General features: G+C 41.1%; 1 protein-coding gene, 3 long non-coding RNA genes, 1 other non-coding gene and 1 pseudogene across 5 annotated transcripts, besides 14 other annotated features; 3 read left to right on the top strand and 3 right to left on the bottom strand.

Annotated features, from left to right (window-relative positions):
* Nucleotides 8,925-9,745: an enhancer, noted in NCBI's record as "NANOG-H3K27ac hESC enhancer chr2:230608102-230608922 (GRCh37/hg19 assembly coordinates)". NCBI's record gives its function as "activates a minimal SCP1, AML or CMV promoter by ChIP-STARR-seq in primed H9 embryonic stem cells {active_cell/tissue: H9 hESC(primed)}" and the evidence as "EXISTENCE:reporter gene assay evidence [ECO:0000049][PMID:30033119]".
* Nucleotides 25,975-26,476: an enhancer, noted in NCBI's record as "H3K27ac hESC enhancer chr2:230591371-230591872 (GRCh37/hg19 assembly coordinates)". NCBI's record gives its function as "activates a minimal SCP1, AML or CMV promoter by ChIP-STARR-seq in naive H9 embryonic stem cells {active_cell/tissue: H9 hESC(naive)}" and the evidence as "EXISTENCE:reporter gene assay evidence [ECO:0000049][PMID:30033119]".
* Nucleotides 37,120-37,893: an enhancer, noted in NCBI's record as "H3K4me1 hESC enhancer chr2:230579954-230580727 (GRCh37/hg19 assembly coordinates)". NCBI's record gives its function as "activates a minimal SCP1, AML or CMV promoter by ChIP-STARR-seq in primed H9 embryonic stem cells {active_cell/tissue: H9 hESC(primed)}" and the evidence as "EXISTENCE:reporter gene assay evidence [ECO:0000049][PMID:30033119]".
* Nucleotides 37,894-38,668: an enhancer, noted in NCBI's record as "H3K4me1 hESC enhancer chr2:230579179-230579953 (GRCh37/hg19 assembly coordinates)". NCBI's record gives its function as "activates a minimal SCP1, AML or CMV promoter by ChIP-STARR-seq in primed H9 embryonic stem cells {active_cell/tissue: H9 hESC(primed)}" and the evidence as "EXISTENCE:reporter gene assay evidence [ECO:0000049][PMID:30033119]".
* Nucleotides 37,894-38,745: a biological region, named in NCBI's record as "H3K4me1 hESC enhancer GRCh37_chr2:230579179-230579953".
* Nucleotides 38,506-38,565: a silencer, noted in NCBI's record as "silent region_12403". NCBI's record gives its function as "represses an Ori minimal core promoter by ATAC-STARR-seq in GM12878 lymphoblastoid cells {active_cell/tissue: GM12878}" and the evidence as "EXISTENCE:reporter gene assay evidence [ECO:0000049][PMID:35858748]".
* DNER (delta/notch like EGF repeat containing) lies at nt 38,576-395,502 on the top strand. The gene is made up of 13 exons (NM_139072.4): nt 38,576-38,983; nt 161,243-161,551; nt 164,643-164,737; nt 167,107-167,273; nt 206,039-206,184; nt 240,195-240,348; nt 275,878-275,991; nt 305,591-305,815; nt 334,901-335,023; nt 345,786-345,899; nt 364,735-364,866; nt 386,012-386,258; nt 394,480-395,502. The coding sequence occupies exons 1-13, from the start codon at nt 38,708-38,710 to the stop codon at nt 394,589-394,591; spliced, it is 2,214 nt and encodes a 737-aa protein (NP_620711.3). The 5' UTR covers nt 38,576-38,707; the 3' UTR covers nt 394,592-395,502.
* Nucleotides 38,636-38,745: a silencer, noted in NCBI's record as "silent region_12402". NCBI's record gives its function as "represses an Ori minimal core promoter by ATAC-STARR-seq in GM12878 lymphoblastoid cells {active_cell/tissue: GM12878}" and the evidence as "EXISTENCE:reporter gene assay evidence [ECO:0000049][PMID:35858748]".
* Nucleotides 129,145-129,644: an enhancer, noted in NCBI's record as "H3K27ac hESC enhancer chr2:230488203-230488702 (GRCh37/hg19 assembly coordinates)". NCBI's record gives its function as "activates a minimal SCP1, AML or CMV promoter by ChIP-STARR-seq in naive H9 embryonic stem cells {active_cell/tissue: H9 hESC(naive)}" and the evidence as "EXISTENCE:reporter gene assay evidence [ECO:0000049][PMID:30033119]".
* Nucleotides 139,207-142,940, top strand: LOC105373923 (uncharacterized). The gene is made up of 2 exons (XR_923980.2): nt 139,207-141,297; nt 142,790-142,940. It is a non-coding gene; the product is annotated as an uncharacterized LOC105373923 (long non-coding RNA).
* Nucleotides 146,732-146,992, bottom strand: RNU7-9P (RNA, U7 small nuclear 9 pseudogene; annotated as a pseudogene).
* Nucleotides 146,832-146,893, bottom strand: LOC124906135 (U7 small nuclear RNA). The gene has a single exon (XR_007088704.1). It is a non-coding gene; the product is annotated as a U7 small nuclear RNA (small nuclear RNA).
* Nucleotides 266,180-266,681: an enhancer, noted in NCBI's record as "NANOG hESC enhancer chr2:230351166-230351667 (GRCh37/hg19 assembly coordinates)". NCBI's record gives its function as "activates a minimal SCP1, AML or CMV promoter by ChIP-STARR-seq in naive H9 embryonic stem cells {active_cell/tissue: H9 hESC(naive)}" and the evidence as "EXISTENCE:reporter gene assay evidence [ECO:0000049][PMID:30033119]".
* Nucleotides 339,597-339,815: a silencer, noted in NCBI's record as "fragment chr2:230278032-230278250 (GRCh37/hg19 assembly coordinates)". NCBI's record gives its function as "represses an EF-1alpha promoter that drives an FKBP-Casp9 reporter gene in an ReSE screen in K562 erythroleukemia cells {active_cell/tissue: K562}" and the evidence as "EXISTENCE:reporter gene assay evidence [ECO:0000049][PMID:32094911]".
* Nucleotides 341,881-345,774, top strand: LOC107985994 (uncharacterized). The gene is made up of 3 exons (XR_001739917.2): nt 341,881-342,920; nt 343,356-343,598; nt 345,521-345,774. It is a non-coding gene; the product is annotated as an uncharacterized LOC107985994 (long non-coding RNA).
* Nucleotides 344,087-345,107: an enhancer, noted in NCBI's record as "amplified fragment containing the chr2:230272729-230273771 (GRCh37) CAGE-defined region". NCBI's record gives its function as "transcribed enhancer in THP-1 monocytes {active_cell/tissue: THP-1}" and the evidence as "EXISTENCE:reporter gene assay evidence [ECO:0000049][PMID:24670763]".
* Nucleotides 344,087-346,068: a biological region, named in NCBI's record as "BRD4-independent group 4 enhancer GRCh37_chr2:230271779-230272978".
* LOC124907995 (uncharacterized) lies at nt 344,799-345,781 on the bottom strand. Its single transcript, XR_007088116.1, has 2 exons — nt 345,663-345,781; nt 344,799-345,215 (listed from the first exon to the last, which is right to left on the bottom strand). It is a non-coding gene; the product is annotated as an uncharacterized LOC124907995 (long non-coding RNA).
* Nucleotides 344,869-346,068: an enhancer, noted in NCBI's record as "BRD4-independent group 4 enhancer chr2:230271779-230272978 (GRCh37/hg19 assembly coordinates)". NCBI's record gives its function as "activates an origin of replication core promoter dependent on BRD2, P300/CBP, MED14 and CDK7 cofactors, and independent of BRD4, by STARR-seq in HCT116 cells {active_cell/tissue: HCT116}" and the evidence as "EXISTENCE:reporter gene assay evidence [ECO:0000049][PMID:35650434]".
* Nucleotides 421,423-422,503: an enhancer, noted in NCBI's record as "amplified fragment containing the chr2:230195344-230196424 (GRCh37) CAGE-defined region". NCBI's record gives its function as "transcribed enhancer in THP-1 monocytes {active_cell/tissue: THP-1}" and the evidence as "EXISTENCE:reporter gene assay evidence [ECO:0000049][PMID:24670763]".

Raw genomic sequence — 467,678 nt, 5'->3', positions numbered from 1 at the left:
GACTGTCGTCTCTGCGTTGGTTTAATGGCTAACCGGATGAAGGAAGGCTGTGGAACAAGCCTCTGTTTGGTAACTCTGTCTGAATCCTGTCATTTAGAGAGCTTGTAAAGATCTTAGCAATCACCTGATCCAGACTTCTCATGTTACGGATGAAGAAAGAGGTCAAGAAAGGTGCAGAGACTTGCTTGTATGGCTCCTAAGTGGCAGAGCCGTGGCTAGAACCCAAGACTCAGAGCCCTGGCTTTCAAGACTACTTCGAGACACCTGCGAAGGTTGGTGATAGAGGGAACATGAGAGTCTATCCCCACCCGCCCCTCACTCCCTGTATCCAATGCCAAATCTCTTCCCCAGTATCTTCAACCAGGATCCTGCTCTCGGCCCACCCACCCTGCTCCCCATTCTTCAAGCCATTCTTCCAAAGCTCAAATGATCAAGTCGTTCTTCCCATTTTCATAATAACTTTTCCTGGAAGGGCATTTTATAATTATTTTCCCTATCTGACTTTGTGAATCTAGTGACAGAAACAGTATTTTTGTCATTGCAAAAATGGATGGTTTATAGAAAGTGAATATTTCTAGGGAGTATTTCTCTCTACTCTCATTTTCCCTGAGTTTATTATTGGTTATTTCATGAAAATTTTTCTTAGGTACACTCAAGGGAATAGCAAACACTAGTTTCTTATCTAAATGGCCTTTAGTTAATATTGAGAATAAATTATACCCCAGGGAGAAGGGTATTTCTAGATAAAAAGCTCATCTGTATGTGACATCGAAATTGGCCTCCTTCCTGCTGGTGATTTTATTCCAGTTCAGTCTTTTATAACCATTCTAGGTGACATCTAATTCCCTTTTCCCAAGGTAGCCCTTGAGACATTTGGAGTACACTCTCATTTCTCCTTCTGACTTCCCCATCCTGATATTTTTCTTTCTTTCTTTCTTTCTTTTTGAGACGACGTCTTGCTCTGTTGCCCAGGCTGGAGTGCAGTGGCATGATCTTGGCTCATGGCAATCTCCACCTCCCGGGTTCAAGCGATTCTCCTGCCTCAGCCTCCTGAGTAGCTGGGATTACAGGCACTCACCGCCATGCCCAGCTAATTTTTGTATTTTTAGTAGAGACGGGGTTTCACCATGTTGGTCAGGCTGGTCTCAAACACCTGACCTTGTGATCCACCCTCCTTGGCCTCCCAAAGTGCTGGGATTACAGGCCTAAGCCACCGCGCCCGGCCGACATTTTTCTTCTTAAGGACACCTCACACAGTTCCCTAAATACCCAGTGGCCTTCCTGTCATATCCCTTTGATATGATGCCAAGATTCCTCCTTGCTTTCCCTCAAATACCTGATATCTTGTCACAGATTTATATGTTCCCTCTTCTCATGGTAGTACTTACACCAAAAGAATGATATCCTGTGTGGTCTGGCTGACACATACCGGTGTGAGATGCTCTCTGGTTATAGACACTTAACCTGCGTCCTCAGAGTCAGAGACTGTGTTCACTTTCTTGGCCACCTCTTCATACCGTTAGTTAATGTTGAGCCTGGGGTTGATGTCACCTCTCAATCTACTTTTCCCAGCTCAATGTTTCCAACTGTCTGTGACCCATTTTATTTTATTTTATTTTATTTTATTTTATTTTATTTTATTTTATTTTTGAGAAAGAGTCTGTCACCCAGGCTGGAGTGCAGTGGTGCAATCTCAGCTCACTGCAACCTCTGCCTCCTGGGTTCAAGTGATTCTCATGCCTCAGCCTCCCAAGTAGCTGGGACTACAGGCGTCTGCCACCAAGCCCAGCTAATTTTTGTATTTTTAGTAGAGAGGGGGTTTCACCATGTTGGCCAGGCTGGTCTCGAACTCCTGACCTCAACTGATCCACCTGCCGTGGCCTCCCAAAGTGCTGGGATTACAAGTGTGAGCCACCACGCCCGGATGTGTGATCCACTTTAGACCTCATTCCTGGGCATCTTCGAAGTTTACAATGTAAACTTTTCTTCTTAATAAGTAAAGATAATGACAGCATTTGTGGTAGGCACAGAGAGAAATTTCTATTCTCTGTGGGAGGCAGAGCAGCAGGTAGGCCATAGAGCTCAAGCTTCAGAGGCAGATGAGTGGGCTCATGCCTGGCAGGGCTGGGTACCAGTTGCACAGCCTTGGGGAAGTGACTTTGCTCACCTTTCCTCACCTGAAGGCTGAGAATACTGAGAATGCACTCCTCACGATTAAATGACATCATTTAAATAAGCTGATTTAGGTAGGAACTGACTAGACAAAACATACGTCTCTGCAAAACATTTGATAAGGCCTCTGAAGATATCCTTGTAGGTAAGGGAAGAAATATTGTTTCTACCAACTCCCTATCTCTTGAGATGGAAATACTTGACCAACATGAATTCATCTAAACACACTAGAGGGTGGTTAGAACAGTCCTCATAGTAAGCACTCAGTACCTGCTAGCACTTATTGTTTTTAGTCATTTTTATACTATTTTTCCAATTTGCAGTATTTCTCCCTCACCTCCTCTTCCTCTCTCCTTTCATTCCCTCTACAACCTCCTCACCATAATGCTATTGTAATAGTCAGTTCCTATGGTGCTATACAGAAATACCTGAGGCTGGGTGCATGGCTAATGCCTGTAATCACAACATTTTGGGAGGCTGAGGCAGGAGGATTGCTTGAGCCTGGGAGTTCAAGACCAGCCTGGGCAACATGTTGAAACCCCATCTCTACAAAAAAGTAAAAAAAATTAGCCAGGTGTGGTGGCACGCACTTGTAGTCCCAGCTACTCAGGAGGCTGAGGTGAGAGGATCACTTGCGCCCAGGAGGTGAAGGCTGCAGTCAGCTGTGTTCATGCCACTGCACTCCAGCCTGGGTGACAAAGTCTCAAAAAAAAAAAAAAAAAAAAAAAGAAGAAGAAAAGAAAAAAAGAAAAAAAATCTGAGACTGGGTAATGTATAAAGAAAAGAAGTTTAATTGGTTCATGGTTCTGCAGGGTAGGCAGGAAGCAGCCCCCTGGTCAGGGCCTCAGGAAGCTTCCAGTGCTGGTGGAAGTGGGGTCAGGAGTCTCACATGGCGAGTGAGGAAGTGAGAGAGGGAAGGGGGAATCTCCAAACTTGTAAACAACAAGATCTCATGTGAGCTAACTGAGGCAGAGCTCACTCGTCACCAAGGGGCTGGTGCTGAACCATTCATGCGGGACCCGCCTCCATGACAAAATCACCTCCCAGCAAGCTCCACCTCCCACACCAGGGATCACATTTCAACATGAGATTTAGAGGGGACAAATATCCAAATTATACCAGCTACCTACCCCACGGACACCTAGAATATTAATGTTAGAAGTACCCCGTGTTTTTCTTCTGTACCTATCTTCTTCTTCTTTTTTTTTTTTTTTTTTTTTTTTTTGAGATGGAGTCTCGTTCTTTCACCCAGGCTGGAGTGCAGTGGCGAGATCTTGGCTCACTGCAACCTCTGCCTCCCAGGTTCAAGCGATTCTCCTGCCTCAGCCTCCCCAAGCAGCTGGGATTACAGGTGTGCACCACCATGCCTGGCTAATTTTTGTATTTTTAGTAGAAATGGGGTTTCACCATGTTGGTCAGGCTGGTCTCGAACTTCTGACCTCAGGTGATCTTCCCACCTTGGCCTCCCAAAGTGCTGGGATTACAGCCATGAGCCACCACGCCCAGCCTTCTTCTGTACCTATTCTTTCCCCAAGTCATGTCAGGCCCCAAAACTTAGGTACTGTTGAGTTTTGGGGCCTGACATGACTTAACATTGTCTATGTTAAATAGATGTTGTTGAATGTGGCCCACTGTCCAAATGTATCAAAATCTTTTGAGGTCCTGACTTGGTCATGACACACATTTATCTATTATCTCTCCTGATTTTAAGTCTCTCACACATTGTGTCAATGTGAGAGGGATGCCAGTGGGAATGGGAGCCACCACAGGACAGGACACACACAGAACTGTCTCCTCCTCAACGGCACCACCTCCTGGGGATTAGGATATTTAACTGGCTAGGACTCCAACCAAATGCACTATATACATCAGCTTCTATTTCTCCATTTCGTCTACAAAGCTCTCACAAGAGGCCTAGAACCTGGCAAACTTTTTGCAGAAATTCTCTTAGGAGCCCCATCTAAAAGGAAATGAAGTCAAGCCAAGACCAGATTTGTTCACGGCAGGCCTGTGTTGGCTTCCAGGGATCAATGCGTTCTTTTATGAAGACTGAGACGTCAGCCCAGAGTTAGCATCTGTCTACCTGTGGTGGATGCCTCCTCTGGAAGTTGAATCTGTGGGTACCAGTGTGTCCAGGATTCTGGCATCTGTTTCACTCTGTCACTGTTCACGAAATCAACAATAGTTTGGTAACCTCATCTGCATTTTTCTGCTAGTCCCTGGGTTGTAGTTACCTAGACTGGACACCCAAACTCCCAAACTTCTTCTATTTTTTTTTTTTTTTTTTTTTTTGAGACAGAGTCTTGCTGTGTTGCCCAGGCTAGAGTGCAGTGGCACAACCTCAGCTCACTGCAGCCTTTGTCTCCTGGGTTCAAGTGATTCTCCTGCCTCAGCCTCCCGAGTAGCTGGGATTACAGGCATGCACCACCACGCCTGGCTAATTTTTTGTATTTTTATTAGAGACGGGGTTTCACCATGTTGCCCAGGCTGGTCTTGAACTCATTAGCTCAAGCCATCTGCCCTCTTTGGCCTCCCAAAGTGCTGGGATTACAGGCGTGAGCCACCGTGCCCGGCCACACCCACGCTTCTTTAAGTGAATCAGATGGGCTTGCCCTGCCATTTCATCTTTCCTAGGTGCTCTTGTGCACTCTGATGAGACTTCCATCTGTCGCACTGGCCTGTACTGATCTGTCTATGTCTATTTTGACCTTAGTCTGTGAGCAACTAAACATGTCTTTCACAGTTTCCTCTTCTTTTTATTTCATTGCTTCACATAACTCCTGGAATATAATGAATGCTCAAAAGACACTGGTGAACTGAAATCAGCAATAATGGCCAACATCCATGGAGGGCTTATTATGTGACAGGAATTGTGCTACATGCTTTATACACAATCACATTTAATTCTCACAATAATACTATGAGGTAAATAGTATTATCCTTATCTCACAGGTGAGGCAGTTGAGGTGTAGAGAAGCTGGTTAATTGCCCAAAGTCATGCAGGGCGACAGAAACAAGATCCAAATCCAGGTAATTTGGCCCCAGGCCCTGAGTAAGTGTTAATGTTCATGAAATTCTGAGGGCAACAGGCTGTTAGTTCTTTCTGTTTTTCCTCTGACATAATGCTTTTTAAAAGTACTTTTTACCTACAAATTTTATGATTTGGATAAAACAGACCAATTCCTGGAAGGACACAAACTACCAAAATCCACACAAGGAGAAACAGGTGATCTGAATAGACTTACATCTGTTAAAGAAATTGAATTAATAATGAATAAACATCCAACAAAAAAAGAATTAGGCCCAGATGGTTTCACTGGTGAATTCTACCAAAAATTTACAGAAGAAATTATACCAACTCACCACAATCTCTTCCAGATAATAGGAGCAGAGGGAACACTTACTCATTCTTTGAGGCCAGCATTTGGCTGATACCAAAATAGCAAAACCAGAAAAAGACATTACAAGAAAGGAAAACTGTAGGTTAATACTTGTCATGAACATATATACAAAAATCCTCAACAAAATAGTAACAAATTGAGTTCAACAATGTATAAAAAGAATTATACACTGTGAACAAGTGGGATTTATTTCACATATGCAAGGCTGGCTCAACTTTCAAAAATCAATTAATATAATCCAGCACATCAACAGGCCAAAGAAGAAGAATCATATGATCCTACCAATTGATGCAAAGCAAGCATTTGATAAACTTCAACACCCATTTATGATAAAAACTAAAAAAGCTCTTAAAAAACTAGGAATGAAGGAACGTTTCTCACTTCCTTTTGTCTGTGTGTGGGGTTGGCGAGGATGCTTAAGATCTATTTCAATTTAACAATACAATACAGTATTATTAACAATAGGCAGCATGCTGCGCATTAGATCCCCTACTGGCATCACTATTTTTTTTTTTTTAAGAGACTACACGTGTGAATGAGCGTGGTGGCTCATGCCTGTAATCCCAGTGCCTTGGGAGGCTGAGGTGGGCGGATCACTTGAGGCCAGGGGTTTGAGACCAGCCTGGTCAACATGGTGAAACCCTGTCTCTACTAAAAATACAAAAATTAGCCAGGTGCGACAGCGCATGCCTGTAACCCCAGATATTTGGGGCTGGCTGAGGCATAAGAATTGCTTGAACCTGGGAAGTGAAGGTTGCAGTGAGTCAGGATCGTGCCACTGCATTCCAGGCTGGGCGACAGAGTGAGACTCTGTCTCAAAAAAGAAAAAGAAAAAGAAAAAAAAAAAAAGAGAGAGACTACAGGTGTGGTGTATACCACCACACCTGGCTAATTTTTTAATGTTTGGTGGAGATGAAGTCTCACTATGTTACCCAGGCTGGTCTTGTACTCCTGGCCTCAAGTGATCCTCCCACCTCAGTCTCCCAAAGTGTTGGGATTATAGGCATGAGCCACTGTACCTGGCTTTGGCCTCACTCTTACTGGAATGTTTGGCCAACTTCTGACGTTTATTCTTGACCATGAGAGCTATTTTTTCCCTTCTTGGGAGAATGCACTTTTCTAACTAGGGATCTATGGACAGATTTAAGCAGTCTTAGGGCAAAAAGATGGGAGGCTGATGGAGTGAGTAAAGCTATCCTGGGTTCCGATCCCAGCCTGCCTCTGCCTTCCCACTACTGACTCTTTCTGAGCTTCGGCTTCCTCAGTCAAAAAGTAAGAATGATACTATCTGTCTCATAGTTTAGTTTAGGGGATTAAATTAGATAAAATAACATAAATCCTAAGCCGTGTCTGGCACATGGTAGATAATGAAAGATCAGCCTCTCTTTCTACCTTTCCTCTGCTCACTGGTGTCTCCATCACCTTTGCCTTCTCTTCTACCTTGTCATTACTCAGTAGATGCAATTACAGATTTAACACAATTACAAATAAAATTAAAATATCAGCATGATTATTTGTAAATCTAGGCAAGCTAATTCCTAAATGTATATGGAAAGGCAAATAAACTAGAATAGCCAAAACGACTTTGAAAAAGAAAATTAAAGCTGGAGGAATCCCACTCTCTGACTTTAGGACTTGCTATAAAGTTAGAGTAATCAAGACAGTGTGATATTAGCAAAGGGATTTATATTGGCATATAGATGAATGAAACAGGTAGAGAGTCCAGAAATAGACTCACACATATGTGTTCGACTAATTTTTTGACAAAGATGCAAAGAATGGAGGAAATTCAGTGGAGGAAAGACAGCCTTCTCAACAAATGGCAAAGGAACAATTAGACATCCATAGGCCAAAAAAATGAACTTTGAACTAAACCTCCACCTTATATAAAAATTAACTCAAAACGGAGCATAGAACTGCATGTAAAACAAAAAACTATAAAACAAGGCTGGGACTAGGGTGAAAAAAGGAATGTACCTAGGATGCAAAATTTAAGGAGGCACTCACTTTAGTTATGCAAGTATGATCCTGAAAGTGAGAGGCTTTTTAAATTTTGTGCCCTAGGCACCTCCCTTATGTCACCCTAGTCCAGGTTTTGCTATACAGCTTTAAGAAGAAAACATAAGAGAACATCTTCACAGCCTGAGTTTAAACAAAGGGCTCTTAGCCATAACATAAAACCACAATTTATGAAAGAAAAAAATCAATAAATTGGACTTCTCAAGATTAAGAACTTTTGTCAAAGACACTGGTAAGAGAATTGAAAGACAAATTAACAAACTGGGAGAAAATATTTGCAAATCACATATTTGACCAAGGATTTGTATATGTAATAGACATATATTCTGGTACATTGTATACAGAATATGTAAAGAGCTCTCAAAACAGAACAATACAAAAAGAAACAATCTAATGAAAAAGTGGACAAAGGACTTGGTTATTTGCCAAAGAGTGCTATGGTCTGAATGTGTCCCCTGAAATTCATATGTTGAAAGTTATTCACCAATGTGATAATATTATGAGGCAGAGACTTTAGAAGGTCACTGAGTCATGGGAGTGGGATTAGGGCCCTTATGAAAGGGATTGAGGGAGTGGATTTGCCCCTTTCCATCTTTTCCACCATGTGAAGACACAGCGTTCATTCATAGGACACCATCTTGGAAGCAGAAAGCTGGCCTCATCAGACATCAAATCTGCTTCTTGATCATGGACTTCCCATCCTCCCAGAACTGTAAGAAATACATTTCTATTGTTTATACACTACCCAGTCTAAGGTATTTTGTTATAGAAGCACAAACAGACCAAGACACATTATATACAGATGGAAAATAAGTATATGGGAAGACGTTTAAAAGCATTAGCCATTAGGAAAATGCAAATTAAAACCATAATTAGGTATAGTGATACACCATAAAATGCAAATTAAAACCATAATTAGTGTATGGTGATACACCAATTAGAATACTAAAATAAAAAATACTGACAATACCAAGTGCTGATGAAAATGGGAGCAACTGGAACTCTCCTACATGGCTGATGAGAAAGGAAAATGGTACAGCCACTCTGAAAAACAGTTTGGCAATTTCATAGAAAGTTAAACCTACACTTACCACATGAGCCAGCAGACGCATTTCTACTTATTTACCTCAGAGAAATGAAAACGTATGTTTGCACAAAAACCTGTACACAGTATTCATAGCAACTTGCTTCATAATTGTCAAAAACAGCAAACAACCGAAATATCATTCCATGGATGAATGGATTTAAAAAAGCCCTGTGGTACATTTACACAATGGAATACTACTTATCTATCAAAAGGAATGAGCTGTTGATAGATGCAACAACTTGGATGATTCTCAGAGGCATGCTGAATGAAAGTAGTCAACCTTTTTATTTTTTTTAATTTAATTAATTAATTTATTTATTTATTTTTATTGATCATTCTTGGGTGTTTCTCGCAGAGGGGGATTTGGCAGGGTCATAGGACAATAGTGGAGGGAAGGTCAGCAGATAAACAAGTGAACAAAGGTCTCTGGTTTTCCTAGGCAGAGGGCCCTGCGGCCTTCCGCAGTGTTTGTGTCCCTGGGTACTTGAGATTAGGGAGTGGTGATGACTCTTAACGAGCATGCTGCCTTCAAGCATCTGTTTAACAAAGCACATCTTGCCCCGCCCTTAATCCATTTAACCCTGAGTGGACACAGCACATGTTTCAGAGAGCACAGGGTTGGGGGTAAGGTCACAGATCAACAGGATAAGAATTTTTCTTAGTACAGAGCAAAACGAAAAGTCTCCCATGTCTACCCCTTTCTACACAGACATGGCAACCATCCGATTTCTCAATCCTCTCCCCACCTTTCCCCCCTTTCTATTCCACAAAACTGCCATTGTCATCATGGCCCGTTCTCAATGAGTTGTTGGGTACACCTCCCAGACGGGGTGGTGGCCGGGCAGAGGGGCTCCTCACTTCCCAGTAGGGGCGGCCGGGCAGAGGTGCCCCTCACCTCCTGGACGGGGTGGCTGGCCAGGAGGGGGGCTGACCCCCCCACCTCCCTCCCGGACGGGGCGGCTGGCTGGGCGGGGGGCTGATTCCCCCACCTCCCTCCCGGACGGGGTGGCTGGCCGGGCAGAGGGGCTCCTCACTTCCCAGTAGAGGCGGCCGGGCAGAGGTGCCCCTCACCTCCCGGACGGGGCGGCTGGCCGGGCGGGGGGCTGACCCCCCCTCCACCTCCCTCCCGGATGGGGCGGCTGGCCGGGCAGAGGGGCTCCTCACTTCCCAGTAGGGGCGGCTGGGCAGAGGCGCCCCTCACCTCCCGGACGGGGCGGCTGGCCGGGTGGGGGGCTGACCCCCGCCACCTCCCTCCCAGACGGGGCGGCTGGCCGGGCAGGGGGCTGACCCCCCCACCTCCCTCCCGGACGGGGCGGCTGGCCTGGCGGGGGCTGACCCCCCCACCTCCCTCCCGGACGGGGCGGCTGGCGGGGCGGGAGGCTGAGCCCCCCGCCTCCCTCCCAGACGGGGCGGCTGGCCGGGCGGGGGGCTGACCCCCCACCTTCCTCCCGGACGGGGTGGCTGGCCTGGCGGGGGCTGACCCCCACCTCCCTCCCGGACGGGGTGGCTGCTGGGCGGAGACGCTTCTCACTTCCCAGACAGGGTGGCTGCCGGGCGGAGGGTCTCCTCACTTCTCAGACGGGGCGGCCGGGCAGAGACGCTCCTCACCTCCCGGATGGGGTCGGGCCGGGCAGAGGCGCTCCTCACATCCCAGATGGGGCGGCGGGGCAGAGGCGCTCCCCACATCTCAGACGATGGGCGGCCGGGCAGAGACGCTCCTCACTTCCTAGATGGGATGGCGGCCGGGAAGAGGCGCTCCTCACTTTCCAGACTGGACAGCCAGGCAGAGGGGCTCCTCACGTCCCAGACGATGGGCAGCCAGGCAGAGACGCTCCTCACTTCCCAGACGGGGTGGCGGCCAGGCAGAGGCTGCAATCTCGGCACTTTGGGAGGCCAAGGCAGGCGGCTGGGAGGTGGAGGTTGTAGCCAGCCGAGATCACGCCACTGCACTCCAGCCTGGGCACCATTGAGCACTGAGTGAACCAGACTCCGTCTGCAATCCTGGCACCTCGGGAGGCCGAGGCTGGCGGATCACTCGCGGTTAGGAGCTGGAGACCAGCCCAGCCAACACAGCGAAACCCCGTCTCCACCAAAAAAATATGAAAACCAGTCAGTCGTGGTGGCGCGCGCCTGCAATCGCAGGCACTCGGCAGGCTGAGGCAGGAGAATCAGGCAGGGAGGTTGCAGTGAGCCGAGATGGCAGCAGTACAGTCCAGCTTTGGCTCGGCATCAGAGGGAGACTGTGGAAAGAGAGGGAGAGGGAGGCCGTGGAAAGAGAGGGAGAGGGAGACAATGGGGAGAGGGAGAGGGACAGGGACAGGGACAGGGACAGTAGTCAACCTTTTAAAGAGATTATATATTGCAGGCCAGGCACAGTAGCTCACGCCTGTAATCCCAGCACTTTGGGAGTCCGAGTCAGGGGTATCATGAGGTCAAGAGACTGAGACCATCCTGGCCAACACGGTGAAACCCCATCTCTACTAAAAATACAAAAAATTATCTGGTTGTGGTGGTGTGTACCTGTAGTCCCAGCTACTTGGGAGGCTGAGGCAGGAGAATTGCTTGAACCCGGGAGGCGGAGGTTGCAGTGAGCTGAGATCGCACCACTGCACTCCAGCCTGGTGACAGAGCAAGACCCCATCTCAAACAAAAAAAAAAAAAAAAAAAAAAAGAGATTACATATTGCATGCTTCTTTTTGTATGACATTATTGAAAAGACAAACTAAAAGTCACAGGATCAGAGCACAGATTGGTGGTTGACATGGGTTTTGGGTGGGGAGAGGGTATGAGTACAGAAGGCTAGCATGAGGAGTTTTTTGCACTGCTTTTGTATTCTCATTATGGTGGTTACCTGAATCTATGTGTGTGTTAAAATTCATAGGCCTGTGCACTCAAAAAGTCAATTTTATTATTTGTTAATTTAAAAAATTATGCCTGCAGAAAAGTACACATAGCATTAGTATACAACTTGATGAATTTTTTCACACTGAACACATCCATGTAACCCACACCCAGATCAAAAGGGAGCATTATCAGAACATCAGAAATCTCCCTTGTGCCCTATTTCAACTACTATCCCCCTCAAGAGCAACCACTCTCTAGACTTCTAACAACATAGATTAGTTTTGTATGTTTTAGTACTTCACGCATTTCACATATTATCAAACACTTAATCACTTACTTAGAAGAAATCTAGGACATATTATTGCTGTAGTAATGACACCTTAATGAAAAAACCCTAATGGGAGAGAGGATCTGGGGGGATAATGAGTAAGAGTTCAAGGGCAATGGGATAGTTAATATTTGTCTTGCTGGGTGAAGAAAAGATCAGTATAAAGGTGGTCACTGCTGCTACAGAGAGAATGTTCTAGAGTCTGCCTTCATAGCCAGTGCCTGGGGTGGTCCTCAGCATTGCAGAGAATCATACAAATACTTGTTTACACTTAGTTCAGGGAAATTTGGAATCATGCTCCTAGGGGCCGTGTGTGGAAAATAGATTGTTTGAGCCCAAGACTCATCAGCCTTGGGCTCCTGACTTAGTATGCAGAGCTGGAGACACATCCAGCCACTTGCCTCCCTCTTCTTCTCATCCAGATTCCTCACTCTTATTCCATCCACTCGCCTCCCCATTCTTCTCATCCAGATTCCTTACTCTTATCCACAACATATGTTCCCTGGCTGTTTCCCGGCGTTCTCTGTTATCCCTGAAGGTCCAGAGGGTCTCCTGTCTTCTTGTATCTCTGATCCAGCCATTTGCTTGATAATCTTTCAGAGGATGGGAAAGCATCTCTTACAATGGCCCAAAGTGAAAGTGGCTGGAGATGAGCACGGGAGCGAACATGGGCAGAACAATCTGAAGTGAGACCTTCTTATAGCTATCAAAGATGGAGTCTGTACCTTGCCTTTTGAAAACAGGAAATGCACAGCATAGGCCTTTATTTCATATTATCTGCGTCTCCCATCACTTGTCCAAGTGTGTTTGCAACATTTATACTCTGTGGAAACATAACACTCAAACTCTTGGCTCTGAAATCAGCTATCAACACCCTGACACATTGCCTCTAAAGATGGTTATCTCATTTCATGGGCTCAGTTTCTCAGAGATAATACACGACAACTATTATTTCCATTCTGTTTTACCTTCCTTTTCTAGTTTCTTAAGGTGGAAGATTAGGTTTTTTATTTGGGATCCTCCTCCTCCTTCTCCTTCTTCTTTGACAAGATTTTACTCTGTCACCCAGGCTGGAGTGCAGGAATACAGTGACATGATCATAGTTCACTGCAGCCTCAAACTCCTGGGCTCAAGTAATCCTACCACCTCAGCATCCTAAGTAGCTGGGACAACAGGTGCATGCCACTGGGCCTGACTAATTTTTCCTTTTTTTTCCCACTTTGTTACCCAGGCTGGTCTCGAACTCCTAGCTTCAAGCAATCCTTCTGCTTCAGCCTCCCAAAGTGCTGGGATTACAGGCGTGGGCCACCACAGCCAGGCTTCTTTTTAAATATAGGTGTTACAACTACATATTTCCTTCTAAGCACTGCTTTCAGTACATCCCACAGGTTTTGCTATAATGTGTTTTTGTTTTTATTTATCTCATAGCATTTTCTAATTTCCCTTGTATTTCATTTTTTGCCCTTTGGTTATTTTGGAGTATGTTGTTTAATTACCACATATTTGTAAAGTTTCCCTTTTTGTCTGTTATTGATTTTAAATTTCATTCCATTGTGGGTATAGAACATACTTTGTTAGATTTTAATCCTTTTATTTTTATTTTTTGAGACAAGATCTTGCTCTGACACCCAGGCTGTAGTGCAGTGGTGTGATCTCAGCTCATTGCAACCTCTGCCTCCCAGGCTCAAGTGACCTTCCTACCTCAGCCTCCCGAGTAGACGGAACTACAGGCATGCACCACCATGCCCAGGTAAGTTTTCTATTTTTAGTATAGATGGTGTTTAACCATGTTGCCCAGGTTGGTCTCAAACTCCTGGGCTCAAGCAATCTGACCACCTTGGCCTCCCAAAGTTCTGGGATTACAGGCATGAGCCACTGTTTTAAGACTGGGTATTCTGTTGTTGTTGGGTGGAGTGTTATACAGATGGTTGTTAGGACTAATTTGTTAATAGTATTGTTGAAGTCTTCTCTTGTTGATCTTCTGCTTACGTTGTTTTGTTCACTGTTGAAGTGGGTATTGAAGTCTGTAACTGTTACTCTTTAGTTGTCCTTTCAATTCTGTCAGTGTTGCTTCATGTATTTTGGAGCTTTGTTGTTAGGTGAATATGTGTTTATAATTGTTATATCTTCCTGATGAATTGACCATTTCATCATTATAAAATGTCTTTTGTCTCTAGTAACCACCCTGCTCTCTTTTGGTTACTATTTGCCTGTTATATTTTCTTCCATCCTTTTACTTTGAACCTATTTGTGTCCTTGGAGGTAAAGTGTGTCTGTTATACACAGCATATAGTTAACTGATGCTTTTTTTTAAAAAAATACATTCTTCCAACCTTTGCCTTTTGATTGTTTAGTTCATTTAAATTTAGTGTAATTGCCAATAAGGTAGGATTTGCATCTGCCATTTTTCTATTCACTTCCTGTATATCTTATTTTTCCCTTGTCTTTCTCAGTTACTGTTTTATTTTGTGTTACATAAGGATCTTCTAGTATATGATTTGAATTCTCTTTTTGTTCCTTTTACTATATATATTTTAAGCTATTTTCTTAGTGGTTGCTCTGGAATTACACTTAACATCTTAATTTAGAAATAATCTAGTTTGAATTAATACCAACTTAATTGCAATAGCACATAAAATTTTGCTCCAGTATAGCTCTATTCCCTCCTATATGCTATTATTGTCATACAAATTACATCTTTATATATTTTAAGATCATCAGCACAGCGCTATAATTATCGTTTTAGGCAGTTGTCTTTTAAATTACATAAGAGAAGAAAAGAGTTACAAACAAAATGAAATGCATTCACATTTTTATATTTACTCATGTAGTTATCCTTACTGTTGCTCTTTATTTCTTTATATGGAGTTGAGTTACTCTCTAGTGTTCTTTCATTCATTCCAAGGACTCCTTTTAGTATTTGTTACAGAGCAATTTTGCTAGCAATGAAGTCTGTCACTTTTTTCTAGAAATATCTTACTCTCTCTTTTGTGTTTGAAGAATAGTTAGCTGGATATAAAATTCTTAGTTGACAATCTTTCTTTCAGCACTTTGTCATCCACTGCTCTGACCTACATTGTTTCTGTTGTGAAGTCAGCTGTTAATCTTATTGAGGAACCCTTGTACTTAATGAGCATAATGACTCAATTTTCTTTTGCTGTTTTCAAGAGTCTCTTTTTTGTTTGGCTTTGGAACGTATAATGATGATGTGTCTAAGTGTGGATCTCTGTTTTTACCCTACTTAGAGTTTGTTACATTTTTTGGATGTGCAGATTAATATTTTTTACAGAATTTGAGAAGTTTTCAGCCCAAATGTTTCTTCAAATATTCTATGATCCCCCTTCTCTTTCTCCTTTCCTCTTTGACTCTCATTATGCATTTGTTGGTATTCTTGATGGTGTCTCAAAGGTCTCTGAGGCTTTGTTCATTTTTCTTCATTCTTTTTTTTTCGTTTCCTCAGACTGAATACTCCCAATTGCCAAATTTTTATGTTGAGTAATTCTTTCTTCTGCCTGTTCAAATCTGCTGCTGAGTCCCTCTAGTGAATGTTTTTATTTCAGTTATTGTAATTTTGAACTCCAGAAATTCTCTGTCTTTTTTTTAAAACTTCCATGACTTTATTGATATTCTCTGTTGTTGTTTAATTACCACACGTTTGTAAGGTTTCCCATTTTTTTGTTATTGATTTTTAATTTTATTCCATTGTGGGCATACATACTTTGTTACATTTTAATCCTTTTAAATTTATTGTGGTTTGCTTTAAGACTAGGTATTCTGCTGTTGGGTGGAATGTTCTATAGATGCTTGTTAGGACTAATTTGTTAATAGTATTGTTGAGTCTTTTCTTGTTGAGCTTCTGCTTAAGTTATTTTATTCATTATTGAAGGAGGAAACATTTTTCTTAGGCTTTCTTTTAATTTTTGATACATGGTTTATTTCAATAATTCGAACATATTTATTACAGTTCTTTTTTCCTTTAGAGACAGAGTCTCACTCTCTTTCCCAGGCCAGTCTCAAACTCTTGAGACTTATTGTGTTCCTTTGGAGGTGTCATACTTCCTTGCTTTTCAATATTCCCTGTGTCCTTATGCTGATATCTGCACATCTGGGGTAATGGTCACTTCTACCAATTTTTGAATTTGCTTTCATAGGGGAGGACTTTTTCCTGAGGATGAATCTATGGTGTTAGTTGGGTAGGGCACTTTGGCTTTGATTCTGGATGTGTGCAGTAGTGTAGTCTCTGATTTTTTAGGCTGTAAATAGTATCAGTGGTACCTGTCATTTCCTCGGTGGCCTAGGGTGCAGTTGTTAGTGGGGGCTGTGGTGCAGTTTTTCTGGGGAGTGGGCCCTTGGGTATGCTAGTCTTTGGCCTCCAGTGGTGGCAGCAGTGGGCCGATTGTGCCTACTTTTTAAGCCTCAGGATGGCAAACATTGGCACTAGTGTTAGTGGGTTCAGGTGGGCCAATTTTTTTATTTTTTTTTTTGGTGAGGAGTCTTGCTCTGTCACCCAGGCTGAAGTGCAGTGGTGCGACCTTGACTCACCACAACTCCACCTTCTGGGTTCAAGCCATTCTCCTGCCTCAGCCTCCCAAGTAGCTGGGACTGCAGGCATGTGCCACCACGCCTGGCTAATTTTTGTATTTTTAATAGTGACACAGTTTCACTATATTGGCCAGGCTGGTCTCAAATTCCTGACCTCAAGTGATCTGCCTGCCTCGGCCTCCCAAAGTGCTGGGATTACAGGTGTGAGCCACCACGCCTGGCCTCAGGTGGGCCAATTATTGGGCCCCCACGTGGCCTACTCACATACCAGTAGTGGCAGCAGTGGACTGGGAAGTTCAGTGGGTCCTGAGCAGCCAGTGTGGCATGGGCAATGGCAGTAGAAGTAGGGATGACACTCTGGGTCCCAAACAATGTGTGCTGGTGTTGGTTACTGCAATGAGCTGGGCCAGTCTTCAGTCCTGCAGGTGGTGTCGGCAGGTATGCGCCAGCTGTGGTGGTAGCAGCTGGGTGGGTAGACTCAACTTCATGCCCCCAGGAGGAGCGTTCAGGTGCCAATAGTGTGGACTAGGCTGGGCAATTCCCTGGTCCCCAGACTGTGCTCTGGCACAGGTGGTAGGGTGAAGTCAGGCTGAGCAGGCTTGTCCACAGGCCTCTGATGGTGTGTATAGGTGCTGATATGATTATCAGGCCACCAGTGGAATGCTCAGGTTGGTGGTGGCATGGCTGTGCTGCTGCACTGTCACTGCGGGGTTGGCAGCACTGTCTTCAGTGGCAGCACCTAGGTGGGTGGGTGGGGAACTGTATGCCATTTGTGCCTCGGCAGCATGCTTGTTCACTCCTCAGCCCCAGGTGCAGTAGCCCGTGTTCGCTGGTTCTCGAGTCCTGGGAACAGCAGCCAGCACTTCGCTTGTGCCTCAGAGCCAGCTATGCAGGACTCCAGGATAGTGTGTAATCTGCTGGGGGCAGGGCTCTGAAATGGTGCCTCACTTGTGCCTCGGTCCTGAAAACAGTTGCCCATGCCTTTGTTATCCCTCTGCCCTGAGTGCAGTAGCCTGCGGTCAGTCATTCCTGGGGAGCAGCTGGAGCTTCACTTGCACCTCAGCCTTAGCACCACTGGGCTCCAGGACAGTTCACAGTCTCTCATCTACATTCTTTCTCGTGCATGGTCACTGAAGTCTCTGCTTGGTTATCTTGGCAGAGAGCTGATGACTGGAGAGAAATTTCTCTTTTTCTTTTTTTTTAGAGAAAGTGTTTTGCTCTGTCACCCAGATGAGAGTGCAAGGGCACAATCATAGCTCATTGCATCCACTGAGTCCTGGGCTCAGGTGATCTTCTCACCTCAGCCAGGACAGAGATTTCTTTAAATGTATGAAACAGTATCTCTCCCAGCCTTTGCCAAGAGACTCTGTGTGTATGTGTATGTATGCATGTATATTAGGGCATGCCTTCACTAGTTGGCAGGCAGTTTAAACTCTGCCTTAGCCTTTGCTTCTGGCTTATGGAGATCCTGAAATTCAGCCAGAGGTGAGAGATTAGGGCCTTTTGGGTCTTTCCTGGGTGTGTGCACAGTGCTGCACATGCAAATAGCCTTCTAGATTCCCAAGAATATGTCAGAGTGTTTCCAAGGCCCCCATGGACATCTCATCCCCCAGATTATTTTAAAGTTTTTTTTAGCCAAGCCAGGCATGGTGGTGTGTGCTTGTATTCCCAGCTACTTGGGAGGCTGAGGTGGGAGGATCACTTGAGCCTGGGAGATCAAGACTGCGGTGAACCATGATCACGCCACTATACTCCAACCTGGACAACAGAGTGAGACCTTGTCTCAAAGAAAAGAGTAAAGAAAAAAGTATTTTTTTGGCCAGCCCCTAGTGGTATTACTACCTGAGGAAGCTGTAATGTTAAACAACTTCCACTTTTTCTTAAACAAATGTCCGGGGAATGGGGCTATTTGAACAGAGTGAGCTGTGAGTTAGGCCATGCAGAGACAACTCTGAGAAGGGAGATTTTCAGGATGCTGCCAGGCAGGTCAAACAGTGACAATTCTCTAGGGATAGGCTTTTGCAGAACTCCAAACCCATCTGTCTCCTCCCGTGGCTGCTAGACTGATGATTTTCACAGCTATCATTGGTGTGAGGCTGTTAGTTTTCAAGGCTACTGAGGAGCTGAGGAGGAGATGAGAATAGGGCAAGTTAAAATACCACAAAACTCACTGTTCTTTCTGAGGTTCAGCCAGTTTTCTTGAATAAATGCCTTGCAGATAGTAGGACTCCTTTGGTTAATTTCCACAGTTCTTAAAAAGTTGTGGGTTTTTTTTGTTTTTTTGTTTTTGTTTTTGACAATTTTTGCTAGTGTTCTCATTGCTTTTATGGAAGTGTGGGTTTTTAGAAGTTCTTACTACACTATTTCAGAAGTGCTTCACAGCAGTTATTTAGTAGATGTGTGTGCGTGTGTGTGTGCACATGTGTGTGTGAGAGAGGCCTCAAGGTTGGGTGTGAGAATAGTTTTACTTGTAGATGAAGGCTATGATGGTAAGTGCAATTTGTAGAAAGTTTTCCCAGCCCATCTCACTATAAAAGTAGTAACTTCTCTGCTTGAATCTAAAATTCCACCCTTACAAGGCTATCTTTCTGGTGGGGATGGAGTGTGTGTATATGTAAATAACTGTGTTTGAATTCTTTTAAAAAATGCACATAACTTTGGGAGAGATGGAAGAGATAGGTGGAATTCATCAAATTCCTTCTTTTCTTAACCAGGAGGAAGCCCTGAATTCCAGTGTTAGAAGAGTAGGGGTTGGGGCTGGGGAGAAATAAGCATTAGAGAGGAGGGGGCAAAGTAAGAGGAAGGTGCTAAAGACGGGGATTTTCTATTTTCTAAATTTCCTGGAAAGGAAATGTGGGGTTGGGTGTGTTACACTAGCTAGCTAGTCAGACACGAGCGGAACAGGAGAGGGCTCCCCTACCCCCACATGCACCAGGAATGTCAGGTGACCATTAGGTGGCGGTCAGGCAGTTGTTAAGTTCTCTCTAAAATAATAATCGGTCATAGCCAGTGCCAGAGAAAGGCAGTCTCCCAATAGTTAGAAAAACCTGAAACTGGTGATCAGCAGCTTCCTAATAAGATCTCAGCAGTTGGGCGAGTGGGCTCAAGTATGTTCACTAAGAGGCAAAATGAAGCATCTGGCTGGTAAAGGAAGAGCACCTCGAGTGAGCATGTGTACAACTCCAGGGAACACACTGTGCATGTTCTCCTCTCCCAAGTGCTAACAGGCCACTGGGCATGAGGACAGCCCACCACAAGGGAAGAATCAGGGGAGAAGGGACGCAAGACCCCCGGGACTACGCCAACCTATAAAACCCCAAGTCAAAGCTCAAATTGTGCACTTGGTCTCTCAAGTCACCTGCTTTGCCCTCTTCCAAGTGTACTTTCCTTCCTTTCGTTCCTGCTGTAAAGCTTTTTAATAAACTTTCACTCCTGCTCTAAAACTTGCCTCGGTCTCTTCTGCTTTATGCCTCCTCAGTCATATTCTTTCTTCTGATGAGGCAAGAATTGAGGTTGCTGCAGACCTATACAGGTTCACCGCCTCTGACATACTTTGGTGCCACATGACCTGGATGCGTTCCTCTGCTAACAGGGGTTGTGTGTGTGTGTGTGTGTGTGTGTGTATGTGTGTGTGTATGTGTGTATGTGTGTGTATGTGTGTATGTTGTGTGTATGTGTGTGTATGTGTATGTGTGTGTATGTGTGTGTGTGTGTGTGTTTGTGTGTGTGTGTGTGTTGTTCGTGGTTAGGAAATCGGGAGGGGTGAGGACATAGAGGAGGCTATCTCTGGACTGGAAATAAGCAGGCAAGATGGCCCTATGCGGTGTCTCTTTGGTTGGGTCCTTCTATCTCTTGAGGAGTTCTCCTATGGCACGTCTAGCCAGAGATTCTATAGTTGTATTGAGACAGGATGGTTCCCTTGACCTTGACCCCCTTTGTGGGCAGGAACTGGAGTGGCTCATTTCACTCAGCCTGTAATCTGTGGATGGCTGAGTGTTAACAGCTCAGTGAAGGGTCAGGGTGACAGCCTCCTGCACCTGCCCTTCTTGACACCTGAGTTCTTGTTTGGTGTCCAGGAAGAATCAGGTCACGTGAACTATTTGAAGGGTAGTGTATGTGGAGAATTTTATTTGGCAATAAAAATGTCTCTTAGCGGGATGGGGAACTGGAAAGAGGATGGTGTGGGAAGAAAGTGATCTTTTCCTGAAGCTGCACCATCTCAAGTTAGCCGAGTCTATCCTTAGTCTCTGATGCTCAGCTGCATGTAACCCTGAAGTTCAGCAGCTTGTATCCCTGAGGCTCAGAAGCTTGTATCCCCAATCACTTGCATCAGCTGCCTCTTTTTGCTCCACCAGCTGACATCTTTCTATGGGCATAGAATAGGGGATGGGGTGGGCCAAAAAGGCAAGCACAGGATAAGGGGTGGGGTGGGTCAAAAAGGCAACAGGGTCAGCTGTTTTGACTTAGGGCTGAGGTTCTGGGCTTGAGGGTGGAGTTTAGCCAGGAGCCCAGCCCTTCTGTATCAGCGTCAGCTGTTTTCACTTAAGGCTAAGGTTCCAGGCTTGAGGGTAGAATTTAGCCAGGAGCCCAGCCGTTCTGTATCAGGGTCAGCTGTTTTCACTTAAGGCTGAGGTTCCAGGCTTGAGGGTGGAGTTTGGCCAGGAGCCCAGCCGTTCTGTATCAGGGTCAGCTGTTTTCACTTAAGGCTGAGGTTCCAGGCTTGAGGGTAGAGCTTAGCCAGGAGCTCAGCCGTTCTGTATCAGCATGAGTTAGAAACCTGCAAAATACAGCAACTTAAAGCCAACAGGTAAGGGCTTGGCATGTTTCTGAGTTTATTATTTATTTTTTGATAAGTATTTTCCCTATTTATATATGCATAATAAAACAAAAAACCAACTGAGTCCCACACCAAGGTGTGCCATCTTTGCTTTTTAACCTTTGGTGTTTCAACAAATGCCCTGATCCAAGAATTCCTTCCCAGCAAAGCCTTTCTCTCTGGCGCGGTTGTCAGAGGAAGGAAGCAGCCTCTTGCTCAGGTAGGTTCAGGTTGCTCATGGATCATTTTGATCACTGTCACCAGCATTGATAATGAAAGATAGACAGTTGTGTAGGCGACACAGGAAGCGTGCTGATAAATCCTCTTTCTTGAGAACTGATCAGGAGTTTTGCTGAGCCAGGAGTTTTTAACACCACAGACTATTTCTATGTAATGTGAGCCGAAATTCCCACTGATGATCTCAGGATCTATTTCAGCTGTCCCTTATTCCCATTAAGATTAATTTATAAGCTTACTATTTGTCACCAAGGCTAGTTTCTACTTCAGGCAAAATAGTGGCATAAGCATGTTTCCTGCAGTGCCTTAACCATTTAGTCTAAGTCCCCTTAAAACTCTAGACCTGCATGGATTGCATACTTCCTTCTCGGCCCTTGCCTACAAATTTACTCTCAAATTCTCCATTCATAACCAGAGGCAAATGCATAACAACGATTTATAGATTTTCCCAAGGATATTTTCAAATGAAGAGGGACAAAAAACGTAGTTAGCCGGGTGCGGCGGCTCATGCCTGTAATCCCAGCACTTTGGGAAGCCGAGGCGGGTGGATCACCTGAGATCAGGAGTTTGAGACCAGCTTGGCCAATGTGGTAAAACCCCATCTCTACTAAAAATACAAAAATTAGCTGGGCATGGTGGCACATGCTTGTAATCCCAGCTACTCAGGAGGCTGAGGCAGGAGAATTGCTTGAATCTGGGAGGTGGAGGTTGCAGCGAGCCGAGATCATGCCATTGCACTCCAGCCTAGGTGACGAGAGCGAAATTCCATCTCAAAAAAAAAAAAAAAGTAGTTGATGCTTTGATTCAAGAATAGTAGATTAGGGGCATCCCCTGGGCAAATCCCCATTGTTCTATAATGATTGTCTATTGAGCTATGAGGAGGAGGATTGGGAGGCCATGTCAAAGCCAGGGAGAGCCTGGCAGATTATTGATGCCTGCTGTGGGTTAGCAAGGAGTTACCTACTGTGGTATACACGACATATTACCAAGCCTGGTGTAGAGGCAAGATGCCTGCCCTGCAGTTCATAAGAATTAGCTTTTATTAGGCCCCTGCCACTGATTTATGGACTGGGTTACTGAGTTCAATGAAATGTGAATTAAATGAGAAGATGTATGAGAGAGCATTTAGCAGAGTACAGGATTAGAAAGCAGTTCTGTTTCTTCAGGCTGTGAACTCCCTGAGAATTTACAAACCTGTTGTATTCATCTTTGAATTTCAGCCCAGTGCCTGGCCCACAATAGGCCCTCTATAAATATTTGTTGAAGTAATGTATGCTGCCTATAAAGACCAGGTGAAGGAATGAATCCAGTGGTAGGATCTGAAGACTCACCTGAACAAACAGGAAGAATTTGGAGGTCATTGGAGCTTTTCTATAGGCTCTTGGAAGTTACCCTTGATGGGTTTTCTTCCAATTTTTAAAAATTTTAAACATTATTCTTAAAGTAAAGCAAACATGCAGAGAAGTACAGAAATCATAAGGGTACACAGCTCCATGAATTCTCACATACCCATAGAACCACAATCTATGTAAAACCAGAACAGCACCAGCACCCTAGAATGCTGGCATTGCCTCCTCCCATTATGAGCTCTTCTCTCCTCTCAAGGACACCCTCATCCTGATTTCTGATATTATGCATTAATTTTTTCCAGTATTTTGTGAGGTTCAACTATGTTGTTCCATGGCAATGTAACTTGTTCATTTTTTTAAAAATTATTGATTTGCTTCAATGGATAATTCTTTTTATACTTTAAGTTCTAGGTACATGTGCACAACGTGCAGGTTTGTTACATATGTATACATGTGCCATGTTGGTGTGCTGCACCCATTAACTCGTCATTTACATTAGGTATATCTCCTAATGCCATCCCCCCCCTCCCCCCACCCTACAACAGGCCCCGGTGTGTGATGATCCCCATCCTGTGTGCAAGTGTTCTCATTGTTCAATTCCCACCTATGAGTGAGAACATGCGGTGTTTGGTTTTCTGTCCTTGCAATAGTTAGTTCAGAATGAGGGTTTCCAGCTTCATCCATGTCCCTACAAAGGACATGAACTCATCCTTTTTTATGGCTGCAAAATATTCCATGGTGTATATGTGCCACATTTTCTTAATCCAGTCTATTATTGATGGACATTTGGGTTGGTTCCAAGTCTTTGCTATTGTGAATAGTGCCGCAAAAAACATATGTGTGTCTTTATAGCAGCATGATTTATAATCCTTTGGATATATACCCAGTAATGGGATGGCTGGGTCAAATGGTATTTCTAGTTCTAGATCCTTGAGGAATCATCACACTGTCTTCCACAATGGTTGAACTAGTTTACAGTGCCACCAACAGTGTTCCTATTTCTCCACATCCTCTCCAGCACCTGTTGTTTCCTGATTTTTTAATGATCGCCATTCTAACTGGTGTGAGATGGTATCTCATTGAGGTTTTGATTTGCATTTCTCTGATGGCCAGTGATGGTGAGCATGTTTTCATGTGTCTGTGGGCTGCATAAATGTCTTCTTTTGAGAAGTGTCTGTTCATATCCTTTGCCCACTTTTTGATGGGGTTGTTTGATTTTTTCTTGTAAATTTGTTTAAGTTCTTTGTAGATTCTGGATATTAGCCCTTTGTCAGATGGGTAGATTGTAAAAATTTTCTCCCATTCTGTAGGTTGCCTGTTCACTCTGATGGTAGTTTCTTTTACTGTGCAGAAGCTCTTTAGTTTAATTAGATCCCATTTGTCAATTTTGGCTTTTGTTGCCATTGCTTTTGGTGTTTTAGTCATGAAGTCCTTGCCCATGCCTATGTCCTGAATGGTATTGCCTAGGTTTTCTTCTAGGGTTTTTACTGATGCATCATCTTCCTGTGTAGGAATTTATTATAATTTGTTCATCTATTCCCCTGTTGATGAACATTTAAGTTTTTGCCAGTCTTTGGCTGTTACAAATAAAGTAGCTATAAACATTTTGATGCTTTTGACCCATATTTCTGTGGGATGTAAATGAAACCTTGGAGAGAAATTGTGAAGTTATAGGGTATGTTTAGGTTCAACCTTAGTAGATACCACCAAGAAGTTGCCCAATGTGGATGTGCCAATTGACACTCCCTCCAGCCATGTATGTGAGTCACAACTGCTCTGTAATGCCTGTCATTGTCAGTCCTTTTAGTTCTAGCCACTCTAGTGGATATGTAACAATATTTATTCTGATTTTAATGTGCATTTCCCTGATGACTAATGTGGATGAGCAGCATCTTTTCATATATTTAATGTCCATTTGGATATCCACTTTTTTTTTTTTAATTGAGACAGAGTCTTGCTCTGTTGCCCAGGCTGGAGTGCAGTAGCATGATCTCGGGCTCACTGCAACCTCCACCTCCTGGGTTCAAACGATTCTGCTGCCTCAGCCTCCTAAGTATCTGGGACTGCAGGTGTATGGCACCATGCCTGGCTAATTTTTGTATTTTTAGTATAGACAGAGTCAGAGTTTCACCATGTTGGCCAGGCTGGTCTCGAACTCCTGACCTCAAGTGATCCACCTGTCTTGGCCTCCCAAAGTGCTGGGATTACAGGTGTGAGCCACCGTGCCCAGCCTCTTTATTTATTTTGAGATAAGTTCTCACTCTGTCACCCAGATTGGAATGCAGTGGTGCAATCATAACTCACTGCAGCCTTAAACTCCTGGGCTCCGGGGATCCTCCCAGCTCAGCCTCTCGAGTAGCCAGGACTATGGGCATGTGACATTACAGATGGCTAATTAAAAAAAATTTTTTTGTAGGCATGGGGTCTCACTATGTTGTCCAGGCTGGTCTCAAACTCCTGGCCTCAAGCAATCCTCTTACCTCAGCCTCCCAAAATGTTGAGATTACAACTGTGAGCCACCACACCTGGCTCCTCCTCTTAGTTTCTAAGACAAAGGCTTACAGTTGGAATTATTACTTTTAATGAATATATGTTATTGATTGTACTTGTTAGAAGTTAACACATTCTGATTTGGTAACTAGAATTTGGGACTCCTATGGAAAACTTGTGGATATACATATCCACAAGTAAATATATATATATTTGATCAGAAAGATTAGTATTTAGAAGTGTACTTTTCATGTGTTATCCTTTCTCAAGGACAACTCGTACTTTTGGAATGGCCATCAAGCACTTCATATTGTGTGTTTTAGAAATATAGGTAAAACATTCTCCTGCCCAGCAAAGGCCCAAGTTTTGCACCAGTGCTGCCATTTGCCTTTTCTATCTATCACTTTGCTAGAGAGAAGTAAAATCCCATGCAGATTTTATTTATTTATTTTTTGAAATGGGGTCTCACTCTGTTGCCCAGGCTGGAGTGCAATAGTGCAATCATGGCTCAATGCAACCTCCGCCTCCCAGGCTCAAGCAATCCTCCCACCTCAGCCTCTTGAGTAGCTGGAATTACAGGTGCACCACGACACCCGGCAAATTTTTTGTGTTTTTGGTAGAAACGGGTTTTTGTCATGTTGCTCAGGCTTGTCTTGAACTCCTGAGTTCAAGCTGTCCTCCCACCTCAGCCTCACAAGTAGCTGGAATTACAGGCACGTGCCACCATGCCTGGCTAATTTTTGGGTTTTTGGTAGGGCTTGTTGCCCAGGCTTGTCTCAAACTCCTGAGCTCAAGCGATCTGCCCACCTCGGCCTCCCAAAGTGCTGGGATTAGAGGTGTGAGCCACCGTGCCTGGCCTGTGCAGATTTCATAACATTCAGTAGTGTGATAGAGCTCTGTAAGGGACAGCCCACCCAGAGGCCTTTGCCATTCTCATCTGGAATGCCTGGTTGGCACCCATTCCCTGTGCCTGGACTCTGCCTCTGGTCCTATGCCTTTGACCTGACCCTTTGGCTGGATTGTTTGTCCCTGGATGCTCTCTGCTGGTTCACTTTTAGTTGCTGGCTCTGTAGCTTGTGGGCTGATGATGTCCCCAACCCTGACCCCTATGCTCTGCCCAGTTCTCACAGTTCCAAAGCAATTAGTTCCACCTATGGTCCTTTGGGATTTATTCCCAGAATGTAAGCCTGATTCAGTATAAAAAATCTATCATTTTTTTCTGGAATCAAAAACTATTCTGTGGTGCATAGATTACGTGGTGAGCATGCTTAGCTATTTGATTCTAAAATTCATCATAGTTGATAACTAGGACAATGCTACAAAATCCTGATAGTTTAATAATACAGTGTAATGAAAAGAGGTGAAATCAAGGGCATTCCTTTGAGCATTTGCAGTAGAAGAGAGGACAAGTTCACCTTGGGCTAATTTGTGCATTCAGAAAAGTGACTGAGCACGCACTTTGCTCCTCTGATGAGGTGTCACACCTATATAGATGTTGTCTGGCTTGTGTCTATTAATTCTCATCTCAGCAGCAAATGGAATATGTGCAATGGACTAGTTTTTAATCGGTCTGTGACATTTGCATCTAAATAAATTGGCGTAATCTTGAAATAAATGACTGCAGTCAGTGTGGCTCACAGTTATATGAACGTCCTTTACTATTCACAGCCCATTCTTTGAGCATTGCTCAGATTACACATTACCCCCTGACGCACAAAAGGTCACGTGATGCTGTGATCATGTTTGCTGGTGACGTGGGTCCCACACTTCAGTTAATCACCAGGTTGAAGGTTGACTGCCATGGCAGCCCCAGAAAGCTGGAGCCCTCAGTGCTCACAAGGAAAAACTTCTGCCTGTTACCAACTCCTTTAGCTTTTCCCTGTAGTCATTTAATTAGATTTCATAAAATAAAGCTGCTTTCTCTTGTGCATTGTCAGCAAGAATAGAGTGTGCATAGACTGTCTTCTGAGTTCCTGATTTTATTTGGAAATCCATTAAGCTTAAAATTTCTAGATTTAAAAAAAATGAGTATCCTCTTATTTCATTAGTGTCTTTGAAAAGATTTATAACAAATATGTGAAGAGACATGCTGTCCTTTAAATAGGAGCACAAGGTTTGCTGAGCAAGGACATGAGCCCAAACAGTGGCACTATTTTTGAAAATGTGTGGTAGGAATGTACTATGTGTACCAAGTAAAATAAAATGACTCTGCTTATTATTTATTTATTTGAGACAGTCTCGCTCTGTCACCCAGGCTGGAGTGCAGTGGCATGATCTCAGCTCACTGCAACCTCTGCCTCCTGGGTTCAAGTAATTCTCATGCTTCAGCCTCCCGAGAAGTGGGACCACAGGCATGCACAACAACAGCCAGCTAATTTTTGTATTTTTAAATAGAGATGGGGCTTCACCATATTAGCCAGGCTGGTCTCAAACTCCTGACCTCAAGTGATCCACCTGCCTCGGCCTCCTAAAGTGCTGAGATTACAGGCGTGAGCCACCATGCCTGGCCAGCTTTGTTGATTTAAAATAGTAATTTGGATGGCTTTACTGTTAAAATAATTAGAAATAGCTACAAAAGGACTGCATATAGACTATTTAGTTAGAAACATAGTTAATATTTAGCATCACTTTTGTCTCTAGTGAGTCCTTCCTCTCCCTTCTTTCTCTCAGCCCCATAGGTTGTCACTCACCCTTGCCTGTACAGGAGACTCCACCACCCGCCTACTGAAGTAACCACTTCTCTACCTCCACCACAAACACCACCTCCCCTCTCTCACTGTTCCTTCCCCACTCCTCACCATCTCAGGAACTGGCAACCCTATTTACCTGGTTGTTTGGGATCCAAACCCAGGTGTCGTCTTGGACTCCTTTCTCTCAATCATACTCCATGGCCAGTGCGTCTGAATGACCTGTTTCCTCCATCTCCCCAACACCTCCCAAATTTGATCCCTTCAGCATTTCCGCTACCCATCCTTGCTTCCCTCCTTCACCCACACTGAGCCACAACGATCTTTAAAAAAATCTCATTTCAGTCACATCATTCTCTAGCTTCTCTATTGCAAGAAAACAAAACAAAACACCACATAAGCCCAGTCCACAACTCTGCAAGATTGGAGCCTATTTCCTTTCTAGCTCTGTTCTTGCTCCTGCTCTGGCAGTTGAGTTGGTTTTATTTCAGTTTCATGAACTAACTCCTACAAATCTAGCAATGCAATAGAAAAACCAGCAGTTGCTAGAGACTGAGTTTGTTGCTCCATGAAGCTTTAGCAGTGTCTTGGAGTGGGAAAGGCAAAGTTGGATTCTACTGGGAATCTGAAGTTTGGTTTAAGGCAGGTCTGTCAATGCAGGGGCTTGATGAAGATCGCATAAGAATCAGGAAATAATAGGATTTGGACTGGTGGAAACAGCAAGGCGAATATTTTGAGATAAATGTTTTAGGGCTTAAAGTGTTGGTGGTTTTATTAAAGTGTCGATGGATCTTTCCAGAAGTTTCAGTCATGAATAATCAAGATATTTGCCTGGGGAAGAGTGTGCTGGAGTAGTAAAGCGATGCCAAGGAGGACAGGGATAGTATAAAATCATGTTCCAACAGAGGAGGCTTTGTGTGTGTGTGTGATTATGTGGGGAGTCATTCCCATCTCAGGTACAAGCTGTGTGGGAAGGTAAATGGTTTCAATTCTTAGAACAATCAGTCCACAAAAAGGAAGTGCAAATGTCTCTGAAGTATATGAAAATACATTCATTTTGGCTCATGATAAGAAACATATTTGAGGCTGGCACAGTGGCTTATACCTGTAATCCTAGCACTTTGAGAGTCCGAGGCAGCCAGATTGCTTGAGCTCAGGAGTTCAAGACCAGCCTAGGCAACATGGCAAAACCCCGTCTCTACCAAAAATACAAAAAATTAGCTGGGTGTAGTGGTGCACATCTGTGGGATGTGTGGTCCCAGCTACTTAGTAGGCTGAGGTGGGAGGATCTCCTGAGCTTGGGAAGTCAAGGGTACTGTGAGCAAAGATCATGCCACTGCACTCCAGCCTGGGTGACAGAGCCCTTCTCTATCAAAAATACAAAAAATTAGCAGGGTATGGGGGCATGCACCTGTGGGACATGTGGTCCCAGTTACTTTGTAGGCTGAGGTGGGAGGATCTCCTGAGCTTGGGAAGTCGAGTGTACAGTGTGCCAAGATCATGCACTCCAGCCTGGGTGACAGAGTGAGACCCTGTCTCAAAAGAACAAAAACAAAAACAAAAAACAAAAAGAAATATGTTTGAAAACTACACTGAGATACTTTAGGCTTTGTATCCCCACCCAAATCTCATCTTGAATTGTAATCCTCATAGTCCCCATAATCTGCACATGTCAAGGGAGAGACCAGGTGGAAGTATGTGAGCCATGGGAGTGGTTCCCCCATGCTGTTCTCATGTTAGTGAGTGAGTTCTTACATAATCTAATTGTTTTATAAGGGGCTCTTCCTCTTTTGCTTGGCACTTCTTCCTGGCGCCTTGTGAAGAATGTGTCTTGCTTCCCCTTCGCCTTCTGCCATGATTGTAAGTTTCCCGAGGCCTCCCCAGCCATGCTGAACTGTGAGTCAATTAAACCTCTTTCCTTTATAAATTACCCAGTCTTGGGGAGTTATTTACAGCAGTATGAAAACAGACTAATACGACAGTTTTTCACCTATCAGATTTTCCAGTATGAAAAACTTTGATGAAACCTTATAATGGAGAGAACAGGGACTCCCACACATTAACTGGCAGGAATGTGAATTGGTAGAATGTCTAAGGAGGGCAATCTGGCACTATCTCTTGAAATTATAAATGCACATACCTGCTGTGCAGAATACAAATGATCACTTCTAGGCATTTATCTAATAAGTTGGCCAATATCTAAAGAAACTAGTGTCCTCTGGGATGCACTATGAGAGGTGATGCTGAAACGGATAGAAAGTTTTGAAGTTTGTCAATGATCTTTCTTATTGCCTTATGGAAGATATCTCTGTAGTAGGAAAATTAGCCCTTTGATTTTGAGAAAGTATGCACATGATTTTTCCTAGTGCTTTCATATAGCATATGGTGATTTTTGTCATGTGAAATTCTTTAATTTTATGTTGACACGTGTTTTGATCTTTCCTTTTTTAATGCCTTCTGGATATGTGTCACACTCCAATATTACAAAAATATTCTGCCTTGGTTTCTTCTTGCATTTTTAAGGCTTCGTTCTTTTGGGTTACCTTGACATATTTGATCCACTTGGAGTTTATTGAGGTATAAGTTGTGAGGTATGGATTCAATACTATTATTTTTCCATGTGATGACTCACTTATCTCAATACAACTCATTGAACAAACCTTCCAGCTCTTAGCATATTTTTCTCTGGACTCCTAGTCTGTTCCATAAATTTGTCTATTTAATGTGTCACACTATTTTAATTATTGTAGTTTTATATTATGTTTTAATATTGGTTAGTTCCACCCCATTTCCTTCTTGTTCAGGAGTTTCTTGGCTTTCTTAGGTTGCTTATTTTTCACATGAACTTTAGAATCAGCTTGCCCAATTCCATACTCTCCCTCACCAAATTCCACTGGTGATTGTATTTATTATGTTAAATGTACATATTAACTTAGAGGCATTTATATTTTATGATGTCACATCTTCCCATTCAAGTATATGATATGTCTTTACATTTGTCCAAGTTTATTTTGTGTCATTTGATTATATTTAAAAATTTTCTTCAATAGGTATTTCACATTCTTGTTATAATTATTACAAAATTTTTTGTTTCTGATGTAAGTGAGATTCCCCACCCCCCATCAACTAACTGCTATTATTTGCATATATGTGGGTTTTTGATTCTGTGTATTTATTTTGATATCTTATGGAATTTTCTTATTGTTTGTAGTATATTTTAAGTTGTATTCTCTAAGTATGATATTATATTGTTTGCATATAATAATTTTACTTCCTCTCCAATTAAATATTTATAAATTTGCTTTTGAATACTGGTTAGGTTTAATACCTCAAAAACAATATTAAATGATAATGATGATGGTATCATCTTATTATCAACTTTAATGGGATTCCTTTTTATATTTTTTCATTAAGCATGATGCTGACTTTTGGGTTGAGACAGAAGTGTTGCACTGTAAGGTAGCAGTTATCTTTTTTCATTTTATTATTTATCAAGAATGTATATTGAATTTTATTAAATGCATCTTCAACATTTATGAAGAAGGCCATAGTATTTTTCTTTTTAAATCTGTTAATATAGGTAAATAGGTTTTCTGATAATCATGCTTTTGTTCTGGAAATAAATCTTACTTGGTCATTATATATCAAGTTTTAAATAATTTGCTGGATTATTTTGCTAATTTTTTTTTTTTGAGATGGAGTCTTACTCTGTCTCCCAGGCTGGAGTGCAGTGGCATGATCTTGGCTCACTGAAACCTCCGCCTCCTGGGTTCAAGTGCTTCTCCTACCTCAGCCTCCCAAGTAGCTGAGATTACAGGTGCATGCCATGATACCCAGCTAATTTTTGATTTTTGGTAGAGACGGGGTTTTGGCATGTTGGCCAGGCTGGTCTCAAACTCCCGACCTCAGGTGATCTGCCTGCCTCGCTCTCCCAAAGTGCTGGGATTACAGGCATGAGCCACTGTGCGTCTGGCCTATTTTGCTTTTTTTTTTTTTTTTTTTTTTTTGAGATGGAGTCTTGCTCTGTCACCAAGGCTGGAATTTGATGGCGTGATCTTGGCTCACTGACACGGCTGCCTCCCCAGTGCAAGCGATACTCCTGGCTCAGCCTCCAGAGTAGCTGGGATTACAGTTGTGTGCCACCATGCCCGGCTAATTTTTTTTTGTATTTTTAGTAGAGATGGGGTTTTACCATTTTGGCCAGGCTGGTCTGGAACTCCTGACCTCAGGTGATCCACCCGCCTCAGCCTCCCAAAGTGCTGGGATTACAGGCAGGAGCCACTGCACCTGGCTGCATCAATTGTTTTTGTATGTGTCATATAGCTCTGTTGAGCTTTTGGTGTCAATGGTGTGTGACTGGGGTCACATGTCCATCTCTGAACCAATCTGTCACCAGAGGAATGCCCAGGTCTAGGTCATGTGGCTACTCCTGGACCTGGCAGTGGGGTCAGTTTCATGTGCAGCACATGGGCTGAGAGTTGGTTTCCCCATGGCAAAATGGGGCCCCAGCTATCCAAGAAGGAGAGATACTCACTAGATGGAGAAAACCACAGATGTCCCACCATAGGCAATTTGGTGATAATGTAGCTTGGATATTTCAGGCTTCATTTGTAGTAGAGACAGGAAGCTTCTTGGCTGATAACTGAGTGAGTCATCAGCACTGTTATCAACCCTCGACTGACAACTTCCAGACTTCTTTTATGTGGGAGAATAAACCCAAAATTTGTTTAAGCCATTAACACAAACACCTTCTATATGGAAATAAAAGCATAAAATATTGTGTCTGGAAAACCCAGAGACTGGATACTACTCTATTTTCAGATCCCAGAATAAATTCAGGTGCAAAGAAGAGGACTTAAATTGCATCTCTTTATTTGCGGGTCAGTTATGTGGATTTATTATATGATAAATCACCTCCAGCTTACTTGGGATTTAGCACCCATCTTCTTTCTGAAAGAATCTAAGTTTTCTGTAGCCATTGGCAAAATGGTCTCTCTATTTCCCTCTGGACCTTCAGTTGCCTATAGACAGTGACGTCATTCCTGCTACCCCTTTCTACATTTGGTTAACTTTTAAGGATACAAGAAAACACCCCTCCTCCCTGCAGAGGGTGGGACTGGATGCTGGATTAAAGCTGGCATCACCTTGAAAGAAAAAGTTGGCCATGTATAGAGAGAAGAGACACTGGATCCTATGTTCCAGTATAGGGAATTAAAAACAGTTATTGAGTTTAAAATAATTTTCATGTTATCAGGAATCAATGTGAAAATACCTGATTTCCACTTGGAAGTAGCTCAAGTGCTTTATGAAATATTTATATAGGGAAGATATGCTTCCTTGCTGTCTTTTTATTCAAGACCTCATTTAAACCTACTCTAGATCAAATCAATATTACAGTGATAATGTAAAATAAATTAAAACTGTTTTAAACAGCTGCTGGAACAATGGTTTAATTCAAATCAGAGCAAGTCTAGAGGGAAGAAAGTAAATGTGAACCTGTCTCAAACAGAATTTAAGAATTGTTCATTGATTATAGAATAAAATAATCTGAATATATATGCTAACACTTAAATGACTAATTTTAATAAAGATACTACTAATTAAAGGAATAAGATAATTACCTAGTGCTTGTGGCTATAATGTATGCAAATCATTTATTCTTCATGACGATTCTTCAAAGACACTTAAAACTCCCATGTACTTAGTATTTATATTTTTTACACTGCCTTTTTGGGTTGATTGATTGTTTTGTAGGAAATACTGGAAGTGGAGGAAAGGTACTATGGGAAGGTGGATAAAGCATAAACTGGTGATTTGGAGGCTTGGAGCCTCATTCTGGTTCTGCAGCTACTCAGCCTCGACAGCTATTAGCTTCCTCAGTGCATCCTCTTCCTCCTCAGAAAAGATCTTTGGAGAGTCCCTTCCGATTTTCACATCTTACACCGTCACAAATCAGGAGTAGTAGTTACCTTGCAGAGAGGCAAGTGAGCAAACTAACTAAAACTCTCAAGTGCCTCCCCACAATAAACCAAAACCCAGCAAGCACCGTGCATCATACCATATATTATTGATACATACAGACATATGATACATATGTCACATATGTGATGCACATCACACATACATACATGATGTACATCACACACAATACATACATCATCCATATTTATATGATATATACATCACACATATGTACATATATTCTATATGTATATCTATATTTGTCCCTATAGCTCATGTGCAATATCCACTAAGTATCAGACTTTACATTGAAGGATACATAGTATCTACTTAGTGTCAGACTCTGCACTGTAGGAGATTGATATATCAGATACAGAGTAGAGATTCAAACAAAGCGTGGCTCCTAAGCCAGACTCCTCCTTATGTTTGAGTCTTGGCCATGCCTCTTGCAAACTGAGTGACTTTAGACATTTTACTTCAGCTCATTTCACCTCAATTTTGTCCTTTAATTGGGCACCAGTCATACTTCCTACCTCATCATGCTGGCATTAGGATTAAATGAGATAATATGTAAAGAATACTCATATTAGTGTCTGGTACACTGTAAATACTCTACATCACCACTATCATCACCTAGAGCTCTATAAAATTGGGGTTTCTGTCTCCTCTCCATGTTATATGACATCTGAAGGTCAAAAAGAATAACTTGCCCAGTGTTGTCATGGGTCCTGATAGAACTGTTCTGGCCAAAGTAGGCTGGTGCTGTTCTTCATGGTAGAAAGCTGTCACTAGGCAATGTGTCCCTTCTCTCTATACGTGGCCAACTTTTTCTTTCAAGCTGACTCCAGCTTCAATCCAGCATCCAGTCCCACCCTCTGCAGGGAGGAGGGATGTTTTCTTGTATCCTTAAAGGTTAACTGGATGTGGGAAGGGGTAGCAGGAATGACGTCACTGTCTACAGGCAAATGAAGGTGCAGAGGGAAATAGAGAGACCATCTGCTGATGGCTGCAGAAAACTTAGATTCCTTTGGAAAGAAGGTGGGTGCTAAATCCCAGGTAAGTTGGAGGGGATTTATCATCTTATGATAAATAATTTAGTTTGGGTCTTAGTTCAAATCCTGGGAGATCAAGCTTGGTAACCTTTGCAATTTCTTCTAAATATAAGTTTCTAAGTCTGTGAATGATGACACGGTGCACCCAGGCTAGCATTCTCACAGGATGCCGTGGTGGACAGAGTATGAAAACCTCATCAGGAGTGGTGTTCTCATTGAGGCCAGTGGTTCCCAATTGGCTACCTGTGAACCTGCTGGCCTGGAAAGTTGATTTTCTCCATTTGTGACAAAATGCAAAAAATAAAGACAATTATATTTGCATTAGTTTGTAACATTTTTATAATAACCTATGGGTATAATGCAATTGAGGTGTAACTCTAAACTAGATCTGTGAAGAGAAATGAGTCCTGTAAATTGTTTTGAAATTCTTCCTTTCCACCAAATCCAGAAGCCTTAGAATTTCTAATGGGATCCAGCCTTCTACCTGGCAGAAATAGTACATGTGAGATCACTAGTCGTGCTGCCTGGCTCATTGGGAACAATCAGTCCTGCTCTGCCATTTACTAGTGTGTGGCCTCGAGTTATCTTACATCGTTGAGACTCAGTGGTTTAAAACTATAGTGGTTTATTTCTTATGTCATATGCCCATTGCAGGTTCCCATTGCTTCACATTGTCCTCTCTCAGAGACACAAGCTGGAGGAGCCCCCATTGCACCTCTTGGAATCTTGCCAGTTGTCACGCTAAGGAGAGGAGAACACAGTGGGACATGGGCAGGATTTTAAAAGTTTCCATCTGGAAGTGGGGCATACTATTCCCTGCACATTTTATGGCCATGGCCAATAATATGACCACATCTAACTTTAAGGAGGGCAGGAAGAGAAAGTCTTACGAAGAAGTAGCAGTAAGATCGAATGTACTATCATTCACCTCATATTCCATTTCATTTATTTTAGCTCAGCATTTTTACTGATTAAGATAAATTTACATGTTGATTCTGGTATGAATTTTATCAGCTGCCAAAAATTTCAACTCCATGGTTATTTCCCTAAAAACTTCTTGTAGCTTGATAGTGACCCCCCGATTGGTATGTTGTTAAACAGTTTTGAGTCCACTTAGCTGAATTTTCTCCATAAGGTGATCATGAGAAATGTTATCACTTTTTTTTTTTTTGCTAAAATCAAGATACATTATTGGTATATTTGGCCTTTGACTTGTCAATATAAGGACTCTATCAAAAAAGGAAATGAGGTGGGTCAGGATGAAGATTTGATATTCTGTAAGTTGGGAATAATATAAAATAAAAGCCTGGATTTTTAGCTTTCATTTAAACATAGAGGCAATATTATTTTAATCACTTTTGCTAATGTGACAGGGTAATACATTGGTTGGACTTTTTAGTTGAGTATTTGGGGGATCTTGCAGATGGTTGAAAAGCTGTCAGTAAAGTACCAGATCAGCTTTCGGAATCTACAGAAAAGACCCATTTCTCTGAGCGTGGTAACAGTAATAATAGTTAACACTTTCATGGCACTTAGTACATGGATGTTTTGGGACCAGGACATGCAAATCAATATGCTTTTTCCCCAGCATTAATCATGTTGCTCTGCCTATAAGCTAAGGTGCTGGAAGATTATAGTTTTCCTTTTTAGCCTGGAAAAAATGAAAGGATCTTGTATTGTCTCTGCCATAATATGCATTTTAAAGATTAAAGACTAAGAGAATACTTTTAGCAAGGAAAATTATCTGAAACATGCAGTAACCAGCATCCAGAAAATAAAACCACTTTTAATTATCCTATATTTCAAAATAATATGAAATACACAAACAAAGGGGTTGCTCAGGCAAAAGTACAATAAACTGAAATGTGATTTTAATTAACTCACAACCTTTTTACACTTCATCTTGCTTCATTTGTGTGTGTGTCTTGATGGAAGGCAATGAAGAGCACTATCCACTAGTCCAGGATTTAAGGTAAGAGAAGTTAGTTTCAGGAAAGAACGCAACTCCAGGGGCACAGAAACCACCTGAATGACGACACTAGTACCAGCAGAGGGTGCTGGCGTGGCACAAAATTAAGAATTTTCAAGAGGAAGAGGTCTTAGATTGAAAGACAGCAGGTGTGAGGAAAAATGTAATAACTCTATCCACTTGGAGGTCTGAATTCTCCGCTTGCAGATCTGTCTGGGGTTCAGTGATTTCCTGCAATGGCCACATGAATTTTAGGTATCTCCTGAAGCAGAAAAGTGTGACATTTGCTTCTGCGTTTGAACAGGACAGGGAGAAGCCGTGCAGTTTGCCTTCTGTTTCCACTGGAGGACTTTTAGCAATCCCTGGCGTCTGTGACACCTACAGCAGAAGTTCACATGGAGTCCTTACTTTAATTTTTTTAAAAAACAAAACAAGCTATTTTTGTGTTTACTAAAAAAAAAATTGGCCCAGACTGTCAATCCAGGGGAATCACATTTTCTTTTTTCATTTGGCCACCTTAAAAAGAAGGTAACAGGTACCTGGGAACCCACAGGTAATAGAGATTGTGAAAGGTCAGGTGGAGGAGACAAGGCTGGATGCGCTTTATTCAGCGGAGTGCAGCCTCCTTGGCGGTCGCAGCACCAGCCAGCCCAGCCAGGACGTGTAGAAGAGCCCGCCCCCCCCATCCCCTCCGAAGTAGGTCACAGCGAATGCTCCTTTTATGCAGAGTCCCCTGTTGCGATTCCTGCCGCTAGCAGCGCCTCTGCCAACCTGGGCTTTTGAACTGTTCTTTCGGGCGTTCTGGGCTGGGAGTCAATTGACCCACTGGATTCGAATCCAGACTTTCTGGGCCTCAGTTTCCCCCTAGGTTCAACGACAGGGGTGGACAGCCTTACACCAAGGCCTCTTCCCGGCCTCACACGGCGCGGCCAGACGTTCCTTAGTGGTGCGGCAAGGCCCCGCGCTCTGGAAAGGGCCGGCGAGAATGAGACAGCTGGGTCAGCACCAAGGACAAGGGCCCCGGGTCCGCCTGGCGGAGGCGAGGTCACTTCCAGGCGAACCCGGCTGCTGAGCAAGCGTCGGGCGCAGGGTTCCGTGGCCGGGCGGGAGGGCTTGGGGTGCCGGGAGAAGCGCTGTGGGAAGGGGAGCAGTCCCGGGGGATGAGGCAAGGCCGGGCCCCGCGGCGGTCTCGCAGATTCTGCGCCAAGAGGCCAAAGGTGGCTGCTGCGAGCGCGCCGCCCCTCCCTTGAGGCGCCCTGCCGCCTCCCGCGCCCTGCCCTGCCCGGGCCTTGGGGCGCACTCGGTGCTCCCGGCTCTGGAAGCCCCTCAAAGCCCCGCTTCCCTCACTCGTGGACCTCTCCAGCCCCTTTCCTGCCCCAGCGTCGCCTGGCTCCCTGTACCAGGGCTGCTTCTGGACACACCCGTGACTTCGACCCACTCCTGGGGGATGGGGTCCCGCATCGTCTTCCTGCAACCCCCATCCCAACTCCCTGCGGGGAAAGAGGCCCCACTCCCCGATGCTCCAGAGCCGGGGCCGCCAGGCGCCCCGCCCCCCGCTCGCCCCGCCCCGCCCCGCCCCGCAGGCCCCGCCCGCCGTTGCCCGGGGAACCGCGGATCCCGCAGCTGCAGGAGGCGCCCGGCCCGGCGGAGCAGCCCTAGCCGCCACCGTCGCTCTCGCAGCTCTCGTCGCCACTGCCACCGCCGCCGCCGTCACTGCGTCCTGGCTCCGGCTCCCGCGCCCTCCCGGCCGGCCATGCAGCCCCGCCGCGCCCAGGCGCCCGGTGCGCAGCTGCTGCCCGCGCTGGCCCTGCTGCTGCTGCTGCTCGGAGCGGGGCCCCGAGGCAGCTCCCTGGCCAACCCGGTGCCCGCCGCGCCCCTGTCTGCGCCCGGGCCGTGCGCCGCGCAGCCCTGCCGGAATGGGGGTGTGTGCACCTCGCGCCCTGAGCCGGACCCGCAGCACCCGGCCCCCGCCGGCGAGCCTGGCTACAGCTGCACCTGCCCCGCCGGGATCTCCGGCGCCAACTGCCAGGTGAGTGGAAGCGGCGGGCGCGGTGCGGGGCGCTGGTCCGGGACCAGCAGCCTCTTCCCGCCGGCCCTGCTGCTGCTGCCCGACAATGGGCACGCCTGACACAGGCTTTCCCACTTTGGGAAGAAGATGGATCCAGTCTCTTGGCCCGCGTGGACGCGGACCCCCGGGCCGACCCTGATTCCCTTACCCGCCCTGGTTCCCGGGCGGGGCCAGCCGGGCTCTCGGGGTGTGCCGCTCCGGGGCTCGGCACTTCTCGCGCGGGGCTCTAGACGCTCCGGTTGGCCACTGAGTGGCGCGCCCCTCCAGGCCGGGCCGAGCCAAGAACCACTTGAGCGGTGCCCGCCTTGGCAGCGCGGAGGAGCCGGCTCCGAGCGTCCCCGGCGAGGTGTTCAATGTCCAGGTGGTCCACGCTCCACGTCCGGCTGGACCCTGTGTGTGTAAAGGGTGTGCGGTGTGGGAGGCAGGTGATGGTGGGCCCCGTGCCAGGTGGTGGGGCACTTTCTCCTTCTCTTCCTACGCCCTTGAGGGCTGTGACAAAGCAGCCAGAGGACGAGGAGGGCAGCTGCCTCCCCTCGGCCTGCGACCAGCCCTCTCTAAGCTTAGGAGCAGTGTTGGAACAGTCGGAGGCATTCGAGGGGGCATTGTACGTGGCGCTGGCAGGGCCGCCCTTCCTGCCGGACGCTCCACGGGGCGCACGCTTGGGGCTGGCAGCCGGGGCGTGAGCAGGGCACCGGGAAGCCGCCAGAAAGCGTGGGGGCGGTGCGAGGGATGGGACGATGGGATGTAGCCAGCAGCCGCCCGTGAATTTGGGGTTTTCAGGAGAATTTGGCAGAAAATAATATCTGGGGCTTTTACAAGTCCGTTAAAGCTCTGTGAAACCTATTAACATCAACATTTCCAGTAGGCAATTTGGTAGGACTGTGTGTACGGGTAGAAAATCCCCAAACCTGTATTGCAGGGTAGGGCAAATAATGAAGTTATCTGAAATGATTACATTAAACCACATGAATATGGACGATATTTGGGATCAGATACTATCTTCCTTACATTTAGGGTGGAGGAGTTTGTTTCATATAAATTTGATAACAATGATTGGAGAGTTACTTTGAGAATGCTCAAATAGGTTCTTTCAATGGGGAAAAAGGCTGCCCTTTCATTATGACAGGTTTTACATTTTTTAGAGGTAAATGGGATTGAGAAACTTGACCTTGACAGCCAGATTTTTTTGCATTTATCTAGAATCTTTTTATTTCATTTAATAGCAAATTAGCAAACTGAATCTATCTTTTCAACACTGTGCTCTTCCTCTTTGTTTACTGGTTACAATAAGCTTTAGTTACTTGAAGGGAGGTGATGAGGAGGAGGAAGAATTTGTGTGATGTGAGCCTCAGGAGTAGATTTGGGACATGATAGCTTCTTGGGGGAAATGCCTGTTGGAGCCATTCTAACCATTAGAACAAAATCTTGCTTTTGCAAAAGTCAAAATAACTGCAAATCAAAAACCAAGGAATGCACTCACGCTAATTTTCCCTGTGGATTGATGATTTATATGACTTTTCCTGAAGAAATGAATTGTCTGAGTGTGTCCATCAAACTGCTGTTATATTCACACGTCTGAATTTTATCCTTCAAAGAAATAGTTGATTTGGACCTAGGGTTTAGTGGGAATGGATGGGAGAAGGTAGGTTAGAGTGCCCATCGATTTACATGAGAAGAAAGACTCACTGGGAATTTAACACAACTCTGAGATGGTTTTTGGTGACTCTAAAAACAGATATAAGACATCTTCAAGAAAAAGAGCTCTTTAGTGCCACCTAAAGATGACTAACAGCGAAACATAAATATTTTGATTTGTCCTAAGTAGTGACTTGATGTATAATATAATTCATTCCGAAGAGTCAGGAACTAATACATAACATTGCAGGACCAACTGGATCAAAACAGATTCAGATTTCTTTTGTAGCTCCCATTGGAGGTAGGCTTAGCTGTGTGAACACCATCCACCTGAGCAGAAGCAATACTGCATGCCCTGGTGTGTGAGTTGGAGAGAGCGGTGAAGTTACTGTAATCCTCATAGGAAAGCTTAGTGAACTTGGAACTTGATTGGACTTGGTTACCCAGAAAAACTTACTGAGATGATTCAGGGCCTTACAATCCATAAAAATGGATTCCTGATGATTTTAATTTAATCGTTCATGATCTCGCAGTAAGACTTGAGACTCATTTTTCATGGGAACAGCAAAGAACACAAAAGACAATTTCAGAAGAGAAGTTAAACCTGGGGTGGTGGGGAGGGGAGGGGAGAGAGGGAGAGAGAAACTACACATACTCAATTACAGATAAGGAAATTGGATCTTAGCCACTGCAGACTATGTGGTTGCTGAAATAGAACCTTGTGCTCACTGGATAAATTGGAAATGGAATTTTACCTGGATGTAAAGAGGATCTTTTAACAGAGCGTCACTCCTCCTTCTCCAAAGACAATAGTGTTAGCAATGGTAACATTAGAACCTAACCTTGAAGTTTCTTTCTGTGTGTGGGGAAATTTTGAGAAAATCATAAACTACGAATTAGGATTAAAATGGCTGTCTTTAGGCTTTTTTAAAAAAGGATGTCTTTAGCTTTTCTGTGGTTGGCTGATTGAGTTTGCGTAAGTCAATGGGGTCTAGGACATGCTTCTTTTGTCACCTGAGTCATGGAAACTCCTAGGATTTGGGAATTGTAGGTCGTGTGGGTTTGAAGTCAAGCTGAAGTTAAAACTACTGGGTCTTATTTCCTCATCTTCAACGATGGGATCTATGGGACCTACCTCATGAAGATAGTGATTCCATTCCTTGATGTCTGATTGCTGCTGACAGCTTTAAAGCCTCACCTCTCCCCTTCCTCTTTTCCTCCACATCAAAACAAGCTGATAAGAAAGCCCAGGGGTTCCCTCCTTTGGTGCTGGTGGGAGGTTCAAACCATGCAAACTCCTGCCCTGTGCTACTCCAGCCCCAACCCCAAAATGCAGCAAAACCCACAAGCCAGTCTCCTTTCCCTGTTCTCAGAAGCCATTTAAACCCATTTGGGAGCTGCCTGCTCTCCCCAGAGAGCCCCATTATGTCAGCAGTAAACCTTTTTGTATCCTGTGTGTGTGTGTGTGTGTGTGTGTGTGTGTGTGTGTGCGCGTGTATGCATGCCATTTTCAGTCTCAGGGTCCAAACCAAATTTTGAGTGGGTGTCCATCCTGTCTCTGTGGGATGTTCACACTAAGGTTCTGGGAAGGATTAAATTAATTAAGTGCTGTAAATCACTGAGCACCTGTGACATTTCTTTCTTTGTAAACTTTCTGCACATATTTCAAATGCTCATTACCTTAACTAGATCGAGCTAATCATCATCTCTTTTAGTCAAATGCAGAAAATGAAGCTCATTTTGATTGAGTGACTAATCCAAGGTCACATTTTGATACTGCCCTGAAAGTCCTCTAACACATGCAAACATCTTAAATCATGAGAAATTCAGCTGATTTTAAAACTGTATATGAAAATCTAATTTGTAGATATGTAATGATGATGATGATGGTAGCTTACCCTCCTTTTAAGCACTTGCCACGTGCCTGCACTGTTCCAAGGACTTTGCAGACATAACTTGCTGATCCTTGCAATGTCCTATGAGCTGGGTGCTGTCCCTACTCCCATTTTATAGATGAAGTACAGAAAAGTGAAGTGACTGTCCCAATGTCACACTGCTAGTAAGTGTGAGAACTGGAACTGGAATTTGAGCCAGCCAGGCTGGCTTGATACAGGGCTATAGAATCTAAAGAGTGCCTAGATGAAAATCCAGCCCTGGACCTGTCATAGTTACAATAGGGAGCAAGAGCTATAACCTCCTTGAGTTTTATCATTAAAAAGGGGATAAAGAAATTTCTGAGTCCAGTCTTGCTCTAAATGAGCTTGTATGAGTGTGCTCAGCTGGAATAAAAAGGCACAGAGGTGACAAAGACACAGATTCTCCTTATGCCACATGCTAACCAGGAACCTTCACCTTAGAGTTAGAATTCTGGGTCCTAGCTGAAGTTATTTTTACCATGATGGCAAGCAAATGGACACTACATAAAAAAAATGTTTCTGATAGGTTTGAAAAAACTTCAACTGATTAGAAATTGAGGCCGCTCTTGCTTGTTCTGGTTCATTTGGGGAAGCAGGCAGGTATCAGAGGTGGCAGTGGCTGGGCCAATTTTTCTTTTGTGGTGAGTGATACAGAAACTCCTTCTATTGGGCTGTCCGTCAAAGAAGGGGCTATTTACATTTGTATTACTTTGTTTGTAAAGCTTATTTTATTTTCATAAAATAATTATTTGCCTAATATTTAAGCAGTCAGATACCTGTTTGTTTTTTCGTTACATGTTCCCTAAGGATCCTATCCTTCAGGATTATAATAACAATGTGTTAATTTCTGCACTTGGAGTAAAAAGGGGACATGTGTGGCTGCTTTTCATGCAAGTTAAATTTACTTATTAAACTGATTTTATAATCCTTTCTTCTGATTAACCATGCTAACTTGAAACAGTGGTCTGCTTCAGAGGAACCTATTTTTGACTGAGGTTTGCTAACAAAGAATTCTAGTTCTTTGTACTACATCAGTCTTTGTTACTGGACTTTACACACAAACACACACACACACACAGACACACACAAACTCACATTGTAGTATGTACAAAATGTTGAATAGTAGCTGAGATGTAAAGAGACATTGCTTCTTTCTCTGGCTTTTCTATGAACTTCTTGTGACTTTGGGATAATTATTGAACATCCTTGAACCTCAATGTTCATATCTCTAACATGGACTAACAATGCTTATCTTGTTTTCTTTATAGAAATGATGTAACTCACAAATAAGAACATAGTAAAGTTCTTTTTAAAAGTGTAAAGAAGTATGCAAGAATGAAGTTTAAAACATTTTGAAAAAAGGTAACACGTTGCAAAAATAAAAGATATACTAAGAAAAGGATTGTAGTTTTCCCCATATAAAATGATTATATTAGTTTATTCAGTGTGTTTGATTGTCTTCCTTCAATGAACAGACACAGCTTTTTCTCTCTACTAGGATGAATTATGTTATGACATGTTTTGAAAATGAAAATTTAATTGTATTAAACTTTTTATAAATGTGTACTTTTTATTCTGAAATAAATGATTTCTTAGAAAATTCTCAGTGACTTGAAGTTTTCTTTTGAAATGAAAGAACAAAAACTTGTCGAAATTTTTGTAAGAATGTTAAGAAAAGCAGGAAACTTGATGTTTTCTTGGTGTTATTAAAGCAGAATGATTTGCCTGTTTCGTGCACTGCATTCTTGCTGCATTCTTAGGAGGCATCACTCTTCTCAGCTTGGCCACCTCACAAAAACGTGTTCCTGTCTTTAGCTTCTTTGCTTAAGCTTCTCATGTGACATGGTACCATCAAAAATGGTTTTGTTTATGCTCTCATTTGATAAGCATCAAACAAGAAAGAAAACCTAGTCTGAATTTGAAGGGTATTTGAGTCAGAAAGCTGAATGCCAGGGTTGTATTTTTAGATATCCTTATCAATTCAGTAGGCAGCTGTGGTCAGAGCTGCTTAACCCAGAGGCAGTGACTGCAGAATCCTGCCCCCACCAAACAGAAAACCCGACAATGTGGCAAAGGTTTGCAGACAGAATTTCTTTATATTTACCCCTTCCTCTGCTTCCCCACATTAGTGCTCAGCCCTGGCAGTGTATTAGACTGACCTGGCAGCTTGAACAAAAATGAGTGGGTCCTACGGTTCCCCTGTCCCCCAGATTCTGATTTAATTGGCCTAGGGTGGGGCCTGGCACTGGTACTTTTTAAGTGCTCCCCAGGTGATTCTACTGTATGACTAGGGTTGAGAAGCTCCTGCTAGACTCTTATCATCTTCCTTCATAGCCTGTTCAGTGTATAGCATGTGGCAGAGAAAAACGACAGTTGCACCTGCTTTGGTCACTCCTGCCTGAAGGGCAGCCAGGCTCACAGCCTGGAAACTCCTGGTCCACACCCTCCTCAAATGGTATAGATTTTGCATCTCAAAGTGAACTTAGAATGGAAAGAGTCCAAATGTGGGAGTCAGGCCTGGGTTAGAATCTGGCTCTGGGTGTCCTTGGGTAAGTGACTCCTTTCTCTGAGGCTTGGTTTTATCATCTGTGAAAATGGGATCCTGATGCCAACCTTGAAAGTTGCTATGGCTTAGAAGTGTCTAGCCCAGTGCCTGGCCCATCAGAGAGACACCAGATAAAAGGTGCTCACTTCTGTTAATTCCTCCTCTGTCCTTCTCACCCAGTGAGTGCAAAGAACAATAAGAAAACAGTGAAGAGAGCATGAGCTGGCAGTCTAGACTATTAGGGAATCACTCCTCATGTTTTATTTGAACACACTAACCTACCTTCAGTCAATAATCACCATGTGCATCTTAGAGCAGTTGTCTTTGAGAGGAAGAGCTCTCAGAATCTCTGCTCTCTTCTCCCCCAGTTGCATGGGAACCCAGCACTGGGGCTACATACAGTAGGCTCTACGTAATACTGTTGAATAAATGACAGGTTTAGTGGGGTGCAGCTGTGGGCACCAGGAGGGCACTGGGCCTTGTGGAGTAGATCCAGGGCATATGAGGAGGGATTGTGTTTAGGAGAAGGAAAGCACATGAAGACATTTAATCTGTTTAATCATTTCCCTTGTGCCAGGTCTGTTCTGGGAAGTGCAGAATATTTTTCAATAAATGCTTTGCAGTAGCTCTAGCTTTTAATATTTCTAATAAAGCTTTCTTTTAACAATACTTTTCTGTGGCCAGGTGCTGTGGTTCACGCCTATAATCCCAGCACTTTAGGAGACTGAGGCAGATGGATCACCTGAGGTCAAGAGTTCGAGGCCAGCCTGGCCAACATGGTGAAACCGCATCCCTACTGAAAATACAAAAAAAAAAAAAAAAAAAAAAAAAATTAGCCAGCCGTGGTGGCACATGCCTGTAGTCTCAGCTACTCAGGAGGCTGAGGCAGGAGAATCACTTGAATCCTGAAGGCAGAGGTTGCAGTGAGCCGAGATCGCATCACTGCACTCCAGCCTGGGCTGAAGCGAGACTCTGTCTCGGGGGAAAAAAAACACAAAACAAAAAAAATCACCTTTTCTGATGAACTAAATCAAGGGTGGCCAAAGCACAGTTCTCATCCCCATTCTTTCTACCAACTAAGAATGGTTTTAACATTTTTAAGTGGTCAAAAAAAAATCAAAACCAAACTAATATCTGGGCCGGGTGTGGCGGCTTACACCTGTAATCCCAGCCCTTTGGGAGGCCAAGGTGGGAGGATCGCTTGAGCCCAGGAATTCAAGAATAGCCTGGGCAACATACTGAAACCTTGCCTCTACATTAAAAAAAACTCACATTGCATGAAAGTTATATGAAATCCAGATTTCAGTGTCCAAGGATAAGGTTGTTTTGAGCACAGCCACATACGTTTGCGTAAGTGTTGTCTGTGGCTGCTTACATGTTCCAGTGGCAGAGGGGAGGAGTTGCAAGAGACAGCATGGCTCACAAAGCTGAAAATATTTCTTTATTTGTTGAGATGGAGTCTTGCTCTGTCACCCAGGCTGTAGTGCAGTGGTGTGATCTCGGCTCACTGCTGCCTCCACCTCTCATATTCAAGCGATTCTTGTGCCTCAGCCACCTGAGTAGCTGAAGTTATAGGTGTGTGCCACCACATTCGGCTAATTTTTTTTTTTTTTTTTGTATTTTTACTAGAGATGAGGTTTTGCTATGTTGGTCAGGCTAGTCTTGAACTCCTGTGCTCAAGTGATCCACCCATCTCAGCCTCCCAGTGTGTTGGAATTACAGGCATGAGCCACTGTGTCCGGCCCAAAAATACTTATTATATGGCCCTTGATAAAGGAAGAAGTTGGCTGACCCTCTCCTAAATATTTCCGTAAACATTGGTGGAAAGAGTTTATTTTTTCATTTTTATTTATTGGACTTGGCCCAAGGCTCCTCTCCCTTTTCCCTTTTCCTCTTGTTCTCTTCCATCCCTCTTGATGGCTACCTCTACCTAGGCTCCAGGTAGGGCCCTGGGACTGACAGAAAGAGTACAGTCATTGTCTTCAAATTGCTTAAATCTCTAGAGTCTTCCTGGATAGATCTGAACTTTTTCTTTTATATCAGCCCTTGGCCAACATGTCTGGACACCATAGTTAGAGTTTATTTCCAGGGAAGTATGTGAGGCAGGGAAAAGAAATGCTAACTGGAGGGGTTTGGGGTGTGGGTGAGCATCTTAACTGAGTTACTACAGGCTTATCAGCTTTCCTAAACCCCGTTTCCTCAATCATTGACAGGATGGTTGGAAAGATGAAAGTGAATAATAAGGTCTCTGGCACAGAACTGGCCCTCTATAAACACAAACTGCTATTTTGATAAAAGTGAATATGAGTCCCCATCTTATGGCTAAGGAAACCTACCTGGGGTCCTATAGCTTGGTGACAGAGTTGGGGATCTGAGCCCAGGCATGGTGGCTTTGAGTATGGGGTCATTACTCTTACTGTACTGCTGTGCCTCAGACTGCTCCATGGTTTGTGACTTTCAAAGTGAGCACCAGAGGGAAAAGGGAACCAGAGGGTTGCGGTTCCATTCTGGAAGTTTTAGTTTCTGTATGGAGGCTTTGGGTTTGTGTAATGTTAAGGTATTTCTTTCTTAAAGAGAAAAGAAAAGGCACGGGGCTTTTGAAAAACAGGATTTGAGAAATGAAATCACTGTACTTGAAAGAAAGGCGCTTGGAAATAGAAACGTGTCTGCTATCTTTTGCTCACAGTTCCTGAAAGCAAGCAGGTCCTTTAGAATTTCAACACTGGTACTTATCTGGTCCTTGTAGTTAATATAAAGGAGCATTTGTAATTACATTTTGGGTTTCGGAGGCAGATTAAAACTCCTTTATGGAAGACATTCTGTGGTGGAAGAAATCACAAGAGAAGAAAAGTATCTAGTCCTTCTTTTCCATGAGACGACTGAAGCGAAGAGTCTGTAGCAATGGGCTGATGGGGGCTGAGTGGAGGATGGCTGAATTACCATTACTCCTAGTATCCCACCGCGTTGAAGTCAGATTTCTGCACTATGTCATTTGGAGCAAAACCTTGTGGTTAATTTTCAAGCACAATAGAATGTATTAGAATAGGACAAAAAGTCAAATATGTCCGAGGTATATTACTTTAGAAAGGGAAAATGCAATACGGGAACAATGAAAAGAACACGAAAATCTTTAGCTTCCAATTGACTAGCTGTATTGCTTCTTCTACAAAGGATTCCCAGACCCTTTTCATTTCATAACTATTTTTAAAATTAAGATATAATTTACATACAGTAAAATTCACTCTTCTTGGCATTCATTTCTATGCATTTTGACACATAGGTGTGTAACACCACCGCAATCATCCCTATACATTTCCTCATGCCCCGTTGTAGTAAACCTCTCCCCGGCCCCAGTCCCTGGCAGCCACTGGTCTGATTTCCATCACTATAGTTTTGCATTTTTTCTAGAACGTCATACATGTGCATTTTCCACTGAACATAATGCTTTTGAGATACATCCATGTCGTTTCATGTATCAATTGTTTGTTTCTTATTATTGCTGAATAGTATCCATTGTATGGCTAGATGACAATTTGTCCTTTCACTAACTGATGACATTTGGTTTGTTTCCAGTGTCTGGTGATTATGAATAAAGCTTCTGTAAGTGTTCACATACAGGTCTTTAAGTGGACATGTTTTCATTTCTCTTGAGTAAATAACTAGGATTTCCTGGGATTGCTGGGTCATGTGGTAAGTGCGTGTTAAACTTTAGAAGATGCTGCCAAAGTGTTTTCCAGAAGAGGTGTACCATTGCATTCCCATCAGCAATAAATGAGGCTTCCAGTTGCTTGCATCCTTGTCAGTTCTTGGTATATCATTGGTGATTTAGGTTTTAGCTATTCTAATAAGCGTGCAGTGGTATCACATTTTGGTTTTAATTTGCATTTTTATAATGATTAATGGTGTTGAACATCTTTTCATATGCTATTTGCTATCCATGCCTCTTCTTTGATGAAATGTCTATTCAAATGAGTTCTGAGGTTGTTTTTCCATATTTCTGATTCAAATTCAAATCCCTTACTTGATATGCGATTTGCAAATATTTTCTCCCAATCTGTGGCTTCTCCTTTCCCTTTCTTTTTTTTTTTTTCTTTTTCTCTCTTTCTCTTTTCTTTCTTCATTTTTTTTGAGACAGGGTCTCACTCTGTCACCTAGGCTGGAATGCAGTGGTGCAAACTTGTGATCTCGGCTCCTTGCAACCTCCGCCTCCCAGGCTCAAGCAATCCTCCCACCTCAGCCTCCTGAGTAGCTGGGACTACAGGCATGTGCCACCACACTGAAGTAATTCTTATTTTTAATAGAGGTGGGGTTTCACCATGTTGCCCAGGCTGGTCTCAAATTCCTGGGCTCAAGAAATCTGCCCACCTTGGCCTCTCAAAGTGCTAGGACTACATGCATCAGCCACCGTGCCCAGCCCTTCCTTTTCTTAACAAGGTCTTTCAAAGGACAGGTTTTAGAGACCAATGAAGTCTGATTGGTCCATTTTTTCTTTTATGGTTTGTACTTTTTGTGTCCTATCTGAGAGATCTTTGCCTAACCCAAGGCCACAAAAATCCCCTCTTGTTTTCTCATGTATCATTTAAGGTTTGACATGAAGGTCTTTGACCCATTTTAAGATCGTCTCTTTCTATGTGGTGCAATGTATGGGTAGTTTTCGTTCTTTTTTTTTGCTTACAAATGTCTAATAGTTTCAGAAACATTTGTTGAAAAGACTGTCTATCTCCACTGAATTATTTTGGTACCTTTGTTTAAAATCATTTGACCAAGCATGTGTGGGTCTATTTCTGGACTCTTTATTTTATTACATTTATGTCTCTTTTTGCCAATTCTACACTATCTTGAGACTACTGTAGTTATAGTAAGTCCTAAAATCAGGTTGAGTCCTGTAAATATGTTCTCCCCCCTTCTCCCCACCACCTGCAAAATTATTTTGGTTACTCTAGAGCCTTTAGAACTTGCTTTTTAGAATACCACAGGTGAGGAGCTAGAGAAATGCAGTTCTCCCAGGCACATATTGAGATGACAAGAATCCTCCAAAACAGGGTAGAATTTTACACTGAGGTAGAACCAGGATTCTTTTTTTTTTTTTTTTTTTTGAGGCGGAGTCTCGCTGTGTCCCCCAGGCTGGAGTGCAGTGGCACGGTCTCAGCTCACTGCAAGCTCTACCTCCCGTGTTCACACCGTTCTCCTGCCTCAGCCTCCCGAGTAGCTGGGACTACAGGCGCCCGCCACCACGCCCGGCTAATTTTTTGTGTTTTTAATAGAGATGGGGTTTCACCGTGTTAGCCAGGGTGGTCTCGATCTCCTGACCTCGTGATCCGCCTGCCTCGGCCTCCCAAAGTGCTGGGATTACAGGCGTGAGCCACCGTGCCCGGCCAGAACCAGGATTCTTAACCTGGGATCTGTGGATGGTTTCAAGAGTGCGTGGACACTCACATACTCTTTTTTTAAAATCATCATCATCATTATTATTTTCGGTGACAGGGTCTTACTCTGTTGCCCAGGCTGAAGTGCAGTAATGTGATCATGGCTTACTGCAGCCTTAACCTCTATGGCTCAAGTGATCCTCCTGCCTCAGCCTCTCGAGTAGCTGGGACTATAGGCATGCACCACCACGCTTGGCTAATTTTTAAATATTTTTGTAGAGGCAAGGTTTCACCACATTGCCCAGGCTGTTCTCGACCTCCTGGGCTCAAGTGATCCTCCCGCCTTGACCTCCCAAAGTGCTGGGATTACAGGCGGGAGCCACTGTGCCCAGCCCATCATCATTTATTTATTTATTGCTAACAAGAATTCAAACCAAGTATGCAGTTTACCAGAACAGAGCAGGAAATCAAGGCATGACTGCCATCATCAAATCTTAATCTTCAGAGAACATTTCCATTATGCTGGCCTGAAGACACTCAGATTCTATCAGTTTTTCCTGGGTTCCATGGTTAAGCACTGCAGCTCCTTTCAAATTTTTCCTGAAGACATTATTTGGATCTTTCCAATAAGGCTTTTCTCCTACTTGGCAGTAGATGAATGCACATTCTTCCCGAACATGCTTCAGCCCGTCTCTACAACTGGTTTGGCCCGCATGCCATTGGGGCTATATCTGTTACCTCCAATGTCCTTGGAACTGGCAAAGAAGGCAAAAAAGGTCTTGTGATTTTGCTGTTTCATAGTCTGGTTGAACTCCTCAAAGTCCAACATGCTCACTTCCTCGTAGCTGGCCATCTGCACAGTGCCATGGACTGTGGGAGGAGTCCTTGGGTCCGACCATTGTGGGGTGGGGCTCACGTGGGACCCACATACCCTGGAGATGCCAAATTTTGTATGTAGATATTCTCCTGGGGAATGGCTCAAAAGTTTCAAAAGATTCTTTAAGACCTCACCTACCTGTAAAAGAACCACTGGAATGGAGGAAGAAGCAGCTGGTTGAATACATGGGACTTCTGAGCATGGACTAAGACATAGACCAGGAGCTAGCCAGGGACCTCGAAGTACCCCAAAGTAGGATGCCCAGGCAAAATACAGATGCACAGTTAAATTGGAATTTCAGATAAACAATGAGCATTTTTTGTATAAGTGTGTCCCAAATATTGTACATCATTTATCTGAAATTCAAATTTAACTGGGAAACTTGTATGTTTAATTAGCTAAATATGGCAACCTTACCCCAAAGGCCCAATTCCCAGCTTTTTTCTGAAAGGTTTGTCAATTGCACTTTAAATTCTTGTCAAATAATTGTAGAAGGTAAATTTTGCTAACTTGCATTTAAAATATGAAATCAGCTCATAGTTTTGCATCTTCATGGGTCCTTTTAAGGGTAGCCATCCAACTGCTAAGGCATTATAAACGCATGGAAATGTGTAAAAGACCTGTTGGTAACCTTCCCTTCCCTTTCTTCGGCCTCTCCTGCCAATATCATCCCTCTGCACTAATCACTGTTTCCATTTTGCTGTGTAGTTTTACATTTTCTTCTTGGTATGTATAAGCATATGTGAAGCCTATGTAAATACTTTTATATGCATGCAAACTATTTTATATAAAAGCTAACTCAACCTATACGTAATGTTCTGCAATGTTTTCCTTAATCTATTTTGAGCATCTTACCATATCTTTTTTTTTTTTTTTTGAGACGGAGTCTCGCTCTGTCGCCCAGGCTGGAGTGCAGTGGCTCCTGGGTTCAGGCGATTCTCCTGTCTCAGCCTCCCGAGTAGCTGGGACTACAGGTGTGTGCCACCATACCCGGCTAATTTTTTTTTTTTTGTATTTTTAGTAGAGATGGGGTTTCACCGTGTTAGCCAGGATAGTCTCGATCTCCTGACCTCATGATCTGCCCACCTCGGCCTCCCAAAGTGCTGGGATTACAGGCATGAGCCACCGTGCCTGGCCACCATATCTTAAAACAGAAAGCAAACCCATTATTTTCGATGGTTGACTAGTATGCCATTGTGTGACTGTTTACATATTCAGTCCTTACTAAAGCACATTATTTCCAGTTTTTAAATAATGTCACAAAAAATTAGCTGAGTGTGGTAGCACACACCTATAAACCCAGCTACTTGGGAAGCTGAGGCGGGAGAATTGCTTGAACCTGGGAGGCAGAGGTTGCAGTGAGCCGAGATCACACCACTGCACTCCAGCCTGGATGACAGAGTGAGATGCTGTCTCAAAAAAAAAAAAAAAATGTTGCACTGACCCCTATACACACACACACACACACACACACACACACACACATATATTGACATAAATGTATATACATTAAGCATTCTAATAAATACTGCTAAGTTGCCATCCAAAAAGGTTGGAGAATTTTGCAAATTTACTGACAGCATATGAGAATGCCTACTAGCCCCCATTTTTTTTGTGTTAACTGATAGGTAAAACATGATATTTAATTGGTTTAATTGCATTTAAAAAATTATGAATGAGGGAAGATTTTTTTTTTTTAATGAAATTGCCTGTTCCTATTTTTGTCTAATTTTCTTTTGGGTTGTACATTTTCCCCACATTGATTCGTAATGGCTTGTTGTTAATGAGGGAAATTAAATTCGCCCTTTGTCCTTTGTGTTGTAAATCTCTTTTTCCCTATGTATCATTTTTCATTTGACTTCGCTTATGCTCATTGTTTTGCTCTTTAGAAGCTTATAATTCTTGGTTCTTATTTAGCCAGATTCATTAATGGGGAAGCTGATCAATTTTAATTAGAAGTCTATGCTTTATACTGTTACCATACTGTATAATATGTTGAGAATGAGCAGATTCAAGCCAAGAATTTGCTTTTGAAAAATTCTATTTTGTCCAAGATTTGTATTGATAAGGTTGATTCTATTATTTCTTTAGAATGTACAATTAAAGCTGGACGTGGTGACTCATGCTTGTAATCCCAAGCACTTTGGGAAGGTGGGGTGGGTGGATCGCTTGAGCCTAGGAGTTCGAGACCAGCCTGGGCAACAAGGCAAAACCCTATCTCTACTAAAAATACAAAAATTAGCCGGTATGGCAGTGCATGCGTATAGTCCCAGCTACTTGGGAGGCTGAGGTGGGAGAATCGCTTGAACCCAGGAGGAGGAGTTTGCAGTGAGCTGAAATCCAGCCATTGCACTGCAGCCTAGGCGGCAGAGCAAGAGCTTGTCTCAAAAAAACAACAAAAAAAGTACAATTAAATTTAACTTCAATTTATGCCTATTTTAAGAAGGGTTGGCATAGATTTTCTAAGTCATATTTAAATATTTTTAATTTGTCTTGACTTTTTATTGAGGCTGGAACACTGCAACCATTTTATCAAGATTCTTTTTTTTAAGAACTACTCAGCACACTTTTAATAATTGTCGTGTGTTCCTTAGTATTTTGTTACAATCACCAAGTTAATTTTAATGGCATTATTGGATAATAGAGTATTTCTTAAAAGTTTTTGATGGTGTAATGGTCTGATTTCAAACAATGTTCTTCAACCAGGCTTGGGCAGAAAGGCTTGCACTAATATTCAGCAAAATGCAAATTTCCCTTATGCTTTACTCTCCATATTGTATTTTTAGCTCCTTTCCCCTTGAGAACAGCCTTATTTCTCCTGACGAGGGGTTTTTGTGACCCTCTATCTTCATTTTTACTCTTTAAAATTGGCCATTGGTTTTTTTGGTTGTGCAAAAGGGAATTCTTTTATTTCTGTAGAAAAGCCTCATAATGAGAGAGATAATAGGAAAAACAGAGAAATGAGAACTAATATTAGCATTTCTATGAGGCCCCAAATAAACCTTTAGCTGGAGAGAAGTAAATTCCATATTATTATTATTTTTTTATTTTACCAAGGGAGAGTAGGATGTGGGAGGGTGGAAATTTTGGAGCTGCACACTGACTAAAGGGGAAGTCACCTTTCTTTTTGTCTCCTAAGGAAAATAAATTGTTATCATTACGTTCAAACTTAACAGCGTGATGCCAAAAACCGATGCTGACACCTTTTTAAAAATCACAAGTCGATTTTATGCAAGGTTTTTCTTGCTTCCCTTGCTTTCCCCGGACCCTACAGATGTTTTATATGCTTAGAAGAGCACATAAATGCAAGTAGAGCCTGTGGGAATTTAGGCGAAGTCAAGAGCTTTTTCTCCTAACATAGATCTTTCCCGGTAGTATGTGAGTATGCTTGATTGTTTTCTTCTTTCTCCTGTATATTTGGAAAAATGATTGACTTGCAAATGTTGTGCAGGAAATGGAGACCAGCAGGGTACAAGGCTGTTGACAGAGGCCATTCAGTTGATCTCCTTGCCTCACTTTGCCCTTCCACATTTTTTTTCTTTTATTGTTTTCTTTTAGAGACACAGAGTCTCGCTCTGTCACCCAGGCTGGAGTGCAAGTGGTGGGAGTGCAATCACAGCCCACCGCAGCCTTGAACTCCTGGGCTCAAGTGTTCCTCCCACCTCAGTCTCCCGAGTAACTGGGACTACAGGCACATGCCACCATACTTGGCTAATTTATTTTTTATTTTTGTAGATACGGGGGTCCTTCTAGGTTGCCCAGGCCTCTATGTTGCTGGTCTTGAACTCCTGGTCCCAAGCAGTCCCCCTGCCTTGGCCTCCCAAAGTGTTAGGATTACAGGCGTGAACCAATGTGCCCAGCCCTGCTCTTCTACTTCTACATGCATGCCTTGAAAACTCCTTCCTCAGTTGGAGGCAGGTCTTCTTTCCTAGAAAAGGGAGTCTTTATTTCCTGTTAGGGCTCACCTGTACACCTGCTTCCTTCATGGGTTCTCCTGATGAAGGGCTGCTTGTCTCCTGGTGTAAACTCCTAATGAGAAACCTGGGAAGAAGCATGCTTCCTTGGAGAGTTCTTGTATTCTATTCTTAGGCCTCTGACCACAGTCCATTAGACTAGAAAGGAACATCAATGAAGTTTGTTCATATTGAAGTAGACAGTTAATAAAGAGTCTTGAAACGTCCTGTGGTGTCTCATCATCCCATATCTCCAATTCTCTGTATCATAAACCATCCCAGGTATATCTGTGGAATCTGTGTTGTCTTAAAACATTTTATTGAAGTAAAAGTCACATAATATGAAAGTAACCATTTTAAAGGGAACCTTTTAGTGGCATTTTGTATGTTCATAATCTAGTTCCAAAACATGTTTGCCATCCCAAAAGGAAACACTGTATCCATGAAGCAGTTGCTCCCCTTTCCTCCCTCCTCCCAGTCACTGGCAACCACCAATCTGCATTCTGTCTCCATGGATTTACTTATTCTCGATATTTCATAGAAATGGAGTAATCCATTATGTGACTGTTTGTGTCTGGCATCTTTCACTTAGTATAATGTTTTTGAGATTCATCCACGTTGCAGTATTTATCCATACTTCATTGCTTTTTTATGGCTGAATACTATTCCATTGTTCATATATATCACATTTTGTTTATCCAGTCATCTGTTGATGGACATTTGAATTGTTCCCACCCTTTAGCTATTGTGAATAGTGCTGCTATGAATGTGCTCGTACAAGTGTGTGTTTGAGTCTCAGTTTTTAATTCTTTTGGTTATATACTTCAGAGTGGAATGACTGGGTTATATGGTAATTCCATATTTAAATTTTTGAGGAACTACCAGATGGCTTTCCATCTGTGTTATCTTCTTACACAACCTGAGCCCCAGGATCCCCCCTGGATGGTTACTTGCAGCCTCTCCTTGCATTCCAGACTAATGTCTTGCTACTGTCGTTACCTGGGTGATAGCATCCCAGAAGCTCCATTCCAGCCGTGATCTGAGGTCTCAGCTCCCCAGGACACTCTGCTGGCTCAAATCCCTTGTCTCTTCATGTAAGGCCCAGCCTCCTGTACCTCCCTCCCAAGAAAGCCTGTGAATTGGGAAGCTTTGTTCTCTGGCTCAGCCTAGGCCATGAATGCTGCCCCTCCACTCCAGTAAGTTATGCCTTATGCTAACTCCTGTGGTCTGCTGAGCTCCTTTGGGAGAAGCAGAGAGCTTGCTGGGGCACTTGAGCCACTGGGAATAAGTGGCCCTAGATGTCATTGGTCCAATTGCCTCACTCCACTGAAGAGGAAACTGAGGCCAGAAAGTTGAAAAAATAATTATGCAAGGCCGTCCAGATTATAAGCAACAGCACAGGGTTTGAGAAAGGTCTTTGGTATTTGGTCAGTTTCCTCCTCCTAGGACCTGGCACCCCTCAGGCACATTTAATACATCATGCAGAGAAATACAGCCTCCCCGTCAATCATCGTGGGTTGTAATACTATCCCAGTCAACTTGTTTGTTAAGAAACTAGCTCATGTGGGTTGACCTAGAGCACTTATATTGCTGGTTTTTTAATGAGCTCAGTATAAATGAGAAATCTGAGTGGGCTGGGGGTGGGACCCCCTGTGCTTGATGAGCCAAAGCAGGGCTAAAAGACTGTAGATCACTTGTTGCTTAGCAACCACTGCCAGGAGACTTGGTTTTCATAACCCAAGCCTTGTTAATTTCCCAGGGATTAGGATTTGGGCAGTGAGGTTTAGTAATGAGGTTTAGAAAGGAGTGCAAACTGGGTGTTTTTTTGGCTCAGTTTGTCTCCTAATGCACAGATCTCTCCCACCCCCAGCAAACAAACAAACAAAGAAACAAATCTCCATCAGGGAGCAGTTCTGGCAACTCTGGACAGTTTGAGGCCCAGAGAAGCTCATAAACAATTTCATCCTCAGGTCAAGGGCTCAGCATGACCCTCAGCTTACTATTCATCCTCCGTTCCCAGAACTTGGGGTCTTCCAGGCCTGCCCTACTCCCAGTCTGACACTAACGAGTTCGGCTTTATGGAATACTGGGAAAGAGGTAGAGTTCTTTGTTTTTCAATGCAATTTGGGGAACTCACTCTACCACTGGTCATTTCTGAGTACTGATTACAACAGCAATGCATTTTATAGATGTTTAGAGTGGGAAGGGATTCTAGAAATTGTATTGGTCAGTTCACTAATTCTGCAGAAGAAAATGAAGGTGAAAGAGATGAATGTCCAAGTCAGGATTAGACTTTGCTGACTCTCCACCCAGGGCTGTCTCCACCAGAGCATTAATGCCCAGACATTGCAAACACTGAAGACCATCCTGTGGGGGAGGCATGGGTGGGGATTTATAATAAATATATTCTTATGGACATTCAGATTCAAGTTAAGTGTTCAGTTACTTACATGAAGGGTTACATGCTAGGTTCCTTTCCCTATATTATGTGTTTTAATCCTCACATTTCTTTGGAGGAGGCATTTCCCCTACTTGATAGATGATGAGACTGTGTATTAGTCCATTCTCATGCTGCTAATAAAGACATACCTGAGACTGGCTGATTTATAAAGGAAAGATGTTTAATTGACACACAGTTCAGCATGGCTGGGGAGGCCTCAGGAAATTTACAATCATGGTGAAAGGGGAAGCAAACATGTCCTCATTCACATGGTGGCATCAAGGAGAAGTACTGAGCAAAAGGGGGAAAAGCCCCTTATAAAACCATCAGATCTCATGGGAACCCATTCACTGTCATGAAAAGAGCAGCAGGGGGGGCCCTCCCGTAACATATGGGGATTATGGGAACTACAATGCAAGATGAGATTTGGGTGGGGGCCCAGCCAAACCATATCATTCTACCCCTAGCCCTTCCCAAATCTCATGTCCTCACATTCAAAACACAATCATGCCTTCCCAACAGTCCCCCAAAATCTTAACTAATTCCAGCTTTAACCCAAAAGTCCAAGTCCAAAGTCTCATCTGAGACAAGGCAAGTTCCTTCTGCCTATGAGCCTGTAAAATCAAAAGCAAGTTAGTTACTTCTTAGATACAATGGGGGTACAGGCATTGGGTAAATACACCTGTTCCAAATGAGAGAAATTGGCCAAAACAAAGGGGCTACAAGTCCCATCCAAGTCTAAAATCCAATAGGGCAATCATTAAACCTTAAAGTTCCAAAATGATCTCCTTTGACTCCAGGTCTCACATCCAGGTCATGCTGATGCAAGAGGTGGGCTTCCATGGCCTTGGGCCACTCTGACCCTGTGACTTTGCAGGGTATAGCCCCCTCTTCTGTCTGCTTTCACAGGCGGAAGTCATTGAGTCTCTGTGGTTTTTCCAGGCACGTGGTACAAGCTGTTAGTGGGTCTACCATTCTGGGGTCTGGAGGACAGTGGCTCTCTTCTCACAGCTCCACTAGGCAGCTCCCCAGTGGGGACTCTGTGCAGGGTCTCTGACCCCACATTTCCCTTCTGCACTGCCCTAGCAGAGGTTCTCCATGGGGGCTCTGCCCCTGCAGCAAACCTCTGCCTGGACATCCAGGCGTTTCCATGCACCCTCTGAAATGTAGGTGGAGGTTCCCAAACCTCAGTTCTTGACTTCTGTGCACCCACAGGCTCAACACCACATGTAAGCCACCAAGGCTTGGGGCTTGCACCCTCTAAAGCAATGGCCTGGGCTGTACATTTGCCCCTTTTAGCCATGGCTGGAGCTGAAGCAGGTGGGACACAAGGCACCATGTCCCAAGGCTGCAAAGAGTGGGGTGGCCCTGGATCTGGCCCACAAAACCATTTTCCCTCCTAGGCCTCCAGGCCTGTGATAGGAGGGGCTGCTGTGAAGGTCTCTGACATGCCCTGGAGACATTTTTCCCATTGTTTTCATGATTAACATTTGGCTCTTTGTTACTTATGCAAATTTCTGCAGCAGGCTTGAATGTCTCCCTAGAAAATGGGTTTTTCTTTTCTATTGCATCATCAGGCTGCAAATTTTGTAAACTCTTATGCTCTGCTTCATCTTGAACCCTTTGCTGCTTAGAAATTTCTTTCTCCAGATACCCTAAATCATCTCTCTCAGGTTCAAAGTTCCACAGATCTCTGGTCCAGGGGCAAAATGCTGCCAGTCTCTTTGCATAGCAAGAGTGACCTTTACTCTGGTTTCCAACAAGTTCCCCATCTCCTTCTGAGACCACCTCAGCCTGGACTTCATTGTCCATATCACTATTATCATTTTAGTCAAAGCCACTTAACAAGTCCCTAGGGAGTTCCAAACTTACCCACATTTTTCTTTCTTCTTCTGAGCCCTCCAAATGGTTCCGGATCCAAAGTTGCTTTCACATTTTTGGGTATCTTTACAGCAGCGTCCCACTCTCTGTGGTACCAGTTTACTCTATTAGTCTGTTCTCACACTGCTAATAAAGACATACCTGAGACTGAGTAATTTATAAAGGAAAGAGGTTTAATTAACTCAGTTTTGCAGGGCTGGGGAGGGCTCAGGAAACTTACAATCATGATGGAAGGGGAAGCAAATGCGTCCTTCTTCACATGGTGGCATCAAGGAGAAATGTCAAGCAGAAGGGGGAAAAGTCCCGTATAAAACCATCAGATCTTGTGAGAAGTCACTCACTATCATGAGAACAGCAGCATGGGGATAACTGCCCCCATGATTCAGTTACCTCCCACTGGGTCCCTCCCATGACATGTGGGGATTATGGGAACTACAGTTCAAGATAAGATTTGGGTGGGGACACAACCAAACCATATCAGACTGGAATGCACAGAGGTTCTTGGTGGCTTGCCCAAGACATATAGCAGTGCATTGAGATTGGAATCCTTTGTCTACAAATGCAGGGCTTTCTTAGATTTTTTATATTATAAAATATAAATTATATGTATTATATTACATATAGTTATTTCTTATAACAGCTATCTGCTCATCCTTATATAAGAAAAATACTTTATAAAAGATGCTGATCAAAGTTCTCAAATACATTCCATTCAGTTTAAAACTATGTGGAATGAATTGAAACAGTGGAATATTAACTGTAATCATTGCATCATTTTATTTTTTGGCAAGTAAGACATCTTAGATGTGCAGGCCATTGTTTTAAGATGAACCCCAAAACCATTTTTATTTACATCAGAAGCAATTTTTATGCATGGCTTAATGCTTTTGCCCAATATATTCAGAAGTAACTGCTCATTAAAAGTACAGTTTTATAGTTTAACTTACAGAAAATCTCTAAAGATAAAATGAGTTTCTGAAAATGGTAATCAACTTGCATAATCACTTGTGATATAAGATTCAGTCATTTGGTTAACCATAGCTGAAAGCCAATAGAAGTACTGATTTTAAGATGAGTGTAATATCTGTGTTTGAGTGAGTATGAATAAACCAGAAATGCAATGATGTGTTTGGGTTTTTATTAAGTAGATATACAGTATCTTAAATATGCATGCACTAAGCACTCCTGCAAGAACTTTAGCAATCAAGTGATATCTAATTTTGTCATCTTAGAGTTGAAAAAAATGGAAGCCAGAGAGGTTTGAAGACCAGGTCAGATCAGGGTTCTTCTACATTGTATGTATTAGTCAGGACCCTCTGGGTTGCAAGCAACAGAAGACTCAATTCAAATAACTTAAGCATCAAAGGCAGTCTGTAGGTTCATGTGGCTGAAAAGTGTAGGCACAGCAGTGTCTGGGAGCTCAACTTATATCACCTGGGCCATGAGTCTCTTCATTTCTTGGGTCCACTTTCCGTTTTATAGGCTTCATTCTCAGATTCTGAATAGTGACTTCTGACAGCTCCAGGTTCACACTATTCATATTGCCAGCAACCCTAGGGAAACAGAGAGCACCTATTTTCAGTTGATCAGGAAAGTCCTGAGATTAGTTCTGGTTGGACTGACTTGGGTCACGTGTGCATCTCTGAACCAGTCATTGTGGCTGAGGGGTTAGATTCTGCTGATTGGTCAGGCCTCAGTCATGTGTCCACCACTGGAAGTTTTTAAAGTTAGTGTTTGCATAATGCATCTTTTTTTTTTTAACCAATTGTTTTGCTTTCTGACTTTTTGTATACTTATATTTAAAGTGTCTCTTTAGCAAATAGCCTATAGATTTTGTATTTTATGCAGTTTCATAATATTTGTCTTTTAATGAGAAGATTTGGTTCCTTTATATTTGCTTGCCAATATAATTAAGTTTGTTTCTATCACATCACAGCCCTGGTTCACTCTTAATGGAAAACTATTATCCTTTGAGTTTCCAACCCTAAATATGGAGAGATTTATTAGGCTCCAATCTTTGAACGGGAAGCTCTGATAAATCTCACGTCTCAGAACACAGGAGCCTGATTAATCTCCCCTCATTTAGGACTAGAAACTCAAAGGATAGTAGTTTTCCATTAAGAGTGAACCAGAGCTGCGATGTGGTAGAAATAAACTCTGTTATATTGGCAAGTAAATATAAATGAACTAAATCTTCTCCTTAAAATACAAAGATCATCAAACTGCATAAAATACAAAATCTAACTATAGAGGGTTAGAGCTTAGAGTTCAGTGAAGCCACTGTTGTCTCTTCTCAATTTCTCAGGATTTTAGCAACTTCTTCTGGAAAATTCAGATACTCCTTGAGAAAAAGCTTTCCCAAATGCTGGACACCCTTCAAAGTACTTTAAACAACACTTATCCAGCTTTTTAGTTATTCTCAGCAGGATGGTTGGTCTGAATGACCAGGTCCAACTTTAGAGGAAACAAAAGACTCAAACTGATGATAAAAAAGTCTTGTAGCTTTACTGACACAGCATTAAAAATGAATAATGTATTTATTCTTAATAAGTGGGCAGTGATAAGGATGAACTTGGCCATTGCATAATGTTTAATATTGCAATGTAATAAGCAAAAATTGCAGTCAGCAATAAAATATTAGTTCCAAGATCTACAAACATGTATACACACAAACACAAACCCCATTACTCTGCTCTGTTTTTCCATAATGTTTGTCACTTTCTACCTCCTTTGTAACTTACTTTTTCATTGGGTCCATCATTTACAGTCTGTCTGTCTCTTGCTGGAACTTAATCTCCACAAGGGCAGAGATTTTTTTTTCCCACAGATATAAGCCCTTGAACTAGTGCCTGAATGTAGTTGATAACTTAATATTAGTGTTTGTTGAGTGAATGAATGAGTAGTCCCAGAGTGATGGAGCTGGAAGGGAGATTGGGTGCATTCGGTGTAGCAACTTCACTCAATTCAACAATAACGTTTTATCAAATGCTAGTTCCATTCAGATCCTGGCATTGGGCATAGCAAGGTGAATTAGATGTTTTCTCTGTGCACTGTTGTTACTAACTAGACGGGAAAACATGCTCAAGAAGGTTAAGTGACTTTTCCAAAGCTATCCAGATTGTAGAAGAGCAAAGATCTTGTCATTCTTTGAGACTCTAAAGTTGATCCCTGCAAGACATATTTTGCTTTATAGGCAAAAGAAGAAAAAACAGTCTGCCTCTCTCCATGAGTGGTTCTCAACCCAGGCCACATATTAGACCTCTAGGTGAGCTTTAAAATGCAAATCCCTGGGCCCTACTCACATATATTACATCAGAATCTTTGGGATTGGTGTCTCAGCAGAATATTAACAAAAGGAAACCCCCAAGTGGTTCTAAAGGGCAGCTACGCCTGCGGACTACTAGGGGTTGATCATTTGGAAGATTTACTCATGAATATTCTGAGACTACAGTGACCCACAGAAAGGAAATAATTGCAGCTTTCCAATATAATTACTCAAATTACACTTGCCAAAGGTTGATGCATGTAGGAATCCTGTGTTTGAACAGAAGAATGAACTTTGGAGTGGTACCAGCCTTGGGTGCTAGGTTGTTATGCTAGAGAGAGTTCTAGATGGGGCATCCAGAAGTCAGACTCTATAATAGCTCACAGCAAAACCCTGGGCAAACCACCTTTTTCGAAACTTAATTATGTCAGCTCTATGATGGAAGGCTGGCTTTCACATTCTCTGAGGTTGCTTTGAAGACTATGATTATCATAATGGTGGGAGTGCTTATGTTTTTTCCTTGCAGCCAGGGAGAGCCATTGGTGGTATCTGCCCCTCCCCACTCCCCAGCACCCCGTGATTAAAGGGAATGTGCCTGTGTGTGGATACACTTTCAGAATGCAGGAAGTGCCAAGGGATTTTCACACTGGTAGGTGGTGGTATTTCCCTTTCATCCAATCTGAGTTAAACATATTTTTTTTTCTGACTTGATGTCCTGCCAGGTTACATCTCCAGTGCTTTCTAGTATGCTGATGTGAATGCTCTCATCTCACTTCTTTTCTCTTGGCTAAAATAAATTGTGTGCAGAAACACATTTTAAAATGGTTTTAAACTTTGCATGTTTAAATGAATTTTAACAAGAGAAATATGTCTAAACTTTTGCATCATTAGGAAGTCATGGCTCTACCAAAGCCACCTGCTCAGCAGCTTTGGGAGAAATCAGCTAACTCCCTGTGTTCAAGAAGACACCTTTAACCCAGGACCAAGGAGGGGAGTGGCCATCAGGGTGGAAAAACAGGACTATAGGTACCATAGGCTAAACGTATAGGCATAAACTTGGATTATGGAGTTCATTTAATTTTAATTTTAAGTTCTGGGGTACATGTGCAGTGTGCAGGTTTGTTACATAGGTAAACATGTGCCATGGTGGTTTGCTGCACCTATCAGCCAATCCCCTAGGTATTAAGCCCAGTATGCGTTAGCTATTTTTCCTGAGGCTCTCCCTCCCCCAACTCCACTCCATGACAGGCCCCATTGTGTGTTGTTCCCCTCCCTGGTTCCATATGTTCTTATTTCTCAGCTCCCACTAATAAGCGAGAACATGCCGTGTTTGATTTTCTGTTCCTGTGTTAGTTTGCTCAGGATGACGGCTTCCAGCTCCATGTCCCTGTAAATGACATGATCTCATTCCTTTTTATGGCTGCATAGTATTCCATGGTGTGTATGTGCCACATTATCCAGTCTATCGTTGATGGGCATTTGGGCTGATTCCATGTCTTTGCTACCATGAATAGGTTTATTTTAAATATGTGCTCAAGTGACATACACTTTCCTGTGTCTCCCAGGAAGCAGTCTTATACATTAAATCTTCATATGTGCTTTTAAAGGTCCTAGTGTTAGAAACGTGGTATTTCATGAAGGGTTCACCCTGCTGCCTAGAGGGCCAAGATCTTGAAAAAATCAAGCCCATTATCTAGCGGCATCTTCCACAAACTACGGATGTGGGATCCCAGGAACCCAAAGATGGTTCCAAGAGGATGTATCTGGCCAATGCAAACCCAGACTTTTCTGCATTTCAGTCTTCAAGTTGATGCTGGGAAACCCCTCTTCCTCTCCATAAATTTCCGTAATTAAATTGGAGGAGTGTGGCTTGCTCAATGTTGCTGAGGCTGCAAAAATTCAAAGCTGCACAAATCCATGCGTCCGTCTGTTGATTGCTACAGAGAAGTCTGGGATAGGCAGGATTGAGTGCCAGAGTAGACATCCATGTGTTACTTGTGGGAAGTTTGAGTTTCAAGGTGACTTAGCACTGACTGTGTCCCTGTGGGCGGACCAGTCCTTTCCAGGAAGGTCCGTTTGGTGTATCCTGTCATGGGAGGAGCTCTTAACACCCCGATTGTACTTCTCTGGTGAAGTAGGTTAGGGAAAACTATTACTTAATCCCGTTTGATGAGAGATGAAAGGTTTCCAGCCAACCTGTTTGCTGATGTGGGTTTGCAATGGCAGTGGATTGGCATAGATTCTATGCCACAACGGAAACTTGCCAAACACTTGCTGGCCAACTTTAATTACCAGCCAGATCAAGGGGACAGGAAGAAAGGAATGAAATGGTGACAGTTAAGGTAGAGTTGACTGGGAATCCATCTGGACATCAGTATGACCCAAAGCAGTGCCAGTTATGTAAATATTGTGTGAAATTACTCTATTAGCCTTATGTCTAAATTTGGCAGCTACAGATATTAAAATGTTGTGACAGATAAGTAGTGTCAAATTTCATTAAAAATATACTTCTTGAAGTGAAATGGGCACCTCTATCAATTGGGGGTATGGAAATTTGTTCATTTTTCTGGAAAGCAATTAGACAACATGAATTAAGAACCTTAAATCTTTTGATTTCATAATATCCCTTTTTGGAGCTTGTCCTTAGAAAGAAGTTGGAAATTTGGGCCAGGTGTGGTTGCTCACGTCTGTAATCCCCCAGCACTTTGGGAGGCCGAGGTAGGTGGATCATTTGAGGTCAGGAGTTCGAGACCAGCCTGGCCAACATGATGAAACCCTATGTCTACTAAAAATACAAAAATTAGCTGGGTGTGGTGGTAGACGCCTGTAGTCCCAGCTACTCAGGAGGCTGAGGCAGAAGAATTGCTTGAACCCTGGAGGTGGAGGTTGCAGTGAACCGAGATCGTGCCACTACACTGCAGCCTGGGTGACAGAGCGAGACTCTGTCTCAAAAAAAAAAAAAAAAAAGAAGTTGGAAATTTGTATAAACAGAGATATTCATCAAAACATTATTTGTAATAGTCCAAAATGGGAAAACACCTAAATGTTTTCAAGTTAATAGGAGAATGTTTAAATAATGGCATAGCTCTATGACAGAGCTTAGCCACTGCAAAAGATGTTTTTAAAGACAATCTTGCATCTATGAAATTATATGAAAAGAAAAAAGAAGACACAAAATTGATCAGTGCTATAATCAAAATTATGTTAAGGTGCATAAAATAAAATTGGAAAGAAAGATACCCTAATCTTTGACAGAGTGACATTGAAAAGTCAAGTCTTGTACCTTTAAGTTATGTAAAGATTTTGGGATTTTGGCTTCATTTGCAGTTTTTCTGTACACATTGTGTTATGATGTGAAGGGAATTGATTGTAAGTCCACAAAAGACTCCTCTTCCCTAGCATGTTGGTTTGATGGGAATTTCTACAATTAAAGCCACCTGTTTGGCTTACGGTTTTAAGGACAGTCAGGAGGTTCGTGTCTGGACTGTTGGGATGGCAATATGGCATTCAGCCAACAGTCACTCCTCTATCAGCAGGATTTGTTTGTGAGCTGAGTGAGTGCTGGAGTCAGGCTGGAGTCAGCTCATGGAGGAGCAGCAGAAGACAGGCCTGGGTAGGGCTTCTTGCTAGATAGGTCAGAGATGGGGTGCGGTGGTCTCTGAGCCACCCTGAGGGAGGGCTGGAGTCAGGATGAGGTGTGAGCCCATAAAGTCTCTGGGGTTTGCCTCTGTTGGCTTGTTTGAATTTCTAGAATTTCTGCCTGCTCTAGCCCCCAGGCTAAGTCAGGTTGGCCAGAGCTGTGTCTTTCCTGGACCATTCCAGAGTCCACCATGCTGCAGCATCCCAGGACAGCCATGGTAATGATGGTGAAAGCTGACTCAGAACCTGGGTGCAGGTTGACTGGGTGGCAGTGGTGACAGCGGTGGTGACGGTGGTAGTGCGGGCTGGGAGTGGGGGCAAGGCTGTAGCTGTGCCAGATGAACAGTCAGTGGCACCATCCCATAGACATGGCCTCCATTCTGTGGGGAGTGCAAATGTGGGTGTATTTGCCTGACTAAATGTGACTTTGAGAGGCCCTGGCAAAGTATGAAAATAATATTTTCATAAGAACACAAATCCAGCTCCCTCTCCAATCTCTCCTTTACCCCAGCCCACTTTGTCCATCCCATTCTCAGAGGGGCACCCAGCACAAACATATGGGCTCTTTTCTGCCTCAGGCCCTTTGCACATCCTGTCACGAAAAACTCCCTCTTCTTTCAGCTCTACCCATGCATGGGTCACCCTCATCCTTCAGGTGCCCACTAAGCCTCCCCTCCTGAAGGAGCCCTCCTCCGATGCCTCACACTGACCTTAGCCCCTTGCTTGAGCCCTTCTCAGTTCTTGTAGTGACTTACATTGATGTGTTTACTCGTTTGCTATCTGTCCACACCGTGACAGGCACTTTGTCTAGTATGTTCCCAGTTGTTTGCTCTGTGCCTGGTATGGCACCTGGCATCTATAGTTGCTCAATGACCATTGTTGAATGAATAAAAAATAAATGAAGGAATGAGGAACATGCTAACTGACATTTGCAACCACTGAAATGGAAGAATGCTCATTGTAGGATGCATGCCATTTGCTGAATTCTCTACACAGGCCCGTTTATCCATTTCTCTTTAATGACGATAATAGTGATAGTGATGATGACAGCTAGCGTTTACTGAGCAGGGACTATAGGATGGGCACCACCTTTTACCTTTCGTAATTTAAATGCATTTTCCATTTAGTTTTCCCAGCAACATTATGAGCTCTGCTATGGAAGGAACAATGACTCTGCCATGTTAAACAGTGTTCTCATCATATTTTTATTCAAATTAGTAAATCTGGGTCATCCATTCAGTGATTGACTCCAACCACAAATTCAGAGTATGATAGAAATAAAAACGATGACTGATCCTGTGAAGTATTTATTCATTTGCATAGTTTTATTTAAAACAGAACAGTTTTAATAATTCTAAAACTTTTAAATAACTGTTGAATTGCAAACAGCATTATTTTGCTATGGACCCTTTATCCTTTATTCTCGTCAAAGCTGCAAGTTGCTAAGCAACCAAAGATCAGAGTCCTCTAAACTTGTTGTGTTATTATTATACGACCACAGTCCTGGTGGATGGAAAAAAATCAACAAAGATAAAAACATGCCTGAGAATGATTATAATAATTCAGTGATTATCCAGATTGCATTTTAGAGAATCGCATTTATTCCAAACCATATGCTCAGTCTCTTTATTTTTACTAGGTCATGAGATTAGCTTTCATCGAAATTATCTGTAACTACTGATTCTCATTATAATTCTTCAAAAAAGTAAATTATTTTAAATTAGTTTCATTTGGAAAACAGCCCATACTGCTTTCTAATTTTTGCTGTAAACTGTGGGGCATAAATAGGTGCTAATCATGAAGACCAGATTTGATAGGAATTTATACCGCAGATTATGGTAGAAAGTACAGCCAGGTCTGTCCACCTCCAAGAAAACTGCCCCCTCACTGGATGAGTGGTAAATTCCACTCACTCATAATACTTCTGTCACTCACTGGATGAGCGGTAAATTCAAGGTAAATTTCCAGCTCTAGAGGGGAAGACAGGAGCTCAGTTTGAGGTACGTAAAGTCTGAGGGGCCCAGCAGACATTTCGATGAGATGTTTGGCACTTAGTTGGAGGTGTTCCTCTGGAGCTCAGCAGAGACATCTCCAGAGGGAAATGGAAAGAGAAAGGATGGGAGTGGGTGCAATTGTCCAGGGTGAGCATGTATAGTGAGAAGAGAAGGAAAAACAAATATTTGAAATCCGGGTAGAGGAGGAAGAGCCGATGAAGAGGGGGATGGGGTGGAATGGTGGGTGCTCGGGAGAGAATTCAGACATTTAAATCTGTTCCCCTAGCTCCTCCTATCATCAATTTCATGCTCATCCTTTAAAGTTCAGCTCAGCCATCACCTCCTATTGGAAGCCCTGCCTGACACTGTGCCTTTCCTTAGCCCCAACACACACACACACACACACACACACACACACACACACACACTCTCTCTCTCTCTCTCTCTCTCTCACATACACAGACACACACACAAACACACACACACACACACACACTCTGGTAGGTACTATCTCCTGTTCTCAGCAGCATCTGGAAAATGGTTACCATTGCACTTTTCAGACTGTTGAAAGGGTTTCAGTATCAGCTCTCCCACAAGACCAGCCTTAGGTGTCTTATTCATCTCTCCCCAGCCCCTAACACAGTGCTCTGCACAGGAGAGGAGGAAGGCAAATGTTTGCCCATGAAGGCAACCTCCTCCCACTTGTAAATGTTGCCCTTGTCCCTGCTGTACAGCCCCCATGATGCCCTAGCCCCCAGCCCCCAGCCCCCATCCCTACTTTGGCTCCTGGGGAAAATCTCTGCACAAAGTCAAGAGATGCATTTCTGGCACCCTATGGCCATTGAGGTATGTTATTAAATATGTGTAAAGTACTTAGTATGAGTGCCTGGCCACATGTGCTGGTATCATCGCCATCATGATCATTATTGTCACCATCATCATCATCACCACCATCATCATCATCGTCACCATCATCATTGTCATCATCATCAGGAATTAGGCTTTTCTGAACTGACCTGATAACCCAATTATTTTGTTTTCTTTCCTTTCTTGTTCTTTCCTTTTTTTCTTCAGGAAAATGTGCTTTGATTTCTAAACAAATTTTAAAACCAGCCTATTTGTAAACTGGGAAAAATGTGGACTTCTTTACTGTGCATTTTCTTTGACATTCACAATTTATGGACTTCATGATTTCTTGGTGAATGCTGAATAACTATTGATAAGAGCTCTAGTTGGTGGGGAGGCAGCAACGTGTCAAGGTTAAGAATATCCTCTTTGGAATTCAGACTTCAGAACGACTTGCAGTGTCATGATCTTCGACAAATTACGAAATCTGCTGAGCCTTGGTTTCCTCATCCATAAAATGGGGTAACAATATATATCTAAGAGGGGGGTAGGGGCATGAGACTTACATAAGTTATGTGTAAAAACCACCAACTGGACTGCCTACTGCATAGAAGGTATTCAGTTGATGGAGTTATTGTCATCAGTGTGGATTTTTATTAATTTGTTTACCTGTGGCAAAAGTCAAACTTTATGCTATTAAATTATAATTAATATGTTAAATAATTAACTATCTTACAAAATAAATTTGTTTTCCTAGTTTTCCTGGAAATTTTTGTCCATCTTTACAGTTGTATAGTTCAATCTTGTTGAAAGCAATAACCCTTGCTGATAACCAGTCTTGACTTCTTGCTGTGGTTCTCACTGTCACTCTCTCATTCCTTTATCTTTTCTTTTTTTTCTCTTTGAGACAGACTCTTGCTCTGTCCCCCAGGCTGGAGTGCAATGGCACGATCTTGGCTCACTGCAACCTCTGCCTCCTGGGTTCAAGTGATTCTCCTGCCTCAGCCTCCTGAGTAGCTCAAATAACAGGCCCCCACCACCACGCCCGGCTAATTTTTGTATTTTTAGTAGAAAAGGGGTTTCACCATGTTGGCCAGGCTGGTTTCAAACTCCTGACCTCAGGTGATCTGCCGGCCTCGACCTCCCAAAGTGCTGGGATTACAGACATGAGCCACTGCACCTGGCCCTTTATCTTTTCTATCCTGGTATGTGATTATGAGATGAAGTAACCAGTTTAACTTTTAAGATGCCATTTGCTTAGCTGATTATATCAGTAAGAAGAAATAAGAAGCAGGATCAGTGGGCTCTTTGTGAGTATTTTGAAAACCTCAGTGAAATATTTAGCTACAGTTTGAGAAGCAAACTTACTAGGCAAATGAAAGTTACCCTTAGTTATACTAATCAGAAAATATTGAGTCTTCTGAAGTTCTTAGGAGCTGAATACATATTCATCAAATTTTAATTAAAACATTCTATGTACAAGGTTTCTTAGGAAGTTTCAGCCTATCGTCTGCTGAATTTTATACTGGAGTTTGGGAGAGATTGTGGGCTAAATTTGTGAACTAGTTTTCACATGTGTCCTCACCTGTTCAAATGTCATTATGCTTCTAAATGGAGTGCAGCCTTCAGCGGTGGCCTTCAGGCTCAAAATTGTTGGAATTCTCTCCTGCCTTCTTGGGTGCCATCTCCCCATATGCCCTCTTGCTTACATTTCAAATGATTTCTATTCATTTGATTCAAACCTTTAATATGGTTTTCTCTGAAATACGTGCAGAGGATCTGGCAATCTGTTGTGCCTGCTTCTAGTTCTTGAGATGACATTTACTAAATTAAAAAATACATAATTATGTTTTTATAAATTTATAAACATGTTATACGATACATTTGTGTGTGTGTGTGTGTGTGTGTGTGTGTGTGTGTGTGTTTTAGGCAGAGGTATACAATTCCTTAACCTATTAAATGAACTCCACTGAATTTGAATGAGATTTTGGGGTGAGGATTCACAAACTTTGAAAGAATAGTATTTCCTAGAGAAATACTATTGTTAAGTTGTTTTCATTCTCCTCGAGTGCCCCCTTGAGCGGTGTTGTGTGGCTGCCCACGACTCAGGGACTGAGGTGGGTGACTATAGCAAAGGATATGGAATTTACTTGAAGAATGACTGAAAAAATGTTGGTGTTTTTTGGTGGTGTGGGTGACAAGGGGGGAATTTATTATTAAATGAAACTATTTTGTGAGTTTGGATGTGTTTTCTAGGAGGGACAAACTCCTTATTTTGAGCATAATTGGCTTAAAGGAGTAACACCATGTCTGACAAGTAGATGGTTACCTGGGAGCCAATGGTTCTTTTCTGGTTATTATTAATTTCCAGGTGCATCCAGTCCACCATTATGCTATTTTGGTGCCAGGGATGGAATGTTTGAGATCCAGGACTTAAGTGTTAGAACCTTGGGGTGGTCTATTGTTTCTCAAGCATTCCATGTCCTTTTCTAGCTCAGCTTCTTCTTATATAAGTGGTGTTCTGGAGCCAGATTATACTAGTCTTGTACCTGCTGGTTGTGAAATTTCCAGGAATTTTGCAGGCCATATGATATCATGTTGGTATTGGCCATACTGGGAGTGTTTACACAATGAAAATTGGCAGAGTCTACAAATCAGAGCTTCCTCAGAGAGCTGGTTGTTAAACTTTTATCAGCATACCCCATATATGCCTCTCCTTTGGAGACCCCATCTGTTGTGGTTTTACGTTGTTTGCAATTCCTTGATTAACTTCCTCTCCACTCCCATCTCCTGCCAAAGCTAGCCTCTTCATGAAAGCAGACTTCATCAGTATCCATAATTACTATAGCAGTGCCTAGAACATAGTAGGACTTAAAAAAGTATCAGTTGATTGAATATATACCTGTCTTTTGGAACTGTTCTCTATATGGTTTTCAAATTTAGATACTTGTTGAAAGAGAATTATGTGATCATTACTTTTAGGAGAAATTACATTGCTGAGAAAGGTAACCTGTATGAAAAGGCAATCATTAGTTTTGTCAAACAGCTTACAAAGTAAGTGGATGTTCTGATTCTTTGATTTTGCATGACCAACACATAGCACTGCTTAAAAGGGCATGAAGAGCTTGCTTGCCTGCTTTTGTGAGGGAAATTCCAGGCTCTAGCCTGCCATTGGACATTCCAGTGTTGAGACCAAATTGCTGGCCCATCAGATTCTGCACTTGTGTGATACCTGCACTTCAAGGAATGATAAAATTAGTGACTCCACAGGCATCTGGGGGGCAGTGGTTCTTCTCTGGTTATTATTAATTACCAGGTACTTCCAGTCTACTGGTAGGAACATAAGAATCACCAATAAGAATGAGATCCATGGTCCAATTAAGAGTTGGCCAATGGGAGCCCCAAAGAATACACCTTGGAGGGAAACCTTTTTCCCTGATGCAGCTTTACAGGTTAGGTCTTTCTGAGAAGCCATCCGTGACTCAGTGGCATATTGATGTGTCCATACTCCTTCTGCGTCACCTTTTATTCCATACCCGGGACCATATGTTGAGATGAATGAGTTTTGTACCATTATTCCTCTGTGGATGATTGCCTTCCTTTTATTTGTCTTATACTTTGAGTTGTAGAGGGTGTGCCTTATTCCAGTATTTTAGGATTTGGTAAATGAATTCAGAATTACTACTTCATGATTGTGTGGGCTTGAATTAGATACCTTCTGGTACTTTGCAGTTGGGAGAGACCCAACTTTTATAGCCTTTTTCAAATGAGTCAGGTTGCTTTTACTGCATGTAATTATATGCACTTACACACCATGTCCCTCTTGATTAGAAGTGAGTCACTCCACTTTCTCATGTGAGAAAGCTTGGGCTGACTGTGCTCCTGAAGAGTGGTGGAATTGGCCTCAGTTTTGGTGTGAAAGATGTTAGGACATGTGGTTAACATTTTGTGTGCTATGTGAGGAAGCCCAGGTTAGAGTGAATGACAATCCCAGTGAGCAAATGCAGAAAAGTCAACAGTAAATGTGAGGACAGAGGAATTGGCATTGTCAAATACCAAATGGGCCATCAGACAGGCAGAATAAGGCATTAGTGGCTTGATAGGTCTTGATATTTCTACTGAGATGAGCTACAGAACGATAAGGTACTGTTGAGGACGTGCCAGTTATGACATACCTTTTGAGACCACTGTTTTAAACTGTCAGACGACGTTAGGTATTATGGCAAATGACTATAATCATTCTGTTTCAATCTAAAAAAAAGGAATAGGACAGGGTAGTAGAAAAATATGTTCCAAAGATAATGTTTGTACAAGTGAAGTTGAAAGTTCACATTACAGTTCATTTGCAATAACATTTTCCTATTAAATAAATGTTTAAAAAATGTTAAGAGTAATATTATAACTACTTGCTGAGCTCCTTCTTTCCTTACATACCTTTTTGCTTAGGCAAAAGGTGAAAATTAATTATTTAACTATAATAGAAATTATCATTAAAGGTGATTTGGATCTTTAAATACTATAGTAATTATTTTATCTCTTTTCTCTTCTAATATTCTTGTTTAAGAATAAACTTCAGGCAGGTCTGAGGCAGCATTTAGGGGAATGCTGTGGTGCTGGTCCTAGTCCCTGGTGTGTGAACAATGGTATAACTCTGTCTACAGGGCCTCTGGGAGGAGTGTGGGTAAGTGAGTATTAAAAAGGGGTTGTTCTCACATATAGCGGGATCTTTCTCATGCCATACACGTGTGTCAGACCAAAATCATCAGTGTTTCTGTGGGGAGCATTGGGGAAGCCCCTCACATCTGTTCAACAGCATGTAGTGAGATCTCCTGCTTTGTGGATCTGTCTTGGAAGATCGTAGATGTATTTATTATCTGATACATTTTATGTCCTAACTGTCTGTAGGTATCTTTCTGTCAATCACTTCCCCCTTTTATTATGACTTCCTTATACCCTGTAAATACAGGAAAGTCATGTGACGGTATACTGCCCATAGGTGCTGAAATGAGTTGATGTACTTTTCTTCTAAGGCTCTAAAATCCAGAGGAAACAGGATTTAGTGGTGCTAAGGTGTGAATTATGCATGAGATCATATAGGGCGGGTTCTGAGAATTTGATGCTAATGGTGGAAAAATACTGGTCTAGCTTTTGCAACACACAAATTGGTTATTACTGCATGTTGGCTTCCTCAACCTCATCTGCCAAACCTTTTTGACTATACTTACCTGACTTCTCCAAGTTTCCCTCAGTCACAGGACACCTTTTTAATAACTTCATATGTAGCTAATTTCTGCATTAAAATATTTTTTATGGGGAAGAATCAGAATATACAACAACTTGAGGGACTCTAGATGCAATTTGCCTTCCTGAAGAATTCATGATGCATGGGTTCTCTGGCAACCCTGGCATGTAGAATCCCATCAGAATCTCATGAAGGAGGTATTTGTAGTGTCTTCACTAAGTGATGGAAGGAATCGAGAAGCGACTGGGAAAGCTGTTGGGAAATACGAAGGGGACACTAACCCAGGGTTTTTTAGTAAATTAGGGGGTAGCAAGTGGCTGCCACTGTGTACTGCCCTGGAAGACACGTGCTTCAACTTGCTTGCTGCCATGCATGGTTTCGGATGAGAAATTCTGGCATGCATGAGTTTTGACATATGTGATTTTGTGTACAAAGCTCATTAAAAATGTTTAGAAGTCCCAAATTGGCCTTAGAACAAGAGCAAATATGAGTGCAATTTATGCTTTGTTAGGATCAACAAACTTCTTTCCCCATGTACTGAGAGCTGCAAAGGAGTACAATGACCATCAGTTAAATAAAGCTTTAGACAGAACATGAGAGTAAGTCCTCCAGCCTATATAATATGAAAGTCAGAGTTCAGGTTTATCTTCCATCTGTAAGAGAACAATCATGAGCTCATGGGCACCTAGCTATCCATTTAATCTTTCAAAAAACTTAAACATATTGATAAGATGAATGTGATAATGGTATTGCTTCTAAACCCTAAAAAGTAAATTTTTGTCTTTCACCTGCGTATTAGAGACAGTAACACTTTGAAACTTACATCATGCTTCATAGAACCTTTTCTTTGAATATTACAACCAATGTAGATTAAAAAAAATTCATTGTAATCACCCTTCCACCCTGGGGTGGTGGTGAAAGGTGGTATATTTATGAAAAGAAGAGAGTGGGTCTTCAAAGTTATAGCTGCCCAGAGTTGTGAGAGGTGGGAATTTACACCTGGCTTCTACTCCTTCCCTCTTTCACTTCTGAGTTTTTAGTGTCGTGCATAAAATGAGAGTCAAAACAGGGATTTGGAACCTTAAAAACACCCTTGAAATCTATGATGATGGGAGAGCTTGAATTGGCATCCCCATCTCAGGTTTCCTTGTCCAGAGTGATCGAGCTCATGATATGGTGGGAAGACAGAAGTGAAGTGTCTGATGTTGGGTGGAGATGGCACTGTCTACCACAACAGACGCTCTCCTTGACCTGGAGAGCTAGAAGGAAATGGCTCAAATGTGACAGAGACCCCAGGAGGAAAGCAGTGCCAACCAAAGACATCATCCCTGAGGGCAGAAGATCAGCAAAAATGAGGCTGATGTGTCAAAGACAAGGTCAGATGGATAGGATAGTGAAGCTGTGAGGAGAAGATAGTAATAGTCTTTAAGAGGAAGATGAAAAAGAAGAAACCCCAGTGTCACGAGGCATGGAAGAAGCAGAGTGGGAAGAGCAAGAATTCTGTAGGTAACATCACATACTAAGTGAGCCGGCATCGAGGTTTTGTAGGAAATCATGTTCCAGAACAGGGAAGTGAGACTCGTTCCTATCCACCCACCAGAATCAAAGAACAGATGTATCTGCAGGCTGTATATTACTGTGAGCATGGTATCCAAACCCTACACTGGGTGACAGCTCTATGAGTTCATGAAATGGAGAGGGAAGCAGGTCTACATGAGAATTTCAAGTCCACCCTTACCGTGACTTCTGCAAAATAAAATAAAATACAAAATAAAAACCCAGCCCTGTTTCCTGCCCCTAGCCATTTCCAGAGTTCTCCTTGGGAGACATGTCTGTAGGTACTGTGCAAAAAGATCTCCCATCTAATTGTGCTGCTCAGAGAGGAGGACCTTGTTGAAGTGGCAGAAAACAGGGATGGATGGGAAGACCTGCAAGAACAGTCCTTTACTAGAGCAAATAGCACCCCAAAACCACAGCAGCAGGTGAACCTAAATCTAAGAAAAGTCTTAGGATCGGGCCATTCAGCATCTATAACCAGGCGATTATTTCTTAATGCTCATTTAACCTTATTCAACTATGATTTAGCACTTGCCAGATGTATTTTCAGAAACGTTGAATCTTCACAACTGACTTTTGGAGCAGGTGAGTATGCTCTCTGGTGAGTAACTTGCCTGGGATCTCACAGTAGGTAATTTTAGTGACAAGGTCGAAGCCTGGCCCTATCGGGTTCAGGCTCAGAGCTCTTCACCATCTGCCGCTCAACCAGTGTATTCCTTCTGCAAAGTCAAGAGCAGTGGTTTCTGCAGCTGTGATGCTCCTCTTGTAAGGCATATGCCTTGTTCTTTAGAGTATTTTCAAACTTAGAATCATTAGCTCCCTTCTACCCCACCAATATAGACATGCACACTTGTCGACAGTCCCTAGGTACACTGCCTGTGCTTGGAACAGTGTAACAGGATGGCCACCTTCCAGAACTTGTGAGAGTGGGAAATGGGGATTTCACATGAGCAGCAGCACAGCCAGAGAGAACTGCAGCTTCCTTCTCCTGGAAACCCTCCTGAGATGTCCCCGATGCACCAGTGGAGCAGCCCTGGCAGTGGTACTTCCTGGAGGTGTGCAGTATTGGCCACTCCTGGGAGGTGGACTTCATTATTCACCAGTGCATGGTTCTCACTGGCCCATTTGCCTGCTGAGCACGAGCCTTGGGAACTTGCCAGCCTGAAGAGCTGGGTCTGGTTTCCACCCCCCAGCAAAGACTGATCGATGCTATAAAAGAGTAATGAGTAGATGCAGACAGAGCACTGGCCAGAACGGGAGCCTGTGGGTCATTTCCTCTTTGAAATGTGAGCCAAGTGGCTGGGGCAGGCCTGGAGTACCATCCTTCTGGTAGGATAACAAGATTTCTTCTGGATGATTAGCCTCCAGGGACACACTGATCAGTGAGAAACCAGGAAAGCCTGTGTCTGCCAGGGATCCACTTTTCCTGTCCTTTGTGCTTTGTGCTACCTTAAGTCCAGCTTCCTGCTGGATGGTAACATGATGTGAAAGTGACAGCTCAGATAAGATTCCTGTCCATAAATTCTTTGAACTGAATCAAAATAAATGCAAGCCCAGGATCAGAACTGACAGTGCCTGGCAGTTGGTAGGTGTTGAGGTTGGCAGAGAGTGGAAATTGCTGAGAAGGAGGCATGAGATGGAGTTAGGTCCACCACAGTTCATCCTGACATCATCGGCAGCAGTTCAGAAGTTCTCCCTCTAATGAGTCCTGTGAAACCAACGCGGCCCCTTCCACAGGCTTTTGGACTTGCCCTCCTGGGGAGGAAGGTGTCTTTGGAGGCTTCTGTCATATGGCATATACCTTGTTCTTCAGAGTATTTTCAAACTTAGAATCATTAGCTTCCTTCTCCCTGACCAGTATAGACATGCACATGTGTCGACAGTCCCCAGATACACTGCCTGTGCTTTGAACAGTGTAACAGGATGGCCACCTTCCAGAACAATGTGATTTTTATATAAAAGATGACTAATGCTGATGGCTTGCGAATGTCCTTGCTTAGGTAGCTTCTCCTCATGAGGGACATCTTCCAGCTCCCTGGTAAGCACAAGGTGATGAGTGAAGACAGAAGTCACCATTTGCAATCTGTATGACCTTACGTCTCAGGGCATTGGAAACAGGCTCTCCTTCAGGTTTCCTGAGAAATATTTGGCCAAATGGAGTTCAACAGAGAGGGTGGAGAGTAAGTTCTGTGAAAGCAGGGGTTATCCTCACCCCTGAATCCAGCCAGTGTCTTCTCTGTTAGAGCTCAAAGTTATTTGTGGATAAGTGAATGAATGGTGACATGATAAGAGATGACCCTAGGGAACAGTGCTCAGGAAAAGCAGAGTGTGAAGGTGGCTGGGAGAGAGATTTGTGCCATTAATAAGAACAAGGGGCCAGGCGCAGTGGCTCACACCTGTAACCCTAGCACTTTGGGAGGCCAAGAGGGGAGGATCACTTGAGGTCAGGAGTTCGAGGCCAGCCTGGTCAACATGGTGAAACCCCATCTCTAGTAAAAATACAAAAATCAGCCAGGTGTGGTGGCACATGCCTGTAATCCTAGCTACTTGGGAGGCTGATGCAGGAGAATCGCTTAAACCCAGGAGGCGGAGGTTGCAGTAAGCCGAGATCGCATCACTGCACTCCAGCCTGGGTGATAGAGCAAGACTCCATCCCCCACCAAAAAAGAAGAAGGGTCCTGGGTCTGTCTGGGTCACATCCAGAAATGGGTGACACTTTCAAATTAGCATAATTCGAGAAGAGCTAAACAAAGGAACTATTTACACAGGAGTGTGCAGGGTATAGAGAAACCAACCAGGGACCCTGAAGTACCCCAGGGCTACCAACAGCTCCTTTACTGCCATAGTCCTGAAGGAGCAAGGGGAGGAGACCAGCTATTCTTGGAACCTGGAGACCAATAGGGGTTGTGTTCAAGGACAAGAATGGAGACCTTCACTGGGGAGATGCAGCCAGTGTGCAGTGACCTGCAAGGAGCAGCGGGGATGACAAATACCTGTCCTCTCTCTCCTCCCTCCCTGGCCCCTGGCCAGTGCACTCTGTTGGCCAAACCCATCTAGCAGCCAGAGTCAAAGGAGCTGGGTATGAGTCTTTGTGTTTGTCCGTATGCGTCAGCCTCAGAGCAAAGAGCCATGGGGAAGGGAGGAGACTGACTCTGGAGGAGCAAATGAAACCAGTTCAGTCTGTCTGTGAGTTTGTGTACACCTTTCTTTTGTCGATGATGCATTTGAACAGCTGGCATTGGTGCCTCGGTTTTCTTTGGTGCTACATAGCTAAGCACTGTCCTGGCATTCTGAGCTAAGGAATGATCGGCCATGGGTCTTCCTGGAACAGTGTGCACTGGAACACATAAGAAACCTTACACTGTTACACTGTTCAAAGCACAGGCAGTGTATCTGGGGACTGTTGACACATGTTCATGTCTATACTGGTTGGGGAGAAGGGAGCTAATGATTCTAAGTTTGAAAATACTCTGAAGAACAAGGTATATGCCATATGACAGAAACCTCCGAAGACACCTTCCTCCCCAGGAGGGCAAGTCCAAAAGCCTGTGGAAGGGGCCACGTTGGTTTCACAGGACTCATTAAAGGGAGAACTTCTGAACTGCTGCGGATGATGTCAGGATGAGCTGTAGTGGACCTAACTGCATCTCGTGCCTTCTTCTCAGCAGTTTCCACGCTCTTCCAATCTCAATACCTACCAATTGCCAGGCACTGTCAGTTCTGATCCTGGGCTTGCATTTATTTTGATTCAGTTCAAAGAATTTATGGACAGGAATCTTATCTGAGCTGCCACTTTCACATCACGTTACCATCCAGCAGAAAGCCAGACTTAAGGTAGCACAAAGCACAAAGGACAGGAAAAGTGGATCCCTGGCAGATGCAGGCTTTCCTGGTTTCTTATGTCTTCCTGTGTTATGTGGAACAGTGTGCGTGGGTCTTCCTGGAACATGTGCTTCCTGAGAGCAGTGCACAGGGCGGCTCTCAAAACGACAGTGGTCATTGGGTGAAGACATGCCTAGAACTATTAGTTGGTAGTCCTGTGAGATGCTCCTTTCCAAAAGTGGCTGAAACAATATTTTTGATCCTGTAGACCCTTCTAGAAACTTACCACTCTTCCATCAAGAGACTGAATCTATTTCCTCTTCCCTTAAACATGGGCAGGCAGACTTGTGACTACTGTGAAGAGAATAGGAGAATGTGGTGACAGTGCTGTGACATGACTTCAGAGGCTAGGTTGGAAGAGGTGATGTAGCTTTCACCTCTCTCTCTATCTCATATCTCTCCCTTAATTCCTCTCTCTCAAGTCCTTTCTCTATCTTTCTCTCTTTCTCTTCTTCTCTCCCTCCCTCATCCTTTTTCCTCTCTCTCTCCTTTCTTCTCTCCTCTTCCTCCTCCTCCTAGTCCTCCTCCTGCTTCTTCCTCTCTTTCTGTCTTTCCCTCTCTCCCCTTTCCTGCCTCCATCCCTCCTTTCCCCTCTCCATCCCTCCCTTTCTTTCTCAGTTATCCTCACCACCCTCCTTTCCTCTCTTTCTCTCTCTCCCCCCTCCCTCCTTCACCTCCTCTCTCTCCATGCACCTTTGGAGCCCTGAGCTTCCATCTCAAAAGTCCGGCTGCTCTGAGGCTGCCAGGCTGGAGACCACACAGAGAGTTACAGAGATGCTGAGTGCCCGGCTGTCTTGGCCATAGCTGTTGGAATCTCCCTACCTCAGCTACCCCAGACAGGACACCAGGTGAGCCTGCGTCTGATTCCAGCCCCAGCCTTGGCCGCCGTGCTGCCAGGTGGAGGAGAGATGAGCTATTCCTGCCGAGCCCCTGACCCCAGATTACAGATTCACGGGCAAATCATTGTTGTCCTTGTCTTAAACCTCTTGAGTTTTGACGCAGTTTGTTACACAGCAAAATAACAGAAAGACCAGCCTAAGAAGCTGGTAGTTGAAGTTTAATTCTCCCTTTCTTTTATCTCAATGATACATTTTGGCAAACTTGTCCTACCCTCCTCACACAAACCAGAGATCTGCAAAGTATAACAGCTAATATTGTTTGAACATTTCTACGCACCAGGCACTACACTCAGTGCCTTCCCTCTGTTATCTCATTTGAATTCTCACAGCTCCATGAAGCATCCGTTTACTGCCCCCACGAATAATAGACCATGAAGCATATGTAGAGAAGAGGGTAGTTGTTATCTGCCCAGATCAAACCCGACAGCTTGGTCCCAGAGCCCGTCCCTTTCCTGCAAGTGAAATCTTAAAAAGCAGAGTCTCTGAGCAGCCTTGGGAAATACTGGGGACTCTAGCAATTAATTCAGCCCATATTTATGGAGCACCAATATGTTGTGGACACTGTGCTTTGTGGTGGGCATAGGACAGTGAACAAAACAGACAAGACTCCTGCTTTCTTGGAGCCTATATTCTAGTTTGGGGGTGGAGGGAGACAGATAATACACAAATAAATAAACAAGAAAATAGCAGGTAGTGAGAAGTGCTGTGCGGACAATTAAAGGAAGTGATGACATAGAAGATGACTGGCTGGTTACATTGGATAGGAGGCAGCATTTAAGGGAATTTTAAGCAGCTAGAGGAGATTTGGAGGAACAGCAGGAGGAACAGCTTAGGTAGCCCTGAGTGAGGACAAGCTTGGCATATTCAGGTGTCCAAGGGAAAGCCGAGTATGGCTGGCGCCTAGTAGACTTTGGACAGGTTTGAATTGGAGCCTCCTGATGAGTGATGGCTGTTTGGGCAACAGCAATGTTTTCATCATTTATTGGTTATTGATCAGCTTGAGCAAGCAGGTTGGTGCCAGATACAGGAACCGCTGAAGTTGTCCTATCTTGTCCTTCTTTTAATATTTTCAGCATACATTTATTTTTATCTTTTTCTGATTATAAAATTTATATGTGCTTATTAATAAAAAAACTTTGGAAATAGAGAAAAAGTATTTAAAAAGCAGAAAAAAATTCCCCCTCCCTGCAGTCACCACTACTGACATTTCACACATTTTTCCAGGTCTTATTGTGTCTTTTTTCATCACTGAAATTATACACTAGACCTATACTGTCAATTTGGTAGCTGCTAGCCCATTGTGGCTATTTAGACTAATATTAAATTAGTTGCAAATAAGTAAAATAAAAAATTCAGTTCCTTACTCAAAGTAGCCACATTTACGGAGCTCTGTAGCTGCATTGGCTGGTGGCTACTCTATGGACGGAGTGGGATACAACATTTCCATCATCACAGAAGGTACTGTTGGACAGCACAGTGTTGGATACAATCCCATTCCTGCATTTTTAAGTGTAAGCACTTTTCTCTTCATGCATTTATAGACAAAGTTTTGACTTACCCCAGAACTAGTGTTGCCTCCTGTTTATTTAGATGTGAGTGGCTAATGCAATAACATCATCTTCCCTTTATAAGTTTCCAGTTTCATGGAGAACCCCAAGGAAAATCTGTATCATTCCTACAGTCCAGCTAGTCTGTTGTTTTGAATGCTCCTGATGTATTTCCCCAGGGGTGGAAACCAGTTTCCTCCGAGGTCTTCATTACCCACCGTGTGCAATGATGAATAGACTTAGCTGGGAGTGCTTTCACAGCAGCATCACACGCAGCCTTGTGAGCACACAGGTGCAATTGTGAGAAGGCAGGGACTCGTTTGCCTCGGCCTGGGAGGAGACACAGTGAGGGGGTCTCCCTGATAGAACCCAACTGGAATCAGCTCCCACTATGAATGTGTGGCTCTTTGCAGGGCCATTCAAACCCCACATCATGCTCGGGAATCTGGCCTGGATCCTTTGAATGACCTCAGTTTTTTCTGTCCACAAATAACCATGATTTCCTGATGTCTGGTGAGGATTGCTGCAACAGCAGTTCCAGAACTTGAATGGTTTCTGAGTGATGCAGGGTGTTCTGGGGCCCTTCCTCCACCAGAGTCTGGCTCAGCAGCTTTGATCTGAAGGCAGGATGCTGATGCGACTCTCTGCAGCTTGCACAGGGATTGGTGTGCTTGAGCTGATTATAACCACTCTGGAATGGACAATTCCTGTGTTCTCATACTCATTGAGCAAGAACCCTCAACCTGTGTGTTATGGACGACATTTATTTTAGAAAAAATGTTATGATCTTTTTCCCATTTCTTCTTTCTATGTCTCAGCTACTTCTAAGGTATATTCTTGTGTTGTAGTAAGAATGTGTATTCTCAAAATCAATGTGCAAAAATCACAAGCATTCCTATACACCAGTAATAGACAGAGAGCCAAATCATGAGTGAACTCCCATTCACAATTGCTACAAAAAGAATAAAATACCTAGGAATACAACTTTTAAGGGATGTGAAGGACCCCTTCAAGGAGAACTACAGACCACTGCTCAAGGAAATAAGAGAGGAAACAAACAAATGGGAAAACATTCCATGCTCATGGTTAGGAAGAATCAATATCCTGCAAATGGCCGTATGCCCAAAGTAACTTACAGATTCAATGCTGTCCCCATCAAGCTACCATTAACTTTTTTCACAGAATTGGAAAAAAACTACTTTACATTTCAATTTTATATATACATAGACATTCTTTTATATATATATATATATATGTATGTATACATAAAAGTTCTGGGATACATGTGCGGAACGTGCAGGTTTGCTACATAGGTATACACATGACATGGTGGTTTGCTACACCCATCAACCTGTCATCTACATTAGGTATTTGTCCTAATGCTCTCCCTGCCCTTGCCCCCAACCCCACAACAGGCCCCGGTATGTGATGTTCCCCTCCCTGTGTCCATGTATTCTCATTGTTCAACTCCCACTTGTGAGTGAGAACATGTGGTATTTGGTTTTCTGTTCTTGTGTTAGTTTGCTGAGAATGATGGTTTCCAGCTTCATGTCCCTGCAAAGGACATGAACTCATCCTTTTTTATGACTGCATAGTATTCCATGGTGTATATGTGCAACATTTTCTTTATCCAGTCTATCATTGATGAGCATTTGGTCTGGTTCCAAGTCTTTGCTATTGTGAATACTGCTGTAATAAACATAGGTGTGCATATGTCTTTATAGTAGAATAATTTATAATTCTTTGGATATATACCCAGTAATGGAATTGCTGGGTCAAATGGTATTTCTGGTTCTAGATCTTTGAGGAATCGCCACACTGTCTTCCACAATGGTTGAACTAATTTACACTCCTACCAACAGTGTAAAAGCATTCCTATTTTTCCACATCCTCTCCAGCATCTGTTGTTTCCTGACTTTTTAATGATCTCCATTCTAACTGGCATGAGATGGTATCTCATTGTGGTTTTGATTTGCATTTCTCTAATGATCAGTGATGATGAGCTTTTTTTCATATGTTTGTTGGCCACATAAATGTCTTCTTTTATATATATATATATATATATATATATATATATATATATATATACACACACACACACACACACATACTTACCTATATATAGGTAAGTATATATATACTTACCTATATATATGTCTTCTTTTATATATATATATAAGTGTATATATATATATATATATATATAAAAGAATATTTTATGTGTATTCTTTCTGGATCAAAATATTAGGAGCTGCTGCTTGAATTTCTGGGACGCGAAGTGATACACACAGTTTCTCTGACAATAATCGTTCCTTTGAGCAGGTATAAAAGGCAAATTAAGTTAGGGTCATGTGACAGAGTCATGAGCCTACATCACCCCACAGTGAACCTTTCATGAAGACCTCCAATTAGAAGGTTGAGACAGTTGAAATGGTAACATCTCCCCTAGGTGAATCCTACTGGTGGTCAGCGCTTCCTGTCTGAATGGTGGTGTATGCAGTCATGACAGTGTGATCTCAACATTTTCTCAATCTCTATAATGCTTTAAGTATCACTGAAGTAAGAGACACTATTTGGCAAGATTTGGGCTTCAAAAGCTCTGAATGCTACAACACATCTATTTTGTTAGCTACAACATAGCATAAATTCTCTGACATGGTCACTGCCCCGAAATCTCCAATGAGTCCCTCCATGGCCAAATTAACGAATGGATTTGTTCACATTCCCTGGTGAAGGGTGGAGCCTGTTGATACCATGACTATCTGAAAGCAAATTATCACTCCTTGCTGTTGTCCAAACCTACCACTATCCTTCCTTGTTTTCTTCCTTATTAAAATTTTATCTTTTTAATCATAAACTTAACATGGTTTTATTGTTGAAACCATTAAGCTATATGAAAGTATCTCAGCTTTCATTTTAGGACACTACCCTTGTCAGAAAATGCATTGGGGGTAGTGACAAACATAGGGGACCCACAACTCCCAAATGGCTGTCATTTATTTGGGGCAAATGCTATGGGATAAACAGGTCCCAAACTCTGGAAACAAAAAACCAAAGAAACATCAAGAACAAAAAGACTAGTGGTGAACACCATCACCCTGGTACACGTGACCCTGGGCAATTTATGTAATAGTCATTAAGGATGTCTATTTGCTCCCAATAACTTCTTGATTGAAATACTCTGCTTGGCCTTCCCAAAGGCATTTGTTTGTCAGAAACTCTTTGCAGCCTCATACATCGCTTCCTTTTTTCACTTTTCTGTGTGCCACTTTGCAGAGTGGTAAATCAAAATGCTATTTTGGGCAGATGCATTTTGTTGTCTAGATAGTGCTGTGCAATCCTTTCAACCCATTAGTTACCCCATGGGCATGTTGTTGCCATTGAAGCCTGGTGGGCCCCTCTCGCTGCCACAGACCTGCTGAAAAGAAATATCAGACAGGAGCCATTATCCAGGCCATATGGGACAGAGGCGGATGTTTGGATAATCCTGCCCACTGAGTCTTTTCCAGGTCTGTGATGCAAAAGAAAAGTCCTTGTTTGAGCACTTGACACAATACAGAGTGATTTCAGGGACAGTCACTTCTCCCCAGCGATGCCAGGTGGCCCTCTGCCGGGGTGACTCTTTTATTTTCCTGCCCAAATGTGACCTTTGTTGGCTTCATCTGCAGAGGGACAGGATTTGGTTAGTTTCCATCAGGTGCTTTCTGGTGGCTCCCATTTGGAACCATCTGATGCATCACTCCAGCCAGAAGTCCAGGCAGAAGAACTGGTGTTAGAGGGAGTTATCCCTGAGCCCAGTCACAGAACCATAATGCTATACAGCTGAACTCTGTCTTTCTGGCTCCCAACAGAATGGTATTAATTGAATGAGGCTAATATTATGCCCTCAGTTTTTATTGAGGGTCATGGTCAGAAATCATGATATGGGTTAGCACTTTCTGTAAAACAGCTGTTAAGGATATCCTCCATCATGTTGTTACATGTCCTTAATATAATAATACATGTGGAAATTTCCTTTGAGTTCAGAGCTGAGGAAATTGAATCTCTACGGATGAATTCATGTGATAAAAGTCAGATAAAAACTACTTAATATATCATGTTTTATCTCTTGCCTAGGTTGCTGTGAAGCTCAGAGCTAATTTTTGTACTCAGAACTCAGTTCTAAGTTTAGCTTCTTAAAATATGATTCCCATTCTTCCTCACCTTTATTATTTTGCCTTTCGGTTACTGATAAAATATTTTTGGGTGCTTGTTTTACTGCACCTGTGCTTTTTATAATGAGCCATATCAGATTGTTTTTGGAAATGGGTGTGGGAGAGATGCCAATGATTTGTTCTAGAGTGTCCTCCATTTCTCGTGTGATGGTGACCACCCGTAGGTTGCAAGGGAAGGGAAAGTAAAGCAGGAGGGGTGTTAAGCATGGAAGGAAAGAGGATATGACATAATTAAAGAGCATAATGAATGAATGTGGGGAGGCAGGACTTGTGTAGCGGATAGTGAGGCAAACAGTTAGGCCATTGCAGGATACAATGGGAAATACGATAGGAAATCTCTGCTAAGAGAAGACAGGACAGAGTCTTGGAGTCTGGATTTGGATACCAAGCCCATTTAGCTCTGAAAATTGAGATTTTTGGATAGAGGTGGGATAAGATGCAAGTATGATGTAGAATATTTATCTGGCATGCACAGTGATTGGAATTGAGTTGAGATTAGAATTGAAAAATCAGTGCAGAGGAGGTTGCAGAGATGCAGGCATGCCAGATAAAGGCCTAGACTCACAGAGATGGAGAGGGAAAGATGACTCTGAGCTATGATGGAAAGGAGACCCAGATCACTTCCGACTCACCTTCTTCCCTATGCAAAGATGGTCCCAAGTGTTCATGGTGTTGGAATCTATATTAGGCCCCATTTTAGTTTGACTTTGAATCCAGCTATGCATTGCTTTGGTAGACTATATCTAACATTGAGTAGGGTAAAAACATTAAATACTGACAATTTGGCATTTTTTATTATTGCTCTAATATTGCCTTAAAACTATTTGAGGTCAACATTATTCATATTTTTAGTTTTTTTATGACACTGTTGACTCTATCTCCTCATAATGTTACATTTTCTAATAGATGCTTTAGATAATTACTTAAAATGTTAATTGTTAGAGTTATTAGACTGTTTTAAATCCCTGTTTTTGGTTGCTTGCCCATTTCCTCGGCTCTCTGTGGAGCTAGAGTGTTGGCCAGCTCAGGCTGTCATCTGGCTTGGACATTGGTGGACCTGGTGACCAACCCTTGGAACAAACACTGGCTTTCTTGGAATCCCTTGGCACTATGGCTTTCTTTCTGCTGGGTCCTTTAATTAGTTTCTTCAATCTGGCAAGATTTGTTGTCTTGAATTCATTTTCTTACCTTAATGACTTTCCTGAGGATCTGGACTTCAGTCTTCTTGTGATGGCTTTTTGGTGTCCTTAGGCCTTTAAAATCTGATCTAGGTGGGCATTCTCCTCAGCTGTTATATTTCCTGCAAAAGAAAATTAGCCCTAATGAAGTTTATATTGCTCAGTAATGTGTGACCTGATAAACTGGTTCTTAGTAACTATTCCGCAAATTAAAGGACCTGACCTGAAGCTTGCTTGAGTAATTCGACAAAAGGGAGACTATTCTACTTCTCATGATAAAGAATGCTGAAGTTTGATCTCTGGAATAAGTATTATATGTAACTTTTTTTTTTTCCAACAGGGTCCAAATTTTTTCCTTTTCATAGCACAGTGGCCTCAGGCCAGTGTTCTGAATGTGCCTATTCCTCTGTCCAGGTAAAAGAATGCAGTAATCTTTGGAGAATGCCTTGTTTTCACTTTGGGTGCTATTCTTTTTTGAAGGAAAGCAATGTGAAATAGACATGTCATGAATTTTGGAGTCAAGTCTTAGCTCCCTGATTACCAGCTTAAGGTCTAATTATGAAGCTTCTTTGTGCTTCAGTTTACTTATCCAGGGAATGGGGATGAGCATAACTACCTGATCTCTTTGGTCAGTTATCTGCATTGCTTCTAGTGTGGGGCCTTATCCAGAAGTCTTATCTGCCAACATCAGTTCTTGGCCTTACTATTCTTTTTAAATTTTTGTTTTCGTTATTATTATTATTATTTTTAAATACAGAGATGGGGACTTGCTATGTTGCCCAGGCTGATCTCAAACTCCTCAGCTCAAGCAATCCTCCAATCTTGGCCTCCCGCAGTGCTGGGATTACAGGTGTGAGCCACCGTGCCCAGCTGGCCTTACCATTCTTGATGCCCTGGATGGTGCTTGCATCTTACCACTGGTGGATGCAAAATGGCCCAAAGTACAAACTGTCTTTATTTTAGTGATTCTTCTTTGACCAATGAGGTTGGGCAAATTGCTTACTTACAGTGTAGACTGGGAGAAAATTCCTATTTAGTTTGGTATAAATCAGCATTGAACAGAAATCTTTGTAACTGAAAAAAGGCAAATATACAAATATACAAATATTTTGTGAATTACAGGATTCACAAAATCCCCTCAAAACCAATTCAAGTCAAGAACTGAAATGTGAGCAAGGATAATGAAGAAATTATCATATTGGACCAGGTTAGTTAATTTCAAGGCCTTTTTGGAATGTCAGATTCATCCTGAATACAGAGATCAAAAATTGCACACATACAGAAGGTTGAGGTGGGAGAATCGCTTGAGCCGAGGAGGTGGAGGCTGCAGAGAGTGGAGATTGTGCCATTGCACTCCAGCCTGGGGGACAGAGTGAGACTCCAGCTTGGAACAACAACAAAAAAATTGCACCCCTATCCTCTACTTCCTGTAACTCTCAGGAAAAAATTAAAAACTAGTATCCACTGGTGTGACAGTACCCTCTTTAAATTTTACCTCTTCACAATGAAGGATTCATGCCATATTTCCAGTTAATCTGCTGGATGCATTAGTGAAGATGCTGGATAACAATGTAAGGATGGAACCAGATGGAACTTCTGCTTTGCACGATACAATTGAGACTTCTTCCTATTGGTGTTACTTTAAAAATTTTACATGAAAATGAGACTGAAAATTGAAATCTCTCTTTGAGAAAGGGATGCCTGATTTTGTACTCTTTTAGAGTGTCTGTGCAGCATACAAGTATGTCAAATTATAATTCTCCCAGAAATGCGACACGGAAATCACTTCGTTGGATAAATGATGTCTTTGGTTTGTTCACGTGCTAAGGAAGTGAGTGCCAGGGCAGGTTCTGGGATTGAGTCAAGTCATGGAAAAAAATTGGCTTTGGAGTGATGTCAGTACATTTTGTTTCAGCATCATGGAAAAACTCTTTTCTGATTGACTTGCAGCATAACATAGTGGTTTTATTGGGAGGAAGCCTGCATTTTCTATTCTGTTACATTCTCTACTGAACTTCATGTTTTTGGTGGATCAAAGAAGAGCTAATAATTAAAATTGATGTGAATTTTTCTTTTTGCATTTTTCCTAGATCAAAGCTAAACACTCTGGATAGGGAAAAGAGTAATTGAAGGGTGCTCTAAATTCAGTTCAACTGATCAAGCATCTACTTGGGGCAAAGCACTGGAAAGGCCCAGTGTGGTTTTTCTTAGAGGAGCACGAGGAGCACCCAATCTTAGAATAGGAGGAGATCTTAGCAACTGTCCAGCTGTCTCATGCTACATAAACCAAGTTGTGAATGGGCAGAACAGACTGGATTTAGGTCACAGAGGTTGTCAGCACAGTTTCTTATTTTTGTTTAGTCCAATGTGAGAACTGGTCTTCCTTATGGCTTTCCCACTTCTGACAGGTCTACCTGATTTCATAGGTGAATTCACTTTTGCATCCCACTTTGCAGATTTGGGGAGCTTGGTTGCTCAAATACTGGTGGCTTTGTTGACCTGATGAGCCTGGTGTGTCTGTTCTGGTCAGCAGAGGCCAGAGAGTTTTGCTTTTATCTCTGGTTTCAGGAGGCTGGGTAGGCTCTAGATTATATGGAAACCTTAGCCTGAAGGCCATGAGGGAGGAGAGGGTGGTTGTTTCCTTCCTCAGAGTCCATGCTTGCAGTGGTTGAAAGCGTGGCCCTTGGACCCAGAACCCCTGGTTCTGCACCTTGGCTCTGCCACTTACTCTCTGGGTGACCTTGAACAAGTTATTTTGCCTTTTTGTACTTCTGTCTCCTCATCTGTAAAATGGGAGCAACATTATTAGTAATTTGTTACATGTAAAACCCTTAGAATAGTACCTAACAAATAATGAGTACTCCCTTGGGATGAGTTATCTTTTTCCTTAGGTCTACTTTTGTCTGTCAACAGTGTACCCTTTTGGATGAGGCTGCTCCAAGACACAGAATCAATGAACTAAGTATAGCCTGCATCTGCAATGGGTGAAGTGGCCTTGGATGCCTTTGCTGTGCTGACTCTGAAAGTTCTGTCCCAGTTCGCCTGACGACATTGTGTTCTTTTCTAACCAATGGGATTATTGATTTTCTTTGTCAGCCTAGCACTTTTGAAGGTAGCATACCCTTGCAAAATTGACACAAATATGACTAAATTGAGTGCTCCAGATTATTATAAGCCTTTGGCTATGACTATAGGATGCTCAACCAAATATTAATTGACTTAAAAAATCAAATTGTTTGATGTTATGGACAAGAAAATCCTTCTTGTGGCTGCCTGCTGGAGTTTTTCTATTCCTAGCTCTTGATATTGGCATCAAGAGAATGCAGCCATGGAGCTTCATTTTTGTCTTAATCATGAATCATGAATCCTAATGCCAGTAAACCATGAAGTGGCAAAGCATTTCTTCCAGTTTTTTCAAAGGGGTCACTATGAAATGATGGTGTCTGAATGCTTCATGTCAACGTTTAATTGAAAAAGTTTCCACTCCCGCGAGTTCATATTAGTTGCTCTGATTTTAAGGTTTACTTTAGGTAGGGTTGACTTTATGCTGCATTATGAATCACAAGTTTGTTTTATTAACATTTGGCTTCTCTCCTTGATTATCTTTTTCTTTTTTGTTAACTTTGAACAACATGAGTTTGAACTTGGTTATCCTTCTTACTAAGTTTTCTTTTTAGTCTTGTTGACATTTGATGTCTGACTAAGGACAATGATCTAGGTCATCTTTCTTTGAGCAGTCCATAAGGAGGTTAATTCCTAATGGTGAGTTAAAATCAGATCTCTATTTCCTGGTCTTGGTAGTTTATGATCTTGGAACTTTAGGGTTCAATATCCAATTGGTCTGGTGTTCCATGGAAAGCCCCGGAACATACCTCTCAGCTGCAATGAATCATGTACTGAGTAACAAGTTTTTTTTGGGGAGGTGTGGGGGACTGGTGTACAGGAGATTTGGGGAAGCAGTTTTTCAGTTTGTGCTTGATTATAGCATTTAAGTAACACACACACACACAATTATGGATTACTACTCATAATCACCATGATGTCTTTGGCAAAGACACTTAGTGCCATTTTTTCAAATATTTATTGCATGAGGCAATGCTCTTTATGCTTATGAGTCATCAGTAAAAACAAAGGATAAAACCCTTTCCTGAGGAAGCTTACATTTGAGCAGCAGGTAGGGATTGGGATGGCAAAGAGGTTGGGGCATGAAGAAAAACAATAAACAATGTAATTAGGTTTGCCAGCAGCATTCTTACTCTAGCTCATTCTTAATTTTCCTTTAATTTATATTATTTTCATTTAATGTAATTATCTTTCTTCTGATGGGCTGCAATCATTCAACAAACTCCACAGTTTTAAGACATATCTTTTTCTTTGGAGTTGTGTTCTACAAATTTCTGAATGTAGGTATAATTTTCCTAAGTCAAGGTTAAGGTCACTAGAGTTACATTCCTGCTCACCCCAAAACTAAGAGATAGACTGATCACTGCATTTTAACTTTATGCTAATGATACCAGGGTATAGCTTCAGATATATTCATGAATTTGTTAGTATCACATGTAACAGTTGCATTGCAAATTAGGGTGACTTGATGGTATTGTTTTTGTTAACTTCCCTTTCTGCCCAACCACATCTATAATGGGACCATTTCTCCACCAGGCTGGGGAACAGAAACTTAGACTAGCTTATATAAATGAGAGAGAGAAAATTCTCAGTCACTGGGTAAAGAGAATGTGGCACATATACACTATGGAATACTCTGCAGCCACAAAAAAGAATGAGATCATGTCCTTGCAGGGACATGGATGGAGCTGGAGGTCACTATCCTTAGCAAACTAACACAGGAACAGAAAATCAAATACCACGTGTTCTCACTTATGTGTGGAGCAAATGATGAGAACACATGGACACGTAAAGGGGAAAGACACACATTGGGGCCTTTTGGAGGGTAGAGGGTGGGAGGAGGGAGAGGATCAGGAAAAATAACTAATGGGTGCTAGTCTTAATACCTGCATGATGAAATAATCTGTACAAAAAAACACCGTGACCCAAGTTTACCTATGTAACAAACCTGCACGTGTCCTCCTGAACTTAAAAAAATTCTCAGTCACTTAAGGAGCACATTTACATTTCCTTAAAAGAAGTCAATGAAGAATGTCACCTCTACTAAAAGATGGGCCAGAGCACAGTCCAACTACTTTGAGTTCTGTCTATACACATATGAGGTATGTGTATACCTAACTTACAAGCACAGGTATAATAAATACAGTAAGATGTAGACAAAATATAGCAGTTATATTCTATTAACATAATATAATAATAGTATCTAAAATATCTGTGCCTATATACATACATGGCAGTCATTGATGAAGAAAACTGCAGCCGCCAGCGTGCTCTGCAGTTTCAAAGCTAAACAAGTAACATTATGCATACATAATATATAATGTAAGGTATAGAGTACAGGTTATCCTATTAAACAATAGTAAAATTTTGGCTCTTGGAGGGATCACAGAGATTCTTTAGGTCAGTTGTTTTTCACCTGGAATCTGTGACTGCTTTTGAACATCATCAAATTGGACATAAACGTCAGAGTTTAGGTGGAGAGCCTTCATAACTTCCATCAGACTCTCAAGATGGTGAGTTTAAGAAAGGCTCATGGAGACCAGATCTCAGAGGTAGCAAAATGGAGGCTAAGAGCGGTACCCGATTTATTCAAGGTCATACTGTTTTTGTCTGCCCGGGTCCAGGTCCTACAGTTCAGATCTTGAGACCAAAAATATTTATATCATAGTAAGGTTAAATTAGGTCAAATGGTTTTGTCCTATATAAATATTAAATGTTTATGAATATGCAGAGTTGGGGACTTGCTTGCTAGTGAATGGAGTGGGGAGTCATTCTTTTTGCACTTCTTTTAGTAATTTGTAGATGTGTCTATGGTTAAGTATTGAAATCTGTTTAAAGAAAGGTTTAATAGCTAAAAAACTGAGTTCCTCTGTGTAGCCCCATTTCCAATGTTTACTGAAGTCTAATGTTTTCCAATATCTTCAGAGACTTTGAAAGGATGCCCCATCCGTGTCTTAGGACAAAGAAACACTCTTGTTTAGATATGAAACTGCCGGGTACCCTTGCAGCTGTAGTTTTCTTCATCAATGACTGCCAGTTCTGGGTGCTGCAGAATTCTGACCAGAGAGTGTCAGTTTTATTTAGGTCACCACATCCTTCAGGACAAAATGCAGATGTAGAGACGTGATACGTTAAAAAAAATAGTATCACATTTCTTTCAGTAGAAACCTGGCTAATTTTGTAACCTCTATTTTTAAGGTCTACTTTTCAAACCTTCTATTATAATTTATTTTTATATGATGAGTGTTGTACAATTTCAACTGCAAAAGTTAAGTCTACTTTTTTCAGCATCGACAGCCTTAGAAATTGGCCAGAATTTTTAAAATCATGTCGAAATCTAGAAGAATAGGGCATCAAGGCAAGATTAGATTAGATTTTTGGTGTCTGGGCACTGACTCTTTGAATTGGTTGTCATTCAGATAAAGGAGTAAAATACATCTTTTATTCAAAGTCTTTCAGATGGGCAGTTGGAAAATAAAAACAACTCCCTCCCCAAGTACCCTTAAATAACAGGCACATTGTGAGTGCTTAATAAAGTCTTACTGAATGAATGAATTCATGTTGAAGGAATTGGCAAGTCTTCATTTTTAATTTGTGTGAATCTTTGGAAGCATCATTCCAAGATTCAAACAAAATATTGCCAGAGAGAAGTCTCACTTGGGTCCCACTTAGCTATTTAAGGATGCTGCTTTTGCAACAGTGTACCTGAAGGCTTTTGAGCAGGAAGGACATGTTCATTAACACTTGGGCAACTTGCATCGTCAACCACGGTAAATAGGACCAGCAATGCCAGTTGGAAGTACTGATTTCTCTGACATCTTCAGGCAAAATAAAAAGTGCTTCAGAAGATGCTTGAATAAAATTTGCATATGTTAAGGTCAGAGAGTCAGCTGAGAGAATGAATAAAGTCAGATATCACCATATCTTCAGTGTGCATGCTTGTGCAGGCTAGGTTTACCAGGCAATTAAGGTAATATGACCCCGACTCCCTGATCATAAAGATAGAGGTCTTTCTAGCATTTTTATCTTAGACTGACGAGCTGCTTGTGTTTGACTTCAGCAGCATTCTGTTCAATTCCAATTCAATTCACTGTTTCATTTTTAATCTTCTTGTTCTCAAATCATTGACTTAGGGACATTTTACATGTTTTTAAGGCCTATAAGGAAGAACCAGTTTTTTTTTTAAATTAATGATCATGAAATTCCCTTGAAATGCAGGTATCCCTGAAATTTAGGAAGTTGCAAGCCTGACTCTATCATCGCACTCCTGAATGGATTTCTCCCTCCAAATTTAGGAGAGCTGCTGGCTGGCCTGGGTATGACTGCTTATCCACCCGGCAGGTATTTTAGCTCTCAGAGATGGAGAAGCTGTTGTGAGAGTCTGGATACAAGAACTAGGTTGAAAGAGGTCATGTTTCCAAAAATAACGAGTTGCTTAGGCCTTACGTATCATCTTCTTGTCACATCGTATGGCACTAAGCAAACATTTGAATGCATGTTGACTATTACTTAGCTAATGAAGATAAAACATCTGGAGGTAGGTATCTTTAGGACCCTAACAACTCTCCTTTTGTTACTTATGTCATGTAGTGTTGAAATTGAAAAATCACGGTCCTAAAATTGTTTTTTGAGGAACTTCCATGTTGCTTATCTGTATCCCTGTGTTCACTGCGGCATTATTTACAGTAGACAAGGTATAGAACCAACCTAAATGCTCATTGACAGGTGAATGGATAAAGAAAATGTGGTATCTATATACATTGGAATATTTTTCAACCACAAAAAAATGAGGAAATCCTCCCCTTTGTGACCACATGGATGAACCTGGAGGACATTATGCTAAATGAAATAAGCCAGAAACAGAAAGACAAATATTGCATTCTCACTTATAGGTAGAGTCTAAAAAAATCAAACTCACAGAAGCAGAAAGCAGAACAGTGGTTCTGAGGGGTGGGGAAAGGTGGAGACGTGGATCAAATTTTCAGTTTTAAGATGAATAAGTTCTGGGATTGAAGGTACAACATGGGGACCACCATTAGTAATACTGTATTGTTTACTTGAAATGTGCTAAGAGGGTAGATCTTGGCATGTTCTCACCACACACACACACACACACACACACACGTGGTAACTGTGATGTGATGGTCTTGTTAATTACCTTGACTTGGTAATCACTTTACAATATATATGTGTATTAAGTCATTATGTCGTATACTTCAAATATATACAATTTTAATTTCTTAAGTATGCCTCAACAAGGCCAGAAAAAAAGAGAAAAATCATTGCCTTCATGTTTTTCAGAAAGTAAATGAATTACATTATAGTTTCATAGCTCCAGGACATCAAAATCTCTCAAAAACACATTTGCTGAAATTAAACTCCTCCTGTGAGAATGAATGAGTAAGTGTCTAGGTGTGAGAGTGGAATGAAGCTGATAATTTTAAGTGTTATAAATAGAAGTGTGGCTATCAAGGCAGTGGAGTTATTTTAATTATTGACAAGAAATGTACCGAGAATAACAGGTTCGAGGGGCTAGATGCTGGTTCCCTTGCAGTGAGCTTTTCCCTTCCTCGTCCTCCAATCCCCAGGCTCACATTGTGGTTGGCTGAGCTGGAGCTCAGCCCACGCTTAGTGGTAGGGAATGAATCTCACCATGTGTCTGCCCCTCACCTTGCACTTTTCCAGAGGTGATCCCATTCATTCCCAACAACAGTATGAGGTAGGGACTGTTTTTTGCTGCTCACCTTTTTAGAGATGACCTTGAGGTACAGAGAGGTCAAGAAACATGTCCAAGGCCACACTGTGAGTAATTGTCAGAATCTGGATTCAGCCTAGGTCTCTTCAATCTGAAAGCTTCTGCTTCTGGCCATGTGGATGATACCTGTTTCCCATGAGACTGCAGGTCACATGTGGTAACCACAGGCAAAGGATGGCTTTTCACAATTACTTCATTAATGGCTCAGGTGCCTGTATTAATTTCCTAGGGCTGCAGTAATACATTATCACACGCTGGGTGGCTTAAGACAATGGAAGTGTATTCTCTTACAGTTCTTGAGGCCATAGTCAGGCATCAAGGTGTGGGTGGGGCCAGGCTTCCTCCAGACACTCTAGGGTCTAGAGGAGGATTCTTCTTTGCTGTTTCCAGTTTCTAGTGGTTTCTGGTATTCCTTGGGTTGTGGCAGCTTAACGTGAATGCCTGCCTTCATCTTCATGTGGGTCTTTACACGGCCTTCTTTCCTGTGTTGCTGTGTCTGTTTCCCACCCACCCCTTCTCTTCTCTTCCTTTCCCTTCCTTTCTCTTCTTCCCTTCTTAGGACTTGCCATTGCATTTAGGACCCACCCAATCCAGGATGATTTCCTCTGCAAATCCTTAATTTAGTCACATCTGCAAAGACCCCCTTTTCCCAACAGGGTCACAATGCATGGGTTTTGGGGGTTAGGACATGGACATGACATTTTGTGGGGGTGGTCACCGTTCAGTCTACTCTTAATACATCTCTTAGTTTCTTTTATGTATTCCAAATTCAACCAAGTTCTTTTTAAATGAAGGACCAAAAGCCATTCACTAAATGATCGATTTAGTGAATTTAGACCTTCTGAACTGTCGTATTTGCCTCTGCACTCCTGGATCTTAGGCTTGTGAAAACCTGGTGAAATCTCCTCTCTTTTCCTGAGTCTGATGGTATTTAAATCGCATCCTCTCTCACCCCTAACACTCCAGGAGGTTTTTAAAAGATGCTTTTCTGGTCTTAGTTATCATTTCTTACATTTTGTTTTCTTTTTTTACCAGTCCCTCTTTTGAATTCATTCCTTCTGCTTTCTTTATTTTTTAACTTAAAAATTATTTTTGTTATATATTTGTATATTTTATTTCATTTCTTTTGGTGGTCGTTCTTGATTGCACCTGGCCTAATATGTAAAGATATCATGCAGCTTTGAGGGGTGTTGGTGGTGGTGATGATGGGCCCACCATACATTTCACTGAGTACCACGGCCTTATGTGGAAATGTACTGGGATTTGGGAATGTTTTAAAAACTAGGTTAGTAAATTGTTCATTCTATTAGATTCATCTCAGTACCGATGAATTTTTTTTAAAACATCTGAAAGATGTTTTAACAATTGTCAGAAGCTATTTTAATGATGCTTCTGGTATTTCTTTATGTAGTTTTTTTCTTGTAGAGTTTAAGACTATAAAACCAACACTTCTAGTTGGGTCACCATTGACCTTTTGACTGATGAAAAGTAACATGTCAGTGTGCTCATTAATGAGCATATCATTAATGTGCTCAATAAAAGTGTATGGGCTGAATTTCAGGTGGCTTGTGAGGACATTCTGATTTGGCCAGGAAAATTTGAAATGTGTGAATCTGATTATAGCGTCTGTAGCTAAGAACCTCTTCATCTTGTTGTTTCAGGGCTCTGACCCCAAATTGAGACTTGTGTGACACATAAGCATAGGCAGTGCCCGAAGGCCAGAGAGTTGGAATTCGGGACCTTCTCTGGAAAGGGCTTGGCTGCCACAAGCATAGATAACAAGGCAGACAAAACATAACCTCTGGGATGGGATTTCAAACATTACTATTTTTCCCTTTAGGTATTATTATTATCTTTGTAATAAATTCATATTGAAATAAGACAAAATCTTTACCACATACTTTCCCTGAATCTCTCCCTAAAATATGGATTTAAGACAACTTTGCTGGACATTTGGGTTGGTTCCAAGTCTTTGCTATTGTGAATAGTGCCGCAATAAACATACCTGTGCATGTGTCTTTATAGCAGCATGATTTATAATCCTTTCAGTATATACCCAGTAATGGGATGGCTGGGTCAAATGGTATTTCTAGTTCTAGATCCTATTCTGAGCAAACTATCGCAAGGACAGAAAATCAAACACCATATGTTCTCACTCATAGGTGGGAACTGAACAATGAGAACACTTGGACACAGGGTGGGGAACATCACACACCGGGGCATGTGGTGGGGTGGGGGGAGTGGGGGATAGCATTAGGGAGATATACCTAATGTAAATGATAAGTTAATGGGTGCAGCACACCAACATGGCACATGTACACATATGTAACAAACCTGCACGTTGTGCATATGTACCACAGAACTTAAAGTATAATAATAATAATAATAATGAAAAAGACAACCTTGCTGAACGTCCTCATGACTTTTGTATTTTTCTTTGGCATTTTGCAGCATGGTTAATCTTACACCAAGGAATTTCAACCATTAGCCTGTACTAAGCCCCATATTTTCCCCTATGTTGGGTATTTCCTTTTAGGGTAATCAGATGGCCTAAGGCTTACAAAGCACATGTGTTACATGAATGTGAGGCCACAGCAGGGAAAGAAGTCACAGCTGTAGGAGATGGATTCACGGAAACTTAATGGGAGCTGGTTTTACTCCATTGCCTTTAGCTTGGTGATGGAGCATTTACTAGTTAATGTAAAATGAGCCCCAGTTAATATTTTCTCATCAATTTGAACTGCTCAGGCAGGAAAGGAGAAAAAAAAATTGGTGTTGGGCAGGGGGTGCTAGCTGAGGCTTGGTGCATATGTGTTTATAAAAAGAACTCACAGAGCTGAAGATGCTGGCCATCCACTGAGAAGAAAAACTGTAGAGTGAAGAATTTATATGCTTTTAATTTTTATGACAAGTGGCTTGGGGGTGAAAGGCAATGATCTTCTGCTGGGCTTGGGACTGATGGTTCTCAACACTACAAAAACAAAAACCGGAATTTGCTTTCATGGCCAACTCTGGGAGCTGGGAGAGACAATGCCTTTCCTACTGCTCTGCCCAGCAGAGGTGTCAGCCTCGACTCTCCATCTCCAGCAGGACTGGGCAGCAGCTGTCAGCAGCAGAGGCGGCTGCCTCCCAAAGCCAGAAATGGCTGGTGATTTTCTCCCCGAATCTGTAACCCAGGAGCTTCTAAGATACTGTGTGACACATGAAAAGAAAGCTTGGATTTTCAGAGTGCAATGGGGAAGAGTACAGAAGCAAGTGGAAACTGAGCCTCATGGAAATACTCACTGCTGTGCCCACTGAGATGCAGGTCCAAATTAGCATGCTGGCATCAGAGTCCATAGCTCAGAGTACTAACAGCAAATTCCGGGGAGAAGAAAGATTTTGTGTGAGCAATTGAGCTAATCATCCCCGACCCCACTCATTAACATACTACCCATGCCGCCGCCTCTCCATGCTCCCTTTTGCAGGATGTGAACAGCTTTTCACAGCTTCTTTTCCATCTGCTGAAATAAACAATAGCCTTTGTAACCAATGGGAAAAACAGCAGCAGGTGAAGAACTATTTTTAGGCATGCTGAAAGCTTAATGTTGATTCCTGTATTTCCACACCTAAAACACCCAAGATACGAGGCTGAAAAAAATTGATTTTTTGCCTGCTTCTGAGCTCATCAATATCTACTGTCTTCCACATTGCTGCTTCCTGCCTGACACTTTCTTCTGTCTCTAGGGTGGACACTGGGGGAGAGCAGTCAGGTTGCCTCCCTTTGTGGTATCTCTTTCAGCTCACCTGATGGCATTTTATAACAGTTACTGCTCTTCTTTTCTTCCACCTCTCTCTTTAACATCATATTGATGGGATTGGGACCATTTGCTTATGTATTTTGATGTGCACGTGGTCCATGGTTCATGTCCTTTCTATGATGCTCTGATAGATGCACCTAGTGTGCTTACCCTATCTTACTGACAACTTAAGTGTTAGTTGGTCTTACACATTATCTCATTTATTTTGCAGAATAAATCTGTCAGGTGGGGATCTCATTCACTTTACAAAGGAAGAATGAGAACGAGAATGAGGTCTCGGAGAGTTGAGGAGTCTGCGTGGCCAACCTAGCTAGCCCCAGCAGAACATGAATCTGAACTCAGCTTCTCATTCAAGACCTCACTCTTCCTGCTACCTTTCTTAGTGATTTCATTTCAAACTGTTCTTGACTGCAGGGGGCAGGGCTCCTTTTTTCTTTTGATGTTTCCTCTAGCTCTTTGATTCTATCATTAAGTAAATCTGCTTTGAGTACAGTTTTCCTTTTTTTGAAATGCTACAGTAATGACCAGTAATAGCTAGGATGTCAAATGCCTGCCATTTTTCCTTTTCTAATTGAGACAAATCCACTATGTTCCCCACTGACTTTCTCTCTACCACCGGAGTGCCTTGTTTAATTGCCCCCATGGTTGCTTTAAGGCTATGCTACTGAATCTTAAAAGAGTTGTGGTTGTTGGCCCTAGGGTTGTTCTGACGGATCATGCTAACTTGCATGTTGCTCCTTTGTCTAGACTCTGTTTGATTGCTAGTTGCTTCCTCATGTTCCTTTTTGAAATCCAGGGACTTATTCTGAGATGTCACCTACCAAAGGTCCCCTTGGCTAAATTCATTGTTTGGGAAAAAAAGAATCCTCCATCTGTATTCTGTTCCAATGTGCTGTCTTTTATCCTCACTTGCTCCAGGCTGAGTTATCTAAAACAGACCCTAGGGAGCAGCCCAGGGAGGGACTCAGCTTGAGAATGGATAGAGACCTGGCTGGGTCCTTCGGCACCCTCAGCTCCCAAAGAGCATCTGTCCTGCAATTCTGCTTTCTCTGAGACCCAGGTGATGTCTTGAGAACCTGCAGAGGGCAAAAAAGAGAGTGATTCCAGGGCTTGCCCATGGCCAGAGCTTGGGAGAGGACACGCAAGTGTCCTCTGAGAACCATAGGAAAACATCGACGACTCAGAAGACTTTCCTCCTGTCTACCATATCTGTCCACCAGTCATCTATAAGTGTGTTTATGTCAATTAGAGTTCATCAGTTATTAGCAACAGAAATGGACTCTCATTAATTGAAGCAAGAAAGGAATTAATTGGAAGCGGCAGGGCAGCTTGCTGAAATGAAGATGAAACTGAGCAACCAGCTGCTCAAAGAGGGGATCAGGGAGGCTCTGGGAAGCAGTAACCAGTGAATGGTCCTTTCCTGGGATGCCCTTGGGACACTTCAGCCTTTGTCCTCTCATCACTTGACTCAACTCGAATTAGAGCGAGGCTGAATGGCCTGGCTGTGTCAGGGGCCACCTTTAGGCATGCCTTGATTGATAGTTCCACTAAGCCTCCCAAAGAGAAATGTTGGTGCTCATCCCAGATAAAGGGCAAATGATGGAGAGGCAAGCAAAACTGACATGTGTCCTCTACACAATGGGTTGATCCCAGGCCCCATCCACTCTATAGAAAGCACTTCACAGCTGCCCACCCGATGCGTCCCAGGGCCCTTCAGAACCAGCCATAAAGTGGCCCCTGGAGAGGAAGAGATTCAGAGACCAGACACCATCAGGTGAGGCAAGCACCAGCTTGGAAATGACAATGCACAGTGACTGGGTGACTTTGGGCAGGTAAGTAGAGCCCGTTCTGGCAGGTGAGTGGTACCAGATAATGAAAATACTACGAAAAGGAACCCTGAAAGAAAACCGTGTGTAGGGGCCCTTGGGGTGGTGGTCGTTCATGGAGGGGTGGCAGCAGGTGTGAGGGGCTGAGATTTAGCATCCAAATGCCCATCATGCAAGTGAAAATTTGGTATTGGAAGTCCGGTGTTCTCTCAAGAGGGTCTGACTCTACTGAATTTGTGGGATGAAACCTGCTTTTCAGGAGTAGCCCTAGGCAAGTTTGCCAAATTACGGAAATGTGTTTTCATTTGCAAAACCTTTTCCCTGTCCTTGGTGATGGGTGTCTCCTTAAAGTGTAGAGTACAGTACAGGATACGTTTTTTGTTCTCCCTCCTCTAATATGCCTTCAAAACCTGGGCTCTGATACTTCCTTCACACTGTGGTGTGAGTAAAGGAGAATAGTTTAGTGAGGGAATATGCACATTTTTTTCCACTGGGAGTACAGCCCAAGTGAAGGGTTGAATCTCCAGCTGATGAAATTTCCTTAGTCAGAATGTACGGGACAGTAGGTTTCTTGCGTTTATTTCATGGGATGTAAGTTACACCTGGGAGTTCAGCTAATGATTCTGATACCATTTCTTTTTTTTTTTTTTTTTTTTGACGGAGTCTTGCTCTGTCACCCAGGCTGGAGTGCAGTGGCATGATCTCGGCTCACTGCAAGCTCTGCCTCCTGGGTTCACGCCATTCTCCTGCCTCAGCCTCCTGAGTAGCTGGGACTACAGGTGGCTGCCACCACGCCCGGCTAATTTTTTTGTATTTTCAGTAGAGATGGGGTTTCACCATATTAGCCAGGATGGTCTCGATCTCCTGACCTCGTGATCCGCCCGCCTCAGCCTCCCAAAGTGCTGGGATTACAGGCGTGAGCCACCGCACCCGGGGATGCCATTTCTTAAGAGAAGATGTGAGAAGAGATAGCAGGAGAGGAGTTAAGAATAATTCTCATCCACTGTATATAAAGTCTAATGACCCCAGGTGTTGGAAATTTTCATCATGTTGTAGGTTATAAATACAAAACCCTCCTTGTATCTCAATTGCTATAGTCCTCATATAATTTCAATGTTCTTAGCTAGCATCAGGTGTGATGGAGCCAACTCATACTGGCTTGCAAGAGTTGTGCGCATCTTGGCGTTCAGTGACATCGTATTGGTAGCTGAGAACTGGTGGGACTATTTATAATATAGAAATTGGAAACCCTATAAATCAGGATTTTTTTCCCCCTAGAGTTGGTTGTTAAACATTTATCTGCATATCACTGGATGTAATTCATTTCAAAGTAACAGGGTTACATAGCTAATGCTTTCCTTTCTATGGAGGACAACATATTTTAATATGCAGTACTGATGAGCGTATAAATGTATAGTTAAAATTTCCAAAGCATCTTTGCAGTCAATCTTTGGTATTAGCTTATTTACCTTAAAGAAAGGGGAAAGAAAAAGAAAAGGAATAGAAAGGAAAGTGCAGTTTTCTGATTGCAATAGAAATAAATCCTGAATGATGGTGAATTAGAAGAGCCGAGAGTACTCGCCAAGGCCTTTTGAAGCTGCTGCTGTTGTCCAGCCTTTTCTTGCCTCCTCCTCTCTCCTCGTCTCTGTTACTGGAAAGAACTACAAGGGTCAGTGACCTGTTAAATGTAGTGACTTCAGGACAGCATATGCTTCATTCATGGATTTTGGCCTCACTACACAGGTTAGCTGAGGCACGTTATCACTCGGTAGGAAAAAACCTACTGTAATTGCAAGCACATTTTCAATAGAGGAAGAGTTTGCAAATTAACAAAAAAGGTTTGGAACAGTGAATATAGAGGTGATGAGTTATTCTGGGGCAAAGTGTACTATTCAGAGAAATGTCTATTAGCTTTTTGCATTTGAATCAGAGAGAAACAATGTGTCAGGTCATAGATAATCAGAGCACATATGTAGAGGAAGTTTACCGTATAATATCTGTAATAACTTGCTTTTGTTATCATAATGACTTATGCATATGCTGAGAAGTTCCAGTGCAAAACTAAAGATTATTTTTAAAAAGAATTCTTTGGAAAACTAGATATTCTAAAATATCGAAGTCATTTGACATCTCTGGGGTGAAGTAATACAAAGGAAAAGGAGAAATGCAGTAGCTACAGCGACTTTAGACAGCTTCAATTCGGCACTTCCAAGTGGTACAAAAAGCGAACAGTTATTTCAAGCACCCAAAAGCTCTGCAAAGAGAAAGCTCTAAATAGTCAGAATGCAGAACAGCTTAAGTGTTACTCCAGGGATAGTATATGCTTTGAGTTAAATACAAGACAATTAATTTGCACAATGGATAGATGATTCAAAATCATGGAGCTAATTACTTTGAACTTGTAACTTACATAATGTAGTTGCTTTTATTGAGCATCTACTAGGTACCACATACTGCGCTAGACTCCTGGGTTGCAAACATGATCCTGGTACAGTCCCGTATCTAGGTTAATGGGAAAGCAACAGCATCAATAAACAGAAAGAGAAAAAGACAAACATAAGAATGAAGAACTCAGTGCCTCCCCAGTACACTAAAATGACAACACTAAATTTTATGGAGCACTTAATACATTTCTAACTGTGGCTGGCTCCTTTATTTTTTTTCAGTATAAAAAGGCTAATGATAGGCTAATGATATAAAAGTGTATATTCCTATTTCTTTAGTTGTTTTCTCCTTATAAATGTGCATCATGACCTTTGTGGAACGGTTAGAACCTTTAGAGAAATAAAAAGAAAGTAAGTCACTTGTAACCTCCCGAATCACAGATGATTATCTTTAACCATTTCCCTCATAATATTATTCACATGTATATGCAAATATGTCATAGATTTCAAGTATATTTACATATACAATTTTATACTCTGCCTTTTCCCTTAAAATTCTTATGAGGATCTCTGCATGTCATCACATATCATACAAAAATTGCTTTTCAATCATTGACTGACAGTTCGTCATCCAGATATATTGTAATTCATTGAACATTTATTGTGTTGTCACTTCGAAATTGTTTCCAATTTATTGCTAATATAAGTTATAGATATCTTGGATGTGGATATCCACAACTGTCTTTATATAAAAACCTTTGTGCACATTTCTGAATACATCTTTACCATATATTTTCAGGAAAATAATTACTGAATTGAACAATTATGATATTTGTAATAGTTTTTGATATCTATTTCCAGATTGCAGTCTATAAGCATTTCCGGGTTTATGTTCCCACCTGCAATGATGTGAATATTCTCAAAACGTGTGTTCTAATATTAGTGTAATGAATTCAAGTGGGGAAGTTGAGTTCTGAAAATCATGTCAACTGATTAGTTTTCACCCAGGTGAAATAATTTGCCCTTGCTGTCCCCTCGGGCCTGACTTGTTCTTTTCCTAGATTGCTGCTCCCTGGTTACATTTGGCTCTCTCCTCCCACGTCACCTCCTTAGGCCATCCCGGAACCCTCTGACCTCTTCTTACCCTGTATGTATGTATGTATGTATTTATTTATTTTGAGACAGAGTCTTGCTCTGTCGCCCAGGCTGGAGTGCAGTGGTGCAATCTTGGCTCACTGCAACCTCCTCCTCCTGGGTTCAAGCGATTCTCCTGCCTCAGCCTCCCAAGTAGCTGGGACTACGGGCGTGTGCCACCATGCCCAGCTAAGTTTTGCATTTTTAGTAGAGACGGGTTTTCACCATGTTGGCCAGGATGGTCGCGATCTCTTGACCTTGTGATCCACCCACCTTGGCCTCCCAAAGTGCTGGGATTACAGGTGTGAGCCACCATGCCTGGCCACTCTGTTTTATTTTTCTTTTTACTACTAGCATTGCTTGATATTAAATATTTATTATTTGCTTTTCTATTGTCTCTGGCCTCCTGCATGTAAGTTCCATGAGGCAGGGACCTTGTCTGGTTCACCGTGGACCCTGAGGACCTGGCCTAGGCCTGGCACAGAGTGTGCATTCAGTAAGTGGATGTCAGAAGGTTGTGCCAATAACACAAGGTCAAAAATACTTGTAGAGTTTGGTTGCTTTTGCTTTTATATTGTTGATTTTTATTCCTGTGGAGAGCCTGAGTGTAATGTTGTGTAACGAGCATCTGTCAGAAGTTTAGTTCATCCTATTAGTAACTCAGAGATGGCTGGCTCAAGCCTTTTCCTCCATAAGTTCTGTCAACTGCACAACTGCATACACAAGCATAATGTACTTGGTCAGCATCAGCAAAATACAAATGCAAATTTATGGTTGTTTGACTTATCAGTTTTGATGTTTGGGATTCTGCATTAAACAGATACAACATTATATATTTTTGCATTGCAAGCCATCTGTGTTTACAATGCTTTTCCAAATCGTTTTTTGGCGATTTTATTATTTATTACACATTTTTTTCTTGGCAATCCAAGCAATATGCTAGTCTGTGCTTGTTGGGACTTGTTTAGTCATTGCCACTTCTTATAATGACGCCTTAAAATTAGAAGTGGAAAATAATCACACTCGGGACAGGATTACCGGATGCATAACCTCTGGTTTTATTTACTTGGTGCAGCTTTCATAGAAGGCATGGAAAGGAGAGAAATACAGAGAGGGAGCTGCCAAAAGTTAGATTCAGGCAGCAACAGAAAAAAGATTAGAATCCACATTGTCAGGGAATTCATCCACCCCTTGGTCTCCCGGCAAAGTGGCTGAAGGAATAGATTCCCCCAGACAACTTATTTCTGGTTGATTTCCTTGGGGAGAACTAGACCTCTTTTCCCAACTGTGGCTCTCAGGACTGTGTGCATATAGTTGTTTGTGTCTGCTCTGCTTACACTTGACACCTGGGCTCAGGAATGCTCCTGATGGCTTCCTCTGCAGAGTGAGGACTGACAGCTCCTTCATCACGGTTCTCCTCAGTGCCTTGCACAGGACTTGGCACAAGGTCAGGAAATATTTTACTGAGTGGATGAATGAAAGAAGCTCAAAGTAAAACTGTTCCATCAGGCCAGATGACGTTAATTCTCCACCAGCTTTTATACAGGGTGACCATGTTCCTGGTTCATCTCCTTGTAATTATTAATAGCACCCCTTTTGCTCTAAAGGTGACCTGATTTGAAGGATAAATTACAGTCGTCCTACATTTCAGGTACTATTGACAGATTGGTGAACATATTTGCAGTAGCTAAAAGAACGTGCAACTCAGTTTGGGCAAAATGCATGGCCTATTTCTAGGGCTCATAAGAACTTCAGTTGTCCCAGAAGAACAGATTGAGAGGGATCTACAATGTTGTTTAGCATAAGTTTGATCCTGTTCACCTATTAACTATGACTTGCTACGTTAGTAGCAAATATTCTGGACTTCTTGCTTGTTCAATATCCAATACAAAATGCTTTAAAAATTTTCCTGGGCCAGATGCATGTCTACAATCCCAGCACTTTGGAAGGCTGAAGCAGGAGGATCCTTTGAGGCTAGGAGTTTGAGACTAGCCTGAGCAACATAGCAAGACCCAATTTCTTAGAAAAAAATACAAATAAAAAAAATTTAACCGGGTGTGGTGGTGTGTGCCTATAGTCCTAGCTACTCAGGAAGCTTAGGCAGGATGATTGCTTGGGCCCAGGAGATTGATCATGCCACTGTACTCCAGCCTGGGTGAAGGAGTGAGATCCTGTCTCTTAAATTTTTTTTTTTCTACTAAAGGCACTAATGCCATGGCTTCTTCAACTTGGATTCAATGGACTAGTGCCATCCTAAGGGTCTGGATTTAGCTCTATTTGTGTCAACAAACACCCTGCAGATGTCAACAGTTACCGATTACTCATCTTTACTTCATAAAGCAATATTTACAGCTGATGGGTTGTGCAGTGTTGTGATTGAAATACCCATTACAGTTTAAAAATTAGAGCCATAAATTCAGCATAAACATCTCTGTAGTCACTCCTGATGATCTAAGGAATGGTGCATTCATCTTCTCTTAATTGTCAGGATGAAAGAGCCTTAGAAACCTGCAGCTGTAACTCTCAGGTGACCCTTGAGTTTGGGAGCATCTATACTTAACACAATACTGAAAAATAAACTCTCTTCAAAAATCCCAGCACTTTGGGAGGCTGAGGCGGGCAGATCACCTGAGGTCAGGAGGTAGAGACCAGCTTGGCCAACATGGCAAAACCCCATCTCTACTAAAAATATGAAAATTAGCTTGGCGTGGTGGTAGGTGCCTTCCGCGTAGCTGGGATTACAGGAGGCTGAGGTAGGAGAATTGCTTGAACCCGGGAGGTGGAGGTTGCAGTGAGCTGAGATCACACCACTGCACTCCAGCCTGGGAGACACAGTGAGACTCCAGCTCAAAAAAAAAAAAAAAAAAAAAAAAAAAGAGAAAGCAAGACAGTCATCATACTTGATGGATGGAGGGTATTTAAGCAAAGTATAGTGACCATGCTTGAGGGGATGGATACCCCATTTTCCACGATATGATTATCACACATTGCATGCCTGTATCAAAACATCTCATGTACCTCATAAATATATACAACTACTAGGTACCCACAAAAATTAAAAATTAAAAATTAATAAAAGTGTAGTGATCCATGACATTTGGGAAATTTGGGGGCAGGTGCAGGGCTGATCCCTGGGCTGGCATTGTCTGGGTGTTCACTAGTCTGCATCATGAACAGTCACAGCTGTGCAAGCCAATGAGGCATTTGCTGAGTGTCTGCTTGGTGCAAAGCACTGAAGTGGTGATGAGGGGCATTTGCGTGGTTCTTACCCTTCAAGGTTCTTTGAGACAACGTTAGGCAACCATCATCTGGGAAGGTAAGAAGATAATTGACTCTGAGAAATTAAAAAGAAAATCACAAAATGAAGGGACTGCTTTGGAGCATAAACAAGGAAAGAAAATGATACAGAGATAAAATGTAAGAAAATGGCTAAGTATGGCAAAAATGATGCTCCATGCATTGTGATAACATAAGTCAACATTTACTGATGCCCAATTCTTTTCCGGGCTGTTAGGCACTTTCCACGGATTTAAACTTAATCCTGGCAACTCTACCAGGTAGGCATTGTTACTATCATGATCATCATCTCCATGATACCAGTGAGGAAACTGAGGTACAGGTAGCCTAAGTAACCTACCCAAGGTTTGACAGCTAGAAAGTTGCAGAGCTGGGATGGAAGACCAGGCAGACCTGTTTCAGGGCCTGTGCTCCTATCTGCTATGCAGCTTCCTCTCCCAGTTCAAGACTGGGCAGGGATTATCCTGCTAATCAATGAAATCCATGCGCTAATTCTAAGTGTGTAATGCTTTCCAAACTACAAGACTTCTTTCACAAACATCTCCTTTGATTCAGGCAGACAGCTTAAGATAGGTGTCATCACAGTATTCACTGGGAAACTGAGGCCCATAAAGGATATAACTTGCCTAAGACCACATAGGTAGTACCTCCTGAGACCACTACACTATTCAAATTCCTTATTATTATTATTATTTTTGAGACAGGGGCTCACTCTCTCACCCAGGCTGGAGTGCAGTGGCATGATCTTGGTTCACTGCAACCTCCATTTCCCGGGCTCAAGGGATCCTCCCACCTCAGCCTCCTGAGTAGGTGGGAGTAAAGGTGAATGCTATGATGCCTGGGTAATTTCTGTATGCTTTTGTAGAGATGGGGTTTCACCATCTCTCGAGACCACCCAGCCTGGTCTCGAACAAGTGATCCACCCGCCTCCCAAAGTGCTGGGCCTGCAGTCATGAGCCACTGTGCCTGACCCCTTAGTATTATTTTTTAAGCTTCCATATTCTATGTGCTTCCCTGGCCCTCCATGGCCTCAAGTAATATGAAAGTAATGCTCTCACTACATTGGATCCTACTCAGGCCACTACTGGAATATTTTGTTCAATTGTTGGTTCTCTGCATTTATAGGGGATGTTTATACCCTAGAGAAGATTTGGTGTGATGTAGAGAGAAGCTGGATTTTATTGCAAATATCTGTTGAGGAAGTCCAAAAGTTCTGTCTGCAGAGGAGCCATATGGGCACTTTTTACACAATCTCCTTACAGGAAGGGCAGTGGCTCACTCAAGGCCCTGCCACTTCCGTGACTCACCTGGCTTCAGGGAAGGGCTTCTCTTGTTCCTCTCTGGTCAGGAGCCAGAGGTCAGCCAGACTGCCCTGGTCATGTTTTTCTGCCATGTGTTGTAGCTTCTGGAGTCACTGACCTTGTCAGACCTTGATGTTTATGCCCAACAGGCCAATCTAAACCATTTCACTTTGCTTTTTTTCCCATAGTATTTTCAGCGGGCGTCTGTCACTGCAGGGGGAATTGATGCCTCTTTGCAAAACTTTGTACAAACTCTGTCAAAGTGGCTTTCTCATTATTAGAGAAGGAGTGCATTTCCTCAGGTGAATTGTTTCTCGGGTAAAAATGAAAATAATTGTTGGGATTGAAAAAGCAGAATTTAGAGAAATATTAGTGATTTCTCTAAAAGCTACAGTAAAATGTCTTAGGTACTTTCCCCCTTTGAATGAAACCTTATTCCCAATACTAGGAAAATCAATTTAAAGACAAGTTAATAATTTAGCAGTATTTCAATATAAGGTAATAGACTATGTTTAATGCAATAAAAATATTAAAAGTGATACAAGTGAGACTTTTATAATCATATTTCTTCACTATTTCTCGCTGCTTCTTCCACAGGTGTGTTCCTTGTTTCTCCCTTCTCTGATTACTTTCTCTCTCTTTCCAATCCTGACACCCTAATGTTATATCTCGGAATGTGGAAGGTTGGCCAGACCTCTAGGGTCTTTTGATTTCACGGGGCATACCATAAAAATCAGTATTCCACCAGAGGGAGCTGAGAAGTAAAGAGGAGACCAACCTGCTTTCTTCACTGAAATGCAGGATTTTATATTATTTCTCAACTTCCTTTAAAAGAAAAATTTAAATGTCCCAGAGGGTTGTCTTCATGTTTTTCCTTTTTGATTTTTATTTCTTTTCTTGGAAGTCTATTCATTAGCATATATCTACCTGCTTCATTTTTCCCAGTATGAAGGTTGCAATATTGCTAATGGATCAGAGGACCAACATTGTAGTTCTCTACTTCCCTGTCTAGAAAGGTCATTTGTTTTAAAAAGTCTCTGGGGTCACAGATCTGGGGTATGAAATTAACTAGGTGAGCAAGTGTGTGTGTGTGGGGCGGGGGGAGGGAAAATTCTTCTAGATTCCCAATATAACTTGAAACTATTGTTCTTTTGCATTTGCATCTGTGTAAAAAATTGTACTCTTTGGGAGCTTTTCCTGCCGTAAACTCTACTCTGTCATATCCCCACATTCCTCAAAATCTGTCATGTCTGATTTTGTTTTCTTCTCCACCTCTAAGTCCTGGTGACACTGGTTTCAATGCAACATACTATTAAAGATCCATCCAACTCTCCAGCCTCACTGTGGCTGTGTCCCCTCAGCTGCCTCTAACCTCACCCCCACTCCAGTTCAGTCAGCCTTGCTCACGACTGCGTGTTGGACAAAGTGATCCCTAGAACTGTTGACTTCCGATATTTCTGTTTGCAGTGTCCTGTCCATACCATTACCATGCATCCTCCAGCTCCTGGCTCATTTATTCCTCCTGCATCTGTCCTTCAACTTCAACAAGACCTCTAGGGCCTTTAAGGCTTTATTTTCTCCCACCTAGCCCCTTCCAGACCCAAGACAACTCTTTTCCACCTTCTCTTCCTGCTTGCTAGTGGAAGCCATGTGCTCCATTGAGCCAATCTCTTGCCCATACTCTCAGCTCCCTCACCCCTTTGGACATTCTGCTGCACCTACTCAGCCGAACCGCAACTCAGTGTTGTTCAGGTGTTGACCTTTTCTATCCAAAACCCTGGAGTTCTGCCAGAGAAAACTGCCCATCCATGACACTGATGCTGCTGTATATTCATGGTCTCCAACTTCCGCTAGGTCCTCAGCACACTGTCCAGCAATCCATTCATGGCTCCAGTGAACCCTCTGCCATTTACTTCCTGATGTTGCCTCAATTTTATTGTGCACACATTGTTCTGAGAAACTGTCAACCTCAGACGCGTAGAACATGTTTTGATATCCTTCTCTTTCTTTCCTGGTGTACCATGATTGAGAAGAAGTTGAGTAAAGCTAAACTGATTTGAAATATTTTTTGATTCCAGGAATTATCACAGATATTTTGAATAGTCTCACATAGGCAAACTCCTCATACCACATGAGTAGAGAGAAAGGTATTTCTGTGACAGCTTTTTTACAGGTTGTACTGAGCTACTTTTCTCCTCCTGTATCATCTGATGATAATGTTTTGCTCACTATTCAGATATCTTTAAATAATTTGGCACATTTCTATACTAATCCTTTCAACAAAGCTATGACTTCGTGAGTGGGAAGTATTGCATTGTAATGTAATCCTGAAACATGCAAATCAGAGCTGAGAACAGAGGAGGCGAAGGCCTGCCACGATAGAGCTGAAATTGTGTTGACTTTACTTCACGAAAGCACACTTGGGCTGATATTAGCCTTTTATAGTTGTTTTTGTTTTGTCTTGTAACCCTTTAAATTAGCCTCCTCAAGGTGCTATAATTTCAGTGGTGCAGTAGCAAGGACAAGTACTCCTGTAAGCTGTGAAAAGAAATCAGTATTTGGGGCTATGGGAGAAGGACTTCTGCTGATGTTTCCCTTTCTCAGTACAGTTTTTCTTCAAGGGCTCCTTCATAAATATATGCTTGTAATTAAGATCCAAGTTCAAATGGAGGGTTGTCCCTTGGAGGACAAAGCCAGAGCTTGCATTCTGGGTTATTTTATCAGTGAAAATGTGCAAGTCCTATGAGCTCCTGAGTCCGACACTGGATCATCATTCAAGGGCCTGCCCTTGGGTTCTTCGCTGCATCCTGGCCGATTTTTGCTCCTATCTTGACTTCCTGGCCCAGTCCTTTGGTGGCCAGCTGCTTGATGTCTGTGAGGATTGGGTCTGAAGCCCCAGTCTTATCTGAGCATTGCTCTTAGCTATTTTTCCAGATGCAAATATAAACCCTCAAAAGCTTAGTTTTATAATGCATTTAGGAATCATTATTTTTATTCTTTGTGGAATGTCCTTGAGTGTTTCAAGAAGAGATTTCAAAATATTTAAAATGGTTGGAGGAAGCCGGGAGTGGTGGCTCATGCCTGTAATCCCAGCACTTTGGGAGGCCGAGGTGGGCAGATCACTTGAAGTCAGGAGTTCAAGACCAGCCTGGCCAACATGCCAAAACCCTGTCCTACTAAAAATACAAAAGTTAGCCAGGCGTGGTGATGGACACCTGTAATCCCAGCTACTCAGGAGGCTGAGGCAGGAGAATCGCTTGAACCCGGGAGGTGGAGTTTGCAGTGAGCCGAGATCTCACCACTGCACTCCAACCTGGGTGACAGAGTGAGACTCCATCTCAAAAACAAACAAACAAATAAAATGGTTGGAGGGAAAACAGTCTAAAATAATTGGTGCTTATGAGAAAAAACCCTATTTTCTCATTTCTAAAAGCTGGTTTCCCATAGCTTTGTCTGGTTTCTAAATGCTTTTCTTTGAGTCCACATGGTATGGTCATAGAGATGTGTGTTGGTATCACCTGAAGGGAGTGTTCAGGGTATAAACCTAACCTCACTCCCAGACACTGCCATTCAGAAAACTGGGGAGTCACATTTATAGGAATTCCCCAGGGGCTCTGCGTCAGGTGAGTCCAGGTGGTCATAGACATTGAGAAACCCATTGGATTCAAGCAGCAGAGCAGAAGCCTGGAGACCTGGCCTTGAGGCTTTTGGTGTTTTTGGATTAGGAACCTAATTTCTTTGGAATTTATTTTCTTAATCTGTGAGGTGGGTTTTACCGATATAGTTTTGTAGATTGCTTTGTAGTTTGTCCCAAATAAATGACTATATGTCTTAGTAGTGAAAGGATATAATTCTAAGTAATATTTTTATTTTGGACTTTTGGCTATAGGTTTTGCAGGTCCCAGTAGATAAATGAGTCCTGCACTTGATCAATTTATTTAAATAATTAGAACAGAAAATATCCCTGTGTCTTCTAGTTGGAATTAAATTCATATAGTGAGGGAAGATACCCTTTTTAGGTCTCTCTTTCTGCCCTTCCACTCAGGCACACTGCATGTCAAAATGTGCAGGTTGAAAAGGAGATTTGTGCACCAAGCGAATGTTTTTCATACGGGTATTCAGTTGTCCCGCACCATTTGTTGAAAAGAGTATTCTTTCCCCATAAATTGCTTTGGCACCTTTGCTGAAAATCATGCATTTGTGTCTATTTCTGGACTCTTCCCTACTGATCTATTTTGTCTGCCTTTAGGTGAATACTATACTGCTTTGATTACTATAGGTAATCTGTACTAGACTGCAATTATGAAATTAGATAGTTTAAGTCCTCTTAACTCATTCTTTTAAAAAATGGTTGGTTCTTTTAAGTTCTTTATGAGGTTCCACATAAATTTTAGACTGTCTATAAAATATTTTTTCAATCTCTATAAAAAAGCCTGCTAGGATTGTGACTAGGATTGCGTGAAATCTATAAATCAGTTGGGGAAGAATTGATATATAAACCACTGTAATTTTTTCCCTCTCTCGTATTAGCTTTGGTTTTAAAGGATTGTTCATAATTTAAGGAAGAAAAATCCTCATTAGCTCTGAATAGAACACAGATAATGAATTCAAGTTTCCACTAATATGTTTTATGTGGCATCTATTCCAATTATTTCCATGGTAATAGGAATATTAAATAATTTTCTTAAAGCAACTTGGTAATTTTTGAAATAAACCAAGTTAAGTAAAAGGTACAAATAAAACATGATGGTATTTCCATATTAACAAATGGCCAAATGCCTCCATGTCTGTAGAAAATAATTAAGAGGATGATGTTCAAGGCTGCTTTTTCCTTAGAGCAGTGGTAAATATTTAACAGCTGACTCTCCAGCAAAAAGAAAAAAAACGCACTTGATTTGTAGTCTTTGCCAATTTCTACATTGCAAATATGCCCCATACAGCTGATTTCAAGCTACCAAGGTGATGTCTCTGAATGCAGAGTTGGGAAGAGATACACGCTAGAGCACCATTACATAGAATTTCCATCCTATGGCTACAATAGATGCCAATAATTTCAAGAGTGTGGATGATAAACTGCAGTAAAATATTTAGGAAGAGATGGGTTTTGAGTATGCATTACCTTTGCTTTTAGTATAATTTAATGTAAGTGCTTACTTTAACATTTATAATGTTTGCTCTTAACAACAGCTCACAAAATTCCTGAAAATTGCCTCGCAATTGGCAATGAACCAACTTCAGCACACCACTATGGACCAAGAGTAAAGACTAAAGCATATTTAATATCAAACTAAACTAATAGTTAATTGTCAAACAAAATGGAATGAATGGAAGCTTGTTATGTTTTGTAACTTTAAATACCCCATTCAACAATTCTAAACTGATGGGGTTGGGTAGATATTGTATTACCATTTTATGAATTAAATGATTGATGACAGATGTAAGTATGTGTGTGTGTGTTGAGGGGATGGGAGTGGGTTGGGGAAGATCAGCTGGAACTTTTCCTTAGTTAGAGTGGGATGGGTGAGAAAACAGATGGACCCAAACCTGTAATGGTTCCTCACAGAAGTTTCTCACTTGAATAGTGGTAGTCCAGGGCAGTTCCAGGTGATCATGGCTGATTTTTGTTTTATTTTTATTTTTTGGAGAGTGTCAGTTCCACTCAGTCATTTCAGGGATCAAATTAAAGAAAGCTCTGCAACTTTATTCAAGATCACACAGGGGTTTCATTCTGGTCAGTGGGAAGGAGAATGACCAAGAAGGAGCCAGTCAGGGAGGTTTGTATGGCCAGGCCTGGATCTGGTACCTGTGCCTTCCTCTTACATTCCATTGATTAGCTCATTCATGTGACCACACCCAACTGCAAAGGAGTCTGGTAAATGTAGTCTATAGCTGTGCCTAAGTAGAGGGGGAAAACTGGTTTGGGGGAACAAGTTCATACCTTGTTAGCTGTACTGATGCAACATGACTTAGGGACATTTCAAGTCTTGTGATTCAAGTCTCATGATTTCAAGGAACTTGAAATTTAGTTAAGTCTTATTGTTAGTGAGCTACGCTTTTGGACAAGCCCCATCCTCTCTCTGGACCTAGTCAGTAAGACGCAGGACTTGCACCAGGTCCTTCCTAGATTTGGGACTCTCTCATGCACTCTGTCTTTCCCTCCTCAGCATTTCCTGTTTCCCCATCTATCCTGTCTTCTCGAGGGTGCCTTCTGTTCACCCCTTGGTCCAGATAGGACTTTTTGTGCCAGTTGAACACTATCTTCCCTATGACTTGGCACCTCTGTGCCACTGGCTTGGCTTGCAACCAGGGCAGGGAGCACAGGGGTGCTTCTGACTCAGGGATTCTGAGGGACTGAGCCCAGCTGTTGGATGTGAGGAGAACTGTGCATTGGGCAGCTCAGGAGTTTGTTGGGAAGCTGTTCTCATTTTGCTTCAGTCAGGAAAACGCTGAGTACGATATGCTGGTACAAACGGTTTGCACCAGCAAACAATGCCTTGGAGGAGTTACGGTGTGCCACGGGAGAATGTGGCCTCTGAAGAAGATGGCCTGGGTTCAAATCCTGGTTCTGTCTTTTCTGAGTTTGTAACCATGGCCAAATTACTTAACTTTTTTGTACCTCAGTTTCTTACTCTGTAAAACGTCAACTAAAATAACAATATAAAAAATATATATAATATAAAAATATTTTCTATAAAATAACCCTCAGAGTTTTTTTGAGGATTAAGTAAGTTAATACCTATAACATGCACAGAACAGTGCCCAGTACATGGCAAACACTACACAAAATATTTGTTTTGCTTTTGTTACCAGTACATGGTAAATGTTGTACAAAATACTATTTTTGCTGTTGTTATTAATATAATGATTATTTCCCAGCATATTTAGGAAATGGTGCTCCTATGGACATTGTGAATAGGAAGTAAAATGATCACTATCAGGCTCCTTCTGAACTGACAGTTGATTCAATTGATTGTGCAGTGCAGGCTGCTCACAAAAAATACAAAACCATTCCAATTATGCTATGGGCTAACTTCCTCTTCCCTTTATGCTCCTCTTCCCTCCTTCAGTTGCCTTTCCTGCATGTGAGGAATAAAGACATTGAGACTTGTGTCAATACTGAAGTGCCAGCCTAAATGCTGCAGACATCTAATCAGATCAGTATCATACAGTGTGCCGGCCCCTCTTCCTCTTTGTACCCTTGGTAGACATTGCTAATCAATATGGGAGTTTTTTTTTTTTTTTTTTTTTTTTCCTGTGGGACCTTAGTGCATCCATAGAAAGGGCCGTGGTCAGAACATTTAACATGTGGTATTGTTTGACCAGTCAGAGCTGACCCTGGCCAGAGGGCTGGAGGTCTCCTGCTGTACTAGGCATGAACCCCTTGGTTGCTGCCGAGGAGACAGAAGGAGTTCCCAGGAAAAAGCCAGAGCATCCAGGGAACAGGCATGGGGAGAGGGGAAGGGAGGGGTGCTCAGGGCAGCATGGAAGAATGGAAGTATTTCACTGTGTTAACAATTGGAATGGTTGCCTTGAACAAATGGACTGAATATCAACCTTGCATGGAATTGTGTCAACACAGACACTGCTACCAGCCTCACTGGAGCTTGAGATGAAAAACTGACAGTCAAGCTGTCATTAGATGTGGTTCAAAGAAGAGGGTCACTGCTGTTCTCAAAAGTTAAGGAAAAGACCTCGCGGAAGAAGGATTTGGGTTGGGCCCTGAAGGGTTTCCATTGGTGGGGGGAAAGGGCATTTCAGGTGCCAGAAGGGGACAAGTGGCCGGGTGCTGTGAACCTGACAAGGGAGGCAGCCCCTCCTTCCCGCTCGCAGAGGATGCTGAGCCAGGTTGCCATGGTGATGACAGACTCCTTTGGGCCGGCAGCCTTGTAAAGCCACCAGAGCAGAAAAGACGGGCAATTCCCCAGTTCCCAATTCTGCCCAGACTGTGAAATGGCACTAAATGCCAATCTATTTTTTTTAAGAAAAAGTGGTTTCTCCTTGAGCCTTACATTATAAGTTCAAAATAGCTCCAAAAGCAAATTCCGGATGTAATTACATCCTTACAAAATGTAATGCTTTTGTTTTTCTCTTTTTTGAGTATATGTTTCTAGAATTCAGAAGTAAAATTATACCATTTTCAGAATTATTCCCAATACAATGTAACTGCATGAGAAAAATCATTTCCTCAAATTTGTTAAGTGAGAAATGCTGCAGTAGTGTGGCGAGAGTACAGTGGAATTTATTGGGATATTTCACCCACTGCCTCTCAATTTCCTCCTCACAGAATGAGATAATATTTCAGAGAAAGCTTGGAGAAAGGAATGAAGGAAAGAAGGAAGGAAGGAAGGAAGGAAGGAAAGAAGGAAAAAGTCCATAACTCAGACATAGCTATTATAATTTTTTTGCTTATTCTATATGCATATTTGTTCAATATTTTTAACGAAAGTTACAACCATGGTCTACATTTAATTTCATCTTCTGCCTCCTTAAGCTGCCTTCTTTCTCATTTCCATAGGCTGTGCATGGGTGTCATTGTCCCTTAGGAGAGGACAAAGTCACAGCCTGCTGGGTGCCAGCCTACATAATTTACTACTTAAACTCAGTCTTCACAGTGTTTTTACTTGGATAAATATTCTGGTATCCTATTTTCTAAGCCAGTTGCCTATGTGCTTGGCTTCAGGCTGTCTGTAAGGTGCATGAATAAAATAGTGCTTCTGTGACCTGCGTTAAGAACCTTCAGAGAAGGAGTCTAGAGGGAGGACGCCTTGCCCAGAGACGCTGCTCTATGTACTTCTGGCTGGAGCGCACCTCTCTTGGATGTGGATGCTCTTACCCAGTGGTGCCGGGAAACAGGGTGGTTTGGGCGCCTGCTGTCCACTATGTCCCAGCTCTTGGGAACAGGCCCTGAACGGGCTGCTGCTGGACAGGCATGCTCACCCAGGCTTGCAAGGAGCTATGCTTTCTGTTCCAGCCTGCCTGACTAGATTTCACATTGTGGCTTTGTTTCACCTTTCATACTTGGGATTTAATTTTTTGTCTGCTAAAATCTTAAATCATTGTTTATATTACTTTGGATTCATTTTAGATTTTCTAAAGAAATTCTACTATCTTAGTTGTTTAGTTCCCACAATGTATTTTTTATTTTTAAAAATAAGGTGGCATAACACCATTATGTTTAGCAAGAAAGAGAAAAATATCCATGACCCAAATATAACTCCAATAATTTTTGTTTATTCCCTAGAGATATTCAAAATATTTAACAAAGTTGTAAGTGTGATAGGTGAATGATTTTATATCCTGCTTCTTTCCTTAACACACCATTATTTACATTTTCTGTATTGTTTTAGAGGGGGCTTCTGTTTTTTAACAGTTGCCATACTCCACGTGGTCATTGTACCAGAACTGGCTCAACCATTATCTAGTGTCATACATTCAGTTGTCCTGAAATTTACCATTAAGACATTTTTTGACATTCAGCTTTGAACTTATAGATTTTCTCTTATGAAATTAAAGATTACTTATGTCACTTATTTACTTATTGTCTCATAGGTTTCCTAAAGAAGGGTACCAATTTACAACATCATAGGTAATGTTGAGATCAGTTTTACAGAACAGTTGCTGACATTTGATACAATAATAATTATTCATTAATTTATTCTTGCTAATTTAGTAGGGAAAGCGGCTATCTTTTTTCAGTTTGCATTTTTAGTTACTGGTAAACTTGAGCTTTTCCCCATGTTTGCTCACTCTAGAGCTTTTATTTTGTGAATTATCTTTTTAGATCCTTTGAAGATTTGGGCCTAATATTTTCTTATTGTTTTAGTTGAGAAAAATGTTAACACTTTGTGGCAAATACTAGTTTGTTTACTAATTAATATCATCTCTGGGCTGATATTTATATTTTTGTGATCTGGACTACCTATGTTAACACTGCAGTCTAAATAGTACTGCTTTGTAATTCTTTCAGAACTTTCTTTATGTTCTTATCCTCTCCTTGGTACATGACATTTATAATTATTTGGTGAGTTGCTCCAGCCTCCCATCCTGCACAAAAATTCCTGCCTGAACTTTGATTGTAAATGAATGAAATCTGCATCTTGATTTTGGAAGCATAGATATTTGTGTACCAGTTAGTGCTTTATTAAGGAGACAAGCCTTAGTAAATGTTTGTGAAATTGAGTTCTTAAGATGCTCCATTTAGTCACAAAGATGTGCTTTGTGAGCTGCTGAGTTTCTTAGTATGCAAGCGCTATATTATAGTTAGTGTTTATTTAGCTTTAGATTGAATGTGTCAGAGTCTCCTACTCAATGTTTTGTAATATGTTAATTAAAAACATGAGTAACTTTGAATTTGCAGGCTTCTTAGAAGCAGTGTTTCCAGAATCCTTAGGATATTGGAATGCTTTCTTTAATAATATTTTGGCTGGTATTGAAGTGATACAATGTTTGACTTCTCATCCTTATCAGCTAAAAGTGGTATCTTCTGTTCAATGGCACTGCCTTTGCTGCTGAAGTTTTAATTAAAGAGACATTCACAGCGCTATATTTTGACAAGAGTACTTTATATTAGCTCTAAAAGTTCTGTAGTGCAGAGTTTATTGGGTTAGGAAAAATACTGGCAGGAATATTTTATTGGTTGATATAGAATTAGTAATAAGAGTGACCATAATGGAAATAATTCTCGCTGACATTTGAGCTCCGTGTGCCAGTTACTTTTGTTAGCTCGTTTAATTCTTAAGACAACCCTATGAGGCAGATGCTGTTATGATTTCCATTTTGCAGATGAGGAAACTGAGGCACTGAGCAATTAAGTTACTTCCATGTCTTTTCTTTTGCTCTTTCGTGAAGATGTGGAGATGGAAGCACTGGTGACTGGCTGTGCAGCAGGCATTTCTGGTGCAGAATTTAAGAACTGGAAGTGTTATCTTCATATCATTTAGTTCATGGTCTGGGGTTGTCACTTTTCAGGTGAGAAAATCAGAGCCCTGAAAGTTTCAGTAATCCTTAAAATATATATTTTTTAAATTATGAAAATAATAATGCTCAGTATGCAGGAGTACATAAAGTAAGAAGTCTTCCATTTTCTTTCTTCTGATCTAATTCTACTCCCCAAGAAAGCTCCATCAGCAATGTGAAGTGTCTTCCTCCAGACATCTTCTTTCTATATTTTAAGAAGAAGCTGGAGGGGAGCTCAGAGTAGAAGAGAGTTCTTCTAGGGACTCTATGATGGCTTTCAAAGAAACCTCTGCTCCAAGAAATCACTGGGGTACAGGAAAATGATCAGGAAACACTTGTAGCCACAAACATTGCACCTGGGGCAAGCCCCATGCGTAAGTTAGCTGGTCTTTTCCAGGCCAGCCAATGTCTTTAAATGTTTTTTTTTTCCCTGCAGGTATGAAAATAAAATAAGGTGCTTTCCCTAAAAGTGGAACTACCATTTGACTCAGCAAGCCCATTACTGGGTGTATACCCAAAGGAAAATAAATTATTCTACCAAAAAGACACATATACTCATGTTTGTCACAGTGCTATTCGTGATAGCAAAGACATGCAATCAACCCAGGTGCCCATCAGTGGTGGATTGGATAAAGAAAATATGGTACACATACACCATGGAATACTACACAGCCATAAAAAAGAATGAAATCATGTCCTTTCCAGCAACATGGATGCAGCTGGAGGCCATTATCTTAAGTGAATTGACACAGGAACAAAAAACCAAATGCCACATGTTCTCACTTATAAGTGGGAGCTAAATACTGGGTACAGTGGACATAAAGATGTAAAAATAGACATTGGGGACTACAAGAGTGGGGAGGCAGGAAGGGGGGCAAGGGTTGAAAAATGACCTAGTGGATACTATGCTCACTACCTGGGTGATGGGATCAATCATACCCCAAACCTCAGCATCGCATATGTCCTTGTAACAAACCTGCACATGTACCCTCTGAATCTAAAAAGTTGATTTTTCTTTTAAAAAAGAAAATGAGATGCTGTCAATAAAAAGCCTCTGTCCAAATATATATATTAGCTTGCGATCCCTGTGCCATGGGTAAATGAGACATATTTTAAACATCTGCCAGAAGATTTTATTATTATTATTATTATTATTATTATTATTATTATTATTATTTTGAGATGGAGTCTCTCACTCTGTCGCCCAGGCTGGGGTGCAGTGACACCATCTCGGCTCACTGCAACCTCTGCCTTCCGGGTTCAAGCAATTCTCCTGCCTCAGCCTCCTGAGTAGCTGGGATCACAGAAATGTGCCAGCATACCCGGCTAATTTCTGTATTTTTAGTAGAGACAGGGTTTTGCCATGTTGGCCAGGCTGGTCTCAAACTCCTGACCTCCGGTGATCCTCTCATCTCAGTCTCCCAAAGTGCTGGGATTACAGGCAAGAGCCACCATTCCTGGCCCAGAAGGTTTTATTTTTTGTGAGTCTATAACACTTCTAGGGTCTCTTTTTATAGTTGGTGTTGAATGAATGAATAAATTCTGCTGAAGCTTAACATGCTTTTTATGTAATTATCCATTAAAATAGAAGATAGATAAACTGCCAACAAAAACATTGGAAAATGATTAGGGATAATAGATTGTGCCTATAGATGAGATTGCTAAAAGAGGCACACATTCTGTGTGCTCCTAATTTGAGACATATTTTCTGCCAGTCATAATAACCTTCTAATATTGTGTTGGATGCTTCTTGGTCACCCTTTCTGAAAATGCCCAAGTTACTGCATATGATCAAGAAGCAACCACAATAAATGTTGTTTTAAAGATCCATCTATCAAAGATAAAGTCACCTACAGATGCGGTCACAGAGGGACAAATATTCAGAATGCCACCTCACTGCATTTCTGGGTGCTGTCCCAGAATGCCCAGCGAAGACTTTTCAAACGTGAATGCTTTGATACAGGGTAAATGAATCAAAATTGTGATTTCTTTTGTTTGCCATTTTCCAAGTCTTCGTAATAAGAACATTTTCATTTTGGGATGACTGGAAGCCCCACAGCTGACTGCCTGTCTGAGACACTTGACTCCATGTATTGCTCAAGGGTCTTTTAAGGGCTGACTCACTCAAACTGGCACCCTGGAGTTGCTAACTTGGCTGATTCAAATGGGGGCAACAATTCAGAAAGCTCTCGTTACCATTTCTGCCCAATGAGGTCTCCACATAGTGACTACAGTGCTGTTGAGCCACCTAAGTAAGTCCTCCTTAGTAAAATGTAAAGAGACCTATATAAGTCTAATCATATGTAAGAGTTTTGTTCTTTATGGTGCATCTCAGGCATTATCTATAAATTCCTCCTTACTAGAATATTGGAAAGCATTAAGGTTTAGTTAGAAAAATAATGATGACCTAACATTTATTGAGTGCTGACTATCACATATGAATTCATTTCAGTCTTACAATTCAATGAGCAGGGTTTGTATGATGATTGCAGCCAATTTGCAGCTTGGAAAACAGAGGCACAGTTACTAAATTGGCAAATTTGGTATGGCAATCTACAGAGCTGAGATTCAGAGTCTAATCAGCCAACCACCAGGCAAAACACTGTCCCATTTCTTTTTCTTGCTCCTTTCCCTGAGAGCAAAAAACAGTGAGTGGAGAGAAGAAGAAAAGAGGAAGGAGCAGGGTGAGGGGGTGTTGGTATTTTTAAACACATGTTAAGATTAGGGTGAAAATATGTTAGGGGAAGCAGTCACACTGCAAGATGGAAACGTCAGTGGTCAGATCCTGAGACAAAGAAGAGGCTAGACCAGGGGTAGTACCTTTTTGATGTCCGGGGTTCCAACTCTTGATGTTAGAACTAGGTTCCCTCTGGCTGCAGAGGGTAAGATTACGAGCTGTTGACTTACATTTAGACACTGCCTCAGGAAGCTGGGTTGCAGTGATGACTTCTTGGGTGAGGATTGCAGGTCCTCTCTGTAGCGTTACCATGGTCAGTGCACTGGCCCTAGGATCATCCTTCATTCCACCACAGAGCTCCTTGACATTCTGGACACCCTTGTCCACCGCGTCAGAGCAGCTCTGGTTATTTCTGTTGAATATTTTGGGGTTCTTATAAGATATCTTTTGGACAAAAGGCCCAGTCGTTCAAAATCAGTTGAAAATGGCCTCTCTGCAACACTTAGTTGTTACTACCGTGTTCCCGTGTTTTTGGTGTCTATTTCTGTGTAACAAATTACCCCAAAACTTAGTTGTCTGAAACTGCCATTTTATTTTGCTCACAATTTTATGGGTTGGACATTCGGAAAGGGCTCTGTTGAGGAATTTGTCTCTGGTGCATGAGACACCAGCAGGAGTGCCTGAAACTGTGGATATATGACTTTGATGACTTCCTCCTTCCTACAGCTGGTGCCCTGGTACTGTTTGATCTATTTCCCCTCCTCTGCCGCTCACCTCGGTGTCTCATGCTTCAGGGCATCTCCATGTGGTGTAGGCTTCTCCCAGCATGGTGGTTTTTGGATAGCCTCAGTTCCAACACAGTAGCTGTCTTCCAAGAGGCAGGAAGTAGTAGCTACTGGACCAGGCGAGGGCCTTCCTGGACCTGGCATGATGGTCTACCCTGCTCTATTGGTCAGAGCAGCCACAGGCCTGCCCATGTGTAAGAGAGGGGAGAAAAGGACTCTACCTCCTGATTGGAAAGTGGCAATGTCACTCAGCAGAAGAGGATGTGTGGTGGGAACCATTGTTGCGCCATGTTGGAAAATACCGCCTGCTGCCTCTCACCACTGCAGTGCCCCTGGGGCTATAGATGCAATTTCACTGCCTAATCCCTTTATTACCTCCAACTTGCCTGGGGTTCCTAGCTCTTCTCTCATTTCCTGCTTGTGAGGGACTCTCTCCTTCCCTAGTCACACTTACAACTTGCTGCTTACAGTAAACTTGCTGGTCACAGCTTGTTTTTACTGGGAGTCTTGTTTTTTCAGCAAACAAATTGCCATCTATAAGGCTTCGCTTGTTAATCAGACCTCTCTTTCTTCCACATGGCATCCTGATCATGGTTTCATTGATGCAATCTTTGTGTCTTTATTTCCTTCCTTGGTTTTGTTCATTGTTAATAGGTGGTAAATACCTGTTTAGTTGCTTCAAATATTTAAAAATTGTTTTCTTCTGGAGCTGGCACTAAACCAGAAGTCTAGAAAGGTTGGGTACCAAGTGGTTAAGCTTTTATAAAAATTAGGAAAAGTCTTTATTAATTGAAATCTGTTATGTCTAAAGTTGTGAAATAAACAGAACTATCTGATTTTAGGTGACCTGTTGAGCTATTTTCCTTTTCTATCTTGTAACTAGTTATATTTATAAAATACAGGGTGATGTGTGTTTATTAAATTACAGATATTCGCAGTCTGCATCTGTAGGTGCTTATTGTGAGGAAAGAATTGAGAGAGTGAAGCATTTGTGTGGATATCTCACAGGGTCTTTGTCTGAGGCTGGCACTAGATATTGTTTCTGGTGGCTAATTGGAAGGGGACTAGAAGTACAAGTTGAGGTACCATAAAGATTTACACTGCATACAAAGAGACATTCTGATAAATTCATTGGGACCATGCACTTCAGTGAAAAGAAAAATGTGTTGCCTGCTCTGAGACTTGGGTTGAGTTATTAACATCCCTTGACCTCAGTTTTCCAACGTGATTGATAACAGGGTTCGACCCCATGATCTCTGTCATTCTCATCAGCTCTAAAATGCCCTGGTGGTTTTTTAAAGGTGACTTGAGTTGGATATTTCTTTTATTTTCAAACAGGCATTTCTGCATGCTCTCTTCTTTACTGTGTGGACAATATGTTGTATGTACTGAATTCAAAGTCAGTTTCAAAACTTAAATGACTTGATATTTATTTAAAGTGAGAAGGCTTTAAACAAGTCCAGACTTTAGGATGACTCAATTAAAATATCTCCTACCAATGCTGCCTTTTTGTTGGTTGTATTGATTTATTAATTTACTTTATATGGGAAAAGCTGGTATTATTTCCCAAACAGGCAGATGGGGTATAGGAAAATGTTGCTTCTTTTATAGTTTCAGCATGTTCCAGCCCTTTCATTAGGCCCTTACAATGAAAGGAACATTGATTCTCTGTAATTGCCCGATTCTCTGTAACTACTTCTGGTAATATGTTTGAATAATGGTTGTATAAGCACATGGGAGAAACTGCTAAATTTGTGCTTTGTCTATCTTTCCTATTTCTAAAATTAAAGAAAAATTAGTCTGTACAAATTTTTCTTAGATCATGAGATACATCCTAGTTTCTGATGAGTTGTTCGGAGTTGCATGTAATGGTTTGAACAGCGGATTGCGTTCCTCCTTCACTCAATATTTCCCCCTTAGCCTTTGGATGCAAAAGAAACTTCTACTCCAACCTATGTCATTGAAGTTGCATAGTAGGCCGGGCACGGTGGCTCACGCCTGTAATCCCAGCACTTTGGGAGGCCGAGGCAGGCGGATCACGAGGTCGGGAGATCGCGACCATCTTGGCTAACACGGTGAAACCCCGTCTCTACTAAAAATACAAAAAATTAGCCAGGCACTGTTGTGGGTGCCTGTAATCCCAGCTACTCAGGAGGCTGAGGCAGGAGAATGGCGTGAACCCGGGAGGCGGAGCTTGCAGTGAGCCGAGATAGCGCCACTGCAGTCCGGCCTGGGCAAAAGAGCGAGACTCCATCTCAAAAAAAAAACAAAAAACAAACAACAACAACAACAACAAAAACAACAAAAACAAAGTTGCATAGTAGACAGTCCTTCTGGCCTTTCCATACCTGTGAACTCTTTCAACTCTCCCTCCAGTCTAGCCAAACTGGACCTTTTTGCTGTCCTTCAATGCCACCTATTGCATTCCTGCTACCAAGGCTCACGGTAAGTGGTTTCCAATACTTAGGACAACTTTCCTGCCCTACCCCTATGCTCTCCTCTTCATTCAAACTCACATTCATTTCTTCCATAATTATGTTTCCTATTGATAATGTGCCCAACTTATATAATCTGTAAGCTTTTGATAAGAGGCTCTTTGTTGGTTCTAGAGCTTAAATCCTACCTAGGCAGAAGTGGAGCTTTCCTCTGGCCCTTGAGCCCGCTCCCCTCCGTCTCCCTTGTTTTCTGGCCTTTGATATGACTCGGTGACCGGGCCTTCATGCTCCATTCTGGCCATGACAGCTTTGTTCACCTGAGCAGTGGAGGAGGCTGGGTTGATGGGGGAGGTGTCAGTAGATGTTGGTAAGGATGTGAGAAGGTGGCAGTAAGGGAGTGGAATCGGGAAGCAGGTGTCAGAAGGGAAAGTGTGGGATTAGATGGAAAGAAGAACAACTGGGAAGAGGGAGAGCTTCCTCCTGCCACCCCTCCCAGCCCCCGGTGATTTTCCATGAAAATAAAATACAAGAGAGCTACATTGTAAAATACAAGAGAGCTACACTGAGGAAGCAGATTTTTCTGAATTTGCTTTATGTGATTTTCCTTGATTTGATCGCAATTTCTATTTAGCCTTGGGCTTAGGGGTTTATTTTAAAGAAATACCATCATCCTATAAAATCTTCTCATATTTATCTTCAATATATAATAAAACAAAATAATAAAATGAAATAATATAAAGAGTAAAATGAAATAATAGCGAATTCCTCACCCTCATGTAGAAATACTTTAGGAGATTTTGCTTACATATTTGAAATCTGAGGAAATTGACTAAAAAAGAAGTAATAGAAATTGGAGTCCCAGAGTCCATTGAGCTAACCTCAGCAGGAAAATTAAGAGGGATGATTTGAAATGATAATTTGTGTAGCCTCCAGAAATGTACACAAATACAAAGGTGTTATGTAGCTCAACTCTGGCTCTGTCAAGACTGCCTGGGAGTGAGGGTGGAATGTCATAGTCTAAAAAATGCAGAGAGAAAAACGATTTCGGGTTATTTTAGCATTGGTGAAAACTGCTGATTGCATGCAGGCAAACGTACCTGATCTTGTTGAAATCAGGACACGCTACTATTTAAGTACTATTTAAGACAGGAACTATTTTATGCCCTGTTAATTTGCTGGAGGTAGGAAAACATTAGTGTATTTCTGGTTTTGGAGAAAAGTTTGGAAAGTCTCTTAAAGCCATTATTTAACTATTTTTTTTTTAGTTTATTATATTGTTCCAGAGACTCACCTTTTTACTTTTTAGTGCAAGGAAGAGAAAATGGGTAAAATGTTGAAGAACGGACTTTTAGGTTCCTTTAGTATTTTTCTAGTAGGTGTCTTGCTGCAGAATATTTCCTGTCTGTTAATGAGAGATTTGAGCTGCTAGCATAGGATTTAGGAACCTTTAAGTTTTCTCGTGGCTTACTCCATCTTCCTGCTTTTTTCTCTTTCTTAACTTCACTTTTAACTTAGAGTTGTGTTTTCCTTTTGTTATATTCTTACCTGCCTTCCCTGCTGTTTCATTTTCCTGATGCATCTCTTTAGCAGGTGCTCAGGAGGAACAACTAGCTGACCCCAGCTTTCTGTTGTGTCTGCAACAAATTCTTTCACTTGCTCAAGAGACTTTTATAAACACTGTCTGAAAAATTTTTGTGAAGCAGCTGGGGTGGCTGGGGAGCTGGATTTTAAGACTTTTAAAGTCCATTCCAACCCAGGACCTCTGTGATTCCGTGAAGCCCCACCATGGCTGTTGGTTATTCACGTGAGGCCTGATTGTCCCAGTTCATGGATAATATGGGACATCTGTTTAGGACTTTCCTTTAAGCATTGAAGCATGTGATTCTTAGAGAGGAATGTGTGCAGCAGGGAGAGAAGCAGAGGTGGAAGGAGCTGGGGGTTCCTTGGCTCTGGGATGGGAAGCAATGCCCTAAGGCAGCACCCACTGCAGTGGGACCAGATATCCATAGGTCCCCACTCACCTGATGCTGGTGACAACAGTGCTCACTCCAATGACAGCAGCTCTGTGCCCACCTCCCAGCCTCAGCCCATGGAGTCTTTCTGTAGTCTGCAGTAGCGATCAAGGACTTGTCCAACAATTTCTGTCTTCTTCCTTATTGTGGTTTTGAAACTCAAATGCCAGGATTCTGTGCCTGCCTTCTCGGGCTCCCAGTAGCAGGCCTCCCCTAAGGACAAGTAGCTCATGCCCGGCTGCCTGGGCTGGGGGCAGGGATCTTGGAAAACAAGTAGGTATGGGGGTGGGGAACACACACTATCCCTTTACCAATGGTAGACTTGGAAAGGCTCCTTCCTGCTGATGGGAGGGGGAGCAGGCAAGGATTTGAGGGGAAATGGCCAGGCAGCATGGCGGAAGCTAAGGTAAGTTGCAAAGAAGGTGGGTGGAGATTAGCTCATGAGGAGCACTGGTTCTTAACCACTTATGGACCATAGAGCTTGTCAAAGAAAAAAACAGCCCGGGCTTAGGTAAGGAGAGACTTCATCGAAAGCGGTGATTGTCGTAGGGCGAGGGGGAGCTTTTACAATTAGAGGAGGGGACTATTGCGCAATAGGGAGAATGCTCCCACCATGAGGTCTGCGAGAGTCTCAAAGGTCAGGCAGAAAGGAACTTTCTTTTGTAGGGAGGATTAAACATGCTGGAAAGACCTAGGGTGGAGGAGTAAGGATGAGCAGGTGGCACAAACCAACGGTTGACCAGATGTCTTTCCTTGGTTGTAGTAGATTCCTGGGGCCTCTGTGCAAAGTGCCACAAACTCAGTGGCTTAAACAACAGTAATTTATTCTCTCACAGTTTTGGAGGCCAGGAGTCTGAAATCAACATGTTGGCAAGATTGTTTCCTTTTGGAGGAATCTGTTCCAAGCCTCTCTCCTGGCTTCTGGTGTTGCCTGCAATTCTTGGCATTCTTTGGCTCATGGATGGATCACTCCCTTGTCTGTCTCCAGCTTCTGTGTCTCTGTCTCTTCTTCTCTTCTTATAAGGAAGCCAGTCATGCAGGCATCCATGACCCACACTAATTAGTATGACCTCATCATATCTAACTATGTCCACAAAGACCCTGTTTCCAAAAAAATCCACATTCTGAGGTACTGGGGATTACAACATCAACAAATCTTCTTTTGGGGGTACACGATTCAGCTTGTAACACAGTCCGTGGCTCCTAAGGAGGTTACTCTGCATTCCCGTGCTGACTCAGGCTGAGGGGGGATCAAGTTCAAAGACCCGCAGGGCAGAAAAGACTCAAGCTTGGTTAAGTCACATTAGCAGGTATCTTGCTCAGATGGGTCAATGGGGACAAAGCTTCAGCTATTCATTTATGAGAATTTGAGGGTTTTGTGTCTGGCCTTTGGGGGTCAAAGGGGTCATTGGTGAGTCTTATCTAAGTCATATGGGGAAGGGTGGTTCTTTGCAGTAAGTTGTTTCCTGGAATACAAAGGGATGGCAATTTCACAACCATCACTATTTTCCAGGTGTACAGGGCTCAGGTAAAACTCAATGCTGTCAAGCTCTTTGAAAATCTGATGAGAATTATAGCCCTCTTTCTGGAAAGAGGTCAGGTATAGAGAGGAGTAATTATTTATATGCAATTTCTTTTTTTTGTTTGTTTGTTTGTTTTTTTGAGACGGAGTCTCGCTCTGTCGCCCAGGCTGGAGGGCAGCGGCGCGATCTCGGCTCACTGCAAGCTCCGCCTCCTGGGTTCACACCATTCTCCTGCCTCAGCCTCCCGAGTAGCTGGGACTACAGGCACCTGCCACCATGCCCAGCTAATTTTTTTTTATTTTTAGTAGAGACGGGGTTTCACAGTGTTAGCTAGGTTGGTCTCGATTTCCTGACCTCATGATCCGCCCGCCTCGGCCTCCCAAAGTGCTGGGATTACAGGCGTGAGCCACTGCGCCCGGCCCTTTTATATGCAATTTCAATAGATTCTGAGACCCCTTGGGAGCCTTCTGAGCTCAAAAGGCCCAAGTAAGAAAAACCAAACAAAGGGCAAGGAGTGAGGGTCAGGCCAGGTGCATCCAGGTGGCCCCAGATCATCCTGTTGGGAGCATGTGGGAAGTGTGGGAAATATTGTAGTAGGCATGGCTGGGAAGGCTTTCTGAGCTCAAGAGGCCCATGGTTCCAGGTTAAAAAAAAAACCAAAGGGCAAGGAGTGAGGGTGAGGCCAGGTGCATCCAGGTGGCCTCAGATCCTCCTGTTGGGAGCAGGTGGGAAGTGTGGGGAGTATTGTGGTGGGCAGGGCTGGGAGCAGGTGGGAAGTGTGGGAAGTATTGCAGTGGGCATGGCTGGGAAGTAGCATCGGGGCCAGCCTCTCCAGGGCCTCATATGACACTTTCATTTGGTCGTCAATGAGAATCCAGTGGACTTTTCTCAGCAGGTGAATACAATTTTCAACGCTGTGCTTTAGGAAGATTCTACTTTGACAACGGTATGTAGGAATGATCAAAATAGGGCAATGAGAAACTGTGGGGAAACAGGAAGTCATTGCAGTAATTTCTGATGGTAGGCGTACTCATGTAGTTATTATTTATCACTTTTGTTTTGTTTTAATATCTGCAGTGTTAAAACCCTTAGTAAGAGCACTTAGTAATGATGTCCTTAAGGACTTGTTTACTCTTGGAAACACGCAGAAACTTCTTGTATGAGTTAGCTAAGGCGTCATAACAAAGCACCGCAGACCGGGTGGCTTAAACAGCAGATATTTATTTTCTCACAGTGCTGGAGCCTGGGAGTCTGAGATTAGGTGTCAGCAGGTTTGGTTTCTCCTGAGGCCTTTCTCCTTGGCTTGCAAACAACTGCCTTTTCACTGTGTCCTCATACGGCCTCTCCTCCTGGCATGGGCATCCCTGGTGTGACTCCTCCTTTTAAGGGCAGTAGTCCTGTTGGACCAGGACCCCACCCTAATGGCCTCTTTTTCATCTCATCACCCCTTAAAGACTTTGTCTTCAAATACAGTGACATTCTGACATACCGAGGGATGGGACTTCAATATATGGATTTTGGGGGGATGCAATTCAGCCCATAACACTTCTCAAGGGACTGACGCCCCATCCCAGTGTGGGGTTGGTGTTTCTCTGAGGATTTGCAGGGAACTCTATCAGGAAAGCAAAAGAGAACGTTTGTGTCTGCAGGAGCTACCGAGCACCCCAAACCGCAGAGGGCTGCTTCTGCCTCGAGGCTGCGGCTCATCTCATCACACGCAGTGAGGTGATTGACAGGAGCCCTTCTTGAAGGAGTGATGATGGCTGAAGCCCGATGGCTGACATTTAATTTGTTGGGGGTAAGGAGAGTGCCAACTGTGAGGCTAATGGCTTGTGGTGATATCCATAATTATAACTCTGATATGAAAGTAATTTGAGCCAAAAAGATACATGAAAAAAGATTAAATGGTAATTTTGATATCTGGTTTTGCTCAGCCCTTTCTGTTGACAGTTCCTTAATTGCTTTCTGAATTTATTTCCTTTCCATTATTATTTCTATCCATTGTGTCTCTCGGGAGCGATGCTCTCTTCATATCACATTCCGGCCCAGGAGGGGAGGGTGATCCCGTTCTTCCGCGACACCCACAGGCTGAGAGGGTGCCCATCCGAGTCGCTTTGGTTCTGAACAAACTTCCCGTGCATCCCATGTTAGCTTCATCAATCTGCTTTCTCAAGTGCGAAGAAACTTCACCCTGGTGATTTTTCACTTCCTCTCAGCTTCATAATAATAAAAGAATACTTAATTGCTTGATTTCACAAGGCTTTTCCTTGTTCAAAAACAAAGGTGAGGATGGAATAGTAGTGCAGGTGGAGAATGACCCGTGGGGTGAGAGACGAAATAATAGATGTAAACATTATCCAACTAGAAATCACTGTAGTAAGTTTATATTCACTATTATTTAATGTAGTAAGTTTATATTCACTATTATTTAATTATTTAAAATATAGTACCAGCTCCTTTACCTAGCATTTGATAAATTACTTTAAATGAGTTTCCCAGATACCTGAAGTTTATTCTTTAAATTCTGATATTATTCTTTGCAGTCATTTTTAAGAAATGGTCCCTCAGTACACTATACGTACCAGCAGAGCACACAGAATATAATTTACCCTCTCTGTTGTAACTGAAGGGCATTATCTTGGGCATTAATTTAGAATCAGGCAGTAACTGAACAGAAGCCCTAGGACATTGCCGTCTCACCCCCAACTCCATCCAGTGGCCTCCAGTGGCCAACTTCTTGACTCCATGTTGCTCCCTTTCATATATTTTTCCTGCTTCTTTCCAAGCCAGATGTCTCTCTGCACTTACATCACTGAGCTGGTTTTTAGTAAAAACTTTTCTTTCTAATGTGTAGCTTCTAATTTATTTGGGCTATGCAACTAGATAATTTTGTTAGATAACGTGTTCAAAATGAAAATAAAATATCCTAACCATAGGCCTTCTCCAGGCATACAGTGCATAATTATTCAATAAATTTTACCTACTTTAGGATATTTTAGCTTTGTTCAGTGGCATATGCTAGGTAAGTAAATTATTTTATGTGTGTGTGTATGTGTGTGTGTGTGTGTGTGTGTATAAATTTTTTTAGAGACAGGGTTTCACTTTGTCCCCCAGGCTGGAATGCAGTGACACAATGTGACCTCGAACTCCTTGGCTCAAGCGATCTTCAGCCTCTTGAGTAGCTAGAATTACATGTATAGTCATTGTGCCCAGCTAATTTTAAAATTTTTTGTAGAGATGGGCAGCAGGAGTGGGTGTAGAGGGAGTCTCGCTATATTGCTCAGCCTGGTCTAGAACTCCTGGCTTCTAGTGATTCTCCTCCCTTAGCCTCCCAAAGGGATTACAGACATAAGCCACTGTGTGTTCAGCTATGTAAAATTTTGATTGAGTCATGAGGCCACTTTAAGAGACATTAAAATAAAAGCGAGGAAATTTAAAAAGAGGAATATCATTTTATTTAGCTTATATAACAGTTACTGAATTGGCATACCTAAAAATTATTAAATTCAGCCAATTTACTAATTTTATTGACTTTAGTCTACTCACAAATAGAGTATGAAATGTGCAACATAACAATTTGGACGGCAGCTGAGACTTGGTGCCCTGGTGGAAGAACTAAGCCTTGTTAAGGCAGAATTCACTGGGGTGGGCTGTGCGTCCGGGGCACCAGCTTTGCGAGGCTGATGCGTGGCGAGCTACATCACATGCTGCGTGAGAGGCCCTTGGAAATAGGCCTTCATGAAGACATGAGTTTGAGTTGAGAATTATGGAGCCCACCTTCTGGAGCCACATAGTATAAAGCATAATAAAAAAACATGTAGTGCGGTTCCATTTTTCCTGACTATATTTTTCACAGGGAGGAATTGGGAAGAACTCTTATTCAAACGAATGGTGTTGGCCTGTTGTCATCCCCTTTCTAGACTGACAGTGTCTTCTCCTGTGGGGCCTTCACAGCATGAAGCTTTTTGTGTAATAACACTATGTATTTCCACCTACCTCCAGACTCTTACGGGAATTTTGGATTCACTATTTCCTGGCCAGTAGTACCTGTGATTAAAAAAACAGCCATTATGCTCTATTGCCTACATTATGTATCTATGAGAATATAGGGCTGGCAGGCTCTGAAGGCCATTGGGCACAGCTCCTGCCTCTTGCAGGAAAAGGGGGGTTATCTCCATTGGATGGATGTAGCAACAAAAGCCCAGGGGTCATGTGACTTTTCAAAGATCAGGGGACTACATTTCTTTTCTTTTTTGTTTTTTGAGACAGTGTTCACTCAGTCGCCCAGATTGGAGTGCAATCATATAATCAGTGACATGATGTTGGCTCACTGCAGTTTTGACCTCCTGGGCTCAAGCGATCCTCCCACCACAGCCTCCTAAGTAGCTGGGACCACAGGTGTGTGCCACCACACCGAGCTAATTTTTGTATTTTGGTAGAGATGGGGTTTGCCATGTTGCTCAGGCTGGCCTTGAACTCCTGGGCTCAAGTGATCCTCCTGTGTTGGCCTCCCAAAGTGCAGGGATTATAGGCGAGAGCTACCATGCCCAGCCTGAATTTCTGACCTGGGACTCTTTTCATGCTTATAACAAAAAAACTATTTTTCCTTTGTCTTCTTTATGAAGTATGGAAATAAATGACTTACAATATCAGCAAAAAATATAAACTTTTTTTTTGTGTGTTAGAAAATTGAAATAGAAAAGGATACAACCAATGTGTTTAGTGGATCAGTCTTTAAGAGCCTTTTTCAGAAGACTAAAAGTTATTGAGAACAGTTGTATCTAAGCAAAGCTAATTTTCAAAATTATAATTAATATTTCATTGTCTAAATTATAAGGAACATATTTGGTATAATAGTCACAGGTGATGAGGTTTTAATTTAAATGGGAAGCAAAGCAAATCAGTATTTAAAATAGCTCCACACAATTAGGTTGCAATTATTTGAATAAATTGGATCTAAATACTGGAAATATAACCATGTCATAATCTCTGTTCTGGAATGTACATTTACTGTTATGGAATCAAGAAAGGGAGCTCTTTTTTTCTTATTTTAGTTACCATACTCTCCATCCTGATTTTTACTCATTGTAGAGCTAATGTTAAGTTTTGATAAATAAAATCAAGTGTCATAAATGATTTCCTATTTATTGAATTCATTTTGCATGTTTTGAAATCAATGCAAGGTTGAAATCCCGGCTTTTCATCTTTCGGTTCTTCTTCAGTGGATGCGCTCTGGTGTCTGCCAAAATTAGCCATATTCAGGACCTTTCCAGGGCACGTTGTCACAGCATGGCCAGAGCAACCTGTAGCAGACCCTCCCATCTGCATAAGCATGCCAAAGGCCTCAGTCCAGAGACCAGGACAAGCCACGTGTCCAGATAAACACCATGATTTAAGATACATTAGGAATGCTCACTTAGCCTATGTGAGCCTTTTGCCCAGAGATGGTCCTGGCATCACCCCAGGGTATTAGAGATTAATGGCATTATAGAAGGTGGATCTGCCAAGGGCCCTAGACATGATCTAGATCTGAGACAGCTCCCTCACTTCACCCGTGACACCCAGAGAGTGGAGATGATGACCACAAGTGGATAGAGAGTGCCATTGTTCTCTTGATTCCCCAGTTAGTGTTCTTCTACAGCAATGTTTCTGGGGACAGAAAGAGGAAGGAGGGACATACACACTGTCTGTGGGTGTATTCTCAGGGAGGTCTGTGAGTTGGCTGAGAAAACGTGTAATGTTCGTGTGCTCTCTTGTTATCATCACCCTAGATCAGAAGTGACCACTTTATGATTGAGTACCACTCTGAGATACAAGGCCTGTTTGGGTTGATCATAGAGTTGGCCAATGAGAAAAAAAAAATCAGTAATAAGTAAATGATGTATTTGCTCCAAGTGAAGGCCCAAAGTCACATGGAACCATAGGACAAAAGTTTCAAGGTGGGTTGAATGAGGAGAGGATGTGGGAGGATTCCACATCACACGGCCCATGGTGGCCCCATAGCCCGTGGTGGTCCGTGGTAGTAGCATCAGTGGGCACACTCCAGAGAAACTTCATGAGCATGGTCACCTATGAGCAACCAACTAGCTGCAGCAAAATAATATTTTCTACCACATTATATTAATTTAAGTTTATCAGTTTTGCAGTTTTTAATAAAAATATACTTGTATCTATTTGGGTAACAACTTTAATGGAGGTTAACATTGGGTGTTTGTGAAACTTGTTTTCCAGTAAAAGGGGTTCCTTCACTTTTAAACTTTGATAAAGCATTCCATGCCACGCTGGCCTTATCATTCAGATTCCTACATGCAGGTCCATGTCTACCTGGGGAATTAGACCCTCAGAAACCCAGACTCTTAGCTGGATCCTAGCTACCCTCACTTCTTGTGGCTGCTTGCTTTGCAATAGCTTTAGACAGATTTTTTTTTTTTGCCGCTAGTCTCCTAGTGAAGGGATGACCACTACAGAAATGTGACACTTTGTCCTCTACAAAACAGTTCTTTTTTTTTGTTTGAGACAGAGTCTTGCTTTGTTGCCCAGGCTAGAGTGCAGTGGCACGGTCTCTGCTCACTGCAAGCTCTGCCTCCTGGGTTCACACCATTCTCCTGCCTCAGCCTCCCGAGTAGCTGGGGCTACAGGTGCCCACCACCACTTCCGGCTAATTTTTTTTTGTATTTTTAGTAGAGATAGGGTTTCACCATGTTAGCCAGGATGGTCTCGATCTCCTGACCTCGTGATCCACCCGCCTCGGCCTCCCAAGGTGCTGGGATTACAGGCGTGAACCACCGCGCCCGGCCTTTTTTTTTTTTTTTTAAGACGGAGTTTTGCTCTTGTGGCTCAGGCTGGGATGCAAAGGTGCAGTCTTGGCTCACCACAACCTCAGCCTCCAAGGTTCAAACGATTCTTCTGCCTCAGCTTCCCGAGTAGCTGGGATTACAGGCATGTGCCACCACGCCTGGCTAATTTTGTATTTTTAGTAGACATGGGGTTTCTCCATGTTGGTCAGGCTGGTCTCAAACTCCTGACCTCAGGCGATCCGCCTGCCTCGGCCTCCCAAAGTGCTGGGATTACAGGTATGAGCCACCACGCCCGGCCTCTACAGAACAATTCTAAACCCTTTGGACGACTTGAAAAATGCATCATTGAGTGGGGGTGGGGAGGTGTCACCAGCTTCCCTGCCTTGACTATGTCGTTATTGTAAATTCCCATTTACCCTTCTAAGAATGAAACTTTGGTGATAAATGTTACTGCTAATCCTAGTAGATAAAGTCTTCGTAGATTAGTTCCTAATCCTAGCAAATAAAAGCAACTATACATACAGAATGTTAGACTTCAAGTGACTGTATCTTGGTTAATGGGAGGTAAATATTAATACAACTTTAAAATAATCACCTAATATCATATTGCACTGTACTTTTGATTTCTCTAACCAGCCATGAGGAAAGTGGGCACTGGTCTTTTAGATTTTATATGAGGAAGATGCAATTCAGAGTCACTGTCCAGTCTGCAGAGGAGGCAGGGCTGGAGCCCAGTCTCTTATGCCCGGGTTCATAGCTCTGTTCTTTGCCTCATTCTGTAGCCTCAAGACAACCCTGTCTAGCTCCAGAAGAACTGCAAGAAAGTCTTTGGGGCATACAGAGCTACCTCCTTGTCCCAGGAAATTATGACCCTGTTAATAAAAACGTCCTGTAGGAGAGTCCAGAAACAGGGTGGGAAGGAGGATGGAGTTAAGGCCAGGAGACTGGGCTTGGAGCTACTCTCACTTGTTCCCAATGGTAGAGGACTTCAGAAAGGCTGGGTGACTTGAGAAACGAACATTCCATCTTTTTGTGTTTCATGTTTTTTTCTGATGGATCTTGAATTTTTAGATGCTTATCTTCAGATGTAAATCTCAAACTCTGCTCAGTGCCAAACAAAATTACTTTTGCCTTACTCCTAACTTGCTTGTCTGTGCCATGATGTCCTTCAATTAGCACGCATGATTAGGAATTTATTTATTTTTATTTTTTATTTTATTATTATTATTTTTTTAAATTTTTTAATTATTATTACACTTTAAGTTTTAGGGTACATGTGCACAATGTGCAGGTTTGTTGCATATGTATACATGTGCCATGTTGGTGTGCTGCACCCATTAACTCGTCATTTAGCATTAGGTATATCTCCTAATGCTATCCCTCCCCGCTCCCCCCCACCCCACAACAGGCCCCGGAGTGTGATATTCCCCTTCCTGTGTCCATGTGTTCTCATTGTTCAATTCCCATCTATGAGTGAGAACATGCGGTGTTTGGTTTTTTGTCCTTGTGATAGTTTGCTGAGAATGATGGTTTAAAAAAAAAAGGAATTTAAAACTCAACAGTTATGAAGGGTGGCTGAAACAAAGACTAATGATTTGGGGGCTTGATACTCTATGTAGTTACTTGTTTCTGAATGTATGCTAAGATTCACCCAGCTCAAACTGTCTTTCCTTTAAAGTAAATGAAATGTCTTTAAAGTAAATGAAATGTCTTTAAAGTAAAAGTAACGTCTTTCCTTTAAAGTAAAGAAAAAAAAAATACCCAGGAAACTTAGCTCTTAATTTTCTTTTTTTTTGGAAATGTAGAGTATAGTAAAAACAATCTGGCATTGACTCTTCCCTGCGCCATATATTATGTTTGTGGTTTGTGAACTTTTCTAAGTCTTAGATGTCTCACCTCTGAAATGGAGTTGGTAATATTTGCCTTACAGGGTTACTTTTAGTTTTGGAAATCCTATTTTCAACGCTCATAGCACTGCTCAGTTATATGAAAATTTGTCATGAATTTTATTTTCTACGCAATGCATTGAGTATGTTATTGTTCATAAATTAAATTTGCTGTGACTGTAATTCAGGTGATCTGGCTCTTTGGCAGCCACATGCTTGAATGCTTGATTTTGCTTTTTACAATGGTTCATACTGATTGCCAAACTACTAAAAATGCTGCTGTAGTAATTGGTACTGCTGTTTGGATTTTATTTTTTTCTGTTACCAGCAAAACTTCTGTTTTTAGAAGCAATATTTATAGAATGAACTGGCCGTTAATCTATATTCTATTCAGCGAAATTAGATTTTTAATGGCTGTTTGCTGAAAATCTTCCCTGAAGAGCTGGGCACAATAGAGATACTGATAACAGTATCTCATGTTGGACATTTTACAATGCGAATGTTTTAATGAGGATGCAAGTGCGATTGAATTTTAACTAGAGATAAGCTATTGTTTTATTTTAGCAAGTCACTTGTACATTTGCCTGAAATATGCAAATACATATTTTGGTCCAAAATAGTTTTGTATATTGGAATACGTTCTTGCTTTCTACCACATAGTAATAGAACTTGTCACTTTAAGATTTTTTATTAGTTCATCCAGTTCTCTCTCCCCGTGTGTGTAGATGTGATAGGGAAAGTAAATAACTGAGTCCTTCATAAAATTATCACAGACTCTAGATGTTAGGTCAGAAGACCAAAGATAACCAGTTTGGAGCTCATTGTGCCTACTATTGGTCAAAGCGAAACCTGGGCCAAATAGCCTGGTAACTCCAGGCCATTCTGGCAAAGTGCAAAAAACAGTGAGCCCAGCATGTTCCACCCAGCTTTGTGTCCGCAGCGAGGCTTCTGGAATCATAGAGCTGCAAGCTTCCGAGGGACAGCTCTCTTTGTGGACAGCTCTCACGCACAGCTGGGCCAGTCTAAGTCTGATACCAATGGAAGTTTTGGACCCAGAGCTGTTCTCCCTCACCTGAGGCATCTTTACTGGCTGTGGCTGGCTCTACCAGATGCCTTCCCCCTTTACAGTAAATCTCTCTCTGGGATGTTTTGTCCTTTTAACAGTCAGGCTTCCACCAGGGTCCCCCAGTGTATCCAGAATGCCCATAATGTCTGATCCCCAACAGTGGACTCAGTTGAAGCCTTTCTGGCCTGGTCAGTTGATATTTATGTGGGTGACCAGAGATCCCAATTCCACCGATCAGAGTTTTGTACCCAAGTCCTAGATTCTCTCTGTTAATCCTCAGCAGTCCCTCAAAGAAAGTACTATCCCCATTTCAAATATTCAAAAAGTGAGGAGTTGAGAAGTTACTTTAACTCCTTAAGGACTAAGAGGTATTATGTGGCTGTGCTGGGATTTGACTCTAGCAGCGCTTGACTCCAGAGTATGGTTGACTTCAGTTTGCAACTAATGCCTTAATCCACGCTGTGATTGATCAGCTGCTAAAACATAGGAACAATAGGATAACAAAAAGTGACAGGCTACCAATGCAAAAGCTTCACACTCCTTACCTGCATATCGAAGAAAAGGGCTTCAAAGAGACTCAGGACTGAGTGGTTATGGAGACGGTGTAACATCCCACCGACACTGTGTGACGAAGGTTTCAAGGTGGTTATTTATGATTTCCTGTCAGTACGTCTTAGAGGAAGGGCTGGTGGAGCCAGGTTCAAAGAACTGGGTTGGAGTTCTGCTCTGTCACTTAGGGACCCTAAACCTGCATCTAACCCCATAGGACTTTGGTTTCCTTCTCTGTAAAGCGAAGGTGAAACCTCACAAGGTTGGAGTGGTTGGGGGATCTTTCAGAGCTGTGTCAGTTGCATGCTTTGCCAACCTAGTTGATTTCAATCAATTTGCCGATAAGCCTGTTCTGTCTGTGGTCTGCCTACTGGTCTCCTGGAATTCCAGCTATTTGGTTCTTTTAGAAGATAAGGACTGATTATTGAGATTTCTAAAATTGTTAAGTGGCAGAACTTTGTAAATTTACTTCTTATGTAATTTATAAAGTGACCCATTTTATGAAGAACTTTTAATGTGTTGTGTCACAACAACTGTTTTCATGTAAGCCAGGGATTCCCAAACTTTCTTGGTTCCTGGTGGCCTTAGCATCTCAGTAAATTTTTTATAGTGCTTCAGGCCAAAAGGCATTGCTAATGGTTCTTTTTATTAAGTAGTTGGATCCCAACAACTTATGTGCAAATGACTTCGTAGCTGTTTGAAAAAAATAACACATAAATTGAAAGAAAAAAATACATTTACTTTATTCTTAAGTAATTGCAGTTACATACTGCTGGGACTATGTGCCTGTGGGGCACTATACAGCTGCTCAGTTGATCACCTCATTTCCTGTTCACATCGACTTTCAGGGAGTGTTTGCTTTTCTTATCCCAGTAATTGCTGAAAAACCCAGCTTTGGTAAGATATGGTATCATCAAAATGTAACAGGATCTAATGTTGAAACAATGAACTACTTCTAGCTAGTAGTTTGTGAAATATCTGACAGAAGTTGTAGATCCTGTGTTTCTCTTGAAAATTTAAAAAATATAATCTGTGGTGCCTTGTGCCTTCAGCTTGGCACCCCATAGCACTTTGGCACACAGTTTGGGAACTGTGGATGTAAGCAGCGTACACATTGCCATATTGGCATTTGACAGACTTGGAAGCTGCTCTTATGGTTCTTTAAGATGCATAAGTATCATGAAAGGACTGCAGCCTGGAACCCAGTCCTGGTGACTGATCTTCCAGTACACTGTCGGTGGTTGAGGAAATGACACATTTCTGAGCATTGCCAAATGAAGCTGCTCTTACCGTTCTCTAAGATGCCTAAGTATCACGAAAGGACCGCAGACTGGAACCCAGTCCTGGTGACTGATCTTCCAGTACACTGTCGGCGGTTGAGGAAATGACACATTTCTGCGCATTGCCAAACGGAGCAAATGCAAACCCAATGATGGTGTTCCCATGACCCTGAGCCATCCTCATGAACGTCAGCTGCAGGCTCCCCGCTGGATAGAACTGGCCATCTGAATGCGGGTCTCAGTTAAGAATGTGGAACAGTTGCTTTCTGAATAACATTCTTCTAAGTGAACTTACTACTTTCCAGGAAACCGTTCTCTTCTACCGTGTCCATGCGCTGTGAGGCCGTTGAGAGTGTTTCCTGAGATTTCTGCAGCACGACACAGTGGGCCACAAATGCTCCCTTTTCTGTGTCATTTGCTCTCTTCATTGATAAAGGACACTCATCCTTCCTGTTTATTTTCAGAACTTGTGCTTAGGTTTATTGGGCATGGCTTATTCCAAAGTCTGAAAATCTTCCATCGTCAAAACAAATGGTACCAGGGCACAATGTTAATATTTTACGTCAAACAGAACTTAAAACACAAATGACATTAAAATAATCATCTGCAAAGTTATGCTGTTATTTAAATTCCTATTATAATTTTTGCAGGATGGATTGATTTTTCTCATGGCAAAAACTTTTATGTGATAAAATTTCACATTCTGAATATTTCTAGCCAATGGGCTGAATCAGTGATATAATTCTGGGAAGAAGAACATAGTAAAAATATTACAATCCAGACATTACTCCTGCCTCATTGGGAGAGCTCCACAATTATTTAGCCATTTTTATTGAAGCTATAAAAAGTAGAATGTACAATCCACAGAAGAAAATCGTCCTTGCCTTTTCCTGCATTGGGTCATACACATAAGCAGCAATGTGTGACACTGCTGCTGTGTCTATGGTGTTTGTCATTGTGTCCCTCCACCAGCACGTTAGGAACAGAGGCTTTGCATGTATTCAGGGCCTAGTGCAGGGGTTAGCAAACTTTTTCTGTAAAGGGCGGATAGTTAATATTTTCAGCGTTGTGAGCTACAAGGTCTCTGTGGCAACCGTTCACCTGTGCCGTTGCCATGTGAAGGCAGCCAGATAATATGTAAAACGAATGAGTGTGGTTGTGTTTCAATAAAGCTTTATTGATGGGCACTGAAACTTGAATCTTATCGAACATTTACATGATTATTTGGAATATTAACCTTCTTTTGATTTTTCCAACCTTTAAAAAGCATAAAAATCATTCTTGCCTCATAGGCTGTACAGACACAGGTTGCAGGTCAGATTTGGCCTGTGGGTCAGAATTTGCCAGCCCCTGGGCTACAGAAATGCCTGGAACAGAGAAGGTGCTTGAATGATGAAGATCACATTTTTATTTATTTATTTTTGAGACAGAGTTTCACTCTTGTTGCCCAAGCTGGAGTGCAGTGGCGTGATCTTAGCTCACTGCAACCTCTGCCTCCTGGGTTCACGTGATTCTCCTGCCTCAGCCTCCCAAGTAGCTGAGATTACAGGTGCTCACCACCATGCCCGGCTAATTTTTGTATTCTTAGTAGAGATGGGGTTTCACCATGTTGGCCAGGCTGGTCTTGAACTCCTGACCTCAAGTGATCCACCTGCCTTGGCCTCCCAAAGTGCTGCAATTACAGGCGTGAGCCACTGTGCCCGACCAAGATCACATTTTTAATTAAAATCTTTATTATGAACTATTTTAAACCTACAAGAAAGAATGGAGAATAGTATAATTAGCATCTGCCACTGAGATTCAACAAACATCATTCTGCCATATTGGTTTCCAATTATTAAAAATAAATAAATAAAACAGGCAAATACAGTTAAAGCCCGCCACCCTCACTGCCACTACCCTACTCCTCCCCAACCCACTTCCCTCCCTCTCTACCCAGAAACAATGATTCTTCCAAGTTGGGTTGTAAGCTTTCATCTCTTAAAATATTTTTACAATATAGGCATAAAATGTGCACAGACGTATGACACTGCAGGATCCTTTCACAACTTGCTTTTTTCCCACTCACTATGGTGTTTCTGCGATTTGTCTGTGGCTTTCAGATATAGCTCTAGTTCATTTAAATTTTCATGCGGTTTAATTTATTCACCTTTTATGAGTCTTATTTAAGAGATTCTTTTCTATCTTGATGTCAGAAAGATATTGTCCTATATTTTCATCTAAAGCAGGAATGAGCAAACTTTCAGCAAACAGCCAGAGAGTAAATAGTTTAGGCGTTGTGGGTCACATGTCTGTTGCAACTACTCAACTGTGGGAAAGCAGCTTTGGACAATGGACACACTGACAGGTGTGACTGTGCTCCAAGAATACTTGATTTATTAAAATTGGGTGATGGGCCACATTTGGTCTGTGAGCTGTAATTTGTCAACTCCTGATTTAAAAGTTTTGAGGTCGTATTTTTAACATTGTCCTACAAAATCCATCTGGAATTCATTGTGTGTGTAGATGTATGGTATAAGTTAGATATTTATGTCAGTCCCAGGGGTCAGCAATTAGCAATTATTCAAGTATCACTTACTAAAAAGTTGATCTTTCCTACACTACTTTTTTTTTTTTTTTTTTTTTGAGACAGAGTTTCGCTCTGTCACCCAGGCTGGAGTGGAGTGGTATGATCTCGGCTCACTGCAAACTCTGCCTCCTGGGTTCAAGCGATTCTTGTGCCTCAGCCTCCCAAGTAGCTGGGATTACATACATGTACCACCATGCCCGGTTAATTTTGTATTTTTAGTAGAGGTGGGGTTTCATCATGTTGGCCAGGCTGGTCTTGAACTCCTGGGCCCAAGTGATTCGACCACCTCGGCCCCCCAAAGTGCTGGGATTACAGGTGTGAGCTATCGCGCCCATCCTTCCTACACTAATTGTTAATGCCTTCCCTGTTATATTCTAAGTTTCTCTACATGGCAAATCTCTGTGCTCTCTCATCTGAAACATTGTTCAATGTAGTTATAGATTTATAATAAATTTTTATTTCTGGGAGGGAATAAAGCATGTATCTTTATTCTTCTTCAAATTATCTTGAAAATATTTGGTCCTTTCATCTCTCATTTGTGTTTAGATCAATTTGATAAGTCAGAAAACAAAAAAGAAGCATGGGATTTTGATTGGAATTGTACTGTTCTACCTGGATTAGTATTCTCATTATGTTACTAGCTGAAGGACCGTGAACAAGTTAGTTTCTGAGCCTCAGAGATAATATGCAGATAACAGTAACTGCCTCACAGGGTGATAGTGAAGATTAAATGGATTAACATAGGGAGCACGACGAGAACCATGCCAGATATAGCATAAGCACTCAGAAATCTTAGCTATTAATATCTTTAGTAGAAGTCTTCTTATCAAAGATATCAGGACAGTTTAATCAGGTCAGTTAATTAAAGAAGTTGTGAGGAATTAAAAAAAAGTTTTAGATCTACTTTAAGCATCTTATTTCATCTTAAAATGCATAAATATATATTCATGCAGGAGTGGAAAAGGTTTTGTTGACCGTTTATCCACAGTTCCAAGTGCTGATGGTGGCTTATTTCCTTGTATGGTTTGTAATTTTTTGCTGTGTGCTGATTTGATAAGAGTCTGTGTGTACACAGGCATGTGCGTGAGTCCCATGTGTCCTGTATTGTGAAAAGTGTCACTCCACTTCTGTACTGATCCTAAACACGTTTTTGTTGTTGTTGTTGTTGGTGGTGGTGGTGTTTGAGATGGAGTTTTGCTCTCGTTGCCTAGGATGGAGTGCAAATAGCACCATCTCAGCTCACCGCAACCTCCGCCTCCTGGGTTCAAGCGATTCTCCTGCCTCAGCCTCCCGAGTAGCTGGGATTACAGGAGCGCACCACCACGCCCAGCTAATTTTTGCATTTTTAATCGAGACAGGGTTTCACCATGTTGGTCAGTCTGGTTTTGAACTCTTGACCTCCAGTGATCCTCCTGCCTTGGCCTCCCAAAGTGCTGGGATTACAGATGTGAGCCACTGCGCCTGGCCCTAAACACATTTTTTATGTTAATTTTTGGTTTAGGATGTCCACATGAAGGAGATGTTGTTAATCACAGGGGACATTCATATGGGAGATTTTAATTATTCATGGGAATTTTATTTTTTTTTAATCCAAAGACTGTAGAGATGTCAGTTTTTCTGCTGTTACCTCGGGACTGCTGGTGGATTTCTCTAGTGTCCCTTCTGCTCTCTCTAAACAGACAGGAGGCTCTAAGAGGCTTCATTTGTGGGCTCAGTTATAGTTGCCTCTCCTTTCCTGTGCTCAAGGCCCCATTTGAGTATGTGTGTGTGTGTGTGAGAGGGGCCTTCCTGTAAAAACCAGAAAGCCTGCTAGACAGATTCTAAAAGAGCTGGAACACTCCCATGTGATTTTTAGAACCCCAATTCCCAGAACTGTAGGTCTTATTTCCAGCTCTGTAGGCTGTGTGGTCAATGCAGTGTCATCATGTGCTAAGTTCTCTGGTTGTGAATTTTCTAATCATTCCTGAAACTTGAGGATCCCCCTTTTCTTCCACCCCTTTTTAAAGCTTACCTCCAAATGAAAGCATTTTTAATTTTATCTAATTTTTTTTCCACCGGAGAAGGGCCTGGCCATCAGTTCAATTAAAATCTTGAATGGTGAAATTTTCCATCGAAGTTTCTGTTGTATGGATGCCTATGGCATTTGCATATGCAAGGTAAGTCACGTGTCTATGATCTTTGTTTTTGAGACAGGGTCTTGCTCCATCACCCAGGCTGGAGTGCAGTGGTGCTATCTTGGCTCACTGCAACCTCCGCCTCCTAGGTTCAAGCAATCCTCCCTCCTCAGCCCCTCAAGTAGCTGGGACTGCAGGTGTGTGCCACCATGCCCAGCTAGTTTTTGCATTTTTTTTTTGTAGAGATGGGGTTTCGCCATGTTGCCCAGGCTGTTATGGTGTCTATAATCTTTATACACTAACAATTCACATAGTTCAACATGGCAAGCATTGTTAAATGGGATTGATTTCATCAACATTCTAAAACAGTTCAGAGGATGCTCTGTGTTCAAAAATTGTTAGCTTGAAAAGCCATTATGGATATACTTTTCTGACAGTTTTCCCAGTGGGTTCTTCTAGCCTTCTAATGTTATGCCTTAATTGGAAATGCTAAATATTTGCATTTAAAAGAGATAATTTGAATGATCAGTACTGTAGAGTGTCTTCAAAGCTACAGTACCTTTGCCATACTGCTTCATTAGATACAATTATACAGGTTTCTTCTGCTTCCCTGTATAGCTTATATATAGTGTCCACAGAGCTGCAGAATTAAGGTGGTGGTGGGTTTCTGCCCTCATCCCTTTGCTTCCTGTCTGAACTCCTAGGCTGCAGAAACTCCCGTCTCTGTTGTGACCATCCTTGTTTCTCTGCTTCACAATCCATGACTGTTTCTAGTTGGTAGGGCTTTTACGGGTGACCTCTTCCACTTTCAGCCCTGTTTTTTGTTCTGTTATTATTTTTTTCTTTTGTTTCTTTTGTCTTTCATAACTACGAAGGTCCTCTCAGCTTCCTCATGGAGAAAAAAAAATAAAACAACCCTGGCCTTTGAGCAGATTTGCTAGCCAATCAAAGATCCTCTTTTTAATCTTGCAATGAGACAATCTGAACACACGTGCAATTTGTGGGTCTTTGGCTCTTGTTGATTTTAAAACAATTGGTACTGGATATCTAGGGCCACCTGCTCTTTTGCTTGAATTTTTCCTCATTTTCCTTTTTAGTTTTGTTCCTAGTGTAGCTGTCTATATGAAGCCTGCTGTATATAGAAGGCTTATCTCCAGATAAATGAAGTTGGATACCCAAAGACTTTAGAGTTATCTGCAGAGCCACTGATTTTTGTCCTATTCCCGGGAGCAGATGGGTATTAAAATTAGAGCAGCTGTTTCCAAGTAAGGTTAGAAAAGCTGAAAAGAGAGCAGAGGGAATTTTGTGTGCCTGCAGAGAGAAAAACACACATCAAAGCAGTCAAGAAGCCAGGCAGGTACACAAGAACACTTGGCACTTGGCGGATCAACCCAAAGCCTCCCCCGACTTTTACTAAACAAGGTGACCCTGATTTTTCTGCTCTTGCACCTGGTTTCACAGGCACTCATAGATTTCTCTCTCCAACTTCTCTTAAGGATCCCAGGCCACCGAGCCTAACAGATACAGAAGAACACTCTTCCTGGTAGGGAATACTCTGAATAAAGAATGATTTAGAAAGCAATGGGGTCTCTTCTTTGTTTCAGACAAGAAATATTTTTTGAGAGCCTACTATGTGCCTGGTTTTCCAACTCCCTGCTACCCCACATTGGTGTCATTTGTTCTTTATTTATTCTTTAAAAATAAAGAGCATGTCATTTGTCCTATTTAAAAATAAAGAAATGAGAACATTTAAAATGTTTGGAGTCCCTGTCTTTGGAGTCCCCAACAAAAGTGGAAAGTTCTTTTCAAAGTGCTACTCTGACTTGAGTTTCCACCCCTGTTTGGCATGTTTCATTGGCTTTCTGTGTCTTCTAGAAGGAAGGTCAAAGTCATTAGGAGGACACAGAGGCTGCTGGATTTTGGCTTCTGCTGGCCCTCCTGGTCCCTGTGGCTTCATGTGGCCGCGGTGCTGGAGGGAGAGTCACTCTGGAATCTGTGTGCCATTCTTACCTGGGAGGAAAATCAGGAAGGAACCTTATGGTTACTTTTGGGTAGAGGCAAGTTAGTTTCATCATCTTTCTTAAATATGACAACCAAGGAACAAAGAGTATGTCAGATATGTGTATATGGTAGGTGTTTTAAAAACAATTTTCCAAAATTGCAAAGCACAAAATATGCACAAAAATTGCAAAGCACAAACTTGCAAAGCACAGAAAAGCACCCCCCCAAAATATGTACAGCTCAATGTATTATCATAAAATGAACACCTGTGTAACCACCACTCAGATCAAGGTTGACAATGTTGCCCTCCAGCAGCTTCCTCGTCCCCACCTCTCTCAGCTCTGCAAAGCTAATCACTCTTCTGACTTCAAGCATGGGTCACTTTTGCTGTTTATATTCTTTACACAAGTGGAAAAAACATTGTGTTTGGGGAATTTGTTCTACTTGTTGTATAAGGCTATAGTTCTTTCTTTTTCATGGCTGTATAGTATATTTTATCAGTATACTATAACTGTTGTCATCCAGCTCATTAATATTCTTTTTTGTTTTTATTATACTTTAAGTTTTAGGGTACATGTGCACAACATGCAGGTTTGTTACATATGCATACATGTGCCATGTTGGTGTGCTGCACCCATTAACTCGTCATTTAATATTAATATTCTTATAGTTAGTACTCTTTGTGTTCTGTTTATTAAATATTTGTTTACTATAAGGTTATACAGATATTCTCTTCTATTATCTTTTTGAAGTTTAATTTTTTACCTTTCAATTGGATCTACAATCCAATTGGTGTTTATTTTTGCATATGGCTTGAGAGAGGGAAAAGTCTTCATTTTTTTCTCATTGGATATCAGTTTATTGAAAAGACTCTATTCTAGAAGTCAAGTGTCCCTGTGTGATCCTTTCTGTTTCTTGTCTCTGTTCCATTGGTCTATTTGTTCATCTTTCTGCCAGTGTCATGCTATCCTAATTACCATAGCTTTAAAATTCCTGCTTTCTAATAGAGCAAGCCCTCCCACATTGTTCTTATTCAAGCGTGTCTGTGCTATCGTGGGCCATTTTACAGAAGCACACAAATGTTGTGATTTCTGTTGTAGCAGCATTGAATCTTGTAGGTTAAGAAAAATTTGAGTCTTTCTAATATCAAGTTTTCTAATTCATGACTGGAATATTCCCCCTTTACAATTATCTTCATTGAGATCATGCATTTTTAACATTTGATTTATTACTAGGAATTTAATTTTTTTCATCTATTATAAACTGTACCTTTGAGAAAAGGATCTTTAGTTTGCTGCTGATACATGGAGATGCAAAATATTTTTATTTTTTGGTAAATTTTGATCTTGCATGCAGCAAACTTGCTGAAGTTCCATATTTTAATAATTTATCTGCATGAATAATCATACAGTCTGTAATTGACAGCTTATTTTCTTAGTGGATCCTTATACTTTCTTTTTATTTTTGCCTCATTGCACTGTGTAGGACCTTTAGTGCAGTGCTCAATGGAAGTGGTATTAGCAAACATCCTTGCTTTCTTCCCAGTTTCAGAGAGAAACTGTTCTACCTTTCACCAATAAGTATTATATTTGCTGAAGGTTTTTTGTAGATACTCTTTATCAGATAAAAGAAATTTCCTTCTATTCCTAGTTTGCTAAAAGTCTTCACTCTACCTAGATGTTAAATTTAATAAGAGTTTTTTCTGCATTGGTTGAGATGATCATACAATCTTCACAGGAAATTTAATTCCCAGTTTGCCTGCAGCCTTCTTTTCCTGAGTACGAAAGAGGCAGAAGTCGACATATTTCCTGTATTGATGGCATTGTGGTTTTGTAAAAAAGTTTGATAGGATGTATGAGTGTCTCTGATGAGAGGCGAAACAAAAATGTGTGCACTGGAATTGTTCTGCAACTTTTTTATTCAAGAAATTGGTCTTTGAATGATTAAAAGTGAAAAAAAAAAAAGCATTTCATTTGAGGCTGGTGTGCCTATGTCAGTAAGTGCAATTGAGTGCTATCTCTTAGGACTTAGTTAAATATGGAAACCAAGGGACAAAGGGAAGATCAGGTTTTTGAAGAACAATTCCTTTAATTCTTGATATATCTGCAGCTGAGCAGGGCTTATAGATTCATCACTATGACTTATCACTATGTGTTAATCAGACTAAAGCAATTACCTTGAGATTTCAAGGTAATTTCCAAATGCAGTATGTTTTAAAGAGACAGCATGAAAAAGTAGGGAAACAATATGTAAGAGTTTATTTTTAATGGATTCATTTTATAGCCACGTTTCAATTCTGCTTATAATTTCCTTTTAGCCTACTTACAAATGTGACTCAACTCACATACAAAAATCAGGACAAGCTGGTTTCAAGAAAGCTGACTCAGAATTGAGGGAATAATGGACTGACCAAATTAGTCTTGGAATAATTTTTTGAATTGATGTAGAGTTTCTAATACAGAAGTAAAGACCTATCAAAACATGGAATGTGTATTTCACTAAGACATATAGTTCTTGATTCAGTAAAGCGAATGAGCATTTTTATTATTTGGATTTGGGAAAAAAATCTTGGGATGCATTTCTTGGCTGAGTCTACTACTGGCATAAGCACTATAGTGATTTTTTTTTATATCTTTATTCCTGGTGAGTAAGCAGTTGGTGTTGGAATATAGTTGAAATCCTTATTGAAGAAGGTGGGAAAAATTTCTTTTTGAGACAAAAATACTGTGACAGTTGGACCCCAACATTGTTCATTTGCGTTTCAGAAGGAAGATGACATTTACAACCACTGCAATTCCTGTTTTGGACATAGAAACACAATATTAAGAACTTAAACGCCTTTAGAATGTTCTAGTCCCATCCCTTCCTTTTACAGTTGAGTGTGCTGAGCCCCAGGAAGCTTTCTTGCCTTGTCCAACATCACCTGCAAATGAGACTGGAACCCCAGTCTTTCTCTCCCATATCACAGTACCTCCAGGTGGCAATTGTTCATTCTAATTTCTCCAGTAACCCTAAGCTATAAATTCTGGAGTCATCTTTGCTGTAGTCCCCCTCTCCAACTGGCAGACAGAGTCACTCTCCTGCTATTTCAATATCCCCTTAGTCTGTGTGACCTTTCCCCATCCATCGTCTTCCATGGGTCCACCTAGTTCTATATTTAGCCTTGGCATGGGTTGCTCATCATTCATCTCCATTTAGTTCAGCTGATGGATGGAAAGGTAGAGGGAGAATTTCCATATTTCTTCTAGTGAAGGAAAGGTAGGGGTATGACCCTTCATTGTGTTCTTGCTTCAAGGTGGACTATCTAGATGAGCATTCTTTTCATAGTACCAAGATTTATTCTGCAACCTTCCTGCACATAATTATGACTAAAAGAATATCTGGTCCTTTAAGTTGTTTTGCCAAAGGTTCTTCTGTTATTTAATCACTTGCTGCACACCAGTCCAATTAGGGAGTTGCATGGGGGGAGAAAATAGATGTTATTGCTATCAAACTTGTAGGGCCCAGTTCAAGATAGTTTTCTTTTTTGAAGTCTTTCCAGGTGACCCCCACCTACCTGTTTTCCCTCTTTTGTGAACCCCAAAGTCTGTACTGTCTAGATCAGGGACTGGGAAACTAAAGGGCCAGATAACAAATATCATATAGGCTTTGTGGGCCAGGCGCTTTCAGTTGTCAGTACTCAACTGCTGGTGTATTGCAAAAGCAGTCAGCACATAAACAGGTGGCTGTGGTTGTATTCCAATAAAGCTTTATTTACAAAAAACAAACCAGATTTGGCCTGTGGTTGTGATTTGCCAACCTCTAATTTGTACTAACAATTTCTAAATTTTGGTTTTGGGGCCAGGTGCATCAGAATCATCTGGGAAATGTTGAAAGATCCAGGTTTCTAGGCTTCACCTTTAGAGTTTCTGATGAATGGCCTGGAGCTGGGGAATCTGTGTTTTAAAAGTTCCCTGACTGATGCTGCTGCTTAGACAAATCACTAAAACAATGGTCCATTCTAGTTACCTGCTTCCCTTCTTCATTCTTTCCTTTTCTGTTTTCCTCCCTCCCTCCTTTCCATCCTCCAGTAAATATACATACAAATAAATACATAACATTTTATTTGTGTTTAAGATTGTATAAAATGGCATGATTCTGTAGACTGTTTATTTTGTAGATTGCTTGTTTATTTCTTTGCCCTTTTCGCTGAGGCATTTATCTTGTATTTATCCTAAAAATTCTTTCTATAATAAGGGATTTAGTCCTTTATAGTATGTTGTACATTTCTTCCTTCATGATAGTGTTGCATTTTAAATTTACTCATGGAGTTGCAATGATTAAAAATAATTTTGATGGAGTGAAATGCACTGTTCCCTTAAGGCAGTGGTCTCAATCAGAGATGATCTTTCCCCAGGGGATGTTAGCAATGTTTTTGGTTGGCATAACTTGGAAGGAGGGATTCTACTGGCATTTAGTGAGTAAGGACACAGCATGCTGCTAAACATCTTACAACATACAGGGGAGCCCCCAGTGATAAAAAAAATTATCCAATTCAAGGTGTCAAAAGTACCAATGTTGAGAAAACCTGCTTTAAGGCTATTGTTTTTGTTCTTTGTTTAATAAGACACTCCCTCTTCCTTTAATACTAATATCTCTATTAAAGTCTGTATTAAAAGTTTTAAAATTGATTCTGCCACTCAGACAAATTACTAACGTAATGGTCCACTTTACTTCCTTCTTAATACCATACACAAATTCCCCCTGTTCTTTCCCATCCTTGCCTCTATCTTCTTCTCCACTTCTCTGTAAGTATCACGAGTCCCCTGTGTCCCCTCTGTGGCCAGCGTCGTGCTGGGTCATATAATGACAGTGGTTCCCCACCCACTGCCCAGAATTTGTAAGTTCTCCTCTGGGGCTTTGTCACATTTGGTTTCCTCAAGCACCGTCCCATTCCCCCTGGATGCCTTTGCCCACTTAGCTTGGGTATAATATTGGAGGAGCTGACCTCTGGTCGGCTCGGTTCTTCCCTGAACCTTCTGAAAACTGCCATCAAGCTTAGTGGCTATCAATAGAATCTTAAGTCTTCAAGCTGGAGGAGGCCTTTCGAGATGCAAACCCAGCTCCTCCCTTAATGCGTGAGGGGTGTGTGTCCAGAGCAGGTGAGCAACTTGTCCCACCCACCTGTGAAGAACAGGGCCAACGCCAGGGCACTGCTTGCTCAGCTGGCTCCATTTCTCATTGGAAAACTCCCAGACCACCTCTTCTTGGTGGAGGCATCCAGAATTGCTGTCTTTGTTTTGCCGAAAGCTGCCGCTATCATTCTAAAAGAGACTGGTCCCAACACCTGCTCATAATTTCGTTTCCTATTTGCTATGATCAGATCCATTCTCTCCCTCAGCATTAAAAAAATGTAAGGTAGTTTAACATAAAGGTGTTGGGGTGGGTAACCTCAATCAAACAAAGGATCCCAATAGCTGACATGCATACCAGCAGGGCAAGCAATTGATGAGCCGACTGCTCAGGGCAAGTCCAAGTTAACGTCTCTGACTCATCTATTGGACTGTGAGCTTTTCAAGGGCCAGGTAAGGCTTTATTCATCTTCCTGACCCCTATTATAGGCATCCTGCCTTGCACATCATAGGTGCTTGATAAATGTCACATGAATTGCTGAGTGGCCATATTGAGTTGTCTGTAAAAGTACAGAAGAGGCAGGGCTGAAGCCCATACATTTTCTAAACTAGTATGGAAGGGAAGTTAGTCACCTCTGTGTCTCCCCAGGCCCCACCATCATCCAGGTAATGCTGATGCAGGTGTCCACACTTCGAGCAACCCTATTAGCTTTGACTTACTATATCTAATGACCCTATCAATGGGCCTTTTTCATGCCTTTTAAAGTTGGCATTTCGTCCTTCTGTTTGTACGCCGCAGAGGATATGGGAATTGCCAGAAACATGGGTAGCAGAGAATTTAAGGAAGAAAAACAGGCCATGGCTAAAGGGTCACACTGCTACTGCCTTTGAATCACAAGTCCCAGGAGAGGCTGGCACCCTCGCTCAGGTCTGGCCTCCCATTTTACTCAGTCCATTCCCCCAGAACTGCTCTTGGTTAGAGTAGACATTATTTGACACGGGTGAAAAGTCTAAAATAAAATGTGGAAAATAGTTTCAGGTTAGTTCTATGATGTGAAAAAATGTGGCTTAAGCAGATAAATTGATCTGATGCAGCAAGCACACGGCATTTAATAAATGGGCCTGTTGGTTCACTGTAAGCAGAAGACCATTAACCCATGGGCTTTCTCTTTCCTCTTTATTATAGCTGGTATTACAAAGGCTTAATCATTTTTCCCCATCATTAGAATCTAGAAATTATAGCTCGGAAAATATCATGTATTACATTTTATGCATTCCCAAAGTTAGGTCTACTAATTCTGATATTTTGCCTCATTATGCATTTTGGCAGTTTGGTTATTACCTGCTTATAGTTCAGATTTAATGGGACGCAAGAGCAGATGCGACCTCTGCAACAGGACCTTTTCCTTAATGAGATAAAATACAAATACGAACTTTAAAAAAATCTTGACTGTATACAGAAACGTAGGACTTAAGATAAATATTTATGATTTGCTTAAAAGTTAATGATTGCACCTTATCTTATATATGCTGTTATGAATTGAAACAGATAGCTTTCCCAAAAAATAAAACTAGTCTGAAGAGTTAGAGAAAATAATGGCAGAAAGCTGCCATTGTTAATGAAACAACTAATATACACGCCAAGGAAGTAGCATTGGGATAAAATTATTTTTAAAAAGGGCCCAATGACCCTGCAATGCATTTAATTCTCTGCCTCGTACTCCTGTGTGTGTGTGCATGTGTGTGTGCATGTGTGTGTGCATGTGTGCACACATGTTTGTGTTCATTTGTGTGTGCGTGCATGTGTGTACATGTATATGTGTGCGTGTGCATGTGTGTGTGCATGTATATGTGTGCGTGTGCATGTGTGTGCGCAGGTGTGTGCATGTATATGCGTGCATGTGCATGCATGTGCATGTGCGTGTGCATGTGTGTGCATACACACTCCATCACATTATCCACTACTTTGAATCCCCTTAGAAATTTATGCAACTGACTGTTTAATTTTTAGCTTTTGTCCTCTCTTCTTCACTAAGAGTGTTTCTCCTGGCCTTCCGTGTCAGTCATTCATTGTTTCATCCCACATGCTATTTGTGCATTCCTCTCATCTATGAAGCTCAGACAAGAGCACTTAGGGTATTATTGATTCTCATCATATTTTCTTTCTGGCTCTTTATCCCCTTACCTGGTGGGACTGACTCCTGGATGTGGCAAATTGAACATTGCCATGGGACCTGCCCTTTGCCACTCAGCTCCATCAACCAGCACCTCTGACACTTCCCACTGGGGTGAATGGCTTCACAAAGTGGCTCCCAGAGATGGTCTCCGAGGACCAGAGAAAGGTGGCTTGGCTCACTGTGTTGAAAGCCACCTGTGAAGTGGGTCTGTACTCTTCCTGCCCTCATCAAGGCTGAGGCTGCAGGTTGTGCTGGTTCTGTCTTACCTCTCAGGTCGACAGAGCTTTTACTCCTTTTAAAGCAGATTTAAAGTTATTTAATCACTTTAAAACACCACAGTGGGACATTTAAGGCTCCGCCTTGACTTATGTTCTCAAGACCTGAGACTGGGCCTTGGAGAATCCTGATTCCATTTAACAAGGCAGTACACTTCATAGGCTCTGGCAGCTGCGTGTATATAACATCATTCACATTCATTCACTCACTCATTCATTCATTTAGTAAATGTTTATCCAGCAGCTCCCATGTGCTGGGCACTGTTCTAGGGCTGTGGATACACAAGTAAATTAAACGGAAAACAGAAATTGGACCTCAAAAAGCCTACATTCTAGTGGGGAAAGAAAAAAATGAATGTATTAAATAATTTAAAATTTGTGTGAGAAGATGATGGATATTTTAGAAAAAAAAAAGCAAGGAAAGAAGGGTCAAACGTCAGCATCATGCAATATACCCAGGTAACAAACCTGCACACATACTCCCTGAATCTAAAACAAAAATTGAAAAAAAGAAAGAGGAGTTGACATTGACAGAGGCTGGAGACCTTGCTCTGTTAAGCAGGCTCCTCATCAGAAGATGGCATTGGAGCAAAGACTCAAAGGTGGCTCAGGAGCAGCCTTGAGAAGCAAGGCATTCCCGGCAGAGGGTACTGCCGGTGCAAAGGCCCTGGGGCAGGAGAGTGACTGGAGCATTGGAGGAGCAGTGAGCAAGCCAGTGTTTGTGCAGTCAGTGAGGGAGGTCAGGGGCAGGAGGTGAGGTCAGGGAGACTAGGGCAGGCACATTACAGACAGAGGGCCTGTAAAACTTGGTGAATACAGGCTGGGCACAGTGGCTCATGTCTATAATCCCAGCACTTTGGGAGGCCGAGGCAGGTGGATCACCTGAGGTCAGGAGTTTGAGACCAGCCTGGCCAACATGGTGAAACCTCGTCTCTAACAAAAATACAAAAATTAGCTAGGTGTGGTGGCAGGTGCCTGTAATCCCAGCTACTTGGGAGGCTGAGGCAGGAGAATCGCTTGAACCTGGGAGGCAGAGGTTGCAGTGAGCCAAGATGGCACCATTGCACTCCAGCCTGGGCAACAAGAGTGAAACTCCATCTCAAAAAAAAAAAAAATTAGTGAATACTTTGGCCTTTATTCTGGGTAAAAGTCAGTCATTTGTGTAACACTGTTAAGCCTCAACTGTAAAATAGAATAATAAATGTACAAATGTACTTACCAAAAGGGTTGCTGTAAGGATGAACTAAAATAAGAAATGTAAAACACCCAACAGAATGGCAGGCGCACAAATAAGTATTGTGAATAGCAGGTAGGACTAGGTGCTTTTTGTGCTTGTACTAGGTTACTAGATGTAAACTTTTAGTGCTTGTACTAGGTTACTAGATGTAGACTCTCTAGGACAGATTTAGAGTTTTTTTTTTTTTTTTTTTTTTTTTTTTTTTTTTTTAAACAGCATTTTATACCGAGACCTGGTACAGTTCTTGTCATAGTAAGTCCTCAATCAGTGTTCCTTGAGTATTACCATTATCATACATTTTTCTCAAAAAAGCATTCAGGCAGTCTTAATTGGCCTACATTTAATAGCTACTTGTTTTCTATTGCTTACAAAAATATAACCCTTACCTTCTGCCTTCTCTACAGGAATTTTTTTTGGCATGATAATAACATGATATTAAAGTTGTGGTGCTGTGTTATGGAAAGAACTCTTGGCTGAAAATCAGAAGACATGGTCTCCTAGTATAGTAGCTGTGAGAGGTCATTCAACTCCTCTGCCTGTTTTTTTTTTTGTTTGTTTGTTTTGTTTTTTTTTTTTGAGATGGAGTCTTGTTCTGTTGCCCAGGCTGGAGTGTAGTGGTGCAATCTTGGCTCACTGCAACCTCTGCCTCCTGGGTTCAAATGATTCTCCCGCCTTAGCCTCTCTAGTAGCTGGGATTACAGGTGCCCACCACCATGCCCGACTAATTTTTGTATTTTTAGTAGAGATGAGGCTTTGCCATGTTGGCCAGGCTGGTCTCAAACTCCTCACCTTGTGATCTGCTTGCCTTGGCCTCTCAAAGTGTTGGGGTTACAGGCGTGAGCCACCGCGCCCGGCCCTCTGCTCTTCTTTTTCTCAGAAGTGATATGGATTCAGAAGATCCTTCTCCATTTCAGTGTTGGCATGAAGAGAAGTTACTCTATGGAGTGTCCTTTGAAAACTCAAAACGGCTATCTTGGGGAGGGTAGGTGTTGTGCCTGTTACCGTGGGAAGGGTGTGTACACGTGCTTAACTGGTTTCTCTGAAGGAATGTGGACTTCTGCTGTGCTCAGTGCCCCTTTTGAGGAGGCCTCTGCCTCTCTGAGGACTGATGGTTGTCAGATGTGGGCTGTGGCAATGGAGCTGAAGCTGTGAGGCCTCTCAGGCCACCAGATGGGTGGTCCTTGCCTTAGTAATGTCATTCTCTAAGCTGCGCAATGGAGGTTTGGACTTTCAGAATTAATTTTTGTATTGATCCCTTGTGGTTTAAATGTATTTCTGCCTTTTTAATGCATGTATTGAAATTCTTATTTGTGACTAGATCAACCTCAGATGTTTTAAAAGTTGATTTCAGAAGCATGGCTTTGAATGTCTCCTTTGTTCACGTGAATAAAATTCTTCTTCTTGTTGCATAATTCTTGGGGTGACACCCGTTCCACAAGGCCTTCCTAAAAATAAATCAGAAACAAGATAACAACTTTGTGACTCAACAAGTTCACATCCCTCCCTCATCACGTGTTGCTTTCCAAATGTTGATCAATCTATCATATCTCCTTTTTCCAACAATTTTTTTTAAAGTCCCATCATACAGTCTGTGTTCCTGGACAGGCTGGGAATAGAGCAGTGAACACAGTAGATAAAATACCTGAATTCGTGCAGCTCACATTTTTGTAGGAGAGGGGTAAAGAAGAGATTAGTTTAGATTTCACAGTGAGGGAAGGCTTCTCCTAGAAGGTAGCATTTGAGTAGAGGATGGAATGAGATGAGGAAGAAAGCCGTGCAACGTCTGGAGAAAAAGTGTTCTGGGCAGGGGTCCAGCAGGTGCAAAGGGCCTGAGGTGGGAATCAACTTGGTATAGTCCATGGAGAGAGACAGGGTGAGGACAGTAGGCTACAAGGGAGGAGGAAGGTTTGTGGGAGGAGAGGAAGGGGCCTGACCAAAAAGAGCTTTGTCTGCCGAAGAAGGAGTTTGGATTTTACTTTGAGTTGATAGATTGTGAATATTGTAAATTAATTATTGACAATTTAAATATTCTCTTCAGATACAAATCCATTGACTCTGATCTGAGATTCTGTGAGGGAATTGCCAAGTGATAGCATAGAATTAATGTGGTATTTTTGAAGCTTCATTTGATTCAACCCCAAATCCCTTAATATATTCCTTCAGGAGTCTGTTGGAAGTTGCTTGATAGGAATAATTAGCAGAACGAGTAGCCGTTTTACCATTCAGAATTCTCTCCATGTATGTTTAAGTGTGTGAACTCATTTTAACAAGAGAGTGAGGGTCCCACTTCTCTGTCATTTATTCTCTACTGAATTCTGTTTTGTAGTCAGCCCTGAGAAGCCAGGGGTATATCAGCTAGAGATCTAATTTTCTCCTTATCACAGAAACAAATCCTAATTGAACAGGTGCTGAGAACATGACTGAACCCTTGCGCTATCTGAAGAGGAGCAGGTGATTTTTTCACATTGTTTTGTAGCGTGTCTGCAACTACCAACACATGGCCATTCAGAGGTCAACAGAGAAGGACTCTGAGATAAACACTTTCCCCAGACCATGAGCATAATTGAAACACATATGACTGAGTTCTCATCTTCCATATCTGGCGAGGGAAGGGGTCACATTTCTCTCTAATCACCCTCCAAAATAAAGAAATAAAAAATTTCATAAAATTCTGCTTAAGTCCCCACCACAGTCTCTTCTAGCTAGCAACTGCCATGCAAACTGATCATTTTGGAAGTCTTTAATTAAATAGTACAGTATCACCTTAAAAAGTATTGTTGACCGGTTAGGAAATTGAGAGATACAGGTAAGCACATCTGCAGGGCAGATAAATGGGGCAGTCTTTTCTCATGAGGAGACCTTGCACAGGTCCAGAATGTGGAAAAGGAGATTCCAATTTAGATTCCTAATATCATTTGACAGCTAAAAATGTCAAAGTTGGCATCTTCCTAATGAGTTTTAACTATTTTTGCCCTAGAAAATTACTCTAAATAACTGGTTACTGAAATCGACATTATTGGGTGTTTTGGGTTTTGAGGAGGCTGCTCTCCACTTTGTATTTTCTTGCTGGGTGCCTCTTATCTGTGGTAAGGTTAATGTTCGGATGACCTTGGTGTACACCCCACCCCACAACAGCACAAGTAGTTAAGGAGTGTATTCCACAGGAACAGCATTTCCATTACAGCAGTCGCTCTGAGACACAGAGCTAATTTCCCAGCGATGGCACCACTTTTCTTATGAGGGAATAATTGACCCATTTATGGTCTCGTTTCAGCTTGTTGCAGATCCTTGTGCCAGCAACCCTTGTCACCATGGCAACTGCAGCAGCAGCAGCAGCAGCAGCAGCGATGGCTACCTCTGCATTTGCAATGAAGGCTATGAAGGTCCCAACTGTGAACAGGCACTTCCCAGTCTCCCAGCCACTGGCTGGACCGAATCCATGGCACCCCGACAGCTTCAGCCTGTTCCTGCTACTCAGGAGCCTGACAAAATCCTGCCTCGCTCTCAGGCAACGGTGACACTGCCTACCTGGCAGCCGAAAACAGGGCAGAAAGTTGTAGAAATGAAATGGGATCAAGTGGAGGTGAGAACGTTATATCATGTGCATTTTTACATTAGAAACCAGAAATCTTAAAGTGACTCCAGCGGTTCTAGTATCAGCAATTAAAAATGAAAGCATTTTAAGTTAAATCACGAAGCAAAATATCTCCCTAAACTTATTCCTGTCTGCATTTGTGTGTACGATGGTTTTATAAGTATAAAAAGAGTAAACAAAAAAATGAATCAAATTATTTTTTGGAATGGTATCCACATGTATTTCTGTGAGATAATCTTAGATTTTGGGGAAGACAGCTCAGTGTAGTCATGTAAAGGAACATGTCATAGGACCCTCCATCATTGACCTTATTTTCCTTTCTGGGAGTGTGTCTTAGTCTGTTAAGGCTGCTATAACAAAAATGCCACAAACTGGGTTGCTTATAACCAACACACAGTATTGGTCCATTCTTGAGTGGTTATGAAGAAATACATGAGGCTGGGCAATTTATAGAGAAAAGAAGTTTATTGGCTCATTGTTCTTCAGGCTGTACATAAAGCATGGCACCAGCATCTGCTTCTGCTGAGCCTCTGGAAGCTTACAATCATGGCGGAAGGCAAAGGGGAGCCAGTGTGTCACATGGCAAGAGTGAGGGCAAGAGAGGGAAGGGAGAGGTCCCAGAAAACAATCCAATCTCACCTGAACTCACTTATCACCAAGGGGACGGTGCTAAGTCTTTCATGAGAGATCTGCCCCCATGGCCCAAACATCTCCTACCAGACCTCACATCCCACATTGGAGATCACATTTCAACATGAGATTTGAAGACACAGATCCAAATCATATCACAGACATTTATTTCTCACAGCCTTGGAGACAAGGAAGTCCACGATCAAGGCAGATTCAGAGTCTGGTGAGGGCCTGTTTCTTCACAGCCCGCGTCTTCTCACTGTAACCTCACATGGTAGAAGGCGCTATGGAGCTCTTTCAGGTCTTTTACAAGGGCACTAATCTCATTCACCAGCCCTGTGCCCTGCTGATCTAACCACCTCTCAAAGGCCCCACCTCTTAATACCATCATCATGGTGGTTAGGATTTCACCCATGAATTTAGAGGGGCGCAGACATTCAGACCACAGCAGACCGCAACACTCAACTATTTTTTTACTGTTGTCATTTAGGTTCTATTTTTGGTACCTTGAAGTATTTCAATGGGGTTTAGAAAGAAGAAGCTATCAATGATTTTGACATATTTTTAGAATGCATTTGACAAAGAAACTTCCAAGTTTTATTTATTTTGGCAGCAGCAAATTCTATTTGTTGGAACTTCTCCTATCAAGTTTGAGTTTGGCTGTTTTATCTTCAAGCTCTTCAAAAGTCTTTTCAGTAGACTCCTAGAAGTTGACATAAAATAAATTTGCTGGGTAGAAGAGTTGGGGAACAAATCCAAATCATGAGTTTGAAGTGACACTGGGGAGTGTAATTCCATTCTATATCTTATACTTTATATGTATGACATCCATATAAACCTGTGTCGGTATGTTATTATTACGGGTTTCATCGTTTAAATGAAAAAAAAAAAAATAGATTTTTGCATAGCATGTATTAGAGTCAAGGACTGCATCTAGAAATTTCCTTTATTATAAAAGAGATAGTAGCATTTCTCCTTTTATTTTCTTGAGTAATTCTCACCAGTTGACCCACTTTTTTTTTTTTTTTGTATTACCACACAGCTTATGAAGGCCACATTCAGACTGCAGGGCAATGTTTTTAGCTTACCTAAAAAACTGTGAACTTGCTCTGATTTCAGGCTTTTAATAAATGCTTTGAAGTTATGATGTTAATGCTTCTTTGCTGGATGACTCAGTTCTTGAATGTGAACTAGATTTGATTCAAGTTTATCAAAGAAGTGTCCTTTAAAAGAAAATTTCTCCCTAACCAGCCATTTCAATCTATTTATTTAAAGTCATGTTATTTTACAGTTGGTAAGTGTAAAAAAGAAAAAAAGGAAATGCCTCATCTTCCTATATCATGGATTATTTCTTAGGCTGCTCATGAAGCAGATTTAAAGTGCCAGAGGAAGACATGTTAATATGTATGCCTAACCTGATGGAAACCAGGAGGCATATTATTATCCCCTTTCTGTGAAGTAATGATGCTTTGGAAACATAAAGTTATTTGGAGACTTAGAGGCTTGGGTAGCAGCCATCTGTCATACAAATTTAACAAGTTATACTCACATCTTTGAATATCAGTGGTGGGCTTAATCCATAGAATCTGATTGTAGGGCATTCTGGAAAATAAGATCTAAGTGTGGGCTGTGGAGTGAAATTGCTGAGAGTTTCTGTATTGTTCTCAATTAATTCTGTGATGATGAATACTTTTAATACTGCTTCATTTTCATTGACATGGGGGAGGACAGTAATTGTGGCATGAGGACTAAGTGCATAAATTGGCCAGGTTTATGCTCACTGGACATAGCTCAAGGTTTTGCAGTATGCTTTTTGATGAGCACAGTCCTCCCCCCACCAATTGATCTCCTTTTTAAAAAAATATACATCCATATAATACTTTTGGGAAATAATTTAAAAGCGAAGGTATAGCCTACAAGGAAAAAGAAAGGCAGCGTTCAAGCTCCCCAGCCTTAGCATGTGCTCCTGGACCCATCAGCACACAGAAGAGTCATCAGACCTGATACTGCATGCACTTTGCAAGTCGAAGGCTGGCTTGCCTAGTCATTAGGCTTTTACCTGCTGTTTGTAAGTTAGTCCTTAAAGTTGGCCTCCTGGTTAGCATCAGGTTAAGCATAGTGCAGGGGTCAATGACTGCTTGTTAAATGAATGGAAAATGAGCAGGGAGTGACATCTGCTTCCTGTCCTGCAATATCCTATTGATCAGTTTTAACAATCCCAGGAATTTGTAGATTGCTCTCAGGGAAGCTGTTGCATTTCAGAACATCAAATGACAAAGATTTCATTTTCTTTTGAGTTTGTAAGGCTTCACTTCTTCATCTCCTCTCTAGCCCTACCCCCGCATCATCAAAAGGGATGAAGGAAATTCAGCATGGAATTTTGCTTTATCACATTATGTTATACTATAAACAACCCCAATCATATGTCGTTTTTTTTTTCCCTTCCCAGGTGATCCCAGATATTGCCTGTGGGAATGCCAGTTCTAACAGCTCTGCGGGTGGCCGCCTGGTATCCTTTGAAGTGCCACAGAACACCTCAGTCAAGTAAGAAAATTCTGAGTTACAAACTGTTAAGAGTGATGCTATGACCTATAAGTGGGGTTGTGTCCATCCGCGGACCTGGTGTGTAAGTGGCCTGTCAAGTGAGAATCGTGAACAGATTCCACGGGTAGATGTGGCCCCTGCCATTTGAAAACTAGAGGAAGCGATTTCAGAGGCAATTACAGTGAGGGTTTTCAGGCTGGACAAGTGGAATTGAGAAATTGGACTGGATGAGTCTGGTGTGAGGTGACAAACCGTGAGGCCTTAGATAAGATCTCAGCCAGATTCCTTGTCTCCCAAATGCTTTGCTTCCCAAATTATTGGCCTCTTAAGATTTTATTGGACCATCAGTTACATTCAGATGCATACTTTGCCCCAAATTTAAATTCTACATATTACAATTTTCTCTTTATTTTTTATAATTTTTATTTATTTATTTATTTTTACAGTTTTCTCTTTAAAAGCAAGCGTACAAAGAGAGTGTTTTGTTTAAAATTCAAGCTATTTTAAATGACAGGGTCCATTGTCACCGGTGGGGAAGAGGGAGAGGCATAGGGAAGCAGTGCTGGTTGAGACCTGATATGTGTGGTGCTTTATATGAGGCTCAAGTCAGCAGGTGCCCAGGAGCACAAAGCTGGGGGTGGGGTATGGGCCAGTATTAGGGTGCCCCAGGCCGGCTGACAACCCCCCACTGCCCATCCTTTTCAGTTGCCATTGACTACCACCCTCCCCACACTTTCCATGCAACCTAAGGGGCATTTGCTGTCCAGTCTTTGGGGATTTTTAGAAGACTGGGAACACGTGGCCTGGTTAACCAATCTGTTGCACTGGCTCCCTTTTAAGGGGCCTGCGGGCACTGTAGGTCTCTTCCATGTATCCATCGCCATTTTTGTCTACCTGGCTTTCTAAACAGTGGAGTCCCTGAACATGTTTGGAAGAGGGACTTTGTTACATTGCTCTTGCACCCTGGGTCACCACAGCCTTGAACTCACTCTGGCAGGGGAAGAGCCTGGAAGGGCTGCTTGGGAATTCCTGGGCTCAGGAGGAACGCTCCCATCCGGAGAGGCGGGAGAGGTGAAGCCTGAGGCAGCTTCGAGCTCTACCAGCAGGGGGACCCCGGTCCTAAGCGTTTCTTTCACTGCTCAGACTACAGCTGAAACCCCTGCCGTCCTGGGCTAGTTTTAGGAGCAGGATCTCTAGTTTCCTTTACTCTTAAAACATCTCTCGGCCCTTTCTTGTCTAGATCATATTATCTTACCTTGATAAACCTTTCCAAATTTTCTGGTCTTCTATCTCGTTAAATGCTTTTGTTTTTTTCCTCTCAACAAACCTGCCATTCTCTGAGACTCCCTTAAGCTGCAGAACGGGACCGAATTAGCAGAGTCTGACTCAGACGAAGTGAGATGGGAGTGCCGAATGACCTGAGGGCACTGAATTCACTTGTGGGGGTTACTAGCTCCTTACGCTTTCATTTCCTCATGAATTTAGTCACTGATCAAAGCTTTACTGAGCCCCTGCTGCACGCCAGGAGCCCTGTGCTGGGGGAGCGGATCTGTGCGGAGTCTACTGTGATCTTCTCCAGGAGCACTGGGGAGAATGGGCAGCTGTTGGGATGTTGGGAAGTGGTCAGGAGTCTCTGGGAAGAGGTAATATGTGGGCTAGGAACACATTTCCAAGGTGGAGAAGGAGACAAAGCTTGGGAGGTGAGAAAGAACTGGGTTGGGGTAGCTCGTAGTAGCTGAAGCATTGGGCTGTGAGGAGAAAAGCGCAGGAGGGCAGCTGGGGTTGGGGTTGGGGTTGATGGGCTTTCTGTGACATCCTATTCTCTGTGGGGTGGTTTTGTGTGTTTTTTTTTTTTTTTTTTTTTTTTTTTTTTTTTTTTTTTTTTACCAAAAATGAGCCAGGGGAGGCCTGAAGCATTGGGAGGTGGATTGTATGTGATTGTGTGTGTGTGTGGGTGGGTGGGTGGGGGGTGTTGGGGAAAGGTGACACACTTTTGCTTATTTTGGCAGCATAACTCAGGTGGCTGTGTTGGGTTGCAGTCCACGTTTATGACAAATTTAAGCAAAACTCTTTTTATATTGTGTGGCTATGGAAGGATTTGTCTGAAAGAGAACTCAGTGTACTCTTTTACTGTTCATCAAAGTGGTTACTCAAAGGTGAGTTACCAGTGACTCATTTTGTGGTACACTGTGAACAAGTGGGAGTGTACGCCTTTACAGTGGACGCCCGCGTATCTGTTTATGCCATCGATCTCCTGGTACCTTGGTAGATGCACATACCATCTTTGTATTTATTTTTAATTTGAAGAACTGGTTCTAAGATGAATTTTTCTGAAAGGAGCTTTCTGTTTACATCATTCCTGTTTCCAGGATTCGGCAAGATGCCACTGCCTCACTGATTTTGCTCTGGAAGGTCACGGCCACAGGATTCCAACAGTGCTCCCTCATAGATGGACGAAGTGTGACCCCCCTTCAGGCTTCAGGGGGACTGGTCCTCCTGGAGGAGATGCTCGCCTTGGGGAATAATCACTTTATTGGTGAGTTACCAAAATCTTCTACTCAACACTGCATCTGATTCAACCCAACTTTGGTTTGGTGTTGAGACAGTAGGTAGGGAATTTTGCTCAGATAATCTGAATTCTATCCATCAATGCTATTTCTTTCACTTTGGTAAGGTTTTAGAATAAAAACTGGATTCTAACATAATATTTCTTTTTTTCTTTTTTTTTTTTTTGATGATGGAGTCTCGCTCAGTCACCCAGGCTGGAGTGCACTGGCGCGATCTTGGCTCACTGCAACCTCTGCCTCCTGAGTTCAAGCGATTCTCCTGCCTTAGCCTCCTGAGCAACTGGGGCTACAGGCACCCACCATCATGCTCGGCTCATTTTGCATTTTTAGTAAAGATGGGGTTTCACCACCCTGGCCAGGTTGGTCTTGAAATCCTGACCTCAGGTGATCTGCCTGCCTCAGCCTCCCGAAGTGTTGGGATTATAGGCATGAGCCACTGAGCCTGGCCCTAACATAATATTTCTAGTGTGGCTCAAAGTGGAAAGGCATGGGCTCTGGAATCCAGCGACTGTGTTCCAGCCCTGGCGAAGGCATCACAGGTGTGTGATCTTTGGTACTGAATGCTCTGGCCATCAGTTTTCCTTTGGAATCTTTCATCTGCTTCTTTTTCCAGAAATTGTGGAAAACTTGAGGTGTTGGATGTTGGTCTCTCAGGATAACCTTTGTTCCCAGTTGATTTTGGCCTGACTTAGGGCGTTCAAACACAGCACCTCACAGTGATTTGCCACTGCAGGGTCCCCAACTCAGAAGTAACTGGTGGGATTATAGCTCTCTTTGGGGCCCCTCTCCTCCATAACCACCCCTCCTGCATCAGTCACTTCTAACTTTTTACTCTCTCTTGAACTTGCTTCTGTAGTTTAACCTTCTCAAACTACCACGTGTCCAATTAACTGTTTTCTTTTCTTTTTCTTCTTCTTTTTTTTTTTTTTTTTTGGGACGATCTCAGCTCACTGCAACCTTGGCCTCCCAGGTTCAAGCAATTCCCCTGCCTCAGCCTCCCAAGTAGCTGGGACTACAGGCATGTGCCATCACGCTCAGCTAATTTTTTGTTTTGTATTTTAGTAGAGACGGGGTTTCACCATGTTGGCCAGGATGGTCTTGATCTCCTGACCTCGTGATCCACCCGCCTCGGCCTCCCAAAATGCTGGGATTACAGGCTAATTAGTTGTTTTCTAATTCCTCCGCTTTGGCGTAGAAATGGCCGCCAGAAAGAGAGACCCTCAGTATTCCCTCCCCGACCCACTGCCTCTTGCTTGGACACTTGGACAGTTCCCAGAGGATCACCTTTCCCCTAGTTTAGCATTCTGTGTCCTTTCAGTTGTCTTTGTTTCTCATCCAGCATATAGTACCTTTGGGGTTGGAACTTGGAACTCTGGTGCCTTCGTGTGCTGACATAATGTTCCACCTTGCAGCTCAATTCAAAGGCCTGAGCTCAAGTTTAGAATCTACCCATCCCAGTCCAATGCACCCAGGCAACTTCTTGCATCCTGCTGTTAATTCCTTCTCCTGTCTGACTATATATTGCAACCATCCTCACCTGGAGGATGGGGTAGGCATCCTCCTAGCAGCACCTGTCTCTCAGGGTTGTTTGTCAGCTTAAATTAGATAACGAATGTACAAGGATAATTGACAAATGTTAAGGATTATCCTAGGGCATTTTCTCTATTTTTTTCTGGTGTACACTAAATATTTTGCTAAATGGAAAATATGCATTTAGACTCACCCTCCAAAATATGATGCAAATATCATAATGAAGATAAAGGGATGTAAGAAAATGCTCAGGTCTCTATAATTTATATTGCACTTTATGTTTGACTGACCCTCTTCTGATGAGAAGTTCTTTTTTTAATCTTTGGAAGTCCAGCTGGGGGAGCAGGAATTTTACTGGGTGAAAAGAAGGTAAAGAGAAATTTATTTCGGGAATGAACATAGCTTGACAAAGAGACGAGTGCATTTCACTTCAGACTGGTGTTTGACTATCAGGATGAATGACAGATAATCAGAAATTGTGTGATAAAGACTTGTCAAGAATCAAATCTGAATTTCACTCCCCAATACATTTGAAGTAACTGTTATTTACTTCCATATCTGCTGTAAAGATTTATCTAAAAGGATGTAGTTTCTGTATTTTGATAGTTTTATTTTATATTGAATTTAAGTTTTTCTGTTTGGTATCACATGGAGCTAATATTTCAAGAAAACATATAAAGTATCACTACTCTTTAAAATGTCCTTAACGTTACCAGAAGATACTTATTTAGCATTCAGACAGTCTCTGACCTACGCTGGTTCCACTTAATGACTTTTGACTTTACAACAGTTTGAAAGCTATTAACATTCAGTATAAGCTGTATTTCAAGCACCCGTACAGCTATTCTGTTTTTTACTTTCAATACAGTATTCAATAAGTTGTATAAGATATTCAACACTTTATTATAAAACAGGCTTTGTGTTAGATAATTTTGCCCATCTGCTGGTCAATGTAAGTGTTTTGAGCACGTTTAAATTAGGCGAGGCTAAGCTATGAGGTTTGCTAGGTCAGGTGCATTACATGCATTTTTGACTTACAGTATTTTCAGTTTACACTAGGTTTATTGGGATATGACCTCACTGCAAGTTGAGGAGCATCTGTATAAGTTCATATTTTATACTACTTTTGATGGTAACATAACTATGACCTTAGACTGACATTGAGATTGAGGATGGGGATTAATTGAGATGGATTTTCCAGTATTAATGTAAATTTATTCTTTTGGGATAGAAGAAATCTTGTGAACTCGTACATATTTTGAGCTCATTTTGCTAATCAAAAATTTTGTGGAAAAAATTATCTTTGGATGAAACGTATTATTCCTTATGGGAATAATCTTTAAAACTTTGATATATTAGGTCAGGCGCGGTGGCTCGTGCCCGTAATCCGAGCACTTTGGGAGGCTGAGGCGGGTGGATCACGCGGTCAGGAGATTGAGACCAGCCTGACCAACATGGTGAAACCCCGTCTCTACTAAAAATACAAGAAATTAGCCGGGCGTGGTGATGGGCACTTGTAGTCCCAGCTACTAGGGAGGCTGAGGCAGGAGAATGGTGTGAACCCGGGAGGCGGAGCTTGCAGTGAGCCAAGATCACGCCACTGCACTCTAGCCTGGGCAGCAGAGTGAGACTCCAACTCAAAAAAGAACTTTGATATATTAATAACTATGTTAAGGAATTCTTTTCCCCAAATTATACTTTTGATTATGAGGAGAAAGCAATGATTTTGAGTAACATCCTTTATTTTGATAAACCATTTTTTTTTCATTTTGAAAATTTGATATCTTTCTAAATTTTCTAGTTAGGGCTTTCTGGGTCTTTTATGTGGCTTTGTAAGGAGATCACGATCTTTTGGTGTTATTCTCTTCAAAGGTAGCCAGCAGTCCTGTCCCGAGCTCTTCCTGGGGAGGGATGGCCAGGTTCCTAACCATGATAAATCAACTCCACCTCCACACCGCCAGCTGCTTCTCTTACAAAATCTTTTCATCCTTCAGAAACAAGATGTACCTTTTGCAATCTTTGCGGAAGCCTGATGCTCACTACGTTAACATGTGCTTAACGCTCTTTTTGTTTTGTTTTTAAAAAGGAGCTTATTAAAGCAATTTACTTTTACAATCTGGACTCTCCAGACACAAATACGTTTTAGCTCAGACTATTTTTAAGAGTACAGTGGCGTTCATTTAACAAACAAACCAATGTTAGGGTGGGCGGAAGAAAACTTCCACGGTAAAGGAAGAGTAAAGTTTCAGAATTATGTCGCTGTGTTTCTGTCCCTCCTGCTTGTTTTTTAGAGAGAAGCTGAGGCACTTTCAGGAATTGACTGTCTCCTGCTTCCCATTCACTCTCAATAGTTTGCACATACATAACTAAGGACCACAAATCTTAAATTCAGCTGGATAATAAATAAATAAATAAAAATAAACATAACTGATGACCAAAGGTATTTTCCTGTTTCTATGCAACAGAGCAGAGGAGTTCCTTCTGTGTCTTTGGGAGACAAACTTGGTTGCTGTAACCAGATTTACACAAATACTCTTTAAAAGTTTATTGCCGAGAGCCTAATGTTCTACATTCCGGATTAAGAGAATATACTTACATTTGGCTTATTTCCATGTTACTACAGTTCATTTCTTTATGGTTTTCCTTCATGACCACTGCCTTGTTAATATTTATAGTATTTTGCAGAAAGAAAGAGTTGATAGAACTTTTTACCAAGTGTGTTGTTCTTCCCTCTGTGCCTCAACTTCTTTCCTGCTGTGTTGCCACCAAATTTCGACTCTTCTGGCCTCTCTTTACTTATCTGTCCTGTTTACCCTAAATATGTTACTTCCAAATATGTTATTTGCCTGATGCCACGCATTGGGGTAAATATCTAAATTAGCCTTTTGTTTAACATTGCCCGCTTCTCGGGGAGCATCGGAGGTGCTCATTAGTGTCCTGAATGATTCATTTGCTGGATGTTTCGTATTTTCAAAGAGTCAAATTCATTGCTCCAGTCACATTTCCATGAAACAGTTATGGCTTGCCTGTCTTAAGTATGGGATATATATGTATCTTTAAACTTGCTGTTGCTTAGATGTGATGGCCGATCTCAGGGTGAGAGCCAAACCAGATCTCTGGGGTGTGGCTTCTGTGTTAGGAAGCTGCTGAAGGTCACCATTTCCTTTGGTGAAAGCCCCTTTGTGCTGCTTTTAAGGATTTTCCCCATGTTGCCTCCTGTCCTCAGGCATAGTTCTCCTCTGTTCTGCACAGTGGACTTCTACCCTGCAGCTCACTGCCGGCCCCATCCCCACTGGGGGTGCAACCCTCTCCCACCCCCATTCTGTCTGAGCCTCAGACCCCCAAACTTAGCTCATTTCTAAGGCCTCACTGAAATCCCCCTCTTCTGGAGTGGTTTATGTAGAAAATGGCCAGTTAAAATTCTATTCAGCATGCATTCTCAGATCTCCTTTAACTGCTAAATTCCAGGTACCCTGGAATATTCTAACAGTTATTCTCCCTGGAATATTCTCCTTTGGATCAGAGAACTCAGGCAGGGACTGACTGCTTTATCCACACTCCCTGCCTGCCTCAGAGAAACCCCGATTTTTTCCTGCACACTTTTCTTTCTTATGGTTCGTTTTGTTACCTCCATCTGAAATTTTATCCCTTCTCTCTTCTTTGAAGTTATTTTCATTTTGATCCAGTCTATTCCTCTCTCCATTTGTTCCTTTATAGTGGTCTTTCTAGCTTCTTATACTTGCCTTTTTCTCTTCCTTCATTCTGTTCTCCTGCCCATAGCCTACTATTTTTTCAATCCCTTTTATTAGGTACACATTTGTACCATCCTTTCTTACAGTTTCAGTACATTTATTAAAATGTCTAACTTATAACATAAGTGCATGTTACTGTTTAATCCAGACCATTGGTATTTCATGTATGACCTCCTAAAATGCTTCTCTCATAACTTTAGGTCCACTGTAACTTCAAAGGGGTGAATGGTACAACCCATGGCTGATAAGAATGTCCTTGTTGGAGCTGAGGTCATTTCTTCAGGATTATAGCCATCAAATTAACCATGGAACCCTGGAAATCAACAATTTGCAGGTCTTTCTAATTGACGTCTTAACTGGATTAGAAGGTTTCCCAGTCAGCCCATGACTCCTCTGAGCCTCCTGGGAGCTCTAGAGAGAGTGCTTTCAGTTGCCTTGATTCTACATTTCTAGCCTGAAAAGATTCTTGTTTTGAAAATGGTTCCTACGGTAGTGTATTCACTTTGTTTGTTTTTTCTCTTGAGAAATAAGACATGAATAACTAGGTACTTTAGGAGGTACAAGGAGGAATAAGACTTTTCTTTTACTAAAGTAGTAAGACTGTCCTGGTGCTCTGGCCCTTCACAGTCCCCAGGATTTTATTCTTTATGGACTTACCATAAAGTCTTCTTACCAAGCTTCTATCTTGACTGGCATAGTGATGCTTCCCTGGAGATAACAGTGTTTTGTAGCCTAACAGTTTATACTATGTTTAGAAAAAAAAAAAAAGGAATTCTCAATACCCAGCCAACTAATACCATTACTCTTAGGCAAAAGTTCCTAATTTAGGCTCAGTGGGCCCTTGGTTTTGAGGTAGTCATAGGGGTCAAAGATCCACTTCATGGATCTCATGAATCTCCTGAAAATGCACTTTTGTGTATCCATGCATCCTTCTCAGGAGAGAGTCAAAACCTCATTGGATTCTCAAAGATATCTGAGTCCCTAAAAATTGTAGAGCACCGCTTAAAGCTACCTGTGGGAGGATGTATGTTTTTCAGCATTCTCCGCTCACCCAGTGATATTTCCTTTGACAGATGTACCTGCTTCCTAAGTCTCCATATTGAGGAAATTAAATTATTTATTTATATTTGTAGGTAGCAGGGCTGTGGGAAATACTCAGTTCCGTATTAGTTTAGAAAAGATGCATTGCATGCCTCTCATTTTCCAAGCACTGTGGTAGTCTGGATGTGCAAAGATGATTTAGGTGTGGTCTCTGAGTGAATGGGGCAACAAAAGCTTAGACAAGTGCCCAAGACAGGGTTGTATATAAGTGGCCATGGGATTCAGATGAAGAAGCAGCTAACTCTGCCAGAGGGAGGGAAGGCAGGCCAGTATTCTCCTTGGACATACAAAGGGCAGTGTGTGTGTGGCATTTTGATGGCACAGTAGTCTGTGCTATTTAAGATCATTTCATAATAGTGCTAGAAATGGACTAGTGACCATCACAACTGGAAATAGAGATATTTCAACAAGCATGTAACAGAACCTTTGAATATGTCACCTGCCTCCACCCAGCTGCCTCTCATCTTGGATATGAACACATTTATATAAAGGTAGGTGCTCAAGATGTGGATGATATTTCTTGAGTTCTCTGTTTATCTTTCAAACGAAAAAGAGGGATCTTCTAGTCTTCGATGTGAATTTCTGGGTAGTCCTTTGGAATTCCTTAGTAAAGCTCTATTTTCTTATTCTTGAACTCTGCTTCCCTCCCTTCTGGGTAAACTATTCCTATAAGCCTTGTCCTTTAAAATGAAAGTTTCAAAAGCAACTGGAGCTGGGGTACCTCATTCTGTAAATTTGACAGAGAGAGTGATTTTGGAGAAAGTCTTCCTGAAGGCAGGGGGCACCACTGGGGCTGTATTAGCTGGGGTGAGGGCTGCTGGCAGTATTGAAAGGGGGAAAAGTTCCAGTAGAAAAGTAGGGGTGGGGGATGTTGCTAACATCTCAGCTTGGCTGGAGGGCTTCCTGAAGCCAGGCATAGTGGCCAGTGTTAATTTTCTGTGTGTGTCTATTTTAGCTATTCAGGCATCAAGTCTCTAGATGTGTATTCCTTTGTCTCAGCCATTTCTTGACGAATCCTTTTGTTTCCTGCTCAGGAATTAAAAGGAATCCAGAGATAAAAAGGCCAGATCCTGCCACTCCCTAGCTGCCCTCCTGTTCCATTTTGTTACTGTCTGACTACCAGCTCCTGTGACTGCTTCCTGGCCATGTGGAGCAGCTGGGACCTGGCTCCCTGTGGAAGACTCAGGGTGATAGGGACGAGATGGGAGGAGACAGGGCGAGCGACCGACCAGGACATGCCAGAAGAAAGGACTCCCATAGGAAGTGAAAGATGCTTAGCATACGTTTTTCTCTTGTCAGAAAAGCCCACGGGGAGATGCAGAACCAAACTGGAAATTCACCTCTTGGTACTGTGAAGAGCTGAGGGTCTGCGTGTCTCTTTTCTGTACACTCTGACTTTAGGTGATATTTTCCCTGCCTCTAATATTCACTTAAGTTGAATTTCACTCTTTAATCTTATGTATTTCTATGAGCCTCTCAGATCTTATAGAGTAAGTTAAGATATAAAGAAATAAGATAGTTGGCAGGACACTTAAATTTTTGGAATATTCTTTAACTTGGTAATATCTTTATTGATTATATATTTTTAAGGATCTTTGTTTCCCAGCTCTGATGCAGTGAAGCTGGGTTGATTCTTTAAAATGTGTTAACTCATCTTTTGTAATCCATCTTTACTGAATGTAAATTCTTACTAGCACACTGGCACCCTGGAATATTCAAAGAAGTTATTCTTCCTGGAATATTCTCCTTTGGATCAGAAAACTCAGGCAGGGCATATCTGCTTTATCCACACTTCTTTGTTTTTTTTTTGAGACAGAGTCTCTCTTTGTTGCCCATGCTGGAGTGCAATGGCACGATCTCTGCTCACTGCAGCCTCTGCCTCCCGGGCTCAAGTGATTCTCCTGCCTCAGCCTCCTGAGTAGCTGGGGTTACAGGCTCCCACCACCACGCCCAGCTAATTTTGTATCTTTAGTAGAGATGGCGTCCTGACCTCAAATATTCCTCCTGCCTCAGCCTCCCAAAGTGCTGGAATTACAGGCATGAGCCACTGCGCCCAGCCTATCCACACTTCTAGAACTGCCCATTTTCTATAACTGCCCCTTTCATTCTCATAATGTCAGGCCCTGCATTCTCCAGACCTACCCAGTTACATGAAGCCTCTAGTCTCTGATCCATTCTCAAACAAGCCTGCAGTACTTTATTAGCTTTTATTGGTGGAGGGAGTTCCCATGTACATCTTACCATTCAAATCAATTTTCCTGGGGTCCCTGGCCCCTTGGTTGTACATTGAACTGGAATATTCTCCTCTAAATGCATAGACACTAAGCTTCCTCCAGCTTCCTGGAGCAAAACCTGATTTCCTTAGGCATAAAGTCCCACTGCCCACAGTCCCAGCTTCACGACCCTTACCCTGACCAGCTGCTTCATCTGTGGTAGGTCCCCTTCTCCGTGGTCTGGACCCTGATTTCATGATAGTCCCATTAGTTCTGCCTTGGACCATGCCCTCTTCTTAGATACCAAGGCCAGCTCAGATTGGGGCTGTGTCTTTCCTGCCTCTGAACCCTGTGGTTTGGCTTGCTGGGCAGCCTTCCTAGCTGTTCACCTAACTCAGCTCTGCAGGTTTCCCACTGGTTCTTCTCCGTGTAGCTGGCGTCATTTCTCTCCACTCTGATTCCCTTCCCCTTCTTTTATAAAATCTTTGCTTTACCAGTCATGTGTCTCACATTACTTTCTGCTAATCACATTGACAGCCAGTATCACACAAAGTAGCATCAGAATGTTCTCCGTTCCCCCCCACAAACCTTTTCTGGCATGATGATTTTATATGTTTAATTAAACTGTAAACTTCTAGAGAGATTGGACCATGCCATAGCTCCTTGCAACCATGATGACCACATGTTCGTCACTTGACTGGTTAAATTTTGTTCCTATGTAAAAGTTATTCTGCCATTTCCTAATGCCATGTGAAGAAAATTCCCAGCTGCAAAATGTCAACCTTAAGAATTATTTGTAGGTTTTCACAATCTACCTCTGTGACATTTAAATCCTCATTCCCCCTTTTTATTATATTAAAAGTATTTTAGAGTATCAAATGCCAAAAAAAAAAAAAAAAAAAGAGAGAGAAACTTTCATCATTCTTTTGGGAATGTTACATTTTGTCCTCTAAGATACCCTGCTCTGGGGGCCAGGGGTAAAACAGTTGAAGAAAGTTTGGAAAAGATATCATCTATAGAATCATTAACATCTTTCACTGAAAACTTAAGATTTAAAAAAAATGCAAATATTTCACCTTTTCATGGTCATTTTAAAACCACAATTGAGTAAGTTCTGCTGAACTCACTGCAATGGTGGGGGTAGGGAGTGTAGCGGGGAGAACCATTGGAATGTTCCAATGCAATAGTTTGAAAAGAACAAAAGCAGAGGAAATATAAAGCTTCCCTGAATGGCATAATTTACATCAAATTCTTATAGCTCACATTTGCTTAGTTCAAAGATTTCTATGAAATTTGAGTTTTACTTAAATTGAGACCTCATATTAATATTGTCAGCAATCAAGATTATTCTTTTTGATCTTCTATTACTTAATGGATTTTAGGATTTAAAAAAATTAGTTGGCCTGAACTCCATGCCCTATTTCTATATGCCCTAATCCTAAATATTGTCATGGTCAGCATGATTTACTTATTGGTACCTGTTGATTGTGGTGATACCCCGAGCATTCCATTCTGGATACGTCTGTCCCTGGAGCTGGCAGTCTAAGGTCCATTGGCCCTGCTGGGATGGGCTTCCCAGGCTGCGGTGGTGTTGGAGCAGGTGATCAAAGATGGATGAGATGTTTCTCTTCCTACCAAGACTGTCCCTGAAATCAGGTTGGTTAGAAAGGAAGATCCCTGGTCCCCCCAATGGACCTGGTAGCTCCTCAGGAGACTCTTTCACAATGCTCTCAGCCAATTTCTTTGAGCACTAAAAGTTATGCAAATTCTAGGAATTTATCAAGAAGTAAAGGACAACCCTCAGTAGGGTAAAGCCAGTCTGAGTCCATGTGGAAGGGCACTGTCATGAGTTACTAAGATGCTTCTGCAGTTTTTGAGCATCAGTTTCAAAATTTAATAGAACAGAGCAGTTGCAGATATTCTACAATTTGGGCCTGATCCATTACGTGGGGGATTGCCTGGTTTTGAGAAGCAAACTGAAGATATGACTTCAAAGCCATAAATTCTCCTTTTCTCTCCTTCCTCATTCTGCCTCATTTTCTCTCTCTCCCCATCAACACTCTATTTAAAAAAAATAAAGCTAGTGCATTTTATTTACAGGTTAATTTATGAAAATTACATAATAAGTTATTTTTATATTTTAAAGCATTTCTTCTTAATTCTAGAAAGAAATACTTTATCCCTTAATAATAATGAATTTTAACCGAAATCTTGTCTGTGGAATTCGATTAAATATTTCTTTAAAACTTTCCCTTTTTCTTTTAACTTAGAGACAAACTTTCTCGGGGCTTTGCCAGCTTACGGTCAAAAGCTTTTCTTAGCTTCTGTCAGTGCAAATTTCAACTAAGAAAGTAATTTTTTAAATTGCCTTTTTTTATAGCCAAATTTCTGCTCCTTTGTAGCATCTCTTCTCTTTCTTTGGAGAGAGGAAGAAAGAGAAGGAGAGCAGGAAAGAGAGAGAATTTCTCAGGACAAAATATGCAAACTTCCAGAAGTATGCGTTTCTCTCAACAAGGTAATTTATTTTCTTTTGAAGAATGAAAAAGACTCTATTGTCTATTTATTATGAAATTAATATATACAAGAAAGATAAGAAAAACTGGTTTCTTCTCCTATAACCCGCCCCTCTACTGACAACCAGTGTTTACATTTTGTGATATTTCCTTTTCTTTGCATGACAGTGCATGTATATAGACATACACTGTTTTTGGAAAGAAGAATACATTCATTTACTGTCTGGTTATTTGCTTTTTTCATTTAATGTTTCACTGACAATCTTTTATGTTAATAAATATAAATCTCTAACAGTTTTCTTTGTGGTGGTATAGGGTTCCATTGAATCAATGTACTATAATTTATTATCAATAGGCTATCGTTACACAATTCGTTCCTTCCTTTCTTTCTTCCTTTTTTCTGCTTCTTTGGGCAGAATTTCAAATGTTGGTATAACCACATCTTTGTGTCTTCTCGGATGATTTATTTGGGTTAAATTCCCAGATATGGAATTTACTGGATCAAAGGGTTTGTATATTTTAATGGCACATTTGATACACATTATCCAGTTGTCTTTAACTTTCTTCCAGTTTTCGCTCAGGACAGCCAGTTTATCTTCAGAATTCTGTGTTGCTCCACTTCCATCAACCTTCAGGTGGCATTCAACTTGAAATTTACGTGTACTTTTTAGCAACGTCCTTAAGAATCTGAGACTTTTAGGGATCTCCTCAAGGAAAAAACAGTGATCATTAACAGTTTTCAGAAAAAGGACAGTGCAAATCTCCTTAAGCAGAAGATATTTAAGTGGTTTCATCACAATATTGCATTTATACATTGGAGTAATGGTAAATGTAGTGGTTTCATTGTATTACTACATTTGCACATCACAGTCAATGTGGAATGGCCAGGAAGGTTAGGAAATAAACAGGGGGTTGCTGCTTTCATGGTCTTTCATGGACGCTATCACATTGCCAAGTTCTAGTGACATTCCTCTCATTTAATGTTATGCAGAGAACAGTCATATTCCAGAAGATCACAATTCCTGATTTCATTTCCATTTCCTTCTCTGTGATCCTTTTGCTTTTCCACTACAATCTCCTGAAGGTAGATATTTAAGTACCTTTTATCATAGACTTTTTACGAGGTCAGAATGAGTGCATGAGAATGGAAGGAAGGATTTTTCAGAAAATGCAAATGTTTTGAAAACCCATCAGAGAGGTGTTAGAGATGATCATTTACTTTTGACATGAAATCATGGTAGTTTTAATTGTTTCTCACAAAGGTCTTGGGTATAAAACTCAGAGCATCAAGAAAATGGACCAGAGTCGAACATGTCAGCAGAAGAAAATTGTCTAGTTTTTGAAGAATATAAATAATTGGGATTGCATTTTGAAAATGCTGTCTTGCTTTCTCATCTCAAATGCTCTCTCTGACATTTGGGTTTTGAATGCCATGATATTTTTGGTATTCACGTGCATTCTTCACAAGCAATCCTCACATGGTTGTCCTGTTTTAATGCCGTAATTGTGAGTTTGACCTACAAAAGTTATATTTGCTTGGTAGACAAATGGATAATCTCCTTAAATAAATACATGACAAATGCTGTTTGGCTGCATCGCTAATAACAGATGACAGCCTCTGGAACATTCCATGATAAAAAACAGGGATCACGTCATCTGCTCATTTATCTGCATCCTTGTTTATCATCAACTAACATTTATGGATTAATGACTACATGTAGGACACTGTTCCCAGGACTGGGAATACAAAGAAATACCAGGTCCCAATCCCTGACTTTAAGAGATTTTAGCCTCCAAACAAACAAGTTATACTCATTATGTAACTCAGATAAATCTTGTTGTCTCATGTCCTAGTCTTGTTCATAAAGTCACATTCAAGTAACCAAAAATTAAAACACTGTATATGTTTACTCATCTTTTTGAGGGATTATGAATAAGAGTGGAAAAAATGCATTCCTGTCGTGCAGCAAAAAACTGCATCCATCTTATCTTGTCCTTTCTCTTCTCTTAATAGTCTCCATGTGTTTGGCACCTGCTTTCTTAAATTCTCTCTCCCACTATCAAGGTCTGCTTCCCAATGTCTCAGCCTTTGAGGCTTTCCTTTCCTTTCTCTTCTTGTCCTGTTCCTTTAGCACAGTGCTTTATATGTCACTGTAGCCTCTCTGTTTGTTTTTAGTTCTTCTATTTCCTTCCTTACTTGGATTCTCCACTGCAAAGAATTTGACTGGGAGATGACCCAGCAAGCTGGCCTTTCTCCCTTTCAAGCTGAAGTAAGGGGCAATTGCTAACATTCATGTAACATGTAATTGTTACTCTAGTTAGACGTTAATGATTTTGAGATGATGTGGCACATCAAGAGATTAATCGGAAGATCAAGGAGTGTCTATTCAATATTAGATGAACTGTACAGTCCATTTAGGGTCTACATGAATTCACATCGCAAGTTGAGAGTAGTCACCAAGGGGCAAGTGAAGGCTTTAGAACTCGAGGTGTATCTTGAGCTTGGCCTTGAACTGAAGAGCAGGTATGAGAGGGAAAGGCATTTGGGGTAAAGGGGAACGGTGTGAGTAACAACACGGGAGGGAGAATGCTCTGTTTAGAAATAATAGGACAATTTGGCTAGGGTAGTGGAAAGTTATGGAAAATTAACAAAGGGATAGGATGTAAGAGCCAGACTGCAAAGGGGTGTGTGTGCTGTGTTGAGATCTGTATTTAGCTTGTAGGCAGTGGTGATGCAGGGTTTTAAGTAGAGGAGGGGGTGCTGGTGGTGGCTGTGGTGGAGATATAACATGGGGAGTGTTATGGAGTAGCTTTTGGTAAAATGAAGAGCCAGAATCCAGTGGGTGGAAGTGGGAGCAAAAGCAGGCCTATGGGTGTCAGGACCACTGTCAAAGTCAACTCTAGACGTGCTTGTGTGTGAGGGAAGTACTGAGAAACAAGGTGGCAGAATCAAGAGTGACAGACACCACGGTTTCAGGGGGGGAGGTCTCATCAATGGGAATATACCAAGTTAGAAAGAAAGGTTCTTTTCTGAAAAGAACTGCTGCATTGCATTTGGATGTGTTTTTGGCATTCAGTGGGCAGTTAAAAGTGCAGAACCCCAATTCACGGGGAGGCCAGGGGTAGAAGTTGAGTGCAGAGGTGGGAGTCTTCCGTAGGGAGGTTAGAATGGAAGCTGCTGGGGAGGAAGGAACACACAGAGAGAGAAGGCGTGGGGAGCAGAGAGAAGGAATCTGGGTAAACGCGAGTGTTGAGCTATGTGTAGCACATGGGAGGAGAAAGTGAGCCAGCCAAAGAGGAGTAAGGGAGAGGTGGAGCTGGAGACAGATGGTGAGAGGGAGTGGGAGGGGAAAAGCAAATCCTAGAGGGAATTTCAAGGTTTGAGATTTTAGCAGCAAGTAGATTTCAATGGCGGTAAACTCTGAGTGTGGCTTCCCTCTTCTGATGAGGCAGCTTCCTCCTTCCTGCACATCGGGCCCAGGCCTGGGCATCATCCTTAACTTTACTCTTTCCCACATCTATTTATCAGAAGGACACTCGGGCTCAAACTTCAACAGATCTCACATCTGACCTCATTTCTCCACCTTCACGGCTACTAGCATGGCCCAACCCCCAGCCTCTCTTACCTAGGTTATTGCAGAAGCTGCCTCACTGGCCTCCCCGCTTCACCCCAGGCCCCTACAACTGGGACCATATTTGGGGAGGACCATTTTATGTCTCATCTCTGCTCACAATCCTGCAATGGCTCTCATTTCCCTCAGAGCAGAAGCCAAGACTTAAACACAGACAAAATCTTCCATGTCTGCCCCTTAATTCTCTGATCCTGGCTTCCCCTCTTCTCCCCCGTGCTCCTACCACTTCCAGAACTTCCCAGGCATCCCTGTGCCTTGGCTTTTGCACTGGCCACGCCCTCATCTGGACTCCCTCCCCCACCTGCTTTGCCTCTTTGTTTACTCATCACCTTCTCAGTCTAACCTCCACTCTTATACAACTGCAACCCCGCTTCTCCTCTCGTGCCCCTCATACTCCACATGCCTGTGCCCTGCTCTCTTTTCCCCCATAGAATGTATCACTCTTGATTTTTTTTTTTTTTGAGATGGAGTTTTGCTCTTGCCCAAGCTGGAGTGTAATGGCGCAAACTCAGCTCACTGCAACCTCTGCCTCCCAGGTTCAAAGGATTCTCCTGCCTCAGCCTCCCACGTAGCTGGGATTATAGGCGCCCAACACCATGCCTGACTAATTTTCATATTTTTAGTAGAGACGGGGTTTCACCATGTTGGTCAGGCTGGTCTCCTGACCTCAGGTGATTTGCCAGCCTTGACCTCCCAAAGTGCTGAGATTACAGGCGTAAGCCACCACACCTGGCCCACTTTCTAATATAGACTATAACACCTATTTATTACCTGTCTCTTCTGCTGGAATGTAGGCACAATGAATGCAGGGAACTTTGTGTGTTTTGCTTACTGTTGCATCAAAATGACTTATTTCAGTACCTGGTTCATAGTAGGTATGCAATAAATGTTTACTGAATAAATTCGGTAAATATTACATTCCTGGTAAATAGTCAGGAGGAATTATTCTGTAAGTGTGGAAACCCAACTCCAACTTGCTTACAGGAAACAACCAAAAAACCAGCTAGCAAAGGTGATAAGCGAGAATCTCATGCAGTTGAAAGTCCAGGGGTGGATCTGGTTTCAGTAAGTGTTACAGCCAGCTGGAATCACACAGATCTCCTGGAAGAAAATTATGGCCCTCTGAAACGTTTGGTTTCGACTTGTTTTAGATTTTGTGCATCTGATCATATTTCGTAGAATACATTGTGGAGATGCATTGATGCACGTGCTCACACCCATCCATCCATTATACATACAGGCACACATCCATGGGAGCACTTCTGTAAGTGCAGTGAGCCCTCTGAATCTGTGGATTCCACATCTGCCAATTCAACCAACCATGGATCAAAAATATTTGAAAAAAATAAAAAATAAACAATAATAATGTAACAAAAATAATACAAATAAAAAACTAATACAGTGTAATAATAATTTACATAGCATTGACCTTCTATTAGGTATTATAAATAATCTAGAGATGATTTAAAGTATATCAGAAGATGTGCAGATGTGCATAGGTTATATCCAAATACTACTCCATCTTATATAGAGAACTTAAAAAATTTTTTTTTTTAATTTTTTTGAGATGGAGTCTTATTCTGTCATCTAGGCTGGATTGCAGTGGCTCGATCTTGGCTCACTGCAACCTCTGCCTCCCAGGTTCAAGTGATTCTCCTGCCTCAGCTTCCTGAGTAGCTGGGACTACAGGCGTGAGCCATCATGCCCTGTTAACTTTTGTATTTTTAGTAGAGTCTAGGTTTCACCATGTTGGCCGGGATAGTCTCAAACTCCTGACCTCAAGTGATCCGCCCACCTTGCCTCCCAAAGTGGTGGGATTACAGGCTTGAGCAACTGCGCTCAGCCTATGTAAGGGACTAGAACATCTTCAGATTTTGGTATCTGTGGGGGTTCCTGGAACGAGTATCCTGTGAATACTGAGGGATGACTGTATACACAACCACAGATGCACATTCATGTATATGCACACACATAGATACGCATCCATCCATAGGCACACACATACAGAGATGCACAGACATGTATATACACAGACATAGATACGCATCCATCCATAGGCACATGCATACAGAGATGCACATTCGTGTATATGCACACACATAGATACACATCCATCCATAAGCACACATATACAGAGATGCACAGACATGTATATGCACATAGGTCATTTACAAGATTTGGTAGGTATAATAGATCATTATAAAAGAATGATCTGTTGGCTTAGGGCCAGGTGTGGTGGCTCATGCCTGTAATCCAAGCACTTTGGGAGGTTGAAGTGGGAGGATTGCCTGAGCGTAGGAGTTTAAGGCCAGCCTGGGCAACATAGAGAGACCTCATCTCTACAGATAATAAAATTTTAAAAAAAAGGAAACGTATAGCTTGGAGCATTCAAAAGTGAGTGTGTAGGTCAGTAGGGATGCGTAAAAGAAACAATGGTTTGCAAAGAAACATTTAGAATTAGAAATAATGCTATAATTATAATAATGAGTGTATGGCATAAATAGTTAATATCCATGACTACAAAGCAATTGCAAAATAAAAATTATTTTCTATTAGTGCGATACTTGTATTTTATAAATCATTTCCTTTAGAATATTAAAGTGTGATTGACTCCTACAAATAAGCCTGAATCCAAAGCCTGCATTTCCTACTGCGGAGTCAGGTCTCTCTCCTATGCTGCAGGCAGCCCTTACCAAGGCAGGGGCCTAAAAATGACATTAGAAATGGAAACTAGAAGCTGGGCACAATGGCACGCACCAGTAGTGCCAGCTACTGAGGAGGTTGATGTGGGAAGATTGCTTAAGCCCAGGAGTTCAAGTCCAGCTTAGGCAACATAGTGAGACATCATCTCTAAAAAAATTAAAACAATAAAAAATAAATAAAATGAAAGCAGGGGGCCTCTTGGAACACGGCTTAAAAACCAAAAAAGAAATGGAAACTAGAAAAGCATGAGATCTACTTGATATGCTTGATGATTTTTTCTTTCTTTGGAATAGGAACAAAAGTTCATTTTTGTTTAGTTTTGTTTTCAGACATCCGTCTTTTATGCTGTGATCCGTGTTAGATATTCTAATAGTGAAGGCAGTCTGTTCACACTCAGATTGGGATTTTGGACAGTAAAGACTGTGAGGGAGAGGGATTGAATTTTTAATTTGCTGCATTGACTATTACAGAAAGAATTGATGATCAGATAGCGGTACAAGACTTTTGTAGAGACTGAAGCATAAATAAAATCTGTTCTGGACAGATAAGGGAGACTCTTTTCAGCCTACTGAGATGATAGTCACATTGAATTACAGAATTTAATTTCAGGAGAGAGCTGATTGGGAACAGGGACAATCAGTAATTCATTATTTCTTGGTAAACCCTCAAAGCAGGATCGGTGGCATTGTTCATGGTCTGCAGCAAGGCGTGGTTTAGAATGAGGCCTTCTACCTAAATTGGCTTGGGGCTCTGTGCTCAAGATATGTAATCCTGGTTAAGGTTGAAGTTACTTTGCTCCATGGTCAGGGCTGTTTTTGGTGACTGCCTGCACTGAAGCCGTTAGCCAGTTGGTTCTCATCACTACCAGCTTTCTTTTCTGGGTTCCTTGTTTCTCTCTGCCACTTTGTCTCTCTTGTATGCCCATATTTGCCATCACCATAGTCAGCTCACTTACCCTCTTGTATTTGTGTGTTCACATATTCCTCCTTCCCTTTCAAAATGTTTTCTGAGTGCCTACTGTGCACTAGGCACCTGCTTGGAGCTGGTGATAGAGCAATGAACAAATCAGACAAAAGTCTCTGCTCTCATGAATCATAGGTTTTAGTAGGGTGCAGAATAAATAGAAAATTACAACTGTGATCAGCACACTGTGCTATGACTGTAGTTGATAATAAAAATATAACAACCTTGTGGAGGAGGGTTTACTACCTTGGAGAAGGACTATTAGGCTGAGATATTAACTAGGCAATGGGGAAAACCCCTTGTAGGCAGAAGGTTGGAACTGCTTGTGCAAAAGCCCTGTTGTTGGAGGGAGTGCATAATATTAGAGGAACTGCAACAAAGCATGAGGCTGGAGCTTGGAGAGTAAGGAGGAAGGTGGTGGAGATGTGGTGAAGAGGTAGCTTGGGTCAGACATGTTGGGCTGTGGAGGCCATGATGGGATCCTAGTGACAATGAGGAGGCATTGAAGGGAAGGTTGAAAAACACATTTATCCTGGTGTAGGATCCCAGTGAAAATATATGCATCTTAATTTTGCAGAAAAACAAGTCATCCCTAAGTCAATAGCTTCCATACCTGGCCAACAGACATCTGGGGGAGCAGGTAAACCCACAGGTGTCTTGGAGCCTAAGTTACAATTGATTAAATAAACTCTTTAGGCAATTATGAATCACTGCAGATTCTAGGTATTTGTGAGCCTGATGGGAGAGAGGCTGGGTGCCGAAGACCTTTCTGGATCTCTAGCAAGTGGAAAAATAAGGAAGACTGCCTGAGAGCTTCTTGAGGCCTGAGGCTGAGGGTATGACAGCACCCGTGATGCAAATGCTAATATGAACTAGAAATAACCCAGGCTGAGTCAGAGTCAACCTTCCCATACATCTACAGTTTTTCTTCTCTCAAATCATGGTGCACCACTGGGGCTTCATTGCAATACATTGGTTAGTTCTATTTTTAGTGCAATAAATACATGCACTGAAAAATAAAGTGTTATGCATAATTTAAGAAGCAAATGCAACCCAAATGAGAAATCTCATTGAACACTTGAAAATTCAGGTAATTTCTTTCATATGACCTTGACCACTTCAACTTGGGATTTTAAATCAGTGTGGAGCAAAGAGCTGTATTAGAACAAAGACAATTGAAAGATCATGTTCACAATGCTTGCAATAGCCAGGCAGGTAAACATGTCAATCAACAGCTTTTCACGTTAGCTCATCTGAAGACCTGATTCCCGGACTCCCTAACGTTTATGAAGTCATCTGCAGCCCAATTAGCTATGTTTAGAATCTCCCATTGCCCCTCACATCAACACAGAGAAGTTATTATTATTTCGACATTCATAGTAATGCCATTAATCAGGAGGCATTCATTGAGTATTAATGACCAGATGTGGTGGGTGATTGGATATGAGTGCTACAGTAATTTAAAACTGATTTACTAGTATTTGATAAGTTGAAACTGTACTAGTGGGAGATAAAGTGATACAATTTGAACTGATTATGAAAAGGTGATCAAATAGACATTGAAAAAGAGATTAAATAAAGAATTTTAATTGTATATTCTGTGCAAGCCAAAAAAATTTCAAAGGAAAGTGCAAATTAATTTTCATGTTCTACCAATGGGTATTCAGAAACTGGCATTTTAAAAAGGTGTCCTATTATGATGTGGTTCTTACAGGCAATAAGAAAATATTTTTGCTAATTGGAGATTACTTAATGTGAGAAATAGGCACATTGGGAGATTTGACAGCTCTACTTGTAAATTTTGCTTCAAAAAAAGATTTTATAATTTGAATATTTTTATACCATTATGCCAACCAATCTGTCTTGTATTAGTTTCTGGTTATACTTTTTAAAAAAAGTCTTTCAAATCCTATGAATGGTAGCCATATCTTGTTTATTCACATATTTTTTACAACTTTAAGTAATGCCTAGAGCCAAGGCTTTTTAATGGAGAGACGGGGCATGAATTATTCAAAAAGGCAGATAGTAAAAATCATTTACTTGCATTTGAATGTATGGTATGCTTTTATTTGGACATTATTTAAAAATTCTAGCAATAATTTTTAAAGAGTAGCAATCATTTAAACAAATTCCATTTCATAGATTTGAATTGAGAAGGGCTTAGAGGACTCTCTGAATGACCTCCATGCTTTCATCCTGGCATTGCTGTTTTCTCAGGGAGCAAACTTTTCCAGAGCCTCTTCCTCAGACTTCTAACAATTCTAAGTTCCACTTAGGACCTGCCGTACATTGAGTGTTTATTTCCTCCCCAAATTCATATGTTGAAATCCTAACACCGAATATGAGGAGTGTTTGCAGCTGGGGCTTTTGAGAGGTGATGAGGTCACAGGGGCAGAGCCCTCATTAATAGGATTAGTGTCCTTATGAAAGAGACCCCAGAGAGCTTCCTCACTTCTCCTGCTATGTGAGGATACAGTGAGAAGATGACCATCTGTGAGCCAGGAACGGGCCCTCAGTGGAACTCAATCTACTTGTACTTCCCAGCCTCTAGATCTGTGAGCAATAAATTTCCTTTGTTTTAAAGCCATCAGTCTATGGTCATTCATTACAGCCACCAAACTCAATAAGCCAGGACTCCATTTTAAATACATGTTGGTTGCTTATGTTGCTGGTGATGATGATGATGATGATGGTGATGGGGTGATGATGTTGATGATGATGGTGATGGGGTGAGGATGATGATGATGATGGTGACGGGGTGATGATGATGGTGGTGATGGGGTGAGGATGAGGATGATGATGGTGATGTGGTGAGGATGATGATGATGATGGTGATGGGGTGATGATGTTGATGATGATGGTAATGGGGTGAGGATGATGATGATGATGGTGATGGGGTAAGGAGGATGATGATGATGGTGATGGTGTGATGATGATGATGGCGATGGGGTGAGGAGGATGATGATGGTGATGGGATGAGGATGATGATGATGATGGTGATGGTGTGATGATGTTGATGATGATGGTGATGGGGTGATGATGATGATGATGGTGATGGGGTGAGGATGATGATGATGATGGTGATGGGGTGAGGAAGATGATGATGGTGATGGGGTGAGGAGGATGATGATGGTGATGGGGTGAGGAGGATGATGATGATGGTGATGCTGTCATGATGTTGATGATGGAGATGAGGTGAGGAGGATGATGATGATAGTGGTGGGGTGATGATGCTGATGATGATGTTGATGGGGTGATGATGTTGATGATGATGGTGATGGGGTGAGGATGATGATGATGGTGATGGGGTGATGATGTTGATGATGATGGTGATGGGGTGAGGATGATGATGATGGTGATGGGGTGATGGTGTTGATGATGATGGTGATGGGGTGAGGATGATGATGATGGTGATGGGGTGAGGATGATGATGATGATGATGGTGATGGGATGAGGATGATGATGGTGATGGGGTGAGGATGATGATAATGGTGATGGGGTAAGGAGGATGATGATGATGGTGATGGGGTGATGACGATGATGGTGAAGGGGTGAGGAGGATGATGATGACGGTGGTGGGGTGATGATGATGATGGTGATGGGGTGATGATGTTGATGGTGATGGGGTGATGATGTTGATGATGATGGAGATGGGGTGAGGAGGATGATGATGATGGTGATGGGGTGATGATGATGATGGTGATGGGGTGAGGAGGATGATGATGACGGTGATGGGGTGATAATGTTGATGATGATGGTGATGGGGTGATGATGATGTTGATGATGTTGGTGATGGGGTGATGATGATGATGGTGATGGGGTGATGATGTTAATGATGATGGCAATGGGGTGAGGATGATGACGATGATGGTGATGGGGTGATGACGATGATGGTGATGGGATGATGATGTTGATGATGATGATGGGGTGAGGATGATGATGATAATGGCGATGGGGTGATGATGAAGATGATGATGGTGATGGGGTGAGGATGATGATGATGATGGCGATGGGGTGATGATGATGATGGTGATGGGGTGAGGATGATGATGATGGTGATGGGGTAAGGAGGATGATGATGATGGTCATGGTGTGATGATGTTGATGATGATGGTGATGGGATGAGGAGGAGGATGATGATGGTGATGGTGTGATGATGTTGATGATGATGGTGATGGGGTGAGGAGGATGATGATGGTGATGGGATGAGGAGGAGGATGATGATGGTGATGGTGTGATGATGTTGATGATGATGGTGATGGGGTGAGGAGGATGATGATGGTGATGGGATGAGGAGGAGGATGATGATGGTGATGGTGTGATGATGTTGATGATGATGGTGATGGGGTGAGGAGGATGATGTTGATGATGTTGGTGATGGGGTGAGGAGGATGATGATGATGGTGGTGGGGTGATGATGTTGATGATGATGTTGATGGGGTGAGGATGATGATGATGATGGTGGTGGGATGATGATGTTGATGATGATGGTGATGGGATAAGGATGATGATGAAGTTGATGATGATGGTAATGGGATAAGGATGATGATGAAGTTGATGATGATTTATAGTGTCCTTACATAATGCTTGCACTTTCCTAAAAACTATTCTGATATTAAGACCTTTAATCATAACAACCACCCCAGGAAATAGATAGTGCTATTATTTTTATTTTAGAAAGAAGGAATCCAGGACATGAAGGGTATAACTAACTCTCTCAAAGTCACAGAGCTGGTGAGAACTCAGGCCATCTGGTGGCAGAGCCTGGTGTAATCTTTCCATTACCCTTGTGTCAGCACAGGAGCCTGGTATCTCATTTAAATATTCATAGTAAAGCCACTAATCAGGAAGCATCCATTTGGAATTAATGAATGGATATTATGGGCAATTACCACTTCTGTAATGTGAAACATACTCTATACAGAATACATAAAGTGTTAAAAATCGAATTATAGAATATACATGTTTATATGCATATTTCATATATCCCTATTTAATCAGAGGAATGACATTAGACACTTTTGCTAAGTTGATGTTCCCACTCCTCCCTATTCAATATAAAGCGAGCCACCTTGATGACTACTCAGCTTTGTCACTACAAAGGAAGAGGACCGAGAAGGGGATGTGATGGAGTTAGTATTTTGTGTTTATGACTCTAAGTAGTAGCTGAATGGTGATTCTTTCTGGGCCAGGTGGCAGAGGTGGTGGGATGTGGCCCAGGAGGGGTTTTGTGTGATTTATTTACAGGCCTGTATTGTTTAGGGAACAGGATAAGCTGTTGCAATAGAGAGACCTCAAATACAGTGGCTTCAACAAGGTACAAGTTAATTTCTCCCCACTGTTACCATCAAGAGGTAGTTGGTCTAGGACCGATAGAGTACACTTGTGTGCTCTCAACACACAGGTTCCATCTCTGGATGCAAACTGGCTGTCCAAGCTGTCACAATCACATTGGTATTTTAGCCAATAGGAAGGGCGCGTGCTCGGTCCTTGTAAATGTACAATACGGTATTTCTGTACTTTGTCTCACTGGTCACAGAGGAGAAACATACTTTAGCTGCGTGGCCCAGTTCACAGCAAAAACTCCACATCCCATTATTATAGGCATGAGAGGAGAATAGATATCAGTGGGCAATTAGCAGTTATTCCCGCAGTTCAAATACTCAACTAGGACAAATGATTTGACTTAGGACACATAACTTAGTCTAATATTAATGGAGAGAGGAGTGTGGTAGGGTGAATCTTGAAAAAATATTAAACAGAAATGTAGCACGGTGGCTAATAACACTTTACTATGGGAATAGAAATTTCTTTTGGAAAAGTGTAGAATGTCAGTCTAGGAAGGACTCTCAATATAATTTTTTTTTGTTCACTCTTTAAGCCTGTATTTTGATATTAAATAAATTTTAGAGTTTTCTCTGCAGGATGAATAGACAGAGAGTGTACCTGAGATGTTTATAAAGTAGGAAGGTAGTTGTTAAGGATTGCTATATTTGACAGTAAGGTTTGTTGAGAATAAGCCAATCTATCTTCAGGTGATAGCAAGTTGATTGTATGTTTGCTAGGATATCATCACAGTATCTTTACAATTTTTTTCCCTAGAGCAAATGATATTACTTAATATGTAATTTTCATAGTCATTTGGCTAGGTATAATCTACCTGATGGTTTACATAAGTGACAAAGGTAAAAATATTTGGACCATTTCTGGGATGTACTGTTGTGTCTTCTAATTTGGAAAGCATTTTTTGGCCATACTTTACTTAGGAACCCAGAGAAAATGAGAGATTCTGTGTGGGTGAATTTTCCAAAAAGCAATTTGCTCTTTTAAGCATCTAAACGTGCCTTACAAGCAAGCAAGCAAACCACAAGTAACCTTTAGTTGGAAATTTTTAAAAGCCTTTTTACAAAAGGTGAGAATACTCTACATGAAATCCTGGGATAGTTGGTGTGACCAGGCAAGTGACATTCTTCAGTGATGGAGGCATAATTGTGATAGTCCATGGGTGTGGTGACACTTTTTAAATGCTTATTTAATGCCCCCGGCCCCTTTACCTCCTGGTTTGGACTGCGTTCTGCTTACGTGTAATGGAAGGACATCTGAGTCCACACAGCTGAGGTATGTTAGTAAGCCTCGTGTAATCATTGCCACCCTGGACTGGGTCCTGGCTCAAGTTTGCTCTCAGCATCGAGCAATTTTTGCACCTGGCCCGACATTGTCAAGAGTTGATTTATTTCTCCAGTTTTGTTTCCCAGCCCACAAGTATTGAGTCACAAATCCAGGGGGATCCTGACCGGCTTATTAGCTTTGCACTAACCTTATCCCACCTTCTGAAAGAGTTGGCACAGGTGTGCTGTTTCACCCCTGCCTCTGAGGGGTGAGATGCGGGATTGCAGGTGTTTGTCTTCCCCCACCTCCGAGTTAATGCAAAATCCCTGGGTCTTCATCTGGGGATGGAATCTGTGATATTGCAAACCTTTCATGCCTATCTGGTGCCAGCCATGGGACTTTGTGGACTGTGAACCATTTTTTTAGGTTATTGGTTTGTGCCAAATGACTTGTTGTGTCTTAATAGGAAAACTTGGCACAGTCTGTTTCCAACACGTACTGCTCAAATATTTATGGTCAGAATTTCTATTTTCCACTTATGCTTTCCCTTTAACAGGAAAGAAAATGGTCTTTAGCCAAATGGCTGAAGTGAGAAAAGCAAATCCCATTTGCTATTAATCCCAATGAGGTGTTAACTACAAAGTCCATTTAAGACTCTTTAGTATTAATATTAAGGGAGACAAGCAGTAAAACAAACAGTTAATGGCCTGAAGCCCAGCATTTTGTGCTTCCACTGATGCTTGACCACTCCATTCCAGAGATAATGACTGGAGCCCCTTTTGGTTGTCCTCAGCTTTGCATTTGCACCAAGGGAGGTGAGCTTGGCAAAGTCTTGGTTTTAAAAGGGCCATAATGATGGCAGAACATTTCATTGCCATCCTAATGAGCACAGCTTGGAGTTGTGGGCAAGAGCAGAGTAAGTGCATTTGTTTGTGTGATAGGAGAGTGGGGAAGGAGGAGAGTGGAAATGGAAGGAGAGAGAAGGAAACCCAACTTTTATTTGTCATCATAACCAGTTACTCAAGGGTGTTAACAGATCCCTGGATAATCTTTGGAGAAAGTTCCCCTTCATTACAGTTTTAAACTCATTAGGGAAATCTCCCAGTTGTGTAGCAAATAGAAGTGAGCCTCTCAAGTCCAGCACTGTCATTTTTCCTCCTCCCTCCTTCCTTCCCTTTCTTCTGTCTTTTTTTTCTCCAGCATCTAAATGTTGAGTTGAGCTGTGTAGAGTCCTTGAGACTTCCTTTTTTCTGGTAGACCAAAGTCTCCCTCTTCCATGCTAACGTTGCCAAAGGTCTGACCTCCCGAAGCTGTTTATGTTCTTCAGGTCACAGAGATCTTATCTTTCCTTATAACTCTGCTTTGGGAAAATAATGAAGATATTTATGTTTTAGTTGATTTTTCTAGTATGATGATGGTCTGATATCTATGTCAAACTGTTTATATCATGACTGTCAGGCTGTAGAGCTTGGTTCTGGGCCTTGTCACCCTCTATTCTCTCCCTAAGTACACTTTCCCTGTCCCAGTGGTTTTAATACCATCCGTATTCAGATGAGTCCGAAACTGAAATCTTCAGCCATGATGTTTCTAACTACCCATATTCTACGTCCAACCACCAACTTGATTGCTCCCTTTGGGGGTCTCATCAGCATCCCAAATTTAGTACACTAACGATGGAAATCTTGATTCACTTGCCTACCACCACACCCCCCACAAAGTTGCCTAAACTATCTATGTGTAATTTCTTCCCTTCCCTCATACCTCACATCCAATCTATATGAAAATCTTGTTTGTTCTTTGAGTTGTGGTCTTTGAGAATGCACCAGTCGTGTGTTATTCCCCTGCTTAAAACTCTCCAATGGATTCCCATGGTGCTTGGCAAGGAATCCACATCTTTACTAAGGTTCATGAGACCGGTTGTGATCTGGCCCCTCCTGCTTCTCTGCCTCAGCTAAGACACTGGTGACTGGAGCTCTGTCTGACACACTGACCTCCCCAGCTTTTCTTGCTGGCTCATTTTCACCTTCAGGGCTCAACCTAAATGCTACCTCCTACCTTGACCTCGGCAAACATCTGCTGAATGTTGAATGAATGGACTCAGCTCTCCCTCCATCCTACACTGCTCTCCCTCCCACCCCATCCTGCAGCCCAGTCCTTACATGGACTCATGATCTGTTCAGTTAGGGTGCTTCTGTATTTCAGCCTCATAAATGGAATCACAGACTTAGAATATATACAGTTATGATTTAAGCAAATGTTTATTTGTGAAAACTTTGAAATAACTCGAATTTTACATTTTTTGTGGGTTGCAGTGAGGAATATAAGGTTATAAAAATCAGATGATGATAGAATGCCTTTTTATAACAAAAGATATAAGAACCCTTGACATTTTTGACAGAAAGCCTTTATTTTCTCTTTTTTAAAACTTATATTTGAAGTTCTGGGGTACAAGTGCATGTTTGTTGCATAGATAAACTTGGGTTATGGGGGTCTATTGTACAGATTATTTTATCACCCAGGTATGAAGCCTTGTACTCATTAGTTATTCTTCCTGATCCTCTCTCTCCTCCTACCCTCCACCCTCCAAAAGGCGCCAGTGTGTGTTGTTCCCCTCTATATGTCCATGTGTTCCCATCATTTCACTCCCACTTATAAGTGAGAACATGCAGTGTTTGGCTTTCTGTTCTTGTGTTAGTTTGCTAAGGATAATGGCCCCCAGCTCCATCCATGTCCCTGCAAAGGACATGATCTCATTCTTTTTTATGGCTGCATAGTATTCCATGGTGCATATGTACCACATTTTCTTTATCCAGTTTATCATTGATGAGCATTTAGGCTGATTTCATGTCTTTGCTCTTGTGAATAGTGCTGCAATGAATGTACACATGTAGGTGTCTTTATAATAGAATAATCTATATTTCTTTGGCTATATACCCAGCAATGGATTGCTGAATCAAATGGTATTTCTGTCTTTAGGTCTTCGAGGAATTGCCACACTGTCTTCCAAAATAAGCCTTCATTTTCTTTCCTCCATTTCGACTTTGTTTCTCTGTATTAATTTCCTTTTTTTTTTTCTTTTGTCTCCCTCAGTATCTATCTTATGGTTTGGTTTTCTTTTCCCATCACCCTTCTTAGTCTTTCTTCCTCTTTTACTCTCTCTTTTTCTGTCTTTTCTTCTTTCTTTTATAAATCTCTCCTTTCTATTTCTCTTTCTTGCTTGTAATTCACAGCAGGCTTTATTGGGGCACCTTCATTGCCTCCTATGTGGCACCAGTTCTTCAGCCTAAAAAGACCATGGGAATGCAGGTGTTGACAAAAGCCCATTCCCTATTCTCAAACAGCTTCGTAAATGCATCCAGACTGTCATTCTCACTGCTACTTTACTGGTTTTCGTCTCTGATCAGTTGGCCTGTGGATCTTAGAATTCTGAGTATGAAGACAAGTCTTTCTATACAGACCTCTATGCAGCAGCAACTATGCTATGTACATTGACTTCCTACCATTAAGGAAGAGAAAAAGTGAGCATGTGCTCTGCATTTCTTATAAAGTATGTTGGAAGTGTCTATCAGTTTGAGTGCTGTGTCAAAGAACTCACACTGGCTTTTCAACAGCTCTCAAATGATCACTCTTTTATAAAGCCCCAAAGAACTTCCTTCTTTTGAATGAATTCTATTTCATTTCAGATTCTTCCTGCTGCCCCTTTGTAAGGGGCACAGTTCCTGCTCTTGGCATGTGGAATTTCCTGAGGGCTACTTTGCTTCTGACCCAGCTGCAGTTTGATGAAAGTTAAACCGGACAGTATTGCTTTTCATTATGAGGAAATACAGGCATTTCCCCCTAGATGTGATCAAAGGGAGATATAAACAACTAACTGAAATTGCACTTTTACCTGGAAGGAGCCTCCAGCCACTGTTCTTATTGAGTGAACAGCACATTGCTGCAAATAACATGCTTGTCCTATTGATCCACTTTAGGGGATTGGTTAAAATAATTAGGAGTTACGTGGTAATGTGTGACACACTGTTGCAAAGACTGATTTCAGTAATCATCTATTAACAGATTTTAGGACCAAAATACAGTCTTAATAAGCAAATAAAGCTAATACAGAAACCATTTTCAGAGTTGTCTCTAAGAACTTCAGAGACTTATGATGAACTTGGGAATATCAATTTTGTCTAAATATCATCTCATCACCTAGATTTCAAAAATAGATGAGTAAAATATTCCAATTTTAGATGTGCATAAGGTTGCCTTTAATTCAAGGTGATTTTTACTTTAATAATAAAACGCATCACTCATGTGACTTAGATTAGTTTTTGTACCAGACCAGTGGTTCTTAACTGGAAGCACACATCAGAATTACTTAGAGCATTTTTCACAAAAACATGCCTGCCAGGGACCCATCCAAGACTATAGATTCTGAATCACTTATTTTGGAGCCTGGATATACAGGCTTTGAAAAAGCTCCTGCAAACTTTTGAAGCTACTGGTTTCAACACTAGTTAAGAACTGCTACTTTTGCCTGAAAGTTTGGAGTGGCAGAAACCAAGCGTGACTTATCTTTGTAACCTTAGAATTTACAGTGGTGTCTCACTGGTGGACGCGAGTTCAGTAAGTGTTCATCAAGGAAATGGAAGCAAATTATCTAGAAAACTATGCCTTGTATATTTTTAACTACACATTCATTTGCATTATTGCTGGGTAAGTATAATAGTTAAATAGGACTTTAAAACTAATCATTGGAAGAAAGCCTTGTCTATAACATTTTAGATCATTGTGTGGTCTAAATGCTTAGTAAGTAGACAGAGATGATATAGATCTTAATAAATAGTTTAATGTGAAACTAGAGAATGAAGCAAAGGTATGAAAAATACTTTTATAATAACTGATGTCTGATTTTATCTTTATTATTTTATGCGTAAAAGTGTTACTTGGAATAAGAACTGGTAGCATCCCAACATTCTAGCAGGCTCCATTTCTCTACCAAAGGTAATCACCAGTTGGTAAGCAATTTTTTTTTTTTTAGTAAACTGGAATTTGTACATCCAAATGATTGCTGTTCTTCAAAGTGGACATATTGGATGATAAGACATTTTAAGAACTCCTATTTGGGAATTGTCTTTGCTGCTTTGGCTATTAATGTACCTGTATCTTGACTCCCTACTCACCACTTCTCTAAGACTTGTCCCTTGCCATCAAGGAAGCTTCAGTAAAGGTGGTATAAGAAGCCACCCAAGATACAAAATGATCAGGAAGAGGTACATGATGTTTTACGCCTGAGCACAGATGGACATGGTAGAGCTCAGAGTGGGCTAGAATATGGAGGAGAGGCTTATGAATAAGGTGGTCTCTGAGCTGGATCTCAATGGCTGTAAGACTGGAAGAAGGAGGAGTATTCCAGACAAAGGGGGCATTGTGGAAATGTTTACAGAGTTGGGGTGAGCAAGATGTGTAAAGGCTGCTGGGAGAGGTGTAAGGTGTCTACATGGTTCAGGGCCATAAAGGAAGAATAGAAAGCACCACAGAAGAGGCACTTTTGCCTAAATTGTTAATTTCCTTACTTCCCAAAGCCAATTTAAATAAACTTTTCAGTAAGAAATCTTAGGAAGATAGCAATTAGTTCTCTTTGGACATAAAATACCACTCTGCATCAGACCTGTGGTGCCTGTCTTTACTGAGACACCAAGAGATATTTGTCTCCTAATGCCCTACTTGAAGTTGAGGAATGTCTCCACTCACTCTGACTTTTATTAATCTCCTATCATGACCTTGTTGCCCATGAATTTCCTTCCTTCCCTTTCTCTTTTTCCTTCCTTTCTCCCTTCCCTTCCCTTCCCTTCCCTTCCCTTCCCTTCCCTTCCCTTCCCTTTTCTCTCTTCTCTTCTCTTCTCTTCTCTTCTCTTCTCTTCTCTTCTCTTCTCTTCTCTTCTCTTCTCTTCTCTTCTCTTCTCTTTTCCTTTCAGGGTCTTACTCTGTCACCCAGGCTGGAGTGCAGTGGCATAATCAAAGCTCACTGCAGTCTCCCCTTCCTGTGCTCAAGTGATCCTCCTGAGTAGCTGGGGCTACAGGTGTGTGTGCCATCACGCCCAACTAATTTTTATTATTTATTTATTTATTTTTTTGAGACAGAGCCTTACTCCGTCACCCAGGCTGGAATGAAGTGGCACGATCTCAGCTCACTGCAATCACCTCCCGGGTTCAAGCAATTCTTTTGCCTCTGCCTCCCAAGTAGCTGGAATTACAGGCACATGCCATGATGCCCTGCTGATTTTTGTATTTTTAGTACAGATGGAGTTTCAGCATGTTGGCCAGGCTGGTCTCGGACTCCTGCCCTCAAGTGATCTGCCCACCTTGGACTCCCAAAGTGCTAGGATTATAGGCGTGAGCCATCATGCCTGGCCATTGTAAAATTTTTTGTAGGGACGAGGTTTCACTATGTTGTCCAGGCTGGTCTTGAACTCCTAAGCTCGAGTGATCCCCCAGTCTCAGCATCCCAAAGTGCTGGGACTACAGGTGTGAGCCACCATGCCTGGCTGAATTGAACGTCATACTACTTTTTTGAATCCATCTTCTGCCTGTTAAAAACATTCTTAGCATTGATGTAGGACTTTGCAGATATTCTGTCTCCAGATGCTCCCTGGGACATTAAGTGCAGGGTGACTATATTGTCCCATTGCCTGGGAGAGTCTCACTTTATGCCTGTGTCCAGGCATAATTATAAAAAGTTGTATTTTGAAAGGCATCTTAGTTTTGAAGATAAATTCCATGGTCAGCCTACTTGGGTTATTATTCCTACTTAACAATGTCCAGCACATTGTCTTAGCACCTTTTATGAGTAATGCAGGAATGTTTCTTCTAGATAATTGAGGTGTTGATTGTACGTTGTTCATTTACATTCTGGGCTGGCTAAAGTCATAGCCGTGTCTTCCTCTGTCCCAAGGAGAATCAGGGTAAATGTTTCCCATAGCCTCAGTGATGGGATTTGAGGGATCCCACAGGTCTGAGACAAACCCTAGACAATTATGAATAGAGTTGTTATCGTTGGCAGTTTTCTATTTTCTCAACCAGTACAGGGCCCACAGGAGAAACTGGCATACACAATAGAGATTGAAGTACGGAGGAACCTGCGGCTTTTCACAAGGTGTTTGCCTGGGGGACCTAGGCCACTTAGGAACCCACCTGCGCTGGCATGGCAGCCAACATGGGCAGGCCGGACATGTCAGTTTCTCACTCGGCACAGTTACTCGGGTTCTTCCTTGATGGGTTCCCTTCACCAATTGGTTTGTTCCATTTTGGGTCTTATCCCTGTCCTTTGTCTTGTCCCCACTGCTCCCCTGTGTTCCTCTGTCTAACACTCATGAGATGACATCTTCGCAGGGCTTCCTTCTCTCTATGTATGAGTGCCTCTGATTTCCTGACTTTGAAAAAGAGTCAGGAATTCTGACTAATTCTGCATAGAATGTGGGGAACTGGCTTAGCTTTAACAAGACTTGACTGAATGCCCAGGAAACACACAAGTACAACCCAGAGATCAATTGACCACAGCTACTGGAAGCAGTTCTGAGAGCTAGAGGACCTCATCAGATTTGTGCCAATCCCCTGGCACTAAAGGGATCTCCAGGAATCATTGCACATCAGAATCCCATTCAGAGTGTACAGATTCCTTTTGCTCTTCAATTCAAAGCTTGCTTTATTTTTTGCCCTAGGATGGCCCCCATTTAGCATGGTAGATGGTGGGTATCTACTCTCCCTCACCTCTAGGATGCGATGGCCTGGATGAGCTGAGAAGCCATGTAACCCTGGTGGTTCTTCATGCATTGGTGCATTTCCAAAGCACATGGCCACAGCAATTGATTTCATCCAGGTGGCCTTGTCGCAAGCCCGGGATAATAGCTTTTTATAGTCCTCTGGCCAGACAAAGGAGAAGATGGGGTCTGGCTCCTCTCCTCCCATAGTCCAGGCCTAGCTTTTTGAAGCTCCAAAGCCACACAAAACAGTATAGGCAGATGATGGTATGGATCCCAATTTAAGAGAACCCCACCTGTATTAGTCAGTTTTCACACCGCTACAAAGACATACCCAAGACTGGGTAATTTGTAAAGGAAAGAGATTTAACTGACTCACAGTTCCGCAGGGATTGGGAGCCCTCAGGAAACTTACAAACATAGTGGAAGGGAAGCAAACATGTCCTTCTTCGCATGGTGGCAGCAAGTAGAAGTGCTGAGAAAAAGGGGGAAAAGCCCCTTATAAAACCATCAGATCTCATGAGAACTCGCTCACTATCAGGAGAACAGCATGAGGGTGACCATTTCCACGATTAAACTACCTCCCACTGCATCCCTCCCACCACACGTGGGGCTTATGGGAACAACAATTCACAATGAAATTTGGGTGGGGACACAGCCAAACCATAGCAGCACCCTCCAGATTTCTTTCAGAGGAAGCAAATGGTTCTACAGATTTAATATTATTGGGCCAAACATTTACCATCTCAGCCTGAAACACCTGCCTGTAGGTTAATTCCATCCTTCAGGACTTCAGGACTGCCTCAAGGACCGTCTGCATTTCCCTGAATCATGGCTGCGAGGTTCACTGGGCTTCCAGAGTGGTCCCTCAAGCATGCACTGCCTGTCCCATAGACAGTCCTGCTTTTACCCTAGAAGGTAGAGGCTCTTCACAGCCTTCTCAAAGGTGGTTGTTTGGTTCAAAATTTTTTAAGATCCATTCTGCTCAGTAATCTTCATTGTATGACTGTACTTTAAATTACGTATATGTATTCCACACACGTCTATATTACATGTTCATAAAATGCACACACACTACATATATTTGTATATACATACTTATTATTTTATTTATTTATTTATTTATTTATTTTTTGAGATGGAGTCTCACTCTGTCACCCAGCTGGAGTGCAGTGGTGCAATCTCCGTTCACTGCAACCTCCGCCTCCCGGGTTCAAGTTATTCTCCTGCCTCAGCCTCCCGAGTAGCTGGGATTACAGGCACCCACCACCATGCCCGGTAATTTTTTGTACTTTTAGTAGAGATGGGGTTTCACTATGTTGGCCAGGCTAGTCTTGAACTCCTGACCTCGTGATCTGCCCACCTCTGCCTCCCAAAGTGCTGGGATTACAGGCATGAGCCACTGCGCCCTTCCTTATTTATGTTTTTTTTTAAACGGGGTTTCACTCTTGTTGCCCAGGCTGGAGTGCAGTGGCACGATTTTGGCTCACTGCAACCTCTGCCTCCTGCGTTCAAGTGATTCTCCTGCATCAGCCTCCCACGTAGCTGGGATTACAGGTGCTCACCATCACGCCTGGCTAATTTTTAAATTTTTAGTAGGGATGGGGTTTCACTGTGTTGGCCAGGCTGGTCTTGAAATCCTGACCTCAGGTGATCCACCTGCCTCTGCCTCCCAAAGTGCTGAGATTACAGGCGTGAGCCACTGTGCCTGGCCTATATATACTTACTTAATGTGGGCACTTCCTATTAAATTTTTAGAGGCTCAATCTGTTTTCAGAAGGGTTATTAGTCATCGTAGATATTTGTGATATCATTTTTATATCTTTCCCCAAAGATAATAAACAAACAGAAAAGACAAACAGAAATAGCTGAGAGGCCATGAGAGAAGTCTTACATTTATGAAAACTTTTAAAAGAAGTATGAAAAATGAAACAATGTAGGAAGTCTGTCCTGACTTTTTAAGCCAAATTTCTCAAAATATCCTTCTCTTTAAAAGTATGAAAAGTGAACCTGTGTCAAGCAATACTTTGAGTAAACCTGTGAAAACAGGCTTTAGGAGTGTGCAACACCTTAGTGTGCAAGGACTTCAACATTGAGAACATTGAAAATATTTGGGAAGTTTTGCTAATTTGTTGTCAATAGAAGCAGCATGTTCTCAAGTGACCATCAGTTAATGAGGTGATGCTAGGTACCATGCAGGCAAGGTGAACCAACGTGGGCTCTGTTTCTATCCAGTTAATTATTACTTTTTAATGCAATATACTTATTTATTTATTTATTTATTTATTTTTTGAGACAGAGTCTCGCTCTGTCGCCAGACTGGAGCGCAGTGGTGCAATCTCGGCTCACTGCAACCTCCGCCTCCCGGTTCAAGCGATTCCCCTGCCTCAGCCTCCCGAGTAGCTGGGACTACAGTCACACACCACCATGCCTGGCTAATTTTTTTGTATTTCATTAGAGACAGGGTTTCTCCATGTTGACCAGGATGGTCTCGATCTCCCGACCTCATGATCCACCTGCCTTGGCCTCCAAAAGTGCTGAGATTACAGGCATGAGCCACTGCGCCCGGCCAACTTAACGTACTTATAAGAACAAATTGTGAGGAAACGTCTAGAGAAGGTGACCACAAAGTCATTTTGGGACTGTGTATTCTAGATTTCTGGATACTAATATTTTCCTAACCTGTTAAAGCCTGTTTGAAGTTGTGATGCCTGAACTATGATAATCGAAATAAAAAACTTGGTTACACAATATTTAAAATATGCATAAAATTGGCTGGGCATGGTGGCTCCTGCCTGTAATCCCAGCACTTTGGGAGGCCGAGGCGGGAGGATCACTTGAGGCCAGGAGTTCGAGAACAGCCTGGCCAACATGGTGAAATCCCGTCTCTACTAAAACCACAAAAATTAGCTGGGTGTGGTGGCGCGTATATGTAATCCCAGGTACTTGGGAGGCTGGGGCACAAGGATTGCTTGAACCTGGGAGGCAGAGGTTGCAGTGAACCAAGATTATGCCGCTGCAGTCCAGTCTGGGCCACAGAGTGAGACTTTGTCTCAAAAGAAAAAAAAGCATAGAACTATGGAAATGAGTATAAGATTTCATTGTACACAAGATTTAATGTTTTGCAAAATTTGCTCTATTATTATTATTATTTTGAGACAGAGTCTCACTCTGTCACCCAGGCTGGAGTGCAGTGGCACGATCTTGGCTCACTGCAACCTCTGCCTCCCGGGTTCAAGCGATTCTTCTGCCTCAGCCTCTCGAGTACCTGGGATTACAGGCGCATGCCAACATGCCTGGCTAATTTTTGTATTTTTAGTAGAGATGGGGGTTTCACCATATTGGCCAGGCTGGTCTTGAACTCCTGACCTCATGATCCACGCGCTTCTGCCTCCCAAAATCCTGGGGTTACAGGCATGAGCCACCATGCCCGGCCTATGTTATTAAGAAAGAAATAAAATATTATAGGCTGGATGTGGTGGCTCATGCTTGTAGTCCCAGCACTTTGGGAGGCCAAGACGGGGAGATCACTTGAGGTCAGGAGTTTAAGACCAGTCTGGCCAACATGGTGACACCCCGCCTCAATACAGAAATTATCCAGGTGTGATGGCAGGTGCCTGTAATCTCAGCTACTTGGCAGGCTGAGGCAAGAGGATCATGTGAACCCTGGAGTCGGAGGTTGCAGTGAGCTGAGATTGAACCACTGCACTCCAGCCTGGGCAACAGAGTGAGACTCCGTCTAAAAATAAAATAAAAGTATGGAAATGAATATAATTTTTTTGTACACAAGATCGAATAAGTGTTTTGTGGTATTTGCTCTATGTATTATTAATACATAAATAAAATATTATATAGGTGGTCAGAAGCTCCATCTCCCTGGCTACCCCTATTTCCCCGGATCCTTTTCCTGAATTTGGTGTGTTTCTTTCCATGCATCTTGGTATACTTTTACTGTATGTATACATATGCGTAACAGCGTTTCTTAATGCTTCATAGATTTCAATATTTATATAAGTATAAATAACGTTGAGAAAAAAGCAGTTTGCCAAAAAAATTCTCCATATATTCTGGCAGCTAAGCATTTGCTGGTTTTATGCATTATAAATTTCATTTTCAAGCCTGTGTCTTGTCTACTGTCTTTTTTTATGGTAGCTATGTACATATAATTTAAAATCGGGTAAAGTTAAATTGATTGTTCTTTATGGTTATTATTTTGCCCTTGTTTAATAAATCCCCTATCTTTAGATCAATGAAATAGCCCCCTATATTTTCCACTTGAAGTTTTAAAGGTTTTTTTGTTTGTTTGTTTTTTATATATTTTTTATTATACTTTAAGTTGTGGGTTACATGTGCAGAACGTGCAGTTTGGTTACATAGGTATACACATGCCCTGGTGGTTTGCTGCACCCATCAACCCACCACCTACATTAGGTATTTCTCCTAATGCTGTCCCTCCCCTACTCACCCCCGCCCCTGACAGGCCCCAGTGTGTGATGTTCCCCTCCCTGTGTCCATGTGTCCTCATTGTTCAACTCTCACCTATAAGTGAGAACATGTGGTGTTTGGTTTTCTGATCTTGTGATAGTTTGCTGAGAATGATGGTTTCCAGCTTCATCCATGTCCCTGCAAAGGACATGAACTCATCCTTTTTTATGGCTGCATGGTATTCCACGGTGTATATGTGTCACATTTTCTTAATCCAGTCTATCATTGATGGACATTTGGTTTGGTTCCAAGTCTTTGCTATTGTGAATAGTGCCACTTTAAAGGTTTTAATTCGTATTTAGCTCTTTAAGCCATCTAGATTTACTTTTGTATAGTGTGAGGTGTGAGGGATCCAAACCTACTCTTTTTCCTGATAATGGAACTCATTTCAGTTGCCCTAGAATCAATTCTTTTCTCTCTCTTTTCCCCACTGACTCCTAGTAGTCCCCTTGGTCTTACAAATCTTTTGTTGTAAAACTATCTATGAATGTGGCTTTGTAATGATGAGGCTTTTTAACTTTTACTCTTGACAGAGCTGAGGAAACTTTTTAAAATCATATTCATTAATTTCGATATTTTGTTTTAAAATTAAAAATTAGATACAAATGAATGTTCATATTAGAAAAAAATGCTCACTTAGTGAAAATAATTTAATCCTTGATGCAAAAATACTTATAATATTTATTTCTCCTTTCCAGTTAGAGGCTATATTTATTCATCAATTTATTCCATATTTATTGCTACCTACTATGTATGAATAGCTGCTCTAGGACATAAAGATCATTCAATGACAAATACGGTGTGTCAATGATACTGCAATCCATATTCAACTATGATTAGTCCCATTTTATTAGATGGCTAAAACTGTATGGCTTAACTTGATACTGTGGAGTCAGATTGGTGATCAAGTAAGATGCATATCTTATCAATGATCAATAAACCCAACAGAGAATTTGTACCCATGCTGCATGCCTACTCCAAGGGGACCGAGACTAGGGCAGGTGATAACTGGGTGGGGCCTTTGAGGATTTCCAGCATTTGTGACTCCAAAGTAGCCAGGAGGAGGAGGACTTGGGTAATGCAGGTAAGCTGCTCCCTGGTAGAAGACTGGGGTTCCAAAGCAGAAACTGAATTCTAAGACGCCAGCACAGGGATGGGATTGAGAGACAAAGCAGCCCCCAGAGGGCAAGGGCGGGAGCAAAGCGAAAGGATCTGAGGTGGTTGCTCAAGTGCCTGGTGCTGATTTTGCTTGGCCTTAGGTGTTTCTTATGAGGCTTGGGAGGACCAGCCTGCCCTAAAGTCCTGAGGTCTCAGTGGATGGTGGCCATGTGCTTTATTCCCTTGCCTCACTGCATTTTGTTTTGTCAGACTTGAGTGCTGCCTACACTAAATTCATAGTCTTGTAGAAAGGCTGTTGGTAAAGCTTTCAACACACTGCCTTTAAAGAGGAGACACTTGACAATTTCCTTTTGCCTCATTTTCTTTTAGGTTTTGTGAATGATTCTGTGACTAAGTCTATTGTGGCTTTGCGCTTAACTCTGGTGGTGAAGGTCAGCACCTGTGTGCCGGGGGAGAGTCACGCAAATGACTTGGAGTGTTCAGGAAAAGGAAAATGCACCACGAAGCCGTCAGAGGTAAGGGGATGCCTGGTAGCTTGTAAATACACATATTTACATGAATATTTACCTGAATAAATACATAAGTATGTGTGTGTTCTTACCCCTTTCATCCTTGCTCTATCTATCTATCTGTCTGTCTGTCTGTCTGTCTGTCTGTCTATCTATCTATCTATCTGTCTATCTGTCTGTCTCAAGCCAAGTTGATATATACATTCTTTTTGTTTTTGAGATGGGGTCTCGCTCTGTTGCCCAGGCTGGAGTGCAGTGGTGTGATCTCGGCTTACCGCAACCTCTGGCTCCTGGGTTCAAGTGATTCTCCTGTTTCAGCCTCCTGAGTAGCTGGGACCACAGGCACACACCACCATGCCCTGCTAATTTTTGTATTTTTAGTAGAGATGGGGTTTTGCCATGTTGGCCAGGCTGGTCTGGAACTCCTGGCCTCCAGCCATCCCCCCGCCTTGGCCTCCCACAGTGCTGAGATTACAGGCATGAGCCACTGTGCCCAGCCTGATAGATAAAATTTAACTATTAGAAGATTCTCTCTATTTTCTAATTCCTTGTTGCCCCGTTTCAGCCCAATTAAATTCCTTGCTCATAAACTTAACGGAGTAGTTTTAAAACTGAATGGTGGTTGGACATAGGACATGAGTATTTAGAGACATCAGGACTGAAGATTTCAGTTTGGGACTCATCTGAATATGAATGGAATTAAAACCACTGGGATGGGGAAAGTGCACTGTATACATTAGCAAGAGTGGAAGGGAAGAAAACAGGTGCATTTGCTAAAGAGGTCCTCAGAATGTACAGCTTCAATTATATGCCAGTATGCAACATATAGATATTTAAATCTCCATATGATTTTCAAAGTAATTGTAATGCATTTGTGTAGTGATAGATCCTCTTGCTTTGGTATAAAGTAGAGATTTTGTGAGAAGTAGTGGTCATTATATCCAGTAGTACAATCAAGAGAAATGGAAGAAACAAAAGGTAAACACAGTCATTCACTTACCCGTTTTGGGGACTGTTGTGTGCCAATGTGGTAATTTCCTCCTTAGTCTTCGCATTTCCCTGGCTATGATAATAGAGTTACAGACGTCAGAGAAAAGTAAGAGAAGAAACCGAGAAGAGGCATGGATGAGATGACACATTAACTTTGCTCTTTGTGGAGCCGGCATCAGAAACACTATGGGAACCCTGAGCCCTGTTCCACTTTTTCTTCAGCAGATGTGGCCAGGGCATGGGGGCAAGGCCCGAGTACAGCTTCCTCCTCTGCCTCCTGTTTTCTGTTTCCAGGCAGCAGTTTGGGAGTCAGATGAACAAAGGACCACAGCAGTCACTGAGGTCAAAGTTCATCAGTATAGAACTCTCTTAAAATATATATATTTTTTGAGATGGAGTCTTGCTGTGTCACCCAGGCTGGAGTGCAGTGGCGCGATCTCGGCTCACTGCAACCTCACCTTCTGGGTTCAAGCGTTTCTCCTGCCTCAGCCTCCCAAGTAGCTGGGATTACAGGCATGTGCCGCTGTGTCCAGCTAATTTTTGTATTTTTAGTAGAGACGGGGTTTCACCATGTTGGCCAGGCTGGTCTCAAACTCCTGACCTCAAGTGATCTCCCTGCCTCAGCCTCCCAAAGTGTTGGGATTACAGGTGTGAGCCACTGCACCTGGCCTAGAGCTTCCTTAAAATATTTTGCAGGTGGATCCAGGGTCCACCTGAAGATCTCTAACAAGGAAGACTTCATACCTTACAAGGGGGGCCTGTTCCATTAGGGGACATCTATTCCCCTCACCACTCACTACATCCATCTCCAGCACCTTTTCTTTATTTTTGTCTCTAGTTATACACATATTTCTATTGGAGTTAATGTTCAGTGACAGTGGATTCCCAAACCCCAAAAGAGCATGGTTTGTTTGAGATTTTGAGGGTAGCACAGGTAGGTTTTCTTTGGTGATGCCTTCTTGTGAGAACGTCAGCACATTGGGTACTAGTGGACTTTGATAAGTGTGAGGAGGGGGACTAACAGAAGGAATATTGGCAGAAGCTTTCAAGTACTGTTCTTGTCATCTTAGAAAACCTGTGACTTTCCTGTTAGCTGTAATATTGCAGCTGCTTAAATATAGCATTTTCCGGCCAGGTGCAGTGGCTCACGCCTGTAATCCCAGCACTTTGGGAGGCTGAAGCTGGCGGATCACCTGAGGTCAGTAGTTCGAGACCAGCCTGGCCAACATGGTGAAACCCTGTCTCTACTAAAAATACAAAAAATTAGCCAGGCGTGGTGGTGGGCACCTGTAATCCCAGCTACTCGGGAGGCTGAGGCAGGAGAAATGCTTGAATCCAGAAGGCGGAGGTTGCAGTGAGCCAAGATTGTGCCATTGGCCTCCAGCCTGGGCAACAAGAGCTGAACTCTATCTCAAAAAATAAATAAATAAAATATATAAATATATTTAATAAAAATTAATAAATAGATATATAACATTTTTCTGTAGGATATTCCTTGGAGGAGGCAGAATGTGGTCAGGAACCCGAAAGCATAGTGAAAGTAATCATTTCTGCTAAATCTTTGAAAAAGAACACAAATGGAAACTGAAGCCCAAACTCTCCCTGCTTCTGGGAGTGAGGTGAGCCACTAGAGTGAGGCCAGGAGGTGCAGAGCCAGGAGGCTCCTTCCAGGAGGCCAAGCCTGCCCTTTACATCCTGTGCCCTCCTGTCTATGCCACTTTGGACCAGTCTGCTCTTCTTCCCGAGGAGAAACCTCATGTATCAACATACTTTATGGGAAAAAAATGTGAAGGACACTCAGTGTTCTTCTATGAGAGTCATGGCTAGGGAGGGGTAAAATAACTGGAGAAAAGAAGAGGAGGCTAAGGAGAACATATTTTTTTTCTTTTTTAATTTTAATTCAATTTTTAGAATTAAGTATAGGAAAATGTGAGGTTTGAGGGTAAGGGCAAGTGGGGTGGCGTGTGTGTATAGTTGTGAATTTTCTGATTAGAGATGATGGTCGATGCTGCTATGGAGATGAGACTAATAGGAGGAATTTTATAGAGAAGCAAAAGGGGCAAGAATTGGAAAGATGCATAGTTAGGTAACGGAAGAAAGAGCAGGCATCAATACTCAGTTTTGTCATAGTTAACTCTTCAGTCAGCTCACATTTCAATATAATTTCTTTTTCATATGCAGGACTTGTCTATGGGAGAACGTATTTGATAAGGAGGTGCCAGAAGAGAGGAAGGGTGAGAGACTAAGAAAAGCCACTGGCAGGGGGTGGAGGAGGGGCAGGCCTTCCTGCCTTCTGAGTGAGCCTTCGGGGAGGAGGAGGAGACACACAGATCTTCCCCCAGGCCTTCTCAGGCTTCCCAGTGAATAATTTTGAGGTCTGATTAGCTCTGAAAAAGTTAATATTGGCACGAGAGAAATGTCCTGTAAGAGGAACCAGAATTTTTGATTGATAAAGTGGTGAGATTCATTGTGAGCTTTCTTTTATTACGGGTGGCCCTTCTGGAGAAACGTTGATTCCGTAAGGCGGTCGTCATGTTACTTTAATGTATGTGTGTTGTGGGCTTCTCTGCAGGTAAGCTCTAGCTAGAAGGCTCTGCCTGGAAGCTTCAAATGGACTCATTGAAAAGGCAATAGAGGTAGGTGTTTAGCACCGGGCAGGTAACTTGGCCAGCCTTGTCAAATGTGAAAAAAAGCGAATCAAAAGCCGTGGTGAAGAATCCAAATCAGTTTTAGCAGATCCTTTCAGAGGCAGCGCATCTCCATCAGGGGTAGCAGCTTCTTCTTGTTCTTCTTCTTCTTTTTTTTTTAATACTTTAAGTTTTAGGGTACATGTGCACAACGTGCAGGTTTTTGAAGAGCTTCTGGTGCCTCTGAGCTAACACCTCCTCCTTCCGTGTTGCCTCCCAGTTCCACCTCAGGTGTTTCTAGTAGAGCCTCGGCTGTCATTGATTCTGTATTGCCCTTCAGTGAATTTAAGGAAACTGTGGCAATAATCTTATCTGAGCCATTATTATTACCCCTCAGTGACTCTAAGCAAATGATTAGGCTGGAATGACCACGTCCATTTCATTCTAAGACGCACCACCTTGGCGCACACTGTTAAGTTGGAGAGAAATGTCTGGGGGGACTTGAACTCCCTAAGGCAGGAACAGAGGGAATGGAAAATCTTTTTTTTTTTTTTTTTTTTGCCTACTTGGGTTCCTGTGACTTTTTATGATTGTTGCAATGGCTGTTTCAGTGTCTTAGAAGTAGCTTTCTAGCAATGAAAGACTGTTGTCATCACGTTTTTTTCTTTTTACTGTTTCCTAAAATTAGAAGTTATATAGTCCAACCTTCCACCCAATGTAAGAATCCACTCCATAGCACAAAACAAATAGAACTGTATTTTGTGATTTAATTTTATTGTTTCTCATCATTTTTATGTCTTTTTATTAGATCATCCATCAAAATAAAAGCAATTCTGTTATTTCCACCCCGCTTTCATTTGGTAATGGAACTCATTTCTTTTCTGTCAGAGGCACTTGGGCGAGGGCGTATTTCACAATCCCGAGCTGATGGGTGGTTTGTGATAAAGCTCAAGCTTGCTGTTCTTGATATTGCAGTATTTGGGGGAAGGTCTTTATAAATGTTTACTTCAACATCGCAAGGAGCTCTCTGTTCTTGAAAACTGCTTTCGTGTTACCAAGGGTTGATTCTGATCTTTCCTTCTGCTTAAAAAAAGCTTTAGATCTCTCTCTGAACTTGTTCATCAAGGTTGTTAGGCTACCAGCTGCGGCCTATTGGTGATTGACTCCTTAATTACCTCACAGGTGAGTGTCAGGGCATCAGCACGGGGCTCTTGGTTGGTTTAGGCCTTAATTCTTCTTTAGATCCAAATTAGATTCCATGGACTATGTCTCTCTAGGTCAAGAAATTTGTATTTGGAGGAACAGGAACATTGGATGGCGATTATATATATTATATATTAATTATATAATATAGATTGTATATAATTAATATATAAATATAAATATAAAGTATATATAAATATAAATATAATTTATAAATATAAATATAAATATAATTTATATATACATATAAATAAATATAAATATAAATTATATATAATCACATATATATATATGATTTGTTTTAAGGAACTGGCTCATGCAATTGTGGAGTCTTGGCAAGTGCAATATCTAATGGGGGAGGCCTATAGACTGGAGACTCAGGAAAGAGTTGCAGTTTGAGTCCAAAAGCTGTCTGCATGCAGAATCCCATCTTGCATAGTGGAGGTCAGGCTTTTGTTCTCTTTGGGTCTTTAACTGATTGGATGAGGCCACTCACATTATGAAGGGCAATCTGCTTATCTGCTTTTCTTAGCCCATTTATGCTGGAGGATACAATTTTTTTGAATTTTTGTATGAGTGAATAATCAGACCTTGGCAATGACCTTGAGCAGTAGGATATAAATAACTCCCACAGGCTTAGCGTTCCAATAATGGAACACTAGATATATTAAACTTACTGATTTCAGTGTAAACCTCATCCAAAAACACCTTCACAGAAACATCCAGAATGATGTTTGACCAAATATCTGGGCACTGTGGCACAGCCAAGTTGATACATAAAATTAACCACCACAAGATTCTCTTCTTCTTCTAATTCCCTATTGCCCCCTTTCTACCCAGTTGAATCCCTTTCCCCCAACGTTAGGTTTTCCCCTGGCAAAAAGTCATATTCCAGGTCCTTTGCTCAGCTGTGGATGCCTTTTATTGGGCAGCAGGGTGATTCTGATGCCAGAGCAGATTGTGGACAACAATTCTGAAAACAGAGGCCTCAGAAAAATGCTTCTCATCTCCCCCTTCCTGCTGACTCCCTAAAGGATAGGCACAACATCTTTTCATCCAAGGATTATGTTGTTAATCATTTCAAGTCCACATGGAGTTAGTAATAAAGATAAATGCTAGGCAGTGATATAATGGTTCAATAACAATCCCATAGTTTTCCTGTTGATTGGCTCTGGCCTATGTTGATAGGTAAATGGGATCAGGCCTCCACTCTGAGAAGACTCCCTAGAAACCTCACTGTCTCTTGCCTTAGGAACCCACCATCCTTAATCTATTAGGATCGGATACCAGAGCTGACTACTGAGACGTTGTTTTGAGAGACAATTGAGCTGGCATCATTTTCAAACCTTCTAGAGCCCAGGGGTGGGCCTATCTCTGAGAGAAGCTCTTGCATTTCTGGCCCCTGACGAGTCCTGACTTCTGTGACATCTCTTCCTACCTTTGGAATTTGAAGGCTCAAGCTCTGGGAAGTCCTACTCTTCCTACCTACAACTGAGTTCTTTCAGTTGGGTTTGGTTTATTGGAAATGATCAATGACTCGAACCAGTTACTTTGTCCATTGCTTGATAATACCCACTGTCCTTGTTCTATAGCCCATGTGGCCAAGTTGGGAGACACTGTCCTTTCAGGTCCATGTCTGCCTCATATCTATTTTCTCCTGTTCCGAAACCATGTGCCTCCTTTTTAGGGCTCCCTGTAAATTATCATTTCTTGGGCTTGTCTATTTCCAGGTTCACTCACTGAGTGACACACACACCATAGCTGATGTATGAGCAGCTACTTCAGTGTCTGACCCCAGCCCCTCTCACAACCCCTGCACCCCCAGTTCCACCCTCAAATCTCTGTGGTTTTGCTCATGCTGTTCCCCATCTGGAATGCTTATTGCCTCACTGGCCCTGCTCCCCCTGAGTCTCTACCACTTACCCTTCCACCTCCCCAACTATTTTTCAGGCTCAGCTCAAAATCTTCCTGCTTCTAGAAGCTGTCCCTAATCTCCAATGGGAAGTAGGTCCCTCCTCTGAAGTACTGTAGAATTTTCCTTCTGTTGTGGGAACACATGACTTTTGATTTATGCTTATATGTCTTTATATTCATTATTTTTTGCATTCCCTTCATTGCAACGTTATTGAGCACCTGCTGTGTGTCTGGTACCCTCTAGGCTCTGGAGGATACATACTGGTCTAGCAAGACATAGCCTCTGAGAAGCAGTTACAAGGCCGCAGGGACAGGGTGCTGGATGAGTAACTCATAGATTAGAGAGCAGTGTGTTGTGTGCTGTGGGAGAGGTTTGCAAGTACATTTCTGAGAGCCCAGAGAAATGTCTGACTCAGATGTGAGATCATGGAGAACCTCCTTTGGAATCTCGGAAGGTGAGCTCTTCGACATTAGTGACTGTGCCTGGTTCATTCAGTAACTGTCGTAACAACTAGCATGGTGCTTTCCAAATGGGATGCTCAGGAACTGTCTATCAACGGGACGAGAAAAACAAATAAAAGAACGGAAATAAGATAGGAATCCAGTTGTCTGAGTTTTGAGTTAGATCTGTACTTTAAGTTCGATACTTGCTAAATATGGGAGCATGGAAAGTAAACGGTGAATTTAGTTTTACAAAATAGTGAGAAAATATTCTCTGATCTAAGGCCATCTCACAGATTGTGTGACCCAGAAAGTTGTAGTAACCCTTTGGGAATATTTTAAGCAGCATTGCCAGTTCTTCCTTATCATTTCAAAAAGAAGTAGGTCAGGAAAATTTGAACCCATGGATCTTTGATGCTCTCCTCTGTTGGTTTGAAAGCATCAGTGAACTCCCCTTCAGATTCGGAAGTGGGAATGTACAGAAGTGCAAGAGAAGATGTCATCTTCACTCACCCATCACTTCCCTGAGAACTCATTCCTCTACATCATTAATGCAACACAAAGGTCCTCATGAGACATTGAAAAGGCACTGTGACCTGGTTGGCTTATAAGAAAGGAATAGGATGGGAGAGGAGTCGAGGGAGCCCACAAAGAATCAAAGGAAAGACCTTTCCTGCATCCTTTTCAGCACCAAAACTGCAGCTTTCAAGGAGGACATCAGAACATACAGTTACTTTGTAATCGTTCTGTTCAGTGTGTGGTGAGCTTAGGTGCCCAGAGCTCTGCCAGCACTCTGGAGGAATTTCTCCTTTCACTAGGGAAGAAAGCAGTGAGAGGGGGTGCAGAGTGGGATAGTGGATGGGAAATACTTGATAAACCAGTGGCAAGTGTTATTACAGATAAAAGAGGCTAATTTATTATAAGAAATTATTTTTCTTGGGCCGGGCACGGGGGCTCACGCCTGTAATCCCAGCACTTTTGGAGGCTGAGGCGGGTGGATCACCTGAGGTGGGGAGTTTGAGACCAGCCTGACCAACATGGAGAAACCCCATCTCTACTAAAAATACAAAATTACCACAAAAAATGATACCTATGTGACATAATGCTTATGTTAGTCTGATTTATTCATTCCACAGTATATACTTAAAATTTGTTCTTAGCAATTTTCAAGTATACATCATCATTAACTACAGTCACCAGGTGGTACATTAAATCTCTTGAACTTAAAAAAAAACAAAAAACAAAATTAGCCGGGCAGGGTGATGCATGCCTATAATCCCAGCTACTCAGGAGGCTGAGGCAGGATAATTGCTTGAACCTAGGAGGCGGAGGGTTTGGTGAGCCGAGATTGCACCATTGCACTCCAGCCTGGGCAACAAGAACAAAACTCTGTGTCAAAAAATATATATACATTTTTCTAAGAGATGAGGGAAACCCTTTCTTTTGACTAAATAGCTTTATGACAGTGTTCGTTAAACATTTTTGAGTCAGAGAGTGATGCTCCAGACTTAATGCTAACGTGAAGATGTCTGAGATATGTTTATTTGCTAATAGCAGGGTGATCTCTTCCACAGATTTTACTTGCAGAAACTGCTTTGTGGACCTCTGAGAGAGAAAGTGCTTTTATGAGTAATAAAAGTACAATAATAATTATTAGAAACACATTAACCATAGAGATCATAAAAGTAAGTGCAGCCCAGCTGTTGCTTTTTTTTAACGAGTAAAGAATAAGCCTGTCTAGATTTTCATTGGCTTGTGTTTGAATTATAATTCTTGGTACTAATGTAATTAAAAAGACATTGCTGCATTTTACGTTACAGAACAGAAGGATGATTGTATCATCGCCTGCACAGAAAATGCAATCACATATTTGAATCATTTATTATAAATTAAAAAATAATTCTGCTAGATGACGAGTTAGTGGGTGCAGCCCACCAGCCTGTCACATGTATACATATGTAACTAACCTGCACATTGTGCACATGTACCCTAAAACTTAAAGTATAATAATAATAATAATAAAAAAGAAAAAAAGAAAAATAAAATGACCTCCCAAAGGATAGACATCTTGTCATGTTTCTATTTCAGAAGGTTGAAATGTATGTCCCATGCGGACAGTTATAGAAGCATTGGGGAATGTTGGTGGCATGTTAAATATATTAGGGCAAGGATTGTATCATGGGTGACATTTTCAGGGTCAGAGAATTTAGAGTAGAAGGGGATTTTAGAGGTCTCTCCACCTATTTTATTTTAAACACCAGGAAATCAAGGTCTAAGAGATATTTAAGCCGTTTATCCAAGGCCCAAGAGCTAATATATAGTAAAGGTAGGACAAGAATGAAGTGAGATTTCTGGACTTTTCTCTGGGGTTCCTACTGCTGAGCAACACTGCCTCTAATGCCTTCCACCCCCAGCAGTGTCCTCTAGGAGGATATTCAGGATTATAGCAGCCTTTGTAGCCCATTCAGTGTCCTTATGCAAAGTTTTAATGTTCACTACGAGAAAAAACAGGCAGCAGGTAGAAATACATTTTTGGGTTTTTTTTGGCGGGGTCGGGGGTTGACCTTATGGCATTTTGGTGCAGCATTCTCAAACCTTAATGTGCACGTGAATCATATGAGGATCTTGTTAAATGCAGAATGTGGCCAGAGGGTCTGGGATGGCCCCGAGATGCTACGCAAGCAATGCCTACGCTGCCAGCCTGGGGACCACGGACCTTACACCAACGCACTAAAGGCAGGGGTCTCATGACCTTTCAGAGAGACTTAGAAGATTCAGCCCCTCTCTTCCATGGTCTTATTTGGCATGTGTTGTATTGGGGCACAAAACTCCCTGGGTTTCTCTGTCTCCAGAGCAAAGTTTGAGAAAATGAGGGTACAGGTGAAATCAGTAATTTGGGGAAAGAGAATTCCCATGGGTGTGGCCTGCAGCCTTCATACGCCTCCAGGAACTGTGTGTGGCCCGATTTCACACTTCATTTGCTACAGATTTTAAGTCTTTACAAAGAGGAGAGATACTCATGTCATAACTGTATGGGAGACATAACTATTGTTCTTAGATTTTAATCCATAATGTTTAACATATAGAAATAGGCCTCTGGCTGGATTTTTATGCCCAAGAGCAGAAAATGATCGCTTTGGAGCTTGGTGGGTCAGCTTTCCTTGTTCTTCCTCCCCCTGGAATGCTTATACCTTTGTCCTATTTTTCAGTTCATAAGTCAGTGTGTATGTGAGAGCCACTGGAAATAAATGGCTGTGCCTGGGGTGGGCACCCATATGGGGCTGCTGCTTCATTGCCCCTCTTTAGGGACCTGAAAACCATCTGCTTGCTCCCAAAGAGGGATCTCTTCCACTTATCACCTTGGAGGATTCATTCATTTTCATTCTCTCATCCAGTGTTTCGTGAGCATCTCTTCTCTGTGAGGCACAAACTAAGCCCCAACCAAACCAGGGTGAGGACACGGATGCGTCCCTGCTGCCCTGATGTTTCATGTCAGAAAACTGTCATTGGAAGCCACTGACCTCCCTGCTTATCTGAGGCCTAAATCTCCTGTAAACCATTTCCAACCTCCTCAGCCTTCCTCAGCCTCTAACTATGTAACTAGCCAATGACCATCAGATGCAAGTTGGTACTTCTTTCAGATTTTGAGGGAAAAACTTTTAGCATTTCCCCACCATGGTGTTCGGTCCTCTGCACCCACTCCAAATATGACTTTAAATTATAAGGAGACTCATCTGTTTCCCTGAAGTCTGATGAGATTAGACCTTTAGTTTGTCTCATGGTAATTGCTCCATTCCTTCTTTGAACTCATCTTAGATTTTAAAAATCAGTCTGGGCCAGGCGTGGTGGCTCACGCCTGTAATCCCAGCACTTTGGGAGGCTGAGGCGGATGGATCACCTGAGGTCAGGAGTTTGAGAACAGCCTGGCCAACATGGTGAAACCCCGTCTCAACTAAAAATACAACAATTAGCTGGATATGGTGGTGCACACCTGTAATCCCAGCTACTAGGGAGGCTGAGGCAGGAGAGTCGCTGGAACCCGGGAGGCGAAGTTTACAGTGAGCCGAGATCATGCCACTGTACTCCAGCCTTGGCAACAGAGTGAGACTCTGTCTCAGAAAAAAAAAAATCAGTCTGGCTTTACAACATCTCCTTCCAAGCTGTGGGGTGTCAAGTGGCTTCTGAGTGACCAGTTACATGTGTCCAAGGTTGCTGCTATTAGAGGATAGTATAGTAGCACTTTTTCGAAGCACCAGTGGACTCTGGGCATTGGCAACTAATGAGTCTTAATGGCAGGCAGGGTTGGATTTGGAGGCTTTCTCCAAGGTATTAGTTGAGATCTACTGGCCCTCTGGACAAACATTACCGCCCTCACTGGACTTCCATAGTGCTTTTGTTTTCAGAACTTGACCCATTTTCTGCCTATTGAGTTATAGACTCGAAGATTTGTCTACTGGGTACTGTTAGTCGTTTTATTTACAAAACTGTTTGGCTTCACCTAGCCTTGTGGTTTTCAGACATTTTGGTCTCAAGATCCCTTACATTCTTAGAAATGATTGAGGACCCCAAAGAGCTTTTGTCGATTGGGTTATATCTATTGATATTTAATGCATTAAATTAAAACTGAGGAATTAAAAAATACAGCCAGGCGTGGTGGCTCATGCCTGTAATCTCAGCACTTTGGGAGGCCGACGCAGGCCGATCACCTGAGGTCAGGAGTTCAAGACTGGCCTGGCCAACATGGTGAAACCCCGTCTCTACTAAAAATACAGAAATTAGCTGGGCATGGTGGTGGGTGCCTATAATCCCAGCTACTTGGGAGGCTGAGTCAGGAGAATTGCTTGAACACAGGTGGCAGAGGTTGCAGTGAGTTGAGATCGTGCCAGGGTACTCCAGCCTGGGCAACAGAGTAAGACTCCATCTCAAAATAAAAAAAAAGAATTAAAAAATATAAATTCATCTTATTAGTAAACCCAATAAACTCATCACCTGTTAACATAATAATACCTTTTAAATGAACAATAATTATAGTTCTAAAACAAAACAATATAGAAGACTGGCATTGTTTTCAGTTTTACAAATTTCTTTAATGTCTGTTTTAAAAGAAGACAGCTGGATTTTTACATTTGCTTTTGTATTCAATCTGTTGCAGTATGTTGTTTTGGTTGAAGTCTAAGAAGAAAATACAGCCTCAATAGATACTTAGTTGGAAATGGGATACATGTTTTAATAGCCTTTCAGATATTTGTGTATATTCTAGAAAATACTCCAAAATTTGACATGTGAAAGATTCTTAAAGGTTAATTCAATGTGGACTCTGAAGCCATGTCAAACGCTTTCAGTCTGTTTCATTACAATCTATTGGTCTGTTTCATTACAATCTATTGGTCTGTTACATTACAATCTATTGGTCTGTTACCATTACAATCTATTGGTCTGTTACATTACAATCTATTGGTCTGTTACCATTACAATCTATTGGTCTATTTTATTACAATCTATTGGCCTGTTTCATTACAATCTATTGGTCTCTATATCATCACAATCTATTGGTCTGTTACATTACAATCTATTGGTCTGTTACGTTACAATCTATTGGTCTGTTTCATTACAATCTATTGGTCTGTTTCATTACAATCTCTTGGCCTGTTTCATTACAATCTATTGGTCTGTTCCATTACCATCTATTACGATCTATAATGTCTGTCTTGTGTTTTGGATCTTTTGCCCATGAATGGGTTTGGTAACATCACACATCAGTCCTTTGGAAAACATTGGATCACTGAGTTATACAGAGCTTCCAAATGTTGATGCATTTCATTTTACAATATCAAAAAAGTCACTTCTGGTCATCAGAAAAGTCTTTAAGTATTGGGAATCTGTCAAGCTTGTATAAAAGTTTTCCAAAATTCTAATTTGCTCTTGAAAGCTCAGATTTTATCTCCGATAACAAAAACTCTTGCTTATTTTGCTTGAAGTGACAGGCTCACTTTGTTCATTTGAGAGAAAATATCTGCCAAATAGCCATGTCTGAATAACCACAGTTTGTCTTTTGGTCATTTTTTTTGAGGAGAAAGGGTGTTCCATGAAAAATGGACGACCTCAGGTCACGGTGAACGATGGCCCAAGTGCACTTCCTTGAGGGAGCCGTAGTGCTTCCCGTGTGGAGCAGAAGGGCCTGGTACGCACATTCCATTGTCAGACAATGTTGGAAAGATGTGCACTCCAGGGTTGAGGGTTCATTCATCAAATTTTAATTTTTACTGCCGCATCAAGGACATTCGAGGTGAAATTGACATTTTTTTCCCCTCTGCAAATGTCTGATGATGGTGATGATCCCCAGTCTACCGCTTCAAAGCCGCGGCTTTGCCTCTTACGGAGGTATCAGCAGTTTCTCTTACTATTGTTTTTACATCTTTGGTGTCCATGTCAACAGAGTGGAAAAGGCACATCATGTCTTAATATTATTATAAAATCATTTTGACCTCATGGACCTCCTGAAAGGATCTCAGGGAGTCCCCGGAGGTCTGGAAATCACATTTTGAGATCCTCTGTTCTGGTTCAGGCCATGCCTCTAACCCTTTTCTTCTAGATTTCTGTTTTTACTTTGTTTACCTTTAACTTATTATTCTGAGAACCCTTAATTTAGTTTTGAATAATTCAGCCTTTTCTCGCTTTGATCTTGAAAACCCACATTGTAGTCTCTCATCTGTGGTGATTCTTTGAATGGCTTCCTTGTAACAGCTCTGGGTCAATCTACTAAAAGCAGATTTGACAAACTCCCCATCTTTGTCTGCTCCTCGATCCCCTCAACCCCTTCTCTTCCATTTCCACCCACACCCCCATGCCCAGCCCAGGATCAGCAACTGTCTCCCTTATTATTCCCAAGGCACTTTCTCTCCTTTTCCTTCTCTGCCAGCAGCCCACAGGGGGCCAGGTTAGAAGTGAACTGAACATTCCCCCAAGTTCTGTTGAAAAATAAAATGAAAGCCAGCCAATTAAAATTATAGAAATCTTCTAAAGTGGTTAAAACCAACTTTTTTGATAAACATTGTTGAAAGCTTTCAAGACAGTAAAAAGAAACAAGGAAATTGAGCAGTTGCTTTCCAGGAAATTGGTCGGCTTCCCTGGGCTTCATTTCTTGGGTTCCACCCAGGGCCTGGGACCTTCTCCTTGTGGGAAGGCCTGATAATTTGCCCCTGGATCTTTATGTTGAGAAGACAGTGATGATGGTGGGGAGGAAGCCAGATTATAGGAACCAAGGAGGAGCTTTGGCAATCTGTGTGGCTTGCCTTTTTGATAAGTTTGGCATTGAAAAGAAGGACAGAGTGAGATGGTACCTGAGTGGGAAATTCGGTCAAAAGAAAGGCTTTTGCTTCTAGAGCAGAGGATACATCACATTGAAATAGGCCGAGGGAAGGAAACTGGCACCTGGGGAGGTGGGAGCTATCAGAATGGTTAGGTGGGGTGTAATTAACAGATGAAGGTCTTGGAGGGGATGGAATTGACAGAGGTAAGGAAAGCTGCAGAGAAGGGGAGGAAACCTTCCTTTTCTGAGCGAGTGATGTCAGGCAAAAGACTTGACAGAGGTACTCTACATTTTAAAAATGGAGGTGAAATTCAAATGACATAAAATTAACCATTTTAAGGTGAACTATTCAATGGCATTAAGTACATTCAGCTTCATGCAGCCACCACCTCTGTCTAGTTCCAAAACATTCTCATCACCCCCAAAATAAAGCCTCATATTCATTAAGCAGTTACTCCCCATTTGTCCCTTCCCCCAACCCCTGTCAACCACCAATCTGCATTCTGTCTCTGTGGATTTACTGCTCTGGACATTTCATATAAATGGAATCATATTGAATGGACCTTTTGTGTCTGCTTCTTTCACTCAGCATAATGTTTTCTGGCTCATCCATATTGTAGCATGTATGAGTACTTCCCTACTTTATATGGCTGAGTAATGTTCCATTGTATGGATATACCACAAGGTCCATTTATCACCGATAGACATTTGGGTTGTTTCTACCTTTGGCTATTGTGGTTAATGCTGCTATGAACATGTCTGTACAAGTATTTGTTTAAGTCCTTGTTTTCAGTTCTTTTGGGTGAATACCTAAGGAGTAGAATTGCTGGTTCACGTGCTAATTCTATGTTTTACTTTTTGAGGAGTTACCAAAGTGTTTTTCACAGTGGCTGAAGCATTTTGCATTCCCACCAGCAATGTGCGAGTGTTCTAATGTCTCCACATACAAACACTTGTTATTTTCCATTTTTTTTTATTCTTGCCATCCCTCTGAGTGTGAATTGGTATCTTGTGCTTTTGGTTGCATTTTTCTAATGATCAATGATGCTATGTTAATCAGAGTTTTATGAAAAAAATATTATAGGTGCTTTATGTCTTTGGAAAAAAATGAGTTTCCCCAACAAAACTGAATTCCAACCATATGCTGTTTGTGCATGAAGCAGATCTGGGTTACAGGGCAAGAAACAATGGTGCACGTCACTTCGTTGAGTTGATTGAGAGCAGCACTCCTGGAAATACTGGGTTGCTTTGCTTTGGATGGAGGTGGCTGATTGAGTTTGCCTGTGCTGCCTTGAGTACTGGCCTAGGCTAGGGCAGAGCTGACATATCTGCTCATTCTCAGGTTATGCTTTGTCTGAGAGTCTTTTAGAAGTTTGGATTGTTTCTAGGGAATGTAAAATAAGGCAAATTCAGAGAAGATGGTACCCTAATATTGCCTTGACCCAAAAGGAAGCCACCACCACTGTGGGAAAAGGGCAGGTCACACCTCACCCCCAGCATCTGTCAGGCTGTCATGAATGCTCGTATGGGTTTCTTCCTTTAGATTGCTTTTTCCTTGTACTGCAAGAATAATCCCAAGAAACTTGGCCTACACCCACATATCTGTTACTGATCGGTAACAGGGGAATCATTCCATACTCAATTTTCTTTCACATAATGAGCATTTGAAGGCTAAGATCAGCATTTAATTGTGCCACAGGCATTAGTTCTTTCCAAGTTCACGGCAGAGGAGAGTTTCTAGTTTAATGATATTTCTGTGGTTAAATAGGATATTTCCAAGTCAATAAGGGATAGAGAAACTGACTCCAGAAGGGAATGAGAAAGCTCCCCCTGGAATTCGGCAGCTGCTTAGTAATGGACAAACCCAGCAAGGTTGCTACAGGCCCTCTCGGGCCATTGCCGTGAATACAGTCATCTCTCTTCTGTGTGACTGTAGTTCGTTTCCATGCAATTTCTGGGCAGAAAATTTGAGCTGTGGCTCAGTCCTCAGACAGAAGTGGTTATGTGATATGTGCAATGGGATATCGTTTAGGGCTCAAATGGAGAGAGAAGGGCACAGGAGACTCTAGCATAACAGTCTTCCTGGGAATCTGAAGAGGCCCTGGCAAATGTGGAATGTCCCAGAGTTGCCCAGAGTTCAAAGGTCATTAATTATGTAGGACATCAGTGCTGTCATTTATGCATTTTGTTTTTGCACAGTGGCAATATTTTGGCAGGAATCTGGGGGAACATTGAAGTATATGAACAGAATAAGTACCTGTAGCTGCTTATAGAATACCATTTATATATTTCATAAATAATTATGCATGTGTGTTTAGGTCTATATCTATAGAAAAACTTAAAATTTTTTTTTGCTTTTTCTCTCTTCATTCTATCTCCCCATTATAGTTTAATAGGTGCTTTTTAAACTCCTTTAGTGTGTTTTTCATTTTTCTTTTCTATTAACCTTCTTCATTTTTTTTTTAAAGACTTGAGGCCTCACTCTGTCACCCATGCTGGCATGTAGTGATGTGATTACTGCAGCCCTGACCTCTCAGACTCAACCAATCCTCCCGCCTCAGTCTCCTGAGCAGCTGGGACCACACGGGTATACCAACTTATGCCCAGCTAATTTTTTATTTTTCGTAGAGACAGGGTATCCCTATGTTGCCCAGGCTGGTCTCGAACTTCTGGGCTCGAGGAATTCTTCTGCCTTGGCTTCTCAGAGTGTTGGGATTACAGGCATGAGCCATTGCACCTGGCCTCTTCTTCATGTCTTTACATGCTTTCTGGTTAGCATTTTACCTTTACCTTTTTTTTCTTGTAATTCTCTGGTCTTAGTTTGGTTTCCTATAGATGTAAGTGCTGGTAAGCAAAGTACTACAGGTGTGAGTAATGGACAGTTGAACAAAATCATACACGTTAGCCAAATTAAATGCTAATTCCAGAAGTATTAATGTTGGGTTGAAAGTAAAATATTAAAGGGATGAGTTATATATGTCATGAAAGCACCAGCTGAAGTGATGATGAAACAATCTTCCGAGGAAGTGTGGTAGGGGTCTTGGATGGAAAAAGAGCCTTTGGTAAGATGGGTGGCTGAATGGCAAGGGTCGTGGTTCACTTGGAGTTGGAGGAGATCAAGGGTGGGGCTTAACCACAGACAGTGGAAACTTGCAGTATCCGCTCACTTATCATCAAGCTTGAATTATTTTCATTGATTTTTCAGCCGAAGCTCGCTCCTCTATTGTTAGGATTTCTTCACATATGGTAGATTTGGGGATTAAAAAAAAAAAGATATTATGTTGTGGTATCTAGAATCAAAAGCAGCAGGTAGACTTGCCTTTTGCCTGAAGGGCTTTCTCACGTTGCTAAAATAAATGAAACTGTGAGAAGTATGGGCTTCCATATTTAGATTAGCATAATATTATTCATCCATTTTCTACCAGAAGAACAATCCATTTTGCAATTTAATCACATATACTCCGTGACATTAGCTTGATTGAAATCCACAGACTGCTAATGAGACGTCAGTCCCACTGCTATGCCCTGGTAGGAAGCATCTCCCACCTGCCACAGCCCCGGGACATGGACATTTTCTTTACTGGAATTATCCAATGGGAACAGAGGCTCTAGGGAATTAAGCGACACAATCTCAGTAAGGGTTGGAATTTAGATAATTTTTAGCACTGCAAAGACACTCACATTTTTCAGTTTTGTTTAGAGCAGTAAGAAGCACGGGAAGGCCTTATTTGTGTTTCCTAGTTAGAGAGAGAATTCATGGGGACAGCAAATATTTATGTGTTCCTGTCCTCGGTCCAGGTGATGTCAGCATGGGCTTCCATATTTGTACAAAATCATCTGATAGAGTAGGAGGCTTCATGGCCCTGTGGAAGCCAGCAGACTTGCGGGTAGAGATCAGAGTTCAATGTCTGACTCCAGCATTTACTGAAATTGCCCTTCTTATTTCCCAAGAGCCTTGGTATCCCTATCAGATCCTGGGGATGATAGAAATATCTATGTCACAGGGCTGTGGTGGGTAGAAGGACTTAGGCTGCACAAATCTGTGTAAATGCTGGAAAAATTTCTAATGGAAGTTGAAATAAGATCACAAAGGTGGAAGCACTTTGTAGAGCATTTTCCCAGTAAAAGGTGGCACATGTGATGCGCAAACCACAAAAGAAGCCATCAGTTGCCTCCGTCAACAGTCACCTTCTCATGGTCCTTGTTGCACTTGGCATCCTGACCCTGTTATCCTAGGAAGTTTCTGCCACCACTCATCGTCTTTTGAGTGAGCAGGGACCCTTCTGGCCAACAGAAGGGATTGTAATTAGCTTTAGTGGAAATCACTGGGGCTAGACTCATGTCTAATTTCCCTCTTGGAGTTCTAATCTTGCAGGATAATTGTTGGAAGAAAGTTGATACTTAAATTTCTGAGTTCGAGTCATTAGCACATGCTCCATTCACTGGCATGTAATTTTTTTAAAGACCTGTGTTGTGACAAGTGTTGGTGCAGCTGGCCACAGAAATGTGCCCTTTGCCTCACTTTTTAGCCATTGCTTTGAAGCTCTACTCAGCTAAATGTATTTCAGCTTTGCGGTTAAAATACAAAATTGTTGACATATGTCAATTTTAGCCAGAAATACTCGTGAATACATAATCATTCCCCATCCCAGAAAGAAAGCTGATACATAGGTCTTCTAAAAAATAGATAAACCATATTTACCAGCCAGGAGTAATAGTAGGAGAAAATAACTTAAAAAAAAGTTATTATGAAGTTTTTGCTTTTGAACAAAACATTCTTTTTAAAAAATAGAAGTAACTCAAACATTGATACAATCCATTTGTCCATGCTGTTGGACAGAAGGCACTGAGGTAAGATTCAAAGCTATCTAGGGTGGTTTCTCAACCCCAAATTTCCTTGAGACACCAGCCTGGCAGGCTGCCTGGATTTCTGTTCTTTGAACTTAATTCCTGTATAATAAAGGCATGGCTTTCTATTTAAATGCGAATGTCCCTAAAATAGTAACACATTAAGGTGTTATCTATTACTAAAACTGGAACAACTCAGCTTAGTTGGGGGTTGGTTTCAGTGAAAGTGAGAATAGTAGATCATTCTAGAAGGCAGGTGCAACTTGTAGGTATGGGTTGTGAGAACAGGGATCTGGGTTTGGGGAGGTAAGAATCGTCAGATATGTGCACATATCTGAATCTCATGTCTGGGTTTCATTTCAGAAACAGGGGAAGCTGGTGGTATTTGAATTATTCTTCTGAGGCAGAGGTTATGCCAAATAAACCAGGCTAAGTTTAGAGGAGCTTTACAGGCTCTGGAAGAATCCCTCACGCGATGACGTGAACGACAGCCTCATTCCACAGCAAAAGCCCAGTTATGCAGCTTTCGGAGAGGACAGGCGCTTAGGCCAACTCATAGGATCTTTTTCTTTTTTAAAATTAGCCTCTGTAACTAATACTTAGAAAAAAGAATTTGAGCTTGCCTTCCACACCGAGGACCGTAGTAGATGGCAGCCATATTGCAAGGCGATTGGCTTTTGCTGCAGTGTGTGCACGTGAATGAGGACGTCACTTAATGTTTCTTCCAGCACCTAGATGGATCTGTGTTGGCTCAAAGACTTCCACACCCTACAGCGCTGTGACAGACATTTTCACCATCCCCATCATCAGATGGGGACACAGAAGCTCTAGAGCAGAGGTCCCCCATTCTGGGCCACAGACTGGTACCTGCCCATGGCGTTAGGAATCAGGCCGCATAGCAGAAAGTCAGTGGCGAGCGAGCACTACTGCCTGAGCTCTGCCTCCTGTCCGATCAGCGGAGGCATTAGATTCTCATAGGAGCGCAAACCCTGTTGTGAACTGCGCATGCGAAGAATCCAGACTGTGCACTCCTTATGAGGATCTAGCTAATGCCCGATGAGCTGAGGTGGAACAGTTTCATCCCAAAACCACCCCCCTACCCTGTCCAGGGAAAAATTGTCTTCCGCGAAACTGGTCCCTGGTGCCAAAAAGGTTGGGGACTGCTGCTCTAGGGTATTAACCGTGGGTTTCATTTCCTCTGTATAAAGGGCCTGAATTCAATTTCCTAGTCTGGGGATCGTAAATGAGTTAGGAAAGAAACTACAAGCATCATAATAGTTAAAATATGATACGTTAACCCAGGCACTTTTGAGAGGAACACGCGAGCAGTGTTAATGTTCTTAAATTCAAAGTCGTATGCAGATTTCCTTTCTTGCTCAGAATTGGAGGATTAAATTATCACACAAAAGAAATCGCTTCATGTGAATATTATAGATTAATAAAAATTCAAAAGCAAGAAAGGTTTATTTTGTTGGTGAATTTTTCTAATTCTTTTGCCACTCTTGAGTTAGATATGTTAAGTTTCTTCCAGAGACCCCTATTAAAATGATTCTTTTTCTAATTAATCTGGAGAAACACATTTATTAGATCTAACCTGCCTTTTGTTCAATATTAAAATAATGAAATCAACAAGCATTTAATAAGATTTAATTAAGATGAATGATAGGACCTTCCCACCTTTGCTGATGTTATATCAATTTGTGTGGGTCTAGATTCAAATAAAGTAAGAAATAATCCCAGCACTTTGGGAGGCTGAGGCAGATGGATTATCTGAGGTCAGGAGTTTGAGACCAGCCTGGCCAACATGGTGAAACCCCCATCTCTACTAAAAATACAAAAAATTAGCCAGGCGTGGTGGCACATGCCTGTAGTCCCAGTTATTCAGGAGGCTGAGGCAGGAGAATTGCTTGAACCTGGCAGGTGGAGGTTGCAGTGAGCCGAGTTCACGCCATTGCACTCCCGCCCAGGCAACAAGAGCAAAACTTTGTCTCAGAAATAATAATAAATAAAAAAAGAAATGCATTGATTAGATCAGAGACTATAGAAATAAAATGCAAAGTGTTTTTCCTTAAATACTGAAGAACTTTTTTTTTAGTTAACTTCCATGATATCAAGGATTACATAAAACTCTTGGAATTTAGACTATATCAATATTTAGATTTAAGTGTATATTATTATTTCTATAGGAAAACAATGGGCTGTAAAGCTGGCATTCACTTCCCATTAGGAAGACTACAGTGATTCCTTATGTCAGCTTTATGCAGTGTTCTACTTTTAAAAATTTATTTACAGTCTCTCTCTTTGCATTAGACTTGAGGCTATCCACAAAAATACATAAACCATAAAATAACCTACTAAGAGGAAAGTTGATGTGAAGACTGAGGCAAAGAATTTTAGGTTGACTAGGAAAGTGAAGCTGGGTTAAAGTTATACATGCACAGAAGAAGGCCCACATCCCGGCTAAAGATGGGCGTTGAGACACACGCATATTTTTTAGCTGCAGCCTGTGATATTATGAACCACACATGTGAAAGAGCCCCATGGGAATGAGGAGAGAGAGGGAAACAAGGATGGAGGAAGGGAGATGAGAGAAGAGCCACACATCAGAGTGATGCATGGAGACGGCAGCCTTGTCATTAAAGGGGACGTCCCGAAGGGAGTTCGTCACATCCATCTCCCTGTCTCAGGATCTTGAGTTTCAGATGGTGACAAACGTCTTGAGAACTAAATGGTTCAGCCCCAGAAGGACAAAAGCTGCCACTCAGGATTGACCTCGGCCTGGCCCAGAGCGATCAGAGTGTTTGAAACAGTCAGGGCACTGGAGACTCTCTATAAGGGATCAAGGGCTTCACCCTTTTACCTGGACCAGGTGCAGGTGCAGCTCCTCCCTGGTGTCCACAGCTGTTTCAGCATTTGATTCTTCCCTATCTCCAAGATTGGTGAAGGGCTGGGTAATCTTAATGGAAAAAAAGAGACTGGGGGATGGGGTTTGGGGATCTTACCCCAGCCCAATTTCTAATCTCTGCATACAGCCTGGTTCATGAATCTAGCCTGTGATTTGATTTGATTTCATTGCCTCACTCATGCAGGAACTGGGAAGGAGGACCAGTCAACCATCCTGGGTCATGAATACAGTAATTGTATTCATGTCTGCACTGACTCCTTTGTTACTGGATAAGTGTTTTTGAATATCAGTTGTGTCATTTTAGAGCTTTCAACAGTTAAATTTTAAAAACATAACATAAATAATAGCATCTTTGGGTTACGCACATCTCCTTTTATTTTCTCCTATTACGGAAGTGAGGCCTAACAGGAAACAATGCAATAAATAATATAAATTACTTGCCCATGGTCAAAAAGAGAGAAGACCCAGGAACAAGATCTCAGCAAGCAAGGTCGTGTTTTCCCTGGCTATGCTACTTTGTCATCTCTGCTTCATGTTCTTCTAATGTAAAGAGCAGGTCCTGCCATCAGACTAGCTGGATTCAGATGTCAGCTTTTCAATTTACGAGCTGGCGGACCTTGGTCAATTTACTCACCCTCTCTGTGCCTCAGTTACCTCAAATATAAAATGAGAATAACAATAACAGCCACCTCAGAGGTAGCTATGAGGATAACTGCATTTTGCAAAGCCTTTAGTACAATGCCTGGCATTTATTGAAGGCCTGATAAATATTCACAGTGAAGATGATCATGATGATGAGAATGACACAGACATTTTCTCTAACTAGATTGTCAGTTCTTGGAGCTCATGAGCTATGTTTCATGCATCTGCACATGCAATGCTAACCTCTTCAGACAGCAATTGTTCAAGGAATATTGTGCACCGTCTAGGATAAGAGGCTGAATACAGTAAGCATCAGATATCTGTGAAGGACTAAAAGCAGCATTTGAGGAAGGCTGTTCTGAAAATAGTTGGAGGAAGAAGCAGAAAGGGGAAAGGGAAATAGTATGGTTTGAATTCTGTCCTCCTGCCCCCCAAATTTGTATGTTGAAGTCATAACCTGCGGTACTAAGAGTGTGACTGTATTTAGGTAGGCTCTTTAAAGAGGTAAAGTGAAATGAGGTCACTTTAAAGAGGTAAAGTGAAATATGGGTGGGTCCTCATCCAATAAGAAAGGACATTGGGACATAGACAAACACAGAGTAAAGACTGTGTGAAGACACGGGGAGGAGATGGCCACGGGCAAACCAAGGAGAGAGGCCTCAGGAGAAACCAGCTCTGCCGACACTGTCGTCTCAGGCTGTGTAACCTCCAGAGCGATGAGAAAGAAACTTGTGTTGTTTAAGCCACCTACTCTGTGATACTTCGTTACGGCAGCCCTAGCAAACGAATACAGAAAGAGTAGGAAAGAAACCCACGATGGGGTTGTTAGCATTCTGGAGTGACATGAGATCTCTGGGACCAGGACAGCAGCAGAGAGGATTTGTGCCCTACATGGGGCTGGAACCCAGGGCTACCAGACCTAAGAGTGGATGAGGCCTTAGGGGGTCACCCCCTTCCCATTCCCACTCAGTGCATCATGCTCCCCTCATCACCTTTCTCAGGATGTTGTCTGAGTCCTGTCCCTCCTACCTTGCATCTCTGAATGTCTTAAATTGTAAGAAGGTCTTTACAATGAGACTCAATCTGAGCCCCTCTGCCTCTGACTAGCTGTGTGACCTTGAGCAAGCCACTTAAATTGTCTGATTTGTTTCCTCATTGGTAACATGGAAAAATCACACTTATTTTGGAAGGCTGTTGGGAGGATTAAATGAAAGAAGCCTCCCATGATACCTGGCACATGGCAGGGCTTCCTTCAGGAGATGATAGCTTTGTCCTCTGTTCCGTCCCCATCGGCTTTCCATCTTTAGGAAGAGTCACCACTGCTTCACTGATTTATCATTTTTGCTCCCATCCGAGGTAACTTGAAGATGCTGGGCAGGTTTTCTATTCTTTAACCAGCCCTTCTCATTAGTAATTTATACATAACAATTTTCATTTCTTAAAGTATTTTTTTTCCATTTTCTTGTGGCATAACACAGGAAATAACTAGAGGGCTAAATGGAATTTTAAAATAAGAAAGTAGAATGGTATGTTGTCTACTTGTGGGAACAGGCTCTTTTTTCAGGGAAATTCAATCAAAGATGAATTTTCAGTGACATTCATTTTCCTTAAAGTCAAACTTTACTTTTGTTAATGGATTAGAACGTTGCGGCAAATAAATACACAGATGTGAGTGAATTGAAGATCAAGACTGATTACATGTAAATTGTATGCCTAATTATAACCACTCCAAGAGTGCTGAGAACACATGAGTTGCCAGTATATGGCTGGAAGCTGCTTTTGAACATCTCCATTCTGCCAACCCACATATCTAGTTTTAGGAAGAAAGACTTCTACAGCATTTCCTAAAAGACATTTACTTTCTTCTCCCCTGGGTAGTAAAGTAAACTTCAATGTCCTTGGAAGGAAAGAGCAGGACTCTCATTATTGCTACTATTATTTAAAATTTATCATTTAAGCTGAAGGAATGAATTCCATGAATTCATGAATGTCAAGTCCTGAATTTAATGCTGAGATGATCTGCATGTTTCTACGCTTGTCTTTTTTTTTTATAATAAGCTACAACATTTGCAATTACTGAACCCGAATAAAAGAATGATAGTATATCTAAGAATGATGAGGAAATAAAATTATGAGCTATAAGTGATATGAACATGTTAAGTTACATGTGTAATGAATAATAGAACAATAAGACCCAGCCAAAAGACAAGAATTTAAAACATGTAATTCATAGTTTTTCTTTGAGCACTGTGTTCCCCCAAAGAGCAACAGTTTGTCTCTGTGGCTAGGTTCCATGTGTTCTTGTGTGGTCTGGTTCAGGAAAAGGCATTTATAGTCATTTTTACATTATACATGGAATTCTCAGGTAGTCTCTTAAATTTTACATCCACATAGTCCTTTTTGCTTCTTGAAATACTAAATCTGGGTTTAGTAGGAGGTTAAACTCTACATGGCTAAAAGGGGATGCTGAACTGGTTGTCTGACCCTTTAGTCATAGCTCGCCTATGCTTAATCAAATCAAAATGTGTCAATGGTTACTGTTTTGTATCTAGGTTTTAGTGTCTGTCACCTATGTAATTTCAGACCTAAATGACTGTCCTGTCTGGTTCCCACAGCCTAGGAGCTGGGTTAATAGATCCTTGGCTGAGGGTTAGCAGGACAAGGTTTCTGTGACCTCTGTCTGCACAGATTCAGGCTCAGTGCATTTGGGGTGATGGTCAGTTCTCGCTAGACCCTGACCAATGCTGTGTCGTTACATGAGTCGGCCAGGACACACTGTCTTCCTCCCACTGATGGCTGCTTAGGGCAACATAAGCTGTCGGTAAAAGTGGCTGCAGAAAGCCCTTACTCCTGGAATCTTTACGGACAGGCTCCTGGAGCTCCTCCATTAACTAGGAGCAAAATGATTCCAGAGCTTTCCGATGTTAGGAAACCAACTCAACTTGATGCTGCCAGTATGTGGGGAACTGGTTTAGAGAGGTCTTCGGACTTTTTATTCATAGGCTCTGTAAGCAGGAATTCCTCTGCTTCCGCCAAGGCTGGGGCTGGGCGTGCCCTAGTCATGACCCCAGTACACTGGGGAAGCTGAGAGGCAGCCAGACCCTCCCTTGGCATAGGAATGGCTGAGCCTTTTCTTCAAGCTGACAGGGTTGTTTGGAGGGAAATATGCTCTATTATGTGATTTATGTTGTCCACAAGGAGAAAACATGTTAGTTCCTTAAGGCGAGCAGAGATTTTCCTGGCACTTGGATATGAAATAAATCTCTGGAGTGGGACTTCATATGTGGGGACTCAGTCACATGCTCACAGTGTTCTCCACAGCAGTCCTGCAGCAGATGCAATGGCAGATTCCATGGGGAAGAGCCAGATGTGGGATGCTCAAATGGAATTCCAGTGTTTCCGAGTTTTAGCTTTCCTTTCTTGGTACTTAGCCAGATTCTTAAAATTAAAAAAAAATGTTTGTTTTATTATGGAAAATCTCAAACATATATAAACATAGAGTAACTGGCAGACCACCATGCCTGTGTCACCTAGTTTCAACCATTATCAACTCATTAGCCAGAGTTTTGACCTAGCAGATGTTTGGACATTTAACTATGAATAACCCGGATGTAGTTTGGAATTAGGCTGGCTCACGATGGAAATCAAAATTGGCCTGGGGGGTCCTTTAGCAAGGAGTGGCTTGAATCATCTCCATTTCGTTTTCAGAGTTAGGGGCCTGTTAGTCGCCTCTTGGCTTGGGACTGTCCTCCTAATCCTGGTTCCAGTTATCCCAGTTTGTATAAACATGTGCTCAAAGAATGACTCTGATGCTCTTACAGCCAAACCCAGGATATCAGAGATAGACACGGAAGAAGGAGGAGAAGATCCTGTGCCTGTGCAGAACTCTCCCGCAAGACTACTGCTAAGCAGCCTATTATGATGTCAGTTTATTTCAGTGAACACCTAAGCATCTATTATGTCTGAGTAACTAGAGTCTCAGACATCAAGGACTTCCAATTCTGGCGAAGAATTGCCTGAAGTTCCTAAGTCTGTTCAGGAGCAATTAGGCGCTTTATGTATACCTCTTATAAGAGGTACTTTCAGCCACCAGATAGGATAGTTTTTACTCTATCCTGACACCTTATTTGAATAAATTCAGTAGTAGTCTCAGATTACAGGAACTTAGAATCAGCGAACCAAAGGGATAGTCACTAATGCAGAGCTGATGAAGGCAGCCTGACAGCAAGGGAGGAAGTAGAAAAACCACAGAAATCTGGAGTGAGAACTAAAATGCCACCATTGCCGGGGTTATTTGAGAGTTGTCAACTCATTAGCCAGAGTTTTGACCTAGCAGATGCCCTTAAGGGTGAAGGGCCTCCCCACACGCATCTTCTGAACCCGAGGCCATCACAGTAATGAGGGGACTGTATGCCGCTGTGAATGACAAAGGATTTGGAATTAGACAATGTGAGTTCAAGCCTTGACCTTCTGCTTGCCAGCTGGGACACCTGACATAATTTTCCTGACCTCTTTTTTGAGTCTGTTCTCAATTCTTAAGATGGATCACCTGACAGACATGGTGAAGGTTAATGCAATAATTTCACTGAAGCAAGCTTTATAAACAATGAAATTCAATGTCTAGTCAGTTGGGCATTTTATGTTGATACTGATGTCACTGGGATATCAAAAAAAGACAAGTATATTTTCTGTATATGTTCTTTAAGGGAGAAAGTAAAATAGAATTATAAGTTCTGATCCATAAAGCAAGAAATATAGCTGCTGAGAAGACTTGTCTCACTGGAATGATTTGTTCACCAACACACAGGCGTTACTGAGAGAGGTAAAATGACAGAGAATAAGATTGAAAAGGTGGGTTGGGGCCAGACTGTCAAGTGCTCTGAGTGCTGTGTTAGGGGGTTAGATTTATTCATGATATTTGGCTCTATATTACATAAAGTATTGAAATAGAAAAATATCAAAAAAGTCAGAATCAGGGAATATATAAATTAGAAGGCATTGTCCAAGTTAGAAAGGAGAAATAGTCAGGTAGTCATAGAGCCCTATGTAGTTGTTAAAGCTAAACTTCAACTAGACCCTGAGCTTACAGCAGCCCAAATCAAAAATAAAAAAAAAAAAAAGAGTAATCGCATGATTTGCATCGTTCTTGAGAATGAAACATGAGTTCTAAAGACTAGCAAAACTGTGGCACTTAAATGAGTGAATTTTCTTGGGTAAGAGTTCGTAAATGGTGCACGAAGTGATATATGGTATATAATGTTCTCAACAATATCCTCATAGTGGATGTCATATTAGGTTTAACAGGGATATTTCTTATATGGCTCTTCAATATTTAATTGAGAGTGTAAGGTGAAATAACAGCTCAGTGAAAGCAGTTCTGCCAAAGGAACAAGAGAATACGGTCCAAGATTCAGTTTTCTGATTCAGTTTTCTGATGGTTGGACTCGATTTAGGTGTAAAAAGCTTGACTGTGTGGAGGAAGGGTTGAATTCCACCTATGTGCAATTCTTCAAAGACATTGGTCTTCCCAACTAGACTTTGATTGAGATAAAAGCCTATTTACACCCCACTGTCACTCTCTGTCTCCTCGTATCAATTTACACTTCTTTATAGCACTTACACAATGTGACAGGAAACTATATATTTGTTGTCCCTCTAGGATGTTATCTGACATAGAACATGTCCTTTTCTTCCACTAGAATGGGGACTGTGTCCTTTCGACCTTCACCACATCTCTAGTATTCACAATATTGCTAGACACATGGCAGTGTTCAAAAAACGTGTGTTGAATGAATGGAATTATTGAATACATGTTGGACAATATCCAGTTTAAGTTAAATTATCCAGTAATAGCCAGTTATTTTATAATGCTGAGTAAAGATACCTCTCATACTTGGAAGATCACCTAAGATGGTAGGACTGACATCATCATGTGAAAATGGAAGACTCAAACATAATTTCCCTGAATAAATAACCATCCAGCTTCTGCTTTGAGATGGCTGTGGGATTACTTACGTTCAGGGTCTGGGTGTTATCTGAATAAAACAAACTATTGTAATGAAACAAGGTAATTTAACGTAGAGCGACATTACTATGTGCAATGCATTTTCAGGTCTTTTCTGGCGCAAGAACTATCTTTTCCAAAATTTCACACCAAGCCAGGGTTCTTACAGTAGCCTATAAAGCCTATATCAGGGTTTCTCAAGCTCAGCACCACTGACATTTGGGACTGGATAGTTTCTTGCTGTGGGACCTGCCGTGTTCGTTGTAAGGTGTTTAGCAGCATCCTTGAACTCTATCCGCCAGAGGCTAGTAGCAAGCCCTCGGCTGTGACAACCAAAAAGTATGTCCAGACATTGCCAAATGTCTTCTGGGAGGTAATATGGTCCCTACATGAAAACCACCATCCCACGGGATTTGACGGCACGCCCAGTGACCTCTCACGTTACAGTGTTCTCTCTGTTATTTGCTATACTCTAGCGACACTGGTTTCTGGATCTTTCCTGAACATGTGAGGCATGGTCCACCTTGAAGTCTTTGTACTGGCTGTTCCCCTCACCTGGAATACCTTTCCTCGGATGCCTCCATGGCCACTCTGCACCTCCAGCAAGTCCTGGCCCTGTTTTCACTTTCTCAGTACATCCGGTTTTAAATTGTGTTCTTCATAACAGCCCTTCCACTTCTATTCCCTGTCTCCGTTTTTCCCCATGCCATTTATAACTTAATTTACTATACCACTTTCTCATTCATTTTATTCATTGTCAGTCAACGCTACTAGAATATAAACCCCAGGAGAGGGTCTTGTTCACTTCTGTGACCCTCAGCTCCTAGAACAGTGCCTGGCACATAGTATATGCTTAATACACATTGGTTGAAAGGACAAATAAGTGAATGCATGTGTGATTTTTTTTCTAACCTAGAAGTTTCCTTTTATTAATTTTTTTTCTTTTTTTTTTTTTTTTTTGAGACGGAGTCTCACTCTGTCACCAGGCTGGAGTGCAGTGGCGCGATCTCGGCTCACTGCATCCTCTGCCTCTTGGGTTCAAGCGATTCTCCTGCCTCAGCCTCCTGAGTAGCTGGGACTACAGGCACGTGCCACCACGCCCAGCTAATTTTTTTTTTGTATTTTTAGTAGAGACGGGGTTTCACCATGTTGGCCAGGATGGTCTCGATCTCTTGACCTTGTGATCCGCCCACCTCGGCCTCCCAAAATGCTGGGATTACAGGGGTGAGCCACCGTGCCCGGCCTTTTTCTTTTCTTTTCTTTTCTTTTTTTTTTTTTTTTTTTAGAGACAGCGTCCCATTCTGTTACCCAGGCTAGAGTGCAGTGGCATGATCATAGCTCACTGCAACCTCGAATTCCTGGGGTCATGCAGTCGTCTTCCCTCAGCTTCCCCAATAGCTGGCACTACGTCTTCCCACAGCTGACTGACTGAGAAAGTTTCATTAATGTACAAATGGCATATTTGACTTCAAGCTGTTGAGGAAAATTGAGATTCTTTATTGGGTTTTTAAATTAATCTCTGAGGGTCACTGTTCATTTTACTTGAAAAGTACATTTCCGTGTACTTATACAATACTTTTACAAGGAAGTATCTTTCTGTAATTTAGCTAAGCTGCTAATTTTAAGTAAGTTTATTTTGTCCCTTATGCTGGTGGAGTTAATTGGAGTTAGATTAGTGATTAGTGATATCACAGGCAATGAGTTAAACTTCAGTGGTCAAACATGGTTTTTCACAAAAGATGTGCGAACATAGTTTCCTATAATAAACATTCATGATCTCTTACAAGTCAGCAGTCTTAAAACTATCAAAACAAACTTTTTAATATTATAGGAAAGCTCTTTGTTCTTAGAAAATAGACAGGGAGTAATCTAACTTTATAGATGATATGATAGAGAATATACAAATATTTAACTAAAATTTTATGGTCATGAATATGTTAAACATTTGTTAACCTCCTTCCTCATCTCTCAGTGAAAATTTAAGAATCAATTTTGTGTTCTACTTTATCAAAAGCAATTGTTTCAACAGTTTCTTCAGGTTTCTTTCAAGGTTCCTGCTTGCAATAAAGCAAAACAAAATGGATGGCTTCTGTTTTATCTCTAAATTCAATCAAAGCTAACTTGAAGAGGCTGGGTGCGGTGGCTCATGCCTGTAATCCCAGCACTTTGGGAGGCCGAGGCGGGAGGATCACCCTGAGGTCAGGAGTTCGAGACCAGCTTGCTAACACGGTGAAACCCTGTCTCTACTAAAAATATAAAAAATTAGCCAGCCATGGTGGCAGGAGCCTGTAATCCCAGCTACTCGGGAGGCTGAGGCATGAGAATCGCTTGCACCCAGGAGGTAGAGATTGCAGTGAGCTGAGATTGTGCCACTGCACTCCAGCCTGGGTGACAGAGTGAGACTGTCTCAAAAAAAAAAAAATAAAAAAATAAAGCTAACTTGAAGATATTTGATTTGGGGCTCTCAATAATTTATTTCCATAAGCAGCATATTTTCCATGGAATGCACTAGATGAATTACATGCTAAATGTATCCGTCAAATAACCAAGCAAATTTATCCGCAATATGGAATGTCTGGATACAAACCAAGTAAATTTTAGAAGACAGCTGCCAAGACCAATGACATATAGTAATTTATCATGATTTGGAGGCCTGCTTTGGGATTGTATGCACTGGGCGTGCACAGCATTTACATTTCAAAGGTGGCCACAAATCTTCCAATGCACAGAGAGCTCCAAACAGGACTCATGCACATATCAGATGTGTACTCTGTTATGCATTTGAGCAAGGACAAGATTGTCCTTAGAAGACAGTTCTAAAAAAAGGAGTTTCCTGTTTTAAAAAAATACCTTTCTGACAGCTTCTCTTAGCTTCCAGCTACAAATACAAAAGGAAAAAACTCAAAACATGATGAAAAAACAGATAGATCCTCATTTTATTGCTAGAATGAAGAGGGAATTTCCATTTACCACAAAGAAGTGAGAGGTGATAGAAATAGAAGGCAGAAAATATAGCTCCAGCTTAAGAAGAAAGGATTTTTTTAAAAAAAATTATAATTGTTTTAGCTTCTAAGATATCATTGAAGAATGTATTATTAAACTAAAGGAGACTTGATTATGCAGATTACAAGGACCTGTTGTATTCCCTTAGCAAAAAACCGTATTCTGTTAACAGAAGAAAGACACCCATATACAATTTGGCAGTTTGGTCGAGCTAAATGTCATATCCTGTTGTCTGGCCTCTTGGTTGGTTTGTGAGGGATCTGCACACTTCTTGTTCAGTCAGTTGTTGTGAGGGGCATCCTCCTATGCAGTGTAAAACATGATCTCATGTGCAAGGGACAGCTTTTTCTTAGAAAAGAAATCTGTTGGGGAAAGAGGGTGGAGGGAGAGTGAAATGGAAGGCACTAGAAGTATGACTACTAATAGAAGCCAGCCATATTAAAACCATTTTGTATAATGACTTAAGTGGATGTTCCTTCCAGGAGCATAAGGTTGAATCAGTACTAGGAAATCTGGATATTGAATTCATGTCATAATAGGTCACAGATGAAAACAATAGATGATTCCTGTAGGAGCTAAAATGGCATTTGATAAAATTTCACAGTCATTCCAACAATCTGCTTAGTGGTAAATTCTACAAGCATCCCTCTGAGGCCAAAATTATTCCGGAAGAGCTGCCAATGTAACCTTGAGAACTGGAGAAGAAAAGATGACATTATTACTATTTGCAATTGTTATGGACTTATTATTATCATCTTGTTTTGTGTCATGTAGAAAGCCTGGAAATCAACTAAAAACTCTGACGTGTACTAAAAGCTCAGTGTGATAACTGGAAACAAAACCCTAGTATTTTATTCCTGTGTAATAATTACTAGCAAGTATCATTGGTATTAACAAGAATAGGATGAAGAAGATATTTCATTATCAATAGCTACAAAAACATAAATATTCAGGAGTAAATTTATCAAGAAATGTGCAGGAATTATGAAACTTGATTGAGAGACAAAAATGTACTAAAGAGAAGAATGGATAACCCTTTTCTCTTCAAGGGGAAGGCAGGCAGTGGGTTGTACTTATGGGGGGTACTGGGTGGAGATCCTGAGTTGACAGTGCTTGGAGAAGAGGAGAGAGTCTCTTTCTAAGATTAGCAGCGGGAGGCTGAGGACAGGGAGAGGGAGGGAGGGTGAGGGGATAATGGCTGGGGAATGGTAGAGATTGAACATCTGCCCCATGTGCCAGGCTTGGAGATGAGCTGGGCAAGGGGCTTTTGTCTGTTTTGTTTAGATTTTCTTAAGTAGTAAGATCTGTTAATGTCATTCTCCTTTGCCTCTCCTCCTCTCTTCCTCATAAAAATCTTCTGTAATGATCTATATTGCTTTGTGTAGGCTTTGGGGACAGATTTGTGGTTTATTTCAGACATGCCCGTACCCCTAGGCTGTCATTAAGAAGGGGACAGAAACCCAGTTTTGTTTGTATTTTGCACCTATCTCAGAAATGAAGCTTCAAGTCAAATTCCATTCTCTGTGTCTGAGTTATGGTCTTTTACTAAGATAATGTTAATATCATAAGCGATACAAAATGGTTACTTGAATTATACTCCTTTTATTTTCCCTTGCACTCAGGTAATCTGCATGGCTGTACATTGAGGCCAGTTGAAGGAGTGATTCAGTGCATTTTCTCAGTGTTCTGAAAGGACGGTCTGGGTTGGACATTTGATGACATCTTTGTTGCAAGTGCTATCTCTGTTGAAGGTTTTAGTTGGTTGGAGTGACATCTAGTTTAATGGCTGTAGCATTAAACTATCTGCTCTAGCAAAATTGCCATTTCCATGTCTGGCCAGCAAAACTTCAATTTTAGCTTAAAACAAGTTCATTTCATTTCTATTTTAGGAAGATCGAAAATGACGGGGATAAATATGAACAAAGAATAGAAAAACGTGTTTGAGATTAGACTGTAAAGAAACTACTGTTTGTCTTAAAGCGATGATTTCAACTAGATTATGACATAAGTGATTTGATTAAATTGCTGATTATAAAAAGGAAGTGGTTCTTTCAAACTTTGAGTCTCACAGCCAAAGCACACTGTTGAGAGGTGCCAGGTAATAGACACTGTGCTTTTTTTGTGTTTTAGGCAACTTTTTCCTGTACCTGTGAGGAGCAGTACGTGGGTACTTTCTGTGAAGAATACGATGCTTGCCAGAGGAAACCTTGCCAAAACAACGCGAGCTGTATTGATGCAAATGAAAAGCAAGATGGGAGCAATTTCACCTGTGTTTGCCTTCCTGGTACGACACATACTCATGGTTCAGTTATTAGGTGTATGTCTGTACAGCATGCACCTCTTGTTTTTTATTTACAAAGGTTTTTGGAGAACAGGTGGTACTTGGTTACATGAGTAAGTTCTTTTTGGTGATTTGTGAGGTTTTGGTGCACTCATCACCCAAGTAGTATACACTGAACCCAATTTGTGATCTTTATTCCTCATCCCCTTGTCACCCTTCCCCCTGAGTCCCCAAAGTTCATCGTGTCATTCATATACCTTTGCATTCTCATAGTTTAGCTCCCATTTATGAGTGAGAACATATGATGTTTGGTTTTTCATTCCTGAGCTACTTCACTTAGAGTGATAGTATCCTGTCCCATCCAGGTTGCTGTGAATGCCATTAATTAATTTTTTTTTTTTTTTTGAGACAGAGTCTCACTCTTTCCCAGTCTGGAGTGCAATGGTGTGATCTCGGCTCACTGCAACCTCTGCCTCCTGGGCTCCAGTGATTCTCCTTCCTCAGCCTCCCAAGTAGCTGGGATTACAGGCATGCGCCCCCACACCCAGCTAATTTTTGTGTTTTTAGTAGAGATGGGGTTTCATCATGTTGGCTAGGCTGGTCTTGAACTTCTGACCTCAGGTGATCCACCTGCCTCCACCTCCCAAAATGCTGGGATTACAGGCATAAGACACTTTGCCCAGCCTAATTCATTCCTTCTTATGGCTGAGTAGTATTCCATCGTATATATATACCACAGTTTCTTTATCCACTCGTTGATTGATGGGCATTTGAGCTGGTTCCACATTTTCAGCATACACTTCTTAGTCAAGCATGGTTAAACAATGCTGTGCCCAGCTGTTGAACAAGGCAGCTTCAAGATCTCATTTGATGCTATCAGTCTATGCTTTATGTAATCAGGGAATGGAAGAAGAAAGTTCACATGGGGCTACGCAATATGTCTCTTGGCTTTCTGACATTAGAATGCTTCTGTTTCAGCATTACCCCATTTTTGTTCAGGGAAAATAATATTCTCAGCCCAATAGAGGCTTGGACATGTTAAAAACAATTCCACAAGTATGTACTGAGTGTGGGCTGGCACTGTGCAGGGTGATTATATTAAGTAACTGAAGAAAAACCCAGGATAAACCACAAAAGCCACCTAATCTTCTTGTTTATATTAATTTCCTTTTGTTCATGTATGTTCATTAGTTCAAATTCCTGCTACCTTGTTCTCCACAATGGGAAGTTTTTAACATTTCTTGGTTAGTGTGGTGTGTTCTTGGGTGTTACATGAGACTTGGAAATCCTCAGAGCACATTGAGGGCCTCTAGGGAGAGTGCAGTGGACAGTGTTGCTGTAGACTTCATGCTCTGACAATCATCTTAATTGACTTACTGCTCAGCCAACTTGGTTACAAACCCTTCAGGAGCAGGAATGGCATTTTACCAGGGAACGTTTTGACACAGCTATTTTGATGCATCTTAAAAGCAAACACCAAGTTGTTCTTATTTTGTTATAAAATAATGTGCAAAACTGACATCATCTTTTCTCTTTCCATCCCATTCTCTTGCCAGCTTCTGCCACTGGGTGGGGATTCAGGATAAGGTAGGAGTTGGGGGTGAAAAAGGGATGGAATGAAGTGGGCATGGGGGTTATTAAGTACTCATTGTAAGAAACAAGACAGTCAGCAAAGCAGAAATTTATAAAAGTGAAATTCATTTACTTATCTATTCCCACCTAAACTTTATCAAATCATAGGGATAGGTTAATATTTCGTATATTCTTTCATTGTGTGTGTGTGTCTGTGTGTAGGTCAGAGTGTGTGTATTTCTCTTGCAGGCCAGATGATTAAGTATTTTTCTACATGTTTTTAAAAAGTGATATGATACATATTGTTCTATAACTTGCCTTTTTTCAGTATGCATTTGGCAGTGGATCACAGACATCATACCAAGTCAGTTTATATGGAGTGACCTCATTCATTTGAACAGTTACATGGTGTCCCCAGATTTTTATCTCCAGGTGAGGCTCCCCTCCAGACCTACTTACTTGACAGCCTACATGGCATCTCCATTTAGGTGTCCCAGGACAACCTAAGCTCAGTCATCTCCAAACTGAACTCATCGTGTTCCCAGCCCTACACAGCTCGTCTTCCAGCGTTCCATCCATTTCTAGAAGCCAGACATCTCTACAAGTCATTCTAGGTGCCTCCCTCTCCCTCTCTCTTCATATTTTTTCCACCTCTGATGCTCTCCATTTTACCACCTAGAGAATTCTCAAATCCTCCACCCTCTGTAGCCCCACTGCCAACACCTTCAGGCTAGTGGCCTTTGCCCCTTGCCTGTGCTGCTGAGATGGCCTCCTGCTGTTCCTCCAACAATTCTTGACCCTGCTGCACACTAGAGCCAGGGTTCTCATGTCAAAGTGGGCATCGGCCTTTGCCTCATCCATGCCCGGACCCTCCATTCTCCACGTGGCTGCAGGGCATCCCTTCGCAGTGAGATTCTGATGTAGTTGCTTTTCTGCTTAAACTTCTTCTTCACATTGCTCTTTGAACAACGATTGAAATCCTTGGCCTCATTCTGCACCAGGATATGTCTTTTGCCTGCTTTTCCAGCCCTATCTCACCCCCATGTCTCCCTTGCCCTGGTTTCAGCCACCTTTACCTTTTGCCTCTGTAATAGCTTGATCTCTCATCTGCCACAGGATCCACCCTCTCAACCTTGTGCTTGGACAATACTTCCTCCCTGTCTCCTTTTTGCTTGGGTAACTACTCCCAGATCTCTGTTGTTTCAGGCCTCTATTAAATGTCCCTTTTCTCAGGAAGTCTTGGCTGCAGGCTTCAAGATAAGTCTCTCTCCATTTTTCTCTTCTATAACCCTGTATTCCTTACTTCACAGTACTGTCTGTTTTCAGCATACATTTGTGTGTGTGACTCTTTGATTACTACCTGTCTCCCCTTTTTTATTTTATATTTTATTTTATTTTGAGACAGAGTCTTGCTCTTGTTGCCTGGGCTGGAATGCAGTGGCATGATCTCGGCTCACTGCAACCTCTGTCTTCCAGGTTCAAGAGATTCTCCTGCTTCAGCCCTCCTAAGTAGCAGGGATTACAGGCACCCACTACCATGCCCGGGTAATTTTTGTACTTTTAGTAGAGACAGGGTTTCACCATGATGGCCAGGCTGGTCTCAAACTCCTGACCTCAGGAGATCTACCCATCTCGGCCTCCCAAAGTCCTGGAATTACAGGTGTGCGCCACTGCGCCTGGCCTGTCTTCCCTTTTTAAAAGGATTGTTAAGCCACATGAGGGCAGGACCTGGATCAGTTTTGTTCATGATTGTATTCCCACAGTGTCTGACAAATTGTGGACACTCAGTCAATGTGTTGATGAGATGAATTAATGAAAGAGTATAAATGTAGACAGATGTTTTAAGCTATTCCTCTATTGATGAATCTTTTAGATGGTTGCAATATCTCTTTTGGAAGTAATGTTAAATAAAGATCCTTTTACAAATAGTCTCAATCAGAGCTGGCTGGTGGAGGTTTTCGATATATTTGGACTGACATGATTTCAGTTTGATATTTTTTATCTAGGTTTGTTCTCAAAGGGGATTCATCTTTTTTTAAAGGATTTTATGTGCACAGAATTGAATTGATGATAACACCCGGTCTGTGGCACTCTCCGATCTTGTTCACGCATAGCCTATTTTTACATATTTGCTAAGCACCAGTGAAACCACCACCAAAAACAGAAGTTGTTTCTGACAACTAACCTTATAGGCTCCTCCTTTGTTCATCCCTTCACCTCTCCTTTCTCTCCAGAGATAACAGATAACAACCACCCTGAATCTTGAGTTGATCAGTTCTTTGTTTGCTTTTTCTTTTCTTTTCTTTTCTTTTCTTTTCTTTTCTTTTCTTTTTGAGATGGAGTCTCACTCTGTCGCCCAGGCTGGAGGGCAGTGGTGCGATCTCAGCTCACTGCAAGCTCCGCCTCCCAGGTTCACGCCATTCTCCTGCCTCAGCCTCCCGAGTAGCTGGGACTACAGGTGCTTGCCACCACGCCCGGCTAATTTTTTGTATTTTTAGTAGAGACGGGGTTTCACCATGTTAGCCAGGATGGTCTCGATCTCCTGACCTCGTGATCTGCCCGTCTCGGCCTCCCAAAGTGCTGGGATTACAGGCATGAGCCACCGCGCCCAGCCTGTTTTCCTTTTTAATCATTTTAATATTTACATGTTTTTATAGAAACATTTATTTTTAATTCTTTTAAAATTTATAAAAATGGTATCATGCATGATTCATGTTATGGTATCATGCATGCAATTCTCTGGCACTTACTTTTTCACTTAATACTGTTATTACTAAGACATCCATAGTGTTGGAGTTCTTGACTGCCATATAAAATTCCATTCTATGAACAGGCACAGATATGCATTCTTGTATGTCTTCTGTTGTGTATGTGCTGGAGGTTTTTAAGGTATATACCTAGAAGTAAAATTGTGGAACATAAAATATGTAATTGACCAATTATAGGAGGTCATATCAAACTGTTTTTCCCAAGTGTTGCACTAATATCTACTCACATGTGCAGTATACAAGTGAGTTTGTAGACTCACATCTTCTTCAGCATTTGGTAGTGTCAGAGTTCTTAATGTCTGCCCACTGGATAGGTATAAAAAGGAGTCTCATTATGGCCTCTGTAGTCTGCTGAACACTAATCATGCTGAACTCCTCTTCATATGTTTATGTGCCATTATCTGTGTGTGTGTGCACACTCTTCTTGTTGATTTGTTAGAATTCTTTATTTTTGATACTAATAATTTGTTATACAAATTGTAAATATGTTCTTCAAGTTTGTAACTTGTCTTTTGACTTCAAGGGCTCTTTTGAGGAATAGACATTATATTTCTCAAACTTTACTTTTCTGGTTAATACATTTATGTCCAATTTAAGAAAATGTTTCCCTGCATGAAGATCTAAAGGATATTAACCTTGTTTTCCACTAAACATTTAAAAATTTTGTTTTATACCAAAGTCTTTAATCAATATGAATTTGATTTACATATATATAGTATGAAATAGAGATCCAATTTCCTATGTTATAATTTTATTTTTAATCTTCAGAAATACACCATTTCTATAAATACATAGTATATGATACTTTATAACGTGTCCCTATTTCTTCAAAGCTACAGACAGAATTTGGAATAACTAAATAGCTGTGTATTTTAAATTGTGCCTATTATCTTCTCAGCATTTCTGCACTGTCATGGTTAAACCATTGATTTGAAATTTCCAGAAACGTAATTAATTATTTTTGCTTGTTAATGGGAAAAAGAATTTTACTGTTACCATCTAAGGTGACTTAATGTCTCCAATGCTAATAGCACATTATAGCACATGTAGGCATATAGGAATCTCCTTGGGCCTTCTACTAACAACAGTAACAATAATAGAAGTATAGTCATGTACATGTACATGTACAACAGTAACAATAATAGAAGTATAGTCATGACGGACCACATACTGACAGTCAGTGATGGACCGCATAAACAGTGGTGTGCCATAAGATTACAATGCTGTATTTTGATGGTAACTTTTCTATGTTTAGATATATTTAGACATGCGTAAACAATGATGTGCCATAAGATTACAATACTGTGTTTTAATAGTAACTTTTCTATGTTTAGTTATGTTTAGACACAAATATACTTATCATTGTGTTGCAGTTGCCTACAGTATTCAGTACAATAACATGCTGTACAGATTTGTAGCCTAGGAGCAATAGGCTATCCTGTATAGCCTAGGTGTGTAGTAGGCTATATCATCTAGGTTTGTGTAAGTAAATTCCATGACATTAGCATAATGACGAAATCACCTAACAACACGTTTCTTAAAACATATCCCCATCATTACGCAATGCATGATTGTAATACTTTGACTTTCAGTTGACATCAGGACCATAGCATAGGGACATGGATGAAGCTGGAAACCATCATTCTCAGCAAACTATCACAAGGACAGAAAACCAAACACCGCATGTTCTCACTCATAGGTGGGAAGTGAACAGTGAGAACACTTGGACACAGGAGGGGAACATCACACACCGGGGCCTGTGGTGGGGTAGGGGGAGGGGGGAGGGATAGCATTAGGAGATATACCTAATGTAAATGATGAGTTACTGGGTACAGCACACCAACATGGCACATGTACACATATGTAACTAACCTGCACATTGTGCACATGTACCCTAGAACTTAAAGTATAATAAAAAAAAAAAGAAAAAAAAAGGCCATAGCATTTTTGCATTACAAATATATGAACTTTGATAATTGTACTTAGACTCCTGGTATGGTTTGGCTCTGTGTCCCTACCCAAATCTCCCCTTGAATTGTAATAATCCCCATGTGTCAAGGGTGGGATGAGGTGGAGATAATTAACTCATGGGGGCAGTTTCCCCCATGTTGTCCTTGTGATAGTAATTCATTACAAGATTTGATGGTTTTATAATGGTTTTGCTCAGTTCTCATTCTTCTCTTTCCTGCCAGCATGTAAAGAAGGACATGTTTGCTTACTCTTCCTCCATGATTGTAAGTTTCTTGAGGCCCCCCAGCCCTGTGGAACTGTGAGTCAATTAAACCTCTTTCCTTTATAAATTACCCAGTTTTGGGTATTTCTTCATAGCAGCATGAGAACAGACTAATACAACCCCAAAACAGTTTGGTGGTTGCTGGTAAATTCATCAGAATTGTGCTGGAACCCAGGAGATGGCAAATTGATCTTGATTCACGAAACAGTCATCTGTTATGTCTTCTATTAAAACAACAAAGCTATTTTATAGCCCCACACTTGTAAATAATAGCAAATTATGGTTTAAGTAAGCTGCTTTCTGATAATAGTTCTACCATTTTCTGAATATTGCAGATTGAAAGCTCCCATTTTCATGAAATAATATGAAATTAGATATAGGTGCCTTTGTGCATTGGTCACAGTCTAAACAAGTTTCAAAAATAATATCTTTTTACATTGACATTTACATCATATTGTTTTATTTTCTGAGGTTCTTGAAACGTGTATAATTTGCTTAGAGTTAGTTTTCCATGTGTGAGAAAAATCCCTCCATGTGAAAGGTCTTTCTTGTTTAATATAATTTAAGGCAGCCGTAGAACCATAGTAGCAATTTAAAATAATTCATTTCTGCTCTCCTTGAATCTGTAGCTCTCCTGTCATCTGTCTCACCTTCCACTTTGCCCAAAGGTCACCCCTGCCTCTGTCAGGGTCTCTCTGACTCCCAGCTACTTTTCTTCATTGCATTTTCACAGAGATGGGTCCAGGGGACCCCCCCGGCTCTACTCTTTTTTATGCTTTAGCACAAATCCTGATCAGGGGTAGAAGAGATTTAGGAATGTTACCTTGGCATCATAACTCCCTCTTTGCTCATCTATCTGATAACTTGTTCTTGAGTTTCCTTAAGAAGGTTTCTTCTTTGCCAGTTCCGATTCCCTGCAGGAACCCCCATTCCCATAGGTTTCTCTCTCTCTCTTTTAGCTTAGCTTCTAGTGCTGCTTTTTTATTGTAGCCAACACACACACACACACACACACACACACACACACACACACACTGCAGCAACACATAATCCTCAAGCCTCAGTGGCTTCCAAGCCAAGGTTAATTTTTGCTTGTGTCATAGTCTGATGGGGGCACTTAGCCTTCAGGTGGTGACTCAGGGATCCAGGTCCCTTCATGTTATGAACATATCATCCTCAAGAGGTGGCCTTCACAGTACTGCTGAAGGCAAAGGGACGGCTGGAGGGTCCTATGCAATGTTCTTAGGGCAGTGCCTAGTAGCATCTGCTATCCCTTCCACCACATGCCATTTGCCAGAATTTAGTTGTTATTCCCTAAAGTCACTGACTAGGAAGAGGAAACAACATGGGGAACACGTCTTGTCCATGCCATGCCAGGTGCAAGCACCAGTAGCTGTTGGGGCTGGGATTTGAACCCAGGTCCTTCTGCAGGATTATTGATCATCTTACTATAATGTTTTTCTGTGTTTGCAACTATGTGGTGTGCTGAGTAATTTCCTGTCACAAATGCATGGTTTAAGACAATGTAATCCCTTCAGCATTTCCATGTCAAAAGATCTCTTTATAATAAAATAAATATTAGGCAATTTTGTGTAAAAAAAGGGGGCTGATGTTTAAAAGGGAGTTCACTAATGAGTTTAGTTCTGAACATCTTTTATTGTTGTTCATCACTTTATTCTAAAGAATATTACAGGGCCGGGCATGGTGGCTCATGCCTGTAATCCTAGCACTTTGGGAGGCCGAGGCAGGCAGATCACCTGAGGTCAGGAGTTTGAGACTAGCCTGGCCAATATGGCGAAACCCTCTCTCTACTAAAAATACAAAAATTAGCCAGGCATGGTGGTGGGTGCCTGTAATCTTAGTTACTTGGGAGGCTGAGGCAGGAGAATCGCTTGAACCCGGGAGGCAGAGGTTGCAGTGAGCCAAGATCACACCACTGCACTCCAGCCTGGGCAACAGAGTGAGACTCTGTCTCAAAAATAAGTAAGTAAATAAATAAGTAAATAAAGGATATTACAAAGGGTATAGATGAAGAGATACACAGGGCATCGATATATATATGTGACTGGGTGTGTGTACACTCATGTGTGCATGCACATACACACGTCACCACAGGCCATCTCCTGGTTTTCAAACACAGATCAGTTACATCAAAAGAATACACAACTCAGCTGGGCACGGTAGTTCACGCCTGTAATCCCAGCACTTTGGGAGGCCAAGGTGGGCAGATCACTTGAGCCCAGGAGTTTCAGACCAGCCTGGGCAACATGGCAAAACTCCATCTCTACAAAAAAACCTCAAAAATTAGCTGGGCATGTTGGTGTGCATCTGTAGTACCAGCTACTCAGGAGGCTGAAGTGGGAGGATCACTTGAACCCAGGAGGCAGAGGTTGCAGTGAGCTGAGGTAGTGCTACTATATTCAACCCAGGTGACAGAGTGAGATGCTGTCTCAAAACAAACAAGCAAACAAGCAACAAAAAAGTATGTATAACTCAAAAGATACCCCCACATTACTAGAATCCTATTCAGTCATTAGTTATCAGTCCAGTCCGTCATACTGCATGAATGTCTCCCAGGCTGTGGCCATTGGGTTTGCAGGCTTCCTTTTTATCTCATTGGGTTCCAAAAGCAGGAGTGGTCTTTGGCAAACATGTATTGTACCCTTTAAGGCATCTGTTATAATTGAGCTGAGACAATGTCGTCTCTTGCTCTGAGACTCTTTCGAGATGATAGTGCATCCTATTTATTTATTCCTTTACCCTCAGCTACTATTTCTCCTTTTTCCATTTGTCATTTATTTTTACTCAACTTTTCCACCTCTGGAAGGGACATTAGGTTTGGCCACTCTGCTGGTCCAGACTGCTGGTAACAATGCTAGTCCAGCAAGGGCCTCTCCTCAGTCTATACCCATTCGTGTAGGGTAAGGTTACATAGGCTCTGAACTAGTGAACCATTTTTACCACCCAGGCAATAGAGCCGTATTCACTCTTAGCCCCAGTTTTGCCAGTGGGGGTCAAAGCATAACCTACCCCCATTAGGTCCTTAGGAATTCTGACATAAGGTTGAAAAACACAGTTACAGTTTTCGGTTTAGAAATCATCCCTGCTTCCAGTACTTGCAGTTGTGGCCCTAGTACAAGGACCATTGTATCAGGTAGTGGAGAAAAAAGAATTATTTGAGGGGTAACTTGGGAAAGAAAGAAAAAATTATAGTTGTTATTACCAGTGCACTCTCTACCTTGGCAAGAATTGCTTAATCATACCAGCATTCTCGCTATCCCCTCTCCCCAAGATCAGCCAGAGGAAAAAAATATCTAAGGGGGACACCCCTTTAATCCCATTCATATGCAGTGTGAGCACACAGCTGCGAAACCAGGTAAACCAGCCCTGCCTGCCGTCTCCTTATTTCAGGCAACCATTGTTTCAGTTACCTGTCCTATTTCTCTATCAAACTATCACTCTGAGGAGGATATCTCTACCCATTGTTGGACATTATGGGCTGTATAGTGTGTTCATTGGTCTGAAGAAATGATAACCATCCAAATCCATGTAATATCTTCTGTTTCTTGTTTTTTGTTTTTGTTATGGCACTCCGAGCATTTTCATCTTCCGCAGGGTAAACAAAGCCCAGTCCAGAGTCAGTGTCTATTCCCGTCAAGACCTATTTGTAGCTCCCCGGGCTGCCAGCATCAGTCCCACTCATCAGCTGTGTTCAGGGCCTTCTTTCCCCACAGAGAATCTGCCCCATAGCCATCGGCAGTCTCTGTCTCTCTTATTGACAAGCAGTACAGTTTTGGCATTATGTGCCCAAGGAGGGTGCAAGAGGAACGTATCTAGGTTCAGCCCATCTCTGCACTGCTGCGGTGCCCCCATATCCCATATCCACCCATTTCATGGACTCAGGTGGCCTCCTCAAGGGAGCACCCGTAGATATCTGTTTGTTGATTCCAGTCACCTTCTGAGCCTGGATGAGAGTTCTTCTGATGGGCACTGATGGGTTCTACTTTAATGCACCCCTCAAATCTTCATAGGGCCATGCTCCATATGGGTTTCCTTTCGATAGGACAGGTTTCCACTGCCCTCTTGCCTGAGTATATGGCCAGGCCATTGGTCACTGCCCAGTGAGTCAGTGAAAACCCAAACACAGGGGCTTCCACCACTGTTAGTTCTTCCGTTACTCTTAGAAAAACAGCATGCAATTCAGCCCACTGAGCAGATCAGATTTTACCTTCTTTGACCAAAGCAGCAGCTTTCCAAACAGTATATTGTCCATTCACTTTGCAACTGCTGTCTGTAAGCCAGGCCGCTCCTTGTTGGTCAACTATGAGCTGCTGGATATCCTTGAACCAATTATTTTTCCATAGGAAAATTGCATTTTCTTTGTGGGTTAACTATTTATAATTAATTAATATCAATTAATTAACCTCCGAAACACCAGATAAATACACAAAAACCTTCAAACAGAGGGGAGTGTGCCTTCTTTTTGAAAATGTATCCCACTATGCTCTAATTATTACAAGTTTGATCATGCAAAATTATTTTGTTTGATGAATGAATTAATTCAAACTGTGTTGTTGTCACCAGAGAACAAAAACTCTCAACAAAGTCTCTTCACAGAAGGATTGTTGTCTTGACACAAGGCTTATTTCTCTTGAGAGGAGAATGTTTCTTGGTAAGGGAAAATATTTTCAGCAAAGAATCTGCAGCTCCAAATTTGTTAAATTTTTTGACATTTTTGCTTTAATTTCTATGTCAAGTATCAGTACAAAATTTTTTTTTTAGTTATGGGTAATCTAGAATGCATGAATATGGCAGATTGGGTTTTGAGTTGGTTAAGTGATAAACATTTTTCTTTAGTTTTCTTTTTCTTTTTTTTTTTAACCTAACATACTTATCATTTCTTTGTGGTGAGAACACTTAAAATCCACTTTCTTAGCATTTTTTAAGGATATAATACATTGTGACTAACTATAGTCACGGTGTTGTACAATAGATCTCTGGAAGCATTCCTCCTGAGATTTTGTATCCTTTGACCAACCTAGGTACTCTTTTAAATCTCTCCAATCTTGTCCTCCCCTCCTCCTACCCTCCTGGTAATCACCATTCTCTCTACTTCTATGAGTTTGCCTATTTGAGAGTCATCATATAGGTGGTATCACACAGCATTTCTCCTTCTGTGTCTGGCTTATTTCCCTTAGCACAATGTCCTCCAGGTTGATTCATGTTGTTGTAGATGACACAATTTTCTTCTTTTGAAAACCAAACATCGTATGTTCTCACTCATAAGTGGGAGCTAATCTATGAGAATGCAAAGGCATAAGAATGATACAATGGACTTTGGGGACTCGGTGGAAAGGGCGGGAGGGGGGTGAGAGATAAAAGACTGCAAGTTGGGTACAGTGTATACTGCTTGGGTGGTAGGTGCATCGAAATCTTACATATCGCCATAACCTACTCTTGTAACCATACACAATCTGTTCCCCCGAAACCTATGGAAATTTTGAAAAAAGGCCAAATAGTATTCTATTGTGTATATATACACCACATTTTCTTTATTCACTCACCTGTTGATGGATACTTAGACTGAATCCATATCTTGACTATTCGTAAATAATGCTACAATGAACATGATAGTGGAAATATCACCTCGAAATACTGATTTCAATTCCTTTGGATATATATCCAGTAGGGAGATTACTGCATCATGCAGTAGTTCTATTTTAGTTTTTTGAGGAACTTAAATACTGTTTTTCATAATAGTTACACTACTTTGCATTCCCAGTGTTCAAGAGTCCCTTTTCCTCCACATCCTCACCAACACATATTATCTTTTGTCTTTTTGATAATAGCTATTCTGACAGGTGTGACTTGATATCTCATCGTGGTTTTAATTGACACTTCCCTGATGATCAGTGATTTTGAGTCTTCTTTCATATACTTGTTGGCCATTTGTATGTCTTTCTTTAGAAAGCTTATTCAGGGCCGGGCACGGTGGCTCACGCCTGTAATCCTGGCACTGTGAGAGGCCGAGGAGGGCAGATCATGAAGTCAGGAGATTGAGACCATCCTGGCTAACACGGTGAAACCTGGTCTCTACTAAAAATACAAAAAATTAGTTGGGCGTGGTGGCAAGTGCCTGTAGTCCCAGCTACTCAGGAGGCTGAGGCAGGAGAATCGCTTGAACCTGGGAGGTGGAGGTTGCAGTGACCGAGATTGTGCCACTGCACTCCAGCCTGGGTGACAGAGTGAGACTCTGTCTTGAAGAGAAAAAAAAAAAAAAAGAAAGAAAGTCTATTCAGATTTTTTGCCCATTTTTAAAATTGGCTCATTTGTTTTCTTGCTATTGAGTTGTTTGAATACCTTATATATTTGAAATAGCAATTCTTTATCAGACGTGTGGTTTGCAAGTATTTTCTCTTATTCTGCAGGTTGTATTTTCACTCCATTGATCGCTTCTTTTGCCATGCAGAAGCTTTTTAGTTTGATGTAATCCCGTTTGTCTATTTTTGCTTTTGTTGCCTGGGCTTTTGGGGTTATATGCAAAAAAAATCATTGCACAGACAATTGCCACAGAGCTCTTCTATTTTTTTTTTTCTGTTTAACAGTTTCAGGTCTGATATTTAAGTCTTTAAATTGATGTTTTGCATATGATGTGAGATCAGAGTCCAATTTCATTCTTCTGCATGTGGATGTCCAGTTTTCCCACCACCATTTATTTTAGAGACTGTCTATTCCCAATTTTTAAATTTCCTTTTTTTTTTTTTTTTTGAGTTGGAGTCTTGCTGTGTTGCTCAGGCTGGAGTGCAGTGGCATGATCTTGGCTCACTGTGACCTCTGCTTCCTGGGTTCAAGCGATTCTCCTGCCTCAAACTCCTGAGTAGCTGGGACTACAGGCACCCACCACCATGCCCAGCTAATTTTTCAATTTTATTAGAGACAGGATTTCACCATATTGGCCAGGCTGGTCTCAAACTCCTGACCTCAGGTGATCTGCCCGCCTCGGCCTCCCAAAGTGCTGGGATTACAGGTGTGAGCCACTGCACCTGGCCCTGTTCCCCATTTTATGTTCTTGGCATCATTGTTGAAAATCAAGTGACTGCAAAAGCATAGATTTGTTTTTAAGCTCTCTGTTGTGTTCCATTAGTATGCATCTGTTTTCATGCCAGCACCATGCTGTTTTGATTGCTATAGTTTTGTAGTATATTTTGAAATCAGGTAGTGTGATCCCTCCTGCTTTGCTCTTTTTACTCAAGATTGATTTTAGCTATTTGGAGTCTTTTGTGGTTCCATACAAATTTTAGAATTTTTTTAAAATTTCTGTGGAAAATGTCATTGGAATTTTTGTAGGAATTTCATTGAATCTGTAGATTGCTTTAGATAAAATGGACATTTTAACAATATTAACTCTTCCCATCCATGAACACAGGAAATCTTTCCATTTATTTTTGTCTTCTTCAATTTTTTTGTCAGAATTTTATAGTTTTAAATTTACAGATATTTCCCCTACTTGGTTTAATGTATTTCTAAGTATTTTATTTTGTAGTTACTATAAAGAAAACTGTTTACTTCATTTATTTTTTAGGTAGGTCATTGTTAGTGTACAGAAATGCTACTGCATTTTGTATGTTCATTTTGTATCCTCCATATTTACTGAATTCATTTATTAATTGTAGCAGTCCTTTTGTGGGGTTTTAAATAATTTCTATATATAAGGTCATGTCATCAGCAAACAGTCTAACTTCTTCCATTCTGATTTGGAAGCGTTTTATTTCTTTTTCTTGCCTAATTGCTCTGGCTAGTATATTAAGTTATATGTTCAATAGAAGTGGTGAGAGTGGGCCACTCATTCCTGATCTTAGAGGAAAATCTTTCAACTGTTTACTACTGAGTATGATGTTAGCTTTGGGCTTGTCATATATGGCCTTTATCGTGTTGAGCTACATTCCTTCTATACCTAGTTTGTTAAGAGTTTTTATCATGAAAGGATGCTAAATTTGGTCAAATGCTTTTTCTGCATCTATTGAGATGATGATGTGGTTTTTGCCCTTCATTCTTTTAAAGTAATATATCATATTTATTGATTTGCATATGTTGATCCTTCCTTGCATCCCATGGATAAATCCCACTTGATTGTGGTGAATGATTCTGTTAATATGGTATTAAATTCAGTTTGCTAGTGTTTTTTTGAGAATTTTTTCTTCTATGTTCATCAGGGACCTGTAGTTTTCTTTTGTCATAGTGTCCTTGTCTGGCTTTGGTATCAGGGTAACGCTGGCCTTCTCTTCCATATTTTGGAAGAGTTTGAGAAAAATTGGTATTAGCTCTTTAAATGTTTAATACAATTCAGCAGTGAAGCCATCAGTTCCTGAATTTTTCTTTGATGGGAGACTTTTTTATTACTGGCTCACTCTTTTACTCATTCTTGGTCTGTTCACATTTTCTATTTCTTCATGATTCAGTCTTGATAGATTGTATGTTTCTAGAAATTTATGCATTTGTTCTTGGTTATCCAATTTGTTGGTGTATTACTGGTTATAGTATTAGAGTAATTCTTTGTGTTATAGTATAACAAATCCTTTGTATCTCTGTGGTATCAGTTGTAATATCCCCTCTTTCATTTCTGTTTTTATTTAGTTAAGTCTTCTTTTTTACTTTGTTAGTCTAGCTAAAGTTTTGTTGACTTTATTTATCTTTAAAAAAAACAACTGATTAGTTTTGTTGATATTTTTCCTATTGTTTTTCTAGTTTCTAGTTTATTTATTTTTGATCTGATCTTCATTATTTCCTTCCTTATATTAACTTTGGGCTTTGTTCTTTGTCTAGCTTCTTTAGATGTAACATTGGGTTGTTTATTTGAGATCTTTCTTTTTTGATGTAGTTATTTATTGTTACATCCTTTCCTCTTAGAACTGCTTTAACTGCATCCTATTAGTTTTGGTATGTTGTGTTTCCATTTTTGTTTGTTTCAAGATATTTTTACATTTTTCTTTTGATTTATTCTTTGACTTATTGGTTGTGCAAGAGCATGTTGCTTAATTTTCATATATTTCTAAATTTTCTAAAATGCTTCCTGTTATCAGTTTCTACTTTCATATCATTGTAATATGAAAATATTATTGATGTGATTTCAATCTTCTTAAATTTGGTAGACTTGTCTTCTGGCCTAACATATGATTTGTTCTGGAGAATGCTCCACGTGGCTTGAGAAGAATGTATATGCTGCTGCTGTTGGGTGGAATGCTCTGTATATAACTGTTAGGTCCATTTGGCCTGAAGTACAGTCCAGCTCTGGTGTTTTCTTATTGATTTTCTGTCTGTATAGTCTCTCTATTTTTGAAAGTGGGGTATTGAAGTCCCCTGCTATTGTATTGCAGTCTAACTCTTCCTTCAGATATATTAATATTTGCCTTATGTATGTAGGGGCTCTGAAGTTGGGCACATATATATTTATAATTGTTATATCCTCTTATTGAATTGACCCCTTTGTCATTATATAATGACCATCTTTGCCTCTTTTTACAGTTTTTGACTCAAATTCTATTTTATTTTATTTAAGTGGAGCTATCCCTGCTCTCTTTTGGTTTCCACTTGCATGGAGTGTCTTTTTCCATTCCTTTACTTTGGATCTATGTGTGTCCTTAAAAGTGAAGTGAATCTCTGGTAGGCATCATATAATTAGGACTTAAAAAAATTCATGCATCCACTCTATGTCTTCTGCCTGGAAAATTAATCCATGTACATTCAAAATAATTATTGATAGGTGAGGACTTACTACTCTCTTTTTGTTTATAGTTTCTCTTTTAGTTTTCATTTTGATTCTTAATATAATTGCTTGGAAGCAGGAGGTGATCTTTTAACTTATAAATATTAATGAAGTCATATACATGTTTTCACAATATTAAATGGACTATAGATTTTGATCAGTAAAGTTTCTGTTTTGAGCAGAAAATTTTAATGAAGTGTAATTGATATTTTTCTTGAAACTTTCTCACAATACTTTCAAAAAGAAAGGGATTGTCATCCGCATCAATTACTGCAAGAAAATCTAAGAGGAGTTTATTAAACTTAGTAACAAGGTTTTTCAAGCCTGTGGTGGTTTTCCATTACATTGACCTGACATAGGCTATATCAGAAGCTTTGAGGTCTCTTTAAAAGACTGTAAGAACAGGAGCAAGAAGGGTAGTTAGGAGGTGCCAAACACTCTGTAGGGCAATACTGTGTCTAGAGCTGTCATACCCTCATGGTTTACATGTGGCCAATAAGTTATTAGACTGACCACCCACCTCAACCTCCCACCAGGTGATACTGGTTGGCAGTGATGAGCTGAACAGGAGGTAGACATGATATGAGAATGAGTGAGCAGCAAATACAGACTGCTCTAGAAATACGTTTAGTGGAAAAATTAATATGAGGAACAGAATCAAAGAAAGGTCTCTGTGATGGTTTATTTTATGTGTCAACTTGACTGGGCCAGCGGGTGCCGAGACATTTGGTCAAACATTATTCTGGGTGTGTCTATGAGGATGTCTCTAGATAAGTTTAACATTTGAATTGGTAGACTATGTAAAGAATATTACCCTTCCTAACGTGGGTGGGCCTAGGTTGAGGACCTGAGTAGAACAAAAAGGCTGAGTAAGAGGGAATTCCTCCTGCCTGACTGCCTTGAGCTGGGACATTGGTCTTTTCTTGCCTTCCAACTTCAGTTGAAATATTGGCCCTTCTTGGGTCTCGAGCCTGCTAGCTTTCAGACGGGAACTTACACCATCTCTCCTGGTTCTTAGGTCTTTAGACTCAGACTGGAATTGCATCATTGGCTTTCCTTAGTCTCCAGCTTGCTGACCATAGATATGGGGACTTCTCAGCCTCCATAATCATATGAACCAATGCCTTATAACACATCTCTTTATGTATATCTCCTATTGGTTCTGTTATAAAGTGGCAAAAACCTTGGCTGAGCTACATTCTAGTATTTTGTGAAAGGTAGAATTTGTTAGTGATGAAATTATATATTTAGCTGAATAGATTTCCAAGCAAAGTGTTGAAAGGCTGGATCCTGTTGACTACTCAAGTAAAATGCAAAAGGAGAGAGATGCATTGAAAAGGAAATTGTTAAGCTAAAACGGATCAGAACTTGAAGATTTGGAAAATTCTCAATCTATCTATATTGCAAAAAAATGAGAAAGTTGTTCTGAAGAGAATACTTAAGGTTGTGGCTGAGGAACCATTTGATAAAGAGATCATGGATATGATTCATGGGTTTAATCAGCAATCTCAGCAGAAGCCAGGAATTGAGATGGGATTTTACAATCAAAGACACTCTCAGTTTGAACTAAAGGGGACAGAGAAAATAGAGGTGGAATGAAGGAAGGCTGTCGGACTTCTTGGAATCTATAGGAGTGGAATATAGAGCTATTCAGCTGTGAATATGAGCTGTTCTTCAAGGAAAGGGAAAGAGGGCCCCAAAGGAGACTCAGAGATCAGCGGGGCTGTAACTCCCACTACAGAGATGGTATAATCCCACCTCTACTCCAGGTCTGGGGACAAGGCTTCCTCCTTTGTTTCTAAGGGTATGACAGCCTCCCAGATTTCAATGGGCCTGAATAACTGCCCAGTGTCTCTGGGGCAGGGCTGCCCTGCAAAGCTGTGGGGTGACACTGCCACACCAGGGGCCTGGAGGGCACAGCATCATACCAAAGAGGATTGCTCTTGAGCTGTTACGTTCTGATGGATTTTGCCTTGCTAGAGTTTTAGACTTGCTTGGGACTTGCCACCTCTTCTTTCCTTCCTAGTTCTTCCTTTTGGAATGGGAATATCTATCCTACACCTGTCCCACCATTGTATTTGGAAGCATATAACTTGTCTGATCTCACAGGTCCATGTGTGGAGAGGAATTTTGCCTCAGGATAAATCACACTTTGGGTTTCATTCATATCTGATTTAGATGGTATGTGGATGAGACTTAGGACTTTAGATATTAGGTATTATGCTAGAATGAGTTGAGACATTTGGGGCTGTTGGGAAGGAATGAATGTATTTTGTGTGTATGAGAAGAACCTGAATTTTGGAGAATCAGAGGTGGAATGCTGTGAACTGAATTGTGCCCCTTTAAAATTGGGCTATATTCTTTATTTCCTATCAAGCCCTAATATCATACTATTCAATTCAGAACAAGGTTCCTAGAGAGGTTCATGTAGCTTATTGCCCGAAGTTATATGAACCCGAAGCGCCAGAGTCAGGTACAAACCTGATACTGTCTGCCCTGGAATCTAGACCCTTATCTGTTCCACTTGGCCACAGCTTCTGAGCCAGCAGTTTAAATCCTGCTGCCACTCTTACCCTTTTCTAGCTGGGCTCCTTGGGAAGATTATGCAACTCTCTGGGCCTGCTTCTTCATCTCTGCAAAGAGATTAGAACAAGTCTCATCATGGCTGGTTATGGGTATTGAAGGAATGCAAGTACCTGATCAGTTGTCAATCCATACACCCAGTACCTAGCCTGGAGCCTGACACAAAGCAGGTGCTCAATAAGGACTTCCTGAATGAATGAATGGGTGAATAGAATGAGATACAATTCTATATGAGCCATACAGGTGTATGGTAGGGGCTCAGTTCTCTTATTTCTTCTTCCTCTTCCCTCTGTCCCTCAGCTTCTCCCTACAGCACATGTGTAATTTGTAGCTGGCTCGAGGGCAGCAACAATTCTATTCCTCTTGAGTTTTCCATCATGTCAGTGCCAAGCCCTGTGCCTTGTACATAGTAAACACACAATGGCTGATTAAGTTGAAATTTAACTTCTTTAATCAGGATTTATTAACATTTTATAAAAGCCTTCTAATTTCAAGAATATAATTCTTCCTCAAAGGAGCTATTTCTTTTTCTGAAAAGAATAGCGGTGATACAAGTTCAGAACCACCACTGCCAAAATATTATTAGCATTATGCAAAGCATTTTTCAACTTCAAAGCACTACATTGTTCCTACTAATTGGTGATTTCAGCCTATTTTTAAAAACTCGTTATTTCCGAGGCAACGGGAATGTTGTTGCGCGTGTTCCCTTCCCACATTTACTCTTTTGCACACTGACTAAGTGTCAGTGCCTTTGCGTTGTTGGTTTGAAATGGGTCACCTCCTGCTGGAGACAAATCCCGATTAGAATTTTCTGTGTGTCCCCAAACCCAGCCTTTTTCACCTCAAGAAGTGAGTGAATTAGCAGATCATGAAAGCAGGTTTTAAAAAGTAGGTTAGGCTGGGTGTGGTGGCTCAGGTCTCTAATCCCAGCGCTTTGGGAAGTTGAGGCTGGACGATAACTTGAGGCCATGAGTTTGAGACCAGTCTGGGCAACATAGCGAAATCCTGTCTCTATGAAAAATAAAAAAAGCTTAGCTGCGCATGGTGGTATGTGCCTGCAGTCATAGGTATTTCAGAGGCTGCCGCAGGAGGTTAGCTTGAACCCAGGTGTTTGAGGCTGCAGTGAACTATGATTGTGCTACTGCACTCCAACCTGGGTGACAGACTGAGACCCCCATCTCAAAAATAAATAAATAAGTAAAAAATGAGTTGTGAGTTTTAGACTGGCAGAAACCTCAGAACTCACCTCTGTGTGAAGCATGGAAGCAATATTGACTCCATAAGGCTGTGGGACTTGATCAAGGTCACAAAGCTCATGGGGGAAACCGGAATGCAGGCCTCTTCACTCGGGGCCCATCTTTGAGTCAAAGAGTGTGTTTCACTGCTACATATTAATGGTCTGTGAATTTTCTGTTAGTTATGAATAGAGTGGAAGGTATGGGCATTTCTAATGGTCTATGAATGTATTGCCCCTGTGTCATTCATCCCTTCTCAGGACCAGACATTGCACCCCTTGGGGCTCAGAATAACAAAACAAAGCTAGTGAGACATGGTACGTCAGGGCTTCAAGCTAACCACTTCTACCTACTGGTTGTGTGACCTTGTGTGATCCTCCTAACCTTTCTTAACTCCTTCTGGTTTCCTCATCTTTAACATAAGGAGTTGTAGTAAGGCTTATTCATTCAATAATTATTTACTGAATGTGTACTATGTGCCAGGGATTTTTCTGGGTGCTGAGAATACAATTGAGAATGAAGCAAAGTCCCTGTGCTCGTGGAAGTCATATTTCAGTGAGGAAGATGACTAGACAATATGCATATGCATTTGTGTATACAGTGTATGCGTGTGTATGTTTGCATATATGTAGTGTGTTTGTGTGTCTGTGTGTCTGTGTGTGTGTGTGTGTGTGTGTGTGTAATCATGGCAAAAATGGGAAAAATGGGGAAGTTGTTCTGAAGAGAATACTTAAGGTTATGGCTGAGCAACCATTTGGTAAGAGATCATGGATGTGATTCATGGATTTAATCAGCCATCTCAGCAGAAGCCAGGAATTGAGATGGGATTTTACCATCAAAGACAGTATCAGTTTGAACTACAGGGGAAGGAGAAAGTAGATGTGGAGTGAAGGAAGGCTGTCAGACATCAAGGAGTGATAGGTGCTGTGAAGAAAAAATAAAACAGGGTAAAGGGATGAAGAAAAATGGGAATAGGATTGCAGATAGGTTGACTAGGTAAAGCCTCCTAGAAGGGGAAATGTTTGTGAAGAGACTGAATAAAATGAGCTTGTAAACAGTGTGACTATCAGGGGAATAGGATTGCAGGCAGAGGAAATAGTTATATGCTATGCACAAGTGCTATGATCTGTGTTTGCGTTTCCCTAAAATTCCTGTGTTGAAACCTAATCACCAAGGTGTTGGTATTAGAAGGTGGAGCCTTTGGGAGGTGATTGGGTCATGAGAGCTTCACCTGATGAATGGGATTAGTACCCTCATGAAAGAGGGCCCAGAGAGCTGCCTTCTTTTTCTGCCATGTGAGGGCATCTCGAAGGTGCCGTCTATGAGGAATGGGCCCTCACCAAACACTGAATCTGCATGCACCTCGTAAATTTCCTAGTGTCAGGTATTTTGCTCTAGCAGCCTGAATGGACCAAGATAATGTGCAAAGGTCATGATGCAGGAATATGCCCAGCGTGTTTGAAGAGCCGGAGCACAGTGCCCGAGAGAACCTATGATGAGACCTGAGCAAGCTGAGAAGGAACCTGGACCTGGCCAGGAAGGAAGGACAGGGAGCTCATTCTGAGAGTGACAGGAAGCCACTGAGGGCATGAACTGGGCTGAGCCATTGGACTTTCCACTTAAAAGGATCACTGTGGAGTCTGGGGCAGAATAAACATAGGGAGGACAAATTGGAAAACCAGTTAGGAGGCTATTTTTAAAATATGTGCATTTATCAGGCTAGAGATAAGGACAGCTTGACCACTGTGGTGCTGGAAGTAGTGAGACGTTTTGGATTTGGGATGTCTTTGAAGGTACAGCTGATAACACTTCCTGGTGTGCTGAGGTGTGAGTGGAAGTGGAGAGTTGTGAATGACTCCAAAGTTTGTTTGTTTTTTTAAATAACAGCTTTATTGAGATACAATCCACATACCAGCAAGTTTACAATTCAGTGCTTTTTAGTATATTCATAGAGTTGTGCAGTCATCACCATAATCAGCTTTAGGGCATTTTATCACCCCTGAAAGAGGCCCTCTACCCTTTAGCTATCACTCTGTGGCCCTACCATCCTCCCCACCCCCCAGCTCTAGGCAACCACTCATCTACATTCTGTCTCCATAGATTTATTTATTCTGGACATTTTAGAGATAAGTCCAAGTATATGATGTGTAGTTTTGTGGCTGGTGTCTTTAATTTAGCAGGTTTTCAAGGTTCATTCAGGTTATACCAGGTATAACTGCATTCCTTTTTATGCCTGAATAATATTCCATTGTATGGATGTACCACATTTTGTTTATCCCTTTATGCGCTGACAGACACTTGGAGTATTTCCATCTTTTGGCTATTGTGAATAATGCTGCCAAGACACTAAGACACTTAGCCTGATGTACTCCCTCTTCAATTTTCCTCCAGGATCATGTGCTTCTAACCTTGTCTCCCTCTTTCTGCTATATTCCCTGTCCCTCCCTGCTTCTTTCCTGGCTTCTTGTTCACAAGGATTCTCTGGCCTTCTCTATCTTAAAACCAGTCCTGCAAACAAGCAGTAATTTGGAAATTCCTTGCTGCTCCTTCCATATGTCCACTTCCTCCGCTTTCTCCTCCTCCTTTGTCTCTTCCTCCTCTCCTCCTCTTCCCTCTTGTCCTCCACTTTGATCTCCCCTTCTTTCTCTTCCACTCTCTCTTCCTCGTTACTGCAACATATTGGTCCATCTTCAACTCATAATTTTCTACCCACTCCCTCATGCTGCTTTTCTCTCTGTATCATAAGAGTGCTTCTCCAAGGTCATCAGTGGTGCCCTTCTCACTGATTTCGAGGGCTCCTTCCTCATCCTTATCCTGCTGAAGTTGATCATTTTTCAGAAGCCTTCTCACCTGGCTTCCAGAGCACTGCACTGTGCCTGCTCTCCTGAGACCTCTCCCACCCTCTTCTTCCTCCCCTCCCTCTTCAGCTGCTCTCCTCTGCCTTGGGTAGCAATGGCTCCTTCTGAGCCATCACCTCAAGGTGGATGGCTTCCAGACCCCTTCTAGCCCAGCCTTTCACCTCAGCACTTTGCCTGCACCAGGCAGCAATGTGTCTGCCGACTCCTCCTCCCCTCCTCCCCTTCCTCTTCCTCCCCCTCCTCCTCACCACCTTCCTTCCCTCTGTCCGCGCCCCCCACACCCACCCAGTCATGTTGCCGGCCTCTCTCTGCCTCCTTTTGATCCCACACTTGATTGCAGTCTGGCTTTCTCATGCATCCCTAGTTTCTATCAGTGGTGCCATCATCTCCCTCCTCACTTGGGCTGGAAGCTCGGCCATTATGCTCGCCGCCCTCATCTCAGTTATCTTTGGAGTGCCACCAAGTTTCCTTTATTTATGATGACTCTCCATCTGCCCTGGCTCTTCCTCTTCCATTACCAATGCCCTGATTCAAGCTGTTGGCATCTGCCGCCTGGGTGATTGCACCCTCCCCGCAGGCCATGCTGCCTTACTCACAGCTGCCGATGTGATACTTACGAAGCCAGGGCCTGGCTGACCGCAAAGCCCAGCTGGGCCGGGAGGCCAGATTGCCCAAGTGCAGCGCCTGCTTCCACTACTCATTTATTGTGTGAGCTTGGGGAAGTTACTTAATCTTCCTGGGTCTCAGCTGTCTATCTGTAAATTGGGCATGGGTGACGGTATTCAATGTGCCACAATCCAATGACTGTGAAGATTAAATAAGATGATATAGGTAGTGTGCTTGGAAAGTGACCTGGTGCATAGTAAGCCCTCAACAAATGTCAGCTGTTGATATTGTTGTGATTGTCAAGCCCTGCACAGAGTCCAATCACCACTTTCTTGGCCAGAGATTTGGCTTCAGCTCTTTCTGCATCTCCTGCTCAGGGGAGCCAGGTTGGAGCAAAGATCACAGGAAAGCCAGGCCTGAATGGGCCACTTCCTGCCCACTGTGTCTGGCCTCAGGGCTGGCCTTGGTTGGCCCTCACAGTCTTTTCAAATGAACTTCATCAAAAGGAAAGAAGGAACACATATGAGGAAAGAGAGGGACGTAGGGTTAGAGTCTGCAGTCCTGGGTTGAATTCCACTCACCAACTTTACTTAGCTCCTCTGAGCCCAAGTTCTCTTATCTATAAAATGGAATGATGATCTTGACCTTGTAAAAGAAAACACACACGCAAGAACACACAAATGCACACACAACACACATGTGCACTCATATACATGCATATGCAACACATGCACACACATGTATACACACATGCACATAACACATACACAAACACAAAACATGTACACACATATACAAATGTAATATACACAGAGTGCACACATGCACGCAGACATGCATACACAAACATCTATCCCCACATCCACATCCACACACACTGGCACAGAATCGGTAAGCCATCAAGGGCACTTCTTTGTAGCCTCTAAACACTAGTAAGAGGATGAAAGATGAGAAAGATTGGAGCTTTCATTCTTCTGATTTCTTCTGCAAGGGCATTGCCCACTCCCCATCCCACACCCAGTTTCGACATCCCTCTTGGAGTTCTCTCATTTCGTCCAGACCAGAACACTTGCTCCCAGGGAGAAGGGAGGAGAGACCTTAAGTGCTCCCCTGAAATGGCGGTGAGTGGTTACAGGAAGAGATCAATATACAACACATCGTTACCATGCCTCTACTCTGTGCAGAAACCTTTGAAGATGCCATGTCAGTGACCCCAACTCTTTGGTTTGTGGATTGGGGGCCCTAGCCTAGCCTTGTTTCCCCGGCACATCAGTGAGGCTAGCCTGGGCACTGCCATGCACATGTGCCTGCCTTGGGACCATTCTCCTGCTCATTTACTCAGTATGCTGTTTCATGGGAATGTGTCTTACCTCCTCATCTGGAGCCTAAGCTCCCTGAAGGTAAGAACTGTTCCTGAACTTCTTTTAGATTCCCCAAATGTGAATTTTCACTCACAAAAAATTCTTTCTGAAGAGTGAATGAATACCTTCTTTAGAGTTTGATTTACTACAAAAACTTAAAACTCAACTAATAAATATAGTTATATAAATTTTTATGTAGTTTAAGTCAATCCCCTAACTTGTCTGTCTCATGGTGTAACACCTTAATTAATCTAATGTTTTCTTTCTTTTGATTTCAACTTCTCAGGAGTAGTCATCAGGACATACTTAATGAAATATCTTCCCCTTTGAGGTATTGAATTCTAAGTATTGAATTATCTTCCTCTTCGGAATCATCAGATTAAAAGATATAGATGGACTGTATCAATATTGCACTTTATTATTTGAGAGCTAGAGAAATTGAATAAAAGGAATTATATTAGAGAGAGTGATGCATGGTGCTTATGCAGTTATTAGTTTACTATATAATGAGTATTTATAGTGTCCCTGGCTCTGTGCTAGAGGCTGGCATAAAAGTAATCAATACCTGCCCTTAAAGAATAGGGAAGTAGATGTGTGAAGAATGCAATGACAGTTGCAATAATTGAGCCCAAGACCTCCCACTCAGAAAAAGAAGAAAACCATGTCAACAGTGCAATCACTAAAGGCTTTTTGATGTCATATAATATTTGACTTTCACCCATTGGCCTCTGATTTTTGTCCTCTGTAATTTGCGTTATATGTGTAATTCGGAAATGAATAATATTAATATTTGATGTTAAAAGATTGCTTGCTTCTAATTTTCCAGATGGTGGTTTTCAAACTCTAGCATGTACCTTGTATTAGTATCACCTGTAGGACTTCTTAAACCTCAGTTGCCAGGCCCCACCCCCAGAGTTTCTCCTTCAGTAAGTCTGTGACAATGATGGTCAATTTGCATTTGTAACGAGTTCCCAGGCAGGGCTGATGCTGCTGATCTGGGAAACACATTTTGAGAACCACTGCTCTAAATTGCCTGTATAAAAACTGAGAGATCCAAAAATATTGGCATATTGCTTTGCAGTTTTAAAATCCATAAATTTCACTCAAAAAATATTGAGCCACCTAGGACATGCCAAGCATGGTGCAAGCTCTTGTGGATTAAAGGGTACACTCCATAGAAATGGTACCTGCTGCTTGAAGTCATTATAATCATAATCTTTAATTCCTCCATGAGGGAAATGAAGGTAAAAGTCAACCTCTTAATGAGCTCTCTCAGCTGATTGTTGTATCACCATCCCAGACCTTCCACTCCCCAAGCCACTGTCCTTCCCACTGTGCCTCTTGTCTATTTACTTGTTAGATGTGGTTACTTTTTTCCCCAATGTTGAGATTAATTTTTCTAATTCTGCTGAATGTCAGCTTTCTGTCAAGCTTTTTTTTTTGCATATTCCAATTTAATTATATTTTACTTATTGTCTTTCATAGATGGGCTTCATGTATCTTCCTTTCTTTGCCTTTGGTTTTTAAATCCTGTTTGTGTTTGTCCAGATGTGTTTGTGTTTCTCCTGCCAGCGAATCTTACTAGTTTTTTTCTGTGCAATAATGTCTGCCTTCCGACTTTAAAATAGGATGCCTCTGAGACTGAACGTCTTGATGGTGCACTATTTATTCCCCCGGTTTACTTCTTGCCTCAGAGTGCTAATATTAGGCACTGCATCTTAGCAGACACGGCTGAGGCCCTGATACCAGCTGCTCAGATCCCCCCAGGGTGAGAGCTGAGACTGGTGGGTTCTCTTGGTAGCATCAGCATTCAGCCCAAATTCAGCAGCCTCACCTCACTGCACAGGCCAGACTATTAAAAGACCAGGAGCGTTAAAAATAGCTCTCGTCGCAATTGCCACCATGGGAGCCTTCAGAACAGCTCTCCAAAGAAACAATTAGACTCTGCCTTAGAGAGCCAAAGCAACACAGGAGAATTTTTTTTTTTATTATTTCAGTAGAGAAATCATGAAGTAAACATCATACACAAAAACAACTGTGCAGGGAAGGAGAATGTTTTTTTAAAAATGCCCACAACTGATTGATCGCCCTTCTTCTTCATAATCTGACTCATTTAGCTAACTTCGCTTACACCTCATGTAATTTACCATTGACCTCTGGAAGGTTTTCTTCATTTGAAGGGAAATGGTGGTGTCGATAATGATATATGGGTTGGTGGGGGGATTTTTTGTTATGTTGGAAATCAAAAGATATCACTCAGATGGTATGCTGTTCTGAGATTCACAGGCAAACTTAGCCACTCTTCTCTCTCTAGATATGAATACATTTTAAATTATATTTTATACTTAAATACAAAATAGTATAAAATCAAACACTCCAAGCCTATATTAGACCAAATGTAATCTGTGAACACCCACTGATGAAATGGATGCATTTCCTTCAAGTGTCTGGTCACTTTCTGCCTTTTGCCTTTTTAAGAATTTACTCACTGCCAGGCTTTGCTTCCTATGTCAGGGACTGTATTTCACCTAACATCATTGCTCACGGTCAGACCCTTTAAAAGCACGAAGCCTGAGTTGAGGGCTTTCCCGGCTGTGCCATATGTCCTCAAAGGGCATCCTTACCATGTACCCTGAGTCACAACTTTTCTTCTATCTTTGTTGTACTGCAGTGTTCTTCAAAGAAACAATAAAATCTCTGCAATTCCCTGAAAGGAGAGGTCAGTATTTTCAATAGTCATCTGTTTTTGAATGAATTATTTTACTTATTCATAGAATATCCCAATTATAAATTCCTCAGGTTCTTAGGGTTTTGGGTCAATGTATTTTACAACGGCTTTGAATTTGCTAGGGATTATAAATATTCCTGAGAATGCTGATTTTTAAAAAATGTTCTGAAGGTGCTGTTTCTCTGCTTTGTAAAGGAGCAGTTTCTGTTTAAGGGAAGATAAGAGGCTCTGAAACCAAAACAAAGGTTTATAGTCTGAAGGACTAAGGTTCCATTGACCTAAACCAGGGCTTCTCAACCTTGGTGTTCAGGACATTTTGCCTTGGATAATTCTTTGTTGTAGGAGACTGTCTTGTGTATTGGAGAGTGTTCAGCAGCAGCCCTGGCTCTACCTACTAGATGCCAGTCACACCTTCAGAGGTATAACAATACATAAAGTCTCCTGACATCACCAATGACACCTGGGGGAAGAATCACCCCAGTCAAGAACCACCGACCTAAGGAATTAAGTCTGGATATGGGCTCCTGAACAACAACAACAAAATGAAGAGTTCTGCTTCAGCCTTGTTGATTTGCCGTATTGCAGAGACCTGTTGGAGGTGCTGAATGCTAGCTGGAGAAACAAGATCGAAGTTCAGAAGAGGGGTAGCATGATGCTCTACTGATCTCAGTCTGCCTAGAAAGGAAGGGGCCCTTTAGCAGGACAGTTGCTCATTGCAGTGTTTCCCAAGTTAGATGTACAGACCATGATGGCAGCAAGGTGATTTTTGATGGCAGATATTTGAGATAACAATGTTTTTACTTCAGTAGCTCTGCATTTATTTTAATGTGCATTAGGAAAACAAGCAGCTAGCACATTTTACCCAGGCCGTTCTCGATATTATTGCTTAGGGAGAGGCTAAACCTAAGTTGAAAGATATGGTTGATTTTGGGACAAAAACTTTAAGCAAGTGGATTCGCTCCTTCAACAAATAATTGTGCCAGGAAATGTTTAAGTTTGGAGGGTCCAGAGGTTTCTCTCCAAACAAGGCAGAGAAAGTCCTGATTCTCAGGGAGTTTATGTTCTCGGAAGGAAACCAATAAAGAAAATCATTGTAGGTAATGAGAAGTATACAGTGATGAGCACACAGGTGCCCTGGGGATACAACAGGGGCCTCCAGGGATGCAGCCCTACTCCCATGGGTCACCTTCTGGGTGGGGAGGTAACAAGTATGTGTGTGTGTTTCAAGTAGAAATAAGAGCGAAGTTTTAGAATAAACAAGGGCAAAAAGCCTGAGGTCTGAGCAAGTGACTTCTGAGCTTAGAGCTAACTAATGAAAGAGGGTGGGCACAGAAGGCTGCAGAGTCAGAGGAAACAGCCCTGCAGTGTGACCACAGGGTCCAGGGGTGAGTTTTTTGGCATCCCAGAATGTCCTTTGGGCACAGAGAAGACTATTTGAAATTATCTTTTGTATGCGTTCCCTTGTGAGAAGTAAACTTAAACACTATAATGATTCTCAAGCTCTGTTCAACATCCCAATGGGTTCTGACTTAATCTTATCTTTCAACTTAAATTCATCAATCAAAAACCAATTACTCAGCTAAACATTTTAATTGGAATCATAAGTGTGATAGATTCTCTCACACATCACATTTTTTCTCAATCATCACACATTCTTTGCATACCAATAGGCACAGATTAGCTTAAACCAGACACGAAGTGGCAGAACCATGGGCTTGATCTACGTCCTCATATCATCATCTCTATACTTGGCTCTATCTCTTCTTGTGATTGGAAGACTCATACCGCTAATGGAAGAGCTTCATTATCCTAAGCTAACTGTGGTTCTTGACCCAAATGAATTGCAGTTGGCGCTCAGAGGACTAAGGTTGTTTCTGGGAGGGAGGTTTTTGGCTGTCTCAGGAGTCCTGGGCATCCAGGGTGATTCTTCTCATATCAGTGGGATGAGCACACATAGGCCACCTCTCCCTATTATTGCCATCCAACAGGAAACTCCAAGCTCATACTCATCAATGGGCTTGATTTCAAAACCCACAGCCCCTGAGTCCCAGAGACATTATTGTTTAATTGTTCTGATTTTATTGGTAACTCCCACTAAGGTTGTAGCTATTTTCCTTCCCTCCTTAGTTGGATTTTGCACTTTTCTTTGTAGCCCTCTTAAGACATTTTCATGTCTCCCTACCTGGTTCTAGAGATAACTTTAAAGCTTTGATACCCTTCTCTTAGGTCTTCTACTCTGTTGTGCAATTTATTTCTAAACCCTCCTGTCTTTATTTCCTGATTTTACAAATGAAATTCCACTATAACTCCACTGGTCCTCTCCTTTCCACTCCCAAAAGTTTATTGCTAACTTTCTTCAGTAATTTCTCCATCTCAGGACAATTTTAAATCTGTGCCCCACTTCTCTTTGTAGGGCAGGACTGTAACTGCTTCTGTTGAATCCTGCATCCCTCTCATGATTCTTTCTGGTCCTGAGGCCACAGCATGAAAACAATACTGATGCCTATGAGCAGAAGCTTGGCGAGATTCGGAATAGAGTGAGGCCTGGGTGGCTGCAGCACGGTGGTCGGTGGCAGGACTGGGCCAAGATGAGGGTGCAGGGGCCACACCGTGCGGTATCTTTTAGCCCCTGGGTAAAGTGTTTGGGTTTTATTCCAAACCTTTTGGGAAGCCATTGGAGGGTTTTAAGTAAGGAGTAATAGGATATGAATTATATCTTAAAAGGATCTCTTTGGCTATTCGTATGTGGAGAATGGATTGAAAGAAAGCAAGTGTGGCAGTGAAGACAGGGGCTGGGCGACCATTGCTGGAGTCCTGGTGAGAGGCAGTGAGGTTTGGGACTAGACAATGTGAAAGGTATTATGTGGTTGTGACAATAACTTGGCAGGTGGTTCACGAATGCTTGTGGTCTGCCCATGGGGGCTTAGAGGGAGTACCACTAGCTAGAGGAAAGAAAGACAATTGCTGATACTTGCCTCCATGGTTAGGTATAGACTTTCGTCATTTGGAAATCAAAATAAGGGAGTTTATCATTGTCTTGCATTTTTAGTCAAGTGTCAATGACATTCACACATTTTCTGCACTCTTGTGTGCCTTTACATGGGTTTTTCTCCATGTCTTGCCCACCTTCCACTTGGGAGCTATGGCATAGGTTTCCAGGGCTGAAATGCCTGTTGTGTATGCATGCTAGAGCAAATTCTTCCATAACACACACAGAATGGCCACCGTGTATTACCTTTTGTGTCTGTGGCATCGATACCATCAGTCTTGCTTGTATATCTTCTACGAGGTCCTCTGGGTGTCTGTCATTGCTTTAGTGGCAAAAGGAAATATTAGTCATAGTTGGTATGGTTACTTTAGTCCCCAGAGAAGAGTTTGACTTTTAGCAGGATGGAAGAAAGAAAACCCAGGCCAAGACTTTAATGGTATTTTTCATTTAAATTTCTACCAGTCACTCATTTAGTTTTGACTCCTTGATTATGAGATCAAATAAAAAACCAAAAGACACAGGAAGGGTGAGATTTGTGTAGATCTTAGGTATCCAGTTCAGAGTATTACATGTATATCAATACCAGTGATTTGCCCAACACCTTCAGTGAAGCCTCTGCTCTCTGAGGGTCTAAGGAGTCACTCGCTGGTATTTGAGAGTTTCTGAAGCCAGCCACAGGATGCTCCTGGCTCCTTGTCCTCTGCCTCTCCTCTTCCAGAACTGTCTTCACTTGGCTAGTAATGCAACTGTAATGGGAGTAATACAGTTGATGATGGTACTCTTGGGACTGCCAACTAGTAACTCCCTGGAGGCCAAGAATAATACCTGGTCCTCTTGGTGAGTCTGGTGTGAATGATTGTCAGGTCTTGAGCTCCTGCCATCATGGTCCATACGTCTAATTTGGGAAACGCTCGCACCAAGCAACTGTCCTGCCAAAGGGCCCCTCCCTTTCCAGGGAGACTGGGGTGGGTAGAGCATCAGGCTACCCTCATCGGCTTTGCAGATCCATAGCTGGTTATTGCCAGTAGCACTGGCCACTTGCAGCTGAGAATGCTCAGTGGTCCTATAATCCCGTGATCTCACCCCTGCCTCCCTGCTTCCTCCTACACCCCAGTCCATGCTCCTCCATTAGTGTTCTTCATCTCCAGTAATACTGAACCCACAGACATGTCAATATGCTCATACTTTACGGGTCTAGAGCATTACACATAATCTTTTTCTCCATAGTTCCATGTTTCCTGTGTTTTCAAAATCTTTACTATAAAGACTTTAAAGCTCAGGGAAATAAAGCAATGACAAAGTGTTGAATATGGACCACTGTTTCTCATTGGAGGGAACTATTGGCATTTTCAGTGTGACAACTCTGTTATTAATATATTAGGCCATCTCAAGTCCTGCAAGACCTCAGTATCTTTACCCACAAAATGCCAGTGAGGTCCCGAAGCTGTTATGACAATTAAAAATGTAAATTAGCCTCTCTGATTGAAATCTTACCGAACTTGCATACGGTATTGGGGCACTTAACAGCATTGAAGATTCACCCTCACTTATAATTTATTAGATCTGTAAGAATTAAGTGCATGGGAATATTTGTGCATTATCAGACAGTTGTGGTTCTTAAGAAAATTGTGGATATTATTAAATATAAATAAATATGTTTTAAAGTGTTTAATTAAATTTGTAAATGGAATGAAATATTAATTAAAGAGGCCATTAAAAGTGATCTTTAAAAAACTCCCCTTTTGCTAGAAATGCATACTGAAATATTTACAGGTGAAATGAAATTTGATTCAAAATACCCTCATGGGGAACCTAGGAAAATACGAAGAGACTAGATGAAATTAAACGGACAAAATGCTAATAATGGTTGGAGCTGGGTGATGGACACATGAGGTTTATAACCTCATCTCTCTATGTTTAAGTATGTTTTAAATCCTTGGATAAAAAGTAAAAAGGAAGTGATTGTTAAAATTTTATTGAAAGAACTTTGAAGTTCACAGAGTCCTGCATTCTTCTATTTTTTCTGTCTGGTGGGGATGTACATCTCTCACTTCTGAGACCAAATTGGCTGCTGGCTGTGGGTCATGGTTTTGTGTCATTCTGTGGTCGCAATTCTGACATCTTTCCGGGGACAGAATTCATGATGCCATCCACATCCTTTAGGCCACACTGCCTCTAAGAAGCTACCACTTGTAATCGGTTATCTTTTTCATAAATGTACTATACTTTTCTAGCCATATTGTAGAATCTTTAAAGTCAGGGATTTGAAAAAATAATTCTTGGCACCTCCAGCCTAAGCATAACCAACCACACATAGGCTGTAAGTTATGGATGAATATTTATATTTATGGTTTTTTGTTTTTTTTTTTTTTTTTTTGAGACAAAGTCTCACTCCATTGTCCAGGCTGGAGTGCAGTGGCGCAATCTCGGCTCGCTGTAACCTCTACCTCCTCGGTTCAAATGACTCTCGTGCCTCAGCCTCCCCTGTAGCTGGGATTTCAGGCGTATGCCACCACACTTGGCTAATTTTTGTATTTTTAGTAGAGACAGGGTTTTGCCATGCTGGTCAGGCTGGTCTTGAACTCCTGGCCTCAAGTAATCTGCCTGCTTCAACCTCCCAAAGTGCTGGGATTACAGGCATGAGCTACCGCACCTAGCTGAATATTGATGGTTTTTATATCAAGCTCTGTGTCTCTTTCTATGTGTTTTCTTACCCATTATTTTCTGTTATTTTCCCTTCATACTAAATACCTGTTTGTTGACGATGGTGATGCATAGTGCCTTAAGTGTAACCTTAGGCGGACTGTGTGAAAGGGCTTGGACACAGGGCTCTGACTCCCTGTATGACTGTGTGCAAATTACTTAACCTTCATAATCCTCGGTTTCCTCATTTGTTAAATGGGGTGGTTCTCCATGGAATACTACGCAGCCATAAAAAGGAATGCGATCATGTCCTTTGCAGGGACATGGATGGAGCTGGAAGCCATTATCCTCAGCAAACTAACACAGGAACAGAAAACCAAACACCACATGTTCTCACTTTGAAGTGGGAGCTGAATGATGAGAATACATGGAAACATGGAGGAGAACAACACACACTGGGGCCTGTTGGGAGTGGGGGTTTGGGGAAGGAGAGCATCAGGAAGAACAGCTAAGGAATGCTGGGCTTAATACCTAGGTGATGGGTTGATCTGTGCAGCAAACCACCATGGCACACGTTTACCTATGTAACAAACCTGCGCATCCTGCACAGGTACCCCGGAACTTAAAATAAAAGTTGAAGTTAAAAAAAAATAGGGTGATTCTAATAACACTAACCTCATAAGGTTACGTGAGTATGGATGAATTAGGTATTAATGTGTGGATAAATTATTAATATTAATTAATGTATGAATAAAAATAAGTGATTTTTGTAAGTTTTGGCTATTATTTTTAGCCAAAAAGTTATTTGCAGCATTCCTCTTAAAAACAATTCACTCTCCCTTATTTTGAATTTACAGCTTTTATTTAATCTGTTCTAGAATTTTGAAATAGCCTTTTCTCCTGGTGTTTGGATTTTTAGTTCATGCGCTTGTCTTACTCCTCTTCTCATACCGTGAATTAGCTAGAATCTCCTACACGGCTTGAATGCCTGTGAGTAGGATTGCAAATGAATGCCTCCACATTCCCAATCTGTAATTTACAATCTATTTGGCAGGTAATTGAAGCTCAGGTGAATCATCTCTTTTCTAGTATCACTGGATCTTTTTGGTTTGTAAATCTCAGATTCAAGTGCTAATGGCAGTCTTTCAAAACTAATAATTCAGAAAGACAAGATTTTATGTAGTTAAAACTGTCCTAGAAATAAAGTGTTACACTATGATCATAATTGTGTGGAAAATATCTATGACTCACAATTTTTGATAGGAATTATCTCTACAGTATTGATGGTCCTGTCACTCAAATAACATAACCAAGGGCACATTTTTTTCTTTTTCTGTGTAATGTCTTAAATTTTCCAAACTTTCTTTACCGTTTTCCACTTTATAATGAGAAATTTATTAGCATTTTATTTTTTAAACTTTTCTCTCCAGGGGCTTTGTTTTCAAAATTAATAAACAAAATTCTGGAAGTATTTAAAGCTTTTTGACTGCACAGGTGTTCCAATCGATTTACATCCTTATTTCCTCACCACATGTGCGTAGTTATGTTACAATCCAACAAAATTACCATGAGAGCCTTGCTTCACAGATAATTTAGTTGGATTTGTGAATTAAGTAGGTATAAATAAAAATATATTAATGTGCTTAGCATTCTGTTTGCCTCAATCTCTTTATCTTTAAAGTGGGAGGAGAGGTCACAGAATTAACACAGGTGGGTTATTCTAGCTCTAAAATATTATAAATTAAAACTGCTCATACCTAGACATTTTCCTAATGCTTTTTATGTAGGTGTTGTGATGGCCTAGGGAATGTGGCCATTATCTCAGTTAGATCAAGCTGAACACTGTAAATTCCTGTGTCAGAAGGAAGCTACCAACGTGATCCTCAGTCTCAGCTTCTGAAAGTTCCGACTGATATTTCAAGATGAAACACAGACCTAATGCCGAAGAAATGTGGTCTTCTTGCAATAAAGATTTTTGCAGAGTAAACGATTTTTGAACTATGACTCTAAACCACTATGATTATTTCTAAACTACCATAGTTTGTAAAAATAAATGAGATCTAGGAGCAGCTTAGCTGAAGGCTGCCACTGCCTTCACTGGGCAGGTACCAGTTGAATCCATCAATTCCTAGAGTGGCTCATGGTGGGTCTGGAAGAGCTTATTTTATAAAATGTACATTTTGTTTTATTCAGGTTATACTGGAGAGCTTTGCCAGTCCAAGATTGATTACTGCATCCTAGACCCATGCAGAAATGGAGCAACATGCATTTCCAGTCTCAGTGGATTCACCTGCCAGTGTCCAGAAGGTAATTAGTATTTATTACTCCAGAAAGAACTTTTTTCATTTTAAATCATAAACTAATTTGATCAGCCTTATACTTTGTTTCTGCAAAACTCTACACAAGAGAACTTCCTGTTTTGTTTGATTTATAAAACAAAAATAGAAGATAGTCCCCCTTTTTAGCTCTATGCTAGCATAGCTTGAAAATTATTTGAATATTAGACATAATCTAGGACTTTCTGTGATTTTATTTATACATTGAAAATGAATAGCTATAATAAAATAGAATCTCTAATGGTGACAATTTACTTAAGATTTCTATTTTGTTTGGTTTTTGATATGAGTTTACATTTAAAAATTCAACACAAAGTTCACCTGCTTCTGTTTTTAAATCAACTTCATAATGTCTTAGAAAATTCAAGTCACCTGAAAAACCACATCTTTAGGGCTACTTTTATTTTAAAAAGCAGTTTTACTGCTGGCATAGTTTTACCTGAAGAAGCAGGCAGATAATCACAGCTATCAAGCTGGTGTTCACAAAATTATTTTGTGATTTGAGGAAGTTTTGTTCCCATTTCTGCTTGCAGGGATGTTATGGAAGGGATTATTTTCAATTGTTAATTTTGTAAGAATAACATGACATTAGATTGTTTTTTAGAACCAGCATGTAAGCTTCTGATCCACAGAAGTAACATTGACAACTACATAGAGTCACATCCTCTGCAGAGATTAAATGTAGAGCCTGAGAACCTAAGGAAGTATCTGTGTATTCACAATTACCTTAGATTACCTAAGGCTGAGAGGCAGGGGGAGGGCGGTGGTCCAGGAGGGTGTTGGTAAGAGGCCACTGGCTTCCCAGATAACGGAAGTGCTTGGGTTCTCCAGGAGCTGCCCATGTGATCGGCAGTACCTCATAATCGAATATTTCGGAGAAGTGAACATCAACTAAAGAAGGGCAGGTTCTTGTCTTCCTGCTCACTTGGGCAGAGCAGGGGCCAGGGTGGGGGCCGGAGTGAGATGGCTGTGGCCCACCCAGCCATCCCTCTCTCTCTCTGTGTGCTGGTGATGAGTTAAATGTGTTTGGCAAGCCCTGCTCTTCACCCTCTCCTTCTTTTGCAATTTAGGCTCAGCTCCCTTAAACAAATGCGAAAACTTGGAAACGTTGCTGAAGGCTGATGACTGAGCAAGCAGCACCAGTCTTCACTCACATAGAGCACTTTGCAGTTCTTAAAGCTCTGTCACGCCCTTGGTTAGTCAGTCGCCACCTAACTCTGATTGAAGGCCTTGTCGTTTAGTGTTTAGTCAAGGGCAGCCTGCAGGGTCGTCCTGGGACCAAATGGAATTTTTGTGAAAGTGCTTTAAGAACTCCAACATGCTTTCCTATTATTGCTGGGATTGTTACCTGAAAGTTACAATCAGGCCTCTGGAAGTTCAGATGGGGGTAATTTGCACAAAATCACACTGGTAATAAACAATGGCCCTCGAACTAAAAACAGAATTTTGCTTGCACTCGTACTACAATTTCCTAGTTGTTAATGATTTGCTGAGCACTTTACGTATACCAGGCACTGTGCCAGGAGCTAGGATATAATGCTAAGGAAGGCTGAGATGGCCCCTCCAGTAGTGCACACACAGATAAGTATGTAATTACATGCAGGAATAGGTGCTTTGAAGATGCACAGAAGGGATCTGCCTGGGCTTGGAGAGCTGGGAGAGACTCCCATGTACAAAGACCCTAGGAGAGGAGAGGGAGGAGATGGCGCAGTTGCGGGCATGACTGAGCTAAGAGGATGAGAAGAATCATGGTGACAGCAGGTGGAAGCAGGCAGGGCAAGGCTTGCAGGGCTGGGTGAGCCCCGCAAGGCCTTTCATCTTCATCCTAGAGGGGAGGGAGTCGGAGGGGGAGGTTTGAAGGCCAGTTCCACTATCACCAGCTTTGTCCCATGGGCATGTGATTTTATACCTCCCTGCATCTTGGTGTTTTTAATCTGTAAAATGGGGTGATGATTGTGTCTATGTCCTGGGATCAGTGTAAGGATTAAATGAGTTGAGACAGATAAAGTGCCTAGCACAGTGCCTGGCTAAGTGCTGAATTCATAGTAGCTATTTCATCACTATTGTTTTCATGATAATGATTACTATTAAACCATTGATAAGCAGGGAACTTTGAACTTTTCATTCTGGAACAATGTTGAACATAGAGAGAGACAAGAGTGGGAATAAGGAGAAAAGTTTGGGGACTGTTGTAGAAGTCCAAGAAATAGATGTTGGCTGCTAGGAATGGAAGGGTGGAATTTGAAAAAGAGAGAGGCAGACGGATTTGGAAGAACTTTGGAAAGAAAATGGAGGAGGCCTGAGAAGGAGCAAGGTGGTGGGAGGTGAGGGAGGGTGAGGCAGCGAGTCTGGGGCTTTGCAGTGGGTTGTGCTGTTCATGGAGAAACAGAAAAATGAAGTGTTCTATGTTGGAACCCTTGTGAGAGACCCTTGTGATAGTCAAGTGGAGATGTCAGCTAGGCTGTGGCTCTATGAGTCTGGAAGAAGCCTGGTCTCATCTAAACACAGAGACATTGGCCTTTAGGTAGTAATTTAAATCCTGGATGCTGATCTAGGAACCCTTCTCCTTTATCCGGTGGCACACCAGCCCCTCCATGCTGCCTAGATAAAGCCTAGAGAAAATGCGAGGCTCTGGAATTGACAAGATGAAGATGAATTTTCCACTACAAAGACTTTTATTCGAAGGTTTATCTTCAATGAAGCCTGAGCAGGGAAAAGCAGGCTTTCATTAGAGTTTAGAAGAATTTGCTGGAATGTGTGGCAGCCTCTTAGCAGGAGCTCATACCTGGTGACTGGCATTTTTTAAGCTGCCTCTCCCACTGGCCTATCCTTACAGTGCTTGCTTTTGTGTGTCGGCAGTAACTCATATTTATAGAACACTTTGCACTTTAAAAAGAGCCTGTGTCACCAGGTGTGGTGGCTTATGCCTGTAATCCCAGCACTCTGGGAGGCCAAGGTGGGCGGATCACTGCAGGCCAGGAGTACAAGACCAGCCTGACCAACATGGCAAAACCCTGTCTCTACTAAAAATATAAAATTTAGCCGGGTGTGGTGGCACACACCTGTAATCCCAGCTACTTGGGAGGCTAAGGCACAAGAATTGCTTCAACCCAGGAGGCGGAAGTTGCAGTGAACCGAGATTGTGCCACTGTACTCCAGCCTGGGTAACAGAGCAAGATCCTGTCTCAAAAAGAAAATAAAAAATAAAAAGAGCCTGTGTCTCCAGGATGTTTCTCACATCAGACATGCTGAGAGCAAGTCTGAGCAGAGCCTCAAATTCACAGAATGTCCTGGGGTTCAGAGCCAGCCCTGACCCTTGCCTGCCTCCTTTTCCATTTCTCCATTGTAGGTTTTTGTTGATTCTGTCTGCCCTGCTTCTCTGTGTTATTCTTTGAGGAAAGGGAATGTATTTTATTCATCTTGTTTCCCACACCTAATTCCAACACCTTTCCTACGGGTTGCGTTTTATGTTAGCAGGAGGGATTAATATTTGGTAAATAATTTAATAATAGAAGTCAACACTTAGCTATCACTCACTATGTCTACTAACTAATTTGACTCTCACAACAATGAGAATCAAATTAGTATTGTATGCTAGGAAGCACACACTGTTAATATTTCCATTTAACAGATTAGAAAACTGAGGCACAAGAGGATCAATAACTTGCCTGAGGTCACATAGCCAGAAATGGAGACTAAACCCAGAAATGGGCTCTAGTGCTCCCAACTACTGTCCTATACCATCTCTGAATATATTCTTTAAAAGAAATCACATTATATTTTTAAAGATTATCTTTGTAACCATAATCATAAGTAAAATGCATGCAAAGAAAACTTCTAAATGTCTCTGCTGTTTACTTTCTTAAATCTGGAAAAAGTGAGAAGTTATTATTTTTGGTAAGCAAGTCAAATCCTTTTATACCAATTCCTCCCAGGCTGGAAAGCTGTTAAAATGGGGTTTTCCCTCTAGATAGAGTTCTCGACAGCACACATCCGCATCCTTTCTCTTTTCCCCCCTTTTCATCTCCATTTTGTTTCCTTCAAGGACCTTTTTCCATCTGACCTGGGTAGGCCCGTAGAGATTGAACATCTGTTCTGGGTACTGTCTCTGTGACTCCTGCTCCTTCACAAAGTTCCAAATCGGGCAGCCCGAGAGCCAGCTGCAGTCACCTTCATAGCTGCGCTCCTTCAGGACACGTCTGCCCTTCTACACTGAGATTTTTATCCTTCATCAACAGGTTCTGTATTTCTCCTGAATTTCGACTTAGCTTTTACTAGGTTCATATTGGGAAAGTGTAGCTTCAGATTCTGGTTACGGTGGGGATGATAAGAAATAAAAGTGAAATATCATGAATGTTTTCTAATATCCACCTAATTGAATGATAACAGCAAAGACAAAGATAAGCACTTAGAACCTGGCATTATTGCTTAATAATTTATTGTCTTCGTATTTGGTTTAGAACTTTGAAATCCTTAAGTTTTAAACTAAATGCATTTTAATTCTGAAGATGTCTATATATGCTTAGGATTACTGCATATTGGTATTTAAATATGTATATTTAAATATATGAATGTATTTAGATACATGTATAAATACAGTCTGAATACTACTCTCTAGCCATTATCAGTATCTTAATTCCATCTCCCTTCCACTGGGAATTTGAAGTAGAATACCCATAAATTAATAAAGAATAAAAAGAAATCAGTAGTGATGAAAGCCTCCAGCAATAAAGGACATCCATTGGCTCTGCAGCATGACCATCCCCTTCTGGAGAGCACAGCTGGTCAAACGGAACCACCTTCCTGGCAATTACCTATTACGGAAGACATATGGCAATCAGAGACCAAAGAGAGAATATGGGGCTTTATGCACTATTTTGAAAACATATCATTTTATCCAATGCATTTTAAAAGCATTAAAGGTATTTTCTCACACTATTCCTATGGGATAAGATTATGGAATACATAGATTTTGTATGAACCACTCTTGCACTGTAATTATGAAGTCAAGTATTACAACCAGGGAGAGGACTCACATCTTCCAGTCCTATAACTATTAGAATGCAATGTTGGATTTTGCTGTCAGACATCAAAGATCTTACAATCTGGAAACTCTCATAGCCAAGGATGGAGATTTGGTGTCGTTCTCTGGCCTGGAGGTCAGTAGATTTGAGTCTAGGCCCCGTGACGAGGCTGTAGAGTGGAGTGGTTTATGCATGTGGTTTGGGGTCACACTGCTTAGGTTTGAAATCCGGACCTACCTCTTTTGACAAGGTCTTGGCTTCTTTGAGGCTCATTTTTTAATTTATAAAGTAGAGTAACACTCGTTTACATGTTTAAAGTTAGTGTGAAGGTTGGAGAAAGCCCTTAGCACTGTGCTTTGCAAATAGTAGGTGCTGAGTTAATGTTAGCTATTATGATGATTGTTATTAATTAGTCATCTAACCTCGGTTAAGTCACATAATTTTATCTCTTCCACCCTTAGTTTTCTTCGGTAAAAAGGATGAAGGTTGACTACTACCTTTAAGGGACCCTATGCTTAAAAGTCTTTAATTCAAATATATCAGTTTAAAAGCTACTTGCTGAGTCAATAAATCCATCATGTTTCAAGTCATGTTTATAGAGAAAACCTTCATAACCTCTAAGTAACTCTAGGGAATGCCTGGGGTTTAAATCTTTATGTTGGCCCAAAGGTCCTGTAGGTTAAATTCCACTGCAACAAGCTCCAAGCATTTACAAAACTATTTTTTTTTTTCATTTTATAGCCTTGGGTAACCTAGCTATATAAATCCTTTTGTCGAACTCAAATTTCAGTGGTAATGCTTTTCATCTTAAAGGGATTTGCAGGCAATAGCAACACATGTCATAAAAGTTATCTCTCAGATAATGTGTATTGTTTAAAAACTGGGTATGTTACCCAGTCAGGATTTAAGGGTGATATAGTTTTGGGATTTAGTTGTTTTTTTTTTCCAGCACCCTAACATGTATGATCTTGGTGAAAGCACTCTATTAGAACCATATGAAACTCCATGTATTTACATAAGAAACATGCCACATACCCTCATAAAATTAACAGTCCTGAATAAAATGCTGTTCTTGTTCTTTCAAAATTTGGCATTATCCCTAAATCACCACTTCATTTAGGAATCACAGCAGCTGAGATCCTTGGAGTAGTATATAGTTTCACCTTTTAGAATCAAAGCAGGGTATTAAGATTTATTAAGTGTGAGTAAAATTTTATCTTATTTTATTTTGTGTTTGAAACAGCATTTTGCTCTTGTTGCCCAGGCTGGAGTCCAATGGCACGATCTTGGCTCACTGTAACCTCCGCTTCCCAGATTCAAGTGATTCTCCTGCTTCAGCCTCCCGAATAGCTGGCATTACAGGCGACCATCACCACACCCGGCTAATTTTTGTATTTTTAGTAGAGACGGGGTTTCACCATGTTGGCCAGGCTGGTCTCAAACTCCTGACCTCAGGTGATCCGCCCACCTCAGCCTCCCAAAGTACGGGGATTACAGGCGTGAGCCACTGCGCCCTTCCAAAATTTTATTTTTATGTTTGGCACACAATTCATTAATTTTGCTTTACAACTGAATTATTATTATTATTATTATTTTTTGCATAGCAGTTTCTCTGAGGTTGTTTAAATAAAAATGCAGCAAGGAATTTTAGTTGCCTGCTTTTTTTCATTAGCACTGGGGAAAATGGCTGCACTAACTTTCAGTGAATGACCAGGACCCTCTTCCCACATTAGCTTTCTTTCCCCTTTGAAAATGGTTCCGATGCCCACTTTAGTGCTGACAGAGGGCAGTCAGAAGTTACAGTTTGATGAATGAATGAATGAATACTTAAATGATACCTTGATGGTTTTCTTCTAAAAAAGAGATGGGATATACCTAAGGGATAAACATAAATTTTGATTTCTAAAGGTGTGTGTCAAGATCTGCACGTGACAATTATTTAGCATTCTTACAACATTTTAGTTTTAAAACTTCAGGCATAGGTCTTGAACTTCAACGATGGTTTTCTTTCTTATGCTTCAAAGTAATAACAACAGCATCGGCAGTACCTATAACAGTACTGATGCTGTCTGCCATTTGTTGAGTGCCTCCTATGTGTTAAGCACTGTGCTTGGCACTTTGACATTATTATTATTATTACTTGAGTTGGAGTCTCAGTCTGTCCACCCAGACTGGAGTGCAATGGCGCGATCTTGGCTCACTGCAACCTCTGCCTCCCGGGGTTCAAGCGACTCTCCTGCCTCAGCTTCCTGAGTAGGTGGGATTACAGGCACCCACCACCATGCCCAGCTATTTTTTGTATTTTTAGTTGAGACGGGATTTCGCCATGTTGGCCAAGCTGGTCTCGAACTCCTGACCTCAGGTGATCCGCCTGCCTTGGCCTGCCAAAGTGTTGGGATTACAGGCGTGAGCCACCATGCCCGGCCAGCACTTTGACATTATTATTCAGCATAACTTAGCAGTTAACAGCTGAGGCTCAAGTAGACTTTGCTGAGTTTGAACCTGTTTGATTACTTACTCCCTGGCGACCTTGAACAATTTACTTAAATTCTCGATGCCTCATTTTCCCCATCTATCGAGCGAGGGTAGTATTAGTGGCTACCTAAAGGGGTCGTTATAAGAATTAACGGAGCTGTGAATATGCAGTGCTTAGACCAGTACCTCGCAGAGAATAAGTAATTAATAAATTTCACCACTTAATCTGCACAACAGCTGTACAAGACAGGTATTATTATGCCATTTGTCAGATAATTCCTGAGGCTCTAAACAGGTTTGTTTGATCCTGAAGTTCATGTTCTTTCTGCTGCACCAATTCCTCCCTGATCCAGTTTTACTTCAAGTGGTAGCTATTTGGATGTACACCCGCTGTCCCTCATGGGGCTCTGGGCTCGTTGAGGACAGGGATGCTAAACATTTCTGTATCCCTTAAAGCATCTGGCATGTAGAAACATACGAGACATTTGTTGAATGAATGAACGAGTAAATATCTCAAAACTGTCCTGACAATAACATTTTATGTATGAGGAAACTCCCCATATCACAAAGATGCATTAACCAATGTTCACTGAAGTAAATGTGCAAATCTCACTGGCTAGACTCACTGCAAACTCATGATGCCTGCGGGGTGCAGGAGCTCTCATCTCATCTGGTTACTTCCAGTGCCCAGTTTAGGGGTGGTGTAGGGGTCATCCAGAGACTCCGGGAGAGTTCATATTCAGAATTGGAGGCCCCTTCTTTGGCTGTCTTCCTGCCCAGAACCCTCCCTCACTCCTCGTGGTATGCCTTCTCCAGGCTCCTTCTGTAACTACCTAATGGGTTCACCCTGCCCACTGCCTAGACAGAGCTGATTTATCAAGACAGGGGAATTGCAATCGAGAAAGAGTAATTCACGCAGAGCTGGCTGTGCAGGAGACAGGAGTTTTATTATTACTCAATTCAGTATCTCTGATATTTCGGGGATCAGAGTTTTTAAAGATAATTTGGCGGGTAGGGGCTTGGGAAGTGGGGAGTGCTGACTGACCAGGTTGGAGATGGAATCATAGGGGGTCAAAGTGAGTTTTTCTTGCTGTCTTCTGTTCCTGGGTGGGATGGCAGAACTGGTTGAGCCAGATTACCTGTCTGGATGGTGTCAGCTGATCCATCGAGTGTAGGGGCTGCAGAATATCTCAAGCACTGATGTTAGGTTTTACAATAGTGATGTTATCCCCAAGAACAACTTGGGGAGGTTCAGACTCTTGGAGCCAGAGGCTGCATGACCCCCCAAACTGTAATGTCTAATCTTGTAGCTAATTTGTTAATCCTGCAAAGGCAGACTGGTTCCCTAGGCAAGAAAGGGGTCCTTTTGGGAAAGGGCTATTAGCAATTTTATTTCAGAGTCAAACCATGAACTGAATTCCTTCCTATAGCTTGGCCCATGCCCAGGAATGAAGAAGGACAGCTTAAAGGTTAGAAGCAAGGTGGAGTTGGTTAGGTCTGATTTCTTTCACTGTCATAATTTCCTCAGTTATCATTCTGCAAAGGCGGTTTCCCTTCCTGGGTACCTCTGGACTGAAACGGAAGGTTCAGTGCTGTCGTCTTATCCCCCTGTGCCACTGTCACGGCTGTGGCAGCCGGCCATGTGAACCCCCCAAATGCGAAACTGATCTCATGCTGGCTGCTGCCTCTGTATTTTGACTCCCTTCCAAAACCTGCCTGCTTTGGTTCACTTTTCAGAGCCTTGAAGAAGTTTTTCGCTTTTTATTTTTATTTTTTTTCTTGTCAGATTTAACAGCTGTTTTGTGGGAGGATCTGTTTATTAAAAGCTAACTTCTCCATGCTAAACGCAAAACATTCATATTATATCATGGTTCTTGAATGCAACAAAGATCCTTTACGATAGAAATATAAATACCCTAGTAGTAAATATAATTTTCATTTTTTCTTGTAGCAGAATTATCTCCTCACACATACCCCTCTTTAGACCACAACAATGGGGGAAGCTAAAGTGAAATTTTTGTTTTTCACTTGGACCAAAATATCATGTGATACAGTCCTGGCCCTTCTTCTGAACTATTCAGGTCGAGGCTCTGACTCTGACCACCTTAAGGCAGGGGACATACAGAGAGACCCAGGCCCAAGACAACGTTGAACAGACAGAAGACTGGGAAAGTAGAAGAATGTTTTGTTAATTGCTTCATCATATATTATTTTTGGTTAAATAAACCCTTCTTTGACTCTGTTTTTCTAATCTAATTTCATCTCCTGTGACCTGATACCATAATGATAAAAGGCAGCTGAAGATAGATACTGACGCCTCTCCTCAGTTCATTTAGCCCATTTTTAAAGACATTTTCCCACTGCTCTTCTTTAAAATTGGCCTAATTACATTTAATTATAATTTCTATGAAGAAGTTGTCATGTTTAGAGTCCCTTCCTCACTTTCTACTCCCAAATAGCCTACCCTTAGCAATGCCCTTGGCCGCTGCGACCCAGGACACTCACAAGGGACTTTCTGTTCACTACTGGCCACCATCATTGCATTTGACCAGGGTCCTCTTTTCCGTGACAGTCCAAGACTTGACACCGCACTTTAAATCATTTTCGTGATTTTTTTTCCCTGATGACCAAAGAAATTTATGCTCAAATGTGCTCAAAGGAAAAACAATGCCTCGAATTCCAACCCCAGGAGAAAAATCATTTTACATTTTAGGTGAACATCTTTGAGGTCACTTTATTAATGCCCTTTTTAGAAAACCAAAATCGGATCTGACTGTGTATTCGCTTTTGTAATGAGTGTCTTTAACTGAACAGTGTGCTCTACATGTTCTATATTTTTAAGTATTATTCTAAAGAATTATTAATGATTGCTTCTATCATATGAATATGGCATTATTTATTTAATAAAACACTTAATTCACATACTATTTCTTGATTACCTACCTTGCAGTGGTTATTGTGTTGATCACAAGGGATTCAGCAGTGAGCGAGACATATGTGGCTTCGGCCTCATGGGTCTTATGGAATAGTGGCCCCGAGAGACAGCATGGACAGTATGATCAGGGGTGTGACAGGGCTCCTCTGGGGTAATCAGGTGGTAGAGTCTGAAGAGGGACCACTCACCTACACTGAGGGCTGGAGGGAGAGTCAGGAAGTGTTCCAAGGGAAGTGATGTTCAAACATACTTGAAGACTAAGTAGTAACCTAAAGAATGAGTAGGGCTGCAGGCAGAGGAAAGACTCTTTCAGGAAGAGAGAAAAGCAGGGCGAGGTTAGGGAGGGAGAGGGAGACACAGAAATCTGAGGAACAAAATGCAGTTCAGCAGAGCCGTACTGCAGAATGTGATGGAGGGAAGACAGAAGGCTAGAGAGAGAAGTAGGAGTCGGCTCAGGTAGACCTTTAAGCAGTGGGCTAAGTGGATTGCACATGGCCCAAGAGTGTGGACAAGGGCACCATGAATGGGTTTAGCAGGAGAGGAGAAGAATTTTAGCACTTGGAAGAAATTACTGTGTTTAGGGGGGAAGAATGGATCCAGGGAGGACAAGAATTAGAGAAACCTGTTAGGAGCCTGTTACACTGCTTTAGATGAGCTTTAATGCTGAATGCATTGCAGAGGTGACAATGGAGATAGAGAGAAGTGGACAGATTTGGCTATAAGAGGACAAGGAGAAGGCCAGGGAGAGGACACACCAGTTTTCGACAAGTTTTACACGACTTGATATACGGGGGTGCTATTGGGAGCTGAGCATTTTTGAGGGGGAGGATGAGAAAAGTGATCCCTCTAAAATGCAGATGACATGTTTTCCTTCCCTGCCTTTCGAATCTCTGCTGATTTCTCATCCAAGGTGTTGTCTGGGGCCAACATATCCCTGGCTACCTCTCCAACCTAATTTCTTCTTTTATTTTTTGCTTTTTGAATTTTAAGATACATACAAATCACTAAGTGATCTTGTTTAAATGCATATTCTGATTCAGCAGGTATGGGATGGGGGCTGAGATTCTGTTTGTTTTTTATTTTTTTTTAAATGTTATTTTAAGTTCCAGGATACATGTGTAGGATGTGTGGGTTTGTTACATAGGTAAATGTGTGCCATGGTGATTTGCTGCACCTATCAACCCATCACCTAGGTATTAAGCCCTGTATGCATTAGCTGTTTATCCTGATGCTTTCCCTCCCTCAGCCCCCTGGTCCCATTGTGTGCTGTTTCCTTCCCTGTGATCACGTGTTCTCATTGCTCAGCTCCCACTTATAAGTGAGAATATGTGGTGCTTGGTCTTCTGTTCCTGCATTAGTTTGCTGAAGACAATGGCTTCAAGCTCCATTCATGTCCCTGCAAAAGACATGATCTTGTTCCTTTTTATGGCTGCATAGTATTCCATGGTGTATATGTACCACATTTTCTTTGTCTAGTCTATCATTGACGGGCATTTGAGTGGATTCCATGTCTTTGCTATTGTGAATAGTGCTGCAATGAACATACACATGCATGCATCTTTATAATAGAATGATTTCTATTCCCTTGGGTATACACCCAGTAATAGGATTGCTGGGTCAAATCGTACTTCTGGTTCTAGGTCTTTGAGGAATCACCACACTGTCTTCCACAATTTCCAACCTCATTTCTTATTCCTCTCTTCCTTTCCTTTTCTCCAGATTCTGACTTCTTGTTGTTGTTCAAACATGCCAAAGGCTTAGAAATTGTCCTCCAGGCGGAAGCCATTCATTCACCTTACATCCAATGCTACAGGGAGCGTTTGCACCTGACCCTGTACCCTTCTTCATAGGGGCCCTCACATGGCTCTCTCTCCCCCTTGTGTCACTTAGGTCTTCCTGACTCCACTATCTTACACAGCCCCCACCATTCTCTACCCACCGCACCCTGCTTCAATAACCTGTAGCCCTGACTGAGGATACCTATTTACTTGTTTTTTTATAGTATGTTTTCCTCACTAGAATGGAAAGTCTTGAAGCAGTGCCTGATGCATGGCTGCTCCCAATTAGTCTAGGTTAGATAAATGAAGACCCAGAGGGAAATGCAGACCTTCTGACCAAACCTTTAAATCTCCATTGTCAATAGCCAATTATTTTTGTTCACATAACTATATCCTTTAAATAAGTTTTATCTCTTATGCCCTTCTATGTATTCCAAATTAAGGGAGAGTTGATTTAACATTCTTCTGATGATTTCCTAGCTGTTTTTCATTTTCCTGTCTTAAATCTAACTTTGACTTTCTGTTCTGCTCAAGAAAAAGTCCTTAAGATATTTTTTACTCTCTCAAATGGATTTTCTTAAAAATTCAAAGTCACATTTAAAATGCAATCCTATTGGGTCTTTTACAGCTGATGATTTTGTAATTGATTTTCCCAGATATTCCCCTTTCTCTTTATCTTGCATAACTGTCTGCTTTCTTAGAACCAGAACAAATGTGGTCCCAATTAAGTTTTCCATACACACTGGCCAAAACCCCTTCTCTGATTTGAACATCACTCCTTGTCCTCTTCTGCCAAGTCAACTCCTGTGCTTTCTTTCAGGCCCAGTTGGAAAAGCCAACTGTCCCATGAGATTTTTCTGACCTGCACACATCATAGGGTTCTTCCTTCTGAATTTCTGCCACAGTTAGAGCTGGTGCCACGCACACTGATTCCATTTTGACAGGCTGGGCTGGTCTTTCAACCCTTCCTGCCAGGCTGGAATCATTCCATCAATGTTTGCAGGAAGGAAAAATGGCCTCAACGTGTTCTCTCATTATCTCAAATATGTCCTTCTGGTCTCCTCTGTACAAGAATGAGCTCTCTGAGAGTCAGGATTCTTCCTTCTCCTTGCTTTCCCGTGCTACGCAGCAGAATACTTCATAAACCATTTTACCTTCAGCTGGGCACAGCGGCTCAATGCCTGTGATCTCAGCACTCTGGGAGGCTAAAGCACGAGGATCCCTTGAGGGCAGGAGTTCAAGACAAGCCTGGGCAACATAGGGAGATCACATTTCCATAAAAAAATTGAAATTTAATTGGATGTGGTGGAAGTGCTTGTAATCTCAGCTACTCGGGAGGCTGAGGCAGTAAGATCACTTGAACCCAGGAGTTCAAGGCTGCTGAGAGCCATGATTATGCCACTATACTCCAGCCTGGGAGACAAAGCGAGACCCCATCACAAAATAAATAAATATATTTTCTACTTTCATTTTGATCTAGTGATTATTCATTTATATATCTGTAATAAAAACATCTAATGACTAATATTTCTCCTTTCATATTCCCTCATTGTAATTTCTAAAACCCCATCCATATTTGTCAATTTGCTTTTCCTAACTATATTGTGTTGCAAATCTGTTGGAATATGTTCTCTATTACACCATTCATTTAATCCACTCATTTATTCCACAAACATTTACTGCACACTTCCCATAGCTCAGACACTGTGCTGGATGCCAAGGCACAATGGTGAGAGGAAAGAACCTGGTTCCTCCTCCAGGAAGCCTGTGGTCTTATTCTGGGTGGGAAACAGGTGATAAACAGGGAAACCAATACACACCTATTTCATTGCAAATAAAAGTGCTATGAAAGGGGTGAGCAGGGTACTGTGATACAGAATAAGAAAGGGATATGTACCTAGGATGAGGCGATCAGGAGAGACCTGCTTGTCTAACACTTATGTCAAAAATTAAGACATAAGGAGGAGTCAACTCTGTAAGCAGGTAGGAGCAGCAGCTTCTGGACAGTGGAAATGGCATGTGGCAAGGATCAAGGTGAGGAATGGCTTGTTATTTCTGGAAACTGAATGGAGGCCAGTGGGGCCAGCTTCTGAAGCATGTGGCGTAAGACTGGTGAGCTGCGCTTAGAGCCCACAGGACTTGTAGCCTATGGAAAGGAGGTCAAATTTTATTCTAGGAATTACTGGAAGTCATGATAATATTAACATTTTAAGAAAATGATTATTGCTGTTTGGAGAATTGGTTGTAGGGGTAAGATGGACAGGGAATCTCATAAGAGAAAACTGTTATAATGGGAGCGAAATATTAATAGTTGTATCTTTGGCTAGGATGGTAGCAGCCAAGTTGCAAGAAAGTGTTTGGGTTCATGATGTATTTTGGAGATAGTGTCTATAAGATCCACTAATTGGATGGATATGGGGGTTCAGAGAAGAAAAACAATCAGGTATGACTCCTAGGTTTCTGACTGGAGCCATTTGCCAAGGCAATGGAATGCTGAGTTGAGTTTAAAATGCCTATACACATCATTTCTTTGATGTGAATTGTCTTTACCCTGTCAGCAAAAAATGCCAGTGTCACTTTATTCTGTATTTTCCTTTAGTATTGCAAAAATTTCTGACACCTCTATTGCTTTCTGACAATACATAGAGTGACTTCATTGTCTTGCAATTTAAAATCTTCCAGAAATGTTTTCTTTTGGTCTTAAATATCTGATTCCATAATGGGTGTATCTCAAGGGTATTGATTTCTTTCTACTTACATAATAAATAATTCAGCAGTAATGTTCACTTTAATATTGGTTCAAACACAAAATTTGAAGGAAAGTCAACTAGCTAAATTACTTTATTTGCATTCCTCTTCAGTAGGTTTCTTTTGTAATTCTATTTTGTTTATTTTCCATTGTAATTCTTTAATCTTTCATCCTTTTCTAAACTTTTCCCTTGTTTTAAAATCAGTTGTTTGAAATCTCTTGGCTGCTGCCATTGTTTCCATGTGTTTGAAATAGACCTTTTCTCTGGAGCTGTTGTGTTTTCTTTCCAAGATTTCCTTATGTCCATCATCTTAGGTCTGTATCATTTGAATTACACTATTGCACACCAGAGATATCACTATGTTCATCTTTCTGCTTGCACTTTTTGGCTACCATCACCAAATAGTTTTTCATTTTCTACTCTTCAAGGAAGATTGTAAATCCAAATATATTTGCTTATTAGCTTCCAGTTAGGACTGTATATTATTCCTCTGTTATAGCTTATTAATCCTTTAGTCATTTCATAAATACTACTATTATTTTTATTATTTATATGACATCATTCTACGTAGCAGTATTGTATTTGTTCTCCTATCTATCGTTTTTCATATTTTGGAGGTTAAATGTGTCCATGAATGTGCTTGAACCCAGGAATGTTAAATTTCCTTTTCCAATTCTCTACCCTTTGCCACCATAACTAATTTAATTTGCATATTCTATAAGGGGAATTTTAAAAAAAACACTTACCTTGAGAGATCATTATTACTAGGTTGACCGGTCAGAGCTCTTAAAGAGCCGTGCTAATAAAAAGAGAAACTTTACCAAAGGCTAGCTCAAATAATTTCTTTTAGAGTTATAACATTATGTAGGAACAGGACAATGCAGAGAGGTCCCTAGGTCTGGAGATTGAATTGAAAACTCTTTATATATAATGTATGTCTGTATATTTATATTGAGAGAGAAGGAGGGAAAGGAGAAAATAGAGTGAATGAGAATATTGGTTTATTTTTAGAATTTTTTGGGGAAGATGAAATCTGTTCTGACCGTCTCAGCCACAGATGACCCAAAGCCTTTTCCACCTTGTGTTGTAAAATGTCTTTTTACTAGCACTCATCCTACTGCCCTACACTCTGTAACTCCAACACAGGGATGCGTTTACTCATCTTTGCTTTAGCTTTGACTTGCAGACTTCTATATTTCTACAAGGGGGAATCGGACTCACATAGTACTGTATCTGAGTTTGGGATCACTTACACAGGTGCTTCTTCTGAATATACATTGTTTCACATGTGGTCTCCGTTAAATTTTGAAACTATGTTTGTAACATTTGACCTTCTTGTGATCACTATCAGGTTGACAAGCTAGTTTTGACTCAAAATTTCAAAATATATCCATCAACAAACCTGTAACATGCATTGTAGCTAAGAGCCACCAATCAACCAACGTCTGGTCTCCATCAGCAGATTAGTAGGCTATGCCTGCATCTTGAATATTAAAAACTAATATTCAAATTTGATGGCTATAATTTTTGTTCTGAAAATTTATAATGTCATCAGATGTTTCTTATTGTGTTAGATTTTATAAATTACCAGTGTAAGAACTGGTTGCCTTGTGCATCCTTATGAAAAAAAGTTCTCCTGAAAATATGGCTTTAGGTTTGTATTTAAAACCAATCAGCTCTAAAAAGAAATAATAATTTATATATTTCATATATAATTTTTGTATATTGACTTTGTATGCTGGTAGTTTTTAAAAAGCTCTCAACATTACACATTGGCTTGTAATAGTTTTTAAAAAGCTCTCAACATTACACATTAGCTTGTAACACCAAAACATTTATGATTTTCTCTTAAAGTTTCTTACATAAACATCTTGGCTCTTAATTTGATATCTGAATTATTTTAAGAGTTCTGATTTTATAAGGAGTTGGTAGCACATGTTTATTCCTTAGGACTCAAATTTCATAATTTTTTTTTTTTTTTTTTTTTTTTTTGAGACGGAGTCTCACTCTGTCACCCAGGCTGGAGTGTAGTGGCGCGATCTCTGCTCACTGCAAGCTCCGCCTCCCAGGTTCACGCCATTCTCCTGCCTCAGTCTCCCGAGTAGTTGGGACTACAGGCACCCCCCACCACGCCCAGCTAATTTTTTGTATGTTTAGTAGAGACGGGGTTTCACCATGTTAGACAGGATGGTCTCGATCTTTTGACCTTGTGATCCACCCGCTTCGGCCTCCCAAAGTGCTGGGATTACAGGCGTGAGCCACCGTGCCCGGCCTCTTTTTTTTGTTTTGAGATGGAGTTTTACTATGTTGCCCAGGCTGGTCTTGAACTCCTGCCTCAGCCTCCTGAGTAGCCGGGATTACAGGCACACACCACCATGCCCAGCTGATCTGAACATAATTTCATATGCTAGCACGGCGTTTTCGACTTGTCAAATGCTTTCACACGAACTCTCTTGTGAGAAGCAGCAAATAGATTGGGGCTTAAGAGCACAGATTTGGAGTCAGACAAACCTGATTGAATGTTATTTTTCCCAGTTACTAGATGAGTGTTTCTAGGTTAGTTCCCTAAAGCGAAGTCTCTGAACCTTCGTCTGTAAAAAGTAGATGGTGGTAGAACCTACCTGAGCCAGTGGTTGTGATAAGTAAGAAAGAATAGATACCAATTGCTCGGCATAATGTCCCGTATGTAGTAAGAACTCAATAAAATTTTTCTATTACTTTTAACACAACAATTTCTCTTCTTTCTTCTTCTATTTCTACTAGTACAACTATAACTACTGGATGCATACAGCTATTCTATTATTTCCATTTTTAACAAATAAGATAACAGACATATAAGAGATGTATAAAACATATAAGAGCTACTTACTTGATTGCGCTGACATAATTTATCAATTAGAATTTGATTTAGTTATAAACAATAGGCATCCCCAAATAATTAGTACTGCAGTAAATCAATTTGAATAGAACTTAAATATTAACAATAGTGAGACTTCCAACCCATCAACGTGGTATATGTCTTCATTTATTTGGGTATTTTTAATTTCTTCAAGTAATGTTTTATAGTTTTCAGTGTAGACATCTTGCATATCTTTTGTTAAATTTAATCCTATTTTATGCTTTTTGATAATATTATAAATGCCAGTAAAACATTTTTTAATTTCCAGTTGCTTATTACTAGTGTATAGAAACACTATTGATTTTTGTATATTGACTTTGTATGCTGACAGTTTGCTAAATTTACCTATTAGTTCCCCAAATTTTTATTTTAGATTTCTTTGGATTTTCTTTGTATAAAATCGTAGATTGTTGAATAATAAGTCTTATTTTCCTTTCTACACTTTATGTTTTTTATTTCTTTTACTTTTTTTTTGCATATATAGAACCTCCAGTAAAATATTGAATGTAAATGCTGAGGGTAGACATCCTTGCTTTGCTCTCTATCTTAGGGAGAAAATATTTATTATTTCATCATTGAGTATGATATTAGCCATAGTTTTTTTTTTGTATATACCCTAAAAGATACAGCAAGTGTTACCTTCTATTTTAGTTTGCTGAGAGTTTTTCTTTCTTCTTAAAAATGATGAATGCATATTGAATTTTGCCAAATAATTTTTCTGTATCTATTAAAATGACTTATTTCATGTGCACATGAAAAGAATATGTTATTTAACTATTGTATAAACTAGCTCATTTTGTCAATTGATTCTGTCAGTTACTAAGAAAGGGCTTCTTCTCTGATAATTTCTGTTTCTCTTGCTAGCAGTTTTTCTTTCATGTATTTTGAAGCTCTCTTATTAGGCGCCTACATATTTGGGATTGTTAAAGCTTCCTGTTGGATTACTCACTTTTTCATATTAAGTGTCCCTTTTTATGTCAGATAATGTTCTTAGTCTTGAAGTCTACCTTTTCTGATTTTAACAGAGAATACTAGTTTTCTTATGCTTTCTTTTTCACAATGTATCTTTCCCTATTCTTTTACTTTCCTTTTTTTTTTTTTTTTTTTTTTTTTTGAGATAGAGTCTTGCTCTGTGACCCAGGCTGGAGTGCAGTGGTGTGATCTCAGCTCACTGCAACCTCTGCCTCCTGGGTTTAAGCGATTCTCCTGCCTTAGCCGCCCCAGTAGCTGGGATTACAGGTGCACACCACCACACCTGACTAATTTTTGTATTTTTAGTAGAGACAGGGTTTCACCACATTGGCCAGGCTGGTCTCGAACTCCTCACCTCGTGATCTGCCCACCTTGGCCTCCTGAAGTGCTGGGATTACAGGTGTAAGCCACCGCACCTGTCCTTACTTTCCATTTTTATGTGTCTTTATGCTGGAGTGGGTTTCTTTTAGAGAGCACATAGTTAGATCTTTTTTTTTTTTTCCAAATAAAGTCTGACAATCTACGCCTTTTAATTGGGGTGTTAGTCTACTTATATTCAATATAACCTTGATATGATTGGATCTAAGTCTACCTCATTGCTATTTATTTTCTATTTTTCTCATATGTTCTTTGTTTTATTCTATTCCTGCCCTCTTTGGTGGTGGGGGTGGGTGGGTAAATAGAATATTTAAAAAGATACTATTTTCTTAACTGGCTTCTTAGCTATACTGCTGGGTTTTTTGGTTTGGGGTTTTTGTTGCGTCTGTTTTAGTTTTAGTGGCTGCTCTGGGAATTACAGTGTACACCCTTAATTTATGAGAGTCTACTTAGAATCAATATTTAATCACTTCATGCAAAATGTAAGAACCTAACGGTAGTAAAATTCTATTAACTTCCCTTATTATTTGTTCTCTTGTTATGTATATTCCTTCTATGTACGTTACAACATCATAATTCAATGTTCTTTTTGCTTTTAACCATTTTTAAAAGAAATTAAGAAAAAAATGAATATTTACTCCCCCAGACTGCCATTTCTAGGGCCCTTAATTTCTTCCTGTAGACTTGAGTTTCCACCTATTATTGTTTCTATTCAGCTTAAATAACTTTCTTTAGTATTTTTGTAGTGTGGCTAGATCTGCTGGCAACAAACTTTCTCAGCTGTTCTTTATCAGAAAATATCTTAATTAACCTTGATTACTAGAAGTTATTTTCCCTGAAACTAGAATTCTGTTTGACGAGTTTATTTTTCCAGTGCCTTAAAGATGTCATTTTGTTATCTTATGCTTCTGTAGATCTTGGTGACAAGTCATCTGTCAATCTTACTATTGCTTGATGTGTGTATCATGTCTTTTTTTTTCTTTTTGGCTTCTTTTAATGTTTTCTCTCAATTTTTGGTTTTCAGCAGCTTGTCTGTGACATTCCTGTATATTTGATTTATTCTCCCTGGGGTTCACTGAGCATATTGTGTATGGGTAGATGTTTTTCACCAAACTTAGGAAAAACTCGGTCATCATCTGTGTGGTCTAGATGGTAGGATGGATGAAGGGGGAAAATAGTGAAAGAGCAAAGGGTGCTTGCCAACTTCTTTCAAGGAATTTTCTATAGAGGTGACTTCAGGACATTTTCACTTGTGTCTGTTATTCAGAAGGTCATCACAGATGTACATGTAGCTGCAGAAGAGGCTGGTCCCTGTAGACATTGTTCTATGTTGCCATGTGACCAGAAGTGTAAGACCATGGGAAGTGGAGAGATGGATGTTAGGACAAAAAGTAGTTTCTGATACACATGGTCAGGAAGGGACAGAGGCCTGACAGACCCTGGAGCACCTGCCCTCTCATTCTTGGCCTTTCTGCTTGGTGTGGTTTAGATGTTTGTCCCCTTCAAATCTGATGTGGAAACGTAATTCCCAGTGTTGGAGGTGGGGCCTGGTGGGAGGTGTTTGGATCACGGGGATCCATCATGAGTGACTCAGTGCCATCCCCTTGGTTCTCACTCTGAGTTCACGTGACAGCTGGTTGTTTACAAGTGTGTGGCACCTCCTGCATTTCTCTCTTGCTCTTGCTCTCACCCTGTGATACGCCAGCTTTCCCTTTCACCTTCTGCCATGATTGTAAACTCCATGCGGCCCTCACTAGAAGCATATGCTGGCACCATGATTCCTGTACAGCCTGCAGAACCGTCAGCCAATTAAACCTCTTTTCTTTATAAATTACCCAGTCTCAGGTATCCCTTTGTAGTAATGCAAAAATGGACTAATATACTGCTATACCCCAGGTGTTGGGTGCCACAGCACAGAGTGCTGGTTAGGAGCTTGGACCTGAATCTGACTGCCTGGGTTCAAATCTCAAACCTGCCGTTTACTAGCTGTGTAACTTTGGGCAAGTTACTTGATCTTTCTATCCCTATTTTCTCATCTGAAAATGGGGAAATGATAGTTCTTATCTCATAGGATTGATGTGAGAGTTAAATGACTTAGTATATTTAAAACCCTTGGAACAGTGCCTGGTACATACAAGTGTTTGCTATTAACAAACACAACTTCAGCAGATTGTCCTTTCGAGCCTGTACAGAGATGTTCTCAGGGACACTCCTACCTCCCACCTCTTGCCACGGCTGTCTGCCCTGGGACCCCACCTCTGTTCACCAGCATCACTGCATGGCCCAGTAACTGTTCGTGTGTTTAGAGAGCAGTATGTGAGCACCTCCCAATTCCAGAAATCTCCGTTTATAGACATCCAGGGTCATGACCCTGTGGGATTCATACAAATGTGAAAATGGATGGTATTCCACAGACTGACTGACAGGCCAGCTTCCTTTCTCTAACCACAAACTCTGATTATACGGGCAACTTGAGATTACCCCAGAACCACCGTTTAAAGGGAAAAGAATCCGACATTTATTGACCACATGTGTCACCTTACTTGACTTCATGGTAGGAGCCAACACCATTTTGTAGGTAAGAAAATTAGAGAAAAAATGATTAAGCCTGAGGTCACACGGTAGTAAGAAGATTCAAACTTTGGTTTTCTGGCTCTGCATTCTTTGAATTATAAAACCTGTTCTTGCTTCTCTTAGGAAGGTCACTTAGAGGGTGGCTGAAGGAGATGTGAGTCATTTGTAAAAGGATGTCATATGAACAAGAAGATAATAGCTTAGCTGATAGAAGGAAATGGAGAATTTACTCGTTAAAGCAATAGCATCTCAAAAGTGACTCAGCCTTTAAGTCTGGCATTCCTTTTCTAGTGGTCATTAATAATCATGTGAGCCAGGAAAATTATCTCATAATTGCTGTACCTCACATTCATCTCTTCAAAGTGTATTCAGATATACCTTGCATTCATTTTCTTTTTGCTTTGTCATTCTTTGTAACAGAAGAGCATTTTATATCCCACTTTCTTTTTTTAGACTGTATAATATACCAAAAGTGTATTCTCTCCTCAGTATATACTGAGATATGCTAGCAGACTCTGAAAATATTAAGTATTAGTTCCATTCTCATCCTGCATTATATTTTCTTGAATTGGTAAGAAAAAGCAAAATTTTAAGAATAATAAAACACAGATCCTTGATTTAATAGCAGTGGGCCTTTTTGATATTCAATTCTACAAGCATTTATTGATATCTCTTTAGTGAAATTTTCCACTTTCTTTTTTAGACTGGATAATATGCCAAAAGTGTATTCTCTCCTCAGTATGTATACTGAGGTATGCTAGCAGACTCTGAAAATATTAAGTATTAGTTCCATTCTCATCCTGCATTATATTTTCCTGAATTGATAAGAAAAAGCAAAATTTTAATAATAATAAAAAAACACAGGATCCTTGATTCAACAGCAGTGGGACTTTTTGATATTCAATTCAACAAACATTTATTGATCATCTCTTTAGTGAAATTTTCCTGTAGTGTATGATCAATTACTCTTTCAAGTCTGTTCCATAAAGCAAAGCAAAACAAAAATCTCCCTCTGGCCTGTATTCCCACATAGATACAATCCTGTAGCTCCTATTAATTTTATCAGTTAACTTTGGCTGCATGACAAACCACCCCCAAAATGTAGTGGTTAAAATGGCAGCCACTCATTTAGCTCATAGTCCTTGTACATTGCAATAGCAATTTGGGCAAGCTTAGCTGGTCACTGGCCACACTGATGGAGGTCAAGTGGTCTAGAATGGCCTTGGCTGTGCTAGCTTCCTTTGCTCCATGCCGTCTCTCATCTTGCAGCAGGCTGGCGTGGGCTTGTGCATGTGATTTACAAGCAAGGTTCAGTGCCATTTTTTCACATTCTCTCTTCCATTGTTTTCAGTGACACCTTTCTCTCCTGGTTTCTCTTCTTTCTTTTTTTTTTTTTTTTTTTTTTAATATATTTTATTCCTGACCAAACCCTGCAACTTCTTTCTTTCTTGAAACTTAGCTAGCTGTCTATTCATCCATCCGTCTGTCTGCCTGTCTGTCCATTTATCTGTCCCTGGTCAAATGCCTACCATCTTCCAAGCTTCATGCTGAGCAACAGGGATACAAAGACATGTAAGTTACATTCCCTGATCTCAAGAAAATCAGAGACCACTTATGGAGGAGGCAGAAAGGGTGGGGTAGGTGCTAGGAGAGAGTGAGATCTACAGAGAGCTGCAGAACAAGAGGAGAGGTCTCTCAATGAGACATGCTCTTGGTTTCCTCTTCTTTCTTGTGCTCACAAGAGCTACAGTTGTTCAGAGTTCCAGCCTTGAGCTTTCTTGTCTCTCTGTTCATTTGCCCCAAGTGGTGTCATGTATACCTATGATGAATCCAATTCCCATCCATGTGCATATGGCTCCCAGTCAACAGTCTAGTTCATACCTCTCTCCTGAGCACAAGTTCTGCATATTTAATGACTATTGAACAACTGCAAAAGCATCTCAACTCACTTTGCACAAAGCTGAACTCATAACCCTCCCCTAGCAGCCTCCTCCTGTATTTTCCACTGCATTTGATAACAACACTATCCACATTGTCCCCCCATCTGAAAACCTGGAAATTACATTATAATTATTGCTGCTTCTTATTAACACTTAACAATTGGAGAGTCACTGTGCCAAGTGCTTTGCATAGATTTTTGCAGTTAAGCTTCATAAGAAATGAAAATTGTAAGCATTAATATCTTTCTTTCATGGATACAAAAGCAGAAAGTCAGAGTGATTAAGTACTAGCCCAAAGTCCCACAGTTTAGTGGGCTGAGATGGTGTTTAAATCCAATTCCCCTTGGTTCAAAGCTCTTTAACATTAACTCACACAGAGAAGACACATATACAGGGCCCATACATATGCTTTATTTGCTGGAGAAATTATTTATCAACAGTTTAAAATGACAAGCCTTGGCTGGGTGTGGTGGCTCACGCCTGTAATCCCAGCACTTTGGGAGGCTGAGGCGAGTGGATCACTTGAGGTCAGGAGTTCAAGACCAGCCTGGCCAACATGGTGAAACCCCGTCTCTACTAAAAATACAAAAATTAGCTGGGCGTGGTGGCAAGTGCCTGTAGTCCCAGTTACTTGGGAGGCTGAGGCAAGAGAATGCTTGAATCCAGGAGGCGGAGGTTGCAGTGAGCCGAGATCATGCCACTGCACTTCAGCCTGGGCTACGGAGCAAGACTCCATCTCAAAAAATAAATAAATAAATAAATAAAATAATAATAAAATAGACAAGGCTCAAACAGGAATTTGGATTTCGGACTTTTCTTGAACACTCAGAAGATATGGTACCTGGCCCCATGTTTCAAATTGGCTGCAGGTTATGGCGGCCGTCTTTTTTGGAAGGGGCATGCTTTCTCCCGTTTGCCACAGACCCTGCCAGTCCCTATTGTATTACACCTGATCCACCCTCTGTATCAACATTATCTACCGGAGTCCTGCTGGCATTTGCATTTTTGACTTATGTTACATTGTGTCTCTGGGCTCTGTCGTCTCTTCCATTCTTCTACAGTCCAAGTGGTCCCTGAATTGATAATTTTACTTATAAAATCATGCTCTAATATATTTCACATTCTTTATGTTTATTGCTACAAATTGGCCTTCACAACCTCAATTATTCGAGTAAACAACTGGTTTCATGCTTCCGGTCTCAACCTCTTCTGATTCCCTCTCCACATTGCCTATAATTAGAGATATAAATAATGAAAATAGATGATATCCAGTAGCCTCAGAATGAAATGTAAGCTCCCAAGTGTAACATATAAGACCAGTCGTGACCTGGCCTGACCAGTGCTCTCATTATTATTCATTTTCTGCACTTCTCTTCTTATTGAAATATTGGCTCTCTCCAAAGCCATGACCCTTTATGTCTCCTTGTTACCCATTTTTATTTCTACTTGGACTATTCTGTGTGGCTTATATTACTATTTATAACTGAGTATATTGACATAAAGCTAGAGTGATTGCCTTTCTAAAATTCACTTTTTCCTTTATTTTGACCTGATCAGTAAATCCTCTATTCTTTCACCAAGACACAAACAGGATAGAAACATAAGTCCTGGTTTTGCTTACACATCATAACATCTTAATTGGTTGGTCATTCACTTCTCTTCTGTGCAGTGTAGGAGACGTGTAAGCACTTGGCCTTGGTGTCCCAGCTCTGCCATATACTAGCTATTTAGACTTGAAAAGGTTACTTCACATTCTCATGTCACTGTTTTCACATTTGTAAGATAGGGCTATTATAGTTCTTACATCCTACTATAATAGTAGGATTAAATGAAATAGTTCACCTAAAGGGTTAGAACCAGGTGATGCAAATCAGCCTCCAGTGGATGTTAGCTGTTGCTGTTATTTATTTATTTGTTTATTTATTTTTCGAGACAGAGTCTTGCTCTGTCACCCAGCCTGTAGTGCAGTGGCACTATCTCGGCTCACTGCATCCTCCGCCTCCTGGGTTCAAGCGATTCTCCTGCCTCAGCCTCCCCAGTAGCTGGGATTACAGGCAGGCACCACCACACCCGGCTAATTTTTGTATTTTTAGTAGAGACGGGATTTCACCACGTTGGCCAGGCTGGTCTTGGACTCCTGACCTCGTGATCCGCCTGCCTCAGTCTCCCAAAGTGCTAGGATTATAGGCATGAGCCATCACGCCTGGCCTGTTGCTGTTATTATTAGCATTTTTAATTCATTCATTCTTCCAGCCTTGGACTGGGAACCGTACTAGGAAGTTTGATATGTATTTTTTTCAGAACCCACAGTGACTTTGTAAAGAAAACAGTTTCAGCCCTGTTTTCCAGGTAGAGGCAGTGGACGATGGGAGAAAGGGGGCCTTGCCATGGTCACTCAGACTGCTGGGGTGGTGAACACAGAATCAAACACAAGATCCTAATTATCGCTTCCCTGTCTCCTTATGCTCCCTATTTGTATGAGTCTTCTCAGGCTGCTGTGACCAAGGACTACAGGTTTAAACAACAGACATCTTTTTCTAGCTTTGGAGGCTGATAAGCAGTTCATCTACTTCTAGTTCTGGAGGCTGGAAGCTCAGGATCAAAGTGCTGGCAGGGTTGATTTTTTCTGAGGCCTCTCTCCTTGGCCTGCAGAGGGCCACCCTCTTGCTTCCTCCTCACAAGGTCTTTTCCTTTGTGCACAGGCATCTCTGGTGTCTTTTTCTGTGTCCTGATCTCTGCTTATAAAGACACCAGTCAGATTGCATTAGGGCTCAACCTAACAACTTCAGTTTAACTGACTCACCTCTTTAAAGGCACTATCCCTGAAAAGCCACATTCTGAGGTATTGAGAGTTAGGGCTTCAAAATATGAATTTTACTCAACCAGAGAAAGCTAATTTTAAAAAATATGAATTTTGGAGGGACGCAATTTAACCCATGACATTGCTAATCCAATGCTTAACTATCAACCTCCACTGAGAACTATATTTAATATTAACTCTTCTACTGGGTTCTAGTAGTTCTAAGTAATTTTCATTTTTATGCTCCTAACGTAGGTATAAGCTTCTTGTTCCTGATTTTTCTTATCTTTGACCCTCCCTAGATATTCTTTCCATCAAGTTCTCACCCACCTAATCTCATAGAGTTTTCAAGGATACAGTTCCTATGATCACTTCTCTTCTCTGTGTTCTCAACTAAAAGAGTTGACAGAGTTGACAGTTCTCAACTGTCACCTTCTGTCATCATTAGTTCAGTTCTTCTGGAGGAACAAAAATAATCAAAATGTCCTCTTAAATTTGATTTCTGTGCCCAGGCACGGTGGCTCACGCCTATAATCCCAGCACTTTGGGAGGCCGAGGCAGGTTGATCACGAGGTCAGGAGTTCGAGACCAGCCTGACCAACATGGTAAAGCCCCGTCTCAACTAAAAATACAAAAATTAGCCAGGCGTGGTGGTGTCCTCCTGTAATCACAGCTACTCAGGAGGCTGAGGCAGGAGAATCGCTTGACCCGAAGGCAGAGGTTGCAGTGAGCCAAGATTGTGCCATTGCACTCCAGCCTGGGCAACAGAGTGAGACTCTGTCTCAAAAAACAAAACAAAATAAAATAAAATAAATTGATTTCTATTTCTGAGCATTAACATTTATGATTTTCTGATTCACCTTGAGCTGCTGATTTGGGCAAACTGGTACCCAGCCTTGGGTATGGAATTTATCATGAGCCTGAATTTCTTGTAAAGAAATCAGTGCATCCACAAGGTTAACCTAGAACCTGCACTGCTCCCCACTGGCCACCGCCCACCCCCACCATTTTTTTTTCCTCTCAAGTCATAAGATGCAATCTTGGGTCACTATCTAACTAAATGCAAGCTGTAGGGTGGCTTGGTCAATTCATTTCTCAAAATTATTCCTTCATATTAAGAAAAAAATATTGAATGACTTTTAGTGTCATGCTCGAGGAAATCAAATGGGCCTTTTAATATTTTAAGCAGCTATGCTGCATTTTCTAGACAGATAAAAATTATTTTATTGTCTAAAATTAAAAGATTTGAGATATTAAATCCTATTTTTGAAATCATGTTAAATAGTGACGGTAACATATAGTACTGTCATATGTTGAAAAATGTTTAAGTATCTTCTTTTCAATCAGAGTAAAATGGAACATATCTCATGATGGGTAGAATTATATTCCACTTGAGGCTGCCAAGAAACTTTTTGGAGAATTCAAGTGTTATTAAAACTGATTGTATGGTACATTTTTAGTAGGATTTCTAAGATTTAAAAGCTACCAGGAATTTTATAAAATGCTGAATAGCATTGGATTTTTTTGGAGGATAATTTTATATTTCTATACTGCACAGAGAAATACCAAGTTGATTATGCCAATTTATGAGTGGTGCTTCACATAATTAAATCTGGGAGTTATTTTGGTTTGTTTACATATTAAATGTGTCCTTAACAACAACAAAAATTGTCAGTATTGCTAGGAGTTCTATAAGAAGATGAGTAAATAGAAACTTAAATGTAAACAAGAGACGTGTAATAGACTATTAGAATACAAACTATATGTGAGTGAAATTATTTAACTTTTATTTCTAAAATTTGAATAATATTTAATTTTCAAACTGCTCTTAAAGTATTGAAAGAAGTATAGTTTTATGGAAAGCATTGTTAAACATATATACCTACATGTATGCACAGATGTAGAGACCCACACATATGCACATGTATAATTTTTTAACAAGAAATACTGAATCAGATACACAGGAAACAAGATAAAAATCACCTACACAGTAACCATATTTAAAAGAAAAAGTTAACAGCCTTACATAATTTTATATAACATAAAATTTTATTTAAGTGTACAATTTATACATTATAAAATTCATTCATTTGAAAGTACAGTTCAAAGCATATTAGTAAATTTACAGAGTTGTGCAGCTATCACCACAATCCAAGTTTAAAACATTTCCATCCACCCCAGTGGACTCCTCATGTCCATTTGCAGTGAACTCCTCTTTCCGGCCCAGCCATAGGCAACCATTTATCTACTTTCTGTATCTACAGATTTGCTTTTCCTGCACATTTCTTACAAATGGGATTATATAATATGTAGTATTTCGTGCCTAGCTTCTTTTACTTAGCATAATGCTTTTGACATTCATTCATGTCATACGATGTGTCAGTACTTATTTTTTTTTTTATTGCTGAGTGGTATTTCATTGTGTGGGTAGATCACTTTTGTTTCTCTTACAACAATCAACTTTTTAAAAAGCATATATTCAAGAAACTGTTAACAGTGGCTGCTTGTAGAGAAGGGAATTAGAGACAAAGGGACAAGGATGAAAAAGAGACTTTTTCATTGTTTACTATTTGATATGGTTTTAATTTTTTGAATTCAGGATTATGTCATATCTATTAAAGCAAAATAAGAAATGTGTTCCCCATTAATATATACAAAATAAGAGGGGAGAGCCCTCTGCTGATCCAAATCCCATATTCCTTTAGGAAATTACCATTAATTTATTTTTGATATATTTCTAGAGTATACACACATGTTCATATACACATGTGTGCACATAAATATATTCATGTACACGTATGTATGTACTCCTAAACAGTCATATACCTTATATTTCAATAAAAATGGAATTGTGGGGCTTAATATTTTTAACCCTACATTACTAAAGGTGGGAAAAACAACCTACCTATCTTGTTGGGTTGTGACATATCTGGAAGCTGTGAATGAATTAATTGTTATGCATATACAGTGGAGCAGACTCAGTTGATTAGTTATTATGTGCAAATGTGTTTTAGTTTTTTTAAGCTCTCATGTGTTTTTTCACAGGATACTTCGGATCTGCTTGTGAAGAAAAGGTGGACCCCTGCGCCTCGTCTCCGTGCCAGAACAACGGCACCTGCTATGTGGACGGGGTACACTTTACCTGCAACTGCAGCCCGGGCTTCACAGGGCCGACCTGTGCCCAGCTTATTGACTTCTGTGCCCTCAGCCCCTGTGCTCATGGCACGTGCCGCAGCGTGGGCACCAGCTACAAATGCCTCTGTGATCCAGGTGGGTACCGCCCCTACACAGTACATCTTCCTTTTCTCAATCTCAAACCAATCTCAAAAGACCATTACTTTTTCTTTTGCATCTTGGTATACTTGTAAATAAAAGTGGTATACTTACTGGTATGCTTGTAAGTAAGTATACTTACTGATATACTTGTGAATAAAAGTGAATTCCACTCATTTATGACACACTTTCTTTTTTAGATTTACTCTTGGCAGGGTTAAAAAAATACTCTTTCATCATTTCATGATCAACTCACATTCATTGTAGAAAAAACAAGCAAAATAAAGAAAATTGAAAACAGGCTTAATCTCATCACAGGCTAAGCATTTTTATCAATTTACTGTAAGTCACTGCAGAACTTTCACTGTGTTGTGTATCTTTTACTATTGTGTGCTTAAGTTAACAGAATATCTTCTTTCATCTTAACGTGCATGAAAAGCACGGTGCAATACATTCAGAATTGTGTCATCTATTAAAATTGTTACTCTATGCACATTATGTTATATCACTGGCTCCCTATGTAAGAATTTAAAACTTTTACCATTTAATTTCCAAATGCCTTCTGCATTTGCATTACAGATTTTTAATTATGGAGGTTTTGATACCTAGAAGTGAGTGATTACTAGTCAAAATTTTGTGTGTGCACAACCCACTAGTGTAGTCAGAAAGGAATGCACGGGGCAGCCCTTTCCTCTCGTTTCTATTCTGTGTATGTCTCCATCCTTACACGAGCTGGCTCTTTAGAAAGCTTCCCAGCACAATGAATCCCCACACATCTCCCTGGCCAGTCAGTATGGCTGGCCAGTATCTGGTTTGGCTTGACCCTGGCTTTGCTGGTGCAATGGCCTCTAGCTGGAATGCGTGCTCCCCGTTACCCCACCTCACTGTACAAACTTCTACTTCTGGGGCTGACTCAGTTTCCCTTCCTCTGGGTTCCGACAGTCACCTACAATATCACTTTTGTGGTCTTGGAAACAGAACATTAATTATCCTTGTATGTGTCTCTCTCCTCCTTAGGGCTGGGAGGAACTGTGTTTTATTAATAGCTTTTGTATCAGCAGCAATCACCCTAAGCCACTATTTAGTGAGCACTGATCTTTCTAGATTCTGAGCCGGGTGCTTCACATCTCTGGTCTTTTTAGTGTCACATTTACACCAAGGTTTGAAATGCCTCTAGAGGTTCAGTCATGTGCCTGTGGCTACACACCCAGAATGGGGGCTGAGCCCAGATTCGAATGCCGGTGTCCCTGGTTTTGCTGCTCCAGTGCCTGGCCTGGAACTTCCAAAGGGCATGTCTCATACTCAACGAATAACTCAACAAGTTACTGAGAAATGCAATTTGGCACTTGAATGGTGTTGAAAAGCCTTTTTTCACATAGACTCTTAATTCCCCGATTTTCTAAGCAACTGATATTTTGCCAAGTGCCTCTTTCCTCTCTGCTCTGACATTCAGAGGGAATAGGGCTGTTTAATCTGCTTTGTAACAATGTTAGTAGTTAGGATTCTCCGGAGAAACAGGAGACAGAGAGCGAGGAGAGAGAGAGAGATTTATTTTAAGTAACTGGCTCATGCAATTGTGTGGACTCACAAGTCCAAAATCCGTAGGGAAGCTGGCAGGCTGGAAACTCAGGCGAGGTTTCTGTGTTGTGTCTTGAGCTGAATTATTTCTTCTTTGGGAAACCTCAGTCTTTGTCCTTAAGGTCCTCAGCTGTTTGGATGCAGCCCACGCACATTCTGGAGAGTCATCTGCTTCATTCAAAGTCTGCTGATTTAAACGTTAATCTCATCTAAAACACACCTTCATACCAACATCTAGATTAGTGTTTGAGCGAGTATCTAAGAACCATGGCCTAGCCAAGTTGACACCCGAAATGAACTATCGCAGTAACATTTTTGGATCTCATAAACCTTGAAGTGAAACAGTTTCTCCACTGTGTTTGACATGAGGATATTTTTCTTGGTTGACCTCCATGCTCTCCTTCAGAGCCAGGGTGGAGACAGGAATAGCTGCCCCTCAGAGGGTCCAGTTTTCTTCCATGTGGATTCGGGCTCACATGCTGTGAGCTGCGTGTCCTGTGGGAGGAGGCAGTGTGGCGCTGGCCCTTACCTATTGGGAATGTGGATCACTGAGACAACTTGTGTTTGCAAACTAAACAAGCTGCAATTGTGCTGGAAGAACAGAGGCTTACTCACGTACTGACTCACGAGCACGCTGTTCCCAGCTCTGCTCTGGATGTCGTAACACATGTGAAAATACCCCTCAGCAGCATTCTGAACAAAAACTTCCTTAATACTTTATTACCTGTCTCCTGAGAGTTCCGTTCTCTCTGTGAAGCCCCACAAAGAAGAATTAAATATTGTAAGACCAGAAAACAACTTTATTTTCTCCTCCCTTTCTCCTCTGACTTCTTTTCTTAATTATATCAAACTTTTTCTTTTTTAAAATTTTTTTGAGATGGAGTTTTGCTCTTGTTGCCCAGGCTTCAACCTCTGCCTCCCGGGTTCAAGCGATTCTCCTGCCTCAGTCTCCCAAGTAGTTGGGATTACAGGCTCCCACCACCACACCCTGCTAATTTTTGTATGTTTACTAGAGACAGGGTTGCACCATGTTGTCCAGGCCGGTCTTGAACTCCTGACCTCAGGTTATCTGCCTGCCTCGGCCTCCCACAGTGCTGGGATTACAGGCCTGAGCCACCATGCCTGACCCAAACTTTTTCTTATAGTTAGTTGATTTCTAAAACTTAAAATTGAAGGGAGTTAGAGATAAATAGTGTTTTTTAATAATACCAAATAGAGTTTTTCAACACGTGTGAGGCAACCAAATAGAAAATATACTGCCTGATGTTTCTCTTTCCACATTGGGAGAGGCAGCCGAGAGTGGTAGAAAGGACCTCTCTAACATCCTCGCTTATTGACTAAAACCATAGGAAATTTACAGGCATCTCTGGGACTCAGTTTTCCCCTCTATCAGAAAAGAGAGGAGAGTTATATGTCAGAGCATGAAATGAGAGGCAGGCAGCCCATTTCCTGGCATGGACTAGTGAAAGCTCTTCTTTCTTTCTGTCCGTGGAGATTCCAGCAGGATTCTCGAGCTATGTGGGGGTGAAATCACTCCTGTTTAATTTCCACTTTCCTTCCGTCTATTCTCTGCTAAAACATTCATGCCCACTTGGAGCGTTTGACTTGATAATTGTCTGTGGTCCAGCAGTAGCCCCTTAATAGCCTTGAAAAGCCTGAAGACGTGTGCATTCTGTTCGTGGAATGAACATGATCCCTTCATTTGTTCAGCAGTCTCAAAGCAGAGCCTTGTAATCGTGACAGGGCCCTCTTGTTGAACCTGGGAGCTGAAACTGCCTTCAGAGGGGATGTTTCTTCAGATTGTTAGGTGACTGTGTAAAATAAAAAAGGCATCTTAACACCAGGCAAGAACTTACATTTTAAGAGGTGAACATGACAAGTCTGTGAATGTGAAATTTCTCGTCTTCATCTTTTGGAGCATGTAATTGCTTCAACACCAGTTTGCATAATGGAAGAATCTCACGAGAATAGGTGAAATTGGGCATCTAGCTATGGAGCAGCAAGGCTGATCTTCTTTACAGAGAGCAAACGGATCTCATTTCATAAAATGGCAGCAGATTGAAGTCATGTCAGGTTGATAATTAGTTCCCATCTGACAAAATGCCATTTTGATTACTGCAAATCAGATTTGCCGGGTGTTTTATTTTCAAACTTCGTTTGTAGCTTTTCGGGCTAGGGATTTCTGATGGGATTTTAAGATTAAATAATAAAATGTCAGCACTGAGTAATTACTGAAATGTTATCTTCCAGTGACAGTGTTAAGTGATAGGCTACCCGTTCTCTTAAAAATTGCAAATTGAAATCTGCTGAAGAAAGTGAGAACTTGGAGCTGCTACAAACAGGATGAGGTGGAACTCGCTGGGGTGGGGGTGCCATTTCCCCTGCAGGTGGGAGCCACAGTATTGCTTGTGTTCTCAATACAATGGTGGCCTCTGCAGATAATAGCTGTACATGACCGGTATTGGAAGGAGTCCCTGGCAGGAAGGAAGATAGTTTGCACTTGAGTTATTACTCTAAACTTGTGGAATTGAATTAACCCTGCCATTATAGAATGTGCCTCACATATTACTATTTAAGGGAATTTAAGGGACAGGGCATTGGAGATTTTTACGTGGAAATATGTTTATAATTTTTTTTAACAAGCAAGATCTAAGATGCTCATCATTTCAACTGCAGTTGAAATCCCAGACTAGACATGGCACAGTTGCCAACCAAGTTCCTCTGCCCATTCTTCTTCACCAAAGGGCTGGTAACTCAATTAGATCATCCAGATATATAATAGGCTGTAAACCAAAGGAAATGTAGACTTTTTCCAAGTGAAATTTTTTGAAAGAAAATTATATTTGTAAGGATTTTAGATGTAATTTTTTTTTTGTATTTTCTACATATGCCTTACATGTGAGCTGCATTTCTGGTCTGTATGTCCCGAAAGACACAGTTGACACTGCTCCTTCTGTTAAACTCAGACCTGAAAATATCAGTAGTCCGATAATATTTGCTGGAAACAGGATCAAGGATAAGACTTAATGGTCAGGATTTTAATAGCAATTGAACAGCAATAAAGAAATAAATATACCTGCAAAGGTTTGAAGACATTTAGCTCACTAAGGCCCATGTGCCTTTACATTTTTGGATAAGTATAGTAAGTATAGTGGACAACTTTCATCTGTTATTAACCAGAAAAACTTTATCTAGTTTACCAGCATTTTTTTTTTTTTTTAAGACAGAGCGTTGCTCTGTCGCCCAGGCTGGAGTGCAGTGGCACAGTCTCAGCTCACTGCAACCTCCGCCTCCCAGGTTCACACCATTCTCCTGCCTCAGCCTCCCTAGTAGCTGGGACTACAGGCACCCACCACCACAACCAGCTAATTTTTTGTATTTTTAGTAAAGATGGGGTTTCACTGTGTTAGCCAGGATGGTCTCCATCTCCTGACCTCTTGATCTGCCTGCCTTGGCCTCCCAAAGTGCTGGGATTACAGGCGTGAGCACTGCTCCCGGCCGATGAAGGCATTCTTATATTTAACATGCTGTAGGGGGTTTCTGATCTGCATATCACACTATTCTTGAGAGTTGTAGATTGTATAGAATATATTACCTTTTTCCTCCAGATCCTAATCCTGCCCTCATGTCCTTCCTTTTCTGTATTCCAAAATATGATGCCCACCTCACCATTGGGACCCCAAATGGAATCCTGATCACCCAGCTGCATCTGTAGCAAGGGAGAGTTTGCTTTACTCTTCATAATCTGTGCTCTGCTTTAGAGAATGTTTAAATCTGTATATTGACATCATGATGATGCTGAGAACTGAGAAAAAGAAGAGCAGCCGCTGATGTCAGGAGCTTGCTTGGCACTTACAGGTAGACCTTGAGGTCGTTAGGAGCTGGTCTGATGCTTACAGCTGGGCCATGATGTCTTCTGCTGGACTTAAGAACATCAACAATTCCACATAACACGGATATTGGATATGACCATTCAGAGGCTATGATAGAGTCAGGCAAAACAAGACCACTTTATAATTTTGTCCAATACAAAAACAAGGTCACCCTGCAACCCGCAAAATACCAAGTATCCACTTTCTCTCAGTTCTTAGTGTCACATATGTAGAGTGACAGCTTCCTCTTTACCAAATACAGCATTGGTCTTGCTCTAGCCTTCCCATTCTTTAGATAAGAATTGCTCCTGCTTTCTGACAGCATCCAGCATTCACTCTAGAGTGAAATCTCCCCAAATAACCTAACCAGAGTTCAAATCCTATAATAAATCCCATCTAACACCTTCTAATTGAGACACTCCACGATTCCCATGGCGTGCAGTCTCTCTAACTGCAATGGGTAATAAACTCAACTTGTTCAACTACAGGTGTGTCCTTAGTAGTCTTTGGTTGAAGGGCATTGACAGAACTTAATTAATTAAAATGCTTGAAGTATTGAGGATGGCAATTGATTGAATTTTTATATGAACAATAGTTCATATAAAATTCTGAACAATAGTTCAGAATTTCCAATGAGTTGGACACTGAAATATTGTTTGGATTTATACGTGGGGGAAGTCCTGGGTCATGGGGGAGGAGTTCAAAGAAGAGTGGATCCAGTTTGCTGCAGGATAAGATGCATTAGATGCAGCAATAGGTAGTAAGGCTGAAAATGCTCATGGGGACACATGTGGGGAGAATGTAGATGCTAAGGAGTTTGGATTAAGAAGACTTGCAGACATTTGGCATTATTGGGTATATATGAGCTGATATGTATTTTAGACAGATTATTCTCATAGTATTTGGCATATATTATGGTCAAAAAGAGATGAAAAGATAGAGATCTTCTAGCAAGTACCAATAGAAATAAAGGCATGAACTTGTGTGTGGGAATGAAAGGATGGGTTAAACGTTTATGTGAGGATCGGGATCATCAGGGTTCAGTTGTCAGTTGGATGCGGGGAACAAGGGTGTGAATGGAGTCAAAGGACCCCTCTGGGTGATTCAGAGGAAATGGGAAATGTGCATACGCACCCTCTTTAGGGCTTGGGTACAGCAGGCTGAGCAACATGGATGTGTCGGTAAATGGTTCTTACTTGGGGCTGGAATGTGGGAACAAGACTGAAACCAGGGGAAAAAATATAGAGAGAGTTCCCATTGTATGGATGCTAGAGAAAGTCATGGAAGCCATCAAGATAGGAGAGGGTGAGAGTGTAAAAAGAAAGGGGAAAAAATTGGAAGAGAGTTGCAGAGTTCTTGCTTTGAGGTTGGAGGTAGTAGTGGCCACAGGAGAGGGCAGAGGAGCCAGCAGTGAGTTGGGAGGTCGGGAGGTTGCAGGGTGAGGGCGGTATCCTGGGAGTCAGGGGAGGGAGGAGGATGAGAGGGCACTGCCCAGGGCGTGAGGAGCTGAGTCAGGCTCCACTAGACGTCCAGACGCTAAGGTACCTTTCCTAAGCATGCTTCCAAACTGTGGCCACAGCCATTCTCCATCTTCATCTTGTTTGATTGTAAGTTGTGGGGGCATTCAGGTAGAATTCGTGATATTTGCCTTCTTTAGGCTTCTGACCTGAGAAATTAATACAAGGGGAGGAAGGACACTGCTGTTAAGCCAAGGGCACTTGCTGGTGGAGCATGAAATTTTTATGAGATTCCTGATATTACAAATCTATTCACAAGGCTGCTTTTTCACCTCACTTAAATTGGTTAATCCATATGTATGAAAACGTTAATGAACTGGTCTTTAATTGTAAGGGATTTCTGCTCCCACCACTCCCTGACTTTCCCTCAAAATTCAAATCATTCAGAACTCATTCTTTGCTGCAGTAGTGTTGAAAAGGTGTGAGATTTGCCTACTAAAAATAGGAGTTAGCAGAGTCTGTGAGGACAGCAGAAATCATTTTACGTCATCTTGCCTGGAATGAAAGTTGCAAATGGCAGCTGGTAACAACTTAACGTCACTAACCTATGCATTTCTGAGGACAGCTCGTTTTGCAGCCCTGCCAGCACAGTATCAGAACATTCTCATCAAGCTTATGGCCCTGGAGGGTCAGATGGGGACCTCCCTACCACTATTTTGTAACAAAGCCATTGACTCTTACTATGTGGTTGAAAATTATTATGATCCAATCACTGTTTTCTTTCACTGTTGAGAATGTCTGTGAATCTGGATTTTAGAACTGAAATCCTGCATGCCTTGCCTTTCTTCCTTGGCTGGATGGAAAGGGGCCTGAGCTTAGCGTTGAGAAGAGCTGAATTTAAGTACCAGCTTTGCCTCCGAACAGCTGTGCCATTGGCCTCTATCAGCATTACTTTTCTCACCTTTAAAATGCAGACAAACATAACTGGCTTGTGAAGCTCAAATGAAATGATACAGATGGTCCTCCACCTTGAAATCTATAAAATGGTGGAGCATTAGCGCAGACATTGGATATTCCGTTACTTGGGAAAGACCACTGAGGACATTTTTACATTTGTGTTTTTATTCTTTTTATATGAGGTTCAAGGTTAGAGTTGGACTGGAGGTGAGATGAAATGGCCATAGTGGGCATTCTTGAATAATGGGTGCACATTCAACTTCTTGCAGGGTTAAGCGACTGCTTGCCTTGATGGTGGCTTTCTGTGACTCCGGTGATAACTATTTAAGTGCCAGATGCTGGGCAAAGCTCTTTGATTGAATTGGCTTCTTGAATCCCCATAGTCCTTATGAAGTGGGACCCATTGTTGTTGTCATTTCTCTGCCCATGACAATACAGCCAGTTAAGGATGAAGCTGGGACTTGAATCCAGGCAATTGGGACCTGCTGGAGCCTCTGTTAGCTCAGAGTAAATAGCAAATGGGGTCAAAAGTGGCCTTGACTCACCAAGGGTAAATAACTGACTGAAAAATTTTTCTGTTTTTAAAAATTTGTATAAGCTTATGAAGTGTAAGTATAATTTTGTTATACGCATAGATTGCATAGTGGTGAAATCAGGGCTTTTAGGGTAGCCATTACTCAAATAATGTACATCGTACCCATTAGGTATTCTAACCAGATTTTTCAAGTGGTAGCTGTGTTAATAGCCACTTCAAATTAATATATTAAATTGGGATTTGTCAGCCACATTGATTCAGCTCTGTTGACCCAGAGAGTGACTTCATCCCATCTGGCTTTGACTAGAGTAGCGACTATCTATGAAAGCTTACTGCATTTATAATAGACTGTGTGCCAAACACCTGACACTTATTTTCTCTTACTTGCCCCCCGTTGGAGTATTCCTATTCTTTTATTTAAGGATAAGGTAATGGAGGCATTGAGAGTTTAAACAACAGGAGGCGGAGGTGATATTTTAACCCTAATCCTCAGAAGCCTACATGTGACACCCCAAGTTAGGTGCAAACCTGGGCTCTCACTTATGTTTGAACCAATCACAAGAACAAGATTCCAGACTCCTCTGTCTCAGCATAGCTCCTGAGATGGATCTTTAAGTGGATGCCTCAAAGCTTGGCATGAAAGGTGGCCTTCATTATAGTTCAATGGATGATACTTGACCAATAGACGTTTCCTACTTCCCAGCACAGAGAAGCGCAACTCTGACTTCCAAGGGTATTGAACCGCATCTAGGTAGGGAGCCCCCTTCTTCTGTCTTTGCTTCATTCTGTAGATCCAGCAATCCACTTCTTTGAAATTGATGCTGAGAACTACCTGTGACTGAAGCTTATGATTTTATTTGATTTGATGCCTGCCGGATGCACCTAATTAAAGAAACTTCCTTTCCTGTGACTCAAATGAGAAATGCAGACATAACCACATGACAGCTATGCACCCTTCAGCCTAGGTAGTTTCTCTTGATTAGCTCTTCTCATTTCTGGGGTCCCCAATGCCTACTAGCAATTTTTCTTACCACCTGATTCCCTGAAAACCTCCTGCATTGATGATTATATGTCATGGATTCCTTTGATGTTGTTTCTTTTCACCTGGCTCTGGTGACATTATAGTCCCTGAAATGTTCTTTCCTTTTCATATTTGACTTTTGTTGTTTTTAGTTCTCTACTTTGAGATAGCTTTGATGACATGTTCCTTCAGTAGCACGCCTTCCCACAAGACTGGCTTAGTGGAAATGATTTGCCGTCAATGTCAATCATGGAGGATTGGAAACTCTGTAACAATGTGCCATTATAGGTGATGTTTGAGATATATTGTGACTTATGGTAGTCTACTTCCTGAGTCCCAATTAGACCACCAATAAGGAGATTTGCTGCATGTCCTACTTTTTTCTGGACTTGTAGCCTTCACTATGCATTTAAATTCTTCATTGGTTTGGATTTATACAACAACCTGGGGACAATGCCCTGTATTTCTTCCATTGTTTTCTATCATGCCCATTAATTTGCAGTTTGAAAGCACACTGTGAAAGTTGCTGCATTCACTGAATGCTTTTACAGAACAGCTTCAGTTTTAATGAAGATTCAGAGCTCTTAGGTTTGCCTGAAGCAGATTGATACATAACCTTTTCTTTAAATCCCAGAACATTGTCAACTCATAGCGGGTATTGATTTTTCAAAACAGCATTTCCTCTTCCATCTCACTCACGTGCTTCTTTATGCAGTGCCTCAATGCTCTCTTTAAAATCCTATTTGTATAGCAGCCCCTGCCTTTTTATGTTTTCTGTTTGTTTGGTAGATTTTTCTCCATCTGTTTATTTTGGCCTATGGGTATCATTGTGTGTGAGATGGGTCTCTCAAAGATAGCATACCATTGGGTTTTGCTTCTTTATCCAACCGGCCACTCTGTGCCTTTTAATTGGGGCATGTAGCCCATTTACATTCAAGGTTAGTATTGATATGTGTGGATGTGATCCTGTCACCATGTTTTTAGTTGGTTATTGTGCAGACTTGCTTGTGTGACCGCTTTATAGTGTCACTGCTTTATGTACTTAAGTGTGTTTTTGTAGTGGCCGGTAATGGTCTTTCCTTTCCATATTTAGCACTTCCTTCAGGACCTCTTGTAAAGCAGGTCTGGTGGTGACAAATTCCCCTAACATTTGCTTGTTCAAAAAGCATCTTATTTCTCCTTTGCTTATGAAGCTTAGATTGGCTGGACATGGAATTCTTGTTATAATTTTTTTTTCTTTTGAATGTTGAATACAGGTCCCCAATCTCTTCTGGCTTGTAGGGTTTCTGCTGACAGGTCTGCTGTTAGTCTGATGGAGTTCACTTTGTAGGTGACCTGCTCCTTCTCTCTAGCTGCCTTTAACATTTTTTCTTTCATTTTTGACATCGGAGAATCTGATGACTATCTTGGGCATGGCCTTCTTTTGTAGTATTTCATAGGTGTTCTCTGCATTTCCTGAATTTGAAAGACACATACATACATATGTTCATCACAGCGCTATTCACAATAGCAAAGACACGGAATCAACCTAAATGCCCATCAGTGGTAGACTGGATTTTTAAAAAGTGGTACATATACACAATGTAATACTGTGCAGTCATGAAAAAGCAGGGGATCATGTCTTTTGCAGTAACATGTATGGATCCACAGGCTATTATCCTAAGCAAACTAATACAGAAACAGAAAACCAAATATTTCATGTTCTCGCTTATAAGTGGGAGCTAAACTTCGAGTACATATGGACACAAAGAAGGGAACAATAGACGCTGGATCCTGCTTGAGTGGGGAGGAGGATGAGGGTCGAAAAACTACTTACTGTGTACTATACTTATTACCTGGGTGAGAAAATAATCTGTACACCAAACCCCTGAGACATGTAATTTACTTATATGAAAAACCTGCCTGTGTATCCCTGAACCTAAAATAAAAGTTAAAAAAAATCACAATCAAATGTTGTTAACTTGTTAGGCACATGTTTATCTTTTACCAAACAGTTTATATTGTGAATAAACATATTGCCAAAATCATTAAAAAATTACAATCCCACTTGGTTTTATAGGAATTGCCTAAAGAGGTCCTTAGTTGGTTGGACTGAAGTCTTAATGATATGTTGATGATTACCAAGATCATGTTTCAATTTTACTCTACCAGATGGTTTCTGATGCCTCAGATCAGAGTGAATGTCCTAGGTTCAATTCATTAGTAGGTGTTGCTTTTAGATTGGATAAGCCCAATTAAAGTAGGTCTAAACTAAGGAATATGTAGTACCTGGTGGTACTATTTTGAGAAGACTCCTCTTTACTACTCCGTAAAAATACCTTTTTTACCAGGTCTCTGATGCCTAAAAGTTTATCTTTGTGGTTTTATTTATTTAAGTTAGACATTGTACCTGGCAATCAACCTTTGTATTAGTTAGTCATTGCTGTGTAACAAAACATTCCAAGACTTGATGGCTTAAGAAAACCACTTATTGTTTGTGATTCTGTGGGTTGATAATTTGGGCAGGGTTTAGCTGGGATGTCTCTTCTCTATTCCATGTGCCCACTCATGCTTTTGTGGTCAGCTGGCAAGCCAGCTGGGGACTGCCGGGTCCTGGATGACCCCTCTTATATTGCTGGCAGTTAGCTGGAGTGATGGGGGCAACTAAGCCACATGTCTCTCTTCATCCAGCAGACCAGTCGGGGCTTCTTCCCACGATTGTAGGGTTCCGAAAGCAGCAACAGAACACAAGGTCCCATATGCATGCTCTCTTTAAAGCTGCTTCTTCTGTTGTTTGCCAATGTCCCAGTGGCATGAGCAAGTCACAGGGCCAAGCTTATAGACTCTGTTTCTTGATAGGAGGAGCTGCACAGAACTTGTAGCTATTTTTTTTTCAATCTACCATAACCTTAAACCTAAATATGTGAAGAATGTGATGTGATGTGTCTGTGTGTGTGTGTGCACGTGTGTGTGTGTGTGTGTGTGTGTATATATATATATATATAAATTGTCTCTATATATGTAAGCAGATTTGAGGAGAAAGAAAGTTGAAAAACAGTGTTTAATCTTTGGTTGCTTGAAAAGAAATGGTGAGGTCCCCTGAACTTGCCTACTCAAGTGATAAGGAATGTCTAGGAGAAAACTTCTTTACTTACCTCATAATTCCATATAGATTGAGCCTTGTTCCTGGCTTTATTTCAAAGAAGTTTCATTTTTCCCTTCAGGTTATTAACATATATATTCTCCTAGAATCTTAAGTCACCAAATAAAAACACACTTCTGATTTTTCACTGCTTTATCAACTCTTAAATGAACAAATGCTGTGTGTTTAGGCATCCTTAATTTAATAAAGAAAGTTGGAAGAGAATTCAGAATTTACTCATATAATTGAGTTGTCATTTCTGATTTATTTACATTTTGAAATTTTCTTTGTAATCCAGTTGCATCAAGGCTGAATTTCCCCATGAAATTCTTTAGCTGAAGTCCTGACTGTCAGCTTCAGCCCTTGGGCATTTGTAGCCCTTAGGGATAGTGGCCAAGTGGAAGGTGTGTGCTTCTAAAACTGTTCTTAAAGGATCATGAGAAATTTCCCTGGTGTTTAACAATATTTAGGATTTAGCATATTTACTCGAGAATGGCAATGACTAATAGAAAGCTTAGAGGATGACACGATTGCATTGTGCCTGTGAATGTCCCCAGTGATAGGGGAATGAAAGTAAATACAGCCAGAAAGATAATCGTGGTCTGCATTGTGGACTCCGTGTACCAAAATTTTCTGGAATAATCCCAGTCACAGTATTTTGTTTTCCATCACACAAATACTTTGCTACCAAACTATGTATCTATGAGGCCACCTCTGATATATAATTGGAAACAGCGCAACTTTGTCAGATCATGGTTCCCAATTTTTGGTTTGCAAAAATTGTTACCTTAGATTGTTTATGCTTTTTTCTTTCTTTCCTTTTTAAAGTAGAGCTTTTATGTTTTATTCAAAATATATTTTAAAAGATAAGCAACATAAATTACCTTCAGAGCAAATTTTCGGCAAGATAATTAGGAATGCAAAAAGCTAATTCACAAATGTCTAGTATATGATAGTCAATTTGAAACACACTTAATCTTTACAAAACTATAATATTATTTTTAATATTACCTACTGGTCTGTATGTTACTCAAAATCTTAATCTTGGTGCTGTATTAAATACTTCTAATATCTTCCATTTTCTGACATTCCTTTCTGCAAAAATATTATTCCTGTGGGTTAAGGAAGCTAGATCAGAGATGTGGGAAAAATTGCCCTCACGAATTTGAATATGAACTTGTTTATCCTCATTCCGCTTAGGCATGTGTGACTCCTAGTCATACAGTGAGGAACTAGAACACATTGTGCCACAGCTATATCCTTATTACTTTCCCTCATTCTGGCCTTTCTTTTCCAATACGTCATTTGTTGTCACTTTGGGATTCCTTTGTGTTACTTTTTTCCCTTATGTAAACCTCGAGAGGAGGGTAGCTTCCTTTAGTCCATGTGCCGATGGCTGGTAGATCATTTGACTATATGTTTCACTGTTGGTTTATTTATATGCCCATAGCTGGTACATGTTCTGACCATATGTTTTGCGGTTGGATTAGTTAAACGCGCTTAGGAGATGCCATGGCTGTTAAAATACAAAACCGGCTGGGCACGGTGGCTCACGCCTGTAATCCCAGCACTTTGGGAGGCCAAGGCGGACGGATCACATAGTCAGGAGTTCGAGACCAGCCTGACCAACATGGTGAAACCCTGTCTCTCCTAAAATTACAAAAATTAGTCAGGTACGGTGGCAGGCACCTGTAATCCCAGCTACTCAGGAGGCTAAGGCAGGAGAATTGTTTGAACTCAGGAGACGGAAGTTGCAGTGACCCTAGATTGCGCCTTTGCACTCCAGCCTGGGCGACAGAGTGAAACTCCATCTCAAAACAACAACAACAACAACAACAACAAAACACAAAAAATCCCATAACCACACTATATGTAGCATTTTCCTTGGACAACCCCTACCATTTCCCCGCATTTGTGAGAGTCAGAGATTGTGGGAGACGTTGTATACTTTTCTATTCTATAGCTTAGTGGCTCTCAAACTTGAGTGCTCATCAGAACCATGTTAGAGGGTTTAAGTCATGGAGTTCTGGGCCCTACCCTTAGAGTCCCTGAATCAGCGGGTCTTGAGTGTGACCTGAGAACACGCATTTCTAACTAGTTCCCAGGTGGTGTTGATGCTGCTGGTCTGGGGACTGCACTGAGACCCAAGTGTGATGAGTGCGGATACCTCAAATGAATGTCTATTAGTAACTAAGAGGTCAACTAAACCAAATTTAACCAATTGATTGTGAAATAAATTAAAAGGAAATAAACATTTTAAAACTCTTCTATACTTTTATACCGTTTAAAATTTCTCTTTGTTAGTATGCATACTTGTGTAAAAGTAATTATCTAGGTTTTATTTTCTCTTCAAAGTGCCATAATAGAGTCTTAGTCTTTGATTTTCCCCCCTCCCACCCATTTGTTGCCTTTGCTGGCCCCAGCACCCATCTTTGTGCATCCCATAATGAAAAACTTCTGGAATGTGAGGGTGTATGTCTACCTTTGCTTTTCTAAACTTTCTTATCATCTTCCTCACCTCAATTATAAACCAGCCATTTTTATGTGTTTATAAACATGCTAGATAATCAATTGAGGGTATGGGATTATTTTATTAAAATGCTTTTCTTACTGTTTATATGTAAACACACATAGCACAATAATCTTTAACTCAAATTATAAAATATTATTTTGTCATTATACTTAGTATTTAATCTTGGTGCTTTAATCATGGTATTACAAACATTTGCATTAAAAATATTTTAAATAAAAAGTAAGAAAAATAGGCCACTTTACAATGGATAATTTAAACTGTAGACACCATATGTTTATAGAGGACATATTGGTGAATTTGCAAGCTGTAGAGAAATATTTGAATGTTATGTTTTATTATTAAAGGGAATGGGATTTCTTCTTTAAATATAACCTGGCAGATTCATTTGCATCCCTCTGTGCCATCTATTTCCTTTTGTAAAAGACATCTTTTTTTTCTTTTTTTTTAATTATTATTATACTTTAAGTTTTAGGGTACATGTGCACAATGTGCAGGTTAGTTACATATGTATACATGTGCCATGCTGATGTGCTGCACCCATTAACTCGTCATTTAGCATTAGGTATATCTCCTAATGCTATCCCTCCCCCCTCCCCACACTTATCTTTTTAGTCCTCCTCTTTTGTTAAACTCCTGAGTAACTTTTTTTTTTTCCTTTTTCACTTGCCTAGATAATAAGTAGAATCCACCCTCTAGTGGCCAAAAGCAACATTAAAAAAAAAAGTCATAAGACATAGCTAAAACATTGTGAAGAGATTGATTTTTCTCAGTGTGACTAGTTTGTAACCTAGTCCTGAAGCCAATTCCAAGAGAAAGCTTTCAGAAATGTTTAGATCAACATGGCTAGAAAGATTCCCCAGATGATGGACAAGTTTAAAGTCAAAGGCCTTTAGACACTGTTTCCGTTAAAGCAGGTTCACTGCCAATTTCTCCTGGCTTCCAGTGTCCTTCATAAGCACAGTCACAAGTGAGCTGTCGTCTTCCATATAGTCCCAGATTTTCTTAAATGTTTTTGAGGGAGAATGCTCATTTTTAAGGAGATAACTCCAGATAGTGGTCGTTTGGTTTTTACTGTATATTTAAGAACTGTTTCCTTTCCAAATATAAATTAATTATGATTTACACTCAGTACATCTACAGAAGTTACAGAATTTTTAACATCTTCAAAGATTTTCTTTTCTGCATATTAAAAAGTATAATTCTTCTTTTAAAAAACAATTTCTTTACTAGCAGTGCGTTTATTATAATGTCTGTTCCCTGCATCTCAGAAAATCTCCTCTAATAAGTCTAGTCTTTTCCCTTTATAGACTATAGGAAATGTTCTTATCTCTCCACTAAAAAAATATTTTAAAAAGTTAGGGTTTTTCTAATATTATCTGTTTTCCTTACTGCCAATCAAGGGTTAGACATAAAGAATGGTCATCATTTCCCTTGTAATCGGTGACATAATTTAGAGTTGTGTTACTACAAATAAAATACCCATAAAACATGTGTATTAGTCAGGGTTCTCTACAGGGACAGAATTAATGGAATATATATATATATATATATTTACTAAGTATTAAGTCACACGATCACAAGGTCACATAATAGGCCATCTGCAGGCTGAGGAGCAAAGAGAGCCAGTCCGAGTTCCAAAACTGAAGAACTTGTAGTCTGATGTTCGAGGGCAGGAAGCATCCAGCACGGGAGAAAGATGTAGGCTGGGAGGCTAGGTCACAGTCTCTCTTTTCACATTTTTCTGCCTGCTTATATTCTAGTCATGCTAGCAGCTGATTAGCTGGTGCCCACTCAGATTAAGGGTGGATCTGCCTTTCCCAGCCCACTGACTCAAATGTTAATCTCCTTTGGCAACAGACTCACAGACACAGCTAGAATCAATACTTTGTATCCTTCAATCCAATCAAGTTGACACTCAGTATTAACCATCAGTTAATCAGTATTAACCATCACAGCATGGATGATATTACCCGCTTATATCACACAATAACATATCTCTGTTAATGGAAAATTAGAAAACATGAATATACATATTTAAATTAATAAAAGAATCCCTTAACAAAACAATTGTCAATTTTGGAAGATGTTTTTCCAAGCCTTTTAATGCATGTTTGTGCAAAACAGGCACTGGTAAAGAAAAGAACTCTTCTGTATTTATGTATGCAAAGGTTATTTGGCCCTCTGATTCTATTTTTCTAGCAAATTCAATTTACCCAGTTTGATCAAGCATCTTCTATATTCCTCAACCTGTGTGCTAAGGAAATGAGAGGAGAACAGCCTGTTGTTAAAGAGAAAATGCAGAGTTTGGAATCAAATATTGAGCAGTGAATCGAAGTTTTACTGCCAAGCAGGAAACCAGATCCAGCCCCGAGGTTAATCTCAGGGGATGGGGCTATGAAAAGGAAAAAGGGTAGGTTTTAAAAAGCCAAACATAAACAGGCTGTTTCGTATTGGAAAAATTTAGATCTTCAAGTTCCTGGGTGGTGAAATCTGGGCTAATCAGCCAGGCACCATGTCAGTGCTGAGCTGGTGCTATTGTGCTTCTCTAGTAAGCGGTCTTTGCTGACCATGTGAAACTATGGCTCAGGGTAATGGCGTCCTTCAGGGCTATGGTGCTTAGGGCCTTTGCTGTGTCTGCAAGGTGGGCACCTATTTCAGAAGTACGGCACCCAGGTTGTCTTTTAAAATCACGTTTGCCTCACAGGCCAGGTGACCACACATCACATCATGATGTGCTTACGCCAGGCATTGTGCTTAATGCTTCCCTTGTGTTACCACCTCACGGACAATGCCAGGCCCGTGTCCTCCTAAGGGAGAGGCAGAAACTCCTCCTTTTATAAGTATCCTCTGTTGCCACAAGTGCCCATGAATGGCCTTAATGGAAGATGTGACACACTGGCACTGAGCTGCAACTGTATGCCTGATGGTCCAGTGCTCCCCATCTAGAAACACTCTCAATACTGAGTTACAAAAAGTACTTAATAAAAAGAAAATAGCATCAAATACATTTTATTTTAATAAGGGAAGCAAGAATATGTATTTCACTTGGGAAGCAAGAATCCTGCTGTGTCCCATTGTCTCTCAAACTCTCACATTGTACCCCCAGCCCCCATATGCTCCACCATCTTGGTGACCCTCCAAGGGCAGTGCTCAAGGTCATTACGCCAGTTGGAGACATCACTCTGCAGGGGCCCACAACATTTCTGGCAGCGACCTTGCTGTCTGCCCAGTGTAATTCCATCATGTTCTGGACCAGTTTTTCTTTCTCTCTATTTTATCTTTTTGGCTTTTTCTCTTTCTATGTCTCTTTCTCTGTTTCTTTTCTGTCTCCATCTTGATAACTCTGGGTCTCTCTTTTGCTCTTCCTCTCTACCCATCCCATGCTCCCCTGATCCTGCTCTCTCTTTTTCTGCCCTCCCTCCACCTCTGACTTCTTGTGTCTTCTTACATAAGGCCTTTCTTTCTTAACTACAGCACAATTGAACCCCTCAGCAACTAGTTCAATGCTTGGCTATATAGTCAGATTTCAGCAAATACTCATTAAAATGAACTGATTTTTTTTTTTTTCAAATCACTTCCGTTTTTCTGGGAGAACCTGTCAATTCTTTTTGTTCAATTAAGATCTGCTTCTTCTAGAATATGGTTCCCTTCCACTCCATTCCCCTCCCCAGCCCCTTCCTTCTAATGAGCTTCTGTTGTATTTTAAAGTGCCTAGAAGAGAAATTGGCCCATAGAAGGGGACTCAATAAATGTCAATTCCTGCACTCCTTTGAAAGAAATTGCAGTATCTCTGGACAAAACAGCCAGGAATCTGGGCCTCCCCTTCCACCTCTCCTTCCTTCTCACCCTTCACATTCTATTCATTACCAGGTATTTCTATTTACTGTTTAAATGGCTCTTGACATTTATATTCCACATGGCCCTGTCACCACTCTCATCCCAGCCGTGATTTCCCGAGACGATTGCAGCAGCCTCTTCACTGATTTCTCCACATTGATTCTTGCAGGTCTTATCCCCATTCTCCAAAGGGTAGCTGGAGCAATCTCTCTGAAATGCAAATCTGATTTTGTATCCCCCCACCACCCACATGAAAGATACCACCAGGCCTGACACCTGCCTGTTTCTCTTTTCTTTTCTTTTTTTCTCTTTTTTTTTTTTTTTTTTGAGATGGAATCTCGCTCTGTCACCCAGGCTAGAATGCAGTGGTGCGATCCCAGCTCACTGCAACCTCTGCCTCCCGGGTTCAAGCAATTCTCCCGCCTCAGCCTCCCAAGTAGCTGGGACTATAGGTGTGTGCCACCACGCCTGGCTAATTTTTGCATTTTTAGTAGAGACGAGATTTCACCATGTTGGTCAGGCTGGTCTCGAACTCCTGACCTCGTGATCTGCCCGCCTCAGCCTCCCAAAGTGCTGGGATTACAGGCGTGAGCCACCATGCCCAGCCCAGTGTTCTTATTTCTTCTCTGCCCTTTGCTCTACAGTGGGTTGCAATCCATGTCTGGAACAAATCACAAGCCGTGGTCCCTCTACCGTGGGTCTTTTGCACCCACAGCTTTTCCTGCCTTGAATTTTCTCATCATTCTTCTGCACACCCCTCCCTCTTAGCTCACTTTCCCCTCTTCCTGGCAGCCTCCCTGGGGCAAGGTCAGCTCTCCTGCATCTCCTCCCTCTCCTCCCTCCTGGAACACCAGGCCCCTCATTGCTTATACTTCCCAGTTATGATTTTCCATTGACTTGAATGATTGATTGATGTTTTTCCCCTCATAAGCGCCCCAGTAAAGGCACTTTATCTGTTTTTACTCACCAGATAGCCCCAGTGACTAGCACAGTGCCTGACACATAGCAGGCATTGAATAACTATTTGTTGACTTAAAGAATGAATCGATCAAGGAGGCAAATATGAGAAACAGAGAATTACCAACCTTCCCCATGTGGCTATTAAAGCCAGAGAGCCTCTGCACTGAGGGAGAATATAAACTCATGGTGTGAACAGTGAGGATATGATTTAGAGCTGGCTTTTCATCATCCATCCTTTTGGAAGCCCAGGGAGGGAGATGGAAATTTGTAGATGGCTCAGTAACATAAATAATAGGGAGGTTTTACAGTCAAAAACTTTAATTTAGCCTCTGTCTTTAGTCCTTTCAATTTAATGTTTATAAAAATCACAGCAAGTGAAAATATTGACTGATTTGGGTCTTCTGACATTTATTTTCTTTTCTGGCTTAGTTGCCATGAGCAATAAAAGGATAAGAAATTAGAGACTAAAGAAATAAGAAACATCAGCAGCTATTGTCTGCCACACACCAACGAATGCTCTGCATTGACTTACACAACTTCCTCCATGTTCACAAGTATTTTCTGGCTTTATTGTGTGTGTTGTGTGTGTGTGTGTGACAGAAGCACGATTACTCAGTGAAAACCTGTGCAGTTATCAAAACCAGCAGGTTCGTTTAAACGAGAGCATCTGAACACTTAATAGGATTAATGTGAGCCCAGATGCTTGCCTCTGTTCTTATTTCTGTTCTTTAATCGATTTCTATTATGAACCTGCCAGCAACAAGAGAGGCTAAGGGAGATAGATGCACACACTCACTCACACACACACGCACCCACACAGATTCCCTTGAAATAAAGCTCTACACAGCAAAATGAATGCATCTTGTCCCACATTCCAGAGCGCCAAAGGGCTCTATGACCACCAGTGAGTTTAGCCAGAATTTGAAAGCTCACAATCATGTTAATATAATAGGATTATTTTCTCTGTGACCCATATCTTTTTTTTTTTTTTTTTTTTTTTTGAGATGGAGTCTCGCTCTGTCACCCAGGCTGGAGTGCAGTGGCGCAATCTTGGCTCATTGCAAGCTCTGCCTCCTGGGTTCACGCCATTCTCCTGCCTCAGCCTCTGGAGTAGCTGGGACTACAGGCACCCGCCACCACGCCCAGCTAATTTTTTGTATTTTTAGTAGAGACAGGGTTTCACAGTATTAGCCAGGATGGTCTCGATCTCCTGACCTTGTGATCCATCCGCCTCGGCCTCCCAAAGTGCTGGGATTATAGGTGTGAACCACCGCGCCCGGCCCCCATATCTTTAACTACTATGGGTGAGGTGGAATATTTGATCTCCCAGGAACTGGCCTAGACTTGAATCAGAAAGTCATGGGTTTTCACATTTTATCCACTCATGCTGAAAAGAAGGGAAAACATCCTTTGAGTTGTGTTGCATCATTAAAGGAACCACTCTTCACAGCCCTGCACTCACTTCAGCCTGACTATAAAGTAAAAACAAATAAAAGCCCCAAACACCGTAAATTCACTCTTGCCTTGAATTCAGTCTGTACGAGGGGAGTGAGTGGCATGACCTCCCCCTGGTTGTCCTGATCACAGCACCATGGTCTTCGAAGGTCCTGTTTGCCTGAGGCAGCAGGAAGCACAAATCACGCTCCAGAGGTGATACTGACAGATGAGTCGCTGGGAATTTGTTGCACGAAGTGTGAAAGCCATCTGGCTACAGCTAGAATCTTACAGTTTTGGATATTTTTGAGTGTGATGAGGGACGGGCGGGGAGAGGGAAAGTACTCCTGTGAGCAAACACACTGTGGAACCAGAGCCGGTGGGTCCTGGATTGATGTTTAAATCCTGCCTTGCGACAGTGTTGAGAGGGAAGATGGTGAAAGGCCATGGAAGGCTTTGCCTTTTACTGGGGAGAGTAGGAATTGAGTGACTCTTAAGACCTTTATGCAGCAAAGTGTCCTGTTCTGGAGCAGGTCAGGGTCTGTGGGCTGGAATCTGGGCTCCACCGTGCCTTTGCTGAACTGGTCAAGGCTGTAGGGCTGTGGTCTTTTCATGTGAAAAGTAGGAAGAGCACTAGCTAGAAACCAGCTTCACCATGTGGCTGGAGGCTTCATAGGGGGCACAGAGAGGAGTCCCAATCCAAGGACACAGCATTCAACAGGGTTCTCGTTAGCTCAAAAATCACCAGGCAGGTTCTCCCTTCTTACTCCGCTCTATCTCATTTGCTTGGTATGAGCCAGTCCCAGATATACCCAGGGCCTGTTTCCTTCTGTGGGATAGCAGTACAGGAGAGAGTCACCCCATGGACTGTGTTATGTCAAACCCACAAGGGCAGAAGCCCTCCTAGGTATTGTCCAGAAATCCTTTTGCTCTGATGAATGAACTCTCACCCTTCACAACAATTTGAAACCCTCATGTTCTCAAATCTCTTCAAGTTGTTTTCATCTTATAAAAAGGATCTAGAACAGTGGTTCTCCAAAAGGGATTTTTGTCTTCCAGGGGACATATGACAATGGGGACATTTTTAATCATTACACCTGGGAAGGATGGTATTATTGGAATCTATTGTGTAGAGGTCAGGGATGCGACTCAACATTCTACAGTGCACAGGGAAGCTCCCCGCGATTATGATCTGGTCCAAAATACCAACAGTCTTGTGACTGAGAAACTCAGATTCTAGGTGTTAAGGACTAAATTAGGCCCTCCACCCCAAATTCATATGTTGAAGTTGTAACCTCCAATGTCTTTGGAGATAGGGCCTTTAAAGAGGTAATTAAGGTTCAATGAGATTATAAGGGTAGGGCTGTAATACAATAGCACCGGTGTCCTTATGAGAAGCACTCACACACAGAGAAAAGGACATGTGAGGACTCATAGAGAAGGCGGCCGTCTGCAAGCCAAGGGGAGAGGCCTCAGGGGAAACCATACCTGTTGACACCTTGACATGGACTTCTAGCCTCCAAAACTCTGGGAAAATAAGTTTTTGTTTAATTCAACCAGTGCTATAGTATTTTCATGGGAGCCCTAATAAACTAACATACTAGACAATGCGTTTGGAGGCAACATGGGAAAGAAGGAAGAACACACAGGATTGACTACATGGCTTTGGGCAAATTTCTTTACCTCTCTAACTCTTAATTCCTCATCTATAAATTGGGATGATTCATGCCCATCGCCTTGGGTTTTTATGAGAATTAAACAAGTTAACACATCTAAAGGGCCTGACATAAGGCAGATGCTGCTAACTTGCTACCACACTGGATGCTCCGTGTAGGTGGAGACCCTGTTCTTTAGCTTTGTAGGCAGTACCCAGGGCACCTGGAAGGTCCTGGAGCACCATGGAAACATTTTAAAAGTGCATCGAATCAATTGATAACATTTTGGGTGCTTATGTAACAGTTTTATTTGTGTAGCCTTTTCCGACACAGATACCACAGGTACAGCTGTGAATACTGCGTTTGCAGACTCTACCCTCAAGCTTATCCTGTAGTGGAGGAAGAGACGTGATAATCAAGTAAAGAACTATGATAAAAATAGGATTTCAGACAGTTACAAATGCTACGATGGAAATCAGCTGAGTGTCGTGATGAGTTGCTGGTGGGAAGAGCTACTGTAAATAGCATTGTCAGAAAACTATCTGAGGAAGTGATTTTTGTTGATGTTTTTGTTTTATGGATATAGATATTCTTTATTGGAGATTTAAATTCCACTAGAGCTGTTGTTCTTGTGAAGTGTTTTTTTAAAATGATAAATAATTCTTGGTACAATCTTCTCTTGGTTTATCAAGTAGTACATTCTAGGAAAACTCAGTATATCTTTTTTTTTTTTTTTTTGAGATGTAGTCTCGCTCTATCTCCCAGGCTGGAGTGCAGTGGCACAATCTTGGTGCACTGCAACCTCTGCCTCACAGGTTCAAGTGATTCATGTGTCACAGCCTCCCAAGTAGCTGGGATTACAGGCGCCCACCACCACGCCTGGCTACTTTTTGTATTTTTAGTAGAGATGGGGTTTCACCATGTTGATCAGGCTGGTCTTGAACTCCTGACCTCAAGTGATCCACCTGCCTCAGCCTCCCAAAGTGCTGGGATTACAGGGGTGAGCCACTGTGCCCGGCTTAAAACTCAGTATATCTTAAAATGGTGCTGTACATATAAAGAAGTTAGGTTTTAGTTTGGGAAAGTTATCAACAGGGTTTTTGCCTACATGAGGGTCCAGTGGAACAGTCCATTGTTGTGAAGAATGAGGAGGCATTCTTTGTTGTGCAGGAATATCCAGGGCATTGCAATATTTAATAACTTTGCCCTCTCCCACCCTCCTAAATTCCAGTAGAACCCTCCAATCATTGCATAAGGATCACTCCCACCCCTAATTTTCTCTAAACACCATCTAAGGGCTAGCACAGCCACCATTAAGAACCATGGTTTTGAGGGTGTTCAGTGACCTCCTCATTTTCTAGTCCAGTGGTCATTCTTGCTCATTAGAGCCTCTGACACTGCTAACCCACCTTCCTTGATATCCTTTCATCCTCTGGCTTCCATGGCACTGCATGCCTTGGGCTTTTCTCCTCCTTTTTGCCCAATCCTTGTCCAGTGTCTTGATCTGGCTCTTTGTTCTCCACCTGCCCATGTGGTCTGACCTTGACCCCTTCTTTTTTCCCTTCCATTTTCTTCTTTCCCTTCCATTTTCTTCTTTAATGAAAATTTCAAAACCACTTCCAGGCAACTAATTCCCAAAGTGCTCTTTCTAAGCCATTTACACGCATACTTCCAACTGCCACTTGGACCTGCCCAAGTGTGCCCAATCTAAACACGTCCAAAGTTAAACTGGTCTTCTTCTAAGCCTGTTTTTCCTCCTCTAAGTCTGTTTTTCCTTTGGTGGTACCTCTTGGTGATAATGACTTCATCCGCTCACTCAGCTAGACATGGCAGCCATCTCCACCGCTCTTTCTCACTCCCCCCATCTGGTTGGTTGCTGTGCCCCGTCAATCCGAAAGAAATAAGGGGAACTGATTATTCGGGAGCAAATCATGCAAAGATGGGAGCAGTGCTGATAAAGATCAGTGCCTTGGAAAGGGCCACTCTGATCCCACCCTTTGATTGTTTATTTTATTTTTAAAAAATCTTTGGATTAGCCTAATTTTTTTTCAGACACTGGGCATACTGCCCTGAGCTAATTTGTTTGCCTGAATTAATTATCAGCAGGGGGTGATAGCCTCATTTTCACAGAAGCCCTCTCTTTTGGAAGGAGTGCCTTTTTATTCAAATCGTCCGATTGAGGCTGCTTGGCACTGAGTATAAAGGGTGCCTTGACATTTCCATGAAGACATTTAAATGTTACCGTCTCTGAAGAAACGGTTTTAGAATATGAAAACTTTATCTTTTTTCCCCCCCAAGGAAGAAAAACATCACCAGCTTAATTATCTCTGTAAAATAACTTCCTCATTTGCTTTTCATATTGCTAGTATAAAAAGATAATGATACTGTTTTCAAAAATGGAAACAATTAAAGATGATCTTGCAAAACTTGCTTGTTTGATTTTTGTCTATTTAAATGCCACCTCAATTCAGAGGTCAAAGATGCATGCAGGGTTATGGTTATATATTACCCTTCCATGTTGATTGTTAAAAGATCTCCTAGGAGGGCAAATGCAATTGAAAAGGTGCTGCTGGTGATTGTACTCCACAATGACCTCAAAAAGCTTCTCATATTAGGAGAAGCAAAAGACACTTAACTCTTTACATATACATGGATATATATGTATATATTTTTACTCTCTCTCCCACTTTCTCTCTCTCTCTCTCTCTATATATATATATATATTTCATGTTGTATGTTTTTTACCACTATATATATTTTTTATGTTGTGTATTTTTTACCCACTATATATATAGTAGGTAAAATATAGATATAGAGATATAGATATAGATATACAGATAGTGGTAAAATATATATCTGTATATAATAGTGGTTAAAATATGTATATTTAATAATACATATATATTTATATATATAGTGGTAAAAAAACACAGCATTAAATGTACCTTCTTAACAAATGTTTAAGTATACATTACAGTATTATTTACCATACACACACTGTTTTCCAGCAGATATCTGGAACTTATTCATCTTGCATAACATCTTGCATAGTTAAATAGCAGCTCTCCATTTTTCCCCTTCCGCAGACCCTGGCAATCATCATCATTCTACTTTCTGCTTCTGTGAGTTTGACTATTTTAAAAATACATCATATAGGTGGAACCATACAGTATTTGTCCTTCTGTGACTGGCTTATTTCATGTAATGTAATGTCCTGAAGGTTCATCCATATTGTAGCACATGACAAGATTTTCTTCCTTTTTAAGGCTGAATAATATTCCATTGTATTATGTACCACTTTTGCTTGACCTGTCCGTTCTTCTGTCAATGGACATCAAGTTGTTTGTACTTCTTGGTTATTGTGAATAATGCTGCAATGAACATGAGAGTGCTATTACCTTCTCCAGATCCTGTTTTCGATTCTTTTGGTTGAGTACCCAGCAATGGAATTGCTGGATCATGTGGTGGTTCTATTTTTTATTTTTTGAGGAACCTCTGTAGTTTTTCATAGCAGCTGTACCATTTTACCTTCCTACCAACAGTGCACAAAGGTTCCAATTTCTTCAAATCTGCCCCAACACTTGTTATTTTCTGTTTTTGTTTGTTTTGTTTTGTTTTTTATAATGGCCATCCTAATGGGTGTGAAGTGATATTTTGTTATGATTTTAATTTGCATTTCCCTGATTTTTAGTGATGTTGATTAGTGATGTTATTTTCATATGCCTGTTGGCCATTTGTATTATTTTGTACCTTACATAACTGCCAACTCAAAATGGACTAAAAGCTTAGATGTAAGGCCTGGAAGTATAAAACTTCTAGAAGAAAACGTAGGGGAAAAACTTCATAACATTGGCCTTAGGAATGACTTCTTGGATATGATATCCGAGGTACAGGCAACAAAAGCACAAATATACAAGTGGTGCTTCAAACTTAAAAGGTTCTGCATAACAAAGGAACAATCAACAGCATGAAAAGGTGACCTATGGAATGGCAGAAAATATTTGCAAACAATACATTTGATAAGGGGTTAATATCCAAAACTCTTGTTAAAAGAAAGATCTTTCATTGAATCTAAATCAAGAATCAGCAAACTTGTTCTGCGCAAAGGGCCAGACAGTAAATATTTAGGCTTTGCAGGCCATATGGTCTCTGTTGCAACCACTCAGTCCTCTGTTGTAGTGTTAAAACGGCCATAGACAATATGTAAATGCATGACTGTGGCTGTGTCCCAATAAAACTTTATTTGCAAAAACAGGCTGGGATAGATTTCATCTGTGGGCCATAGTTTGCTGACCCCTGGTCTAGAACAGAGTTTCTCAACCTGGCTGTATTGTTATTTTTTTCTGGATAGTCTTGTTGTGAGAGGCTGTCCTGCGCAGCCTCCTGTAGAACTGTAGGATGCTTAGCAGCACTCTTGACTCTGCCTACTAGATGCCAGCAGCAACCCCTCCCCCTGCCTCCAGTTGTGACAACGAAAAATGTCTCCAAACATTTTCAAATGTCCTTTGGGGGACAAAATTGCTGCTAGTTGAGTACCTCTTATCTACATGATGAAAATAATCTAATGAAGGGTAATAGAAATATTTCCCTAAAGTTACAAAAAGTAGGGTAACATACTACTTTTCAGAAGAATTGAAAACTATAGTATATTTGTCTTAGGTAGGTCAAGGGCTCCTCAAAGGGGCCATTATCACAACCTAAATTTGGAAAGCTGTTCAAAAACAACTGAAATGGCAACATATTTGAAAAGTGCTCTGTTAATAATGCAAATATGAGCTTAACCTACTTTTATGATAGGCACAAGAAACAAAGCAGTTCAACATATTAGCATGTTCTAATGGGACTTTCTGAGTTTGAGAGTTGGTTGTGAGCTGGAAAGGCTAGGGAAAAGCTAGTAGTTCTAATTCCTACTTGGATAAGGGCTTATTTTTTCTGCTTATCTGAATTCAGAACGAACACAGTCAGTGTGACTTTTGAAAACACTCACATGTTTTTCATTGTTTGGACAGGGCTGGACAAAAATGGCCTGGTTTCACTGCAAATTGGCAGTAACACATGTTTTCAAAAGTTGAAAACAGCATAACCCTCATGAATGAATCTCAAAGAATGTTGTCTTCTTGTCCTTTAGAATAAACACCTGTTTTGCAAATAGGAGGGTAAAATCCACTTTATCAAGAAATTGTGGGTTTATTTTCTCTTCACTCACATGATTATTTCTTTAGTAATTTAAACATTTAGGTACAATTTAAAATATTATAATTTATATAATCATATCTTTAAACAAGCAATAACAACAAAAATACCCTCACATTTCATCAATAATTTCAGTTAAGCATTTTGAGCTAATTTTCTTTTCTGACTTGAAAAGGAAATACAGATATACTTTTCTAATGTGGCTCTCACACTTTTTGTTTTCTTTTGTTTTTTTTTTGAGATGGAGTTTTGCTCTTGTCGCCCAGGCTGGAGTGCAGTGGTACAATCTTGGCTCACTGCAACCTCTGCCTCCCAGGTTCAAGTGATTCTCCTGCCTCAGCCTACTGAGTAGCTGGGATTACAGGCGCCCGCCACCACGCCTGGCTAATTTTTTGTATTTTTAGTAGAGACAGAGTTTCACCATGTTGGCCAGGCTGGTCTCGAACTCCTGAGCTCAAGTGATCAACCTGCCTCGGTATCCCAAAGTGCTGGGATTACCAGCACTTTGTGGTGGCATGAGCCACCACACCGAGCCAGGTTCTCACTCTTGAAGGGAGCTGTTTGCTCCTCCCCTGCCGTAAATCCTGCTCATTCACTATCTCTGATGGCCACAGCAGACACACTCAGTGACTGGATCACCCTAACACCAGCACTGTTGGATGCACTATGATGAAAATGTCAGTGGATAAATGGAATCACTTCTTTTATACTTGGGATCATGAAAAAGTGTGATAAGAACAGGCGCTTTCTTCATAGCCTTCCCCCAAATCCACCTTTCAACTTTACCCCAAGAGATCTAGCTCCTGAAATCCCATCTGTTTATACCATACTTTCTAATGAATACCCCCAACTGCCTTCCTTGCAGGCTGGTCCCGCGTGGGTTGTAAATGGGATGCATTTGACAGTGGGCCTTTCTCTCTGTCCCTCAGGTTACCATGGCCTCTACTGTGAGGAGGAATATAATGAGTGCCTCTCCGCTCCATGCCTGAATGCAGCCACCTGCAGGGACCTCGTTAATGGCTATGAGTGTGTGTGCCTGGCAGAATACAAAGGTGAGAGGCCGCCTGGCCTTCCTGTGCCAGAATGGCTCTAAATGACGTCATGTATTTCTCAGTGTAAATGCATAAACCTCTAATTGGACCATGAATTGTTCAGAATAACAATCAAATGCTGAAGCTGGCATGATTAATCGGTCCAAGGAGACCAATTTGCAAGTCTCTGGTTTCTTCCTGATAGATTGAGAAACAACCCCCTTTCCTGTCCTGTTCTTTGTGGATCCTCGCTTTCTTTTTTATTGAATGTGTAAAAAGCTGAAAACAAAAAGTAATATTAAGATGGACTGTCAGACATAGGTTAGAGACCATGGCTGTGAAAACTGTGGAAGAGGAAGGATGCCGTCCTATAAAGCTTCTTATGCAGAGATAGAATGCTGTGCTTTCTTGGGGAGGAGGCAGGCGGAGTCCCATGTATCAGCAAGTAAGTTAATGCTTATTAAAAACAGGCGACATTGACAGAGTGTTTCCAATGTGTGGACCCCGTTCTAACCCCTAATGTGCATAGCTCACTAAATCCCCCCGAGAACCCTATGAGGTGGACAGTAATGCTCTTCCCCTATAAGCCTGGTCAGCGTGGTTCCTAAAGCCCTTTCCCAGCATCTTCACTGGCCTCTGGCCACGTTTTGTGGATGGCAAGGCTTCCTGGAGCCCAGATATCCTCAGACGGCCCTGTTCCAGGAGAACCTATTTATCAGCTGTTGCACACATTTCTCTAAGCCATAACTACGGGGCCGGGTTTAGATTTTGGAATGCGTTTGTGGGCTCTATTTATAGCCATTTCATTCAACCGCTTGCTCCTATTGCTGCTTGCTTGATGCCATCCACCTGGCTGGAGACCTTGCATTGCCCTCACCGTTGCTTCTCTTTGGATGAACCTACCTTTATTTAGTAACCTTTTTGGCAAGTCTCATGGCCTTGTAGGCTACACTGAAAACTTGATTAAGCTCCTGGATAAGAGGGCTGAAGCTGGGCCAGGTCTTGACTTTGTGTTCCACAGATCTGATGCTTCTGTTGGAGTATGACGTTCGGTTAGAACCAAACTCCACTAACATCTACCAGGACACAACAGCAGATGTGCTGGCTTCATTCTCAGGCTTCTCAGTTCTGAGTCTATCTATCTATTACCTTTCTCTCTACATATCTTCAACCTCCTTCTTTCCCCTTGCTCCTTTCCATGTGTATAAATATTTTCATGGATTTCTTACTCTGAACAAATGAAGATTCTAGGAAGATGGCAGCTCACATTGACATTCAATATCTCTGATCCCTCCTGACTCTCTGCTAGGGATGGCTCAATAAGGTAGATGACCCTGAATGGGGTCATCTGAAGATTTGGGGTCTCAAGAAAGGGTATGTGTGCTGGGAGCCTTTGCTTAACCACAAGAACAGGGGATGAGGGCTCCAGAGAGAACTGATGACTCAATGAACAGATTAGTCCAAAAAAATCCTTCAGCTTATAGAGAGGAAGTGCATGCTGTAATTGTGCTGCGTCTGACCCTAGGAGGCAGAGGGGTGTACTGATCTCATGGCTACGGGCTGCTGTCTAAGGAAATTGCACAGTAGGCTGAGCTGGCCCCCCCATTTTTTGTGGCCTTGAGAACACCAAACTGGGAGGCCTCTCTCTGCCTCATGCCTTAGTACACAGGGCCCCATTGGCTGCCCATCCATCCCTGAAGGGGAATGTGTTATGTTGTCTGTCTCTGCCAAGATTTCCACCCACTAGCCTGGCCAGTACACTAGCCCACGCCAGCAACTCAGAGAGGGAGAAAAGTTTTGGGAAATAAAAACAAAAATTGCAACAACAGCTCTAAACACTCAAGAAAGGAAGTGAAGAAAGTAATGTACACTACTCAAAATTGAATTTGGATCTGAATAAAAAGGAGGAACTAGTGCATGAGAGAATCAAAATATGAGGAAGTGGAAACCACGAGTGAAAAGACAGGAAACATGGAGAAAAGATTTGAGAGATCTGCTTCTGCCTGAGCGATGGGTGCTCCAGAAGAAGGAGCATGTGGAAATAGAAGCAGAATTAACTAACTCCTAGAAGGAGGTGTCTGTGAGGTGAAGAAAGTCTTATTTTCAAATAGAATGGGCTCACAGGGCAGTAATGGGATTAATGAAGGAGATGATACACAATTTGAGATTTCCTGGTAAAATTTGTAACTGCAAGGATAAAGAGAATTTTTTACAAGATTCTTCGAAGGGATCACAGGTTACATACAGAAGAAAGAGAATCAAATCGGCATTGTACTGCCCCTCTCTATCATGAGGTAAAGAATAGCAGAGCAGCGTTTCAGACTTTTAAATGAAAAGGACTAGGAGTTTGTTGTTTATATTTGAGGGCAAAAGAAAGACATTGCCATACATTCAAGGATACAGAAAATATAGCACCCTATACCCTAAGATAAGTACCTTAATAAGCATCGCCACCAAATAGGAACTAAATCAAAACAAAGATATCCAGATAGGGGAAGATGGAGAATGGAAGGAAGAGATGTATGCCTTTAAATGCAGGCATAAATCTAAATATTTGATATTTATGTGATTGTGAATGGTAATATAATGGTGAAGGAAAGTCTCTTGAAAAAAGTAGATCCGCCTTCTGTATCAGCTATCTATTGCTGCATAACAAATCAGTACCCGGTACTGGCTTAAACAACATGCTTTTATTACCTAACAGTTTCCTAGGTCCAGGTGTGGCTTAGTCAATTCCCAGCTCAGGGGCTCACAAGGGTGAAAGCCAGGTATTGACTGACTGAGCTCTCATCTGAGGCTTGAATAGTGAGAAATCAGCTTCCAAGTCCCCTTAGGTTATTGGCAGAACTTATATCCTCGTGGCTGTAGGATTTGTGACAGCTTGCTCTTTGAAAGCTAGCAACTATGACAGAGACCCCACTGCTTCCAGTCTTGAACTTCCGGGAAGGCCTGGACTTTTTTTTTTTGTGATGGAGTTTCACTCTCATTGCCCAGGCTGGAGTGCAATGGTGTGATCTCGGCTCACACCAACCTCCACCTCCTGGGTTCAAGCGATTCTCCTGCCTCAGCCTCCTGAGTAGCTGGGATTACAGGCATTCACCACCATGCCCAGCTGATTTTGGATTTTTAGTAGAGACAAAGTTTCTCCATGTTGGTCAGGCTGGTCTTGAACTCCCGACCTCAGGTGATCCACCTGTCTTGGCCTCCCGAAGTGCTGGGATTGCAGACATGAGCCACTGCACCCAGCCTGGACCCTCTTAAAGGTCTCACCTGGTTAGGCCAGGCCCACCTGGGAGGAACTCAAAGTCAACTGATTAGGGACCTTAATTGCATCTTCAAAATGTCTTAACTGCCATTTGCTCTTGGTTGGAAGCTCACACTCAAAGGGAGGGAATTACACAAGGGTGTGACTCCCTAGGGGTCACTCTAGGCTGTGTCCACCACTCTTGCTCTTAAGGAAAAATTTCAACAAGTAAAGTGGTTTCATATTATTTAAAACAAAGCCATGTGTTGAAGGGGGTGAGGATAGGAAAGACTGAAAGGCATACAAGTGTGTTAAACATTTCACTCCTGGCTTGGTGTGGTGGCTCGCACCTGTAATCCCAACACTTTGGGAAGCTGCAGTGGGCAGATCACCTGAAGTCAGGAGTTCAAGACCAGACAGTGAAATCCCGTCTCTACTAAAAATACGAAAATTAGCCAGGTGTGGTGGCGGGTGCCTGTAATCTCAGCTACTCAGGAGGCTGAGGCACGGGAACTGCTTGAACCTGGGAGGTAGACGTTGCAGTGAGCTGAGATCACACCACTGCACTCCAGCCTGGGTGACAAATCCAATGGGCAGATAAAGTGTTTATTTAATTTTAGTATATTTATAAAGACTTTTAGGTTTAGGTTTAAATAAGGCTGCTGAAAACAGGGAGGTAAACCCTAGTAATGTAGCAGTAAATGGTAGAACTTCTAAACTAAGAGTGGTGGGGACATGGGGAGGGTAGGTAGAAGGAATTAAAGGAGAGACAGGAGGATCTAATCATGCTCTTCCACCCAGAGGAAGAGTGAGGGGAAGTGAGAGGCCACATGATCCTGTGCTTTTCTCTCCGTGGGGGGATGGACATTTTCCCCCTTTTGGAAATATTTTTGCCAATATATATTTACATATCGTATGTCTGTATACATTCAGGAAACTGTCAGATGGATGGGTTTAAATTCCTAACTAGTACTTACCTGGAGTTAGAACTTAGATAGGTAGTATTTTAGGGATAAAGTTAAGCTTTAACTTTTTACTTTATATATATACTTTTTAAGTGGTAATTTTTACTGCTTAATATTGATATTTTTTAAACTATATATATAGTTTTTATATTTTTAGGAGGATATATATAATATAACTATATATAACACTATATATATAACACCCTCTCTATGTATATATATTTATCCTCCTAAAAAGAATGAGTGCAATAGGGAGTCAGCCAAATATATAGCTAAGAACATTTTGAAAAAGGAAAAAAGGCCGGGGGCGGTGGCTCACACCTGTAATCCTAGCACTTTGGGAGGCTGAGGCCGGCAGATAATGAGGTCAGGAGTTCGAGACCAGCCTGGCTAACATGGTGAAACCCCATCTCTACTAAAAATACAAAAATTAGCCAGGCGCTGTGGCACATGCCTGTAGTCCCAGCTACTCAGGGGGCTGAGGCAGGAGAATCACTTGAACCCGGGAGGCGGAGATTGCAGTGAGCTGAGATCGTGCCATTGCATTCCAGCCTGGGTGACAGAGCGAGACTCCGTCAAAAAAAAAAAAAAAAAAAAAGAAGAAGAAAAAGAAAAAGAAAAGCAATGAGGGGGAACTTCTGCCAGATGTTGAAAAACCCACTATAATGCTGCAATTATTGTTACATTCATATATTACCCTAGCAAGAATGGACAGATAACCAAAACTGAAGAATGGCCCAGAAACCATTGTCTATAATAATAATGTAAGACTCTTAGAGAGGAATTGCTAGGAATGAGAAGGGAATTCTTTTCAAATAAGCCCTTCTAGAAAAACTGGGCTGCTAAAGAAAAAAAAAGTTCTTAGACTTCTAAGTAAATTCCATATAAATAATAATTTTAAAAACCTCTTCTTTGACTTTTTGTGTCCCTGCTGTGCTTAAAGTCCCTTTCTTCCCTTTTGCTTTTTCAACCATGGCTCTTGGCCCTTGTCCACATCATTCCACTAAAAGAGGTTTCAGGAAAATTCATGGTGAAGTAATTGAAGTCATTTGGTGAAATCTATGAAGCCTCCCCTTCCACTTCTGACTCAGCCAGCGTTCCTGTCCCTTTGCCCCACTGAGCCCTGGGGTCCCTCTTGCACGTCGCCTTGCTGTGTCTTCTGCAACTTCATTCCTGACGGGGTTCTCCTCTCTGCCCTCACTAAGTCTTGGTCTCCCAGATGCCATGAATGACGTGGGTCTCCAGGCCCCTTTCTCTCTCCCTCCTCTTTGCTTTCATCCACTCCTATGGCTGTATCCACTGTCTGAAATGTTGACCCCCAAAGAGATGTGGCTTCTTCCTCCTTTAACTCTCTATTTTCTTTCTATTTGCCATGACAATTATGTTTAGCCTTGTATTAAATTCTTTTTGGTTTCAGACTTTCTTCTTCCCTATACTAAATCATAAGCTCTGGAAAGACAGTGACTACATAGGCTCTTTTTCTTTTTAAATTCTCTACAGCTCTTACTATGGTGGCTCGCACAGAACAAATGCTCAATGGCTACCTTTACTTGAGTTAGAACTACTGTTTAACACATGAATTAAGTAAAGGAAACCAACTTAAACATTTTCATGGAATGTAAGTCTTCACTGTAGATTATGGAATTGTTAGAAAGCAAAATTCATGGAGGACCTCTGTGTAACCCGTCTTCAGACAAACCAAAATACTGCTGTGTCCTTCAAAACTAGTTCAAGCCTGGTTTGTGACGGAACGTCTAAGACTTTGTTAAGTGTTCATACCTCATATTGTCAAAAGGTTAAGGAACAGCCCCATAGTGATTGATTTTTATTTCTAGAAGATCCAATGAAATGATCAACAATATATATATTTGAAATTTTTGGTGATACAATTTAGAAAAAAAATTCGATTTTTAATTTTGAAAATAATATAACAATAATAAATATTTAGAAGAAAAGAGAAAATTCATAATTACTCATGTTTTTACAACATAACATGAGCCATAATAATCTGTGTTGCTTCCATTCTGATTTTAGTATCCATGTTTTTACTGTTCAATAATTGAGTATACCTACAATTTTATATTGTTCTGCTCACTCATAATAGGATATTATGTTTGATTTATGTATTGCTAGGAAGTCTTACTAGTTTTATTTTAAATGGCTTTGTAATGTTCCCATGAGAGAATACTTATCCATTGCTTTGTTGTTACATGTGATGTGGGGCTATTACAAATATTTCTGGAATTAATATCTTTACATTGTTTTCCTACTTTCCAGATTTCTTTCTAGGGATAGAGTCTCAGAAATGAGATCACTGGATTATAGATTTAATTACATTGTACATTGTACCTACTTTTTTTTTTGAAACAGAGTCTTGCTCTGTCACCCAGGCTGGAGTGCAATGGCGCTATCTTGGCTCACTGCAACTTCTGTCTCCCTGGTTCAAGCAATCCTCCTGTCTCGGCCTCCTGAGTAGCTGGGATTACAGGTGTGTGCCACCATGCCCGGCTAATTTTTGTATTTTTAGTAGAGACGGGGTTTCACCATGTTGGCCAGGCTGGTCTCGAACTCCTGACCTCAAGTGATCTGCCCGCGTTGGCCTCCCAAAGTGCTGGGATTACCGGCGTGAGCTACTCTGCCTGGCCTGTACCTACTTATTTATTTTTAAAGGCTACAGAAATTTTAATGGGAAGGAAGAGAACTCCTTCTTTGTTGGATAAAGTTATTGCCTTTGCTAGATTCCACTTAGCCAGGGAACAAGAATTTCTGGTTATTTTGTGCACCTAGTCCTTTCAAGTACTGTGATAAATACAAAAAGGATAAGTCAGAGTTTCTTCCTTCTTTGGGCTGTTATTTAACCAGACGAGCAGACTGAGTGACACACACAGGAATAATGAGGCTAAGGCTGAGATGTCAATTGTAATTTCTGAGATGGTTTAGAAAATGTTGAGATCTATAAAGATTGAAATACTGGAAAAAGTTTTCATAGAGGAAGTAAGTTTGGATGAAATGAGACGATGTCTTAAAGTAAATATTAAGTGTAATAACACTTCTTTACTGGCTTCGTTTCTTGGAGATAAAATATTGATTTTCATTTTTCAAATATTAATTGTAACTAAATTTGTTACAACAACAAAGACTTATAATTGGTGTACTGCTTTTTGAATTCTAGCTTATTTCAATTCTAAAATTAACTTCTGTAAAGAATGCTGTTGGAATCAAAGTCTTTTTAGAAACATTTCTTCTCCATCCCTTAATACGAAAAGTATGAATTTTTATTAGTTTTGACTGAATTACAGTTTATTTTTGCTTGAGACTAAACATCAGCTTTGTAATAGTACGTGCTGTGTCTTCTGCCAATGGGTGATGCATGTGTCATTCCACAGACTTAGTTTGAAGTGTGGACCTGGTTTTCTCTGACAAAATAGGGTGTTTTTGAGGCAGATTTGGAATTTGGAATCTCTCCTCTGGCAGCCTCACCTGTGTGTCAGCCAAAGTACACTGGCTGTCGCCCCTCTTGAAAGGATAGGATTCCGGTGTTAGGTCCATAATTTCTTCCACGCATTATGATACGGCCTCTGCTCTACAGGACTTCAGAGATTTGTGGGAGAATCAGACAGGAGAGCAGATAAGTTATGATTTGGCACAGTGAACTCCGTGACAATGACAGTCCCGGCATGCTCTCAAGGCACAGTGGTGGAAGAATGTGGTCTGTGTTGAGAAAATCAAGGTTCAGCTTTGCAGAGAGAGGGTGTTTGGATTGGGAATTGAGAGATTAGTTAAATATGCGAAGATCAGGTTGGGGGAAGGGTGTGAAAGAAGGTGACTCCTCAGAGGAAACAGGATGCCCAAGACTTGATGTTTTCTGGGAATGGGAGTGGTGAGGAGGGCAGGAAGAGGGGGCCTAGGGACCTCCAGAGGAGGAGGGTTTGAGTGGATACAACTTGGCACATCAGTAGTGTCCATGATTGTCTATTCTCCGTGTTTAAAGTTTTTAGCTCAGAGTTGTTCAGTTCTAATGACAAGCTGAGCAATATGACAAATATATTTTATATAGGGATTAGCAAGGTTTACGATATAGAAATGTGAGTCACCAAAGTGCTCTCCAGGGACTTTTAACACCATCTTGCTTGTCCGTAATCAGGTTTCTGTGAAGATTAGCTTTTGTCCAGTCTTGCTGCCAGAGAACTCTCAATAGATGCTCAAGGGACCAAATGTCTCACCATTTGAAAAAGAAAATTAACAAGGGAAAAAAGTATTGTCTCCCCGCCCTCCAAAAAAGAGCCATCTATCCAAACAAAAACCCCAAACACCCAAAAGATTGAAATTGCTTATTATCTTGGGTGTTTTCATCAAGTCTTATTTTGTTGAAGACTTTAAATAAAAGGTAAGATGCTTAAATATTTGGCCTAGAATTTGCTTTTCAGTCTGGTTTTTAAAATGTGGTAGTTTGGGTGCTAATATGTTAGTGATGTTAATGTATTACTAGAAACTCAGTGACAATCATTTGATTTCTTTGACTTCAGGTCTAATGGAAATGTTTTCTAGGCTTCAGGCACCTCTGAACTTTGGTGGTGGCCGTATTTCCCACTACAACCAAAAGTCTTTTTTGTCACTTGGCTCCCATTGATCAGCCCAGTGGGAACTTGTAAATATGTGAGTCTTTGTGTTGCAATAAACATTTTAAAGCAGAAAAGACTCTTCTGCTTTTTATTCTTTCAATTGAGCCCAGGCTACTTGTGTATCAGTAGGAAAGTAAAAATAAGAGACTCCTGGGAGAAGAGGCTGTACACACCCAAATGAAGAAGAATGACCAGATTTATGCTAATCTTAACATTATTTTGATCTTTTATGTTACCATGCAACCTGGGTTAGGGATGAAGGAAGTTGAGGAGGCTCGTTCAAGTCCCTGGAGACAGAGGAAACTAAGACATGGCTGCGGGATGCTGTATCCCACCAGGCACGAGGCAGTGGGATCACAGGGGTGGTCTCAGGAAGGAAAGAAAGGCAAAGATCTGAAAGACACTTCAGAAAAATACCTGACAGAATATTGTTGATGGCTTGGCTAGGAGGGGCAAAGGATGAAAAAGAATTACAGGTCATTTATTCTAAAATTTGAGCTTTACCTGGCTCAAATAAGTCATTAGTGTGAATATAGATAGGAAGTTCCATTTCTATTTTCTCTTACTTCCTTTCCTCCTTCCTGAGCCCTATTCTTAAGGCATTGAGAAATAAATAAGGGAAAAGCCCAGCAAGGATGATTTCAGTGCCTAAAGGATGAGTCATTGGGTGTGGCAGTCCCTTGCACAACATGAGCTAAGTAATGAAGTGCAGAGAAAATTAAGTAAATACCATTCAGTTACTATTTGCTTTATGCATATTTTTCTTGAGGCTGTTGGGAAGTGTGGGCATATCATTATGTACGTTCTTAGGCAAGGTAGAATGTAATTTATCTTTCTCTCCAAAGGGTGGGGATAGGGGAAGGGAGAGAGGGAGGAGGGGCAGGAGGAGGAGAGAGAGAGAGACACTAATCTATTCATCCATCTTGGCATCCAGTGTAACATCAGCAGATATCCCACCTTTCAAATAGCATTAGATTTTTAAAGTTTTTAATAAAATTATAAAAAAATAGATACTTGTAAAAAAGGTGCCAGTAATGTAGAAATACACAGATGTGAAAATCAAAGTAATCAAGTCTCCTGGAAGTAATCCAGTCCCACTTCAGGCATTTGCGTACATACATGCACACACAGTCTTTTTTTTTTAAAAAAAGTAAATGAGAAGCTGTCTGTTTTACTTTACAGATTTTTTAAAAAATGCCTCTTCTTTGTTAAACGAGTGCTGAGCTCCATAGAGTTTTGTATATTTCCACAGTCAATTCAGGGTCACTCTCAACAGCCTACTTAGCAAACACAGACTCTGGGATGGGATTACGGGCAGCTTCAAATCCCAGCTCCTTTCTTACCAGGCTTGTGATCTTCGACTCTTTCCTCAGTTTCCTCATCTGTAAAATGGAGGAATAAGGATAATTGTCTCATAGTGTTGTTGTGAGGAATAAATTAGACATAAAGCATGCAGTGATGTCTTTGAGAATGAAGTCTAAGTATCACACGGCTTCCCCTCTCCCCTGCAGTTCTTCAAAGTAGAACTGGGACTCACTTAAATATCTGATTCCAAATCTTCACTTTCAGGTTGCTAATATTATATTTTCTCAAGGCCATCTAGATATTTTCTGTTTCTTTTGGAGACTTATAAAGCATTTGCTATTGATTAATTTATCTTTCAGGCTTTTAACTTTCTGTTCCCCAGGCTTTGGGACACGTAGGCAGAGAAAGTACAGATAAAAGACTATGGTGGGACCTATGGACAGTGATCGAATGTGTTACTTTCTCATAAGGCAAGTTTTTACAACAATCTAAAATCATGAGTGGGCACGTGTGTATACACTCACCCACACACACCCACGCTGGGAATCTCCCTCGCATTGTTCCAGAGAGTTCCGACTTTGCTTTCAGAGGCCATGGGAGCCAGAGAGTCCTGGATGAGTCATCCTGTTTTGCTTGTTTCTCTGCAGGAACACACTGTGAATTGTACAAGGATCCCTGCGCTAACGTCAGCTGTCTGAACGGAGCCACCTGTGACAGCGACGGCCTGAATGGCACGTGCATCTGTGCACCCGGGTTTACAGGCAAGTGATTCCAGGGACTGAGTTTTCAAATTTACCACAAAGTGCCCGAGATTGCAGATGTTAAAAAAACCCAAATCCATCATGAATAAAATATTGCAAAATATAAACACCATTACAAAATGTAAGGAGGCATGGCTTGGATGAAGATCTATTTTAAAACAACCCATTGTGTGAGCCTCATTAAATGAGGCTTTTCTGAGATGGTTGTTTGGCGTCTAGACTTACAAAGACTATCATTACTGTACCTTTCCCAGGCTAGGACTATGAAACATGAGAAATGAGCCATTACATGAACACTTGAGAAAGGTGATGGGTTAATAAAAGTCAGAAGATGGAAAGAAGGAAGAGGTGTGTCTTCTGTAGATGCTGCTTTCAGCTGCCATATTTATTTTTATTGCAAGATATAAAAGTGTCAAGGGAGAGTGGGATGGGAGGCGAGATTGGCGGGGCAGGACTGGCTTCTCCAGAAATCTTGGTGGCCACTGAACACCGAACAGGAGGAGCCACTCCTAGATTGGGGGTTCCAGCCTAACTTGGGGTCCTTCTTCAAAGTCACCCCCTTATGAGCTTCAAGGACTTTGTGAATCTCAAAAACAGATGTGAAATGTGGTTTGTACGTGTATGTGCTGAGCGTAGCCTCTCAAATGTTTATCAGATTCTTTTGGAGACTTAGAAAACATTTGTTATTGATTAATTTATCTCTCAGGCTTTTAACTTTCTGTTCCCCAGGCTTTGGGACACGTAGGCAGATAAAGTACAGGTGAAAGAAACTAAACCACCGGAGACAAAATGTTCCATCCCCTGCTTTTCCAACAGAACCCAGGGATCTTGAAATGTAGAGAGTAAGACAAAGTCTATGTTTTTAGAGTTTTGCTCAACCAACAAAAGCTTAAGGGTCACTCTGGATTGCAAATTGGAAGAGGATGACATATCAAGTACCCACAGAAGAAGGTGGGCTCTGAAGCCAAAGAAAAACATATGTTATCATTGACTGGAGAGCATCTTGCTGTGTCCACCTCTCCCCTGCTAAGCCACTGTGGCCACCTCCCAAGCCCCGGAGAATTTCACAGAGCCTTGGTCCCTAAGCCATCCCAGGGGAGCCTCATCTGTGCTACTGGTGAAGGTGACAAAAGCCGAAGTGTAGGAAAAGCAACTTCTGATTTTCCTTCTATTTATCAGTGTCACAGCTTATGTTTTCCTTCTGGCTTTTCTTGGGACTGAGAAGTGGGCTCACTCCAAAAATGATTCGCAGATGGCTTTGTTTTGCTTATAAACACACGCAGACATTTATACTCACCAGTGGAGGCAAAAATAATATTAGGGGAAGCATCCCGGGTTTTTTTTCCCCAGATATTCTTATCCCATGAGTAAAAAAAGCATAGAAGGAAAATTAGAAAATATAGGACTATGGAAAAAAAATCCCACCACTGAAAATTGATCTGCTAGGAGGTAACTGTTATTAAGATTTTGATACATTCTGATATCCAGAAATTTTCCTGAAGGTCTGTGTGTGTGTAGTATATAGTGTATAGTGTATATGCATACATATTTGAATATAAAAGGAGTCATACCACTCATACTATTTTATAATTTACTTTTTACTTAAAAATATATGTATATCATAAATGTGTTTTTACATCAAGGAATAGCTTCTGTTTTATTTTTACTGGCTGCCCTATAGTCCATTATATGAAATATGATTTTTTAAAAGTTCCATCCACAATTCAACTTTTGGGCAGTTGAGAACTTTTCCCCATTATAAACAACATTACAAGGAATCTTCTTGTATTTACATCTTTGTGTACTTATCTTATTATTTTTAGTATAATTTTGCAGAAATAGAATCCCAGGGTACAGGAGAATACATACATATTTCGACATTACTCTCTAAGAGGAGAAAAAACAAACAAACATTGAACCGATATTTTCTCCTACCAAAAGTGCACAGGAGCATTTATTTCCTTGTCTTGACACAAATACTGAGAATTGTCATTCTAGTGGTCAAAAATATCATTTTAGTGTTGTTTAAATTTGTAGATCTTAGACTTATAGTAAGGTTGAATACTTCTTAAATATGTTTCTGGTTGTGTTTCTTCCTTTATGAACTCTCTATTCATATCCTTTGTCTGATTTTTTATGAGACCATTCATGCTAATCTTTACTCTTCTTTATTTGAAATAGCCCTTTATTTTAAGTATATAACAGTTTATCTGCCATAGGTTACACATATTTTTCCACTGTCATTTGCCTTTTAAATCTGGACAAAAGTATTTTGTTTTCCATATGTTATATTTTAGTCCATAATTACATATTGAGGTCTTGATTTCTTTTCGTGTTTCATGCTGAAAGATTCTATATATCAAGAGTTTAGAAATATTCTCCTCTATTATGCTAATCATGTATGAATTAATTTTATGCATTTAAGTCTCTAATGCATTTAAAATTTACTTCAGTATTTTATGAGAAAATGTCATGTTTTCTCCAGAATATTTAGCAAAACTCCAACTATCTACTCCACATATATCTTGAAAATCTCAGAGACACCCCAAACTCAGATCTTCTTCTCCTTTCCTTCTTTAAATATCTGCTAGCTCATCAAATGGCATTACCATCACTCCCAGTCATTCTGGCCAGAAACTGGGTAACCATTTTGATATCATCTGATATGGCTAAGCTTTGTGTTCCCACCCAAATCTCATCTTGAATTGGAATCCCCATAATCCCCACATGTCAAGGGAGAGGCCAGGTGGAGGTAATTGGATCGTGGGGGCAGTTTCCTTCATGCTGTTCTCATGATAGTGAGTGAGTACTCATGAGATCTGATGGTTTTATAAGTAGCTGGCATTTCCCCTGCTGGCTCTCATTCTGTCTCCTGCCGCCCTGTGAAGAGGTGCCTTCTGCCATGATTGTAAGTTTTCCGAGGCCTCCCCAGCCATGTAGAACTGTGAGTCAGTTAAACCTCTTTCCTTTCTAAATTACCCAGTCTTGGGTAGTATCTTCATAGCAGTGTGAGAACAGACTAATATACCTTCCTCTTTTTCCCTCTTACCTCCATCCAACTACCAAGGACTCCTAAAAACCTCTTAGATCTTTTCACTTCTTTGCAGAGTCAGCACCATGCTGCCTTCACCTCCAACCTACCTGCACCACTACAAGCCTTCCTATCTGGTCTCCTCACACCTATTCCTCCTGACTCCTAATCCATTTTTCATACTGCAGAGACCTTATGCATGATCATCTAATCTTATCACTCTTTACCTAAAACACCTATTGGCATTTTATTGTCCTTAGGAAAAAGATCAAAGTCCTTAACATAATCTTTAAGACCTGAGTGGTCTGGCCCCATCCAGCCTTTCCAGCCTTGTCCTGGGCCCCTCTGCTTGCTGCATAACTGAACATACCATGTCACGCTCTTCTCAGTAAGGTGCCTTTCCTCCATCTCTTGCCTCTCAGCCCCCCTCTGCTCATCCCTTTACCCCTACACCCACCATACCCATATATACCCCACCAGCAATCTCACCCTTAGGCATTTTTTCATGAGACCCACCCTGATCTCAGGGCGCAGTGGGACTCACTGAAGTAGGTTTAAACATCACTCTAACTGCTTTTTGAAAACAAGTGGTCTATTCTATTCAGCCCTGATAGTTTTTCAGCCTACAGAGGACCACAGAATAGTTCCTAAAGTCATTTAGGGGTTGTGCTGTTAATGCGTTTAACAGAAAACTGGTCCCAGGAGATGCTCCATGGAAAAAAGTGTTCTGTGGCCAAATAAATGTGGGACATGATACATCCCACGTGCAGATTCATAAAGGATGTCTGTGTGCTCAAGGTTCTCAGAGGTCTTAACAGTAAATTTATCTTTCAAATCTATTTGATCATAGAACCATTTTTTTCCTTAAAGAGAATCTATTGTTCCTGAGAACTAGTGTTCCACAGGAGAGGCTGATAAAATATTAACTGCTTCCATACAAGGAGTATGGTGCTTCTGCTCTTGAGGTTGAGCTACCTTGGAATCAAATACTCTTTCATTGTACCTGAGGTTTAGCAGAAGTTACACTTGGCCAGCTACTGAGTGTTCAAAAACTCTCTGCTTGACCGAGTGGAGTGAATCGGGCAAATCATTGCTATATAATTAGATACTCAATCCAATGTCATATTTACCATATTAAACTGGCTTTCTTAGGCCATCAGATAAAGTATAGGGTGTGGTATGTGGGGGACTCTGTCCTCTCTTGCTGAACCTAGGCTTCTGGCTGAAAATACGCTTCCTCCAGTCATCTGAACAGAGAGCCTCCCTGCTCTTCAAGCATTTCATTCCTTCTACACAGTTCTCTCCATAAGGCCCACTGTCCTGGCCTAGGTCCTGTCCACCCTTCAGTTACTGTCTTACTTTGGGACCACTCTTGTCACCGAAGCTTTGCAATTCTGCCCCCTTGGAATTATCTGGCTGAGGACCAGTGGATGGAAGGAAAGATACCCTGATGCAACATTAATTCTCTAGGATTTGCTTTATTTTTTTACCTGAAACCATAGACTGGACATAAGGTAACCGTACTTCAACAGGGAAGCCAAAGATTCTTCCAAGCCCATTGACATTGTCATTTGAACAGCTGGGACACAAGTGACCCATTCCTTTCTCACCAGAGCAGGAAATCCTTGTGCATTATTAAAGGTAGAATGATGTTACTATATCTTTCTCTCTGTCTTTTAACTCAACTATTTTTTGATATTTGTCTTTCAGTTCACAATAGAATATTACAATTTCTAGTTCAATTTTTATGGTAAAATACCATCAGTGCTTTAATTTCATTGACATTTTCATTGAATTTCTTTGATGCTCAGCATCTTTCATGTGGTTATTTGCTCTTCATATGTCTTTACTTGTGAATTATCTTTTCAAATAATCTGCCCATTTAAAAAATTTTGGTTGTTTGTCATACTATTGATTTCAAAGAATTCTTTACATATTCTGGATACAAGTTCTTTGTCAGGTATACATTTTGCTCATCCATGCATTTTTTTAATGGTATCTTTTGGGGAGTAAAGTTTTCAATTTTGGTAATTGGTCTAATTTATCAATTTTTTTTCTTTTATGGTTTGTGCTTTTCTGGTATTGTAAGAAATCTTTGTCTACTTCAAGATGGTGAAATTTTATCCGATGTTTTCTTCTAAAGTGTTTTTAAAATAGGTCTGCTTTTAAGTTTAGGTGTAGAGTCTGTTTTGAGTTAATTTTTGTTTACGGTGTGACTTAAGGATGGAAAATATTTTTCCCATGTAAACATCCAGTTAGTCCAGCATCTTATTGAAAATACAGTCTTTTCCCCATTGGATTTCATTGCTACATTTGTTAGAAAACAATTGATTATATATGGGTCTATTTTTCTCTGGCTAGTTTTTCAAAATTTTAGTTTGAGATTATTGAAGCTTTACCTGCAGTTGCAAGTAGTAATAGAGAGAGATCCAATGTAAGCTTCACCCAGTTTCCTCCAATGATAACATATTGTAAAACTACAGTACAATTTCATAACCAGGATACTGGTTACCCTTTTCCCTTGCGCCACAACTGTCTTTAATTCCTGGAAACCACTAGTGTATTTTGCATTTTTGTAATTTCAAGAATATTGCATAAATGGAATCATATAGTGTGTAGCCTTTTGAGATTGATTTTTTTTTCTACTCAGCGTGATTCTTTGGAGATGCATCCAGGTTATTTTGGGTCAATAATTTCTCCCTTTTTATTGCTGAGCAGTATTCCAAAGTATGGATGTCCCAGAGTTTGTTTAACCAGTCCCCTGTTGAAAGGAATCTGGATTGTTTTCAGTTTTCAGCTATTATAAAAAAGGTGGTGTAAACTGTCATATATAGGTTTATGTGTGAACATAAATTTTCATTTTTCCGGGACAATTGCCCAGAAATTCAATTGCTGGGTCATATGGTAGTTGCATGCTTAGTTTTATAAAAAGAGCCAAAATGTTTCCAGAGTGGCTTATGCATTTTATATTCCCCACCAACGATGTCTGAGTGATTCAGTTTCTCTACATCCTTGCCAGCATTTGGTGTTATCACTATTTTTTATTTGGGCCATTCTGATAGGGGTAAAATGATAGCTCATTGGGGTTTCAGTTTGAATTCCCCTAATGATAAATGATGTTTAGCATCTTTTCCTGTGCTTATTTGATATCTGCATATCCTGTGAAGAAATGTTTCTTTCTGTCTTTTGTCCATTTTCTAATCCTATCACATCACATCAAGGCTACATACTGTCAATGAGATTTATGATCATTGACGTTGATGTTGATCACTTAGCTGAGGTAGTGTTTGTCAAGTTTCTCTACTATAATGTTACTCCTTCTCTCCCTTTCCATACTTAACAATTTGGGAGGAAGTGACTTCCTTCCAAAGAAAGTGTTGTGTAGTCCACACTTATCAAGAAGGGAGTTATGCTCTTGCTCTTTAAGGGTAAAGTAGCTACATGAATTATTTGGAATTCTTCTGGATGAAAGATTTGTTTATTCTCCTCCATTTGTGTATTTATTTAATCATTTATTTATGGGTTCATGGATATTTATTTTATACTTTAGGTTATAATCCAATACTTTGGCCATTGGGAGTTCTTTCAGTTGGCTCCTATTACCTCTTTGCCACATCCCCATTAATGTGGTTAATTTTTTGTTTTGTGGCTAATTTTTTGTTTTGTTTTTTAAAACATATATACGTTCTGGCACTGCAAGATGCTTCAGCCTCATCTTGTGTATTTCCTGCTCCAGTTCTAGAGTCATTCATTTCTCTAAGGATCTCTGGTTTTTTTAATTGGAGAATAGTATTAAAAACAAGATTTGGGTGCTAAGCTGTGCTTGTTTTTACTGGGATATCATTGCTTTTAGGTCCTCTCAGCTGACAAAGTGAGGAAGTGCATGTGTATACTAACCCATGGACATGTGCTTATCCATAAATATTGCATGATGTAGTTATCTTTGTCTATATTAAGCTAAACATGAATTCACAGTGATGTCTCCAACTCTAGTTTGTTACAGCATGAATGGTTCTAGCCTTCTCCCCTTGCTTATTTGTAAACCCTTCACACCAACAACCAAATACTGCCTTTCATCATCCATCATTTATTTACTTAATTGTTCAATTTCAGTATCCAGGTATAGCAGTATCAGAATTGTTAACTTATACCCTTGTGGAAAACAACTTTATGAACTAGAGTATTGTGTTTATGTACCACTTATTTTGCATTTAGTCTTATCAATCCTACCCATTTCCAAAGTCACTTAGGTCAGCTCCCCCCCAGACCCCTTTGTGAGGTTGTTCCATACAGTTGTAATATAGTTAGAATCTTTTCTCACAGTTTGCATTCTTTCCTGAATCTTCTAACTAGAGGAGGCTCTTTTATTTACATTTGCTTATGTAAGTATAATTTTTCAAGCATCATTAGCTGAAAGGGCTATCTTTTCTTCATTGAATTGCTTTTGAACTTTCGTCAAAAATCAGCTGGCCATATTATGTGGGTCTATTTTGGGCTCTTCTTTTTCATTGATTATGTGTCTATTCCTCTACCTTTATTATGTCATAACAACTGTAGTTTCATAATAACTATTGAAATTGGGCAGAATAATTCCTACCACCTTATTTTTTTTCCAAAACTGTTATAACTATTCTAGATCCTTAGCCTTTTCATATAAATTTTACAATAATCTTGTCTATACCTACAAAAGATTTTGCTGAGGAATTACAATAAACCAGTATATCAATTTGGGGAAGAATCAATATCTTTACTATTTGGAGTTTTCCAATTCATGAACACAGTGTGACTCTCCACTTATTTAGATCTTTGATTTCTTTCATCAACATTTTTTCCCTGTACATGTATATCCAAGTATCCAAGTAGGTATGTATATATGCATGTGTGTGTGTGTGTGTGTATGGTGTATTTTTAGTGATTGTAAATAGAATTGTTCTTGCTAGTATATAGAAATATAATTGATTTTTGTATGTTTAAATTGTATCCTGTGACCTTGCTGAACTTACTAGTTTTAGGATTTTTTTTTTTTGTAGATTTCTTGGGATTTTCTACATAAATAATGATGCCATCTGAAAAGAGCGGCAGTTTTATTTCTTCCTTTCTGATAGGTATAAATTTTATTTTTTGTCTTGTCTCACTAGCCAGAACTTCTAACACTAGGTTCAGTAAGAGCAGACATCTTTGCTTTGTTTTCAACATTAGGGGAAAAGCATTCAGTCTTTCACCATTAATGATAATGTCAGCTGTAGTGTTTTTTTTTAGATGCTGTTTATCAAATTGAGGAAGTTCCTCTCTATTCCTAGTTTGCTGATAACTTTAACCATAAATTGGTATTGAATTTTGTCAATGGATTGATATGATCATGTGATTTTTTTCTTTGGCTTGTTAATATGCTTGGTTGATTTTCAAATATTGAATTAGTCTTGCATGCCTGGAATATACCACCTGGTCATAGTGTATAACTCATTTTATATAATACTTTGCTAAATTCTATTTCCTAATATTTTGTTCAGAATTTTTGTATCTATAGTCATGAGAAACAAGTTGTTTCTCAAGTTGTTGTTTTAAAAAAGAAAGAAAACAATTTTGTGTTTTGTGAGAAACAAGTATTTAATATGAACGTAGACACAAAATAGTTTTGTTTCTCTTTTTAAAAAAGTTATTATGTATTTGTCTAGTTTTGGTATTGAAGTAAAACTAGCTTCTTGGAATAAGTTGCGAAGTGTTCTTTTGTATTCCGTTTTCTGCAACCGATTGTATCAATTTGCTATTAATTCTTCTTTAAATAGTTGATAGAATTTACCAGTGAAAGCATTTGGACCTGAGATTTCTTTTTGGGGAGTTTTAAAGTTTAAAGTCTCAATAGTTATAAAAGTATTTAAATCATCTATTTTATATTTGATGAGTTGTGATTTTTTTTTGAGGAAGTAGTGCATTTTTTAAGTTGTTAAATTTACCTGTGGAGTTGTAATATAGTATTTCTGTTATCCTTTTGACATCTGCAGTCTTTGGTGATATTTTCTGCTTTATTTATGATATGGCTAATTTGTGTCTTTCTCTTTTTTCCTTTGTCAATCTTGCTAGAGTTTTGTCAATTTTGTTAATCTTTTTAATAAATAGCTTTTTGTTGCATTCATTTTCTCTATTGTTTTTGTTTTCAGTTTCATTGATTTCTTCTCTTATGTCTATGATTTTCTTCTTTTTGCTTTGGGCTTAATTTGCTTTTGTTATTTCTTTCTAGGTTTTTTGGGTAAGATCTTAGAGTATTGATATAGGCTTTTTCTCACAGCTAATGCATGCATTTTAGTGCTATAAATTTCCCCCTCAGTACTGCTTTGGCTGTATCTCACAAAGTTTATGTTGTATTTTCATTTTCAGTCAATTTAATTTTTATTTTTAATGTCCCTTTAGATTTCCTCTTTGATCCATAGATTACTTATGAGCATGTTGTTTATTTTTCAAGTGTTTTGAGGTTTTCCTGTTACTTTTTATCATAGATATCTAGTTTGATTTAATTACGGTGAGAGAACACTCTACGATTTCAACTCTCCTAAATTTGTTGAGGTTGTTTCATAGCCCAGAATATGGTTTATATTGGTATATGTTTTGTGAGTACTTGAAAAGATTGTGCATTCTGTTATTGTTTGGTGGCTGAGGTGCTTTGGAGGGTGGAAGTCCATGCTCTCCACTCGGCCTTTGGTGGCATGGGTGAGGGGACTTGCAGTTTTTTTTTTTTTTTTGTAGTGTTTGGCTGGAGTGGAGCAGTTATTAGCTATAATTTTTTGTCTTGTTAGGCTGCCCCTATCTTGGTTCTTTGGTTACAGAGAACAGGCTTTCGTGGGAGTTTTGTTTTCTGCATCTTTTGACATTTCCGGGTTGCTGCCTTCTCCAGCACCTAATCTGGAATATATGAGGTCAAAAGAAAACTCAGAGAGCTCACAATCATGTTGTTCCTTGGGTCCTGAGATTACTAGCCAGTCTGTCTCTTTCTCTCAACTTCTTGGAATTTTCTTATGTTTATTTTATGTACAATGTCTAGGGTTTTTACTTGTACTTGGTGGGAGGGATAGGGAAAATATATCTGCTCCATCTTTCCAAAAGCAGAACTCTCACTCTGGCTGTTTTTAGAAGTTTTCCTTTATTACTAGGTTTTAGCAAATTGATTGTGATGTATCTGTTTGTTCCACGGTGGGCAGGTCTATGCAAACCCACCCCCAAAGTCTGAGGAAGGTAATAATACCTACCTACAAAATGGCACAATTCCTTCACACTAGACCTTCTGATTTCAGTAGTTACTTGGTTTTGCCCTTCCCTCACATTGACTACCCTCTTGGTAACCAGAGTCTCAGAGGTACTTTTTGTTGCCCTGGCATAATTTTCCCCTTTGTGGGTTGCTTTGAGGCTAGTGACCTATGCTCAGACAGACCCACATCTGAGGTTGGTTCAGCCTCAAGGCCCAACCATCACTCTCTTGTACTTTTATTTTAGCTATGACAGATAACAATTACCAAGGGGTTTAATATTTCACTTTTTCCTTATTAGTTTGCATTTTCTTACACATCCAGTGAACCATCTCCCCCAGAGTTAAATTCCTAAGTTCCATTGGTAACTTTTACCTTTAGCAACTGAGTACAGCACAGATGGGCTCCATACCTTAGGTGGTGACCATGTGACCACTGTGGAATCAAAAATTCCTCATTCCCCACCCTTTTATTCTTTCTGTTTCTGTCCACTTAGTTTTACCTATATCATTTTTTTCCTTCACTTTGAAACAAACTTTAAATAGCCTCTAAACTAGGTGATATTACTTTTCCATATTAACTAGTATTTTAACTCTTTAACTCTTAAATTACTGAAAAAATCTTGAAACTAGTTTTAGTTACCAAAGATTACTAAAGTCGTGTAAACTAAAAGGCATTTGAGTTGGTTTCTATCTTCCTGGTAAAATATTTGTCTGAAGCACTTACTTTTCTTTAAGCTAAGTAATTAGAGCTCTTTTATATATTTTGGTAGGGATATATCACCCATGACACATATAAAATATAGACATACAGACACACAGAAGCAGATCTTATAGATTTATAAGATTTTTTATTTGCCAGTTTTCAGTTTCTTTTCCCCCTTTAGACTGTCAATCCAAAGACATGACTCTTAGGTGAAACAAGGTAGGAAATTTACATCTCAAAGGCAGAGAACTTAGGCTGCCATTGTTATCTGAAAACAAGATTGCCAGGAAAAGTGTCTTCTTTTTCACTTAGTTTATTTCTTATCTAGATTATTGGCTTTAGGGTGGAAGCTTTTTTTTTGAGACAGAGTCTTGCTCTGTCACCCAGGCTGGAGTGCAATGGCGCCATCTCCGCTCACTGCAACCTCCGCCTCTCCGGTTCAAGTGATTCTCCTGCCTCAGCCTCCCAAGTAACTGGGATTACAGGTGTGCCACCACGCCCAGCTAATTTTTTGTAGTTTTAGTAGAGATGGGGTTTTACCATGTTGGCCAGGGTAGTCTCGAACTCCTTACCTCAGGTGATCCGCCCTCCTCAGCCTCCCAAAGTGCTGGGATTACAGGCATGAGCCACTGCACCAGGCCCAGGATGGAGCCCTTTAAAGCATGCAGTTTGTAGGGCTGAACACTTGAGCAGGTACAGCAAAAAGGCAGAATATTTAGATCCCTCAAAACCAAGGATCCCATTTTACACTGAATCCTGGGTCCCCCAAAAGAGGGAAACACTACAGGATTGGACAGTGCAATGCTTCCACGGTGCACGTCACTGCAAGGACATTCCCCTGAGGCTGATGGGCAACTCAACGCTGATCAGCCCACTCTGTGATCAGCCCATCCCCCAAAGGGTGTTTTATCCCATAGTAGGGCATGTTTCTGTAGCCTTTAGGTATCCAAACCACAGTTTTCTTATGTAAATTCCCAAAGAAATGAGTATCCCCTTGTAGTAATAATCATTTTCGGCCAAGTGCCATCAACCACCTCTAAGACTGTATCTCTCACCTGCCAGTTATTACACACAGCAAAGGCAAGTCCTCTCATGGTACAAAGTAATCTCTGGCACCCCCAAAAACCAAACAGATCAGGTAACGCAACACAAAAGAGAGTCATGTTTTGGACCCAAGAGGAATCTGTCTGCTTATAACTCTTACGGTTCCATAAAGAAAAATAGAGGTACCTCCCACAAAGAGGAGTATTTTCTGTCTCCAAGGGATCCCAGACTGTCAGAAGTTCCTTTTTGTAGGTCCCTCATGTGGCATCGAGGGTGGCAAGAGGAAGGAGGGACAGACAGATGTAAATGGAGAAAACAGAATTCATTTGACTGAGAAGTTTTACGGAGAGAGAACAGAGACCTTAAAACAATACAGATGTATGTTTGACAATAGAGCTCTTTAGAAAATCTTGTCTAATTTTAATTCCCCCTCAAGCCATTTTACTTTGCTTTTGCTGCTAGATGGGCTCCCGTCCTCAATGGCCACAGAAGTGGCCATGTTAGAGCAGTGGCTGCTCGCCATCCTTCCTTACTGCAGTGCGACAGATGGCTCCCACTTAAAAGTCACTCTAAAGACGCTGGCATTTTTGGGGTGTCCCTGTACCCACACACAAGCGTCTAAAAGGTGAGCCACACCACTCCACATAGAAGTGGCTGCCACCTGGGATTACCCACACAGACGCTTCATTCCCTTTACCCATTTCTTGGTCTCTCAGCTCCTGCAGGCCTCTGCAAACCTGCCCCCAAAGTCTGAGGAAGCTGAGAGGCTGAAGAAAGAGGCTGACATATCCAGTTTATCAGAAAGAAATGTTTAATAGGGACTTACGAAGAGAAGCCTGTCTGTGTCTTGGGCAGTGGGGAAACAAGATGGCGGATCCCCACACCCACACCATTACCCTTCGGACCCAAGGCTTATGATCCACAGAGGGAGAGGTGGTTCAGAAGGGATGTGCAGGACAATCGAAGTACAATAACATCAAGGTTGTTTTGACCGAAGGGCAGGATTTATGGTAAGTATCTGTTCTTGTACAAGGAACAGTACATAAACTGGAATCCTTAGAGGCATTCCTGGAACTGGGGTTAATCAGTATCCAAGATGCAGTTGCTTTCGCTTCTGCACTATGATGTGTGTGTGTGTGGTTTTCTTGTGTTTATCCTGCTTGGGGTTTGTTGCACATCTTGAATCTGTGGTTACAGTTTTCATCAAACTTGGAAATTTTTAGCCATTAATTTATTAAATATTATTTTTGGCCTCATATCCTTTCTCTAGGATTCTGAGTACATCTATGTTAGACTGCTTAAAATTGTCCAATGGGTCAGAGTCTCTGCTTAGTTTTTGTTTTTGTTTTTGTTTTTGTTTTTGTTTTGAGACGGAGTCTCGCTCTGTTGCCCAGGCTGGAGTGCAGTGGCATGAACCCGGCTCACTGCAAGCTCCAACTCCCAGGTTCACGCCATTCTCCTGCCTCAGCCTCCTAAGTAGCTGGGACTACAGGCGCCCGCCACCACGCCTGGCTAATTTTTTGTATTTTTAGTAGAGACGGGGTTTCACCGTGTTAGCCAGGATGGTCTCGATCTCCTGACCTCGTGATCCACCCACCTCAGCCTCCCAAAGTGCTGGGATTACAGGTGTGAGCCACTGTGCTCAGCTTCTACTTAGTTTTTTAAAAAGTCTTTTTTCTTTCTGAGTTTCAGTTTGTCAAGCTTCTATTGTTCTGTTTTCAACTTTACTAATATTTTCTTCTGCAGTGTCTAATCTACTATTTTTTTATTTTTATTTTTATTTTTTTTGAGACGGAGTCTCACTCTGTCACCCAGGCTGGAGTACAGTGGCGTGATCTCAGCTCACTGCAACCTCTGCATCCCTAGTTCAAGATTCTCTTGCCTCAGCCTCCTGAGTAGTTGGGATTATAGGCATGTGCCATCACACCTGGCTAATTTTTGTATTTTTAGTAGAGACGGGGTTTCGCCATGTTGCCCAGGCTAGTCTCGAACTCCTGACCTCAGGTGATCAGCCCGCCTCAGACTCCCAGAGTGCTGGGATTACAGGTGTGAGTCACTAGTCTACTATTAAGACCATTGGGTTCTAAAAACAATTTCAGATATTGTATTTTTCATATCTAAAAGTTCCATTGGGCTTGTTTTTTATTTTCCATGTTTCTGTTCATTGTTTTTTATATTTTATTTCACATTTTGAACACATTTTTTGTCTGCTAGCTCTCATCCATTGTTTCTGAATTTGTGTCTTTTGACTGATTTTCATGCAGTTATGGGTCACGTGAGCCTACTTTGTTGCATGTCTAATAATTTTTGTTTGAATGATGGTCATTGTGGATTAAGTTGTTGAGTGATTGGATTTTATTGTCTTTTTTAAAAAAAGTAATGGACTTTTTTTGTGTCAGGTAAGTAACTTGCTGACCTAATTAATCCTTTCAAGGTTTGTTGTACATTTTGGGGAGGTGAATGTAGAGTAGCCTTACTCTAGGGATAGTTGTGCCCCATTACTAAGGTGTGATCTTTTGTGGCTTCACTGACTGTACTGGGTAATCCATTAAATAGTTCCACTCTGGCAGTGCAAATCTGAATATTTCTCAGTCCTCTGTGAGTTTGGGAACTGCTCATCTGTCATTTTGTTTGCCAAGCTTCAAGTTACACACACACACGTCTTCAGCAACAGCCTACGGGATGCAGCAGATTTCTGGTGCTCAATTTCTGAGTGGTTCTATCTTGTGTTGTGGTCTTTCCTACAAATTACAGCTACCTTGGCCTCCACACACTCTGATCTTTGTCTCCTCAAGCCAGTGAAACCACTGTGTTCTAAATTAATTCCAGGAAGAAAGCCAGAATGATTGTGGTGCTCAGCTGTTTTATTTCCCTTCTTGCAGCAATCACAGTCATGGACTTCCTGTTGTCCAATGTCTTCATAGTTTTTTTTTTTTTTCATATATTTCATCTAGTTGTCTAGTTGTTTACAGTGGGAAGGCAAGACAGGTGCCAGTTATTCCATCATGATAAAAAAAAGTTAGAAATAATTTTTAAAACTCACTTTATCTTGAATAAACTCTTAGTGAAGTATATGAAAGATTTATAGTCAAAGCACCCAATCAGTGCCTGGCATGTAGGAGGCATATATTTAATACTAGATATTATGATTATAGTAATTGTCATCAATATCTTTTAGTGGGGACTCTGTTAACCCAAGGATTTACTAACAGCGGTGACTTTGGATGGTTTTGTCTTTTTGCATTTCTTAATTTACCCAAGGAAAGCAAGCAGAATCAGTATGCTTGTAAATCTACATAAGTACTACCAAATGTGATACCCACTGTACTTACATATTGCCTCACAGAAGGTAGTACATTGAAAAAAAATTTGGCTGGGCATGGTGGCTCATGCCTGTAATCCTAGCACTTTGGGAGGGTGAGGTGGGCAGATCACCTGAGGTCAGGAGTTCAAGATCAGCCTGGGCAACATGGTGAAACCCCGTCTCTACTAAAAATACAAAAAATTCACTGGGCATGGTGGCACACGCCTGTAATCCCAGCTACTGGGGAGGCTGAGGCAGGAGAATCGCTTGAACCTGGGAGGCGGAGGTTGCAGTGAGCCGAGATTGTGCCACTGCACTCAAGCCTGGGTGATAGAGTGAGATTTTTGTCTCAAAAAAAAAGAAAAAAGAAAAAAGAATTATAAAAGATTTAAAGTTCAGACCTTGATTGCTAGCCTTAGTCAAGTAGAAATTTCATTTTGTATTTTCTCAATAGATGTTATTCAAGAACAGTGGTTTAAGAATAATTGTTTTTTTTGAACTCAAATTTAAAAAGAGTAAGTGAGCCAACTAAAAGGTCAATTGGCTCAGGGCAGCAAAAGCTTAAAGATTTATTAGTTAACTATTAGCAAAGAAAGATAATACTGTATACTAAGAACTCTTATAATAAAATAAGTTAAAACGAATATTGATTGAGAATGGAATGTTGTGGTGTTGAAATGCATATACAAACATAATGCCGTTAATATGGGGAAACGTAAATGAAGCCAAACTTTTCTATAATTCATAGTGCATCTTCAAACACTTTGCGTAAGACTGATAGCAAAAAGCATGATCACTGTAAGGCAGAGAACAACAGTCATCCTTGGGTGTCTTCTGGTTGAAAACTCCCTTGAGGGGCTCCATCATTTGAGTCACCTCATGCTCCTATTGCCAGCCAGCATAGAACACAGCAAAGGCCTCAAACTGAGAGCCAGTTGAGGAATAACTGATTCAACTAGATGCGTAGGAGGGTTTGTCTATAAAAGAGGCCATTACAATAAACCCAAGGAATAACTGATTCAACTAGATGCATAGGAGTGTCCATCTATAAAAGAGGCCATTAGAATAAACCTAAAGGTATCTGAGAACTGTGCATCACTCCAGGGTTCTGCCAGAGCACATATGTTGCAGAAATAGCTGTCAGCTAAGTGGGGCCCTGACTGGCATAGGGTTTATTTCATTAATTTGCGTCATTTAATCCCCAGTGTAACTGTAAGAATGTTATGGTGATGAAAACCAGAATGAGATAGGTTTGGCCCTAGTTGGATTTTAGATACTGTATTTGATAAATGTCTACAGAAAGAGGTCATCCTATTTTTTTCCCCACCATCTCCATTCTTACCAAATCCGTCCAATCTAGTGGATCCCAAGAACAGACAATTCTAGGGACCTTGGGCTTCCCCTGACTATGTTAGAGCCCCTTAGTGATCCAAGTGATTTAATACGTGCATGGGGGCTGCCCTGGCTCCTGAATGTGGCATTTGCCTTTTTGGAGAAGCTCTGGACTGGAGCAGGCCTGGATGGACTGAACTGATAGCCCTGGGACTGCATAGAGTTTAGGAAATGAAAAGCATATGTCATTGACATTGGACTTCGTGAAGCAGAGTGAGGCTTTTGAGTTTTGCCAGACCATAGCAGTAGGGAAATGTGGGCTGTTTCTGTAGCTATTCTTGTAAAGGTTACAGAGCATCTCATTTCAGAATTTGCAGTGTTCAGATTGCCAGCTAAAGAAAGCTATTGTTTAGTAAATATCTCCAATTACACTTATCTTCCTAGATGGTTGGAAATTAGTACTGACATATATACTTGTTAAGGTCTTTGATTTCATCCTTTTAACATTTCTCAGCATGTTCCTGATCATATGTCCCTTCAACCAGTCTGCCATGTAATGCCATTTGTAATAGTTTAATCTATGACTATTTCTACTAAGAGTGATTGCCCCATTAATGGAAAGACAGCCTTTGAAATAGGCAATCAATTTCATGTTTTTTTCTATTGATGTAAGTGACAATATTTGTTGCAGGAAACAAATTCACGTATATATTACTGAATTATAATCAACCTAGTAGGATCTAGAAGTTGTAAATGTTTTGTTCAACAGATTTTATTTAAAAATAAAATAGTAAGATGCCAGGTATAGAAACAGTGTGAGATGAAACAGACATGGAATATATTAGTGTGAGATTCCTCCTCTAAAATGGCCTGAGTGACATAAAGTGGTTTTATAAACGTAAGGTAAACCAATAGCAGATAGAAAAGCAATTTAATGCTAATTAAATGAGCCCAGAAGTAATCACTTGAGTGTACACTGAAACATTGCTTTTGAAAATGGACAAAAATATCTGATTTTGTCCATATGCTTTAGTCCATGACCATAGCCATGCTAGGAGTTTTGTTCTCATCACTTTCTGCATTTATCTAAGCAAAGGAGGGCTTATTTTGAAAATTTCTTTTTCTCGTTTTCAAACTTTTGACAGAGGGAGTGCCTCAATTTGAAATATCCTCTTCTCTTCAGCTTTAATGAGATGCCTTTAAATTTAAGAGGTGTATGCGTTTTGTAATGACTCTTAATGATGGCTTTAAAATCACTTGAAGATGGCTTTGTTCTAAGGTGGTGTTTGAATCACCGTGACATTGGCTCTGGACCCTGGTTTGTAATTTCTATCAGGTTCTCTCTGAAGCACGCAAAGGTGTCCTGAAAAGTTGGGTCTAGCCAGGGTCAGGAGCTGAAGATCACATTCTTCCTTATGGGAGAATGACAGACAGCTTCCCTTGGACCACCATTTCTCAGAAGAGATTAGGTCAGGTTTAGACTAACCCCAGACTTCACAAGTTCTCTCCTTAGGTGGGCCTGATGCTCTTCCTGAGCATTTCAGGTCCCCCAGCTTCAAGCAGAATCACATCCAGGGATTTGGGAAGTGGAGTAACCTCTCCAAATTGCCTCAGGCTGGGTGCACAGCTATGTCCTAGAACTATCCAGAGAAGAGTCAAATGTCCACTCTCACATACTCAAATACTTGGCTACAGAATAATCACGAACTGTGAGTTTTCAGCTTTCTGGAGTTTCAGAAAAATAACGAGATGCAGCTGATGAAATCCAAAATAAAATAGACTTCTTTAATAATATCAAGATCCCGACTTCACTTTTTCTGATCAACCCGGAAAGATTTATTCAGACATGGGAATCAACCTCACTTAACTAGCTAAATGAAGCTAGTTAACTAGTTAAGTACACTAAAGGAAAGATTCTTTTTACCAGTGCTATATATATATATATATATATATATATATATATATATATATATATATATATATATTTCCTTTTTAGTTTTACTGAAGTAAAAGATCCCTCGTCTGGAATTTTCTGAGAGTTCTGCACTTTATACAAACAGCAGGTTGGGCTCTATTGCTAAAGGTTATGACCCCTAGCCTTGGATCTTTATTTTTTGGCCAGAAAAATGACAGGAACCATGGGTGCAGCGGTTTCACCACTGCTTTTTCTTATCTCCCTAGGTGAAGAGTGCGACATTGACATAAATGAATGTGACAGTAACCCCTGCCACCATGGTGGGAGCTGCCTGGACCAGCCCAATGGTTATAACTGCCACTGCCCGCATGGTTGGGTGGGAGCAAACTGTGAGATCCGTAAGTATTTCTGCAGCTCAGCCACTGTTATTTAACATTTATAGCTGTTACTTAAGCATTTTCCTTCATGAAGAAGATGCCGACTGTGACCAGAAAGCCCCCGAGTCACTGGCAGATGAGGCAGTGAGTCCCAGAGGGACAACCGGAGCTACACTTGCCCCATTTTGGTGCTCAATACCCAGTTTAGCATGTTTGCCCCCTGCATTCTGCTGCCCCCACTCCCTCCTGAGTCTGAAGCCAGCCTTTCCCCAGGATGAGAATTTTCAGATGTCATCCAGAGTTCACTGCTACTCATGCAGCCAAAAATGTGCTGAACAGAAAAGCATTAGAATCGTATCAAAAAAATAGAGTCTTTGTGTTGAAAATTAAAAAACACACACACACACACACACACACACACAGAATGCAAATTACCTTTTTATTTATGTGTTCAAGTGTCTTCAAATGTATTAAGTTCCTTCTATTGCCTCGAGAAAAGTTCAGTGAAGACAAGCTTAAAAGAAAGGCTGAAAAACATTTTGGGCTGCTTAAAGCTGAGTGATCTCTTAGGGTGAACTAATAGAAGTTTGATAAATGTCTTAATCAAGATTTTATACCTTAAAACAATATATCTACTAGGATTGAAGTGAAAAATGAGAACTAACATGGAATCGAGCTTGCTTGCCTTTCCTTCTTTCCTTCCTTCCTTCTTTCTTTTCTTTCTTTCTTTCTTTCTTTCTTTCTTTCTTTCTTTCTTTCTTTCTTTCTTTCTTTCTCTCTTTCTTTCTTTCTTTCTTTCTTTTTCTTTCTATTATACTTTAAGTTCTGGGACACATGTGCAGAACGTGCAGGTTTGTTACATAGGTATACACATGCCATGGTGGTTTTCTGCACCCATCAACCTGTTATCTACATTACGTATTTCTCCTAATGCTATGCCTCCCCTAGCTCCCCACCACCTGACAGGCCCCAGTGTGTGATGTTCCTCTCCCTATGTCCATGTGTTCTCATTGTTGAGCTCCCACTTATGAGTGAGAACATGTGGTGTTTGGTTTTTTGTTCCTGTGTTAGTTTGCTGAGAATGATGGTTTCCAGCTTCATCCATGTCCCTGCAAAGGACAGGAACTCATCCTTTTTTATGGCTGCATAGTATTCCATGGTGTATATGTGCCACATTTTCTTTATCCAGTCTGTCATTGATGGGCATTTGGGTTGGTTCCAAGTCTTTGCTGTTGTGAACAATGCTGCAATAAACATACGTGTGCATGTGTCTTTATAGTAGAATGATTTATAATCCTTTGGGTATATACCCAGTAATGAGATTGCTGGGTCAAATGGTATTTCTGGTTCCAGATCCTTAAGGAATCACCACACTGTCTTCCACAATGGTTGAACAAATTTACATTCCCACCAAGAGTATAAAAGCATTCCTATTTCTCCACATCCTCTGCAGCATCTGTTATTTCCTGACTTTTTAATAATCGCCATTCTAACTGACGTGAGATGGTATCTCATTGTGGTTTTGATTTGCATTTCACTAATGACCAGTGATGATGAGCTTTTTTTTCATATTTTTGTTGGCTGCATGAATGTCTTCTTTTGAGAGGTATCTGTTCATACCTTTTGCCCACTTTTTGATGTGGTTGTTTGTTTTTTTTTTCTTGTAAATTTTTTTAAGTTCTTTGTAGATTCTGGATATTAGCCCTTTTCCAGATGGATAGATTGCAAAAATTTTCTCCCATTCTGTAGGTTGTCTGTTCACTATGATGATAGTTTCTTTTGCTGTCCAGAAGCTCCTTAGTTTAATTAGATCTCATTTGTCAATTTTGGCTTTTGTTGCCATTGCTTTTGGTGTTTTAGTCATGAAGTCTTTGCCCATGCCTATGTCCTGAATGGTATTGCCTAGGTTTTCTTCTAGGGTTTTTACAGTTTTAGGTCTTACGTGTAAGTCTTTTATCCATCTTGAGTTAGTTTTTGTATAAGGTGTAAGGAAGGGGTCCAGTTTCCGTTTTCTGCATATGGCTAGCCAGTTTTCCCAACACCATTTATTAAATAGGGAATCCTTTCACCAATGCTTGTTTTTATCAGGTTTATCAAAGATCAGATGGTTGTAGATATGTGGCATCATTTCTGAGGCCTCTGTTCTTTTCCATTACTCTGTACATCTGTTTTGGTGCCAGTACCATGCTGTTTTGGTTACTGTAGCTTTGTAGTATAGTTTGAAATCAGGTAACATGATGCCTCCAGCTTTGTTCTGTTTGCTTAGGATTGTCTTGGCTATGCAGGCTCTTTTTTGGTTCTATATGAACTTTAAAGTAGATTTTTCCAATTCTGTGAAGAAAGTCAGTGGTAGCTCGGTGGGGATAGCATTGAACGTGTAAATTACTTTGGGCAGTATGGCCATTTTCATGATATTGATTCTTCCTATCCATGAGCATGAAATGTTTTTTTCATTTGTTTGTGTCTTCTCTTATTTCCTTGAGCAGTGGTTTGTAGTTCTCCTTGAGAGGTCCTTAACATCCCTTGTAAGTTGTATTCTTATGTATTTTATTCTCTGTCGCAATTGTGAATGAGAGTTCACTCATGATTTGGCTCTCTGTTTGTCTATTATTGATTTATAGGAAAGCTTGTGATTTTTGCACATTGATTTTGTATCCTGAGACTTTGCTGAAGTTGCTTATCAGCTTAAGGAGATTTTGAGCTGAGACAATGGGGCTTTCTAAATATACAATCATGTCATCTGCAAACAGAGACAATTTTACTTCCTCTCTTCTTATTTGAATACCCTTTATTTCTTTCCCTTGCCTGATTGACCTGGCCAGAACTTCCAATGCTATGTTGAATAGCAGTGGTGAGAGAAGGCATCCTTGTCTTGTGCCAGTTTTCAAAAGGAATGCTTCTAGCTTTTGCCCATTCAGTATGATACTGGCTGTGGGTTTGTCATAAATAGCTCTTATTTTGAGATACGTTCTGTCAATACCTAGTTTATTGAGAGTTTTTAGCATGAAGGTGTGTTAAACTTTATCAGAGGCCTTTTCTGTGTCTATTGAGATTATCACGTGGTTTTTATCATTGGTTGTGTTTAAGTGATGGATTGCATTTATTGATTTGTATATATTGAACCCTTGCATCCTAGGGATGAAGCCAACTTGATTGTGGTGGATAAGCTTTTTTTTTTTTTTTTTAGATGGAGTCTCGCTCTGTTGCCCAGACTGGAGTACAGTGGTGGATAAGCTTTTTGATGTGCTACTGGATTCGGTGTGCCAGTATTTTATTGAGGATTTTTGCATCAATGTTTATCAGGGATCTTGGCCTGAAGTTTTCTTTTTTTGTTGCGTCTCTTCCAGGTTTTGGTATCAGGATGATGCTGGCCTCATGAAATGAGTTGGGAAGGAGTCCCTCTTTTCTATTGTTTGGAATAGTTTCAGAAGGAATGGTACCAGCTCCTCTTTGTACCTCTGATAAAATTTGGCTGTGAATCCATCTGGTCCTGGGCTTTTTTTGGTTTGTAGGCTATTAATTACTTCCTCAATTTCAGAACTTCTTATTGGTCTATTCAGGGATTCAACTTGTTTCTGGTTTAGTCTTGGGAGGGTGTATGTGTCCAGGAATTTATCTGTTTCTTCTAGATTTTCTAGTTTATTTGCATAGAGGTGTTTATAGTATTCTCTGATAGTAGTTTGTATTTCTATCAGATCAGCGGTGATATCCCCTTTATCAATTTTTATTGTGTCTATCTGATTCTTCTCTCTTTTCTTCTTTGTTAGTCTGGCTAGTGGTCTATCTATTTTGTAAATCTTTTCAAAAAACCAGCTCCTGGATTCCTTGATTTTTTGAAGGGTTTTTCTTGTCTCTCTCTCCTTCAGTTCTGCTCTGATCTTAGTTATTTCTTGTCTTCTGCTAGCTTTTGAATTTGTTTGCTCTTGCTTCTCTAGTTCTTTTAATTGTGATGTTAGGGTATCGATTTTAGATCTTTCCCACTTTCTCCTGTGGGGATTTAGTGCTATAAATTTCCCTCTAAACACTGCTTTAGCTGTGTCCCAGAGATTCTGGTACATTGTGTCTTTGTTCTCATTGATTTCAAATAACTTATTTATTTCTGCATTAATTTCGTTATTTACCCAGTAGTCATTCAGGAGCAGGTTGTTCAGTTTCCATGTAGTTGTGCAGTTTTGAGTGAGTTTCTTAATCCTGAGTTCTAATTTGATTGCACTGTGGTCTGAGAGACTGTTTCTTATGATTTCCATTCTTTTGTATGTGCTGAGGAGTGTTTTACTTCCAATTATGTGGTCAATCTTAGAATAAGTGCGAAGTGGTGCTGAGAAGAATGTGTATTCTGCTGATTTGGAGTGGAGAGTTCTGTAGATGTCTATTAGGTCTGCTTGGTCCAGAGCTGAGTTCAAGTCCTGAATATTCTTGTTAATCTTCTGTCTCGTGGATCTGTCTAATATTGACAGTAGGGTGTTAAAGTCTCCCACTATTATTGTGTGGGAGTCTAATTCTCTTTTTAGGTCTCTAAGAACTTGCTTTATGAATCTGGATGCTCCTTTATTGGGTGCATATATATTTAAGACAGTTAGCTCTTCTTGTTTCATTGATCCCTTTACCATTATGTAATGCCCTTTTTTGTCTCTTTTGATCTTTGTTGGTTTAAAGTCTGTTTTATTAGAGACTAGAATTGAAATCCCTCCTTTTTTTGCTTTCCATTTGCTTGGTAAATATTCCTCCATCCCTTTATTTTGAGCCTATGTGTGTCTTTGCATGTGAGGTGGGTCTCCTGAATACAGCACACCAATGGGTCTTGACTCTATGCAATTTGCCACTGTGTGTCTTTTAATTGAGGCATTTAGCCCATTTACATTTAAGGTTAGTATTGTTATGTTTGAATTTGCTCCTGTCATTATGATGCTAGCTGGTTATTTTGCCCGTTAGTTGATACAGTTTTTTCATAGTGTCAATTGTCTTTACAATTTGGTATGTTTTTGCAGTGGCTGGTACTGGTTTTTCCTTTCCATATTTAGTGCTTCCTTCAGGAGCTCTTGTAAGGCAGGCCTGGTGGTAACAAAATCTCTTAGCATTTGCTTGTCTGTAAAGGATTTTATTTCTCCTTCACTTACGAAACTTAGGTTGGCTGGATATGAAATTCTGGGTTGAAAATTCTTTTGTTTCAGAATGTTGAATATTGGCCTCCACTCTCTTCTGGCTTGTAGGGTTTCTGCAGAGAGATCTGCCGTTAGTCTGATGGGCTTCCTTTTGTGGGTAACCCGACCTTTCTCTCTGGCTGCCCTTAACATTTTTCCTTCATTTCAATTGTGGTGAATCTGATGATTATGTGTCTTGGGGTTGCTCTTCTCGAGGAGTATCTTTGTGGTGTTCTCTGTATTTTCTGAATTATGTTGGCCTGTCTTGCTAGGTTGGGGAAGTTCTCCCGGATAATATCCTAAAAAGTGTTTTCCAACTTGTTTCCATTCTCCCCGTCACTTTCAAGTACACCAATCAAACAGGTTTGGTCTTTTCACATAGTCCCATATTTTTTGGAGGCGTTGTTCATTCCTTTTCATTCTTTTTTCTCTAATCTTGTCTTCATGCTTTATTTCATTAAGTTGGTCTTCAGTCTCTTATATCCTTTCTTCTGCTTGATCTATTTGGCTATTGATACTTGTGTATGCTTCACAAAATTCTCTTGCTGTATTTTTCAGCTCCATCAGGTCATTTATGTTCTTCTGTAAACTGGTTATTCTAGTTAGCAATTCATCTAACCTTTTTTCAAGTTTCTTAGCTTCCTTGCATTGGGTTAGAACATGCTTCTTTAGCTCAGAGGAGTTTGTTATTACCCACCTTCTGGAACCTACTTCTGTCAATTCGTCAAACTCATTCTCTGTCCAGTTCTGTTCCCTCGCTAGTGAGAAGTTGTGATCCTTTGGAGGAGAAGAGGCATTCTGGTTTTTGGAATTTTTAGCCTTTTTGTGCTGGTTTTTCCTCATCTTCGTGGATTTATCTACCTTTGGTCTTTGATGTTGGTGACCTTTGGATGGGGTTTCTGTGTGGACATCCTTTTTGTTGATGTTGATGCTATTCCTTTCTGTTTGTTAGTTTTCCTTCTAACAGTCAGACCCCTCTGCTGTGGGTCTGCTGGAGTTTGCTGGAGGTCCACTCCAGACCATTTGCCTGGGTATCACCAATGGAGGCTGTGGAACAGCAAAGATGTCTGCCTGTTCCTTCATCTGGAAGCTTCTTCCCAGAGGGTCACCTGCCAGATGCCAGCCGGAGTTCTCCTATATGAGGTGTCTGTTGATCCCTGCTGGGAGGTGTCTCTCTGTCAGGAGGCACCCACTTGAGGAGGCAGCCTGTCCTTTAACAGAGCTCAAGTGCTGTGCTGGGAGATCCACTGCTCTCTTCAGAGCCGGCAGGCAGGAACATTTAAGTCTGCTGAAGCTGCACCCACAGCTGCCCCTTCCCCCAGGTGCTCTGTCCCAGGGAGATGGGAGTTTTATCTATAAGCTCCTTACTGAGGCTGCTGCTTTTCTTTCAGAAATGCCCTGCACAGAGAGGAGGAATCTAGAGAGGCTGTCTGGTTATAGTGGCTTTGCAGTGCTGCGGTGGGCTCCGTCCAATCCAAACTTCCTGGCGGCTTTGTTTACACTGTGAGGGGAAAACCGCCTACTCAAGCCTCAGTAATGGTGGACGCCCCTCCCCCCACCAAGCTTCAGTGTCCCAGGTCGACTTCAGACTGCTGTGCTGGTAGTGAGAATTTCAAGCCAGTGGATCTTAGTTTGCTGGGCTCCGTGGGGGTGGGATCTGCTGAGCTAGACCACTTGGCTCCCTGGTTGCAGCCACCTTTCCAGGGGAGTGAACGGTTTTGTCTCACTGGTGTTCCAGGAGCCACTGGGGTAGGAAAAAAAAAGTACTCCTGCAGCTAGCTCAGTGTCTGCCCAGATGGCTGCCCAGTTTTGTGCTTGAAACCCAGGGCCCTGGTGACATAGGTACCCGAGGGAATCTCCTGGTCTGTGGATTGTGAAGACCATGGGAAAAGTATAGTATCTAGGCTGGAGTGCACCGTTCCTCACGACACAGTCCCTCATGGCTTCCCTTGGCTAGGGGAGGGAGTTTCTTGACCCCTTGTGTTTCCCGGGTGAGGCGACACCCCATCCTGCTTCTGCTCGCCCTCCATGGGCTGTACCCACTGTCTAACCAGTCTCAATGAGATGAGCCAGCTACCTCAGTTGGAAATGCAGAAATCAGCTGCCTTCTGCATTGATCTTGCTGGGAGCTGCACACCAGAGCTGTTCCTATTCGGCCATTTTGCCAGCCTCCCCTCCAGTTTTCTTTTTTTATTTTATTTTATTTTTTTATTTTTATTTTTTGAGATGGAGTCTTGCTGTGTCCAGGCTGGAGTGCAGTGGTATGATCTCAGCTCACTGCAACCTCTGCCTCCTCGGTTCAAGTGATTCTCCTACCTCAGCTTCCCGAGTAGCTGGGATTACAGGTGTGTGGCACCACTCCTGGCTAATTTTTGTATTTTTAGTAGAGAAGGGGTTTCACTATGTTGGCCAGGATGGTCTCGATCTCTTGACCTCATGATCCACCTGCCTTGGCCTCCCAAAGTGCTGGGATTACAGGTGTGAGTCACCGTGCCTGACTGCAATCGAGTTTTCAATTGTTTTGGAACTGTTAAAGATTCAACTTTGAAAGGTATTGTCTTCTTATTTAAATTAGCTGGGGCAATTTGATCTTTCATAGCCGAAGAGAGCTAACCATGCTGGTTGGGTGAAAGTTTCCTCCCTATTCCAGATTGCTTCTTTTCCTGGGAAAGTTGCATAAGAACTCCCTTCCGCGCTCTGTCACCTGCTCACTCACCTTTTGACAGATAAAGAAAACTTGTCTTCTGTGTGAATTTGGAAGGATGCAAATCAGTACCCACAGTCCTGCCTGCCTGCTTCTGCCTGTCTGTCTGTGTCACTTGGCCTGATCTGTCTGCTCTCTCCACTCCTCTCTATGTCACAAGACCAGGCCCTCACTGGTGGTTCTGGCTGCCTATGGCTGGATAGGGTCATCTCATTCTCAGTGTTTTCTAATGTAGAGGGTGGCCGGTATTAGGAAACTCTCTTGTCCAAATGTGGACCACATTCTCTGACATCAACTTGACCAACTTGACCACATTCTCCAACGTCAATTTGATCAACTTGATAAGAGGCTGAGGATATGATTTAGCTTCTTACCTGCTCACTCACTGTCTTTCTTCTTGGTTCATGCAGCCAAAGTGTGAAGTGTGTAATTGTTATAGGCCTCCCCCTTAGCATTCTCAATTGCTCTCATACAGAATGGGCTTCGAATTAACTTTCCTTGCTAAAGATGGGTGAGAACTACTTTCTTGTTGAAGAGAGAGACAAGGGACTGAAAAGGATTTCAATGGTAAAATTCTAAGGGACTGTAGTTATAGGATGTTAAGTCCAGTCTGGTGGAATCTGCTGGTGGAAAGGATTCCAGACTTGGGTCAGCAGGACCTTGGTTCTTATCCTGGCCAAGGCACTCGTTATGACTGCATTTGCTTGTGCTGAGCCTCAGTTTACTTTTCCAGAAAATGGGATCAGTTTTCATTCTAAAGTTTAGTATGACAAATTGACACACTTTGTGCCTTTAGGGCAGAGTAATATCTACTTATAACTTTAAAATGGGATTCATGAAGATAAATATATAGGAGAGTATAGATGAAAAGTCAGGAACACACAGGATATCATCAAGAAATTTTGAAGTGAAATCCTATCATTGTAAAAAATCTAAAGTTTACTTCTTCTGGTGATGATAATGTAGGCAAAATATGGAATAACAAAAGGATCAAAGTCGACTTCAGATTCAAGCTCCATCATATTCTAACTATGTAACCTGGAAAAACAAATTTACCTCTGGGAGCCTTGTCTTTCTCACTTGATTATAGGAAGGCTTCCCATGCTGGTTGCTGTGAGGATTACATGAGGCAAATGTCCAGATTTCTGCTGTTCAGTAGACACTAAATAAATACTGGTTGATCTTTCTTTTATTTTTTCTGTACTACTATACCTCTTATGCTATGAGCTACTCCCAGGAAGGATTAACCTTCAGCAATTGTCTTTTTAGATGCTGCCTACAGCCCAGGACAGTGGCTATTCTGAGTGGCTGGGTGTGATAGGGTACATTACACATCTCAGTGCATACCTGGACGCCGTGTTCACTCAACTCTATCATCTTCCATTTGATGATCTCATTTATATTTCTCTATAGGGCCAAAGGTATCAAAACTAAATTTAATTACAGATTAGGCTCTGCCAGGTCCCAGCACTGGATATTTCTAACCATGACCTGAGTATATGGAAAGGAGACCGTGTGTATGAGGTTTGCGGATGACACATAGCTGAAACCAGTGGCTCGTGTCTAGATAATTGGGTCTGAATCAATGGAATGGATCTGAGGATCCAGAGTGCACACAGAATTCGTACATTTGGTGGGCAGGGAAGCTGTAAGAGGCCTCTAGTCCTGCGTGAGCCATGGGAACCACGGCCTCTGAGGTCTCTTTCTAACTCTGAGCATCTGTGATCCTCTGAAGTATCCAGAAACCAAGAGGAGGATGCCTGGATATCTCAAAGTCTAGTCAGTAGATCTAAACAGAAAAGCTCAGATGTACACAGAGAACCATGGCCCACATAGCTACATGGTGCTGGAGGGCTGCTGAGTCACCTGAGGAAGTAAAGGAGGCTTCCATTAACTCGATCACTGCCTTCAGAGGCCACATTGCTTGCCTGTCTTCCTTGCTGCCTCTGCAGTAGCCACAGTGTCCTGCTTTCCCTTCCTTGAGCAGGTCAAGGTCATCCCTGCCTTCAGGACCTTCACCCATGCTGTTCCCTATGCCTGGAGCTCTCTTCTTTCAGATTTTAGCACAGCTGCCTTCTTCTCATTCAGGTCTCAGTTCAAAGGTGCCTTCCCTGACCATCTGTATTAGTTTCCTCTTGTCACTGTAACAAATTACCACAAATTGAGTGGCTTAAAACAACACAGATCTATCACGTTACAGTTCTGGAAGGCAAAAGTGCAAAATGGGCCTCACTGGGCTAAAATCAAGAGACCAGCAGGGCTGTCTTCTTTCTGGAGGCTCTAGGGGAGAACTTGTCTCCCCTTGCCTTTTCTAACCTTAAGGCTGCTCACATTTCTTGGCTCGTGGTGCCTTCTGCCTTCTTCAAAGTCAGAAATGTCATTTTGACCTCTGCTTTCATTCTCATCACTCAATTGTCAACTCTCCTACCTCCTTCTTTCACTTATTAGGACTCTTCTGGTTGCATTGAGCTTGTCCAGATAATCCAGAATAATCTCTCCATCTCAAGATCTCAATTTAATCACATTAGGAAAGTCATTTTTGCCATATAATGTATTGATAGGTTCTGGGCATTAGGACATCTTCAGGAGACCCTTATTCTGCCTTTCGTACCACCCACCAATGGTATCTCATTCCTCTCTCTTTGTTCTTAAATATTACAATATTTGGGGATGAGGTAGAATTAATTTTATCTGTTAACGCATCACCCTAGTTATTTGCCCCTTTGGGGTAATTATCTGGCCGCCAGTCAGTAATAAGAAGCAGAAATCTAACAGACCACACAGATTTATCAAAACTATCAAGAAGATTGATCCAGGACCATCCTAATAGAATCGATCAAATAGCTGTAGTGATTTACACATGTTTTAAGGCAAATGAAAACCCACAGTTCTGGAAATTAACAGAACATCAGTGAAGTTTTAATTTTCTGCCATTCATTTTTACCACCTTGGGACTGATTATAATTTTTTCTGAATTATAATAAAAGGAAAATATGCCTTCCTAGAATCAAGGTCTAAAAATCAAAATTTCTATGAATCTTGACATAGCAGTGTTGGTGTGTTTTGCTTTGTTTGAGTAAGCTTTATAAAGTTAGAGTTATAGTTAACCTCATTGACTGACAGTTGGCCAGTTTTGTATATTAAACAGTTGAATCTATGGTTAAATACAGTTAAACTATTGAATTAATGATATTTTGCAGTTGAGAAATAGGCAAATAGGCTATTTTAGATTTATGCATTCAATCAGGAATCAGTGGCTCTTTATTGTCAGGCATTGAGTGTAGTTCTGGAATATAAAGGTTAATGAAACATACCCTGCCTTTGGGAGCTTGTAATCTGAGGGCAGGTTTGAATATATGATGAGTCACCGTAAGGCTTTGCACAGCCACCTCTAGACAACCAGGGAAAGGGAAAGTAACTCATCCTGGGGCCAGAGGTATAGATGGATGTCTTGGGCCTCTTCCTTTAACAATAGATGGAATTTAATAATGGTTAAAGAAATGTATCAAATGATTATATTATATGGGCAGTTCTTATTATACAAATAGGTTGGCTCTTTGGTTCTCATTTTTGTATAAACCAAGATGTTTAAAAAATAAAATTAATTAATATCTCTCCTTATCCAGATCCCCACCTCACTCCTTAAAGGTAACTACTGTTAGACATTTATTGCATATTCTTCTAGATGCATCAGTCAATAGATAAGTTCCTATTTTCTCCTGTACAAATGAGAGTTTTATACACACTCTTCAACATATTGCTTTTATTGTAACAGTATATCCTGAAGGTGCACCCACACTACCTTATGCAGATCTACGACACTTTTTAAAATGTCACATGGTATTTCCATTCTTTAGCATCTCCAAAATTTATTTAATCAGACCCCCATTGATAGATAATACATTTGAGGGGTTTTGCTATTTAAAGCAATACTAGAATGAATATTCTATATATGCACCTGTCTTAGTTTGCTTGGGATACTATAACAAAATACCTTACAGTAAGTAATTGCTCACAGTTCTGGAGGCTGAGAAGTCTGAGAGCAAGGCACTGGCAGATCCAGTGTCTGACGAGGGCTCATTCCTCATAGATAGGGCCTTCTGGCAGTGTCTTCACATAGTGGAAGGGCAAGGTGGCTCTCTTGGGCCTCTTTTATAAGGACATTAACCTAGTTCATGAAGGCAGAGCCCTCATGACTTAATCACTTCCCAAAGACTACATCTCTTAATACCATCGCTTCGTTGATTAGTTTATTAGTTTGTTTTCATACTGTTATAAAGAACTGCCTGATACAGGGTAATTTATAAAGGAAAGAGGTTTAATTGACTCACATTTCAGCATGGCTGGGAAGGTCTCAGGAAACTTACAAGCACGGCAAAAGGCGAAGGGGAAGCAAGTCACCTTCTTCACAAGGTGGCAGGAAGGAGAAATGTTGAGTGAATAGGGAAGAACCCCTTATAAAACCATCAGATCTTGTGAGAACTCACTTTCATGAGAACAGCATGGGGGACCCGCCCCCATGATTCAGTTACTTCCACCTGTCTCTCCCTTGACATGTGGGGATTATGAGGATTATGGGGATTACAATTCAAGATGAGATTTGGGTGGGGACACAAAGCCTAACTGTATGGATTAGGCTGCAACATTTAAGCTTGGGAGTCACATACATTCAGATCATAGCAGCATCTTTGTGCTTATGTAAGAATATCAATAGTAGAAATTCTCAAAGATAAAATTGTCAAAGGGTTTTTGCATTTAATATTTTGATTTTGGTTGGTGATTATCTTTTAACTTTTCATGAGCATTTCATTATAAGTTGGCTTTTTGCCTTTTAGAACTTTTCCCCTTGGAAGCAATGGTGGTGGGGTCCAAGGGTAACTTGCAAATCCCACTGAATCCATAATTACCTTTAGTACATACTTGGAACACCAGGAATGCATCCTCTCCTTCTCAGGGAGGGATTGTGGCTAGATGTGGGGAAAGCATACTGATTGAGTGGAAAGAATGCTGTTGTGGAGTTTTGTGGTTGATAACTCAATTCTGTGAGTTGAGCTGTTTTGAATTCTAACTCAGGTATTTATCCCTGGGCCAGAAAACAAGGTCTCTGAGCCTTAGGCCTTGATAAATGGGATAGTAAATGTAACCAATATTGTTCAGTGACTGGTACATAGTAGATACTTAATAAATGATTACCTTAATTATTATCATCAGCTGTCTTTCTCTTTGAACAACTAAAAGTCTCTGGGCATCTGCTGAAAATGAAATTTCCCATCTCTGATGGAACCTGGGTAAACTAGATACTTTTGGGTTAATAACCAATTTGCTGCAAGTACAGAATATTATAGGACCACAGGCATTATACAGATAGGTAGTTGTTATTGATGTGATTCGATCTTGACTTTTTTATTCCAAAAAATCTCATGAGGAGGAACATTCCATTGCCTCTCTGAAGAGCTCTGATGGATGTGTACAGCATAGGGAAATGCTTTTCATGCCTTTTGAGTGCAACCCACAGTAAGTAGTATGTTTTACATCTTGACGCTGCATGTAACACACAGCCTAATATACACACAAACACACACAACATAAAATAATACTTAACTTTTTATAAGTGTACAAACTCTGAAATAGTTCTCTAAATTTTTTTTTTTAAATGTGAGTCTGGCCCCATTACATTGATTTCTACAATCTACAGTTTGCAAAACATTCCTTATTGATTGAAGTGTGTGGCTTTAGAACCAGGGCACCTGGGCTTAAACTCAGGGGCTGCCACTTACTGTGTGTAACCCTGGGCACATAGCTTTCCTCTTAGAGTCTCAGTTGCTTCCTATATAAAATGAAGGCAATAATAGTGTCTACCTCAAAGCATTGTAGGAGGAATAGGTGAGTTAACGCCTTAACACTTAGTGTCCAGCACAAATGGAACCCTCAATAAATATCAGCTCTTACTAACCAAAATGATGAGCTAAACATCAAAATTTAACTATTAGACATAACTACTTGGGTGTCTTAAAGGTACTTCCAATTCATTTATTTGTTTATTCAACTTTTATTTTAGATTCAAGGAGCACATGTGCAGGTTTTTACCTGGGTACATTGTGTGATGCTGAGGTTTGGGATATGAATGATCCTGTCGCCCAGGTACTGACTATAGTCCCCATTAGTTTTTTAACCATTTCCCCCCTTCCTTTCCTTACTCCCTAGTAGTCCCTAATGTCTATTGTTGTGGCCTCTATATCCACAAGTACCTGATGTTCAGCTCCTATTTTTTTTTCTTTTTTAAGACAGGGTCTCACCCAGGCTGGAGTTCACTGGTGCGATCTCAGCTCACTGCACCCTTCGCTTCCCAGGCTCAAGCCATTCTTGTGCCTCAGGCTTCCAAGTAGCTGGGATTACAGAAATGTACCATGACACCTGGCTACTTTTTTTGTATTTTTAGTAGAGATGGAGTTTTTCCATGTTGGCCAGGCTGGTCTGGAACTCCTAAGATCAAAGCTATCCACCCACTTCGGTCTCCCAAACTGCTGGGATTACAGGTGTGAGCCACCGTGCCTGGCCAGCTCCCACTTATAAGTGAGAACATGTGGTGTTTGTTTTTCTGCTCCTATGTTAATTCACTTAGGATAATGGCCTTCAACTGCATCCATATTGCTGCAAATGACATGATTTCACTCTTTTTTTATGGCTGCATGGTATTCCATGCTGTATATGTACCACATTTTCTTTATTCAATCCATCTTTGATGGGCAGGCACCTTGGTTGATTCTGTATCTTTGCTATTGTGAATAGTGCTGCAGTGAACGTGCAAGTGCCTGTGCTTTTTTGGTAGAACAATTTGTTTTCTTTTGGATACATACCCAGTAATGAGATTGCTGAGTTGAATAGTGGTTCTAAATTCTTTGAGAAATCTCCAAACTGCTTTCCACAGTGGCTGAACTAATTTACATTTCCACCAACACCGTGTTCCCTTTTTCCCTCAGCCTTGCCAATATCTGTTGTTTCTTGACTTTTTAATCATCGCCATTCTGACTGGTGGGACGTGATTATCTTATTGTGGTTTTGATTTGCATTTCTCTGATAATTAGTGATGTTGAGCATTTTTTCATGTTTGTTGGCCACTTACATGCTTTCTTTTAAGAAGTGTCTGTGCATATCTCCTGCCCACTTTTGAATGAGGTTATTTGGTTTTTGTTTGTTCAATTGTTTAAGTTTCTTACAGATTCTGGGTATTAGACCTTTCTTGGATGCATCATTTGCGAATATTTTCTCCTCTTCTGTCGGTTGTCTGTTTACTCTGTCAATAGTTTCTTTTGCTGTGCTCTTTAGTTTAATTAGGTCTCACTTGTCAATTTTTGCATTTGTTGCGATTGCTTTTGAGGATTTAGTTATATGTTCTTTCCCAAAGCCCATGTCCAGAATTGGTACCTCCAATTTAACATGTATAAAACCAAACTCAGAATCTTCCTCTCAAATCTGGTCGTCTCACTCGGCTACAGCACCTCATCCATCCAACGATAAAAGCCAGGAAACCAGGAATTGGCCTCCTGGTTTCTCTCCCCTCATTGGCCTATCTGTACAAGCTGCATTTAGTCTGGTTGATTCCCCCCTAACACAGCACTCACATCCATTCCCCTCTCTCTGTCTCCATGCCCATCACCATAGGTCAAGTTACCACTAACCCTGCCCCGTCCTACAGGAGCCTCTGAACCAGCCTCTGTCCTTGCTCCTCAAACCCTTTCTTCATGCACAGCCAGAAGGATCTTTTCAAAGTGCAAATTGGAACACTCAGACCCTCCCTCCCACTGTTTCCAACACTGACTGTGCCAAGCTCCTATTAAAATAAATAAGTTACTAAAGACCCAAGGCCACACTGCCCTATCCTTCAAGGAGATCCCTTCTCCTTGCTGCAGCCACTCTCTGCCTCTCTCTCAAGCAGTCATGCTGTTCTTCCAGCCCTTGTTCTTCTCCCTCACCCCCCTCCCACAGGCCTGTGCTCACTCTGGTTCTTTGCCTGTGCAGTCTCCCCTCTGCTCTTGCCCGTCCCTGGTTAGTGCCCACTCATAACCTAACTCCGTAAGGGCTCCTGTTGTGCAAGCTCTCTTGGCAGTCAGTGAGGTAAAATATCTCCTGTCCTCCTGCTGCACTGAAGAGCTCGTCCCTTGTAGACATAGCACAGTTGTACTTTTACTTTGTTTTGGGGATCATTTGCCTGATCCCTGCATCCCTCAGAAAACTGGGGACTACATGAGCCTACTTTTCTCTCTATTTTCCCTTGCTTTCCATCCCTGTCACTCAGCACTGTGCCTGGCACATAGTAGGTCCTTAATTAATGTGCTCAGTGAATGGATCCCCATAAAGGAGACGATCTCTTTCATTCCCTTTTCGCATTCATTCCTCTTCCAGAGATTAACAAGAGTTGTTAATCTTTTTCAATCTCACTGACTGCTTTGATTGTCCTGCTAACCTTTAACTATAGAAAACAAAGTAATTTGACATCCCTCCTCACAATTGTTCTAGGCAACAAGTAGTCTTAAAAATTCTTAAGCTAAGTAACATCTTCTTAAGAAACAGTCTTTTTAAAAATAACATAGGTATTTTTAACTTGCTCTTTTTAAAAATAACTTGCTCTTTTTAAAAATAACATAGGTAAGCAAATTAACTAGTGTAGCTACATTCATCTAGGTAAATTAAAAAATAGATATGGGCTATGTATTTTAGATGCAATATGTAAATTGACTGGAGTCTCTTTTTGGCAGAGTGGAGGTGGGTCTGATTTTATTCTCAGCTTGGCCACTGACTGTCTGCCTCACCTTGAGCAACTGCTCCAAGTTTAGCACCTCTGCCTAGCTCAAGGTGTTTGTTTAGGGCCAACTGAAATGCTTAATGCAAAAGCACTTTGGAAAATACAACACCTCAAACAAATCTAGTTTAAAAACATGAAAATGATCTGTCAGACTCACAAGCGTGACATTTTTCTTGAGCAGCTCGTGCACATGCATTCCTGGTCATGCACCTGCTGGGGCTGATGAGATGAACCCATCTGGCATATTCTGGTTCACAATTCTTCCCAGTGCCATGCTGTAGCAAACATAGTCAACAATTCATGTGATGAGACTCCTGGGATGCAGCAAAGCAATGACTTATGAGGATAGCATCTGGACTGAGAGATGGTGGTTGCAGGCACCTGGCATAGATAAATTTGCTGTCTCTCAGACCTAGCGTTGGACTTAGCCAGATCCATCCCAGCTACTAAACCAATTAGCCTGTAAAGCAGCCACAGTCATTTGTATCAAAAAAGTTTTAGATGACAGTGAGGTGGAATCTAGCTTTAAAGAAAAGGGCAGGGGGAGAGAGGAAAGCAGAGCTTTTAGGAGAAATCTTGAGAAAGTTTTTCCAAAAGTCCGAACAGCTTGGAATACAGAGTTTTGGGAAACGGAGCAGATGGTCATAAATGCAAGCAGTCAGACCTGGGACACTGCACTGAGCACATAGCCCAGTATGGTTGTTTTTTTCACTTTAGTGGCCATGTGGTTGTGCACTCACTGTGTATACACAATTGATGTGATGTGTAGGTTAATGCTATGAAGCTTATGCGTAGACTGCAAGAACTCATCAAGAACTCATGTGATCTTCCATAGTGATCAGATCTGAGCACTCTACCGAGTTGGAGGAGAAACATAGTACTGGCTGCCCTTGTGTTGATGCTAAATGGATGTTATAACATACTCTGCTGAGTGTTGGACTCCTGCCTGCAACTGAATTTTTTAGAGAATGTTATAATACTTGGAAATGAAGTGAATCACGCTTGCTTTTTCAGCCAGAAAAATGAGTTGTCTCTCTCAGTGCACACCAGGTATTGCCAAATGAGATGGCTGCAGATTTGGGGATTGAGCCTTGGTTCTGCTTTCCCCAAACACCTTCTCCCTTCCATCGTGACTGTTTCTGGTGATTTATGTTACTCAGTCTGCCTGTATGTGAGTTGGCTTAAATGAAGCAGTCAATGCAGTAATGGTCATTTAGTTTTACTAAGCTCCGTGGGCCTTATGAGCTCAGGCAGGCAGACTCAAATGACAAACCAGGCTTCAAAGGTTTTGGTGAAATATTCAGGAGGGTCTGGATGCAAACTCAGAAATCACATTATTCATCTGTTCTCAGATTCTCAGGAAGCATCCAGGATGGGCACGTGGGTCATTTTTCTGTTAGCTTCTAGAAAGTGGGTCTGCAGGCCTGGCCCCCTGTTTGGGTGTCTATCTGTGCTCTTCTTCAGACTGACTGCAGCTTTTCAAGGTAAGGAATAGCTAATTGTGATTCTTAGATCTATGATGACTGAAGATACAGCTAAGATGAAGGTGTGAGTATCCAGAGGCCACAAATACTCTCAACGATAATGGACAGTGAGAAGAGTCCTGTGGATTTCATGGAAAGACAGGCTCATTTCCATTTCCACTAACCTCTGAATCTCATTTGCAGGCACTTGGAATTCTACCATGAAAATGATGTCCTGGTGTGGGTGGGGAAGTGTGGAATGGTGGTGGTGGTGGTGTGAGTAAAGTAGAGAAAGCATCCTTTTTTCCATATGAGTTCAGCTTCTGTTTGGTCTTACCTAGCTCTTTAAAATTTCCACAATTTCTTTTCAAATCTTGTATACGCTATCTAGATAGTTTCATTTGGGTGCAGATCTATAAACAGGAAGTAACTTGATGTTCTTGACCTACGCCAATCACAGAGATTACATTGTGTCCTTCCAGTTTTTCCTGCTAATACAGGTTGGTGCTTTTAGGAAGGACACAGGGCCATGCTCAGTAATCCTCAGCTCAGAGCATGTGCCTTAGGGAACAGCATGTGACCCTTTATCCTTCCCTCCTCCACCACCACAGCTGGTCCTCTTTAGGGACCACCACCACATGTCCAGGAGTGGACTCTTTAACTTTTTTAGAAAGTTGAAACTTTTTTTTTTTAACTTTTTAGAAAGTTGAAACTTTTTTTTTGACTTTTTAGAAAGTTGAAACTTTTTGTTTAACTTTTTAGAAAGTTAAAACTTTTTTTTAACTTTTTAGAAAGTTAAAACTTTTTTTTAACTTTTTAGAAAGTTAAAACTTTTTTTTAACTTTTTAGAAAGTTAAAACTTTTTTTTAACTTTTTAGAAAGTTAAAACTTTTTTTTAACTTTTTAGAAAGTTAAAACTTTTTTTTTAAACTTTTTAGGAAGTTAAAACCTTTTTTTAACTTTTTAGAAAGTTTAACTTTTTAGAAAGTTAAAAAGTTTTAAATGTTTTAAAAACATGTTTCCTAACTCATGCTGCAGCAAGCCAATGGGGTATATGTTGTTATTTCCATTTTACAAACAAAGAAACCGAAGCTCAAGGAGATCAAGTAAATGTAGGAGCTGGATTGAAAGCAAGGTTGGTGTGATCCCAAGGCTGATACTATTTCCACTCTTATGCTGGAAGATGATCCTACAAATGTCTTCTTTAAATAATGTATTGCATATTTCTTTATTGGAAAAGGAATACATTCTTATTTTTAAAAATCTGGAAAAGACTCAGACATATACAGAGGAAAATAATCATTTTTAATCCTGTCTTTTAGAGATCACTGTTGTTAGTATGTTGCTGTGCAAAGGCCAAGACCTCAGATTCTGACTTGTATCAGAGGCATTCACTCCAAGTGATGTCAGTTCTCTAGGCCTCCTTTGTAAAGTGGGGAGAGAGAATAATGTATCTTCTGGTGGTTATAATGATTAAATGAGCTGTTTTTAAAGAGCTTAGTTTATAATAAGAAATCAATATATGTTTGCCATCATTATCATACTATCCTTTTGACCTTTTCAATGTGTATATAGACATTTTAAACTCATAAGATATTGTGAAATTATTGTACTGTCCAAGTAGATCCTGTTTGGTAACATGCTTTTATTCTTTTGTTGTTTAGTGGATATCTTTTCATCTCACTGAGTGTTAAATATTTAGATTTTTATTTTTTGACTTTAATAAATTATGCTGTTGCTGGTGGAATGGAGAGAGAGTATGGGGTGAGGGAAGTCTAGCTATATTTGTGTGTGTGTGTTTTTTCTTCTTTTGAGACAGGGTCTCACTCTGTTGCCCAGACTGGAGTGTGTTGGTGTGATCTTGGCTCACTGCAACCTCCATCTCCCAGGTTCAAGTGATTCTCTAGCCTCAGCTTCCTGAGTAGCCAGGACCACAGGCATGTGCCACTATGCCTGGCTAATTTTTGTATTTTTTGTAGAGAAACGGTTTTGCCATACTGCTCAGGCTGGTCTCAAACTCCTAAGCTCAAAACAATCTGCCTGCCTTGGCCTCCCAAAGTGCTGGGATTACAAGCATGAGCCACCATGCCCAGCCATATTTTATTTCTTTTTAAAAAACTATCTGAAAAAAAATCTAAAGAAAAATGGTAAAATATTAACATTATTAACTGAGCAGTGAGTACATGGTTGTCTGTGTGATTTTCTGAGCCTTTTTCTAAATATGGAATAGGTGATAACATTGAAAAATTGTGATATGAAGATAAGCATCTTCACACATAAGGCTTTATGCATTTCCTGAGCTACTTCCCCAGCATAAATCCTAAAATGGGAATATCTGGGTCAGAGCATATGCTAATTAGTAAATGAAACGGTTATGTATCAACTTGTAGTCCTTATTTCTGGGTACCCTTCCAACTGTGGTTATAATTTTAAAGTAATATTTGGGAGCTGATAGAGGAATTGTACTTTTTTGTAATTCTGAAGCCAAGTAATTTTCTATTTGTATTTTTTTGATGAATTCCTCCTTATATCCTTTGTTTTTCTGTGGCATATTTCTGGTTTTTCTTTTTTTGTTTGATGGAGTCTCACTCTGTTGCCCAGGCTGGAGTGCAGTGGTGCAATCTTGGCTCACTGCAACCTCCGCCTCCCGAGTTCAAGTGATTCTACTGCCTCAGCCTCCCGAGTAGCTGGGATTACAGACATCCACCACCACGCCCAGCTAATGTTTGTATTTTTAGTAGAGATGAGGTTTTACCATGTTGGCCAGGCTGGTCTCAAACTCCTGACCTCAAGTGATCCACCTGCCTCAGCCTCCCAAAGTGCTGGGATTACAGCCGTCAGCCACTGTGCCCGGCCTGTAGTTTTTCTTAGTTATTCTTAAGAAGTCCTTATGTAGTAAGGATATTAACCCTGGGTCTGGATAATCCGTAGAAAATAAGCCTTCCAAGTTTGAATGGCCCTTAGGTTTTAAGTTATCTATGCAAAGATGAAAAAGGCCTTCTCATTCTCAAAGGTGACAACTCATACCCAGCCATTTGCTTATTTTTGCCTGCAGACCTCCAATGGAAGTCCGGGCACATGGCGGAGAGCCTCACCAACATGCCACGGCACTCCCTCTACATCATCATTGGAGCCCTCTGCGTGGCCTTCATCCTTATGCTGATCATCCTGATCGTGGGGATTTGCCGCATCAGCCGCATTGAATACCAGGGTTCTTCCAGGCCAGCCTATGAGGAGTTCTACAACTGCCGCAGCATCGACAGCGAGTTCAGCAATGCCATTGCATCCATCCGGCATGCCAGGTTGGCTGTGGGGGCGGCGTGGGGAATGCTGCCTTCACATGTGCATTCTTGGGAACAGGGTCATATTATACACAGGACTTTCCATTTGCAAAGAGGAGATTTTAAAGAATGGAAAATAGGTTCCACATTGTATTTGGGGATAGATCATTCGACCACTTGATAAGCAAACTCCTTTTAATTTGCTGCTAGCTTTTCCTTTTGCTTTGTTTTGTTTACATTGAATATATTTGTTCATCTAATTTGGGTTGCTCTGTGACTATAAATATCTGATTCGTAATCGCTGTATATTGAAAACTTTTTTTGTTGAATTTTTTTGGGGAATGTCTTTTGCCCTGTTGCTCTTCAAACAGTCAACATATAAATGATTTCATTTGACGTAAGGGCCTAGCAAAAGAAGGATAAAGAGCTATCTTTCTACTTTTAGAGTGAATATTTATAAATCAGTATCCTTTTCTGGAAGAAGGACTCCAGAGGGACAAGGAGTTAGTGTGGTGTCATAGAAAGAGTGTAAGTTCTGGTGAGGTATAGCTTTGAGTCTTAATGACTCCGTTACCTGACTCGGTAGTTTAGACGGATCTTTTAACTTTCCACAAATATAGCTCCCTCAACTGTATAAAGGGATAACTCTCCCTCCTTGGAGAGTCATGACAGTCATATTAAATTACAAATATATATACTTTTTCCTTCAACTTTTGTTTTAAGTTCTGGGATACATGTGCAGGATGAGCAGGTTGGTTACATAAGTAAACTTGTGCCATGGTGACTTGCTGCACAGATCAACCCATCACCTAGGTATTAAGCCCAGCATCCATTACAAATATTAAAGATGGTATGAACAGAAAACCCCATATTTACTTCTCCAAATCTATTATATAACATTAAACAATCAACTAAGATAACATTTTACTGACTTTTGCAGAGTATGTGTTCCAAAAATAGCAATATTGTTTGTTGAAGTAAGCCATCTCTTCTTTTGTTAATTGAATAATCTCAAGCACACAATTCAGAAAGTAAGTGTGCTGTAGTGAAAAGTGGGCTGAGCTTGGTGCCTTAAGATTGGGGCTCAAGGGAAATGGGTGCTATATGATCTATCTTGGGATGTCCTATGTTGGTATCGGTCAAGACATGAGAAGACCTGGCTGGGTGTGCTGCCTCACGCCTGCAATCCCAGCACATTGGGAGGCCAAGGCAGGTGGATCACTTGAGGTCAGGAGTTCTACACCAGCCTGGCCAACTTGGTGAAACCCTGTCTCTACTAAAATACAAAAATTAGCCAGGCATGGTGGCGGGTGCCTGTAATCCTAGCTACTCTGGAGGGTGAGGAAGGAGAATCGCTTGAACCTGGGAATCGGAGGTTGCAGTAAGCTGAGATGGCACCACTGCACTCCAACCTGGTCGACAGATAGAGACTCTGTCTCAAAACAAAAACAAAAATCCCTGGGTTTTCTATCTCAACAGCACATATCCACATCCTTTCTCTTTTCTGTCCTTTTCATCTCCGTCTTGTTTCCATCAAGGACTTTTTATTATCTGACCTGGGCAGGCCCGTAGAGGTTGAGCATCCTTCCTGGGTACTGTCTCTGTGACTCCTCCTCATTTCCAAAGTTCCAAATCAGGCAGCCTAAGAGTCAGCTGCAGTCACCTTCACAGCTGTGCTCCTTTGGGACACGTCTGCCCTTCTTCACTGAGATTTTTATCCTTCATCAATGGGTTCTGTGTTTCTTTTGAATTTCTACTTAGCTTTTACTAGGTACATATTGGGAAAGTGTAGCTTCAGATTCTGGTTACAGTGGGAATGATAAGAAGTAAAAGTGAAATATCATGAATGTTTTCTTATATCTACCTAAATGTATCATAACAGCAACGACAAAGATAAGCACTGTAATCCCAGCTACTCTGGAGGCTGAGGCAGGAGAATCACTTGAACCCACGAGGTGGAGGTTGCAGTGAGCTGAGATGACACCACTGCACTCCAGCCTGGGTGACAGAGCAAGACTCTACCTAAAAAAAAAAAAAAAAAAAAAAAAAGAGAGAGAGAGACATGAGAAAACCCAAATTATTCTATCTGAATGGCATAGAAGCTAAGAGGTTCGAAGAGTTTGCTTTCTCCAAAAGAAATTCCCCAAACCCAATTCTCAGATCTTACAGTGATCTTGTCATTCTAATAGAAGCAAAAGCCAGAACTCAGCTTCCATGGGGAGGAGCCAGTGGGAGGGAGAACTTGGGAGACCCTGAGCATCTGCACCAGTGCTGAGGTGGGAGCTGCACCCAGTCTTGCTTATGTAACTGCGAGGGAGGACAGAGAACTCAACCCTCCTCCAGCTTGGACCCTGCATGGCTGCTCATCTTAGCGCCTTCCTTTCAGAGCGAACTGAGGCAATACAACAACCAGGAAGCCCTGATACCAACCCTTGCAAGCCCCACCTTAATTGTTTATTTGACTCTTTATGCCACTACCCTGTAAATAAAGGGTAGTAGCTTTTATTTCTATGTCTCCAGTGGGTCCTGGCAGGTAGTAGACCTCATTAACATTTGAGGTTTGAAATGAATGGATGATCTCAGTTAGGGGTTGGAATAGGGTGCCTTGACCGGCTTGAGAGGTAGACTCATCCCAGGGCACCAACTCAGTAAGTGGCCCCAGCCTAGAGGAACATTTGCAGTATCCTGAAATTACTGGATTGGAGATGAAGAACTTAAAAAGGAGCAGAGGAGGCCAGGCATGTGGCTCACACCTGTAATCCCAGCACTTTGGGAGGCTGAGGAGGGCGGATAATGAGGTCAAGAGATAGAGATCATCCTGGCTAACAAGGTGAAACTCCATCACCCCAGCCTGGGCGACAGAGGGAGACTCTGTCTCAGAAAAAAAAAAAAAAAAAAAAAAAAAAAAGCAGAGAATTGACAAGTTTCTTTGGTGCCCAAGAACCTTTTCTGTCCTCATCATTCCTGGAGGGGCTTTTTTACCAGGAGGGAGCAGAATCCATGGCATTGTATTCTCATGTGTTGGGAGACAATTAGGATTCCCTCTGCCCCTACAGGCATCCATGGCTACGATCCTTCAGGGCTCAAGTGGTGGAGTGTTTAACTCAGCCCCAAAATAGTTTAAGATAGATTCTGCTGAGCCTTCTGCTCATATGGCCCATGGGGAAGATATTTAACTGAATACTCTTGGAAGGAAAGAATAAACTTGAAAGCATTTACAAACCTGGCTCTTATTTGGTGCTGATTTATATCAAAAATATTTACTGCGGAATTCCTAACGGGCAAGCTCCTGCATGCACCAGTGACTGCAGATAAAACTATTGACATTAAAACAATACTTTCCCTTTAGGAAAACTTCTCTTCTGAACGTTTATTCAGCTCCAACCTGGGGTTTCTACAGCATGGCTGTGTAGAGGCCATGGCTGGGTCTCAGGCTGATTGGCCCTCTTTTCCTGGAAACCCTAGAAAGGCATTGGCAAAAACTTAGACCTTTTGATGTTATCCTCTCCATAGTTTTCAGCAGCCAGTGTCCATTTTATGGGCTGTCTCACTGCTACTATCCTGGAGGTGACATTGGATCAGAATGACTGCAGCCCAGCAGCCACACAGGGCACATGGAGTGGGTCACACGAGTGACTGAGGCTGTGTCGGGTGATTCTGATGTCAGAGTCTGTTGGTTGTAACTCCTAGTAGGGTTGAGAAGGAGACCCCTCCCTCTCTTCCTCATCCCAGGAGTCATCTGCAACATGCTTGCTTTGCTTGTACTCAGGCAGGGAAGAGCTTGTAACTGACCAGCAGGAGCAAAGCCAGGGTTCTCCAAGTTCTGACACTGAGGTCCCACTCAGTTGACTGCTCTACGAGCTAGAAGTGCCTGATCACGGGAAAAAGACAATGGAGGACATGTTCAGTTTTTTTCCCCAATAGCTCAAAACCTTCCAATTTTGGCCTTTCTCAAGATCTGACATTCTTTCTGCGGCATTGTTTTAGTGGTTGACTTTCAGAGGACCATGAACTAGCGGCTCTTTGACCTGCCTTATAACTGGTTACAGTATCTTTTGTTTCTTTGAAGAAATAGACACACAAGACTTGTCACCAAATAGGATGTTTGAGATGTCCGTGCTAACTGATATTACTGGTGCTGTCATTTCTGTTAGTGCCTCTGTGATGGCCAACACTTACTGAAAGCTTCCCGTGGGCCAGACACTGTGCTAAATCATTCACAAATAACTCATTGGCAAGCATCTCACAAGAATGTAGGGGACCATGTATCATTAGTCCCCCATTATAGGCAAAAGAAATTTGGGCTTAGTGAGATAATACAATTTACACAAGGGTCACAGAGTTTGTGAGAAAACCAGGACTTGTAAGTGAGATTTGTAAGCCAGAGTTTGTTAATGAGAAGGAGGATGTGCTGATTTGAAGGTGATGCCTTTCAATGCAGAAGTACATAGCCTCTTGTCAGGCACAGGTTAAGTGAGAGCTTCAGTTTATGGGGTCGTCACATGCATGAAGGTTGCAACGAAGTGTTCAGCATCTAGGCTTGGAAGCCAGAAAGCTCCACCTCCCACCAGGTGTGACCTTAGGAAAATTATTCCTAAGTGTCTGTTTCCTCATCTGTAATACAGGATAAATGAGATGTACTCACTTCACGAGGTTGTTATGATGATGAGATGAGATGATCAATCAGTGAAAACAAGACAATGGAATGTGATGTTGAGTGAGCACCAAGGACAATGGATGCATCACCCCTCGAGGGGCTAGGAAGGAGCCGCAGATGGAGCCACCACATTAGGGTATTTGAGCTATTTTTTCAGGAGGAGGGGGAGTGTGTCAACTCCTTCCCATCTTTTAAAGATCTGGCTTCCTCATGGACCATCAGCAGACATTTCCCAAGTGTCATGGTCTGTGGTCATGTCGTGGGCCATGAGCTACTTCAGGTGGGAACATGTTACTATGAACACTAAGTGTTCCACCCAGCCCGCCCCACCCAGCACAGAAGAAACATTTTCTTATTAATGTTTTAACTTGTAGGAATTTTTTTTTTTTACTTAACAAGAATGCTGAGTAAAACATTACACAGACTATCGATTGAAAAAAGTCAGTCTCAATACAGTATTCAGAGTATTTTCTCAATTTTGTTAAAATATGTAATATAATTATTATATATAATACTTTCAGAGGGGCTTCATACATATTTGTAAAATGAATGGAAGGGATGTGGGATTGAGGGATGGGCAGACTGAAGAATAATGCACAAAACATTGACACGTCCTTTGGAGAGCAGCACTAAGGGCGATTCTTGTGGTCTTCATCAGGGACCTGTAAAATGTTTTAGACTTTGCAGGCCATATTGTCCTGACTACTCAACTCAGCCTTTGTTGTGCAAAAGCAGCCAGAGGAAGTGTGAATAGGCTTGACTATGTTCAACTAAGACTTTATTTGAAAAACAGGCATCAGGCTGGAATTGGCCTGTGGACTATAGTTTGCTAACCCCTAGTCTATTTTATAATTTTCTCTAGCTTCCAATTTTATTTTGGTTTTTTTTTACATTTAAAATGTACCTTTATGATAAAAAGTAGTAGTTATTTTTAAAATGAACACTTGCATGAAAATGCCTGCAATAAAATAAACAGCCTCTGACATTGATTTAGTGCCTGAGATATTAAAAAAAAAAACACTGTTAGTCTTTTAAATGTAGACATGAATGCACATTCGTTTACCAACAAGTGTAAGCCTGCTACTGTGAGAGGTGTAGGAGATTCAAACAAAGTCTTTTCATTGTACTGTGTGTTTTAAAACTGTGGTGTTTCTATAAACGACGTCATTTTAGCTTCCATATGGTAGATACAGCATTTCAGGTGGAAACCTCCAAAATTCTCCTAAGGAATTTGGACAAAGTTCTCAGCAGCTAGTAAGTTGAAATGCAGGGATTCCAGCTCCAAGCCTGCCTGCTCTCTCTTCTGGTGCTGGGGCTATTAGTCTTATTTTAACCACCTTCGTAACTAGCATTATACTTTATGACCCATACTTGTTTGGAGTTAATCCCATTAGGACCGGGCCACACAGCTCAGTTAACCAGTGTGGACACAGAGTGGTGCTCCTTGCTCTTCAGTTGACCTTGAACATGCATAGGTGGCCATGTGGCTCACTCTTGAGAGGCATCAGCCCTTGCCTTGTCATACTCAGTGGATCTGTGGCTCACGCCTGTAATCTCAGCACTTTGGGAGGCCGAGGCGGGTGGATCACGAGGTCAGGAGATTGAGACCATCCTGGCTAACACAGTGAAACCCCGTCTCTACTAAAAATACAAAAAATTAGCTGGGCGTGGTGGCGGGCGCCTGTAGTCCCAGCTACTCGGGAAGCTGAGGCAGGAGAATGGCACGAACATAGGAGGTGGAGCTTGCCGCGTGAGCCGAGACCACGCCACTGCACTCCAGCCTGGGCAACAGTGCGAGACTCTGTCTCAAAAATAAAAAATAAAAAAAAGGATGTTTTAAAGATATATACAATTGGGTTTTTCCTTTCAGCCAACCAATCGAATAATTAGTTAGTTAATATAATTTGTTGGCCCTCAAGTCAAAGCTCTCTATATCCTACTATGTTAGATATGGAGAGCTCTTCACTGGGTTGCTGGATATTTTTGGTTAAATTATTATTAGTGGTGGTGTATCTAGGTATTTTATGAGAAATAAATTGTCAAAATGTTTGCATCTTAAAGCAGCCTAGGAAATTGTCAGACTTGGGAGAAAGTGTAAGACCCAACAGGCCTGTTGACACTTTTACTCTGTTGACACTTTTCCTATCCTTAGATTATGCAGGCCTCACTCAATTTAGGTGAACAAACTGCAGGCTAGAGCCTGACCCACATCTATGTGAGCACAATGGTGGACCTTCAGTGAGGCTTCACATTTTAGAAAGTATTTATTGAAGTCTTTTGTCATATTGCAGTAATAGCTGTGGGTTTTTCTGAGGGTAGAATGCTTTAACTCTTTAACCCCGTGTTTTGCCTGGTGCCTGTCTGGCATAGCATATGCCTTTGTGCTCTTCAAGGCCAGTAAAATTTGAGAGGATTGGAATACAAGATTGATGACTGTTTAAAATGAAAGATCACATGAAGAACGCACTGTTTTCTCATTTCCCGCTTGATTCTACTTCCCATCTCCATACATGAGAAGACAGACTTTCAACATATCAAAGGAAAAAATAGGAAAAGAGGAGAGTTGGGACAGGAGCCATGGCAAATAAGCCCCTTTAATTCCTAGGGACCCCATCCTAGGAACCTTGTAAAATTTAAGGTTCTTTTAAAATGTCTTTTTAAAGAGCCCTGGTGGAATTGAAACAATTAAAAAATGTTGTCCAGACAAAGGAGGAGGGAGGATGGGTTAGTGTGGAAGATCGTTTGAATCCTGTTGCACTCCAGGGCTTGTAGGGAAGGTGAGGTCTTGAATGGGAAGAGACCACCCAGAAGTTGAATTGGCTTTATTTTAATAATTGCCACCTTACGACAGGTTTGACAGGAAGTCCTGAAATTGGATTTTGACTCCCTTGGCTTCTGAGAGGCAGTCCTGCTGTCGAGGCAATTTTGATACATACAAATCTGTTGGGACAATGGCTTTGTGCTCTGAGGAAAACATTGGCTTCTGTGTCCATAAGGTTGGGAGGTGATAGGTGGGTGGGATTCAATGGTGAGTTCTGGCATAGTTTGTGGACAGACACCTCTGTATCTGAAGTCATTTCCCACCTCTGCCCTTTTGTGTTGGGATCTCAGATGACCTTAAACCTTCACAGCTTATCCCCTGAAAATCCCACAGGAAAGGCTGTCTGTCCATGGCCCGGGGAAGACTGCCCTGGTGTTCTATATTCCAGGCACTGGAGTAGATATAAAATAAACTCACCTCTCCAAATATTTATGGGCCTCAGAAGAAAAAGACAAATCAATACACATTTTCTTAAAATCTATTGTGGAGCTGTCATGCTTGACTGCTTTGCCAAGATTTAACCTGCAAGCTCCAACTTTGAGCTCTACATTTTGTGAAATATGTTTTTTTGCCTCGAACACCAAAGACTAATGTTTATACACATTCAGTGTTAATATTAGGATGTCTAAAGTTTCTATGCTTGCTATAGAATATGTTTTTACAGTTTCATTTAATTCATGCATATAAATTATTCTCATCACTTGCTTTAATTAAACTTGAGATCTAGTATTTATCTAACCAGAGTCCTTTCTCTCTGATTTCAGGTTTGGAAAGAAATCCCGGCCTGCAATGTATGATGTGAGCCCCATCGCCTATGAAGATTACAGTCCTGATGACAAACCCTTGGTCACACTGATTAAAACTAAAGATTTGTAATCTTTTTTTGGATTATTTTTCAAAAAGATGAGATACTACACTCATTTAAATATTTTTAAGAAAATAAAAAGCTTAAGAAATTTAAAATGCTAGCTGCTCAAGAGTTTTCAGTAGAATATTTAAGAACTAATTTTCTGCAGCTTTTAGTTTGGAAAAAATATTTTAAAAACAAAATTTGTGAAACCTATAGACGATGTTTTAATGTACCTTCAGCTCTCTAAACTGTGTGCTTCTACTAGTGTGTGCTCTTTTCACTGTAGACACTATCACGAGACCCAGATTAATTTCTGTGGTTGTTACAGAATAAGTCTAATCAAGGAGAAGTTTCTGTTTGACGTTTGAGTGCCGGCTTTCTGAGTAGAGTTAGGAAAACCACGTAACGTAGCATATGATGTATAATAGAGTATACCCGTTACTTAAAAAGAAGTCTGAAATGTTCGTTTTGTGGAAAAGAAACTAGTTAAATTTACTATTCCTAACCCGAATGAAATTAGCCTTTGCCTTATTCTGTGCATGGGTAAGTAACTTATTTCTGCACTGTTTTGTTGAACTTTGTGGAAACATTCTTTCGAGTTTGTTTTTGTCATTTTCGTAACAGTCGTCGAACTAGGCCTCAAAAACATACGTAACGAAAAGGCCTAGCGAGGCAAATTCTGATTGATTTGAATCTATATTTTTCTTTAAAAAGTCAAGGGTTCTATATTGTGAGTAAATTAAATTTACATTTGAGTTGTTTGTTGCTAAGAGGTAGTAAATGTAAGAGAGTACTGGTTCCTTCAGTAGTGAGTATTTCTCATAGTGCAGCTTTATTTATCTCCAGGATGTTTTTGTGGCTGTATTTGATTGATATGTGCTTCTTCTGATTCTTGCTAATTTCCAACCATATTGAATAAATGTGATCAAGTCAAGGATGCAGTTGTCTCTTTTGTTCTTTGAAAACTATATATAAAAAGTTTTGGATGTGATATTGTTTGCCAAACAATCCCATGGTTGATACCATATTAAATAACCTGAGGAGTGCACCTCTGTGGCTGCCGGAGCCCCCTCCTTTGCCTCTGCAAGGCTTTCTGACCTCCTAATTGTCAGTAAGCTCACCCTAGCTGCTTGTCAGTGTGAAGTGTGGAAAAAAAATAAGAATTCTTATCTGAAGTTTTATATCCGAATTTGCCAGTGAAATGCAGCACAAGTGAACGGTGGGCACACTGGAATCCGGAGATGCTTCCAGGCATTGAGGGCAGGCACCTGTGGCCTCAAGAAATACCTTGCGTGCTGCTATCCTGTGGAGGCGCTGCTATCCTGTGGAGGCTAAATGAAATTGCCTTAGCAAATAGCTCCATGGTTCTTAGAAACTTGAAGGCCGTTTAGAGCCACCCTATATTCAGTTCCATTTTGTATCCAAATGCTGCTCTGAAGTCCCAGAGTTATTTTTAAAAATGCATTTTTAACTGTACACAGGAACGTCAGGTAAGGCCAAGAGGAGTCCTGGAACCAGGTGTGAGGGAGAGTTTTAAGCAAAAAGAATTATTTAAGGTTCTTTTCCTTCCCGCTCTACCCTCAAAACATCTGTTCCTAATCCTACAAATGACACAGCAGTACACCCACATTCTGATTATTAAATGATACAGTGCAATACATTAATATTTTCAGTTAAGTGGAAGTAAGGTAAGTACAAAATATTAACTTGGTTGGTTAAACAGTCATGGGAACATGCAGCAGAGTGTTGTGCAGACATACTTACTCCCATCTTCCTATAAAAGACCCTTTGGTTGTGTGTTGCTCAGACACTTCTTGATCGATGATAGGAGAGGGCCATGAAAAGGTGTGAGTTGTACTCCATTTGCCTCTTGACCCCCACGAGCACCTGGACATTGTCTGAGCCTCCGTGTCTTTTTTGCTTATTGGTCTTCATTTGCAAGCTGCTTCAATCACACCCTCTGAAATCATTTTCAATCTCCCAAAGTCTTAAATTCATTATATGCGATGTCTCTTAAAGGACTTGTTTAAAAAACTAAAGTCTTTTATCAATCACAGTTTGTCCCTTGAAAGCCAATTAATGGAGCTTGCAAATTCAGATCTTGGGCAGAGCCTTCTGACCATCTGAGAGTGGCCACCAAATATATCTAAAGACATTTGCTCATTCATTTGGACATTCAATGATAAGAATTCATCTCATCGAGCACTTATTCTTTGTCAGGCAGATGCTGACCGACAAGAGCCCTACCAGAGGATCCTGCCTCCCGAGCTTATAGCTTGTTTTGAACCAGACCTTCATCTAACAAACAAATAAATATAGAATTACACTTCATAGAGCACCATGAAGGAAAGGTAAACTCCACTATAGGGCAGCTTATTTGTAGCAGAGTAGATTAAAACCTTACTTCAATTGTTTACTTGGTAATGACTTTGGACAAGTAGCTCTCTGGGTCTAAGCTTCAAAATTTGAAAAATGGGGATCATGATAGGGCCTCCCTTGAAGAATCGTTGTGAGCATTGGATGCCAGACTGTGTGTGTATCACTTAGCCTCCCTCCAGCGCCCACCAAGATTCAGCACGTTAGCTATTGTTGTTGTTGCTGCTGTTCTTGTTTTACATTCAGACATGATCACAAAGTAGGATAGTACCCTCGCTTTTATGATTAATGATTGGGATCTGCAGTTAGTACATTGTGATATGTGTGAGGAATAGTCCTTCTAGAGCAGGGAGCACATTCTCTAAGGGTGTCAAAACTCCACCGTCTCAAGTTGTTACTTTGCACTAGCTGTGAAAATAGTACTTGATAAGCCAGAGTTAACTACTACTCCAGAATTCTTGAACTGATGGTGGTCTTATAACTCAGTGTAGCCATAATTAGTTCTCTAATATGTGAGTCTTCACAAGCCAAAGCAACTACATGTAATGACAGGGATCCCTGCCATCTAGAAATGGTACAGCAGTGTCTCCAGCTCATTCGGGAGTTTTTTTCAAAGCTTTTTACTCTTGCCACAAAATGACACATGCAGATAAGTTATTTCCAAGTGGTCTTAACCGTTGAGTTGGCCTCTTTGACCAAAGTCTCCACTTAGCACAGTGGGGCCTGGGCCTCCCACCCTGTCACTTAGTAACTCTGCCCTACTGGCTTCTGTTTCTTCATTTCATGAGGCTATAAATTTTTTGAACAATTTTGTCTGGCTGTGATTTTCTCCAAGAACTGAGAAGTGTCTGGGAGTCTGAACTGATCTTTTCTTCAAACAATGTTGTAAGTCCAGGTAAACAAAACCAAACAAAACTAACTTTTCAGGTATATGATAGTTTAAGTCATAGTTCTTTCTGTTAAAGTGTTTTGTAGTTTACTTATAGGGAAAACATTAACCATAGAAAAGAAACATATGTATGAAATCACCTTAAAATTATAAGTAACCACTCACAACAACCCTGGCAAATACCACTGGGTGCCTCCACCACAGCCGTTTCTCTGCCCTTCTTGTGATGCAACATAGAATTGAAAATGTCAGCTGTCACCTTCTCCAGCTTCCCTTGCTTTTAGGGGTGATTGTGGGTCAGTGTGGCTCAGTGGGCCCTTCAAGAAAATCTCCCGGGACCTCCTAAAAATACATTTCTTCCTGATTAGAGAGTGATGGAGTCAATGAAGAATCATCAGATGCTTTCAGGTAGGGGGAAGAAGAGTTCTCCTATGCTACAATAAAGAGCATAGACTTTGATATTATTCACACTATATCACAATTATCACAATTATTACACAATTGATCACAAGGGTTTGATGAACGCTGATGTGATTAGAATTAGTCCTTGACCTCAGTTTTTTCAGCTACAAAATGGAAATGGAAGTAGCCTATTTGAGCAGGTATCGATAAACTATGGCCCATAGGCCAACATATAGCCCAAAGCTTGTTTTTGCACAGCGCTTAAACTAAGAGTGATTGTGCATGTGTGTGTGAATTTTTCATACACTTTTTTTTGATGGATATAGAAGTTTTTATTTTATTTGTGTTTTCTGTATTTTTTTTTATGCTTTAAGTTTTAGGGTACATGTGCACAACGTGCAGATTTGTTACATATGTATACGTGTGCCATGTTGGTGTGCTGCACCCATTAACTCGTCATTTAGCATTAGGTATATCTCCTAATGCTATCCCTCCCCTCTCCCCCTACCCCACAACAGGCCCCGGTGTGTGACGTTCCCCTTCCTGTGTCCATGTGTTCTCATTGTTCAGTTCTCACCTATGAGTGAGAACATGCGGTGTTTGGTTTTTTGTCCTTGCGATAGTTTGCTGAGAATGATGGTTTCCAGCTTCATCCATGTCCCTACAAAGGACATGAACTCATCGTTTTTTATGGCTGCATAGTATTCCATGGCGTATATGTGCCACATTTTCTATTTTAGAACAGATTTTGATTTACAGGAAAGTTGTGAAGATATTACTAAAAGTTCCCATATACTCCATGTCTGGTTTTCCTCATAAACATTTTACATTAGTTGGGCACATTTGTCACAATTAATGAATTGATGCCTTACTATTGACTAAAATCCATACTTCATTCAGATTTCTTTACTTTTTACCTACTGTCTTTTTCTGGTTGTTCCAGGATCCTGTCTAGGACACCACATTACATTTGATCATCACGTCTCCGAGGCCACTCTTGGCTGCAATGATTTCTCAGACTTTCCTTGTTTTCATGACCTTGAGGAGGACTATGTATTTTCTAAGATGTTCCTCTATATAGATTTTTATGACGTTTGACCCATGATCAGACTGTAGTTACACGTTTTGGGGAGGACAACCACAGAGATAAAGTGCCATGTTCATCATGTCTTATCAAGGTTACATACTAACAACATGATTTATTACTGTGGATGCTGACCTTAATCACCTGGCTGAAGCATTGGTCAGGCTTCTCCACTGTAAAATTACCTTTTCCCTCTTCTCTCCAGACTGTACTCTCTGGAAGGAAGTCACTATGTGTAGCCCACACTTAGGGAGCGGGGAGTTATGCTTCTCCACTTCCTTAAGGATAAAGTATCTACTTCAATTATTTGGGATTCTGCATGAGAAATTTGTTTATTCTCCCACGTTTATTTATTCAATAACTTATTTATACTAGTATGGACTAACGGACATTTTTGTTATTGTTTGGAGTATAATTTAACACTTTTTTTTTTTTGCTCAAAATTTTCCATCTTTGGCCATTGAGAGCTTTTCTAGTCGGCACCTTTGACATACCTTCATCATTGTGTATCTCTGTGTGTGTGTACATGTGCCTGTGTGTGTGTATGTACCTGTGCCTGTGTGTGCGTGCATTTTAGCACTTTCTTGCTTTCTGGCAATACAGGATGCTCCAGGCTCATCTTGTGTGTTTCCTGCTTCAGACTTAGAATCAGCCATTTTTTTCCAGGGAGATTGGTTCCTTTCATTGCAGTGAGAGTGGTTTATAACAAATGAGCATTTGAAATTGATTTGACAATAGCCAACTGTCTTACTCCATTTGTGTGGCTATAACAAAATGCCTGAGGCCAGATAATTTATAAAGAACAGAAATGTATTTCTCACAGTGCCGGAGGCTAGAAGTCCAAAACCAAGATACCAGCAGGTTTGGTGTCTGGTGAGGACCTGGTGTCCACTTCTAAGATGATGCATTGTCGCCGCATCCTCTGGAGGGGAGAAACACTGTGTCCTCACATGGTGGAAGGGACAGGGGGTGAAAAGTGAGGAGTGAAAGTCCTCCTTCAAGCCCTTTCAGGTGGGCACCTAATCCCATTCATGAGGGCACAGCCCTCATGACTCAGTTCTAAAGGCCACACCTCTTAATAGTGTTGCATTGGGGGTTAAATTTTAACCTGAATTTTGGAAGCAACAAAGAAAGACATTCAAACCATACCATACACACTCACTTGGAAGCCCAATTAAGTGAAATATTTTCTACCCCACAGAGTTTTATTCTTCTCCTTAGTAGACTTGTATTACAAAAATAAATCGTATTCAATTATTGTTATATTTTGACTTCCATTAATAAAAAATGTGTGGAATGTTATCTCCTCTCATGTTATACAAGTATCTATATCATATGCTCAGTTTTATATCTTGGCCAGCACAAGACTAAAATGTTTAATATCTGGTCTTTTACAGACAAGGTTGGCTGACCTCTGCTTGAGAGCAACATTCTGTAGTGTAAGTGAGGTAACATACTTAAGGACCAGCATAGTGATGGCACATGGTAGGCATGTGGTATGGGGGAACACATGTCTCCATTCTCCCTTGAGAAGGCGAACTCTTTCAGGACGACTCTGTCTTATTCAGCTGTATAACTCTAGTGCTTGGCATGTTGGTTGACCTTTAGCAAACCTTTATTAAATGTTTCCATTGATTGAATAGCAAAATGCATGATGATTTAATGCAGAAGGAGATAGAAGGTTGTATGTGAGAGAACAATGAAAGATGACATGGTTGAAATGGAAGGCAAAGGCACACATTAATATGGAACCAGTGGGAATGCCTTCTAGAGTTTTACACATTTGTTTGCAAAATATCTGCAAGATTTCCATCTTATGTATCTGTTGACCTGGCCTGGCTATTTGAGAACCTGGACTGGTCAATAAGATATATTATTTTTTCAATCATTCAATTTATCTCAATCCCTTACAAAATGCAATACTTAGAAGGCTTTTATAGGCTTTATTGAGGGCCTTGGGGGAGAGTCACAGAGAGGTTCATATTGCATGGAGAAGGTGACCTTCCACCATATGCAGATTCTGCTTCCTCTCTTGTTCTTCTGTTGTTCTCATCTCCCTCTCCAGAACCATAAGAAAATTAATCTCTTGTTTTGTTTTGTGCAGAGCAGTCGTTCTCACCCTCACAATCCTTAGGAAAGAATCTTCTATCTCAAATGCACCTTAAGTATATTTCCAACAAAATATTGGTCTATTCTTGAAATGACTCAAGTAAAAGCTCCCAAGAAAATCAAACTCTCTATATGTCATTTCATTTAATATAATTATTAGAATGCCTCTGGCTGCAGGTCACTGACAGCAAACCCAATACATACACTGACTTAAAATATAAGAAAATCTTGTAACTGGTAGTCCAGAAGCGAGGTAAGCTTCAGGAACAGCTTGATCCAGAAGCTCTTATTCCATTTATTTGCAGTTTCCTTGGTCATGCTCTCCTCTAGGTGATGGCTTCATCATCAGGCTGCTTCCCTTGTGATGGCAGAATGGCTATGACAATTTCTACCTTCACATACTCAGGCTACCCTATATTTTTGTGTACCCACTCATTCCACTCTACTCCATTTTCTCTTATTCTGCATTATTATTTTCAATCATACTTGCTAGTATCTATCTGCCATGTCATTGAGTTACTTTTTCAGTCATTTTTTTTCTGTTTTCCCAGTAGTACTTTAGCTCCACTTTGTGATCACTACTGTATCACCAGTGCTAGGAACAGTGCTTGGCACATAGTAGCTGCTTAAGAAACATTTGCTGAATGAATGAATGTCAGGACATTCAGAGGATGAACTAGAGATTGCCTCAGAGGCTCCCTCTTAGCAGCTAGGGGATTTCTTCCTCAAATATTTAGTAACTCTTATTGGCCCAAACTGGGTCATGTACACATGTTGGAATTATCCCTCATGGCCAGCTAAATGCTACACCCTCACTAACAAAGGCCTGGATTCCTGAATCAATCACTGCTGAGGGGGCATAGGATTATCCTGAGGCTGGGAAAGGGGTCATTGGCCCTAGAAATATATGGAACGTAGAGTGAGAGGTGGGGCAAGAGCAGTACGGATGCAAAACTAAAGGGCAGTTGAGATGGGGAAGGGGAGTGGTCCTAGGAGGCAACCACGCATGTCTTCTCCAACTACACATAGATATAGGAGTGAGCAGTGTGGGTGGAGAAGGTGGAGAGGCACTGAGCTGGGAGTTAACAAATTTAGATTTTTATCTTAGCTCTTTCTTGAATAAGCTGACAGAAACTTGGTGAGTCATTCACCTCTCCCAGCCTATGCTTTGTCATTTATATTTTATACATATTTTTATTTTTTGAGGACAGAGTCTCACTTTGTTGCCCAGGCTCGAGTTTAGTGGTGTGATCTTGGCTCACTGCAACCTCCACCTCCTGGGTTCCAGTGATTCTCGTGCCTTACAGGCTTGCACCATCATGCCCAGCTAATTTTTGTATTTTTAGCAGAAATGGAGTTTCACCATGTCCGGCCAGGCTGGTCTCCAATTCCTCGCCTGAAGCGATCTGCCTGCTGTGGCCTCCCAAAGTGCTGGGATTACAGGTGTAAACCACCATGCCCGGCCTGTCATTTTTAATACTGAGCAATTAAACTATGGTTATAACTTGGCTTTCAGCCCTAGATGAGCCACAGATGTGCTTTTGTTTGTCCTACACCATATGTTTAAATGTGTAAACCAAAATTAATAATTAGGATCTCTCTGTCTCTCTCACACACACACACACACACACATACACACTCCACTCACACAAATCAGTTTTCTGGCTTACCTTGAAAACTCAGAAATGTGATTGCACCATCCATATGGAGACAGGAGAAAGGAAAAAAACAGGCAGACAGTTAAGACAGGTCACTGGTAGAATTGTTTTAAACAGAGAAATAGGCTGAAAAATCAACCTACAGCTACACAGATAAGGGGACAAGCCCCAACATAGAAACACCTTTGTTCATTGTATAATCAGCGGACTCCCAGGAAAGTTTCCTCCCCTTTTGTGGACATGTACCTGGTGGCTCCGTGGGAACTTTCTTGGCGGGGGAGGCTTGCCTGAGACATGTCCACAGCTGTACAGATAAGGGCAGTTACACAGGCCACTACATAGACAAGGACAATTTCTTATAAAAACATTTATATTCAACTGTAAAATGGCAACCCTCTCCACTGCAGAGAGCTTTCCTCTTTTGCTTATTAAACTTTCACTCCAACCTCACCCTTGGTGTCCGTGCTCCTTAATTTTCTTGGTTGTGAGACAAAGAACTCAACACCTCAGACAATAAGATTGCTTCATTGACCCTAGATGGCTTCATTATTACCACATGGCAGCAAGTGGCTGAAATGGAAATGAAACTGCCCCTTTTAGATAGTTGGGCACAAACCCCACCACTCCCTATTGTCTCACTGACACTAAAGGTGAATGTCAGTTACTACTTATAATATTTTTTGCCCAGTTATTTTTGTTTTAGTTTTGCTTTATTTTCATTTTGTGGATAAACATTTCTCTATATCCATGCCATCAAAACAGGTATATGAGCATTAGTTGAGTGGGCTGTGTGTTTCAAGGAAAATGAGCAAAAGCATAGTTATTGTGGAAGTGAAGACTATTTGTATGTGTTTAATACCCCCCAAACCCCTGACCAGTTGACTAAGTCACATTACTTTCCTGTCCCTAGGATCTCAGCACTAGATCAGTAACTTTTAAAGCTGTTTTTTAATAAAAGTATGTTGTCTTCCAGTGAAATACTACATGGATGTGTGGTATATAAAACAGATTAAAATGAACAAGATGTTCTGATCAAACCTGGATAAGAGGTCCTGGTGGCCAGGCCCTTTGGCCTCCTCTTCCCACCACCCCTAACCCCAATGGTCTCTGAGGGGATGTGAGGAGCCATGAGTCCCACAAAGAACAGTTTGAAGACCACTGGTCTAGCTGATCCACCCCAAGACTCTTCATCTTCCCATCCTTCAATCTGTCCATCTGTCCAGCAGATTGATAATGAAGCACTCGGCGTGTGTAAGTCGAGTGCTAGGTGTTAACTGAATTAGCTGTCGTTATTTGTTAGGCTTCTCCACTGTAAAATTACCTTTTCCCTCCTTCTCTCCATACTGTACTCTTTGGAAGGAAGTCACTATGTGTAGCCCATGCTTAAGGAGAGGGGAGTGATGCTGCTCCACTTCCTTAAGGACAAAATATCTACTTAAACTGTTTGGAATTTGGCACGAGAAACTTGTTTATTCTTCCTTAGTTACTTATTTAATCAATAACTTGTTTATACTAGTATGGACTCCTGGACATCTTTGTTATAGTTTGGAGTATAATTTAATACTTCTTTATTTTTTTGCTCAAAATGTTCAGTACAGCATTTGCCCTGTGGATGCTAGATGCTAGAATGAAGACAGATGTTAGGAACATGTCATTGCATCAGGATGTTGCAATGTTACAGGGTGTTGTGGGAAATTCAAGCAGAGAAAAATCTAATAGATTCCATAGAAATCAAGGAAGGTTTCATGACGTGTCATCTTAGTCAGGACCTGAAGGATGGGTAGGAATTACCCATGTGAAGGGAGGGGAGGGTGTGTGAAGCTGCAGAGGGTGAGAGCGGACACTTCTGAGGGACTAAAAACAATGGAGTCAGGCTGGAGCTTCATTGTGCAAGGTTAGGGTGAGCATGCACAACGCTAGGACCCAGCAATTTTACTCCTCGGTAAATGCCCAAGAGTGACAAAAGCATGTGTTTGTTTAAAAGAGTTTTGTACAAGAATATTTATGGCAACCTTATTTATAATTGTCCCCAATACAATAGAATACCATTAAAAAATAAAAAGGAAAGAAGTACTGAAATATGCAGTGACACGTCTAAATCTCACAGGCGTTAATGTTGAGGAAAAAAAACAAAACAACACAACAACAAAAAAAAAACCAGACACAGCAGAGGGCCTAAGGCATGATTCTATTTATGTGCAATTCCAAATCTAGGAAAACCAATTTATGGTGATAGAAATCCAAACAGTCTTTGCCTCTGGAGGGTGGGGGTATTAACTGGGAAAGGGGCACAAAGGACATTTCTTGGGCATGAAAATGGTCTGTGTCTGGATTTGAGTGATTGTAGCAAGAGAAAAGCATCTGTCCAATGACATCCAATTATAGACTTAAGATCCATGCCTTTTACTGTATATAAACTTTTAAATAATGGAGCTTAAAAAACAAGACCACCAAAGAAAAGTACAAGAGAGAGGGTGGGTAAATGGAGAATTGGGAGTCGGGCAGGAGCTGAAAAACTTTTGGGTAGGGTTGGGGTTGTTTCCATGCCAGGGAGAAAGCAAAGGTCATGTGTTGGTCAGGGAGGAAGACCCTGCTGCAGGGATTCAGGCAGAAATAAATTATAGTGTCTTATAAACCTCAGCTTCTGGACTGAATCAGCAGCTCCATGATTTTGTAATGTAGGTTTTTCTTGGATGAATTTCCACGCTAGTCATTTATAATTTTCTAATCTGCAGATTAAAATTTAACCCACAGACACATTCCCAGGCTACTGTGTGGCAGAAGAGACCCATAGACAACCAATTGTTGTCATTTTTCTGCTGGTTTATTTGAAAATCTCCAAATTACTAATGAGAATGTTCACAACATTGAAATCCTTTTATTATTAAATGAGTCTATGCAGAAAATACTTTATGGTTAAATTATCTTTTAATAAGGCAATTTCCTGCTTTCCCAACCCAAAAGGCCCCTTAACAATTTGAAATTCAGATATTGTGGTTGCCTTATGTCAGAGCCAAGCAACTCTTGCATCCTTTCAGAAAAGTGACTCCCATGGGGAATTTCAATTTAACTCATTATAGCATGATTTTTCTTACAGTGACGTGTCTGTAAATCCCTTGTCATAAAGAGTATAATAAACATACAATGTGGTCCTGAGATCAAGCTTTTAGGAGGATCTATTTCAAAACACACACGTACGTTACACAGAGTGTGTGTGTGCATGTGAAAGAGAGAGACAGACAGACATTCTATGGTAGAGCAGAGTTTTAAAACCAATGAACTAGACCAGGGTTTCTCAAGCTCTGCACCATTAATATCTTGAACTGGAAAATGGTTTCCTGTTGAGGGCTGTTCTGTGCATTATAGGATGTTTAGTAGCATCTCTGGCCACTACCCACTAGATGCCAGGAGCACCTCCCAGTTGTGACAACCAAAAATGTCTCCAGATATTTCCAAATATCCTCTGGGGGGTCAAAATTACCCCTGAATGAAACTATTGAGCTAGACAATCTGTTTTTCCTTCTATGCTTTTTATTTCTTCCATCTGTCCATTCATTCATTCATTTGTTCATTCATTCATTGTCTCACTCATGCAATTCATTCCATCCATTCATATGACAAATCTTCCCTGAGCACTCACTGTGTAAGGCGCAGGTAGTGTTCTCAAATGCTTCCTCATGACCCACCAGTGTCTAATGACTGGTCTAGGGGTGTGGAGTCAGCAGTGTGCTTCTAGATCTAAAATACTGAATTCTGTAGATGTCTTGCCTTTTCATGATTTAGAGTGATTCAAGAACTCTAATTTTTTTTTTTTTTTTGAGATGGAGTCTCACTCATTCTGTCACCCAGGCTGGAGTGCAGTGGCACAATCTTGGCTCACTGCAACCTCCGCCTCCCAGGTTCAAGCAATTCTCCTGCTTCAGCCTCCAAAGTAGCTGGGATTACAGGCGTGTGCCACCACGCCCAACAAATTTTTGTATTTTTAGTAGAGATAGGGTTTCTCCTTGTTGGCCAGGTTGGTCCTGAATTCCTGGCCTCATGTGATCCATCCACCTCGACCTCCCAAAGTGCTGAGATTATAGGCATGTGCCACTGTGCCCGGCCAAGAATTCCTTCGTAATAAGATAACCTGTGCTCACTATTCCAATAAAAGTAGTTGACATTTATTAAAGGTAACAAAATACTGGCCACAGTGTTGACCAATTTGTCTAAATTGTCTCCTTTAATCCTCACAACAAACTTCTGAGGTAGGAACTTTTATCACTGCCATTTTTAAGGTGGGCAAATTCAGTCCTAGAGTGTTTAAATAGCTTTCCAGATTTCCATTGTTTGAAAGACACAGGCCAGAGCTCATGTTCCCAATCTCCCAGTCATCATCTGTCCATCCACCCCCACCCATCCATTTAGACCTTCATTAATTTATCCATTCAGCAAATGTTTATTAAATGCCTACTATGTAACAGTAAGTTGTTCCCTCACAGCTTTTCAAGATTGCTATGTGAGGGAAGGAAAGGAGTGCCACGGCAGCAGGACCAGGAATTGCCCATGGCCCTGGATAGCAGGAGCTACACCAAGGGTCCTTTTTCTGCTTAACAACAGTGGTGAGGCAGGAGAATAGGGAAAATGAGGCAGGAGAATAGCAAAGGGAATTAAAAGTTGGATAAAGGGCAGAATAAGTAAAAACAGAGAGCAGAAGCAAGATGAAGGGGTGGGTGAGCAAGAAGCAAGATAAGAGGTGGATGTTAAGCAGCCAAAACAAAGAGTAAGATAGAGAAGTGAGCAAGGACCTCATGGCCAGCAGGATCTGGACCAAACCAGGAAGGGGCAGCGCTTCAGAGACAGGCATGCACATTAGAGAGAAAAAGTATCCTTCACATAACCCTGTATGATAATTGGCTACTTAAGATTCATGCATATGGGCTGCGTATCATGCATGTACTTAAAATTATGGGATAGAGGCAGCTTGCAAGTGCATGGAGGCCGAAGTAACTAAACAACACACCTCTCAATCAAAAGGCAGACACTGGCTAGAGATTAGGCAGCCTTGGGAAGAGAAGAAAAAAACACGTAAAAAGACTCAAACTTCACCAAACTGACGCTGATCTCATCTCACAGAGGCCAGTCCATTCTCCTGCCCTGAAAGTGTAATACTGTGCTTAATGAACTTCTGTTGCTTTGCTTTGCTATCTGTTTGTCTCGTCCAATTCTTTATTCGGGACACCAAGAGCCTAGAACTGCGTGGCACCCTCCGTTAACAGTGGGTGCACAGAGAAGCTCCTTCTGAGTCTTAGGTCAGAAGATGAAGAATGAGAATTAGCTCTGAGCTTTGTGTGCAGGGTGTGTGGGAAGAAGGCACTTTCAGAAAGATAGCCAAGCTTTTCATACCAACTCAGGCTTCCTGTGGTTGAAGGGTGGAGGCAGTTTGAAAATTACTCTTTTCACTTTACAGATGGGATGATTGGAGCCCAGGAAGAATGAGAGATGACTCTCCCCGGGTTAGTGGGACATCAGTGCTATGAAGAAACAGAAGATGGGATCACATAGCTGGAAGCACTTGCAGCACGTTTCCTGGCCCATTGTTCACACTCAACACATAAGAACTCATTCTTATTCCTAAAGAGCCCTGGTCTCCATTGGCCATGCAGTGGTCAGCCATGTGCTCAGAAGACAGAGCTGGAATGTAGACAGAAAAAAATGGGCCTCGGAAGAGATGAGTAACTCTGCTTGTTTACCACTTCAACATGTTAGCACAACTCAAGTTACAGAGACTCGTGAGTGCTTCAGCTCTGAATTCAGGGGATTAAGGGAAGAAAGCTTTCGGCGCAGGATAATATTCACTCGGAAAGGCTTCTGTTCCTCTGTCAGGTAGCAAGGGACATGACTCATGCATTTTGTCTTTTATAGGAGTCTTACGGTGTGCTATAAATGGATTTACTTTAATTCTCAAATAGTCTCAGAGGCTAGTGATGATAAATAATTACGTAGTTGAATGTGAACTGTGATCCAAACAGCTTTAAATGTAGAATTAACTCTACATTTAGTGGGTAAACCTGAGGCACTAGGGGGTTAAGCTGATGGTTGATGTACAAGTGGGTCGTTTGCTTTTCAAGGCCTTATTTTCAGGGTTCAGCAGAGTGAAACTTTCTTGAAAGGCTGCGACTGGTTGGATCGCCTCCATCAGGATGGGTATGGCCATGCCATTCCTCAGGTATTTCCCTTGAAGGCAATCACCATTTCACAATGACAGGACCAATTTCCAGCTGTTTTCTTCCAAGGCAGACTCATCCCCAGAAGCATTGCTCCCAAGGCATAACTAGCTTTTCTTCCAGCCCCTTCTGTTTTGTTTAGATGCTTGCTCTACTAGATTGTATGGCCTTTCTGGGTGGAAACTCCACCTTCATTCTTGCCCCACTCACCAGAGGCATCCATGATTTGTTGAGTGATTGACTTCCACACTGTTTCCTATCCTTCTCCCCACCCAATCACATCTGAGTGATTAAGAAGCATCAGTGAACTCTTTCCAGTCCCAACACACTCCCTTACCCAATTCCTTTATTTCCATTATTCCGAATGAATGTGTCTGTATCATATCAGAATTTCCCAAGCTTGCCCGATTGTGGGAATCACTGCCATGCTGTGAAAGTGACAGGTTCCAAGACTTTGCTTACTGGAGACTCTGATTCAACCAACAACTGTTCTGTGCTTGCTTTGGGCTAAGTTTTGAGCCATGTCCTAACAGTTCAGGGTGAATAGATTGATTCAGGTGGATTGTCTTTAAGGAACTGAAGTTGAGGAGGGAGTTCATTGGAGGCTTTGGGTATCTGATGGTAGGAAGTGGGAAGACGGTGTAGAAGGCAAAAGAGCCAGACACCACTTGCCATGTGCCCAGGGCTGAGCTGGATCCATGAACAGGACATTCAGGCCAGCTCAGAGTAGGAAGGCTCTGATCTTGAGGGAGAAGGTAATAAAACAAATAATTGCTGATTAATTCTGTTCCCACCCTGACTATTGTCCATAAAGCCTATCCATCAATTTGCCTGCTGTCAAACCATTGGCACAACAATTTAAGAATCTGAATCCAAGAATCCAACAATTGGGGCTGTGTACTCGCAGGGACTTGGGCCCTTGCTGCATTTCCAAGAGTTCTCTCCCTCTTGCAGTGAGCTCACAAGTGCGCAAGTCTAGGCTCAAAATAGAGCAGTTTTGCAAAACAAAATAGAGAAGTTTTACAGCACAGTTGCACATTTAAATCTAGTTGTGACTGAAAATAACCCAAATCTAGCTCCTAGAGGATGCCAGAACTTATCTATTAATTGTACATTTATTTGTATTAAGAATAGATCTTTCTGTGCAAAATGCTCTCAGACTGAAATAACTAATTTCAGATTCCTCTGGGAAATCAGGGGAAACAAGGCTGCTTACCTGGGTTTGCCTCTTTCAGACTTTCGGGGCGCCCTCCAGTGGCTGGGAGCTGGCTGACCGAGGAGGACCTGAGGATTTGGTGTGGGATCTGCCAGTCAGGTTTGCCTCCAGATTCTGCTTCCCTTGGCTTCTCTTGAGCTTTGCACTGGACATGGGTTCGTTTCTAAGCTATTCATTAACTAAAAAGGGCTGGGAGCCATTGCTCTCTCATCTTGCCTTTGCTGCACAGAGAGAAGCAACTTTTTGGCTCTTGCTTCCACAAGAAAGTCTTCTCCTTCCTAAATAGCAGGGATGCAGTGATGAGGATGGACATGTGCTGTGCTCACTCAGATGGATTTCCCAGCTCCCAACTGCATCCTCAGAGAACTGCCCAGCACAGAGGTGACCCCTGGGGCATCATTTTGCTCTTCTTGGGCAGCAAGCTCTAACTTGTATAAATCATCATATTCTTCAGGGATTTGCCCTTCTGCCTTCAGGTTTATATTATTAAACTATGCTCCTATTTTTACAAAAGGCCTCCTTCTCCAAAGTCAAGACATACAGACCATTTATCACCATGCACAGATCTTGAAATTCCTTTGAAGACCTTGGTAAGGGCTCCAATCCCATACTTATCCCTTGTGTCCTTCCAGTGGCATTCTGGTTGTTTGTGCAACTGTTTCCAATAGAGGTCTTTAGGGGCTATTGATCAATAAAAGTCTACTCTGACTGGCTTATCTAAAGTTGCGACACACACACACATGCACACACACATCTCCCACTAAACTATAAGCTGTGATAAGGGAGAGTTCTTCTTTTATTCATATCTGTGTTCCTAGGGCTTGGATTTCAGATAGGCACAAAGTAGGTTCTCAATGAACATTTGTTGAATGAATAAATAAGTGAATGAATGCCACATAGCAAGCTATCAGATAGTTTCTCTCTAACCTTTTCATCATGTGTTTAACATTCACGATTGGACATTCAAGGGATTTCTTCTTTCTTTCTTTCTTGCTTGCTTGCTTGCTTTCCTTTCCTTTCTTTTTTTTTTTTTTTTTTTTTGAGACAGAGTCTCACTCTGTCACCCAGGCTGGTGGGCAATGGCATGATCCCGGCTCACTGCAACCTCCGCCTTCCAGATTCAAGCAATTCTCCTGTCTCAGCCTTCTGAATAGCTGGGATTACAGGTACCCGCCACCACACCTGGCTAATTTTTTTTTTTTTTTTTTTTTGAGACGGAGTCTCACCGTGTCACCCAAGCTGGAGTGCAGTGGCACCATCTCGGCTCACTGCAAGCTCCACCTCCCGGGTTCATGCCATTTTCCTGCCTCAGCCTCCTGAGTAGCTGGGACTACAGGCACCCACCACCACACCCGGCTAATTTTGTGTGTGTGTGTATTTTTAGTAGAGATGAGGTTTCACCATGTTGGCCAGGCTGGTCTTGAACTCCTGACCTCAAGTGATCTGCCTGCCTCAGCTTCCCAAAGTGCTGGGATTACAGGTGTGAGCCACCGTGCCTGGCCTGGACATTCAAGAGATTTCTAACTTTTCACTTTTATCAGGAAAACTCTAATGATCCTCTCTCTACATAACCTGGGCCAGTTTCACTGAGGCTTTCCTCTGGCCAGCTCACTGGATGTGCCTCGCCAGGTGAGTGTACGAAGACTCTTGGGATGCAGTTATTTTTGGTACTCCTGACATTGTGGTCTTTCCACGCTTTCTGTCTCCCCAGATGTCAGACATGTCTTTTTGTCTTGCTGCAGGCACCATCCTCTCCAGCAGGCCTTCCTGCCTTCCTAAATACCTTCTTTGAGGTTTGTGAACTGAGATTTTTGAAGGTAGAGTTTCATCTTCAATTGCCTAGCATAGGGTCCAGAATGCATCAGAACGTAACAGGAGCTCAAGAAATGTTTGGTGAGTGAATCAGTTATGTAGCGAGTGGAGCAGGGGTGAATTTGTATCCATGGGAGCTGGGCCCCTGTCCCACTGGCCCTCCAGGCTGGCCTGGTGCTGTTCCTGCTGCTCCTGGTGACCATATGGTGTCCTCGCCACAGAGGTCTTGTGGGTGTACTGCTGCCACATGAGTCATGGTGGCCTCTGAGAGCTGCACTGGGAGCTCAGGCAGCCCCATGAAATGGGCTTTTTGCTCCAGGAAGGATTTTGTGGCTTCCAAAGTTCAGAGGGGACTTCAGTGAAGAAAAGTAATTTCATAGTCTTAACTTCAGAAGCAACCAATGCCTTCAAGAGTTTTTCTGGGCTGTAATCGATCATGTTTGGAGCAAGACCACAGGGCCGTCTTGGCAAAGGCCATCTGGAACTCAGGGAGTGGGAAAGCAAGGGCTAATTGGTTGTGTGTGTGTCTGGTGGGAGGCTGGAATCTCTGACACTCATGGAGAATGGGGGTGGCAAGGCCGCTGGCTGGCTCCCTGGGCTGGGAGTCTGGGACACCAGGCAGGAGGAAGCCAGCCTCCTCTCTGCTTCCTCCACATGTGCTTTTGCGAAAAGCCCCGTCATCACCTTACACTCCCCTAGCCCACATGTTGCTTGTCCTGGATTTGGGGTCTGTTTGAATGGGAGCTGGTCTTGGTTAAATGGTGCAAAGTCGGGCCCACTTCGGCTTCCCGTGGATACCACTTACAGGTGTGAAACCAGAGAGAAACAGTGATCAAATAGGAAAGTGTGTGCTGGAAAGGACCCTCTGTTTACGGAACTGTCTGGTTAAAATATAAGGACATTAGCACTTTGACAAACACGGTGGCTCACAGCAATGTTTCCTGGTAATAAGTTCGTTGTTTGTGAGTCACGATGGATTTGGAAATTCTTGAGCTCTGGGAGGTCTGGCCCATGGAATGACTCCCTTAGACAATTTTGCATGGCCAGCAGCTGCTGGCTTCCAGTGGAGGCCACCTGTCAGCATTTCACCTGGCACCCTCACCTCCCAGTTCCAGGAAGAAAACAACTGGCTCCCAGGGCTAGTCTCTCTCTCTCTCTCTCTCTTTTTTTTTTCGGGGTAGGGGAGGGGTGGTGGAGAGACAGGGTCTCCCTCTGTAACCCAGGCTGGAGTGTAGTGGCATGATCTCAGCTCACTGCATCCTCGACCTCCCAGGCTCAAATGATCCTCCTGCCTCAGCCTCCCAAGTAGCTGGGACCACAGGCACACGCCACCACGCCTGGCTATTTTTTTGTATTTGTGGTAGAGACGGGATTTTGCCATGTTGCTTAGGCTGGTTTCAAACTCCTGAGCTCAGGAGATCCACCCACCTGGGCCTCCCAAAGTGCTGGGATTACAGGTGTGAGTCACCATGCCTGGCTGTCTTTCTCTTTTCATCATTTCAGTGTTTGCCATTCTAACTGGTTTACAAATATTTTGTTTCTTGCTGGTTTGGTGCATTTTTTGAAAGATATAGGGTCTTGCTATGTTGCCCAGGCTGAGGTGCTGTGAGTATTCACAGGCACAAACATACTGCACTATAGCCTCAAATTCCTGGGCTCAAGCAATCCTCCTGCTTCAGCCTCCCAAGTGGCTGGGACCACAGGTATGCAACACTGTACCCAGCTTGGTTGCATTTTGAATCCTGAGAGACTTCAGCAAAAGTAGGCAGAGGGCTTCTCAGTGTCCCGGTCACCAGGTCTAGGAGACAAGAAGTTGGGGGGAAGAAGGGGGGTTCCAGTACCAACCTGTAGTCACTTTCAGAAAACGCAGAGATGCTCATGGCAGGAAATTGGTGTTTATGAGAAAGGACTTTCTCCTGCTGGGAGCATTTAAGCTTTTTTCAGGGTCTGGTCAGAGGCTCAACTGTTTGCCCTGTGTATACATCTGCAGAACCAGATGAAAAGAGGCTTTGGCAAGCCGTAAACTACATGCAGCAGAGCATCGTGAACCACTAATATCTACCACCTGCTTCACTCACTTTTCCATAAATTACACCGTGTTTCTGTCTTTGGAGAACAGTCACAAGTGTCAGGCCCAGGACCCTGTTGATTCGAAAGATGCCATCCACCTGGTTCCTGAATCCTATCTCAGACTGGGCAAATTTGGATGGAGGGTTACCCATCAGTGTGCAGAGCTGGGCACCTTGACCTTGAAGTGCTGCCTGGGCCCCCTTGCAGTCAAAGACTTCCCCTAAAGCCTTGCTCTCAAACTTGCCTGCATCAGGGAGGGCTCAGACAAAATTCAGGAGGCCTAGTCACATTTTAATTGAGATAAACAATGAGTAACTCTTAAGTATGTCTCAGGCAATATTTGGGATGTTCTTAGAGTAAAAAATGTATTAGTTATCTGAAATTCAAATTTAATTGAGTCTTCTATACTTTTATTTGCGAAATCTGGCAACCCTGGCTCAACACTGCAATCACATGGGGGAATTTATAAAAAAGACTGATATCTAGGTCCTACCCCCAAAACCTCTAATTTAATTGGTGTTGATTGGACCTGAACACTGGGGACTTTAACAGCTTCTCTACTGATTTTAATATGCAGAAAGGTTTGACCACTGCAGAACTAAAATCGTGATTTATAAACCATTCTCAGCTCTGCAAAGCTTCACAAGCTTTTTCATCTTAACAGTCCAGACTACCTTATTCACCTGCTGTAATTTATCAGCTGTCTAAGGTTAGTCAACCACCCTGAGCCTCAGTTTTCTCACCTGTAGATAAGGGTGTGGCACCAAGTTAATGTCTGATTCTCAATGCTACGTTTACACTGCTCTTAAGTGCAGAGAGGCATAAGCTGTATTCCAGAGAGTCTAAAGCAACTGGCCACAGGCAAGAAAATATTTTGGAGCTTTCATGATTTAATCAAAAAATTTCTGTGAATTTTATGTTTTATTTTTGATTACACATGTGTGTTTTAATATGAAAATAAGGAATTGATTTGCCTCCACGGAATTCAAGTAAAACTGGCCACAAAGGAAGATGAACTCTGTTTATCCCGTGATGTCATGGGCCTCCTAGTTGACCAGCAAGATCTCTTGCAGGAATCATACTTTGGCTGGAGAATCAGAAAAGTTATGCTCCTGTCTGCTGTGGAGTTTGGTTCAATTATTTCATTCTGAGACATTCTGAACTACCTTTCCTCACTTGGAAGAGTACAGAGCTTGGTGTGAGGCCCAGGTAAGCTTGCTAATTATGTCCCTCTCTCAGCTACAGAGAAAGAAGATGAATATGGGTGAGCTTAAAAATGGCTCCAAACTTAGAAACATCCCCCCTCTCAGTAAGGGGCAAAGTGAATAAATCATGGCATTTTGCCTATGGAATTCTGTGCATACAGTTAAAAGAATGAGTTACATTTTTGGCATTGACCTGGAAGGATGCTCATTCTCTATGGTTAGTAAAGAACACAGATTATAGAATAATAGAACCTGACATAATATAGCCTTAAATATAATCAGAGAGATGGGTTGTGAGTGGGTTGGTGATAGAGGGAGACTGTTACATTTTCTAGACCCAAATTTATTAGCCTCATTGTATTAGGTTGGCACAAAAGTAATTGTGTTTTTTGCCATTACTGTTGTGCCAACCTAATAGCATCATCTGCATTATCTTGGAGTTGGTTTAAAAAATGCAGAATTTGACCAGGTGTGGTGGCTCACGCCTGTAATCCCAGCACTTTGGGAGGCTGAGGTGGGTGGATCACCTAAGGTCAGGAGTTTGAGACCAGCCTGACCAATATAGTTGAAACCCTGTCTCTACTAAAAATACAAAAATTACCTGGGCATGGTGTCGTGCACCTGTAGTCCCAGCTACTTGGGAGACTGAAAAGGGAGAATTGCTTGAATCTGGGAGGCGGAGGTTGCAGTGAGCCGAGATCGCACCACTGCACTCCAGCCTGAGTGACAGAGCAAGACTCAGTCTCAAAAAATAAAAAATATAAATAAATAAATAAATAAATAAATAAATAAATAAATAAATAATGCAGAATTTCAGGCCTCACCCCCAGACCTTCTGCTTGGAATCCACAGTATAACAAGATTCTCAGGTGTGTTGAATACACATTACATGTTGAGAGAGGCATTGTTTTAGACAAGCCTGGGTTGACTGAAACATTAAAATCACCATGTATTACTTTCATAACATGTGAATGAAATTTTTAAAAATTATCTGAAAATGTAAGTGTTTATAAATAGTAATTATCTATATAATTTTTGCTGTAACTGTTACTTTAATCCAAGCAAGTTTCTACTGCCTGTGAAATATCTCTGCAGAGAACCAGAGAGCAAGTTGGGCCTGAATTGCGTCTGCTGAACACATTCTAGGTCTAGCCATTTCCCTGATCCACATCAGTCCCAACTCTTCCACCATCCTGTGTCTGCCTGTCCCTCCCAATCCGTCCCCACAGAATCAGGACTGAGTGTGCCTGCCAGATGTGTGCATGTCGCTTGGGGCCATGGTAGCTGCGTGCTCAGGCTCAGATGATGACCTGGAATATGAGCAGCTCTTCCGTGAGCTGACCACGTTTGCTGAGCACTAGAAAAGCTTTGCAGAGTTTGGTCTGGTCAGTTAGAAATCTGGCTAGACCAGGGAAATGCTATGGTTTACTGGATTGTAAATAACATTGAACAGATCCCTTCTTCTAGCAGTTTCCAAAATAGTCTGTCATAGGCTGCTCAGTGCCCTGGGGAATTTTCAGTGCAGGGCGAAGCCAGGCTCTGTTGGTTTTGCTAATAGGATAAACAGTTCTCCTCCGACTTGCAGACTGGCAGCAACCCCACTGCAGCTCCCCCTGGGCCCTCCCACATCCTGTGAACCATCCTCCAGGAGAGGTAGAGGGTTCCAGAGGTAGGGGCATAGAGTGGGATCGGAGAGTTTGTAAGTCTGGATCTCATGCAGGAATCTTACTTTTAAAGAGAGAAGAGGGGTCCTTAAAATGAATAATGGAATATTATTTTAAAAGTCCAGGGCTGTATCTGTTGAGCACCCTTGAAAACCAACCCCACACTTACCTGTATGGTCCTTAATTCCCGGATCCTGGTGAGAAACAATCCATAGTGAAATGCTGGGGCTTAATGGAGTGTTAACCACTCACAGGGTTAAGGCGGGCCCAAGCCCGATTAGCAGAATGCAGGATGAAATCTTCACCTCCATGGAGAAGGAGACTGTCACCCTGGATGACCTAGCCTGGCTGCTCCTGCTGGTCTGACAAAGATGAATGAGAGGACAAGTTCTGCTTTTGATGAGACTCAGTGAGGTGATGTCTGCATTTTATTTAAGGTCACAAGCAAACACTTTGCTCTTGCCAGAAACCAATGTGTAAACACGACCGCAGAAGAAACACGCATCCTAGGAAGGACCAGTCTGTTGACGCTTGGAAAACTGATCAGACCCCCACATCGAGAGCTCTGTTCTCTCAGATTCTGCAGGGTTTACTTATTATTTTATTTTATTTTATTTTGAGACAGAGTCTCGCTCTGTTGCCCAGGCTGGAGTGTGGTGGCATGATCTCGGCTCACTGCAACCTCCGCTTCCCAGGTTCAAGCGATTCTCATGCCTCGGCCTCCCAGGTAGCTGGGATTACAGGCCGATGCCACCATGCCCTGCTAATTTTTATATTTTTAGTAGAGATGGCTTTTGCCATGTTGGCCAGGCTGGTCTTGAACTCCTGGCCTCAAGTGATCCACCTGCCTTGGCCTCCCAAAATGCTAAGATTACAGGCCTGAGCCACTGTGTCTGGCTCTGCAGTGTTTATTTTTAACCCAGTTTCTGATCTGAATGTTCTTCAATTAAAACAAAATGCCCTTTTAATTTCAAAAAGTTGCATTTCCCTCAAAGAAAATGTCTGTTGTCCTCTGGTTCATTGCCTGAGAATAAGCCACATTCTCTGAAGTAAGAGCAGAAAGTGAATGCAGGCAGTCTCATTCTGGTGTGAACTGAGGGTTGGTGCGGAGAAAAGAGGCACTAACATGGGGAAGGGGCAACCGCTGGCATCTTCCAGCTCCGTCCCACATGAGTTCCTGGTGGCATTTTGTTGGGACATGGTCTCTGGGCTAATCTGGAAGAGATGGAAAATGAACTCAATTCTGTCATCATGTGTTACAGAGAAATTCCCCAAACAGCAGGTTGTCCCATGTCCATGCATAGGCTGCCCCTGCATCCCTGGAACACCCAGTGCCCTCCTCTGTGTCACTTTCTCCCTAATCTGGCCACCTCTGTCTGAACAGTTTACACTCTTCTCATACTGATTGCTCCCCTCACTCCCAGACAGTGCTAGTCTCAGCAGGGCATCACATTTAAAGAAAAACTAGCTCAGCAGAATACGAAACCATGGGAGACAACTTATATCTTTATTATAGCCTGTTGAGGAAACACCTAAAGCTGTGATGTGTGTTAGGGGCAGGCATGGGGGCAAAGAAATAGCAAAGTTTCTTAAAAATTATCTGTTGGAGGCCGGGCGTGGTGGCTCAAGCCTGTAATCCCAGCACTTTGGGAGGCCGAGGCGGGCGGACCACGAGGTCAGGAGATGGAGACCATCCTGGCTAATCCGGTGAAACCTCGTCTCTACTAAAAATACAAAAAAATTAGCCGGGCATGGTGGCGGGCGCCTGTAGTCCCGGCTACTTGGGAGGCTGAACCTGGGAGGCAGAGCTTGCAGTGAGCCGAGATCGCGCCACTGCCCCACTATCTGTTGGGGCTGGGCTTGGTGGCTCATGCCTGTAATCCCAGCACTTTGGGAAGTCAAGGCTGGTGGATCACTTGAGGTCAGGAGTTCAAGACCAGCCTGGCCAACATGGTGAAACCCCATCTCTACTAAAAATATAAAAATTAGCCAGGTCTGGTGGTGGATGCCTGTAATCCCAGCTACTTGGGAGGCTGAGGCACAAGAACCGCTTGAACCCGGGAGACAGAGATTGCGTTGCAGTGAGCCAGCATGGTGCCACTGCACTCCAGCCTGGGTGACAGAGTGAGACTCAGTTTCAAGAAAAAAAAAAGTCCTCTGTTGGCACTTTGGTTACTCTCAGTATCTTTCATTTGCATTTCACCCCTTCCCCCTCAAATGCAGCTCTCAATGAAAGCATTCGCCAAATGTGGCCGGATAGTTCCTTTACTGTAGTTTCACAGTTGTCAGAATAAAGAACCAGCAGGCCTGAGTTTCACTCTCTACCCTCCCATTCCCAGCGGTGTGTTTCTGGGTACATTACCTAATCTTTTTTCCACATCTATAAGATGGGGACAAAGATTACATGAGCTGATACCTGTAAAGCACTTAGAACCACGCCTAGCATCTGGTAAGTGTGGTAATGTGTTTGCTGTAATTATTATTCATTTGGCCTCCCGCCAATCTATTCTTCTCACCAGCTAGTCTTATCTTTCCTTTCAAAAGTAAAATCCCTTGGGCACTCTATCTTCTTATTTTCCACCTCCCAGTACCCTAGATATGTCTACTAACGTGGGGGTGAGAATGCAGAGAAGAAGAAGCAATGGAGCCTCACATAGCAATACTTTTCCTCCAGTCAATCTGCATTCTAAACTCCTATTCATTCTTTAAAAGGCAGACAGACATCACCTTCTTTGGGTGACCTCTTTTGGTCTTCCAGAGAGAGCCCCTTCCTTCCTTTTCTTTTTCTATTTTTTTTTAGAATCAGAGTCTCACTCTGTCACCAAGGCTGGAGGTGGAGTGGAGTGGTGCCATCATAGCTCATTGCAGCCTCCAATTCCTGGTCTCAAGCGATCCTCTCACCTCAGCCTCCCGAGTAGCTGGGACTACACGTGTGTGCCACCACACCTGCCTAATTATTTTTAGAGATGGGGTCTTGCCATGTTGCCCAGGCTTGTCTGAAATTCCTGGCCTCAAGCAATCCTCTCTCCTTGGCCTCCTGAGTTGCTGGGATTATAGGCGTAACTCCTTTTTAATGAACCATATCTGCACATCTTTCTCCTACTGCGCATGTTACGTGGAGTTGAGATTATTTGCTTGCCTTTTTATCAGCAACGCTAAACTGTGAACACCTTGAGGTGGAACATCTATGTTTTTTAGCACAAGGGCAGCATTTGGCACACAGAAGGAGGTCCATACATTTGGTTGAATGGAATTGAATGAGACCCTTAGTTACTTAGGGGAAAGGCAGAGGTGCTGTGAATTTGGTGGGGTGTGTGGCTACAGAGGATGGCATCACATAGAACTATGGGGTTGTCTATAGGGGAAGGTCACATGGAATTGCTTGGCACTTGGGATAGAGATGTTTCTAACTGCAGCAATTATGCTCTGAAGGGCTCCTCTCCCTGAACACGAGATTAATGAGTGCTATTGACAGCAAATATGATAATTATCTAATGATATTCATAAGTGTCTGAAATACTTGGCACTGTGCCTGTGACAACTTGGGAGCCATTTTCCATTTACATCTTAAAGTGAATCTAACTCATTTAAAAATAATAACAAACCGACCACCGTTGATAAAAACCATAGGTTAGATAAGCATTTAGTCTCCTCTACTGCCCCTCTGCAATTATGCATATGGAGGCTTCCAATCCTAAGCAGAGGCAAAGCCTTCCCCCGCTGACTGAATTTAGTCTCTAAGAAGACTGGCAATGGGAGCAAACTAAGGCCTCTTTAGAACCTGCATTGTTAGAGAGCCAAGCTTTTAATTAAAATACAACTGGGTACAAACCTGTACAGAAGCCATACTTAAGGGAGACACAAGTTTTGCAACCTCACCCCAGCAGTCTTACGTTGGGAGCAGGTGGTGCTGGAGGGCAGACACATTGGAGGTGCTGGAAGAAGGTGGTCGTGACTGGTGGGGCAGGTAGGGGTCACCATTCCACGTTGAGGTCCAGGATGATAGAAGTGCTTCAGGGGCAAGGAGAGGTCCTTCACTAAGGTAGACCATGCACTCAGATGTTGCCCACGGAGAAGGTAGTATGGGGTCAACATCTGCCAAAGGACTATCTAGCTGGAGTCTCAGAAAGACAGGAAAGTGAGTTCTCCAGAAGAAGAGGGTTAGGCCACAGTTCTTACGGATTCAGGTGCAAAAGATGTGATTTACCCCTCGATACTTAAGTACAAAAACGTCAGGTGTTTTCCTGAATCAAATTTAGCCTGACTTAGGTCTTAGCCTTCTCTTTTTGATAATGTACAAAATGCCAGAACTTACACAATCTTGAAATGTTGATAAAGAGCCTGGGGTCTCTGGTGGCCACTGAGCTACTCAGGAAATAGGCAGCAAGGCTCATCAGAAGATGTGGGAAGAGAGGGACCAGGTGATTTGCCCAGAGTCTCACAGCAGGTAGGTGGGCCAAGACTCACACACGGCACTTTTGTCTCTTACCAGCCCAGGCCATTTGTCTTCTCTCCTCCTCCTTGTGCCAAATCCATTCAACAGAATAGGTGCTCTCAGTGAGTCTCTAGTGGAGAAGTTTTCAAGTAGCCACACAGCAATTACGCAGTGCCAGCAATTGTCATATCAGCCCTAAGAAAGGTTTTGAAAGCTGCAGTGAAAGGACTCCACGTCTCCAAGTCTCGTGCTCAGAGAGTTCAGAAACCAAATAGGAAGTGAAACCACAGGACCATCTGCAAGAGAAAAAAATAAAGAAATGAGGAAGCCAGGAGGGGGAAGCATGGAAATGAACCCTGACCAGGGTACTGATGACAGTTAAATAAGGGCAAGACTTGATGAACGATGGGAAGTCTTGGTTGTATTAAGAACCAAAGGTTACTTCAACAAGCATTTACGGAGTGACTTTCCTGTGCCAAATCCTATGCGAGGTGCTGAGGATATAAAGATTAATTAGACCTCCAGCTCATTGCTGAGTCCAGAGACTATAGTATTTCACAGATTCAATCACAGATATCTGTACAAGGCACAGAACCCATTAGGAAGAAAGAGTGATTTCATAGCTCATGGGGTGAATGAAGGCATAGCTCATATGCCAGCTGTCTGCTGTCCTTTGAAATAAATAAAACATTTTATTTATTTCAAAGGACAGCTGGAAATATTTTATTTACTTATTTTTATTTAATGTACTTCATCAAAAATAATTAACTCCAGGCCCCTAGCTCATGATTAGGGAACAGCCAATGGACTCTCCAAAATTTCTGGCAACTTCCAGGGTCTCACAGGCTCACAGTTCCTTCTGACTCTGAGAACCCAACAGAGGTCAGACTCACAAGACCATGTGTCTCACTTTCTACAGCTTTTCTTTCCTGTGCTCCATTCTGACCCAGATATGGATCTCATCCTTTTTCTACAAAAAGCTTTCACACAAGCTGGAGTTGGATTAAAAAATAATAGTATGGCGAGGCACGGTGGCTCACGCCTGTAATCTCAGCACTTTGGGAGGCTAAGGCAGGCAATCACTTGATATCAGGAGCTTGAGAGAAGCCTGGCCAACATGGTGAAACCCCATCTCTACTAAAAATACAAAAATTGCCAGGCACAGTGGTGCGTGCCTGTAATCCCAGCTACTTGGGAGGCTGAGGCAGGAGAATCACTTGAATCTGGGAGACAGTGGTTGCAGTGAGCTGAGATCGCACCACTGCACTCCAGCCTGGGCAACAGAATGAGACTTTGTCTCAAAAAAAAAAAAAAAAGAAAAGAAAAAAAACACCCAAAAAAGTATGGAGATGAACACTAAAGAATAGGAATAAATCACCCCCAGTCAGAATTGGCATTGGCTGTTAAAAGTTTCATGTGACTACTTTACCAGCTGAAAATCAGCTCTTCACACAAGGCACATGTAGGTCAACTGAATTTAATGAAAATATGTGAACATGGCTTTTCCACTTAAATGACTGAAAATCTAATATGACTTAGTCCTATCTTTAAAAGTATTTCAGCCTTCTCACCATGGGAATTCTTCACTGGCCAACTTGCCCAGAAAACTGCTACCTTCCTCCATCGCTGCTTGATCATCTTTCCTCCAGAGCCTCTTTACCAATCCATGACCAGCATTTTTCCAAAATTCATTTTAATTAGGTACAATTTCTATACAATAAGATAAGATGCACCCATTTTAAGAGTGCAGTTTGATGAGGTTTGACAAAAGTATAAACCTATTTAACCAACACAATCAGTATCTAGAACATAGCCGCCATCCAAAAAGCTTCTTTACGTCCATTTGTGGTATCTTTCCCACCTCTGCTTCCAGGCATGCATTGATCTGTGTTTGGCTGTCTACTTAAGTCTATGTATTTTATGACATACAAATGGGATCATACAGTATGTACTCTTTTGTGTCTATGAATCACTTTATGAGTTTTAACAAAGCAGTTGCCCATGATTGCTCCTTTTTATTATTTAGTAGCATTCCATTGAACAAATATACTACAATTTGTTTATCCATTCACCTGCTGATGGACATTTGAGCCTTTCCCCTTTTTGATGATTACAAACGATGCTATGAACATATTTGTACAAGTCTTTGCATGGAAATACGTCCTTATTTCTCTTGAGTGAATACCTAGCAGTAAAACTATTGAGTTGTATAGCTAAGTGTGTATTTAACTTTATAAGAAATTGTCAAACTGATTTCCAAATAAGTTGTTCAATTTTACATTTCCTCAAGCGATGCACAGCATTTCCAAATACTCTACGTCCTCATCAAAATTGGGTATTGTCAGTGTTTTTAATTGGGTATGTCAGATACCATACTTATCACCCACTTGGGTGCACAACTATAGTGTCTCATTATTATTTTAATTTGACTAATGATGTTGAGCATCTTTTCCAGTGTTTCTTGGCCATTTATATATATTCTTCATGAAATGTCTGATCAAATCTTTGCCCATTTAAAAAATTGGGTTGTCTTTTTATTATTAATTTATAGCATTTCTTTATATACTCTGAACACCTGGCCTTTGTCATTTATCTGTTTTGTATCTATTTTTTTCCAGTCTGTGGCTCACCTTTTCATTTTCTTGTTGCAGTCTTTGGAAGGCATATGTCTTTATTTTTTATACAGTCCAAATTATATTTTTTTCTTTTATGATTTATATGCTCTGTCTTCTCTCCAAGAAATCTGCCTTCCTCCAAATCATGAAGATTTTTTCTTGCATTTGTTTCTTATAGATGACTTTAATAGATTAGCCTTTACATTTAAGTCTACAATACTGTGATTGAGTTAATATTTGCAAATGGTGTAAAGTAAGAGACAATGTTCATTTTCTTCCAAATGAATATATAGTACCATTTGTTGGAAAGAAAATCCTTTTGAATAGCTTTGATATCTTTGCCAAAAACCAGCTGATGATCTGATTGGTTCTCTTTCTTGACTCTGTTTTGGCCACGTTGATCTAAATGACCATCCTCACACCAGTGCCACTGTCTTTATTACCGTAACTATACTGTTTTGAAATCAGCTGGTGTTAGTTATATAACTCTGCCCATTCCTTTCAATATTATTTTGGCAATTCTAGGTACTTTTGTTTTTTATATACATTTTAGAATCAGCCTGCCAATTTCTAAAAACAAAACCTTCTGGGGTTGCCTTAAATCTATGGGTCAGTTTGGGTTGAAATAACATATGACCAATATTGAATCCTCAAATCCACAAATATGATGTATGTGTCCATTTTTCAAAGGTCTCCTTTAATTTCTTTCAGCAATTTTATATAGTTTTCAGAGTATGAGACTTCCACATGTGTTATTGAATTTGTCAGTAATGATTTCATGTTTTGATGCTTCTATAAAACTTCATGTTTGACATTTCATTTGCAAACTATTTGTTGTGATTATATAGAAAGATAATTGATTTTTATGTATTTCAGGCTACACGTTTTCTTGAAATTTTAAAAGAATTTTCTGTACTCATCATTATGTCATCTTTCAGTAAATGCAGCCTTCTTTGTCTCCATTCTTTCTGCTTTTTAGTTCCTACTGAACTCTCTAGGACTTCCAGGACAATGCTGCATGGAAGTAGTGTTGGTATATATCCTTGCCTTATTCTTCATCATAGAGGAAAAAGCATTCAGTGTGTCACTGTTAAGCATATTATTGAACACTTTTCATATATTCCTTTTATCAGGTTTAAGAAATTCCCTTCCATTTTTAGTTTATGAGAATTTTGCCATAAATAAGTGTTTAATTCTGTTAAAAGTCTTTTCTGCATACAATAAGGTGGTCATATGATTTTTTTTAACCTTTATTCTGTTAATATGGTTGAATTTATATTGACTGGTTTTCTAATGTTAAACTACCCTTTTATTCCAGGGATAAACCATATTTGAACATGAAATACTTTTCTTTTTATGTATTGATGGGTTTTTTTGCTAATATTTGGTTAAATATTTTTGAGTCTACATTCATGAGAGCTACTGGTTTGCTATTTTCTTATAGTATTTTTCTTGTTTTTCTCTGATTTTGAAAGATTTCTGTAGAATTGGTATAATTTACTGTTTACTTTTATGATGAAATTTACTGGTAAAATCATTTGGCCTTAAGTTTTCTTTGTAGAGTTTTAAAATGATAAATTCAACTTGTTTGATAGCTATAGGCTATTCAGGTTTTCTATTTCTTCTTTGGCCCTGGTCCTATTTAATTTTTATATATCTTGAGATTAGCTATCTAGAAATCTTTTGGTTATTGGGTTCTGATTTCAGTTCTCTGTAATTAATCTTTATTATTTCAGCCTATTACATTTATTCAGAATTTTAAAATGATTCAGCATATAATCTATATTGGAAAATTTTCTTTAGGCATTGAAAATAATGTGTATTGGAAAGAATGTGTATTCTACTATAGTTGAATAAAATGTTCCATAAATGTTAGTTAGGTCAAGTTGCTTGATAAGATTATTCTCATTGATTTTCTGGTTTCTTGTTCTTTCAATTACTGAGAGAGCAGTATTGAAATCTTTAACTATAATTGTGTATTTATTTCTACTTTTAGGTCAGATTTTGCATCACTTATATTACATCTCTTTAATTAGGTGTATATACTGTTAGGAGTGACGTCTCTTTAATTAGGTGTATTCACTGTTAGGAGTGATATGTCTGCCTGATGGATTGATTCTGCTTATCATTATGAAAACAATTTTTTACCCCTGATAATTTTTTCTTATAGCCTATGTTGCCCATTACTGATACAGCTATGCCAGCTTTCTTCTCATTAGTGTCTTAGTCCATTCAGACTGCTATAACCAAATACCATAGACTGAGTGGCTTAAAAACAACAGAAATTTTTTTCTTATGGTTCTGGAGGCTGGGAAGCCCAAGATCATGGCATTGACTGATTCAGTGTCTGGTGAGGATGCACTTCTTCATTGAAAGCCCTCTTTTTACTGTAACCTCACATGGCAGTAGGGAACAAGGGAGTTTTGTTGGATCATTTTTATAAGGGCACTGATCCCATTCATGAGGGCTTCAACTTCATGACCTAATCACCTCCCAAAGGCCTACCTCCTAATATCATCACTTTGGGGGTTAGGATTTCAACATGTGAATTTTGGGAAGAGACATATTCTAGCATTTAGAGTTTGTATTGTATATTTACTTCTATCCTTTCATTTTTACTTATCTATGTAATTACATTTCTTTTTTTTTTGTTGAGATGGAATTTTGCTCTTGTTGCCCAGCTGGAGTGCAATGGTGTGATCTCGGCTCACCACAACCTCCGCCTCCCAGGTTCAAGCGATTCTCCTGCTTCAGCCTCCTGAGTAGCTGGGATTACAGGCGACTGCCACCATGCCCAGCTAATTTTTTTATTTTTAGTAGAGATGGGGTTTCATCATGTTGGCCAGCCTGGTCTGGAACTCCAGACCTCAGGTGATGCCACCACCTTGATCTCCCAAAGTACTGGGATTACAGGTGTGAGCCACCACACTCGACTTGTATTTCAAGTGAATTTCCAGGCAGTATATATTTGGGTCTTCCTTTTTTATCCAATATGAAAATCTACCACTTAGAGTGTTTAAAGCATTCATATTTCATGTGATTATCAATAAACTTATGTTGAAATTCTATACCTTTCTAATTTTTCTTTTTCCTACCCTCTTTTTAATTAATCAAGTATTTTTTTGTATTTCACTTCGTCTCCTCATTGGTTTATAATTCGTTGTTTTATTTTAAGGCTTGCCATATGTCTTTTCAAAAATCATACTCTATCTTCAAATATATTGTATCACTTTACATCATGAAAGAGACTTACAGCAGTGGTGTTTCTGGTTCCCTCCTTCCATGCACTGTGCTATCGTATTTGTCATAAATTTTCCTTCTGCATATGTTTTAGTCCACAAAATATTATTCTTTTTTTTGTTTTAAATAGTGAATTATCTTTTAAGTAACTGGAAAATGATGAAATTAATTTATATTTACCCACGTATTTCCCATTTCTGGCTGTCCTCATTCTTTTGTATAGTTCCAACTTTCTATCTGGTTTATTTTATCTCTGCCTAAAGAACTTCCTGTAACATTTCTCTTTCTACAGGTCTGCTGGTGATAAATTATCTCCATTTTTATTTTCCTGAAAAACACCTTTATTTTCAAAGGGTATTTTTACTGTATATAAAATTCTAGCTTAAGAGTATGCACTTATTTCAACACTTTAAAAATGTCATTCTATTGGGTTTTTTGGGGATTTATATAGTGTTTAAATGATAAATTTGTGGTCATTATTATCTTTGTTTCTCTAAATGTAATTTGCCTTTTTTTCTCTGAAAAATGTTAATATTTTATCTTTATCACTAGGTTTCAATAAACTGATTATGTGTCTTAGTGTAATTTTCTTTGTGTTTGTCCTACTTGGGGTTCTTTAAATTTCTTAAATGTGTAAGTTTATAATTTTCGCATAATTTAAAAATTTGGGCCATTTGTTCAAATACTGTTTTCTGTCAACTTTTTCTGTAGTTTCAATTATGCTTACGTTACTCATAGGTCATTAAGGCTTCATTCATTTATCAACTTTGTTGTGTTTCACCTTGGATAGCTTCTATTATGTCTTCAAATTCACTGATACTTTTATCTGATGTGCCTAATCTACTTATACTATCCAGTGAATTTCTCATTGCAGATATTGCATTTTTCATCTGCAAAAGTTCCTTCTATTATCTTTGAAAGTATATTCATGTTGTTTTTAAAAATAGTTGAACACACTTATCACAACTATGGTAACATCTTGTCTGCTAATTCATCATTTCTGCCATTCTGAATCTACTTCTATGGATTGATTTTTCTCCTGATTAAAACTCAAGTTATCCTTTGTGTGTCTAGCATTTTTATGTTATTGGGTATCTTCCTTATGTTATTGGGTGTTGCCTTCCTTTATAGAGTGTTGCTCTTTGTAATGGCAAGTGATTAAGTTACTTGTGGATAAGTTTGGTTCTTCTTCTTTTTTTTTTTTCCAAGACGGAGTCTTGCTCTGTCACCCAGGCTGGAGTGCAGTGGTGCAGTCTCGCCTCACTGCAACCTCTGCCTCCCAGGTTCAATCAATTCTCCTGCTCAGCAATTCTCCTGCCTCAGCCTCCTGAGTAGCTGGGATTACAGGCGCCCTCCACTGCACCTGGCTAATTTTTGTATTTTTAGTAGAGATGGGGTTTCACCATCTTGACCAAGCTGGTCTCGAACTCCCGACTTCATAATCCACCCACCTCGGCCTCCCAAAGTGCTGGGATTACAGGCGTGAGCCACCAGGCCTGGCCAGTTTGGTCCTTTAAAGTCTTATTTTTAAACTTCTTAAAGATAGCTTTAGAATTATGTTTCCTCTAGGTTTAGTTTGTCCTTTTGCTAACATGTATCCCTTCTACTGAATGTATGGCTGGTCAGAACTCACAGGTTTCCATGCCCTTTGTGTGCTCTAGAAATTGTTCAGCTTCCATCTTTCATAATTGTTAACCGGCCTTGTAGAGTTTCTCCTTACAATATGCGACCTACTTTCCATCAGTAGACTCAAGAGGAGTTGTGATGACTTCTGGAACTCCCTCTCTGCTGGCTTCTTTCTTTTTGGTACTTCCTTCCACAACTTCCAGCTGCTTCTCCGAACTTTGATTTCTGTCTCCTCTGCTCAGTAAGATGACTGTCCTCTGCTTAGGATTTTCTTTCAATTCCCAGCATCCAAAGACTGTCCATTATTTTCTTAATTTTAAATTTAAAAACGTGTATATGTAACACATTTTCTTTATCCAATCTGTTATTGGTAGGCATTTAGGTTGATTCCTTGTCTTTGTTATTGTGAATAGTGCTGCAATGAGCATTTGTGGGCATGTGTCTTTATGGTAGAATGATTTGTATTTTAGGAAGCTAATTTTATTTTAAATTTTAGATTCAGGAGATACATGTACAGATTTGTTACATAGATATGTTGTGTGATGTTGAGGTTTGGGCTTTGATTGAACCCGTCACCCAGATAGTGAACATAGTACCTAATATGTAGTTTTTCCACCTTTACTCCCACCCATCCTCCCCCTTTCTAAAGTCCCTGGTGTCTACTGTTCCCAATATTATGTCCGTGTGTACCCAGTGTTTAACTACCACTTATAACTGAGAACATGTGGTATTTGGTTTTCTGTTTCTGTGTTAATTCACTTAGGATAATGGTCCCTAGCTGCATCCATGTTGCTGCAAAGGACATAATTTTGTTCTTTTTTATGGCTGCATAGTATTCCATGGCATATATAAGTATTTTCTTTATACAATCCACCACTGATAGGCACCTAGGTTGATTCTATGTCTTTGCTATTGTGGATAGCACTTTAATAAACATGCAAGTGCAGCGGTCTTATTGGTAGAATGATTTATTTTCTTTGGGATATATACCCAGGAATCATCCAGAGAGTTTCTCTAGGTGGAAAACCAGGGCAATCCTTTCTCTTAGGGATCACAGTCCTTTGCTGCCTGTTGTCCAATATCTGAAAATAGTTGTTTCACATATTTTTATCAAGCTTACTAGTTGCTTACCAGGGAAGGATAAGTTTGATACCAACTATTCATTGGCTACAAGTGGGGGTTTACATTTTTTATGGAGTAATTTAATTCCAACACCACTTAGGAAACATTTTTGCATACCCAAATCTCTCATGTTTGACTAAAATAAAAGGTCATCTACTCAACCTTTTCCTTTAGCATCCCAGAAACAGCAATCAATTTCCTTTTTTTTTCTTTTTTCTCTTCTTCACAAGTTCCTACCCTAACTCTATTTCTCAGCCCTTTCCCGTTGAAGGAAGCCAATTTTATTTTATTTCATTTTTATTTGTAATTTTTAAAATAAACTTTTATTTTAGGCTCAGGGGTACAAAGGCAGGTTTGTCATATAGGTAAACTTGTGTCATGGGGGTTTGTTGTACAGATTCTTTCATCACCCAGGTACTAAGCATAGCACCCAATAGTTATTTTTTTTCTGTTCCTCTCCCTCCTTCCACCTTCGACCCTCCAGTAAGGTGTCTGTTGTTCTCCTCTTTGTGTCCGTGAATTTTTATTGTTTAGCTCTCACTTATAAGTGAGAACTTGCTGTTTTTGGTTTTCTGTTCTCGTGTTAGTTTGCTAAGGATAATGGCCTCGAGTGCCATATATGTTCCTGCAAAAGACATGATCTTGTGCTTTTTTTATGGCTGTATAGTATTCCATGGTGTATACGTAACACATTTTCTTTATCCAATCTGTCATTGATGGGCATTTGTTGATTCCTGGTCTTTGCTATTGTGGATAGTGTTGCAATGAACATTTGCATGTATGTGTCTTTATGGTAGAATGATTCATATTTTAAGGAAGTTAAATTTAATTTAAATCTATCTTTTATTCTCTTATCAAAATTTTTACAGAGGAAATAATTGAGCAAAGTTTTGAAATGTGAGGAGTTCTCTGGCCTGGTAAATTGAGAAGGCTTTTCAGGCATAAGGAAAAGCAAGTAAAAAGGGGGGTATATAACAAGTCAAATGTGCAATAACTCATAGATTATTCAGTGTAGCTGCAGCATTACATTCAAAGAGGATGGTTTTAACGGTGGGTTTTAGAGGATTGGTTCCCAAATTAGATGAAAGAGATTTGGAGCGACCAGACTCTGGAAGGGCTTTAGTGTCACCTTACAGACTTTAGACTTTACCTCCAAAGCAGGGCAGGTTACCTGATCAAATCTGCATTATAAGGGCAATCACCATGGCATTAGTGAAAAAATTTATTTGGCCAGGCACAGTGGCTCACGCCTGTAATCCCAGCACTTTGGGAGGCCGAGGCGGGTGGATCATGAGGTCAGGAGATCGAGACCATCCTGGCGAACACGATGAAACCCTGTCTCTACTAAAAATACAAAAACATTAGCCGGGCATGGTGGCGGGCGCCTGTAGACTCAGCTACTCCGGGAGGCTGAGGCAGGAGAATGACCTGAACCCTGGGGGGGCGGAGCTTGCAGTGAGCCGAGATCGCACCACTGCGCTCCAGCCTGGGCGACAGAGCAAGACTCTGTCTCAAAAAATAAAAAAATAAATTATTTGAGGAGCTGGAGAGCAGTCAGCTGCCTATTGCAAGAATTCAGGCGAGATTGCAGTGAATTAGAGATGTAGGCCTGGAGTGATGTAATCTCTGTGAAGAGGCAGAGGAAGGGACTGCTTCAGGAGACATTTAGAAGCTAAAATCAATGGCGCTAGGTGGTTGGCTGGCTGTTGGAGGACAGAGCAACAGAGACATTCGGGACAATTTTCAGGTTTTTAGCTCCAGTGATGGGATCAACTGTCATGATGCCAGCTGAGATACAGAGCGTGGAACAGGTAGTCTGAGGAGAGAGATGCTGAGATCAAAACTAAAAACATTGTGTTTGAGCTTTTTCTGGGACACCTACATGGAGATAGATGGATATGGAGTTCTGCATAGAGGTCAGAGCTGGGTCTTTATTTTTGAAAATTATTATTATTATTATTGAGATGGAGTCTTGCTTTGTCACCCAGGCTGGAGTGCAGTGGCACAATCTCAGTTTGCTGCAACTTCCGCCTCCCAGGTTCAAACGGTTCTCTTGACTCAGCCTCCTGAGTAGCTAAGACTACAGGCAAGTACCACCACGCCCAGCTAATTTTTGTATTTTTAGTAGAGACAGGGTTTCACCATGATGGCCAGGCTGATCTTGAACAGGATCCTTACCTCAGGTGATTCACCCACCTCTGCCTCCCGAAGTGCTGGGATTATGGGTGAAATACCATGCTTGGCCAGAGCTGTGTCTTTACAATACAAAATAATACCAGTGACTATATGACAGATGAGACTGTTCACCTAAAACAGAGTTTGCTAAAATGTGTGGTCATGGACCACTTATATCAGATGTGTATGCAGTGCTGACAAAATTTTCAGAATCTTAGGCTGCCTGTAGGCACAAGAACCTGCACTGATAGGCTCTACAGCTTATTCTTATGCTCATTAAATTATAAAACAGAGTAAGAAGAATTTGGATAGATAAGGCTTCCCTCTTATGCTTTTTTCTCACATATGAAAGTGTGTGAAATCACAAGCATTTATGCTGGAAGATGCAAAGTATTAGCCATCGAATGGAAGGCACTGAATAGAAAGTTAGTTAACAGATCTGTACAATCAAATGGAAAAAAAATATTTGTATTGAAAATAGGTTTTTATTCTTGAGCTTCAAGAAGAAGACACTTTGAAGAAGGTGGTAATTATAGAAGGCATGATAGAAGGAGTGACAAACTGCTGATAATTTTAAATATTAGGATAATTTATGAAAGAAAAAAGCAATAAAATTATCTTTCCCTGTAAGACATAATCATAGGTGGGCATAAGAATGTGAGGATTGCCCAACGGATTAAGCCCATTGTGGTTTCAGCACTCCCGTCTCTCATAGTGGTACAGAAGTTGGGTTACTGGGATTCAAGTTGTCCTTCTGGAGGTCAACCTATAAGGTTAGAGTTTCACCTCCTTAAATTCTGGTTATCCCCAATATTTACTGTGACTACATACTTATAGACAGATTTACATAAGTAGTTACATAAAGTTATTTTATGTATTTGTGTTTACATGACGTAATGTAACTTTATGTAACTATGTATGTAGAGATAGGCCGAGAAATATGCTAAATGGAAGTAATAACTTGTGATTACATGACTGTGTTGACTTTATTTATGAAGGAGAAAGAAAGAAACTGTAGTTTTTAGATTGCTTAATTTCAATTATCAATTTTTCCTTGGAATATTTTTGGCGGTTTTAGAAAGACAGAGACCACATTTCACATATGAAATAATTCAACGGAAGTTAAAAGAGGATGAACTATGGTTAGCTTTCAGTGCCTATGGAAATTATAAAAAATATTGAAAATGAAGTAATACTAACATTATTGAACATGCCAATGTCCTATGTTAAGTGTTTTACATGGACAAATTCACTTACTCTTCCCAAAAGCTCTACCTAAGGTAGGTACCACCATGATCCCCACTGTGTGGATGAGAAAGCCGCAGTGCAGGGGTGACCCAGGTCTGCAGGCTGGTAAGAGTCAGAGCTGGATTGAAACCCGTGAACGCAGCCATAGAAACCTGAACACTGTAATGATGAGAAAGACAATCAGGAGTGGAAACCAGGTAGGATGCCTGAGGAAAAAAAGAAAGCTAAAGAACTGAAGATGCTTCAAATAAAATATTTTTTGTCCGACAGAAAATTCCACAACGAGCAGAGGTTAAAAGATAAATCTGATGATACCAATAGCCAAATTGTGCAACAAACTTTATGTTCTGTGAGAGCTCTGCTGTACATGATCCCCTATGATCACTCACTGACGCTTTATCTGTAGACAGACAAGAACACCTTAAGAAGCGGAGGGCATAAAATGTGGTTAAAATAATTGAAAACAAAAAAGAGGATGTGGATGTCGAGATCACCTCAAAAATAAAAATGAGGCATCAAGATCAGAGGATAGGAAGTAGAAAGGCCTGGGAAAGGCTCAGGAGTCCCTTAAGCTGTTTCTCACAGCAGAAGAAACTAAGGATTTACTGAGAAACTATCTGGAAGCATCTGAGTGGTTGAAACCTACTGAGAACTGCTTGCTCGTAGAACAGGTGGGTTTACTGCCAGGTGCTGGGAAGGCTCCCTGAAGGGCTAAACCCATCTGTGTTAAAGGATTTTAATAAAATTTATGAAAAGGGGGGAAATGGCAAAGTCTGTCGTATTGCCCACCTTATTTAGGAAAGAGCTATGGCCCTTCACCTATGTTGGATCTAGCCTATTAAATAGGCCCAGCACGGTGGCTCACTCCTGTAATCCCAGCACTTTGGGAGGCTGAGGCAGGCCAATTACCTGAGGTCAGGAGCTCAAGACCAGCCTGGCCAACATGGTGAAACCCCATCTCTACTCAAAAATAAAAAATAAAAAAATTAGCTGGGCATGGTGGCAGGTGCCTGTGGTCCCAGCTACTTGGGAGGCTGAGACACAAGAGTGGCTTGAACCTGGGAGGTGGAGGCTGAAATGAGCCAAGATCGTGCCACTGTACTCCAACATGGACAGAGCAAGACTCCATCTCAGAAAAAAAAAAAAAAAGATTAAAGATAAAATATTTGCAAGCATTTCTTGCCCTCAAACCAGGAACTAGCTGGCAGTGAAGTACAAGGCCTAGCGAGGCAATGAATGAATGGGGGAAGGCAGGCTGCTTAGAGACCTGCTTCAGAGAACTAGAGAAGTTGCTACAAGAAGGTTGGGGTTGCCACAGGGCCTCATCCACCTGGATGAAGAAAAGGCCATTCCCAGAGACAGGCATGACTTGAGGGCTACAGGAAAGGTGGGTGAGCACATGTCTGTGTTTGTGAACCTGGCTTTCAATGTGGGGGTTTAAGAGGGGAAATTGGGGTCAGATCAGTGGAAGGCCAGGTTTCCAGGACAGCCACAATCAGGAGTAGAAGGCAACAGGTAGATGAAACAACAGTGTAGGGGGTTATACATAATGCCTAATGAAAGCAAAATGTAGCTTCACCTTTAAGATCAATGGAGAGTCACATTCAATACAATTCAATCCAGAGTAATCTCACAGAGGAAAGTGGTAAAAAATATGTACAAATAAAATAAATAAAATAAAAAACAATATATGTACAAATAAAAATATTTTTAAAAAGTTGGAAGACATCAAGGTAGAAGAAAAACCCATTAGGCCGGGCGCGGTGCCTCACGCCTATAATCCCAGCACTTTGGGAGGCTGAGGTGGGCAGATCACTTGAGGTCAGGAGTTCGAGACCAGCCTGGGCAACATGGTAAAACCCTGTTTCTATTAAAAATACAAAACTTTGCTGGGCGTATGCCTGTAGTCCCAGCTACTCAGGAGGCTGAGGCAGGAGAATCGCTTGAACCCGGGAGGCAGAGGTTGCAGTGAGCCGAGATTATGCCACTGCACTCCAGCCTGGGCAACAGAGCGAGACCCTGCCTCAAAATAAAACAAAACAAACAAACAAACAAAAAACCCCAAAAACCCATCAGAAGGCTAATACAAAACTCAAACGATAAAAGAGATAAAGGTAAGAAGGGAGTGTCTGAAAATCTGCAATGAGTAACTCTAGATAGAGGGTATGTGGTCAAGCCATTTAATAAAACTATACAGGCATGAGGCTAGGCAGGCATGTAGCAAGTTTTCTGGGGGATTCTTAAACATTTATTTTCATAACAGTAGGAATAATCTGTTTTAGAACCAGTTAACGTCCACATTTCCTGAGGAGTAATTTTTTTTTTCTTTGAGGTAATGCCTTTAAATTGCATTCTAATGAGAAGATTAGGGAAAAATAAATATGAAAAATTTAATCTTTTAGGGAGGGATAATGTTTGCAATTTTGTTTGTGTCATCCCCACACCTAATGCAGTGTCATGGACTTGTAGGTAGTTCACAAATGTGTGTAGAAATAAATATTTGAATGAAAGATATCTCAACTATTAATGCATAGAAACATATAGAAATCTGAACACATGTTAATTTTCTTGAAAAATCTGTGGAAGAAAGTAGAATTAAAAAATTTAGAGTATGTTTGTATAGTTATTAAAATTAAAATGGAAAAGATTAGGCAAATTGAATTATCAGCATAATAATTCAGTAAAGAAAAACACTGAAATGATTTTATTTAAAGCCAAAACGCTAAATCAAATAATTTTAAATTTCATTATTTTGAATTTGAACATATTTCTAAAAACAAGCAATCTCAAATAGTTCCTGTTCCCACACAAATTGGAAATCTGGACTAAGTGTGCAACATTAGAAGCATCCATCAACTTCTGCCCCTGCTCTAGCTATCATAACCTGATACCAGCAGGCTCAGTCTTGTGCAGGCTGAACCATTGAGAAGCTGGCTTGTACTGGGTTAATTTCTCTTGTATTAAGAGTGAGGAAGGCCAGGTGTGGTGGCTCATGCCTGTAGTTCCAGCATTTTGGGAGGCCGAGGTGGAACAATCACTTGAGGCCAGGAGTTCAAGACCAGCCTGGGCAACATAGCAAGACCTTGTGTCTATAAAAAATAAAAATAAAAAAATTAACTGGGTGTGGTGGCATGTGCCCCTAGTCCCAGCTACTTGGGAGGCTGAGGTAGGAGGATTACTTGACTTCTGGAGGTTGAGGCTTTTGTGGGCTATGATCACCGTACTGCCCTCCAGCTTGGGGAACAGAGTGAGATCCTGCAACAAAAAACCCATCCCCCCAAAAAACAGTGGGATAGTAGGGTAGGGACTGGGGACAGTGTCTGCAAATTCAAAAATTGTCTCCGATCCCATGTCATGATGCCCATGCTAGTGCTAGCCTTCTGGCTTCCTCTGCCCCTCACTGCAGAGGCCAGTCAGTCCTGTGGTCGCTTCCTCCACACCTCTGGCTTTTGGTCCCATTCTTCTTCAGCTCTGAATACAGCCCTGAACTTCTCCCCTTAATCATCCTGTGAGGCATTTCTGCTGAGTAGTCCCAACTTCTAGGGCCTCTTACCCTAACATGTAGGCAACACACAGTCTCTGACTGGGACACTTTATGGAAGTCCTGCCATTCCCACCCCTACAGAAGGATGTCAGCCCAGCTTGGAGTGAATTTTTCATGGACCACTGGCCTTTCTGTCCTGGTGGCATCTCCTGGCTCCTTCCCTCACTTCTGGAGTTCCCAGCAAGGCCTGTATTAGTGCTTATGTGCAGTTTTGGATCACCTTCTAATAGAAAACCAGACTTATTTTAATTCTTCAGGAATCGATAATTTTTCTAAAACACTGACAGGGAAAAGCTTTTCATCAAGGATCTAGAGTTATGGCTGTATTAAATTGTGTATCAGTCAGGGTTCTCCAGAGAAGCAAAACCAGTAGGAGGCTAATATATAATAAAGATACTTATTTTAAGGAATTGGCTCTTATAATTCTGTGAATCTGGGAGCTGGCAAGTTCAAAATATGTAGAGTAGGTCAGGAGAGCAATGGCTGTTGACAAGTCCGATAAAATATATTCATTTTTCCACATTCAGTAGGGTGGCTTGTGGAAAATATGTACAAAGGCAACTACTTACAATCAGATATCAAAAGATATTTTGGGAAAAAATTGTTCTTTGTTAAGAAAGAAAATTCTGGAAAATATTTTCTCTCAGCTCTCCCAATCTAACTCAAACTAGATATGAGGTATAGTATTGACAGGAAAAAAAAATCTATCAAACTAAAAGAGCGAAATATATTAAACTGTTAATTATATAAAATGTATTTGGTTGGAGGGTGTATAAAGCTAAAGCAGTATGTTTATATAAACTTAAGAATAGTCTGTAGGTGATGTTAGGAGAAACAGAATGTATTAAACACATAGATTCAGAAGAACATGTCTGGGTCAGTGAGGAATATGAAGACTTAGGTTAGATAAATAGAAACTGTCAAGAGATTCTGTTCTTGAGTTTGCAACATGTAAGTGAGCCAAGAATTTAGTTTGAGTCAGAACAGGTGGGCAGACCTCATGTAAAAACTGGACTGTGTCAGAGTTATTTCTTCTTGCCCCAGGAATAGTATCCTCTTCTCAGGCTAATGATGTATAATGAGCAGAGCCACCTGAAAATGCGGTAATCAGAAACTAAGCAACAATCCTGTAAGTTTCCACTTTGGAGATGGGATTTGGGATGAAATTTGGAGGGCGTTGGAGAAGAGACTATGGGAAAGGATTTGGGTTCCTTTCTACTGAAGAGCATCTTGGGCGTGGTGGGCGGCTGCTATTTCGTTGTGCAGGTCATACACCTGCACAAACCAGCCCAGCCAACTCCTGCTTGCCTGACTGACACTCCCTTTGGGTGGAAGGAGATCCAAGAGGATTAAACAAGATCCTGGGGATAAGGTCAATGCTATAATGTTATTTTGGGGAGGGAGAGATCTTTAAAAAGGTATTTGTGACATTCAGAAAAGTCAAGGAGCATGGATTTGTATAGCCACACAGGAAGCCTTGGAATGACATCATGCTTACAAAAGACTTGTAGGAGAAGTAGACAGAGCAGCGGGAGCACGTGAAAATACTGTCACAGACCAAAGGTCAGAATTTGTTGAGATCTGAGTAAATGAAGAAGGATAGAGGGTGTAGACGTGATGTCCAGAGCCAATAGGTTGGACGAAGTCCAGTTGCTTGAGGCAGATGATGAGATTGTAACTGACGACAAAGGAGAGGCACTTTTGTTTCTACCATCTCCAACAAGAAGAATGGTAATCAAACTGGTGGGTTCTATATTTTCATCATCAGAGAAGAAAAACAGCAGAGGATAGATATGGAAATACTAAGGCCATCTCCGAATTTCCGATGACTCCGTTTTATAAGGGTTAAAGGGAGCAGACCTGTATGTGAATTCAGAGTCCCTTTCAGGAATCTTTAAACCATCTGACCCTGGAAGGGGAAGGCAGGACCAGGATATTGGTGATGAACAAAGCCTCTCTCACTTTTGAAAAAGAGGAATTCTGCAAACAACACACTAGCAAATCAGATTTCATTTTGGGGAAAGTTTCTAAAATAGAATATTAAACAGATGGCGTGTGAGCAGAGAAGAGGAAGCAGTGACTCACTAGGAAAAGTCATGCCAAACTCATAATCATCCTCTTTCCTCATTACACTTCTACATTGGTGGAGCAGGAAAAATTGACGGAAACGTTTAAAATGCCTGCCTTGATTTCAAAATAGCATTTGCCAAAGACAAATGATAGCCTGGTAGACAAAATAATGAAATATTAGATTGGTATTGGGTCAATCCATTAAAATTGTGGCCAGTTGAACGATAACTTCCAAAAAAGTATTGACTAATGGGTTGTTGTCAACTAGAGGAAATGCTGAAGAGAAAACATCATGTTGTTTGATTCTTGGCTGAGTTCAACCTTTTATCAATTGCTTGGCTAAGACATAGAAGGCCACATAAAATTTGCAGATGATACAGAGCCAAGTGACAAGAAGAGCTAATATAGACAGATGAAAGAACTGAGATTCAAACTTATTTTGACATCTAGAACACTAGGCAGAAACCGATAAGACAAAATTTAACAAAAACAAATGTATAATTCTATACTTAGAACTTCATGGAAAAAGAATAGAACAGTTAATGATCGGCTCAAATTTCTGACCCCTTAGCCTCTTGACCGTGGCTACAGAATTCGTGTATCTTTGTTGGTATGCTCCACTGGCATGCCCCTTAAATTTCCCTGGACTTAGTAGGAATTCTGGTAATCTTTTATCCACATTTTAAGCCATGCTGTTGGACTAGCCCTGAAGTTATTACTGTGTTTTTCACTATAAGTGAAAAACCCATTTATACTTTTATCCACAATACCCATTTATACTTTTATCCACAATAACTCAATCCTCCCTTCTATCCCAGATCCCACAGCACTGATCTCTAGTCTCTTTTTGGATGTGTCCCTGAATCTGTTGCTCCACACTTGGCCATTTGGATCTTCAGGCTAGTTGAGAGTATGGAACCCAGTGAAGTCTCCACTCTAGCCCTACTTCAATAATTGTCCTTGATCTTGGGTTCTGTTCATGCCATTGTTTATGGTATATAACTTCTAAGTTTGATATAATATTTGTACGCACTTCAAGCTCTTTCCTCTCATGGACTGGTTGGAAATGTAGCTTTAGGACCAAGGCAAGAAAGTGGTCAGCTAGGTTGAAGTGGAAGCCACAGGTGTGCCTGTAATCTGCACAGAAGCAGGTGGAGAGTAAATGAAGAAGAGAGCTGAGAATTAGGGTCTAAGAGAAACCAAGAGAGTTGTGGTTAGAATAAAGAAAGCCTGCAAAAGACATGGAGAAGAGGACAGCAGGAGGTGAACCAGGAAAGCTAGTATCACAGGGGGACAAAGATGAGCACAACTTTCAGAAGGAGTTAATATCAACAGTGCTAAGTGCTGCCATGGTGTCAAACAGGATTGAGGATCTAAAGTATTTCGGTTAGATTCAGCAAAAGCTGGATCACCAGTGACATAGGCAAATACAACTTCTGGGGGAGAAATGGAGGGAAGTCTGACTGCCAAAGCCACAGAGGTAAGAGGTTTGGAGAAATGGAGCTGGTGGGGATCACTTGCACATTGGAATAATGGGAGAGGAATGAGGAGAATAATAAGAGTGGTAGCCAGAAAGGGAAACCGGGTTAGATGAGGGGAGGGTGTGAGCGTGCACACTTGCTGTTGTTTATATATGCAACAGGAGTTCCAGATCAGCCTCGCCAACATGGCAAAACCCTGTCTTTACCAAAAATACAAGAAAAATAGCCAGGCGTGGTGGCGTGTGCCTGTAATCCCACCTACTCAGGAGGCTGAGGCATGAGAATCACTTGAACCTGGCAAGTGGAGGTTGCAGTGAGCCGAGATCATGCCACTCCACTCCAGCCTGGGTGACAGATCTAGACTCTGTCTCAAAAAATGAAATAAAATAAGGAGAAAAAAAGGGAGTGATTCTTTTTCTTTAAATGCTTTAAGCACATTCTTTAAGCCTTTTAAACACTTTAAGTTTTGCTTCCTTGAACACTGGCTGGTAGAATTGTCCTTTCCACATTTCTTTCCACTTTCTTTTTTACTTTCTGCTTCTTGAAGTTCATCTTTTCCTCCCTCTGCCTCTCAGAACCCGAAACAGTGTTGAGAATGAGGTAAGATATAGCAGGGATGGTATGGCTAAGGAGTAATGAGAAGAAGGTATATCTCCCTTCTTCCCTGGGCTCAAAAGTTCTGATAAGAAGAAAAAAAAAACATAACATACTTCTTAGTGTGGCTTTATGAATCTGTGTCATATTTTATAGTCAGTACAGGTGTTATTTTGCCTTTTTATTGAAAATGTTACTAACTTTGAGGACTGTTTCCCTTTTAGCCCGTTATCCACTGTTCAGTTGAAATTCTGCTTTCTTTATTCAACATCTATTTATTGAGTCTTTGGTCTATAAATGTGTAGTCACTGATGACCACTGTGGTGAAGGCAGGGCAGCCACACTTCATGGCCCCATCAACACATGTGTCAGGAAGAGATTTGAGTACAGCATCCCATCGATCTGTGATGGCTTAAGCGGTAGGAGAAAAGACCCAAGAACTTTTATGGCTGTGACCTGTTGACTTCTGGCCAACCCTTCTTTATTTATCTGATAGTGCAGTCAACCAAGACTCCATGTGTTGATTGTTCTGGGTGTATAGGCTTACCGTGCAAAAGACCCTGGCCTAGCTCAATTTCATTCCCACTATTAGTTTGTAATGCAACCTCCATACTATGCTTTACCCAGTGACCTCTAACCCTAGTCAGTGTGATTGGTGAACTCTATGCTGGGTCCTGGAGGAGCCAGAACCACAGAAAAATTAGAAGGGAAGGCAGGCTGGGCATGATGGCTCACACCTGTAATCTCAGCACTTTGGGAGACCAAGGTGGATGGATCACCTGAGGTTAGGAGTTCAAGACCAGCCTGGCCAACAAGGTGAAACCTCATCTCTACTAAAAATACAAATATTAGCTGGGCATGGTGGCACATTCCTGTAATCCCAGCTACTTGGGAGGCTGAGGCAGAAGAATCACTTGAACCCAGGAGGCGGAAGATGGTGCCACTGCATGACAGAGAGAGACTCTGTCTCAAAAAAAAAAAAAAAAAAAAAAAAAAAAAAAAAAAAAAAAAGAAAAGAAAAGAAAGCAAGGCAGATAATCTGATCTGACTGCATGTATGAATAATCGGTTATTTCTCTTTTTGGTGGGGGAAGAAAGCCAATTGTCTAGTCACTTCCCCAATTGGCATTCACAATTCTGCTGCTTTCATAATCCTTGGGGTAAATGTAAAAAATATTTTTAAGTTCTGCAAATTTTATTGCTTGATGGAATTCCTTTCTTTTTTCCCCTCCCCCTGTAACAAAGACTTTAGCAAAACCCTTCTCTACAGGGCTGGGTACCACAGACAAGTATCTATGTAAGAAAAATCACAAAAATTAAGTGTAATTTCTATGGCTTAAAGACTCACCTGGGGTCTTTTCCATGCACATATTTGTTTGCTGGATTTGCTACGCTTCCTCTTGCCCTCATCAAGTTGATCAAGAATCACCTTGTTTAATCTTCTGATTTCATTGCTATATACTTAAAACAGTCATTGATCAGAGGTTCTCAAAGCATCAATTTATTGAAATTAATTTTAGTAAAGGCACATTTAGCAGAAGAATCAAATAGAGGCACTTGTGTGCTATGATGCTGCAATGAAGATGAAAAATCTGTACCAATAACAATAACTCTATAAACTTTCAAAAGTTTATGTTGACATAAGAAGAAGAAATGGCTTGATATTTGTCATATCAAGTCAATAATATAAAATTTCTAGGAGGATTTGTTAGTGAAAGAGCAATTTCAGCATTTAACCATAACGCACAAACTTTATATATCTGAGGAAAGACATGTTGAAGTATCACAGCAACAACAACAACAACAACAAAAAACCACACACACACACACACACACACACACACACACCACACAGACACACACACATACACACACACACACACACACACACAGAAAAGTGGATCCTTGTTTTTCCAATAGTTAACGGGTAAAATCTCATGAAAAGATGTCTTAGGTATGTTTGATTCAGCCCTTCCCACCATCACACTTAAGGATCACATACGCTGTGTGCATATGTGTACAGAGGCAAACAGTAGTGAGAATTATCTGAATTTGGTTTAAGCTGATGAATGTTGAAGGGCCAGAGGGCTCACTTACTCATGCCACCTTGTCCCTATTTCTGCTCTACCTTCTAGGAAGCCCTTTCTGACTTAACAGAAAAGTAACAAAGTCCAAGTGACATATAAACCATCACCATCACACTCATTTGTCAATATGTGATTTTTTGTGTCTGTGTACATTTGTTTGTAGAATTTAGAAGTTTGTCACAAAACTATCCTATATGTGACATTTAATCTGGGTGCTTTCTTTCTCTATCAATGTAATTTGGAGGCACTGCCCAAAGTTTAAACATCAGTCAGAATTCCAGTTTCCTGGCCGGGCGCGATGGCTCAATCCTGTAATCCCAACACTTTGGGAGGCCGAGGCAGGCAGATCACCTGAGGTTAGGAGTTGGAGACCAGCCTGGACAACATGGCAAAACCCTGTCTCCACTAAAAATACAAATATTAGCCGGGCACGGTGGCACATGCCTATAATCCCAGCTACTCAGGAGGCTGGAGCAGGAGAACCGCTTGAACCCAGGAGGTGGAGGTTGCAGTGAGCTGAGCCTGGGTGACAGAGTGAGATGCTTTCTCAAAAAAAAAAAAAAAAAAAAAAAAAAAAGATTTCCACTTTCCTATGTGTGAGTATTTACTAATATAATGAATCTACAGATACACCTTTTAAAATAGCAAGTCAAAGTTAAATATATAGAAAGTAACTTCCAAAGTTGATGTTTTACACCCTTTACAAAAATTTTATAAGTAAATAGATAATATAGGCTCTTTGTTTCATTTCCGATGATTAATATTGTCTTCTTTATTCCCTTAATCTTAACATGTCTTGGGTGAATTATAATCCAAGCCAGGCCAGATGGCCTTGAAAGTTTCTCCCCCGTGTCTGTTTGGATTTCCATCTTGTAGGGCGTCATTTCTGATTATCTACTCTATTTATTTTGCTGAGTCAGAGAATGTATATTTTTGAATTCTTTCATCTTTTTTTTTTTTTTTTTGAGACGGAGTCTCTCTCTGTTGCGAGGCTGGAGTGTAGTGGCGCATCTTGGCTCACTGCAAGCTCCGCCTCCTGGCTTCACACCATTCTCCTTCCTCAGCCTCCCGAGTAGCTGGGACTACAGGCACCCACCACCACGCCCGGCTAATTTTTTGTATTTTTTTTTTTTTGAAGTAGAGAAGGGGTTTCACCATGTTAGCCAGGATGGTCTCGATCTCCTGACCTCGTGATCCGCCCACCTTGGCCTCCCAAAGTGCTGGGATTACAGGCATGAGCCACCACGCCCAGCCGAATTCTTTCATCTTTTATTAGGATGATTAAAATTTTGCTTCTTTGTTTTCTGTGTTTCTTAGCACAGGTATTTTAGGCATTGAATTAGGTCTGATTCTAGAGGGTAAAATCTAGGGGGAAATGGGGTCACAGTGACTAAAAATAACTATGAAGCCAAGTTACATACAATCCTCAAGAGCCACCCTGAAGAGCCATTGACAGCTATTAAAAATTAGATGGTTGTTATTTTGCTTAAGCTACTTTATCCAAATGGGAACCAATTCAAACACCTTTTCTTTCTGCCTTTCAGATGTTCAAAATAAAGATTGTAAAGCTTAAATACAATGCTTTTAAAGAATATATTTTGGCCAGGTGCGGTGTCTCACGCCTGTAATCCCAGCACTTTGGGAGGCCGAAGTAGGCGGATCACAAGGTCAGGAGATCGAGACCATCCTGGCTAACACGGTGAAACCCCGTCTCTGCTAAAAAAATACAAAAAATTAGCCGGGCGTGGTGGCAGGCGCCTGTAGTCCCAGCTACTCGGGAGGCTGAGGCAGGAGAATGGCGTGAACCCTGGAGGCGGAGCTTGCAGTTGAGCCAAGATCGAGCCACTGCATTCCAGCCTGGGCAGCAGAGCAAGACTCTGTCTCAAAAAAAAAAAAAAAAAAAAAAAAAAAAAAAAAGAATATGTTTTAGTGTGCTTAGCCCAAGACAGAGAAGAATTTACCTATGCAGAGCTCTAAGTTCACTGAAAAAATTGGTTTTTATTTGACTTGATTTCTATAATGAATAAAGATTCTCTGGACTTCAGGAGAAACCAACTCGTTGGTCAGTGATAGATCACAAGAGCCACAGAATTTCTCATATTTCTCATGTGAACCATTTACCTGTTTAGTATAATCAGATACCACATTAATGTTTCCAGCAAGGAGATGACTTAGGAAATTCATGAATTATGCAATTATGTAAACTTCAAACATAGTAAACTAATTTTGGCTAAGGGATTCGGACCTGATTGATCCATGAATGATAGTTCAGACTATTTCTTCTTCATTTCTTCTTTTTCTTGTTTTTTTTTTTTTTTTTTTTGTTGTTGTTGTTGTTGGTTGTTTTTGGTAGGAGTGAGTGGGGGAGAAGGGGTAAAAGTCTGTTTAGAGTTCAGGCTTCTTGATTTTAGTCTATGACATTGAATTCTTTTAACATTTTGTATGGTGTATGGGTTGAATTTTGTCCTTTTCAATATTCACATAATGAAGTTTAACTTCCGGTCGCCCAGAATGGGACCTTATTTGGAAATAGGGTCATTGCAGATATAATTATTTAAGATGAGTTCATATGGGAGTAGGATAAGCCCCTAATTCTAATGTCATTATAAAATGGGAAAATGTGGACACAGACATGTACACAGGAGGAATGCCTTCTAAGAGACACAGGAAGAAAATGCCCATCCAGAAATCAAGGAATGCCTAAGCCTTCTAGAATCTTGGAGGCAGGCCTGGAACAGATCCTTTCCTATCATTGTCAGGGAAAGTATGGACTGCTGATACCTTGATTTGGGGCTTCTGGCCTCTAGAGCTGTGAGGAAATAGATTTCTGTTGTTCTAAGCCAACCAGTTTGTGGCATTTTGCTAAGGAAGCTACAAGAAATGAATACAGCTAGTAACAATCAAAATAGGAGGAATTACATTAGGATTCAATTCACTTTCATAGGAAAATTGTGACATTCATTCATTTTATAATTTTTCCTTGCTACCTGTTATGGACTTAATTGCATGCTTCCAAATTCGTGTTTGAGTTCTTAATGCCCTGTACCTCAAACTGTGACTGAATTTGGAAATAAAGCCTTTAAAGGGTAATTGAGTTAAAAGTAGGCTGATAGGGTGGGTCCTAATCCAATCTGGTGTCTATGTAAGAAAATTAGGTCAGGAATTCCTCATATATTTTGAGTATTAACTTTTTACCAGATATATGGCTTGGAAATACTTTTTCCCATTCTGAAGGCTGCTTTTTAATTTTGTTGATTATTTCTATTGCTATGCAGAGGCCTTTTAGTTTGATGTACTCCCACTTCTCTGTTTTTGCTTTTATTGCCTGTGTTTTTGGTGTCATATTCAAGAAGTCATTGCCAAGGACACATCCAGAAGCTTTTTCTCTATGTTGTCTTCTAGGAGTCTTATAGTTTCAGGTCTTATGTTTAAGTCTTTAATCCACTTTGAGTTAAATTTTGTGAGTAGTGTAAGAGAGGGGTCCAGTTTTTTTCTTTTGTGTGTAAATACCTAGTTTTCCCATTGAAGAGACCACACTTTCCCATTGTGTATTCTTAGAACCCTTGTCAAAGATCAGTTGATCATATATGCATGGGTTTATTTCTGGATTCTCTATTCTGTTCCATTGGTCTATATGTCTTTTTAATGTCAGTACCATACTATTTTAATCCCTGTAGCTCTAAAATCTATTTTGAAACCAGCAAGTGTATGCCTTCAGCTTTGTGCTTGTTTGAAATTGCTCTGGCTATTTTGGGTTTTTCGTGGTTCCATATAAATTTTAGGATAATGTTATTTTATTTCTGTACAAAATGCCATTGGGATTTTGATAGAAATTGCATTACATCTGTAGACTGCTTTGGGTAAGTACATTTCAACAATTTGAATTCTTCCAATCCATGAACATGGATGTATTCCCATGTACATATTTGTGTCTACTTTACTTAATTTCATCAATGTTTTATATTTTTCAGTATGCAAGTCTTGCACATCCTTAGTTAAGTTTGTTCCCAAGTATTTTATTTTTTGGATGCTATTGTAAATGGAATTTAAAACATATTTTCTTTTCAGATAATTCATTGTTAGTGTATAGAAATGCAACTGAGTTTTGTATATTGACTTTGTATCCTGCAAATTTTCTGAATTTATGTATGGCTTCTAACAACTTTTTTGTAGAGTTGTTAGGGTTTTCTAGATATAAGATCATGTGGTCTGCAAACAGAGATAATTACTTCTTCCTTTTCAATTTGAATGCCTTTTATGTATTTTTCTTGCCTAATTGGCCCTGAAAGTCCTAACTGACTAGGACTTCTAGAACCATGTTGAAGAGAAGTGGCAAATGTAGGTCTCTTTATCTTTTTCCTGATCTTAAAGGAAAAGCTTTCACTTTTTCACTATTGGGTAATGTTAGTTATGAGCTCTTCATATATGACCTTTATTGTGTTGAGCTAGATTCCTTCTATATCTAATTTGTTGAGTATTTTTAAAAGGGAGTTAAATTTGGTCGAATGATTTTTATGCATCTACTGAGATAATAATGTAATTTTTATCCTTCATTCTATTATGTCGTATACCACATTCATTGATTTGCATATGTTGAATCATCCTTGCATCCCAGGGATAAATCCCACTGGATCATGGCATATAATTTGTATTAAATATGCTGTTGAATTCAGTTTTAAGGTTTTCTTTAGGATTTTTTTATCCCTGTTTATTGGGGATCTTGGCCTGTGGTTTTCTTTTCCTGTGGTATTTTTGGCTTTGGTATCAGGGTGATGCTGGCCTCATAGAAAAAGTTTGGAAGTGTTCCTTCTTCTATTTTTGGAAGAGTTTTGGGATGATTCGTATTAATTCTTCCTTAAATGTTTGGTAGAATTCACCTGTAAAACCATCTGGTCCTGGGCTTTGCTTTGTTGGAAGGTTTTTTTTTTTTTAAATTACTGATTTGATCTCCTTATTTGTTGTTGATGAGGGTCTGGAGAAAAGGGAATCTGTGTACACTGTAGTGAGAAGGTAAATTGGTGCAGCTACTGTGAGTCTTCCTCAAAAACTAAAAATAGAACTACCGTATGATCTGTTGATCCCACTTCTGGATATATATCTAAAAGAATTGAAATTAGGATCTTGAAGAGATATCTGTCCTCCCATGTGCATTGCAGCATGAATCACAATAGCTAAGACACGGGAGCAACCTAAATGTTCATCAAGAGATGAACGGATAAAGAAAATGTGGTACATTCACAATGGAATATTTTTTAGCCTTAAAACAGAGGGAAATCCTGCCACTTGAGACAACATAGATTAATCTGAAGGATGTTATGCTCAGTGAAGCAAGCCAGACACAGGAGGACAAATATTATATGATACCACTAATATGATGAATCCAAAATAGTCAAATTCATAGAAGCAGGGAATGGAATGATAGCTTCCAGGGGCTGGAGTTGGGGGAGATACAGTCTAGGGGTACAGAACTTCAATTACACAAGACAAATATGTTCTAAAGATCTATTGTACAGCAATATACCTATAGTTAATCATACTGTATTGTATACTTAAAAATTTGCTAAGGGGGTAGATCTTATGTTAAGTGTTCTTATCACACATAAAATAATGATAATAATAAATAAGAGGTAGTGGTACAATCTCAGCTCACTGCAATCTCTGCCTCCCAGGTTCAAGTGATTTTCCTGCCTCGGCCTCCCAAGTAGCTGGGATTACAGACGCCCACCACCACGCCTGGCTAATTTTTGTATTTTTAGTAGAGACGGGGTTTCTCCCTATAGGCCAGGCTGATCTTCAACTCCTGACCTCACGTGATCGGCCCGCCTCAGCCTCCCAAAGTGCTGGGATTACAGAACTAGATCATTCTCAAAAATAAATAAATAAATAAATAAGAGGTAGGAGGAAACTTTTGGAGATGATGGATAGGTTTATGGATACATTGTGGTGTTGGGTTCATAAGATAAACGTATACTTAGCTCCAAATTTATCAAGTTGTATATTAATTATTTACAGCTTTTTGTATGCCAAAAATTAATTTTAAAAATTTATGATGTTATGATAAGCAAGTCAAAAATAATAGGTAGAGAAATAGAGAAATAATGTAATAATATATCGGTTCAACACATAATAATAAATATTAACACTGAAAATTAAAAAACATTAACATTGTTTTAAAAAGAGGAGATTAGATCATACAGAGAGATACCAGAGATGCATACACACAGAGGAAAGTCTGTGTGAGGTCAGAATGAGAAGGTGGCTATCCATTAAGCCAAGGAGAGAGGCCTCGGGAGAAACCAAATTTGCTGACACCTTGATCTTGGGCTTCCAAACTGTGAGAAAATATTTCTGTTGTTTTAGCCACACAGCCTGTGGCATTTTGCTAAGACTTTCCCAGCAGTTTAATATCCTACCTATATCAGCTGTTGATTGGTCTTATCCATTAATTAAAATGTGTTGAGTTATGGCCAGCATATGACGCATTTGGACCATACTTAGAATGAAGTAAAAATTTTGGACTTGGAAACTTATTTCTTCTAGTCAATCTATGCAAGAGTCATGGCGGCAATTAAGTTATCTATTTTCAGTGAAACTAACCTCCAATTCCACCTTCATCCTTTTCATCTGATGAAGAGACAAAATTCCTTGTATAGAGTAATGTTAGTTGTTTGTAGCACTAGCATTTTTGGTTTACGGAGCGTTTACTGTCTGCACACCTGTAATCCGTCAGCTTTCTTCTTAGCACTTTAATGAGCATGAGGGTCCGCTGTTTGGAATTTCCTCGTCCACAGTGGCTGATGAGTACAGTCCTAGGCCATTGCTGCAGGGACAGTCTGTGGTGTGGGGGCATGAACAGGCCACATGGGAAAACATCTTACATCCATGGACATCAGTGCCTTACATGATTGCCTCAGCCCTTTGTCTCCACAGTCTTAAGCCAGAGTTGTTCACATGCTGGGTTAGAGTTCACCTGTATTCCAAAGAAACTAAACATTCATTTTTGATCTCTAATTTTTCTTGTGATTTAGCACGTGCCTACAGGACAAGGAAACCCCAGTAAATTTCTCCACAGTTGTAGAACATTTGTAGGTTTGGTGATATCAGTCAACATCCCCAACTCTTAGGCATCTAGCACAGGTGACCCTATCCTTCTGACACTGCTCCACTTTCTCTTCTACCAGCTGCACATTCATCCTAACGTTTAACTGCCTGCTGTAGTCTATCAATATAGTCCAGCATAAGTAAGAGTAAAAGATCTCCCAAGTGTTTCACAAAACACTTAAATCCCGTACATCAGTTAGAGCACCCTGATGCAAGTAACTGAAGTGTACTCTGGTTAAGCTAAGCACAAACAAATTATAGGAAAGCTGTGGGAAGGTCACAATATTAAACAAATAAAAAAAAATAAAGCAACATGGAACAAAGCAATATCGATGACTAAAGAACCAGACGAAGAAAGAAGAGAAAACAAGTGACTCTGAAGAGTCTCGGTAGTAGAACTATATGAGTACTGTCAGGCTTTGCTGCTGGAATTCATCAGCTTCAACAAGCTTTCTTGTCTCCATCACTCTCATCCGATTCTACTTCTAGGAAAGGGTTGGGCTTCTGACCTATATTGGGTCACCTGCCTGCTCCTTGTCTAGAGAGCACAAGGCACCTTGGGTAACTGTTCCATCCAACTGTATTCAATGAGGTGGAGCCCATTCCGCAAAAGAAAATCAGAATGTAATTTTCCAAAAAAGGTAGAGAAGAAAATTGGCAACCCAAAGGCAACAAATGGAAACATGAGCGTCTTTATTATGGCAGAGTTATATGTGAGCATACCATGTTAGTTTGTGCACAGTTTAGTTAGTGCCCATCCCCTAGAGTGTCCCAGTCAGTGCTCCTTTCCAGACGGCAGCTGGTCCATGCGCACTGTCCTATGGACAGGAAGTGTTCCTTCTGCTGTGCTCTCTCAACAATCAGTTAGCTGGTCTCAGAGACCACTCTGGATGCTCCACTCCACGAATCTGGCCCTGAATTTGTGGCAGACTAGTTCTGAAGCATTTTGAGATCTTTTGGCACAATGAAGAGCTTGTTTGTGTAAATATTATTATTAATAGTCATTAGCAGAAACAAGGAACATCTTGATAGAATGAGAAAAAGAGGAACCAACTCTGCCTGGGTGCCAAGTAAACAGCTGTGTGGAGCAGACATGGATCTTTGAGCTGCCAGACATGTGGGAAACTGCTCTTCACTGTTTGGGTTTTAGCAGAACTTTCCAGGAGATGAGATGGCACAGCTCCTGCGAGGTTCTAGGTGCTGGAACATGAATCCATGTGGTTTAGAAAAAAGCAAGCTGTCTCTTTAGGATAATTGTGTTTGCAAAGACTCCCAGGGACAGTGGTGACCACATTCTGTCCTTCTGAGGCTTCCAAATGAGAATGTGTGTTTCTATGGCAGAATATATTAACTCTCTTTAGGTCTTCCTGTCGAGGGAGTTGGAGTCCAAATGGAGGGAGGTTCATCCGGGAGTGAGAAGCATGTGAAGTCACAGCAAAGTGACCTTTCCTATTATGAATATAGCAATCACAAAATCTAGTCAAGTGTAAAATGACACCTTACTAGTTATTGTGCTATTGCATAATATTTCAATGATTCAATACTAAAAGAAGAAATACAGCTATATTGAGTAATTCCATGAAACAAAACCACAATATTCAGCGTGGTGTTCATGATGGATTAATCCTTTCCCTACTGAGGAAGTTGTGAAGGGAACCAAGAGCTTTATGGTTGGACCCATGGAGATGGGGGTACTTGCAGAGGAAGGTGTTGCCAAGAGTTACATGTATTACTGGTGTAACTTTATGATTCCATGCAATGGAAGGGGAGATCATATAGAACAAGAGAAATAAAAGAATGTCTTTAAGAAGACTATGCCCTTTTCTGCTCTAAGCAACATGGTTCTACTTGTTTGTACCAGCAAACCATGGGGAGTGGAGTGACGTCCATGGAGATTGGGGATGTATCCAGGGAGTATCTGAGGGACAAGGATAGCACAGAAAGTGAAGTTCTGGGCAAGCTGGAAAAACTGGGCTCTTGATCTTGGAAGCAGTATTAAAGGCAAAGTTGAGGTGTTGAAATCCAGGAAAATAAAATTTCCATTGGCCCTCTCTTTCTCTGCCCCTGTGACATTTAATAACAGAGATTGTCTGGTGAGATTTTTCAGGTTCAAGTAAATTAGGTGCTTATTGTTATTGATCCCAAAAGTGTGGAAAAAAATTTTATTTTCTTAGAAGGGCAATATTGGCCTCTGTTGCCTAGCACAGATCTGATTTTTGTTGTGTGAAAAATTTGTAAGGGAGTGTATTCATAAGGGTTCTCTAGAGGGACATAACTAATAGGATATATGTATATATGAAAGGGAGTTTATTAAGGAGAATTGACTTATATGATCACAAAGTGAAGTTCCACAATAGGCCATTTGCAACCTGAGGAACAAGGAAGGCAGTAGTGGCTCAGTCCAAGTCCCAAAACCTAAAAAGTAGGGAAGCCGACAGTGCAGCCTTCAGTCTGTGGGCAAAGGCCCAAGAGCCCCTGGCGAACCGCTGGTGTAAATCCAAGAGTTCAAAGGCCAAAGAACCGGATTCTGATGTTCAGGGGCAGGAAGCATACTTCCTGGATGAAAAGAGTAGGAGAAAGATGAAGGCCAGAAGATTCAGTAAGTCAGCTCATTCCACCTTCTTCTGCTTGCTTTTTCTAGCCTTGCTGGCAGCCAACTGGATGGTGCCCACACAGACTGAGTGTGGGTCTGCCTCTTCCAGTCCACTGACTCAGACGTTAATCTTTTCTGGCAACACCCTCACAGACACACCCAGAAACAATACTTTGCATCCTCCAATCCAATCAGTTGACACTTAGTATTAACCATCATAGGGAGAGAGCCCCTCTACCAAACACTCCACACACTTCTAGAACAACAGCAATGGGGCATGCTTGGATAATACATAGAAATTCAAGTGATTTCTAAGAGGACACAGGCCCTAAACTCTTAGGCTGCTTTTTCTCCCTGAGTGAGAAAGGCTGGAGCTCAGCCCAGTGGAATGGATTTGTCTGGGGAGAGTAGAGAGATGAGTGGCAGAACTTGGAGGGGAAAAGTTCCAAGGAAATACAGAAATGTCTAATGGAGAATTTTATTACATTTGTCTCTAAATCCTCTTCCTCAAACCTTCCTGAAATTTTCAGTAGGATCAAAATGACTTGTCAATGTACTGTGTGGTTGGATCTGTTTGGAAGATGGGGCAATGGGCTGCTGGTCTCATGGTGGAGAGGGTGTGTGTGAGGATGTGTGAGTGGGGGAGTAGCAGGGAAATGGAAGGTACACATGAGAGACCTGTCACATCCCATTACACCATTTTAGCCAGATGTCACTCTGTGCCTAATGCCACGTTGAGCCCTTTCTATCTGTTATTTCATTTAATCCTCACAACAACCCAAGAAGGCAGGACTAGTGTGTTTTCTGTTAAATCCATGTCAATGCCTTCCTCCTTACACAAGAGGCCATGAGCTTCTTTTGGGCAGGGATAGTATTAGTGTTTTATTTATCTTCGTATCTTACTCATTCAAGTATCTGGCACACAGAAGGGACTTGTGAATATTTGTTCAGTTGAACTGAACTGAGAAGGGGATATGATTAAAGACATAGATTGAAGCTAGACTTTAGAGCCTTGATTGACAAAGCAAGTTTGGATTTCATCTTTAATTATTGGAGTGACTGAAGATGAGAAAGGGTGGGTCAACAGTGTGGGAGGTTTTTGATCAACGAAGTACATCCTACTCGTCTCGACTGATAAGCCCCCAGCAGGTAAGAGTTATATCTTAAAGCTCAGGTTGAAGGGAACTCAGCTGTTTGTCTCATGAATATCCTCTTGACATATCGTTTTTGATGACTGGTTATGATGTCAAGGACCAGTCAACGGTGAAACTCCGGAAGCTAAAGTTTCTTTTGAAGCTGTCGTTTGGTAGATAAAGGAAGTGGGTACAACAATGCTTATTAAAACTCTGAGGAAAATTGCTATTTTATAACATTAAAATATCTACAAAAACAAATGATTGGTTGCCAATTGATAATAAAGATTATTATTCTGGCCATTAGAAGAAGGGCATGGTTTAATATATTTCTTTAGATTCATTTTCTATTGTGAAGTTTTCTTTAAGTCTCTATTTCTCTTATCCAATTCGGTAAGAATAGAAGAATAATAGAACTGCAGAAATCACCAGTGAAGGAGAAACATGATAATTACTATCCCAAAGTCTTCTAACTTCAGGGTCTGCCAGATAGCAAAAGGAGTCCATAAGCTACTTTCAGTTTTTCTAAGAATTTAGTAGAAACCATATATTTTCCTATGATAAGATCATGCAAGCTAACCATATTAAGCTTATTTGCCTTTGGTAAGTATTTTGTCAGCTTTGTGTGCCAACCTTGTCCATCTTTTGCTGATTGGAAGCTCTGATTAGCAGTTATATAAGTCTTTGAATAAAAAAAAATGAGAAAACCTGTGAATTATTATTTTATAAGCAATTCTTTTGTTGAAAAATATTTTCAAAAAGTATTCCTCAGGAAACATGCATAATAAAAAATGCCTTTGAAAAGGACTATTGGGAAGCAATATCATCATTCTTCTTACTTTTATTGATAGGGAAATTGAGGCCTGAGGGTTAAGACAGCCCCGCCAGGAGTTTCAGATCTCTCTTACCTCAACATTTATTTAATCCTTCTTGATGCCTCAGATTTTTTTGTTGAGCTGTTTGAAAACATATCTTCCCAACAATTTTAATTTCATATGAGGAAGGTATATTTTACAGATTCTGTCCCTGGGATCTGCTGCTTTTAGTTTCCCAGTGAATCAAAGGTAATGCAAACCCTTTTATTTTTGGCACAACAAGACAGGTGATTACAGGATACCTGATTACATAGAACTGTGATTATGTAGTTGAGGTGACAACCAAAGAAAGCCCACAGTTGTTTGCTGGAACTTGGCAGAATGTCCATTAAAAAATCATCACCAAGGCTCCGTCTGAACACCTTGGTATGCTTGTCCCTCTCTCATGTTCTCACGTCATTATCATGGTCTTGCTGCAATGGCTCTCTGTTAGCTCCACCGCTTCCTTTGGAGAACGTAGGACTTGAAACCACAGGGGAGGACTCGACAGAGAAAGCAGAGCCTGTTTGCTAACACTTCAGTCTGGGCAGAGAAGCCTCCACTCACTTTTAAACGTTCATTTAACCAGTATTTCTCCAGAAGAGTGAAGGAAAATATTGAAGAGAGAATACATTCTTATTAAAGGAAGCAAATTGCTGTTATTTGAATCAAAGGAAGGAACACAGCCAGCCTGCATTTCAACAAGACAGACCTCATGTAAATTGCAGCTAATTCTAGAAAATGGAATGTAGAATGTAGTAGATACATTACTGGTGTCTGCAGTGAAAGACTGACACATGTGAAATACTGACCTTTTGGAAAATGACATAGAGATGCAAAAATATTAAGAGTTTGTTTTTCAAGTTATTTGCTTCTATTTTGGTTGAAATAAGATTAAGGCCTGTGGCATGAAACAAAGATTTGGGAAAAGTTGAAGTAAGTGAAATATTATGGAAGTATAAAATTTAGATGTGGCATTCTTTTTCAAAAGAGAACATACATTAGCAATGTCACCTCCAGAACTCAGTATATGGAAATTTAAATAACAGGAGCACACAAAGAAATTTTCTATGAGGAAAATATTTTATCAGCCCCTCTTCTTTTGCTCTGCCAGTATGCAATGAAATAAAGAGAGTCTGCTTTTCCAGCTGGCTCACCATAATCATACCCCGTGCCCCAAGCCATGGTCACGTTTTAGCCAAGTCTTGTGACATCAGTGGGGATTTGGCCAGGATGGAGCTTTATGTCTTCTTTTCTTACTTGGCTTTTTCACTTGGAATAGGAAGTTAACTTTTACAAGTAATTGTTAGACCAAATGTAGGCAAGTCGAGGACAGCCAGCTTCATCTGCTCATTGACAAATCAATGGGGGAAATCCTTCCAAGATGCACTGCAAAGCTACCCTGCCCAACTGTGATTGAAGGAATCAGTGTTCCTCCTCCCCAACGCATGCCACCCAAAAGGTGCCTGACAAGAATAAAGGCAGAGGGTTGATCTGCCCTTGTTCTATCTTATGATGCCCCAAAGATGGTCTTCGGTCTTTAACAAAATTGGAGCTTGCTACCTTTTCTTTTAGCAACCATACCATTTTCTGCACTTTAAAAGCTATAGACAGAGTCCTATTTTTTTCTTTTAAGAAAATGCATATGATTCTATCTGGAGAGACTATATGAAAGAACTCATTGTTAATGTTTGACTATTTTGAAATTTTGTGGTCAGGCACAGTGGCTTATTGCTGTAATCTCAGTGCCTTGGGAGGCTGAAGTGGGAAGGATCACTTGAGCCCAGGAGTTTGAGAGCAGCCTGGGAAACAGTGAAACCCTGCATCTACAAAACTAAAATTAAAAGATAAGTTGGTGTGGTGGCACACACCTGTAGTCCTAGCTCCTCAGGGGGCTGAGGGAGGAGGATCCCTTTAGCCCAGGAATTTGAGGCTGCAGTGAGCATCACTGCACTCCAGCCTGGGTGACAGAGTGAGACCCTGTCTCAAAAAAATAAAAATAAAAACATAAAAAAATTTGTGTTGTGGGCCTTCCTGGAGCAGATGCTGGTATACAGAGTCCCAGAGTTTCATCCTCCAGACTGTGGAGACCTGTTTAAGGGCTCGTGATCTTAGTTCTTTTTGCAAAGGACGTTCAGAAGAATGCAGATATTCTTGCACTCTGCAATGGCTGGCTAGATACAGCCTGTAGTGCCCAGATTCAAATCTTCTCTGGGTGACCAAAACTTAGCCCTAGTGTCTTAGAGAAGCAGCAGGTGCTTTTCAAGAGGCAGTGTGCTCAATGGTGAAGAGCACAGGCTTCAAAGACAGAGAGTTGTGAATCTAGTTACTTGTGAATCTAACAATGTAACCCTCAGTAGATTATGTTATAATAAAAATTGTTAACATTTATTTAGCATTTTTATGCCTTTCTATGCACTAGTTGTGTGTGTGTGTGTGTTAAATATAATTTCATTTATCCTCACAATATCGCTAAAAGGTACAAAATACTATAACCTCCTTTATGTAAATTATGCAATGGGTTCAGAGAGCTTAAATGACCTGCCCAAAGTCACACAGCTAGTTTGTGGCAAACCCTGGGTAAAGTGCATGTAATCCCATGTAATCCCATGTAATCCCATGTAATCCCATGCCAGAGGGCATGTTCTTATTCATAGCATTATAGTATCTATAGGGTGCTACTCAGAGTGTGATTGGAGAAGTGAAGGCTGTTGTTTAAAAGGTAAAGAACTTATAAACAAATCACATCCCTAAGCACACTACTTAGTTTATCAGACATTTCTTTTTCATAGTAAGGATTTCTCAATAAAGGAAGCAGTGCATTGATTTGCATTTCTACACACGCTTCCTTAAAGGTTGAAAAACAGCCTTCTGCATCCATCTGGTTTAAGTTGAGTTTCTCACCTCTTTTCTGTCTCCACAAATTGTTTTTCCAAGGTCTGATTTAGAAATCTCAGAGGGAGGAAAGAACAGTGGATTTAAGAATGCTAGAAATGGAAGAGTTCGGAAACTTTCACGATACTATTCCACTACACTGTCTTGATTATCATAGCATTATAGTTAGTATTGAAGCCAGGTAATGTCAATCTTCCACATTTCTTCTTCCTCTGTATTTTGGAAATCATGTTTTTTTCCCCCTCTCCAGATAAACTTTAGAATCAAATTACCAATATCTGGAAAATAACTTGCTGGGATTTTGATTGAAATTGCATTGAATCTATAGCAAGTTTGGAAGAACTAATGTCTTGACAATATTGAAGTTTCCTGTCGATGAACATGAAATATGTCTACATTTATTTAGTTCTTCTTTGATTTTTTTTCAACACAATACTATTTCTGGTAAGTTCAATATGAAACATTATTTGAAAAACTTTTTAGTATATTTGCTTATTTTCTTTTCCTCTTCATCAGGAAAAGAAATTCTCTATAATAGACCTCTCTATCACTCTGGGAAGAATTTTCATGCCTCCTTCTTTTTTTTTTTTTTTTTTTTTTTTTTTGAGATGGAGTCTCCCTCTGTCGCCCAGGCTGGAGTGCAGTGGCACAATCTCGGCTCACTGCAAACTCCGCCTCCCGGGTTCACGCCATTCTCCTGCCTCAGCCTCCCAAGTAGCTGGGACTACAGGCACCCTCCACTGCGCCTGGCTAATTTTTTGTATTTTTAGTAGAGACGGGGTTTCACCATGTTAGCCAGGATGGTCTCGATCTCCTGACCTCGTGATCCGCCCGCCTCGGCCTCCCAAAGTGCTGGGATTACAGGCGTGAGCCACCGCACCCGGCCTCTTTTTTTTTTTTTAACCTTGAAAGCCACTGGGATAGAACTAAAACCATGGATAATAACCCTTTGCTTACCCAAAGGTTATTTTTTTAACTATGAGAATGACTTGAAGGTATGTATTTTAATCTTTGTCACATGGACTGTTATTTTCACACTTACCACTTCATATCCCAGTTTCCCAGTTTTATACTTGGAAATATACAGATGCCTTTCATACATGTTAGGCTCTCTTTATCAACCAGGTTAAAGTTGTCATATTATCCTATTGTGCTATAAACACAGAAATAATTTACACATGCTGATATCCACCCATAGCTTAAGGAGTGGTTAGAATGAGAATCTCCACATCTTTTCTGCATTAGAGCCACATTTGCACCGGAATTCTAGCCTAAATTTCCCTACCATCTGAAACAGAAAGGAGAGTTAGCTGCTTAACAATCACTTCAAATTCATACAAAGACAGTATGACTGCTTGAAGTTATCATTTATTTTATGATTTCCATGTGAGGTAATAACTAACAAAGCCTCTAAATTTTATTGTGGACAAAGTGAACCCACATTCACAGGAACAGACAAGTATCTTGAAAATGCTTCTTTCTATGAATCTGACGATGTTCACTTTAGCTCCAAGATCAAACACCCTGGGGAATCACTCTCAAAGAATAATCTAATATAATTTTATGTGTGTGTAAAAATATTTAATTAACATCAGCAGGCCTGGCTGAACATTCTCTGGACAGATCATTTTCAGTCACAGGGACCCAGGTAATGCTCCAGGGCTATACTGCCCAGTACAGTAGGCATTAGCCACATACAGCGACTTAAATTTGAATTAAATTAAACTCCTTCCTTCTTTCCTTCCTTCCTTCCTTGCTTCCTTCTTTCCTTCCTTTCTTTTTTTTTTTTTTGGAAGTCTCATTCTGTCGCCCAGGCTGGAGTACAGTGGCGTGATCTTGGCTCACTGCAACCTCTGCCTCCTGGGTTAAAGTGATTCTCCTGCCTCAGCCTCCCAAATAGCTGGGATTACAGGCCTGCACCATCATGCCCAGGTAATTTTTGTATTTTTAGTAGAGACGGGGTTTCTCTATGTTGGCCAGGCTGGTCTTGAACTCCTGACCTTAAGTGATCCACCCACCTTGGCCTCCCAAAGTGTGTGGATTACAGGTGTGAGCCACCACACCTGGCCAATTAAATTAAACTTCTAACATGTAAAATTCAGTTCCTCAGTCACACTAATCACATTTCAAGTGCTTAATAGCCACATGTGCCTAGTGGCTACCATACTAGAGAGTGCAGAAATAGAACATTTTCATCACTACGAAAAGTTCTGTAAGACAGAGCTGGTCTAGATTAGTGGTTCTTAAATGTTGCTTTGCAGAAGGATCGCCTAGGAATCTTGTTAAAGATGCAGATTCTCACATTAAACTAAAAAGTTTCTGCACAGCCGAGGAAACAATCTACAGAGTGAAGAGACAACCATAAAATGGGACAGAATATCTGCAAACCATACATCTGATACTGGGTCAATATCCAAAATATATAAGAAGCTTAAACAACTTGAGTAAGACAACAAATAACCCAATTAAAAATGAGCAAAGGATATGAATAGATATTTCTCAACAAAACACATGCAAATGGCTAACAGCTATATGGAATAATACTCAAAATCACAAATCATTAGAGAAATGCAAATTAAAACCATAATGAGATATCACCTCAGGCCTGTTAGGATGACTATTACAAAAAAGATGAAAGATATGTTGTAGAGGATGTGGAGAAAAAGAGGTCTCTTGCACACTGTTGGTAGCAATGTAAACTAGTACATCTATTATGGAAAACAAAATAGAGTTTCTTCAAAAAATTAAAAATAGAATTACCATATGATCCAGAAATTCCACTACTGGGTATCTGATGCCCCAGTACTGAGGGGACTTCAAAAGTTTTGTGGAAAAATGGAAGTAGTTAAATATAAATATATATATATATATTTATATATATAAATATGTGTGTATTTATATACACATATACATATATATGCACATATACATATATATACACATATATACATATATGTATTTATATATATTTAAGGTAAATATATATATGTAAATTTTATTTCTCTGCATAAGCTCCATCAAAGTCAAGGCACTGTTGTAAGCAATGACACAAGCTATTTAGTCCATTAAGAATTGAACATCCTGGCCAGGCACGGTGGCTCACGCCTGTAATCCCAGCAATTTGGGAGGCTGAGGTGGGCATATACCTGAGTTCAGGAGTTCGAGACCAGCTTGGCCAACATGCTGAAACCCTGTCTCTACTAAAAATACACAGAAAAAAATTAGCTGGGTATGGTGGCAGGCACCTGTAATCCCAGCTACTCAGGAGGCTGAGGCAGAAGAATCACTTGAACCTGGGAGGCGGAGGTTGCAGTGAGCCAAGATCATACTACTATACTCTAGCCTGGGTAACAAGAACAAAACTCTGACTCAAAAAAAAAAAAAAAAAGAATTGGGGATCCTGGAAATTTAATAACCATGTCAATGTAGTATTTTGTGTATTATTAACTGAAGAAAAATGGGGCTCCTTAAAGATTTTATATGATTAGGAAATAAAATTCAAAAGTAGCCAAATCACAACTGTAAAATGGATGCCTAGTGACTTCCCATTGAAATGCTTACAAAGTTGCCCTTGTTTGATGAGCGCAATGAGCAGACGCATTGTCATGGTGGAGAAGGACTCTCTGAGGAAGATTGCCTAGGTGTTTTTTTCTGCTATTGCTTTGGCTAACTTTCTCAAAACACTCTCATAATAAGCAGACATTATTATTATTTTTTTGCCCTTTAGAAAGTCAACAAGAAAAATGTCTTGAGCACCCCAAAACATGTTGCCATGACCTTTGCTCTTGACCAGTCTACTTTTGCTTTGATTCGACCACTCCCACCTTTTGGTAACCATATTGGTAACCATTGCTTTGGTCATGCTTTGTCTTCAGGATTGTACTGGTAAAGCCATGTTCCAGTTCTTTGAAGAAATGCTTCAGGATCTTGATCCCACTTGTTTAAAATTTCCATTGAAAGCTCTGCTCTTGTCTGCAGCTGGTCTGGGCACAACAGTTTTGGCATCCATCAAGAGGAACATTTGCTCAACTTTAATTTTTCAGTCAGAATTGTGTAAGCTGAGCTAATTGAGATGTCTATGGTGTTGGCTATTATTTCTGCTGTTAATAATTGGTCCTCTTCAATTAGGGCACAAACAAAATTATTTCCTCACAAATTGATGTGAAGGGTCTACTGCTGTGGTCTTCATCTTCAATATCATCTCATCTCTTCCTAAGATAAGTTTTCCATTTATAAACTGCTGATCTCTTTGGGGCATTGTTCTCATAAACTTTTTGTAAAACATCAATGACTTCACTATGCTTCCACCCAAGCTTCACCATAACTTTGATGTTTGTTCTTGCTTCTATTTTAGCAGAATTCATGTTATTTTGTGTTAGGGGCTCTTTTCAAACTGATGTTTTATCCTTTGTAGTGCCTCAGAATAGATCTTGTTCAGACATGTTATAACAAGTTAGCTTGAGTTTATTTTGGTGCAAAAAAATTTGAAGTCCATGCATAGTTTTTCATGACACACATTTTCCATGAACTTTTTGAAGACCCCTTATATAAAGCAAATGAAATCGGTATATCTAAGCAATGTCTGTACTCTCATGTTCATTGCATTATTCATAATAGCTAAGATATGCCAACAGCCTAAGTGTCCATCAATGAATGAATGAATAAAGAAAATGTGGTATATACACAGTGGAGTATTATTCAGCCATAGAAAGAAAGAAATCTTACCATTTGTGACAACATGGATAACCTTGGAGGGCATTATGTTAAGTGAAATAAACCAGGCACAGATAGACAAATACCACAGGATCTCGCTTATATGTGGAAGCTAACAAAGTTAAACTCATAGAAGTAGAGAATAGAATGGTGGTTACCAGGACCTGAAGTCAGGGAGGTTGAGGTCATATTGGTCAAAGCACACAAAATTTTCAGTTAGAAAGGAGGAAGAAGTTCAAGTGATCTATTTTACAATATAGTGACTATATCTAAACAATATAATGTATTTTTGAAAATTGCTGCCGGGAGCGGTGGCTCATGCCTGTAATCTCAGCACTTTGGGCAGCCGAGGCGGGTGGATCACCTGAGTTCAGAAGTTCGATACTAGCCTGGCCAACATGGCAAAACCCCGTCTCTACTAAAAGTATAAAAATTCTCCAGGCATGATGGTGGGTACCTGTAATCCTAGCTACTTGGGAGGCTGAGGCAGGAGAATCACTTGACTTGAACCCCAGCGGGGGTGGAGGTTGCAGTGAGCTGAGATCACACCACTTCACTCCAGCCTGGGCGACAGAACAAGACTCCGTCTCAAAAAAAAAAAAAAATTGCTAAGATAGTAGATTTTAAGTGTGCTATGACAAAAATAAGATAATGCATATGTTAATTTGCTTGATTTAGCCACCCCACAATCAAAATATACCATTTTTAATTGTCAATTAAGAAATAAGTAAATGTTGAAGTAAAAAATAAACAGATTCTCAAATCTTTTCTCAGTTGGTCCTAGGTGGGGCCCAGGAATCTGCATTTGTAACAAGCACCTGTGTTTTTTTTTTTTTTTTTTTTTTTGTGAAAGCTGGGTCCAGGGGGGTCACCACCTTCTGGTCCCGCGGTGCTGCCAATGCACTGGATATACCAGAATTTATTATTAAGTTTAGTGAGGGCAGGGGTAGGTTAGTGAGGGATTTAGGGTCATTTGATTATGAGGTGAGATGGTCACATGGGGATGAAGTAATTCTTTAACATAACATCTGTATGCAGAAGTACAGTATACAGAGATAAGAATTTACAATATAGTGTGTGCATCAATAATTTCTAACAGAGCCTTAAAACAGAAACACAGTCTTTCCATAACCTATGATTAGCAAGATATTAATCAGCAGTAACACTTGCAGCAAAAGCTGGTTACAAACAATCCATAGAAACAGGATGTGAAGCTAGACAACTGGTTAGACCAGAAATTCTCAGAAGGGAGTATGCCTTAACCCTAAAGAGGCCTAGAAGAGCCGTGGCAAGATGAGGGCGTTTATAGCCCTATCTTATCCATATGGACAGGCGCCCCTCATGCGTCTGTTTATAGGCTCTCCACAAGGGTCGCATTCCATTCCCAGAGCTATGAACATCTGCTTTTCTGGGATAGGAATCTTGGTGATGCGAAACCTCCTTGACTGCACGTCCATTCATAGGCTCTCTGCAGGGGGAAGCACATCACACACTGTTGGCTCATTCTGGCAGTCCAACCTGGCATTGTCTTTACACGATCCTGCATGCAATTTTGTATTTTCAATAATCAGGATCATTTCATCTTTTATTCCGTAGCAATAGTTTCAGGGGGTGTCCCTGCATCTCCCCCTTTTCTCTGATTTAAATGAACCGTAGCAATCATAGCTTGACAAGCACCTGTTTCAGAAGCAGAAGGTCTATCAACCAGATTTTGACAGACATTATTCACTAGGGTTAAAAATATTTGCTTCTTTTTGGAACAGTTTTTTTTAAGTTCTAAGCCATCATGAATTAATATAATAAAAATGAATTACTAGAAAAGTAAATATTTAAACGTAAAATATAAAATATAAGCCCCATTTTTATTAGATTTAAAAGACATATAATTACTCTGCCAAACTGCTATACAAGTATATCAAAATTCTTACTCTCAGTTTCTGGACTTGTCTGTTTATGGACCACATTTGTGGTAGTAATATGCTTGAAAAACTAAAGGACTTGCATCAATAAAAGAATAGACCCAGGCACAAATGAAAGGGAACTCAGTGATTTGTATTTGTTTTTAGTAACCTCACTTTTTTTTCATTAAAAAAGATCTGAGCCCTCTGTATATCACTACAAATGAAGGCTTAGGAAATAGTGTATGGGCTTATTCGCTTGTTCTGATGTGAAAAACAACTGAGTACCCAAGTTTTATTTACAAATGACTGAGGGAAAAGTTATGGGAGGAAGAATAAATGGTTGTTACAGTGAAGGAGAACAAGATTAATGCCTGAGGACTCCAGGAAAAAAAAAAAAGGAAGTGAAAAAATAAAGTGGGAAGTTACTGGGTGTTATTACTGAATCTAGTCATCATATTGGCACAGTCACTGATAACTTTCCCATGGCTACTAAGTGTTACTTTATCCTTAATTCTCTGAGGATGGTCATAGTTGATGTTGTGATGTTGTCTCTTTTCCTCAGCACTTACTGGGATAATCTATACACATCTCTGGAGGACAAATAATCAGGAATTTGTGAGGAAGATTTTGAAAGTAAAGCTACTCAGTCTGTCATTTGTGGACATTATGGAGAGCAGAGCTGTCCTCTCTGGTGGGCTGAGATGAGAGAGTCTGTATGAACCAGTATACCCAAAATAATTAATAGTTAACTCCCTAATGGCTTCAAAAAATCAGTAGTCAAATCTCCTATTTGGGTTGACTGTTCAGATCAGAGTCAAAAAAGCTCATACACTGCTAATTTTCATTATTCCCTTTTTAATCTAATTTTCATAATTCCCTTGTCATATAACTGTTGAAGAAATCTGGTCATTTGTTCTACAGTGTCCACATTCTGAGTTTTGTTGATTGAATTCCAATGGTTTGCTTAAAGTGCTTTTTTGTCCCCCATATCTTCTACAAAATGGTGGTTAGGTCTAGACCAGCACTGTCCAACAGAATTGTAATTCAAGCCACATATGTAATTGCAAATTTTCCAGTAGATATCTAAAGAGAGTACTAAGAATCAGATGGAATTAATTTCATAATAGCTTTATTAAAGATAATTGACATAGAATAAACTGAACATATTTAAAGTGTACAATTTGAAACCATCACCAGAATCAAGATATTGAATATATCCACCACCCCCATGAATGCTACTTATGACATTTGTTCATAAGTCTTTTATGGACACAATCTTTCTTTTCTTTTGGGTAAGTACCTAGGAGTGAAATGACTGGGTCATATGGTAGGTATAGGTTGAAGATTTTAGAAAACAGCTAAACTCTTCTCCACAGTGAGTGTACCATTTGACATTCCCACAAGCAGTAAGTCAGATTGATTTTAATATTATGCAGTATTTTAACTCAGTATATCCACAATATTATCATTTTAATATATACTATATTAAAATATTAATAAAGTATTTTACTTTTTGTACTAAGTATTCAAAATCCCATGTGTATTTTACCCTTATAACATATCTCAGTTCAAATTAGCCACACTTCAATTGCTTAGAAAATAATGTACAGGGCTGATCTAGATGCTTTATCTGATTGCTGTTTTTTTAAGACAAAAATCCTTAATTGTTGGTGTTTGCTTCTATAGACGAGTCTCTGGTCTCTTCCTTTTATGGTATTTAGTTTATTTGGTGTATGCAGATGCTAACAAACTGAATTATACCTTATAAATCCTTCATTAGTATTTTACATAATGCTTTTAGCAGAAACTAAATTTTTTTCTAGATTCATCGTTTCATTGAGGATTGAAAAATGTTATTTCTTATTTATTAGCTGAAATGCTTGAAAAACAACAAAAACCCTTAGCCACATCAACAATTTGTTTATCTTAAGTATAGTTTGTGTAGGTAAGTCAAGAGAAATGCTTGATTCTTTCTCTTTATTTACCAATTGTCATTTTTTGTTATTATTCTTTCCAGCTTTATTAAAGTATAATTGACAAATATAACTACATATTCAAGGTATACAATGAGAAGACTTGTTATATGTATACATTGTGAAATTATTACCATAAATAAATTAACGGACACATCCATCATCACAATTAGTTACCATTTTGTATGTGTGTGTATGTGTGTATTCCCTGTCTCTTGGCACCACACTATGTATATTGTTCTTTACTCTTTGTTTCTTGTTTAGCAATGTATCCTGGAGAACACCATAGCTTATAGAGATAGTCTTTTACAGATGTATAGTATTTCCTTGTGTGGATGTACCATTGTTTATTAATCAATTCCATATTAATAAGCATTTGAATTGCTTCCTTTCTTTTCGCATTACAAAAGCACTGTCATAAATAACCTGTGTATGTATCTTTTCATATTTTGCCAGGATATCTTTGAGATTGCATCCCAGAGGTAGGATTCTTGGGTCAATGGCCATATGGATATACAATTTTGGCAGATGTTGCCAAATTCCTGTACACAGGGATTGTGCTATTTGCATTCCCACCAGCAAAGCACAAAAATACTTGTTTCTCTACAACCTCATCAATATGTTATAAAAATATATTCTATTTTGCCAATCTAATAGTGACAAGTGATATCTTTATGTAGTTTTAATTCATTTTTTTCCATTATGAGCAAGATTGACCATCTTTTCACATTTTAAGAGCCATTTACATTTTTTTTTCTGTGAACAGTTTGCTCATATATCCTGTTTGGTGTTCTTTGAGTTATTGCCCTTTTTCTCTATTTTATAAGTTCTTTATACATTAGGAATATTAGCACTTTTCTGTGGTTAATTTTCAAATATGTTTTTCAGCTTTTATTTGTCACTTATCAATAAATAATTTGCTTACAAAACTTTTTGCTATAAAAAATTTTCTAAAGATATTGTGTCTTGTCAAATTTATAATTTTTTTATTTTCTAAATTTTGAATCATAGAAAATTTATCCT

Source organism: Homo sapiens, chromosome 2 (genome assembly GCF_000001405.40).
Source record: "Homo sapiens chromosome 2, GRCh38.p14 Primary Assembly".
Lineage (NCBI taxonomy): Eukaryota > Metazoa > Chordata > Mammalia > Primates > Hominidae > Homo > Homo sapiens.
Note: the sequence above shows the minus strand (reverse complement) of the source record. Positions and strands in the feature narration are given on the sequence as shown.

What these genes read in the sequence shown, in the direction of transcription:
- DNER (NM_139072.4), top strand. Translation starts at nt 38,708, where the DNA reads ATGCAGCCCCGCCGCGCCCAGGCGCCCGGTGCGCAGCTGCTGCCCGCG. An exon ending in GTGCCTGGCAGAATACAAAG is followed by an intron (nt 335,024 to 345,785) that starts GTGAGAGGCCGC and finishes GTTTCTCTGCAG; the next exon opens with GAACACACTGTGAATTGTAC. An exon ending in GCATCCATCCGGCATGCCAG is followed by an intron (nt 386,259 to 394,479) that starts GTTGGCTGTGGG and finishes CTCTGATTTCAG; the next exon opens with GTTTGGAAAGAAATCCCGGC.